General features: G+C 42.2%; 2 protein-coding genes and 1 pseudogene across 11 annotated transcripts in view; 1 reads left to right on the top strand and 2 right to left on the bottom strand.

Moving 5' to 3' along the window:
• Positions 1–79,669: 79,669 nt before the first annotated feature.
• Positions 79,670–325,086, top strand: HCN4 (hyperpolarization activated cyclic nucleotide gated potassium channel 4). Its single transcript, XM_073619083.1, has 8 exons — positions 79,670–80,766; positions 235,908–236,331; positions 236,574–236,735; positions 249,844–250,062; positions 257,915–258,061; positions 284,326–284,566; positions 288,961–289,125; positions 320,554–325,086. The coding sequence occupies exons 1-8, from the start codon at positions 80,090–80,092 to the stop codon at positions 321,645–321,647; spliced, it is 3,129 nt and encodes a 1,042-aa protein (XP_073475184.1). The 5' UTR covers positions 79,670–80,089; the 3' UTR covers positions 321,648–325,086.
• An 18,582-nt stretch (positions 325,087–343,668) lies between these two features.
• The window catches only part of NEO1 (neogenin 1), a 244,330-nt gene continuing 11,282 nt past the window's right edge, over positions 343,669–576,716 (bottom strand). The window contains exons 2-29 of one of the 10 annotated variants that reach the window (XM_073619087.1): positions 457,278–457,595; positions 427,564–427,839; positions 423,368–423,521; positions 411,005–411,141; positions 407,380–407,534; positions 404,349–404,469; positions 402,820–402,976; positions 400,979–401,133; positions 393,583–393,731; positions 391,580–391,718; positions 391,415–391,464; positions 390,772–390,916; positions 390,585–390,695; positions 389,865–390,062; positions 387,283–387,378; positions 386,732–386,955; positions 386,360–386,498; positions 386,172–386,279; positions 384,218–384,412; positions 373,643–373,672; positions 373,095–373,151; positions 364,574–364,718; positions 363,749–363,987; positions 363,459–363,551; positions 362,311–362,412; positions 359,459–359,725; positions 348,829–348,959; positions 343,669–344,779 (exon numbers count right to left, since the gene is read on the bottom strand). In XM_073619087.1, the coding sequence (XP_073475188.1) occupies positions 344,696–344,779; positions 348,829–348,959; positions 359,459–359,725; positions 362,311–362,412; positions 363,459–363,551; positions 363,749–363,987; positions 364,574–364,718; positions 373,095–373,151; positions 373,643–373,672; positions 384,218–384,412; positions 386,172–386,279; positions 386,360–386,498; positions 386,732–386,955; positions 387,283–387,378; positions 389,865–390,062; positions 390,585–390,695; positions 390,772–390,916; positions 391,415–391,464; positions 391,580–391,718; positions 393,583–393,731; positions 400,979–401,133; positions 402,820–402,976; positions 404,349–404,469; positions 407,380–407,534; positions 411,005–411,141; positions 423,368–423,521; positions 427,564–427,839; positions 457,278–457,595 (4,175 nt within the window). In that variant the 3' untranslated portion in view covers positions 343,669–344,695. Of the gene's footprint in view, positions 344,780–348,828; positions 348,960–359,458; positions 359,726–362,310; positions 362,413–363,458; positions 363,552–363,748; positions 363,988–364,573; positions 364,719–373,094; positions 373,152–373,642; positions 373,673–384,217; positions 384,413–386,171; positions 386,280–386,359; positions 386,499–386,731; positions 386,956–387,282; positions 387,379–389,864; positions 390,063–390,584; positions 390,696–390,771; positions 390,917–391,414; positions 391,465–391,579; positions 391,719–393,582; positions 393,732–400,978; positions 401,134–402,819; positions 403,037–404,348; positions 404,470–407,379; positions 407,535–411,004; positions 411,142–423,367; positions 423,522–427,563; positions 427,840–457,277; positions 457,596–576,716 lie in introns of all 10 variants that reach the window. The other 9 variants (XM_073619086.1, XM_073619084.1, XM_073619092.1 and 6 more) reach the window with 9 other exon arrangements.
• On the bottom strand, positions 381,247–381,365 carry LOC141135186 (5S ribosomal RNA; annotated as a pseudogene).

The raw sequence follows: 576,716 nt of genomic DNA on the forward strand, positions 1-576,716 counted from the left end.
CCCCAGAAAAAGAAACAAAAAAGGAATCGGATCTCTTAAACTGATCCGTAACCTCCAAATATTTTAATACACATCTCCTGACATCTAACCTGTGGAAGATGTGCTCCTGTTCCCTCACAGGATTTGAGCAAAAAGCGAGCAGACAGATTTCCTGGCTCCTATGAAATTTTGAAGCCACCTTTGGCAAAAATGCTGGATCGGTTTTAAAAATAATCCGATCCAGAAAAACTTGAAGAAAAGGTGTCCTCCTTGAGAGAGGGCTTCTAGCTCACTAACCCTCCTTGCGGTAGTGATTGCCACAAAAAAAAAAAAACAGACTTGAGGGTTAAAAACTTTACCGTACAAGACTCAAAAGGATCCCCTGTAAGAGCCTGCAATACTAGAAAGATATCCCATACCGGAAAAGGATGGGAGCTGACTGGTCTCTGCCTACCTAAGGCTTTAAAGAACCTGGATATCCAAGGATTCACTGTGAGTTGTTGTTCGAGGAACACACTTAAAGGGGAAACTTGACCTTAAGGTGTACTAAGGGCCAGTCCCTTATCTGCCCCACTCTGTAGGAACTCCAGCACTGCTAATGTGCTGCGAATGCTAAAGGAGCTCTCCACGCACCAAGAATTTAACTTCTTCTAGACTTTCAAATAGATTCTGCGTGTCTCTTTTCTACAATTGAGAAGAGTCGCTACCAGCCTTTCAGAGAATCCCTTACTTCTCAGCATCTCCTCTTCAGTAGCCAGGCTGCCAGATTTCACCTCTCCACCTGGGGGCAGCAGATTGGGCCTTGATGGAGGAGGTCTTCCCTGACCGGCAATAACCAAGGAAGTTCCACCGCCAGCTTCTTTAGGACAGAGAACCACGGCCTCCTGGGCCAGTATGGCGTTATCAGGGTCTATCCCCTGACTGGAATTTCCTCAAGACTGCGGGCAACAGTACAGGAGGGGGAAAGGCATAGCACTTGGAAAAATGCCAGCTCTGAGAAAGAGTGTCCACCCCTATTGCCCCATCCCAGCGGTTCAGAGAGAAGAGGGGAGTTTTTGCATTCTCCCTTGAAGCAAAAAGGTCCACACATGGGACCCCCCACTTCTGGACAATCATCCTGTAAATGACTTGACTCAGCACCCAGTTGCTCTCTCTCAGCTTCCTTCTGCTGAGGAAGTCTGCCATCTGATTTAACTCCCCCTTCAGGTGTACTGCAGATAGTGAGAGCACCGTGACCTTGGCCCAGTTGAATATTGTTTCTGTCAGGGCCCAGAGGGAGCTGCTTCTGGTGCCCCCCTATCGGTTGATGTAAGCAGCTGCTGAGGAATTGTCTGAGCGGACCTGAACATGATGTCCCCGGAGCTCCTGTTGGAAAGCTATGAGAGCCAGAAAGATAGCCTTCAGCTCTCTCCAGTTCGAGGACGTCCTCGACTCTCCAGGATCCCTGCGCCAGACTCATCCCCAGGTGTGCTCCCCCACCCATGCCGTTTGCGTCTGTTGTGACTACCCTGGATACTGGAAGTACCCATTCTAGACCCTGTGATAGATTTGCTGCCTTCCTCCACCACCACAGGGACCTCTTTACCCGTTTTGGAATGAGAACCGCTGAGTCCAAAGACGTCTGAGTGTGGTCCCAAACCTCCAGAATGAACAACTGCAAAGGACGGAAGTGTAATCCCGCCCACCTTACAGCTGGGAGGGTAGACGTCAGTAACCCCAAAGCTGACATGGTCTTTCTTATGGAGATTTGTTGATTGCTTTGTAGACCTGCCAAGGCCTAGTCTACTTTGCAAATTTTCTCTTCTAGAAGGAACACACTCTGCTGGGTTGAGTCCAGAATGTAGCCTAGGAACGTAAACCTCTGGGATGGAACCAGGTTGGATTTCTCCAAATTTAAGAGCCATCCCAGATACTCCAACAGCTTCTTCGTTGCCTGCAAATCCTGGACCAGCTGCTCCGGCGAAGGAACAAAGAGGAGCAGGTCGTCCAGGTATATGACTACTGCGATTCCCCGAAGTTGCAGAAAAGCCAGAGCCTCCACCATTACCTTGGTGAATATCCAGGGGGGAGAGGATAGCCCAAAAGGGAGGGCTTGAAACTGAAGATCAACTATTTCCTCCCTGGACCTTACTGCCAGTCTGAGGAACCTTTGACTGTCCTCTGCGATTGGAATGTGCAGATAGGCATCCCTTAGATCTATGGATGCCATGTAACAATTCGGAGGAAGAAGCGTCTTTACGGAAAAGATGGAATCCATCTGGAATCTTTTGTAAGAGATTAATTGATTGAGAGGTTTCAGGTTCAGAATGAGCCTGAATTTTCCTGAGGGCTTCCGAACCACAAAGATGTGGGAATAAAATCCTTTGCCTATCTCCCCAGGAGGAACCCATGATACGACATCCTGCTGTTCCAGTTCTTCCAATGAGGTCAGCAATGCTGCTGGGTTTTTCCGCACACTTGGGCATGTCTGTCACTAGCAGCCTGTGTGGGGGAGGGCTTGAGAATTCTAGTCAGTACCCCCCCCCAATCCCTAGTATGAAAGGATTGGAGGTAACTGACTCCCATTGTGGGAGGAAGGCCCCCAGTCTTCCTCCCACTGGGGTTAACTTGTCATTGGGACCTCCGGGGCTGTTCAGGAGGGCAAAAAATTGCTCCCCCGCGCCCTCCGCCCTTGTTGGACCAAACCTTCTTCTGAGACTCTGCCCTAGACTCGCCCTCTTTTGCAGGCGAGTCTTCTTATTTAGACTGTTCCCCCAACTTTTTCTTTAAGGGTAAGGCCTTTTTATCTGCTGTTCGATCTAGGACAGCTTCCAAGTCCAGACCGAACAGCAAGTCCCCCGTAAAAGGAACTCCACAAAGCTTTGTCTTTGAAGCATTGTCCCCTTGCCAGGTTTTTAGCCAGAGAGCTCTCCTGGCTGAATTGGCCAATGCAGAGGATCTAGCAGACATGCGGACTGATTCTGCTGAGGCATCCGCAATGTTCGCGACCCCTCTTAAAAGCATTGGAAAAGAGGAGAGAATCGTCTCTTTTGAGGTTCCAGCCTCAATATGTGCTTTTATATGTGTTAGCCAGTGCTCCATGTTACGTGCCACCACTGTGACAGCCATGGCAGGCTTAAGATTCCCTAGGGTGGAGTCCCATGTCTTTTTGAGTAGAGAATCCATCCTCTTATCAATGGGGTCTGAAAATACCCCCATATCTTCAAAAGCCAAATCTGTCTTTCTGGATACCTGAGAAAAGGCTGCATTCAGTCTAGGAGATTTGTTCCATACAGCCGCTTCATCCTCTGCAAAAGGGGAATCTGCGTTTTAATGCTCTGGAAAAGAAAGGCTTCCTTTCTGGGTCTCACCATTGCTTTTTGATAGCGTCCACCAGAACCTCATGGACCGGAAAAACCTTCCTCTTCTGCTCTCCAAGACCCTCGTACATCTGGTCATGGAGAGACAGTGCTTTTTTCTCCTCCTGGTTACCTAAGGTGGTGTGGATGGCTCCCAGGAGCTCTTCCACCTCTTCCAGGGAGAGTTTGTAATGGGAGGATCGAATGGATTCACTACCCACATTCTCTCCGTCTGACTCCCCTGAGGAGTCTGAGGCTGCGCTATCAGGCTCATCCTCCAAAGCCTGTCTGGTGCCCTGATGGGCACAGATAAGGTGGCACTGATAAGTGGTATTGATAGGCAGCACTGGTAATGACGCACTGATTGGTGATTTATAGGCGGCACTGTGGGCACTGATAGGCGACGCTGGTGGGCACTGGTAGGTGACGCTGGTGACTCTCCACGATCGGGACCGATGTCCCTCTCGCAGCTGCTGGTGATGGGCTTTTTTTTCCTCCTCACGCTACCAGTGTGAGGAGGAAAAATAGCCAATTACCGACTCAGTTTACATCACATGATCAGCTGTTATTGGCTGACAGCTGATCACGTGGTAAGGGGTCAGGATCGACCCCTTACTCCGATCAGCCGAGTCTCAGACTCGCTGATCACAGAGCATACTGCGCAGGCCACTCAAGCACAGGAGGACGTCCAGGGACGCTCTACTGGCAAATTAAGTCCACGCTGCAGCCGTCTTTCGGCTATAGTGCGGACGGCAAGTGGTTAAAAGCTACTTTTTTGTACTGGACTGGGCTATTTATTTATATATTATGGAAACCTGTAACTCTGCTAAATACCTTGAGGAAGGGGGTTGCCAAGTGCCCTGACCTGTTTTATGATATTTCAAAAAAATGCAAAGATCAAAACTGGATCACTTCATCTCTGTATAGTTTCTTTAGTGCTCATACATATTAACACATGAATTAAACCCTTTGTCTACCACTTTATATTTATAAACGTCCTAATTTTCAATGGGTTAAAACAAGCTCACAGTTTTGCATCTTTTTTTCAGTCAGCGATTAGCTTTCATGTAAAAGTGATCCAGGGGTGACTTTCAGAGACTCCAAAAGGTGCTGACATAGCACCACAACCCCTCCCCCTGCCGACAGTAGTTCTCAGGCTCTCCTTTAATGCATAGAAGGCATTAGGGTAGGTTCACAGCAGGGGTCCGGTGCGTCCATGTTCACCGATTCAGGTCCGATTTCAGTCCGAATTTTTGGCTGAATTCAGACCAGAAGACGCACAGGACTCCTGTGTAATTCGCACCAGAGCCACTCCAGAGATGTGTAAACCGGCTCCATAGAGAGCCTGTCACAGCCTCCTGACATGCAAATTAGCAATAGTGTGAACCCAGCCTTAAGGTAAAAAAAAAAACTTGAGGCTTTAAACAGTTAAGGATGGCCCTATAGCACATTCACTGCTACACATACACATACACACACACACATACACATACACATACACACACACGTGATTCTGCACTTCCACCAGACCGATTCTGATTATTCACAGCAGAAGCAGATCATTGGGCAGAAACACAGGACAGAGCTCTGCACATGTAAACAAGGCAGATGGGGACAAGTGATGGACTTTGTGTTCTTGTAACGCAGGGAATAAATTCCAACTCTTCCCCTAGTAAAAGCAAACACACATAGTATAGTAAAACACTGGCTAGGCACACAATAAACCCTTTGATTACCCCAGCTGTTTAACCCCTTCCCAGTCAGTGTCATTAGTACAGTGATAGTGCATATTTTTAGCACCGATCACTTTATTAGTGTCACTAGCCCCCGCAAAGTGTCAGTTAGGTGTCCGATTTGTCCAGCATGATATCACAGTCCCGCTATAAGTTGCTGATCGCCGCCATTACTAGTATAAAATAAATAAATACAAGTTCCATAAATATATCCCATAGTTTGTAGACACTATATAACTTTTGCGCAAACCAATCAACATACACTTATTGGGATTTTTTTTTTTTTTTTTTTTTTTTTTTTTTTTTTTACAAAAAATATGTAACAGAATACATATTGGCCTAAATTGATGAAAACATTTGATCTTTTCATTGGATGCGTTTTATAGCAGAAAGTACAAAAAGAATATTGGGTCTTTTTTTCATTTATAGCGCAAAACAATTAAAAACGCAGTGGTGATCAAATACCACCAAAAGAAAGCTATATTTATGGGAAAAAAAATGAAATAATTTTTTTTTTGGGCACAGCGTTGCAGGACCGCGCACTTGTCAGCTAAAGTAACGCAGTGCGCATCGCAAATAATGGCCTGGTCTTTGAGGGGGTAAATCTTCCTGAGAGCAAGTGGTTAGTGTAAAAGAAGGTATGTGAAGGTCAGAATGTGACACAAAAACAGGAAGGATACAAAGAGAGACATACAGAGAGGAACACACACACATGTACTCAAGTGGGTCTAAGAGCCACAGGTAGATACTACACAGGCAGAGGCAGCCCTGTGCGTGTGTGTGAAAATACAGAGATATATGTATGCAGGGAATAGGAGGGGAGAGAATATAAGCACACAGCACTACAGAGGCGAGTTTCCAGTCAGAGAACAGCACATGTGCACCTAATAACAGGCTCCGTCCTTTCTCCCCCGCGCTTTCAGTCAGAGTACAGCACTATAGGCTCCGCCCCTTCTCCCTACCTTTATAGTCAGAGTACAGCACTATAAGCTCCGCCTCGTCCCATCCCCCCTGAGCTTCCAGTCAGAGTGCAGCACTATAGGATCCCCATCAAGTCAGAGCACAAAACCTGTGCAGCATTATAAGCTCCGCCCCTTCCAAACGGAGTTTTCAGTAAAAAACACAGACCCATTGCTTCCAGGTGCTTCTAGTCAGAGCATAGCACGTGTGTAGGAATATAGGCTCCGCCTCTTGCTTCCAGATAGCAGAGAGGACTTTTCTGCCCTTGTTACTTTGAGAGTAAAGCAGCCATGGCTAGTGATGTATTCAGGGATACCAAATGCTTTTGTTTAATCCTTTAACTGTCAGACTCCTTTTTTTTTTTTTACCAGGCACTTTCGCCCCCTTCATGCCCAGGCCAATTTTCAGCAATGTGGCACTTTGAATGACAATTGCACCATCATGCAACACTACCCACATGCATTTTTTTTACCATTTTCTTCACACAAACAGAGATTTCTTTTGGTGGTATTTAATCACCGCTGGCTTTTTTAATTTTTTTCCCAAAAAACTAAAAAATACCAAAGATTCTTAGTTTCTGTCAGAAAATTGTGTAAGTTAGTAATTTGTCTCCTTCACTGGCACTGATGAGGCGGGACTGATATGCAGCACTGCTGGCCACTGATAGGCGGCACTGAAAGGCAGAACAGATTGGCCTCACTGATGGGCATAGAGTGGCATCACTGATGGGTACTGTTGGGGCTGCATTTTAATCAGGGCGCTGATAATCAGTGCCCTGATTACCTTTACATGTCTTCCCTGTGAGGAAATGCCGCTGATCGGCTCTCCTTACCTCACATTCTGTCAGTGTGAGGCTTGGGGAGCCGGTAAACAGCACTTCCTTGTTTACATGTGATGGGCTCTGATTGGCCATCACATGGGTAAAGAGCCATGGCCGCGGCTCTATGCCGTGATCAGGGTCGCGCCGTGTCCCAGGAACAAGGCACACCCATGATTGCCGCGCTTCCCCGCAGGCGTGCAATCGCAGCTAAACTAGGTGCCGGAACAAGAGCCGCACCGTTCATTTTACTATACGGTGGGCGGCAATTGGTTAAAGTCAGAAAATTTAAGTCCTGCTAGATCACTTCAGGCTGGCCCCTATACTGTTTAATCACTTGAGCTCCGGAAGGTTTATCCCCCATTTCTTGCGATATGGCACTGCGTTAGCTGACAATTGCGTTGCTGTGCAACACTGTACCCAAAAAAAAATGATGTCCTTTTTTTCCCCACAAATAGAGCTTTCTTTTGGTGTTATTTGATCACCTCTGTTTTTATTTTTTGCGCTATAAACAAAGAGAGAAAAACTTTCTGCTATAAAACAAATTCAATAAAAACATGTAAAAAATCAAATTTCTTCATCAATTTAGGCCAATATGTATTCTGCTGCATATTTTTGGTAACAAAAATCCCAATAAGCAGTAGTGTATTTAGGTTTTGTGCTGCCCTAGGCCTGACTAAACTCGTGCACCCCTAATTTAAATATGACCCACCCCTTCCTGTCAAGGCCACACCCCTTGCTGTTTAAGACCCACCCTGAAATTTTCGAGTGGGGACACTAGTTCTGAGGGCCTGGGGGGGCAATGGATTCCCTTAATTTGCATAGATTTCCTCTCACTTCCTGTTTGGCTATGGGGCAGGAAGTGAAGGGAAATCTCTGCAATGGGACAGGGATAGTAAAAAATAAACTGACAGGAGCTATAACCCTCCCTTATTCTATCCTAAATGAAAAAAAAATATTTCCCATAGTTCTACTTTAAGCACAAATTTCTGATAAGTTTATGGAGAGGACTAAGAAGATATAACCATGCCAATGGTGCAGCAGAAAACATATAGCACAGTGAGGAAGGTTTGTGGTCCAGTATGATAGGACCTTGTTGGCCTAGGCCAGGATACAGCATTGCCAATAAGCATATATTGATTGGTTTGCGCAAAAGTTATAGCGTCCACAAACAATGGGATAGATTTACGGAATTTCAATTTTTAAAAAAATTTTTTACTAGTAATTGCAGCGATCAGCGATTCATAGCGAGACTGCGATATTGCAGTGGTCAAATTGAACGCTAAGTGACACTTTTTTGGGTACCAGTGACACAGATACAGTGATCAGTGCTAAACATATGCACTGTCACTGTACTAATGACACTGGCAGGGAAGGGGTTAAACCCTCCCTTCCTTTACAGCCAAGGAAGCTGCTTCTGTTTGAACTGCAACTGCCATGGTGATAAGTTCTGACACCAGCCATTTGACGGTTTGACTGTAATGTAACTGTTTTTTGAAACTGTTAAATCGATGTGTTTAGTTCCGCTTTATGATTTACTGCTGTTCAAGCTTCAACAAAATGGCAGCCTCCAGCAAAAAGAAACAGGAGCAATGCTGGAGGCAATTTACAGCACACACTAATGTCCGATGGAGCCTACACACGGTCGGACTTTCCGACGTAAAATGTGTTGGAAATTCCGACTGTGTGTAGGCTCCATCGGACAGTTTCCATCAGAATTTCCATCGCACAAAATTTGAGATCTGGTTCTCAAATTTTCCGACAACAAAATCTGTTTGTGCAAATTCCAATCGTGTGTACACAATTCCGACGCACAAAGTGCCACGCATGCTCGGAATCAAGCAGAAGAGGCGCACTGGCTATTGAACTTCATTTTTCTCGGCTCGTTGTACGTGTTGTACGTCACCGCGTTTTTGACGTTCAGAAATTCCGACAACTTTGTGTGACCGTGTGTATGCAAGACAAGTTTGAGCCAACATCCATCGGAAAAAAAATCCATGGATTTTGTTGTCGGAATGTCTGATCGTGTGTACGGGGCATAATTGTGCTAGCATAATTATTAATGTGGAATGAATGTACTTTCCTAAAGAACATTATTTTTGTTATGCGTAAAGTTCCGCTTTAATCACTTGCCACCTGGGACAATGCCGACATTTCTCTCATACATGTAAAATTCTGCATTTTTTATTTGGGCAGAAAGTTTTGTGGAAAATATACACTTTAATGAATTTTAGTGCACACAAACACAATATAATACCAATTTTTATGATAAAATATAAAAGATACCTACCATGTCATGCTTTAAGGCTCGGTTCACTATGGTGTGATGCGGAAACCCTGCGAATCCAGCGCAGATTACCTCATCGCACCTGATTCGCCGGCCGTTCACACTGTCCTATGCGAACCTCTGGGAGTGTCACTACAAAGTTAATGACACCCCCAGATCGGTTCGCAGATTGCAGTGCGAACTGTGAATTCGGACAGGAATCGGATTGCAGGGGTGTTCACACCCCTGTCGATCCGATTCTGGTGCTGACAAAAAAAAGGGTCCTGCACGAGTTTGGTCCGAATGCGATGCAAATTCAGCCATACAGTTTGTATGGCTGACTTTTGCATTGCACAGACATCGTATGTGATCTGCACAGCAATGCGGCGTTTGGCATCGCAGCAGTGTGAACTGGCCCTAAAACTGCACACACCCATGGACAAACTAGGCAACAGGAGTTCTGGAGCTAGAATTCCACCTGTAAAAGTGATTGGAGGCTGTAGAGCCGCTTGGATCACGTTGATTGGAGGCTCTAGAGCCACTTGGATCACTTTTACAGTAAGGCTCGGTTCACACATGGGCGGCACGACTTGCAGGTCGCCTCAGCGAGGCGACCTGCAAACGACTGCCGGGGCGACTTGCGAGACGACTTCTGCATAGAAGTCTATGCAAGTCGCCCCAAGTCGCCCCCAAAGTAATACAGGAACCTTTTTCTAAGTCGGAGCGACTTGCGTCGCTCCGATTAGAACGGTTCCATAGCACAGAACGGGAGGCGACTTGTCAGGCGACTAGGTCGCCTGACAAGTCGCCCCAGTGTGAACCGAGCCTTAAGATCATCGCTTGCTCTAAAGAATGGTGCCGGGATTGTGGCTGCAGCTTCCCTCCGAGGATGTATATATACATAGAGAAAAAAATGGCAGTATTTCCAGTTGTTTGTGTCCCGTGATATCACCACAATGGTTTATTAAGCACAAAATGTCAGTAAAAAATACATCAAAGAAAATTTTAGGCACCATTCACATTAGTGTCACCCCAAAGTCGCATGATTTTCAGTGCAAATTTGGAGCATGACTTTGATGTGACTTTTGCTGGGATTTTGATCCGACTGTACAGTCTAAGGATATGTCGCATCAAAAGTCACACCAAAGTAGTGAAGGCACCTTTTCAAAGTTGCCGTGACTTTAAGTCGCACCAATTTGAATGGGTGACATTGCAAATAATAGGGGGCGATTGGTCATGCGACTTTGGAAAGTCACATGACATATCGCACAAGTGTGAATGGAGCCTTAGAGCATACAAACACAATATGTTACACAATATTTTGGTAAAATATAAAAGATGAGGCTGCAACGAATAAATAGATAGCTAACCTATCACTTTTTAAAAGTGCATGCACTCGAGAAACATCAACAAAATTTGGTAGCCTAAATTGTCCATAGGTGATGCCTCAAAAGCCCCAACAGCTTATCAGTTTAGAGTTAGCCATTAATAATGGGCCTACAGTAAGAAAAAATGGTTGGATTTCTGTTGAACATGCATGCAATAACACCATCATTGTATCGATATTTGTCACCTATTGATCGATAACAACATAAATGGTACATTTTTCGTCAATCGATTACACGATCCGGGGTTGTATTTTAACAAGCGCATGTGCTGTAGATTTTTTTTCTGTTTTAGATCGATTTCACTACTAATGTTTAGAAAATCAGTCGTTTAGGCTAACAAATCCAACATGACGGTTCGTTTTTTTTGCCATAAAACTTTGCATTTCGATAATTGATGGTAGCCTACTAATGATTTGAAAGTCGAACAATCGAGCCTATCAAACGCTTTTTTAAACCATTTTCTAACTGTGTATGGCCAGGATTATTCTGGTAAGTGCAGCATTTTGTAACGTGTAGAGCAATAAATGTTTTTGGTGGAGGGGGGGAGTTTAAGTAGAACTTTTTTTACACTTTTTTCACTAAACTTTTTTTATCACATAGATGACAAAAAGTCCCCCTATGTGCTACATTTTTATGACAGGTTCTCTCTAAGGAGACATCAGGTCATTTAGACCTCTGATGTCTCACCTGTTCTTTCACTAAAGCTAATGGTGAGCAGATCACGCTCCATTAGCACCTTTCCTCGCTCAGCAGCTAAGTAAAGTGACAGCAGGACTGGGAAGTGATGATTTACACTTCGCTTCCAGGTTATTGTCATGCAACTAACATTCGCTGGTCTCCCTCGCCTCTACCTGGTGGCGCCCACCTAGGGTTGCCACCTCATCTCCTTAAATATTGTATTTTTTTTTTTTTTTTTAGCAAAGGCTCTAGAGAATAAAATGGGGGTCGTTGCAATAATTTATGTCACACGGTATTTGCGCAGCGATCTTTTAAACCCAATTTTTTGGGAAAAATACACTTCACTGAATTAAAAAAAAAATAGTAAAGTTATCCCAATTATTTTGTATATTGTGAAAGATGATGTTACGCCGAGTAGATAGATATTTAACATGTTATGGTTTAAAATTGCGCACACTCATGGAATGGCGACAAACTACGGTACTTAAAAATCTCTGTAGGTGACGCTTTAAACATTTTTTAATGGTTACCAGCTTAGAGAAGGCCCTGGTTCACATTGGTGTCTTTTGAGAAATGCGATTTGACATGTCAAATCACATGTCAAATCGGTGGCAATTGTCGGCAATGGCACCATCCTAATCGGTGCGACACTGCATTTGCTGCGCTGCACCGATTTCAAAAAGTAGTTTCTGTACTACTTTTTGCGATTTCGGGGTGTGATTTCCATTGACTTCTGTGCAAAAACCCGCACAGATATCTGTGAACTCGCCGCCGAAATCGGGACTGACATGTGGGAGTGAAATCGCACTCGCACAGCTTCATTCCCGCAGCGCAGTGTGAACCAGGGCTTACAGAGGAGGTCTTTTGCTAGAATTATTGCTCTCGGCGATACCTGATTTGAACACCGTTTACATTTGCGGGCGCGACTTATTTTATTAAATTTTTTTAACACTGTCTCTTAAAACAAAACAAAAAAACGATCACTTTTATTACTGTCACAAGGAATGTAAACATTCCTTGTGACAGTAATAGGCGGTGACAGGTATTCTTTATGGAGGGATCTTGGGTCTATGAGACCCCTTTGCACTTAAAAGTATTAAAATCATCAAAATCGGCATTTTGGAATACTGACATTTTTTTAAATCGGCACCCATTGGCAGCAGAGTAAACCGGAAGTGACTTTGTGACGTCGCTTCTGGGTTACTACATCAGAGACCCGATCGAAGCCGATGCCAGCTGGTCGCTCGGGCCCCCTGGACGGGAGACCCGGGTGGAGCGGTGGAAGATGGCCGGAGGGGGGGTCCTCTCTCGCTTCTTATGATAACGGTTGAATGGCTGCTGAGCCGCATCAGTTGTTATCATGAGAAAGCCGATCGCCAGCTCTAAAGCTGCAGGCTTTACCCCAGTACAACCACTTCCTCAAGAACAGGTACGTCAATCTGCGAGAAGTGATTAATTATCTTCTTTTTTTTTTTTACACTGTTGCTATACATTTTATTTTATTTTTTTATCACTTTTATTGCTGTCACTAAACATCCCTGAGACAGCAATAGGCATGTGACAGGTACTCTTTATGGAGAGACCTGGGGTCTAAAGCCCACACCCCAGATCCCTCCTCTGCCCATAAAACCATTCTAAGCACCAAGATCGGTGTTTTTGAATGCTTTACATTTTTTTAGATGCCAACGCCATTGACAGCTGGGTAAACCATGATATCAGGTCATCACTTCTAGGTTACCATAGTGGAGAGTTGGTCAAAGACGATCCTGGCTTTGTTCGGCTGTCCGGACGATGCGCCTGTTGGTCGCTCGGGTCTCCCAGTGGGACGGGAGAGCCAGAGCAAGCCGCGGAAGGCGGCGGGAGGAGGGGACATCTCCGCTGCTTGTAAAATCAATCCAGCGGTTATTTAGGCACTAGGGTTGCTTTTACAAGAGAGCCTACCGCTGGCTCTATAAAATGGTGCTAAGGTGATACCTGCAACTGCTTGAAGTTCTCTCTGGAGAAGAGACGCCTGAGAGGGGATATGATTTCAATTTACAAATACCATACTGGTGACCCCGCAATAGGGATAAAACTTTTCCGTGGAAGGGAGTTCAATAATACACGTGGCCACTCATTAAGATTAGAAGAAAAGAGGTTTAACCTTAGACTGCGTAGAGGGTTCTTTACTTTAAGAGCGGCAAGGATGTGGAATTCCCTTTCACAGGCAGTGGTTTCAGCGGGGAGCATCGATAGTTTAAAAAAACTATTAGATAAGAACCTGAACGACCTCAACATACAGGGATATACAATGTAATACTGACATAAAATCACACACATAGGTTGGACTTGATGGACTTGTGTCTTTTTTCAACCTCACCTACTATGTAACTATGTAAGTCCAGCAACGTACTGGTATGTCGCTGGTCGGCTAGAGAGAATAGAATTCTGTGTATCCAAGGGCAGATTGCATACTCTGGTCACGTCTAAACGCATGTAAACGCTTTTAGATGCAGAACCTTATCTGGGAAGTGTAAAGTTTGCCTATGCTTATTTCTCCTGCGTTGTGTAAATGTAGACTAAGGCTGCCCATAGATAAGTCATTTTTATTTTTTGTTCAACAAGCAAGTTAAACCAAAAAAAAAAAAAGTCTTGATTCTCCCATCCACACACTCAATGTGGATAGGAGAATTTTCCCCTGTGAGCTATTGTATTCTGACAGTGGGGAGACTTCCCCACCATCAGAATGCACCGATCAGCAATGCAGGCTATAGCTTGCAGTGCTGATTGAGCAGGAAAAATTTGACAGGGCAGTTGTACAAAAGTCAATTGGTTTTAGCACATGGGCTGGTGTGAACATAGAAGTATTTCAACTGTTGTATATTTTAGTTGTTTGCTTGGAGTTCTGTTTTATCTTATCGAACATGTTTGGCTACTAATTTACCATAAATTTACTTCTTTCATTGTTTTTAGCTTTGTTATTTCTTTGTGCACCTTTGTGTACTGTTTCTGTAGTTTTGACGAGTTTGTGTGATTTCACATTTATTTGGAAGAAAAGAGGCATGATCCATTAAACTGTGAATATGACCTCACTTTTGAGTCTTTGCAGTGCATCACCATATTGTTAATGATCCACAGTCTAGTTCCTCAAATGATGTGCTGGAGAACTAAAAACTAAGAACTCATCAGCCACTAATATAGTAGTTAATGAGTTCTTAATGGGTGTCCTATTAGCAGGAGTGAAATTACATGTAATGCAATTATGCTTCTGAGTATTGTGGTGGACCTTTGCCTGAACCAGCGCGATGGGCTTTTCAAAACACAGTAGAAAACAACACTTGAGGTGCTTAGTGTAATGGTAGTCCATCTCTACTTACAGAATGATAGAGCATGGATACTTCAGCTTATTACAAAAAAGAAAATGTAAAACAGTGCACAACCTTTTGAAGAGTGAGGACTATTGGCTCACATAATTACCCAATATCTTGCTTTCGCAGGTGCACCCAGCCGGGGACAATGGCCCATATCTGGTGGTACTGCCTTATGGCGACTAGACTTTGAATCCAGGTTTACACACTATTGCGAACATTATTGCACTCAGATATCAAGAGCAACCTATGTGAGGCCCTCCTTTTTAATCCTATTGAACGCAAACTGGCAACACACCTCTTTCTTGCAACTAAGCTTACTATAGTGAGGGTCTGGAAAAGCTTTGAAGCAGGTAAATATTGCATGAAAGTTGTTATGGTCAATGTGAAATTAACATCTATACTGTCTGATTCCCATGACCAATTTCTGCACGTTTGGCAGCCCTGGGTAGCCTATGCCAGTGATGGCGAACCTTGGGCCCCCCCAGATGTTTTGGAACTACATTTCCCATGATGCTCATGCACTCTGCAGTGTAGTCATGGGAAATCATGAGAAATGAAGTTCCAAAACATCTGGGGTGCCAAGGTTCGTTATCACTGTCCTATGCTCATCCTTCATGCTTTGACGTTACTGACATTATGACATTTTTTAGGTGCATTGTCCTCCTAGACCACTCCTATTCTTTCCTTTTCTCCTTCCTCTTTAACCTTTCTCACTTTCTTCTCTTTTTATTTTTCTGCCTGTACAGGTACAGGTATACAGAAAAATATAGGATGAAGAATACCTCCCTTTAACTCCCTCCTACATATCCTGGGAGGTATTCTTCATTCTATATATTTCTGTATACCTCAGTCGACTGACATCCTTCTGGTTCAATGGCCAAGATAATGCTGTAGATCAGAGGCTTTCCCTGTGGTTCCTGAGGTCCGGCCTTCTTCATTCTTTCTTTCTTTTTGGTTTTTGTTACTACCGATAACTATGTTCTACCTTTTTAGGAACATTTGAACATCACACATATAATAAGAATCCGTTAAATTATTCCATATTTTACTTATTGTAACTTTCTTTTATTCTACTGTATTTTGAAGCTATTCTCCAAGTTATGTTGTGCACTCTGGATAATTGTCACAGTCAGTTGGCTCTGTAAGTCTTTACATTCGGAATACATTTGTCATCACTCCTATGACAGGAGCCAGCGCTATACAGGAAGCATCAGCTTATGCGGTCCTCCCCCCGCAGCAGCCACATACTTCCTCTACTGCTAGCTCCATTCACAACACTAATGTTCTGAAATGGCGGGTTGGGAGCGAGTTGGGCACCCTTGATGTAAAAGGTTCACTGAATACATAGTACATGACGTTTTGGACCACAGTCTGGGCTTTTCCTAAAGCATATCTAAACCCAAGAAGAGTATATATGGTGGCTACATTAATTAGGATGTTACCAGCTGATTTATGTCAGAATTAATTTATTTTTGCATTTAATAAACAAATATAACAAAACACTTAATTTAATATTTATAAGACCAAATAAGAAAAATGTATTGTCTGCATACCCTGTAAATATTACTGGATTGTGTAGTGGGTGTTAGGAGAATTCCTGTCCTCAGTAATATTAGCAAACATTGTCCGAGTATTGGAATAGTTTTATTTTTTTAAGTGCCTGCTTTTAAATGGTTGTTTGTATCTGCTTGTTTTAGAACATTTAATGTGGAGTTAAACTCGAAAAGTGAATATTTACTATCTAATAAGGACATACTGTATTATGTTAGCAGTACCCTGAGAAATCTGCCTTTTGTGTTGAATTTCAGCTGGAAAATAGCAGTGCACTTTCTGTGCCTTGAGCCTTATAGCTGTATATGTGCAGTATGAGATCAAGGAAGGCACTACTGTCTTTCACTGCTAGTCCTGTTATTTGGAGTGAGATTTGATGATGTCACTGTTTTGCTGCTCGATGCTCTCCTAGCTGGAGAAGAATCTGTACCTGAGGATCTGCGGTGCTCTGACATCAGAAAGCTAAACCTTTTCCTTCTGCCAAGTTCTTTGCTTCCGCACAAAGCCACAATGCAGAAGAAGGCATGATAAGTTGGTCAGCTTCTAGTCCTTTGCCTACTGCTTTCCTTTATTGAGCTCAGCTTTGATAGTACTTTAGGTGCTCTTTAAGACATAAAAATGATTCCCAGAGCACTATGGGTTATCTAAAGTGACAACACAGCATTATCAGCCAGCTTCATGGCTGGCTTTGAACTGAGCTGTACAGTAAGGGATGAGTCAGGCAATCTCTGAAAGATATTTGAAAGGTGTCATGTGCTACAAGATATTAGTGTCACTAAGGCTGCATTCACACATGATCACAGGCAGAATCGCTGCAATTCCGCCCTGTGATTTTAAACAGCTTCAAAATGCGAGACGCATTTGCAATGCCATTACTTTGAATGGCACCCCAATCACGCTGCGATTTAGCCACAAATGTCGTGTGGTAAATCGCGCTGCAATTGCAAAGCACGACACGTGTCACTCAAGAAGGAGCTTCTTTAGGGCGACAGCGTTGCGCGTTGCGATTTGGCATAATTGCAGTGAGATTTACTGCGGGACAATCATGGCAAAATCGCTGTGTGAATGGGGTGCCATTAGAAGTAATGGAATTGCAATTGGTTCCTGTGTTTTGCAGCCATTGTGTTTTGCAGCGGGGGGCGGAATCACAGGGCAGAATCGTGGAGATTCCACCCGCGATCATGTGTGAATGCAGCCTGAAGACAATTTATTTAGTTTTAAATAGAATGGAGGCAGGTTAGAACTCAGGTTTCAATGCTGTATGTGCCCCAGTTAGGGAGATTCACCCTCTCCATTTCTCCTGTTTACCATTATCATGGCAAGTGAAAGTAAAAGAAAAACACAAATTTTGGGTTGATATCAGAACATGAAAAGAGGGGAAAAATTCCAACGGAAACACTAGTTTTGATGACCCTGGTGACACACCAGGATTCCCTTTGGAGGGGAGGGGTTCACAGAGGCTACATATGATGGGTCACACAGGCTACATATGATGGGCACACAGATTACATATGATGGGCAGTGGCACATAGGCTGCATATGATGGGCACATATGATGGGCACAGGCCACATATGATGGGCATAGAGACTACATATGATGGGCACACAGGCTACATATGATGGGCACACAGGCTGCATATGATTCTCACACAGGCTGCATATGATGGGCACACAGGCTACATATGATGGGCACAAGCTACAAATGATGGGCACACAGGCTGCATATGATGGGCACACAGGCTGCGTATGATGGGCACAGTGGCTGCATTTTATTGGGCACAGTGGCTGCATTTTATGGGGGGACAGAGGTTGCATTTTATGGGGCCCAGTGGCTTAATTTTATGGGGCCCAGTGGCTTAATTTTATGGGGCCCAGTGGCTGCATTTTATGGGCACAGTGGCTGCATTTTATGGGCACAGTGGCTGCATTTTATGGCACAGTGGCTTAATTTTATGGGGCACGGTGGCTTAATTTTATGGGGCACAGCGGCCTAATTTTATGGGGCACAGTGGCTGCAATTGATGGCACAGTGAGGCTGCAATTGATGTTTTTTTCATAATTTTTCAGTTTATTTGCGCCCCCCCAAAACATTTTGAGCACCAGCTGCTACTGCCACGAGACAGGATTGTATCGAGGCACAGATCTGGGGAAGGGTACAGAAACATTTCTTCAGCATTGAAGGTCTCAATAAACACAGTGGCCTCCATCATCCGTTTATGAAAGAAGTTTGGAACCACCAGGACTCTTCCTAGAGAGTGCTGCCTGGCCAAATTGAGCAATCGGGGGGAGAAGGGGAGTCAGGGAGGTGACCAAGAACCCGATGGTAATGTTGGTTGGGTGCTCCGGATGTAGCTACTCCACAAATGGTCCTTAACAGGCTGCTGCAATGTTGATGGATCAGGACAGTTGGGTTTAATATTGAAAGAAATGAACAATGACTGACACAATTCATACCAGGATGCTGTGATCAAGCTGATTTTATTGAGGTGTACACACACACATAAATATGAGGTAATATTCCAAGAGAAGAGTTCATGGTTATTGTTAGTTTGTACTGTTCTGTCTGAGTTAACAGCAAAAGGCAATATCAGAGACTGCAATGTCAAGTTATATAAAACTAGGTATACAGATGTCTTGACTACTTTTATTCGTTGTAAAATTGTTTCTATTGTATGTATGGACTGTATACTGGAATATCTGTAATGGATGTGCCTTTTGTTATTGATTTAATAAAAAAAAAAAAAAAAAAAAAGATTTAAAAAAAAGAACCCGATGGTCACTCTGACAGAGCTCCAGCATTTCTCTGTGGAGAGGAGAACCTTCCAGAAGAACAACCATCTCTGCAGCACTCCACCAATCAGGCCTGAATGGTAGAGTGGCCAGATGGAAGCCACTCCTCAGTAAAAGGCTCATGACAGCCAACCTGGAGTTTGCCAAAAGGCACCTGAAAGGGTTTTTTTCTCGTGTTTTTTCACCTTAATGTATCCTATGCATTAAGGTGAAAAAACTTCTGGCAGTCACAGGCCCCCCAGCCCCTCCATTTTACGCACCTGAGCCCCGAATTTCGCTCAGCGGAGACGCGCTGTCCCTCTCTGCATGAGGTCCCGGCTTCTTGATTGGATAGATTGATAGCAGTGCAGCCATTGGCTCCCGCTGCTGTCAATCAAATCCAATGATGCGGGCACCGGGGGCGGGGCCGAGTCCGGCATTCGTGTCTATGGATGCCGGATGCTGGACTTGGGAGCGCACCCGCAAGCTAACCCCCCCCGGGAGAGTGCTTCTACTAGGGGGTTATCTGATGCGGGGAGGAGCCGCGATAGCCGCCGGGGGACCCCAGAATTCGAGGATCGGGACCATGTAAGTATGACATGTTTGTTATTTTAAATTTATCCCCCCATACTCCCGCTTGCTCGTTACTCAAACACTCCAGGGGTTTGATTTTGATATCTATTTGGAACTTGGATGGGAGAAGAGGATAGTGGGATACTCCAACTTGAACTATTCACAGTAGATAAGGAGAACTCTCAATTGGCCTTACTAGAAGATTTGTGGAAGCAGACACACTGCTTTTACCATACTGCCACATGTATGGAAGAATTAAGTCTTGTTGCTCTCTCTAGCAGCAGACTTGATGCAACTATTTTATCCTCAGGATACTCTCTAGCATCCCCTTGACTAACACCCATCCACTGACTCTTCTAGCTGAAGAGGTGGCCCTCTCAGGACAGGTCCAAAAGACACAAATCTGCTCCAGGTGTCCCCCTTCCAGTCAGCTCTGCAGGACCTCTGGGTTCAGCTCCTCTCTGACTTCAGGCCCTTGGATCGACCACCCAAGGCCGCACGACAGCCTCCACGGAGGATGGGCAGCTGCCCCCTCCCTCCTGGACTCTGCTCTTCACCTCAACTAACTCTGATTACTTGTGCCCTTGGCATTTATACAGCATCCCAGCATGCAATGCAGCACTTTTTCTCTGCCAATAGCCAGGGCTGTAACAATGCCCATGCCCTCACTTGCCAGGTCCCCTCCCACTGTCCAAAATGCCTCGCTATTGGACCAGTGGGGGACAGTCAGACAAGCTGAGCTGCACCTGAGCACAATGATCAAACCTAAGCAATAGATCCTGCTCCCTGGTAGGCAGAGAGCACGCTAAGATTTTCCTGACCATCTTCCTGGTAAGCAGACCCAAAAACTATACTCTCTTCCTTCTAGCACCTACAGGGCAGGGTGCTCCACTCAAAAAGACTTAAGGCTGTAATTGTTACCAAAGGTGCTTCAACAAAGTATTGAGCAAAGGCTAAGAATACTTATGTACATGTGATTTTGCAAAGATTTCAAACAAACTTCTATCATGTTGTCATTATGGGGTATTGTTTGTAGAATTTTGAAGAAAATAATGAATTTAATCAATTTAAATTCCTTTAAACACACCTTTCCTCACAGAGTGACAGCCCAGCCTCCTGGCAGTCATCAGTCACTTATCTTGACTGAGTAAGTAGCTGGGGGTAGAGTGTGGAAGAAGTCTGTACAGGGGGAAAAAGAGCATTGTAGTGGTGGAAAAGGGGGTTGGGGGGGCAAGCTCAGTACAAGCTCAGTACTTGGGGGGGGGGGGGGGGTCTGAGGGGTTGGGAGAAGAGTTCTGTACTGAGATGCGGGAGGGGGAGTAGAGAGCTTTGTAGGGGGGAGGAGGAGGTTGGGGGAAGAGCTATGAGCTGGAGGGGAGCTTTGTAGCAGGAGATGGAGGGAAAAGCTCTGTAATACTGTAGAGGTGGGGATGGGGAAAGAGCTTTGTGGGTGGGTTGAGGAAAGAGCTCTGTACTTGGTGGGGGGCTTTGTTATGTGATTTTTTTTTTCCTTCCCAGTGACACCACCAATGCAGGGACATTTTTTTCTATCCAGTGACCCCACAAATGCAGGAAAATGTTTCCTTCTGATGACACCACTGCCTCAGAGGCATTTTTTCCCTCCAGCGACACCACCGATGCAGGGGCATTCCCCCCCACCAGTGACACAACGGACACAGGGACATTTTGTTTTTCCTTCCAGTGACGCCACTGCATAGTTGCCAACATTAATAAAAAATCTTTAGGGACACTATTTTGGCTGTAGGCAGAGTCTTATTATTATTTGTAGGCGTGGCACGGGGGAAAGTAAAAATGTGGCGCGCCGCGGTGAAAAATGGGTGTGGTTTACGAAAAATAGTGGGCGTGTCTTAAGTGGGCGTTGGTCACAGGGGGTGTGGTTAGAGTCTGAGATGAATGAGGGATGGAGAGGGAAAGGGGGGAGAGGGATGGAGGGACAGCAGGCCCAGATTCTACACAACAATGGAAATGTGTATTCTAGAAAGTTTAACAACCAGCAGATAAAGATACTCCAAACACCTGGTGTTAGCACTTCGATCATCCCGGCACCATGGTTGTTATGGTGTCAGGATGATTGAAGTGCATTATTTCTATTATTACATTGTAATATAAAATGAAATAATTCAACTCACCATAATGCCGAATCAGTGGGATCCCTGAGCGTGTCACCTGCCACGTTGCCTGCCACCAGCCATCCGTCCTTGCATCAGGTGCCCCCCAGCAGAGTCCGTCCTTGCAGCAGGTGTCCCAACAGAGCCCCCCCTTGCATCAGATGTCCCCAGCGGAGCCCCCCCTTACATCAGATGTCCCCAGCGGAGACCCCTTACATCAGATGTCCCCAGCGGAGCCCCCTTACATCAGGTGTCCCCAGCGGAGCCCCCCTTACATCAGGTGTCCCCATCGGAGCCTCCCCTTACATCAGGTGTCCCCATCGGAGCCTCCCCTTACATCAGGTGTCCCCATCGGAGCCTCCCCTTACATCAGGTGTCACCAACGGAGCCCCCCTTACATCAGGTGTCACCAGCGGAGCCCCCCTTACATCAGGTGTCACCAGTGGAGCCCCTCCCCTTACATCAGATGTCCCCAGCGGAGCCCCCCCTTACATCTGGTGCCACCTGCGGAGCCCCCCTTACATAAGATGTCCCCAGTGGAGCCCCCCCTTACATCAGGTGTCACCAGCGGAGCCCCCCTTACATCAGGTGTCACCAGCGGAGCCCCATCTTACATCAGGTGTCCCGAGCGGAGCCCCCTTACATCAGATGTTCCCAGCGGAGCCCCCCCTTACATCAGGTGTCCCCAGCGGAGCACCCCCTTACATCAGATGTCCCCAGCGGAGCACCCCCTTACATCAGATGTCCCCAGCGGAGCCCCCCCTTACATCAGGTGTCCCCAGCGGAGCCCCCCCATACATCAGGTGTCCCCAGCGGAGCCCCCCTTACATCAGGTGTCCCCAGCGGTGCCCCCCCTTACCTCAGGTGTCCTAGTAGGAGGGGGTATACAAAATAATGTCTCCCTCCGCTGGCCACGTGGTTACAATAGAACCCCCACCCCTTTCCATAACAGACCGGCAGCGGGGCAGGGGGGTAGGCGGGGCGAGGCAGAGCGGGGCGCAGGGTGGCTGGCGACGCAGGAGCTTCATCTAACCACCCAGCCGTTCCTTGTCTTCTTAAAAATGGTGGCGGACCTCTAGCGACAGCAGGGAAAAATCGTAAAAAAACTGATTTCTCGGGACATTTCCCAGGAAACAATAAAATCGGGAAAAGAGTCCATATCCCGGGAATTTCCCGGGAAATCCGGGACAGTTGGTAAGTATGCCACTGATGCAGGGACACTCTTTTCTTTCAATGACACGTCAGATGCAGGGACATTTTTTCCTTCCAGTGACACCACTAATTCACAGACTTTTTTTTTTTTTCAGTGACACTACTGACAAAGCAACATTTTTCCCTCCAGTGACACAACCGACGCAGGGACATTGTTCCTTGCAATGACACCACAGACGAAGGGATTTTTTTCTTTCCAGTGACACCATGGGCGCAGGGACACTTTTTTCTTTCAGTGCCCCCACAGATGTAGGGACATTTTTTCCTTCCAATGACACCACCAACTTAGGGATGTTTTTTTCTTTTCAGTGACACCACTGACGCAGGGACATTTTTTCTTTTGCCACTGCTTGTTCCCATATCTGTGCACCAATTTTAAACTTTCCATTTGGCAGCAGTGTACCACAAACTTTTTGGTGCGGTCTAATATTGGCCCTGTACCCTTCTCCACTCAACAGACGACAGGTGGTGGTGTGATAGGCAGGGGGGTTTGTGGGATGCCAGTGGGCACAGTTTCCTAACTTCATCCTAGGCACTTGATACTCAATATGTATATGCACTGTAGTGTCCAATTGTACAGCACGTTGTAATAAGTATTTGTTGCGTGTTTAAAAATATTGAGAAAACAAATCACTGTTCAATAGAACCCTACAGATATTAGCATTAAATACTCATCCTATATAGAGGATAATGCAACCCGTGTGGGATTTTAAAGGGATAATATATTTCATGAAGGTACAAGAACTTAGGTTGGGTGCCTTATATACAGGTCATGGCAGCTCAATGTTATTCTGTAGCTTTAATGGAACTGTCACATAGTTGGATAGGCAATGTAGTAGCATTTCTGCATGTCACTGCAAATTATGAATTCTAAAATGTTTTGCTGTGTTGTTCACATATATACCTGCTTTCTGTACCAAGTTTTTATGATCTCGTTGCATATATAGTGCTATAGGCTTTGTTGTAACCTGTGTGTGTGTGGAGGGGTATTTTAGGTACCATGGAGTATCAGCAGTCAGCTATGACTAAGGCCTTTAATTAGGCTGAAACACGTCAGCGGTACTGCCGGATTTTTGCACACTATGGAATAAAATATCACTTAAAAGGACTCATTTATGTGTGCTGGACTTTTTATTTTCGTTGTAAGGGATCTTTGTATTTTGGACAATCAAAGCGTTGCTAAGATAAAATCTATCACATAAGGTAGATTTATCACATGGAACTAAGATCTAAACCAATCTGTCCTACAAAAGTAAATCTGAATGGTGGCCATGGAGTCATAACACCAGACACTAGCAATCAACGGTGTGGTACATTATATCTATAGTGAAGCTGGACATAGATGTTTAGTTTATTTTTTTGTTCCTCCATTCATTTAAATGTGGTGGAATGCAGTGCATTACACATGCCATGGTGGAAAGTGGGCGTGATTAGTAGAAACTGGGCATGGCTGTATGAGTGTGGTTTTAGAGAATACGTTGAAAAACGCCAATTATACTGCAAACACATTTGGCATAAGATATTAAGCTTTCAACCTCGATCCCTGTTATCATGTGGCTCCCATTCCTCCTTTTGTTCCCACACAGCTGTCCCACTGGGACGTTCGCTGACATTCCAACATTCCAGATCTTCCCTTTTTAGGTGGACTAGGACTAGGTAGCCTATTTTCACCTCTGGTTTAATCTATTTTCTTCTCTTCTTTCCCTCCTCTTGGCTCCCCCCCACCTGCTCTTGTATTAGCCTCTCTCCCCCCTCTCCTCTACTCTCACCCCCCCCCCCCCTGTTTTCTCTCTCTGCCTATTACCCCGGTCCCCCCCCCCACCTTATGCCAGTATTTTCCCACTCTCCCTCCTTGGTTGGGGCCCATATTTACCCTTATAATCTAGAAAGATTAGTTAAAGCCCTGCTGCTCGAGTCTCGCTCCGTCATGCAGAATAACCTACCAACTGCACATTCCCTGACGTTGAAGTGCGTATCCCTCAATGTAAAAGGTCTCAACCTTCCGGAAAAGAGATCCAAGGTTTTGTCATCCCTCACTAAGCACAAAGCACATTTTATTTTCCTGCAAGAGACTCACTTCCGTTCGAACTCCATCCCCAAGCTTTCCAATCACGTATACCGCCATGTCCTCCATGCTACTAACCCAGAAGCTAAGACCAAAGGGGTTTCGATACTGATCTCCAAGCACGCTAATTTCCACTTATTGGACTCCCTTATTGACCCAGAAGGCAGATTCATCTTTGTCAAGGGCTTCTACGCCAATAAACCAATAACCTTAGCCAACATATACTGTCCCAATGACCACCAGGTTGTCTTCTACAGGAAAATCTGCAACCTCTTAACCTCCTTCCAAAAGGGTCTGGTTATACTAGGTGGGGATTTTACTATCCCTTTGAATCCGATATTAGATTCCTCCACAGGAAAGTCTACACTGACCTATAAAGCACTGCATCAGATCAAGTTACAGCTCCATAATTTAGCCCTTCACTATACGTGGCGCACTCTTTATCCCTCTGATAAAGATTTCACGTTTTACTCCGCCCCCCACCAAAAATATTCTAGGATCGACTACCTGTTCCTCTCCCAGAAAGACTTACCTTTCCTACAAAAGTCCACTATAAAACCGATGTTCCTCTCTGATCATCACCTGATCACAATCATATTATCTTTCCCAGAAACCCGCCCTGGGACTAAATTCTGGCGTCTAAACTCAAAGACCCTCTATCGATTGACCGCATTCGCTCCTGACTACAATACTTTACTGAAAACTTAAGCCCAGAGGTCTCACCGATCTCCCTTTGGGAAGCGCATAAATGTGTGATTCGGGGGGAACTAATGGCCCTAGCCGCGGAAGCTAAAAGACAATGCCAAGAGACCACTATTACTCTCCTTAGGAAAATTAAATCCCTGGAAGCAGCCCACAAACTGACACAGGCACATTCTACCCTGCAGGACCTAATATACACTCGTTCTCTCTTATTGGAGGAACTAGATAAACATACCAAAAGACGGTACGTTCTGGGCCAGAGGATCTTGAACAGGGTAATAAGTGTGGCCGCCTTCTGGTGCGCACTATCCAAAACTCTAAATGCTCCTCTACAATTCATCACATACGTAGCCCTGGGGGAACTCTTCTGGCCAAGAACGAGGATATTGCCAAGGAATTCGAAAACTCTTACTCGAAACTTTATAATCTACAGCCCAGCCACTGCACTCAGACTACCCCTGAAGCTCGTACTAAATTGATCAGAGACTTTCTCTCTCAGTACAGCCCTAAGCCAATAATGCCCCAACAGACACTAGACCTCGAAAGCCACATCTCGGCAATCGAGTTGGAATTGGCCATCAAACAAATGAAGACGGGCAAAAGCCCGGGCCCGGACGGCTTCACCCTCCAGTATTACAACTCTTTTGCTGACATTCTTTCCCCCCACCTATTAGTGACTTTCAACGTCTTATCAGACCCTCGGACTAAATCGGACAGGATGTTAGCAGCCCATATTGCCGTAATACCCAAGGAAGGCAAAGACCCCACTTTAGTTGCAAATTATAGACCGATATCACTTTTAAATGTGGATATCAAAATATACGTGAAGATTTGGCCAATAAACTTGTCCACCTAATAACCAGTCTCATATCCTTGGACCAAGTGGGTTTTGTCCCTGGCAGGGAGGCCAGGGACAACACCATCCGTACTTTAAACCTGCACCACTGGCTCACGACTTCTAAAACTCAAGGCTTTTTCCTATCTTTAGACGCTGAGAAGGCGTTCGACAGGGTGGCCTGGGATTACATGCATGAGGCCCTCTTGGCTATTGGCCTCGGGAACCGCATGCTTTCGCATATAATGGCCCTATATTCCGGGCCCCCGCAGCTGTAAAGGTCAATGGTCACCTGTCAGATGCCTTCCCTATCAGCAATGGCACACGCCAGGGATGCCCTCTTTCACCCCTGATTTATATTTTAACTCTGGAACCCTTCCTCAATAAGTTGAGAGACAATCCAAACATACAAGGGATAACCGTAAATGAGAGAGAGTTCAAGGTCGCTGCTTTTGCGGATGTCATTCTTCTCTCTTTAAAATCACCTCGAACTTCATTACCCAACCTCCTCAAGCATATAGACTCCTTTGGTAAACTATCAAATCTTAAAATCAACCATGCGAAACCACAGGCCTTAAACATCACCCTTTTTCCACAAGAAGTGGCCCACTACCAGGAAAACTTTATTTCTATTTCATTGGAACAAGGAAGCTATCACTTACCTTGGCATCCAAATAACTGCTCGTCTATCAGACCTATACCAGACTAACCACTACACTGCTCTCCTTAAGGCCCAAAAGCTCTTTAAGGATTGGATGAGCTTGAATGTCTCTTGGTTTGGACTCTCTGCCCTAATTAAGATGATCATCCTGCCACGTCTATTATATCTCATACAATCAGCCCCGATACTCTTACCAACAGGCTTCTTCACATCCTACCGGAAGGCTTGTTCTGCCTTTCTGTGGAGAGACTCCCCTCCTCGTATCAAGTACTCTCGCCTCACACTACCCAAGTCTAAGGGGGGTATTGGGTTTCCGGATCTACATAAGTACTATATCGCTTGCCACCTCACAAGGATCGCAGACTGGAACATCCATGCTTCTGAAAAGACATAGGTCTTCCTTGGAAATACCTTTTTGCCTGGATCCTTGCACCTCTTTCCTTGGCTCTCATCCAAGGACTGGCCACAAGCCCTTTCAATACACCCCCTTAATGGCCCCTCTCTTTTGGCATGTAGAAAAGCAACCCTTGGCGGGACCTTCGCACCTACTCCAGGCCCTTTAACTACACTCCGGGGGAACCCAGACTTCACACCAGGCAACTCCCGCAATTTCCTACACCAGGATTGGCCGTTTGAGGACGTTTTAGCCCTCCAGATCTACTCTAATGGGAGACCCCTACCCCTTGAAAAGCTTAGACCAGTGTTTTTCAACTCCAGTCCTCAAGGCGCCCCAACAGGTCATGTTTTCAGGATTTCCCTCAGATGAAATGGCTGTGGTAATTACTAAGGCAGTGAAACTGGTCAAATCACCTGTGCAAAATAATGGTAAGCCTGAAAACATGACCTGTTGGGGCGCCTTGAGGACTGGAGTTGAGAAACACTGGCTTAGACCCATCTCCAAAACGGCTTCATTCTCTTTTTGGACATATAGACAAATCAGACACTTCCTTACTACCCATGCACAACAAACAAACTGGACAAGGCAGCTTACACCCTTTGAGTCCCTCTGCCACCGCAAAATTCCACAACGACACTTAATCTCTCTACTTTACTTTCTTCTATCAGAGACGCCAACCCAGGCCCCAAACCCCTCACAAGTCTGGAGTAGAGAACTACAAATATCCCTGACTACAGAGGAGTGGAATACTTTTCATGATTACGCACACAAGGGCTCTCTGAATGTGGCCATACAAGAAAATTGCTACAAAGTGGTCACTAGATGGTACAGAACCCCTGCACGCCTTCATAAATTCTCACCTAGCATCCCCGATACCTGTTGGAGATGTGGGTCGGAGGTGGGTTCTATGCTCCATGTGTGGTGGGATTGTGTGAATCTCCAGCCCTTTTGGAGGGAGGTCCATGACCTCATCACTCATAATACAGCATTTACCCTTGACTACACCCCGGCCCAGTACCTTCTAATTCACACGTCCTTATCTAGAAGAGTCTACCACAGATCTCTAGCCATGCATTTGGTGAACGCAGCTAGGCTCTGTGTCCCCAAACATTGGCACTCCACTTGCGCTCCGACAGTCAGGGAATGGTTTGCGAGAATATCCAAGATTAAAGATATGGAAGAACTGATCCATGTCTCGCAGGATAGAATGCAGAGATTCTCGGTAACCTGGGCATGCTGGATTGCCTTCACAAACACTGAGAGGTTCCGTCAGTACATTCCCTAGGAATGACCAGTACACCTCACGGGGGGGTCTTGGCTGCTTTTGGGGGTCGGTTGGGGGGCAGGCGCGGACCCATTCATGGGCTTCTAATAAACTCCCCCTCTATACTTGACCCCTCCCCCTGCTCCCTTCTTTTTCCCTTCCCCTCTCCCTCCCCACTAGATCTTCTCCTCCACCTTGCTGAGGAGTAGTTCTCCCCATTCCCCTCCCTCTGTACTCTCCCTTTTTTACCCCCTTTTCTAGACTCTTGTCTTATATTATCTTCTCTGTCTCCCATCCACTCTCTTATAGCACTTTGAATTCCCTCATCTACATTATTCGACCATAGCCATCGTAATACAACCATAGGTACCTCCCTTTCAATACCATATATGCTTTTAAGGGATTGTTGACATTTCAGATTCTGACTAGGAACGAATTCATATCTCCTCCCTTCCCCAGTCTGGCAGGGGAGAGAGGTTTGGGGGGAGGTGAAATATGAAAAAAGATCCTCCACCCTCATGTGCTACTTTCTAAATGTATACGTCGTCCTTACTCAGTTCATTTTAAGTTGTTATTCCTTGTATCCCCCAACAGGTACCAAATTATCTGTTTTTTTCTGCGTGGCCATTGGCTACTGTATTGCTCTGTAAACCTTTATTCATATACGTAATAAAATCTTTATGGGAAAAAAAAATATTTAAAAAATATCATTTGACTGACTTTTCTGCTGAGTATTGTCACATCTGTTGAGCCTGCTCACTGTATACACAGCACATATGCCACTGTCCTTTTACCCACAAAATATGCTTTAAAGTAATACTAAACACACACTGTTTAATTTATATTATAGTTAGTGGGATTCTGCGCTTAGAATTATGTTGGGCTGCTGCCTCCTCTGGAAAACTCCAAAAATTGGAGCGACTAAAATACAGAGGTATGGGAAAGAGGAAGGTGGTGCTGCCCCTTAACTGAAGAGTGACCTTCAGAAGTGTAACACACTTCGCATCAGTGAGTGCAAGTGTTAAATTGATGCACAATATTGTAGTGTATTAAACCACTATAAATGCTTGTGATGGCAAATAAACTGTAAAGTGAAATGTGCTAATACTGTATATCACCAAGTGTGTGACACAGCCTACCATAAATGTGCAAGACTACACTTTTTTTTTCAAAAACGTTGGTCTTTTTTAGTTTGTTTAGCAAAAAATAAAAACCGTAGAGGTGATCAAATACAACCAAAAGAAAGCTCTATTTGTGGGAAGAAAATAATAAAAATTTAGTTTGGGTACAGTGTTGTATGACCGCATAATTGTCATTCAAACTGCAACAGCACTGAAAGCTCAAAATTGTCCTGGGCAGGAAGGGGCGAAAGTGCCTGGTATTGAAGTGGTTAATAAACTGTTTTAATTTGCCATACAAATATACTGTATATTTTAAATCAAATCTTTATTATTTTTTGACAATAACATGGTGTGAATGGATTTCTGCCAGTCACACCCCCCCCCCCCCCCCAGCCTGCGTCTTAGAATACGAAGATGTCATATCCCACCCCATTGTGTTTAGCTGGTTGGTGGGCAGGGAGGAGGAGGGATCTGTCTATTGCCACTGTGTATATGCCCACATGTGTGACTCTATAGTTACATAGGCTGCTCAGATATGATAGGGAGGAAATGCTCAGGGTAGAAAATACACTGGAAAACTGAGCATGTGCAGAGGCTACCACCACTGCTCTGCAAAATCCCCAACTGCATTGGGGACATGGACAGCAGGGGGAGATAGAGAGAACAACGGAATCAGACAGGTTTTTTGCAGAATACAGAAAACAAATCTCAGAGTGAGTATGAACAGGATGTAATACACCATTTATTAATAGTTTTTAATTATGTGGCTTTATTAATACCTTAATGATTTAGCACTACAAGCGTGTCCAACAGACACGTATATGCCTCTGCACACTCATTTTTAAAAATGAAACTGTTCTATTACATATGCTTTTCTGCAAACAGCCTACCTTTAATACAGTATGTATTTAACCCACTGGTGGCTGCATTTGTTTTCTTTTTTAGGCTTTTTCCCTCAGATTTTCAACACAGCCCTAAACCCCCTCTCAGCACAGAACCCCCTTCCTGCCAACACACCCCCTCAGTACAGACCCCCCTCTAAGCCTTCCCCCTCAGTACAGATCCTGAGCCCACCCCATCCCACCAAATAATTTAGTTTAAAATCATATGCCGCTTATATCCATATACAAACACTGCAGCAATTTGCACATGAATACACTGTGGGCACAATATATTGGGGCAGAGCATTTGCAGGACAACGACTCTATACGCGGGACTGAGCTGAAAATGCAGGACAGTCCTGCACATTCCAGGACTGTTGAGAGATATGGTATATAGCCAATTTAAATGTTTTGGTTTCAGACATTTTGCCTGAAAAAGTTGCACTGAGAGAAAGCAAATTAAAGGAGAGGTATGGCCAAAGCTCATTTGGCCTTATTTCTCCTCCCTGTCACAGGCGTGCACTTAGTTCTGCACTCCTGTGACCCAGATTCATAAAGCGTTGCAGAGCCAGTCCAGGTTCTGCAGGGATCTCGACAATAATGTCGGGATCCGCCCAGATGCCTCACCAGCAGTTGGCTCAGCATTTCACTGCACCACTGAGAGCTTGAGCCAACCCCTCCTGCCCCCTCCACAGCCCAGCACTCCAGTGAGCGCTGGAGGGGAAGAGCACAGAGCGGTGGCTGACAGTCACAGCTCTGTGCTCAGAGCAGACCCGAGAAATGATCAGCGGTCTTTGATTACTCAGTTCTCGGTGTAGAGCCAGTGGGGGGACACCTGTAGCTCAGCCATCTAGGTGAGTATGTGTGTTTGTTTTGTTTGATAACAGCACTTCTCTTTTAAAGTACAATCATTTTGCAGCACTACTAAGTTGAAAGCAGAGCCTGCATATGCAATAAGCAAATGTGACTACCCTGTAGTTCATACATGCAAACTCTGCTATGAGGCATATTTATAAAGTGACACATTTACCATTCATTTTTCACCTGTATATTGTATTTTCTTGGCTTTGGAACATGTTTGCCATATGTGTGCTATTTCATGAGATATATTTGCTGCTGTGCTCCCAACATCTAGATTTCTCATCAAAGGAGGACAATCAAATGTGAGTGACAATCATTGTATTTATAAGTTGGCCAATACAACATTCACTGCCACTGACCTTTTTTAGGCTGGGTTTACACTGGGGAACGGAACGGCTCACAGCAGGGGGTGTGGTGCGTCACCATTTACCATTTCAGGTCCGATTTCAGCCCGAATATTTGGCTGAATTCAGACCTGAAACGCACTGGGCTTCTGTGCAATTCGCACCGGAGACGCTCCGGAGATGTGTGAACCGGCTTCATTGAGACCATCCAATTCACACTGGTGTGAGCCCAGCCTTATACATTTAAATTAAGCGCTCAGGAGTGCTGCTGCCTCCTCTGGAAAACTCCAAAAATTGGAGCGACTAAAATACAGAGGTATGGGAAAGAAGAAGGTGGTGCTGCCCCTTAACTGAAGAGTGACCTTCAGAAGTGTAACACACTTCGTATCAGTGAGTGCAAGTGTTAAATTGATCCACAATATTGTAGTGTATTAAACCACTATAAATGCTTGTGATAGCAAATAAACAATGAATTGTCAATGGCACCCAAATGCAGCTTGTTTGTGGCCACGCAATGCATAGTACCCTATGTGGTTTGGTGCAGTGTGTTCTAAAAAAGTAATGCTTGCACTACTCTTTCAGTGTTCCAGTGCATTTTGCAGCCCATTTAAATGAATAACCTGTTAAAACTGGATTTCATGGAAACACGCAGGAATCACACAGGAATGTGCATGTTCTGCTGGGAAATGGCCATTAGCCTTAGGTCTGTACACCTGTCATAAACAGTACAAGCAGCTAAGCAAAATTAAAAACCTTTTGCAGGCAAAACAGTAAACATACAGTAAATACATAAATATGTATTCCAATACTGTATTTAATGTGTGTCTATACATATTTATCAATAATTGTATCATAGTGCAAGAATCCATATAGCCAACGTATGAGGAACAGTGAAACATGGAGGGCTGCTTATAAAAGAGCAACATATACAGGTGCATCTCAAAAAATTTGAATATCATCAAAAAGTTTTTTTTTTCAGTAATTTAATTCAAAAAGTGAAACTCATATGTTATATAGTTTTAAGGCACACAGAGTGATATATTTCAAACATTTCTTGATTTTAATTTTGATGATTATGGTTTACAGTTAGTGAAAATCCAAAATTAAGTATCTCAGAGAATTAGAATATTACATAAGACCAAAAAAAAAAAAAAGACATTTTAATACAGAAATGTTGGCCTACTGAAAGTTATGTCCATGTACAGTATTGTTTGCACTCAATACTTGGTCAGGACTCCTTTGGCATGAATTACTGTATCAATGTGGCGAGGCATGGGAGCGATCAGCCTGTGGCACTGCTGAGGTGTTATGGAAGCCCAGGTTGCTTTGATAGCACCCTTCAGTTTGTCTGCATTGTTGGGTCTGGTGTCTCACATTTTCCTTGTGACAATACCCCACAAATTCTCTATGGGGTTTAGGTCAGGTGAGTTTGCTGGCCAATTAAGCACAGTGATAGCATGGTCATTAAAGTGGAGTTCCACCCACTTTTACAACTCTTCAGCATCTCTCACCAAACTGTGCACTGCAAACGAATTGGATATTTTTAAATTTTTTTCTCAGCACCTACTGTATATCTGCTGTATTCATTTTTCACTTCCTCCTCCCTGGCCGTGGCTCATCGCATCATTTCCTGTTTGCAATGCCTTCTGGAAGGGATGGCAACTTCCTCTGACACTGCCATTGCTATGGAAACCTGACCTGAAACCTATTACACTGCTTGTGCTGCACTGAGCATATGCGAGATCTGCAAGGATGAGATCCAGGAAGAAATACAGTCTTGCTTCAGATGCCCACACTTAAGATGGCCACGGCCTGCTGTAACTTTATAAAATAACAAACTACTGCTATAAACGAACAAAACAGACCTTAGTTTACAGACTAACTTTACTAGAATACATTAAGCTTGTGTACTATAGGAGTATTTTTATTTAAAAAGTATAATTTTGGCCGGAACACCATTTTAAACCAGGTATTGGTACCTTTGGCAGTGTGTGCAGATGCCAAGTCCTGCTGGAAAATGAAATCAGCATCTCCATTAAGCTGGTCAGCAGAGGGAAGCGTGAAGTGCTCTAGAATTTCCTGGTAGAGGGCTGCACTGATTTTGGACTTGATAAAACACAGTGGACCAACAACAGCAGATGACATGGCACCCCAAATCATCACTGACTGTGGAAACTTTACACTGGACCTCATGCAGCTTGGATTCTGTGCCTCTCCACTCTTCCTCCAGACTCTGGAACCTTGATTTCTAAATGAAATGCAAAATTTACTTTAGTCCGACAAGGGGACTTTGGTTCACTGAGCAACAGTCCAGTCCTTTTTCTCCTTAGCCCAAGTAAGACGCTTCTGACGTTGTCTCTGGTCCTGGATACGTCTGTGTGTGGTGGCTCTTGAAGCACTGACACCAGCCGTAGTCCACTCCTTGTGAATCTCCCCCAAATTCTTGAATGGCCTTTGCTGCACATTTCTTTCAAGGCTGCAGTTTTCCCTGCTGCTTATGCATATTTTTCTACCACACTTTCTCCTTCCACTAAACTTTACATTAATCTGCTTGGATACAGCACTCTGTGAACAGCCAGCTTCTTTAGCAATTACCTTTTGTGACTTACCCTTCTTGTGGAGGGTGTCAATGATTGTCCTCTGGACAATTGTCAAGTCAGTAGTTTTCCCCATTGTGTAACCTACTGAACGAGACTGAGAGACCATTTAAAGGCTCGGGAAATCTTTACAGGTGTTTTGAGTTAAATAGCTGATTTACTAAAACTGGAGTGTGCAAAATCTGGTGAACCTGTGCATAGAAACCAATCAGCTACAAGGTTTTATTGTCAAAGCTTAACTGAACAAGCTGCAGTTAGAAGCTGATTGGCTACTATGCAGAACTGCACCAGATTCTAAGTGCTCCAGTTTTTGTAAATCAACCCCTATGAGTCTACAATATTGACCTTTTTTACAATAGTCAAATTTTCTGAGATACTGAATTTTGGGTTTTCACTAGTTGTAAGCCATATTCATCAAAATTAAAAGAACAAATGCTTGAAATATATCACTGTGTGTGTAATGAATCTATAATTTTTATGTGTTTCACTTTTTGAATTGAATTACTGAAATAAATTAACTTTTTGATGATATTCAAATTTTTTGAGATGCACCTGTACCTTCAAATGAATATTTGTCAGAATTACTGGGTCTAAAACATATGGAGGCTGCCATTGCTTTCTTACTTTTGCTGATATCAACTCCCTGTTATGTTGATCCTCTGGGTTCAGTACTTTTTAAAGATCTGACCTTGAACCTGGGTTGCCAACTGTCAGTAATTCATGGACAGTTTGTGAAATCTGTGATTTTTACACTCTGCTGTTTTCTATGTGGACATCCTTGCTCTCCTTTCCTGTCTTGAGCAATTGATCTCCAGTGCTTAAAGAGTCAAACACATGAGGTCAGTTTTTGATATTAATACATGTGTATTTGTACTGATGAAACTGTTGCATATTCTTTATAATTTCTCTCCCTGAGCATCGGTGGCCTCCGTTTCCTCCCTCCTCGGCAGCCAATTGGATCTCTTCTCTTTTCGGCCAATCAGAAAACGGGTCTCAGACCTGCTTCTGATTGGCCGAATTGAGGTTCAGTGTTATTCGCTGTTGTAACACCTGGGTGGGCTCATGGCGCAATGCTCTGCGCTCTGAGCCCACCCTATTTTGAAGCCTACTAGAGCCTATGGCTCTAATCAGGTGCTTCAAAAAACACCCCTGCTGCTGTAATTCAGGTGCTCAGCATCCTGAAAGAAGCCGGACGCCTGAATTTGGGGTGGCTGTGGCAGTCATGGATAGATTCATGCTATGCATGAATCTATCCATTATTCATATAGGGGTAGGTGTGGAGAGAGGGGGCAGAGCCCTGGCACCCCCTAATGGACAGGTCTCCATTGCATTACGGACATGCAGACTATATGTCCGTTATGGACATTCACAGACAGATGTAAGAATCCTGGATTTTACAAACTGTCCGTGAATTATCTGACAGTTGGTAACCCTGCCTTGAACACATAGGCAGATCAGGAATGTCTAACTTCACTTGCTGCATACTTCTACTTAGTATGTGACACAGAAACCACTGAGATTAAAGGCAAACAGGCAAACGCACATTTTCAGAAGGACATCAGTGATGACAGCGTCTGTGTTTCTCCCAGTACTGTTTTATTCTATACATTGTTCATGTTTCCCATAGCCGTCACCTAAAAGTGGTGATACATAAAATGTCATCTTTATATTCACCTATGAATGGGTAATATAGAGGCTGCAAAAATCTGCTGATTTTCTTGGAAGTTTTGGGCACATTTGGAAACAGTGTCGCTTTTTCCCTATCACTTGCTTTGATCCCTTTGGAATAATTTTAATTAGAGATAGCATGCTGAAACCTGACAAGGAAGAAGTGTAATTAGAAACTTGGCGGGGAAATGGGAGCTGTTTGGGTGCGGGGGAAGTTCTGCTGATAAATATGCATGTTTCTGTCATATAGCCTGCGCATTCAAAGCACCCACCAATTGTGCTGCTTTCATGGCTATCTTTGAAAATAATCTGCAGATCTTTTCATAGGGGATGTTAGTGAAAGAGATGACATCTGTGAGCAGGCAAAATGAAAGCGCTTTGTCACTGTAATACATTTGTGTGGGAAGCATATATATACTGTGTACCTATATGTGTGTATATATATATATATATATATATATATATATATATATATATATATATATATATATATACTGTATATACAGTATATACACTGGAATGAGAACAGCCTTGCCGTATCTTTGAATAGACAGCCTCATGCCTTTTTTTTTTTTAACAGATGGTGAGATTCCACACCATGGATCAGGTTTTAGCCACTTCAGCTCTGGAAGGTTTTACCCTCTTCATAACCAGGCCATTTTTTGCTATTTAGAACTGCGCTACTTTAACTGGCAATTGTGCGGTCATGCAATTTATTATTTTTTCACCCAAAAACAGCTTTCTTTTTTGTGCTATTTGGTCACCGCTGGGTTTTTTTTATTTTTTTCAATATGAACGAAAAAAAAAATATTGAAAAAAAAAAAAACAATATTTTTTACTTTCTGGTATAAAACATATCCAATAAAAAATAAAATCTCTTCATAAATTTTGGCCAAAATGTATTGAGCTACATGTCTTTGGTAAAAAAAAAAAAAAAAATCCCAATATGTGTATAGTGATTGGTTTGCATGAAAATTATAGTGTCTACAAACTATGGTCTATAGATTGAAATGTTTTATTTTTTATTTTTATTTTTTTTATACTACGAATGGCGGTTATCAGCGACTTATAGTGGAACTGCAACGGTGTGGCGGAAATTCTGACACTAACTGACGCTGGAATGGAACTGACTAACTGCCACTGACATCACCAGTGACACTAATACAGTAAACAGTCATAATACTATAAATTGTCACTGTTACTAATGGCACTGTCTGAGAAGGGGTTAACATCTAAGGCAATCAAGGGGTTAAATGTGTGCCTAACGATGTGTAGTGTGTGTGTATTATGTGCAGATTTTTACTAAATATCTCTTTGTTTCTTATCCCTTTGCAGGTACAGGAAACTGAGAGATTGATCCCTCTGTACTGAGTCCTGTGTTGATTGTCAGCACAGGACACATCAGCAGGTCACAGCTATGAATCATTGGCCAGGACTTGCTGACAGATTCCTGCTGTATACAATCACAGTGGGTGTTGGTGGGTCGGGGCGCCCTAAACATGGCAGCAGGCAGCGACTTATGGGTATGTTGCTTTGCCTGCACAGACCGCCCATTTGCAGTACATTGTGGGCGGGTGGTCCAGAAGCTTTAAACTGACTTTTATTTTGAATCAGGAAAACATAACCAGTACTTTTAGCATTACGTAACCTAGCTTGTCCATTTCAATAAAACATAAAAATAAATCCTAGCCTGGCCTTTACCAACTACACATAAAACTTTGCTTTCTAGCAGGAAAACAGACCTTTGTAGTAGTTCTTAAGATGGGTATAAAGGTAAGGTGTAAAATTTGTGTGGTTCAGCAGGATCCGTGAGTACCTGTCTCTGTTCAAGAGAAGCCGATCATGAAACTGGTTTCTTTTGAACAGTCCTGATGGAAAACCAGCATTTGATCAGCCATGAGAAGAAAACATGAACCATTAATGCTGACCTTCCCAAATGGCTAAAGCTCTGATTAGTGTATTCTGATGGGTGGCAGGGATGTAGGGGAGAGCTCTCCCTGCTGTCAGAGTGCAATAGTGCAGCAGGGGAGATCCTTGCATCCACATACCCACATCGTTTGTGTGGATGCAGGAATCTGTGAGGATATTTTTTTTCCACTCAACTAGCTGATTGAACAGTGTATACCTTATTTTACTTGCAAAACTGCTGACACACAGTGTCTCTGCACAGGGCAACATGCTCTGTTTTTCACAGGGTTTGTGCCTTCTCTATGAAGAGCAAACATAACTGCCTTTGGTTAACCCATTTTTTAGGTACATACAACATCATTTCATTGGCTTTCTTAGTTCTTCCACTATTATCAATAGAGGAATCTATGCAGAAGCTTGTCAGATTGTAACTAGTGGAAGTGGACATTTTTATAGAATAAAAGGCACTCAACTGAGTAGTATAGTAAAAAATAAAAATCAGGTTTACAAGTCCGTTGAGTGCCTCTTATATATACATATGTGTATAAATTATATATAAAATGCATGTTCCACAGGATAGGTGTTTTAGACTTTTTATGAAAAGCTTGCCATGAGAAGAAAAAAATTAACCAATGTTGCTGACCTTCCGAAATTGCTAATCGCCTGTCATGCAGATTCTCTGGCTTCAGTATTTTCAGGGTCACTGGCACAAAACAAGGGATCAGGAGTTTAGACTTTAGAATTTGCAATATACTTTGCACCTGGCAACTTCTAGATTTATCTACTGGTATTGATATGTTATTCTGTTTCTTAGCCCTGATGAAGGGGAATATGTGAGTCTCAAAAATGCATTACCTGTGCCTACTGCACTTTTCTCACTATACACCTTCTATTACCAAATTAAACAATTCCGAGGAGACACCGCATGGCCTGTGTGTCACTCGCCAGCACAACCATGATTGCCACCTCACGCCCAGTGACAATATGAGTTCCCACCATTCTCTCAGTGCAGACCTCTGTCTGTTGCTCACGAGCTTTGACACTTTACTGGGATCCCTTCCTTACTGTCTCTTGCTTCTGTACCTCCAGGACAGATCCCTGTGTCACGATATAGGTTCTGAGTATGGGGTACCGATTGTTAGGGAGAGGGTCAAGCTCACCAAACCCTCACTACCGGGGTGACTATCTCCCATGCAAGGTACCGACCTTCCGCTAGCTGGCTGCTCTTATATTCACACCACTGCACTGGTTACCCATAGTAATCTCCCGCCAACTCCTCTGCACAATTGACACTTCTGTGGTGGCTCTCCTGTATCTCCTCTTCATTTCCTTGTTATACAGCCCTGTTCGTGATAGGTCGTGCATGCACCCATTTGAATAACATCAGACTAGGCATTAAATGGTTAACCGTAACTTTACTGAAGACTTGCAGCAGTACAGTCCATAATGTACAGTCTCACAGATGCACAGACACAGCCCTAATCTAACTAATGCAAGCTGCCCAGCTCATACTTTCCAGAGACGCAAAGTCCATTCAGCAAGAGTTCAGTAATGGCAGGTTCCTAGTCCAGGGAGAATACCAGCAGGGTGACCCAGAAAGGGGGCCACATTCTCCAGCAGGCCTACATGATGTAACAGTTATTTCTCTAAAATGCCATGTGGAAGGGAGACCAGAGCCCTAAGTCCTCCCCTGTTATTTAAGAGTCTTACAGTAGGGAGCAGGACTCAGAAAGCCTGGGAAAGAGTCTAGAAATGGTTAAACCACCCTGGACAGCCTGCTAACTAAAGCATAATGCACACACAATATTTGAATAACAGGAGTTTGCACAGAAACAAAGAACTCTAGCACAAAGTTTTACCAAATTAAAGAACACTTACATTTTGTATCACACTGTAAGCACCTGCTTACAAGTTCTGATAACCTGGGAACCCCAAGGGATTCCCTTAATTTGCATGGATTTCCTCTGACTTCCTGTTTTGGCTATGGGACAGGAAATGATGGTAAATCTCCCCAATGAGACACAGATTGAAAAAAACTGACAGGGGTTATGAAGGAAGGCCCAGATCCAACTGGATGTGAGGCTATTCCTCCACCTGGGAAGGGACTGTAAATGTGCCAAGCAAGTGAGAAACCAAATAATACAGTACAGTACAAAGCAATCAGACAAATGTACATAGGTATAGCAAGCGTGTGACTTCCGACGCATTTTGCTACATATGCTTCTTCAGGGAACACCCTCTAAAGACGGCAGCTACAAAAGTAATACATACTTTACATACATACAATACATACATACTTTAATACATTTTTACTGGACCATTTATAGACTTGTGCTACTCTCATCCTACACACTTTGGTTTAATCATTCTGGAGAACTCTATTTGTTAAAGAGTTGCATCTCAAGACCATTAATTGGACGAGATCACACTTATCTTTGGGTCCAGTGCCCCTTCAACACTGATTTTAGATCAGGAGTTTAGACATGAACAAGCTTACTTTAAAGTGCACCTTTAGGTACTTTGGTCAAATATTCCCATAGACACACTCCTAAACCTTGTGGACAACCTTCCCATAAGAGTTGAAGCTGTTATAGCTGCAAAGGGTGGGCCAAGTCAATATTGAACCCTATGGACTAAGACTGGGAGCACATTAAAGTTCATGTGCGTGTGTCCCAATACTTTTGGTAATATAGTGTAGGTTTGTATATCTGTTCTGCTATAAAAGCTCTTTCCCCACCTGCTGGAAATATTTTCCTAATTGAACACTGAGAACCATGCACGTGCAGCTCAGTGAACAATCGCTGGATCTTTCAGAGTGCACATGCGGAATTGGCCGGCCACGTCATTCGTGGCCGGCCAATAAAGACATTTTCGGACACGGAAGATCGTCATAAAAAAGCAGTGGCGGCAACAATGATCTTCAGTGTGTGCTAATATGTGTTACACAGTTATTGTTTTCATACATGTGTGTTCCCCATGAATGTACTTGTGGGTTCTTATATTATACAGTAAAACCTTGGATTGTGAGCATAATTCATTCCGGGAACATGCTTGTAATCCAAGGCACTTGTAAGCAAATTTCCCCATAAGAAATAATAGAAACTCAGATGATTCGTTCCATAACCATTTATTCATAAGTCCTTCAGTTTATAGTCCATATAAAAAGATTATAGCATTGTGATAGGTTGTGTAATCATAAAATGTCCATCCACAAATGGAAGCTTCCACAAGGGGATTAGAAGCAAAATCCAGCAGGAGCTACAGAGTATAAAAGAGAAGAGAGGCGCCTCTAAGTGTAGCAATACGGTTACATTTAATGAAGGTAAAACATTTAGCAACTTACAGGGTTGATGATTCAAAGAGGCACGTCTAAGTATGCAGGGATTCGGTGTAAAGCTGTCCACATAGACCATCCTCCGCACCACTGGCTCTCACCGCTGTCAGTCTGCAGTCGTGACCAGGAAGACTATTCTACAGTGGAGCAATCTAAAAAGCGTGGCTTGAATCGCTCGTGGAGTGCAGCGTGGAAGGGATGGCGGTGCAGAGGATGATGTATGTGGACAGCTTTACCTCGAATGCCTGCATACTTAGATGTGCCTGTTTTAATCATCAACCATGTGAGTTGTTAAAATGTTGAACCTTCATTAAATGTAACCACATTGCTACACTTAGAGGTGCCTCTCTTCTTGTTTAAACTCAGTTGTGTCATGATGCTACTTGTATATCAAGACACCGCTTATATATCAAGTCAAGGTTTATAAAAAAAAAAAATGAGCTTGTCTTGCAAAACGCTCTCAATCCGAGGTTTTACTGTATATACATTTTTTTAAAGAACTTTTTTGCTAGCACAAAGGGCAGACATGCCCCCTATGTGACAAAGCATGTGCAGGTGACAGGTACTTTTCATGGGAACTCTGGGCATCTTTGAGATCCCTAAAGCCTTATCTGCACTGTGCCCAAGCAAATCTGGGACAGAGAGATCTCAAGAGGTTTTTTTACCGAGCTGCTCTAGCCAGGATCTGACAGCTCTGAACACAGATATGCTCACAGATGAGCACTTTTGGGCTCATGCTGTGCAGAGGAGATTGGAAAACAAATCTACACCCACTCGCCACCTGATAGATTTTTTGTGGTCCAGGTCTCTCAGGGAAAGCAGGCACACCTCAATGCCCTGAGTCGTTTTGGAATTGCCCAGATTACTTCCGCATTAAAGCTGACACTGACAGCCTTCTGCAGAAAACCAAAAAGTACTCATGGCTGCTGTTGCGCTATAAGTTTGCTTACATGCCATTACTGCCTCGACAGTCTCAGTGTGTCACAGAAACAAGCAGCAAAAAGAAATCTATCTAATCTGAATAGAGATGGCTACCAAAACACTTTGCTACACTGAATATGTTTTTATTGCAATCTATCTTTTCCTGTCACAGTGATCCATGTCCCCTTCATGTCATGTCCTGATGTCACAGTGATAAAAGTGAGGGAAAAGCTTCCTCATGGCACCACAGACAGTAAACACTTGAGACCTCTTTCCAAAGTTTTGGACTCTATCCAAAACTTAAAAACAAGTTTGGCAGGAGTTCAGCTTTTATGTGAACCTAAAAATTACATGGTATCATCAGAGAGATGTATGTTCTAAACGTACTGTTTTTTGCAGATATCATGTATTTTTTATGGCACAAAAAAGAAACAGAGTAAATAGCTGAGCAACCTCGGGGGGGGGACGGATAAATAGACGTTTTAAAATACTATACCAAATAAAACTGTGCTTTTATATTTCCTTCTTTGGCGTTCCTTGTGATAACACCAATAATAGAATTTTGTTATTCCATCTATACTTCAGCAACAAAACCTCTTTACGGAACTGTCTAGTCAGATTACTCAGGTACCTATCATAGGACTGCAGGCCGCAAACCCCCACCACTCACAAATACCACAAATACTAATATTAAAGAAAAACACTGTACACAGGAAATAGCATGAAATGGCCGCGGTACTTTATTGATTTACCAATTACATCATAAATAATTGCAAGAATATTTTAATTCAAATAACAATGAGAACAGACAGATTCACCAACTTCTTTGCTCAGTTATTAGAACTCGAGCATATACTGAGAAAAAAAAAACGCCCTCCCCTGGATACAGGGTGGCAGAAAACCACATAAAATACTGCAATGGCTGGGAGGGTGGGAGCTCTTTCTTTTTTGCTAGAAGGTCCAAAGAGGACCAACACTAGATCTAGTCGCCTTATATAGCCCTAGGCCAACATTCCATAATAATCCCAGGTGCTCCCATTGGCTTACCTAGCCCACCTGGGAAGACTCAGGGAATTCTTAAAGGAGCCATGTACCCAATATTACAAACATCATACCTGTAACATCCATTACAGCAGCTTTTTGAGAAGGAAAGGGGAGAGCGGCTGCAGTCCCACAAAGGTGGGTCCAAAGGGTTGTGCCCCCTTTAACATTCTTGCCGGCTTCCAACTGCAATGTTATCTTTTTAAAACTTTCCCGTATTTGTGGTACACTTCTATAATTTCTTGGTCATAAGTTTAAAGTGGAATAACAGGCTTTTTTTAAATACAGAAATAAAGAAGAGAAGTATGAATATAGACCACAACATACATGGCATATTCATAGTGGAAAAAGAACAACCCTATATAGAGTGGGGGAAATAGTTATTTGATCCCCTGCAGATTTTGTTTGCCCACTTACAAAGAAATGAAGGGCCTGTCATTTTTCTCACTGGTAAATCTTAAATGATAGAGACCAAAAATCCAGAAAAAACACCTAATACAAATGTTATATATTGAGTTGCAGTTCAGTGAGTAAAATAAGTACAGTAAAATCCTGGTTTGATAGTGTTTTGCAAGACAAGCTACATTTTTAAATACATTTTTACTTGATATACAAGCAATGTCTTGATATACAAGTAGCGTCATGTCACAACTGAGTTTAAAACAGAACAGAGGCACCTCTAAGTGTAGCAATATGGTTACATTTAATAAAGATACAACATTTAGCAACTCACATGGTTGATGATTAAAACAGGCACATCTAAGTATGCAGGCATCTGGGGTAAAGCTGTCCATATAGACCATCCTCCACACCACCATCGACATCATCCCTTCCACGCTGCGCTTCAAGCCTCGCTTTCAAATCACTCTGTTGCAGGGTAGTCTTCCTGGTCATGATTGCAGACTGACAGCGGTGAGAGCCGGCGGTGCGGAGGACGGTCTATGTGGACAGCTTTACCCCAGGTGCTTGCATACTTAGATGTACCTCTTTTAATCATCAACCATGTGAGTTGCTAAATGTTGTACCTTCATTAAATGTAACCATATTGCTACACTTAGAGGCACCTCTCTTCTCTTTTATACACTGTAGCTCCTGCTGGATTTTGCTTCTAGTCCCCTTATGGAGGCTGCCATTTGTGGATAGACATTTTATGGTTACACAACCTATCACAATGCTATAATCTTTTAATATGGACTATAAACTGAAGGACTTATGAATAAATGGTTGTAGAACGAATCATCTGAGTTTCCATTATTTGTATTCGAAATGGAAGAAATACATCAGGGCATCAATCGCCCTCGGTCTGGGATAAGGATGATCATGAGAAAAGTGAGGGATCAGCCCAGAACTACATGGGTGCAGCTTGTGAATGATCTCAAGGTAGTTGTCACCACAGTCACCAAACAAACCATTGATAACATAATACGCCACCATGGATCTAAATCCTGCAGCGCCCGCAAGGTCCTCTTCCTCAAGAAGGCACATGTACAGGCCTGTCTAAAGTTTGCCAATGAACATCCAAATGATTCAGAGAAGGATTGGGAGAAAATGCTGTGGTCAAATGAGACCAAAATTTAGCTCTTTGACATTAACTCAACTCGCCGTGTTTGGAGGAAGAAAATAGCTGACTATGACCCTAAGAACATCATCCCTACAGTCAAGCATGGACGTGGGAACATTATGCTTTGGGGCTGTTTCTCTGCTAAAGGTACAGGCTGACTTTTCCACATTGAGGGGCCAATGAATGGGGCCATGCAGGGCCGCTGACAAGCTAGTACAACCAGCCCTGTTGTACCAGGCCTGGCCACCAGGGGGGCCTCGTGCAGCTTCACAGACAGTTCAGTGGAGAAAACCAAAAAAATGCTTTCTAATTTACACCCACGCTCAGCCGCTCCTACTGGTTTAGGGGGTGTTTTATTAATACTATTTCCAGGGCCCCTATCTGATGATGGAGGAGGAGCAGTCAAGGGATTTTTTTTTCCCGTTTTGGGTGCATGTGTACAGTAGTCCACGCTAGGCGCCTGCCTCGCATATTGCTGGCTGCTTTTCTGACAGCTGAAGTCCCAGGTGCTTATTGCCTTCCCTGGCAGAGTGAACTTCCTCTGCTCCAAGGACAGCAGCCAAGAGAGCGAGAGAGGGGGGCAACAGCGATGGCAGGGAGAGGCAGTTCACAGGGAGCAGAAGGAGTCGGACTTTATCATGGGCATATATAAGCTATGGCTTTAGTATATTTTTTTTGAGCAAATTAACTTTTTTTTGCCCACAGATTTTTGTGTTTTTTTTTAACTGTACTGCAGCATTGTGGCATGGAGGAGGGGCCCTAAGTAAATAATTAATTATTTAAGAGGCCCTGTCTTGTAGCAAAACACTTGTGAGAGCCTACATATCTGTATCTTCTGACAGTTATACTGACTTTGCTGCATACTTTAATATAATGCACATAAATAAACAGATTGTAAGTTTACCAAGTAAGACATGTTCACCTCTTGGCATCATTAACCCCTTCCCACCTATCCTAGCCTTTTCATTGGATCTTAAGGCAGGGTGCAGGGCCAGGGGTGAGGTTGAGAGTGGGGCTGAAGGGGCCCCGTCAGGTAGGCTGTACAGGGCCCCATGATTTCTATCAGCGGCCCTGGGGCCATATATTGTATCTTGGATGAGAACAGCTCTTGGATGAGAACCTTCTTCCCTCAGTCAGAACACTAAAGATGAGTCGTAGATGGGTCTTCCAGCATGAAAATGACCCAAAACATACCGCCAAGGCAACAAAGGAGTGGTTTAAGAAGTAGCACATTAAGGTCATGAAGTGGCCTAGCCAGCCTCCAGACCTTAATCCTAAAGAAAAATTTATGGAGGGAGCTGATACTTGGAGTTGCCAAGCGACAGCCAAGAAACCTTAAGAATTTAGAGAAGATCTTTAACCGGTTCAATACAGGGCATTTTCACCCCCTTCCTTCCCAGGCCAATTTTTAGTTTTCAGCGCTGTTGCACTTTAAACGACAATTGCGTGGTCGTGCGACGTTGTACCCAAAAAAACTTGACGTCCTTTTTTCCCCACAAATAGAGCTTTCTTTTGGTGGTATTTGATCACCTCTGCGGTTTTTATTTTTTGCGCTATAAACAAAAGAAGAGCGACAATTTTGAAAAATACACAATATTTTTTACTTTTTGCTATAATAAATATCCCAATTTTTAAAAAAAAAACAGATTTTTTCCTCAGTTTCGGCTGATACATATTCTTCTACATATTTTTGGTAAAAAAAATCGCAATAAGCGTATATTGATTGGTTTGCGCAAAAGTTATAGCGTCTACAAAATACGGGATAGATTTATGGCATTTTTTTTTTTTTTATTTTTTTTTTTACTAGTAATAGCGGCGATCGCAATTTTTTTTCGTGACTGCGACATTATGGTGGACACATCGGACACCTTTTACACATTTTTGGGACCATTCACATTTTTACAGCGATCAATGCTATAAAATTGCATTGATTACTGTGTAAATGTGACAGGCAGTGAAAGGGTTAACCACTAGGGGGACACAAGGGGTTAAATATGTTTCCTAAGGGAGTGTTTCTAACTGTAGGGGGCGGGGACGTACAAGGAGAGAAGACCGATCAGTTTTCCGCTGTACTAGGAACACAGATCGCTCTCCTCACAACTGACAGGACGTGGATCTGTGTGTTTACACACACAGATCCACGGTCCGGCCCGGTTAACGGGCAATCGCGGGTGCCCGGCGGACATCGCGGCCACCGGGCACACGCACCGGGACCGAGCAACGCGGCGGGCGCGCGCGCCCCCTAGACGGCTGGGAATCCCAGGCCGTCATATGACGTCCACCCAGGATGGGAGATCCCATCTGTGGACGTCATATTACTATGGCTGGGTAGGGAAGTAGTTAAAGAAGAGTGGACCAAAATCCTTCCTTAAACGACGCCCTCGGCTTCATAGCTATTTCGGAGAGCATGGGTTCTAACCCATGTACAATCTTCCCCATACAAAATGACCGCTGTCCATCTGGACGAAATAACTCTATTAATAACACTTTCAGTGCAATAGTGACGAGGTTGAATTCTTACAAAGTACATGTAATTCATATGACTGCTTTGTTGTACAAGCTCGATTCCTTTACTCTAAAACTTTGTAACCCTGTTATTTGTGCCTCTGTTATTGTGGAAAATTCAATCAAAATCTTTTGGAAAAAAAAATGTAAATAAAAATAATCCTTCCTGAGATGTGTGCAAACCTGGTAACCATCTACAAGAAACGTCTTACCTCTGTGCTTGCCAACAAGGGTTCCTCCACCAAGTATTAAGTCATATTTTGTTTGGGGATCAAATACCTATTATACTTACTGAACTGCAACTCAATTTATAGCATTTGTATCATGTGTATATCATTTAAAATACACCCATGATACAAATTATAGCCCCCTCAGTTCTTTGTAAGTGGGCAAACTTACAAAATCTGCAGGTGGTCAAAAAATGATTTCCCCCACTGTATACAAGAGAACTTGTAAAGGGTACATTCTTCCCAGATAGGGCTTATGCAAAGAGGGTACCTAAACAGACTATGGATACGAACTTAGCTATTGTGAGGGTGTCAACCCTAACAAGAAACGACAGTGATGAAAAAGAGGCGTTGACATCAGGTAGAAAATCCTCAGGATGGGGAGGAGGGGAGAAGGGAGACTGGCGTGGTGTCATCAGGTAATTTCAGTTCTCCGAGAGAGTTAGTTAGGCTTGCTTTATTATACCACTATGTAAATTGAAATTATTTCATAAGAAGATGAATCTCCGAGTGTGTAAGCGAATGTTTAGAATTCCCAAAAATGTTTAAAAACACCATTTAAACCAGATATAAACTCATTAAAATCAGTATGTTTATTTTAAAACATTGGTATTATAACTGCCTAAATATGTCTTCCCACAATGCCTTGCACAGCAGGAGCAGGACAGGGTGTGCAAAATTATGCTCTGCCCAACTAATTCTTTTGAACTGCACAAAGCTGTCAATTTACCATGTTCTCAGGCACTAAGAGCTAAAGGAGAACATGGAATTTGATTATGCTAATTTATTGCCTAGTATTGGAGATAGGACTCCGCACACCACCAGGGAGGAGACAGGCTGAAGCCACTTCTATACTCTTGCACTGGGCTGCCTTTGGTGTGTGGCTTCCTATCTCCAACACTAGACATTACATGTTGAGCCGGGACAAATTTTCGCAGAGTACCAAACACCGTTAGCAGGGGTAGTCACCGGATAATATTCAGCTGGTGCTTGGAGCAGCTAATTTATTGTTTAAGGAAGTAGAATCTGCAAGGTTTGCGAATATAGGTATCTCCTTTCTGGCTATACAGTGTATGAGGGGCATCTGGATCAGAAATATTTTAACAGATAGATATAGATAAATATATTAATTCCATTTGTCTGTAGATACAAATAAAGAGTGTAATGACCATAATGTCCAGTATGTACCTACTTTTTTTAGAAGCAAAATAACTGGAACCTAGGAGCTTATTAATATACGTATCTGATTTTGTCTGATATAATGCGAAAAAACGGACTAGCAGATATTGTAATAGCATTTCAAAGTGCACGTGTATGAGAGAGATTTTGCCCTTTGGCAAGCTGCCACGAGGAAAAGATCAATGATCGTGACAGTAATTACTGCATTTATAATGTTAAAAGGCATGTTTAACTTTTTTTTATGGTGTTCTCAGGATAAAAAAAAAAAAAAAATGCAGTTTTTGTGACTACTTAGAACAAATAAAATTACATTTCTTCAAGTTGATCACTTTCCCAGTGAAATTATGCAAAGAAAGATGCTCAGTGCCTTTGCTTTCAATTACCAACAAAAGGCATCATTTCACATGAAGATGTAAGATAAGCTTGTAAAAAGTTGATGTTGCAATAACAACCTACACGTCACTGACCTTGTCTACAAATCACCCCAATTATAGTTTGAAATTAATTTTAAAGTGGATGTAAACCCTCACTCAGGGCTTTTTTTCTCAAACAATAGGTGCTGGAACTCAACCACGACCCCCTAACCCCCCCCCAGCCACCCTCCAAATCACATCAAATAGTGGGTATGGTCATTATTCACAAGCAGTAGGAGGGTCTTAAAGGGGCATTACATATCAGGATTGCATTACATACAGAGTGCAGAGTTCATGGGGGTTACACACAGAGTGCAGAGCTGTCACTTGTAAACATAGAAACCAGACTTCTGTGTTTACAAGTGATTGTGGTGAGCAGGCACCAAAGGGTCTGAGCCAGAGGTGGTGGAACTGAGTTCCACCACGTTCCCCCTGAAAAAAAGCCCTGCCCTCACTTATACCCAGTGAAGTGAATAGCCTCAGATGATACTGAGATGAAACAAATATTCCTACATAAGTTTTACATGTATATTTGCTTTCTTTCCCTTTCTATATTCTTTAGAATGTGCACATCATGTTATTTTTCTTCCTGTCTTGGCAGTCTTGGCATACACTGTGTGAGAGCTGATTGGAGGAAAGGCACACACGCCCACTCCACATAAGCAGAAGAACGAATAAACTTGCAGAGTTGTGCTGTGAATAGACCAGCACTCTGCTTATTGTCTCTAAGTTACCTTCCTGACACAAATTTTCCAGCTGCTTTTATCTCCTGTGTTAGAGAACTTGTCAGAAGTTATCATGCTGATAACAGAGGAACAGAGCAGCAGAAACACATGGAACTTAGGGCTTCGGAGAGAGATAAGTAAACACTACAGATATACAGTATGTGTCCAGGTCAGATTTCATGAATGGGGTTTACATCCACTTTAACCACTTGCAGACCGCCGCACGCCGATGTACGTCCAAAGTTTGACGGCGGATATCGTTATGGCAGCAACTAGCTGCCATAACCCCGGTATCCCCATTTTCGTGCGGCAGTTGGCTTTCAGATAAAAGTGGTCTCTGCGGCGGATTCGCCGCGAGATCACTTTTATCGGTGGCGGGAGAGGGGCCCCCCTCCCGCCGCGATCCAGTGCCCTCCGCCGCTTACCGGAGCCGCCGGTAGCGGCAGAGACGATTGCGTCTGTCTCCTTGCTGTGCCTGGAGACGAGTGAGGCCAAGATGGCGCCCACTCCTCTCCATGACACTGCAGTCTTAAAGGCACATTTTTTTTAATTACTTTTTTTTTCTTTTTTTTTAATTGCATTTTAGTGTAAATATGAGATCTGAGGTCTTTTTGACCCCAGATCTCATATTTAAGAGGTCCTGTCATGCTTTTTTCTATTACAAGGAATGTTTACATTCCTTGCAATAGGAATAAAAGTGACCCAATTTTTTTTTCAAAACAGTGTAAAAATAAATAAAATTATGTAAAATAAATAATAAAAATCAAAAAAATGTTAAAACCCCCCATCCCAACGAGTTCGCGCACAGAAGCGAAAGCATACGTGAGTAGCGCCCGCATATGAAAACGGTGGTCAAACCACACATGTGAGGTTTTGTCGCAATCGTTAGAGCGAGAGCAATAATTCTAGCCCTAGACCTCCTCTGTAACGCAAAACATGCAACCTGTAGAATTTTTAAACGTCGCCTATGGAGATTTTTGAGGGTAAAAGTTTGACGCCATTCCACGAGCGGGCACAATTTTGAAGCATGACATGTTGGGTATCAATTTACTCGGCGTAACATTATCTTTCACAATATTAAAAAAAATGGGCTAACTTTACTGTTGTCTTATTTTTTTATTCAAAAAAGGTGAATTTTTTCCAAAAAAAGTGCGCTTGTAAGACCGCTGCGCAAATTTGGTGTGAAAAAAGTATTGCAATGACCACCATTTTATTCTCTAGGGTGTTAGAAAAAAAATGATTTATAATGTTTGAGGGTTCTAAGTAATTTTCTAGCTAAAAAAACTGTTTTAAACACGTAAACACCTAAATTCCAAAACGAGGCTGGTCCTTAAGTGGTTAAAAAATGTATGAGATTTTTACTTAATCAAGCATATATATCGCTTTTGGGCCTTGCTGAGTATTTCCTAGTAGCTGAATTGGAATTATGAACTTCAGCAACAACTTTCCTTTAAATCCCAGTCTATCAACAGCATATACTCATGTTTTGTTCACTCCCCCACAACTTAGCCAAAAGAAGATGGAAATGCCCATTACTTATGGGTATGGAGACAAATATGACTCACTTCCCTTCCTCTCATATGACGGTGCTGGTACCTGTTACTTGTTGATTTATTTGATATGACGCTAGAGAGGTAGTCAGCCCTGTGTAAGTGCCTACTGAAAATCAGGCTAGAGCTTGCGCAAGGCTTGCTTCCCTCGCTTATGGCAGCTGAATTCAGTAACATTGAAGTGCATGAAAGGTGAGTACAGGCTGATATAGGTTACCAGATTTTTTTTTTTCTATTTTTTATATTGAATGCTGTCTTTTTTCCCCATAGAGAAGATTTCTCTTTTGCTCCCATTCTCTCCTTCAACATCCACTTCGACAAAAATAAGGGGATCTTTTCCCAGACAGCATAGAGACAGCTGTGAAAACTTGAGAATTTGCCAGGATACCGGGAGTAACCTGGTTTTATGGAGGTCATCGATATGCATAGTCCAAAAACAAAGGATAAAACTTAGTGCACAAAAAACTTATTTCATGGTGGATTCCCCCCCCCCCCCCCCATTGTAGCTGTAAGTGTAGTGAATGGATTGCTTTGTTTTCAGCTATAAAATCCCGAAAGAGGCTCACATAACTTTCATTGCGGTCTAAGGTGCCCTTATAAAATTGTTTCCATAACTTCCAGGTCTACATGACACCCATCAAATAGACAGGAATTGAGTGGCTTCCTAAATGGGGTAAGATATATCACATGGTAAAATTAACATATAAATATGATATAACTGCCACTCTACATGCTGAGCCACTAGTATAGACCATCAACACTATACTTTGTCAGTAGGTAAGTGATCTTTACTCACTCCTTTCCTTGTCCTCTCTTTTGTCCCTTGTCTATGTTGCTCACCTACAATTAACTTTACATGACCCCTTTTTTGGGTTTTCTGATTTCCCCGGTATTTGATTTTCTTTCTTCTTCAATTTTTGTATTTTGTGCATGACATATACAGTAGTTTAGAATTTTATGAATGTGATTTGTCACTTGGTTATTTATCACATGATTTTTTTATTTTTTATTCTATTATTTTACCATACTACGAGCAAGGCACATTTTGGACTTTAACTGCTACTTCAAATGTTACTATAAACTATAGTTTACATTTTGGCACCCACTCAAGTAAGATAATGATTTTATGTATCTGTAGCACTTATGAATTTTTCTTTGAAAAACAAAATCTTAAAAAATATAAACATAATGCAGTGTGGAGTATATAAGGCACTGAGCTTTAAAGAATAACTCCACATTTGTTGAGAAAAAAAATTCACATTTGGATGATCAATGTACATTGCATGTGTTTTAACTAGATGTGTTGCAGAGTCCTACCTGTTGTTATTCTGAAGAAATAGCTGTCTATTTGTCTGTGTCAATATGCATATGAATGTGAATTTTTCATTATCAATCAGCTGCTGCATTTTCGGTGTTCTAATGAGGAGAGTGGCAGGGTCAGAATCCCTTTAGATATGATTAACCTTTTGGGAGTATCTCATCAAAGTTTGACCTTTTTTTGTTGCAGAGGGTGCCCAAAATCTGGCTTGTATGTAAAGTAGTGCAGGCATCAGGGAAAATCAATGTGAGCCAGTCACACAGACAGCAAATGTCTTCTGGGGGGTGTTTTATACACCATCTGTGTACAGAACGCCTCCAGGCAGCCACGTTTGCATTGCATTTTACAGAAAATTACAGGGCTGCAGATTGAAAAGGAAAGGTCATTTTTAATAATGTTATATTACTATATGGCTTGTCACAATTGTGTAATTTTTTATTTATTTTTTTGTAATACTTTTTTTTCCCACGAAGGTGAAGTTACCCCCCTAACCATTTGCCGACCAGCCGCCGTCATTATACGGCGGCAGGTCCGGCACGGTCCCTCGAACCGTCGTAGCTGTACGTCGGCCCTTTAAATGGCTATAGCAGGTGCGCGCCCACTGCATGGCGGGGGAGCCAATGCTCATGGCCGGCGGTCAGAATAACTGGCGGGCACAAGAGCCAGAACAGGGATGTGTAAACACACAAATCCCTGTTCTGTGAGGAGAGGAGAGACAGATCCTCTGCTCCTACTAGCTAGGAACAACGATATGTCTCCTCCTCTAGTCAATTCCATCCCCCCCACAGTTAGAAACGCAAACAAGGGAACACGTTTAACCCCTTTATCACCCCCTAGTGTTAACCCCTTCCCTGCCAGTGATATTTATACAGTAATCGGTGCATTTTTATAGCACTGATGGATGTATAAATGTCATTGGTCCCAAAAATGTGTCAAAAGTGTCCGATCTGTCCGACGCAATATCGCAGTTCCGCTTAAAATCGCTGATCACCACCATTACTAGTAAAAAAATAAAATAAAAATGCCATAAATCTATCCCATAATTTGTAGACGCTATAACTTTTGCGCAAACCAATCAATATACGCTTATTGCAATTTTTTTTTTACCAAAAATATGTAGAAAAATATATATTGGCCAAAACTGATGAAGAAATTTGATTTTTAAAAACATTTTTGGGGATATTTATTACAGCAAAAAGTAAAAAATTTGGGGTTTTTTTTTCAAAAATTGTCGCTCTTTTTTTGTTTATAGCGCAAACAATAAAAACCGCAGAGATGATTAAATACCAAAAGAAAGCTCTATTTGTGGGGAAAAAAGATGTCAATTTTGTTTGGGTACAGCGACCGCGTAATTGTCAGTTAAAGCGATGCAGTGCCATATCACAAAAATGGCCTGGTCATTAAGCAGGCAAATCTTCCAGTCTGTAAGTTGTTAAATTGCTTATTGGCAGCATCATTACTGATGTAATCAAGCTATTATTGTATTATGCATATATAGAAATAAAAGAGTTGCACTTATACTTGAAATATGAGCTGTCTGATAAGGACAAATTGAAAAAATCTTATTTAGAAATTTGAAGAATAATAAATGAATGTAAAATGAAATCAAAGAAAATAAAAATAGAAGGGTGAGGGGAATGGAGAAATGTTTTTATTTTACTATTGGAAACTCCACTTTTAGCCTTATTATACTATAATTTACAAAGATTTGTAAATAATCATCATTAAATAAAACAGATGACCCTTAATAATTTCTTTTTTTTCCAGACAAGTCAGAATTTTCATGGTGTATTTCATAATTACTGCTCTATATAATTTAGCAAATCTTGTTATGGCAGGTGAAACAACTGAAGATAAAAGGAAAAAGTGGATGTTTGCTATTTGGTTGTCAAATGTCTCTAATATCCAACATGTTTTCAACACATTGCTTCTGTTCTATGCAGCTCTGTCCTGCTTAATCAACTGTCCAGCTCCATCAACATTAATGAAACCTTCAATGTCTCCTGCACTTAACATAATTAAGGAAACACTGGGGCTCACAAAAGTGGGTTTGTAAAGCAAAAGCCATTTTTTTCTGAACAGTGATATTTTTCTAATATTGCTAGTAATAAAGGAAATCATTTTAAGCATGTAAAGTTTGTTTTAAATATAAGGAAAACCACACTTAATATTTTACAAAGAAAATTAGATTGGTAAACCTTACAGCTATCTTAAAGGTACATGCCACTCAAAACTGAATAAACGATGTGGGAAATTTAAAAAGAGTGGAGCACACAGAACGTAATACACCTGTGCATAGTAACCAATCAGCTTTTAGGATGTAGCCCTGGTTCATACCATTAACGTGATTTCAAAGCTGCAGATCAGTGCGATTTGGACCTCTGATTTCACTGCGGCTTGCAACTTAATTTAACAGAAGTCAATGCAAGTAATGAAATCGTTAAAAAGTAGTGCAGGAACCTTTTTCAAAGTCGCTGAGACTTGAGTCTCAATTATTTGAACGGTTTCTTTGTCGGCAATGGGGTGGGACTTGTCATGCGATTTTGAACAGTTAAATCGCATGACAAACTGCACTGGTGTCAAAGCTTAATTGAACAAGCTGAAGTTGGAAGCTGATTGGTTACTATGCACAGCTGCACCAGATTCCGTGTGCTTCGGTTTTAGTAAATCCCCCTAGGAGTACATGCTGGGAATAAAATCTGCTTAGAATACCAAAGCTAATTACTTCCAGGAGGTGTTGCTAAGTACTGAGTCACAGAGCATAGATATACCATGATATATTTTTTCCCTGCTGTGTGAGAGTCAGTTGTCTTCACTCAGCTGTCTAGAGAATCCCATGGCTGTTGGGAGATCACAAAATTTATTGTCTTTGCTTCTCTGCGATTATTAAGGCTACTTTCACACTGGGGCAGGCGTCGGCAGTAAATCGGCGCTATTCGGCCACCAGCAGGGCGTTTTTAACCCCCGCTAGCAGCCGAAAAAGGGTTAAAACCACCCGCAAAGCGCCGCAAAGTGGCGCTTTCCCAGCGGTTTGGCGGTGCTGCCCCATTGATTTCAATGGGCAGGGGCACTTTAGGAGTGGTGTATACACCACTCCTACAGCGCTGCAAAGCAGGATCACTAGTTAGTGCTTGTAGTTCTTGCATAAGGAGATATCATGATTTTATAAAAATGTTTAAGTTGAAAAGGCATTTAACCACTTCATTTCCCGCCCATGTACATATGACATCCGCAGGAGGGATCTCCCATCCTGGGCGGGTGTCATATGACTTCCTGGGCTTCCCAGCCGCCACATTGCTCGGGAGCCGATGCGCGTGCCCGGCAGCCATGATATCCGTTGGGCACCCGCGATGTCCGCTGGGGACCCGCGATTGCCCATTAACCGAGCAGGACTAAAAATGCTAAAAAAAAAACAAAGCTGCTAATACTGCTTTAAATATCATCTGCACTTGTGGAATATTTAGTCCTCAGATCATTACTGTAGCTGAAAGGGTCATTGTCATTCATTCAGGTTGCCACAAAATACTAACATTGGCATTTAAAGGCAAACTAGGCGTACAGGAGAATCCAGCTCTGGCATAAACTAAATCATTTTTTACTTCAGAGGTATAAATGAATGTTACTCTTGTTTAAATACTTCAACGTGGCAGGGGCAAATGATTTGTCTGTATGTGAAAGTGGAGCAAGTGTGGTTATTATTAAGAACAGCCTATATTCTTTATTTGCTTTTCTATAGTCCCTTGCTTCTTTTTTCATATGGTTACAAGTGACGTATGTTACATGTTTATATGCTGTCCAAAGCAGGCTTCTTTAGCCTTACACAAGCTAGGATCAAAACTGCTATTTATTTTGGCGCACGCCATAAAAGAACATTTTTACATGAATCATTAGTGGATCTACCAGCAAGGGAGAAACCACTAATTTAGCACTTTTTGCAGCAAGAAAATTAGCGGTTTGTCTCATTATCCACAGAATACTGCTTAATCTACAAATCAGCCTATTCTCGAAAAAGGCACAGTGCTGCAATAGGGAAAAAAAGTCAGGCACAGCTACACTGAACATTAAGGGTCTAATTTTATTTTCATGGACTTGCAGACAGTTGCTGATGTTCATCTCTGCAGATCTGTCCCCCAAAGGTGGAAGCCCTTTCTCACCTTTTATGTATGAGCAAGAAAGAAAGGGACAGGACTAAATATGTTTTTGAAACATACATATAAATGACAGCATACAACTAACACTACTTAACCTTAGTTATTTCAAATTATTCCAAACTGGAAATATCTGCTATTCAAATTGTGTGAAATAATTAAAGATGAACTTGAAGCAGACACAAATGATTGGGGAAATCAAACTAAAAACTCTGCGCTTAAGGACAAAACAAAAAGGTATGCAGCCTCCCCTGATAGACCCCCTAAGGGGCTAGTAAATAATAAGGTGTATATATTGGGGTGTCTGGCGCTCCCTATGCTGGGGGGGATAAACTTTCTATATTATCCAGGAAAGTGTACACAGCACACATTACAATGCTACCATAAAAAAAAGTGATAACCCACTAATAATAGCCACCTATAATGTGTAACTCCATAAAATAAGACAGTTAGTACTGTATAAATAAGTGCCAAGAAAAAAAATCAAGAAAATGTTTATTGAATATTGTACCAAAAAACAAATTATACGTGAATACTGAGAAAGAAAATAGATATGTGATAAATAAGTGAAGCATAACTCATGAATAATACTTGGTATGCATCAGAAAAATACACTAATCATATATCAAAGTATGTGCATCAAAGACAAGTCCAAATAAAAACATCCCAAAAAACAAGTCCAAATATCCCAAAAAAAAAAAAAAAAAAAAAAGATATATATATATATATATATATATATATATATATATATATAAAATGTCCCAGAAAAATGGTGCTGAAAAAGGAAACTGGTGAAGCTTCAAAATAGCAAAAGTGTTCAAAAAATGTAGTGACACTTGTGCTCGATCAAATAAGGTGACTCTTGTGCTCCCCCTATGGGTCCCCACTCACCAGCTCCTCATACCCCTGCAGGGGTGGTAGGCATGTATGTTTATTCGTGGATGGTCTCCCTTGGTAGCTCTGTCAGTAACATGTACTTGCACCCGCTATACCAAATAAAGACGTCCAGACCAGTCAACCGTTCAGCATATCCTCCGTCACCATATCCAAGGAAATATTAATCCAGCAGTTCTTCAGGGCTGGATTGCATCTTTGGATCGGTGTACTGACCTTTGGAACAGGCTGGATAATTTGTTTTGACCAATTTGATGAACAGCTCAGTCACCATGGAGAGAATGGCCCGCACAAATGATTGGGGCTCTGTATTCATTAATACATCATTACATCCTCAAATACATTTTTAAATGCAAACACCATGAGTATCTTAATCCGATTTGGAATCAGCCTCCTGCAGTCTAATGTCCAAGGAGCACAGCAAAAGGAGCCAGTAGGCTGTGCTGTAGTGCAAGAAGCGTGCTGATAGGAGAGAGAGCAGAGTGACAAACAGTTGAGTTAATCAGTTTGCTGCTTCTCTCCTTTCACTGTCTAGCTAGACTAGAGTATGGACAAGATTTGTAAGCGTTAGTTAACTGCAGCATAGAAAAAGCAGCTTCCTGTCTTGCCAGACAGAACTGGATAGAAATAAATACAAATCCTTTGGCAGGTAAAGGCTGCCATTGCTGACCTCTCCTTTGGAAAATGCTAATTCCCTAGCTGTCATTCCAATGTGATGTCTGTGCCTCTGACCTACAAGAAGTATAGAAAAAAGGCAGTTCTGACACTCATTATAGCATGCTTTTTCTGTGTCCGTAGCTGAAAAGAACTACAGTTTGACACGCCCAGGCATCTAGCATTTTCAGGAGGCCTGTAATAGCAGCCCCCATACACCTCTCATGGCAGAAAGCTTTACCAAAGCTATTGCTCAGGCTCTGGGCCACCCCACACACACCCCTTCTCTTCTAACTAATAGTTGGCATAGAACATTTTAAAAACCCTACCTAAATGCCCCTTTTACTACCTAAATCCAAAGCCACATGATGTACCAGTCCCTCGTTTTCACTCTTATGCAGTGTCCACGTGGCACGGTCTGTCTTCAGGTGTCCATGTCACTGCTTGTGTTATGTGGACATTTCCTATTGGCTATTCAGTGGCAGAGTTCTCTCAAGATCCAGAAGTGGGGTGATGTTAGCAAAAGAGGACCAACGTGGACACATCTGCAGCTCTGGATTACCAGTCATACACACCTTGAAACGGTGCTGACAAGGACTGGGGTAAAAATAGAAGAGATTGACAGAGGGTTTGATGTTGTAAACTCATCCACGGTGCCGTAAAGTTTCTTGAGGGAAGATAAAAAGACGAGGCCCACGTACATCTTTTCTTATTTTGCTTTATTTAGTCAGCACCCGTGGTTGGTGAAGGTAAGCCAGAAGACTGCCTGGAGCAATATCATGTAATATTACTGTATTGGAGGCAGGGAGGGCACAGATGGCAGACTAAGGTGAGTACAACATGGCTTTGCAAGGTTTTTAAGAATAAAAATCTGATGGAAAGGTGGGTGAGGGACAGGAGGGGGCCTCTTTTTTCTGGAGAGCATTTTAAAACCACTTCAATACAGGGCACTTATACACCTTCCTGCCCAAACCAATTTTTAGCTTTCAGTGCTGTCACAGTTTGAATAACAATTGCGCGGTCATCCCTCACTGTACCCAAACTAAATTTTTATCATTTTGTTCCCACAAATAGAGCTTTCTTTTGGTGGTACTTGATCACCTCTGTGGTTTTTATTTTTTGCTAAACAAATAAAAAAAGACTGAAAATTTTGAAAGAAATAAAAGTTTTGCTTTTGTTTCTGTTAAAAAATTTTGTAAATAAGTAAGTTTTCTCTTTCACTGATGGGCACTGATAAGGCGGCACTGACAGGCACTGATGAGGTGGCGGCACCAATGAGCGGGCACTGACGATGGGCACTGATATGCGGCACTGATGGACACTGGTAGGCGGCACTGATGGGTGGCATTGATATGCAGCACTGATGGGCACTCATGGGTGGCACTGGGTGGCACTGGTGGGCACTGATGGGCACTGATAGGTGACACTGATGGGCACTGAAAAGCTGCAAAGATGGGTTTTTATGGGTGGCACTGATGGGCACTGATAGGCAGCACTGCTTGGCACTGATGGGCACTGATTGGCAGCACTACTGGGCACTGATGGGCACTGATACGTGGCACTGCTGGGCACTGATACACGGCACTGATACGCAGCACTGATAGGCATCCCTGGTGGCACTGGCAGTGGTAGGCATTGTGAGTGGGCACTGGCAGCTGCCTGGGCATTGATTGGCAGCTGCCTGGGCACAGATTGGTATTTCCCTGGGGGTCTAGGGGGCATACCTGGTGGTCCAGTGTGGATGTCTTCCCTGGTGGTCCTGGGCGGGTTCCCTGGTGGTCCTGGGCGGCTTCCCTGGTGGTCCTGGGTGGGATCTGAGGAGGGGCTGTGCTGATCAGCACAGACCCCCCCTGTCAGGAGAGCAGCTGATCAGCTCTCCTCTACTCGCGTCTGTCAGATGCGAGTGAGGAAAAGCCGATCACCGGTTCTTCCTATTTACATCACGTGGTAAAGAGTCTCCGTCAGAGACTCTTTACCTAGATCGGTGTTGCAGGGTGTCAGACTGACACCCCGCAACAACGCTCGCCGCGATGCGCGCCCCCAGATGCGCGCCCCCAGGGGCGCGCAGTGGCTCAGTATCCCGCAGACGTCATATGACACCCAGTCAGTGTATTGAAACCACTTTGCCGCCGTCTTTCTGCTATATGGCGGGTGGCATAATCTCTAAAACAATAGGTCATCTCTATTTTAGTAATATATATTTTGTTAACCAATAAACACTGTGTGATTATCTCAAATGAAAAAGAAAAAAAATGACCACTTAGTGAGATCAGTATTCCAGAGCTTTGTCGTAAAATTGATTATAAAAAAAAGAAAATTTAGAGTGCCCGTTTTCCCCCAGAAGAGGTGTGCGACAATTAAAACAGCATTTCACCAAAGTACATTAGGAAGGCTAGAGCAGAAGAGACATGCCATATTTTAAACAGTATTGCGCCAAAAAATCCAATAGGGGGATTAGAGCGCCAGTTCCCTCAGAAAAGACGTGAGACAGCATTGCGCCAAAGTGCGATGAGAAGATTAGAGCATCCAGTTTTCTGTAGAAGAGATGTGAGACAATCTTGGGTCAAAATCAAGTACTCAGTCCAGACAGATACATGAATTTGGCCAGTGTACGCCACTTTTGCACTGCCTCTGAGACACTTTCGTTAATTCTGTCTGCACCAGTCTTCATGGATCCCAGGAACAGTCTCAATTCCAGTTAAAATTGATAATGAAGATATGCCTGCACAGTACCTACAGGGTATGGCAAACACAACTGCCCAGCCCCCTCATAAACTAAGAGAACTACCTAGGATTTTCCTTGCTGGAAGGTCCACAAAAGAGCAGCTGCAATTTTTAGCGCTAAAAATTGTGCCTGAAAAGCGCCTCTCAAGCCACCCCAATTTGAAAGCCCAAGTGCTTTCACACTAGGGGCGGTGCGCTTGCAGGACGGGAAAAAAAGTCCTGCAAGCAGCATCTTTGCAGCAGTGAATATGTATGTTTGCATCGGTGATTGAAATGAATGGGCAGCGCTGCTGATGCACCTGCAAAGCGCTTAGTCCGCGCCACAACACTGGCGCTATTAACCTAGCAGCTGAAATGCGCCGCTATTACAGCGGTAAAGCACCGCTAAAACTAGCAGTGCTTTAGCGCTAATGCTCCCTCTGCCCCAGTGTGAAAAGAGTATTAGTGGAGCATTTTTTACCTTAATGCAGGGAATTCATTAGACTTTAGAACAACTTTAAATTAGGTTATTTGAATGGGGACATGTAACAAATATAAAGTAGGTGTTGTCAAAATACACTTTAAGTCATGTGATGGTTTGTGGATTTTCGCTCAGTGATAGTGCTTTCCAGTGGGTTCAGTTTACTCAAGAAGTGCTGTTTAAGTTCACACAGAAAATGAGTTTCCCACACAGGGGTTTCCACCATCAACACGGACATGGATGGCCAAGAAGTTGGACGAGTTTTTAAACTAGGTGGTGGCGGGGAGGGTTCAGAGGAAGCAATAGCCAGCAGTGAGCGAAGGTCAGAGGGTACGAGTGGAGACACTAATGATAATATATTCATAATACCTAATCCATGGGCGATTGAGTTGACAAATAAAGACCGCAGTCTCAGAATACCTAAAGGAGAAAATAATAGGCACCCATACAAAACTGGGAGGCATATACACAAAGGGGCCCAGCTAACATAATGGAGGAACTGGAGCTGCTGTTACACGAGGAGGATTTAGACTTTGTGGGAATATCAGAAACTTGGTTTGACAGCTCAGACGACATGTCCCAATTGGTGGATTCCATGACTAGAAAGAATGCTTTGCTAGATCTATTAATTATCAACGATTCAGATCTGATCACAGATGTGAAAATACAGGACAACTTGTGATCTAGCGATCACAGGATGATCACATTCAGCATAAATCATAGGAAAAGGAGGCATGAGGGTAGTGCAAGATTACTAAGTGTCAACGTTTCTAAACTGCGCTCAATACTAAAAGACATTAAATGGAACCAAAACCCTAGAAACGTTGAACAGGAAAGGAAAAATGGGAACGCTTTAGGAACATATTAAATAAAGGTATGACCCAGTACATTCCAATGGGCAATAAATATAGAAGAGCAAAGGTTAAACCTGGGTGGCCAAACCATAACATAAAAAGTCATATTAAAGAGAAAAAAAATTGCCATTAAAAAATTTAAAGAGGAGGGGTCATTGTCAGCATTCCAACGCTACGAGGAATGCAATAAGAAGTTTAATGCCTTGTACACACGGCTGGATTTTCCGATGGAAAGTGATAGGACCTTGTTGTCGGAAATTCCGACCGTGTGTGGGCTCCATCACACATTTTCCATCGGAATTTCCGACACACAAAGTTTGAGAGCAAGCTATAAAATTTTCCGACAACAAAATCCGTTGTCGGAGAGTCCGATCGTGTGTACACAAATCCAACGCACAAAGTGCCACGCATGCTCAGAATAAATTAAGAGACGAAAGCTATTGACTACTGCCCTGTTTATAGTCTCGACATACGTGTTTTACGTCACTGCGTTTAGAACGATCGGATTTTCCGACAACTTTGTGTGACCGTGTGTATGCAAAACAAGTTTGAGCCAACATCCATCGGAAAAAATCCATGGATTTTGTTGTCGGAATGTCCGATCAATGTCCGACCGTGTGTACAGGGCATAAGAATGCAATCAGGGTGGTTAAAAAAGACTGTGAGAGACATAAAGCGAAGGTGAGTAAAGAAAATTCCCAAGAAATTCTTTAAATATATTAAAAGTAAAAAAGTGAGGTCAGAGCATATTGATGAAGGGAACTTGGATACACATGACAAGGAGAAGGCAACTGTGCTAAATGCTGCCTTCTCCTCATTTTTTTACACTGGAGGGGTATAACAACCACAATTGTATTGTATGTAACTTTGTGGGTAACAGAAGGCGGAGTCCAAAAAAAGACTAGAAAAGCTTAACACAAATAAATCACCAGGTCCGAATGGCTTACACCCAAGAGTCCTCAAAGACCATTATTCCTAATCTTTATGAACAGCATACTGACAGGAATAGGACCAGCTGAGAAAAGCCCAGTACCAATATTCAAAACAGGGCAAAGACATATTCCTGGAAACTACAGGCCTGTCAGTCTAACATAGATAGTATGTACACTATTGGAAAGGATGATAAGGGATTATAGCCAAGAATTTGCTGATGAAAACAGTATCATTAATAGCAATTAGCCTGGGTTTATGAAGGGTCGTTCTTGCCAAACCAATAAGTTATCATTCTTTGACAAAGTGAGCTGTCATCTAGATAAGGGAAGGCCTGTGGATGTGGTGTATCTGGATTTTGTAAAAGCATTCAATACAGTTCCCCACAAGTACTTACATCTACAAACTGAGGTGTGTAGGCATGGGCCATCTGGAGTTTTCATGGATTAAAAATTGGTTACAGGGGCGTGCCCAAAGGGTGGTGATAAATAACGTGTACTCAGAATAGTCTGGAGTGGGGTACTCCAAGGCTCTGTCCTAGAACCAGCTCTGTTTATTTATTCATAAATGATACAAAAATAAGTAGGGCAATAACTTCACATCAGGATATAGAAACTTTACAAAAAAGACCTGAATAGAATAATGGGGTGGGCAACTACATGGCAAATGAGGTTTAATGTTGAAAAATATAAAGTAATGCACTTGGGGGCTAAAAATATAAATGCACAATACTCACTAGGAGGAGAACCTCTGGGGAATGCAGGATGGAGAAAGATCTGGAGGTCCTAGAAGAAGACAGACCGAAGACAGACCGAGCAATAACATGCAATGTCAAGCTGCAGCAAGCAATGCCAGCAGACTATTAGCTTGCATAAAAAAGGGAATTTACTCCAGAGATAAAACTATAATCCTGTTCCTTTCCGTAGAGCTTCCTGGGGCTTTCAGGCCTTGCCCTCGTTGCTTAAAATACACCCTGCCATTGGCCCCACTCTCAGGGTCTGTAATCTTCTGTGCAAAAACCCGGCTATTTCCACCACCAATCGCCTTTAGTGGAGGCCCATTCCAGAATCTGATGGAGACAGGGTGCTTCCAGCTGTCACACTTCCTCACCTCGGCAGGTGGTCTTCCATCTTGCTTCCGATGCAACCAGATGGGAGATTCGCCTTAGATTTTTGGAGAGAACTTCAACTCCATCACTTTTTTCAGACGCTTGGCTCCCCAGCAGAGTACAGACGGTTACCAACTCCATTTGTGTCCCATTGCGTAGACGGAGGAACCTTTCCTCGCACCCTCTCCACAATATACTCCTTACTGATCTCCCCGCCTGAAGAATTGAAGCTACCTGGACTCATTAAATGGGAAACAGAATTGGGGAGGTCTTTTATTCCTGGTCAAGAAGGACAAATCATTCAGTTTGCCCTTAAATCATCTGCGTGCACGCGCATTTAATTAACGCTGCCAAGCTCTGCATCGCTCTGCGATGGAAAGAAACTGACCCTCCGTTTGTCCAAATGTGGCTTAGAAAGTTTGAGGACATTAACAAAATGGAGGACCTAGTGCTATCTGCCTAAAACAAACATGAACGTTACAAGAAAACGTGACTTTCCTGGAATATGTTTATATATTCAAATGAGGGCTAAATGGTTCCCCACCTTAAACATCCCTCAGAGCCAGCGTGTTTGTTTTGCTTTTTTACCCCCCCCCCCATTTTTTTTCTCTCCTTACCCATCTGTTTCCTTTCTCTCCCCTCTGCTCCCTTCTTCCCCCTACCTACTATATTAAAAACCTGGGTGCCCAACCTTTTGTGCAATTAGTAGTCTTATTCTAGCTCAAATGTTAGTGTAATTCATCCCTGTACAGTCTGTGATCTGAAATTTTGCACCCTTTATGCACGTATCCTGTTTGACTACTCTTTCGCTGTTCGGTTTGATGTGATTTGTTGGTTACCTTTTGTATCCTAAATAAAGAATTTGAAAAAAAAAATCCTGCCACTTTATAAAACTCTGGTTCAACCACATCGGGAGTATTCTGTCCAGTTCTGGTCACCAATCCTCAGGAAGTATGTGTTGGAACTGAAAAGAGTCCAGAGAAGAGCAAAAAATTAATAAGGGGACTGGAGGACCTCAAATACAAGGAATGACTACAAGCACTAAACTTATTCTCCCTGGAGAAGAGATGCTTGAGAGGAGATATGTTAGCAATATACAAATATCTCAATGGTGATCCCAGCATAGATAGGAAACTATTCAGTCTCAGTGAGTGTAGGGCCACAGGGCCACACAATGAGAATGGAGGAGCAGCGGTTTAACCTTAACCTGCTTAGTGGGTTTTTCACTGTCAGGGCGATAAGGATGTGGAACTCTCTTCCACAATTGGTGGTGTCAGCGGAAAGTATTGATAATTGTAAAAGACTCTTGGACGTGCATCTTAGTGAACACAACATACAGGGATATGGGAAATGGTTATCCACATTGACACACATACACCTGCACAGGTTGAACTTGATGGACTAGTGTATTTATTCAACCTTACCAACTATGAAACTACATTCTTAGTACAACAGAATTTCACATGTCTTGGGAGCTGGGATCCCCTTGTATGGGTATTTTTAATGAGTGCTCTTCAGCAGTGAAAGTCGGAATGCTCATATCAGCCATATTTCGCAATGTCATAGCCTCCAGCTGTCCAAAGACTTAGTAGTGGTGGGTATTAAGATGCTTGGACTGCGATTTTACTGTGAGTAGTGTCCAGGAAAATTAAAGCTCAAGTAAGTACTCATTAGCCGCTAAATTAATGATTGAAAAGTTCTAAGAGTAGGTGTAACTTCATTTTCACATGATAAGTTGGTAAGTTCTAAGCTGATGATATTTACCTAAGATCTCTAAAGAAGACATGAAGCCACACAGTCTTTAAATGCATAAAGAGCTCTTTACTGTAAGGGCCCTTTCACACTGGGGCGGTTTCCAGGCGCTATTGTGCTAATAATAGCACCTGCAAACCGACCAGGCTTTCACACTAGAGCGATGCGCTAGCAGGACGGGAAAAAAAGTCCTGCTAGCAGCATCTTCGGAGCGGTGAAGGAGCGGAGTTTGCTTCTCGCAGACTGCAAACAGGACTTCCTTTGGCTTTCTTTCAACAATGGCTCTCTTTTTTGCCACTCTTCCATAAAGGGCAGATTTGTGGAGTGCACAACTAATCGTCATGTGGACAGATTCTCCCACCTGAGCTGTGGATCTCTGCAGCTCCTCCAGAATTACCATGGGCCTCTTGGCTGCTTCTCTGATTAACGCTTTCCTTGCCCGGCCTGTCAGTTTAGGTGGTCGGCCATGTCTTGGTAGGTTTACAGCTGTGCCATACTCTTTCCATTTTCGGATGATGGATTGAATAGTACTCCGTGAATTGTTCAAAGCCTGTTTTTGTTTTTTTTTATAACCTAACCCTGCTTTGAACTTCTCTACAACTTTATCCCTGACCTGTCTGGTGTGTTCCTTGGCCTTCATTGTCTGGTGTGTTCCTTGGCCTTCATGATGCTGTTTGTTCACTAAGGTTCTCTAACAAACCTCTGAGGGCTTCACAGAACAGCTGTATTTATATTGAGATTAAATTACACAGGTGGACTTTATTTACTACTTAGGTGACTTATGAAGGCAATTGCTTCCACTAGATTTTAAGAGTATAAGAGTAAAAGGGGCTGAATAAAAAATACATGCCACACTTTTCATATATTCATTTGTAAAAAATAATAATAATAATTTTTGGCTGTAACATAACAAAATGTGGAAAATTTGAAGAGGTATGAATACTTTTTTCAAGGCACTGAAACTATAAACATAAATCAGGTTCAGCTGCTGCTGCTCAGACTATTTGCCTTGGTCCTCTAGACCATCTAACACAGCACCTCAGTGCTCCAATACAAACTGTGTATCTCGGCTCTTTTCCAGCTCCTTGCTACTCTTTCACCAACTGCACCAGCACTGTGCAGATATACAAGCTGCTCTGTGCAGCCTCTCTGACTCTTTGGGAAGGATTGACTGACCCCTAGGTAGAGACCTCCTGTCTCTCAGATGTAGACCTAATTGTGTCAGGTCCCAGATTATAAAAGCTGTGAACACCTTCACACTCAGCCTGCTGGTTTCTGGTGAGCTCCGGACACAGGATTGGAGACTCCTTCCCTCCCAAAGCACTCCGAGCTTCGAAACTTGATGCAAAAATTTCAAAACCCAGATAAAGATGAAAAAAAAACTATTTTCTGCGCTCAGAACTGTCATTCTGAAGCCCCTCAAAATATAATCTTCAGAACCCTGTGTTTTCTCCTACATTTCACAGTGGCAGGGCCTCACACTGTCACAGTCAAAAATAGTCGGTGATTAACACTTTCAGGAGGAGACCAGTAATGGCAGAACAGTGTAGCTATAAACCTCAGATGATGCTGAATGTGCCTTCTGCTATACATGAATAATTGACAATCACATTGCATTGCTGTGCAGGTAGAAGTGGGATTGGAGAGAAGACACCTGTAGCGTCTTGGTGGATGTGGTGATCAAATAAGGTTTTCAAGCCTGTCCAAATTCTCTTTTACCCAGACAGAGGTCAACTGGGGGTTGATCAGGCATTAGATGCTGTCCCTTTCGTCTGGATCATATCATGCCTATGGCCATCTTTACAAGTAGCAGCTGGCAGGTATTACCATATTTATCTCAAATGTCTTCAGTTCTGGTTCAGAATAAAAGCTCTTAATATAAATTAAATTATAATTTATGCATGCTAACCCTTTAAAGATAAATCTACAGAGACCTAACTTCATTTAGTTTAGCTTAAAGTCTTATGTTGGCCCACTTAAACAATGCTGTTTACCCTTTTGAAGTGAAGTACTGGTACAGTACACTCATTCAGACTTTTTCTGTTGTTAGTGTATTTTACTAATAGAATATTACCAAGCAATCATTTAATAAGCAACAGCTTATGTTGGATGAATGTTTTTACATGTCAAAGATGTCCTTCTGACAGGTTGTAATTAGCAAGAAGGATTAAAATATTTCCTTTAAAATTCAAGTTACTTCTCTGAGTGAGAATGTAATATATGACCCAATACCAAGTATTTTATGCTTTATGAGAACATTTAAATCATCAATGCAAAATACTTTTTAAAAATGTACTAAATATAGTATAAAATACTTTTATACCCATTAAAGGCAAACTAACAGTTTCTCTTTAACCGGTTCAATACCGGGCATTTTCACCCCCTTCCTTCCCAGACCAATTTTTAGTTTTCAGCGCTGTCGCACTTTAAACGACAATTGCGTGGTCGTGCGACGTTGTACCTAAACATAATTGATGTCCTTTTTTCCCCCACAAATAGAGCTTTTTTTTGGTGGTATTTGATCACCACTGCGGTTTTTATTTTTTGCGCTATAAACAAAAGAAGAGCGACAATTTTGAAAAAAACACAATATTTTTTACTTTTTGCTATAATAAATATCCCAATTTTTAAAAAAAAAAAAAAATTTTTTCCTCAGTTTCGGCCGATACGTATTCTTCTACATATTTTTGGTCAAAAAAATCGCAATAAGCGTATATTGATTGGTTTGCGCAAAAGTTATAGCGTCTATAAAATACGGGATAGATTTATGGCATTTTTTTTAAAAAATTATTTATTTTTTTTTTTTTTACTAGTAATAGCGGCGATCGCAATTTTTTTTTCGTGACTGCGACATTATGGCGGACACATCGGACACTTTTGACACATTTTTGGGACCATTCACATTTATACAGCGATCAATGCTATAAAATTGCATTGATTACTGTGTAAATGTGACAGGCAGTGAAGGGGTTAACCACTAGGGGGCGGGGAGGGGTTAAATGTGTTTCCTAGGGAATGATTCTAACTGTAGGGGGAGGGGACGCACAAGGGGAGGAGACCGATCAGTGTTCCTCCGTTCTGGGAACACAGATCTCTCTCCTCTGAGCTGACAGGACGTGGATCTCTGTGTTTACACACAGAGATCCACGGTCCGGCCCGGTTAACGGGCAATCGCGGGTGCCCGACGGACATCGCGGCACATGCACCGGGTCCCGAGCAAGCGCCCCCTAGGCGGCCGGGAACCCGAGGCCGTCATATGACGTCCACCCAGGATGGGAGATCCCATCTGTGGACGTCATTTGTCTATGGCCAGGTAGGGAAGCAGTTAAAGCCCAATTTCTATGCTACTAGTACCTTTCCCATGCATTCACCACCCAGTTCACCAGCCAGAGCCTTGTAAATACTTTGTAAATCCTGGTACAGTCAGTCCCCAAGTTACAAACATCCGACTTACAAACAACTCATACTTACAAACGGAGGAAGACAACAGGAAGTGAGAGGAAATCTACCCCTAGGAAGGGAAATTCACTCCTGTAAGAGTAATCTTGGGGAAAAAGGTGTCTTCACTGAAGCTTTATCTCCAATCCTTGTTTCCACAACAACCCAAAATTTTCAAAATCCAATTGTTGCATGGACAGGGAGTGAGGCGAAATCTTCTGAACAGGGGCACAGACAGCAAAGCAAATGTTACAAGGGTGTTAATCCTTCCCTATGCTATCCAAAAACATTAAAAAAAATGTTTTTTGATGGAGTTACAAGTAAAAAAATGTTTACAAATTCAAACGTACAAATTCAAATTAAGAACAAACCTACAGGGACAGCCTGTATAGAAATGGATATGATCTTCTCCACTTGTGTGCCCAGTCTATTCTGCTTTGAAACTAAGGATGAGCTCAGGCGTGTTCGCAACCCGCACGTGTAGAGCCCGCCAGGAAGTCGGCACAGCAAAGCACTAATCACAAGCAGTGAGATATTTCTCGATCTCTGCAGCTGCGGATCGGGTAAATCTCCTGCTGCCTGTGATTAGCGCTGTGCAGTGCCGCCTTCCTGCTCTGCACGTGCGGGTTTGCGAACACGCCTGAGCTCATCCTTATTTGAAGCCTTTCACTGACCATAAAGACACAACTGATACTGACACAATTGTGAAATAGTCTGCACACGAGTGGAACTGATATAGATCTCTCAATAGTGGCCAGAGAGATCAACCTATATTTTGGACAGCTATTTTAACTAATGCAGCGTACACACGACCGGACTTTCCAGCAGAAAAGGTCCGACCGAATCATTCCATCGGACATTCCAATCATGTGTGGGCTTCATCTGACTTTTTCTTTCGAAAATTCTGACAGACCTAGAAATAGAACATGTTTCAAATCTTTTCGACAGAATCAGTTCCTATCGGGAAAACCGCTCGTCTGTATGCTGTTCCGACGGATCAAAAATGATGCAAGGGCAGCTATTGGCTACTGGCTATTGAACTTCCTTTTTCTAGTCCCGTCGTATGTCATTGCGTTCTAAACGATCGGACTGTGGTGTGATCGTGTGTAGGCAAGTCTGTTTCAGCCGAACTCCATAAAAAAAAAAATTCTGACGGAAAAACTGGTCGTGTGTATGCAGCATAAGAGAAATTCCCAAAACATGGCCTGTTGGAGGTACTTGAGGACAGTGTTGAGAACCACTAGAGTAAGGGATGGTTATCGCCCTGTCAGTTGTTTTTGCCATCTGTGTCCCATTGGGGAGATTTCCTTTTACGTTCTGTCCCATAGACAGGAACTGACAGGTGTTCTAAGCCCTCTCCACTCTTTCCAAAACTAAAAAACATTTTTGCGTACAGTTTAAAGCAAACACGCAGGCAATAGGTTTGTTTTAATCTGCCTCTCCCCAGAAGCACTAACATACCTTTGCTTTGCACCTCCGCCACTTCCTCTATCTGCCCCCTATTTCTGCGGATAAAGTAGTATGCAGTTTACTCCATGTGACAGCACTAGGCCAATCACTAACCACTAGCACTGTCAAACAATTCTCTGTGTAAGCTGTGATTTGTTTTGTAGTTTACCCAGGGCAGCTTCACCTGCTCTTGGCAGCCTGCAGTGGAACGCAATAGAGGGGAGTAAAGGAAAGGTACGTACTGAATGTCCAGCCATGTAGGGGGAATCAAATTGATACTTTGTCCTATTTGGATCACATTAAACTTTTACAGACACCTTACAAAAGAGCTGAAATCGGGGGGGGGGGGGAGCAACAATATACCCTTGAGAGGCACCACCACAATGCAGGGGTTAAATACTCGATAATGCCCTTGGGTACCAGTAAAAAGGACTTTTATTACATTAGCCCTTGCTCCCCTGGCAGCCAGCGCTCCACCCTTCTCCCTGACACTCCAGGCCATGGTTAAAATACAATAATTAATGATTGGCCCTGCACAGTGTTGCCAACCACCCATTATTTTATGGGCAGCCTGTAAACTTCACCCCATTTTCGGGGTGCCTGTAAATGTCTGTTATGGGCAGCGGTGCTCGTTAAAGAGATGACTGTGGGCCATCACTGCGCATGCGCCATTTCAAACTCTGCCGGGCTCGGGAGAACTCGTACACGCTTGGCCGGGCGCATGCGCAGTGATGTAATGGCGCGGCCTGGCGCCATTTTTGAATTGCCGGCACTCATTTTCAGCGGCGCCACAGCAGGGGTCCGGGGAGGTCGATGATGCCTGTGGCTGGCCTGGATAGGATTCTGGAAAAGAGCACTGACTGACCATTCATCCAGGTCAGTCAGACCTCAGATGTGTATTGTGCTGACCTATACTGAGCCAAATATGGAGGAGGAGGGAGGAAGAGGAGGGAGGACAGATGGACAGAGCGACTGAGCAGGAGCAGAGCCATCCACAGAGACAGACCCCATCCTGTACCATGTCCACACAGCCTCTGACCCCTGTACCATGTCCACAAACCGCACAGCCTCTGACCCCTGTACCACCATGTCCGCACAGCCTCTGACCCCTGTACCATGTCCGCACAGCCTATGACCCCTGTACCATGTCTGCACAGCCTCTGACCCCTGTACCATGTCCACACAGCCTCTGACTCCCTCCTGTACCATGTAAATGGAGAAATAAGGTTTTTGACTTTTGTTTAACTTAAACACAATGCTAATAGCACTAGCTATATGTTTATAGTTTAAGTATTGATATTTGCACTGTTTAGCACTGAAAATGGGAATTGTAGGTAATGTTTTGCAGTGTCAGTAAAAAATGTGGCTCTGTCAGTAAATGTCATGATTTTTGCCAGTTAAAAAATGGTGGTGTTTGTAAATTTTGGGGTCCTGCCAGTTCATTTTAATTCGGGGGGTTGGCAACACTGGCCCCACACCGTAATTTGATGATGTCAATGTGGCTGCGACTGCCAGGGCATCTTAAAGAGGGGTACAGTCTTATAGTGTGAAGAGAGCCTGCCAGACCAAGTGATTAGATAAGTGAGAGTGTTTTTTTTTATTAGTATCCTAGGCATAATGAAGCATTTAACTGTTGCAGTGTGGGGGGCCCATTTTTTGTTTTCTCCCCCCGAAGCAAGATGTCCGCACATGCACGTACCGCTTCTGCCAGAAGCGATCAGCCAGGAAGGATCGTGCAGCCAGATGACACAGTACGGGGATATCCCACTGAGATGCAGTTTGTATATGAATAGCCGGTGTTCTGTCAAAATAACCAATCCATTAAAATCTCCAATTACGTCACTTCCTGTTACTGTAAACCATCAATAATTGGAGATTTAGACGACTTGCTGTTTTGACACAACACCGGCAACCGTATGCACTCCAAAACAGCAAGTCAACGAAATCTTCAATTATTGATGGTTTACAGTAATAGGAAGTGACGTAATTGGAGATCTTGAAGAATTGGCTATTTTGACATAACACCGGCCACTGTCAAACAAGGTCCTGCCTCCTGGACCGGCATTTGACCAGTGTGTTGTCTATTAGAGTAGCCGGTCTAGGAGGCAGGACTTCGTTTGACAGCGGTGGCTATTCATATACAAGCCGTGTCTCAGCGAGAGATCCCCGCGTCATCCAGCCGACAGGTCCTCCTGATTCCTCCCTAATGTATTGCTGGGCACTGATGAGGTTGCACGTTTGGACAATGATAGGCTGCATTGATGGATACTGATATGCTGCACTGATGGCCAATGATATGCTGCACTGATGGCCACTGATAGGCTAAACTGATGGGCACTGATAGGCTGCACTGATGGGCAATAATAGGCTGCACTGATAGCCATTGATGAGGTGGAACTGATGGCCACTGATGAGCTGCATTGATGGGGCTGCACTGATGGGCACTAAGGAGGCTACATTGATGGGCACTGATGAGGCTGCACTGATGGGCACTGATATGCTTTATGTTAATATCATTAAAGTTGTTGTTAATATTTATTTTTGTAACTTAATTCTGCATAAAACATTTAACAATGTAATTTCATGAATTAATTTATGAGGGCGGACTTGGGGATGGGGCAGGGTAGGGGTTAAAAACAGATTAGAAATTGCTAATCAGATAATGGCAGCTTGATCCTTCTTTTAAGCTTTTGCCTCCGGTTCTCAAAACTTTGTATGGCTGCGCTTTATATGATGACTAAGCCCCTCCACTTCATGACATTGTCAAAAAGGGGCAGAGCATGGGTGACCTTAAAATGATGCCCCCCCGAAAAACAATTGACAACACAAACAGTTCTCTGTTTATTCCACAATCACTCACTGTGGATTTTCGCTCAATGAACTCCCAGTCTTTCACTAGACCTCAGATCCAATAGCCACTGGATCCCCTGAACTCTTTCACTGTTAGCACTCAATATCTTCCTCAAGCGTCACCCCCGTTTCCCTGCTGGGTCTCTGGCTTGGCACTCACAGATACTCTTCAAGCGTCACCCCTGCTGACCCACTAGGTCCCTGGCTTGGCACTCACTGATGCACCGCAAGCGTCACCTCTGCTGTCCCACGGGGTCCCTGGCTTGGCACTCGCTGAAGCTTTCCCACTTTTTCACTGTCCCTGGCTGATGAGAAGACTGCTCAGTAACTAACTTCAGATTATTCACAGTGGTCTCCGGTAACAAGGTGGATGGTCCCTTAGTGGCGACAGCTTGCCCTTCCACCTCCGACCACAGCTGGTTCCCCATCCGGCAAAACCACTACTTCTGGTAGGACTGCAGGCCAGCAGTCCCAATCCTACGCTGCTTTCCTACTTCTGGGTAGGGCTCAGACAGCCTAGCAGCCAGATGCCCCCGGGATAGGCCTAAGGCTTCCGGCCTAGCAGCCTGGGGCAGTACAACACACGTCCACCCAGACAGCCATCCAGATGGCGCAGAACCCCGATCACTTGACTCCATCCAAATAAATAGGCTCTCCCAGCAGGCCAAGGGACTTAAAGAAAACCCTGCCAATTGGCTGAGATACCCCATTCATTCATAACCTGTGTTTGCTATGCCCTTGTCTTACCCAATGACACCAGCTACCATGCCACCTAGTGACAGAGGAGAGAAGTGCAGCAATTCCAGAATTAGGGGGAAATCAATTGATCTCCTAACAATTGCGGCACAACCATCACAGATTGCCCTGTTGCATTCCCCCGAGGCAGCGCATAAGCGCCAAAAGTGGGAGAATGTATGGGTATGTCCTTCAGTCTGCCCATATACACTATATTGTTAAAAGTATTGGGACGCCTGCTTTTACATGCACATGAACTTTTAAAGCATTCCAGTCTTAGACCATAGGGTTCAAAATTGAGTTGGCCCACCCTTTGCAGCTATAACAGCTTCAACTCTTCTGGGAAGGCTGTCCACATGGTTTAGGAGTGTGTCTATAAGAATGTTTGACCATTCTTCCAGAAGCGCATTTGTGAGGTCAGGCACTGATGTGGAAGAGAAGACCTGGTTCGCAGTTCCCGCTCTAATGACATGACAGGTTTCCTTTAAATAGGCTAGTAATGCCTTATTTTCACTGACTATTCCAGATGCCTTTACAAAAGGTGCAAGTGATACATTGTAAACTTGTGAATACAACATTTCTACTTACAGTTACATAGTTAACCTGGTTGAAAAAAGTTCATCCAGTTCAAACAACATAGAAAAAAAAGTTAGGCTTCATTCTCACGAGGCGGATCCGCTGCCACTGAGTCCACCTCTGTCCGCTGGCCCAGCAGGAGATCTCTCCGTTGATCTCCGCTGAGCCGGCGGATGACAGGTCCCTCTCTGCTTACTGAGCGGGGAGGGGCTTGTCGAGTGCCACTGGTTACTATGGAGAGATCGGACGAAAATGGACAGCATGTCCGTTTTCATCAGATCTCACCCGATCCGATCCGCCAGTGATGGATGCGAACATAGGGGCATCCGTCTGATTTTAGCGGATCAGACCGGGTCGGATATCAGCGGACATGTTACCACTGACATCCATCACTCCATAGACTAGCATTGAACGCCCGTTCAGGTCCGCCGACAAAACTGACAGGCGGACCTGAACGGTCCGACGGTGAGAAAGGGACCTTACACAAATAGAAAATCTCCATATAAACAATCCTATACCCACAGCTGATCCAGAGGAAGGCAAAAAAAAGAAAAACCCCATGATCCTATTTGCTTATGCAGGGGAAAACAATTCCTTCCTGATCCTCCAACAGGCATTAGGAAATTCCCTGGGTCAACTTTACCTTTAAATATTAGTATCAAGTTATACTATGTGCATTTAACCACTTGCCTACTGGGCAGTTGTACCCCCGTTCTGCCCAGGCCAATTTTCAGCTTTCAGCGCTGTCAAACTTTGCATGACAATTACGCGGTCAAGGAACAATGTACAAATATTCAATTTTTATCATTTTTTTTCACACAAATAGAGCTTTCCTTTGGTGGTATTTAATTGCCATTGGGGTTTTTTAATTTTTGCTAAATGAAGAAAAAAACGCCACAATTTTGGAAAAAAAACATTTTCATAGTTTGTTATAAAACTTTGCAAACAGGTAAATTTTCTCCTGATGTGCGCTGATGAGCACACTGATGATCAGTGCCGCTGTCCTTTTAATACAAGCCAGTTATCGGCTCTCTTCTTCTTTCCTCGCACTGTCAGCGTGAGGAGAGAAAAGTTGATAACCGGCTTGTGTTTACATCCAAATTCAGCTGTCATTGGACACAGCTGATCATGTGGTAAAGGGCCGCTGTGATTGGCCCTTCACCCTGATCTGTGATCAGCTGAGTCTGAAGGACTCTGCGATCACAGAGCGTGCCGCAGGGGCCGTGCAGGCAGCATGATCATGGAAGGACATCCATGTATGCCCTCCCAGTAAAGTAAGCCTGCACTGTAGCCATCTTTTGGCTATATCCGGTATATCCGGCTGCAGCGTGAGTGTGTGAACACAAACACAGTGCCCACACACACAAACGCACATGTCCACAGTACCTATCAGTGCCATCTGTCCCCAGTGCCACCTGTCAGTGCCATCTGTCCCCAGTGCCACCTATCAGTGCTATCTGTCCCCAGTGCCACCTGTCCCCAGTGCCACCTGTCAGTGTCACCTGTTATCAGTGTCACGTGTCATCAGTGCCACATTTCAGTGCCATCTGTCATCAGTGTCACATGTCATCAGTGCCACGTATTAGTGCCATCTATCATCAGTGCCACATCAGTGTCACTTGTCATCAGTGCCACGTATTAGTGCCATCTATCATCAGTGCCACATCAGTGTCACGTGCCATCAGTGCCACGTATCAGTGCCATCTGTCATCAGTGCCACATCAGTGTCATGTGTCATTGTCCTGGTGCTCCAGGGCCTTCAAAAGTGTAATAGGTAGTCAACAAGTTAGATGTGTAATTTATGCTCCTAGAACACGTGATGGCGCTCCCTGCATGTTGGGCCTCTCTATGTGGATAGGCTGTGAAAAAGTCAGACACATGTGGTATCGTAATACTCAGGAGGAGTAGCAGAATGTATTTTGGGGAGTTATTTGTGGTATTCACATGCCATGTGAGTGAAATAACCTATGCACAATTTTGTGGAAAAAGAAAAAAAAATCTTAAATTTGCAAAGAATTGTGGAAAAAATGACAACATTAAAAACCTCACCATGCATCTTACTAAATACTTTGGAATGTCTACGTTCAAAAAAGGGGTCATTTGGGGGGTATTTGTACTTTCCTGGCTTGTTAGGGTCGCAAGAAATTAGATCATCAGTACATCAGGTGTGATCAATTTTTTATGATTTGCACCACAGCTTGTAGACTCTCTAACTTTTACAAAGACCAAATAATATCCACCAATTCAGGTTATTTTTACCAAAGATATGTAGCAATATACATTGTGGCCAAAATTTATGAAGAAAAATTAATAATTTGCAAAATTTTATCACAGAAACTAAGAAAAATGTGTTTTTTTTCCAAAAATGTTGGTCTTTTTTCATTTATACCGCAAAAAATGAAAAAACCCAAAAGTGATCAAAACCACCAAAAGAAAGCTCTATTTGTGTGAAAAAAGGATAAAAAATGAATTTGGGTACGGTATTACATGACTGGGTAATTGTCATTCAAAATGTGAGAGCACTGAAAGCTGAAAATTGGTCTGGTCAGGAGGGGGGTTTAAGTGCCCAGTAGGCAAGTGGTTAATAAAACATTACTGTCCCCTTGATCTCTCTGCATATATTTTATTAGGGACCCTTGGATGAGGATCACTAATCTTCTCTCCCATTTCACCCTCCGGAACCTATAACCTGTCTCTACCTTCTTTGTCTCTCCATCCCCTCTTAGTTCTTCTGGTCTCTGCTTTTTCTCACATCCCCCTGCTTTCTGGTCCACCTTCCCTTCTTCACCACCTCCCTTCCCCGTTCTTTCCCCTCTATTTCTTCTCTTTTCTTCCTGATCGATTACCCCCTGTTACCCACGGACTACCCCAAACAGGGGCAGCCCGTCCAGATGATATAATGATCAGGACATTAGCCGCGCCCAATTGTGTGCAAAACCAACTCTACTCACACTACCTAGAGTAGTTTCCCCAAACTGTCAAGCCCAATACCTCTAATTGCACATTCCATGTGTTATCTGCTGGTCTTTGAATTTTGAATATTATCTTGCAAAATATCTCATGTAGGTTTAGCTGTCGTCAAGGGTTACCCTTCCCCCTTTTCCTCCTTCCCTACATGTCCTAGCTGAACATTTGGGGTTAATCATACTCCCCTATAAAGTGCTATACTACAGTTATCAAATATTTAACATCATTGCTTCCCTACCATACTGTTATGGGCTGCGTCCCTACAAAATTGGTACGCTGTTGTGCACACTCTTTTACACCCTTTCTCATTGGGGTTATTCCGCAAGAGTTATTATGTTTGTATGTTACTCTTTTTTTTCTGTACCAATAAAATATTTGAACAAGGAATACAAAAGTTTGTTTTTCTATAAACAATGAAATGGGGGGGGGGCGTTGACAAAATAGATGCAATTATACAAAATGGCTTTTTTTTTCCCGCTAAAAGAGAGATGAGAGTAAGAACAAGAACAATAAGCTTGAATATGTCTAGAAAAAATTCACAGAACACCAGTAAACGCTCACAATAAGGTTTGAATGCAGCCTTATGTGTTTGAAGTATAAAAATTTGATTATTAAAAAATAGAACTGAATCACAATGGTAAAAGTAAAAAGTGTTTTTTTTTTTGTTTTTTGTTCCTAAAGGGTAGTGGGTGCATTGAGTACACTTACAGCAGATGCAGTTTTTGAGAACACACAATTCTTAGGATAAATACAAAGCTGTGCTGAGCATTAATTGCTGAAAATGAGCTGGCATATTAAACCAGAAATTCAGTGTGAAATGCTTATAAATTCTATTTTTCATTCGGTCTATACATTGTGGTGTTCAATTACAGTTAAGGATAATTATGCTTTTACTAAAACAGTACATCTGGTGCAGGGTCTATTGGTGTGCCGAAAAGTATGAGACTGACACTTTTCCTGCTTAGTCATATAAACGTTTTTAGTAAGCCATCTGTTTAAATACAGACATTCCCATGTAGCTGGAGATACGTTAATGTGCCCTTAAGTACTCATATACACCAATACCATTAACCCCATTTCTTTTTCAGGGACATATATGGACATTTGACCTCACACTTGCTGCTCAAAGGTCACATCCCTAGCCTTGAAAGTGTTATGTTAACTAGCTGGACATAGGGCTCAAGGAGATATAGCTTGTGTGCAGTCGACGCTTCTATGGCAACACAATAGATCAGATAGCTTCATGAATATTGCCAGTAGCAGGGGCTGCGTGAAGAATAAGTGATCAGTCTGATGTCAGCAGCCTCTGATGCTGCAGCTTCTGTCAAGCTGCTTAGTATGGGCAGCAGCCAGAGTCAAGGAGACAGGGAGGGAGGAAAAGAGGGAGGGAATTCTCTTTTTCTCTTTTTATTATGATTTGTTCCTTTTGTTCTTCTGGGCAGCCCTAGTCCAGTCCCTCCCCTGACCGGCTGCTGACTGAACTGTTCTGCCCGTCTGTTGCATTGTTGGATCTAAGCAAAGACAAGCAAACATGGACCACAAGCTCCTCCTGGCACCTCTAGCACTGTCAGGATGCTGCGACTGCTGCTGATGCTTTTGAGACACAGACTTCTCAGTCTGTGCACCTGAGGCAGGAAGAGGTGCTGAAATGCCCCCAGCATTGGCACATAGGGGCTGACATCAGCCAAAAGCAGAGAAAGCTTTCAGTGGAGGAGTATCCTGGCAGACAATGGACAGACTGCACCCCTCTATGAGGAAGCGTCTGTACAGCCTCCCTCAGCACATTGGATCCAAAGCATCTATAATGGACGAAGAGGAAGGTGAAGAGAGAGATACCTGGAAAAAGAGCATTAGGCTGAAACCATTGCCCTCACCTTCTGCACTTAAGGTTCTTGACCCACGACCTGGAGCAAAGGATACCCATCTAGTTATGGAAACTGAAGTAGGAAAATCCCAAAGAACAAGTAGCAATGGAGACTGCAGGAGATTTACAGGTAGTCTCTCCTCCATTGCCAGCTGTGGCCGTCACCTTCATGATTCAGACCCCAGTGAAGGGAGAAGGCTTATACCAGAGGGGGACCTTAGTCCTACTGATGAGAAGTCTCCCACCATGGACACTTCAGGAGAAACAAGTGCAGGCCGTTCCCAAGCAGCTCATTCAGCGTCCCAACCTCAGAGCGCTGACCAGCACAGTACTTCTGTAAAGGTTGAAGGCAGAGAACAGACTTTATCTGGAGGGGATGAGGAACAGAGTAGTTTTATGCACAGGCAGTTTGGGGCGCTTCTGCAACCGGGGGTGAACAAATTTTCTTTGCGAATGTTTGGCAGTCAGAAGGCAGTGGAAAGAGAGCAAGATCGGGTGAAGTCTGCAGGATTTTGGATTATTCACCCATATAGCGACTTCAGGTAACAAAAAACAACAAAGCCTATAATTGTGGGCAAACAAGTGTTTTTTCATATTGTTTCATGAATTTAAGAATTAATCAGAGTTTACTGACATGTGCTCACAATGGCATAATGATGTATTGCATATATAAGGTTTAAATGCACGGGAAGATTGTGCCATTGTGTTTCACCTTTGAAAAGGGGAGATCACAAGCTTTGCTTCACTGCTTTTTCTCTATAACCTTGAAGGAGTCACTTTGCTCAGACCAACTGCCTAACATTGGAAGCTCCAAGATCTAATGTGTCTATCTTTAGTATGCATGCCTGCATACATCTTACCATAGTAAAACCATTTTTGCATTCAATTCCATGAATTAGAAATCATTTTAGAGAGGTTGGGCCTAGCAATGTAGGAGGGCAGTCTTTTCACAAGCTACACATCTGTACACTGTGCTTCTATATGAAGTATGAAGACCTGAAACACCATTAAACTGTGTTTATATTCACAGTGCATTCTTTCGGCTTCTCATAAAAAGTCTTCAAATAGATCTAAGACATCCAAACCAGGAATGGGAGGAATGAGGGTGGCAACACTAAATACAAGTTTGACCCTTTAACACTCCAATCAACAGATACTTTTTATCCTTCATATTTAAATTTCATATAAGCTTATCATTTTGCAGCATTCTCGATGATCAAGTACTAATAATGTCCCCTCCCCCGTAAAAAAACACATGTTTCAGTACTTCATTGAGTATTGCATTTTATACAGTATATGACTCAATAAATGAAGTAGCTGGTCAAGACTGTTGGGTTTTTTTTCAGTAGATGTAAGCCTCCGCTAATAAGTGATAATTGTATGTGTTCTCAAGCAGAGGAAAAAGCAATATTCTTAACAGGCTGCTGCTACAGGTGTAACCAATCATCACTAAGAATTGAACCATTTGTAGGCACTGTTGCACTTTCTGAGAAAGGACAGTGAAGCGGACATTTTTAATCAGGGGCAGAACAATGAAATTTAAAAAAAGCTTAAATTCCATATGAAAACTTTATTCTACTGTACAGGGAAACCCCAAAGTGCTTTGATGTCCCCCTTCTTTGTTATAAGTATGGTTAACATGGATAAGTGTACACCCTTAACAAAAACACCTTTAAAACCAATAACAATAAAAATTAGATTCTGATTATATTAATGCAGTGATTGATTGCTTATTCTCTGTTTGAGGAGAAGGTTCATTGCTTACATCCCTGTGAAATAGCTATATCCTCTATCTATTCATAGGATTAATTGTAATCATTTTGTTTCTTATTTGTATAGGTGAATGCCATTTTTGTCACTTTTACCTTGATAATAATTTAGTAGTTTTGTGTCTGAGCAGATTGAGCTTAGCAAGGCAAGCCCTTTAGCTGCAACTGAAGGAAGCAACAGTGTCAGAACTGCTGACTTCATAATAGCACAGCGAATGCAGCCTCATTCAAGAGAAAAATGTTAAGTTATGTTCATACGTTGGTTGCAGAATTATTCTTCTGTAGGTACGATCCAATGATTCATCAGAAATCAGAACTGTAAGGTGACTTTTTGTGCATTGAGATTTTAACACCAGAGCCCAACTAACACTAAGCAAAACATTAAAAAATGCATTACTTACTATTTTTATAGAACCAGAAAGGATCTTGGGAAGTCAATTCTGTTCTGATGAAAGCATAATACATGTAAAAAATTCTAGCATCAAATACATTTTTTGTTGTGTAAAGGTCTGTAGAGAATTAAGCCAAAATCTAATGATGTAATTAAAATATCGTATAGTTGGTGGTTTACAGAAAGCTAAATTTACACTGGTGTAGCATATCTTGTATGCTTACTATACATAGTCAGGTCAATATTTTTTTAATAACTGGATGGGTTTTGGTGTATTAGCATAGGAGAATTTTTTTTTAAATCTGGGGATGGGATTTGAGTTTACTGCTACCATGGATCTCAGGTGAATCCTACATGTTCAAGGTTGACAAACTGAGCAAAATAATAATTTGGGAATTCACCATAGTAACAACCATGCACTGCCTGGTCTTTGAACTTCGGTCCGTTGGCTTAGAAAGCCCAATAAGGGGACTTTTGGATAAGCCAGCCCCTTTACTATAAGAGTGAGGGGGTGAGGTCACAGCTTACATATTGACAATATGCTTTAGCTGTGTTAGGGAAAGCATAGGGAATGTTGCTGATAAAATACATGGGGAGAGATTAATATAGGACTTGTACTGGCAGGTCTTTTAAAGTAGATGCAAACCCTTACTAAATATTTTTTTATTGGGCATATTTTTAATTTGTTGCTGGCAATCATTTTTTGATAGGCCTTTTATTTTTATTTTTAAAGTAGTCCTTCCATGAGCATGAGGTCCACTCCAATAAAAGCCTCCCCCCCACGCACACACTTCAAATTCAAATCACCTGCAATGTTTAGCGTGTTGTAAAGAAAAAAAAAAACTGTGGCACAGGCTTTGGCCTCACTGCTGCCTCCTGGGATAGCTGGGTGATCAAAATCCCACAAGACTGCACTCCAGTCCATTGCAAGTTTGTATCCTTGCATGAGCACTCATCTATCCCAGGAGGCAGCGGTAAAGCATGGGCACATTCACTTATGTGTCCTGAAAATGCTGAAAGGCAGGGACAAGTATCAGAAGCTGAGCCCGAAGAAATTATTTGCAGATAATTTGACTTTGGGGGGCTTTCACTAGATCTGACCTTCGATTCTCATAGAAGGTCCACTTGACAATAGTGGAATATGCCTGAGCAACGTGCATAAGCACAGAAGCTTATAGTTTCGCTTGGTAGAGCGATGGGTGATTTACAGGCAAATTATTCTGGGAGACTCAGGTAGAACATTGTTACCCCATAACACAAAGTGCCCAAACAAGGACCTTTTATATCAGTATCACCTATTATTTTCATAAAAACTAGCAATTAAAATAAAAATAATCTTTCCCGATATTATTAAAATTTTAAACGTAATATGTTATTTTAAGGGTAGGATTTACATCTACTTTAACAAACAATGCTTGAGTTTTTGAGTGATTGCAGCCCTGAGATACATTTTCTTATGTGCCCTGCATGTGTACACAGATCTGTACACCAAAAAATCCTTTTAAGGACCAATATCTGTCTGCAACAACTGATTGATAGCTAGCAGCCTCTACAGCAAGGCCAACATTGAGGTCCAGTATTTGGGGTGTCACAGATGAGGCAATTGGCAGGAGGTAGATGTTGGCAAGGCATTTCTGCCATTCGCATAGTGGGTGGGTATGACCAGCTTAAGTAGCCACAAACGGTTTGTAGCCTGACAAAGGACCTCCTGGAAGCCAGGGTACTTTGTGATAAACTGCTGAATCACTAGGTTGAGGACATGTGCCAATCACGGTACATGTATGATTTTTTTGGCTGAAGATGGTATGGGGTCAGGTCATTGTCCTGGCCTTGGAGAGGTGCCAGCAGCTATGGCCCAGTGTGACCCTTGTTCTCCAGGCAGACGAGCCCTTGTTCTTAAGGCAGACAGCATGACAGAGTTTAGCGTGGGATGTTGCATATGCTGTGGACTTCTGGGGGATACTTCTGGTCCAAGGAGTCAGAGGACGAGACCTGTGAGGAGGACGAGGTACAGGTGACTGTGCTATCACCAGGACAAGACACAGGATGGTACCACCAACTCCAGAAATGTGCCCCATTCTTCATCTTTACAAGGTGCTAAAAGATTGGCTTGGTGGGGTGTTAGGGAAATGTTACTGTCTATGGTCATGTGTACCCTTTGGTTAACAGCGAGGCCCAGTGACTCAAACACATTACAATCCACATGCTGGTAGAGAGCAGGGATGGTTTTCTGAGCAAAATAATATTGGCTGGGTACCAGTGTAGTGGATGCCATAAACTTGCAGAAGGGGGCTGGTTTCAAGAGCTGAAATGGTAACAGCAAGCAGTTTTGACAAGCTAGCATTAAGACCCTGGACATGCTGTGATTTAGGGACACCTTTCTCTTCTCCTGCTGCAGCAGCAGATATGTTAAAAAAGGGCCACATTAAAGAGCTCTGTAAACCAGCCCTGGGGATAGCAGTGGCCTGTACCTGTTGGGCAGTGCTGCCAGGTGGATTAGAATGGCTACTCCCACTGGTTCTCTGCAAGCTGCCCCTGACCCTTGGCAAAATCCATCCTCACTGCTGTTCAGCCTCTCTATCAGAACTAGTGAAGCCATTTTACTACCTCCTGAACATGATATTTAGAATGGCACAGTTAAAAATAGACAGACAAGCATTGCCTTGGTGTGGTCCAACCACTGCTTTTTCCCACAGGACCTGCTCACCCCCCACTACCACCACATGCAGGAACTCTTCCTCTCACTTTTGGAGATGCGTACATTTAATGGCAGCTATGGCATTTTGGGAGGAAAGGACTGCACAGGTATGCAGTGACATGCTGCAAATACTTGAGAAACAAGTGTCTGCAACAAATATATGCTATGGCCCCAAAGAAAAGACCATAGCAAAATAAAATATACTTCCCCCAGAAAAGCCCTGATTTGGAGAGGCTGGACAGGCTATAGCCATAAGATACTACACTTAGATTTTCTGCTGCCTGCCCTTCCCCCTGGCCACAGTATTTCCTCCATTTGCTCCTGTCTGTCTTCCCCCCTGCATTTTGGAAGGGTGGGCAGCCTATGGCTATAGGTTTTACCCCTGTAGTTATGACTCCAGTGCCCCAGTTATAATGAAATAAATACATATAATAAAACACAACTGGCTGTTGAGCGCCTGGGAGGAGAAGAATTTTGCTGGCAAATCAGAGGAATTACAAAAATGCCTGTCCTCTGCTGTGTGCAGCCCAACCATCACTTCATTACCAAAAGATACAGAAGAAAGTACACATAGAAAAATAAATACCCATGAAAATGTAAAAAAATATCATAGCAAAAAAGAAAGGAAATAGTGGATGAGAATCTGCCAAAGTGGGGCTCAAAAGCTAGAATGGTTATAGTGTAACTTTTTTTTCTGCCGCTCCAGATGGTAGCTGATGCCCACTTCCATCTGGAGCTACACTGTCTAGTTCAGTGGTTCTCAACTCCTGTCCTCAGGGCCCACTAACAGGCCAGGTTTGCAAGATAACTGAAATACATCACAGGTGATATCATTTGCAGTATTCCAGTCTGCATCTCCCCAAGGTAATACTTAAAATCTGGCATGTTAGTGGGTCCTAAGGACAGGAGCTGAGAACCACTGGTCTAGTTACTGTACAATGCTTGTGGCTATTGTCTCATATAATACACTCAGTATTGTTTATTTCAACACAAAACCTGCCTAGTCTCTTTCTTTTATATTGCGGGCCAAGCAATCTGCTTAAATACTGTCTAACCACTGCTCAATAATTGTGGCTATTGTCTCTCAGAAAATACACTCTAATTTTTATTGCAAGATAAACTCTGCCCTGTATAATTCTTTTGCTGCCTATTCAAGTGTTTGTGTACTGCCTGTTTTTATTTTAGAATAAAACCTGGCTCAGCTCTCCCTCTTATATTTTGACCTAACTAAACTGCATAAATATGTTCCAGCCACTGAACAATATTTGTGACTATTGTTTTTCAGATAATACACAATTTTTATTGCAAGATAAATCCTACCGTGTCCCTTACTATTTGCTGCCTATTCAAGTACTCATGTACTGTCCCTATACTAGCTAATTTTTACCAACTGCATACTTACAGTCTATAATTTGAATATCCCAGGAATAATTGGGGATACTGGTATGGGAAGAGGTTCAGGGACTGTGGTGTTGTGGTTTTGAAGTAGTTTTATGCAGTCTGCTTTGACATTTTATTAAACTTTGAAGACTGTGCAGTGTGGTACTATTAAAAATAATCTCACAAATATACTATAAAGACTCTTTTGCCACTGACCAATATGTATGGAGTTGAGGGCTCTAGCTTTTTTTTTTAATGAAACTTTTTTATAGCTTTCAGACCTGTTGTGGCTACTACTTCCACCAGACATGTCAGGCCTTTTACTGCTTGATTATAAAATCAGACATCACAGCCAAGACTCCCTAAAAAAAGCCTTTTTTTCAAGTTGAAATTAAAAAGATTGGGGTGCTGCTTCTGTATTTAAGCCACACTATATGTAAAAGTTTAAAAAATTAATTGCACAGAATTTGGTGTTGCTGGCGCTGTCCATGAAGGCCATAAAAGTCATACTGTTTCATAACAGTACATACAGCTTAAAGTGGTTTTAAAGTCTAAAAGTTTCGTACCTTCATGCTGTACAGCTTGGTCTGCTAAAGGAAAATATTAGACATAATGGCTTGATCTCCAGATCAGGGCTGTCTTTAACACGAGGCAAAAAGGGGCAGCTGCCCAGGGCCCTGTCATTTTTGGGGGGGCCCTGTACTGCCCCCCCCTTGAGACCCGCACTGCCCAATGGAGTTCGCCCACCTCTGGTGCTGGTCGCATGCTGGCTGCTCACTACTGTCACTTGGAAACATAGAAGCGCTGCTTCTGTATTTCCAAGTGACAGGGCTCCTCTCCCGGCGGTTGCTCTGATCCCTTGGGTACACACATCGATCTATGAGTACAGAGGAGGAAGGGGGCCGGGAACCTGCACAGGGGAAGCTGCCTCTGGGACCAGCAGGCTGCATGAAGTTCAGACAACATGCTGTGAGCAGCATTTGGGACAGAGGAAAACTCTGTACTGGAATCCGGGGGGGGGGGCTTTGTGGGAGGAGAGCCTTATACTTGGTTACTTGGTGGGAGTGTAGCTCTGTACTGGAATCTGGGGGGGGGAGCTGTGCACTCCTGCACTCTGTACCTACCCCACCCCGGAACTCTACAACTACCTCACCCACCTCTGCTCTGTGCACCTACCTCACCCCTGCACTCTGCACCTACCTCACTCCTGCACCCTGTACCCACCTCACCCCTTCACTCTGCACCCACCTCACCCCTGCACTCTGCACCTACTTCACCCCTGCACTCTGCACCTACCTCACCCCTGCACTCTGCACCTACCTCACCCACCTAACCCCTGCTCTGTGCACCTACCTCGCCCCTGCAATTTGCACATAGCACACCCCTCAACCGTGCACTCTGCACATAGTGCACCCCTCAACCCTGCACTCTGCACGTAGTGCACCCCTCAACCCTGCACTCTGCATGTAGTGCACCCCTCAACCCTGCACTCTGCATGTAGCACACCCCTCAACCCTGCACTCTGCACATAGCGCACCCCTCAACCTCACACTCTGCACGTAGCACTCCCCCCAACCATGCACTCTGTACATAGCGCACCCCTGCACTCTGTACCTAGTGTACCCCTCAGCCCTGCACTTTGTACATAGCGCACCCCTCAATGTTAGTGTAGTATGGCCACACCAGCCATTTGATGCAGAGGTTATGATGTGTAGTAACCTCTAGCAACCAATCAGTGAGCAAAAATAATTTGGAGTAACCTCTAGAAACCAATTAGTGAGCAGTAATGATATTCTGTAACCTCTAGCAACCAATCAGCAAGCGGAAATGATATGCAGCAACATCTAGCAATGAATCAGTGAGCGGTAATGATGTGCTGTCACCTCTGGCAGCCAATCACAGTCGCTGCCTGATCTGGCAGTAAACTAATTCTGAGTCTAGCTGGGGGGGGGGCAATAAAATGTTTGCCCAGGGTAAGGTAAAAATAAAGGGAAAAAAAAGCTTAAAAGAAGAAAATAAATGCAGCCACCACATTTAGGAGTTGGTAAGCTGCAATATAAAACATTTTTCTGCTTCCAGGCTCGGACGGAATCACAGCTAATCGTTTTGTGTGCGGCTACATGCGATCAGCAGTGACTGCTTTCAGCCCGCCATTAGTTTAAGTGGCCTGAGCGGCCGATGCTAATCGACATTCCTGCTGTAGGAATTTGCAGATTCTTGTCGCAGGAACCTGGAAGCCGCAACAAACCGGCCGTGTGAAAGGGGTATTACAGTTAGCAGGTTGAGGCAAACTATTTTATCACTGACAGGGGTGCTTTTACTGATCAGCTTTTATGCATTTATGTAAAACCTTTATCCCAAAAGGAAAAAAAATGCTGCTGTAACTGTTTAAAAGTATTAGCAGGAGTGTGGCTTTAATTTAAGTCCATCTAAATCTTTTAATTCAACCAACACTACCCTCTCCCCAGATTGACAATGCTGCTGTTAAAAGATGTCTCTATTGCTCCTCCACTGGCGTGAAAACACCTTAAGACATAAAGTGTGGAATAGTTATAGACTTCTCAAGGATTAGTGTGAAAAGTTGCCATCATCCCTAAAAAGTGCAAATAGGAACCTCATATGATTGGGATTTTTAGGGCAACAAAAAACGGGAATATTTAAAAAATATATGAATTTTATTTATACAAAAAATTAAAAAGTAATTATACACATAACAATATACAATTAAAGAGAATAAAGGAATGTGATACAATACAGAAGTGGCAAAAAGGATTGTATGATTTTTTGCCACTTCTGTATTGTATCACATTCCTTTATTCTCTTTAATTGTATATTGTTATGTGTATAATTACTTTTTAATTTTTTTGCATAAATAAAATTCATATATTTTTTAAATATTCCCGTTTTTTGTTGCCCTAAAAATCCCAATCATATGAGGTTCCTATTTGCAAGACATAAAGTGTGTTACTGTCTGAATTGCCAGGTGAAAATAGTCTAAATTAAGAAAATTAATGCAGCCACACATTTAAGGATTGGTAAGCTGCAAAATGTAGCATTTTTGTTTTTGAGTTTATTACCACTTTAACCTATATTTACAATGCAGATTTAAACTGCAATTTAAGAAAAAATTGCCCGGAGTTCTGTTTTAAAAATATAAAATAAAATATCTGTAAATGGTCTTATGGCATGTAGACCTAAGTATTTTGTATCATGTGGTCATGTTTGATTTATGAACCTTCTACAAACCAATTATTTGTCTCAGCAAAGAAATACAGCACCTTAGGGAGTTTCGTATGATCACCTGCCAATGTACTACTACTCAGTGTTAATGTATTATCACCACAAAGCCTGTTTTAGATTGTGACAGGAACCGTCAAAATGTAATCTTCTTGTGCAGTCATCCACACACAGTAGTTAGACTCTATCATGTATTAGTGTATCACAGTTTACTCGACTATTGTATTACCAAAAAAACTGAGCAAATTCTATGGTTTAAGTTAACAGAGCATTAGGTCATAAGTTTTCTATATCTTCTTCTGGTCCCTGACAGCAATTATAATGTAATTCAAATGAGCAGTGTTAAGTTAAAGAATTAAGTTAAGAAATGTTGTTACCTATATTCCTTTACCATATTCAAATGGATATAGATACCTAATTTTTGGATTTAAAAGGGTCTTTTTGTCATCCTGAAGATAATTTTCAGTTCATAAGACCGTTGAGCTTAAAGCGGTAGTAAAGCGCATTTGTTTTTAAACCCTGTAAGACAGGGGTGCCCAAGCCTTTGAGGAGCGAGGGCTACTTTAGCGACTTGCTAACCGGTCAGGGGCCATGTCGTGGGCAATGAGTGGAATGGGCAGATGACAGGTCCGTGTCCGCTCTGCATGTGCAGAGCAGGCACGGAGACAGTCCGCTCTACTCTATGGGCCCTCTGATCCGTCCAAACAGAAGGGGAAGGATCCCCTTCTGTTTTTTAAGTGTATCGATTGGAGATAGGCGGGTGTAAAAGGACACACGTCTGTTTACATCAGCCGCTCTATAGAGGTGAATGGAGGGTCCGCTTGGGTCCACCTGAAAAACAGACAGATGGACCCAATTGAACCGATCACTGACCTCAATCCTCACTTCTTCCTCAGGATTCCTGCAGGTATCGCTGGCTGCTGCTGTCCCCCAGGCGGGTATGGCTGGTGGCTGCTGTTGGCTGTCCTCCAGGGCTAGTACTGCTGGTGGGTACCGCTGGTGGGTCCTACTGGCTAGTACCACTAGTGAATACTGCTGGCCAGTACTGCTGGTGGGTACTGCTAGCTGGTACTGCTGTTGGGTACTGCTGGCTGGTTCCTGACCGGTGAGAGGATCAGTGTGACAGGAGCTTCTGGAGGAAGCATACGGCTGCAATAGAGAGCAGAGCCAATGCTTCCTGTATCATTCCTGTCATAGGTGGAGTACATTTGGTATCACTCGGCCCGTGACAGGAGACGGCGCTATACAGGAAGCATCGGCTCTGCTTCTTCTAGCGCCGGACCCGTTCTTCACGCTGATGCTCGGGGATGGCAGGTCGGGAACTCGCAATCTTGGCTTGCCAACCCACCATCCCAGAGCAGGAGTAGATGGGCCACATCAGAGGGCGGTTGGGCACCCTTGCTGTAAGACAATTGCATAATGTGCTAGTATGCATCACATACTAGCACATTATGAAATACTTTACCTTAGAATGAAGCCTTCCAGCGGCACACTGTCACTGCTGAAGGCGCTTCCATCTTCACCCGGTCTTCCTCCCAGGTTCACGTTCTCCGGCCGTCTGATAGGCCGCGCTGTCGTCCCTTCCGAACGCATACACCAGTGACATCACCGGCTGCATACAGTGTGAATATCTCCTAAACTGTGCAGGTTTAGGGATATTCACTGTACCTACAGGTAAGCCTTATTGAAGGCTTACCTGTAGGTATGTAAAAAATACCTTTATTTCCACTTTAAGAACCCCCCAGGTCAAGTCACTCTAGGGATCTCTGCGACCAGTGTTCCTAAGCCACGACACTAATTTATTATAGTGCAAACCATTTTTATTTGATTTGTAAGCAATGATTCTGATTTTACCTCTCCTTTACAACTGAATTAGAAAAATTATAGTTGGAATATTAAAAGAGCAATTGGGATTTTTTTTTCAAAAATCCTACTTACTTAGGTTGATGCAGCATCGGTCCGATGCTGCATCTGACCCCCGTCGGCTCTAACGCTGAGAACCAAGCGATCAAACACCACCAATTGCTCGGTTATCAGAGCCCTCTGCAGAGAGCTGCTGACTGTCAGTGACCACTGGCTGCTCTGCCCCCCCCCCCCCCACTATCACTGGAACTTTGGGCTGTGAAGGGGCGGAAGCAGCCGGCTCAGGCTCTCATCGGCTCACTGAGATCCTGAGCCTGGTGCCGGTCCAGGAATGTGGGCGGATCCCAACGTTTTTGTCACGATCTTGCCTGAGCCTGGACCGTCTCTGTGACGTCAGCCGACAGTGGGCTTCAAAAAGAACTGCACTCCTGGGATCCACAGGAGAAGTACAGCCAAACAAGCTTTTGCTTTACTTCTCCTTTAAACGGTCTCTTTCTTTCAAACGTTTTAAATCAGCAGTTAGAGACCACCAAGAGGGTTGGAGGCCTGTGCACAATATGCTGACAGACCTAGCTACATTCAGTCAGGCAGTGCCTGAGTAGAGAGGGGCTGATAATGGAACAGTTAAAATATCAAGATGGCAGATTGTTAGGTGCCATATGCTAGGTGCTACACAGTTCTTTTGTGCTTCAATTTAGCTGAGGTGTAATGAGCTGCATAGGGGTTTACCTACTGGGTGCCGTTTTCTGTTAATGGAGGGCACTGGGAAAGTGAATGCCATGTGTTACTTAATGACTCCACAAGCTTCGAGACATTTGCTGCTGCAGGCTGAAACAGTGCAATTTGGTCCTGTCAGTTACCCTCCCTGGCGGTATGATTATTTCAGATTTTTGATGCTCAAAGCGGTACAATGTTTTGCATGGAAATTTGGCGGTTTATATTGTAGGCCTGTAATTCTTAGGAATAACGCACTTAAATCTGTCCAAACAAGAGTCTAGTAGACATCCCGGGTATGATAAAGTTTTAAACACGAAATCATAAATTATAATATAATAAATAACTATAAATATTTATAACAAATAATAATATAATAATAGTAAAAATTATTCAATAATGTAATCAAATCAAAAACACTGAAATTTGCTCAGTTGCAGAATTGTCGCTGTCATTACTTTCCATGTTTGATGGCGGATTTCCCCACAAATCACTATCGCTCAGTTCTGCAAGTGATTCTAATTTATTATCGCTGTTTTCTAGCTGGTCTAAAACCGGCTCTTGACGTAAAGGCACACTTTTTGGTTGCTATGGACAATCTCCAGTTTCCAGGCAGAAAGAACAGTATTTATAATATAAAACTGCATGCAGGGCACTGGACAAAGCATTAGTGACAAATGGGAGGTGAAATTATTTGATACAGTAATGTAATCTGTAAGATTACAGTGTACTGTATGTGTAATGTGTTTTCTACTTTTTTAATTTGGCGCCAGGCTCCGTCTCCGTGTGTCGCAACGCTCGCAGGGAATGGAGCCCGGCACTGTAAAAGATCCGGCAGAGGACACGGCTCACACACAGAGCGGGGAGACATCGCAGGATCCTGGGGACAAGGTAAGTAACTTTGCCTGGATCCTGCGATGCGATCCCGAGTGTGGCTCGGGGTTACCGCTTTTGGTACTGAAAATTCACCCCGAGCCACACTCGGAAATACCGCTAAGGAGGTTAATACTGGCAAGTGGTAGGTGGAAGGCTAAAGTATTTGCCAGAAGATTTTAAGGAGCTTATTTTTGCAAATATTTTTAACTGCTATTTTATTTATAACAGGTGGAAAGTGCCTCTGCATAGATTATCCTGTTCTGTAGTTTAACATCCATGAATGCATTGAAGCAGCCCTACTTTTACTCCAAAGGAATCTATGTTGCCATATATGGCTAGCTTTCTTAAGGGGTTATTGGAAATCCTACTAAGATCCTTAGATACATAACCACACACACATCACTGCTTATAACACAAATTAAGATGAAAATTTTAGAATAATACAAATGACAAGAATATCTGTAACCTTAATTGTGAGGTTATTTAATTAGTAACTGAGACATTGGGGAGATTTATTAAAACTGATGCATACAGAATCTAGTGCAGCTGTGCATAGTAACTATTCAGCTTCTAGGATTTATTGTCATAGCTTTAGTTAGAAGCTGATTGGTTACTCCCCCATTATATGTAAAAAATACATATACATACCCTACTGTGCAAATGTTTTAGGCAGATATGAAAAATGCTTTAAATTAATAATGCTTTTAGGAATAAAAGTGTTAATAGGAGTAGAGCCACCCCTGCAGGAGCCGCTGGTATTTTTTTTTATTGGGTCCCTTCTGCCCTACACCTGTGATGACTTACCCCTTTCCTGGACCCGAGAACACTGACACACCTCAAAGGTTTAAATGGGCTTTATTTAATGGCAAAGCCCTAGAAAAAAATGGGTTAAATAATGAAAAAATTTGCAATATAGCATTGTAGGCACCTTGTTAGGTGACACCATTCACAGGGTGTCACTGTTCATTCACCACATCTGCCTGGGAAGCAACTGGTGCACAAACGTGCACTAGGCAGGTGCTAGTGAGCGATACTGGCTTGTAATTGCAGAATAATGGCAATCCAACACAGTACAGCAATACAAATGGCATTTTTAATCAGATCTCACATCGATTTCCTGCTTCTCTCAGTGGTGAGAGGCTGAAAAAATGTCCCACAGCCAATTGAGAACCAGCATGGCTTAGGCAGCTAATCAGGAATCCTCCTTCTTCAGGGTTGCTAGGGGCAGGGTCCTCTTTAGCTGTAGAAACAGCCAGTCAGTGTACAGTCCAGTCCCCTCTCTCCCTGTAGCTGTCCATCACAAGAGAGAAGGAAAAAATGTCCTTTCTGTGTTTATTTTGTCAGCACTGCTGGGGAAAAAATTAAAGAGCCCAGCGCTACATTTTCCCCCCACCAATGAATCTTTGGTCCTCCAAAGAACAAATGTTTTAGTTTTAACAATAACTAAACATTACATTAACACTGACAGGGAACCAAATAACATGTGTTCACATAAGAGGCAGGCAAAGGAACCTCCCACCGTTTACCTGAAGTTGAACATTTGTCTAGACCATAAGCCACAGATAGTGGAATTTCCCACCAAGGTGGGTCGGGTAGAGGGCAGGGGGTGTCACTTACTGATACAAAGGCTTTGGGCACTTGATGACTTCTGCAGAACTGCTCTCTTCAGATTCATTCATTGATTCCACAGTAGGAAGCATCTTTTGCATAACCCTCTGATCTCTGGGCTCTAACGTTTCTCTAACAGAGGGTTCCACTGTGACTTCAGAAAGCTGAGGAGATAATGTGTCTTCAGGACCCTGAATTTTCATCTTTTCCTCATGTTCACAGGATACCTCTTCTGGCTGAGACACAGTCAGCGTTGAGGCCTTTTCCTCTTGAAGCAGACACTGGTACACTGGCTGCAACTGGGGGGTGCACACTCTCTAACAAGGAATCACATCTGGAGGCAACAGGAGCTAACAGCCATTTCACCAGATCTGTGTTTGTTCCCAAGATCAAAGAACTTCCTATGGACCCTGTTGACCTAGAACACACAATGGCCAGTTTGTCAAAGCTCCGAGGCTGTCCAACCGTTACCGGATCAAATGATAACTTGATTTGCAGGTAACCGTCACAGGGGTAATTCTCCATTCTAACAGCCTGAATCTCTAGGTCTTTCAACTTCTGCAGGAATATGTACGCCAGATATTCTTCATAAAAGTCTCTAGTCAGCAAAGTAACTTGAGCACCTGAGTCAAGATGGACTCTTGTGTAAATTCCTTCAACTAAAACGGCACTACAGGAGAAGGGTCTACCAACTTGACAGGAAGTTTGGTAAAAGTATTTGAAGGAACAAGTTTGGCTGGCTGGACTCATATCTTTTTTCTCCTGTAGTGTTCAAAATGATGTTTCTGGTGACATTTTGAAGGTTGGTGGACATTCCTCACTTGAACGGCATAAGTTGATACAACTGCAGGGGTCTTTAGTTTCTTTATAGTATCAGAAAAGGTTTTTCTTGAAGACCTAGGCCTTCTCTTCACTCTTGCATCACGTTTTGACTGGGAGCTAGCTGAAGTACCTGAGTTGGTCTGGCACCGGCCTGGTGATTTCATGTGGCACCCTCCGAAAGTTGAGCTGGCCTGGCGCTCGACTGACTCCTTCACCCGAGGCCTTCCGAAAGCTGAGCTGGCCTGGCACCCACCTAGAATCTTCACCCAGGGCCCTCCAATTTTCCTCTGTGACTTCTGCCAGCCTTCCACCTTCTTCAACGGACTTGGGCATTCTCGTTGGTAATGACCTACACCATCACAATTGTAACAGATCACTGAACCTGAGAATTTCTTTGCTGGAATGATCTGTGACATCTCTTCACATTGCACCACAGCTCTTTTTGTTAGCTTGGTCACCATCTCCATCATCTGGAATATCTGTGTCTTTAATGAGGCTATTTCAGACTGGATGTCAAACTGCTGATTCTTTGCACAACCTGGAAGTGGTGACTGGGACCATCTTGACGACTTGACTGACTTGGCTCATTCGCATGACCATCACACTGTGAGAAGGGTCAGAAGGTATCCTGACGAGTTCCCCCACGTGTAACGCCACCCTTGCAGGAGCTGCTGGTATTTTTTTTTATTGGGTCCCTTCTGCCCTGCACCTGTGATGACTCAACCCTTTCCTGGACCCGAGGACACTGAAACACCTCAAAGATTTAAATGGGCTTTATTTAATGGCAAAGCATTAGAAAGGAATTGGTTAAATAATGAAAAAATGTGTAATATAGCAATGTAGGCACCTTGTTAAGTGACACCATTCACAGGGTGGGACTATGTAGAGAGTCTGTCGGCGATGGGGCCCTTACATAGGAGTACTCACTAAAGTAAAAAAGATGTGGCTGGAAGTCTCTCGCCATTGATGACTGATTCAAGTCCTGAGGGGTTCCTCTGTGGCTGGTGAAAGGGTCCTTCCTCTTGAGCCAGCTCTCTGAAGCTTTAGCAGGTAGCTGGAACACGTCGTCACTGGGAGCAACTGGAACACACTGGAATAGAAGCACACTCTCTCCTCCCTCACTGCATTAAGTAGTGTTCAGCATAACAACAGCCCACAGCCTGGTCCCTGCACACAGTTTTACATGTGATTCAGGTGCAGCACACTTTTCCTGGCAGAACAGATCCTCTGGCAACCGCATGTGGTCAGCAGGTCACAACAACAGTCCAGTGGATTCTTGTAGTCCTGAGCCCTGTACCACAAACTTCCAGGCTAACACTCTCTGGGCACACATACAGCACAGTTCAGCTCCCAGACTCTGTAATAGCAGTCACAGAAAGTATTCAATTCTGTTTCTCTCCTCACAGAACACTTCATGGGGATGTATTGTACTGGCCAGGCACTCCTGTTCCCCAAGTGGTTCCCAGGCTCTCTAAAATGGGTCCCAGAGCCATCTCATCAGATCTCACATCGATTTCCTGCTTCTCTCAGTGGTGAGAGGCTGAAAAAACGTCCTACAGCCAATTGGGAACCTGCCTGGCTTAGGCAGCTAATCAGTATTCCTCCTTCTTCAGGGTTGCTAGGGGCAGGGTCCTCTTCAGCTGTAGAAACAGCCAGTCAGTGTAGAGTCCAGTCCCCTCTCTCTCTGTAGCTGTCCATCACAGGAGAGAAGGAAAAAAAATCTGCTTTCTGTGTTTATTTTCTCAGCACTGCTGGGGAAAAAAATTAAAGAGCCCAGCGCTACATAGTTTATTTTTATCAATTAAGAAAATGGAAAGTAAATGAACAGAAGACAAGATTCTAATCAAATCAATATTTTGTGTGACCGCCCTTTGCCTTCAAACCAGTATCAATTCTTCAAGGTAGACTTGCACAAAGTTTTTGAAGGAACTCTTGGAGAACTAACCACAGATCTTCTGTGGATGTAAGCTGCCTCAAATCCTTGTGTCTCTTCATGTAATCTCAGACAGACTCAATGTTGAGATCAGGGCTTTGTGGGGACAAAACCATCACTTCCAGTACTCCTTGTTTGTCTTTACGATGAAGATAGTTCTTAATTACATTGGCTGTAAGTTTGAGATTGTTGTCCTGCTGCATAAAAAAGTTGTGGCCAGTCACACGCCTCCCTGATGGTATGACATGATGGATAAATATCTGCCTGTATTTCTCAGCATAGAGGACATCATTGATCCTGACCAAATCTCCAACTTTATTTGCAGAAATGTATCCCCAAATTTGCAAGGAACCTCCACCGTGCTTCACTATTGCCTGTAAACACTCATTATTGTACCGCTCTTCAGCCCTTTGGCAAACAAACTACTAACTGCACCCCAGTTCAGATGTTTTTGTTTATAGTTTAGTCACTTAGCCTTGTTTCCACATCAGAGATGTAGCTTTTTGGCTGCAATTCTTCCATCAAGACCACTTCTGGCCAGATTTCTCCAGACAGTAGATGGGTGTACCTGGGTCCCACTGGTTTCTGCCAGTTCTGTGCTGATGGACATCTTCCATAATGCGGTTTTCATCTTCATTAGAGTTCCCTGGCCAACCACTGCATCTGCAGTCCTCAACGTTGTCTGTTTCTGCTTCTTCAAAAGAGCCTGAATAGCACATCTTGAAGCCACAGTCTGCTTAGAAATCAGCCTTGTGCCTTGTTGCTGCGCTCAGTCCTGCCATAGTGTATGGCCTGTGACATGAAACTGTCTTCCACAACTTCATCTTAGTAGCATAGTTCCTGACCCAGTTTTACGCTTCCTGCACAGCTGTTTCTGTTTCAGTTAATGACTGCGTTTCAACCTACGTATGAAATTGATGAACATTAGCACCTGCTTCGCACAATTTGTTAATCACACACCTGACTCTAATCCTACAAAATCCCTGACTTTCTGCAAGTGTGCAAGTGTAATGCTGGCCATACACTATACAGAAAATCGGCCGAACACATTTTCGAAAAACGAACGTTCGACCGTGACCGCAAACGATCGTGCCATCATGTAATGACCGATAAATTGTTCAGTGGACATGAATAAATAATTTTTTGTTCGTTTTTTTACATATACCTAGTGCAGACAGTTCGGACGGGAAACACATTAACCTTGCATTGTATAAAGGAGAGAGGATTGCAAGGATTATAGCGGTGCCAAAAATACACAGCCGAACTTAGATAAAAAGCATAAACATTTTATTAGCAAAATTTATAAAAAAGACATAAACGAGGTGTGCATTTACAGACTCAGACAATTAAAAACATTTGTAGCGACATTTTATGGGAATCGGCCAGGAGAGTGTGGCGGCCAGTTCCGTAGACAGGTATATTGAAAGTCCTACATGTTTCGCCAGATATGGCTTCTTCAGGGACAGGTGTTTATGTCTTAGAGCGCTACTATACAGTCTATGAAAAAGAAATTTAACAGTCAATACCAAATATGTCATATTTAACCTCAAATTAAATCCAAAAGTAAATAAATTGAAGAAGTATGGATAAACAATTTGTTATGTTTGCGAGCTGTCACACATGAACCCACACGCATATGCCCGGAATATAACCGCGAGCACCACATCACAAATAGGCAGGCATCCCACCACCCACCTCCAACCAGGCTAGACCACCCACAAGATGAAAAAAGGGGGCTACCTGTAAGTCACCAGGGATGGGCACAAAGAACTCCTAGAGCTACCCCGTGAGCTCAGGGTACAATAGACGGCTGCAGGGGGCAAAGAGGAGGACCAGGCAAAAAGTATTTTCTACAGAAAGAAAGCAGGTGCAATGATTATAGTAGAGCCCAAATTAATTGGGACACAAGGAGTATATAGGCACATAATAGGACTGAAAAGTCTCTAAATACTTACAGATTTTATTTAAAAAGGTTGTATACAGGACATGGGAACACACTGAATTTGTAACATAGCAACTGCCACTTATCACAAAATAGGGTCCAAATAAAGAATACCTGAAAGTGATGGAAGTAAAAAAAGAAAAAAAAAAAAAGGGGAAGGAAAGGAAAAAATATATATTAAATTCTATATGTATATATGCATCCAACAAAAATGTGTTGGGAGGATATAAATAATATTAGCAATGGTTGATGGTAAGGACTAATATGGGGAAAGAGGTAGGTGTACAGCACTTACCCGTAGAGATAGAGCAGTAGATTGGTTGAATGGCTGGTGCTGAGATTACATCTACTTGTAACGCCCCATTCAGAGTGCTAAAGAGATAGATAAGACATATAAGACACCAAGCCCATGTACCTCTCTCCTTTATACAATTTTTGAAAATATTGGGATGAGGTGCCGTATCACATTGAGGACTACCCAACCACCTCTTCTTTGACATTAACCTTGCAATTTATCGTACGTTCGGCAGAAATTTTCCAAACTTCCCGTTAGTTTTTTTCCCACAAAAACGTCACAAACGATTATCAATTTGTGCCCATTAACTTGCCGAAAAACTAACGAAGTGTCTATACGAACGATTTTTCGCCCGATTTTTCATATAGTGTATGGCCAGCATAAGAATTGATGCTGGTTTGAAGCCACAGGGTTCTACAGAATTATTAGTCACCAGATAGTATAATTTGTGTGAAACAAAACAGACCACCACAAATGGTTCAATACAATCCACTTCTTGAGGAAATAATCCTATTTTAGAAGTTCAATTTGGGACCATTTAGCTGTCATTAGTGATTGGTAAATAGTATGGTTGAGAAAATAAAAAAGTGTTTTCTTTTGCTATTTTATATTGTATTTTAAATAGAATAGTCAAAGAGAAAGAAAATTGAATTTAGGTTGGTAATCAATAAAACAACTGAACAAGATGAGTACAGAAAAAAAGGATGTTAGATTAAAAAAGTTAAAAAAAAGTAAATTAAGAAATACTAAGGGATGATAAACAGTAACATATATTAGAAAATAATCAATATCAATCAATCAATAATAAAAATAGCTTCATGAAAGATACTTCCAATTTAACATAATTATGATAAATGAGGTGGTAAAATAAAATATGAATGCTAGCAATTATTTTTTTCTGCATTATACTGTATATAGGTTTTTGCTAAGTATTTGGTTTGGTGCTAATTAAGTAAAGCAAAGTTGCAGACTTTGAATGTACAACAAAGAATCACTTGACTTTGCATAAACATTCATACCAGAATAACAAAAATTGGTGTGCTCCAATTAAATATAAATATAATATACATTTATAGTGGATATAGTTTTATTGGTCAACATTTTCCAATGCAAACTGGAATTTCTGCATACTATAGGGTACACAAATACCAGAATGTGCGCAAAACTATAAAAAGGAGTGATGCTTGCAAGTTATTACTAGCCTGCTATGGATGTGGCTAGACATTATCATGAGCCATGGTAGCATAGCAAAACCATACAACTGGCAGTGGCAACCTAGGGAGGAGCAAAAAGAAATTTCGATGACACAGAACATAATGTTCTACGTAACGGTCTCAATTTTGCCCCTAAAAATCCTCCAAATCTCTTCGAGAACTTTGTGGACCCAAATAGGTACACGAGAAATCTCACCCTAAAAAGGTACTTTGCTCTTTGCGAATTACCCTCTGAAGTGTCTTCCTCACCCATAAGTATCCCATCTGACAACAATATAGAAAATGCAGATAACGCACTCGAAAATCTAGAAAGTCTATATCAAGAGGGAGCCTGCAAGGACTACGAAATGGAACCAGAAATCTTAGCCCTCATGGAAAAACAGATTATACACACTGACTTCAAACCCAAGTCCTCTTTCCATCCCCACTGGGCAAAAGGAAAGTACATTCAAATCTTCTATGAGATAGTGCTGGACGAAATTAAAAGGATCTGCCAGAAAACTGCCCCAATGGCAAATATCACGAACAAAGATCACAAAGTCCCCAAAGAAATCCTCAAAAAATTCCAGGACAGAGAAGATATCATTATCAGGCAAGCCGACAAAGGCGGTGGTCTAATAATCCAAAATCGAGATGACTATATGGCAGAGGCTTTGAGACTCCTTGTGGATACGACACATATGAGAAACTCTCTGCTGATCCACTACCATCTTTCTCTATCTCTCTTGAAGTTTTACTGAATCAAGCTAGGGAGAATGGAGTCATCACGAAAAGCGAATTCCTCTTCCTGAACAAACAGCATCCACTAACTCCTCACTTTTACCCCATCCCCAAGATTCCGAAGAATCAGACCCATTATTGCTGGGATCGACAGCTTAACTAGCAATCTAGGCTGTTACATTGACCACTTCCTACAAGACCTAGTAATAAATTTTCCATCTTTCGTAAAAGATTCCAGACACATGCTTGATATTCTTTCATCATTTTCATGGCAACCTCATTTTAAGTGGCTCTCTCTGGATGTCTCATCTCTCTGTACTTCCATTGAACACAAGTATGGCATAGAAGCAGTTAAATACTTCCTTTCCAAGAGTGACATACACCCCCTACAGATCCAATTTCTCCTCGATTCCATTGAATTCTGTCTCAACCACAACTACTTCTCTTTTGTGGGTGAGTTCTTTCGACAAACTAGGGGGACTGCCATGGGAGCAAAATTTGCTCCTAGCTACGCAAACCTTTTCATGGGTCTGTGGGAAGATAGGTTCATCTGGGCCAATAATCCTTTCAAGGATCAGCTGGCCCTTTACACCAGATACATTGATGACATTCTGATCATTTGGAACGGATCGTATTCAGATTTAAACAACTTTCTTGAACACTGTAATTCCAATCCATTTGGTATCTCCTTTACCCATGTGGTTGACGATACATCACTTGTTTTTTTGGATCTGGATATGCAAATCGATGAAGAAGGTATGATTCTGTCCAAAACCCATTTCAAACCCAGCGCAGGGAACTCTTACCTTCATGCTAAAAGCCACCATCACCATGATCCGCAACATTCCCTATGGGCAATTTTGCAGGCTGAAGAGAACCTGTACTAAAAGAAGCGATTATGAAAAGCAAGGGTCCATTCTAAAAAATAAATTTCTCGAATAGGGCTATGAAGAACTCCTCATCGAGCAAGCTTTTTCAAAATACTGGACACAATATGATGAACACCCCTCAGTCACTATGGCAATGGAGGTCAACAAAACAGGGAGAAACAAGCGGATCATTGACAGAAATAACTCTAATTCAATTAGATTCAGCACACAATACAATACCAAAGCATTTGACATACAGAGAGTCATCCAGAAGAATTGGAACATTCTCAAGCAGGATCCCATCCTCAATCCAGTCCTACCATCCAAACCAGAAGTTGTGTTTTGAAAATCAAAAGACCTTAGAAGTTTAATAGCACCAAGCAGAGTTTGAAAACCCCAAAACCAAACAAAGACCCCCACTGGCCATTGGACATCCATCTTTGACCAGAAGGGAAACTTCAAATGTGGAATTAGAAATTGTGGAGCTTGTGCCTTTATGGCACACCGCAAAAAAGAAGTTATGGGGTCCGACGGCCGGAACCACAAAATCAGCCAGTTCATCAATTGTGACACCTCCTACTTGGTCTATGGTCTTATTTGTCCATGCGGCTTACTGTATGTTGGGTGCACAACTTATCCACTAAGGAAAAGATTCAGCGAACACAAATGCAGCATTATCAATAGCAACACGTACCACCAGTCCATGAAAGGATAAGAAAAGTCATAGTTATTCAGTACCCAGGCATTTCAGAGAATGCCATAATGGTAACCCAATAGGCCTCAAAGTGTTTGGCATTGAAGCCATCAAAAAAGACGATGATATGGGGAGGAGATTCCAGAAACTCTGTAGACAAGAATCATTCTGGATTTTCACTCTTGTGTCAATGGTTCCTGATGGAATGAATGAGGATTTGGAAATCCACTGGGTTATCTAGATGCAGGATTAGTACCACCATGCACTGCCACCATTCCCGCTCTGAGCATCCCTACCCTGCCCCTGTCCCTTCATTTCCATCACAACACCATTTCTTCCTTCGCCTTTTCATTCCCAATCTTCGGAATTACAAGCCTTTCTATTCACCATTCCCCCCCTTTCCCATCCCTCCTCCCACCCTCCCACCGTGAACTTCCTAGCCAACAGCTCCGTCAGTCCCCCCCTTCTTCCCTCCCCTCTGCTCCCCATCTATCCAGTCCCATCTGTACAAATTTTCACCTAACAATTACATTCCTTAATACCAGCTACCACAGTGATCATCCCTTGCTCTTTCTGCCATCATTTCCACCCACATCAGTTCCACAACGCATTACATCTTTCATACATTGCCCATTGCAGCCCAGCAAAATTATCATCACTACACCATTCACTTATGTCACATCTTCATCAATAATAACAATACCAATAATAATTATCATTATTATATTATTATATTAATAACCTTCAAACTCCTGTGTATGCACCAGCTGCATGCATCTATTTGTGTATGCACATTGGTGTTATACACTTATTCAGATACATGAACGCACGTGTGTCTGTTATTATGCACACAATTCCCCAGTGCCACCTAGATGGGAGGAGAAACTTCTCTTCCACTCTTTCTTCAGTTATTTCTGTCTCCACACACTATCTGTGTGCCCACAGATTAGAGCCGTCTGTGTGTGTCGTCTCTCATGGCACACAGCGGATCGGCTCATTCTCTGGACGGACTCTGCCGGTGCATCCTCCCCTGGGAGCCAACAGGTGTCCGGTCATGTGACTGCCCCTTGGAACGCACGCCAACGCCCATTCACTCGTTGGCGTGTGTTCCAATTGCAGGCCGCACCCACCTCCCTTGGATGGCCACAAGCTTTCTCAGCCCGCCCCCAGACCCGCTCCCCACGGCTCTTAAACACACCAGCATGTCCTCTTCTCAACATTGCCTATGTCTGAGGTGGAGAGACATTGTTAAGCACCCACGGCTCCAGCACCACCTGAGGACACATTCTCCCCCTTCCATTTCCACGGATCACACGATTCCCTACCCCCAAGGACGTGCGCAGGCTGCAATCTCTCCCCCACAAAGGTTTGGAGACAGGTCAGCTATGGGATAATTTTACTAACTCTGCACCATCCCATGCATTTTTTTACTTGTCATTTCACTAGTGTCCTGAGGGACCTTCCTCTCAGGTCGCCTTCCTTCCCCTCTTCCTCCCCATTCTTTCCCCCCATTCAACTCTTCACTTCTCCTCTGTGCCCTCTCCCCCTGCAGGTACACCCGACAGTCCCGTACCACCGGAAAAGGAAAATTCATATACACATTTTTACCATATTACGTAGGTAGGTGCGATCCCTTATTTAATTACTAGTCTGCAATCTTCACCTATGACAATTATCACCTCTACATTCCTCGGCTTGCATAGCCCACATGCATTGATCAAACTCTGATCCGTTCACATCCGTTACTCTCCTTCTCTGTCACCATGCTGCACCAACTGTGGATTCCCACCCCACCGACATGACACATATTCAGCACAGGCACATGTCACGTGCACTTAGGTGGGTTATATGTATGTGCACATGTGAACGTATACATCCTTACACCTGTATGGTTACATCTGTGCTCCTCGATGTGCATTTTGTGCTCATATGCTTGCATCCATACCTTGTTCCTGCACAGCTACCCATGTGCTGGCAGAGATGTTTACATACGCATGCGCATGCCCATTGCACATGAGCACTACATGACACATTATGCGGTGAAAGACAGTCTCTCAGTGTTTTTTTGTGTATCTAACATCACACACATGTTTCTTCTTTATGTGTATATTTGCATATGTATTTATTTCATGTTTTTTTGCTGCTTCAATATTCGTTACCTAATCAATCATCCAGTGTTTTTATTGACATTGTATTTTTTATTATTCTCTATTATTTTAAGTCTACATATTTGATTTTTATTAATGTGAATTTAGAATACGTATTGTATTGTACAGCATGCACTCGCCATGTGCTCCATACTATACACTTCTGATCTGTATTCCACCTAGAACGCTTGGACGTGAACTGGTATGGAGCTTGGAATAACTAATTATCCATCACAGGACATACCTTTCAACTAGTCACTCCTCCCCATGTACACATGTCGGCCTACCGGTTAATACAGACTGTGCTCTTGTTCTCCAGGCTCTGATGAAGAGGTTACCCTCGAAACGCGTCAGCCTATTTTAAATATCTGCCTCAACATGGGCATATTCCATTTTTTAATTTTTTAGTGCATTTTTTTGCACCTGTTTTTATAAAATGTAGTATTTGTATCATTTATATTTCTGTATTCCTTTATACATGAATAAATCAAACATGTTTTGATGTTAATCGGTTGATCACACGCCCTCCATCCACCTTCTCTTACGCAAAAAGAAAAATGTAGTGAATGAAGTTCAATGAAAGTAAACAAGGGACTAATAAAATAAAATTAATAAAATTATTACTTAAAACATTTTTTTTTTTATTACAAACCCTATTTTAGACCCTGTGGTGTCATCTCTGGGACTCTGTGCCTCTCTGTGCAATGCAGGCAGATCTTGGCTGGTGGCAGGGACCAGAAGGGTGCTGTACATATCTTTCAGCAAACATCACATCCTTGTGCTCTTTCTGTCCTACACTCCAGAGCCAACACCCTGATGTGAGAAGTGGGCTGGCTCCTGGAAGGAGCTATGCAAATATAAAAACACCTTCATGGGCAAGTGTCAGTCTGGAGAAGTAGGTGTTTCTAGGTAAGACTGCCTTAGGTAGGTGCCCCTTGTGATGCTGAGCCTCCATGACTAAAAGAACAGAAATCTAATGAGTGAAAGGTCAGATCAGAGTCAGTCATGTTTGGGAGGAAAGAGTCCATTGAAATTACAAGTCTGTCTGCCGTGGTGGAAGAGGAGACTTGTAGTTTATTCATTCACAGATACCCGTGAATGAATGACACAGCCGTGCTGATTTTAAAATGTGACATGGGATGCAGGGGAGAGGAGCCCCCATCTGCTATCACAGGGAAGGGGGAGAAGGGGGGTCTTCTTGAACATGTTACATTTTACACCCCAAATATGCGTGTAACATGTGACATGTTCCACACATGAACTTTGTCTTTATGCAGCTAAATAGTTTGGAATTTACTTGGTGTCCCCTAAGCCTAATGTTATTTTTTGCTTCTGCTATCTTCCGGGGTGTGTCTCTAGCGACAGTACAAGAGGTTACAAGGGTGCCCAAGAAGCTGAAAATTGGCCTTGACCTCACAGAGAGCTGAGTGCTTGAAAATCACAGGGTTCCAGTCTGGCTTAAAGGTTTGTTTATCTGTGAAGGCTGTGAGTATGATTTTACCTGGAGGCTACCATGTGCTACGGGTGTCCTACACTCTAACCCTTTACCTTCATTTATAGTGGCAAATAAACTCTAAGGCTCAGTTCACATATATGCAAATTGGATGGGTTTTGAACCGCATCCAATTCGCATGACATGTGAACTGAACTGGCTTTCTATGGAGACGGTTCACATATGTCCAGGCTGGCTGCATTCAGTTTTTACAAAGAGTCCTGTACATTTTTCAGTCGGTTCAGTTGTGATTTCAAGTAAAAATTTGCACATGAACCAGTGAACAAAACCACACTGGACTCCTTTTAAAAATGGGACTAAAACTGCGGCCGGAAATATGTGAACCGAGCCTTAATGTTGACTCGAAATTGAATGGCATCCATCTGTTTACAGCCCTACTAAACATCGTGGACTCTACCTTGAGCTGAAATGTCAGCCCACCCGACTACTTGGGGTCACTAAATGTTCCTAGGAGTAGGACCGTGCTATAAATGCACACTGTGAAGCTCACAGCAGGACAATGCTAGATTCATTGGGCAGGTGAGAATGCTAATCCAGCTCAACACAGTGGCCGAGGTAAGAAAGGACTAATATCAAAATGAACACGGGGGGCTTATTATTAAAAGCTAGAAGAAAGAATGTAAAGGTGATTCTTATGCCGCGTACACACGAGCGGACTTTCTATCCTACTTGGTCCGGCACACTTTCCGACGGACTTTGTCCGCCAGGTGCGCCGGACTTTAAAACGGACGGACTTGCCCACACACGCCGGGACTTTCCGGCGGGCTAAGTCCGCCCGTCTTTCCGACGGACTTTGGCCGGAGTTCCGGCGGACTTTCAGAATGAACGGACTTGCCCACACACGGACAAGTCCGTTCATTTTGAACGTGACTCAGGTGCGACGGGACTAGAGAAGGATGTCAATCTTGCCGCTTTTATCGGCGAGATTGACACCTTGCTAGCCCCGTCGCGGGGCATACCAGGCCCTTAGGTCTGGTATGGATTATAAAGGGGAACCCCGCTACGCCGAAAAAACGGCGTGGGGTCCCCCTAAAATCCATACCAGACCCCGATCCGAGCACGCAGCCTGGCCGGTCAGGAAAGGGGGTGGGGACGAGCGAGCGCCCCCCCCCCTCCTGAACCGTACCAGGCCGCATGCCCTCAACATGGGGGGTGGGTGCTTTGGGGGAGGGGGGCGCCCTGCGCCCCCCCCCCAAAGCACCTTGTCCCCATGTTGATGAGGACAAGGGCCTCTTCCCGACAACCCTGGCCGTTGGTTGTCGGGGTCTGCGGGCGGGGGCTTATCGGAATCTGGGAGCCCCCTTTAATAAGGGGGCCCCCAGATCCCGGCCCCCCACCCTATGTAAATGAGTATGGGGTACATGGTACCCCTACCCATTTACCTAGGAAAAAAGTGTAAGTAATAAAACACACTACACAGGTTTTTAAAATATTTTATTAAACAGCTCCGGGGGGGGGATCTTCCTCCGGCTTCGGGGGTCTTCTTCCGGCTTCGGGGGTCCCTCCGCTTCATCTTCTCCCGGCGTCCGGTTGGTTCTTCTCCGCTCTCCGGCCTCTTCTCCCGGTGTCGCAGGTCTTCGGCCGGCCCCTCCGCTCTCTTCATGTAGCTCTATTGCGAGCGGAGGTCCGGACTTCTGGGCTTCTTGGCTTCTTGGCTTCTCTTCTCTTCTCTTCCCCCAGATGTTGACACGACGCTCTCTCCGGCTGGACTGGTCTCTGAGGGCTGCGTTGTGACTTATATAGGCGGAGACCCCGCCCCCATATGATGTCACAGTCCTTGGGCATGCTGGGACTGTGACGTTTTAGGGGGCGTGGTCGACCACGCCCCCTAAAACGTCACAGTCCCAGCATGCCCAAGGACTGTGACATCATATGGGGGCGGGGTCTCCGCCTATATAAGTCACAACGCAGCCCTCAGAGACCAGTCCAGCCGGAGAGAGCGTCGTGTCAACATCTGGGGGAAGAGAAGAGAAGCCAAGAAGCCAAGAAGCCCAGAAGTCCGGACCTCCGCTCGCAATAGAGCTACATGAAGAGAGCGGAGGGGCCGGCCGAAGACCTGCGACACCGGGAGAAGAGGCCGGAGAGCGGAGAAGAACCAACCGGACGCCGGGAGAAGATGAAGCGGAGGGACCCCCGAAGCCGGAAGAAGACCCCCGAAGCCGGAGGAAGATCCCCCCCCGGAGCTGTTTAATAAAATATTTTAAAAACCTGTGTAGTGTGTTTTATTACTTACACTTTTTTCCTAGGTAAATGGGTAGGGGTACCATGTACCCCATACTCATTTACATAGGGTGGGGGGCCGGGATCTGGGGGCCCCCTTATTAAAGGGGGCTCCCAGATTCCGATAAGCCCCCGCCCGCAGACCCCGACAACCAACGGCCAGGGTTGTCGGGAAGAGGCCCTTGTCCTCATCAACATGGGGACAAGGTGCTTTGGGGGGGGGGGCGCAGGGCGCCCCCCTCCCCCAAAGCACCCACCCCCCATGTTGAGGGCATGCGGCCTGGTACGGTTCAGGAGGGGGGGGGGCGCTCGCTCGTCCCCACCCCCTTTCCTGACCGGCCAGGCTGCGTGCTCGGATCGGGGTCTGGTATGGATTTTAGGGGGACCCCACGCCGTTTTTTCGGCGTAGCGGGGTTCCCCTTTATAATCCATACCAGACCTAAGGGCCTGGTATGCCCCGCGCTCGCCGCAATAGGAAGATTTGTTTTTCCTATTGCAGCGAGCGCGAGATGCAATACCATCCCCTCGTGTCGCATTTGGTCTGTCGGACCAGCACACACACGAGCGGGCTTTCCGTCGGACCAGCACACACACGAGCGGACTTTCCGCCCGAAACTGAGTCCGACGGAAAGATTTCAAACATGTTTAAAATCTAGGTCCGGCGGGCTTTTGGGAAGAAGTCCGCCGGAAAAGTCCGCCGCCGCCCACACACGGGCGGATTGTCCGGCACACTCTGGTCCGCCGGACCAAGTATGCCGGAAAGTCCGACCGTGTGTACGCGGCATTAGATTTACTAATCAAGTGATTTTCTTAAAGGGTCAGTCCTCAAAAAAGTAAGTTTCCAGTAAAAGATCAAGTCTGGTAGAGTCATCCACTATTGTTTATTATATGTATTTTAGGACCTCCTCAAGTGCAGAGATCATGCCACCAGGGTGATTTCCAGCCTCTACTAAAAACTGAAATATCAGCTTTAGGTTGCATGTTCTTTCTAATCTGCACTAGAAAATTATACCTTACATCACCTTTGTTTTTATTATGGCCTTTTTTATTAAATGGACCTTGATGCATAAGCAGCTATATACTGTACACCAGAGTGCATGCAATCACTATGAAAATGTGTAGAAATAGGAATTGTATATTTTACCATATTTGTGGTCCCATACAGTATATTTCCAGGATGCTCGCAGATGCCTATTTTGCTTTGAGGCTCTGCTTCCTTAAAGAGGAGTCCCCCCCCCCCCCCCCCAAGAATAAAAGAAAAGTCAGCAGCTACAAATACTGTAGCTGCTGATTTTTAATATTAGGACACTTACCTTTCCAAGGTTCCCGTGATATCGGCGCTCAAAGCCGATTTTCGGATAGGCTCTCGGGTTCTGCCGCCGCCATTCAAGGTAGGGTAAGGGAAACCAGCAGTGTAGCCTTTCGACTACACAGCCGGTTACCTACTGCACATACGCGGAGCACGCTGAGCTTTCTAAATGGCCCACGGGCTGAGGAAGGAGAAGGGGAGTTGAACTTCCCAGGGATGGCGCCGTGTCACCATCTCCCAGACGCGGGGACAGGCACCTGTCAAACACAGGTACTCGTTTCCCCCTCCCCCCTGAAAGGTGCCAAATGTGGCACTGGAGGGGGGGAGGAAGCATATAAGCAGAAGTTCAACTTTTGGGTGGAACTCTGCTTTAATAAGTCATTATAAGTTAGATTGTTTTCTGCTGGCACTATCCACACTAATTAATTATTTGTACCTACATTTTAGTCAGCAATTCAATGTAGGTGATATAACCATTACCTTGAAGGAGAATGAATACCACATCATTGTATGTAGTATATAATAGTAGAAAATAATTTTCAAGATATTAACAAAAAACACAACTGTAGGCTACTTTTCCTCCAGAGAATGTGTTGTATTACATGCCCTAGAGGGGATACTGACCTGCAAAAGTGATAATGAAACAGATACCAAAATGTATTGTAATCATTGTAAACAGCACTATCTAATAGCACAACTATTCCAGTTGCCTGCTGGGGATCTTATAACCAAGGCCATTTTCTTGCAAATATTTTGTTTCCATATTCAGAGTTATAGATTTTGTATTTTAGCAATGATAGCCTACAGATGTAAATTCTTGAAACTGAGTTCCTGAGTACAGCGTCTAGCTGAAATCATAATTGCATAATTATATCTTAGCAGCTGCTGGCATGGTCCATTATTACCTACCTACAGTAAACAAAAGTGTGCCACCTAGAATGTCATTGCCTTGCTCGTACCATTTAGATCTGTGATATTGTGAAGACTCCCAATGGTAGTTGGCTGGTCAATCAGCTGTGATATGTATGACCTCAGATTCGTCAGTGGTTTTCTTGCCTGTAAGAATGTAATAAAAAAAAAAATAGGAAAGATCTGGTGAGGAGTGCAAAGGTTCTTGATGAGTGGGCTATTTGCTGAGCAAAGTGCATTTTTGGTGCAGTGGTTTTCTTGCCTGTAAGAATGTAATAAAAAAAATAGGAAAGATCTGGTGAGGAGTGCAAAGGTTGTTGATGTGTGGGCTATTTGCTGAGCAAAGTGCATTTTTAAGCTGATGAAGCATGCTATAGGGGGTGAGGTGTTGCTTGGACTCTTGTTCCCTGAGATTTAATATCTTTTTTTGCCCATCTGTGCATATATAAGGAGTGTCAGGGTCCCTTGAGCCCAATAGAGCAAATGAGCATGAATGCCTACACTTCAGTTAAACAGTAAAACATTGCACAGTATCAGTTTCACATTATCATAAAGTTTCTAGGTATATGTAATTAACTAAACAAATACAAATATAATTAAAAGCCTTTGGATTCCAAACCACAACAACACAGGAAACTATATGAATAAATTAATTTAATGGTTAAAAAAACATTGTACTTGCAAATCTATGAGCTTAGCATAGTGTCATATATTTTACTTAAAGTGATTGTAAATGATCACTTTAAGTAAAACCCAACCCATTCAGGCTGGGTTCACACATGTGGGGGCGACGAGTTCATACCTGGGGTCCGGTGCGTGTCTGTTCACTGGTTCAGGTGCAATTAAGGTCCGAATTTTGCCTGAATTTGCACCTGAACCGGACCCAAACATGCACCGGACCCTTTTTCCATCCGGACCCTGGCCGCCCCTAACATTTATTAACTGGCTCCATTGAGAGCTGGTCACACTTGCCTGTGAATTGGATGCGGAGAAACCTTCTTCTGCATGGTCACTGTGAAGTTGATTTGACGAACTGTGACCAAACAACAAGAGATTCCCAAACATTATGCTTTTAGCTGAAATCTGACAGCACAAAGATCCGGGCATGGTTATTGTTCAGAACACAAAATACACACATTGTCATCCACATTTGGAAAAATTGGAATTAGTAAGTTCACTTTGTGCAGTCTCTGTAGATAGACACAGTGGAGTTGATTTACTAAAACAGGAGAGTGCAAAATCTGGAGCAGCTGTGCATGGTAGCCAATCAGTTTCCAACTTCAGCTGTCTCAATTAAGCTTTGACAAAAAAAACTTGGAAGCTGATTGGTTTCTATGCAGAACTGCACCAGATTTTGCACTCTCCAGTTTTGGTAAATCAACCCATAGTTACAGTATATTGATAACCTATTTATGGCCATAAGACTGACAATAGGTAGGAGTTGCAAAAAGCCCTTTGTTAAATTTTGGCAAATTCAAAATTAGATTGAGCAGTACCATGATAAACAAAATGCTCACGGCAATGTTGAAGGACTCTCCCAAAGAATTCCTAAAAATCTGGCAAATGTGGCTGAAATATTCCCAAAGACTCTATCAATGTAATTTCTTGGCTTTAAAACTCTGCTGAGAACCATTCTTTGCTCTTCCTCCCTATTCCTCTCAGTTCCTTTTTTTCTTACCCCCCCCGCATTTTCGTCCAAATTTCAGGGAGTTGCATGTTCGTTTTAACAAAACGATAACGAACACGCAGAATCCAAAAGATCCGAAATAAAAAAATGCTTTATTTTCGTATCCATTATATTTTCATATTGTTGCGACAACAGTTCAATATATATAGATAGAAGATTCGACATGCTGGTGACAATAGCGATCTGTGTCTGTTGAACCTGCGGTTGAATGTGCCTAACCTAACTCTATTAGTCCAAGATTATTTGACATAGAGAGAAAAAATTTGACATTATAGAGACAAGATTTGATGAAGCAGCTAAAAGCATACGATCGCCACGAGTGGACATTTACAGTCAAATGCTCCGGCCATAGGCTATAGAAGAATTCTAATGTTGTTTGACTTGTAATAATAATTATATTTATTACTAGTCAAACAACATTAGAATTCTATTATACCTTGTGGGTGGAGCAGTCAACATAAAATGTACGGTCGCGGTGTCGTACAGTTTAGCTGCTTCGTCGAATCTTCTTAGAACATCCGACAGACACCATAAACCTTCAATTGACAGATTCAACCCTAATTCGGATTTTCGTACGAATGCATTTTTAATGAAACAAAATAAATAAAAATGAATTTTGGGAGTAACTAAATAAATGTATTTTCCGGACAAAACCGAAATTCCGAAACAAAATATTTCAGTGTGCACGTCTACCCTTCACCCAACTTCCTCACTTATTCCCTAACTCCACCTTTAGCCTGGACTTCCCCTCTCTATTGCTTTCTTATTACTTTTAACCACTTCCCTACCCAGCCATAGACATGTGACGTCCACAGATGGGATCTACCATCCTGGGTGGACGTCATATGACGGCCTGGGAATCCCGGCCGTCTAGGGGGCGCGCGCACGCGCCCGCCGAGTTGCTCGGGACCTGGTGCGTGTGCCCGGCGCCCGCGATGTCCGCTGGGCACCCGCGATTGCCCGTTAACCGGGCCGGACCGTGGATCTGTGTGTGTAAACACACAGATCCACGTCCTGTCAGTTGTGAGGAGAGCGATCTGTGTTCCTAGTACAGCGGAACACTGATCGGTCTCCTCCCCTTGTACGTCCCCGCCCCCTACAGTTAGAAACACTCCCTTAGGAAACATTTAACCCCTTGTGTCCCCCTAGTGGTTAACCCCTTCACTGCCTGTCACATTTACACAGTAATCAATGCAATTTTATAGCATTGATCGCTGTATAAATATGAATGGTCCCAAAAATGTGTCAAAAGTGTCCGATGTGTCCGCCATAATGTCGCAGTCACGAAAAAAAATCGCGATCGCCGCTAAAAAAAAAATAAAAATTTTTTTTTTAAAAATGCCATAAATCTATCCCGTATTTTGTAGACGCTATAACTTTTGCGCAAACCAATCAATATATGCTTATTGCGATTTTTTTTACCAAAAATATGTAGAAGAATACATATCAGCCGAAACTGAGGAAAAATTTTTTTTTTTTTTTTTTTAATTGGGATATTTATTATAGCAAAAAGTAAAAAATATTGTGTTTTTTTCAAAATTGTTGCTCTTCTTTTGTTTATAGCGCAAAAAATAAAAACCGCAGAGGTGATCAAATACCACCAAAAGAAAGCTCTATTTGTGGGGAAAAAGGGACATCATTTTTTTTGGGGTACAACATCGCACGATCGCGCAATTGTCGTTTAAAGTGCGACAGCGCTGAAAACTAAAAATTGGCCTGCGAAGGAAGGGGGTGAAAATGCCCTGTATTGAACCGGTTAAAAGCTCCCTAACTTGCTCCTCCCACTTCCTTACACAGTGGAGAAGCTTACCAAAAGTAACATATACTCTATATTGTCAAAAGTATTGGGATGCCTGCCTTTACAAACACATGAACTTTAATGGAATTCCAATAGACACACTCCTAAACCTTGTGGACAGACTTCCCAGAAGAGTTAAAGCTGTTATAGCTGCAAAGGGTGGGCCAACTTAACAATGAATCCTATGGTCTAAGACTGGGATGCCATTAAAGTTCATGTGCGTGTAAAGGCAGGCATCCCAATACTTTTGACTAAATTGTGTATATTTAAATACTATATGCTCGAGTCCCCAAAAATACCATCTGAACTCTGAGCGATTACATTTCTCTTGGTTAAAATTGTGTATGTCTATGGCTGACCTTGTCTATTTTTTGATTTATCATAATTGTATCATACAACAGGTGTTCCCAATTACAACCTTGTACTGAATACTTGTCTGTTCTAAACTTAATTAAAATTTTGTGAAGGAAAAGAACATAAATTCTGGGTAGAATATCATGTGTACTACAAACTATTTACCTTTTGCTATATAAGTATAACTTGCATTGTAGGCAATAGGCAATCATAGGTTCCGATTGGGTTTGTGGCAGGTCCTTTTTTTCATCATAAATTTTGGTGTTAACGTAGAACCAAAGGCAAAAAAAAATATTTTTATTTTGGCTAGAGTAAGGGAAAGTTATAACCCCGCCAGTTTTTTTTGTTTTGCCATTTGTGTCCTATTGGGGAGATTTCCCTTTATGTCCTGTCCCATAGCCAAAACAGGAAGTGAGAGGAATTCCCTCCAAATTGAATAAACCCTGGGGTGTCACTAGGATAACTGGAACCAGAGTCCTTATTTGAAGATTTCCCCTCTATAAGGCCCCTTTCACACTGGGGCGGTGGGGGCGTCGGCGGTACAACAGCGCTATTTTTAGAGCTGCTGTACCGTCGTTCTTGCAGCGGTATTCGGCCACTAGCGGTGCGGTTTTAACCCCCGCTGGCGGCCGAAAAAGGGTTAAAATCCCTCGTACAGCGCGGCTATAGCCACGGTATTGCTGCGGTATAGCTGCGCTGTCCCATTGATTTCAATGGGCAGGAGCAGTGAAGGAGCGGTGAATACACCGCTCCTTCACCGCTCCAAAAAAGCGGTTTGCAGGACTTTTTTCACCGTCCTGCCTGCGCACCGAGGGCTTTCACACTGAACAAACAGCGGAGGCTGTTTAGGGGCGGTTTGCAGGCGGTATTTTTAGCGCAATACCGCCTGCAAACCGCCCCAGTGTGAAAGGGGTCTTACTGTTCTGGTGTCAACCCAAAATTTGGGATTTTCTTTTTCATTCACTTTTGACTATAAGGTTAACCACTTCCCGACCGCCTCCCATACATATACGGCGGCAAGTTTGCTCTCCTGCGTGAATTGCCGTATATGTACTGCGGCTCCTTTAAGAGCCATAGCAGGCCTGCCCACCTGTTGCATAGCGGGGGACCCGATGCATGTGGCTGGCATGCATGATCGCCGCCGGCCACCTGCGATTGTGGGCACGGAGCATGAGAGCCAGAATGGGGATTTGTGGGTGTGTGTGGGTGTGTAAACACACAAATCCCCGTTCTGACAGGGGAGGAGAGACAGATCGTGTGTTCCTACTAAGTAGGAACAGCAATCTGGCTCCTCCTCTAGTCAGTCCCATCCCCTCACAGTTAGAAACACACATAGGGAACACACTTAACCCCTTGATCACCCTAGTGTTAACCCCCTTCCTTGCCAATGACATTTACACAGTAATCAGTGCATTTTTATAGCACTGAGCGCTGTATAAATATCAATGGTCCCAAAAAAGTGTCAAAAGTGTCCGATCTGTCCACCGCAATGTCGCAGTCCTGCTAAAAATCGCAGATTGCCGCCATTACTAGTTAACAGAAATTAAAAAAATTAAAATGCCATAAATCTATTCCCTATTTTGTAGACGCTATAACGCTATAACGTTTGCACAAGCCAATCAATATACGCTTTTTGCATTTTTTTTTTTTTTTACCAAAAATATGTAGAATACATATTGGCCTAAACTGATGAAGGAATTTTGTTTTTTTACATTTTTTTGGATATTTATTATAGCAAAAAGTAAAAAATATAGTTTTATTTTTCAAAATGACACTCTCTTTTTTTTTTATAGCGCAAAAAATAAAAACCGCAGAGATGAGCAAATACCACCAAAAGAAAGTTCTATTTGTGGGGAAAAAAGTACGTCAATTTTGTTTGGGTACAATGTAGCACGACCGCACAATTGTCAGTTAAAGCGACGCAGTGCCCTATCGCAAAAAATGATCTGGTCATTAAGGAGGCAAATCCTTCCTAATACCTCTTCACTTTATCATGAAAAAAAAAAAAAACGTGGTTTTGCCTTTAGTTATCTTTTAAAAGATTCTTTGTATGCCTGCTACAAATATTTTGCTCATTTTGTAAGAATGACTATAGATATAATAATGTAATGTTACATCTACCGAATTACAAAGATCGAAATGTAGGTATGTTTGGAAATATAAGGAAGCCCCCACGTCAACTGACTTTTTTCTTCTATTGCAAAAAGTTGTCAGACTATCCAGTATCAAACAAAAATGTGTATTTGAGTCTTCTGTGACCTGGGAATAATCCCTTTTTATGCTGTGTATTAGTAAGGAGTGATGACTATTGATTTTCCTGACATTTCTAGCATGCACGAGTCTCACATGGCATCACTCTAACCCGGGGGTCGGCACCTGTCAATCGCGATCTACCAATCGATCGCAGCCAGGTGACTGGTAGATCGCTGTCTGGGGCTTGCCAACCCGCCATCCCTGAGCATCAGAGTGCAGAGGGACTACTTGTAAAATTGTAGCTGCGCCAGCAGCGTAGGAAACGGGCAGTCACAGAGGGAGCAGGAGCCGCATAAGCCAATGCCTCCTCTGTAGCACCGGCTCCTATCAGCCAGAGTGATACCTACTATACTCCACCTCTAATCCCTGATAGCAGTCTCCAGAGCGGGGCCAATAGCAAGTAAAAAGAAGTTCCCCTGGGTCTGTGACATCTCAGCGGGTTCGTTCGCGCTGTAGAAGGGGACTGTTTACAGTGAGCATCCGGAAACTCTGTATTGCTTCAGGAAGTTTGTCTGTATATCTTTTTGGTTCACTACTCCATCCAGCCAGTGGGACTGCTCTTTGGTTGTGAGGCGCTACTTGTAGGGTTTTTAATTTTTATCAATTTAATAAAAAGGTGTAACTGCACTATGGATTGTGCTTCTTGTTTGTTTAAACTTTTTTCAGTTCTTCTCTCTCCAAAGAGTTTTGGCAGCTGCAGTAGCCATACTATTGGTACATCAGTTGTGCAGTCTCTACACAAAGCCAGATTGGATCTTTTATAGGTTTTATTATGGGAGCCTTTGTTCTGCGGATTGCTGTATGAGTTTTTTTAATTTGCAGTGTCAAGCAATACTCTGGGCATAATAGCACAGGGATGCTTTTACACTGATGTGGTGTGGTTTATCTGCACCGTGGGTGCAGCATAGTGTACCTGCCGCTTTCTGAAAGCACACCAAAATGAATGCAGGAGTTTTGGTGTGCTTTCAGAAAATACACCACACCCACAGGATATAATAGAAGTCTATGGCAAAGTGCAGCTAACCCATAAGAAGCTGCACCGCATCAGTGTGAAAGCAGCCTTATAGGGGGCCCAGAGCAGTAAGGGCTTGTTTACATTTGCAGTTTGGGGGTAGGTGTTTTTATCACCCCCAACCACACCCCCTTTAGCTGCAGTGGTCAGGGGTGTACACATGTTGCAGCCACAGTAGGAATTGTACTCCCTGCCACTGTTAAAACAAATGAGGCCAGTCTGCAAGTGCACTGCAACCTTGTGCAGTACAGCAACCAAGGGGATAAAGCAGGCAGTGACAAGCTGTTGTATCGCCTCCTCACCACCTGCTTTGATCCTGGAGAAGCTCGCAGTTGCAGGGCGCATGCAGGGTGGCCAAATGTACTTGAATGGGTCACAATTAGCAGGTGGTAGCACCCACCGAAAGCAACAGGAGGGTATAATTCCTGCTGTGGCATGTGTACACCTTTGGCTGCTGCCTCTGAAGCTAAAGGGGGTAGGAATTAGGAGTGGTAAAACCACATCTCAACCACAGGGTTTTATCACCCCCAACCTCACGTGTGAACAAGCCCTAAGGGTGCTGAGGACAAAGACAACTAAGGGCTCATTCACAAGTGCAGCAGGCACTGTTGCTCCTCTGAGAAGCGATCCAAGTGTGTTTGACAGGTGGTGAAGAGGTGATATGTTGCCTCCTCACCATATGATTTAAACCTATAATTACTATGCAATGCATGTGATTGCAACACAGTAGTATGGCAATTAGAGGTTTAAATCAGGCATGAGGAGTGGAAATTTGCCAACACGGTGCCCAAAGGTCTTTGACTTCTTCCATGTTGTTCATGTAAATCTGGGTTCCCTAGGAATAGGAATGTGTCTTGAGCCTCTAAATAGGTTCTTCTATATATTGGCTGATCCTAGGGTGTTTAACTGGTCAAATACTGTTTAGACTGCAGGATGCTCATACCTTCGGTGTTTTGCCTTTATGTCTTCCTTCCAATATGGGATCTAGATTGCCTTGCACTGCCCTGAACAACCTTTGACACCCAATATACTCTATAGATTGAGATGACCCCTTGTTTCTTTACTGCTCCTAGGTCCTCTCGACAGAAGCAGGAAGTATTATGCATACTGTGTGTTGCAGCTGAAGGGGCTTTGGGCACATACAATGTAGTTGGGTGCTAAGCCACATCCTTGAACGCAAGCCTGCACAGACACCACTTTGTGACAATCAAGTGATGCTCCGGCAGTGTCTAATGTGTGCCAGAGTGACTGGGATCACGTTCCAGCTGGTCACCTTGCAGAAAACAGCAGCAGTACCTTCACAGAAGGTCTTGCTCTCCATCCAGGCACCATAGGTGCTCCTTTTCATCTAGATTTGGACAGCCCACTGAAGGACGCTGCTGGGCTTGACAAAATGCCGCACTACAGGGTGAAACCCTGTGCAAATCATGGCTGTTGGACATTTCTAGAGCGAAAGAGGTGGATAACAGAGAGGTTGTTTCTCTAATCAAACTTGTTATGGGAGAGACTCCATTCAGACAAATAATGGGAAATTCTCTGTACCAGAGTTTTTAGACAAACCTCCTGCAGCAGAGGCAGCATCCTTGCAGATGACCATTCAGCCAGCTCAACCACTGAGATAAAAATGGGCATTGTCAAACAGTTTGTCCAGGGAGGAATATGAGGGAGTTGCCATTGGAGGCTTTGATTTCAGGGTTGTGCAATCACATGTCAAGGCTGTAAAACCAGTTCTTCAGTGGGAGAAACAGGGGAAGCTCTGTCCAAGATAAGGCTTTTGAAGCACTTCAAGAATCTTTTAGATAAGATTAAAGATCTGGTGTGGGAGGAGTAGAGAAAGGTTCATAATCATCTATGTAAGCTACAGTATATTCATTCAAGGAGGTTGATTTACTAAAGGCAAATAGGCTATTCACTTTGCAAGGGATTTTTACCTAGAGCTTAGTGAATGTGGTGAAATTTCACTTCGTAAAGAAAAAAACAATCGCATACAAGGAAAATTAAAATGAATAACAGCATTTGCTTATGTAAGATTAGGTGATGGAAGTCACCATAACTTCATTTCATTCACTAAGCTCTGGAAAAAATGTATTTGCAAAGTACAACTTCCATTGCCGTATGAACAGTCTATTTACCTTTAGCAAATCAACCCCAGGAGTCTGAGGTGAAACTTCTTGATACTGCTCCACTGGTTCATTCCCTGCATATGTGTCTTTTCAGATACATGAAACTTATGCTAGATGATGTGGTGTTGACATGAATTTAAGGAGGTTCTACCTAAATTCACATCATCTAGCAATAGGCGTGCATAAGCACATAGGCACTGGGAGAATGAAAACTCTTCCCTGATTACACTATGTTCACTCCACAAAGTGGATCACGCTTACTACTAATGTAAGCCTAACTGGTTGACAAAGAATGATGACACAGAATCACTTGGACTTTAGTGCTTTTCAGACCTTGTTGAATGTACTGGAACTCAGGGCAGCAGCCTTTCAGACCTTAACCAATAGCATTTATCAGGAAAAGCTAAGCAGCACAACTTTGATGAGAAAGATGACTCAAATCATGAATTGAGCGCAGTCCAACCTGAGCCCATTCTCACTGGTGTTTGTACCAGGACTAGCAAACACATTGGCCAATACATTTTCTTATGCCTTGGACAATGAGTGGTTCTTATTGCCTCAGATCTTCGACATGGTAGTGCAGAAATAGGGGCATCCTGAGGTCAACCTGTTTGTATCTCCCCAGAACACAAAGGTGACCAAGATTTCCCAGTGCTCAGGTCAGTAGGGACTGACACCTTAACCACACATTTGCCAGCTTGCAAAGACTATACCTTTCCTCTATTTCCCCCAATTTACAAGTCCCTAACAGGCTAGCCCAGGAGTCAATGACAGTTTGCAGTAAAATCTGACTTTGATCCAGAGAGACTGCAAGTACACAAAATACTAGCCTTTCTTCAGACAGGGCTCAGCATTGGAGTCTCAGTCTATTAAAAGTTTAAGTCCTCGCTATATGGGTGTTCACAAACCCAACTTGGGCAGAGGATAGGCTGGTGACATGGTTCTTTAGAGCTATAATATGTCTGAGACGTTGATAAAACCTTGGTATGCTAACTGGAATCTGACAATGGTGCTGAAATGATTGGAGGGCCCACTGTTTGAGCCTCTGGAATGCTGCATTAATAAAAATATCACACTGAAGACAGTCATTCTAGTTGCAATTACCTCTGCAGAAGGTTTCAGAGATTAGAACACACAGGGATGCTAAAACCTTTCTTCAGTTTTTGCCCGACAGTCTTTCTCATCTAGAGGCTGGACTTTCTACAAAAAGTACCATCCAAGTTCCATGTCAACCAAGAAGAACTAGTCTTGCTAGCTTTTAGCACCTCTGAGGATGGCCAAGTTCATCCACTCAATGTGGGCAGAGACCTAAAAGCCTATCTTTAAGCAACAGTGCAGAGACCTAAAAGCCTGTCTTCAGACTACATTGCAGTTAAAAATATCAGAACAGCCGCTTTGAATTTCTAGAGGGATAAACTGTTGGAAAGAGGCTTCCCTAGACTGGGTACACACGGGCCAAAAATTGTCTGAAAATGGTTGGTTTGGCAGGAACTGGCCAATTTCGGGCTGTGTGTACAGCTCCCTGTCCAACAGGGACAGCTCCTTGTCGAACGAGCATGCTGGAAAACCAACATTTAATCAGCGCTTGCAGCCTCCTATCAGAATACAATAGCTCAGTAGGGAAGATCACTGCACTAACATCGCTTGTGTTAGTACAGTAATCAGTATGTTTTTCTTAATTCAGGCCTCTAGGTTGAACAAACAAAAATGTATAGTGTGTACCCCGCATAAGAATGCTATCTGCTTGGATCACCAAGGTCATCAGCCAGATCTATATGAGAAATTCTATTCCAGTGCCAGAAGTGGTGACTCTGCAATCAACATGCAGTGTGTCCATGATGTAGGGGGCATCACGAATTATGTTGATCGAGACGATCTGCAGGGAAGTAACATGGTCATCATCAAATATGTTCATGACCCACTACTATGTAGATTTGGCTGGACATACTACTGTTGAATTATGACTGAAGGTAATGTCTGGTTCTCGTAGAAAACTGTAAAAGTCATTGCATTTCATACAGCCTATGGTAGTTATTTCCCTTTTTGTAATGCCATGGAGATGTCAGGAAAATGGAAAATTGTTTGCCATCATTTCTTTCTGCCCCATCTTCATGGCATCACACCAGGGCTGTCTTTAATATTGATTGGACTCTGGTCAAAAATATTCTTGGGCCACCTTCCATGCAGTTTCGCTCTCCACCTGCTCTGAGACATACAATAAATAGCAGCTAGACTCAAAATCTGTTACTGTATCAGATCAGACAGGGATTGCGTTTGATTGCCAGAGGTAACAGTGTATCATTACTGCTCACTGACTGGTTGCTAGAGGTTACAGCACATGATTTCTGCTTGTTGATTGGTTGCTAGAGATTACTGCACATCAATACTGCTCACTGATTGGTTGCTAGCAGTTACTGCACATCATTACTGATTGGTTGCTAGAGGTTACAACACATCATCTCCTCAATGCCTGCACGCCATGGACTGGGGAGGTGAGTGGACCCATTAATAGAGAGAAAACTCCTAGGGCTCCTAGAACTCCTGGGATCAGTTGCAGTGCTGGGGGGGAGGGTGTGATCAATGGCAATGCTGATTTTGTTTTACGGACTACCAATATAAAGAGGAGTTTCAACAATGACAACCAATGTAATAAGGGTTTAATATGTGATTTTGAAAAAGGGTTTGGGACTTTCTTCCGCATTTGTAGCATAGAACAGCCCATTGAAATGACTGGGCTGCCCTACACGTGACCTACATCTTTATCCACCCTGTCAGTATACCTTTGCAAACCCCAAACCTCCCCCATCCTCTCCACTCCAAACTCTCTCCCCTGTAACTCTCCCTGCCTCCTCTGCTCATCTTTGCACCCACCTTCCTTACCTCCATACATCCCCTCCTTGCTTACTTGTGCACCCCAAACTGTAATTCCTTCTCTGCCTAGTATTACATGTAAACACAGGATCCACAGGTATGTCATCTGTACACAACGATATGGCAGAGCTGGGCAGCATTAGTAACAGAACTTCCCACTGAGATATCAGGACACAGCACGGGAATAAAACCTCAAGCGACGAGGGAATTTAAAGTGGGATAGTTGGCAACTATGGGGCAGATGCTTTGGGCCCCACAACAATCACAGGGCCCAGGGCAGCTGCCTCTTTTGCCCTGCCTTAAAGACGACCCTGCATCACACAAGTATACCCGGAGTAGTAGTATCTAATTACGAAATAGCCCTGATAGGAAGGGACTCAAATTTATAGATAATGTTTTGGAATGTTGAGGATGGGACAGAGTCAACCCATGTATGATGCCATGGGGATAGATCAGTAAAGGAAATTTACAGTGAGCTGAGTATTGGTAATCAATTTTCTGTTTCCTTTACTGTGCACTTTTTACAGTACAGCATCTAAACAGACCTGCAAATAAATATTTATTTTTGTGAAGAAAGATATTTACTGTTTTTTTCCCCCCTCCCTGAGAAGTGTGAGTAAGGCTCCCAGGGAAAAAAAATGTCACAAGGGGCCTGTTTACTGAGCATGTGCTGGAGGAAAAGCGAGGAAATGCTATGAACAGCTGTCACAGCTCAGCATTCTCTTGCAGATTAAATACTTTGTGATAGGAATAAGACCAGAAGACATGTCCAGTCTGAGATGCCATTAGTGGACATATGTGTGCTAGTAATTTGTGATATTGTGTGTTAGTTGGGCTAATATTCATGCATGCTAAGGGTTACGCATGAAAGCACTAAATGACTAAACTATTTATTCCTCAACAAAAATCCCATTTGTGTTGTAATAATTTTGTTTGCAACTGTACCTGGTTTATTGTGTGCTGCAAAAGGTGTACCAGTGGTGTAAACTAGAGGAACATTTCATGGACATAGTAAACTGTTGTTGGTTAAATAAACAAACTGAGATCAGGTATTTCCTAAAAATGGGATATACAGTAATATAAAAATAACACAAACTACATGCTAAAACAATGAAACAATGTTGCTGGCAAGAGGATTAAATACTTCTCATATGTTACTGTATTTAAGCTCATGAAATTATTTTCCACTTGAATCAAGTTAAAGTACTAAAGGCAAAATTTTGTTTCATTGTGGATCAAGTAGTAGATCAAGAGTTATAACACTTGTCAGGTTATTTTTTGCCATCACTGTCCCATTGGGGAGATTTCCTTTCACTTCCTGTCCCATAAACAAAACAGGGAAATCCTTCCAAATTGAGGGAATCCCTGGTTGTTACCAGGCTCTCCAGACCTCATGCCCCGTTGGAAGGTTCTCCTCAATTCTTGTTCTGGTCATAGCCCAAAATTTGTGATTTTCTTTTACTTTCATTCTTGATTATTACGATTTCCAGAACAAACAAGGAGGTTGACTCTCCCTACACAAGGGCCACAGACAGTAATAAATAAAAGACAGGTGTTCTAATACCTCTTCACAGCAAAAAGGTCAGTATATGCACATATATTAATTATTGGAACTTCAATTCCAAAATGCAGTGCATGAAATTGTGTATGCATTTGTGTATTTTGTGGCCATATCGAAAATAATTGTGCATACGCAATTTCAAATCCCTGCAGTGTAAAAACTTTTTCTACTTTAAGGCTCCATTCACACCTATGCAGTTTGCTTTTGAGCAATAATTTTATTTATTTATTTATTTCAGGTACTTATATAGCGCCATCAATTAACGCAGCGCTTTACACATACATTGTACATTCACATCAGTCCCTGCCCTCAATGAGCTTACAATCTAAGGTCCCTAACTCACATTCATACATACTAGGGACAATTTAGACAGGATCCAATTAACCTACCAGCATGTCTTTGGAGTGTGTTCTGCAGTGCTTTTTGCTGTTTTTTTGTATTTGTTGTTGGGCAGCTTAAAAAATGCAAAACACAAATTGTGGTAAAAATGCACTTCATGCTTTTCTGCAGCTTCTCCATTGAAGTCTATTGAACCAAAAAAGCAAAAAAAGCACTGTTTTGCAAAAAAAAAGTCCCAGACCCTTTCCAAAAACGCAGAGGCACAAAAATGCTTTCATGTGAATGTGTTCCACAGGAACCTATGTTAAAAATAATGTCCTGCGTTTCTCAAAAAGCATGAAAAAACGCATTGGTGTGAGCCTTAAGGAGTTTTTACAGTCACTTTTAATGAGATCAGTACACACATTACATGTATTTGTAAATATATGAGATTTGCATGTAAACTTGTAACACTAGTTAGATTAAAAAAAATTACAGCAAACAACATTTTTCTTTTAGGCCACTGCTTAGCTGACATATGTATGGACAATGGAGCGTCCATTCAGTAGCATCAAAGAAGTATCAGAAGAAACCAGGCTCTTATTTTCTTCTTAGTGCTCTAATATTCATATTTCCAATACTCAGTGAGACAAAAATATATTGTTGCATAAAGAACTTGAGTTTTATATTCTGTCCTACTTATATTTCTTTGTATCTGTTTCCTGTCTCTCATTTTTTTCTTACAAAAACATAATGGGGAAAACAGAAAAACAGATGGCCACATGAACAATCCCATGAAATGTATGTATGGGCAATACTTTTCTTACATTTTCGATGTGAGTGGGAAAGGCTTAGGACCTCTACCAAGTTTGTATTATTGTCTCTTTCCTTGCATGCACCAGTCCGTGACGTCACAAGGGGGCAGGACCACCAGGTGATGTAGCCAGATGGTCCCACCCCTTACCTATATAAGAAATGTCAAATGGCGGAGCCTGCAGTAGGCGGCCAGCCTTCATGGACGGCAGGAGCATTTTATTATTTTTTTCTTTTATTTTTCTTTTCTCTCTCCCACCTCTCGCCTACTTTCAGGGGTAAGGATGTCAAAAAGTCTTTAAGCAACATCGCATAGCAATGTGAGATAATGCCCTTTGTGGAAACAAAATCAGCCACCATGTTAAACACTGAGGATTGTTGCCATTCCATGGACGAGCCCTGAGCTGCTATAGCGTGTTTGAGCTGGATATAATAAATTTGCATGGACATTGGCAAGGAGAATTTTATTTGCAGTTCCTCAAAGAAACATAAAGTACCATCTTTAAAGATATGGAGAAGATGGGTTATCCCCAGCTTACGCCATCTCGGGCCTTGTTGCACTTTTTCCAGCTCAGGGTAATTGCCATTATGTCATATGGGACTGTAACGGTTGAAACCTGTAACCCGTTGCAGCTATTTAGCCTTGTTCTGGATTTTATGAATAAGAGCATAAGTGGGCAGGAGACAATTAAACTTGGCAAAGGCCTCCAGCCCCGTTGGGACATCGACCACATTGTTAGTATATATTAGGATGCTCACAGCAAAATAAGGGGGTGACTGGTCTAGGCAGGAAAAAGAAGTCAGCCCCTTACATAGATGCTGTAATTGCATGGCCATATAGTACAACCACGGGTTGGGCATAGCTAAACCACCAGCATCTTTGGGCCTTTGTAAATGTTCCAACCGCACTCTAGGTGCTTTAGTATGCCACAGCAACTGACAAAAGATCAAATTTACTTCTTGCAAAATGCTCATTGGTACAACCACAGGTTAGTTATATTCAGCAGACATGTGCACTGCTGAACAATTATATATCCTCAGGCACAGATACCACGTACAGGCAAGGAGAAGAAGAATGTTCCTTTTTTGATCCAGCATTATGGGAACACAGGTTCTGAAGTCAGCAGATTGGCAGCAGATGAAATGTCTACATGTCGCCTTCTCAAATTTTCCTAGTCAGCCAGACCAAAGCCTGTGTATTGTGTGATATAAAAATAGAAAAGGTATATTGTGTATTATTCTAAGCTATGTAAAATGCAGAATTGCAAACTTTTTGTTGCTTAGAAAGTAAATTACTAACATCACTGGGTGCTTTTGTAAAGAGCAAAAATTGCCAATGATAAACGCTGACATTTAGGGGTCAATTCATTTTAAATAATGACTAATAAAATGTGGTAAAATACCGCATGTGGTAACAATTGTGCAAGTGTTCAATTCATTTAGAATCTTGCGTTAAATACCGAATGCAATATTTGTTCAATTTAGCGGTAATTACCCCAATGCATACCGGGCCCTTTGGTTCTGGTATGGATTTTAAGAGGAACCCCACACCAAAAAAAAAAAAAGGTTGTGGCGTTGTGGTTTGGGGTGGGGGGTCTGGACCAGGGCCTCATCTGCACAACCGTGGGCAGTGTATGTGGAGGTCTCCGGGCAGGGGGCTTATCGGAATCTGGAAGCCCCCTTTAACCCCCCCATGTGAATAAGTATGGGATACATTGACCAGAAAAGTGTCAAAAAGTAATAAAAACACAGAGACGGTTTTTGACAATTTAATTATCCAGACATAGATTGGGCGGAGGGAACCACGCATTCATCTAAGGCTCGCCAGTTCCTAAATTTCTTGCAGGACAATTTCATGGTTCAGATGGTAGACGCTCCAACTAAAGCGTTACTGGATCTACTGATTACCAACAATACAGACCTGATAATGGATGTCGAAATACGGGGCAATTTATGAAACAGCGATCACAGGTCAATTGGCTTCAGTATAAATCACACAAATAGGAAACATAAGGGGAATACAAAGACACTGAATTTCAAAAGAGCCAACTTCCCTAAACTACGAACCTTGCTAGAAGGCATAAATTGCGATAAAATCTTAGGAACAAAGAACACGGAGGAGAGATGGGTTTGCTTTAAGAGCATATTAAATAAGGGCAATAGCTTTTTTTTTTTTTTTCTTGTTTCATCAGTCTATCAATTAAGGGGTGTGGTTAATTGCTCACAGGTGCCTATTTAACTTGTTGTAGGACTCAGTCTGAGCGTGCTCAGTTTGAAGCTGTGGAGCTTGGTGTAAGTGGAGCTGGATTAAGTGGGAGTTAAAAACAAGTGTTAGAGTATACAAGTCTTGCTGTCTGTTGGTGTGTGTTGCTGTCTGTTGGTGTGTGTTGCTGTCTGTTGGTGTGTGTTTGCTGTCTGTTGGTGTGTGTTGCTGTCTGTTGGTGTGTGTTTGCTGTCTGTTGGTGTGTGTTTGCTGTCTGTTGGTGTTTGCTGGGTTGCATTTTGGGGACTTTTCCTTTTAGTTTTTAATTTGCCTTTTGCTGTCACTTTTTAAATAGCTTTTTTTTTTTTTTTTTTTTTTTCTTGTTTCATCAGTCTATCAATTAAGGGGTGTGGTTAATTGCTCACAGGTGCCTATATAACTTGTTGTAGGACTCAGTCTGAGCGTGCTCAGTTTGAAGCTGTGGAGCTTGGTGTAAGTGGAGCTGGATTAAGTGGGAGTTAAAAACAAGAGTTTAAAACAGGAGGTTATAACAGGGGTCATAGTACCTGTGTAGTGTGAGTATCTGAGTGTTGTCTGAGTAGTGTGTGTGGATCGTTAGTACTTGTGTATTGTGTACCTGTGTATTGTCTTGTCGTGTACCTGTGTATTGTCTTGAGTATTAGTGCCAGGAAGCTAGTTGTTAGGTAATTTGGACAGGGTAAAATCCCCAAATCCTCACCAAATTTAATAGGTACGATGCCCGGCGGGTGTGGAGAGGCGACTCTTTGTACATCTTGCCGCATGTATGCGTTCCTTGATCATCCGATCGAGGGCGAATACTGCTGTGCAAAATGTAAGCACATTGTTTCCCTGGAAGCCCAGGTTCTGAATCTGGGGAAGCAACTGTCAGCACTGAGAAGTCCCTCCATACTAAAGGTGAGCCAGGAACGTACACAGCAGGTGCCGGCAGGGGCCAGCACAGAGGCGGGTGGAGACAAAGAGGTGCAGGCACTAGCAAAGAGTAGATGGGTGACAGTCAGGAGGGGTAGAGGGGGAAGTGCCAGGGAGGCCGATCCAGGACTGGAGCATCCCAATAAGTACGCTCCATTGAGTGACATTGGTGTAACCAGTCAGGGACCAGCACTGCTGGAGATGAGGGACTCTCCTAGCTGCCAGGGGAAGAACTCCTCCAGTGAGAGTGGGGGGGCAGCAAAGGGAAAGGAAAGACAGATTCTGGTGGTAGGGGACTCAATTCTTAGAAGGACAGAGAGGGCAATCTGTAACCAAGACCTGAAGCGCCGAACAGTATGTTGTCTACCGGGCGCTCGGGTTCGGCACATCACGGATCTTGTGGACAGATTACTGGAAGGGGCTGGGGAAGACCCGGCTGTCATGGTGCACGTTGGCACCAATGACAAAGTCAGAGGCAGATGGAGTGTCCTAAAGAACGATTTTAGGGACTTAGGAGCTAAATTGAGGAAAAGGCCCTCCAAGGTAGTGTTCTCAGGAATACTACCGGTACCGAGCCACACCAGAGAGGCAGAGGGAGATTAGGGAAGTAAACAAGTGGCTGAAGAGCTGGTGTAGTAAGGAGGGGTTTGGGTTCCTGGAGGACTGGGCCGACTTCTCAGTCGGTAACCGGTACTATAGAAGGGACGGACTGCACCTAAATGAGGAGGGTGCAGATCTGCTGGGAATGAAGATGGCCAAAAAGTTAGAGGGGTTTTTAAACTAGGCGATGGGGGGGAGGGTCCAGAGACAGTGATAGCCAGCGCGGAAGATATTCCAGAGGGTAGTATTGGGGGCATTAGTGGTAGGTTAACCAAAGCACAAAAACACAAGGTGAGTATAGTAGCAAGTCCAAGTTGCAATCTTGAAACACCCAATACGAGGACAATATGCGACCGGTCTAAACTATGTGGCATGTTCACCAATGCCAGGAGCCTGGCGGACAAGATGGGTGAACTAGAGATACTGTTGTACAAGGAGGATTTGGATTTTGTGGGAATTTCAGAGACCTGGTTCAACAGCTCTCATGATTGGCTGGCAAACATTCAAGGGTATACCCTATACCGCAAGGACAGAGAGGGTAAAAAAGGGGGAGGGGTATGCCTATATATCAAGAATAATGTACAAGTGAATGTGAGAGATGACATCACTGAGGGGGCTAGGGAGGAGGTGGAATCTTTATGGGTAGAGCTCCAAAGGGATGAAGCTAAGGGGAAAATAATACTGGGAGTATGCTATAGGCCCCCTAACCTGAGGGAGGAAGTGGAGACGGATCTCCTATCACAAATTGGATTAGCAGCAAGGATGGGAAGTGTTATCATAATGGGGGATTTTAATTATCCAGACATAGACTGGGCGGAGGGAACCGCGCATTCATTTAAGGCTCGCCAGTTCCTTAGTGTCTTGCAGGACAATTTTATGGGTCAGATGGTAGACGCACCAACTAGAAATAAAACATTACTAGATCTACTGATTACCAACAATACAGACCTGATAACAGATGTGGAAATACGGGGCAATTTAGGTAACAGCGATCACAGGTCAATTAGTTTCAGTATAAATCACACAAATAGGAGACATGAAGGGAACACAAAGACACTGAATTTCAAAAGAGCCAACTTCCCTAAACTACAAACCTTGCTAAAAGGCATAAATTGGGATAAAATATTAGGAACAAAGAATACGGAGGAGAGATGGGTTTGCTTTAAGAGCATATTAAATAAAGGCATTAGCCAATGTATCCCATTGGGTAATAAATTTAAAAGAGCGAACAAACATCCTGGATGGCTTAACTCCAATGTAAAAATGCATATAAAAGCAAAGGAGAAGGCCTTCAAAAAATACAAGGTTGAGGGATCATCCACAGCATTCAGAATTTATAAAGAATGCAATAAGAAATGTAAGGGTGCAATTAGGTTGGCTAAGATAGAACATGAAAGACACATAGCGGAGGAGAGCAAAAAAAATCCCAAGAAATTCTTTAAGTATGTAAACAGTAAAAAAGGGAGGACAGACCATATTGGCCCCATAAAGAATGAGGAAGGACATCTGGTTACAAAGGATGGGGAGATGGCAAAGGTATTGAATTTATTCTTCTCCTCAGTCTTCACGAGTGAATCGGGGGGCTTCAGTAACCAAAACTGCAGTGTTTATCCTCATGACACAACACAGGAAGCACCTACATGGTTAACAGAGGACGGAATTAAAATTAGACTGGAGAAACTTAACATTAATAAATCACCGGGACCAGATGGCTTGCATCCGAGGGTACTTAGGGAACTCAGTCAGGTGATTGCCAGACCGTTGTTCCTAATTTTTACAGACAGTCTATTGACTGGAATGGTACCAGCTGATTGGAGAAAAGCCAATGTAGCACCAATAATTAAAAAGGGCCCAAAAAACATCCCTGGGAATTACAGACCAGTTAGCCTAACATCAATAGTATGTAAACTCTTGGAGGGGATGATAAGGGACTATATACAAGATTTTAGTAATAAGAATGATATCATTGGCAGTAATCAGCATGGATTCATGAAGAATTGTTCTTGCCAAACCAATCTATTAACCTTCTATGAGGAGGTGAGTTGCCATCTAGATAAAGGAAGGCCCGTGGACGTGGTGTATCTGGATTTTGCAAAAGCATTTGACACAGTTCCCCATAAACGTTTACTGTACAAAATAAGGTGCGTTGGCATGGACCATAGGGTGAGTACATGGATTGAAAGCTGGCTACAAGGGCGTGTTCAGAGGGTGGTGATAAATGGGGAGTACTCAGAATGGTCAGGGGTGGGTAGTGGGGTTCCCCAGGGTTCTGTGCTGGGACCAATCCTATTTAATTTGTTCATAAACGACCTGGAGGATGGGATAAACAGTTCAATCTCTGTATTTGCAGACGAAACTAAGCTAAGCAGGGCAATAACTTCTCCGCAGGATGTGGAAATCTTGCAAAAAGACCTGAACAAATTAATGGGGTGGGCGACTACATGGCAAATGAGGTTCAATGTAGAAAAATGTAAAATAATGCATTTGGGTGGCAAAAATATGAATGCAATCTATACACTGGGGGGAGAACCTCTGGGGGAATCTAGGATGGAAAAGGACCTGGGGGTCCTAGTAGATGATAGGCTCAGCAATGGCATGCAATGCCAAGCTGCTGCTAATAAAGCAAACAGAATATTGGCATGCATTAAAAGGGGGATCAACTGCAGAGATAAAACGATAATTCTCCCGCTCTACAAGACTCTGGTCCGCCCGCACCTGGAGTATGCTGTCCAGTTCTGGGCACCAGTCCTCAGGAGGGACGTACTGGAAATGGAGCGAGTACAAAGAAGGGCAACAAAGCTAATAAAGGGTCTGGAGGATCTTAGTTATGAGGAAAGGTTGCGAGCACTGAACTTATTCTCTCTGGAGAAGAGACGCTTGAGAGGGGATATGATTTCAATTTACAAATACTGTACTGGTGACCCCACAATAGGGATAAAACTTTTTCGCAGAAGAGAGTTTAATAAGACTCGTGGCCACTCATTACAATTAGAAGAAAAGAGGTTTAACCTTAAACTACGTAGAGGGTTCTTTACTGTAAGAGCGGCAAGGATGTGGAATTCCCTTCCACAGGCGGTGGTCTCAGCGGGGAGCATTGATAGCTTCAAGAAACTATTAGATAATCACCTGAATGACCGCAATATACAGGGATATGTAATGTAATACTGACACATAATCACACACATAGGTTGGACTTGATGGACTTGTGTCTTTTTTCAACCTCACCTACTATGTAACTATGTATGTAGCCAATGCATCCCATTGGGTAATAAATTTAAAAGAGCAAACACAAGTCCTGGGTGGCTTAATTCCAATGTAAAAATGATTATACAAGCAAAGGAGAAGGCTTTAAAAAAATACAAGGTTGAGGGATCATCATCAGTATTCAGTCTTTATAAAGAATGCAACAAGAAATGTAAGGGTGCAATTAGGGTGGCTAAGATAGAACATGAAAGACACATAATGGAGGAAAGCAAAAAAAAAATCCCAAGAAATTCTTTAAATATGTAAACAGTAAAAAAGGGAGGACAGACCATATTGGCCCCATAAAGAATGAGGAAGGACATCTGATTACAAAGGATGGGGAGATGGTGAAGGTATTGAATTTAGTCTTCTCCTCAGTCTTCAGGAGGAAATTGGGGGCTTCAGTAAGCAAAACTGCAGTGTTTATCCTCATGGGAAATCACAGAAAGCACCTCCATGGTTAACAGAGGACAGAATTAAAATTAAACTTGGGAAACTTAACATTAATAAATCAATGGGACCGGATGGCTTGCACCTGAGGGTACTTAGGGAACTTAGTCAAGTAATTGCCAGACCATTGTTCCTAATTTTTTCTATTATGAATGCTGCTGCTAGATTAATACACCTCACTAACCGATCCGTGACTGCTGTCCCTCTCTGCCATTCCCTTCACTGGCTTCCCCTACCCCACCGTATAAAATAAAAAATGCTATCCACAACATCGCCCCCAGCTACATCACCAACCTCATCTGCAGATATTGCCCAAATTGTCCCCTCCGCTCTTCCCAGGACCTCCTGCTCTCTAGCTCCCTTGTTACCTCCTCTCATGCCCGCCTTCTGGACTTCTCTAGAGCCTCTCCCATCCTCTGGAACTCCCTGCCCCGGTATATCAGATCAGCCCCTAACTTGTCCACCTTTAGGAGATCCCTGAAAACTCTCTTATCCAGGAAAGTCTATCCCACACCCACCTAACAACTGTCCCGAGCCACCCCCATCAAATCATTCCCCGCATCTATTACCTTTTGTACGACCACACCCTCCCTTTAGAATGTAAACTCTACACTGTACACTGTACTGTAATTGTGCTGCCCCCTCTCTACATTGTAAAGCGCTGCGTAAACTGTTGGCACTATATAAATCATGTATAATAATAATAATACTAATAAATAAATCTCCCGCTCTACAAGTCTCTGGTCTGGCCAGAGTATGCTGTCTAGTTCTGGGCACCAGTCCTCAGGAAGGATGTACTGGAAATGGAGCGAGTACAAAAAAGGGAAACAAAGTTAATAGAGGGTCTGGAGGATATTAGTTATGAGGAAAGGTTGCGAGCACTGAACGTATTCTCTCTGGAGAAGAGACGCTTGAGAGGGGATATGATTTCAATTTACAAATACCATACTGGTGAACCAACAATAGGGATAAAACCTTTTTTGCCTAAAGGGAGTTTAACAAGACACGTGGCCACTTGTTAAAATGAGAAGAAAAGAGGTTTACCCTAAAACTACGTAGAGGGTTCTTTACTGTAAGAGCGGTAAGGATGTGGATTTCCCTTCCACAGGCGGTGGTATCAGCGGGGAGCATCGATAGTTTCAAAAAACTATTAGATAAGCACCTGAACGACCACAACATACGGGGATATACAATGTAATACTGACATATAATCACGCACATAGGTTGGACTTGATGGACTTGTGTCTTTTTTCAACCTAACCTATTATGTAACTATGTAAACAAATGGAACAGAACAAATTAATAATAAATAATAATAATAATAATAAAACGTTTTTTTCATACGGCATTCGTTATTTCGGATAATTCGTAACTTCGGATAAATTTGTATTCGTTACGCTCACTAACAGACAAATTTGATAGTAAATTCCAATACCTATAATTTAATAGTTAATAATAGTTAAGTTATTATTAGTTAGTTATTATTTCGAATTTTCTAATTCTGAATTCCGAATGTTCAAATTTTACGAATTTATGAATTTTCGAATTTTTTGAATATTCGAAAAAATTTGTTAAACGGGGTTTCGGTAATTCGGATATTTCCGAATTAACAAATTAGTCGAAATTCGTTAAAAACGAATTCAGAACGAAACAAATTGCACATGTCTAATATTCAGGCTTTATATTCAGATGAGAGAAATCCACTGGCTGAGGTGTAACCTGTAAGCCCAAGCATTTAAAGTAGAGGTAACCAGGACTGGACAGGAAGGAGTAATGATTTTGAAGGGTTAGTGTCCAGTAGCATTAGTGCCAATTTGTCCCAGTTTATGAGGAGACCTGATAATTCACCAAAGAGGGCAATAGTGGTCGTTTGCATGGGTGTGCATGATATCACCTAGCAGTAGCATGGAGTCGTGCCAAGCTTTAGGTTGATCAAAGGTACACTGATTTGTGTGTCATTTTTACTAAAAAAACATGGAATGTTTTTCTCACTGTGAGGTAGCATATGTAGGTTTGTTTCCAAAGAGAAGCACTGCACTAAATGGGGTTTACTTAATAAAGGCAAATAGGCTGTTCACTTTGCAAGGGAATTTTCCCTTAACTAAGTGAATGTAGTGAAGAATCACTAATCAAATTTTACTTGCACATGATTGGTTGATGGAATTCAGCAGAGCTTTACCTTCACCTTAAAAAGTGAACAGTCTATTTACCTTTATTAAATCAACCCCAATGTGTGTTACACAGCAATTACCAATTGGACCAATGTGTTGTAGCTGGTTGTGGGTAAAGCATATGGCAAATTTCTGTTAAAGCTGAACTCCAGGTATAATTTTTTTTGCATAGTTACATTGGTCAAGCTTGGACGAATGTAAGAATGCATATGTTATACCCATGGGATAACTATGGAAATTGAGAGGCACTGTAGTAGTAGCCACTACTACAGTGATCATTGTGGTCTTCCAGGTCCCATGCCACTTGTCTGCCCTGCTAAATGGTATTCACAAGGAATTGATTGTCCAGCACAGACACCAGTCACAGAATGCCTTGCGGTTTTCTCAATTATTGCAAAGCGTTTTCTGATTGTACATGATGGAAATGTGGGGCAGTGAGGTCACAATCTCCACCTCATCCAATCAGTGAACACTTTGCATTCATTCAGAAAAATACATGACGTTCTCTAAATGGTGCCTGTGCCAAGCAAATGACCCCCTGTGGTTACTTACAACAAGGCATAATAAAACTATAGCACTCAAAGCAACTTACTTGACACCAACCTGAATCAAATGGTTTACTTTGCTCTAATAGTGGCACTGTGCACTGAATATTACTATTCTCGCTTTTGCTTTTATAGCAAAAAAATATATATAATTCAATTTTCTTGTCGTCTATCAACCTTCCTTGAAATGAAGGTGGGAAAAAGATTTGGCTCCACTTAACCCTTACTGCTGTTTTGTGTATACTAACTGTATGGATCTTATGACTATCTAATATGTACTGTGCAATGTGCTCTTTTTATACTTGTTTGCAAATTTCTTGTATTACTCTCAGTAAAACAAATCAATCAGATATTTTTTCTCTACCTTTGTGTTGGTCAACTTACTTGATATAGGGGGACTTACAAAGAGATCATTTGTGATCCCTACAGCCCCCTTAAAATGGATTGTGCCACATGTGATATTTCTCTTAGAAATATCTATTATGAAAGGTCTGAGGAAAATAAAAGTAAAAAACAGAAAGAAATGGACAGTACAGAGAAGCAGAAGATGGTGTTAATTTAAGAAAGTAGGCCATATAAGTTCTAGAAGCCTGTCAAAATAATCATTTTCCTTTTATTGACCTGAGTAAGCATCTAGGTATGGTGTGCTGCAGTGCTGTCTGCAGTGCTGTCTGTGCTCTCAATGAACTTCAGCTGAATGGGTTAACACTACCTCACCTCCATCCACTAGGGGGAGCTGACAAGCAGAAGGAACTCAAGAGACTTGATTGTTGGCAGCATTGAATCATGAAAGATGAAGTTCAGGAAAGAAACTTTACTATGGCAGTCTGTGGACCATTGAAATACATTTCCCAATGTGAGCCATGTATAAGGGGAGGGAGTTGTTTTTTCACAGACAGAATACTGAGGAACTCTGCCTTTGCTTCGTGAAGACTCAGGTGTGCACATCACTGCTCCTTTGTGCATTTCAACATGCTACAAGCCTGTGGCTGTGTGCTGAGGACCGAAGTCATTCCAGGAAGATCCAGAAGTGAACTGACATCTGAACAGTGGAACCCCTGTTGCAGTATCATTGGGACTGGTAAGAGAACACTGCTCTCATTACCTGTTGTTGCTAGCAGAGCCTGAGGACATAGGGACTGGCCATCTAACTAGAAGAATAATTTACTGCATACAGACTTTACTGGGACTTTGCTCATGTGCATAGTGGGCCCCAACATTAGCCGCCTGAAGAATAAGGGCTGAAGCCTGCTCACTTAGCTGCTTCACAAGAACTTTTGCCTATTGTCCATAGTAAGAAGTACCTCATTAGGGAGAGTCTAAAACTTCATTGCTGCCATTCATATAGAGTGCACTCTAAAGTAGATATAGCCTACTGTTTACAGAGTTATCACAGCAATGATTATCTTTGCTGTTACTGTTTTCGTTTGCTGATTTTGTGAATTTCAAGGTTTTCTCTAATTTAGCTGCACATAACTCCATTCCATGCTGCTATAGCCTAGTAAACATATTGCCTAATTAACCGTGATTGACCCTATCCTTTATTCATTTATGTGCATACTGCTATTTACTGCAATCTGTGACAATATATTAGGTTCATTTACCACTAACCAGTCTGATTTTTTCATTTTGATTACTGAACCTTAGTTGTGCGCAGGGTATCTATATTTGTGCTCTCAGTAGCAGAGCAATGTCGATTTGCTTAACATGGTGTGTCAGTGGGGCTGAGGTTGTTCTCAGAGTTGAGGCAGAGGAACAGAAAACCCAATCTACTGAGCTGCTCCTGTGGGGGTAGTGCTACATATACTTGGCACAACTGGTAATATCTGGCAGTTCACAGATATGAAAAACCGTAGTGCTGAAGTGTTAGAATTTTAAAGCACCTCAAGCTCATCAGAGTAGTTTGCGACACATTAAGGCCTCATGCACACTGGACGTTTTTACAGCAGCTGTTTTTGGAAGTAGACGTTTTTTTCTACAGTCATTAAACTCTCCATCATGTTATCCTATGTGTCCATGCACACATAGGCTGTTATCAGCAGTTTTGGGCAGTAACGTTTTTGAGCAGTAAAAAAAAACCCAAAACTAGTGGGTTCTGACGGTTTTCAGCTGTAAAAATGCTTTAACGCTGATAAACGTCGATAAACGCTCAAAAATGTTGCTCACCAGCGTTTTTTAACGTATGTTTAAAAATATATTTAAAAAAAAACAAGAATGCTAAAAAATGATAACACGGAAAAACCCTAAAAAAAGTCCATAAACTCTAAAAAACGCTATTGCAAAAACGTTGAAAAAAGCTGCAAAGCTACTGACGTTTTTATAACGTTATTTTAACGTCCAGTGTGCATGAGGCCTTGAGGCCAAAAAAACCTCCAGCTGCTCTCAACTATCTTAAAAAAAAAAAAAAAAGAAGGGACAAACTACAGGGTAAAATTTTAACTGCAAAGACCAAAGCCTGGATTCACATAGACTGCAAAATGAAGTGCTTAACAGGCGATAATTACTTGCCAAGTGCTACCAGTCAAGCAGCTTTGCTCACATGTGCGCACAGTAGCACAGACTATTTTTTGTGCAATGTTTGGGCTGCAGCCACTTACATAATACATTGCTCCTTCTGCCAGGACAATATTTTGGCATCCAGCACAATACTGTCCCCTAACACAGGCTATAAAGGATCTTTTGCATTCACTGAAATGTGAATCCAGCTTTAAAGGAGCTGTAGTAGACTGAATACACATTGAATGCCTTATTTTTTTCTAGTCATCATAACTCAAGGAGGGCTAGGCATAAGAAAAACAAACAAAATAAATGTATGGCTTTTATAGACGTAATGTAATGGATTGCAGACGTGTTCTGATTGTGATCTACAGCAATGACAGGTTTCATTTAATGTGATCCTGAAGCAGCTTATTTCTACCATCTATGTGACTTACGTTTATCCACAGACTAGTACTTATCAGCTTCTTAAAAAATACCCTTTTACAACAGATGTATAAGCCATGTACATTTGTGTCTCTTCTTATAATTGGATTCTAAGCAGAATGAATAAGGTACTCTAAAATCACGTTTATAATAACCACTTCAGCTCATGTACCTGTATACTCATAATGGGTATTGCAATTTTTTTTAATTCTTGCTATTAATCTTCTTTTTTTTTGGTGATAACATAGTCATTACTTAGGATAACAAAATAAAACATACATTGAGGTGGATTTATTAAAGGCAAATAGACTTTTTACACTGTGGAAGTGCAGTTGCTCCAGAGCTTAGTAAATGCGATAAAACTCTGCTGACTTCCATCATCCAATCCACGTGCAAGCAAAATGCAGTTTTTAAAAAAATTTCCTTGCATATGATTAGGTATGCTTTGCAAAGTGAATTTTCAACATCATTTACTAAGCTCTGGAGCAATTGCACTTTAAAAGTGCACAGTCTGTTTTTCTTTAGTAAACTCACCCCATTGTTTTTTTAGGAGGACAACTCAGCTTTCTTTGACAATATTGTATTTTGGTCATTATTTTATGTAATGCATAGACAAATAGATGTAAAAAATGATCGGCGTTGGTTTTAAAATAAGTAGTGTTACTGTAGTTAAAAAGTATACTTTTTAAGTATTTTATTCTAAAATTTGCCCCATTTAAAATTATACTAGAATGATATTTCTGGTAAAAAGCATGCAAATGAAAAAATTGTACATTTTTCAATTCATGTGCCAAAAAAAGTGAATGTAAATATTAATGGTAAAACAAAAATAAACATAAAAAATAATAGCCAAGGGGAGAACGAGAGGAAAGAGATTATCAGGGGTTGATTAGTGTTAACTAAGGGTTAATAAGGAGCAACAGGGAAACTTACAAGTAAAACATTTTTTTTAAGGTTTCTTTAATTGATGTCAAATGTAGATCAAACGTCACCCACTGTTTTACTCAATGTCACATGCAGAGTATCATTTAAAGGCTGGGAATAGCTGTTTCCAACTAAGGTGATAAAATTAAGTTAAGAGTTAACAATTTCTTTCTTTCTTTTTTTTTTTTTTTTTTTGGGGTAGGGAAGCTGTCAAGAGTCCCCCTAGGGTCTATACACCACTTGCTGAGAAGCTCTGCTATAGACTGCATTTTCTTTTTTAAGCTTTTTTTTCCTCATCACTGTTTTCCAAATGTGTATATGTTGAAATAGAGTACAAGAAACACTAATAGATAAAGTATCTTACTAATCTCTTACTATAATATTACTATGAGGAATTTTCTGAGAGTATATTTTACTATAACCATTTTAAAGGAAACCCCTGTCCACTGTAATCAGGTAATGGAACACAGAAAATAAATAGTAGTCTAGTCCCAAAGACACGACCCTTTATGTTATCCATTATTCTGATTGCTGGAAATAGTGTTTTCTAGTATAGTGGTTGGTTAGTAAACTTAACACTCAGCCATAGTGAATATTCATGTTTATTGCTTTGCAGAGAACTAGAGGGAGGAAGAGTGTGGCACAGGCAGACATTTCGATCAGTGAACATCTTTATTTTTTTTTAAGCCTGTCTAATTGGTTGTTCTCCCCTGTGAGAATGGTTTGTTCTGGTTTGTTACGGAATGGTTTGTTATAACGAGATTCTATTGTATTTATAAAAGGAAATGTACAGAAAGAGTTAAAGATTAAATAACAAAAAGTTCAATGCACAGGTCCTTTGTGATAATAGTGTATTGGTGGGCATCTGCCTGACCACTAGACATGAGATCATTGGATAATCTGCCCAAAAATGCCATATCTGGAGAGAGTGTGTTCATGCCTCTGTGTACCTTTACTGCTTCCAAGCCTCTTAAGCACAACTTTAATGGACAGTGTGTAATAAGTACAGTGTTAACCTTTCACCTAAAGTTGGTGATTGGAGCCCAAAGTCCTAGATCAGGGATCTCCAAACTATGGCCCTCTAGCTGTTGTGGAACTACACGTCCCATGAGCCATTGTAAAACTCTGACATTCACAGACATGACTAGGCATGATGGGAATTGTAGTTCCTGAACCACTGGAGGGCCGTAGTTTGGAGACCCCTGTCCTAGATAAACAATGAAAAACAAAGTTGTGTTGTCAACACTCCATACAATGTTAGTAATAGAGATTTTTGTTTGCTGGTTACTTTCTCAGTAAGTAGAGTAGTTGAGAGTAGTTGAGCAATGAGAATGCACCTGACTGCTGATACTGTGCATAGACAGTAAGCAGCACTATGGCATCATTCTATGTACATGCATGGGAATAGCAAGCAGGCCCACGATGCTTCAGTTATATTACACTGACTGCTGACCTCTATTAGATATTTTTCTCAAGATCTTCCTCTTTGCCCTTATTATACTAGCAATTTAAGAGTTCAAAAAAGTGCAGTGTGAAGTATCTTCTCACTTGTACAAAGCCAAAACAATCAACTTGATTGATATAATGACATTCCAAAATGATTAGTTATGTTTTTAATTGCTACAAAAATGCAAGTAAGATCAGGCATTTGTACTTTTGGAGGGTTCTTTGGAGGCGCTAGGCCAATCTTGCAGGTCCTCATTTATTGACTTGTCCACCTAGTGTCACATCTTGTACATTTTTTAAATAAGAATAAGTAACAATATATCTAGATCTGACCCCATGACGGTTGTGGGTGACTTGGATTAGGCAAGTATCTCCTTATCATACATCTTTCCTTGCCTGTTTATCACAGTATAAGCATCTCAAATACCTTCTTTCTCAACCCAGATCCAAAAACCGAACAATTTGTAGTTGCTAACTACAGTGCCTTGCAAAAGTTTTCACCCCCTTGGCTTTTTACCTATTTTGTTACATTACAGCCTTTAGTTCAATGTTTTTTTTTATATGAATTATATGTGATGGATCAGAGCACAATAGTCTAAGTTGGTAAAGTAAAATTAGAAAAATATATACATAAAACTATTTTTCAGAAATAAAAAAATGATAATTGGCATGTGCGTATCTATTCATCCCCTTTGTTATGAAGCCCATAAAAATCTCTGGTGCAACCAATTACCTTCAGAAGTCACATAATTTGTGAAATGATGTCCACCTGTGTGCAATCTAAGTGTCACATGATCTGTCATTACATATACATAACTTTTGAAAGGCCCCAGAGCCTGTAACACCTAAGCAAGCGGCACCACTAACCAAACACTGCCATGAAGACCAAGGAACTCTCCAAACAAGTAAGGGACAATGTTGTTGAGAAGTACAAGTCAGGGTTAGGTTATAAAAAAAATATCCAAATCTTTGATGATCCCTAGGAGCACTATCAAATCTATCATAACCAAATGGAAAGAACATGGCACAACAGCAAACCTGCCAAGAGACGGCAGCAACCCAAAACTCACAGACCGGGCAAGGAGGGCATTAATCAGAGAGGCAGCACAGAGACCTAAGGTAACCCTGGAGGAGCTGCAGAGTTCCACAGCAGAGATTGGAGTATCTGTACATAGGATAACAATAAGCCGTACGCTCCATAAAGTTGGGCTTTATGGCAGAGTGGCCAGAAGAAAGCCATTACTTTCAGAAAAAACGAAATGGCACGTTTTGAGATTGCGAAAAGGCATGTGGGAGACTCCCAAAATGTATGGAGGAAGGTGCTCTGGTCTGATGAGACTAAAATTGAACTTTTTGACCATCAAAGAAAACACTATGTCTGGCGCAAACCCAACACATCACATCACCCAAAGAACACCATCCCCACAGTGAAAGATGGTGGTGGCAGCATCATGCTGTGGGGATGTTTTTCAGCAGTTGGGACTGGGAAACTGGTCAGAATTGAGGGAAAGATGGATGGTGCTAAATACAGGGATATCCTTGAGCAAAGCCTGTACCACTCTGTGTGTGATTTTAGGCTAGGACAGAGGTTCACCTTCCAGCAGGACAATGACCCCAAACACACTGCTAAAGCAACACTTGAGTGGTTTAAGGGGAAACATGTAAATGTGTTGGAATGACCTAGTCAAAGCCCAGACCTCAATCCGATAGAAAATCTGTGGGCAGACTTAATGATTGCTGTTCACAAGCGCAAACCATCCAACTTGAAGGAGCTGGAGCAGTTTTGCAAAGAGGAATGGGCAAAAATCCCAGTGGTAAGATGTGGCAAGTTCATAGAGACTTATCCAAAGCAACTTGGAGCTGTGATAGCTGCAAAAGGTGGCTCTACAAAGTATTGACTTTAGGGGGCTGAATAGTTATGCACATTGACTTTTTCTGTTATTTTTCCTATTTGTTGTTTGCTTCACACTAATTTAAAAAAATCTTCAAAGTTGTGGGCATGTTCTGTAAATGAAATGATGCAAATCCTCAAACAATCCATGTTATTTACAGGTTGAGAGGCAGCAAAACACGAAAAATGCCAAGGGGGTGAATACTTTTTTCAAGGCACTGTAAGTTGATGCAATATATCTCAGCCTTTCTTAACCTTTTTAACACAGAGGAACCCTTGAAATAACTTTTAGGTGTGGGGAAATTCCTGCCAATAAGTACTATATCTACATCTCACAGGATATTAGCAGGATGGCACGTGGGAAAAATACACCTCACATTGTCGTCAACGGAAAGAATGCCCTCCCTTAAAGATAGCTAAAAAGATCTTTGGTATCAAAGGTTACTTATCTCAGAGGCAGAAATTTCAATTGCTTAAGGAACCCCTAAAAACCTCTGGAGGAACCTTAGAGTTCTATATAATCCTGGCTGAGAAAAGCTGCTATAGCTAGTTATAGTACACATCTACAGTATATATCTACAAATTGTTGTTGTATAACATGACCATTACCAACAAATTGTTGCCATGACATGGCTATTAGTATCAATGAAGCACAAGTAACTACTGAAACAGGACATTTTGTGGCCATCTGAAACTGCTTAGAATGGTTATAAAGTCACTATAGTATATTCATTCCATCCCCTCTGTTAAATAATGATATGTGTCCCAATGTCTATGCTATATAAAGAAGATGGCAATTTCTGTCTTATATAAGAACATCTCCTGGCGCTCACGTGGCTCCTCGGTTCTCTCCTCTCCCAGGCTGACAGCTATAGCGGGAGGGGCTGAGAACTCCCACTGACATCAGCCGGGAGAGGAGGAGAAAGGCGAGTAGTCACGTGAGCACTGGGAGACACTCTGATATAAGGTATATATGCATCTTTTTTATATAGCACAGACACTGGGACACATATTGTTATTAAACAGAGGGGATGGCATGAATATACTATGGTTATTATTGCAGCAGGAGGGGAGCGATCGGCACTGTCACAAGCTGACAGGCAGGTGTGGGGTGGGGGGGAGACAGAGGAGAGCTGCGGATGATAGAGGTTATACAGGTGGCCATATTACACAGGCACTGTGCTGTATAACATACTTTAAGGGAACATGATCCATTTTTTTATTTTTTTTTTAGGGTAACAAACGCTTTAAGACAGAGCTTGTTCATTGACTGAGATTCGTTTTATTGCTAGCAACAAGATAGTTGATAGACATTCTTCAGTTGCTACAAAATTTCTTGTGTGATAGACATAGCCCCTTGGTGTAGATCCATGTGCCTGGCTCTATTAACTGCAACATGTTACATGTATTACCTATTGGTCTGAGGAGCAATATCTGGAATGTACATTGGGATATGCTGGAGGTTAAATAGAAGCTTTATTGAATTTAAAAGAGTAAAAGCTTTCAGAAATATTTTTATTGAATGGCAGTTGAGAATAAATGAGAAACATAGATTTTGAAATTCCTTTACTAAATTTAATTACTGGATGTCTTATTGAAAAGTCCAGATTATTACAAAAAACAAATGTCTTTTTTTTCTGGTTTAATGCTCAGATCTAGAAATTGTGGTATTATACCACAGGATGAGTAGCTAGGGATTGGTTTTCTGGTGAATCATCATTTTGCAGTTTGATTCTGATATGCTGTACATTTACTTCCAAAGTGTCTAAAAAGGACCCCCAGATTGTGAACTGTCAGTGGAAATATTGCTTTCCTGGTAGTCACATTCCAATTACTATCAATTCAAGCACCAAGGCATATGTTAAAGCACATTCAAGGTCAAATTATGATTCTCATTAGGATAGACAGTGACTCCAGAATTTATGAGCATAATGTTTTTGTAGTGCCATGTTGAGTGGTTTCAGTGGCCAAAATTCAGTGCAATTATGAATCGCCAAGGTCAGCTGTTAAGACTTATTCAAGACTTATTTAAGTGGAATTGCATACAAAAAGCTAAATTCACAGCTGCAACACACATATTTTGGCTGTTTAACTTGCTTTACTTACTTTACTTCTGATTCACGCACCTTTAGCTAGTCTTGTGGGTGATACTCTTACCCATTGAGCTATAAAGTACTTTTTTTATGTTTTTTTAAGACATAGTTGAAGAGCAGGACCCTCTGAATTGTATTGGAACTGTACTGTCTGCCCTCATGTTTTAAAGCGCTGCACAAACTCTTCACACTATATAAATCCTGTATTATAATAATAATAATAATAATAATATTCCATAGTTTATTTCACTTTTTATCTTCGATTATGTGTGTGCCCAGCCTTTTTTTAATTTTGTTTTTGATATAGTATCCTTGTTTTACTGTGATATGGTGCTGCACTAGAGAGATTTCCCCCACTTAAGCTGAATGTAAACGGTCGTGATAAAAACTGAACCAAATCCCCCATCCCATAGGTGTGCGCAGCCTATTTCATTAGAGTGTGCAGCCCGAAGCTCACACACACACACACACACACACACACACACACATATATATATATATATATATATATATATATATATATATATATATATATATATATATATATATATATATATATATATATATTATATTATATTATATTATATTATATTATATTATATTATATTATATTGTTAATAGTATTGGGACGCCTGCCTTTTCAAGCACATGAACTTCAATGGCATCCCAGTTTTAGTCCGTAGGGTTCAATATTAAATTGGCCCACCCTTTGCAGCTATAACAGCATCAACTCTTCTAAGAAGGCTGTCCACAAGGTTTAGGAATGTGTCCATGGGAATGTTTGACCATTTTTCCAGAAGCACATTTGTGAGGTTAGGCACTGATGTTGGACGATAAGGCCTGGCTCCCAGTCTCTGCTCTAATTTATCCCAAAGGTGTTCTATCGGGTTGGGGTCAGGACTCTGTGCAGGCCAGTCAAGTTCCTCCACCCCAAACTCGCTCATCCATGTCTTTATGGACCTTGCTTTGTGCACTGGTCCAAATCATTTGGCGGAGGAAGGATTATGGTGCGGGGTTGTTTTTCAGTCATTGGGCTTGGCCCCTTAGTTCCGGTGAAAGGAACACTTAAGGTGTCAGCATATCAAGACATTTTGGACAATTTCATGCTCCCAAGTTTGTGGGAAAAGTTTGGGGATGGCCCCTACCTGTTCCAAAATGACTGCACACCATAAAGACATGGACTTAGCAAGGGTGGTGGAAAATTAACTTCAAGTGCAAAAATTCACATTATAATAGTAACTAAAACATATAAAATGAAGTGTAACAATCTAAAAAAATAAAAATTCCAAAGTGCTATAATGGTAGGAACCACCCAACTAAAAAGTTGTTGCACTCGGCTTTAATCTGTATGGCAAATATCTATAGGAGGAGTTTCCACCATCCCTGCTAAGTTTAATTTTATACAGTATGTCTTATTTTCAGTTTGATGTGTATTATATGTGAAGTTGTGTATCACAGAGACTGGTATTGTGGTAATATTGAAGTTTATTGAGATTTCCATACATGAGAGGGTTCCACCATTATTGTTAAATTATTGATTATTAAGTTAGTGCTGCAATTTTTTTTTTTCTTTTTGTGATGTGGGAACACATAACAGTGCTTAGTGGCAGGCCTTTTACTGACGCTTTTTTTATTTTACCTCCAGTAGTTTATTGTAAATAGTAGTGTGGTGATTACCTATTATACTAAAGGTCAGCATGTGGCATTAATAAACATCAACAGATTTCAGTTTTGCCCCACCTGGACAATGTGCCTGGCTGCTGAGTTCATCTCACCATCCTTGCACTCAGTGCACTGATGGGCACTGATTGACAGCACTGATTGACAGCACTGATAGGCAGCACTGATAGGCGGCACTGATTGGCAGCACTGATAGGTGCCACTGATTGGCACTGACAGGCACCACTGATTGACAGCACTGATGGACACTGATTGGCAGCACTGATGGACACTAATTGGCAGCACTGATGGGTACTGATTGGCAGCACTGATGAGCACTGATAGGCACTGCTTGCTGGCACTAATAGGCAGCAATGATTGGCATTGATAGGCGGCCCTGATTGGCACTAATAGAAAGCACTGATTGGCACTACTGATTGGAAGCACTGATGGGCCCTGACTGGCACTAATAGGTGGCACTGATTGACAGCACTAATGGCACTGATAGGCTGCACTAATAGGCAGCACTGATTGTCAGCATTTAGTCGCACTGATGGGCGCTAATTGGTAGCACTGATGGGCATTGATAGGCAGCACTGATGGGCACTGATTGACAGCACTGATGGACACTGATAGTTGGCACTGATAGGCAGAACTGATTGGCACTGACAGGTGGCACTCATTAGCAGCACTGATTGGCCCTGACAGGTGGCACTGATAGGCAGCACTGATTGGCACTGATAGGTGGACTGGATTGGCACTGATAGGCAGCACTGTTTGGCACTGATAGGGGGCACTGATTGGAAGCACTGATTGGCACTGATAGGCAGCACTGATATGTGGTATTGTTTGGCACTGATAGGAATGCACTGACAGAGGAGAGGGGGTATCACATTGAGCAGATTTGTAAGAGCCGCTCAGAGTGTAATTGTAATAATTATGAAACCACTCCCATTAGATTCACTTACCACATGGACACAGACAAACACACAGGGATTTGTTCAGAAGAACAAAAAGTAGGAATCTGCAACAAAGTTTGTTAAAATCCTTGTAATGTATATAGATCACCCAGAGGGGAATGTTTTATTTCTCAACAAAAGTGGAGTTACTCTTTAAACCCCACTCAAGGGTCAGATGAAGCTGAAAGGCCTGTCTTCCCAAACAAAAGCAAAGAGAAGGAACAGAACAGTCCTGTGAGGACAAGGTGGAGGGGGAACATGAAAAACAGTTGATTTAATTAGTGGTATCAGTATATTGGCCAGAATAAATACATTTATTTACATTTCATTTTAATTGCATTTAAATGTATTTCATCTTTACAAAAGGCAACCTTATCTCATAATTTTATTTTGTTCCTTTTTTTTTTTACCTTGATTGTCACTCATAAAAAGCCTGTGGATTGTGCTACAGATTTCATGATTTTGTACCATTCTAAATGCAATTTTACAATTTCACAAAGCAGAGAGCGAGAGACAGATGTAGTCTTGAGCAAAGATTCACGTGCAACATAGCAGGCTGTGCGTGCGCGTTTCCTGTGTGTCCCGGCTGCATATCCCTCTGCCTCTGGCTGATAAGATTATGCATTGTAAGGCTATTTTTGGTTGTGTTAGTGATTCTCTGCTGTGCTGCATCCTTGTCAGATCAGTGCAGAGGATAAGAAACCATCATTATCAGGAAATATAAACTCTTAGTTTAGAGACAGCCCTGTGATAAATTAATGACAAAATGATGTCTCAGATCAACAACTTATAAAACTAACTTGTAATTTTTGCTACCATTTTGAATGGTTGGCTTGTGTTTTTGTGTGTATTGCACTTGATTTTAGAGATTTTAGATTATCAAGGATCAGTGTGAAAAAAGAATCTTATGAATATGGTTTAATATTTTAAAAAGGCATATAGTTTGTAATTTTATATCTGCATGAGATCTGCCATGTTTGCTCAGTAGACATGTAGACTTTACTGTTGTTTTATGCAATGCAAGTCTATAAGTCAATGAAATCATGGGGGTTCATTTACTACAGTAGTAGTGATTGATTATTTTGTAAAGTGAATATTTGTTTCACTTGCTGAATAAGCTGAAGTGTTTACTTTTTCTCAGAATATCCTATCACAGGGGTGTTGCTAGGATTGTGCAAGACCTGGGGCACCCTGAGAAAATGAATTGTGGTGTCCTACACACAGTGGTGGATGGTAGGTGCAACTTATTTGTGCTAAGAGGAGAAGGGTGTAAAGTAGTATGGGTAAATAAAACCTGAGCCTACTCACTGTATACAAGACACATTTACTACAGTCCTTCAGTACCCACAAAATATAATTTAAATACAGTCTCACAGCCAAAACCAAATATTAATATCAGTACAATCATATTTGAAAAATGCACCTGAAAAATAGGCAGAAGACAGACACTTAATGTATTAACTAAAGGAGAACTTCTTTAAAATGGTTAGAGACCAGAAACAGTTGAGACAATTGGGGAGATTTACTAAAGTTGGGACCCACAGAATCTGGTGCAGATGTGCATAGTAATCATTCAGCTTCCAGGTTTGAGTCCCTGTTCACAGTGGAGCGACTTGTCATGCGGTTTGACAGGTCATCCTATTGCCGACAATCGCACTATTCAAATTGGTGCAACGCTGACTTTACAGTGCCGCATCAATTTGAAAAAGTAGTACATGCACTACTTTTGGCAATTTCGGGTACGACTTGAATATACATCTGTGCATGAAGCCGCACAAATGTCATCAAAGTCGCACCCGTATTTGCCCTGCGATGCGGCTTTGAAATCATGCGATTACAGATGAAGTCGCATGATTTCAAAGTCGCAGTCAATGTGAACAGGGGCTTATTGTCAAAGATTTGATCAATTGATCAAGCTGAAGTTAGAAGCTGGTTACTATGCACAGCTGCACCAGATTTTGTGTGCACTGGTTTTAGTAAATCTGCCCTAATGAATACTCTTGTTAGACGTATGTAATTACAATATTGCAAATAGATTGCAGGGGTCAGCAGAATGCAATGTTCATAGCACAAGACTCGGGTGTATGCATTTTACAACACAGTCTGTATATTGTTGGATTCAGGAGTATGTAATGAACAGTGCAGGGGTTAGGAGTACATAACAAGCAAATCACAGGGATGCAAAGGGACAAGAGTATGCCAAAAGCACAGAGGGCAAGGTTTAGGAGCACAAATTGTACAGAGTGCAGGGGTCAATATGTTACACACAGAGGTCAGGAGTATATAACGCACAATGTGCCTGGGTTAGGTGTAAATTATATATGGCCCAGAGTACATAGTAAAGGAATCAGGATATGTACCGTAATGTAGAATGAAGCAGCTATTAGTATATATAGATATTAGTATTAACAGCACAGCATACAAAGTATGGTGGTCAGGAATATGCAGCAGACACTGTACATTACATATTCCTAACTTTTACACTTTGTTATGCCATAACGTTTTAGCTTCTGACAGCTGCACTGTATATAGTACCATACATTGCACACTCCTGGCTGCAATACTCCCAGCATACAGTGGCCAGATACTTAACACACAGCACAGAGTGCAGCACTCGGGCTTATGTAACAAACAGACCTCCTTCCTCGATGCAGTTCAATGAGTACTCCCCCACATCTATTGAGCCACCCCAGAAACAAAATCCCCCCCCCCATCTCAGACCAAAGCATTTAACCCCCAGAGTGCAATTTTCTCAAACATAATCCCCGCTCCATAACATAAGCAAAACTTCCATCTAAGCATAAATCCATCCGCATGGAAAGTTCCCCCTACCCCTTAGCAAAAAAACTACCCAAGCAAATTTCTCACCAAACATTTTCCCACAAATTTCCCCTCATGCAAAAACCCCAACTACCAATAAAAGTCTCCCCTGCATGAATCAAAGAATCAAAATGCGAACAAACCTTCCTGCACACCTCCCCCCCCAATAAAAAATTCAGTCAACATAAATAAATCCATGCCCGAGCACAAATCTCCCCTCCCTCTCTGAACTCACCATTCCTCCAGGCCACGAAGTACTTATAAGCTTCCCCTCGGCTGTGTCATATGATGCGTCAGAACCTAGACTGAACTGTGGAACACTTCCCTCATCTCTGGGTTACAGCCCTGACAGGCAAGTGGGCAGAACAAGAACCAACTGCTGAAAATGGGGTTAAATGTAAAACAAAATTCAGGCATTTGCAGTGTCAGGACCCAGAGAATCCCACAAGAGATGCGGGGGATACGTGCCCCAGGTGCCCGCTGCTAGCTTCACCCTTGTCATATCATGTGCAAGGGAATTTAAAAAAATAACTTTCACCATGCAGACTAAACATGCTCTCTCTGTTAATAAAAGTGAGCCTTTAGTCCTAATGTACACGTTTAGCCCCGGTGTTCAGACATGGCTTGAGGGCACAGGTGCATTGTCCAGTCCCACTGCCTGTCAAACTCTATGCAGCTTTACAGGGTTGGGCAGTGCACCTAGCTGTATGTATGTTTAGGGTGGTTTGCATCCAGGGATAAATACTTGGAAAGCAAGCACCTGTGGGGCCACCCTCCAGCTTCATCTTAAAGCTGGAGCCTCATACATCAGGGCTAAATGCACAGTGTGCATGAGGCCTTATACAGCTGATATGTCATCTCAACATTAGTTAGGTGAGATAGAGACAATATACGCTTATTGCAATTTTTATTACCAAAAATATGTAGAAGAATACATATCGGCCTAAACTGAGAAAAAAATTAGCTTTTTTAAAAAAAAATTGGCGATATTTATTATAGCAAATAGTACAAAATATTGTGGTTTTTTTTCAAAATTGTCGCTCTTTTTTTGTTTATAGCACAAAAAATAAAAACCACAGAGGTGATCAAATACCACCAAAAGAAAGCTCTATTTGTGGGAAAAAAAGGACGTCAATCTTTTTTGGGTACAGCGTCGCACGACTGCGCAATTGTCAGTTAAAGCGAAGCAGTGCCAAATCACAAAAAATGCTCTGGTCATTGAGCAGCCAAATCTTCCAGGGCTGGAGTGGTTAAATACAATATTAAAAAATAAGGAAGAATACAGGAAGAATACACCCTAAAAATTTAAAGGTTATTTCAAAAATTATTTTGAGCTGCAATTACTTAAAATATGTGGCCTCTTAAAAATAGTTTTTCGATTCCACTGTGTTAGCTATAAAAGTATCCCTATAAGTTTATCCTGCACAGATAATTTTTATTTCTATAATAATCAAAAATAACAACATCTTCTAATATTTTATCCTTTTAACTACCTCAATACAGGGCACTTACACCCCCTTCCTGCCCAGACCAATTTTCAGCTTTCAGCACTCTCACACTTTAAATGACATTTACTCAGTCATGCAACACTGTACCCATATGAAATGTGGGTCCTTTTTTTCACACAAATAAAGCTTTCTTTTGGTGGTATTTAATTACTAGTGGGTTTTTTATTTTTTTATTTTTTGCTATAAATAAAAAAAGACCGTAAATTTTGTGAAGAAAATCCCGTTTTCTTTGTTTCTGTCATAAAATTTTGCAAATTTTTTGGCCAAAATTTATACTGCTACATATCTTTGGTAAAAATAACCCAAATTAGTGTATATTATTTGATCTTTGTGAAAGTTATAGAGTCTACAATCTATGGTGCCAATCACTGAAAATTGATCACATCTGATCACACCTGATGTACTGAAGGCCTATCTCATTTCTTGAGACACTAACAAGTCAGGAAAGTACAAATACCCCCCAAATTACCCCTTTTTAGAAAGTAGACATTCCAAGGTATTAAGTAAGTAGCATGGTGAGTTTTTTTAAGTTGTAATTTTTTCCCACAATTCTTTGCAAAATGAAGATTGATTTTTAATTTTTTTTTACAAAATTGTCATATTAACAGGTTATTTCTCTCACAGAGCATATGCATACAACAAATTACACCCCAAAATACATTCTGCTACTCTTCCCGAGTATGTTGATACCATATATGTGAGACTTTTACACAGCCTGGCCACATACAAAGGCCCAACATTGAAGTAGCACCTTCAGGCATTCTACGAGCATAAATGACGCATCTCATTTCTCAAACACCTATTACAATTTTGAAGGCCCTGGAACACCAGGACAATGGAATTGCCCACAAGATTATCCCATTTTGGAAAGCAAACACCCCAACGTATAATCTATGAGGCATAATAAGTCTTTTAAACGGTTCATTTTTTTCCAGAAATGTTTGGAAAATGTGGAAAAAAATGAAAACGCATTTTTTTTTACCCAAAGTTGTCAATTTATAAGATATTTCTAACGCATAGCATGTATATAGCAAAAATTACACCTCAAAACACATTCTGCTACTCATCCTGAGTATGGCGATACCACATGTGTGAGACTTTTACACAGCCTGGCCACATACAGAGGCTCAACATTTAAGTAGTAGCTTCAGGCATTCTAGGAGCATAAATTACACATCTCATTTCATTCCTACCTATCACACTTTTGAAGGTCCTTGAGCACCAGGACAGTGGAATTACCCACAAAATGACCCCATTTTGGAAAGCAAACACCCCAATGTATATTTTATGAGGCATGGGCTGCAGATAGGTACTCGGATACTCTGATGGGCTGGAGACAGGTACTTGGGTAACTTGATGGGCTGGTAACAGGTACTCGGGTACTCTGATGGGCTGGTGACAGGTACTCGGGTACTTTGATGGGCTACAGATAGGTACTCGGGTTCTCTGATGGGCTGGTGACTGGTACTCGGGTACTTTGAAGGGCAGTGACAGGTACTCAGATGGGCAGTGACATTTACTCAGATGAACTGTGACAGATACTCAGATGGGCTGTGACAGGTGCTCAGGTACTCGGCTACTCAGAAGGACTGTTACAGGTATTCAGGTACTCGGGTACTCAGATGAACTGTGACAGGTACTCGGGTACTCAGATGAACTGTGACAGGTACTCATGTGCTCGGGTGCTCAAATGGACTGTGACAGGTACTCAGATGGACAGTGGCAGGTACTTTGATGGGTGGTGACAGGTCCTCTTTATTGAGGGGGCAATCAGTGTGATTGGTGTACACTGTAAGCGGTAATGAAATGTTACCGCTATCTCCTTCTCACAGACGAGTGGGGTGTGAGGAGGAGAACCCGGTAACATCTCGTTACCGCTCTGTGTTTACATTTAGTGATCGGCTGTGAACGGATCACAGCTGATCACATGGTAAACAGTTGCCGGCCAATGGCTGTTTACCAGCATCAGTGACGAGCAGTGTTCCCGGTCGCGCGCATGCGCCGTGGAAAGTGGGGTGGTACCATCTGTGATCGGCCGTGACTTCATTACGGCCGATCACGTTGTAAACAGCCATGCCCAATGGCTGTTCACCCCCCTCAGTGGCAAGCAGTGTCTCCATGACACGCCACCACTGATGGTACAGGGCTGCGCACACACAATCGTACGCATGCCCTGTTTAAATGGAGGGACGTCATATGACGCCTGCCCAGAACAAGAGCCGCGCCGCCTGGCCTTCATATGACGGCCGTCGGGCAGCAAACGGTTAAAGACCCTGCATATACAGAAAAATACTTGTTCTTCCGGAAATGCACTTTTGATAAACTATTCAAACCCACCCCCTATCCTTTTTTCCACAACATACAGACTATTACATATTCTGTAATCCCAAGTTAAAGTGATTGTAAACAATCACCTTGTAAAAAAAAGTCATTCAATTTAAAATAGAAATGAAAGACACAACATTTTTGTACAGATATATAAAACAAAAAACTTTATAAATACCTTTTTTCTCTTTTTTTATAAGTAATCACATTCCCTCTGTTCTCAACTGCATAAGAGCTGGGGGGTGGAAAAGCAGCAGCACACTGAGCTTGCCAGTGAATGGCTATGCAGGACAAGGACAAGTCTGATCATTGGAGGAGAGTACACAGCTAGAGAACTGACCATGATGTTCTCTCCTGCTTAGTGTGGTCAGTTTTTAATAGGAAAGCAAGGGGGCTAATAGGAACACCAGGGATTTCACATAAAAGAAGCAATACAAAGAGAGCATGATACTTTCTCATACAAGTACATGGTACAGCAGGCACATATCAGGAATATGAAGTGTTGGGGATAACAAACGCTTTAGGAACTTAAAGAGCGTATTAGACTTTTTGCAATAACACAGGAAAAGTGAACACAGGACAGCTCTGAATTTCTGATAAGAGCAACAGGTATTCTTTGTACTTATCTATCGGATATAACAAAACACCGTCAGTGATATTATTAACAGGCCAAAAGGTAGCAAATAAAAGTTAATTGTTAGGGTTAACATACAGCATACTTTAGAAACAATTGAAAAGTAAACTACCCTACAATCCTTCCTAATACTGTACATGGCTAAATGTATACTAATTTACAGTATTTATTTTCTTTAATCATAAGGTTATATGCGAAAAAACAACTACAATTTATTGTTCCATGTACTTTTATCAGCTTTGTATTCATTAATACATCATAACATATATATTTTTTAAATGCAAGCAATGAAGTACCTGGATTGTTCAGGTGTTAGCAAGTAACAAAGGAGGAGAGAGAAGAGTATCAAAGAGATGAACTCATTGGTCTTCTGCTTTTCCTTTCACTGTGCAGTCACAGGATAGGGGAGGGATAAGACATGCAAGTGTAACTTAACTGAAGTAGACAAAAATCAGGTCTTCTGCCCTGACAGACAGGCCTGTGCTGTGTACCAGAACTGTGTAAATCTCAGGATTGGATGGACAGAAATACAAATCTAATGGCAGACAAAACAGCTACCATCAGGGGCATAAATAAGTAGGGTAAGGGGGTCCAGACCCTCTGCGAATTGTGAGGTGCACAGTGGCAACACCTGGGCCATTGGACTGTACTGTGCTGCACAGCCCAAACAGCCAGCACAACACTCATCAGGAAACCAGATCCCACCCGTGAGTTCTCTCATAACTCACTTCAGCAGACAGCAGCACTGTAGTTAGAAAGAAGCACTCCTTGAGGAACACACTGCTGCACATGCTGTATGATGACCGGGTCTTTGCTCGGATGTCTGCCTAGGCTGTGAGTGAGCAAACTTCTGGTAATCAGGTGCTTGGAATGCAGTCGGCAGGAGATACCAGCATATGGTGTATATATAACTTTCACAAAGGCACTGAACCCATGCTAAGGCCTGGCTACCAATAATCTTTTGCAGCTGCTAGCGAGGTGGTAGGTAAGAACGATCAGTAATGCAACTGAGATGACAGAGAAATTATTATCCTGTTTGGGCGAGTGAATTCTATTTAACATGTAACCAGATTGCACTGATGCATAGCTAATTAGCTCGAGGTGCTGTTCTCGTTTCCACTATGGATTAATGAAAATTTACTATGATCCGTTTGGACACAGGAGAGCATTTTGCTGTGAACATTACAGTGTCTTGCATTACTGGAAGCCAGTCCTTAGCATGGGTTCAGTGCCTTTGTGAAAGTTATACACAGTGCCTTGAAAAAGTATTCATACCCCTTGAAATTTTCCATATTTTGTCATGTTACAACCAAAAACTTAAAAAAAAAATTTTTGGGGGGGGGAGGGGGGATTTTTTGTGATAGATCAACACAAAGTGGCACATAATTGTGAAGTGGAAGGAAAATGATTAATGTTTTTCAATTTTTTTTTACAAATCAATATCTGAAAAGTGTGGCATACACTTGTATTCAGCCCCCTTTACTCTGATACCACTAACTAAAATCTAGTGGAACCAATTGCCTTCAGAAGTCACCTAAATAGTAAATAGAGTCCATCTGTGTGTATTTCAGTATAAATACAGCTGTTCTGTGAAGCCCTCAGAGGTTTGTTAGAGAGCCTTAGTAAACAAACAGCATCATGAAGGCCAAGGAACACACCAGACAAGTCAGGGATAAAGTTGTGGAGAAGTTAAAAGCGGGGTTAGGTTATAAAAAATATATCCCAAGCTTTGAACATCTCACGGAGCACTGTTCAATCTATCATCCCAAAATTGAAAGCGTATAGCACGACATGGCCGTCCACCTAAACTGACAGGCCAGGTAAGGAGAGCATTATTCAGAGAAGCAGCCAAGAGGTCCATGGTAACTCTGGAGGAGCTGCAGAGATCCACAGCTCAGATGGGAGAATCTGTCCACAGGACAACTATTAGTCGTGCACTCCACAAATCTGGCCTTCAGGGAAGAGTGGCAAAAAAAGCCATTGTTGAAAGAAAGCCATAAGAAGTCCAGTTTGCAGTTTGCAAGAAGCCATGCGGAGGACACAGCAAACATGTGGAAGAAGGTGCTCTGGTCAGATGAGACCAAAATTTAACTTTTTGGCCTAAAAGCAAAATGGCATGTGTGGTGGAAAACTAACTCTGCACATCACCCTGAACACACCATCTCCACCGTGAAACATGGTGGCAGCATCATGCTGTGGGAATGCTTTTCTTCAGCAGGGACAGGGAAGCTGGTCAGAGTTGATGGGAAGATGGACGGAGCCAAATACAATCTTAGAAGAAAACCTGTTATGCCGTACACACGGTCGGACTTGCCAATAGGATAACCTCCATCGGTATTTCCGACGGAAAAATTTAGAACATGTTCTCTATCTAAGTCTGTCGGAAATGCAGACAAAAAAAGTTCGATGGGGCATACACACGGTCAGAGTATCCGACCAAAAGCTCCCATCGAACTTTTTCTGGCGGAAATTCCGACCATGTATATGGGGCATTAGAGTCTGCAAAAGACTTGAGACTGGGGCGGAGGTTCTCCTTCCAGCAGGCTAACGATCCTAAACATACAGCCAGGTCTAAAATGGAATGTTTTAGATCAAAGCATATTCATGTGTTAGAATGGCCCAGTCAAAGTCCAGACCTAAATCCAATTGAGAATATGTGGCAAGACTTGAAAATTGCTGTTCACAGACGCTCTCCATCCAATCTGACAGAGCTTGAGCTATTTTGCGAGGAAGAATGGGCAAAAATGTTCACTCTCTAGATGTGCAAAGCTGGTAGAGACATACCCAAAAAGACTTGCAGCAGTAATTGCAGTGAAAGGTGGTCCTACAAAGTATTGACTCAGGGATATTTATTTGTAAAACATTTTGAAAACCATTTATCATTTTCCTTCCACTTCACAATTATGTACCACTTTGTGTTGGTCTATCACATAAAATCCCAATAAAATACATGTATGTTTTTGATTGTAACATAACAAAATTCCACTTCACAATTATGTGCCACTTTGTGTTGATCTATAACAAAAAAAAAATCCCTCCGCCCCAAAAAAATTTTGGAAAAGTTTTTGGTTGTAACATGACAAAATATGGAAAATTTCAAGGGGTATGAATACTTTTTCAAGGCACTGTATATAACTTTCACAAAGGCACTGAACCCATGCTGAGGACTGGCTTCCAATAATTTTTTGAAGCTGTTAGCGAGGTGGTAGGTAAGAACAATCAGAACAATCAGTAATGCATCTAAGATGACAGAGAAATTATTATCCTGTTCGGACAAGTGAATTTAACATGTAACCAGATTGCACTGATGCATATCTAATTAGCTTGTGGTGCTGTTCTCATTTCCACTATGGATTAATGAAGATTTACTATGATTCGTTGTTTGGACACAGGTGAGCATATTGCTGTGAACGTTATATGCCACTGTAGCTCTATACATTTGTCTTACAGCACTACATACAGCATAAATCTTTAAATGTTGCTCGTGATTCAATTGCTAACATAGTTTTCAGCTAGCAATCTTGTTGGAAAGCCATGGGAAGGCATTAAGAGACTTCATCAATCAGGAGAGTTGCTTGTCTATTGCTGGGTGCAAATGATGGTTTGATTTAGAGCTGCAAGGTGACCGTGCAGAGTTCATATATTTTTGCAAAATTGTGTTTTTATTAAACTTTTATATATTTTTTTTAAGCAAACAAATACAGAATTGTTGCATCATGTAAATTACATAGATATTGAAAATACAATGATGTCAGAAAAGAACAAGAACAATGGAGTGTAAGGAACAGACAAACAAAGTCTGGTGTGGGTGTTCTGCACAGCAAGTCAAGAAAACAGAAGTTAAACAGCTTGTAAGTAGGTAATTTAAGTTTCAGAATCGGCAAACAATCATTTAGGAGAAGAGACACAGGTTTCATGCAGGACATATGATATAAGGTAGAAGGCTCAGTAAGGCATCTAATGACCTACATGAAAATAAGGGAGTGGGGAAATGCAACATGGGCACATGTAGCACAATGGCAATATAATTTAAGATGTGGTAGTTGGCATAGGGGTCCCGAATTCCGATCGATCCCAAGGTTCCCATACTTTATCAAATTGGGGGATAGCATCATGTACTGAGGCTGTTAGATATTCCATCCTCTGAATTTCAGCCACTAGATGCAGAAATTTGGACCAAGGAGGAGGTGCATTGGATAGCCAGCACATAGGGATAAGCCTTTTAGCAGCCAATAGAATATAAGAAAGAAGCCTATTGGCTTTTTTGGTTATGCCAGAAAAAGGGAGACCCACCAAATAATTCAAGGGATCGAGCAGAAGGGACACATCCACTAGGAGCCAAACCTCATGCCAGAAGGGTTGTATCATTGAACATTGCCAGAAAATATGAAACAAGGAACCTGTATCTGTCCTGCAACGCCAACAACGTGGCGAGACTGAGGGATCATATTTGTGAATTACATCAGGGGTTTTATACCAAAACATGAGGATCTTCACAGATGTCTCCCTTTGGGTTACACATTTGGAGGACTTGGAGATAGAGGACCGAATCTTATCCCATACTTGGACCGAAATAGGTCTACCTATTAAATCAGACCACCTCCTCATATAGTGGTGTGTGGTCTCGGTAAGGCGTGTCGACTCATGAAGGATACGATGAATGGAGGATATTAAATGCAATTGATAAGGTCCTTGAGCACAAAAGTATTCAAAGGTGGACGGTTTGTCAAGAATTAAGGTTGGGGATTTGGAGTGGAAGAAATGTCTAACATGCAGATAGAAGTGGAAGAGTTGAGGGGGAATATCAAATTTCTCATGTAAGGTATCGAAGGTATGTAGTTTTCGTGTGAAAGGATGTAATAGATCTCGGAGTTGGAAAATGGGGATATTGAGCCATGGGAAAACCCTACTTAGGGACATACTATCTGGTATGAGTGGGTTGAACAATATATTTACCAGGGGAGAGCAAGGTGAGGCAAGGTGGTAATCCTTGAGGCATTTAAGCCAAATGGTTAAGCATTGGAGCAGTACATTGATGTTTAAGAATGGAATCTAAGGATTGGGGGGTGCCCCAAACCAGAGAACTCAGATGAACTGGGTACAGCACTCCCTTTTCAATGGCCGTCCACTGATTTGGAGCAAACAAAGAGGACCACGAGGCAATAGCCCTCAAATGTGAAGCATAGTAGTATTTAATAGTGTCCAGAGCTCCCAATCCCCCCCTGGATCTTGAGGCAAAAACCACAAAGCTTGCTATGCGATGGGCCCTGTCCCCCATATGAACTTAAGAAAACTTCTCTGGAGTGCTTTTAATTGAGAGGAGGGTATAGCAATTGGTAATGTTTCAAAGTGATATAATAGTCTAGGTAGAATGGACATTTTTAAAACATTAATCCTGCCCAGCAGAGATAGGGGATATTTTGTCCAAGCTGATAGGGATTTATTGATGTCTGTAACTAGAGGCGGGAAGTTAGCTGAGTAGAGAGAAGAGTAGGAATGGGTAAGAAGAACACCTAGGTATTTGAGGGAGGATTTGCACCACCTATAAGGATATGATTCCTTGAGTTGTGATAATAAGGGTAATGGGATGTGTATGGGTAGGGCTTCGGTTTCAGAAGTGTTAACCTTATAACCTGAGATGGCTCCAAAAGAAGCCAGTATTTTATGTAGTGAGGGGAGAGATATCAATGGATTAGTTATAGTGAGCAAGATGTCATCTGCAAAAATGACAATTTATATTCCCCCTGTCACATCACCACCCCACGAATATCCGGGTGAGTGTGAATGGACTCGGCCAGGGGTTTTAGACATAAAATAAAAAGTAATGGTGATAGAGGACACCCCTGTCGAGTTCCATTTGTCATGGGGAAGCTAGGCGACAGGAAGGATGACATTTGCACTTGGGCTGTAACTGTTAAGTAAAGAGCTTCTATAGCTTTTAGAAAAGGACCCCTAAAACCATACCTCTTTAAAACAGTGAACATGTAAGGCCAACTCTATCTATCAAAGGCCTTTTGTGCATCTAAACTTAAGATCAATGCCTGCCGAGAAGTTCTGTCCAAAAGGTCTATTAAGTCAATTGTACGACAGGTATTGTCCCCCACATGCCTACCCGGGACAAAACTCACCTGGTCTCTGTGAATCAGTTTGGGGATAAGTTTAGATAGTCTGGTTGCCAGGATTTTAGTAAATATTTTATAGTCTGAATTTAAAAGAGCTATAGGCCTGTAATTATGTGGGATAGAGGGGTCCTTGCCAGGTTTTGGGATGACAGATATGTAAGAGTGGGAAAATTGTGGGTGAGGAGACTTACCCTTAAGCAGGGAATCGTAGAGAGTCAGCATATGTGGGGATAGGATGTCAAAGAAGGATTTGTAGTAGATATAGGGCTGTCCGTCAGGACCGGGTGATTTATGTAGTGGAAGTTTCTTAACTATGGCCAAGAGTTCCTCAGCCGTTATATCTATATTCAGATCTAAGTCTTCTGAAGACAGTTTTGGGAGTTTTATGTTGGAGAAAAAGTTCTCAAATTTCTCCTGAGTGAAATTGAAATGGTTCTCTGGGGTTAGACAGTTGTATAGTTTATGATAGAATTTGCCAAAAATATTTGATATTGCACGGGGACAGTGTGCTCTAGATCCATCTGCCTGTTGGAGGAAATCAGGGAATGAATTAAATGGGCATGGGTGTAATTTGTTGACTAGCATTCTACGGGGTTTATTCGAGTATTCATAAAATTTTTGTTTTGTCCACAATAAAGACCTAGCTGCCTTGCCAAGTTGTATTAGTTTGATTTGTTCTCTGAGAGAGATGACCTTATGTAGTTTCGACACTGTGGGGCCACACAATAGCTAGCTTTTGCTCCGCAGTAACCAAAGCGGATGTAAGGGGCCGTATAAATCTATTTCTATATTTTTTTAAGCGAGAGCTTTCAGCTATGCAAGCACCTCGGAAAACAGTCTTGTGTGCCTCCCACAACGTAGAAAAATCGGAGACTGACCCTAGGTTACATTGGAAATAGTCTTCCAGATTCTTTGCTAAGATAGTACGCGAGACTTCAGAACGTAGGAGGTGAGAGTTCATATATTGATAAAAGAGCAACCTTACAATTCGCTAATCAGCATGGTGTTTACTTGATTTGGCCTTTTTAAACATAGTAAAATATATTGACAGCCTTTGGGATGCATGGTGCTCAAATGATCTATATGATCATGACGCAAGAGTAATTCAACATGTAAGAGTAGGTTCTATTTCCTGTACCCAGTATCATATTGGTGTGTTTCATTGTTTTTAGCTATAATTTATCACTGAATGTTTAAAAAACACAAGGAATAATTGGCATGGCAGGTGTTATGTATTGACTGCGTGTTTTAAATTTCCCATACAAAGTAAAAAAAAAATATTAACTTTTATGACACACTCTAAGATGCTTTTATAAGATTGTCAGTTTGCAAAACTGACAATGATCTATAAACAATGTAAAATGCTATACATATATAACTTGTCTAAACTAAAATGCAATGAAAGCAGACCTACAGCTAAGTATACTGTATCTTTGGTTTTGGTTGAAGTAGGGAAGAGTTATAACCTCAGTCAAGTTTTTATTGCTGTCCCTGTTGGGGCAATTACCCTCACTTTCTGTTCCAGCAACCAAAGACAGTAATAAAACCTGGCAAAGGTTCCCACCCCTCGCTACTCAATTTCTAAATACTTTAATGAAGATTTTTGCTCACTTCCTGTCTCAATGACCACACAGGAAGTAAGAGAAATTTTCCCAAAGGCTACAGACATCATGATAACAAAAAAACAAAAACGGACAGTTCTAACCCTTGTGGCTTAATAAAATGGTGAATGGAGATGCGATTTAACACTTGGAAGTAACTCTTTTTAAAAAATGTTATTTAGTACATTGTGCAATTGCAGTACAGGTGCCAACAGCAACACTCCAGACATAATTTTTTGGTGTTACAATACAATAATGATGTAAGACCAGACATTCCATGCAGAAGTAATGGACTTCTGAGCTTGTATAGGTGTAGAATAATTATATTAATTTGGCTTTATAATCAAGATCTGTATTTATGCAGTCTGAGTTCCCTTTTATGCTTTGACATTGAAAAAGCTCACTCAGCTCAGCATAAGACGAATCTTGAAATAGCTAGGTTGTGTGCATGTCATTTTTTGTACCAGTTGTTCTCCATGTACAGAGTTAATGACTAAAGGTCAGTAGGTCAGTGGTTTCACAGATAAGAATATACTCAGAGTATCTGTCATAGACTTTATTGTAAAGATCTTTTTAAAAGTAAAAACATATATTATCTATAATATAGTTAGTTATTTGATATAGTTATTTAATTAGTTAGCTAGATTGAGTTTGGGGGAAGTAATATATATTTATATATATCCAATTATAGTTTAATATGCATTTGTAAGTTTTGGTACAGAATTGCATTTCTGTAGCTTAAAGAATATCCATTACAAGAATTCGGCCATTTGGAAAGGTCATTCACCTTGAGTTTTTTATAAGAATCTGTTGTGTGTTACTGACAGTCAAAGAAGCTTAAGAGACGTGTCAGCTGTTGGCAAAGAGAATATTTAGAATAATCACGAATATGATCATTTCATTTTTAGTTCTAGCTATATATGGTTATGGCTATAGCTTGCTGACTAGTAGATTTGAGATAGTATAAAAACAGAGTGACACTTTACTTCAGGACACACTTCACTACACTTCACTACACGACACACACTAAAACATGTCCTTTACTCACACACAGAAGGACTTCACTACTTTTTCACACACACAAAGAAGAAGGACACACGCATCCTTACACTGAAGAAGACATTTTGTTTACATTAGGCCTAAATACAGCCTACCTCACAAACAGCTGCTAGAGCGGACATCTCTCTGACATAGAGAAGCACAAACGGAGCTGAAACATCTCTTGAACTTTCTTATACAAGTTTTTGTTCCTATTATCTTTTGTTTTACTACATCAAGCTGTAAGAAGAATTTAACTTTGTATATATTTTCAAGTTGTTGCCAAGTGTGACCAAATAAACTCACACTTTGTTTTAAGACAGCCTGGCTACTGAACTTTTGAACAAAACGCCTAAGACACTGTTGACATAACACGTGTCTGAGAAGAGAAGGTTTTTACACTTTTCTACAATTTTACAATAGGTCAAATAGTAAAAAGCAGGCATAACAACCCGGATCATCTTGATCGAAGTATCACAGTAGATGGAAACTATTGTACCCCCTAACTGACAATCCTACTCTTGGACATTACAAGGAACATGGTGTATGGAAGTAACTTTTAACCACGAATACTGTGGGCCTTTACTATATAGGGTACCTGTGGATCAGTGACACCACACTGCAGGCTTTGATTTCATTTTCTTTCGTGTTCTGATTGTATGAAAAGTTTCCCAATATTTAAAAACACAGGAGGCTTTAGATGGTTTTAGGGAGTCCTGGGTTGCTAGATATGCTTCATCAAGATAAAGGGAAGATCTAGGTATTGCAGTTAGTCCTAGCCAGTTCATGGGAAGAATAAGAACAGAGCTGGCCTTTAGACTGATTGGCAGAGGTGCAAGAAACCAAATCGTATACATTTACTCTTTATGAAATCCTGTGCCTCAGGCGGAGAGTGGAGCGTATGACACTTAGCTGGCCATCCCTTCCCTACATCAAACATTTGGGTTGACTTTTTAAAAGGCGTAGAGAATGTTCACTTAGGAAAGAAAGTATTCATTCAACATAGTGAATGATCTGAATGTATGCTCGCTTTAACTACCCAATCAAATACAAGGGAAATTAAACAAGCAAAGAAAAAAAAACTGAGCGATAGACAAATTGAAAATAACTTTTTTTTTTCAAAATAAAACAAAATGTACCTTTTTGACCACTTAAATGTGTAGCAATAGAACATGGAGGTCTTTTTGTGTAGCAATAGACTACAGAGGTCTTGTTTTTGATTAATTTTTAGTCTCCTCTTTCATAAAAAAAAAAATTAAGCATTTACGACAAGGACAAATTTTACCATCACCTTAAAACAAGGTTTTCTGAAACCTCAATCAGAACATGTAACTCTTATAAAAGATGTATTGTAGCACATGAGAGATCCCCGTAGTATATTTTCAATGCCAATTATAATGACTTTATAAAGAAACCTTGCTTACAAAGGACGCCCTTACCCTTTATCATTTCCTTTGGTGGCAGTGGTAGCAACTTGGGACATCAGGGTTGCAGATTCTCTAGCCTTCGAGCCACCAGCTCATATGCCTAGTTTGACAGTTTGACAGTTCTGGTGGGTAGGTCATTTTTTAGAAAATAATTTTTAAAAGTGAACAAATATGAAACATAACATGGTAGTGTCATTTCATTTACATCTATTTAAAATCATCAATTATGCTGAAATAAATATGTTTCATTGTAGTTTTTTTAACATTATTTAAAATAAACCATGCTGCAAGATGCAATATCAGTAAAATTAGTAAAATAAATGGCAGTCGTTTTGCTGCTAATTATTAGTGAAGTGATAGAAAAGGCTTTTCTTTATCTGCTCTTTATAAATAAGCCTCTGAGACTTTCGGGTTTATGCTCACCTTAATGGAGGTTAAGTGTTTTGTTTGCTAGGTAATGTGATATGTGACAGTAGTCACAGATGCTCAAATAAGGGGTCAATTCACTCTGTACATTAGCAATAGACCACTGGGTGCATGACTGTGTTTAGATAATGTTCTGTAGTGTTTGTATAGTTGTTACATGTTCTTTTTTTTAAAGTGGAATAATTCAGAGTGTATTGTTGTGTACTATGTGATTCCTTGCCCATTTATAGTAGATTATTTTATTTTTTCTTACCACATTAAGAGCCTATTCACATGGGTGTTAAAGTGTTACTAAACCCAGGATTCTGCATTCACTATATCTGGTCTCCCACAGTACACAGAACATGGAAATGCAATCATTTTAGTAAATATAAACTGCTAAATACCTTTTCTCATCAGCAGTATATGCAGTCTTGTGACTTCTATCAGCATCTGGTTGAAGTTTTGTAAGAGGAGTTTTCATACTGCACTGGCTGTTCTATCAGAATCCATGACCCCTGACACTATCTGGACAGTGCTGATTGGCCCTGTGCTGATCACATGTACTTCCCCAAGAAAAAAAAAAACTCTAGCAATACACACCAAACTGAGCATGTGCAGACTGACTTCAGTAACTATGTCTTATCCAGAACTGTTTTGGAGTCAGTGGAAGAAGAGGAGGATCTGTGCATACAGGGTCAAACAGCCTTTTAACACAATGCAGAGGATTAAAGGAGTATGGCATCATGATAGCCTAGACCAGAAACCAGGAAGCAACTGAAGAAGTGTAAAAAAAAAAAAAAAAAAAAGTTTAAAACAAGTCTATATATTATATACCTTCCTTTCTATTTACTAAGGCTAGAAGCATAAAGATGAAACATAAAGGAAAAGTACAGCCAAAGCTTGCTTGGCTGTACTTCTCCTGTGGATCCCAGGAGTGCAGTTTGTTCTGCACTCCTGTGACCCGGTTTCAGCAGACAGCGGGCTGAAACCCAGTATCAGATAACATCACAGAGCCGGTCCAGGCTCAGGCAAGATCGTGACAATGAAGTCGGGATCTACCCACATACCTGGACCAGCACCCAGCTCAGGCTCTCAGCGAGCCACTGAGAGCCTGAGCCGGCCACTCCCGCCCCTCCACAGCATAGCGCTCCATTTAGCGAGGAGGTGGCAGAGCAGACAGCAGTGACTGACGGGAGCCTTGAGAACTGACTGATCGGCGATGTTTGATCGCTCGATTCTCAGTATTAGAGGCAGCAGGGTACAGATTCAGTATGATTCAGAAAAAAAGCCATACCCCATACTTTCTTTTAAAGATATCAGAAATTAACTGGCAAGCATCTGAATTTTACATCCAATGTTGTGTAGGTCTGATAACTTTTTTCTGAGGTCTGCTGAAAAGTGATGATGGCGGTCAAAGACAGTGGATCTTTACAGGAGTTAAAGCGGGGGTCCACCTATCTATCGTTTTTTTTTTTTTTTGAGTTCATTCACAAACTTTTCTTCTCAGCATTACATACTCACATATTGTGTGTAATATGTCCGCCTGTGTCAGATTTCGTCGGAAAGAATAACTTATATTATTCACAGGCGGTTTCCATCTTCATTGTGGGCATTTGAAGCCCACAAGCATTTATTTCCTGGATGTGGTGAATGCTGTGCTCCCAGCATTCACCGCTCCTTCCTGCACATGCTCAGTGGCATCCTGGGAAGCCTGAGACTAGCTCCCAGGAGTCTGGGAGAGGGAAAGAAACACGCCTACTCCCACGGGAGGAGAACCAGGAAGTGCAAAGAAGAATAGAAAAATAAAAGGTAATTACGGCGATTTAAATTTTTTTAAACGGCATGTCAGCATCTAGGCAAGGAAGAGAATACATACAGATATTGTTCAAAATTTGGGTGGAACCCCGCTTTAAGGTCATAAAGTTTTTATGTCTACTTGTGTACATGCATCTTTTGTTAGAGCTAGTATTGTATTGTGGATAACGGGAAAGTTATGGTAGATGGTCTGCTTATTTAAATGGAATTATGAAATCAGCTTCAGTGCATGAATCCACTGCTTATATGCGTTTGGTTAGATCATGAGTATAACTGAGACCAGATAAGCTGCAGGCCATTCCTGTCTGCATGATTGTGATTTTTCATTCACTGTTTAAGGGGAAAAGCTAATTGACCATTTGTCCTGTGCTGCTCCCTTCAGCGACATTAAAAAAAAAAAAAAAAAAAACTAAAGTAAATGAGACTTTAGTCTGATCTGTCTTTCTAGGACATTGTACTTGAACAGATTGGTTTGTATACAGTATGTGGGAGATGTATTCCAATCACTACTAAAGCGTTGTTGTTTTCCTACCATGTGCTCTAATTCCAGGAAAAATGTTTGCCATTATAATGGGTACTGGTATAACTAATTAAGGTTTCCTCTAATATGTTTCTAAAATGATTGTTTATGAGCTTGCTTGCATTTTCATGTCTTCTGCAATACTACAAATACAGAAACTGTATTTCACAGGTAAGTTATCACCAATAAAATTAAAAAAAAAACACAGTTTTGCATTTGTCATGAATGCATTTTGTGCTTCTGTTCTCATTGCACACTAATTGTATTGTTTCACAGACACAGCATCTTTTGAGCTGCTTCTTTCTATCTGGATACTGTAGCCATCATTTCTGCTGATGTTGCAAGCAAACAGTATCAGGAGTAAGAAGTATGTGACACCACAGGAAAAGAAACCGATGACTAAATGTAATTTGTTTGCTAGGCACACCATACTATTTCGTTTTTTTAAGGGAGGTTATTCTGAAAATGATTTTGATTAATGTTAATCTCTTGCCAACAATGGTAATTATTGCCAAATGTAAAATAATTGTTTGGCTTGACAATCTATTCAAAAAATGTCATACCACCGAAAGAGTTTATCTGTGTATTAGAAACTTTGATAGTGTTAAATTCAACATGTTTAAAGCGTAGCTCCACTTTTGTTGAGAAAAAAACATTCCCCTCTGGGTGATCTATGTACATTACAAGGATTTTAACAAACTTTGTTGCAGATTTCTACCTTTTGTTATTCTGAAGAAATCCCAATGTGTTTCTCTGTGCCCATGTGGGAAAGTGAGTCTAATGGGAGTGGTTTCATAATTATCAGTCAGCTGTGCACCTGCAGGGCACTAATGAGGAAAGCTGCTGGGCCTGCATCACTTTAGATGTGTTCCTATTGGGAGTATCTGGCTAAAAATTACATTTTTATTCCAGGGGATGCCTGAAATCTGACTTGTATCTTAGTGCAGAGTTCTGGGAAAATCAGTGAGTCAGTCACACAAGCAGGAAATTATGCTTCTGGGGGGCGTTCTGTACACATTCTGTGTACAGAATGCCACCAGGTTGCCATATTGTATTGCATTTTCAGAAAATTACAGCGGCTGCAGATTGAAAATGAAAGTTAATTTTTAATAACATTCAATTACAATTTTATTTGTGCCGCACTTATATACCCTATATTATTTTTTCTTTATTTGCTATTTTTTTCCCCACAGAAGTGGAGTTATCCTTTGAATGAATACTACCAGTCATTTGTTTGTTGCATGTTATTTTTGATATACATGTACTATTAACTTGCACAAGAATGTAGGTTTATATAGTTACAGGGAAATTCATGCCATCCCAGTTTTAGATACAATCAGGGCTGCTGTTAGAAATCATGAGGGCCCCGTACAGCCTACCCCACCCGAATATATTAAAACTATATTTTTAATAAAAACACACTAAAATCATTAGTAGCAGGCACAAACATGTGAATTAGTCCTTAATATTTTTTAATTGTTTTTTACAATTTTTTTAAAATAATTTTTTATAATTTTTTTTTTAAACTATTTTCTTTTACAATTTTTAACAATTTTTTTTTACCATTTATGTTTTACATTTTTTATGTTTTTTTTAGTGCATTTTTTTTACAACACTGTTGGGGGGGCTTGGTGAGATATTAGGAGTCATCTCACATTTGAGACAGAGAAAAGGAATTGAGGACAGAGGCTCCTGTTCATTCATAAAATGAAGCATAGTAAACAAGGTTTACTATGCTCAGTTATCAATGGACACAGGAGTGATCAGTACAAATCACTCACACTCGCAGAACAGGGACTGGCATCTCTGAGGGGGAAGCAATTAAAGGAATGATGCCCTATGTCTGTGTCTCTCCCTGCAGCAGCTGAAAGCTGCCGTGAGGGAGAGAAACCTGCTTTCATCTGCTGCAGAGAGCTGCACAGGTAATCCTTCTGTAATTGCACCTCCACCCAGCTGCACAAATTCCCCCTGTGTAGCCGGGCCCCCTACAGGAAGACTGGTGGTCCCCCCTTATCAGCGGCCCTGGATACAATACTACTACATCTATAATGTTAGTTTTGCATACAGTTTCAAAACTGGTGTTATCTTCACTTACAGTGTCATGTAGCTTATACTAGTCATATGCTATGTAACTTTTCAAAACAAGAAATTACATAGTTACATAGTTAGTGAGGTTGAATAAAGACACCAGTCCATCCAGTTCAACCTGAGTGAGTTTGCGTGTCTACAGTCACCCCTATTTTATTTAAGGTACCCATATAGAGCCGTCAATTTACGCATTGCTCCACACATACATCCCACACTCACGATCCCTACCCTCAAGGATCCCACAATCCAAGGTCCCCAAACTCACATTCATATACTAGGGCCAGATTTGGACAGAAGCCAATTAACCTACCAGCATGTCTTTTGGAGTGGGGGAGGAAACCGGAGTACCCGGAGGAAACCCACGCAGGCACAAGGAGAACATGCAAACTCCAGGCAGGTAGTGTCGTGGTTGAGATTCGAACCAGTGACCCTTTTTACTGCTAGGTGAAAGTGCTACCCACTACACCACTGTGCCACCCTAAATTGAGTATTAACAGTAATTCAGAATTGTCAGAATCTATATTCAATCACGGATATTATAATATCTTGGATATTACTGGATCTTTAATCATTATTGATGATAGACTTTGTCTTCTGTGTCCACTTTAGGCTCCATTCACACTAGCGCGTTTTTTGATGCATTTTGCATTTTGCAGAAATGCATGGGAATTTTTTAACATGGGTTCCTATGGAACATGTTCACATCAATGCCTTTTTGTACCTCTGCATTTTTGGAAAGGGTCAGGGACTTTTTTTCATGCAAAATGCAGCGTTTTGCATGTAATACAATTCAATGGACCAGCATCAAAAATGCATGTGCACCATTTTTGCAGCGTTTTTGGTGCGTTTTTGATGCGTTTTTGCCATTATTTTTTTTTTTTTTTAAACTGTAAAAAAAAAACAAAAAAAAACGCAAAACGTGGCAAAAACGCTGTAAAAACGCTACAAAAACGCTGCTCAAAAACGTGGCAAGCATGAAAAAAAAAACTCCAAAAATGCTCAAAAGCAACATGCATAGGTGTGAATCGAGCCTTAGTGTCATTCTTATTGTTGTAATGTTGATTGTGCGATAGATTGACATATAAAAGACTTAGATTGGTGACCTACACAGTATCCACACCTGGACACAGGACAGTCCACTGGACACAGAAGCTGAACTGCACTGGATACAGGGATTGACGACAACCATAGAACACCAGGACTGACAAACAGTCAGGAATAGACCAATGCTACAGTTAGGGAGGGACTGCTACTAGACCAATTTCACCGCTATATATCCAGAGAGAACCAAGGGGGTTGATTTACTAAAATTGGAGAGTGCGAAATCTGATGCAGCGATGCGTGGTAGCCAATCAGCTTCCAGGTATTTTGTCAAAGGTTAATTGAACAAGCTGAAGTTAGAAGCTGATTGGCTACCATGCAGTGCTGCACCAGATTTCACACTCTCCAGTTTTAGTAAATCAACCCCAAAATATAATCAGGAATGACTATGATTACAACAATCTAGCAACTATTACTTCTGTCAAGTAATAGCACCATTAAATTAATGCCACTAGAGGTAGGTAGTAATCACCACCATAATCACTGCTAGACAAAGTAAGTGACCACCGCGAAAATCATTGCTACAGAGAGAAAGTGATCACCATGATAATCATTTCTAGACCCTCCAAGTGGCCACTACAGCACTTCCCCTACAGCAGAAGAGTCAGCATCATCCATACAGCTTGATAGACCACACCCAACAATTTTAGGCAATGGCAAATCTGCAGTTTTCACTTATTCCTACCATGGTTTAGAACAAATAGTTACATAGTTACATAGTTAGTCAGGTTGAAAAAAGACACAAGTCCATCCAGTTCAACCTTAAAAACAATAAATAAAATAAAAAATATCGTACAATCCAATATACCCAATTGTATACCCTCAGTTGATCCAGAGGAAGTAAAAAAACCCCAGCAGAGCATGCTCCAATTTGCTACAGCAGGGGAAAAAATTCCTTCCTGATCCCCCAAGAGGCAATCGGATTTTCCCTGGATCAACTTTACCTATAAATGTAAGTACCCAGTTATATTCTGTACATTTAGGAAAGTATCCCGGCCTTTCTTAAAGCAATCTACTGAGCTGGCCAGAACCACCTCTGTCGGGAGTCTATTCCACATTTTCACAGCTCTTACTGTGAAGAAACCTTTGCGTATTTGGAGATGAAATCTCTTTTCCTCTAGACGTAAAGAGTGCCCCCGTGTCCTCTGGGTTGACCGTAAAGAGAATAACTCAACACCAAGATCACTATATGGACCCCTTATATATTTGAACATGTTGATCATATCCCCCCTCATTCTCCTCTTCTCAAGAGTGAATAAATTCAGTTCCTCTAATCTTTCCTCATAGCTGAGCTCCTCCATGCCTCTTATCAGTTTGGTTGCCCTTCTCTGCACTTTCTCCAGTTCCCCGATATCCTTTTTGAGAACTGGTGCCCAAAACTGAACTGCATATTCCAGATGAGGTCTTACTAATGATTTGTAGAGGGGCAAAATGATATCTCTCTCTCTAGAGTCCATACCTCTCTTAATGCAAGAAAGGACTTTGCTCGCTTTGGAAACCGCAGCTTGGCATTGCATGCTATTATTGAGCTTATGATCTACCAAAACCCCCAGATCCTTCTCCACCACGCATTACCCCAGTTGTACTCCCCCCTAGCATGTATGATGCATGCATATTCTTAGCCCCCAAGTGCATAACTTTACATTTCTCAACATTAAACCCCATCTGCCACATAGTCGCCCAATCAGACAGTGCATTGAGGTCGGCTTGTAAATTGGAGACATCCTGTAAGGATGTTATTCCACTGCATAGCTTGGTGTCATCTGCAAAGACAGAAATGTTACTTTTGATCCCAGTCCCTATATCATTTATAAAGATATTAAAAAGTAAGGGTCCCAGCACTGAACCTTGGGGTACACCACTGATAACCTTAGACCATTCAGAGTAAGAATCATTAACCACTACTCTCTGAATTCTGTCTTTTAGCCAGTTTTCTATCCATTTACAAACTGATATTTCCAAGCCTGTAGACTTTACCTTACACATGAGCTGTGTGTGGGGAACTGTGTCGAACGCTTTTGCAAAATCCAAGTATACCACATCCACAGCCACCCCTCTGTCCAAGGTTTTACTTACCTCTTCATAAAAAGAAATCAGGTTTGTCTGACAACTTCTGTCTTTCATGAATCCATGCTGTCTGTTGCTTAAAATGTTTTTTTCCAGCAAGAACTCGTCTATGTGGTCTTTTATTAAATGCTCCAGTATCCTCCTGACTATAGAAGTTAAACTAACAGGTCTATAGTTACTTAGTAAAAACTTTGATCCCTTTTTAAATATAGGCACCACGTTCGCCCTGCGCCAATCCAGTGGCACTGTTCCCGTCATTAATGAGTCCCTAAAAATTAGATACAATGGCTGTGAAACTACAGAGCTCAATTCTTTTAGGATCCGTGGGTGGATGCCATCAGGTCCAGGTGCTTTATCCACCTTTATTCTGTCTAAATAATTCTGGACCATATCACTTTTGAGCCATTGTGGATCATTCGGGGCTGTGTCACTACCACCCCCATTATGGACATGAGCTCCCCCATGCTCCTTTGTATCCACAGAGCTGAAGAAAGTATTTAATAAATTTTCCTTCTCTTTGTCCCCAGTCACCCACTCTAGATTATTTTGTAAAGGGCCTACATGCTCAGACCTGGCCTTTTTACTATTAATATATTTGAAGCATTTTTTGGGGTTTGTCCTACTATCTTTTGCAATCTGTTGTTCGTTTTGAATTTTTGCATCCTTGATTTCCTGTTTACATGTTCTGTTAAATTCTTTGTAACATTTAAATGACACTAGTGTTCCTTCATTTTTATATTTTTTAAAAGCTCTTTTCTTATTGTTTATAGCTTCTTTAACCACTTGAGCCCCGGACCATTATGCTGCCTAAGGACCAGAGGTCTTTTTCCAATTTGGCACTGCGTCGCTTTAACTGCTAATTGCGCGGTCATGCAATGCTGTACCCAAACGAAATTTGCGTCCTTTTCTTCCCACAAATAGAGCTTTCTTTTGATGGTATTTGATCACCTCTGCAGTTTTTATTTTTTGCGCTATAAACGGAAAAAGACCGAAAATTTTGAAAAAAAATGATATTTTCTACTTTTTGTTATAAAAAAAATCCAATAAACTAAATTTTAGTCATACATTTAGGCCAAAATGTATTCGGCCACATGTCTTTGGTAAAAAAAATGTCAATAAGCATATATTTATTGGTTTGCGCAAAAGTTATAGCGTCTACAAACTAGGGTACATTTTCTGTAATTTACACAGCTTTTAGTTTATGACTGCCTATATCATTTCTTGAGGTGCTAAAATGGCAGGGCAGTACAAAACCCCCCCAAATGACCCCATTTTGGAAAGTAGACACCCCAAGGAAATTGCTGAGAGGCATGTTGAACCCATTGAATATTTATTTTTTTGTCCCAAGTGATTGAATAATGACAAAAAAAAAAAATATATATTTACAAAAAGTTGTCACTAAATGATATATTGCTCACACAAGCCATGGGCCTATGTGGAATTGCACCCCAAAATACATTCAGCTGCTTCTCCTGAGTATGGGGATACCACATGTGTGGGACTTTTTGGGAGCTTAGCCGCGTGCGGGGCCCCAAAAACCAAGCACCGCCTTCAGGATTTCTAAGGGTGTAAATTTTTGATTTCACTCTTCACTGCCTATCACAGTTTCGGAGGCCATGGAATGCCCAGGTGGCACAAAACCCCCCCAAATGACCCCATTTTGGAAAGTAGACACCCCAAGCTATTTGCTGAGAGGCATATTGAGTCCATGGGATATTTTATATTTTGACACAAGTTGCGGGAAAGTGACACTTTTTTTTTTTTTTTTGCACAAAGTTGTCACTAAATGATATATTGCTCACACAGGCCATGGGCATATGTGGAATTGCACCCCAAAATACATTTAGCTGCTTCTCCTGAGTATGGGGATACCACATGTGTGGGACTTTTTGGGAGCCTAGCCCCGTACGGGGCCCCGAAAACCAAGCACCGCCTTCAGGATTTCTAAGGGTGAAAATTTTTGATTTCACTCTTCACTGCCTATCACAGTTTCGGAGGCCATGGAATGCCCAGGTGGCACAAAACCCCCCCAAATGACCCCATTTTGGAAAGTAGACACCCCAAGCTATTTGCTGAGAGGCATGGTGAGTATTTTGCAGCTCTCATTTGTTTTTGAAAATGAAGAAAGACAAGAAAAAACTTTTTTTTTTTTCTTTTTTCTTTTCGCTGCCTGGGGCGACGCATATCACCGCCGGGCGATCAGGGGGCTAAACCTTTATTCGGTAATAAACGGCGGGTGCCCTGACACTATAAAAAATAAACAAACTAACCAGCGTCACCCGTAACAGTTATACGGTGATCAGTGGTGAAAGGGTTAACTAGGGGGCCATCAAGGGGTTAAAACATTTATTAGGTAGTATATGGGGGTCTCTGTCGCTATAAAACGCTGACGGCGAACCTAAATATTTAGGTCCCTAACTTGCGTCACCAGCGACACTAATACAGCGATCAGAAAAATGATTGCTTAGCGACACTGGTGACAGGGGGTGATCAAGGGGTTAAAACTTTATTAGGGGGTGTTAGGGGGGTATCCTAGACCTACAGGGGGGTAATACTAACTGCCCCAACACTGTAACTGTCACAAACTGACACCAATGCAGTAATCAGAAAAAAAAACAAAAAAAAAACAAAAAAACTGCTGGTGTCAGTTTGTGACAGGGGGGGGGTGATTGGGGGGGGATCGGGGGGCGATCGGGGGGGGGATCGGGGTGTTTAGTGTGCCTGGCATGTTCTACTGTGTGTGTAGTGTTGTGCACTCACATACCTGTCTTCTCTCCTCGGGCCGGAACGGAAATTACCGAGCCGAGGAGAGATGACATCATTTCCTTTGCTGCTGTTTAGCATACAGCAGCAAAGGAATGATGTGATTGGCCGGCGGCGATCGCGAGGGGGGGGCCACGAACGGATGGCCTCCCCCTCACCTCTGATCGCCGCTGGACAAAAGACGACCGCCACGGTCCAATCGGACCCCCCACCCGTGGAAGGCAAATCACGTATATGTACGTGATTTTGCCTGTCCGTGCCACCTTGCCGACGTAAATCGGCGTGAGGCGGTCGTCAAGTGGTTAACTTTGGCCGTGAGCCACATTGGTTTTGTTTTTAGCCTTTTAAACTTATTACCCATGGGAATATACTTTGCAGTGAGGTCCCAAACAGTCTTTTTGAAGAATTCCCATTTCTGTTGTGTGTTTATCAATGCAAATATTAACTCCCAGTCTAAATCCTGGAGAGCAGCCCTCATCCTTGGAAAATTTGCTCTCTTGAAGTTAAGTGTTTTTATCTTTCCCGTATGTATTTCTTGTTTACAGCTAACATTAAATGAAATCATGTTATGATCACTGCTAACCAGGTGTTCCTTAATCTGGACATTAGTAATAAGCTCTGCATGGTTTGAGATTACCAGGTCCAACAGAGCTTCATTCCTAGTTGGGGTCTCAATAAACTGGACCATAAAATTGTCCTGTAATAGGTTTATAATTTTTTGCCCTTTAACTGTTCCAGTAGTGCCATTACTCCAGTCAATTTCTGGGTAGTTAAAATCCCCCATTATTATCACTGTCCCAGCCCTTGCAGCCCTTTCTATCTGTGCAAGGAGCTGAGTCTCCACCTCCTCGTTAACATTGGGTAGTCTATAACAAACTCCAATGATTAACTTTGAACTACGCACATCTATATGCAGTTCCACCCATAATGCTTCAGACTCATCACACTCTCCATCAACCAGGTCCTCTTTCACACTTGCTTTGAGATCACTTCACACATAGAGACATACCCCGCCACCTTTCCTTTTTACCCTGTCTCTCCGAAAGAGTGCATAGCCAGGAATATTAATAGCCCAGTCATGTGAGGATTGAAGCCAAGTTTCAGCAATACCGATTACATCATAGCTCTCCTCATGCACCATAGCTTCCAACTCGCCTATTTTGCTTGGCAGACTGCTGGCATTGGTGTACAAACACTTTAATGCATTATTACATTTTGCTCTGGTGTTTTTCATATCATTTTTAGTAGAACAAATGGCACTATAGTTTGCAATGGCTGTTTGCAACATGGGAAATTTCTTGTCACCTGCTATAACCCTCCCCCCATCTATCCCCATTCCACCCTTCATTAATGTCTGACCCCTAACTGACCTGTCTGCCCGATGTAAATCTAGTTCACCCTAGTTCAAATGTATTGATTCTTGATTATAGTATAAAACCAAATTTCACTGTGACGTAATTATTGTAAAAATTCTTCTATTTAAATATGTGATTCAGAACAAACAATCTAAAAAGGTTCATAAAGTGGAGCCCAGATTTGCCATTTCCAAAAAGGTACAAATTACTTGATAGTGAGTATAGCACGGGACCGAAACAAAATTACAAGGTGCTTTGATTGTGCTTTTACAATCATTTAACTGCCTTTAGTCTGTTAAGGAGTAGTTTGTGCCCTGAGAGCCTCAGGATTGGGAGAAGGTGGTATGGTTCTGAATCGATTCATTCTTTTCCATTTAAATTGGGGATGTGGAAAAGTAAAAGGTATGGGACCGAGCGGATGGAGGGGTCAAGAGGAGAAGATGAGAAGGAAACGAGAGTCATGAGGTTAGGGCTCTAGAGATCAAGGGTTGGGAAATGGGAGAGATGAGGACAGGGGAAAATAGGGGGAGCCTGGTGGAGGTGGAAGGGCAGGTGGTGACAGGTAGAGGGGTAAACCATTGTGGCATAATTATATACATGAATTATATATACTCTTAAGGCACGGAGCATTGAGAAGTGTTGAAAAATCTGACTTTGACAGCTTTATGTCTACAGAATCAAAGATTTAACAACAACACCTGAAAACAATTGATTTTGCAAGGTTTATTGCTGCTGAACGTAAGAGTTATGATACATTCATACATACGTTTAAATTGTTCTACAATACCAGTCTTGCTTCCCATATAACAGATTTGCTTTAAGGCATCAGTAATTTTTCTGCCTGCTGTATATATCGTGAAAGGTAACTCATGTGCAGGAAGTCATTAATGTTTTCTAAACCAATGGTTGAACTAATAAAACTGCCCATCATACTAACTTGGAATACAGTACAGTTGACCAATGATTTGTTTTCAATAGTTGCTTATGTTTACAGTGCATTGGATTGTATGCTATTGTGTAAATCAAACGTAAAATTGCAAAAGGTATGTTGTCGGAACTATCAATTAAGTTCTTATTCCTCACCTTCTCCAAGGATATGTACTTGCCAATTACCCTCACTGGAGAAAATGCTGCTCCTGGGACCCCTTGGTATTGTACACATATCTGATTTAGCAGAGATCCTGTGACTCAGCGCTTTTATCCATCGCAGCAAGACAGCTTTATGTTAAATTCTGAATTTATGCCTTCCTAAACTAAATACTTATTTTGTCAAAATAATCTCACCCCACAAAACCACTGTCAAAAAGGTGCAAAATAAAAAGTAAAATCATTAGGTCATTTATTAGGACATCCAAAAATATTATAATTATATTATGTATAATGACCACTAATGTTTATATTTCATTTTTTAAGCTGTAAAGTTGTGTGGGTACATGCTATGAATAATTTCTCACAGCTTTATCTAAGGGTTAAGAAAATGAGAGAATCTGTAGATACATTTAACCTTTAATCATATTTATGTGGGAATCCTGCTGATGTCTAGTCTCTCTTTATAATACAAATCCCTGACCTTGACATGTAAGCACTTAGCACAGTGGGGTATACATGCTAAATATAGAGAAAAGGGTTACATAGCTTGATTTATATATTTTATCATAATAAGACCTCTTGCACACAGTACTGATGTTTGAGCTTCTGCTTTTTTGGACGTCATTTTAAGTGTTTGTTTTGTGCAAATTCGCACATATTTATGCACATATTTGCACGTATATGCACATTTGCTCGCACAATACCTTCAATACCTTCATAGGGAAAATTCATTCATATTTCTGCTCATATGCGCGTATGTGCGCCCTCCGATGCAAAATACTGACTGGTAAAGCAAATTTTCCTATTTTATTTTTTTTTACTGAGGAATACTCTGTGCTTGTTTACGTGCCTGTGGGCACAAGCGCATTGTAAATAATGGGCTACATTTTAACTCAGTAAAAAAAATGCTGTACTGAGCATTTTCAAACTGCAGTGTGTAAGAGGCCTGAATAGTTTGCTGGGTTTTTTTTTGTTTTGTTTTTTGTTTTACAACAAAAGTCAAAGTGAATGTCATTTGAGTTGATCTACCAAAAAGTAGGAATTGTTCACTTAGCATGACCATTTAATTTGCCAAGTGTATTTTCACCTTACAAAGTAAATGTTAGTAAATAAGCTGAGTCTGAGTTTACTTTACATACCCATGTTCCAGCAATGTTTTTTTTTTTTTCAATTTCCTTGGTGAAGGGTATTCAATGTGACCATAGATCCACCCTATTTGCTAACATTTACTTTGCAAAATGAACATATACATTGCAAATTCAACAGTCATGCTAAGTGATCAGCCTCTATCCCATTAATAAATCAATGTCATTGTTTGCCTTGACATATCAGTGCCTCTGGGTCAATTCAGTAAGGGAAATCCAAGTATGTAGAATGCTGTAATCCATGACATCCAAGCAGAATTATTTCTTTCCTGTTCTGAATACTGTATATTAGAATTTGCTTGGTTCTTCTGGTTTAATGCATGCTGTCCTGCTTAGTTGTTAGCTAGTTAGTTATTTTCATTGTAAATGACTTTTCCATTCCAGTATTGACTGTCATCCATTGCCATCTAAATGCAAATGCATACGGAGCAAAGAAATCCCAAATAGCTACCTATAGAAACCATATTTGTTGCTTCATATGATTGGTCATCATAAACAATTGCTCCGGGTTCCTGTGCCCCAGTTTTTATAAAACAGCCACTATAGTATTTGCAGTAGGAATTTAGGCACTATTTCAGTTTGTCTGTATCAATTTTTTTAATCATGTTTATGATATGATATAATATCCAGACATCTCAGAAGCTATCCTGTTGCTGATTTCACCCAGGCTAAGAAATACCTAGAGCCATCCATCAACAATGGCCTTACCATGCATCACTGACTGCATAATATAAATACTCTTTTATGGATTGCTACCTGTGTTTAAGCAGCTACTTTGTTTGCTACTTATCTGTGTTGGTTTATTACATTATACTATGGTGCAACTTTAATACATTTGTACCCATGTGTATTTTTTAACAATCTTATTGTTATTTTACCATATGTAATATATAATCTTTTGGTCAATAAAAATAATTGAAATATAAAGTAATCTCATTCCCATGATTTATAAAGACTCTTGGCTCTATACTCAGAGGAAGTCCTCATAATGCCAAATTATGGATGGATGCACCATCCTTTTTAGTTTTCATATTTTCTAGCATCACATGTATACCCCAAATAAATCAATTAAAACATGAAACAAGTAATAGTGGCGTATGTAAAAATGATTCCACAATGGACAGCATTATTTTAAAAACAAATTGTATGAGTGTTAGCATGGCAGGATTCTTAGAAAACAACAGCATAGGTAAAATAGACAGAAGTCGTATTTGTGAATGCTAAGTTATGACGCTAATTTACTAAATGTGGAACAGTTGCCTATAGCAACCACATAAGATTCATCTTTCAAATAAAGCAAGGAATCATACTGCTGCTCCAATTTTATTCCATTTTTCTTTGCATCAATTCTTCTAAAGCAGCCCTTCTTGAGAGTTTATTCTATATAGATGACAGGAGAAAAAGACAAAATAGTGCACATTTTGTGGGCAACCTCAACATTATATAAAGACACTGTTCTTGTATGCATGTTCTCAGAAACATAATGGCAAGTTAATTTGATTCTGAGCACATTGCCCTAGTATGTGTCTGTATGATTGTGGTAGGGACATTTGATTGTAAGCTCCACTGGAGCAGGCACTGTTTCTATGGTCTCCAGAAACCTCTGTATAATGTGTTACACTATAAAAATATGCAAAATAATAACATTTTCTTACCTTTATTTTTTAGTTGTTTTATTTATTATATATAATATGAAATAACACAGTAAAACTACTTAATCTATATGGGGACTATAGGTTTTTTTTTATTTTCCAAAAAGAACTTTATTAAAGGTTATACATCGTAGCATTGCCAAACATTAGTGCATTCAAAAAGTCGAAAAAAACATCCGAAAGCAAATAAGGTAGAACATGTAGGAATGTGCAGTAGTAACAGAAACAATACCCATACATCCAACATTGAGCTAAATCTGCTGACTATAGAAGATTTAAAGCAGGAGCAATGTGAACATACCACATTCCTTACTTATAGTGCATAAAGGTTCACTTTTTTTGGCTATTCTAGGGCTGTGTTTCTCACCAGCAATCTTAGCTAACCCCTGTCAGTACAAGTATTCTAGGCTTTCAGATGTAAGCATAGCTTTGAAAAATACAAACCAACAAATACAGATGAAGTACATACAGTTGTGCTTTTAAGTTTACATACCCTGGCAGAATTTATGATTTCTTGGCCATTTTTCAGAGAATTTGAATGATAACAAAAAAACATTTCTTTAGCCTCATACACACGATAGGACTTTGTACAAACTTTCTTGTGGATTTTTGTACAAACGGCATTGGCCATAAGTTTGTATTGCATACACACGGCAGAACTTTTTCAGTCAACTTTCACCAAATCACATGGTTTTTCAGCTCTACCACCACCCTTTAGTCAACTTCTGTATTGTTGTCTCGTATTGTGTCAATCTCGCCGCTTTTATCGGCGAGATTGACACCTTGCGAGCCGGGTTCACACTGGTGCGGGGATCCGACTTGGATCCCTGCCATTGCCAGGCACTGTGTTTGGTATGAATCTTGAGGGGGAACTCCATGCCAAATTTTAAATAAAAAAACGGCATGGGTTCCCCTCCAGGGGCATACCAGGCCCTTAGGTCTGGTATGGATTTTAAGGGGAGCCCCTACACCAAAAAAACAGTGTGGGGGTCCCCCCAAATTCCATACCAGACCCTTATCTGAGCATGCAGCCACAAAGTATCCTGCTTATAATACACCAAACAGCACAGGGACAAACCTCAAACCTTCTGGCACAAAGCCATTTGGAGCGACCAAATGGAGACCAAAATTTAGCTTTTTGGCCACAACCATACATTTGGAGAGGAGTCAACAACGCCTATGATGAAAGGTACACCATTCCTACTGTGAAACACAGAGGTGGATCGCTGATGTTTTGGGGATGTGTGAGCTACATAGGCTCAGGAAATTTGGTCAAAATTGATGACAAGATGAATGCAGTATGTTATCAAAAAATACTGGAAGAACATTTGCATTCATCAGCCAGGAAGCTGCTCATGGGACGTACTTGGACATTCCAACATGACAATGATCCAAAACACAAGGCCAAGCCGACCTGTCATTGGCTACAGCGGAATAAAATGAAGGTTCTGGAGTGGCCATTTCAGTCTCCTGACCTCAATATCATTGAGCCACTCTGGGGAGATCTCAAACGTGCAGTTCATGCAAGACAGCCCAAGAATTTACAGGAACTGGAGGCTTTGTGCCAAGAGGAATGGGCAGCTTTACCATCTGAGAAGATAAAGAGCCTCATCCACAAATACCACAAAAGACTTCAAGCTGTCATGGATGTTAAAGGGGGCAATACACGGTATTAAAGCGGAGTTCTGCCGACATTTTTTTTTTTTTAAAAGTCAGCAGCTACAAATACTGCAGCTGCTGACTTTTAAAATATGGACACTTACCTGTCCAGGGCGCCCGCGATGTCCTCACCCGAAGCTGATCTGTCCCTTGGCTCTCGGGTGAAGGCACCGCCATCTTTGGTAAGGGAATCAGGAAATTAAGCCTTGCAGCTTCATAGCATGGTTCCCTACTGTGCGTGCGCAAGTCGCGCTGTGCGTCCTCACTGGTCCCTGCTGTCTTCTGGGACCTGTGTGTCTCCCAGAAGATAGCGGGAGGCGATGGAGGAGGGTCCGGACATGGCGTAGATCACTGCGTAGATCACTGCTCCCCCTGAAAGGTGCCAAATGTGACAACGGAGAGGCGGAGGAATCCGATCAGCAGAAGTTCCATTTTTGGGTGGAACTCCGCTTTAAAAACTGGGGTATGTAAACTTTTGATCAGGGTCATTTGGCTAGTTTCTGTTGTCATTATGATTTCAAAAGAGTAAACACAGTTGATTGATAATAAATTGCTTCAGCCAAAAACTAACCATGAGTGAAAAATGTTTTTGTGTTATCATTCATATTCTCTGAAAAATGGCCAAGAAATCATAAATTCTGCCAGCGTATCTAAACTTATGAGCACAACTGTATATAGCAGCATTTTATGTCCTGCAAAAGCATTTGTCTTTGTGTCCATCTGGTCTTGTGATTTACGCAGCTCTGCCACACAGCACAGCCAGCTTGGTATCATGATGTTTTACTGCTACAGTTAAAAAACAGTTACAGTGCCTTGCAAAAGTATTCACCCCCTTGGCATTTTTCGTGTTTTGTTGCCTCACAACCTGGAATTAACATGGATTGTTTGAGGATTTGCATCATTTAGTTTACAGAACATGCCCACAACTTTAAAGATGTTTTTTTTTTATTGTGAAGCAAACAACATATAGGACAAAAATAACAGAAAAAGTCAATGTGAATAACTATTCACCTCCCTAAAGTCAATACTTTGTAGAGCCACCCTTTACGGCTATCACAGCTCCAAGTCGCTTTGGATAATTCTCTGAGTTTTTCACATCTTACCACTGGGATTTTTGCCCATTCCTCCTTGCAAAACTGCTCCGGCTCCTTCAAGTTGGATGGTTTTGCGCTTGTGAACAGCACTCTTTAAGTCTGACCACAGATTTTCTATTGGATTGAGGTCTGGGCTTTGACTCCAACACATTTACATGTTTCCCCTTAAACCACTCAAGTGTTGCTTTAGCAGTGTATTTGGGGTCATTGTCCTGCTGGAAGGTGAACCTCTGTCCTAGCCTCAAATCGCACACAGAGTGGTACAGGTTTTGCTCAAGGATATCCCTGTATTTAACACCATCCATCTTTCCCTCAAGTCTGACCAGTTTCCCAGTCCCGACTGCTGAAAAACATCCCCACAGAATGATTCTGCCACCACCATGTTTCACTGTGGGGATGGTGTTCTTTGGGTGATGTGTTGGGTTTGCGCCAGACATAGCATTTTCTTTGATGGCCAAAACGTTACATTTTAGTTTTATCAGACCAGAGCACATTCCGCCATACATTTTGGGAGTCTCCCACATGCCTTTTCGCAAACTCAAAATGTGCCATTTTGTTTTTTGCTGATAGTAATGGCTTTCTTCTGGCCACTCTGCCATAAAGCCCAACTCTATGGAGCGTACGGCTTATTGTCGTCCTATGTACAGATACTCCAGTCTCTGCTGTGGAACTCTGCAGCTCCTCCAGGGTTACCTTAGGTCTCTGTGCTGCCTCTCTGATTAATGCCCTCCTTGCCCAGTCCGTGAGTTTTGGTGTGCGGTTGTCTCTTGGCGGGTTTGCTGTTGTGCCATGTTCTTTCCATTTGGTTATGATATATTTGGTGGTGCTTCTAGGGATCATCAAAGATTTGGATATTTTTTTTTATAACCTAACCCTGACTTGTACTTCTCAACAACATTGTCCCTTACTTGTTTGGAGAGTTCCTTGGTCTTCATGGCAGTATTTGGTTGGTACCGCTTGCTGTAATGACAAATCATGTGACACTTAGATTGCACACAGGTGGACATAATTTCACTAAGTTAATGGTAAGGTAATTGGTTGCACCAGAGCTTTTTATGGGCTTCATAACAAAGGGGGTGAATACATACGCACATGCCAATTATTAGTTTTTTATTTCAGAATTAATTTTTTTAATTCAGATTTTTTTCTGCATCACAAAGCATGGAAAGTAGGTTATATGGTTTCCAATGGCATGCTGCATTTTTCTGCACTGGACTGTACTGGAAGATGGTAAAAAGCATAAAAAATGCACTGGAATGCACTGGAACGCATTAAAAACGCATCAAAAACTCACCTGACCCCAGTACAGTGAAAAAAACAAAGCCGGAAGAAAGAAGAAAAAACATCTGGAATGCATCTGGAAACGCACCAAAAACGCATCAAAAACGGGTTAAAAACATGCATGCAAAACGTATCCAAAAATGGATCTGGAGTGAGTTTTTGTGGTGTGAACCAGCCCTTACTGCAGATAGGAAGGTTCTGTTCTTATTAGTCTCAGAGTTGTAACAAATAAAGGGATATCATACGCATCCTGTTAGCCATGAAGAATCTTTTCTCCTTTTCACACTATAACGTTGCAACGTTGCATGTGTGCATGGCCCTAAAGTTATAAATAAGTGTTGTTCACATATCTGTACTGTTTAATAGTGTAATTTGGAAAATATGACCTGTTTTTTTTCACATTCTACCACATTGTGCGGTACATAGAACTTTATGACATAGAAGTTTATGACAATGCATGAAAATGCATAATGTGTGCATTTTGATGTATAGCCAGCCCTATCAAGCTGACTGCTAACTGGTAAATGCTCCATATTAAAATGCAGAAAAATGTAATGTGCATGCATTTGAGAAATCACATTACAATTCATAGTAAAGATCACAAATAAAATGCAGCTAAATCTCAGATGCATAAGTATGAATGGGCCCTCTTAAAGTATCTTAACAAATGAATCTCCAGCTGCAAGAGATGGCTTTATTCTGACTAGCAAGAAATTTGATTTCTGGCATTGATCAGTGAGGTTAAGAATATCCCCAGTTTTCAATACTGCAAGAAATACCATATTCATTTTTTCTGGAGGGTTTAGGAAATCATAGTGGCTACAGATTGAAGTAGATCCTTTAGGGTTAAGGTATGGTTTTAGGGTGTAAGTATTTGTAAGGACACTGCATTTCTGCCAAGGTCAACAGGTATTTTCTGTTAATGCAGCCATAACATTTAGGGCCTGGTAAGCTGAAATAATTTACATTTTGTTGTTAGGTATATATATCCATTATTGTTACATGCTGGGGAGAGGTTAAAGTTGAATTCCAGGCTATACCTAACTAGTCTTAAAAATGCTCCCTCCCCCTAATACCTATGCTGACTAGCCTCTGTAAGAAAGATGTATATACTTACCATTATCAAGCAGCTCCAGTTCGGTCACATGATCCCCTGTGTCAGCCAGCTGCGGGGGAGAGCACTTGACAATGGCTGGGAATGCCTGGGAGCAGTTACATTACCCGTAGGCTAATATGGCTCATTGGGGTCCCTCCTCTACCCTGCAGCACCCACTGACCGACACAGGGAGCCGGATCACGAGACCGGACTGGAGCAGGCTGAAAATTCTGTAGGCAACTACCCGTGTTTCCCCAAAAATAAGACTGAGTCTTATATTAAAGTGATTGTAAGGGTTTGTTTACTTTTAAAAGAAAATAACCAAAATATCATACTTGCCTCCACTGTGCAGCTCGTTTTGCACAGAGTGGCCCCAAACCTGCTCTTCTGGGGTCCCCCGGCGGCTCTGCGGCTCCTCCCCACATCAGATAACCCCCTGGAAGAAGCGCTCTCCCGGGGGATTACCTTGCAAGCGCGCTCCCGAGTCCAGCATTCGGCGTCCACAGAGGCTGAATGCAAGACTCGGCCCCGCCCCCGGGCGCCCGCATCATTGGATTTGATTGACAGCAGTGGGAGCCAATGACTTTGCTGCTATCAAACTATCCAATCAAGAGCCGAGAACCCCGGGCAGAGAGACAGCACGTCCCCGTGGGTCAAGTGCCAGGGCTCAGGTAAGTAAAACGGGAGCTGGGGGGCCGGTCACTGCCAGCTGTTTTTTCACCTTAATGCATAGGATGCATTAAGGTGAAAAAACACGAAGGTTTACAACCACTTTAATTTCTGCCACAAAAAACACACTAGGGCTTATTTTCGGGGGATGTCTTATTATTATTATTATTATTATACAGGATTTATATAGCGCCAACAGTTTACGCAGCGCTTTACAATATAAAAGGGAGACAATACAGTTATAATACAATAAGATACAGGAGGATTAAGAGGGCCCTGCTCAGAAGAGCTTACAATCTAATAGGGTGAGGCAGGTGGTACAAAAGGTTGTAACTGTGGGGAATGAGCTGATGGAAGTGGTAAAAGATTAGTTAGAGACGTTATAGGCTTTCCTGAAGAGATGAGTTTTCAGGGATCGCCTGAAGGTAGCAAGAGTAGGGGATAGCCGGACAGGTGGAGGTAGCGAGTTCCAGAGGATGGGAGATGCTCTGGAGAAATCCTGGAGACGAGCATGGGAGGAGGAGATGAGAGAGCTTGAGAGTAGGAGGTCTTGAGAAAAGCGGCGAGGACAATTTGGGTGATATTTGGAGACAAGATTGGTGATGTAGCTTGGGGCAGAGTTGTAAATGGCTTTGTATGTTGTGGTTAGTATTTTGAATTTAATTCGCTGGGTGATTGGGAGCCAGTGTAGCGATTGGAGGAGAGGGTTGGCAGACACTGAGCGGTTGGTAAGGTGGATAAGTCTGGCAGCAGCATTCATGATAGGCTGAAGAGGGGATAGCCTATGGAGAGGCAGGCCAATGAGAAGGGAGTTGCAATAGTCAAGGCGAGAGATAACACGGGAGCGAATGAGGAGCTTGGTGCTTTCATTTGTTAAAAAGGGGCAAATTTTAGAGATGTTACGGAGCTGTCTTATCTATGTCCCCTGTCTTCCCTCCCCCTGTCAGCTCAGGAGTCATCATTATGACATCTTTAATCTCAAAAAATATGTAATCCATTTTGTAAAAAGGTTATATAATGTTCAGTGAGTCTCCCTTTGTAACTTTGTCGAAAATACCTTATTTATAGCGCCGCTGGGCGCTCATGTGATCTGCTGGAACTCTTCTTCCCAGCTCCGAACACTACCGAGGGAAGGGCTGAGAATTCCTGCTGATGTCAGCCCTGCTCTGAGCACTGCCAAGGTAAGGCCTGTGCTTGTCAGCCTAGAGGAGGAGATCTCCAGAGGGCCACGTGAGCACCTGTAAATAAGGTATTTTCAACAATAAAGTTACAAAAGGAGACACAGTGGATTATATAACATTTTTACAAAACGGATTATATATTTTTACATGGACTTTACTAGGGCTTATTTTCAGGGTAGGGCTTATATTGCAGCCTTCCCTGAAAATCAGGCTAGGTCTTATTTTTGGGGTTGGGCTTATTTTCGGGGAAACACTGTATATAAATCTTTCTTACACAGGGTAGTCAGCATAGTTATTAGGAGGGGGAGGGAGCTTTTTTTTAAGGCTATCTATGTTTAGCCTGGAATTCTGCTTTAAGTATTAAGGGCTAATTTATGATTGGGATAAATTTTAGGACTCACAAAAAGGACAATAAGTGTTGGGGTTAAGGAATGTAAAGAGAAACTTTTTAAAACATTTTTGACATTGGAACCTTACCAGTGAGCACTGCAAGGTGCAGGGTTCTTAATGCCAGAAGCCAGCATACCACAATGAGCTTTTTTATTTATACATTGTTTCTACATGAATTGCCAGTGCTTTTTAGTTAACATAGAATATAAGGATATATTTGTCCATGAAAAAATATTGACTGGTATAATAAACCTAAGTTTATAAGAAAGAGTCCAAATCACATAAATGGCTTTACACTATAGATCTGCAATGAGGGTTGAGTGTCATCAAACTTTGCTGGATTAAGCAACCAGTCTGATGGAGGTGCTTACCGTGAATCTTAACATTGATTCTTGCTTTGAATCATGCTTTAGATAATTGGAGCAAGGGCCTATTACCTTTGCCTGATTTCCTTGCCAGACCTGTTCCTGCCTCCAGTGAACAGAGAAATAAACCTTTCACTGATCTCCTGCTATCTCTTCCACTCCATAGGAAGAAATGACCTGCCAGCTTCTTGTTCCTAACCGCCAGACCAGAAAAGAAAGACAAAGCATGTCTTGTGTTCTGTCCCTTATGCTTTCACTGTTTCTCATGAGATGCATTTTACAGAAAAGAATGAAGCACGATCCTGATATAATGAAAATAATTGAGGCAGATTAAAATAAATTGGATGGCTGTATAATTTTTGGCATCCAGCTCTTTGCTTTACTGGTAGCATATGAAGATACCAGGCATTTCTGCAGAAACCTAGGACATCCCAACCCAACTAATCAGCTACACTCCAGTAATTATAATATTGGAAAAAGGAGCTCTTCCAGCTTGTGCGTTTATGGAAATAGTAAGAGGAGTGAAATACTGTATATATGTACATACTGTATATGATACCATTTTTCTAGGTAAATATATTTCTAAAGGTGCTATTGCCATGAAATTTTTACCACAATGGTAACAACCCATACAATCCATACATACAAAGAAACCAAAACAAATAAGTTCAGAAAAAAGTTATGTGTAATAAAATGGAATGACACAGGGAAAAAGTATTGAACACGCTAACTGAAATGTATTTAATGAATTTAATACTTCGTACAAAATCCTTTGTTGGTAATGACAGCTTCAAGACTCCTCCTGTATGGAGAAACTAGTCGTATGCATTGCTCAGATCTGATTTTGGCCCATTCTTCCACACAAACAGTCTTCAAATCTTGAAGGTTCCGTGGGCCTCTTCTATGAAATCTTATCTTTAGTTCTTTCCATAGATTTTCTATTGGATTCAAGTCAGGGGATTGGCTGGGCCATTCTAGCAGCTTTATTTTCTTTCTTTGAAACCAATTGAGAGTTTCCATGGCTTTGTGTTTGGGATCATTGTCTTGCTGAAATGTCCACCCTTGTTTCATCTTCATCTTCCTGGTGGATGGCAGCAAATTTTTATCAAGAACACATTTTTCAGTTCATCCTTCCTTCAATGATATGAAGTTTTCCAGTACTGCATGCTATAAAACAGCCCCACACCATGATGATCCCACCTCCAAACTTCACTGTTGGTATGGAAGTGTTTTTGAGGTGATGTGCAGTGCCATTTGACCTCCAAACATGGTTTATATTATGGAATCCAAAAAGTAAAATTTTGATCTCATCTGACCAGACTATATTTTCCTAGTATTTCACAGGCTTGTCTAAATGTTGTGCAGAAAACTTTAAACGAGCTTCAACATGCTTTTTTGTCACCAATGGTGTCTTGGGTGGTGAGCGTGCATACGGGCCTTGGTGGTTGAGTGCATTACTTATTGTTTTCTTTGAAACAATTGTACCTGCTAATTACAGGTCTTTCTGAAGCTCTCCACAAGTGGTCCTTGGTTCTTGGAGAGCTCTTCTGATAATTCTTTTTACTCCTCTGTTAGAAATCTTGTGAGGAGCACCTGGTTGTGGCCAGTTTATGGTGAAATTATGTTCTTTCCACTTCTGAATTATGGCCCCAACAGTGCTCACTAGAACATTTAGTTTAGAAATATTTCTGTAACCAATACCATCAGTATGTTTTGCAACAATAAGGTTGCGAAGATCTTTAGAGAGCTTTTTGCTTGTACCCATCATGAGATGTTTCTTGTGTGACACCTTGGTAATGAGACACCTTTTTATAGGCCATCAGTTGAGACTGAACCAGCTGATATGAATTTGCACTGACAAGTGGTGGGATTGCTATCTAATTACTGATAGATTTTAGCTGGTGTCTTGGCTTGCCATTGCCTTTTTGCACTTCCCTTTTTTTATGTTTTCAATACTTTTTTCCTGTGTCATTCCATTTTATTATCAATAACTTAATTTTTTAACTTATTTGTTTTGGTTACTCTGTATATATGGATTGCATGGGCTGTTACCAACATGTGGTGAATCTTTCATGTGAATAGCACCGTCGAATTTGAACTGTAAACATATTTCTGAAATCAAAGACTGTGTGTGTTATTAGAGTAGAATTAAGAAATAATGCTGTTTTAGTTAAGCCAAATGTAAGTTAAAGAGTCATTGTAATAATTTGATGAAGATTTTTCTTTTGTTTGTTCACTTTGCAACATTCAAATCGAAAAAAGTTTTCGATTCGACTGATTCAAGAGTTATCGATTCGAACAAATCGGTTAATTCGATGAAAATTCGAAAAAGACATGAATACGAATTCTGAATACGAATCCAGAATATGAATCCCGAATATGAACTGAACGAATCCAACCGAATTTAACTAAGCTAAATAACTAGATTAACAAATCTAAACTAATCAAAACTATTTTTTTCTTCATGCACATGTCTACCGCATATGTCCATATGAGCTGGTTGAACCCAAAATGCAGGGAGGTTTCCCGCACCACTCCTGTGTGAACTCAGGCTCAAAATCACTATGAGAAGCCTGGTTTCACACATGAGCAGTAAAGGAATCGCACTGCATTCCTGTTCAAATCGCATGCAATTCTTTGCAGTGTGATTTGTGCCAATTCGTTTTGTATGGATGCAAATCGCAGTGCAAAGTATCAGTACTCGTGCTTACCAATAAAAAAAGTATCGGTGCATTCCTAATATATACTGTATGTATGTGTGTGTGTGTATCTCTCTCTCTCTCTCTCTCTCTCTCTCTTTATATATATATATATATATATATATATATATATATATATATATATATATATATATATATATATATATATATAAATAGATAGATAGATAGATAGATACACAGTTGTGCTCATAAGTTTACATACCGTGGCAGAATTTATGATTTCTTGGCCATTTTTCAGAGAATATGAATGATAACACAAAAACATTTCTTTCACTCATGGTTATTGTTTAGCTGAAGCCATTTATTATTAATCAACTGTGTTTACTCTTTTTAAATCATAATGACAACAGAAATTTCCCAAATGACCTTGATTAAAAGTTTACATTCCCTGGAATTTTTGGCCTTGGTACAGACACAAAAGGTGGCACACACAGGTTAAAATGGCAGTTAAAGATTAATTTCCCACATTTGTGGCTTTTTAAATCACAATTAGTGTCTGTGTATAAATAGTCAATGAGTTTGTTAGCTCTCACATGGATGCACTAAGCAGGCTAGACACTGAGCCATGAGGAGGTAGAAAAGAACAGTCAAAAGACCTGCGTAACAAGGTAATGAAACTTTACAAAGATGGAAAAGTATATAAAGATACCAAAAGCCTTGAATATGCCAGTCAGTACTGTTTAATCACTTATTAAGAAGTGGAAAATTGGGGATCCTTTCATACCAAGCCAAGGTCAGGTAGACCAAGAAAGATTTCAGCCACAACTGATCGAAGAATTGCTCAGGATACAAAGAAAAATCCACAGGTAATGGCAGGAGAAATACAGGCTGCTCTCCAAAAAGATGGCGTGGTTGTTTTTAAGGAGCACAATTCAACGGTACTTGAACAAAAAAGAGCTGCATGGTTGAGCTGGTGAAGGAAGCCTTTACTGCGCCAATGCCACAAAAAAGCACAATGAGGCATGTCAAGGTGTTGTTGGGCATATTGTAACCATGCTTTTTGTGGAACTTGTACAGTAAAGGCTTCTTTCTGGCAACTTGACCATGCAGCTCTTTTTTTGTTCAAGTATCATCGTATTGTGCTCCTTAAAAACAACCACGTCATTTTCTTTTTCCAGCCTGTGTTTCTGCTGAGGTTACCTGTGGAGTTTTCTTTGTATCCGGAGCATTTCCTGTGGCAGTTGTGGCTGAAATATTTCTTGATCTACCTGACCTTGGCTTGGTATCAAGAGATCCCCAAATTTTCCACTTCTTCTTGATACCACGTCAAGGTCAGGTAGATCAAGAAAGATTTCAGCCAAAACTCACACAGGAAGTGTTCGGGATACAAAGAAAAACCCACAGGTAACCTCATGAGAAATACAGGCTATTCTAGAAAAAGATGGTGTGATTGTTTTTAAGGAGCACAATACAATGATACTTGAACAAAAAAGAGCTGCATGGTCAAGTTGCCAGAAAGAAGCCTTTACTGTAAGAGTTCCACAAAAAAGCCTGGTTACAATATGCCCAACAACACCTTGACATGCCTCATTGGGCTTTTTTGCGGCATTGGCGCAGTAAAGGCTTCTTTCTGGCAGCTCAACCATTCAGCTCTTTTTTGTTCAAGTACCGTTGAATTGTGCTCTCTAAAAACAACCACGCCGTCTTTTTGGAGAGCAGCCTGTATTTCTCCTGCGGTTATATGTGGGTTTTTCTTTGTAATCTGAGCAATTCTTCCACCAGTTGTGGCTGAAATCTTTCTTGGTCTACTTGACCTTGGCTTGGTATCAAAAGAGCCCCTAATTTTCCACTTCTTAATAAGTGATTAAACAGTACTGACTGGCATATTCAAGGCTTTGGATATCTTTTTATATTCTTTTCCATCTTTGTAATGTTTCATTACCTTGTTACGCAAGTCTTTTGATTGTTCTTTTCTACCTCCTCATGGCTCAGTGTCTAGCCTGCTTAGTGCAACCATACACAGACACTAATTGTGATTTAAAAAGCCACAAACATGGGAAATTAATCTTTAGTTGCCATTTTAACCTGTGTATGCCACCTTCTGTGTCTGTACAAAGGCCAAACATTCCAGGGTATGTAAACTTTTAATCAGGGTCTTTTGGGTAGTTTCTGTTGTCATTATGATTTAAAATGAGTAAACACAGTTGATCAATAATAAATAGCTTCAGCCAAACACTAACCATGAGTGAAAAATGTTTTTACGTTATCATTCATATTCTCTGAAAAATGGCCAAGAAATCATAAATTCTACCAGGTTATGTAAACTTATGAGCACAACTGTATATATAAAAATCTTTGATAAAATAAAATTGAATAGCTTTTATATGTGGTGGCTGCATTTTCTTTTCTTAGATTTTTTTCCTTCTCTTTTCACCTGGTGATCTGGCCAGTAACATACCTCCTGTAGAGTGCCCCACTCTGGTTGAAGGAGCACAGGGACACCTTTAGACAGCAGCATTGTCAGTCTGGAGGGCGAGTAGTGTTAGATGGAGTAGCAGATTTAGGTACACTAATAAATTGAAGCCAAACTCCAGCTAACAATTTATAAGCTGTTACAGCATGCAGTTTTATTACCTTGTGGGATAAAGGTTTTACATAAATAAAGAAAAGCTGATCATTGTAAGCACCCCAGTTAGCCGTAAATGTTTTTTCTCAAGGCTCTATCTGCTACATCTGCAGGACAGCTTGTTCTGTTGAAAAGCAACAGGCTTTCTGGCCAGATCAATGTGTGAAATTAAAGGAAAGAAAGCCTAGAAAAGAAAATGAATGCAGCAACCACATCTAAGTATTTATAAGCTGCAATATAATACATTTTTGCTTTTGGGTTTATTACCACTTTAAGCGTTTAGCGCTCTGGTCTGGTGGTAACATATTTGAGGACATATATGAAGATACCTGCAGTCCTCAGCATTTGGTCTCCCCACCAAAAAAGCAGGAAAACACCTGACTATTCAGCTATCCTCCAGTAAAATGTCATTGTTAGAAGAAGGAGAGCTTTGTCAGTTTGTGCATTTATGGCAACATAGCAACAGAAGACAGAATGTAATATATATATATACAGAGGCAGTAAAGATGCAGCATATTTTATCCTGGTAACATCTGATCACTGTATACAAGTGGATGTTGATGAGCCTTGCTTCTTAGCATTTTTCATTTGGGTTTCCCTGAAAAGACAAAGTTAATTGGTTAGTGCAGTGCAATTACTCGTCTCTGACATGATTACACAGGCCCCGCCGAGGGTCTTTCCTCTGCACAATCTCTTGCACGCACAAGTCATTCTCATCAGGAATACAGTGTCAGCTGAAGTGTAGGGATGAGGGGGGGAGCGGCAGCTGGGCTCTGCCATGGAGGGCTCATTGCAGACACCGCTATGAGATGTGACGGTCTGCTACCCTTATGAGCGATTCCATTAACTGCATGTAGCATTGTGCTACGAATGAACAGCTCTCACGTAGATGATGAGGATGCCCTCCGGAGCCACCCAAACCTTACTGTGCTCCGATGTGCGGCTTCCCATCCCGGCTCACAAAGAGCACAGGCAGGGGAGACAGAGGGAGCGGACACTTGTAGGATAGTGACAGTGGGGAGCTGCCCATGGTGCTGAATGTAATGTACTGAGATCCATGGGGCTGAATGTCATGTACTGAGATCCATGGGGCTGAATGTCATGTACTGAGATCCATGGAGCTGATTGTCATGTACTGAGATCCATGAGGCTGAATGTAATGTACTGAGATCCATGGGGCTGAATGTAATGTACTGAGATCCATGGGGCTGAATGTAATGTACTGAGATCCATGGAGCTGATTGTCATGTACTGAGATCCATGAGGCTGAATGTAATGTACTGAGATCCATGGGGCTGAATATAATGTACTGAGATCCATGGGGCTGAATGTAATGTACTGAGATCCATGGGGCTGAATGTCATGTACTGAGATCCATGGGGCTGAATGTCATGTACTGAGATCCATAGAGCTGAATGTTATGTACTAAGATCCATAATGCTGAATGTCATGTACTGAGAACCATGGAGCTGAATGTCATGTACTGAGATCCATGGAGCTGAATGTCATGTACTGAGATCCATGGGGCTGAATGTCATGTACTGAGATCCATGGGACTGAATGTCATGTACTGAGATCCATGGAGCTGAATGTCATGTACTAAGATCCATAATGCTGAATGTAATGTACTGAGATCCATGGGGCTGAATGTCATGTACTGAGATCCATGGGGCTGAATGTCATGTACTGAGATCCATAGAGCTGAATGTTATGTACTAAGATCCATAATGCTGAATGTCATGTACTGAGAACCATGGAGCTGAATGTCATGTACTGAGATCCATGGAGCTGAATGTCATGTACTGAGATCCATGGGGCTGAATGTCATGTACTGAGATCCATGGGACTGAATGTCATGTACTGAGATCCATGGAGCTGAATGTCATGTACTAAGATCCATAATGCTGAATGTCATGTACTGAGATCCATGGAGCTGAATGTCATGTACTGAGATCCATGGTGCTGAATGTCATGTACTGAGATCCATAATGCTGAATGTCATGTACTGAGATCCATGGTGCTGAATGTCATGTACTGAGATCCATGGGGCTGAATGTCATGTACTGAGATCCATGGAGCTGAATGTCATGTACTGAGATCCATGGGGCTGAATGTCATGTACTGAGATCCATGGTGCTGAATGTCATGTACTGAGATCCATGATGCTGAATGGCATGTACTGAGATCCATGGTGCTGAATGTCATGTACTGAGATCCATGGTGCTGAATGTCATGTACTGAGATCCATGGAGCTGAATGTCGTGTACTGAGATCCATGGTACTGAATTCTATGAGGCAGAAATCTATTGGACTAAATGTCATGTACTGAGATCCATGGGGCTGAATGTCATTTACTGAGATCCATGGGGTTGCATGTCATGTACTGAGATCCATGGTGCTGAATGTCATTTATTGAGATCCATGGAGCTGAATGTCATTTACTGAGATCCATGGGGCTGAATGTCATGTACTGAGATCCATGGGGTTGAATGTCATGTATTGAGATCCATGGAGCTGAATGTCATGTACTGAGATCCATGGTGCTGAATGTCATGTACTGAGATCCATGGTGCTGAATGTCATGTACTGAGATCCATGATGCTGAATTCTATGGGGCAGAAATCTATTGGACTGAATGTCATGTACTGAGATCCATGGGGCTGAATGTCATGTACTGAGATCCATAATGCTGAATGTCATGTACTGAGATCCATAATGTTGAATGTCATGTACTGAGATCCATGGCGCTGAATTCTTAGGAGATTAAATCCATGGTGCTGAATGTCATGTACTGACAACCCTGGTCCTGAATTCTATGAGGACCAAATCAATGGTGTTACATTCTATGGGGCTAAATTAGAGCACAGGCAGGGGAGACAGAGGGAGCGGACACTTGTAGGATAGTGACAGTGGGGAGCTGCCCATGGTGCTGAATGTCATGTACTGAGATCCATGGGGCTGAATGTCATGTACTGAAATCCATGGAGCTGAATGTCATGTACTGAGATCCATGGAGCTGAATGTCATGTACTGAGATCTATAGGGCTGAATGTCATGTACTGAGATCTATAGGGCTGAATGTCATGTACTGAGATCAATGGGGCTGAATGTCATGTACTGAGATCAATGGGGCTGAATGTCATGTACTGAGATCCATGGAGCTGAATGTCATGTACTGAGATCCATGGAGCTGAATGTCATGTACTGAGATCCATGGTGCTGAATGTCATGTACTGAGATCCATGGGGCTGAATGTCATGTACTGAGATCCATGGTGCTGAATGTCATGTACTGAGATCTATGGGGCTGAATGTCATGTACTGAGATCCATGGGGCTGAATGTCATGTACTGAGATGCAGTCCTGAAGTCTATGGGGACGAAATCTATGGGGCTAAAATGCATGGTGCAGAATTCAATGTGGTTGAAATCCATGGTGCAGAATTCAATGTGGTTGAAAACCATGATGTTAAATTCTATGGTGCTGAAATGCATGGTGCTAAATGCCATGGCATGTTGTAGGTAGAAGCCCTTTGTTTAATCATCATCAATGCCCTAACAGAATGATTTACTTGAGATTCCTATCACACAAATGACAAATTAGGAAAGTTGAATCTTCTCCCTGATCCATCTGTTTTTCTGTTCTGGTAACATCTGTCTATTCACCTGCATGTGACATGCAGTGCAGTGTGATCCATCTAGTGCATAGATTACCCAGTGCAGTGTGTTAGATCTATAAATATCATTCGGATGTAACCTCTTGTTACACAACGCACCTTCAAGTCCCCCTCTCAAAAAATCCTCATATGCCCAGCTTCTTGTCTGCTTGGTATTTCCCATCCCCCAGCAGCTCTGTCTTCTACAGCTTCCCTTCCCCTGTGACTGGAGGTAGTTCTGAGCTACACTTTTAACCCATGCCTACCCAAGGGAGAGCCTCCCCCTGCCTGTACATTAGTGCAACAGATAGCTAGAACCTCTTTGTATGCCCTTTGGAGGGAAATCACCTTCACTTTCATTATTCGTTTTCCCTTTATGAATATTGAATGCGGATTTGACCAGCTAATCTTCAGACATATAGCAGCAGGTGTGAGTCAGCCTATAGAGGAAGTCATTTACTGTCAAAGCCGTATGAGATCTTGTGAACTTGTGGCTACGCTGCAGGATCAAAATAGAATATATCAAACTGTAAAATCACGCATCTAGCCTTATTATACTGCAGAATTTTGCTTCACTAGTAGCATTTGGGAATCCGACTGTTTTACAAATGTGTAGATTCTTTATTGCTCTCATTTGACAAGGAAGCAGTTTTGTGTAAATTGTAAATCGTGTGGATTTTTTTTGCTCATCTTTAGGGATCAACATAAATGTTGCAATCTGGTCTAAAATATCCAATTTGTATGAGACAGGCCCTTGGACTACATATCTGTTGGTTCATCAGAAGAAACTTACAATCAGATTGTAACGTGTGGTGAGCTTAAGGCTGGCCATACATAGTTCAGCAGGAACCAGCCAAGATTGAAACCGTTAATGGACAGGCTAAATGTACAGAGTCGATCAACAGATCAACTTGGGTACAACCAGCCTGCTGGATTCTCTTACGATTATTGCTAGCAGCTGCTATAGCCACTAGCAATAATCACTGTCTTCTCCTGGCGGGGATGGCTTCCCCCCCAGGAGAAGACAATTGCTCTGCAGGAGGGATTCCCGTCAGCACTGTCTGTATTGATGGGGGGAAACATGCGAACCTCGTTCCTGCAGCCAAAGACATTTGCACCGTGTATGGCCTGCCTAAGGGTTACCATACGTGTTACAATCTTTGTGCAATGAACTTTAGATTTACCAAAACTATGTAATATCAAGATCTATCTAAACTATCCAATCAATTTGAATCCAATTCGACAGGTCATTGCAGTACATACTTCTAGGTAGTTCTAAAGGAGATTGTTGCAACCAGGTTCCAACATGTTTGGTGAGCCTAGGTTCACCATATATGTTACAATCTGACCATAGAATCTCTGTACAATCAACCTAAGATCTACCACGACCATGTAATATTGGGGGCTATTGTCAAGTGTGAATCCTGAAGAAGCAAATGTAGCGAAACGCGTTGATTTCACATGCTTGTAATATCCATATGTCTCTATTAAGACCCTATGTCAGGGCTGGGCTCAGCCCTTCCTTCTCGGAACTCTGTGCTCAGCTGTCGGTTAATTGCTAGCACTCTTCATTCCACAGTGACTCACCTGGTCTTCATTTCCTGCTAATCAGCTAGCTCTGCTAGCTAGCTATTTAAACTGCATGGATCAGATCTTCTGTGCCTTCGCCTTGGTCAACATATCCGGACTCTCTCTGCTGTGTTTTCCTGTGAAAGACTTTTGCTTGGCTGACTTCCCTTCTGGTTCCCGATCCTGTTTGCTGCACCCGACGTCGCTGATCTCTGGACTCCTGTTTCTCTGGCTTGTTCTGACTACCCTTCCTGGTTACCAAACTCTGGCTATGTTTTGACTACGTTTGCTCTGTTTATACCATTTTACCATTTTATTAAATAGTGTGATTTTTACTGCACTCCTGTCTCTGTCTGATTCATGGTTCCTGACAGTAGGCGAAGGCCATAAATTCAGAAGATGCAGGCAATCCACTTGTTGGTAATATTTTTTCCAGAATAAATGAGCAGGATCACCGCATGGATCAGTTTACCATAGCTTTATGGACACTCCTAAGTCGCACTACTCACCTGGATCCTCCCACTGTGGATGTTCCGGTGCAACCTGTGTTGCAGGCTGTCCCTGCTGATGCTCCAGTCTCTATGCAGGTACCCACCTCGAATATTACCTCTATAAGAGGTATGTCTAGGCTTCGTGACTTTGCTTTCTGAGAGAGCCTTGGCCTGGGCAAACCCTCTATGGGAGACGCAAAGCCCTGTCATCCTGAGTTACCCTGAGTTTGTAGCTTCCTTTAAAAGGATATTTGACGTTCCCACATGCTCCACTTCTGCTGCCAAGAGCCTCATGTCCATCAAACAGAGTAGGAGAACTGTTGCCGATTACATCATTGAATTCTGTACTCTGGCAGCAGAAGTTGCTTGGAACAATGAGGCCCTTGTTCCTGCTTTTTCTCATGGTCTCTCGGATACTATCAAAGATGAGATAGTAGCCCGAGGTATACCCACTGAGCTGGAGGGGTTGATCACGTTTGCTGTTCTCATTGACTCCAGACTCCGAGAGAGACCTTCCATTAAAGAGCGCTTGCGGAAGTTTTCTGTACGTTTTGCTCTGAGCTTTGCAGTCTCACCCTTGCCTCCCTCACCTCCCATACCTCCTGGTACCGAGTCTGCCAGTGAGGTAGAGCCCATGCAATTGGGCTTCATACATCTCTCTGCAGATGAAAGGGCCTTTAGGAGGTGGGAGAGATTGTGCCTTTATTGTGGCCAGGCAGGTCACTTCCTAAAGTCTTGTCCTACCCGTCCGGGAGAACACTTGCACCTGAGGTCCTGTAGGGGACAGACCTAAGGTGGCATTGTTTTCTCCCCAATTATCCAGAAGGATAAGCCCCTGGTTCCTGTGACCCTTTCTTGGTCTGAGTCGTCCATCGAGATACAGGCTCTAATCAACTCTGGGGCTGCAGGCCTGTTCATTGATGGGGCCTTTATGTCTAAGCACTCAATTCCGCTGCAGCTTCATGCTACTCCACTTGCCATAGAGGCTATTGATGGGATACCTCTACAGCCTGCCCATGTGACTTGTGAGACTGCTCCACTGACCATGGCCGTAGGGGCTCTTCACCATGAGATAATCCACTTCCAAGTCATTTCCTCACCTCATTTCCCGGTGGTTATTGGTTATCCTTGGTTACAGAGACACAACCCCTCTTTTGATTGGCTTCGTGCTGAGGTTCTTTCCTGGTCACCACAATGCAGGAAGACATGTTTTCAGAAAGTGGCTAAGGTCTTGTGCACCTCTTCACCCTCCTCCCTGCCGGAAGAGTACCACAAATTTAGCGATGTCTTTGAGAAAGATCAAGCCGGTAGTTTGCCTCCACACTGGTCATATGATTGCGCAATTGACCTTCAACCTGGAGCCATACCCCCTCGTGGCTGGGTTTACCCTTTGTCTGCCGGAGGACAAAGCCATGGAGGAGTATGTTGCTAACGCACTTTCGTGAAGGATTCATACGTAAATCCTTATCTACTGCTGGTGCTGGTTTCTTCTTTGTGAAAAAGAATAGTGGTGAATTGAGACCTTGTTTTGATTATAGGGGTCTCAATCGCTTCACGATTAAGAATGCTTATCCGATTCCATTTATTACGGAGTTATTTGACCGCCTCAAGGGAGCAACGGTTTTCACAAAGCTTGATTTGAGAGGGGCATACAATCTTGTGAGGATCAAGGAGGGCAACGAATAGAAAACTGCGTTTAATACCGGAACTGGCCATTATGAATACCTTGTAATGCTGTTTGGTCTTTGCAACGCTCTGGCAGTTTTCCAGGAATTAATCAAAGATGTCCTCTGAGATTTGTTGCAGCTATGTGTGGTGGTTTATTTTTTGACGATATCCTCATATTTTCCAATTCCCTAGAGAGCCACCACACAGATGTCTGTCGTGTGCTTCAGAGGCTGAGAGATAATAACCTGTATTGTAAATCGGAGAAGTGCGAGTTTCATCATGTACAGGTTAAATTCCTGGATTATGTCATTTCCACTGCTGGTTTTTCGATGGACCCAGAGAAACTCTTGGCAGTTCTACAGTGGTCCCGACCCATGAATTTACATCAATTGCAATTTTCTTGGCTTTGCCAATTATTATCAGAAGTTTATTCTTAACTTCTCGTCTCTGGTCAAATCCCTGACTGATATGACCAGAAAGGACGGTAACCCATAGAATTGGTCTCCGGATTCCATGAATGCCTTTGAGATTCTCAAGGCTTCCTTTGTTTCTGCTCCTGTGTTGATACATCCTGATCCTATGGTACCTTTCATCCTTGAGGTTGATGCACCTGAGAGTGGAGTTGGTGCCCTGCTGTCTCAACATCCTACCTCTGAGAGCGCTATGCATCCTTGTGGCTACTTTTCCAAGAAATTGTCTCCTGCAGAATGCAATTATGAGATTGGGAACAGAGAGTTGTTAGTGGTCATTTTAGACTTTAACCGCTTCAGCCCAGAAGATTTTACCCCCCTCCATGACCAGAGCACTTTTTACAATTTGGCACTGTGTCACTTTAACTGACAATTGCGCGGTCGTTCGACGTACCCAAACGAAATTTGCATCCTTTTTTCCCACAAATAGAGCTTTCTTTTGGTGGTATTTGATCACCTCTTCTGTTTTTATTTTTTGCGCTATAAACAAAAAAAGAGCGACAATTTTGAAAAAAAAAACAATATTTTTTACTTTTTACTATAATAAAAGTTAAAAAAAAAACTAATTTCATCATCAGTTTAGGCCAATATATATTCTTCTACATATTTTTGGTTAAAAAAAATGCAATAAGTGTATTTTGATTGGTTTGCGCAAAAGTTATAGCGTCTGCAAACTATGGGAAAGATTTATGGCATTTTTATGGCATTTTTATTATTTATTTTATTTTTTACTAGTAATGGTGGTGATCTGCGATTTTTATCGGTACTGAGACATTGCGACGGAGAGATCGCAGATTTTGTACACTTTTTTGGGACCCTTGGTATTTATACAGCAATCAGTGCTATAAAAATGCACTGATTACTGTGTAAATGCACTGGCAGGGAAGGGGTTAACACTAGGGGGCGATCAAGGGGTTAAATGTGTGTTCCCTCAGCATGTTCTAACTGTGTGGGGATGGGAATGACTAGGAGAGGAGCCATATCCTTTTTCCTACTTAGTAGGAACAAACAATATGGCTCCCCTCCTCTGACAGCACAGGGACTTGTGTGTTTACACACACAAATCCCCGTGCTGGCGATCGTGCATGCGGTCGCGCCCGCCGGCCACGCACATCAGGTCCCCCGCCGTGGAGCGGCCTCACGCCCTCTGGTGGCCTAAAACGGGTAGGACGGGTACCCGTACGGGATTTCACCCAGGAGAGCCATTGTGCTGCAGTATATCTGCGTGACGCGGTCAGCAAGTGGTTAAAGAATGGAGGCATCTACATAAGAATCTCACATCCTTCTCTGAGGCTAAACGCCTCTCTCCCAGAAGGGTGCGAAGGGGCTCTTTTCTTGTCAAGCTTTAATGACATAGTTTCAATCTTACCCGATACTAGGAATGTAAGGGCTGATGCATCGTCGCATTAGTTTTCCTCCGCTTCCAAGATGGAGTCGGTTCCTGTTCCTGTGATTCCTCCCGATCGTATTCTGGCAATGGTTCATACCAGTCTCACTTCACATTTTGGGTGACAGAATTCTTGCCGCTCAGATCCATTCTCCTCCTGAGAAACCTTGTGACCGCTGCTTTGTCCCTTAGAGTCTACGCACTGCCATGCTCCAGACTTACCACTCTCCCAAGGCTGCTGGCCACCCTGGGAAGAATCAACTCATTTGGGCTATTTCCCAACAATTCTGGTTGCCTGGTCTACGCGCTGATGTAGCCACCTTCATAGCTGCTTGTTCCGTGTGTGCTCAGAGTAAGACATCACGACACCTTCCAGTGGGCCTCCTACAACCCATACCCAATGGAGAGAGGCCTTGGACCCACCTGTCTATGGACTTCATTGTGGAGTTACCCAACTCTCAGGGCAACACAGTTATCCTTATGGTGGTTGACTGGTTCTCAAAAATGTCTCATTGTATTCCTCTTAAGAAGTTGCCCACATACAAAGAACTGGCTTCCATTTTTGCTCAGGAGATCTTTTGCTTAAATGGGCTACCCAAGGTTATCATCTTGGACAGGGGTAGCAAGTTTGTGCCCAGGTTTTGGTGGCAGTTGGGAATTCAGCTTTCCCACTCCTCTGCATATCACCTGCAATCCAATGGGGCCGCAGAACGAGCCAAAAAGTCCTTGGAGCAGTTTTTACGTTAGTACTTATATGACCACCATAACTGGTCAGATCTCTTACCTTAGGCGAAGTTTGCTCACAATAGTGCCGTCAATACCAGATTGTATCCATTCATGGCGAATTATGGTTTCCAACCATCCATGTTGCCTGACTCATTTGTTCCTCAGAGCATTTCTACATTGGAGGAGCATCTCCGTGGTCTTCATTCCACTTGCGTACAGGTCCAAGAGTACTTGCGACGTACCAATGAGAGGTACAGACTTTATACTGTCTGTAGACGCCTACCTGCGCCTTCCTACCAAGTTGGGGACAGGGTCTAGCTGTCATCTTGCAACCTCCGACTCCGTGTTCCCTCTTTAAAACTGGCACCACGGTTTATTGGGCCTTTCCATATCCTCCGTAGGATCAACCCAGTGGCTTACGCTTTAGACCTTCCTTCTAATATACGTATTTCAAATGTATTTCATGTCTCTTTATTAAAACCTTTGGTATGCAACCACTTCACCACCTCGGTACCACATCCTCACCCTGTTCTGGTTGAGAACCATGAGGAGTATGAGATACAATCTATAATTGATTCCCATAGGTTCCGTGGGCGTATACAGTACCTGGTTCATTGCAAAGGGTACGGTCCGGAGGAACGCTCTTGGGTCTCATCCTTGGACGTACTTACTCCTGTCCTCCTTCATGCTTTCCATAGACGTTTTCCCCTCAAACCTAGTAGTCCTCCGAGGGGGAGGGGTTGTTGAGGAGGGGGTACTGTCAGGGCCGGGCTCAGACCTTCCTCCTTCAGAGCTCTGTGCTCAGCTGACGGTTAATTGCGAGCGCTCTTTATTCCACAGTGACTCACCTGGTCTTCATTTCCTGCTCGTCAGCTAGCTCTGCTAGCTATTTAAACTGCATGGATCAGATCTTCTGTGCCTTTGCCTTGGTCCACATATCTCTCTGCTGTGTTTTCCTGTGAAAGACTTTTGCTTGGCTGACTTCCCTTCTGGTTCCTGATCCTGTTTGCTGCACCCGACGTTGCTGATCTCTGGACTCCTGTTTCTCTGGCTTGTTCTGACTACCCGTCCTGGTTACCGAACTCTGGCTATGTTTTGACTACGTTTTCTCTGTTTATACCATTTTACCATTTTATTAAATAGTATAATTTTTACTGCACTTCTGTCTCAGTCTGATTCATGGTTCCTGACACCCTCTCATTCTCTTTCCTATGATTTTAACAAGATGGCATGTTTTTAATGACATAATAAATTCATGTTTTAAGTGAGCTTTTTTGTATAGTAATCTTTGTTTTTTCCTTGTTCATTGGTTTGTCACATTTAAATTCCCTTCCCCTGTGGATCAAGAGCCCTCTGTCCATTGGTTATGGTCTCCCCTTCTACAAGGAAAAACATTTTGTGGCTTAATATGAGGACCTACCAAAACTATCCAATCAATTTGTCTCCAGTCAGGGCCTTGCACTACATACTTGTTAGTAGATCTAAAGAAGGTTGTTACAATCAAATTGTAATGTCTGTGTTGAGCCTAAAGGTTGTCATAATCCTTACATTCTGATCATACAATCTTAGCACAATCAAATATAGATTTACTAAAACTAAATAATTAGATATCCAATTAGGCAGATCCTTGCATTACATAGCTGTTGATAGATCTAAAGGAGGTTTTTACAATCAGATTTTAATGTGTATGTGGTGAGCCTAATGCCCCGTACACACGGTCGGATTTTCCGATGGAAAATGTCCGATCGGAGTGTGTTGTCAGAAATTCCGACCGTGTGTGGGCTCCATCGGACATTTTCCATTGGATTTTCCGACACACAAAGTTGGAGAGCAGGAGATAAAATTTTCCGACAACAAAATCCGTTGTCGGAAATTCCGATCGTGTGTACACAAATCCGACGGACAAAGTGCCACGCATGCTCAGAATAAATAAAGAGATGAAAGCTATTGGCCACTGCCCCGTTTATAGTCCCGACGTACGTGTTTTACGTCACCGCGTTTAGAACGATCGGATTTTCCGACAACTTTGTGCGAACGTGTGTATGCAAGACAAGTTTGAGCCAACATCGATTTTGTTGTCGGAATGTCCGAACAAAGTCCGACCGTGTGTACGCCCTATAAGGGTTGCCTTAAACATTGCAATATGGCTGTACAAACAGTTTTATATTTACCAAAACTATGTAATATGAGGACCTACCTAATCTATCCAGTCGTTGGTAGATTTTAAGGAGATTGTACAATCAGATTGAAAAAATGTGTGATGAACCTAATATAGTATCTATATTTTGAGGAATTGAACATTACAAAGTTATATTTATAAAAACAGAGAGGGAAAATTGACATTACCTATTGAAACTAATTTAATTCTGGCCCTCATATTAAAGTACTGTATGTTAGAAAAATGACAGTTGGATCCTGACTAGTTTCTATAGATGACATGTTTTCATTCCTCTACTCTACTAGAAATTCTTCCCCAATCAAAATATTTCATATACATTCTTAGAACTCTTGTACGTGGGCGCCTGCCCAAAAAGCCCCAGTTCTGCGTACAACTGCCCATATACATGAATAGCTGCATCAGGGGTGTTGCTAGGTCTGCAAAAGATCTGGGGCTAGAGCCCATAGCAGTCACCAACCTTTTTGCATGCCCGCGTGGGGGGTGGGTTGGGGTGGGGCACCGGTGGTAAGCAATTTTTCATGGGTGATGGCTGGTGTTGGCACTTCAATCATCATGGCACCATGGTTGATATGGTGTCAGGATGATTGAGGTGCATTATTTCTATTGTTACATTCTAATATTTAATGAATTGGTTCAACTCACCATACAGCAGAATCAGTAGGAGCCCTGGGCTTGTCACTTGCCACATCTCCTGCCACCAGATGCAACGTGTCACTTGCCACCGTCGCCTGCCACTAGATGTGGATTGTCACTTGCCATGTCGCCTGCCACCAGATGTGGATTGTCACATGCCACTTTCACCTGGCAGCAGATGTGGATTGTCACTTGCCAAGTCACCTGCCACCATTTGCAGATTGCCACTTGCCACGTCACCTGCCACCATTTGCAGATTGCCACGTCTCTTGCCACCATTTGCAGATTGTCACTTGCCACGTCTCCTGCCACCATTTGCAGATTGTCACTTGCCACATCTCTTACCACCATTTGCAGATTGTCACTTGCCATGTCACCTGCCACCATTTGCAGATTGTCACTTGCCATGTCTCCTGACACCATTTGCAAATTGCTACATCTCCTGCCACCATTTGCAGATTGTCACTTGCCACGTCACTTGCCAACTGATGTGGATTGTCACTTGCCATGCCAGCCAGTGCCACTAAATGTGCATTGACGCTGCATTGGTAGCAGGCTGACAGCACTGGTCCATTTAGAGAGAGCAGGAGAGCAGTGATGCAGGGCGGGCAGTGAGAAATGATGTCATCTCGCTGCTCCCCGCCGTACCTCGCTCCCAAATTGAAGAGGCATGGCTGTGAAGAGCACTGATGTGGAGTGGGCGGAGAGAGATGTCATCTCTGCTCCTCCGCCTGCTCGCTTCTCTCCTCTGTCTCTCTCATGCAGCCAGCCCGCCCACCACAGCAGCCACAGCCCGCTTGTTAGGCAGGGACCCTGCGGCAACAGACTCGGGGCTATGGGCCCCAGATTCGGGGCTATAGCCCCAATAGCCACCCCCTAGCAACACCCCTGAGCTGCATGCAGTTATACGCTGGTGCTCGCTTAACTACTTGCCAACCACCCACCGCAGTTGTACTGAGGCAGGTTAGCATCGGCTCTGTGTCCCTGGAGCCGATGCGCATGGCTGGCAGCCACAATGTCCACTGGCCACCCGAGATAGCTCCTCACAGAGACAGAACGGGGATCTGTCAAATGTAACAGACAGATCCCCGTTCTGTCAGGGAAGTAAAGAGAGATCTGCTGTAAGTAGTAATCGGGATCAGTTTTCGCTCTATACTCCCAGTCAGTCCCATCCCCCCACAGTTAGAAACACCTCCCTAGGGCACACTTAACCCCTTAATCGCACCCTAGTGTTAACCCCTTCCCTGCCAGTGACATTTATACAGTAAACAGTGGCTATTTTTAGCTCTGATCGCTGTATAAATGACAATCATCACAAAAAAGTGTCAAAAGTGTCTGATCTGTCCACCGCAATGTCGCAGTCCCGATAAAATCGCAGATCACCGCCATTACTAGTAAAAAAAAAAAAATAATAATAAAAATACCATAAATATATCCCCTTATTTTGTAGACGCTATAACTTTTGTGCAAACCAGAATATGTTTATTGCGATTTTTTTTTTTTACCAAAAATATGTAGTAGAATATTGGCCTAAACTGATGAAGTCTTTTTTTGTTTATAGCACAAAAAATAAAAACCGCTGAGGTGATCAAAATACCACCAAAAGAAAGCTCTATTTGTGGAAAAAAAACCATACAAATTTTGTTTGGGTACAACGTCACACGACCGCGCAATTTTCAGTCCGGTCCTTAAGTAGTTAAACATGATAATGGACATGTGAAAAATAAAAAAAAAAATTCACCTGTGCTTTTCGGGCAGGTGAAATACGCTGAAATTTACATTGCACTTTACATTGTGCATTTTACATGTTATGTTGGAAAATGAATATATGCTTACTTAAAGAAGAATCCCAGGCATGGCATATTTTTACATATAGCTTGTACCAATGTAACTATGAATATACCATACCTGGCCAATGCCCCTGGAAGCTGGAAATCCAGTGATCTCCACTTCCAGGTCCTATGCTGAGCGGCCAGCCTAAAGCATGGTGAATACAGGAGGTTGGATGCTCAGCATGAGTACCATTTAGTGAATGGTTTGCATTTTCTGAATGAATACAAAGCATTATCTGATTAGTCGAGGTGGAGTCACAGCAGGATGACGTCATGCTCTCCATTTCGTCCAATCAGAAAACACTTTTCATTAATTCAGAAAATCAAGGGAACAGTTGGAATCCCTGTCAGGTTGTTTTTGCGCTCTTTGTTCCCGGAGATTCTCCCCCTCTTTTTTTGTCCTGTGGCCATTTTAACCGGAACAGTAATTGATAAATGCAAAACTTTACAGTTTCAAAGGAACAGGAGATGCAGAGAAATCATTCAAAAGGGAAACCTATTTTGATAACTTGCAGTGCACTGCCACTCACTTTGGCCTCGTTCACACGGGCAGAGGTAAAAACATATGGCTGGGCAACATTTTTGCTTTCACCTGGCAACCCTCCTACAGTGTAAAACATAACCGGAGGAGGCTGTTCACATGTTACTGCAAATTTAACATGGCACACTGAGTTCACAAGTCAATGGAGCTGTGCTGCAACCGTGAACCAAACACTTGGTTTGTAGCTGCGGTACAGTAGCTTCATTATAAATTGCCACTGAGCAAACAATAAATAAATAAAACAGGAATTCAGGAGGCAGCAGGATGGCCTCCTGAATGCTTGACAGCTACTGTTTGGCAACACTCCACAGTGGATCACTTTTCAGAGCATTGGCTAGTGCAAACTGTTGTGTCTCTTGTACAGGAAATAGGAGGCAATTTCCCCAGTGGGACACAATTCTGATTTAACAAGGAGTTCAAGCCCTTACCTCTGGTTATAGATACACATTAAAGGGGTATTAGACCCAAAGCTAAAAATGTATTATATTGCAGATTACCAATCATTAGATATGGGGACTGCATCAGTTTTCTTAAAGTAGATGTAAACCCTCTCCTATAACCAGTGAAGTGAACAGCCTCAGATGATACACAGAGATGAAACAAATCTCCCTACATAAGTTTTACATGTATATCTGCTGTCTTCAGCTTTATATATTCTTTAGCATGTGCACATTGTGTTAGAGATTTTCTCTTCCTGTTCAGCACTGGGAGTGGATTCTTGGCATACAGCCAAGACAGCGGATTGGAGGAAAGGCTCACACCTCCCCCCTCCACATAGGCAAAGGAAGGAAGGAATGTGCAGAGCTGTGCTGGGACAAGACAAGCTCACTGCTAATCTATTTGTAGCACCCACCCTGACACAAATTTCAGTTTGGTTTAATCTTGGTTGACGGAGAACTTGTCATGCTGATAACAGAACAATAAACCAGCAGAAAGACACAGGACTTAGTGCTTTGGAGAGAGATAAGAGAACACTACAGATATATGTGCTTAGGTCAAATTTCATGAATTGGGTTTACATCCACTTTAAGCTTTTTTCCCCCTCTGCTTTCACCTGGTGATCTGGCCTGTAACACATCTCCTGCATTAGTGAGATACAACTCTAGAGGAATGAGCACAGGAGGCACAGCATAACTTAGCATTGTCAGTCTGGGGGGAAGGGGAGTGTTTAAATGTATTAGCATATTTACATACACTAACAAACTGAAGCCAAACTCCAGTTCACACTTTATAATCAGTAATGCCCCGTACACACAATAGGATTTTCCGACGGAAAATGTTCGATGGGAGCTTGCTGTCCTCCTCCCAGCCAATCATGAAGCAGTTGTTTGCGCAAAAGTTATAGCGTTTACAAAATAGGGGATAGTTTTATGGCATTTTTATTAATAATTTTTTTGTTTTACTAGTAATGTCGGCGATCAGCAATTTTTATTGTGACTGCGACATTATGTCGGACATTTTTGGGACCATTGTCATTTATACAGCAATCAGTGCTATAAAAATGCACTGATTCCTGTGTAAATGACACTGGCAGTGAAGGGGTTAACCACTAGGAGGCGGGGAGGGGTTAAGTCAGTACTAGGGATGTGTTCTAACTGTAGGGGGGATGGGCTGTGTGTGACACGTCACTGATCTCTGCACACGATGACAGGGAGCAGAGATCAGTGACACTGTCACTTGGCAGAACGGGGAGATGCCGTTTACATCAGCATCTCACCATTCGTCCTCTCCGCGAGGCGATCGCGGGTATCCCCGCGGCGATCGAGTCCGCAGGACCCGCGACTCGACTCATGGAGCTTGCGGCAGACGCGTGCACGGCGGCAAATTCAAAGTAACGTACAGGTACGTTACTTTGTGCAGCCATGCCATTCTGCCGACATATATGTACAGGAGGCGGTTGGCAAGTGGTTAAAGAGTTTATGTATAGCCAAAAACTTTTATTTACACTTAAAAAATTTGCTCGTGAATCACACTTGAACCGGTGAACAAAACCGCATCAGACTCCTTTGATAAATCGCAATGAAATCATGCCTAGACATATGTGAACCAAGCCTTAATCGACTTTAAAACTTGACAGGGGTTCTAACCCTTCCACACTTTCCAAAAATAACAAAACAAAAAAAAGTTTAAGCCCTCTTTCACACTGAGGCGTTTTACATAGTTACATAGTAGGTGAGGTTGAAAAAAGACACAAGTCCATCAAGTCCAACCTATGTGTGTGATTATATGTCAGTATTACATTGCATATCCCTGTATGTTGCGGTCGTTCAAGTGCTTATCTAATAGTTTTTTTAAACTATCGATGCTCCCCGCTGAAACCACCGCCTTACAGTACAGAACCCTCTACGCAGTTTAAGGTTAAACCCTAATATCCTCCAGCGCTAGAAATAGCCTCTAAATAATGCCTGAAAACCACGTCCCATTCATTTTAGTGTGACCTTTCACACTGGGGCGGTGCGCTTGTAGGACGTTAGGAAAAGCCCTGCAAGCAGCATCATTGGGGCGGTTTGGGAGCGTTGTATACAGCACTCCAAAACGCCCTGCCCATTGAAATGAATGGGCAGCACTTCCAAAGCACCTCAAAAGTGCTTCGGAATCACCGCAACACAGGCGCTTTCATCCCCTTCTTTGGGGATAAAAGTGCCCCGCTAGCGGCCGTAAAGCGCAGCAAGAGCGCCGCAAAAATGAGCGGCACTTTGGCGATAATGGCCGGGCACTGCAGTGTGAAAGTAGCCTAAATGAACACTTGTTAGGTGCACACAATACATTTTACAAACTGTACAAGTCTGGATTGAAAACTTTTAATTTATAACGAACTTTAATATGGTGTCTGACTTGTGGTGTTAGACTCTTATTTTGAAAAAAAATCAGTAGGCAGAATTTTAACTTGTATTGATCTACAAAAAGGAGGAAATAAATATTTGGTTGTTGCCTATAGCTACCCATCTAGTTCCAGCTGATGTAACACCGGCTCCTTTCCTCTATTCCCAGTGGGTAAAGTTGCACATTTTATTCAGCCCAGCATGTGACAAGTTGTGCTCACTGTCTCAGACAAACATATTCCATCTGTATTAGCTTAGGCATCATCTAGTTTTGATACATGTTATTTCAAAATATTTTTCTCCTTGTTCAAGTTGCAATATTTTGTGCCAAAGGGTATTCAGAAAACTAGGTCATCCAATTCAATCTAGTTTATCAAATACAGTTTCATCTGATAAAACCAGCTTTCAGCGACGCCTTCTCAGCAGCAGTAGTGGAAGCTTGTATTATAATGGAAAAACTGAATGATCCTACACTCGCTGCTTAGCAGACATCGCTGTGTTTTCACACTGAGTTGGGATTAGGACCATTTAGCCAACTTCATCAGTTACCTAATTAAAGTCTCTGCTTCGGAAATCACAACAGGAAAGACTGTTCAGTAGCAATGACATGCTCTGTTACACCCATCAGATTTTTTCATGCTTTTAAAGAAACAGTAGTAACACTTGATCATTATAATTCAGAAAGCACAAGTCCTTTAAAAGATTACATTGTTCAATTTACATTGTCCCTTCTGTTTCTGTATATGGATGATGGTACTGTAATTATTTTCATTTAAAAAATCTAAGGAACTTTTTCCTAATCAATACACAGCTGTCACATGACCCAGGTCTTTCCCAGCCTGTCTGAATGGAAACATAAGCAGGAGGAGCTTCTAGTCCTCTGCTGCTCGTCACATGTTAAAAAAATAAACAGCCTTTGGAATACCGAGTAAAAATAAAAATTTTAACAATAAAATAAATTGTCATACAAATATATATTTGAAATCAAATATTTATTCTTTTTTGGCAATAACATGGTGCAGTCGGATTTCTGCCAGTCACAGGCTCTGTTACACCCCTCCAGCCTGTGTCTTAGAATGAGAGGGAGGTGAAGCCTCAATCAATCTACATGTAATATCCCGCCCCCCCCCATTGTGTTTAGCTGGTTAGTGGGCAGGGAGGAGGAGGGAGGGAGTGGGCTGTCGTTTACCACTGTGTATATGCCCACATGTGTGACTCTATAGTCACATGGGCTGCTCAGATGTCATAGGGACAGGGGCGTAACTACCACCATAGCGACCCATGCGGGCGCTATGGGGCCCGCAGCCGAGTGGGGCCCAGTGAGGATAAGAGCACTGCTGGCACAGTCTCCCAGCCAGGAGAAGAGAGAGGAAAGGAAGAGACGAGCTGTCCGTATCAGCAGAGAGCTGAATTGCTCGATGTAAGAGCTTTCATTAGAACTTCCAGTGTTCCCGGGGCTCACGTCACATAGCTCCACCTTTTGGCCCGGTGCCTTTGATAGACAGAACGCTGATCCAATGCGGGACGTGTGACGTTATCAAAGGCGTCGGGCCAAGAGGTGGGGCTATGTGACGATGAGCCCCGGGAAGACAGGAAATTCAAATGAAAGCTATTACAGCGGGCAATCCCGCTCTCTGCTGATCCGGGTGGCTTGCCTCTTCCTCTGCATAGGTGGGGCTGTATGGGGCACAGGCAGACCAGGCTGTATCGGGCACAGGTCACACTGTATGGGGCACAGGTCACGCTGTATTGGGCACAGGTCACGCTGTATTGGGCACAGGTCACGCTGCATTGGGCACAGGTCACGCTGTATGTGGCACAGGTCACGCTGCATTGGGCACAGGTCACGCTGTATGTGGCACAGGTCATGCTGCATTGACACTAGGGCAGCTGTGTGTGGGGGGGGGGCTGTTTGCAGGGGGGCCCCATACAACATTTTGCTATGGGGCCCTGCTATTTCTAGTTACGCCCCTGCATAGGGAGGAAATGCTCAGCATAGAAACTCACTGGAAACTGAGCAAGTGCAGAGTTGCCACCACAGCTGCAAAATCCCTAGCTGAATTGGGGACATGAACAGAAGGTGGAGATAGAGAACAACAGGCTCAAGCAGGTTTTTTTTTGCAGAATACAGAAAACGAATCCCATACTGAGTGAGTATGAACAGCATGCAATACACCATTTATTTATAGTTTTTTAATGATGTGGGTTTGGTGACACTTTAAAACCTGAATAATTAAAAGACTGTGTTCACCTAAAAAAAGATATATCCAAAATATGGTGCATTCCCATAGTGCAACACATGTTGCCTGCTGATTTTATTTCTAGTAATTTACTAATGATATGATTGCATCATTGAGCTCAAACAAGGGTCTGGAGCTTACAGAATAAAGTCAGTAGGGCCAAATAATATAGTGGTATACAGAAGTCATTCTGATAACAATAAAAGAAGACTGGGATGTGCAGCAGTCATTTTTTTTTTACATTGTGCTATATAACAGCAGGAATTCACATCGCCATACAAAAACTGTATTATAACATTACAAATAAACATTTAATACAGGACAAAGAATTCCTAGAGCGATGGTTATGCTAAAGAGAAAGCCGGTATCTAACCACTTCTGTCCCCTAGATGCAGAAAAATGCCCCCATGATGCAGTTGAAGCTTTCTTTGATGGAAAATGTAAGAAAAAAAACAGTTTTGAACCCGAGAGGTCGATGGAAAGTGTGCTAGGGAATTTTTGACTTGCTTGTTAATTGTGCCGTCACACATAAATAGTCTGGATTTTGGTTGCACGCTTTTTCATTGCAATAGACCAGTAATAATAATAATAATAAACATTTGTTTTTGTTTTTTAGATTGAGCAAAGGGAAGCTCTCAAAAACTGAGAACTAGTTCTAATATAATTAGCTGTAAAATATTACATTTATGTAAACAAGTAGCATGCCTCCATCCATTCTCAAAGGATAACAGATTGTGGATTCCACAGAGAAATCACTGTCAGTCAACACGGCTTACTTTACACCTTATACCTTAATTGGTGATTGGTGATGCGTTTACAGAGATAACAGATTGAGGTTGAATAAAGGTGATCATACATGGACCAGTTATCTTGTCAGATTCAGTCATTTAAAAAGCAATTTACTTATAAATTCCATATATCTTGGGTGAAAGTGATTCCAACTGCCAGCTGCTATCGCTTTTCAGCAATGAAATACTGAACTGCATGCATGGTAGATTATCCCGAAATTTGTCTTGGGTGCCATATGTCTTTGAGATTCAGACATGTGCTGGTTGGGTAAATTATCTGGTACACGGACCAGGTCTACTATCAAGGCATTACTACTGTAAAGGGACTGGGCATAAATCTTCAAAGTTGGAGCCATCTAAGCTTTAAACAACCTAATATGCAAGGGAAGGGCTACTGCTTAGACATAGGGATGTTTTCAGGAAATATAGTGAATGGGGCAGGACTTAGGCTGACATATATATATATATATATATATATATATATATATATATATATATATATACTGTATATCAGTGGCGGCTGGTGGAAACATTTTTTGGGGGGGGCGGCAAACAGTATGCCATACCCCCGTCAGTCAGTCAATAGCACTTTCCCCATCACCGGTGGCTTCTCCCTGCTCGGCGGCCTCCCATTCTGCTGCTCTCCATCACTGGCAGCTTCCCGTTCTCCTGCTCTTCACGATGGTGGCTTCCGTTTCCTCCCTCCTCCTCAGCGGCCAATCGGGAGTCTTGTCTTTTCGGCCAGTCAGAAAACAGGTCTCACACCCGCTTCTGATTGGCTGGATTGAGAATCAGTGTTTCAACAGCGAATATGTATTTGCTGTTGTAACACCTGGGTGGGCTCCGGTCGCATGCTCTGCGACCCAAGCCCACCCTATTTTGAAGCCTATTCGAGCCTCTGGCTCCAATCAGGTGCTTCAAAGAAATACCTGCCGCTGTAATTCATGCACCCGTGGTCGCGGAAGGGGCTGAACGCATGAATAGGGGTGGCCACGGCAGCCATGGATAAATTCATGCTATGCATGAATCCTTCTATTACCATATAGGGGGTGGCCTGGAGAGAGGGGGCGGCCCCTAATGAACATTAAATACAGTTGTGCTCATAAGTTTACATACCTTGGCTGAAATTATAATTTCTTGGCCATTTTTCAGACAATATGAATAATAACACAAAAACTTTTCTTTCACTCATGTTTAGTGTTTAGCTAAAGCCATTTTTTTTTAATCACCTGTGTTTACTCTTTTTAAATCATAATGACAACAGAAACTACCCAAATTACCCTGATCAAAAGTTTACATACCCCAGTTCTTAATACTGTGTATTGCCCCCTTTAACATCAATAACAGCTTGAAGTCTTTTGTGATATTTGTGGATGAGACTCTTTATCTTCTCAGATGGTAAAGCTGCTCATTCCTCTTGGCAAAAAGTCTCCAGTTCCTGTAAATTTTTGGGCTGTCTTGCTTGAACTGCACGTTTGAGATCTCCCCAGAGTTGCCCAATGATATTAAGGTCAGGAGACTGAGATGGCCACTCCAGAACCTTCACTTTATTCTGCTGTAGCCAATGACAGGTCGACTTGGCCTTGCGTTTTGGATCATTGTCATGTTGGAATGTCCAAGTACAACCCATGCGCAGCTTCCTGACTGAGGAATGCAAATGTTTCTAAAGTATTTTTTGATAAAATACTGCATTCATCTTGCCAACAATTTTGACCAAATTTCCTGTGCCTTTGTAGCTCACACATCCCCAAAACATCAGCGATCCACCTCCGTACCTTTCATCATAGGCCTTGTTGACTCCTCTCCAAATGTAGCGTTTATAGTTGTGGCCAAAAAGCTAAATTTTGGTCTCATAGCTCCAAATAACTTTGTGCCAGAAGGTTTGAGGCTTGCCTCTGTGCTGTTTGGCGAATTGTAAGCAGGATACTTTGTGGCATTTGCGTAGTAATGGCTTTCTTCTGGCGACTTGACCATGCAGCCCATCTTTCTTCAAGTGCCCACTTATTGTGCATCTTGAAACAGCCACACCACATGTTTTCAGAGAGACCTGTATTTCACCTGAAGTTATTTGTGGGTTTTTCTTTGCATCCTGAACAATTTTCCTGGCAGTTGTGGCTGAAATTTTAGTTGGTCTACCTGACCGTAGTTTGGTTTTAACAGAACCCCTCATTTTCCACTTCTTGATTAGAGTTTGAAAAAACACAAGGGGGGAGGCGCCTCTAAGTGTATTATGTAAGCCAATTTATTTAAAAACACTGTACAAACAACTCACATTTTGAAGAATAAAAGACAGCATATAGTGCGGTTATGATCCAAAAAGGGAGTCCATCAGATCGATCACAGGTATCACTGCTGCCTGCCGTGCGTGGGGCTTTGCTGGACACCGCTCGAGCCGGCCGCGGTGGTGATGTGATTCAAAGCGAGGCCTGGAACGCTGGTGGAAGGCAGACGCGGAGCTGTGACGTCACTGGAAAGCGACGCATTTCCTGAGCGTACGGGCTACGATGTCACGGTAGCCGCGCTCCTTCATCAAGCTACAGATGGATCGTAGTGGCGACTTAAAAGAGAGTTGGGGGAGGGAAGGAAGGAGGAGAAAGGGGGGAAACGGAATAGGATGGAAAGGGGAAAAGTAGTGACCGTATAAAAACACTCTATCAAATCTACAAAGGTGCATTGCATGTCTAAAGGTAGTCTCAATTGATAGCAGACTTGCAGGTGATATATATATATATATATATATATATATATATATGAAATGTGCCTATATGAAAAAACAAATAAGGGAAGGACGGTATAAAAAATATTAAATTAAATGTGAAAACATAATGGAAATAAAAAATGGATAAATTGGCCAATACATGTCAAGCGCAGCATGGGGCCAACAAATTCTAAACATTAGATGATAATATTAAAAACTAATAGTTAATACAAAATTAATTAAAAAATTAAAAAATTAATTAAAAGGACCTCAGTATTACAGTCAAAGGTATTGGTACATTTTTAAAAACATGTGATGCAATAAAACCATTTGACCTCTAGGGGACAGTATGTAGTAACCATTGGGACCACCAATTGATTTAATTAATTTTAATAAATAAACAGATGTAGCGGAAGTATATAATATATTTATAAAATGGTTGCGATCTCGATGCTCTCATTGATTCCTCCTGGCGAGAGTACATCCAGGGTGTATATCCAGAAGGTCTCACGGGCACAGAGCTTCTTGAATCTCTCAGCAGCTGGGAGGGACCTCGGGATCTGCTCAATGACCCATACCTTGAGGCCATCCGTGGAACTCTGGTGGGCTGAGGCAAAATGTTTTGGAACACTATGGGGGTCTATTCCCCCCTCGATGAGCCTTCTGTGTTCGCCAAATCTTCGTCTCAAGGCCCTAATTGTCCGGCCTACATACATTAGGCCACAAGGACAACTAAGGCTGTAGATGACGAAGTCAGATGAACAGTTAAAAAATTCTTTCAGCATGTAAGTCTTGCCTTTGGTGGTGAAGGATTTCTGTCTGTGTTGGACGAAATTACAGGTTTTACATAAGGCCTTTCGGCATTGGTACATGCCTACCAGGGGAATTAATGTGAGTACAGGTGGTATCGTCGAAATAGGTTTAAACTTACTGGGTGCAATCTTGTTTTTAAGATTGGGAGCCCTGCGGTAGATGACTTTGGGGCGAGGTGGAAGTAACGTTTTTAAATGGGGGTCTTGGTGTAGAATACCCCAATGCCTTTCTAGGATCTTCTCCATACCTTTATGTTTGTTATGGAAGGTAGTTATAAACCTACTAGAACCATCATAGCCCACTCTTCAGCAACGCACAGCCCACTCTTCAGCAGCGCAAAGCCCGCTCTTCAGCAGTGCAAAGCCCGCTCTTCAGCAACGCATGCACTACTCTTCAGCATCCTGCAACGGAAGACCACTCAAGCACTCATGCTCACTGTGTGCTCAGGAGCTCCTGTCACCCTACCAGGGTTCCTGAGCCAGAGGTGACAGAGAAGTCTACCTCCACAGTCAGTTTTTCACAATTTTAACTGGTGTGATTTCTATATTGTCAGCACCTGTTAATTAATACAGGTGCATTTAATTACAAATTACAGGAGCATCACAAACTTAGAATGCAATTATTTCCTACAACTTTGAGAAGGTGGCAATAATTTTATCCAGTCTATTTTTGGAGTTTTGCCGGGAATGTGTCAGATCTGGCTTTTTGTTTCTCCACTTTTTTGTGTCATACCAAAACAAACAAAAGCAATAAACATGAGACTGCCTAAAGATTTGTAATTGCAACAATTTTCTGGGCGAAGTGGTGCATGATCTGACAGAAATGCAGGGGTGCCAATATTTTTGGCCATGACTGTAATTGTTATAAAAAAGTATTCTGTTCTCTTTGCATTGCTTCCTAAGTATGAAAAAAAACTGATGATCCTGCCAGTCCCTCTGCTTTCCTATTTCAAACTAACCATGCTAGACATGGAAGCACATCCATCCCAGTGTAGTCAGTTTTCTGGCTATGCTAGGAGCTAAGCCTGTCTGTCCTCCAGTGGTCAGACTTGTGCTGACATACCCCCCCCTGCACAGCTAATCACTGGGAAGATCAGTGTACTGTTGTTCCTCTGCCATTTGCTGACACGCCAACCTGCAGCCTCCACCCCCAGCTCTCTAAGCCCATTATGCAGACACTTATAAAAAAATACAAAATATATTTTTAACACATACACACACTGATAACATGCACGCAAGTTGACACAAAGGGGTTTGAATGGCTATTAAAGGTAACCATCCTCACCTGTGATCTGTTTGTTTGTAATTAGTGTGTGTGTATAAAAGGTCAATGGACAAGGTCAAGGACAATGGACAAGGTCAAGGACAACTAAGGCCGTAGATGACGAAGTCAGATGAACAGTTAAAAAATTCTTTCAGCATGTAAGTCTTGCCTTTGGTGGTGAAGGATTTCTGTCCGTGTTGGACGAAATTACAGGTTTTACATAAGGCCTTTCGGCATTGGTACATGCCTACCAGGGGAATTAATGTGAGTACAGGTGGTATCGTCAAAATAGGTTTAAACTTACTGGGTGCAATCTTGTTTTTAAGATTGGGAGCCCTGCAGTAGATGACTTTGGGGCGAGGTGGAAGTAACGTTTTTAAATGGGGGTCTTGGTGTAGAATACCCCAATGCCTTTCTAGGATCTTCTCCATACCTTTATGTTTGTTATGGAAGGTAGTTATAAACCTACTAGAACCATCATATGTAGGTGGATTAGTTTTGGATTTTGGTGGTTTTCCATGCAGGTAATGTTTGAAAGCTTCTTCCACTAGAATTTCAGGATATTTTTTGTCAAAAAACTTTCTTTTAAGGCTTTCACTTAGTTCAACGTAGTCTGAATCCCTAGTACAGTTCTGCCGAATGCGGCAGAACTGTCCTTTGGGAATGTTTGTGACCCATTTGGGAAGATGGCAACTTTCAAAATGTAGATACGAGTTGCCTGCTGTGGGCTTGGTATAATTTTTAGAGGTGATGGTGGAACCATCATGTCCCAGTTCTAGATCTAAAAAAGCGATAGTGGCTGAGTCAGTGGCTGACGTAAAAGACAGCCCATAAGGATTGGTATTGCAATGTTGGACAAAAGGAGTTATCAGATCAATATCACCATCCCAGATGATAATTAGGTCATCAACATATCTCCCGAAGAATATGATGTTGGCCGCAAAGGGGTTATTTTTGTAGATGAAATTGTTTTCCCATAGACCCATCGCCAGGTTTGCATAAGAGGGTGTGAAATTCGCCCCCATTGCTGTACCTTGTATCTGTTGGTAGTATTCTTCATTAAAGGAGAAGTAGTTATGTGTCAGGCAAAATCTTGTTGCTTCCACAATAAACCTTGCCTGGCGCATATTAATCAGAGGATCTGTGGACAAAAAATGTTCTAATGCCGTCAGTCCAAAGTCATGTGGGAATGGAGGTGTATAATGAACACACGTCCAGTGAGAGCCAAACATAAGTGGGCTTTCCAGGAGATGGGTACCATCCTGAATATACGATTGTAATTGGGCAACTATAGGTTGTAGGAATTGATCTATATATAAACTAAAGCCCGTAGTGACACTATCCATAGCTGCCACAATAGGTCTGCCTGGGGGATCCTGTAGGCTTTTATGGATTTTCGGCAGGTGGTAAAAGTACGGTACTTGGTAGAAGGTCTTTTGCAAAAAAGACTTCTCAGTTTTAGTAATAATACCTTCTTGAAGGGCAGTGGAGATCAATTGGTCAGCTTCAATAGCATATTCGGTTGTGGGGTCCCTAGGAAGTTTAACATATGTCGTGTTGTCAGAAAGTAACCTGTATGATTCTTTAAGGTAATCTGATTTATTTTGTAGTACAATACCCCCTCCTTTATCTGCAGATTTGATTACCAAATCCTCTGTATGAATGATTTGATCAAGTGCTTTAATTTCGGAAGGTGACAAGTTGTTAGATTTGGAGGCCCAGGAAGATTCACATAATTTCTTTAAATCTGAAAAAACAATTCTATAAAAGGCTTCTATGTAAGGGCCTTTAGATTGTGTGGGAAAGAATATTGATTTGGGTTTAAGTGAAGTGTGGACAATAGGGGGAGATGATGCAAGATGCTGGGTCAGTATACGGAGCAGCATGTCGTCACCGTGAGATGCATCAGGATCATCAGTGTCTAGAAGAGATTCAGAACTAGGCTCTGGTGACACTATGGTGGAATGGGTCTGGGAATTAATATCAGAATTACATGAGGTGTTGGCTGATTTCTCTGATTGGATATGAAAATGCCTCTTAAGGGTGAGGTTCCATATATAAAACCATTGAGGTCTTTGAAAAGGACAAAAGGGTTAGGTTTATTGGTAGGTGCAAAATTAAGTCCGCGGCCAAGGAGGGATAAGTCTGCATGGGATAACGTATGAGAGGATAAGTTACATATTTTTATAGTTTGGGGTATTTCAGCATGTTTGTCTGATTTCCTGCCTCGTCCTCCTCTGCAGCCTCTTCTGTGAGCTTTCTTTTTCGGGAGGTCTGTGCTAGAGGAGGACTGAGCACTAAAAAAGGAGCAGGGGAAGAGAGTATAGTACTGGAGGAGGATGTAGATGGAGAGGCACAGGGGATCAATTTACCAAGGGTGGAAGGTACCTTAGTTTGCAGAAGTTCTGACTTAGTGAAAATGGATTGATCGGCTGGGTTAGAGATGGAGGAGGGGACAGTGAGAGTGTTGGAGACATCAATAGGGGTAACTCGAACTAGAGCACTAGAAGCAGGGGAAATAGGTTGGATCGTAAGTGGTGGGTTAGGAGACCTATTATAGAATTGATGTAGAGCACGAATAAGTTCATCCTTTTTATCATTATTGTTATTAATATGTGTATAGTTGTTAGGATAAGGTCTAGAGGTGGTATGATATTTCTGAGGGTGATGGGGAAACGGATCATGAACCTGTGAATGGCAATTATTCTGCTGGTGACTGGTAGGTATTCTACTATTAGGAAATCGGATGCTCATGAGAGGTATGGGAGGATGACTGGGAGGTGCAGGATCATGTCTGGTATGGCTGGGAGGATGGGGATTAGTACTGGTATGAAGTGTATGGGGAATATTCTTTTTATTCCATGAGTAGATCCTATTAAGATTATAGTCGTCCAAATCACACTTGAATTTCCCCATTTTTTTATTTATGAAGTTGTCCTCATCCTTTTTTGTATTTTCCTTCAATATTTCTAACCATGAAGATGGAATATGGACTGAAAGGCTAGAGATCTCTTCTATAATGGAATTGACTTGTTGACTAGTTGAGTTAAATCTGTCCGTACGGTGGGAGATGAGTGTTCCCATCCACTTGGTAGTGCAGAATTCTGCAATACTAGCCCATTCTTTTTTACACTCTTCATTCAAGAAGAGGGGACAGTCTTTCATCACACGCAGGCCTCTGGGGGAAACTTTTAAGTCAATATACTGCTGTAGAAAGAATTTGTCCCACCATTGAAAATTGGTGGTGCATATCAATCTCTCTAATTGTTTAAATTTACCACAGAGGCTCTGACGTATCTTTCCCTGAAGTTTAGTCGTGTCGGAGAACTGAATAGCAGAGGATAGCGTGGCAGATATTGAGTCAAGGGTCGCATATTTATGTGTGGTTATATTGGAAATGATATCCATGAGGAATGGGATTTTCTATAAAACCCAAAGGAACATATGAGGAATAGATATAGATAGAGATTAAACGTGATCAGTAAACAAAAAACACGGAAAAATGTTTTAAATAGGTGGAAACTGGTATTAGGCGTGATTAATGAACAAAACACCAGATGTTATAATAGGAAACCAGTATGCAGCACAATGGGTTTCGGAATATCACTACAAGCAAGAAATTAAGCATGATCAGTACACAATAAACATAAAAAATGTTTTAAATAGGTGGAGACTGGTATTAGGCGTGATTAATGAACAAAACACAAGGTGTTATAGTAGGAGACCAGTATGCAGCACAATGAGTTTCAGAATATCACTACAAGCAAGTAAAGGCGCAAAAACCGAAAGCCTTATATCACCATCATGTTAGTGGCAAACTAAAATTATAAATATAACTAATATAGTCCATAAAAGTCTATATAGAAAAGCGAGCTGATATTAGAGGATCCACACAGAGGGCTGCCTTCCAAGAAGAGCTGAAACCAAGCTCCAAAATCTGCAGGAAAAAACACAAGGGGGGGAGGCCCCATCCTCCCAGCCATACCAGACATGATCCTGCACCTCCCAGTCATCCTCCCATACCTCTCATGAGCATCCGATTTCCTAATAGTAGAATACCTACCAGTCACCAGTGGAATAATTGCCATTCACAGGTTCATGATCCGTTGCCCCATCACCCTCAGAAATATCATACCACCTCTAGACCTTATCCTAACAACTATACACGTATTAATAACAATAATAATAAAAAGGATGAACTTATTCGTGCTCTACATCAATTCTATAATAGGTCTCCTAACCCACCACTTACGATCCAACCTATTTCCCCTGCTTCTAGTGCTCTAGTTCGAGTTACTCCTATTGATGTCTCCAACACTCTCACTGTTCCCTCCTCCATCTCTAACCCAGCCGATCAATCCATTTCCACTAAGTCAGAACTTCTGCAAACTAAGCTACCTTCCACCCTGAGTAAATTGATCCCCTGTGCCTCTACATCTACATCCTCCTCCAGTACTATACTCTCTTCCCCTGCTCCTTTTTAGTGCTCAGTCCTCCTCTAGCACAGACCTCCCGGAAAAGAAAGCTCACAAAAGAGGCTGCAGAGGAGGACGAGGCAGGAAATCAGACAAACATGCTGAAATACCCCAAACTATAAAAATATTTAACTTATCCTCTCATACGTTATCCCATGCAGACTTATCCCTCCTTGGCCGCGGACTTAATTTTGCACCTACCAATAAACCTAACCCTTTTGTCCTTTTCAAAGACCTCAATGGTTATATATGGAACCTCACCCTTAAGAGGCATTTTCATATCCAATCAGAGAAATCAGCCAACACCTCATGTAATTCTGATATTAATTCCCAGACCCATTCCACCATAGTGTCACCGGAGCCTAGTTCTGAATCTCTTCTAGACACTGATGATCCTGATGCATCTCACGGTGACGACATGCTGCTCCGTATACTGACCCAGCATCTTGCATCATCTCCCCCTATTGTCCACACTTCACTTAAACCCAAATCAATATTCTTTCCCACACAATCTAAAGGCCCTTACATAGAAGCCTTTTATAGAATTGTTTTTTCAGATTTAAAGAAATTATGTGAATCTTCCTGGGCCTCCAAATCTAACAACTTGTCACCTTCCGAAATTAAAGCACTTGATCAAATCATTCATACAGAGGATTTGGTAATCAAATCTGCAGATAAAGGAGGGGGTATTGTACTACAAAATAAATCAGATTACCTTAAAGAATCATACAGGTTACTTTCTGACAACACGACATATGTTAAACTTCCTAGGGACCCCACAACCGAATATGCTATTGAAGCTGACCAATTGATCTCCACTGCCCTTCAAGAAGGTATTATTACTAAAACTGAGAAGTCTTTTTTGCAAAAGACCTTCTACCAAGTACCGTACTTTTACCACCTGCCGAAAATCCATAAAAGCCTACAGGATCCCCCAGGCAGACCTATTGTGGCAGCTATGGATAGTGTCACTACGGGCTTTAGTTTATATATAGATCAATTCCTACAACCTATAGTTGCCCAATTACAATCGTATATTCGGGATGGTACCCATCTCCTGGAAATGTTGTCCCTATATAAGTGGGAGCCCACTTATGTTTGGCTCTCACTGGACGTGTGTTCATTATACACCTCCATCCCACATGACTTTGGACTGACGGCATTAGAACATTTTTTGTCCACAGATCCTCTGATTAATATGCGCCAGGCAAGGTTTATTGTGGAAGCAACAAGATTTTGCCTGACACATAACTATATCTCCTTTAATGAAGAATACTACCAACAGATACAAGGTACAGCAATGGGGGCGAATTTCGCACCCTCTTATGCAAACCTGGCGATGGGTCTATGGGAAAACAATTTCATCTACAAAAATAACCCCTTTGCGGCCAACATCGTATTCTTCGGGAGATATATTGATGACCTAATTATCATCTGGGATGGTGATATTGATCTGATAACTCCTTTTGTCCAACATTGCAATACCAATCCTTATGGGCTGTCTTTTACATCAGCCACTGACTCAGCCACTATCACTTTTTTAGATCTAGAACTGGGACATGATGGTTCCACCATCACCTCTAAAAATTATACTAAGCCCACAGCAGGCAACTCGTATCTACATTTTGAAAGTTGCCATCTTCCCAAATGGGTCACAAACATTCCCAAAGGACAGTTCTGCCGCCTTCGGCAGAACTGTACTAGGGATTCAGACTACGTTGAACTAAGTGAAAGCCTTAAAAGAAAGTTTTTTGACAAAAAATATCCTGAAATTCTAGTGGAAGAAGCTTTCAAACATTACCTGCATGGAAAACCAACAAAATCCAAAACTAATCCACCTACATATGATGGTTCTAGTAGGTTTATAACTACCTTCCATAACAAACATAAAGGTATGGAGAAGATCCTAGAAAGGCATTGGGGTATTCTACACCAAGACCCCCATTTAAAAACGTTACTTCCACCTCGCCCCAAAGTCATCTACCGCAGGGCTCCCAATCTTAAAAACAAGATTGCACCCAGTAAGTTTAAACCTATTTCGACGATACCACCTGTACTCACAATAATTCCCCTGGTAGGCATGTACCAATGCCGAAAGGCCTTATGTAAAACCTGTAATTTCGTCCAACACGGACAGAAATCCTTCACCACCAAAGGCAAGACTTACATGCTGAAATAATTTTTTAACTGTTCATCTGACTTCGTCATCTACGGCCTTAGTTGTCCTTGTGGCCTAATGTATGTAGGCCGGACAATTAGGGCCTTGAGACGAAGATTTGGCGAACACAGAAGGCTGATCGAGGGGGGAATAGACCCCCATAGTGTTCCAAAACATTTTGCCTCAGCCCACCAGAGTTCCACGGATGGCCTCAAGGTATGGGTCATTGAAAAGATCCCGAGGTCCCTCCCAGCTACTGAGAGATTCAAGAATCTCTGTGCCCGTGAGACCTTCTGGATATACACCCTGGATGTACTCTCACCAGGAGGAATCAATGAGAGCATCGAGATCGCAACCATTTTATAAATATATTATATACTTCCGCTACATCTGTTTATTTATTAAAATTAATTAAATCAATTGGTGGTCCCAATGGTTACTACATACTGTCCCCTAGAGGTCAAATGGTTTTATTGCATCACATGTTTTTAAAAATCATCAATTACATATGACCCATAGATATGCATTGTTTCCTTTACATGAGTGCTTCCTAGTTCACTGCTTTGCATGGGTTGTGTATATATAGGGGCCATACAGCAGAGGTGTATACATGTTCATGTGTGTATGTATAGATGCGCATCTGTGCGTGTATATATATATATATATATATATATATACCAATACCTTTGACTGTAATACTGAGGTCCTTTTAATTATTTTTTTAATTTTTTAATTAATTTTGTATTAACTATTAGTTTTTAATATTATCATCTAATGTTTAGAATTTGTTGGCCCCATGCTGCGCTTGACATGTATTGGCCAATTTATCCATTTTTTATTTCCATTATGTTTTCACATTTAATTTAATATTTTTTATACCATCCTTCCCTTATTTGTTTTTTCATATAGGCACATTTCATATATATATATATCACCTGCAAGTCTGCTATCAATTGAGACTACCTTTAGACATGCACCTTTTTAGATTTAATAGAGTGTTTTTATACGGTCACTACTTTTCCCCTTTCCATCCTATTCCGTTTCCCCCCTTTCTCCTCCTTCCTTCCCTCCCCCAACTCTCTTTTAAGTCGCCACTAGAAACCATCTGTAGCTTGATGAAGGAGCGCGGCTACTGTGACATCGTAGCCCGTACGCTCAGGAAACGCGTCGCTTTCCAGTGACGTCACAGCTCCGCGTCTGCCTTCCACCAGCGTTCCAGGCTTCGCTTTGAATCACATCACCACCGCGGCCGGCTCGAGCGGTGTCCAGCAAAGCCCCACGCACGGCAGGCAGCAGTGATACCTGTGATCGATCTGATGGACTCCCTTTTTGGATCATAACCGCACTATATGCTGTCTTTTATTCTTCAAAATGTGAGTTGTTTGTACAGTGTTTTTAAATAAATTGGCTTACATACTACACTTAGAGGCGCCTCCCCCCCTTGTGTTTTTTTCCTGCAGATTTTGGAGCTTGGTTTCAGCTCTTCTTGGAAGGCAGCCCTCTGTGTGGATCCTCTAATATCAGCTCGCCTTTCTATATAGACTTTTATGGACTATATTAGTTATATTTATAATTTTAGTTTGCCACTAACATGATGGTGATATAAGGCTTCCGGTTTTTGCGCCTTTACTTGCTTGTAGTGATTAGAGTTTGAACACTGCTGATTGGCATTCTCAATTCCTTGGATATCTTTTTACAGGGCTTTTTTTCTCAGAGAATAGGTGCTGGAACTCCCACCTACTGAGTCACTTCTTGTCTCTGCCCCCTACCCACCTCCGAGCAACATCTCTTGGTTCCACCCCTTACCCACCTCCTAGGACCGTCTCATTCAGAGAATACAGAGCCAAGTATGATTATGTCATGCTATGCTAAAGTAATTTGTATGGAAATTGGTAATGATAACAAGAAAAGCATTACAATAGATCCCCTGCAGCCAGCAGCAATATACCCCCCCAGCAACAATAGACCCCCAGGCAACATAGAACCCCTGCAACAAAATATCATCCCAGCAACAATAGACCCCCGGCAGCAAGACCAGATCTCCCAATAGACTCTCCAGCAGCCAGAAACAATAGGCCCCTCCTTTAACAGTAGATCCCTTCCAGCAGCAGTTGACCCCCCCAGCAACATGACCTCCACCAGCCACAATAGATCCCCCATCAGCAACAATAGACCTCCCCAGCAACAATAGGCCACCACACAAAAACAGATCCCCTCCAGCAACAATAGATCTTCCAGCAGCCAGCATCAGTAGACCCTCCAGCACACCCTAGCACCCCTTGTCATTAGATACATTCAGTGCTGGAGGTGCCGGAACTGCGTTCCCCGCGTTCCCGCTGAAAAAAAGCCCTGTCTTTTTATAACCCTTTCTTATTTTGTACAGTTCAACTACCTTTTTCGCAGATCCTTTGACATTTCTTTTGCTTTCCCCATGACTCAGAATCCAGAAACGTCAGTACTGGATGAAAGATGCAAAGGTCTGTCAGGAGTCCAGAAACGCATTGACCTTTTATACACACACACTAATTACAAGCAAACAGATCACAGGTGAGGATGGTTACCTTTAATAGCCATTCAAACCCCTTTGTGTCAACTTGTGTGCATGTTATCAGTGTGTGTATGTGTTAAAAATATATTTTTTATTTTTTTATAAGTGTCTGCATAATGGGCTTAGAGAGCTGGGGGTGGAGGCTGCAGGTTGGCGTGTCAGCAAATGGCAGAGGAACAACAGTACACTGATCTTCCCAGTGATTAGCTGTGCAGGGGGGGTATGTCAGCACAAGTCTGACCACTGGAGGACAGACAGGCTTAGCTCCTAGCATAGCCAGAAAACTGACTACACTGGGATGGATGTGCTTCCATGTCTAGCATGGTTAGTTTGAAATAGGAAAGCAGAGGGACTGGCAGGATCATCAGGTTTTTTTTTCATACTTAGGAAGCAATGCAAAGAGAACAGAATACTTTTTTATAACAATTACAGTCATGGCCAAAAATATTGGCACCCCTGCATTTCTGTCAGATCATGCACCACTTCGCCCAGAAAATTGTTGCAATTACAAATCTTTAGGCATTCTCATGTTTATTGCTTTTGTTTGTTTTGGTATGACACAAAAAAGTGGAGAAACAAAAAGCCAGATCTGACACATTCCCGGCAAAACTCCAAAAATAGACTGGACAAAATTATTGCCACCTTTTCAAAATTGTAGGAAATAATTGCATTCTAAGTTTGTGATGCTCCTGTAATTTGTAATTAAATGCACCTGTATTAATTAACAGGTGCTGACAATATAGAAATCACACCAGTTAAAATTGTGAAAAACTGACTGTGGAGGTAGACTTCTCTGTCACCTATGGCTCAGGAACCCTGGTAGGGTGACAGGAGCTCCTGAGCACACAGTGAGCATGAGTGCTTGAGTGGTCTTCTGTTGCAGGATGCTGAAGAGTAGTGCATGCGTTGCTGAAGAGCGGGCTTTGCGCTGCTGAAGAGCGGGCTCTGCGCTACTGAAGAGTGGGCTGTGCGTTGCTGAGGAGCGGGCTGTGGGATGCTGCAGAGCAGGGTGTGCTGGCTGGAAGACCGGAACAGGCACAGGTCAGCAGGTTCAGATGCAGGTAAACAGGGTCAGGCAGTCTGGGTCAGCAACAGACAGGCGGATCCAGTGCTAAGTCAGGCCAGGGTCAGTAACAGCAGGCAGATGGGTGGATAAGCAGAAGGAGCAGGCAGAGATGAAATCCAAAGACAAGTCAGGGGTTGGTACAGGCAGTGTTTCAGAAGAGTCAGATGCAGATCAAGTCATTAACAGGGAGTTAACACAGTAACAGGTAACGGATATTCAGGAAATCTAATAGACAAAATGCCAAGCACCCAAGGCCATAGTGCAGCTTAACCACTTCAATACCAGGCACTTAGACACCTTCCCGCCCAGGCCAATTTTCAGCTTTCAGCGCTGTCGCTATTTGAATAACAATTACGCGGTCATGCTACACTGTACCCAAACAATTTTTTTATCATTTTGTTGCCACAAATAGAGCTTTCTTTTGGTGGTATTTGATCACCCCTGCGGTTCTTATTTTTTGCGCAACAAATAAAAAGAGACCGAAAATTTTGAAAAAAAAACAAGTTTTTCTTTGTTTCTGTTAAAAATTGTTGTAAATAAGTACGTTTTCTTCTTAAATGACAGGCACTGATATGGCTGCACTGATGGGCACTGATACGGTGGCACTGATGGGCACCGATGAGGTGGCACCAATGAGGTGGCACTGACGGGCACTGATGATGGGCACTGATAGGCGGCACTTATGGGCACTGATAGGTGGCACTGATGGGCACTGATAGGTGGCACTGGTATGCGGCACTGATGGGCACTCATAGGTGGCACTGATGGGCACTCATAGGCGGCACTGATGGGCACACGTAGATGGCATTGATGGGTACTTATGGGTGGCACTGATGGGTACTTATGGGTGGCACTGATAGGTGGCATGGATGGGCACTGATAGGTGGGCACTGATAGGCACGGATGAGCACTGACAGGTGGCACCGATGGACACTGATGGGTGGCACTGATGACACTGATTGGTGGCACTGATGCTCCTAAGGGTGGCATTGCTGGGCATCTAGGCAATATTATGGTGCCAATCAGTGCCCATTTGTGGGCACAGATTGGCACAGATTGGGCACATGTGGATGGCCATGGGGTACATACCTGGCCATCCACATGTTGCCCCTTCCCTGGTGGTCCTAGTGGTGATCCCTGATGGTCCAGTGTGGTGATCTGAGGGGGGCTGCGCTGATAAGCAATCAGCGCATACCCCCCCTGTCAGGAGAGCCGCCCAACGGCTCTCCTCTACTCGCGTCTGTTAGACGCGAGTGAGGAAAAAGCGATCAACGTCTCTTCCTATTGACATCGTGATCAGCCGTGATTGGACACGGCTGATCACGTGGTAAAGAGCCTCCGCCGGAGGCTCTTTACCAAGATCGGTGTAGCGGTGTGTCAGACTGACACACTGCTCCACCGATCGCTGCGATGCGCTCCCCCGCGGGCGCGCGGCGGCATGTTATCCTGCTGGACCTCATATGCCGCCCAGTCAGGATAACGGAACCACTTCCCGGACGTCAATCCGCTATAGGCCGGGTGGAAAGTGGTTAAAAAGGCCCGCCCGACATTTTTGTGCACACACGCACCTGAAAATTTTCCCACGAACAGATCTTCTGTGCACAGAAATTAGCTTTTCCTGACAGTGTGTCTCTGTGTGCCACATGGAACATGAAGAAGAGAAAGAGCAGCAAAGAATTGTCTGAGGATTTGAGAACAAAAATTGTGGAAAAGCATGGACAATCTCAAGGTTGCAAGTCCATCCCCAGAGATCCTAATGTTCATGTGTCCACTGTGCGCAACATTGTCAAGAAAGTTTTAGCCCATGGCACTGTAACTAATCTCCCTGGACGCGGACAAAAGAGAAAAAATGATCAAAGAGTTTGTTAAAACCTACCTGAAGAAGCCAAAATCCCTTTGGGAGAATGTGCTGTGGACAGATGAAACAAAATTACAGCTTTTGGTGAAGCCCATCATTCTACTCCTTTCAGAAAAATAAATGAGGCCTTTAAAGAAATGAATACAGTCCCTACAGTCAAACATGGTGGGATTGCTTTGCTGCTTCAGCCACTGGATGTGTTGACTGTGTACATGGCATTATGAAATCTTAAGACTACCAAATAATTCAGGGGTGCAATGTAGGGCCCAGTGTCAGAAAGTTGGGTCTCCGACAGAGGTCATGGGTCTTACAGCAGGACAATGACCCAAAGCACACATCAAAAAGCACACAGAAATGGAAAGCACTGAAGAGTACTGAACTGGCCAGCAATGAGCCCAGATCTATATTCCATAGAGCACCTGTGAAGAGATCTCAAAACAGCAGTTGGGAAAAGGAACCCTTCCAATCCGAGAGACCTGGAGCAGTTGGTGAAAGAAGAGTGGTCCAAAATTCCAGTAGAGAGGTGTGAGAAACTCATTGATGGTTACAGGAAGCGTTTGATTTCAGTTATTTTCCCCGCTGACAGCTGAATGTAAAACAAAAAAATTGCTGGCAAAAAAAAATTGTGAAAAAAATGGCGTGGGGTCCCCCTCCAAAATCCATACCAGACCCTTATCCGATCATGCAGCCCGGCAGGTCAGGAAAGGGAGGGGACGAGCGAGCGTCCCCCCCTGCACAATACCAGGCTGCATGCACTCAACATGGGGGGATAGATGCTCTGGGGGGGCATGTTGATGGAGACAAGGGCCCCTTTCCGACAACCATGGGCTGTGGTCAGGGTCTGTGGGCGGAAGGCTTATTGGAATCTGGAAGGGGGCTCCCAGATCCCGCTCCCCCTATGTGAACGGGTATCCGGTACATCGTACCCCTACCCATTCACCCTAAAAAGCAGTGAAATATTTAAAAAAACAAGTCCTTTATTAAATAGAAGCCCCAATCTTCTCACTGAGCTGTCTTTTCCTGAAGCTGTCTTCTTGTGCCATCTTCTCCCAGAGCTGTCTTCTTCCTCACTGCCGGTTACCCGCTAAAAGCCCACCCCTTGATGTGATGACACATGTTGAAGACAGCTTCTTTTTTAATAAAAGACTTGTCAAAAACCGGCTCTTGTTTTTCTTAATATTTACCTGTTTTTTGGGGTAACTGGGTAGGGGTATGATGTACCCTATACCCATTCACATAGGGGGGGCAGGGATCTTGGGGGGCCTATAGTTTGTAGACGCTATAACTTTTGGGCAAACCAATCAATAAAAATATATAGCAGAATATAAATTTGCTGAAATTGATGAAGAAATTTGATTTTTCACATTTTTTGGGGAGTATATTGTTTAGCAGAAAGTAAAAAATATATATTTTAAAAAAAAATGTTTTTGGGTTTATAGTACAAAAATTTTAAAACCGCAGAGCTGATCAAATACCACCAAAAGAAAGCTCTATTTGTGGGGAAAGGACAAAAATTGTATTTGGGTACAGCATCGCATGACCGTGCAATTATCAGATAAAGTAACGGAGTGCAAAAAATGGCCTGGTCAGGAAGGAGGTAAAACCTTCCAGAGCTCAAGTGGTTAACCAAAAAACTGGAAACTGATTGGTTTATATGTAGATCTGCACCAGATTTTGCATTCTCCAGGTTTAGTAAATCAACCCCAATGCAGGGACCTGTATCTGGTCTCTGCACGGCTTTGACTGGATGCAGCAGTGTGGCTTCACATTTGTTTGCAAATCTAGGTAGCTCAGTTTTTAACCTAAAATGGTGAACCTGAGATATTAGATTTTTTTATGCAGACTACTTGGAAAGTGTGTTGGGGAATTTTAGTTTTGTTCTGTGTATTGTGTTGCACATTTACACCTTTCCTTTTGCTAGTTATAAATTGATCTGAGTAGCTTTCATTTTTACTCAGATGGTAGGGTCAGAATTTGGTGTAAACAACATGAAAGCATGGATCCATCCTGCCTTATATCAACGGTCCACGCTGGTAGTGTAATGATGTGAGGGATATTTTCTTTGCACACGTTCGGCCCCTTAGTACCAATTGAGCATGGTTTAAATGCCACAGACTACCTGAGTATTGTTACTGACCATGTCCATCCCTTCATGACTACAGTGTACCCATCTTTTCATGACTACTTCCAGCAGGATAATGCACCATGTCACAAAGCTCAAATCATCGCAAACTGGTTTCTTGAACATGACAATGAGGTCACTGTACTCCAATGGCCTCCACAGTCACCAGATCTCAATCCAACAGAGCACCTTTGGGATGTGGTGGAATGGGAAATTTGCATTATGGATGTGCAGCCGATGAATCAGAAGCAACTACGTGATGCTATAATGTCCATATGGACCAAAATCTCTGAGGACTGTTCAACACCTTGTTGAATCTATGCCACAAAGGCAGTTCTGAAGGCAAAAGGGGGTCCAACCCGATACTAGCAAGGTGTACCTAATAAAGTGGCCTGTGAGTGTATAATGCATTTAAATCTTAATTATGAAAACAAACTAAAACAAAACTTTTAGACAAAAAAGTGTTAAACCCTTTCAGTGGAAGTCCAGCACACAGGAATACAAGTTTTGTCAGACCTGCCAATCATCTGACTGGGGGGCACTTCTATTGCTGCTTTTGCCATCATTGTCAGTGTTAGAAAAAAACTGTATACCTTTTTTGGCTGTAGAAGCCTAATTGAAGTCAATAGCTCTCTGTATTAGGAAAATGTCCAGTTCTGAGATGCAGGCTTTCTTAAACTAATCATCAGGGTTCCAGCGAGTGTGTGAGTGTGTGGGGGTAGGCAAGATGTTCCCATTACTCTTGCACTGAAGGGGTTTTCAACTTTTTTTTGAAAATTGAAAAACCCTTTTAATAAATACCTTCCATCTCATCCTGTATTAATGGCCTAATATCATGTACAAGCTCTTTACACATGGCTCTGACATTTCTGGCCTTGTTCCACGATGATTAATGTGATTTTCATCTAAAGCTTTTATTCTTTGTATCCTTCACTTCCATCTCATAGCTTGTTATTTTTTAATGATAAAAAGTGAAAGTGAAGGACATCCTGCAATGGATAGTCTTATACTGTTTGTACCTAATACCAGAACTCTCTTGCTTTATGCATGCATCATGGAAACAATGTAATCAGAACTTGTGCTTTATGGATGTATCATGGAAACAAAGTAAAGAAAGATTGTTGACCATACATTTCTTGTGGCATAAATATTTCCTATATGCTGTTGTGTAAAACTTTGAGTATGCACTTACAGTGTTTTCTTTTACTTACAGGTTTTACTGGGACCTCACTATGTTACTGCTTATGGTGGGAAATCTAATCATTATTCCAGTAGGCATCACTTTTTTTAAGGAGGAGAACACCCCAGCTTGGATTGTTTTTAATGTTGTCTCTGACACCTTTTTCCTTGTGGATCTGGTTCTGAACTTTCGAACGGGCATAGTAGTAGAAGACAATACAGAAATTATCCTGGATCCACAACGCATCAAGATTCGCTATCTAAAAAGTTGGTTCCTTGTGGACTTTGTATCCTCCATTCCTGTGGACTATATATTTCTTATTGTAGAAACACGTATTGACTCAGAGGTTTATAAGACTGCCAGGGCCTTACGAATTGTCCGTTTCACTAAAGTGCTAAGTTTGCTACGTCTCTTAAGACTTTCTAGGCTCATCCGGTACATTCATCAATGGGAGGAGGTAGGTCTTCTGTTTTTGTCTGAATGCATTTTTTAGTCTTACAGATCTTGCATACTTGTACAACAGATTATTGTGATTTCATATTTTTTAAATTCAATTATTATATGTACACTTTGCTTCTGCAACACCTGGTAAGTTACATAACCCTTCTCAGATGGATTACGTCATTCACCTGATCACTACCATTGTCATGCACAGTTTGGCTGTATCCGTTTCTTAATTCTGAATATTTTTCTCTGTAGATTTTTCACATGACTTATGACCTGGCAAGTGCTGTAGTACGCATTGTTAATCTAATTGGCATGATGTTGCTGCTTTGCCACTGGGATGGCTGCTTGCAGTTTTTAGTGCCCATGTTGCAAGATTTTCCTGACAAATGCTGGGTATCGCTGAACCGCATGCAGGTAAGTCTAATAATATTTACTTGAGAAAAGTCAGTAGTAATGCTTTTACTTAATATATTGTGTACATTTTATTAAATGTGATGGTTTAGGTCGGTCTGTGAAAAGACATATCAGGAAGTGTTCCTCCTTCACTGGACCGTTTCCACTGTGAAGGGTAGTTAAAGCATTATTTTTTCACAGAAAATTAAATGATCACAGCTGGTATTTTTAGGCTTCTGCCCAAATATCTGACATCCAAAGCAACACCAAGCTTTGTTACAGAATTATAACAAAGTGTATGAATACCCCAAACTTTTATTTTTACATTTGAATAGTGTAGAAGGGTTTTATTTTTGCTTATGTCCCCACCAAGGAGATCCACCCTCTATATTTGTCTTGGTGGTTGTCACTGAGGCAGGAATTGAAGGTAAATTCAGGAAAAGGGAAATTTTCCTATGATCTGCCTAAAACTATTAAACAGCGAATTTCCCCTTATTTTGAGAGGTTTCCTTTTGCTTCCTTTTGTGTCTCTGTGAAAGTGAAAGGAAATCCCACTCCCCCCCCCGGTAAGACATAGAAAAAAAAACAGTAAAAACAGTTTCAACCATTCCATAGTCTAGATGCAACTAAAGAAAAAGGTGAAAAGGTTTGGCTTTACATATACTAGCTAAAGTGTGCTCATTCCAGAATGGGCATATTACAAATACTATAATAGTTTGTTTTGCCACAAGTCATAGGATTTGGTTAACGCTTCACGAAATGTTGACTAGTATCCTGCAGGATAAATGAACTCTATTTTAGAAAAATTGGAACCCCTCAATAAGATATTTACAATCCTCGATCTGAGCCTCATTGCCATGTAAACCATACCAACTGTTGTCACCATCCACCCAATGCTTTAACTGGGGATATTGTGACAAGAGTACTTTTTGCACCTTTGTAAAGCCAACTGGATTGATTGTATTTTGTATGGCTGTTCAACTGTTTTATGCTCAGCGCATTCTCTTTCTCCTGACAATCATTGTTGGATATGGTGAGTACAGTTCAACCATGACTGCTGATTGAAGTTTCCTTGTATTCACACCTGCTCTCTTACTTTATTTAAAATTTCAATAAAATATTAAAATAAAAAACAGAGTGGTTTGACGGCAGGCAAATATGTGAAGGAGAAAAGTGTGTGTGTGTGGGGGGGGTATAACGGTGGACAGTATGGGCAGGAGTGCAACGCAGATGAGATGACCAGAGGTTTAATGTGAATGCAAGGAGTGCAGTGCCGGAGTGAAGCATAGACTGCAGGTTGGGGATAATGTTTGTATGCAGAAGCTGGAGCAGTGTGTGGGGGAACATACAGGGGTGTGTGTATGCAGAGTAGCTGAAGCAGTATGAAGGGAAGCCAGGACCAGGAGGGAAGTCTGTAGAGGAGAGTGTTTGGTGTACATTTTGTATGCAGGGTAGCTGTGTGCAGGGCATATGAGGGGAGTGTAGAGGAGTAAAGGGATGATGCTAGATATGCAAGCAGAGGAGCCAGCAAGACATGAAGAGAATGGTGCAGAGAGGCAGCAGCACTGGTCAGATCAGAGGAATAACCCCCTCCACAGGGAGGAGGTTCCGGAGAGACAAGTGTGAAGCACAGTGGCAGTATAGAGATGGTTAATACAGCTGCCAGTAGAAGTTTGTGAATAGGAAAATGAGTGCAGAGAACCAACAGCAATGAGTGAACCAAGGGAGAACTGTGCTGTGTTTGATAAGGAGTGGGAGGTCAGATATGTGAAGAGGAGTCAGAACAGGCATGGGTAGGTGTGGTGTGTGAAGACGCACAGGGCATACTTGGAGAAGTTAGTAGGTTTGTGCAGAGTAGACGGGACGGGGGTTTTTGTGCACTGTACCGAGAATGGGAAAGGCAGACATTGATAGGAACCGCAGCTCCCTGGAGTTGTCATGGGAACTTGGGGCTCCCCATCTTCCAGAGATACTGGGAGCAGCATTGGCAGGATTGGCATGCAGGGATCCTGGGAGGCAGAGGAGGAGGCTTGCAAATTAGAAATCCTAGAAGAAAGGATTATTGAAAGCAAGCGCATCATGATAGGATGTATTTGAGCAGTGGGGAGTGTGAGGGTACCAGAGGATCAGACAAGAAGGAAAAATCACTACTCTTGGCAGAATTACTCAATGGCAAAATGAAACTATGATGACCAAACAAAACTCTAACTTAGCTTTTTTTATTATTAAAGAGTGTGTCAAGCCAAAAACTGTTTTTCTAATTTTAGTCAGAGTTTCAGGATTAGAACTGCTGTCAGGATTTCATTGCTATCCAGGGCTCCGTTGGAGGGATTTACCCTCACTTCCTATTCAGCTGACAACAGCTTTACCAGATAGGTAATTAGGGAAAATCTGGAACAGGGACAAAGACAGAAATGCAAATCAAAGAGGGGATAAAGCCTTTCCCTATTCTACCAAAGAAAAACATTTTTATTTCTATGTTGCTGTCAGGAAGTTCACTTCAGTTCCTGTGTGGTAAAATGTTGTCACCTGGACAGGAAGTGAGGGTAAATCCCTCTAATGGAGCTCTAGATAGCAGTGAAAATAGGATAGGGGTTCTAAACCTTGTCGACTCCATCCAAAACCCCTTCACATTACAGTCCCCGCCTTTTATATCATTGCCCTTAGTACCCCCCTTCACATAACATTCCCCTCTCCCCTTTACATCAGTGTCCTCAGCCCATTTACATCAACCCCCCCCTCCTACCACTACAAACCCTTACCAGTCATTTCTTACACAGCAGGGCAAAGGGCCAGTGGCACAGCAGGTCTGGATGGATGACAGTAGCTGCCTAACCTCTCTTGTTAACAAGCAGGTGATTGGTGCTAGGACCAACCTACATCCTTGGGGCACTTAGGCACCTAGACTGCTAAGTGGCACAGTGTTTCAGATAGAACCATCACACAGTCAGGGTCCGGACCGTGGTCCACCATTTAACTACCTTTGTATTTTGGCTATAACAGCAGTTCAGTTACTGCAGCATGTGAGGGGAATAACATTTTTCCATAATATGGAAAGCCTAATGCTTAACTCCAGTGGTGCAATGCCAAATAGTAATGAGAATACATCATATTACAAGGTATCTCTGGTCTGGATAGTTACTTGTAAGTGTATCACCTATAACTGTACTTTAAACCAACAAAAACCACATGAATGTCGTATGCATGATACAGAACACATAGTGCTTCACGTGTCTTAACATATACAGTATATATGTGAAATGAAGATCATCTTGTCTTTGTTCTTGGTGAGTTTGAGCACCTGTCTGTGACACTGGATACTGTTGGGTAGTCCTTGTTAATGTAACAGAAACCCAGGAGTAATGTTTCAAGATGAACATTTAAGCAGAATGTGGAAATGAATTTTCAAAAGTTGGTACATTATGACTTAGAAATAGGACATTGTTACATCTGAATTTTTATGCCAAAGGAAGTATTATCATTTCAGAAAAATAGAGTTTGACAATCAAGGAATGTTCATCAAAAGTTGTGATTTTGTTTCAAGTAGACTGACAGTTCCAGACCATCATACTTTAATGCTGCATTTCGTCTGATTTAGATCTTCCTGTATATGTATGGACATTTCTTTTACAGTACAAAACCAATTTAATCATAGGACAGAGATACAAAAATCCAGGCTCTACCCAACTGCTTACAATTAGGCATATTCACTAAGCCTGACCGCATGTTTACAGATACATACTTACCAAAACAGTCAGGGAAATGAAAAACTATGTTACTTTTTTACCACTAACTCAAGTATATAGAGAGTTTCAAAATTAAATTTAGAAGATCATTTATAAACCTGTTGATATAAACGACTTTAGTTTTGCTGTGCTTCACTTTGCAAATATTGCTTCTCTATTCTACATTATATTTGTAAATTGTGATGTCAATGTCACATGCTAAATGACAAAAACTAGGAAAAAGTAGACAAGTTTGTTAAAAGGATAACAGCATAAAAAGGCGAAAAACTAACTAAAAAACAATTAGACCCCCTTGAGTAAATAACCCTCTCTCCATGGAAAAGAATATATTTGGTCTAAGGCTATCTGCAAAAAAAAAATTCTGGGTATTATTTGCAACTTTTGTAGAAAAACAAAAGATATATATGACTACATAATACAGCTTTGCAAATAAGCAAAGTGTTTAGAAACAAAAGGCAGCTATTTTAAAGGGTAAAAAAGATGTACACCATTTTTTATGAGTGAAATTCTGTTTGGTGGTTCTTTTTTTTTTTTTATACTCAATGGTTTTTATGCCAGGAGAATTTAACAGTTTAATGTTTTCCAACCATTTGGTGTACTTTATTGAAATACACCAAATTTAGTTGACGAAAATATTTGCCAGAATTTTTGTCAAGGGCATGTTTTCAGTGACGAAAACTAAACGAAAATCAATTCGAATTTTCATAAATAGACAAAAACTATGACGAAAATCAATTCCAATATTCGTCAACAAACGAAACAGAAAGAAAATGTGAGGGAGGGATGTTTACTTACATGAACTTTTGCTTTCCTCAATGCTCCGCCTGTAAAGCCTGTGGATGATTCCCCTCCCACCAAGCAAGGTGGCAACTCTAGCATGCTTATTAGCGTGACGTGCTAGCACTGTGCAGCATTACAGGCCTCCTCAGATGACCGCCCAGAGTATTGTGTGCATTACAGGCCTCCTCAGACCATCCAGTGAGCACTGTGTGCTATTACAGGCCTCCTCAGACCATCCAGAGAGCACTGTGTGCTATTACAGGCCTCCTCAGACCATCCAGAGAGCAATGTGTGCTATTACAGGCCTCCTTAGACGACCGCCCAGAGTATTGTGTGCTATTACAGGCCTCCTCAGACCACCCAGAGAGCACTGTGTGCTATTACAGGCCTCCTCAGACCATCCAGAGAGCACTATGTGCTATTACAGGCCTCTTCGGACCATCCAGAGAGCACTGTGTGCTATTACAGGCCTCCTTAGACGACCGCCCAGAGTATTGTGTGCTATTACAGGCCTCCTCAGACCACCCAGAGAGCACTGTGTGCTATTACAGGCCTCCTCAGACCATCCAGAGAGCACTGTGTGCTATTACAGGCCTCCTCAGACCATCCAGAGAGCATTGTGTGCTATTACAGGCCTCCTCAGACCATCCAGAGAGCACTATGTGCTATTACAGGCCTCTTCGGAGCATCCAGAGAGCACTGTGTGCTATTACAGGCCTCCTTAGACGACCGCCCAGAGTATTGTGTGCTATTACAGGCCTCCTCAGACCACCCAGTGAGCACTGTGTGCTATTACAGGCCTCCTCAGACCATCCAGAGAGCACTGTGTGCTATTACAGGCCTCCTCAGACCATCCAGAGAGCACTGTGTGCTATTACAGGCCTCCTCAGACCATCCAGAGAGCACTGTGTGCTATTACAGGCCTCCGCAGACCATCCAGAGAGCACTATGTGCTATTACAGGCCTCTTCGGACCATCCAGAGAGCACTGTGTGCTATTACAGGCCTCCTTAGACGACCGCCCAGAGTATTGTGTGCTATTACAGGCCTCCTCAGACCACCCAGAGAGCACTGTGTGCTATTACAGGCCTCCTCAGACCATCCAGAGAGCAATGTGTGCTATTCCAGGCCTCCTCAGACCATCCAGAGAGCAATGTGTGCTATTACAGGCCTCCTCAGACCATCCAGAGAGCAATGTGTGCTATTCCAGGCCTCCTCAGACCATCCAGAGAGCAATGTGTGCTATTCCAGGCCTCCTCAGACCACCCAGAGAGCACTGTGTGCTATTACAGGCCTCCTCAGACCATCCAGAGAGCACTGTGTGCTATTCCAGGCCTCCTCAGACCATCCAGTGCATTACAGGTTCTCAAATCTTAATACAATAAATAATAACATGTTATTAGATTTTTACTCCAGGGGTATATAAGGAGTTTGGCAATTCTAGATAAATGCTTACATAATATATTATAATGTAACTAAACCCATTAGATTTTAGTCCATTAAAATGATTTTAATCAACTAAAATGTACTGGAGATTTTAGTCAACTAAAATACAACTAAAACTAAAACAATTTAGATAGCTAAAATAGGACTAAAATTAAAATGCATTTTAGTCAAGACTGTGGCTAAAACTAAATCAACATTTGATGTCAAAATTAACACTGGACACCAAATTAATAAAGAGGTGTACTTTGATGGTATAAGGTTTGCATGGTTAGTATGACACAAAGACAATGGAAAACATTTTTTTGTAATTCCACCTCTCCCTCTTTCTCTGAGATCATCAAGTTTGTGGGATGTACATTCACCTTTTTTTTTTTAATCAAAATTTATGCACTTCTCTCCAAAAATACAGCACTTTTTTTTGTTCATATGACGTCTTGTCAGAAAGTGCTGATGGTGCAGCGGCACGATCTGTCACCGGCTGTGTCCACAGGACACAGCTAATGACTGATCAGTGTACCAGCTCGCTTCTGGTACCATGCAACCACCATGACCATCGTGGCCAATCACACCAGGTAACATGACAGTCGTACACAATGGATGGCTTCCTTTCATGCCATCCATTATGTACAATTGTGTTGCTAGCTGTGATTGGTCAATTTGATCACATGGTACAGACAGGGCCAATCACAGCCCATCTGTACCATGTGATTAGCTTTGACCAATCACAGCTAATCACAACAAAAGAAAACTGAATGATTCATTTCCATTCAGTAAAATGCTTGCTTATAAAGCAACGTAATGCACTACTATAAGTAAACATAACGTGTAATAAAAAACAAAAACTTGATCGCTTGCCCAGTAGTACAATGTTACTATGGTAACATTATATTGCTCTGGTCACAATATGTTAAAAAAAATAAAAAATATCGTAAAAAAAAAGAAAATTTTTTTTTTCTTCCAAACTGTCAACAGTCAGTGTCCCTGATCACTGACACACATTATTTGATGACACTGTACTGCACTGGGGACAGTATGTAAAAAAAAAAAAAAAAAATTGTGAATTTTTGTTTTATTATTTCTTCATTTTCCAAAAAATTATGACAAAAAAATTACAACTTCAAAAAACCGGTGATGCCTCTTACATACCTTGGACTGTCTACTTTTCAAAAAGGGGTCATTTGGGGGGTATTTGTACTGTTCTGACATTTTAGGGCCTGAAGAAATCAGACAGGCCATCAGTACATCAGGACTGATACATTTTCAGATATATACCATAGTTTGTGGACTCTATAACTTTCACACAGACTAAATATTATGCACTGAATTGGGATTCCCCCCAGCCCACCCTTTAATTTACCTGAACCAAATTTTGATCCAGGGCTGTACACAACTCCTCTCTCTCCCTCCTCACTGGGCAGACTGATAGCAGCGGGAGCAGCGGGAGCAGATGCTGCATTCAGGACTTTTCCAAATTTACTGCGCCCGCAGAGCAGTGGTGTGAAGTCCCACTGGATTTAAATGGAAATATTTTTATTGCATTTTTCTTGTGTTTTTAGCAAGGTAAAAATGCAATAGTGTGAAAGGCCCAGAGAATATTAAACCCACTCTGCTTAGCAGAGATTCATGGCACTCTGGGGTTGATTTACCAAAGGCAAATAGACTGTGCACTTTGCAAAGTGCAGTTGCACTCTGAAAGAACAGTAGCTCCAGTGCTTAGTAAATGAGCAGAAGCCCTGCTGACTTCCATTATCCAATCATGTGCAAGCAAAAATGCATTTTTTTTCATTTTCTTTGCATGTGATTGGGAATTCTTTGTAAAGTGAAACTTTACCTTATTTACTAAGCTCTGGAGCAACTGTTCTTTCAGAGTGCAACTGCATTTTGCAAAGTGCACAGTCTATTTGTTTTTGGTAAATCAACCCCACTATTCAATGAGTGGTCAAAAGCGCTTGTGGGATTTATCTCAATACACCAGAGGGTAAGGCTATTCCAAGCTTTAACCAGACCCAGCTCATAGGATAGGAAAACAAAGAAAAGAACCAGGCTTCATAGTGTAGTAAGCAGGATAAAACTCTTTGTTAAAAATAAATTGTGCCCCCCTCTCCCAGCCTCTAACCTTCTAGCCTCCTTTCCTCTCCTAGCCTCCACTTTCCCTTCTCTAGTTCCCTACTCAGTTGGCGCTTAAGCTCCTTCCCTCTAGCCTCACCTTTCTGCCTAACTTTCTTCTAGGGTTGCCACCTTTTCTTCAAGCCAAACCCGAACACTGCAGCGGTGCACAGCAGTGTTTTCTTGTAGTATACCCTGTAGGATTAGTAAAAGGCCTGGGACACCTTTGGGTCCACCAAGGAGAGTAATAATGTGGAAGGATGGGGGGGTGGACATGGGGGGGGGGTTGTTGGTAGTATAAATAGGAGGGGCTACAAGGGGGGATGGGGGTCAACCGAGGAAAGGAAGGTGGGTGGGGGGATGACTGGGGATAGAAAAAGGGGATGCAGCAAAGATAGGTGGTAGGTTGGTGGAGTTGGGGGAGATACAGACAAGGATGGGGAGGGGGGAAGCAATGGAATGAGTCTTGCAGAGAGAAGGGAGCTTGCTCTATACGGTTAGGGATGTGGATGGAGGTAAGCAAGTAAGCAATGATCACAGGAGGACCATAGTCAGTGGTAAGGGGAAGGAAGAGGCTGAATAAATGGGAGAGTGGCAGTTCTGAAGTGAGATGCGGCATTGCTAGTGGGAGTGAGAGAGAGAGCAGCATGTAATGTGAATGAAAGGCAGTTATGTTGTGTTACAGTGAAGGTGGACCAAAGCATGGATGGATGAGGAGCAGGGTAGGCTCGGGGAGCAGCCAAGTGAGAAGGTGGGTAGAGTGTAAACTGAAAGTGCAGATGGAGAGGGAGAGCTGGGGGCTGTGAGCGGCCGAAGGTGCAGTGAGAGGGGAGAGTTGGGCGCTGTTAGAAGGGGAATCCTAATGAGATTAGGTCTGAATAATGTGTCTGGGTTTCAGGTGAACTGAAACCCGGACACATAATTCAAAACCTGAACTGTCCGGGCGAATCCCGGACAAGTGGCAACCCTACTTTCTTCTGATTTCCGCTCCTTTTTAGATCTGTCTAGGCTATATATTGCTCCACTTTTTGGATTATGGTGGGCCCATAGGACACCCCAATGTTGTGGGGAGCCTCTCCGGGACCCCTTGGTCCTCATGGGTCCATGAACACTCTTATTTATTGCTGTTGTGTCAGCTCTCGTTTTTTCTGTTCATGTATCACCTCATTTTTGCCTTCCTTGTGAGCTAACTCTTGTTACCACTTCAATCCTAGCCCCTGCAAGGACGTAACTTCTGCATGTTAGTTTTTATTTGGTTTTAACAAATAGCTATCAAAACAGAAAAATAAATTGTGCACTCACATTAAAAAAAGAACATTGGTACCTAACGCTAATAGATAGCTGCAGCATGAATCGATCCTAGTACTATGCATGATGATGTCACATTAGGTGCTGCCCCGGCTGCTAGGCGCTATGTGTGATAACATCACTATTTTATCAGCTACCTGACACTCTAGCTCCAAAAGTTTATTAGATATGCAAGGAAGAAAATGGAACGGTTACTGTTTTTCTGCCATATGGAGCTCTGATCAATAGCACATAACTTACCTTTTTAAGAGGTGATTTTAAACCAAGTAAATCTAAACTAACTAACTGGAAGAGATTTCATTTGAAAAAGTATTGTGCTTTTTTTTGCATCTCATGGCTCTGATCTCCTCCAGCCTCTTTCATCCATTTCCTGTTTGCATGCACTTGCTCCAGTGTCAGCTGCAGATCATTGCTCTGGACTGTCTTCTTGATCCCGTCAACAGAAAAGCATGCGTGTGTAACATGTATCATACATCTGCTTGTTGTCTCCATCAGAGGTGCCTGTGACAGGGCAAACGCACACTTGGGAGACAGGGACAGAGAGCTGTCACCCTATAACAGGAAGAGTCTGAACAAGAACCAGATATCATTTGAATAAAAGCTGAAGATTTAACAAGATTGAAAACATTTTGGAATTACATTAGCATGGTAAAGCCTATATGAGATTTTAGTGATTGGGTTTAGATCTACTCTAGAGGGATTTTTTTTTTTTTAAACAAAAAATAACATTTTAAATTATTCATGCAATTCTTTTAATTTATTTCTAACAATTTGTCTTGGGAAGATCACTGAAACATCTGCCCTATTTTCATTAGCACATGTTTACGTCTGTGTGTTTTTCACTGCAGGTTACTGTTGTGTAAAATGCACATAATGTCCTGTCTATTTTTGGGAAAGGGGCTGTTTACCTTCAGTATTTGTGCCGTGATGCATTCAAGGGTGCATTTTGAAACTGCTGTATGCTGCAAACCATAGCCTGGATGCTGCAATCAGTATTTGCTAGGATTCCTTATCACTGCAAAATCTTCAATGCAAATCTGTGAAAGAGCTCTGAATTTAAATTTACACAAGTGATCCTGAATGCTGTCATTTAACAAAAATTGTCATGTTCATTTTCTGTGCTGGTCTGATGAATGGCTTCAACCCAGTGTAGCTTTTTTATGTAAATCATTTTATTTCCTGCCACATGAATGAACAATTCGCCAAAAATGTTTTGAACTGGATCATCCTTCTCTCACACATGTGTGATGCAGGAGAGTAATTCACATAAACACTGTCCTGAGATGATATTGGTTCCATCAATTCAACACATAAAATACAGACAGCAGAGAATGGAATCACCCTATAGAAGATGAAATTCATTCGACACTGTCATATTTTATTTCAGCTTCATCTTAGCAATATCATATATTATGTGTCTACCTGTGATTTATTATCTATTTTTGCTTATAGCATCCAAAACAGATAGGTTTAACTGTATTTGTTAGCATATACACTATATTGTCAAAAGTATTGGCCTGCCTTTAGACCCCTTTCATGCTGGGGCGGTTTTCAGGCGCTTTAGTGCTAGAAATAGCCTTTGCTAAGTGGCTGAAAACCGCCGCTCATTAATTCCAGTGGGCCTTTTCACACTGGGGCAGTGCGCTTGCGGGAGGGAAAAGTCCTGCAAGCAGCATCTTAAAGACGGGTTGGGAGCGCTACCAAAACGCCCCTGCCCATTGGGCAGCGCTTTCAACGTGCTTTCAAAGAGCTGCAAAACTGGTGTTTTTAGCCCCTTTTTGGGGATTAAAAGCACCCCGCTTAAATAGGTAAAGTGCCACTAAAACGAGTGGCGCTTTAGTGCTAACACAGCGGCAGCCCCAGTGTGAAAGGGTTCTTACACACACATGAACTTTAATGGCATCCCAGTCTTAGTCCGTAGGGCTCAATATTGAGTTGGTCCACCCTTTGCCGCTATAACAGCTTCAACTCTTCTGGGAAGGCTGTCCACAAGGTTTAGGAGTGTGTCTATGGGAATGTTTAGGCATACTTCCAGAAGTGCATTCGTGAGGTCAGGCACTGATGTTGGACGAGAAGGCCTGTCTCGCAGTCTCCACTCTAATTCATCCCAAAGGTGTTCTATCATTTCTTCACCCCAAATTTGCTCATCCATGTCTTTATGGACCTTGCTTTGTGCACTGGTACAAATCATTTGGTGGAGGGGGGGGGGGTTATGGTGTGGGGTTGTTTTTCAGGGGTTGGGCTTGGCCCCTCTTTTCCAGTGAAGGGAACTCTTAAGGCATCAGCATACCAGGACATTTTGGACAATTTCATGCTCCCAACTTTGTGGGAACAGTTTGTAGATGGCCCCTTCCTGTTCCAACTTGACTGTGCACCAGCAAGGTCCATAAGGACATGGTGAGCGAGTTTGGGGTGGTGGAACTTGACTGGCCTGCACAGAGTCCTGATCTCAACCCGATAGAACACCTTTGGGATGAATTCGAGTGGAGACTGCAAGCCAGGCCTTCTCGTCCAACATCAGTGCCTGAACTCACAAATGGCTTCTGGAAGAATGGTCAAACATTTCCATAGACACACTCCTAAACCCTGTGGACAGCCTTCCCAGAAGAGTTGAAGCTGTTACAGCTGCAAAGGTTGGCCAACTCAGTATTGAACCCTACGGACTAAGACTGGGATGCCATTAAAGTGTGTGTGTGTATAAAGGCAGGTGTCCCAATACTTTTGACAATATTATTATTTTTATTTATTTTAGGTACTTATATAGCGCCGTCAATTTACATAGCGCTTTACATATACATTGTACATTCACATCAGTCCCTACCCTCAAGGAGCTTACAATCTAAGGTCCCTAACTCACATTCATATACTAGGGACAATTTAGACAGGATCCAATTAACCTACCAGCATGTCTTTGGAGTGTGGGAGGAAACCAGAGTACCTGGAGGAAACCCACGCAGGCACAGGGAGAACATGCAAACTCCAGGCAGGTAGTGTCGTGGTGGGGATTTGAACCAGCGACCCTTCTTACTGCTAAGTGAGAGTGCTACCCACTACACCACTGTGCCATCCGTGTATTTACACAAGTTTCTGTCCTTTCCCATATTATGTCAGCCTATAAAACCTAAAGTGTTTTCATTCTTTTTCTTAGAATTACTAAGTAATGTTAAAAACTATTGTCTTATCATTTATTTTGGTGGAGTGGAGTTAAGCTGTCTGGTTGTAAAATATATCCATGTCTAGGTTATGTGTGGTTTGTATAAAGAATCTAAATCCACGGTCTTGCTTTTCCTTTTAGGCTTTATGTAATTTGTATAAAAATCTAAATCCTTATACGTACTAGTTTACAGCTCATGCAATTTGCACCAGAAAACAAAATCCTAAACTCAAATGAATGCTACTGTTAAGCCCTGCTGACTATGATAGCATAATCTCTTCAGATTAGCAGGGAAATGGACTCCTGTAGGTAGATGTCATAGTTAGACACAAGTGAAATCTAATTTGGGTATATTCCAGCAATACTGCTAATGGACACTGAAACGTTTTGGAGTACGACTATTTTAGCTGTTCAAGGAACAGATTTATAACTTTGATCATGTTCGACATTGTCTATAACAAAATCACAGCAATAATTAACATTTTCCTTACTGAGCTAGCTGATGTTGCACAGGATTTGAAAAAAAAAAAAACTGGTTCTCTTTAAAACCTGTGATTATAACGGGAAAAAATATATTTTTTATGTTTCAGAATGCCTCATGGGGAAAGCAGTACTCCTATGCCATTTTCAAAGCCATGAGTCACATGTTGTGCATTGGATATGGTCAGCAGGCACCAGTGGGTATGTCGGATGTCTGGCTTACTATGCTAAGCATGATTGTTGGTGCCACTTGCTATGCCATGTTCATTGGCCACGCCACTGCGCTTATCCAGTCTTTAGATTCATCACGACGGCAGTATCAAGAAAAGGTAGGTGGGGTTTGTTAAGTGGTGCATAAGTCTAAGGAGTTATATATGTAATAGTATTTTTTTTTTCATGATTTGCTGTTAATGAAATTAAAAATTGTTACGGAAAAACATTGAATGCACGTAAATTAATAATGACTGACTAGGACAAGTTTATAGCATAAGTCTGCACTGTGCTAGATATGTATTGTGAGTACAACAGTTTTATAAAGTGTTAACTGTACTTACATATGGCATCGTGTTCACTCGTCTGCTGCTTGAAAGAACTAATTTCCAGATCCTGTACTGTTCTGCCATGCAGCCTCTGCAAAGCAGGAGTCTTAGGGATTTCACATTCACTCAATGTTGCTGAATTACAGCTCCAGGCATGGAAAGGCATTATTGCTTAGACGTGAGATACTGCTTAAGGTAGTTGATCTTTTATCATTTATTTTTTATTCTTAAAGCTATAGTACTGTACTTCTAATATAGATATTTATAGCTAGTGAGTCTTTGCCTTGGTCCAGCGTCTGTATGGGCTCACCATCACAGGAGCAAAGCACTACCTAGGCTAAGAAAATAAACACATGTACCACACACCAACATTGTTATACAAAAAGTTAGTGGTACCGGCAGTTTCTACATAAACTCATCCAATAACTCACACACAACATGTTTGATTGACTTGAATTACCTTCATACTTTTAACAAGTTGGCCACCATTCTGCCTCCTAAGTTGGCCAGTCTACAAAGAGGATCTTGTCCTTTTTGAAAATAGCAGCGGAGCCAACAGAAGTAGACACATCTGCTCAGCAGGCTTTACCAGCATGCTCTCTCCAGTGACTGCTACAAACAGTAATCCCTAGATTGACCATGTCCTCTGGGGGCACCATTAATTAACCACTTGCCTAGTGAGCACTTTTACCCCCTTCCTGCCCAGGCCAATTTTCAGCGCTGTCGCAATTTGAATGACAGTTGCGCGGTCATGCAACACTGTTCATCAAATTCAATTTTTATAATTTTTTTCACAAAAATAGAGCTTTCTTTTGGGGGTATTTAATCACCACTGGGTTTTTTATTTTTTTGCTAAATAAATGAATAAAGACTGAAAACTATGAAAAAAATAACTTTTTTATAGTTTGTTATAAAACTTTGCAAACAGTTTATTTTTCTCCTTCGCTGATGTGTGCTAATGAGGCCGCACTGATGAGGCAGCACTAATGGGCATCCATGAGCACTGATAGTCTGCACTGATAAGTGACGCTGATGAGGAGGCGCTGTTGAGCACAGATTGACAGCACTGGTGTGCACTGTTGGAACTGCACTGATAATCAGGGCACTAATTATCAGTGTCCCAGTTATCAGTGTAAATGTCCCTTTTAGAGAACCGGTTATCGGCTCTCTTCTCCTCTCTTCGTGCCATCAGCATGAGGAAAGGAGTGCCGATAACCAGCTTCTGTTTACATCCGTGATCAGCTGTGATTGGACACAGCAGATAACATCGTAAAGAGACACTCTTTACCTCAATCTGTGATCAGCAGTGTCTGGAGGACACTGCTATCACAGAATGCACCACCCACACCCCACAGCAGGCGCGATCAAGGGACACTGTCAAATGACGGCGCCTCAGAACTAGCCAGCCCGCCTGTAGCCGCAATTTGGCTATAGCGTCGTCAGCAAGTGGTTAAATAGGTGTTGAGAGAAACCCAGTAGTTTCCATTGCTGACTGCGTTCCAAATATGGTAGGGGCCTGGCTACTCTGGCTATGAAACACTGACCTGAAACAAGTAAATCAAATGGTTTGCACTTCCGCCTAGCATCACTAGGGTCTTCAGCAGTGGCACGACAAGATTATTCAGTGCCCAGAGCAAAAATGCAAAATTGTACCCCCTTCATTATGTGCGAGCTTATGAGGAGGAGAGGGAAAGAGAGCCCGCACCGCCTCCCGATTCTCTCCTCCTCTTCTTGCCACTTCCAGCGCTGGGCTGACAGTGATGCCATTGTTACTACTTCTGATTGCCAGATGTCAAAGTATATAGTCTTGGATTATTATGGTAATTGGGATGAAGATTTTTGTGACTATTGCAAAGTTTTGCAGGCATTACAATAAGCAATTAAATTAACATCCATCCAACTAGATGTAATTTATTATTGAATTGCTTTTTGGACATTTGAAGGAACAAGAGACATTTTGTTGTAAAAATAACATATTAAAATGAAAATCCGTTAATCGGAATGAATTGGTATTCTGTGGATTATTATTAATTGCTAATTAATTGCTAATTGCTAATTCTAATGTAGCCTTAAACATCTCCCAGGCAGTATTACGTAAAATACCACTGTCTGTATCTGCAGTATATCTAGTATTTCTCATATGTTTTTCTTGACTATTGGATGAGTCATGGGCATGTCGGTAGACAGGAACTCTGTAAGACGAGACGGGTTGGTTTTTATTATCCAGTGTAACGCAACATTTTTAAAATGGCTCATTTACATTTTATCTCATTTTTTTAGGTTAAATAAAGGAGATAGGATGTGTAATGTTTTATGCTTGTAGCAGTACACTTAAATGGTCTATCCAGCTGAACAAAGTTCTGAATTGTGGGTAGCCTGCCATAAGGTTGGTCAGATATCTGGTCTTCAGTAGTATCCCCCGTCTGTGCTGTGGTTATGACAGACGTCCCTATTGTGTGACCCATCTAAGGCTGCATTCTCCAAAGATAGGAAAGCTATTGTAGGGTTAGAGCAATGGGAAACCCCCTCTGAGGTGGGGGAAAGTATCTTATGGCCTCAAAGGCCCTTTTACACTTATATATATATATATATATATATATATATATATATATACGGTATAAATATACAACACAAAAATGCTGCATATCCTATATATTTTTTAATCTGAAATAGTTTTTACTAGTATTGAAAGGGCCATAAAGTGACAACATCAATGCTGACAAAGACATGCACCTATGCTATACATATTCTGTCAAAGGAATGGATAAGACAACGTCTCTGCAATATAGCATACACAGAAGGAATGTATTACAGCAGTGGTTCTCAACTCCAGTCCTCAGGACCCACCAACAGAACAGATTTTAAGTATTACCTTGGGGAGATGCAGACTAGAATACTGCAATCACTGAGCAGCAAATGATGTCACCTGTGATGTATTTCAGTTATCTTGCAAACCTGGCCTGTTGGTGGGCCCTGAGGACCGGAGTTGAGAACCACTGTATTACAGAGATGTATGGCTAGTTATCAAATTGAAGAAGACAAATGAAATGAGAACTAATCACAAATTATTGGTAGGAATAAGTGCAAAATAATATAACAAAGCACATATAATTGGAATATAATCAGCTGAGAAAAAACCTAAAGCAAAAGTGTTGTGTGTCATTTCAAATATAGGGATTTTTGGAACTCGCAGTACCCTTAGACATAACAGATCACAAATGAATATATGGACTGAGTACATCAGAGCTTAATACTTATGAGCCACTGTTCAAAATCAAAGCATCTCTTATATATTAAAAGCATACTAAGCTTCAGCACATACGGTAGATGTGAACAGCTCACATAAGAATAAATGGAAATTCCACATTTTTCTTGCAGTAAAATAGACAGTTGTGACTTAGCAAATGAATATATTCATTAAAGGGGTTGTAAAGTCAGAAGGTTTTTTATCTTAATGCATTCTATGCATTAAGATAAAAAGCCTTTTATATGCAGCATCCCCCCTTAGCCCCCCTAATACTCTTTCTGAGCCCCATCTCTGTCTAGCGATGTTCACTAGTGACTCCGCCATCCGGGACCCTCCTCCTGATTGGCTGAGACACAGCAGCGGCACTGGTGGCTCCTGCTGCTGTCAATCAAAGTCAGTTAGCTAATCAGGAGAGAGAGGGGGCAGGCTCAAACTGGGGCTCCATGTCTGAATGGACACAGGAAGCCGTGAGTTGGCTCGGTGCCCCCATAGCAAGCTGCTTGTTGTGGGGGCACACGACAGGAGTGAGGGGTCAGGAGCACAGAAGAGAGACCTGAGAAGAGGAGGATCTGGGTTGCTCTGTGCAAAACCATTACATAGGGCAGGTAAGTATAACATGTTTGTTATTGTTATGGAATAACAAACATGTTATACGTACCTGCCCTATGTACAGTTGTGCTCATAAGTTTACATACCCTGGCAGAATTTATGATTTCTTGGCCATTTTTCAGAGACTATAAATGATAACACAAAAACATCTTTCACTCATAGTTAGTGTTTGGCTGAAGCCATTTATTACCAATCAACTGTGTTTACTCTTTTTAAATCATAATGACAACAGAAACTACCCAAATGACCCTGATCAAAAGTTTACATACCCTGGTGACATGGAGTGACATGGGGTATATTTGGGAGCCCTGACCAATCCCCAACTAGGATTGGCAGGGGGCAGGCCTTATATATGCCCATGGTCAGCCTGCTGGGGGAGGAGTTGTTGGGTGAAAGAACTGAGATTGCATGTTAGACTGTCGTGACCTTTGAGGGAACCCTCTTTCTACTGGGGGGTGAACTCTGGCCTGGAGCTCTGGAGGTGGGAGGGAGCCTCTCTACATGGTCATTGAGAGGTGTTCTGAAGCAGAAGGAGGACAGTTGGGAGCACTGCCGGGCAAGTCATTCAGGAGGGATCCATGCTGGGATTGGTGAGTGAGAAGCACAGCGAGAAGCGCTGGGAGAGACATGCCAGGATTGGATGTGGACCCAGAGGGAGAGACTGTGGTGTTGTTGAAGTCAAGTCGCTGCAGCCAGGAGGGTTGGCAAGATTTGCACCGGACTTTCTGGGATCAGTAGTCCACCAAGTATCAGCACAACTATCCTTTTCATCTAAAATGGTTGCTACGACAGAGGGACTGCAGACCCCTGCCTGCAAATGGCTACTAGGAAAATGTTAGGAGTTATTCAGAGTGAGGCCTAGCCATGTGCTAAGGGTGACAGGAATCTAGAATTGGACAGCAGAGGAAAGCAAGTGATGTCAAGTAGTGTGCTGGAGGAGATGTGAAGTAGGGAGAGACTGTCAATTGAGATTCAACTACCTTTATTTCAACTAAGAAAGATTTAATCCACTATTAAAAACAACAAAAACAAGTAAAAAGACTGTTCATTGTCTGGAGAAAGTGTGCCTGAAATGGATGTCTGACCAAGAAGGGTGATATGTGGAGCTGAAACATGCAGTGACCCCACGGGGGCACCGATACACAAGGAATTGAGAATGCCAATCAGCAGTGTTCAAACTCTAATCAAGAAGTGGGAAATGAGGGGTTCTGTTGAAACCAAACCATGATCAGGTAGACCAACTAAGATTTAAGCCACAACTGTCAGGAAAATTGTCCGGGATGCAAAGAAAAACCCACAAATAACTTCAGATGAAATACAGTACTCTTTGAAAACATGTGGTGTGGCTGTTTCAAGATGCACAATAAGGAGGCACTTGAAGAAAGATGGGCTGCATGGTCGAGTCGCCAGAAGAAAGCCATTACTATGCAAATGCCACAAAGTATCCCGCTTACAATACGCCAAACAGCACATAGACAAGCCTCAAACCTTCCGGCACAAAGTCATTTAGAGTGATGAGACCAAAATTTAGCTTAATGGCAAAAAACCATAAACGCTACATTTGGAGAGGAGTCAACAAGGCCTATGATGAAAGGTACATCATTCCTACTGTGAAACACGGAGGTGGATCACTGATGTTTTAGGTATATGTGCGCTACAAAGGGACAGGAAATTTGGTCAAAATTTATGGCAAGATGAATGCACTATGTTATCAAAAAATACTTGAGGAACATTTGCATTCATCAGCCAGGAAGCTGCGCATGGGACATACTTGGACATTCCAACATGACAATGATTCTTAACACAAGGCCAAGTCGACCTGTCATTGGCTACAGCAGAATAAATTGAAGGTTCTGGAGTGGCCATCTCAGTCTCCTGACCTCAATATCATTGAGCCACTCTGGGGAGATCTCAAAAGTGCAGTTCATACAAGACAGCCCACGAATTTACAGAAAATGGAGGCTTTTTGCCAAGAGGAATGGGCAGCTTTACCATCTGAGAAGATAAAGAGCCTCATCCACAAATACCACAAAAGACTTCAAGCTTTCGATGTTAAAGGGGGCAATACACGGTATTAAGAACTGGGGTATGTAAACTTTATCAGGGTCATTTAGGTAGTTTCTGTTGCCATTACGATTTAAAAAGAGTAAACACAGTTGATTGATAATAAATGGCTTCAGCCAAACACTAACCATGAGTGTAAGAAAAGGTTTTGTGTTATCATTTATATTCTCTGAAAAGTGGCCAAGAAATCATAAATTCTGCCAGGGTATGTAAACTTATGAGCACAACTGTATGTACTTTAAATTCCAGGTCTGTTGAGTATGGGTAATGGGTAAAAGATTCCTTATCTGCCTGTTTTTATATCATGTAGGAATCCAAAAAATCAATAGGAATTCAAGTTACACACTAGGGGGAGAATCTCTAGAGGAATCTAGGATGGAAAAGAATCTGGGTTCCTAGTAGACTATAGGCTTAAGCCGACCATATACAGTTCGAATCGCGGCTGGTTCAGCAGGAACCGGCTGAGATTCAAACAGTTAATGAGCAGGCTGAATGTACCAAGTTGATCGATTGATCAACTTAGGTACAACCAGCCTGCCAGATTTTCTTTCGACTTTCGCTAGCAGCTGCTATAGACACTAGAGATAATCACTGTCTTTTCCAGCAGGGACGGCTTCCCCCGCCCCACCGCCGGGAGAAGACAATGGCCCGGCAGGAGAGATTCCCGCATCAACACTGTCTGAAGATTATAATTCTACCACTTCACAAAACTCTGGTTCAGCCACATCTTGTGTATGCTGTCCAGTTCTGGTATACAGTCCTTTGGAAGGGTGTGCTGGAATTTGAGAGAGTCCAGAGAAGAGCAACTAAGCCGATAATGGGACTAAAGAACCTCAGTTATCAGGAACGACTACAAACATTAAACTTATTCCCACGGGAGAAGAGAGGAGATATGTTTTTAATTTACAAATATCTAAACTGTAATACTAGCGTAGGGTAGAAAACTATTCAGTCTCAGGTCACTGAAAACTTGTGGCCACTCAATGAAGTTGGACGAGAAGCAGTTTGACCTAAAACTGTGAATGGGACTCTTTACTGTTAGAACAGTAAGGATGTGGAACTCCTTTCCACAGTTGGTGGTGTCAGTGGGGAGTGTCAGTAATTTAAAAAAAAAATCTTAGATGGACATCTCAGGGAGCGCAATATACAGGCATATGGGTAATATATGGGAAATGGTATTGACAAACACACACCCACACAGGTAGAACTGGATGGACTGATGTCTTTATTTCACCTTATCAACTAGTATGTAACTATGTAGAATACAATCAGAGGAAACCCCACAACATGTTTAAGATGGAATTTTGACTGGTTATCAACCAATCAGAAATTATACATCATTATTATAGCACTAGGTTGCTCATCTTTAAATAAATGGTTGCTGTGTATCATTGTTGCCAATAGCTGCACATTATAGCTTAGTGCTGGTTAATAAAGCCAATAAACCTTCCCCTTTTAATGGCACTGAATGGATTAAATCATTGAAACTGTCTACGAATATCAAAGCTTCACTTTAACACATTTATAAACCTGGCATTCTGTTCTAGCTTTCATCAGCAGCTACCTAAAATAAATATGAGCGACTAATTGGAATCTAGGTTGCATGCTGTGATTGAGTCTTTACATGCTTTGAAAACTCATTGACAAATTCAGAGTTATGGTGTCAGAGGGGACTCTTGAATCCTAAATCTCATATACTTTTCGTTTTCCTTCTGTGTTCAGTACAAACAGGTGGAACAGTACATGTCATTTCATAAGTTACCAGCTGATATGCGTCAGAGGATCCATGATTATTATGAGCATCGCTATCAAGGAAAGATGTTTGATGAGGAGAGTATCCTTGGGGAGTTGAGTGAGCCTCTACGGGAGGTAAGATTGTAATACTTGTTCAGACATTTACTGCTCAGTATGTCTTCAAGGTATTGTTTAACAAAAAAAAAAAAAATTAAAGATGGATACTAAGACATACGGGTGGAATAAAACACAGGACTTTGCATGGTTATGTTAAACTGGGGATGTGCTCCACATGCATACTGTCTTATAGCAGTGCACCATACCTACCTATTAAATAAATGTAGTTATAACTGCCATTAATGAAAAACATTGCGCTGAACTCCAGCAGCATTTCAGAAAAGCGACAATATATTTAAAGGATAACATAGGTTGATTTACTAAAAAGCAAATAGGCTGTAACTTTGCAAAGGAAGTTTCACTTTGCAGAGGAATTTGCCCTGGAGTTTTGCAAAAGTAGTGAAATTTTCCTTTTTAAATATACAGTCATCGCATGCAAGGAAAATAAGAAAATCACCATTTTTGCTTTTAGTTTGTAGGAAGTTATAGACCCTATAAACTTTGGTATATATCTGAAAATTGATCAATCCTGATGTATTGACGGCCTCACTCATTTCTTGAGGCTTAAAACTGCCAGGACAGTACAAATATCCCCCAAATGACCCCTTTTTGAAAAGTAGACAGTGCAAGGTATTTAGTAAGAGGCATGGCAAGTTTTTTGAAGTTGTAATTTTATGTGACAATTTTTTGAAAAATTAAGAACTGTAAAAAAAATCAGCGTTATCATATAAAATTTGTGGTGGTGATTAGGGACACTGACTAGTGACAGTATGTAAAAAAAAGAAATAAAAAATTACTTTTTTTTTTACACATTGTGACCAGAGAAATACAGTGTTACCATAGTAACACTGTACTACTATGGGAAAGTGATCAAGATTTTCTTTTTTTTTTTTTTTTTTTACACATTATGATTGTGAATTTCACTGGTATAAGCAATCATTTTTACTGAATAAAACTCATTCATTATTCATTAGGTGTGTTTTGTTGTGATTAGCCACAGCTTATCACATGGTACAGATGGGCCCTCTGTATGTATCTTGTGATCACTGTGACCAATCACAGCTAGCAACACAATCGAACACAATGGATGGCATGAAAGGAAGTAATCCATTGTTTACAATTGTCATGTGATCTGCTGTGATTGGTCACAGTGATCACATTGTACTGGCAGCGGGCCAGTACGCCGATCAGTCATCAGCTGTGTCCGGTCTACACAGCTGGTGACAGATCACGCAGAGCATGAAATACCTGCCTGGCCGTCATTTTGCTATAGGCCAAGTGGGAACTGATTCCAAAGGGTCTTTTCCAAATGTAAATGGAGTTAAAGTAGGCCCTACTTATAACCACATCTACTCTTCAGTATGTCATAGTTTACTAGGTTTAAACCAGGTGAACATCTGCTACCATGATGTAACAGGGCCTTTTCTGACCTTCTTTATTAAAGTTGTGCTGTCAGTATCATTCAGTAAAATACATATACAGGAGATATCTGTGGGGATCGGGCACCAACACCACCTAAAGGAGAGAAGATCACATTTTAATGCATTTGTACTTACTCATTTCAGTAGATCTTCATTTTAAAACAAAGTTCAACCCCAATTCCAAAGTTGGGACCCCATGTAAAGTCTACATAGAAACAGAACTCAATGATTTGCAGATCTCATGAACCCATATTTTATTCAGAATAGAAAATAGAAAATATATCAAAAGTTTACACTTAGAAAATGTACCATTTGAAGAAAAAAAATAACGTGATTTTGAAATTGATAGCAGCAAACGTTAGGGCAGGGCGACATAAAGCTAAAAAAGTAAGTGGTACTAACAAGGAAGAGCTGGAAGAACATTAATAATAGGTTAACAGGATTGGGTATAAAAAAAGGGTCAGAATGTCTCAGAGGTAAATATAGAGGTTCACCAATCTGTGAAAAGATGAGTCTAAAAATGGTCAAACAATTGCAGAGTAATATTCCTCAATGTAAAATTGCAATGACTTTAAAAATATCATCATCTTAAGTACATAATATCAAAATATTCTGAGAATTTGGGGAAATCTCTGTGTGCAAGGGACAAGGCTGAAATGAAATATTGGATGCCTGTGATCTTCAGGCCTTCAGACTGCTACCATGATGTAACAGGGCCTTTTCTGACCTTCTTTATTAAAGTTGTGCTGTCAGTATCATTCAGTAAAATACATATACAGGAGATATCTGTGGGGATCGGGCACCAACACCACCTAAAGGAGAGAAGATCACATTTTAATGCATTTGTACTTACTCATTTCAGTAGATCTTCATTTTAAAACAAAGTTCAACCCCAATTCCAAAGTTGGGACCCCATTTAAAGTCTACATAGAAACAGAACTCAATGATTTGCAGATCTCATGAACCCATATTTTATTCAGAATAGAAAATAGAAAATATATCAAAAGTTTACACTTAGAAAATGTACCATTTGAAGAAAAAAAATAACGTGATTTTGAAATTGATAGCAGCAAACGTTAGGGCAGGGCGACATAAAGCTAAAAAAGTAAGTGGTACTAACAAGGAAGAGCTGGAAGAACATTAATAATAGGTTAACAGGATTGGGTATAAAAAAAGCGTCAGAATGTCTCAGAGGTAAATATAGAGGTTCACCAATCTGTGAAAAGATGAGTCTAAAAATGGTCAAACAATTGCAGAGTAATATTCCTCAATGTAAAATTGCAATGACTTTAAAAATATCATCATCTTAAGTACATAATATCAAAATATTCTGAGAATTTGGGGAAATCTCTGTGTGCAAGGGACAAGGCTGAAATGAAATATTGGATGCCTGTGATCTTCAGGCCTTCAGACAGCACTGCATTAAAAACAGGCATGATTCTGTGCTGGACTTCATGGGCTCAGGAATATTTCCAGAAATCACTGTCTGTGAACACAGTTCACCATGTCATCCAAAAATGGAAGGTTAAGCTCTATCATGCAAAAAAGAAGCCATATCTGAACATGATCCAAAAACGCTGCCATCTTCTCTGGGCCAAAGCTCATTTAAATTGGTCTGTTGCAAAGTGGAAAACCGTTCTGTGGTCAGATGAAACAAAAGGCAACATTCCTTTTGGCAACCATAGGTGCTGCGCTCTCCAGACTAAAGAAGGGAGGGAGCTTCCAGCTTGTTATCAGCGCCCAGTTCAAAAGCCTGCATCTCTGATGGTATAGGGATGCATTAGTGTGTATGGAATGGACTTGGATATCTGGAAAGGCACCATCAATGCTGGAAGATATATCCAGGTTTTAGAGCTGCATATGCTCCCATCCAGACAATGTAGTGCATATTTCAGCTAGAAACTGATAAACTGTAAACTGCATCTATGACAACAGCATGGCTTCTTAGTAGAAGAGCCTGGGTGTTTAACTGTCATACGTACAGTCCAGAACTTTCACCAATTAAAAAAACTTGGCGCATCTTGAAACGAAAAATGCAACAAAGAAGCCCCAGGACTGTTGAGCACTTAGAATCCTATATCAGGCAGGAATGAGACAGCATCGCTCTCCCAAAACTCCAGCAACTAATCTCCTTAGTTCCCAGACATTTACAGAGTGTTGGTAAAAGAAGAGGGGATGCTACACTGTGATAAACACGGCCCTGTACCAAATATTTAGAGAAGTGTTGATGCCATCAAATTCAAAATGGTTTCAAATTATTTTTCTTAAAATGGTACATTTCCACATAGAAAACATTCAATATGTTTTCTATTGTGAATAAAATATGTGTTTATGAGATTTGCAAATCATTGCATTCTGTTTTTATGTAGATTTTACCCAGAATACCAACATTTTTGGAATTAAACGGTGTAACGTACATTGAAGTTTATATAGTGCAGAGGTCAGAAGTAAGTGACATGCAACACAGCATACAGAATGCGTAGGGGAGAGTGGGAGGGGGCAGAGTAGGAGTTCCTTGCACCCAGGTAGTAAGACATAGTTCATTTTCGGCACAGAGGGATGGACAGAGGTCACTTTCAGGGATGTCTCCACAGTGGTAGCTCCTTCCATGGGACTTTGCAGTTGTTCTAAGGATTCTAAAGGAAGCCGATTTATTGAAATCTGAAACCAACCCACATATAGGCGTTTACAGGCAATAGAAGCAGGAGTGTTTACAGGGAGAAAAAAAAAAACATCACTTGTACATTCTGGGGAGGAGCGTTCCAGTGGAAAAAACACCCAGTGTGCATTCAGCCTAAGTGCTAGGAGCATTTAGCAATTGAATGTTCTTTCTTTCAATGGGCAGAATAAATTAAATTAATATTCTGGCCAATGAAGTGAATAAGCGCCCAGACACCTGACAAGCCAAAACTCATTTGCAAAACACAGCGTCAGGTGTGTTTTTAACTCTGCTTTTCTCCTGCCAAGAGAAAGGAGTTCAGAAGAGCTGGCCAAAGGCCCAGTACACATGAGGCCGTCGGCTTGCGTTTGGCTCTGTGGGAAAATTGTACACCACTTCCTGTCTGTCTTTCTTCATATGTAATCTCTCTAAGATGGCTATAAAACCATGACAGAGGCTTTAAGCCTTCACTATACTAAAATGATATTAAATGTTTTGGCTGAAATTGAGCTTTAAACACTGTCAGTTTGTTTTGATGACATTTTCAGACAGCTTTAGCCCAATGACTCATGCCTTAATGGGTGGCCCAGTCTAAAGGCTGAGTTAGACAAACTGTGCCTCAAAGACATACTGTTCATGGAATCCTTTGTCTTGTAGTATTTTTTTTTTTTTTTTGTAAAACATGGTGTGTACATATATACTGTATGTAAAAAAAAAATTATATATATAGTTACATAGTAGTTACATAGTAGGTGAGGTTGAAAAGACACAAGTCCATCAAGTCCAACCTATGTGTATGATTATATGTCAGTATTACATTGTATATCCCTGTATGTTACAGTTGTTCAGGTGCTTATCTAATAGTTTTTTGAAACTATCAATACTCCCTGCTCAGACCACCGCCTGTGGAAGGGAATTCCACATCTTTGCCGCTCTTACAGTAAAGAACCCTCTACGTAGTTTAAGGTTAAACCTCTTTTCTTTTTCTTTCTAATTTTAATGAGTGGCCACGTGTCTTGTTAAACTCCGAAAAAGTTTTATCCCTATTGTGGGGTCACCAGTATGGAATTTATAAATTGAAATCATATCCCCTCTCAAGTGTCTCATCTCCAGAGAGAATAAGTTCAGTGCTCGCAACCTTTCCTCATAACTAATATCCTCCAGATCCTTTATTAGCTTAGTTGCCCTTCTTTGTACTCGCTCCATTTCCAGTACATCCTTCCTGAGGACTGGTGCCCAGAACTGGACAGCATACTCTAGGTGCGGCCGGACCAGAGTCTTGTAGAGCGGGAGAATTATAATTTTATCTCTGGAGTGGATCCCCTTTTTAATGCATGTCAATATTCTGTTTGCTTTGCTAGCAGGAGCTTGGCATTGCATGCCATTGCTGAGCCTATCATCTACTAGGACCCCCAGGTCCTTTTCCATGCTAGATTTCCCCAGAGGTTCTCTCCCCAGTGTAAAGATTGCTTTCATATTTTTGCCACCCAAATGCATTATTTTACATTTTTCTACATTAAACCTCATTTGCCATGTAGTTGCCCACCTCATTAATTTGTTCAGATCTATTTGCAAGGTTTCCACATCCTGCTGAGAAGTTATTGCCCTGCTTAGCTTAGTATCATCCACAAATACAGAGATTGAACTATTTACCCCATCCTCCAGGTTGTTTATGAACAAAAAAATAGGATTGGTCCCAGCACAGAACCCTGGGGGACCCCACTACCAACCTCTGACCGTTCTGAGTACTCCCCATTTATCACCACCCTCTGAACCCACCCTTGTAACCAGTTTTCAATCCATTTACTCAACCTATGGTCCATGCCAACGGACCTTATTTTGTACAGTAAACGTTTATGGGAACTGTGTCAAATGCTTTTGTAAAACCCAGATACGCCACATCTACGGGCCTTCCCTTATCTAGATGGCAATTCACCTCCTCATAGAAGGTTAATAGATTGGTTTGGCAAGAACGATTCTTCATGAATCCATGCTGATTACTGCTAATGATACCGTTCTCGTTACTAAAATCTTGTATATAGTCCCTTTATCATCCCCTCAAAGAGCTTGCATACTATTGATGTTGGGCTAACTGGTCTGTAATTCCCAGGGATGTATTTTGGGCCCTTTATATATATATATATATATATATATATATATATATATATATATATATATATATATATACATATTTATATATATATATATATATATATATATATATATATATATATATATATATATATACACACAGTATATATATATATATATATATATATATATATATATATACACACACACAGTATATATATATATATATATATATATATATATATATATATATATATATATATATATAAACTGGTACATATTTAAAAAAACTGTTTAAAAAGTATAGGCTTAATAGAAAACATAACCAATATAGTTTCTTTATTGTCAATCAATTTGCTTAATTTATAAATGTAGTTTTTGATTAGTGGGCATAGAAAATATGGGTCAAGGTTCTTGTAAGACAAACGTCTTAGTGGCGAATACATTATGTATGATATTAAGAAGCCATTAGCACCAAGTTAATTATACTTAGCAATAACTTAAAATACAAGTCATAACTCTTAACATCATGGTGTCCTTTGTCTAGGTGATGCAACCACTGTTTTCCTACACATATTACCCCATTATGTAGTCAGAGAACTGGAACTGTGTAAACGCACAGGGGTTAGGGGAATAATAATATAAGCTGTCAGGGTGATTAATAGTGTTGGTCTTCTTTATGATGAAATTTACAGTGTGTTAGAAATTGGGTTAATCAAGAGAACATCAGTGTATACCAGGGATATGCAATTAGCAGACCTCCAGCTGTTGCAAAACTACAAGTCCCACCATGCCTCTGCCTCTGGGTGTCATGCTTGTGGCTGTCAGAGTCTTGCTATGCCTCTCGTGGGACTTGTAGTTCTGCAACAGCTGGAGGTCTGCTAATTGCATATCCCTGGTGTATAATAATAAATGCAAAGAACGGGGGGGCGCGTCCAAGATGGCGACCGGTGCAGAGGCATAGTGTGAGAGCTCCGTTACTCTGCCTGGTATTTATGCTGTTTTCCTGTGGACTTGAATCTTTATGGACCCACATTTACGCTCCTAACAGTCTTCTGACCTGGGGCGTGGTCAAGCTGGCAGTCTGAGTGGACGTATCTGAGCGGAGCTCCGCTCAAACTTGTCTTAAAACATCCAAAAATACGGGATCTGCCCTGATATTCACCCTTACAGACACCGGGGGACAACAGGGCATGATAAGGCGCAAATTTGGCTCGGAAAGAAATGGTGGACCGAATCCCAAGACATCCCCACAACTGCAGAAGCAGACTACCATAGGCCGCACGCACAAGGCGTCCCAAACCACCCCGGCGGACCCAGTGAAGGTGGAGGAGAATCGATTCCAGGCCCTGATGCAGGTGATCTCCGGGTGCCAAATGACCCTGATGGCCAAAATAGACACCTTGCAGATGGATTTTGGGCTGTTGCAGAGAGATATGGACAAAATGCAGGAGCGGATGGGGGAAGCTGAGCGCAGAGTGGCAGACTCGGAAGACTCCATCCGGGACCATCGAGCATCCATCCATACCCTGCAGGTTAAGATGAAGGCCCTAGAGTCGAGAGCGGGGGAAAATGAGAACAGGAGCCGGATGAACAACCTGAGGGTCGTAGGGCTACCGGAGGACCCCACGACCTTCACAGAAAATTTACTCCACACCTTACTCCCGCGGGCCCGGTTTTCCCCGCACTTTGTTGTTGAGAGGGCCCACCTGTGGGCCCCCCCACGCACCTTCATTTTCAGGCTACTGAATTTCCGGGACCGAGAGCTGACACTACGCGAAGCCCGCAAAGTTGAAGAACTAAGTTTTGAAAACACAAAACTTATGTTCTTCCTGGACTACTTTGACACACAGAGGCTCCAGAGAACCTTCGACCATGTTAAAGCACAGCACCGCACCAGAGGGTTAAAGTATAGCATGCTGTTTCCAGCCCAGCTACATTACTTCACCGGAGGACGCCTCCCAGTGGCTAGATGCCCTTCCCCAGGCCCGGTAACCATATGTATACCCCCTGTCTACCAGATTGCAGCTCAGGCAAGGCCCCTGTTTCCTCCCCCCCTTCCACTCTGAACCGTCCTAGTGTGTGAATCTCAGCCACATGGCTGTTTGTCTGTAACACTCATCTCCCTTTCTGGCGGTGACGGATCACTAACTATGTGGCGGGGGATGACACCGGCCTGGCTTCAGGACACTGTGACTGCATGTAAGACCCTATCATTTATGCACCCACAACACTCCTGCAGCAGTTGACACGCCTTTTTGACTATCATGCCCAGTGGGGACATTACCAGGCAGGTCATGAACTCCCGTCACTGATGCTGGGGGACGGCTCTTCATATCATCCAAAATGAAGGGGTTTGTGGGGGGGGGGGATTCACGCCCTGTGAGCTTGCAAAGTTACAAAGGTTTTCTTTTTCTATGGTTAATAACGTTACCTACTGTTGAACATTTTAAGTGTGTGCCCCTAGCTAGCACTAGGTGTTCTTTTATTTTTACACTTGGATAAACAAGTCCCGGTTGACTGTTATATTTTTTGCACTACTATATAGGCATGGGGGCGGAGACCTCCAGACATGATTGAACTTGTAGTTCGTCTGGGAATTGGAGGGATTTCTGTTTCACCATTTTCCCCCATAGGAGACTTTCCTACAGTTTGATGGGTTTGGTTCTGGGTGTAAGCACTCCAAGTTTTCCAACAGACGTGCGGCGTGGGGGGTGGGGGTTGGGCTTTTGAGTTCTGGTTGATTTCTTTTCTTTTCATTGCTGTTTTTTTCAACTTGTCAATGACGTATGCAGTGGTCTCTATTGGTCACCTTTTCCAGCCCTCGGCTTATCTGAGGACTGGGTGGCCAATATTTTACAAGTGGATGGTTATGTATTAAGTGGTGCACGCCCTACTCCGGGTCAGTTCTATCGATGTTCCCCCTATGATTATATGCAGGTACTACAAATATGGCTCCTCTGAGAATTATCTCTTGGAATGTCCGGGAATTAAATGACAAAATCAAGAGGTCCCTGGTCATGACATATCTGAAGACATACAACCCCCATATTTGTATCTTGCAGAAGACCCGCCTAGTGGGCAGCAGGGTTCTTTGCCTTAAAAAGCCGTGGGTGGGGCATTATTATCATTCCACATACTCTGGGTACGCTAGAGGGGTTAGTCTGTTAGTTCATAAGACCCTGTCCCACACCCTACTCAATGTTAGGACTGACCCGGAGGGCAGGTATATATTGCTACATGCTGTGGTAGATACTGTTAAGCTGCTGATTCTGGGCTTATACATACCCCCCACCACCACCACTATATCTCTCCTGAAATATTTGACTCCTATCCTGGCTACCTACCCTACCGACAACCTTATTATAGCAGGGGATTTTAATATGGCTCCGAACCCATCCCTGGACAGGCTGTCTCCAGGTGTAGGTTCTGATTCCCCCCTTAACAAATGGACATCTCTCTATGGATTGACTGATGTCTGGAGGTGGCGGTTTTCAACTGACAGGGTCTACACTTGTCAATCTGCCTCCTACTGGACAATGTCCAGAATTGATTTAGTGTATGCCAGTGGGGGATTGCTCCCCCGCATACAAGAGGTAACTATGCTTCCTAGGGGCATATCAGATCATGCCCCCATGCTCCTTTGTCTACAAACTCAAACACCCCCCTCAGAGAGACTATGGAGACTGCCCCGCTATTGGATCTCATAGGAAATCATAGAAGCTGAAATAGCTAAATATATTGCTGATTTTTGGATATCAAATGCAAATTCCTCTGCACTACACATTAGGTGGGACGCCTTTATAGCGTATATCCCGGGTTGCTACCAAACCTCTATTTCCCGCAGTAGGTACAATGCCAAAATATCCATTGAAGAAGCTGAGGCTAGGGCCCAGGGTCTTGAATCTCAGTATGTCCTGACCCAAAACCCAATCACCCTACTTTATATGCAGGCTGCCTACCGTGAGGTGATGCTCTTACGGGTGGTGGGAGCCAAAAAACAACAACTGACACAGACACAGCGCATCTTTGAGCTGGGGGAGAAGACGGGACATCTGCTGGCATATCTAGCTAAGGAACAACAGCCAATTACTACTATTGCCCATATTAGAGCTGCGGATGGGACACCGGTAACAGATCCGGTGGCCATCAATGCATTCTTTGCATCATATTATAGCTCCCTCTACTCCTCTAAGGCGGACTACTCCAGGGAAGAACTAGACTCCTTCCTTGGACAGCTTACCTTCCCTACTCTTAGTGAGGTGGCCCGAAAACACCTAGACAGCATTATCACCTTGGAAGAGGTACAACAAGCCGTTGGCGAACTCCAGGCAGGCAAAACCCTGGGTGTGGATGGCCTTCCCCCCGAGCTCTATAGGCAATATGAGGAACAGCTATCACCCAAATTACATGAGATGATCGTAGGAACTCTAAAAGACACCACTCTCCCGATTTCTATGGCTGAAGCAATAATAGTTGTTATCCCTAAACCGGGCAAGGACCCCGAACTCTGCACCTCCTACCGCCCCATTTCCCTACTTAATGCAGATGCCAAAATCCTTACCAAGATCCTAGCCAGAAGGCTTAACAAGGTCATTCTTACCCTAATCCACGAAGACCAAACAGGATTCATGCCGGGCAAGGGGACGGATATAAATCTTCGCAGACTTTACACGGTTATGGGTGCCCAGGGTAACCTTACCATATTTGATGCAGTGGCCTCCCTAGATGCCAAAAAAGCATTCGATTCGGTGGAATGGAATTACCTATGGGAGGTCCTGCATCGATTTGGCTTCGGTCCCAAGTTCATATCCTGGGTACAGGCCCTTTATAGGTCACCACAGGCTAGAATTTGTACAGGGTTGACCATATCACCACCCTTCTATTTGCACAGGTGCACAGACAGGGCTGCCCGCTGTCCCCTGCCCTTTTTGCGCTGGCCATAGAACCAATGGCGATCCTTCTGCAGTTCTCTCCTTTAGTTAGCGGTATCCCGATAGGATCTGTACTAGAAAAAATATCCCTATACGCGGACGATACCCTGCTGTACCTAAGGAACACCTCCGACTCTTTGGGGGTTGCCTTGTCACTCATTAACACCTTTGGCAAATACTCTGGCATCTGCATTAACTGGGGTAAACCGGTAATCTTTGCACTACATCCAGAAGAGGCCTCAATACCAGCGGATGCCCCTCTGCAGAGGGATCTCACAATTTAGGTACTTAGGAGTAGAGAACCATAGGGACTTGACACAGTTTATCCCCCTTAATCTAACCCCGGTGCTGTCCCTCCTAACTCAGAGATGCGCTGCCTGGAAAACCCTGCCCCTCACCCCAGTAGGAAGGGTCAACCTGGTCAAAATGTCTATACTGCCTACATTTTTGTATATCTTTAGACAGTCACCGGTACATATACCAAACGCATTTTTTAAAAAACTAGACACCTTGATCATCGCATTTATTTGGAATGGTATGGTGTCCCTAGAATAGCCAAATCCACCCTTCAGATGCCTCTCTCGCTGGGAGGCCTTGACCTACCCTGCTTTCTCAAATATTACTGGGCTGCGGTACTGGTCACACTGCGTTGGTGGCTGTCAGGGGAAACCGGCAAACCCTGCTTCGACATTGGAGGCGGCACTGCTCGGTAAATACTCGGAACTGAGGAATTTAATACACCATGGACCTAGGTCCAACCCTAATATCACCCCCTCAATGAAGAGTACCCTAAAAGTTTGGGAAATTGTCAGGGACAATGCCCTGAAGTCCGGCAGCTGGTCCTCCCGCACTCCGTTATGGCGGAACCCGCGATTGTCGCACTTCCAAACTGTTCCAGATCCAGTGTTATGGGCCCGCAGTTGAGTCACCACGCTGGTGGACATAATGTCCCCTGATGGTCTACTCTCATTTGATGCCTTGAAGCAACAAAGAGGGCTACTTAACCGCATGTTCTTCAGGTACCTGCAACTCCGCCATGCCTATCAATCCCAGTTTCCCACGCCACCGGTGTTGGGAACCACTGGGGTTGAGCGAGGAGGGGGAGAATAAAACCTTATCTACTCTGTACTCGGTTCTGGCAGGCCTGGACACCTCCAAGGTCTCGCAGCTGTTTTCAGTTTGGCAGGGGGGCATACCCTCATTGGCTGATGATGACTGGGAAGAGGACATCCAGCAATACCTCCCTCTGATGATATCTGCCAGAGACAGATTCATTCAATTAAAATTCCTACATAGAGCCTACTTCTCCCCACAGCGCTTGGCAAAAATATACCCTAACAGCAGCTCGGTCTGCACCAAATGCACATTGGAGGAGGGCTCTTTCTTCCATGTAGTTTGGTCCTGCCAGCATATACAGACTTTCTGGAGGTGGGTAGTTAACGTAATAAATTCAGTTGGCAAATTGAAAGTTCAATGCGACCCTATACCACTGCTGCTTAGAATAGTGGACACATTGGAAGCTCCCCAGGCCAATTAAATGTTTGTATTCTATGCAGCATTTTATGCCAGGAAGTTGATTCTGCTGCACTGGAAGGGATCCACTCCTCCAACAACACAATTCTGGAGAACTCTCATTAATAGGGCCCTCCCGCTATACAAGTTGACCTACCTGGGCCGCAACTGCCCTAAAAAATTTGCTAAGATATGTGTAAAGGAGCAAATGTCCCCCAGATAAATGATAGGACTTTTCAGGCAATAAGAAAGACTCCTTGGTTCCACATAGCCAAACAGTGATCTTTATTCTATTCCACGGCCTTTTTGTCATCCAATGACCGTACGGCAGCAGCCGTCATGTTATTTGGAGATGTACACACTATCAAGTTCATCTAATCGAAAATGTTATAGTAACTCTGCCTCACCTTGAACACCCCGATGAAGGGACCCCAAGCGTCCTGAAATGCGTCGGGCTGAATGTCTACAATTACCACGCATTAACGATACAGTTTTTGTATACTTGTTGTTTTTAACCTACTTTATTTTCGGTGGTGTCTGCACCTGAATAATTTTATATTTTCTCCTATATACCAATAAAATTTAACTTTTATTTAATTTTTGCTTAGATCCCCTTTTTCTTGTTGCCTGAAAAGTCCTATCATTTAGCTGGGGGACATTTGCTCCTTTACATATTGTATTTGGGATTGGCAACCTCCAGCCCCCCTTTTTTTCGGTGGATCTCTTTAATTAATTTGCTAAGATATGGGACCCGTGGGTCCGCGAGCAACAGGTGGCCTTAAAATAGGGAATAGAGTCAAGGGACCACCACCTTATGCCCTGTAGCGGCAGCTGTAGGAGCACTCGGCCATACACACCGAAATCCTGGTACATTGAAACTACCCTGTTTTCTACAAAACCCCACTAAAGATAGTGCCTCACCCCCTGCATTTTCCTTCTACTAGACCCAAGGCGGGCAACCATTGAAGACTATGAGCCCTCTACCTGTAGCTCGATACTAATGGTACTATACATGCTTTTGGGCCTTTATGAATAAATGTGAAGTTGATCTCTGAGATAAGATGAAAATGTAAATAACTGTAGTACAGCTTGATATATACCTTCCCACCCCTATCTCCCCCCCCCCCACTAGTTACTTGAAGGAAAAGTCGATAACTATGTATCATCTACATCGCTATCTTTGTATGAAGTGATTATGACCACTGCTTCATGTCTTCAATTGTTTCTTTTTCTGTTCTAATGAAAAATAGAAAATTTTCTGCTAAAAAACAAAACAAACAGTCTTCTGACATGGTATGCCTGGTGCGCAAATGGCAGCGCACCAGAAAGCCTCCCCATCCCTTATATAGCCTTGTGGCGGGAGAGTGTGGCCCACGGGAGATGGGACTGATCCGCAAGGATATGGATAAATTCCACTCTCGGCTGACGGAGATTGAGCACTGCGTGGGGGACAATGAGGACCAGTTGAGAGAGCACTCCATACCCTTACTACTAATGTGAAGGAGCTAGAATACCGAGCCGAGGACTCTGAAAGCCACAATCAGAGAAACAATTTCTGCATCTTAGGGCTTCCGGAGAGATCGGACGGACCCCAACCCTGCAGCCTTCACCGAACCACTCCTCTGCAAGCTGCTTCCACAGGTGCCATTCTCCCCATTCTTTGCTGTAGAACATGCCCAGAGAATGCTGGTAGCTCGTGGAGCCCCGGGAACCCCTCCGCGCACATTTATTCTCAGGCTTTTGAATCTGGGATCTGGTGTTGCAGGAGAACAGGAAGATTGAAGCCCTGCGTTTTGAGGGATCCCGGCTTATGATTTTCCCAGATTTTTCAGTGGAAACACAGAAGCAGCGCAAGTCTTTTGACCATGTGAAGCTCACCCCAAGACAGAAAGGCTTGAAGTATAGCATGTTGTTTCCTGCCCATCTGCGAGTACAGGATGAAGAGTCCCATCACTTCTTCACATCTCCTGAGGATGCTTCTAACTGGCTGGAATCCCTTCTACAGCGCTGACACCGCAGGTAACAAGCAGCCTCTCATTCCTCTCTTCCCCTCTCCAATGGGTGAGTTGCTTAACTGTTCCTTAAACACTGTAATGGCTTGTCCCTTGACTCTGCTAGATTTGCAGTGGACTTTCCTGTTTCCCTGTTGGAACTGCCTGCATTCCGACCTGCTGACCCCTGCTTCAGGATGCCATTACTGGGACTCACCCTGGTATTGCAGTTGCAAGCATCAGCTAGCCCCACCACTGTGCTGGAGTCCCCTACATTCGTCTCTCATGCTAGATGTGGGCTCGCTGTTGCAGTGACTATGCATACCCCACGCAGCTGAGGGGGTGAAAATAATGGTTCTGTTTCTGTAACCAGGTTTGAATAAGTGACTGTACCTCCCTTTTATGGTTTCCAATCTCACTAAGAACTGTGCCCCCAATATTACCTGAATACACTCCCGCAGGGAGGTTGATCCATTTTTCCTATACAGTAAAACCTTGGTTTGAGAGTAACTTGGTTTGAGAGCGTTTTGCAAGACAAGCAAAATTTTTAAATAAATTTTGACTTGATATGAAAGTGATGTCTTGATATACAAGTATTTTCATGTCACAACTGAGTATAAAAGAGAAGAGAAGTGCCTCTAAGTGTAGCAATATGGTTACATTTAATGAAGGTGCAACATTTATCAATTTACATGGTTGATGATTAAAACAGGCATATCTAAGTATGCAGGCATCCGGGTTAAAGCTGTCCACATGGACCGTCCTCCGCACCACCATCCATTCCATGCTGCGCTCCACGAGCGCTTGAAGCCTCGCTTTCAGGGTAGTCTTGCCGGTCATGATTGCAGACTGACAGCGGTAAGAGCCAGCGGTGAAGAAGATGGTCTATGTGGTCAGCTTTACCCCAGTCGCCTGCATACTTAGCTGTGCCTGTTTTAATCATTATTGTCCAATCCCCTTGTGGAGGCTGCCATTTATGAATGGACATTTTATGGCTATACAACCTATCACATTGCTATAATATTTTTATATGGACTATAAACTGAAAGACCTATGAATAAATGATTGTGGAACAAATGGCCTGAGTTTCCATTATTTCTTATGGGGAAATTCTCTTTGATATACAAGTGCTTTGGATTACAAGCATGTTTCCGGAACTAGTTATGCTCGCAATCCAAGGTTTTACTGTATTAGGTTTCTCCCTATACACAGGCAGCACAGTTGTTGACCAGTTTGTGTGTGACTCTTTCTACTGTGCCCTCTAGGTGCCCTATTGGTACACTGCTCCCCAGAGACTAATAGTCATGTTCAGTTCGGGATGTCAGACATGCCCAGGTTCGGGGGGGGCGACGTGGGTGGGGGGGGGTTGGGTTGGGTTATACCAGTTATGTTTTTTTATTGTTTTGGTGTTTTTTCAATGTCATCTTTGATGTATATGTGTAGGGTACTGAGAATGCTGGATAGAGTACCTATGTATTTGTTCTTACTGCAGGGTCTGGGCGATGATCCGGGCAGGGGAGGATGTGTCACTGTTATGCCCCTTTTACTATGGCCCCTTTGGAGATTACTCTCCTGGAATGTGCAGGGGTTGAATTCTAAATTTAAACACTTTCTAGTTTTGTCCTTCCTTAGAAGATACCTCCCGCACATCTGTGGGGTTAGTATCTTGGTTCATAAAACGCTTCTCTTCATGCTGGTGGATCTCCGCCTAGACCCAGATGGTCAATATGTGGTTATGCATGCGCTCTGTGATCAGATAGATATGGTCATAATTGGCCTATATGTGCCACTGTCGGCAAGCCTAGCGGTTTTACATAAACTCCAGACCATTGTGGCTAAATATCCTACTACCAATATAATTATGGCAGGGGACGTCAGTATGACCCCCAATCCCAGTGCTGACAAATTCAGCCCTGGCCTGATGACCGACTCGGCCCCGTCTCGCTGGGCGGAGCTATATTGCCAGCATGACAAATGAAGGTGGAAACATCTGTATAGTAGACAATTTACATGCCACTCTGCTACGCATGCAACGTTGTCTCGCGTAGACTTGATCTATGTCTGTAATTCCTTATTACCCAGAGTGGCTACGGTTTCTAACTTATCGCATGACATCTCAGATCATGCTCCAGTCCTAGTGAATCTCAGCACTGACTCGGCGGCTGGCTCGGGATTATAGAGACTTTCTAGGTATTGGATCACAGATGAAAAGTTGGAACTACTGATGGATGTCTGAGCTCAGGGATTATTGGACCCATAATGACCGCTCCGCACCCCCAGATGCTGTCTGGGACGCATTTAAAGCCTATGCTAGCGGTAGATACCAAGTTAACATTGCCAAGGTTAGAAAGGAGTCCCGACTTGAACTCTCTGAGGCCGAGACAAGGGCTATAAGACTGGATATTCGAGTTCCCCGGATCAGAGTACACACACGGATATGCTCCCTGCCTACAGAGAACTAGCGATGCTTTCTGTCAGGGTTTCCTCCTCACCCAGACTCAGCGCATATTTGAACAGGGAGGGCACCCGGGCTGACTTTTGGCTTGGTTGGCGGCAGAGAGGTCGGGGAGCTTATGTATCGTGAACATCAAGGATGAGGATGGTACTTTACTCTCTGATCCTGTACAAATCAATGCCAGATTTGAGCAATATTACACTCACCTTTATGTCTCCAGGGCTACCTACTCCCCAGACAAACTGTCGACATACCTAGACACAGTGGAGTTCCCAACCTTGACCACTGAAGCCGCACAGAGCCTGGAGGGCCCTATTACTCTGAAAGAGGTCCAAGGGCCTATTGAATCTCTACAGGCGGGTAAGACCCCGGGTCCTGATGGACTCCCCACAGAGTTCTACAAAACCAACCTAGAAGTTATAGGCCCCTACTATTTTGAAACACTCACCAAAGCACTAGAGTTACACTGCCTTCCGACCTCCATGTCAGAGGCCGTGATTGTTGTCATACCCAATCCGGAAAAGACCCAGAGTTATGCTCATCCTATCGGTCCATATCACTGCTTAACGTAGACGCCAAAATTCTGACTAAGATATTAGCCAATAGACTGAACTCGGTTATACTCTCTCTAATACATGGGGACCAAACAGGCTTTATGCTGGGCAAGGTTACGGATATCAATATTCGTCGGCTCCACACTAATATAGCACTTTTCAGGGAAAACACAAGGGGGGCGGTGGCCTCACTGGATGCAGGAAAGTCTTTTGACTCCGTGAAATGGGATTATTTGTGGCAGGTACTCGACAAATTTGGTTTTGGCCCTAAATTTACCACCTGGATTAAGCTGCTATATGGGTCCCCTGTAGCTTGTGTGCGTACTAACAGTGTCCTCTTCCCCCCCCTTCCACCTTCGTAGAGGTACGAGACAAGGCTGCGCCTTATCTCCGGGACACTTTGCTCTTGCCATAGAGCCCATGGCTATCCTCATTCACTCAGCGGATGAAGTGAGAGGACTGATGGTGGGACCTCTGGTGGAGCAGATATCGTTGTATGCGGACGATACTCTATATCTGAACGATGACTCTGACTTTCTTGTGGCGGCACTGGCGATCATAGATAGGTATGGTAACTTCTCTGTGGTTAAATTTAATTGGGGTAAATCCAATGTGTTTCCTCTATCTGACTCTGCCCCCCCCGTCCCGTTTGACCCCTCTACAAAGGGTCTCACAATTTCGTTACCTCAGCATCGAAATATGTAATGACCTATCCCGATCTCTGATAGTCAACCTATATCCGGTTATGCAGACTCTACTACTGAAATGCCAAACCTGGAAAACACTCCCCTTGACACCAGTGGGATGAGTAAACTTACTAAAAATGACCTTTCTCCCCAAATTCCTTTACATTTTTAGGAACACCCCAGTCCCTATCCCTGCCGCTTTCTTCTGCAAGTTGGATTGGATTGTCACATCCTTCATTTGGGGTGGGAAGGTCCCTAGAATAGCTAAACATAAACCACAGCTCCCTCTGTCTTTGGGTGGACTGGCACTGCCTTGTTTCCGGAAGTACTACTGGGCAGCAGTACTGGTCACTGTTCGCTGGTGGTTCACCCAGGCCAGGTCTAACCCAGCGGTCAATCTTGAGGCAGCTGTTATGGGTTCCTACTATGCCCTAACAAACATGGTTGATAGAGGAGTGAAGGCCAGCCCGTAAGCAACAACCTCTATGCGGACTACGGTCCAAGTGTGGGAACAGGTTACTGCAGTTAGAACAGCAGACACTATTTCACCTCATACCCAGTTATGGGGCAACCCTAAACTACCACACTTTACATCCATTCCAGACCCCAACATCTGGGCTAGATTTGGAATAGTAAAACTGCAGCAGATTGCCTGCTGGGGCATTGCTTCCTTTTCCTGAATTGCGAGATGCATTCCAACTCCCCTCGTGGATGCTGTTCCGCTACCTACAGCTGAAACATGCGGCACAAGCGCAATTCCCCAGAGTGGTCACCATAATGCCACACGTAGTGGAAAGATTCCTCACCTCTTGAGGTGCAGATAGAATCCTGTCCCCTCTATCTCCGCCTCACGTGTGGAGACTCAGATGGGGAATCTCTCCTATTTCTCTCCTGGAAGGCAGATATCCCCTCCTTGTCAGAGGAAGAATGGGACCTAGCTTTACAACAATATATATCAACTGTGATTTCTTCTAAGGACAGGTTCATCCAATTAAAATTCATAAATAGGGCCTATTACAACCCCCGAAGGTTGGCCCGAATTTATCCCACATGATCGGAAACATGTCTTAAGTGCCAACAGGTGGTTGGAACATACTTCCATGTTATCTGGGACTGCCCGGCCATCCAAGATTTCTGGAAGACGGTGGTATCTGATGTCAATATAGCTACCAACCTCTATGTGTCAATGGACCCCAAGGTGCTTCTTTTAGGTATTACAGACTCAGTGACACATTCCACACAAACACACAAAACTCTTATGCCGCATACAGACGATCGGACATTCTGACAACAAAACCGTGGATTTTTTTCCGATGGATGTTGGCTCAAACTTGTCTTGCATACACACGGTCACACAAATGTTGTCGGAAATTCCGATCGGCAAGAACGCGCTGACGTACAACACGTAAGACGAGCCAAGAAAAATGAAGTTCAATAGCCAGTGTGGCTCTTCTGCTTGATTCCGAGCATGCATGGACTTTTATGCGTCAGAATTGTGTACATACTATCGGATTTTCCGACAACAAGTTTTGAGAACCAGCGCTCAAACATTTGTTGTCGGAAATTTTGACAGCAAATGTCCGACAGTGCTCACATCGAACATTTGTTGGCAGAAATTCCAATCGTGTGTACGCGGCATAACTGTTTTACCTGTGTTTCTATGCCAGAAAGGTACTCCTACAGAACTGGAAATTGGTGACTCCCCCTACAGCTGCCCAGTGGCACATGCTGCTAGACTCTGTGTTGCCCATGTACAAACTCACATACATGGGTCGCAAATGTCCCCAGAAATTTGAAAAAGTGTGGAAATCATGGGTCGCTGCCAGATCGATCAATATCTAGATCCGGACTCACTGATATGCGGGATGGTGGAGCCCCATTCTGGGACTAAGCTGGGTTTCGGATTCTCTGCTCTAGAACATGTTATGCTGATCATGCTTGCTCAGCGTGGGCCCTAGACAACCCCAAGCCTCCTTTAAAACACCTCTCTCTCCCTCCCTCCTGCCTCCCCCCCACCCTTATGCTTTTTCCCCTCAGTTAGACCTTGCCCCCTGGGGATGGAGATGACTATGATTGATACCCGATGAACTAGGTGCGTCCACGGCACCTCTTAGATCCTTATGGAACCCCTATTCTTTTCTTTTTTTCTTTTTTGGACCGCAACATAATTCGTGTTGATTAATTAACCCTAATGTTAGAAGTTTTCTCACCCTGCTCACTCTAGACCTCTTAATGTCCAGCAATATGCCATTGTATGTATTTAGTTCTGCTATCTCAATATCTCATATGCCTCATTACTGTATGTTCACGTTGTATTAATGCCTTGTCCACTAATAAAACTTTTCTGTTAAAAAAAAAATAAAATAAATGCAAAGGACATTGCGAACACATTAACTTCCATGCAAGTTGCAAAAAATCAAATCTAAGAAATATACCTCCTTTTTTAAAGCAAACCTGTGCTTTTCCCATGTAGGGCAAAACAGGCTCACTTGACACCAACCTCCTCATTTCAACTTTACATACCCACCTTACCTAGATTTGCTGCTCTGTTTGGCCACTGAGAATGAAGATAAATATCCAGTACATATAGGTTTGGGAAGCAGGTGCCTCATTCTTCGTCCTCATATGTGACAGGCTGCTTGGTTGTTGACATCTTCATCACAAAAAGTTGCTGTCATGGATTATTCCCTTGGCAAGTAACATGGGTTCACTCAAGGCATGGAGTCACAGTGGCAACTTAGTCTTCACCAGAGCACCCCACAAGGTGTGATGGACTGGTGACCCTAGTGACCACCCAAGAGCATCACAGGAACAGAATGACTACACTATGAAGACAGGGTGTGAAAAGTGGATGCAGGGTTGCCAACCATCCATAAATTTATAAACAGTTTATAAAAATAAGTAATTTTTACAGCTGTCTGTGAATGTCCTTTATGGACATGAAATGTCTATAATATTCAAGGATTTTTTTCAGGAGGAGTAACAGCAAGAGACTGGGAGTGAGTTGGGAGAGAGTTGGACCTGTTTTTAAATAGAACTGGGGCATGACAGGTGCCACAGATGGCAACATAATGAGCAAGCAATTTTATCGAAACTGCTCCTCTAGTTCCAGCTGCAACCTTGAGGCAGTCCTGGAGGAGAAATATCAAATGTCCGCCACCTCTCTGTATCTCTGCATTGATAGAAACCTGGTAGACAAGACGAGGGGCTTCCATCATAAGAAATGTAGAGTGTGGGGGTCTCATCCCTATCAGAATGAACCATAGAAAACAAAAACCCCCTATATTTGGGACTTTAACAGGCCACCAACTCTTAAGATAAAAAAAATAATAAATTTTATTGATTTATTTAAAAAAAGACGTAACAGCGTCTATAACATACAAGATAAAAAATCATTCCACAGTAGATGCACAATCAAAACAGAGAATATGTATGGAGTGACAAAAAGTAGATGTACTCTCACAGGGGTAGTGTACCCCGATATCCGACGCGTTTCCGGTATTCTGGTACCTTCATCAGGGGTTTGAGAGTTGTGGATATTTTGTGCATATATGAATTCCAAAAGGAATGACTCTGTGTTCAGATAGCACCCATAGCCCCTGGGGTTAAATAACGTGTTTTCGTAAGTGCCAGACCAGGGCTATGTAAGACTAGGTCGTGTAATTAGTTGCCGATATCAGAAGGTATAATAGGTCAGCCAACTAGGGAAAAAGCGTTCAAACAAACCAATTGCGTGCCGGCTGTATGCCGGGAGGATCAGTGTCCACGAGCAATCCCATAATGGTGGGCTCCTATTTAAGACCCTTCGGGTGTGTGGGTCCAGTGGGGGGTGCCTTTCCCTGTCAGTGCTAGCCTCTGGAGCCTCTCGTTCTGAGGTAAGCTGTAGCTGCTCTTCTGCAACTGCAGTTCTCCATTTGTTACTGTCAAAGAGGGGGAGGAGAGCACTGTACGGGGAGAGGGGGGTGATTTGGTGGGAAAAGGTGTGTTATTTTTGGTGAGATCTGCATTCCTGAAACCTGCACCCTGTATGTAGCTCGCTCTTGAACTCTGCACTCTGTACATAGTGCACACCTGAACCCTGCGCTCTTGAATCTAGCACACTCCTGAACCCTGCGCTCTCTACATAGTGCACGCCTGAACCCTGTGCTCCTGGTATTTGATACCCCTTTAAGACCCTCCCACTGTTAATGAAGAAGGTAAGACTGCTGCATCTTGAATGCCTGTTTTTTTTCCAGCATAATGAGAATTTTGCATTAAAAAACTGTCACAACTGCAAGCCAAGCATTTGACTTGTGTCTGCAGTGTAGTCCCATTGCGCTCAATAGGCAAGTTCAACAGGTGGTGCCACCTTTGAAACTTGACATGGCGAGTTAAAATTGCGCACCCTGAACCTAAGCATTGAAGTCAGGGCAATGTGTACTTACCCAAGCAGCTGCTATGTTCATTTAGAGGTAGTTGGTCAGGGGGTGGTTTGTTTAATCATCCTCTTTTAAGCCACTCCCACTATTAGACACAATATAGTCATGCCCATTGCTCTATGTAGCATGCACAGCAGAACTTGTTTTCCCAACTGTACCCCTTGTCACACTGTATTGACTTTTTAATTGTAAACCAGTCAAATTTCTTGTGGTATTGCCAATGTTTTCATTTTCTGTTTATACTGTTTAAATAACAATCATCTTCGTTTCTAATAGGAGTTCTGTCATTTTTCAAGTTGTCAGGAAAAAAATTTGCTTAGTTAATAAATTTTTCATGTTTTTTCAGTAAAAAAAAAAAAAAAAAAAGTTATGGGAGTTTGGCAACCTTAAGCAGAAGGTCAGAGTCCTGGGTGGGGTTGAGGCAGGCAAGAGAGTAGTTGGTATCCAGTCAGGGATCGGGTTAGGCAGCAGACAGTAACAAGCAGTGTCAGCAATGGGGGCAGGAGACATAAGCAAATTCAGGCAATCTGAGTTTGCAACAGGCACTCACACTTGCACACACAACTGACCATAGCCAAAAAGCCATGATCCAGTATGCGTGTAAAACACACTGTGGGTGGACGGATGAACCTTGCCCCTGAATGTACAGAAGAGAACTCTGGAGGTACTGTAACAGTTGTCATGTGGCCATCAGAGAGAGTCCTCAGCCCTATTTAAGCTCCATGTTGGAAAGCAATTGAGTGAGCCTGTTTCTATGCCATGAATGGGCAAAGCCCAGGTTCACCTTAATGGGGGATGTCTCAGGTGGTTCAAAGGGCATATAGACCAGAAAGAATACAAACTGAGGACCTTATTTGTAAAGACCTAAACTGCTTTTTTTCCAGTTGAAAAATATATTCAATTATTTTATAGCCTTGCTCTCTAATCACATTTAGTTTTGAACTTATATAAATTAGAACATTTTTATGGGATAAGATAAAGCTTAACAATGCACAGTCCATTTAAGTAGGAACCATAGAGAATATGTAAATTTATGAAAAAAAACTTTTTTGTGCTTACTTTGCATTTATACCCATTTGCCGTTATCACAGGCATACCTTCCTCTGATATTTCTGAATTGTGTTTCTCCCTTCATATCGGTACAATCATTCTAAACATATGCTACATGTGAAAGACACACAAATGGCTTACGGGACATAAGGACTAATGCAACTTACCAACCACATCTTACACAAAGATAGAAGGGAGACACTTGGTGGTCATACATGGTACTAAAATATTTCTTGCTTACAAGTAGATCAGCGAACAGTGATAAGGAGCCAGACTTGTAAACCTGAATTTCCATTAGCTGCTATATGTTACTTCAGTTTGCTCCTTTCCTTATTGTATAAGTGTAGCAATAACTCACGGTGGAGCTGCTGGTTTAAAGCAGGCTGTTACCATCACCTTTGTTACCTCAATTTCACCGGAAATGGGTCTAGGGTCCCGTTGAGTTTAATACCAGACAGTGTAGACACCAGACACTTGAGTATCTTTTTCCAATGCTTTAATAAAGAGTAACTGAAGGAAGTAGCAGGAAAGAGGTAGAAGGAAAGTTGCAGGGAAGTTCAAATACCTTTTCTTGATGTAATATTAGGAATTGGAATCTTGTAGATGAATGTACTCTCCTTTTAGAGTTGAATCTTTGCCCGCCCGGATAGGTTTCTCTCACTAACCTGACAACCGGCACGCGGCACGAACAAAAGTCTCTGCCACAGACTTGAATGGAATAGAAACCCGTACGATCCTCTGCCACAGGATGCAATGCTTTATGATGGATAGCAAACACAGCACTAGAACCTTTAAGCTGACCCGGCAGTACTATGCGGTAGGTTAACTTTAGGATGCGTCCTCCAACTGAGTCACAAGGCCCCTCTCCAAACCAGCACTCTGCATGATCCTTCCATGACGGGTTCTCCCCTGGAATCTTCTCAGTTGTCCAGCTTCTTCCCATAGGACAGACAGCACAGGACCATTCCCTCGCTGCTGTGGTAGGCCCCAGACAGGCTTCTGGGCCCACTCACACGCCGCAGCAATGTGGTCCTCCCGGTCGGAGGACCACGTGGTAGTACTCCTAACACATGCCTGTCGGCCAGGAGGGCCAGCAGGTGGAACGAAAAAGACCCTAAAACATGGCGGCTGTCCCATAAATACCCTCCCCCAGAATGCAACTCGGAGGACCACCTCCACCGAGTTATCTCCGGGACAGAAGAGCTTCAGCGCGTTGCCTTTCCAACACCGACCTATGGCGACAACGACACCCACAGGCACAGTGTGAAACTACATGCAACACGGCCAAACTGGAACAGAGGCTAAATCTGACTATGTATGAAACAGATAACCCACTAAATTTACCTATAAGCAGTAGATAAAAATCTACCAGCGCTACATAAGCACATTTGCCATATTTAAAAGGTCACAAAATCTTCCTTAGATCTTGTGCAGATTGGCAGATGCAGGGTACTTTCAGGTGCACTCAGCTGGCATTTGAGCTGCATCTGACCTATTTCTACCTATTTTTACCTTCTCATTGACTTGTATTTGTAGAAAAGCAGTACACAGGTAAATGTCCATATGCACAAGCCCTAAGAAAGACTATTGCTGTAGAGCTGAAGTAAGAAATGATTCATAACCAACATCATACATGGTACTTCCCTGATTATCTTACATTTCACATTTGCCTTTTCTGGTATACCCCATTATGTATCTTCCAACACAGGGTGGTATTCAAATTGATATAGAAAAACACCCATCAAAACTCCAATCAAACTGCTGATAGAACAGGGTCTAGGGAACAAGCCGCACATGCTCAGTTTGGTGCATTTTGCTATAGAGTTTTTTTTTTTGGGAGGATGCATGTGATCAGCACAGGGCCAATCAGCACTGTCCAGACAGAGGGTCAGGGGTCCTGCAGCCTCATAGGACAGTCAGAGCAGAATGAAAACTCCTCCTACAAGCTTTAATCAGACACTGATAGAAGTCACAAGGCTCTAACTGCTGATGAAAAAAGGCATTTAGCCGTTTATATTTACTAAAACTATTGCATTTCCATGTTCTGTGTTACTGTGGGAGAACATATATAGTGAATGCAGAGTCCTGGGTTTAGTAACACTTTTACCATCTTTCTGTCAAAAATGTGTAGAGCCATTGTTAGGGATTGTATATTTTGAATATAACAAAGTATATATTGTTGTAAGTAAAATAAGAAATACACTATTTTTCTACCAATGGGGTGGGCGGGAGCTCGCTGTGCCTCCAGAATTAGAACTGTCCCTCTCTTGTTATCAGAGACATATTGGAGTACCTGTGATATCATTGAATTAGAATGATCAAGTTCTTCATGAATGTGCCCATTCTATGTTGATCGTCTAAAAATAGAACAAAAAAAAAACTGTGGATTCCTAAAATTCCTTTTGTATGATTGATGTTCTATTTGGTAAAGCATGGTATATAATTAGTCTGCCTGTTACCGTACACAGATGAATGATGTAAAGTTGACCTCATGTTTTCTTTCTCCTACAGGAGATTATAAACTTCAACTGTCGCAAGCTAGTGGCTTCTATGCCACTATTTGCCAATGCGGACCCCAACTTTGTGACATCGATGCTTACAAAGCTGAAATTTGAGGTGTTTCAGCCAGGAGACTATCTTATCAGAGAGGGAACTGTTGGCAAGAAAATGTTCTTTATACAGCATGGTGTTGTTAGTATTTTAAGCAAAGGCAGCAAAGAGACCAAACTTGCTGATGGATCTTACTTTGGAGGTAAATGTCTTTGGTCTATTAAATGTACCTATGTGCTTTGATATCCTAAATGTTGTATATTATTGCTTCTTGTGGACACACTGTATGCAGAACTGTAATAACAGTTTTAATTATTGCCTGGAATTACCCTTAAATGAGGCAAAGGGCCATATGCAAAGTGAACAATATAATAACCAATCACCAGTTCCCTTTCCATCAGATGGTTGGATAAGATAATGATATAAGCGAAAAATTATACTTTGCACTTTAGCACCAGTTTAGTGTAAATCGGGTCATCAGAGGATCTGTATTTAAGTGCAATCACTAATTTTTATCATCTTTTATGTCTAAGGGCTCTTTCATACTGGCTGGAAAGGGGCACTTGGCAGGCAGTTCTGACCTCTGCCAGGTGACCCAAAAAACAAACATCTCTAAGTTTGTTTACTAAACTGAATAACCGCAATCATTGGGCAGGGCCATGTGGCAAACCAGCTTACAGTGGGGACGGAAAGTATTCAGACCTCCTTACATTTTTCACTCTGTTATATTGCAGCCATTTGCTAAAGTCATATAAGTTAATTTTTTTTCCTCATTAATGTACACACAGCACCCCATATTGACAGGAAAACACAGAATTGTTGACATGTTTGCAGATTTATTAAAAAAGAAAAACTGAAATATCACATGGTTCTAAGTATTCAGACCCTTTGCTGTGACATTCATATATTTAACTCAGGTGCTGTCCATTTCTTCTGGTCATCCTTGAGATGGTTCTACACCTTCGAGTCCAGCTGTGTTTGATTATACTGATTGGACTTGATTAGGAAAGCCACACACCTGTCTATATAAGACCCTACAGCTCACAGTGCATGTCAGAGCAAATGAGAATCATGAGGTCAAATGAACTGCCTGAAGAGCTCAGAGACAGAATTGTGGCAAGGCACAGATCTGGCCAAGGTTACAAAAAAATTTCTGCTGCACTTAAGGTTCCTAAGAGCACAGTGGCCTCCATAATCCTTAAATGGAAGACGTTTGGGACGACCAGAACCCTTCCTAGAGCTGGCCATCTGGCCAAACTGAGCTATCGGGGGAGAAGAGCCTTGGTGAGAGAGGTAAAGAAGAACCCAAAGATCACTGTGGCTGAGCTCCAGAGATGCAGTCGGGAGATGGAAGAAAGTTGTAGAAAGTCAATCATCACTGCAGCCCTCCACCAGTCGGGGCTTTATGGCAGAGTGGCCTGATGGAAGCCTCTCCTAAGTGCAAGACACATGAAAGCTTGCATGGAGCTTGCTAAAAAAAAAAAAAAAAAAACACCTGAAGGACTCCAAGATAGTGAGAAATACGATTCTTTGGTCTGATGAGACCAAGATAGAACTTTTTGGCCTTAATTCTAAGCGGTATGTGTGGAGAAAACCAGGCACTGCTCATCACCTGTCCAATACAGTCCCAACAGTGAAGCATGGTGGTGGCAGCATCATGCTGTGGGGGTGTTTTTCAGCTGCAGGGACAGGACGACTGGTTGCAATCGAGGGAAAGATGAATTCGGCCAAGTACAGGGATATCATGGACGAAAACCTTCTCCAGAGTGCTCAGGACCTCAGACTGGACCAAAAGTTTACCTTCCAACAAGACAATGACCCTAAGCACACAGCTAAAATAACGAAGGAGTGGCTTCACAACAACTCCGTGACTATTCTTGAATTGCCCAGCCAGAGCCCTGACTTAAACCCAATTGAGCATCTCTGGAGAGACCTAAAAATGGCTGTCCACCAACATTTACCATCCAACCTAACAGAACTGGAGAGGATCTGCAAGAAGGAATGGCAGAGGATCCTCAAATCCAGGTGTGAATAACTTGTTGTATCTTTCCCAAAAAGACTCATGGCTGTATTAGATCAAAAGGGTGCTTCTACTAAATACCAAGCAAAGGTTCTGAATACTTAGGACCATGTGATATTTCAGTTTTTCTTTTTTAATAAATCTGCAAAAATGTCAACAATTCTGTGCTTTTCTGTCAATATGGAGTGCTGTGTGTACATTAATGAGGAAAAAAATGAACTTAAATGATTTTAGCAAATGGCTGCTATATAGCAAAGAGTTTTATAATTTAAGGGGGTCTGAATACTTTCCGTCCCCACTGTACATATTGCAAGCATAGTGTTTGGGGCACAGCTTTGTGTTATTTCCCATCATGTCTTCAGGTGGGGAGAAGCAGTTAAGCTATGCAGCTCTTCATCCAAAAAGAGCATGAATATAATTAAAAGGTGGCCATAGGCAGCCAAAAATCTATATAGAAAAGAATCCGAAAATTCAAAGAACGAAAATCCAAAATAACTAATTATAATAAGTATTACTAACTATTAAATTATAGGTATTGGAATTTCCTTTCAAATTTGGCTGTTGGCTGAACGTAATGAATATGAATTTATCCAAAGTTACAAATTACCACATCTAAACAAATGGAACGTAACAAATTAATAATAATAAAAACCTATTATTAGTTTGTTACGTTCCATTCATTTGTGAAATTCATTATTTCGGATAATTTGTAACTTCGGATATATTCGTATTAGTTTCGTTCATAAACACCCAAATTTAAAAGGAAATTCCAATACTTATAATTTAATAGTTAGTTGTTAGTTATTATTTTGAATTTTTTATCATTCTAGAATTTACAAATACCGCATTTAAACGAATGGAACATAACACATTTTAATTAGGGAAGTTACAAATGTATTTGAAATAACGAATTTTGATCATAATAAATGACCGGACCCCCCCCAACCCCAAAAAAAAAATTAATGAAACAAAAACAAATTTTTTGGTAGTGCACATGTCTAATAGATAGTTGACAGAGATCGCTTGGTCCTGCATCACATTACTGGAACACTGGTACTTGTGATATTCTTCTTTTGTGTGACATCAGAACAAGTACAGGAATACTTTACCTCCTTATTCACCACCGTAGAGAGAAGGACTAATGCCTTCTGACATGGAAAATTTCAAGCAAGTTGGATAATCTTCATGTTTTTACTATCTAGGAAGGTCTAAAAGGGCTCGACTATTACAAATGATGCTCAAATCAGAAACATTTCTTTCATTTTGCACCCTCTGATCTCAACCACAGATAGATACCTGACTGGTACTTTGAGAGGAGAATGGTAAATCTTAACCCCTATTTGAACATAAAAGCAGGAAACAAAGCCTACAAACATAATTAAAAATATTGCTGCCCATTAGGTTTATATAATTGCAATACACATTGATCAAATACTTTGCATTAATCTGATCATTTCATATGTGTATCTAAAAGAAATGTAAAAGACTGTATGTTCCCTTTAAGATTGCCTGAGGGTGCATGACTAACAATGATACCTTGCGATAGCAATTCATAATAGGATAATGGGACATGTTTTAAGTAAACAACAAATGTGGACATTTTTAGTAGTGTAGCACCATCCTAATTAGGTTGCTAGTAGGATTACGGCAAATTTATTTTTGGCTCCATTGTAATCACTGCAACAAAGTTTGATTTTTGGATGTTCTGGGTTCTGCTGTTTGCAGGCTCAACTACTTCCCCCTGCTTTCTAGCGAGTTCTAGAATTTAGTGGGTTGGAAGAGGCAGATCCCGGACTTGCATATTCATACAGCCTCAGCCAATTCCTAGGAGGAGAATGACCAGTAGGGGGGCTGATGTGTGTATAACGAGGCTGGGGCCTGGAACAGCAGGGTAATTTTCCTGATGGACAAGACCAGCCTGGAGGGCTGTGGCCTTCTGGGTCACTGAGCTGAAGTCCGTAGGAGGCCAACAAGGTCCCAGCTCAGGGAGAGCTGAGGGACCTATTTATAAAGTTGCTGAGAGCAGTTTGGAAGAAGTCCACTGAGGATCTGGACTGGAGGCTAACAGTACAGAATCTGACTACTACTGCAGGAAGTTATCCAAGTACATAGGGCACACTGTAATTGCCAGAGTGAGAGACACCCTAGAGAACGTTCTTGCTTAACCCTTGGAGAGACTGTTCCAAAGTTACTAGTTTAGGATTGGATCTTCCTGTACTGTATGTTCATCTACCACTGGTCACAAGGGGGGTTCACTCTGAAGAGTTCAGTTTTGACCAGAGAGTGTCCTCTGTTTTACTTTGCACTTAATTTGGAGTATCCTAAGGCTCACCCTACACCCTAACCAAATTTAACCAGCAGTAAATTACAAACAAAAGACATGCACTGCCCGTTTCTTGAGTTGTGAGACTGTGGAACTGCTGTGTGCCCGGCTGCCGTGTATCTTATAGGGAATAAAACCTAATACAAAAACTGCAAGACCTGTCTGGGGATCGTCCTACAGTAGTTTTTGCTTTCAATATATATAAAGCAGGAGTTAATCTCAATAACTAATATCTTCTTTCTACCCCTACCAGAGATTTGTTTGCTGACACGAGGACGAAGAACTGCAAGTGTCAGAGCAGACACTTATTGTCGACTGTACTCTCTTAGTGTGGATAATTTCAATGAGGTTCTGGAGGAGTACCCAATGATGAGACGAGCATTTGAGAGTGTAGCACTAGACCGCTTAGACCGAATTGGTAAGCACTCAATGTTTTCTTTGTTAACAAATACTTTTTTTTTGTCTAGAAAAATTCAGTCATTTATCCCGTTGCTTGATATGGTTATCTCCCCTTATGTGCTTTTCAAGGGAAAAACATTCTTCATGGGGGAATATCTAACATTTTTGTGTGACATGAGAAACTTTTCATTTTAAAAATCTCTTAACCTATACTATTTTATTTGCCCAATAATAATATAGTGTACCCCAGTCCATTTAGATCATCTTTCTGTCCCCTCATAAGTTTTCTGTGTGCTCTGGTAGGAAGAATCATTGGTTGTTATTTTTTTGAGACTCCTGTGATAAGATTTGCCTATACTACTTTATTTCTTCGCTTCCACCCCAAAATCATAATGATTTTGTCATACATTATGTAAAATACAGCAGGGAAGAGTGATGACCTCAGCTGTTAATAAAACTGATGTGGTGGTGAATTCTGGTGGGGCTATCTCAGAGAGAAATAAGACACCAAATGACTCAAATTGTCATCTACTAAGAAAACTGTAAATGTGGCGGTTGGAGTTGTCAAGAGAATTTTTGTGTTATATGTATTAAAAAAAATGTATTTTTTATTATAATCAGTATTTCTTTAATGATCACACCTGTGTCCTTAAATATGATCATGACTTATCTCTTTGTAAATCACTTTGTCTATGACACAGATTCACACCTGCTTATAACTGGCTTGAAGTTAGATTGTTCTGAGAACTCTGACTCTGTCCAATACCAAAATTCTGTTATCCTAGTCATTTACATTACAAAAGCCCCCATTAGAAGCTTTGTACAGATGGGGCCAATACTTCTACAGCTTGTGCAGAAAAGAGAAGCTGGACACAAGCCAATAAGTTTATGCTATAACTAATCTGGCTCCCAGAGCCTCTCTGTTACCTCAATACTATCTGAAAGGTCAGCACTAAGATCACTTCTCTGCATCATCATTATTCCTTTCTTTCTTTCCTTTTTTCTCGCTTGGTTAACAGCCTAAAATAGATTTATCCACAAACCTACAATATTGCATAAGACATAGGGTAGTCCAGGGATGATGCTAGAGTCCTAAAAGACCTGGGGCAAACTAGACACCTAGATTGAAATGTTGCATGGAGCTTGTAGTATAGCAATAAAAATTGAATAAGAATATTTCTGGCCCCTCATGTCTTCCCTCTCTTAATTCTCTTTTATTCCTAGACAGTATTAAGTTCCTGTAATGGGAGTTGTAACACATGAAATATATTCAATTATTTTTTAATATTCAAACTTTCTTCCATAAATAGAACATTGATAACACAGGTCAGCATACAAAACATACAGTAATATCAAGTTTCTAAGACCCAATTATACTTCACTTCCAGTGCTCCAGTCTTCAGTACTGCGGAGTGGAGGGGTACTTGTGGCAGTACCCATGTTCCATCTTGATGATATGGATGCTGCTTATTTTCTTGGCCCAATGACCCTGCTCTGATTTCAGTGAAGCTGTGATGTAGTGGATGCGAGGGAGTTAACTTACAGGTCAAAATTCTTGCTAGTACAAAATTTGGGTAAACATAAGTGGGTCTTAGAAACATTATATGGGAGGAAATAAAAAGCTATAGATTGCGTGGGATCGGGTGGAAGGATAACCAAGTGTTTTTTTTTTTTCCAACCCGAGTTCCTAAACTCAGAGGTCTTAAAGCAGTTCTTTACTCCGTTTGAATTTTTTTTTTTAAATCACCAGCTACAATGTAGCTGCTAACTTTTAATAAAAGGATGCTCACCTGTCCAGTGCCATCCTCACCAGAACCGGTTCTTCATCGGTGTACGTGTCCCTGGCACCAGCATGTTTACTATGGGCAGCCGACTGATTCCTTGCAACTTCACTACCGGATGCCCACTGCACATGTGCGAGCTGTACTTGGCCTTATGGATAGTCCCACAGCTTTTTGGGACCTGTGATGTGTCCCAGAAGGTTGTGAATGGGGGAGGAGAACTTCTGTTGGATCACCACGGCGATCGACCAGAAGTGGGAGCGGGGGAGAAGGGCATAAAGAGGAACTTCCCCTTAAGGTGATACTAAAGTCTTGTTATTTTTAACTAAAAAAAAAAAAAACCAACAACAACATTTTACACTTACCTGCTTTGTGCAGTGATTTTGCACAGAGCAACCAAGATCCTCCTTTTTTCGGGTCCCTCGCCAGCACTCCTTGCTCCTCCCTCCTGTTAAGTGCCCCCACAGCAAGCAGCTTGCTATGGGGGCAATCATGCTGAGCCCCAGCACTATGTGTTCATTCAGACATGGAGCTGCGGCCCAGCCTGGCCTCACCCCCTTTCTCTCTTCATTGGCTGACTGAATTTGATTGACAGCAGTGGGAGCAAATGGCACCATGCTGCTGTCTTAGCTAATGAGGATAGTCCGGAGCAGCCAAGACACGGCTGCAACATCGCTGAATCTAGATGGTGCTCAGGTAGGTATAAGGGGGGCTGCTGCACACGGAAGGTTTTTTTATCTTAATGCATAGAATGCATTAGGATAAAAAAACTTTCTGCCTTTACAACCACTTTAGGTGTGAAGTTCCACTTTAAGTAAAAGACAGAAGCCTTATGCGCATTCTCTTATTTGTTAAATGAACTGCCCAAATTCTAAAGAACCATTCGAGAAAAATAATTAATGGTTCTTTAGGTGAGAATATACAGTAAATACTAGATAAAAAAAATTAACAGCCAGATCTGAGCAAATATTGTTATGTTTGTCATACCTGGAATTATGGCAACAATTACTGCAAAAGGACACTGGGGGCTCTTAGTAGAAGACTCAAGGTAGATGCTCTGGGTGAAGGGCAATACTCGGAGTAGTCAGCGTAAAATTATAATAGATTGCATTTGGCAGTTATTACAGTGCATCAGGAAAGTATTCACAGTGCTTTACTTTTTCCACATGTTCCACATGTTGTTCTGTTACAGCCCAACTCCAAAATTGATTACATTCATTATTTTCCTTAAAATTCTACAAGCAATACCCCATAATGACAATGTGAAAGAGTTTGAAATCTTTGCAAATTTATTAAAAATAAAAAATGGAAAAAAATTACATGTACATAGGTATTCACAGCCTTTGCTCAATACTTTGTTGAAGCACCTTTGGCACCAATTACAGCCTCTGGTCTTTTTGCGTATGATGCTACAAATTTGGCACAGCTATTTTTGGGCAGTTTCTTCCATTCTTCTTTGCAGGACCTCTCAAGCTCCATCAGATTTGATGTGGAGCCATTTTTAGATCTCTCCAGAGATGTTCAGTCGGGTTCAAGTCTGGCCTCTGGCTGGGCCACTCAAGTTATCTTTGTTATCTTGGCTGTGTGTTTAGGGTCTTTGTCCTTTTGGAAGATGAAGCTTCACCCCAGTCTGAGGTCCAGAGCGCTCTGGAGCAGGTTTTCATCAAGGATGTCTCTGTACATTGCTGCATTTATCTTTCCCTTGATTCTAACTAGTCTCCCAGTTCCTGCTGCTGAAAAAACATCCCCACAGCATTATGCTGCCACCACTATACTCCACTGTAGTGATGGTATTGGGCAAGTGATGAGCGGTGCCTGGTTTCCTCCAGACATGATGCTTGCCATTCAGGCCAAATAGTTCAATCTTTGTTTCATCAGAACAGAGAATTTTGTTTCTCATGGTGTGAGAGTCCTTCAGGTGCCTTTTGGCAAACTCCAAACAGGCTGTCATGTGCCTTTTACTGAGGGGTGGCTTCCGTCTGGCCACTCTACCATACAGACCTGATTGGTGGAGTGCTGCAGCGATGGCTGTTCTTCTGGAAGGTTCTCCTCTCCCCACAGAGAAATGGTTGAGCTATGTCAGAGTGACCATCTGGTTCTTACTCACTTCCCTGACTAAGGCACTTCTCCCCCGATCGCTCAGTTAGACCAGAAGCCCCGCTCTAGGAAGAGTACTGGTGGTTCCAAACTTCTTCCATTTACTGATGGAGGCCACTCTGCTCATTGGGACCTTCAATACTGCAGAAAATTTTCTGTACCCTTCCCCAGATCTGTGCCTCGATACAATTCTGTCTCAGAGGTCTACAGACAATTCCTTGGACTTCATGGCTTGGTTTTTGCTCTGACATGCACTGTTAACCGGTGGGACCTTATATAGACAGGTGTTTGTCTTTCCAAAATGTCCAATCAACTGAATTTACCACAGGTGGACTCCAATCAAGTTGTAGAAACATCTCAAGGATGATCAGTGGAAACAGGATGCACCTGAGCTCAATTTTTTTTTCTTTCAAATATATATTTTATTAGTTTTCAATAGAAAAGAGAGGGGTAGAGCCAACAACATACCACAGTGGAATATAACAAAAGGGGGTCGCAGCCTCCCGACATTGCATTATAGTAGTACATGTAATACATCAAGGCATGTAGCATTATCATATCTTTAAATATATATATATATGGGTATCTTTGTTTCTCTGAGTTAGAATCCCAGTATGATATGAGAGTATAAATACCTTAGTCAGGAGGCAGCCACCAGAGAAAAGAAAAAAAAAAGAGATAGAAGAAAAAGTAATAGATAGGGGGGGGGAGAGAAGTAAGAAGAAGAAACAAGAGGGGGGGGTAAGAAAAGGAGGGGGTATTAGGCATTCAGATACGGGAATCCCTGTTTACGATGATTACTGTAGGTTGTCGATCAGTATGAAATGGTAGGGTTTTAGCTCCTAAGGAGGGATTTACCCTCTTCTGAATACTTGAATATATTTCAATGAGTCCATGTTTTCCGATAGGTTTCCTGTCTATCTTGAGCTGTCATTATCAAGTCTTCCATTTTATTTATGTCTTCTACTTTTCTCAACCACATTGTTGTGATTGGTGGGGATTGCTCTTTCCACAACATGGGAATACAGGATTTGGCTACATTTGTTAAGTGTCTCAGTAGAGATTTTCTTATAGCTTTTGATTGGTATGGAAGAAATGTGGAGTAGAAAAAATGCCATGTCATTTGGGATTTGAAAGTCAGTGAATTTTTGGGAAATGGTACGAACTGCAGTCCAGAAAGTTGTCAACATAGGACATGACCAAAACATGTGTAGAAGCGTTCCCTCTTGCTGGTGACAACACCAGCAATACTTTGAAGTGTCAGGAAAAATGATATGTAATCGACTTGGTGTTAGGTACTACCTTGTCAGGATCTTATAATTCGTCTCTAGGACTTTAGTGCATATTGAGGACTTAAGGGAGAGACTAATCATGTTTTGTTTCTGGACTGTTGTAAAAGTGCGTTGGAGGCCTGTTTCCCACTTCATAATGCATGGTAATCTGGGTGGCTGGGGTGGGGTGTTCAATAGGCTTTACATCTTGGATAGGGTCTGCGGTAATGGCTCTGTGTCTTTACAACATTCTTCAAAGGTGGTCAAAGGCCTGGTGTAACTTTGAGGGTTTGGGAAGGTCTGGAGAAAGTGGTGAATTCGTGCTTCATCCCAAAACAGAAGTTTAAACGGACCTACTGGGTCCATTAGTTCTGAGATGGAGGGCCATTTATTTTGTTGCACAAATTGTGACGCTAAAACACAATTTTCTCAAGGTCTGAAATTGCGAAGAGGAGAGTCCAGGAAAGAACTTGGAGTTACCTAGAATCGGGGTTAAAGGTGATGTTTTGGTAGTTAGAGAGGTGTGTAAGGTAGCTTGAATGCACTGTTATAGTGTTTCCGATGATAGGATGGGATTTCAATTCTGCAGGGAGAGAGTCACTACACCATATCGCAGATCGTAGAGGTATAGTGGTTTGGTGTTGTTCTATTTGTGCCCACAGCTTATAATCCCTATGACTGCACCAATCAAGAACCCTACCTAGGTGAGTAGCTTGGTAGTACTTCCTTACGTCTGGTAGCGCTAGGCCGCCATAATGTTTTGGTGTGGATAGTTGAGATCTTGGGATGCGAGGCTTTTTATGAGCCCAAACAAAATGGGTGAAAAGGGCTTGTACTTGTTTGAAATATATGGGAGGTATCTTAATCGGTAGGGCCTGGAAGAGGTATAAAAATTTGGGGAGTATACTCATTTTGAGTAAATTGCACCTCCCAAACCAGGAGTGTAACCCTTTATTCCAATTTTCTAGCAATTTCCTGGTCTTAGCTAGGAGGGGGGGGGAAGTTTCTCTCATAGATGTGAGACAGATCTGGTGGTATTTTCGTGCCTAAATAAGTCAGGGCGGAAGACGTCCATTTAAATTTAAAATTCGATTGTAAATTCAGAAGAATATGGGCCTGTAGTGATATCCCCATTGCTTCAGATTTGGAAAAATTTATTTTAAGGTTTGATATTTTCCCGTATATCTCGAATTCTGCGAGTAGATTCAGTAGGGACACTCCTGGGTTGGTTAGCGAAAAGAGCAGGTCGTCTGCATAGGCCGAGATCTTGTGTTGCAAAGGACCAATTGATATCCCCTGAATGTCGGGGTTCAATCTAATTTTGGATAGAAAGGGTTCCAGGGGGAGAGAGCAAATAGTAGCGGAGAAAGTGGGCATCCCTGTCTCGTCCTATTTGTTATTGGGAAGGGGTCCGATAGGACGCCGTTGGCCTTTACTCGGGCTGTTGGGTTCGAATATATTCTGGCTATTCGGCTAAGCATCACCTCCCCCAGGCCGATGTGTATGAGCACCGCAAACATAAATGGCCAGCTTACCCGGTCAAACGCTTTTTCAGCGTCTGTATTGAGAAAAATACATGGGATTTTCTGGAGACTTAGCGACATAAAGTAGATTTAGCACCTTTGTAGTACTATCTCTGGCCTCCCGAGACGGGATGAAGCCTACCTGGTCTAGGTGTATGATTTGCTGGAGGTGCTGCACTAGCCGAACAGCCAGAATTTTAGTGAATATCTTTAAATCAAGATTTAATAATGATATGGGTCTGTAACTGCTACATGCTGCTGGGTCTTTTCCTTCCTTATGAATTACTGAAATATGAGCACCTAGTGTTTCTCTAGCAAATGCTTCGTCAACACCGACCCTGTTGAATAGTGTGACTAAACGAGGTCCTAGTATTGGGAGAAGAGTTTTATAATAATGTAGTGTATAACCGTCAGTGCCTGGGGCTTTACCTGGCTTCATTGTCCCTATAGCTTTTTGAATTTCTATCAAAGTTATAGGGGAGTCTAAATCTTCCTTAATTTCCTGGGTAAGGGATGGCATTTGAGATGATGTGATGTAGTTCTCTATCTCAGGCGAGGGGGAAACTACTTGTGGCATGTTGTATAGATTGGAGTAAAAATGGTTAAACTCTTTTGTGATTAGTGCTGGCAGGACTTCTTTTTTCCCCTCTCGTCGTGACGATATGTGGGATGTATGTAGATGATTTGTGGTCTCTAACCATCTTTGCTAAAAGTTTCCCACATTTATCCCCTGACTCATATGTCTGTTTGCGACAAAACTGTAAGGCCGCCTTAGCTCTATAGAGTAAGAGATCAGTGATATGTCGTCTGAGAACTGTCAGTGCAGTCTCCGAGGACTGCGTGGGGGCATGTTTGTGTCTGGCTTCAGAAATAGCGAGATCCTCTAGAAGTTGGGAGAGTTGTTTATTTCTTTCTCGCTTAATTCTTGCACCATGTGTGATGAGGATTCCTCTGATAACTACTTTGTGGGCTTCCCACAGAATCCCAGGGTCACAGTCTGGTTGGTCGTTTTCCTGAAAGTATAAATTTAGCGCTCTGGTCACGTCTGTCAGCACTTCTGGGTCTTGCAAGAGACTTTCATTAAGATGCCAGAAACGGTGTCTGGGAGAAGAAATGTCTGACAAAGTGTAGGTCAGGAAGATAGGCACATGGTCAGACCACATTCTATTGCCTATGGAGGTCTGTTCCACTGCATGTAGCTGACTGTGTGGGATCAAGAAATAATATATTCTGGTATATACCTGGTGCAAGTGTGAATAAAATGTGTAGTCGCGTTCTCACGAGTGCTGTAAGATATCGATTAATTGTGATTTGTGTAACGTTTTTGCTATTCTTTTGAGTTGATTTGGTTGGATCGAAGATTTACCAGTCGAGGTGTCTACAGATGGGATCAATGGGGTGTTAAAGTCTCCTCCCATAATTAGCTGTCCTTCCTTAAAGTCATCTAGTTTCTCCAAAGTGTCTCGGATAAATTTGGCCTGCTGCTCATTAGGGGCATATAGTGCTGCTAGCGTTACTTATACAGTACCTATGAGGCCTTTAAGGAAAACATATCTTCCTGATGGGTCTATCATAGAGCTCAGAAGGTGCCATGGGGTTTTACTGAATATTAATATGGAAAATCCTTTGGATTTGGCAGTCAGGTTTGTAGAGTGATAAGTCATCGGGAATAGTTTACATTGTAAATACGGTAATTTGTTCGTTTTAAAGTGCGTCTCTTGAATAAAGGCTATGTCTGTGCGAGTCCGCTTCAGGTCATCTATCAGTATGCGTCTCTTCTCAGGCGTATTAAGCCCCTTTGCATTGAGAGACATCACTTTGATATTATTGAACGCCATGTTGTTACGGGACAGAAAGGGAGGGAAGGGTAGGTTCGGGTATGAGGGGGAAAAAAAAAAAAAAAGGGGGGGGGGGGAGGAAGTAGAGAAAGAGAAGTAAGTAAAGGAAGAAGATATTTAGTAGAGAGATACGAGGTAGAGACAAGGCCTAATGTCTCGCCCAACTCGACTCCCTTTTATGTTTCTGGTATTGTCCTTTGCATAAGACTCCCAGGGGGCAGAGTAGCGCCCTCTAAGAGGATATGCTGACCTAATTGGGAGAGGGATAGGACACGGCTCAAAAGGTGAGTCTCCCGTCCTCTCTCCCGTCCCAGCACATCTGGAATGCGTAGAAAGAATATTTCGTATAACTTTATAAGTAAAATAATAAACCAACAATAACATAACTTGAATGGGTATGTATTTGCGAACCTCATGTGCTAGTTTCTTGATCACCACCCCCTACTTCTCTGACTCTGAGTGTACATTCTGCTATTCTCAAGAGCATTCTGAGAAGTGGACCCCTTACTGTGGTGTCAAGTCATGTTTAGCGAAGTAACACATCTCCAAAACTCAGCATCTCAGCAAGTGTGGTATGATAAAACTGAAAACCCAACAGCTTAACAGATATATTTAAACCAAACATAACAATACCGTGCACCCCACTTCAAAAATGATGGCATGTCTTTCAAACCTAGTTAGTATGTCTTCAGATCAGTCTCGTCGGATCTCCAAACAGGAATTAACAGATCCGTCAGGTAATGTATCTGAGCAAGGCTCTATGGTATGCGGCTTCAGCTGATCTCCACGAAAGGAGAAGGTACAAAAAACTCTACACTTGACGTCTCCACTACCCCATCTCCTATTTCTGTAGTTAGTCCTCTGATAAATGTTTCCAGGGTAGTATCTGGAGTAGCCGTCAAATATCTGTTAAAGTGGATGGGTATAAACTAGGGTTGTCCCGATACCACTTTTTTAGGACCGAGTACAAGTACCGATACTTTTTTTCAAGTACTCGCCGATACCGATTACCGATACTTTTTTTTTAATGTCACGTGACAGTTTTTTTTTGCTATTTGGGAGGGGGGGGGGTGAACGTTGTACGTGTGTGTTTTGTTTTTTTTTACAATTTTTATTTTTTACAATAGTATTTTTTTATTCTTTATTGTTTTGTTTTTTTTGTTTTTTTTTAATCAGCCCTTTTGGGGGGCTTTGGTGAGATATCAGGGGTCTTAACAGACCTCTGATATCTCCCCCTTGAGACAGAGAAAGAAACAGAGGATAGAGATTCCCCAGTCCCTTTCTCTGCAGCGTCAGCTGCACTGAGAATGAATGGAGAGAAGACAGCGGCTTCTCTCCATTCATAAACTGACACATCGTAATCACAGGAGATTACAATGTTTCAGTTATGTGAATGGACAGAGTCAGCTGACTCTATCCATACACAAAGGAAGGAGGAGGAGGACGGAGGAACTGAGGGGGAGAACGGAGGGGACAGATGAGGAGAGAGGAACGGAGGGGGAGAACGGAGGGGACAGATAAGGAGAGAGGAACGAAGGGGGAGTACGGAGGGGGACAGATAAGGAGAGAGGAATGCAGGGGGAGTACGGAGAGGCACAGAGGAATGGAGGGGGCATGGAGGAGGATGCAGTGACAGTCAGCTGTGAGCGATCACCGCTGTATGTCACTAAAGCTGGTGAAAGCCGCTGGGGGAGAAGCTTGTAACTCCCCCCATGCGCCGATCACCGCTGACAGTCCAGGTATCGGGGGAAGCATCGGGAGCATTTGCCCGAGTACAAGTACTTGGGCAAATGCTCGGTATCGATGCCGATACCGATACTAGTATCGGTATCGGGACAACCCTAGTATAAACCCCTGAGGTTTCCATTCTAGAGAGTACCTGTGGTTGAAAGAGACCTCCTGGGTATATACCGTCTCTTTCTCCAGCTTACATCTCAAATTATATTGACCGCTTTAAGTGTATCATGCAGGTTAATCATGAGTGGTCACTGCACTGATAAGGACGGAAGTCTTGCTAATTGGTGCAAAGAGTGACCTCTTTCTCTATGCAGTAGAGTTCAGAAAATCCCTATTCCTTCCGGCAATACAGAGGGGCAAGTGATGTCGGGTGAACGGCATTAGTAATCTAAGCAAAACCGAGGCAAATATCACCACTTTGGGCATTATTCAGCCTGAATCAAATTCGTCTTAAGGGATGCATACTTCAAGACTCACGTGCATCTTCTTGTGATGGCGCTCTGGGTCGACGACGATTCCTCTGTTGTCTGGGCGGCAGGTTCCCCCCCTCGGTAATATATCTCGGTATATTCATGCGTCCTTGTGGTCGCTGCAGGGGGGCGAGCCAGTTGGGCACATCAATAGGATCCGTGTCAAGGAAGGAGAACAGGGCTGGCAAAGCATCTGGTTTACGTAATGTGAAGAATCTCTGTTCCTTCCTGAATGTGACCGAAAGGGGATATCCCCAGCGATATGTGGCTCCTCTGTGCCGGGCTAGATCCAGTAAAGGTTTCATGATCGCTCGTCTCTGCAGGGTAGCGCGGGAGAGGTCAGGAAATATTTTAACAGCCACACCATCTAGTTCTGGGTCTTCTGCTTCCCAGGCTTTGCGTAAAATTTGTTCCTTGTGTGTATAGTGGTGCAATCTACAGATTACATCGCGCGGTCTCAAAGGATCTGTCAGGTTAGGGCCCAATGTTCGGGGAATCCTATCGATTTCCACTCGATCTGGAAGATCTACACCGGGTATGTTGCGGAAAATGGTGACCGCTGTATCCGCCAGGTCCTCGGGATCAGTAGCCTCCAGCAGTCCCCGAATCCGCAGGTTATTTCTGCGGCTTCGGTCCTCCATCTCTTCCATGTGGAGCTGTTGGTCTTGCAGGGTTTCCGCCTGAGTCTCCCGGATCCCTTCTACAGCTGCCACTCTCCGCTCCAGGGCTGCTAGGGAGGACTCCCCCGTCTCAACCCTGGTGGTGAGTGCCTGGACCTCCGCCTTCATCACGCTCATTTCTTTACGGTGAGCGGTTTCCACTGTCTCTATGAGGGCTGCTATGTCTGCCTTAGTGGGGAGTGCCTGCAGGAGCGAGCGCAACTCCGCCGCCATTCCAAGAGTACGCGAGGGGGGTTGTGACGGCTCACCATAGTCGGAGCGAAGATCCGCAGGGAAGCCCATATAGGTGTCGGTCAACAGCGCCTCCATGTCAGTCGATGGGGAGTTTTGTGGAGTCTGTCTCTCAGTATGCTCACCATGCACTGACGCCATTTTAATTTCCGGGGAACCGAGCAAGGAGAGATGAAAAAGTCGTTCGATTTCGCCCGATGTCGGAGATTGAGGAGTAGATTTAGGTGGTTTGTTGGTTTTCTTTGCTGCCTTCTTTCTGGAGGAGTACATATTCTGAACAATGGACTGAAATAGCTGGGATAGGGGAGAGACGGACGGGAGCTCAGCTAAAACACGTCTCTAGTCAGCCATGTCCAGGCCACGCCCCCGAGGTTGCAATTTCAACACTTGTCACAGGATAAAGATAGTCTGTCCATCCTTGGGGGTCACGGTCCGGCTGACCAGAGTGCTCCAGCCTCCAGGGGTGGCTGAACGGTCGCAGAGGAGTGAATATGGTGAGCTCCGGGTGTAGCAAGATGGCCGCCAGGTGCAGCAAGATGGCCGCCGTTCACAGGCCTGGAGCTTATATTCTGCTTACAAGCCGCCAAGGAGGGGTGTAAATAGATGACCCAGGTAGCGGATGGGCTCCGGAGGCTGTGTAGAAAAAAGGCCGTGTGGAGGGTGGTCTGGGAGGCCAGGATTGAGCACCGGTACCTCGGCTGGGTGCAGCAAGATGGCCGCCGTTCACTGGGCTGGAGCTGCTATTCCACCTGCCGGCCGCTGTGGAGGGGTATCGATGAGTGCCACAGGTGGCAGATGTGCTCCTGTTAATGTCCTTGAGAAAGGCCATGTGAAGGACAGTCTGGGAGGTCAGGATTAAGCTTTGATTCCGCGGCCGGGTGTAGCAAGATGGCCGCCGCTAGGCCGGAGCCTAGGATCTTACAGGCAGCTCAGTAAGCCGTCTCTGCTGAGCTGGGCAGCACACCAGGCCCCGGTAGAAGTGTGGATGGGTGGCAGGGCAGGAGGAGGCAGAGGATCCACGCACCTGGGTTCGAGCAGGCCGGCCGCGGCACCCCTCCGGCAGGCAGACTCAGGAAACACTGGTGCTTCACAGGCCTCACCAGGCCGCGCCAAACCGCGGCTGCCACGGACGTCCCCGGCAGCCGAACAGACCTCCGGACTATGCTAGGCAGGTGGATGGGCAGGCAGATGTGGATGGGGAGCCGTCCCTTACCTCCAGTCCAGCCGGGATCGGTTCTCCCCAGAGTGTCACAGGCCGGCAAGATGGCGGCGGCTGCAGGATCGTGGAGGCAGCCTTGCTTAGATGAATCCAGGCAGAGGAATTCTGCAATATTGGTCCAGGATAAGGCAGGGGACCTAGGGGAACAGGCTGGCAGCGTTTCAGCTTGTTTTGCCAAAAGAGATACACGGATGGCAGAGGATTCTAAATAGGATACCCGGAGCTCCCCAGAACACGTCCGCCAGCTCTCACATCCAGACACGCCCCTCCTGAGCTCAATCTTGAGCGTCATCGCAAAGGCTGTGAATATTTATGTACATGTGATTTTTTTTTTTTTCATTTTTTATTATGAATAAATTTATAGATTTAGATTTCAAACAAACTTATTTCTTGTGGTCATTATGGACTTTTGTTTGTAGAATGTTGAGGAAAATAATGAATCTAATCCATTTTGGAATAAGGCTGTAATATAACAAAATGTGGAAAAAAAGTAAAGCGCTGTAAATACTTTCCAGATGCACTGTACCTCCTACTGTGCCACCCTGCAAATTTATTCAAATCTTAGGCTTAAGCTTGGTGCACATTTACAGAGCTTTGTTGCACCTTGCATATTTTTGCATCATCTACTAGTGTATCGGTTTTTGCTAAGCTTCATTTGTTCATGGGTTGTTTAGCACCAGACATGGAAATGTAATAGTAACTGGTAAGAAAACAAGCCTTTACAGCACCCCCCGAGATCACCGCTAGAAAACACTACTAAACTAGAAAAAAAAGGAATATTGACTTACCTGTAATTTCCATATCTTGGGAGTGCAGGACACAATACCCATCGATTATTGGCATGTAGCTTCAGGTGATTGGACATTGGTAAAGCTTTAGCGGACATTCCCCTTGTAACCTCTCCTATAAACCTACTCCACTCTGACTCCTCAGTTTTGTTAGCAAGCATTGGAGCGTAAACCAAGCAATAGAAGGGAGGGTGGCCTGTCTCCTGCCCTGTACTACAAGATATAGAATTTACAGATACATCAAAATTGCCCTTATTCTAAAGAATATGAAGAATATACGTGCCTGTTGTACCATGTACTTGTATTGCTTCCTTAGTGAGAAATACCTGGTTTTCCTGCCAGCCTCCCTGCTTTCCCATTTCAAACTGACCGTGCTAGGCATAAGAGCACATCCATCTCAGCGTTGTCAGTTTTTTGGGGTGTGCTGGGAGAACAGCCTGCCTGTCCTCCAATAGCCATGACTTAGGTTGACACATCCCCCTGCACAGCCATTCACTGGAAATATCAGTATGCTGCTGTTTCTCCACCCCTAGCTCTCTAAGTCCCTTATGTAGATGAGAACAGAGATTATGACTCAAAAAATTGTATTTATATATATCTATAAATTTGCTTATCAACAAGTACTGCTGCCAAAAACCTTGCGGCCAAAACCTACATCAGCAGATTAGATGTCTACAAACTTTGAGAAAGTATTTTAGCACACCCCATGTAGGAGCTGCAAATGAAAGGGATTTCCCACTTCTGCGCAGCCAGGCACACCAAATCTTCACAGTCGCACAGAGTCAGAGAACAGTCCATAGCTTTGTTTTGTTATTAAGGAGTTAATAACTTGGATAGGGATGGGAGGTTATGGGATGCCCACTTGACTTGAACAAGATCTTCAGGGACAACTTCCTATTTACAGTATGTTATATACAGCTATTTATAGCACCAACTCCCTTATATTTCCACCTGTACAAACTTTGTTCCTCTCTTCCTCCTGCTGGTTCACTCTTGGTGGAACTGAAAGGCCCCTTGTCAGTGCAATAGCAGCCCGTTACAAGCAAGAACTCAGTCACTTAAAAGTAGCACAAATGGAGTGAAACAGCTTCCCTTGTGGCCACTGATCCCAGCACCATTTCTTCAGGCAATGCCAGCCTTCCTGGCTGCATCTGCCCCTTCCACCAGCCCTCCTGGCAGATCTCCCAGGGAAAGGAAAAAAGACTTAAGTACACCGCTGTCTTCAAGAGAGATTGGTTCTGAATGGAGCACTATCTTTGAGATATACTCTAATGGCTCTATGTAGAGATAATTCTTTTGGATGCATAGGAGCGGGAAATAAGGAGCAAGAATGGCTTTGCGCGTAAGACAGCCTTGTCATTGTGAAGTATGAGAAAGGCTTCATTACAGGAAAAAGAGCCACCAGTTCAGAAACATATCTTGCAGATGAGATTGCGCCCAAAAAGGCTACTTTGCATGAGAGATCCTCTAAGGGGGATATTCCTGGTAGGTTCAAAGGATGTTTTTTTCCAGGGCAGGGATTGCAAGGAAGCACAGGGTGCAGTGGGGTGACTAATATGAGATAAACCTTAAATGAAAGTTGCTACAAGGAAGAGTGAAGCCAGATGCTTGTGAAAAAGAATACACAGGGCAGCTATGGATCGTTCCTGCATCTCCTTCATGGTGGCTTCCCCTGAGTCTCCTCAGCGACTTCCTCTTTCATGTGCTTCAGAAAAAAACATAAAACATTGGAATCCATGCCTCCAGCACTCTGCAGGTAGATTAGGGGCCCTGCGCATGGATTAGGGGGGGGGGGGGGGCGACGTGCCTGTGCCCCATATGGATGGGCCACCACTGCCTTTTAGAGAGCTTAAGGCCAAGTTCTGCTTAAGGCCTGCTTGAAGGAAGGCCAGAATGCAAAGTGCAATTAAAGATCATCCTAGAAGAAGCTTTTCTTGCTTTTAATATGTTAGGAATCACAGACTCAGACACCCGTCTGTCATATAAGACCTGGGGTTTAACAGCCATGCCCTTAAAGCAAGAGACTTAGAAGCAGAGTGGAATAGAGGGCCTTGAGATAACAGATCTGACCAGGGAGGAGGAAAGGGGTTGGTCGCTGGTAGCCTGAGTATGTCTATAAAGTCCAGGCTTCACCTGTCATAGTGTGCATACCCCCATAGGAGTCCTCAGGGACTGGGTTCCCTAGCGATGGACTATGTCCCCTGGCCTGTATAGCACCCTGCAGCTAACAAAGTGTTGCATCTTAGATAAAGTGATAAAGAAAAAAAATAATAAACTAAGCTAAAGGTGATTTTCTTTGTGAAGGAAAGGTCCATCGCCTTCAGACAATAGCACAAAACGAAAGACTTGCAAAGTGGAATAGGGTTATAGAAGAAGCACAGAAGGGGTGTGCCCTCTAAAGCTTTGCCAGTGTCCAATCCCCTAAAGGCACGTCTCAACCTATGGTGTATGAATACTCTGCCTGTGTCCTGTACTGTATGAATAAGATGGAATCAATGAGCCTTTTGTATAGAACTTTTTGAAAAATGTGACCAGTAAGAGTCAAAAGATATCAAGCAACAGTCAGGAACAAGTTGTCAGTGTGTCTATATTTACTATTGTATAATGCAGCAAGCAGGAGATATAAACCAGATATTATGTAACAACTGGCAACTAGAGATCAGGGAGTATGAAGAAGTAGTCTTTGTACAACTACAACGGTTCTTTTGGACCTGCGCCCCACACATCCCAGTCCAGTCATGGCCAGACTGGGCAACTTGGGTTATTTCTGAGTCATGTATAGGCAACTTAAGCTGTGCACTCCACAGCTTCATTTACAGCAGTCACATTATTGATTAATCGGTTATAGTTGTAAATTGCTCTCGTTACTTCCCCCTGGTGGAAAATAAGAGTATATCAACATTGCTCACAGAGTATGTGTGAGACATGTCTTGTTCATAACAGTAACTTGCCAGAATCAGAGGATTAATCCTTATTTTTTTCATATAATTCACCAGCAGCACATTTAAGACACTTTCAACACCACAGGCAGCAAATTAGAGTATAATTTGCTTCTGTATAATTTCAGAAATCATGGCAGAGTTGTAGGGGATTTTTTTCAGCCAAGTATTTTTCTAATCCTCAGCAATTAATGGGAACCTGTACGAAGAAAATGTGTACCACAAGCTCAGATTGAGTAGATTTCCATGCTGAACTATCAGCAAAGAGTACAAGTGTAGTAAGCCATGCAGCTCCTATATTTGTTCCTATGTTGCTAGGTGTCCACAAATTTTACCTTCACCCTACCTGAACCTGTAATTTATGCCACCACATGGTCACTTTTTTAGCCAAGAGGTCACCTGTAAAAGAAAAAAAAAAAAAAAAAAAAAAAAAAAAAAAAAAAAAAAAAAAAAAAGGTATACTTCGCTCTGATGCTTCTTTGCCCATCAGCCACTGCAAGTATTCTACACTTTTCATTGTATAGAATACTATACTTGCTTCCTCTCTGATAACTGTTGTTCCTCTAACTGCCTTGTACAACTCTACAGGCTGGGGAGCTTTTCAATACATGGGTCACAGAAAGATAAGTATCTAAACGTTTTTATTTTCATAATTCATTGGCCATTTGTTTTGATTAATTGATTAACCAGATAAAAACCTGAAAAAAGGTGTATAATTTAGTTAATATGTAAGGTTTAAAAAGCCAATTTATTCTTGAATATCTATATGCAATGGTAAATATAAATAGCCAGCTATGTGGTTAGGGAACAAAATATCTAATCCACTCTGAGAATAACAGAAGAGATATACTGTATATACACTATTAGAGGTTGAATATGGTACAGCGCTCCATTAGTCATAGGGTTATACCGCCTCCTACAAGAGTAGGACACTAGGCAGAAAAAAAAAGACTTGGCTACACCTATGGGCAGTCCTAGGTGCTATACACCCCCCTCTCTGCTATAGGTCTTCAGTTTGTTTGTTTTTTACAGAGAAGATGCCTTCAGATTACTAACAAGCAGTGTCAGAAGTATTAAAACTCCTTAGAGGAGTGGGTGCTGTGTCTGTCAAACTCAGAGAAATGTTTTTTAAGGCAAGTCAAAAGTCCCATTTTCTCTTTCATTCATTGACAGACAGCGCTCCATTATTCAGAACCATAGAAACGTCCCAAAGGAGTGCCAAAGATGAGGGGTGGGACAACGAAAAATCCCAAGGCTAACACAAGAGCCAACAGGTAACAGGAGCTCAACACAGAACAAACTGGAGCCCAACCTGAACAATACCCTTCAAGAGGGAATAAACCATCTAAACAGCAGCCTGCAAAACCTTGCAGCCAAAAAAGGCATCTGCAGATGCCAACACATCCACTTCGTAGAATGTTGTTCAAGTGTACATCTACGACGAAGTGGCCGCCTTGCAAACTTGCACAACAAACACCTGATGACAGAAGGCCCAAGAGCACTAAGCGCCCGAGAAGAATGCGCCATAACAGGGAAAGGAGAAACCCGATCCCTGACAGAATAGGCCAGAGTCATCATCTGTCTGATCCATCCAGAAATGGTCGCAGAAGAAGCAGATAGCCCCTTTCTTGGCCCATCTGTGATCACAGTGAGTCTGACCACCAAAAAAGACTCAGTGGCTGCCAAATACACCCGAATCCCCCAAACCGCAGATAAGGCAAATTCCCCAGGGACACAAGGAAGGCAACACAATGTCTTTATTCAAAGGGAAATCCGAGAAAGGAACAATGGAAAAGGGCGAAGAACCACCTTAACCTTGTGCAACACTGGGTAAGGTGTACGACACGATAACACCACCATTTCAGACACCCTGCAAGCAGCGATGATAGCCACCAAGAGGCCACCTTCCAAGACAAAGTAGTGGAATCTCCCGAATATATTGAAATAGAGGCTTTCAAGTTCAAACCCCACGTCTGTAGAAGAGACCGCACTGGTTTAACTAGACGTCAAACCCCTTAATAAGAAAGGTACGCACCAGGGAGTGCGAGACCAGGGGATTTCTGAAGATGACCACCCAGGCTGACCCCTGGCCCTTGATGGTACCTGAGGCCCATTCCTGCTCAACCCGCGTGAAGGAAGGCTGGAGTCGGAGCCACAGAGAAAGGAGGAGGATGAATGCCCAGTGACTCACACCAGGATATATGTGCTTTCCACATCTGGAGGTAGATCCTCCTAGGGGGTAGACTCCCTAGCCATCAGCAGTGGCGGAACTGCAGCACCTGGCTCATCACAGCCAGGCCGTTAAAACTAGTGACTCTAAAGCAGGATGGAATAACGGCCCTTGAGCCAGTAGATCCTCCCTGAGAGGCAGTCACCAAGGACGCCGGTGACCAGGCGCACCCGGTCGGCGTACCCAGACCGACGGGACCCATCCATAACCAATAAAATGTCTGGAATCCCAGCGGCCGTGATCCTGCACAAAAGCCACAGCAGAAGCTGGAGAGGGAGGAAAGGCATAGAGCAAACATTACCGGCCCCATGGGCCACAAGAGCGATTGAGGTGCCCACCAGAGGATCCAGTGACCTTGCCAGAAACCTTTGTATCGTTCTGTTGAGCCAGGACGCAAACAGATGTACCTCAGGAGTGCCCCATTGGAGACATATCCGATGAAACACAGCCCGGTGAAGGGCCCACCCCGTGGTCCAACCCTATCTGCCTGTCGGTATTCCACACCTGGAATGCACACACTGGAGGGGGCCGGAACAAGACATTTTGCCCACTGGAGGATACTGGCAACTGCCAGGGCTGCCAACGACCTATTTGGCCTACCCTGGTGATTGACATAAGCCACGGCTGTTGCAGTGTCCGACAGGATCCGTACAGGGAGCCCCCGAAGTCGATTCGTCCATGATGCAGACAGTCTGATCGCTAGAAGTTCCAGGCTATTGCTTGATTGTCTGGATTCCAGAGTCCAACGACCTTGAGCAGAGCCCTCCCCACCCGGACAGACTGGCATTGGTGGTCACCCTGTTCAATACAAGGGGAGAAAGGATTTACCCCACTGAAGAACTGAAGAGTGAAGCCACCAGACTAGGGAACCTCTGGTTTCCTGGCTCAGCCAAATCCCATTGTCCAGAGATCTTGGGCACTTGTCCCATTATGCCAGGATCTCCATGAAGGGAGCCTGTATGGAACTGTGCAAATGGAAACGCCTCAAAAAAGATAGATACCATCAGACCAAAACACCCACATGCAGGTCGGAAGGGAGTCCCACCTGCCGGACAACAGTAAATGAAAACGCAGCAATTTTAACATCTGGAGTTTGTCCAGGGGAATTTACACTCTGGCCAGAGCTGAAGCCCGGGTCAGGCTCAGATAATCCAATGTTCTGGAAGGGGCCAAAAGCAGACTTCAGATAGTATAGAAGCCAACTGAAATCTGTCAAGGTCTGTATAGGAGCTACGTTGCCCCTCGGGGTAGTCGAGGACTCGCAGAAGATCCAGGCAGCCCAGGACCGCACACCTCATGAACACCCAAGGAGAGGTGGCAAGACCAAAGGGCAACACCACTCGCTGATAATGCTCAGCACCCACAGCAAAACGGAGGAAGCGCTGGGTCAGGGCACATAGTGGAATGGGTAAGTAAGCATTCGTGATGTCGATAGAAGACAGAAAGTCCCCATGATGAAGGGGTGCCACCGCCGGACTCCATCCTGAACTTCTGTACCCGCACCAGGCAAGTCAGGGCCTTGAAGTCCAGAATTGGACGTACCATGCCCTCCATCTTTTGGACTGTGAACAGGTTTAAATAAAACTCCTGAAACTGTTTGGGACATCACACTCTGAAGCAACAGGGCTTGCACAGCCCCATGAGGAGAACAGCAAACAATCCAGTGACAGACGCACATTGGAAGCAAAAAAACTGTTTGGGGAACAAGGTTGGAAAACTATCTTGTAACCGGACAAAATCAAAATGCGTAATGATGTCATCCAGGGTAGCCCCTCACAATACAACTGCGGCCAAGAGGCATAGCAGACAAACTGCAGCACCTAGACCAACAGGTCCGCTGATGCAGCAAAGGTAGGGGGATTCTGTACCCCCTCCAGGTATGTCAGCTGGATCTTTAAAAGCCAGAAATTGCTCTATTGGAATCATGGTTGCCTTGAGCAGCCTAGAGACAGGGGGGTCCACTACTGGTGGAACAGTCCACTTCTGAAGGAGGGACTCCTCAAAGGGGTACCTCACAGTAAGCATTTTTGGAAGCACAAAGGGGCACTTTGGACACTCCCAGTCTTCATGGACAAATTTGGCAAAATAAGAGGGAGAAGGGAACACTTTGGCCGCGCAAGGCAACTTATGGGTGCCAAAGGGGAACCGGTCCTCCGCTGCATCTTGAAAAGTTCCCGCACAGATGTAAGAAGTGCGACAACCAGTGCCTTTTCATGCACCACTGCAGTTGTGGAGGCATCATCCTCACTCCCTGACAGGACAGGGAGCCTGGCCATCAACCCTGCAAGCTGGGCCACATCTGTGGCGGCAGAGCCAGATATAGGATCGTTTGAGACAGAGGAGGTAAGGGAGGGCGGGGGTGCCATTTACTAGGCTATATGCCTAAGCGCCACCACAAAAAAAAAAACTCAGGAGGGGGCCACCAACTGAGACGCCTGCCGCCCGAGGCCCAGCACAGGGGGCGCAGACAGTGGCCCCTCACAGGGGGGCACTGACCGAGGGGGCCACACAGGGGGGCACTGACCGAAGGCCCATACAGGGGGCGCCAACAGATGCTGCCCACACAAGGCACCACTGAGGCCCCTCACAGGGACCCAGGTCGAGGCCCCGCACAGGGAGCGCCAGGAGCACCCACACTGGGCCCACCTAACAGACTGCAAAGCCACGGCCTAAATTACGGGAGGGCTGCTGCAGGCAGTCCCCTGATCGCGGACATCACCCGGAGGGGGTAGGAAGGGGGGTGGAAGAGAAACCCGGAGGGACCGACCACCCCAGGGAGTACCCGCGTCCTACTCCACGACCAGGGAGGGAGAGGAGGGGGCCCCGTACTTACCGATCCAGCGAAGCGTGCGGGTAACGCTCCCAGACAGATCCCCATGCCACCGAAGTGGGGCGCCAGCAGCCATGAGGAAAGCTGCGACTCAGTCCAGTGGGGCCATGTCACGGCCGACCTAGCGCATAGCTGCGGTCTGCACGCGCTTACTGGCCAGACTGGGGAGACCACTGGATCTTAGTGTCCAGCCCATCGCCCAGCCCGGCAGTTGATTGTAGATCTCACCGGAGAAAAATCCAGGAAAGAAATAAAACAAACAAAAATTCCCAGGACTAGAGATCCCAGCAGGGAACTAGGTCCTTACTCCTGACTAGGCAGAAAAAAAAACTGAAGGCCTATAGCAGAGAGGGGAGTGTATACCACCTAGGACTGCCCATAGGCATAGCCAAGTCTTTTTCTGCCTAGTGTCCTACTCCTGTAGGGGGCAGTATAACCCTATGGTTCTGAATAATAGAGCACTGTGTCTGTCAATTAACGAAAGAGAAACAAAAATGAGCCCTTTATAGTACAAAAAAACAGCAGATAAACATTACTATAAGGGGTCATTTATACTGTGAAACAGTTATGGCTCGTACACACGAGCGGACTTTCCAGCAGACTTGGTCCGCCGGACTACCTGAACGGACGGACTTGCCTACACACGACCGGACTTTCCGGCAGGCTAGGTCCGCCCGTCTTTCCGACGGACTTTCGCCGGAGTTACGGCGGACTTTCAGAATGAACGGACTTGCCCACACACGGACAAGTGACAAGTCCGTTCATTTTGAACGTGACTCAGGTACGACGGGACTAGAAAAAGAAGTCAATCTTGCCGCTTTTATTGGCGAGATTGACACTTTGCGAGCCCCGTCGCGGGGCATACCAGGCCCTTAAGTCTGGTATGGGTTTTAAAGGGAACCCCCTACGCCGAAAAAACGGCGTGGGGTCGCCCTTAGAATCCATAACAGACCCCAATCCCAGCACGCAGCCCGGTCGGTCAGGAAAGGGGGTGGGGACGAGCGAGCGAGCGCCCCCCCCCCGCACCGTGCCAGGACTCATGCCCTCAACATGGGGGGGTGTGTGCTTTGGGGGAGGGGGCGCCCTGCGGGGCCCCCCCACCACAAAGCACCTTGTCCCCATGTTGATGTGGACAAGGGCCTCTTCCCGACAACCCTGGCCGTTGGTTGTCGGGGTCTGCGGGCGGGGGGCTTAACGGAATCCGGGAGCCCCCTATAAGAGGGCCCCCAGATCCCGGCCCCCCACCCTATGTGAATGAGTATGGGGTACATGGTACCCCTACCCATTTACCTAGGGAAAAAGTGTCAATAATAAAACACACTACACAGGTTTTTAAAGTAATTTATTAGACAGCTCCGGGGGGGTCTTCTTCCGGCTTCGGGGGTCTTCTTCCGACTTTGGGGGTCCCTCCGGTTCCTCTTTTCCTGGCATCCGGTTGGTTCTTCTCCGCTTTCTCTGGCCTCTTCTCCCGGTGTTCCAGTTCTTCTGCCGGCTCCTCCGCTGTCTTCATGCCGCTCATTTGCCAGCGGAGGCCCGGGCTTCTGGGCTTCTTGGCTTCTTCCGATGTTGACTAGACGGTCTCTCCAGCTGGAATGCTCTCTGAGCGCTCCGATATGACTTATATAGGCGGAGACCCCGCCCCCTTATGCCGTCACAGTCCCTGGGCATGCTGGGACTGTGACGGCATAAGGGGGCGTGGTCATTGACCATGTCAGACTCCCAGTTGAAGGGCATGCGGCCTGGCACGGTTCGCTCGCTTGTCCCCACCCCCTTTCCTGACTGACCGGGGTCTGGTATGGATTCTAGGGGTGACCCCACGCCGTTTTTTCGGCATAGGGGGTTCCCCTTAAAATCCATACCAGACCTAAGGGCCTGGTATGCCCTGCGCTCGCTGCAATAGGAAAATTTGTTTTTCCTATTGCAGCGAGCGCGAGATGCAATACCCTGCCCTTGCGTCGTATCTGGTCTGTCGGAACAGCATACAAACGGGTTTTCCGTCGGACCAGCATACAGACGAACGGGCTACATGTTTCAAATCTAGGTCCGGCGGACTTTTGGGGAAAAAAAAAGTCCACCGAAGCCTACACACGATCGGATTGTCCGCCGGACCAAGTATGCCGGAAAGTCCGACATGAAGGGTGTAAGGGGAATATAAATATTTTATATTAAAGTAATACTAAAGACAGGACTTTTCCATGGATATCATTATTTCAAATATAATGTACAATACTGGGAAACTTAATTGTAATGCCTTATATTACCTCCCATCAGCCTCCAGCTTCTCTGGGCTCAGATGCTGATCTTCCCTGTACAGAACACTTAAAGTGATTGTAAATGTTGGATTATTTTTCTTTTAAAACCATAAACGTTTTGCCCTAGATGCAGGGAAGCCAGAGGCTCCTTTTACAATCTATTGTGGTCCTGCCCTGCCATTCAGGGTTACTGAGAATAGGTTTTTACCCGACCGCATGGGCTCCCCATTGACCTTGTGCCCTAAACAGTGTTTGCTGGGGTTACTCCCAGAGCAAGAAAGTAATTGACATCAACATATTTTCCTACAGGAAACGCTGTTTACAGTTAATCAATATATAAAAGTACAGAGTCGAATGATGAAATATAAAATTATATGGACTTTTTTGCACCTTATTGTATGGACATTTAATTATGCACTTTATATGTTGTTTGATTCAATAATTTTTGATATTTGTTTATATTTCATGATTTAGCACTGCACTTATATATTTTCGTGCACATGCATATGGGGATGTGATCAGTGCTAGCAGCTGGCCTTTTGAATACCTTTCACACACAGAGTTTCTAGTACATATATAGTTACTTTTGGTTTTTGGGTAGCTTGCAAGACTCTATCACATATATATTAGCTGTTTACGATTAGACTATTATTAGCGAGAGTAAAACCTCGTACACACGATCAGATTTTCAGACAACAGTTCGTCCATTTTTTTGTTGCATGCTAGTCTCATGTCAAAATTGAAGAGGTTACTCCCCATATGAAAATTTTCGTACGACAGAATACAACTTCAGAAGTGACGTAATGTGTTGACTAGTTTTGTATGCATTCTTTCATTTCTGAGTATGCGTAGTCTTGCTCTTACGATTTTTTCCGTATGTAAACCGTACTAATTAAGCGAAAATCAGACGTTGAGTGCACGACAAAAATGTTATAGTTTGCACATCCAGCTTTCATCTGACGAAAAAACGGAATCGGCTATCGAAAGCATCATACTAACGTTCCGAAAACCGTCAGATCATTCTTCGGACGAAATTTTACTTCCAATTTTTGTATTGTGTGTACAGGCCTTTAGGCTTCAGGCCTCCCCACCCACATTTTGGGAATGGATGGTGGCTGTTAACATGTTCTTGCCTTATAAAAATATTAATTTACACACATAGAAAATGCCCAGTAAAATATCACAAAATATGGGATCATTGGCTGGACCTGGCATCTACCTCAATAGACGAAGAACCAGCAACTGATTCCGGTGCTTCTGGCTCCTCCTGCCTTCAGAGTGTCCCTATAGTAGGGTGACCAGATATCCCCGGACCAAGTCTGTCCCCAGATTCTTTAATTCTTTAAGCACCCACAAAATTCAAATACCAGTTCTTGTATGTCAGTGTTTTTTAAAATTGTATTCCACCTCTAAATCTCGTACTGATGCCAGAAAGCTGGGGACTCTTTTTCCCTTATAATAGGTAGTTTTGCAAGCAACTAAGCACAAGTAAACTCAAAAGAAATAATGCTGCGCTAGTGATAATAAATGTATCCCACCACTTAGTGTATCAATTCTTCTGTGCATATATAAGAGTGCCAACATAATGACGTGAATATACAATAATATGATACATTCATGTGGATTTCTTCTTGTAATAATATAAATCCCATGCTTGAGTGCAGTCAAATATTTAATGAAAACATCAGAAAAAAAACTTGTAACTTGAGTCTTCACAAATTCCCAAAAATCTGTGCTTTTTATCTATTCACCTCAGTGCTCCCCCATCAGAAATGCGCTCACTTCACAGAGTGTGACCTCACACTTAAGTTTGGTCAAATAAAGATTTTTAGTTACCCCAGACTAACAGATCATGCTTTCCTCCTCGTTGCTCCATTGATGTGCCTCCATTATGACTCGATATAGATGAGAGAAAAAGAGCTAGTGCTTATATCGTTTTAAACAATATTAAATTTATTAAAAAATGTGCATAGAACTCACATTTAAAAAAGGGGTGCAGTGCACCAACTGTATACAGCGTATATCATAAAACCATGATGCTGCAGCTATGTCGTGCCTTTCCATGAGAGGTGCAAAAGCGTCTTGCCAAACCAATCTGACCCTCCCCTACACGTTACATCACAGGGTCTCATGACTCATCAGGGGGAGCATCCTCTTGAACCCTGCACTCTATACGTAACACACTCCTGAGCCCTGCACTCTATACATAGCATCCTCTTGAACCCTACACGTAGCACCAGCATACAGGGGCACATTGACCATAACAGAGATGCAAATTAACCAGTGTATTAGAACATAGTAGTGATGGTGTCACCATCTGTGCAAAAGGTAAGAAATATTGCAGAGCTGCAATGAGCAAATAGCGGTGAAACCCCCTATATATAATCATAATAAAATGTAAAATATGTACATCAATTGTACATTATTGTTATATATAGAGGACGTCGCCACTATTTGCACATTGCGGCTCTGCAATATTTCTTACCTTTTGCACACAGTGTGACACCATCACTACTATGTTCTAATACACTGGTTGATTTGCATCTCTTATTGTATGTAGGGGGTTTCACCATTATTTGCACATTGAAGCTCTGCAATATCTCAAAATATTTTTGCAGAAGGGGTGACCCCATCACTACTATATTGCAATACATTGGTTGATTTGCACTGGATATTCATTTATAGGTTTTACCATTGCACTCATAAGTCCATTTGTAGGATTGTAGGGTTGTGCTGCATTTTTTGGCTTTTTATTGGTATACAGATGCCAGGACATACTCGCCATTGTACGCCATAAAGAAACCTCCACTGGCTGACCACGCCCACTTGCTGGCCCCACCCTTTTTGGTCATGCCCACAGGTGTGTGGTAGCAGCGGTGTGCTGCATTAGCGCCCTCGCTTTACCTCATGCACAACCATATCAACCCCCAAATAAATTGTCTAGAACTGCCCCTACTTGGATTGGATTTGAATTTTACGGGCCCATCCCTCCCAAGTTTTTTCTCCATCTTATCTTCTTAACATTTGGTAGTCATATCCCCAAAAAATATAAGTAGTATCTTTTTTTTTTTTTTTAATCTCATGGACAAAATGTGAGCAATAACGTATATATCATACAATCATTCCATAAACACATACCACATACACTGCAAATATAATTTGAGGAAAATAGTTTACCATTTGCAAATAAGAAAAAAAAAAAAATGTCCCCGGATTTAATTTAAAAAATCTGGTCACCTTACCCTAGAGCAGTGATGGCGAACCTTTTTGGGCCCAAGTGCCCAAACTGCAATACAAAACCAACTTATTTTCTTCAAAGTGCTGAGCGGCACTATGAAAAAGGTATACATCGGTCGGTGCAGGGATAGGCACGGACCAAGGCTGTGGCGAACAAGGTTTCCCAATGACACTAATAATGAGGCCCAATGACACCAATGATGGGGTACAATGTTTACCAATGATACCAATAATGAGGTCCAATGACACCAATGATGGGGCACACTTCCCAGAACTGCTTTTTAAAATTTTTTTTTTAATCCAAATTTTGGGGGTTAATCTAGATCCTAACCAAGGGACAGGACCAGGATGAAGGAGTTGAAACCAGACAGAAAGGAGTTGAAAGAGGAAGGTACCCACCGGCAGGTGATAAGCTTGAGCCTCTGCCTCTAAGAAGCAGGACACCACGGACTGATAAGATACACAAGAAAGGTAGCTGGATGGCCGCACACCAAGTTAACACCTTTAGCTAGCTAGCTGTTCTTTTTGTACCTCTTCTGTCCATGGACTGACTGTTTTGGATTTTACTCAAGTTTGCACAATAAAGGTGTTAATTCGACGTCCAGCTACCTTTCTTGCTTGTCTGCAGGTTTGCAGAGCTAGCACCTGATGTCTGAGAGTAGGGCAGGCGATCCATGGGATAACATGCCTGGAGTGGTGTGTATCCTTTTTGCTTTGGACTAATAAGATAACAACTGTACATAATGTCCACTCCACATTAACATGTCACCTGTCTCCAGTGTCTCAGGTAGCTCATTCCTGCCCGCAAGTCTCTTCTGATCCCAGCCGCATGTTCTCTCATTCACGCCCAGAACGTCACCGCTGACCCCAGAGATTTTTGGATTTCTGCCCGCATGTCACCGCCGCTTGTTCTTAGTCACGCCCACCTCGGACACGTCACCGCTGGTCCTAGAGACCGGTGGGCAGTGCGATGTGGAAAATTGGATGCCAGTGTGTGCATTTCTCATTTTTCCTGGCGTACCCGCAGAGAGGGCTCAGCGTGCCGGCTGTAGCACACGTGCCACAGGTTCGCCATCACTGCCCTAGAGCAAGCTGCAAAGTATAGTACAGCGTGCCCCTATAGCAAGGTAAAATATCTTCTGCCTTTAGAGTCACTCACTTTCTTCTCCTGCCCACTACTACATGTCCCATGAGGCATTGCTCCTCAGACATCCACAAGTTCTCAGGCACCTAATGACATGTATGGATGGTGTACTGAGCTGTATGTATGCTGCACTGTATTTTCTGATATGTAAACAAATAATGCATTCTGTATGCAGGCCAACTAATCGGCTGACCAACTAATCAATTATCAAAATAGTTGACAGCTATGTTCATAGTTGATTATGTCGGTCAGTTGTTTCAGCCCTAATCTAAACACTTCTTATACAGACGGCCTTCCTAACTAAAAGTGATCATGATTTTAACAGGTAGCCTGAACCTACTCATCTTTTGTGCAGTAATGTGCATTACACTAAGGCTGCCTATTAAACATATCAAAATTCAAACAGGTGCATGTGCCAATTTATGTTAAGCAGCTCACCAAAACACACAGTAGTGTGTAACTGTCCATTGCAATGCATGCATATTGTGAAGGTGTATTGCGTTGCCATTAGGTATGACTGGCACTGCACAAACATTTGCATGTTGCGCTAAAATCCATGTTCCAACAGCACAAGCGTAAACCTAGCCTAAATGTTGCCTCGTCCTGAACTTTTAAATTGTGAGTAAGCTTCCATGCAGAATTTGTACCTATAATAAGGCTTACCCAGAGGTACTGTAAATATCTCCTAAACGTGCACGATTTAGGAGATATTTAATGTTAATGCAGCCGGTGACGCCGGCAGAGCATGCTCTCTGAAGAAATAGCAGCCTGAAACGTTCCTTCAGAGTCCTGTGCCGTAAACAGCCACTCCCACGCGCATGCGTGGGAGTGGCGTCATCACGGCTCCGGCCACTCACACAGCTGGAGTCTGCTAACCTGGAAGGAAGACCGGGTAAAGATGGAAGCCTTGTCAGTGGTGACAGCTTGTCGCTGGAAGGGCTTTGTTCTGCTAAGTTTAACATAACGTTCTAGTATGCCAGCGCATTATGGCTTTACTTTATTTTTTTTGCAACCTGCACACACGCACAGCTGTTTACTACCGCCTTAACACTATCCCTATCTCGTGAAAAAAGCCTTAAAAACTGCACCAGCCCAAAATGTACTTTGAATTAGGATTAGTCTAGTACGTTCTATGATTGTAAAGGCCTACTTAAATTTGCTTCTAATTAAACTGCGCATAAACTTTTCTGTCTTTTTATTTAAAGTCAAAATAAGATCAAAAAGTTAAATGTTATAGGGAAAAGAAAAAATTAATTGTGCCCCAGCAATGTCCTAGAAAATGTACCCTTTTCCTGGAATTGCTCATAAAAAAATAGTTTACTTCCTAGTATGTGAGGTTTCCTAGACCAGTGTTTCTCTACTCCAGTCCTCAAGGCGCCCCAACAGGTCATGTTTTCAGGATTTCCCTCAGATGAAACGGCTGTGGTAATTACTAAGGCAGTGAAACTAATCAAATCACCTGTGCAAAATAATGGCTAGCCTGAAAACATGACCTGTTGGGGTGCCTTGAGGACTGGAGTTGAGAAACAATGGCCTAGACACCCATTTTGTAGCCTCATAGCTGAATATCTGCAGTGTAAAAATCCTAGGCACTGCTGGTCTCAGGAGATTTAAATCATATGCACAAAAGGCATTAAAAACACTGCTTTTAGAGCCCTTTCACACTGCTAGCATGGGCGTATTAGCGGTATAGCACCGCTAGTTTTAGCAGTTCTTTTCGGCCGCTAGCGGGCCACTTTTAACCCTCCTAGTGGTCGAGGAAAGGGTTAGTAGCGCTTTGCAGGTGCTTCGGCAGTGCTGCCCATTGATTTCATTGGCACTCCGGCTTTCACACTGGGGAGGCATGAGAGGCACTTTTCAGGCACTACTTTTAGCGCTAAAGTGCCTGAAAAGCGCTTTGAGAGTGTGAAAGGTGTCTTAGAGTAATTTTGCATATTTATTTTCTGCCTCTAAACACCCCTCTACGTTAGCCTATGTATTCAGGCACACAGTCATTTCCAGGCAGAAAAAAATAAAAATACCCCGGGCCAGCACAATCGGGACAGAAGCATTTTGCTGCAAAAAAAAAAAAAAAAAAAAACCCACGACATGCAAACAACTCTAAAAACAGTTTAGCACTAGGCGCATTTAGCGATTGAGTGTTCATTCATTCCAATGCCAAGAATAAATTTATATTCTGCCCAATAGAATGAGTGAATGCCCAAGAGCTTGACGTGCCTAAACAAGCTTGCAAAAAAAAAAAAAAAAAATCCTGTGTGCATGGGGCCTTAATGTTGTCACTACTGTGCTGCTCAGTGTTCTCCTTGCTGCAGGTTCTGACACGAGGAAGCAAAAGCCCCACCTTTACCAAAGTGGTCCCCCTTATAGAGCCAGTGTATAACAAGGCATGGTAGGTCATTAATGGGAAAAGATCAGTTGCAGGGAGGCTACCATCAATACTGCAGGGGATTAGTCCATTGCGCTCTGCGTGCCTGTTCTGGGCAAAGCTTCAAAGTTAATTTTCTCATTAAGGAATGTAGAGTGAATACTAGTGGCTAATCTATGAAAAAAAAATTTAAAAAATAATAAAACTTTAAAAAAATTCAAACACTGTCATGATATGGAATATTTACATAAACATTTTTGAAAACCGCAAGCAGTTTATCGAGGTAGCAGTGTGTATTTTAGGGAAATATTTTGCCTTGCAAGTCAAAACAGAATCAAATGAATAAAAGTGTGAACTTTTCATAAAAGCCTCAAACTAATACCTGTAATCATACCTCCCATCTTTTTTTTTTTTTAAATCTCAAAAAGAGGGACACCTATTAGCAAAAGTATGTAAGTATAGGACAACCCCCCCCCCCCCCCCACGTCTCCTTAAAGGAGAATAAAGCCTAGTTACACATGTGCCGAATGTCGGGCGTCATCAGCCGTTTCAAAAAAAAAATTAAAAAACAAAAACATTTTTTCATACTGGCTCTTGAAATTTACCAATGCAGCAATTTAGAAACTGGATGAATGGTTTAGCACTTTTTGAAAGATAACTAGTGCATTTTAAATGCAACTATGTAGATCAGACTAAAATGGGGGTACAAATGAGGAGGAAAGAGGAGCCAAGGGACAGTTGGGAGTTATGCCTGTAATTGGTGTTCTACTTATTGCATATGGGCAACTGAAAATATATATTTTTTTATTTTTTAGGCAAAAAGAACTCTCTCCTCCTGCATAAAGTCCAGCATGACCTTCGCTCCGGGGTGCTGAATTACCAGGAGAATGAAATCATTCAGCAGATTGTTCAGCATGACCGTGAAATGGCACAAGGGCCACGCTGCTTCCAGCCTGAGGGAGACTCTATACCAACGCCTCCTACTCCAGTAATATGGACGCCACTAGTCCAGGCCCCTTTACAGGCTGCAGCGGCCACCACATCCGTTGCGATACCTTTAACTCACCAGCGTCTGCCAGCCAATATCTTCCGACCCTCAACCTCTGCATTGGGTGTATCAGCACGTGGATTCCAACAGCTGCAGAGACAGCCTTTTTCTTCACGTTTAACAGCAGAGGGATCACTAAACCAGCAATCTTCTTTTCATGTACATCAGCTGGCAGGCTATTCAGCTGCAGCCTGTGTAAGTCCAAGACCACCCTCTACTGTGCCCCGCTTTGAAAGGGGCTATACACAGCAGCGGCACCCCACCTCCTCAACTCCAGCTGCTTTTGACACCCCACAGTGGTCTCCAGGAGCAGGTTCTTCATCCAGTCAACCAAGACTATCACAATCTGATCAGCAGCTCCCAGCTGTCTCTTCTGGACAATGTCAAGGCCCAAGAGCCAATTCGTCAGGTCCCCCTTTACCTGGAGCTTCAGAGCCACTATGGGTATTACCACCTCCATTACAGAGATTGGACTCTCCTGCTAGTTCACCTACAGCACTCAGCCCAGGCCCAGTTCGAACCGCTCAGGTGTGTGGTTCTTCACGGTCGCTTCTCCTTCCTCAAACCGCTCCTATTTCCTCTCACCCCAGCACTTGTATATCTCTACCACTAAGCCGACTCAGGCAAGATGGTCGACCAATTTCTGTGTCCCAACCCTCCCTGCCTCAGCCAGCACCAGGCTCACCCCATTTTCCACAACAGTTTACTCCTGACTTTACCTTATTTCCCAGAGGGGGAAGCTCAGATCTAACAGGCCACACCACTTTGCCACAAAGGGGGTCTTCAGAATTTGTGTTCAAAGCAAGTGGTGCTACTGGAGAGGAACTGCCTTTCCACTCTAAATTACCTAGTAACCTATGACCTTCTTCATTGCTAGAGATCTGCAGAATGACATTCACCAATTAAATAGGTACACAGTTTCCAAAATTGTTAATAAAAATTTAATGAATGCAATGAAAAAATGATAGAACATGGGTCAATTAGACACCACCTCCCAGCTAATATAGGAAGATTGCAATGCACAGTTACACATGAATAGGTCAGTATTTCCACTGGACTTTATATGCCCTTTGTAGAGAAACATATACAATTTTTCTCCTTTTGCATTCTGTTAGAGCAACTGTAGACAAAGGAGCTGTACATCTTTATCCTCAAGAAAAGTGAGGCACTTTTCCTAACCGGTATCAGTATTGTGACCCACATCTAGTTACCAGTCACTCATTTCCAAACAGACAATTGCTAGTTAAAAAATACAGCACATGCTTTTGCAGATCTTTTAGCAATGATTAAGGATAACAGGTGTATTGGCTGATCATAAAATCCCTGACACATAGAAGCCAAATGTCCTCTTAACAGGACAGGGCCGACCTGTCCCCTTGCAATAAGGCACCTGCTTTGTCTGTACATTTTGTCAATGTTCTGCGTTCTTCAAGTGTTAATTATGTGCTGAAGACAGATGCACAAAGATAGAGTTCCTCAGATGCAGAAAATAATGATCCTCCAATGTTGTCAGGGGGTCAAGAGCAATTTATTTAGAAAATTCTTTATGGGGTTATTTCTCTGGTAGTTGTCACTTGAGTTTGAAAGCACATGATATATTAGGATACACCTTTCATTGCACCCAGTGTGTGTTTGCGTGTGGTTAGCTAGAGGGACATTAAGGCAAGTACAGTCTGGCTTGCCTGCATAAGCAATATTATGTAACATTTATTGTCCTTGTGCCTTCACTTCCCCAATGGAGTCAGAGGAACAGGTATGACCCTTGGGGGGCCCCATACTGTCTGCTATGAAGAGGCGTCTGTAACATGGGGCATGCCATAACTGCAGCCCCATGCAGATTTTAGATTCTGCGCTTTCCTTGTTGCAATAAGGCACTGCCTTGGCATGGGTTGTGCAATGCAGACACTCGTATTGGAGAGTGCCTTATTGTTGCTGAATTTCAGATCAGCGGTGTGATATCCAGCTAGCATTATGCTTTATTCCTATGTGCACACGGAACCCTATATTTCATCAACAGAAGCGTCTCATTCAGGGAGCAAGCTGACTGAATAGACTTGCCATGCTGGAGCCATTACTTTGTTACATGAATATGGGAAGGTTCTGTTACTCTCACCTTTCCTCTGCCAGAGGTGTGCTTGTACAGATTTGCAAAAAACTGTTTTATGGCTTAGGAACCTATAAAATATAAAAAGGAGATGTAGGCAGCTAACAGGGATCCATTGTTTTTACTGACTGCTGGGCAAGCCATGGAGCCTACATATCTGAAAAAAACAGCGCTGTTACCTATATTCCCCCCATTTTCATTTTCCTCCATAAACAACCATTGCATGTGTAAATATCTCCACTCACTTTTATTTTACTCAATCAAGCATATATCTTTATAGAAACCCAGTGCTGAGGAAGCTGCCATTGCGGACTTCTGCATCTACAAATAGCTCACTGGCTATCATGCTGCTCCATTATTTTTCCAAAACTAGTATACCAATTAGGAGTTCTTCACTTTAACTGGTCTTTCTGTGTGGTCCAGGTCAGTAATTTACAGTATTGAAACCACAAACAGCCATATAACTAGAACTTTCAGAAGGTGGTCCGTGATGACAGCCTGTGTATTGCTCTAAGTGCAGGGGGGGGGGGGGAGAAAGTGTGACAAAAAAAAAAAAGCCACCTGACATCATGTGGGTTAAAGTTCAAATCTTTTTAAAAATTGCTTATGATGACACAAATGTAAAAGCAGCTATTTATACAATCCTTAACTATGCAGATGTTTTAAGTTATAAAAAAAAAAAAAAAGTTGGAAATTGTCTTGAAAACTTTTATGAAGACATTTATTCAGTTTGTCAGGAATGTATTGCTGGCTAGATCTTATTTGAAGATGATTTGAGGAATGGGCATATACATTAGTTTGGAGAGTATTATTTATGGAAAACTTCATTACATATCATTACTCTGCACCGGTATTAGATAGGCCTCATATTTCATGGTCTTCAATCACCAGTCTCCTGGTCAGCAACAAATCATCTCCTATATGCCCCATTGCACTTCTTACAAACTCATCTTCATGGAAAGCCAGTAAGAATCATCATGTAGGAATAAAATGAAGGCGAGAGAACTCCTTGGTTCCATGTATTACAAAAAAAAAAAATTGGCGATTCTTTTTGCACCCTTCTGGCAGATGAGAAAGGCAATAAACAATTTATGTTAGTGATTAATACCATACACAGTTATAGACAGCAGGTAGCTATTTTCAAAGAAAAAAAAATATATACTTAAAAGGAAAGTCAATCACTTCGTGTATTTGCCAACAACCTCTTTGTTTTAAAGAGGCTTCCGTTTTGTTTCTTTTATAATTAAACATTAAAATATCAAAGAAAAATATTTAATATATATCTATACACAATTTCTGGATTTCAATAAATTTTCCTAAATAAAAAGGTGTGGACAGTGGTTAATTTTATGCGAATACATGGATATAGTATTCCACTTCATAAATAAGGTTTATTGCCAACAGAGTAAAGGCTGTAAGGCTATATACAGGTAAAATAACACTTCCAAAACCAAGGTTTGAATAACGTATGGTAAACAGGTCCGGTTTTAGTGCTGCCTGTGTCCAATCTGGAGAGAGTCAACCATTAAAGCATTTTAGAGGCACAGGAACTGAAGTGAGGGGAAATCTGATAGAGACACTAATCCAGTGGCAACTAAGAGGGGATACTTTTTACATTCTATTGTGCCTGCAGTGAAGGAAAACATCCCTGCTAAAAAAAACACACAAAAAGACAATAGAAAAAAAAAAAAAAAAAAAAAAATACATTGGTCATAACCATTCCCTACTATATCTAACGAAAAAAGTTTTGGCTTTACATGCCCTTTAAACATGTGAGCGATTAGGGGGATGATGCTTGAAAAATACTTGCCCTCAAATGCAAGAACAAAACTTAACCTCACCTCCCCAATGACAGGGCTGAAACGCAATTGCGATGGTCTAGAAGAAAATTTTACACCTGTGCCAACAAACCAGGTCCTATGTTAGCAAACTTGGTCAATGCCAATTGCTCATATTCGAGAAACCAAACCCAATAGATTAAGTTTACCTAACAATATGATTACAGCTAACCCTTTCTACAACCGCATATAAATTAACAGAGACTTTGATTCCACCTTTAACCCAAAACATCTTAGACACGATAGAAACAAATCACTACCTTGAAGGCCTCAGGTTAATCAAACCTCTCAAAACAAACACCTCCAGGCCCTGATAGCTTCTCAGCCTCATATATAGAAAGTTTACTATCTCTTCTCACTCCCCATTAGACTTAGCCCTGGTTCACACTGCTGTGATTTGCGATAGTCACATGACAAGTGAAATTATTACATTTCAATGGTGGTCCTTGCAATCAATGTGACTCAAGCCACATGGGGGGGGGGGGGGGGGGGGGGGGGGGAGTTCCTGTACTACTTTGAAGGAAAAAAGAAGTTGCACTGGAAATCACAAGACAATTAGGTCGCAGCAGTGTGAATCAACAGTGATTTGTTAACTACTTGCATACGCACCCAGTCCTGAAACCTCATCAGTCCATATGCTTCCAAATCCAAAAAAAGGACCCGTTAGATCCTTGCAACTTCCAACCATTCTTGCTACCAGTGTTAATTTTGGCAACAAATTTCGATTTAGTTTTAGTCTTAGGACTAAAATGGCATTTTAGTTTTAGTCCCATTTTAATCTTCTGCAATCGTTTTAGTCATATTTAGTCAACTAAATCTCCAGTACATTTTGGTCCACTAAAAACTCCAGTACATTTTAGTCGTCTAAAATCTAATGGGTGTAATTAAATTGTAATGCATTAGTTAACATTTCTCTACAATTTCCAAACTCATTATATACTGCTAGAGTGAAAAATCTCATATGTTATTATTTAAGGTATTGAAGTATGAACATGCACCACAGACCAGTGTTAATTTTAAAGTCAAATTTCAATTTAGTTTTAGTCTTAGTCTTTTGACTAAAATGCCATTTTAGTTTTAGTCCCATTCTAGTCTTGACTAAAATGCCATTTTAGTTTTAGTCGTATTTTAGTCATCTAAAAAAGTATTCATTTAGTCGACTAAAATGTTTGTCGTTTTAGTCGACAAAATTAACACTGCTACTAAACATAGATATCAAAATTCTAGCTAAAATTCTTGCAGGGTTAACACATTCTTACACACCCTAGTCACAAAGACCAGGTGGGCTTCGTTCCATGTAGACAATCTTCTGATAATACTCGCAAAATAATTCACTTAATTCTGTTGATGCAAAGAAATTCCTGGCATGATACTCACTAGACATACAAGGTATTTGACTCCCTCTTCTGGACATGCATTATGCCCAGGGAAAATGGGGTTAAGCTTTGTACCACTGACCCTCTCGGCCACAGTACGCTTCCACTTCAGCCAATCTATACGATTCCTGATTCACAGAGGTACAGGTTAAAGTGATTCTTTTTTCCCTATAAAAACAAGCATGTCATACTTACCTGCTCTGAATGAATGGCAGTAGTTCCGTGCTTAGGAGGAAGAGAAGGAAGGGACTGCAGCCCCCCTAAAACTGAATATCACCTAGGTGAAATTCAAAATAACCAAATAATCTAAAAAAGGGGGAATTGGCGCTGTCCGGCTATATGTGCATTAATTGTTGTTCATATATAAATGCTCATAAGAGTACATATACAAAAAGAACATATAAAAATAAAATTATTTTTACGTGCGACCAATGTGCTCTGGGGGCTAAAGAAATATGTGCAGAAGCCCCACCCACCAATGTTATATAATAAAGTGCACCGTGCTAAAATAAATATATATGTATCCCTAAACAACTGGAAAAATCAGAAACTCAATATATTCAAAATATCCTAATAAATTTTATATATATATATATATATATATATATATATATATACATACATACATACACACACACACACACATATACACATACATATATGCCCACATAATGTCTATAAAAAGCAAAAAATCTCAAAATAATCCAAAATCTTAGATACAAACTTATTTAACAATTAAACCTTTAGAATAAAAGTCCCCAACGGGAGTACGTGAAAAATCCAATTCATAAACACAGTGGTGAAAAAATGTATAAAAAATGTAAAAAAAATTGTTATATAAAAACAGTACTGAAAAAATCCCAATGAAAAACAAAAAAATGTCCAGAATAAAAGTTCCTTAAATGTGTCCTTCTGATGAAAAAAAAAACGTAGTCTCAGTGTGACTGGTGTTCCCCGTCTTTCACTACACCCCCACTCGTGCTTTCACTCACCGGACTGCCCAACCCCTGCAGGGGTGAAAGGCATGTAGATAAAATCCAGCAATGATGTACCTGGGAAGCGATCCTCCGTCCAAAGATGTTTATCCTTCTCTAGTGTTGCGGTGTCCCCAATAGTAAACAAAAAAGAAGAGTTCTTCTTTTTTGGTCTGCTCCAGGCCACCTGTTGCTATGAGGTCCTTTTCTTTTCTACCTCATATGGAAGTTTACTATTGGGGACACCGCAACACCAGAGAAGGATAAACATCTTTGGACGGAGGATTGCTTCCCAGGTACATCATCGCTGGATTTTATCTACATGCCTTTCACCCCTGCAGGGGTTGGGCAGTCCTGTGAGTGAAAGCACGAGTGGGGGTGTAGTGAAAGACGGGGAACACCAGTCACTTTGAGACTACGTTTTTCTTCATCAGAAAGACACATTTAAGGAACTTTATTCTGGACATTTGTTGTTTTTTTATTTGGGATTTTTTCAGTACTGTTTTTATATAAAAATTTTTTTACATTTTTTATACATTTTTTCACCACTGTGTTTATGAATTGGATTTTTCACGTACTCACGTTGGGGACTTTTATTCTACAGGTTTAATTGTTAAATAAGTTTGTATCTAAGATTTTGGATTATTTTGAGATTTTTTGCTTTTTATAGACATTATTTGGGCACATATATATATATATTTATTTATATTTATTAGGATATTTTGAATATATTGAGTTTGATTTTTCCAGTTGTTTAGGGGTACATATATATTTATTTTAGCATGTTGCACTTTTTCATATAACATTGGTGGGTGGGGCTTCTGCACATATTTCTTTAGCCCCCAGAGCACATTGGTCGCACCTAAATATATTTTTATATGTTCTTTTTGTATATGTACTCTTATGAGCATTTATATATGAACAACAATTAATGCACATATAACCGGACAGCGCCAATTCCCCCTTATACTTACCTGCTCTGCTGCAGTGGATTTGCACAGAGAAGCCCGAATCCTCCTTCTCGGATCCCTCTTTTGTGCTCCTGGCCCCTCCCTTCTGTCGAGTGCCCACACAGCAAGCAGCTTGCTATGGGGGCACCCGAGCCTAGTCACAGCTCTGTGTGTCCATTCAGACATGGAGACCCAACTCGCTCCCACCCCCTCTCTTCCATGATTGGCTAGCTGACTGAGTGACAGCAGCGGCAGCCAATGGCACCGCTGCTGTGTCTCAGCCAATAAGGCGTGAGAATTTCGGATGGCTGAGACATTCGTGGACATCGCTGGACAGAGGGGCCTCAGGTAAGCGTTAATTTTATCATAGAATGCATTAAGATAAAAAAAACAAAAACAAAAAAAAAAAAAAAACACATGCGTCATCTGAGTTCTTCTGCAAATAAGGCACTGGCTTTCCACCATATTTGCCAATAAAGATCTCACAAGGCAGATTTTGCGTATTGAACATATCTGCTATCATACGCCTCTCTCATCCTTTACGTTTCCAAATGGGAAAAAGACCGTCGGTGCACTAAAAACAGAAAAGTGGCTACAAACCTTTTCCACAATAGCCTCCTGTTCTATTAAGGTGACCACAACTAAATCTGCATTCAAGATTGTTGCAAGATGATATATGGTACCATCCTGACAAGCACATCTCCATCCATCTCTCCTTGCCATGTTTTTTCATGGCTATTCTACCTCAGGAGACATTCTACACATATGGTGACCTGCCCCATAGTTCTCAAGCTCTTGCACTATATTTACTCTCGTTATGTTATGATGCGTTCCCTACAGAGCCTTGGTATATCATACTGCATTTTAAACCCCAAGGTCTTACCAAGTCCCAATTCAAATTAGCAACCTATGTTAGCGGCAAAACAGACCACTGCAAAAACATGCAAGAAGCAAAGTTTGCTCACTTTGTGGAAGTTTGCTGATGGGTCAGTGCTTTTTTTTTTTTTTTTTTTTTTTTTTTAATGAAAAGCTCGCTAGTGTTTTTAGAGACACAAATTCCTTATAATATGGACTCCGTGGTTTGAGTATGCTCACCCTTCCGTGCCTATAGCAAGCTACACCCCTCTATAAGCACAAGGCGTCAAAGCCCTAGCTTGGGTGCCTTCGATGTCCTTATTCCCCCTCCCAACCCCCTACCCTCCCACTTCCTTTCCTACTCTTCCTCAACTATCCTTATACCTCCCTACTGTGGAAATCTCTATACTTCTTTCCTTGTTTCTACCATGAAAACAACTTCACTATCCACCTGAAGATTTAGTAACCAACAAGGTACTGGCCAGAATATGTTGGTGTAGCTTGGCTGCAGATCATCTTTATATCACTGGCCTACTACTGTGAATATTTATGGTCTTCTTGTAATGTGTACATACAGATTCATGGTATTGATGGCTATAGTCCTAGTGCTTATATAGTGTATATTTCATACCTACCAGTGTCCTCAAATCATCTGCATCCTGAACTACTTTTTCAATTCAAAAATCATATCTTTCAGAAGCACAAACTCCAGAATCATCTGCTTTGGCATCTGAGTCAATACACAAATTTCAGGAACTTAAGGGTAGTGTTTTCCAATTCTGATAGCATTTTTAACAGCTTCAGGAGAAGACCAGTAAACTGGGACCACAATAGGAGTTTCATTTAATCCATGCCTGCCACAAAATTCATAAAAAAAAAAAAAAAAGTCAGGTTGACTGCAGCTCCCTCCCTCCCCCGGCTACTGCCAGTCTCCCCTGCTTTTTTTATTAAATTAAAAACTGATCACACTAGACATAAGAGCACAGGCGTGGTCAGTGTTCTAGCTGTGCATATAAGATCCAGAAAGATCATTTAAGATCTAGAAAGCTAGGCCCTGTGAAAGGAACAGGTGAAATTACAGCAATTCATACCATGTTATAATGTTTATATGTGAACTTCAAAATGCACTTTAAATGTTTGTTCGCAGCCAAAGTGTTTCAATTCACACTGCATAAATTTAAAGCAGAACTCCACCCAAAAGGGGAGGCTCTGCTTGTCTGCCTCACCCCCCCCCCCTTCCACATTTGGTATATTTTAGGGGGGGTAACAGGGTACCTGGTTTTGACTAGTACCTGCTCTCACTTTAAGATTCCCCCCCCCCCCCCCCCCCCCCCACCCCATTCACAAAGTGCAGGAGGAAGCCAGCTGTGAAGGCGCAAGGCTTCACTGTCGGTTTCCCTTATTCAAGATGGCTGCACCAGCGCCTGATAGATTGAAAACTCAGTTCAGGTGAGGACACCGCTGGAATCCTGGAAAGGTACGTGCCTCAATATTAAAAGTCAGCAGCTCCAGCACTTGGAGCTGCTGATGTAAATTTTTTTTTTTTTTTTGCGAGGGGGGGCCTGGAGCTCCTCTTTAAGAATTAAAATTGCAACAGACCTTTTTACATGTGCTTTTCTGAAATCTACAAAACTGTAAAAAGCCAAAACTAATTAGTTTCCCCTTCTATGTAAATTTTATCAAAGGGCTGGGGAGGTAGTGTGTTTACCATAATTAACCCTGTTTTTACTGTACTGGCAGATCTTCAGTACCAGCTGTAAAACTAGATTTGTACATTAACCATTTATGGCAAAAGATACCAAGGCTTGGGTTCTGCATTGTATGTTAATGCATGTTTAGGTCAATCTGTCCCTGAATAAGCAGGTTGAAAGTTAATCTGAATAAATCTGAATAAAAATTGCCTTGAGTTCTGTGTGGAATACTGGTTCAAAGAAACAATTCAAAAAGGTAAGAAATACTGTATATATTAAAAAAAAAATTAGGTATTCTGTGTAATTGGGAACACAGACATGGTGGGGGTTTGGCTGCAATGGTGAAAATACACTTTAAAGCAAAACTAAACCCCGCTTTCTTACTCTCTATTTAGATCTGCAGTTGCCACAGTGCTGCACATGTAATCAGCTATGGCACCAGCTGCTAAAGAGCGTGAAAAATTTGCTTTGGAATGGACAACATTTACAGTTATCAGAGGCATGCTATGAATTCAATGGTTTTGGGAGAAAAGTTAAACTGCTGGGTTTCATTACACTTTAAAATTTACCAAACTCTCAGGGGCCAATGCCTTTGGTTATGCTACAGAGCTGATCTTAGACATATAAATAGGCAGCTTCTTGCATTTTTATAAAACTCTGAAGTACAAATATGTGTTTTGACCCAGTCATATGGGGTAGCCAACAGAAGTAATTATGCTGTGTAGGCACAGTACCTTAACATGATGGCTACCTGCTCTCTTTCACTTCCATGCTACAGAGTAATTATGGTGCATTTTTCACAGTAGCAATAAGGTGTGTAAAAAGCAATATATACCATAGATTGTAAGCTCTAACGAGCAGGGCCCTCTGATTCCTCTTGTACCAAATTATAATTTAACTGTAATGTCTGCCCTCATGTTGTAAAGCTCTGCGCAAACTGTTGGCGCTATATAAAACCTGAATAATAATAATAATAATAATGGTCTAAACAGAAGAAAATGGAGTGACAAGAATTTAGGGTACTATTACAACAGTTAAACTTCTTTTAAGAACAGGCTGAAAAATAGGATTTTTACTTCACAGCAAAAGCAGTTTCTTGGAGTACAGTATGGGACACAGGATCTTTAGTCATTACCATCGGATGTGCAAAGCAGTCCAACTGGGGGGTGGTAAACAATGCCAGCAAGGCTAACAAGCCAAAAAAAGTCAGAGCAGCTTGTACCACCCTTATAACCCAAACTGGCATCAGACACGGCCTGACCATTGACCTAGTAGAACCTGCATGTGAAAATATCATGTGGCAGCCTTGCAAATGTGAAAACTGATGCCTGATGCTGAAAAGCCCAGGAACAGAGCAGGTACAGTGCACCTTAGCAGAAATGGGAGGAATCCTACCCTTTGGAGCCAATGCTTGAATGATAACTTGTCCGATCTACCTAGCAATGATGGAATAAGTAGCAGGGAGTAGTCTGCAGGAACCCACAGCAAGTACAAGGGAATCTAACAGGAGCAATAGATGAGTGGTAGCATTCTCACTGGGAGTACCATGTCAAGACATTGGGGAAAAATTTCCCCTGGGATGTTTTGAAGCAGGACATAAGGAAAGAAAGAATGTCCTAGTTGAGACGGAAGGAAGAGATCATCCTCGAGAGGGAGGAGGCTTTAGGCCTTCAAGGCATCCTTGTCCTTGTGCAACAATAGGAAAATAGATCCTTTTAAGAAAACGCCAATTTAGCAACAAGATAGTCCATCTTGTGAGGTCAGAGAAAGGAATATTCCTAATAGGCTTAGACTTCATGTACACATCAAATACAAATGTAAAAAGTTAGTGCGAAACAAGAACATTCAAAAGCTCTTGGTATGTCAGTCTGTATTCGTGTTCATAATAAGATGAACTTATATAAAGTCCACAGCAGCATAATGCTCCAGACTGGAGTATTCCAGGGTAAATTCAGGTGCGAAAGGGTTAAGAGTCCGCAGCTAAGGGCAAGCCTTCTGGGGGGAGCAGAGGCGATCAACACACGCAAAAAGAAAAAATACAGGCGTCTCCAAGTGTAGACTGCAAGCTATTTTAATGACAAAGTAAAAACCACTCACATTTAAGTAGTTAAAAATAGGTACATCATGTGGGCTCAAAGTCCGGTTCTTTGTGTATCGTCAGCGGGACATGCTGGGAGCTGTCACCGTCTCTATGCTTGGTACCGCAGCCGGCTTGCGAGTAGGCAGATGGAGAGAAGCCAGGAGCGAGGGGTGAACCGCAGGATGGAAAGCAGCATATGTTGACTCACGACGCATTTCAGAGCATGCGTACTAGGGAGTCTGAACTGGTGCGCGTTCCTTTGTCAAGCGCTGTGGAGCGCCCTGGTAGTTCACCGATTCTTCCTGTCAAAAATAATAAATGCACATTTTTTTCATTGCACAAAAATGTGCATTTTTTTTTCTAAAAAGTTAAACTTATCCTTTAAGTTCCCACGGAGACATTTGTGAGCACACAAGGGGAGAGATGTGTGTAAAACCTTCAAGAAAAGACAACCACTGAGTAAGAGGGCAAGGTTTTGTGAAACAAAATAGCCGAGGTCAAGATTTGAATTTTGATGGTACCCAAAACCAGATGCTGATCCAGACCAGATTGGAGCAAGGGCCAGAAGGCTTGCACCAAACAAAAATAGGCCTTTCAGCCATGCTGTTAAAGCCAGTGACCAAGGATTGAGCACTGGCCCTTAGGACAGAAGATACGGGCTATCGAGCAGGGGCTATCGTGTATGTTCAAGTACCATGACCTCCTGTGCCAACAGGAATCATCAGAATGCATCCTAGTCCTGTGGCACAGGAAAGGGAGAATTTGGAGGGGTGTATTTTGTAAACACACGTCATAACATGTTGTAATGTGTTATTGTACACTTATTCCCTTATGCTTAATAAAATTCTACTGATAAAAAAAAAAAAAGAATCTGGAGGGGCGGAAAGGCGTAGTTCAGCGAGAACTGATCCCATAGTATCATGAGAGTATCCACTGTGAATGCACATGGGCTAGATTATTGTTGTTAAATTTGGACACCAAAAGATCCACATCCTGCGACCCCCCTCTTGCGGCAAAGGGCTTAAACTTAAAGAATATCTATATGAAAGAGGCCTTGGAACTAGTCTTGGCTGGTTTGGAGTGCCAGGTCTTCTCCCAAAATTATGTTCCTGACTTAGACTGGCAGTCTTATGCCCCGTACACACGGTCGGATTTTCCGATGGACATTGTCCGATCGGAGCGTGTTGTCGGAAATTCCGACCGTGTGTGGGCGCCATCGGACATTTTCCATCGGATTTTCCGACACACAAAGTTGGACAGCAGGAGATAAAATTTTCCGACAACAAAATCTGATCGCGTCAATTCCGACCGTGTGTGGCCTGTTCCGACGCACAAAGTGCCACGCATGCTCAGAAGAAATTCCGACACGGGACAGCTCGTTCTGGTAAACTTAGCGTTCGCAATGGATACAGCACTTTCGTCACGCTGCAATGTAAAAAATGGTTTAATACAGCGCACTCTCTTCTTCTTTATAATGTGACAAGAATTAAGTAGTTTTGCTGCTCATATTCACACACACTTCTCACAAAGTTTTATTTGTGTTTTTTTAGTGGGATTCCCTCAATATATTGTTATTAGTTGTCACATCTGACAGTTTTATATTTTTTATGTTTTTTTTATTTTGGATTTTAAGCCTTTTTTTTTCTTTAATGTTTGGATTTTTTCCAAGGCTGATCTTTGTTCAATGTTATTTTTATTTTTACTCCAGAATATTTTTGTGTGTGTTTTGTGTGGCAAGTTACCCCAACACCATTGATATCTTTTATTCTTTAATCTCAAGGAGATTGTTTGTTGTTGGTGTCCCTTGTTCATTTCACATTGTATATTAGAAATGTACCTGAATCCTCACAAACAAACCATCATTTTTGAAGTAAAACACATAGGAGAGTATAATTCAAAACAAAAATCCTTTATTAAGGGCTCAGAACCAAACAAAGAGGAAGGCAAGACTGGATCAACAGGAGAAATTAGTGAAGCCTGGGACCCCCACGGCAGACATCAATTCTTCAACATCAAAATTGGTGGCCTGAGGAGTCCATATGTAAGGGAGGGCAGTCTGGTCCGGAATTCGCAGAGATCCGGATAGCAGCAGATGACATCAGTGTCCCCAGGCTGTGGTACCACAAGAGGCTGCATCTTTTGGCCGACCAGACTGGATCCAGGGTCCTCACTGTCTGGTCTTCCTTTCACACTTCCTTCCGGGCTGTGGCTGTGCAGTCGGAGATGTGGCAGGAGGAGGAGTAGGACCTGGAGGAGGAGTAGGACCTGCAGGAGGAGGAGGAGGAGGACCATCGCGAAGGTGTGTTTGAGGTGTAATTTGGCCCCTCATACCTTTCGCCAGAGCCTCTGATATGAGGGCCTCACACATGGCTTTTTGGCCCTCCTCCATCCTCTGCATTTTATATGCTATGAATGCAGCAAAGTTCTCCTGCCTGGTGTGTGGTGCTCCCAGGACCTCTGTAGCCCTACAAAAAAATCTGATAGCCGCCTCCTCTAGGGTACTCCTCCTACTGCCACTTTCTCTTTCCAGGGGGGATGGAGGGACCTGCAGATCAGCCAGCCGGCTCGGCCCGGCCACCTCCTGGCTGAGACTTCCCTGTGTATGAAAAAGGACATGGTTTTAGTTTTTGCATCATCAATCACAATCCTAAATTAGTACTCCCAACTAACATCTAGTTCACATCATTGATTGGACAAGCAGAAATATTTAGAGGAATGCTATACCTGGCTCAATCTGGGCTCCTCCACATGTGGCCTGGAAGGCCCAGGTTGGGCGTCAGAAGCCTCAGCCGGGGGGGAAGGAAGCGTGGAAGGAAGACTGGAGAGTGATGACCTGGGTTCAGTCTGGCCTGCCAGAAAGTGCAGCCTGTCGTAGTACAACATCCTGGGGACATAGATGTCACCTGCTGCTCCGGATCTCTGTGAAAACAGGACTTTATTGCGCTCCCTCAGATATGTGCTCCTCAGGCCACCAATTAATATCTTTAAATAAGTGATGTCTGCCGTGGGGATCACCTGCTTCACAATTTCACACAATTGCTCCAGTGCTGCCTTCCTCTTTGTTTGGTTCTTGTAATGGGGGTGTTTAATCTCCCACAGACAGGGCAGCTCCCTTAGCATCTCTATGAAGACTGAAATGAAGTCCTGATCTTTCAGTACCATATCCATGTTCACTGCAAGACACAACACAAGACAAAGCCTAATGTCACACCAAACTCTCCTAATCTTGTTACAATATAGGCCTCAATCTATAGAAGCAGTATAGGCCCAAGTTTGTCTCTTACCTTCGTTCTTACGATCGCCGCGTTCAATGCTCCTTCCTCCGCTCACAGATCAAACGTAATGCGCACGCGTGTTACGCTTTATATACACTGCGCATGCGTGTAACTCCGCCCGCCCCTGACGTTCTTTCTAGTGTATTCCCCGCCCCTTTTCGTTCGGCGCAGTGGGGGAAGAGCATGATGGCGGACATACAGCAGGTGCGGGCTAATTGTAGCAACGAGGAGGAGGAGGAGGAAAGGGCGGATCCAGGCACGTCCCGATCCAGAAGGAGACGTTTTAAGGCCACAAATATGTCGTTTGGGGAGATGTTGGAGATGGTCGACATCATGAGGAAGTCCGACTATGACGGAAAATATGGGCCTTACCCCAACCCCAATATCCGAAAGGCCAAAATCATGGCGAAAGTGGTCAGGAGTCTAGAGCGGAATTTCGGGGTACGAAGGTCTAAAGATCAGCTCAGGAAGCGGTGGTCGGACCTGAAGTTGAGAGAGCCAGAGCAGTACCGAAAGATCCGGAGAGTGCTGCAAAAAAGTAAGTAGTTGTGCTGTGTTCCTATTCTTTCTGTCTTTATTACGTTCGTTCTGCTCCATATGCTTTGATTAGTTGTAACGTTTCCAAAGGTCAACTTTAATGTTCATGGGCACATTATTCGTTCGTATCAAACATTTTTCTTTCGGCCTCTAGAACACCATTGTTTAGGCCATATGCATTTTCACACATTTTTGGGGGCCTACTTGGATGCCAAATATTTGTTTGTGTAGATGGGTTTGTTACTAGAATGAAATGCAAACTAGATTGTGTGTAAGGAGAGGACACTGAGCAGCTGTTTTCACATCTGGACACTGGAGCACTAGTGTGGGACACAAGAACACCATTTTTATTAGGGGGGCACACAGGTGCTCCAGTGTATACTATAGGGGGGTCTCCATCTGTGAAGCTTGTACCAAACAGGTAAAGTATTGCAGCTTGACAAAGGGCAATAAAAAATATACATCTTGGAACTCGGCTAAAATAGACAATTGTACCCCACTTCCAAGCAATGTTTCCTATTTCTATAGTTCTGCCATCAAATATCTGTGTGCTAATTATACCATTTTTGTTTTACATAGGGGAGAAAAGACTCGGACACCCCTCATCCCAGGAGACCAGAGACCCCCCACCTCTGGAAGAAGGTGAAATACCAAACCAAGAAGAAGAGCAGGAGGAAGAAGAAGACGTAGTGGAGATTGGCACCACAACAGGTGAGTGTCTGCGACCACAGACTCAGGTAAAAGAGATGGCTGGTGGCAGATTTTTGAGACCTTTTTTTTGTTCTTTATCTCTTTTTAGGTGATCGTGATCCAGAACGCTTTACATCTGAAAGTGCCCAGATACTGATCGGGGAGATCATGGGGTGTAATCTCCAATTGCAAAACATACATCAACAAATCAGTGATGTTATTAAAAAAAATAATAACATCATTGATGTTTTGGGGCGAATTTAAACCCCACAAAATCACCTGTTTTATCGTACCAAACTTTTTTCAATGTTTAGAAAAGCCAAATTTGGAGGATGCACACAGTGTGCCAACATGTGCTATCTGCCATCACGGGAGATCAATGGACGCGTTTTGGGGGGCAACCCCTTCCTCAATTATAAAGTAGCGTTGAGGAAGGGCTTGCTCCCCCCAAACACGTCCCTTGATCCCCCATGATGGCAGATAGCACATGTGGACATTTGTAAATTGGTGTGCATCTTCCAAATTTGGCTTTTCCAGGGGTGATTTCCCCCCATCTGAACGCTATATCAAACCCAGTTCCTAAATACTGATGTCTGATATAGCCTTCAGGTTTTACCTAATGTGAACTTTGTAAGTTCAAGTTTTTTGGCTTTCTTGTTGGTTTTACACAGGCCTGTTTTATCTGAAATGGATATTTTGATTTTTCATAATGCTACTGCAAACATTGTTATACAACAAACATGTTGGTTTGTTTTAAAAACCTTTGGTAAATGCGCATGTGATTGTGCAGGTATAAAAAAGTGCCTTACTCAAGAATGTGTGGATTATTGTCTCAACACTACAACACTTTTGGGGTGATGTAATTGTTGTTTTATGCACAAATGGGGGTTATTTCCTAAGGGCAAATCCTCTTTGCACTACAAGTGCAGGTTCAGTGCAGTTGCAAGTGCACTTGTAGTGAAATGTGTTTTTGCATTTAGGAAGTACCAGCCAACACTGTTTTTTATAAGGTTACCCAATCACGACATTTTCTGCACTCAACACATTTCTGTCAGGGTCAGCTAAAACAAACACAAGCAGTAAATGGCCACCAAGAATTTCTTTTGGTTGTTTTTTATTTGAAAAAGGTGTCACATATTGTCTGGCATATTGATAGCCCCGCTACCCGCAAAGAACTCCAGGTATCGTAACCGGACATCACGGGCATTCAGGGAGGGCAAGCCAGGACGGCCGCTTTCAAGTGCCGTCATTGTTGATGTATTTGGGATTCCGGCCTCAGGCCCAACTGAGCCAGCATAGTTGGCTGAATGTTTTCGTAGAAAATTATGGAGAACACAGCAGGCAAGTATTATATGGTTCAGTTTATACTCCGCCATATGGATGGGTGTCATAAATAATCGGAACCGGCTGGCCAGGATTCCAAATGTGTTCTCCACCACTCTTCGGGCTCTGGCCAGCCGGTAATTAAAAACCCTCTGTTCCGGGGTGAGGGTCCTCATCGGGAATGGCCGCATCAGGTGGTCCCCCAGCGCAAATGCTTCATCAGCAACGAACACAAATGGGAGACCTTCAACATTGTCCTCTGGAGGTGGCAAGTCCAAGCTGCCATTCTGGAGACGCCTGTAGAACTCCGTCTGGGCGATCACTCCACCATCGGACATCCGGCCATTCTTCCCCACGTCCACATACAAGAAGTCGTAATTAGCCGACACCACCGCCAACTTCACTATACTATTAAACCCCTTGTAATTATAATAGTATGACCCCGAGTTGGGTGGTGGGACGATGTGGACGTGTTTCCCATCAATTGCCCCTCCGCAGTTAGGAAAGTCCCACCGCTGGGCAAAGTGGGAGGCCACAGTCTGCCATTCCTGTGGCGTGGAAGGAAACTGTTGAGGAAAAAACAATAAACATTACTATTTTTTCACAGAAACCTGGCAAGCAGATTAGACACAAACATTATGGGTCAACCTCCAGATAGCATTTATTAAGGGGAATTTAACAACAACAAAGTATAAGGTACACCTATCATATTCCCCCCCCCCTCTCATGGGCCATTTCTAACATTATAGGGGGGGGGAACTCTTGGACAGGTAACCCTCTTCACTTCATTGAGAGATGAACGCCTAAATACAGGGTATTACTTGGAACAGCCCCTCCTTAGTTACACTATTGGCAGACCACTGGACAGGTAAGAAGTGTCATAATACAAAGATATAAATACACACTGTACACATTTGAGGACATTTGGACATTCTGCTATTACCTATCAAGATCATAACAGGATACAAGAACTTTAAACAGTACCATTGGAAAGTATACAGGCAGGCCCTTGCACTACATGCTTTGGGGAATTCATCCATAAATCTGAGCACAAAATAGATGGGTATAGTGTGTATGGGTTTGGCAAAGTCAGCAGATAGATGATTGAGGATAGAGAATTGGGATCAGCTGACTTAGCAGTTGGGGGGAGGGAGGGTTACCAAAAATTTGGGGACACCACAAAAAAAAGCCTCTGGCCCTCTGCCTGAATTTAAATCAAAAATAACATTTCCAAACATTTTAGGGGGTGTTTGGGGTAAAGCACTACTATGGAGCTGATAAAATACATTGTTAAGTGACTACATGAGGTGAATATAGGGCAGGAGACACCATGCTGGGGAGGTTATTGAAGGGCAAATATGTATGAAGGACCTAAAATAATAATTACATAAAAATCCAGCATGCATGAGGACAAAGGGGACATTCACAGCATAATACAATCATGGTAATTAGGGAATGAGGAAAGAAATACAATATATTATCAAACATTCAATACAATAAAATGTGATATAAAAAGGATAAAAATCTTACCTTCATATACTCCTTCTGTAGGACCTGGATGATGGCAGAACAGGTCTCTGGGATAATGATCCCCAGAGCCTGGGGGGAGATGCCTGTCGAGAACTTGAGGTCCTGCAGGCTTCTCCCTGTGGCCAAATACCGCAAGGTAGCGACCAACCTCTGCTCCGGAGTGATGGCTTGCCTCATGCAGGTATCCTGCCTGCTGATATAGGGGGTCAGTGAAGCCAACAAACGGTGAAATACGGGGTCCGTCATCCTGAGAAAGTTCCTGAAATCATCAGGATTATTCTCACGGATCTCACGGAGCAAAGGCATATGAGAGAACTGGTCACGCTGAAGCAACCAATTCTTGGTCCATGAACTCCTCCCCACCCTGTTCATGGACTGGACTTGTGTCAAGGTCAGGACCCCAACACCAAGCCCCCGCACAGCACGAACTCTACGAGGAGTACGCATACGCAACATGGCTAGAAAACGGTCGGCTGCTCAGAACGAAGTAACAGAACGCACTGAAGAACAGCAACCTGAAAAATAGCAACGAGCGGACAAGATCGCACAGAAAACTCCAATACGAACTGACTGCACGCACTGAAGAGCAGATACAAACCCACAAGCACAAACTGAACGGCAGAAAACGATCTGAAAGCCATGAGTCTGAAAAAGCGCGAATCGTCTCTCACCAAACTTTTACTAACACGAGATTAGCAAAAGGAGCCCAAAAGGGTGCCGCGCTTGGTTCTGAACTGGCCTTTTCTAGTCTCGTCGTACGTGCTTGACGTCACCGCGTTCTTGGCGATCGGAAATTCCGACAACTTTGTGCGACCGTGTGTAGGCAAAACAAGTTTGAGCCAACATCCGTCGGAAAAAATCCGAGGATTTTGTTGTCGGAATGTCCGAACAAAGTCCGACCGTGTGCACGGGGCATTAGAGGGTTGAAAAGAAAATAACTTTTCCTAACCTCAGGAGTTAAAGTCCAACTGGCAATCCCTATCCCCTGTGATCTCCTTGATGTACTTATCTAAGGGGATATCAAACAGGTGCTCAGTTTAAAAGCACAACTGTTAAAGACATGTAAGTTCAGATGACTAGAATTTAAGCCAAAGGATCCTGTGCGTTTGCATGGAAATAAGGCCCATCCTAGAGAAGTGTGTCTGCCTAAGCCATTTATGCAGTAATGTAAGGCCATCTGTAAGGGCTCAAGCTGGACTGTGGACTGAAGAATACATTAAGCTGGAACCAGGATCACAGGACACACTTTTAGTCCAGACAGCAAAAATCTGAGACTGCCATAGAAGCAACTGCAGGCTGCATGACCGAGCCCACAAAGGAAAAGATGGCTTTAAAGAGGGCCTCTAAACTTTTATTAACCCAGTTCTGGAAGACAGGATTATCTTCCATGTGGGCCGTGAGGGTCTTATCAAGCAATGGCAGAATCTACCACAGGAAGTGCCCATTTTCGCAGGAACAATTCCTCAATAGGATAGTGCTGTACAAGTCATTTTAGAGGAGTAAAAACCTGCTCTGGGTAAGGCCAGTGCCTATATAGGCCAGGCTCCACGGAGATTAGAAGCAACCACCTAAGCATAGGGTAAAAAGGCCCTGTGGGGATAAGCTACCATCACTGTTGAAGCTATGTGCTTAAGGGGGAACTACAGTCTGGTCACATAATTTGTAAGAAAAACATCTTTGTCATTCTGAAGCTTCCCTCCAACCACTTTGCATATTATTTTTTATATACTGTAATTCTGTACTTGCCAAATATACTGCAGAAATCTCCCTCCACCAAAGTGTGGCTACAACCATTTTAACTGTGGGCAGCTGAATCTGCTACCTGTTCACTTCCTGCATTTACACAGACAAAAAGAGGCACACCTCCAGCTCTCATTGGCTCTCTTATGGCTCATCCCCCTCCCTACTTGACAAACTCTCACTTAAGTGAGAGAGCTGTGCGAGATGTCATAAGCCTAGGCTTTTTACCAGAGAACAAACAGGAAATGGGTGTATAAGCTATTTACTGGCAAAAAAAATGTTTCACTATCCAAAGTTCAAGGGCAGAAGATTTTAAAGATGGAAAGTTGAAAAAATGACTGAAGGTCAGCTTTAACCTGAGCTAACAAGGCCACCTAATCCTTTTTATTGTGCCTTTGGACTGCCTTGTACTGTAAATTTTGTCCCCACTGGGATATTCATGACCTTTGCAGCTGTGGAGAGGAAGGATGAAGTCTTCTTTGCCAAGCACTGTAGGCAGCTGAGAACCAAGTTGAGACCGATGTGTTAATAGAGAGGGCCAGGAGGCGTTGCCAGTCAGAAGGCAAGCCTAGAAAGAAGCAGGGTGCAACACAGTCTTCGTAACGGACTTCAGAAAAAAGGTGGAGCAGGCACACTGAGCAGCAGACCTCAGAGGCATGTAGGTGCACTCAGCATCATAGAGAGATCAAGCAGAGAGAGTAGCGCTGGCAACAGTGGCATACAGGCTGCAAAGCTGCACCAAATTTGAATTGAAACCTCTGCTCCCAGCCACAAGCCACGGCCACTGGTATTGTGGTTGCTGGAAGTAGCTCACGCACCCATGTTCTTGGGAGGTTGTAGCACCCTATACTTACCACTGAAGTATTTACACACGCAGGATTAGGATTAGATTGGGGTCAGACCATATCCTGGCTTCACCCTCCACAACAGGCATACCCCCGCAGTGGTCTTAAGGTTCAGGGCTCTGACACGAGTAGACCACAGGCCTGGATTTGTAAGCCACCCCTGTGGGCTCAAACCATGCATGTGCCAAACGCAGAACCTATAGCAGGATCCAGTGCACCCAGCAACATTACAGGCCGCCCTACTAAGACTGACAAAAAAACCCCAAAAAAAAAACGGAGGCTAGCTGGGAGCGGGAGGGGGTTAGGAAGATAGCTGGATAAAACCCATGGTAATGTCTAAAGATCCTGTGTCCCATACTGTACGAGATTTCAAACACAAATCCCCTTAAAAAGATACTTCTAAATGAGTTGCAGGCACAAAGTCTAAATGCACATCTTACGATATATATATATGAATGAAAGAGATCTATATATATATTATATTATATATCTCTATCTAACTATCTATATAGATATCTATAGATAGATATCCATCTACAGATCTATATATACCTCCCCAGCTCTCTATATATAGATATATATAGCAAATGCCACAGAGAACATGAGCTGAATGAACAGGAAGCAGCTTTGTACTAACTAGAAGGTAACCTACATCACCTACCTAACCTACAGAATCAAATAATGAAAGTATTGATACATTTCAGGCTGCTGCTACAATAACGTAAATACAATGTAAATTAATTTTCTGCAATAAACTTATACCAAAGTATTAATACAGCACAGGTTCTGTTCACAAGCAACATTTGAATCAAACATAGTATTGAGAAGTTGAGAGTATCAAACAAAATGTGCCACAGATGTCATTCCCTTGTTTAATTTTTACATCTCATCCGTTTGGTGAATACTGTTATAGCAGCTTGCAAGGAACCATATGTTATTTCACAAACCTGAATATAGCAAACCCTGTAAAAGAAGGAAATCTTGAGGTAATGTGAACGTAGACACTTTGGAGCCAATTTTAGTGTTACAATAAAAGGAAAAATTTAGGCATCATATAAAAAGCATGAAAATCAATTTGATTGAATAAAAAAGTGTATTGAAATCCAATACCAAATAATAATCATGATGTTATAAAAAAAAAGTCACAATAAAAAGATACATTCTAAACACTACAGAGAAAGCAATAAAAAAAAAAAAAAAAAATAGAATGAATTTTCTGTACAGAAAAGACTGGGTGTGTTGGTGGATAGGACAATATACAGGAGGATGCAGAGGGTGATTAATCCATTTACAATAACAAGGAAGTCACAAGATGAAAAATGGACTAACGTGAAAGTGCTGAAGAACAGATTGGTTAAAAGAAGGCCAGCACATATCAGCCTCTTCAGGAAGCCACCAATACCATGTACAACTAGGCTTCTCCATGGCAGCAAATAAGGAAACCGTTGTGACTGGTCAGCTCACGCAGCCTCATTACATGTGCTGCACAGGTCCAGGACCTCCCATCTGGCTGCAGTGGCCCAGTACAATTCCCTCTTAGGCCAGGATCATTGAAAATGGACGGAGATGTGGAGAGAACATCTAGCCAAAATTCTGGATTGGTGGTGTGTGTATAGGGGAGGGGAAGTAACACTGTTTTAAGTCTCACAGAGGCTGGAGGGGGAGTTGCTGCCAACAGATGTGATTCGCAGCCTGAAAACACTGCACAAAAAGCAACTGTTGCTGTGAAAGGAATTATTCCCATTGTGTTTCTTTTTGCTGTCCGGCTGGCCACATGGTGGGGCATAACACTGAGCCACAGCAACGGGGTGAAGGCCCATTAGAGGTGAAAAGAACAAAAACAATGGAAATACACAATATTCCTCCATAGTTTACATAAAAATCCTCTTCCGATATAAACCCCCCATAAAATCTTAGAAATCAGAGGAAATGATAAGGTACAGAATGCCAGGCTTCAGCCCTTGGTGGTTGCCTCAGCGTACAAAGTCTGGGCTTCCAGCTTGTTTCTTGCCAGTATACTTCAAAGTGACCCTTTCTGGTGGGCTGCGCTGCCTCTGTCCATACGCTATCAGGTTTGCCTCTGGGGTGGGGTTGTGTTCTTTCATGCTGTGGTTATGGCATTCAGATCCTTCATCAGGCCTTCAAGGTGAGCCATCTCCTTGCTTAGTTCATCTGGTTCATAACTCTACAAAAAAACAAAAAAAAAAAAATAAATAAACAGATTGGCTTATTCAGTAAGGCAAACCGTGAAAGAACAGTAACTCTGCAACATTTACCATTTCCTCTACGATAAACTTAAAGAGGAGCTCCAGTCTTCCCTAGAGATGTTAAGGCCCGGAAAAAAAAATGAAAAATTGGGGAAAATTTTTTTTTCTCGTTTTTTCCTGAGGGCTTTTTTGTTTTTTTCCCAAAAAAATTGGAAAAAAAAAAGAAAAAAAGAAAAAAAAGTGGAATATTTTATTTTAACATGATAAAGTATTTTAAGACAGGGTGTTCACCTTAAGTTTTTAGAAGTTCCTAATTGTGATGACAGACAAAAAAGAGTAGCTACAGAAGCAGAGACGGATACTGACAATTTCAGTTCAGAAAATGATTCTGATTAAATGTCCATTGAAACTTAGTCCCACTCTCTTCTTAACACTTCCCCCCATCTTCAATTCTTTTTATGAGAATGGGGTTTTTATTTTTATTTAATACTGTGGAGAGGAAATATGAAAAATTGTTACTTTTGGTTTTGAAAATTGCTTTGTGGAGGCTTTCTGGCTGTTCCACATAAACTAGTAAGCAGTTCAGGAGATTGTTGCTCCCTTTGTTACAAATAAATATTATAAAAAAAAGTAAATTCTGTTTGTGATAATTGTTTGGCTACACTATATTTTTAATATGCTAGTTGTGATAATTTTATGCCAAGTCAAATTGTCCATAAGTCATATTTTATGTTCCTAAAGTAACAGAATGACTTTCAATCTTAAAAAGACAAAAAAGTGCTAATGTAGCATTTTTTAAAATTTTTCCGAAAATTTCAGTTTTTCCCCCAAAAAACGGGGAAAAAAAAAAGGTTTTTTTCAGAGCTTCAAAATTTCCGGAAATTTTACATCTCTAGTCTTCCCCAAAAAGTTAAAAAAGTCAGCACCTACAAATACTGTAGCTGCTGACTTATAACCACTTCAATACCAGACACTTTCAACCCCTTCCTGCCCAGGCCAATTTTCAGCTATCAGCGCTGTCACACTTTGAATGACAATTATGCGGTCATGCAACACTGTAGTCAAATATGAACATTTTTTTTTTTTTTCACACAAAAAGTGCTTTCTTTTGTCGGTATTTAATCACTTTTTTTGTTTGCTAAAAAAAACGATCAAGGACTGAAAATTGAAAAAAAAAAAATCTGAAATTCTGATCAATTCTGATGTACTCCTGATGTAAAACTGTAGACCCGAAAATGCCAGGACGGTACAAATATCCCCCAAATGACCCCTTTTTGGAAAGTAGACAATCCAAGGTATTTAGTAAGAGGCATGATGGGTTTTTGGCATCACGACTGGTGTGGCAGTGATCAGACACTGACTGGTGATGTAAAAAAATAATTAAATAAAACATCTCTTCAATGTTTTAAATATCTGTTGTTATTTTTGCATACTGTGACAATAGTAACACTGCATTACTCTGGGGAGGTGATTGGGATTTAAATTTTTTTTGCACACTATAATGGCTTATAGCAATGAATATCACTGTTATAAACAACAATTTTCACTAAATGAATTAAATTCATTCAGTGTTTACTATTGTGATTAGCTGTGACTGGTCACAGCTAATCACATAGTACACATGGGCTGTGATTGGCTCTGTCTGTACCATGTGATCACCGTGACCAATCACAGAGATCAGCACAGAAGTACACAATGAATGCAGGCCGGTACACTGATCTGTCATCCACTGTGTCCTGAGGCACATTCTGGGGAGGACATCATATGAAATCCACCAAGAACAAGAGACCTCCTGCCCAGCCATAATTTGACTATAGGCCAGGCTTGAACTGGTTAATTTAAGGACACTTACTTGTCCAGGGATACAGCGTTGTCCTTGTCAAAACCAGGGACTGGCTCCCCTCCTCCCCAAAAAAGTGCCAAAGTGGGGTGGGGGTGTAAACAAGCGGAACCTCCCCTTTTGGGTGAAGTTCCTCTATGACTAGAAAGTATGGGTTTAAACTATTTTGAATGTCACTCTCTGTTCATTATTTTATCAAGTCCAAGTATGCTAATTACAATGTACACAAAATAGCCTTTCTTGGTGCAATATACCAAAATATAACAACAAAAACCCTAAATTATATGTACGATTATACTAGGGGCAGAACTTTGTATGGTCACATGCCTGATGCAGCGAGGCTCCAAAACGATGCTTTTTGTAACTATGATGTGATTGCTGAATAAAGCTTTGGACCTGTTCTGAAGATCCTTGGTGTCCTGGTGACATACGTCTCTCGCTTTTTATTGTACTGACACAGTGACACAGCCACCATTTTGCATCCAGCATCAGAAGCTATACACATAGAAGCAATCTGTACTGTATGATAAGCCGTTATTGCTAAAATTATATTAACTACATAGTGAATCAGAACACAGTATATTTTGCAAGAGTGGCTTTATATTACATTCCACCTAGGAATATAGATTTTAATTTTCTTTTCTGCAGGACTAAGCAACAGATTCACTTTAATCTCCCCTTCCCAGCAGCACATTCATCACCTTGCATTTGCTACCCCTCTGCTTCATTCAGCTGACAGGAGAAGTAGCTATTCCCCTATGCAAGCTACAAGTCATATCATACACAGATAGGTAGATGTGTTTGTCCTATGGTAAAATGGCCGCTGGACTTAGACAATATGGCTGCCAGATACAACTCCATTTGGGACTTATTGAGATATTATATATATATATATATATATATATATATATATATATATATATAGATATATCAAGATAGATAGATATAGATAGATCTATCTATATATATATATCTCTCATCTCGATCTCTCTATATATAGATATATATATATCTATATAAATAAGACATGTAACAATCAGCACTCTTTAACCCCTGAAGATGCGCTAGAGCGTGAAAAATATTGGATGGAGCTAAAGAGAGCTGAAGTGTCGCTAATGCATTGCTTTGCATGTGGCAGCCATCTTTGAGTCTTTGAAAACTTGCTTTTTATACTGGTTTGTTGAGCCCAGTTTTTAAAATAAATACACTATATGAGCATTTTTGGCTCCTGTGGTGAGCACTTTTACACAGCTGCACTACATATCTGCTGGCCATGGAAAGTGACGGCCTTACCGATGCCTACTGTCTTAGTTACTATCCTTAAAGGGACCGCACCCAAGAGCAAGATTCTGTGATCCATCCTTCTTGGGAAAATATCAAAATGCCTCTATGCTGCCTATAATTTAAAAAGCCACATCTTCTGGTGAGTGAGGTGTGCTGGTGGTGGTTATCAATGTGGAGAACTGCAAAGTGGATCAGAGTCATCCTGATATATAATGTTTAAAGGAGACACATCCACATTTTTTTTTATAAGTTTCAAATTTACGATGATTTTTTCAAACTGGTCACGTGATACATAGATGAACTGAATTATATATTATTTACACACTAATGCTTTATGTTATTTAAAAGGGACAGATATTTATTCTTTTAGAGTTGCATATATATCATTCACACATTGTCCCATGTCACTTAAAGGGACAGTAAACATTTAATCACTTGGATTCTTCACTAGATATATTTATGTTTTGCAGCTATGTTTACTGATTATATTTATTGTTGTTTGAGCACAGCAGTGTTTTGACTATTTTACTGGGAAGGTTTGGTTTGCTGACCTTTTAGTGCTAGCTGCTCATTTCTTTACTTTTGCCGCTGAGCATTGACTTTACATTTTTCACATATCCTGCACAGGTCTATGGACTCTTCTCCTGTGACAGCAGTGCTGCTTGGCCTAGTATTCTCACATGCTCATCCAAACCTGGAAACAACAAGTATTCTCTTTGCTCCCTGCAAAGAACAGAGCAGCTGGCAAACAAAACAAAGATGTTTGTGCTGTGGGATATATAATGGTGTGGATTAAAGAAAACCTACTGACTTGCCCTACATGGCATTTCCCTTTTGTATTTAATTTCCTTATCACCCATCTATGTGTACTAAACTTTACTAAATTACAAACAAGATACTTACACTCTCTGAGCCATCTAGCATTCTGCTGGTCTCTAGTGGTTCAGGGGCACTGGGCACAGTTACTGGAAGCGGAGGACGCACTCTCCCCAGGGTCCCTAGAGAAGCCGTTTTTACAGATAGTGACGACAGACCTATAACAATAAAAAAATAATAAATAGTAACATAAAAATTATTTTGTACTGGAAATCATTTTCTTGGAAGTCCATTAATGAATAAAATGTTTTTAACCTTTGGGTTATACGGATGCCTGCATAAGGAAAGAACACTGGCAAACAAAAAGTTGTAGACCTGCCCAGAACAGTACAGAGAAATGGATCATAAACAAAGGGGCAAGACATATATCCCTCGATGGACTCTGAGAAATGGTTTCTAAGGTGAGTAGTTTCTTGTCCATTGAGGAACAAAGGAAGTCTTGCCTTCAAGATGTCTAAAAGCAGTCCAACTGAGCAATCTCCAACACAAGAAAAAAAGAACTGGGGACTGCCTGCAGCTCGCAGAGCAGACTGAAGGGCCCTGTGCTGAATGAAAGCATCAAATGATGCCACAACATCCACATGATTGAACCAAGAGAACATGTGAACTGAAGACCAGGGGCCACCTTGCAAATCTGGGAAACATGTGTCCGACACTGAAAAAACCCAAGCAGCACGGATCTAGCAGAGTGCATCTTGGCAGGAAAAGTAGGAACCAAATCCTTGAGACCATAAGGTGGAATGGTAGCCTGTCTGATCCACCTAGAGACTGGAACAAGAAGCTGGTGCACCATTACCAGGGATGCCAAAAAGAAAAATATCTCTTCCTGGAAGAAGCAGTGGCTGAGTGATAGGCACACAGCTCAAAAAATATCCAGACAATGGAGGTACGTATTGCCTTTTGGTAAACTGGAGCCAGACAGAGATGGGAGAACGATGTCCTGGTTGAGGGCAAAAGGTAAAAACTAGGTCTCAGCACTACCTTGTCCCTATGCAAAACAGGGCTGCCAGTTCAGACTATAATCTAAAAGATGATGGCTACGAGAAATACTACCTTGTGGGCAAAAGGACAAGGAATGTCTCTAATGGGTTCAACTGGCAGTTTATTTTTAGAATTGTAATTTGTATTAAAAAGAGAAAAAACAATTCAATCATATACATATGATCATGTCAAATGTGTCTGAATATAACAATGAATTAGAAAAATCAACATCTATTGGGGTCCAAATTGAAGTTTCTGAAGTGCAAAGGGAATCGGATTCAGATCCTATGAAGTCATAGGGAAACAAACAGGCAGTGGAACTACATAAGAAACTACATGAACTCCCCTGTCCTAATCAGGGAGTGAGAAGGGCCGAAACATGACCTTTCATAGTGCTGAGGGCCAAAGGTTGGTCCAGTCTCAACTGCAGAAAGGATCCCAAGGAGAAACGCTTAGGGTTGAAGTCCTGAGACTCACATCAAGTGAAAAGCCTTCCGTGTCTGATCAATAACATTGCAGAAAGCAGAACTATTACCATTTACCATCGTAGGAAATCAATAATTCAGTTTGTCAGGACCTGGATTTCAACAGCCATACTGTAAAAGCCAGCACCATAAAGCAGGATGGTCCAGATCAGGTATAGCCCAATGTGCACCTGCCAGGAGTCCTACCTTGTCCGTGTACCTCACCTGCCTGGGCCAATCTGGAGCAATGAGGAACACCAGAATCCCCTCCATCTCAATCATGTGAAGCAGATTAGGAAGTTTCAGAGGAGGAAAGACATAAATCAGTGTGTACTGATCCCATAGAGTTACCAAAGCATTCACAGTTTCCACTAGATACCTGTATCTGGAAAGTGTTGTTGAACCTGGAGGTCAGGAAGTGCGCAACTGGCACCACCACCTGTTAAACAGGTCTTTATTTAAACAGACATGTTTTAGAACAGATAAGGAGGTAAAGAATTTTGCAGTCGTTTTTTATGCTTCTTCTGCTGACGACAATAGGTACTCTTGCCACCACACCAGGAACAGCCTTAATAATAGTATCCACAGAAGATTAAAAGAAATGCCCCTCAAAAGCCACACGGATCAGATGCTTCTTATATGCGGGTTCCGCAGTCTAACACTTAAACCAAAGTTCCCCCCCACATGTGGGCTAAGAGAAGACCCCTGCAGATGGGTAGATGACAAAACTCCAGCACCATATTACAATTATAGTTTTTAACCAGCCTAGGTTTGGCAAAGACAAGATGGGGTAAAGAACGGGCCTCACCAGAAGGAACAGAATCTTTAAAGAGGGCTTCCAATCCATTTATCAGGTGGGTCCCTAAAGACAGGTGTATCCTCCAACGGTATAATGGTCACTTTAAGGTGGGACAAGAACAAGTACTTGCACTGGAAAAGTCTTTGTGGCGCTAAAGGACCAAGACTGGGAAGTGCACTGATAGAAGCACCAGGCTGATCTTTTAGTTTTATGTACACTACAGCCTCTAAACTTGACTTTAGAAGTTTTGTTGCCAAAGCTCCTAAACCCAACTCCATAAAAGCCTGTATATCCATGCACACACAGGCTTTTACGAGAGTTTAGAAACTGCTGCGGTTAGGGTAGGTTCAAACCCCCCTCTCCTGAACGTGGAAGAATCGCGTTCAGGATAGGAACATTTTTACCACAAAACTTGGCAAAATTGCCGCAAAGTTGCGGTAAAATCATGGATTTTGCCTCCAACTGCATTCCCTCATGGCCAGCGGTCAACCTAGTCTGTGTACATGTGCCCTAAAGCAAGGTGTGTGTGCTGTACCAATAAGCGCTGAAATGGTCTCCTAATTTGGAAACAATGGCATAAAACTGCGGCTCCTGAGCAGCAAGCTCTTCCGATAACTTGAGCCACTCAGAATCAGACAGCCCCCCCCTGTGGCTCTTTGCAATGCAGAAGCAGCAGTAGTGGAGAAGCTTCCTCAAAGATGTATGGTGGAAAAGAATGTGCATGGCATGCACAACACTTCATCTAGCAGTTATAACTCCCACAGCAACAATCCTAAAGGCACCAAGCAACCAATGTACTCACTAGGCGAGTCTTCCAAGACACAGCTAACACGTTACCAGACAGGAGTCTGGAACGTGACTTATGGGGAACTTTGTACCCCAGGGTCATTTCCACACTATCCGCATGACATTCGATCCTGTGAGGTTCTGACATAGCACTCCATAAGCCAGTCTAAGGATAGCTACACCAGAAAGCTGCAATTGGAAAGACCAGCTCAAGTTACAACATAGAGCGCGTCTTGATTTTAGGGAAAAAAAAAATAAATCACTGAATAACTGTGCTAAGAAAAATAGGTTAGTCTTACGCACTGGAGCTGAAGAAAATATGTAAATTCTCCAAGGATACTGAAAAAAAAAAAAAAAAAAAAAAATTCAAGTGTGCTGGTTGTAGAAGGGGTTATCCTGGGCTGGTTTATAGCTTTTTTTTTTATTTGCTGCTGTCAATACTTGTAGGCAGCAGAATAAACCGAAGGTGAAAGAAGACTTGTGTCCCTCAATGGACAAGAAAAAGAGAAAGGATTTTTGACTTGGCTGTAAATTCCTTAGCTTTGGAGTTCAGTACACAGGCTGGATATTCTTAGGATGTAAATGATTAGATATTTATTTCTGCGCTACCATGTAGGGAGAAAAAACGGATGGAAAGGCTGCATGCACCGAATCAGGGTCAGCCAAACCTAAATAAGCAATGTGGTGAAAATGGAGGGTGGTGCTGCGCTAATCCATAAACGTAATGTGATAATCAGAGTAAGGAGTAACACTCTAAGGGAAAAAAAATATATATATATAATCCCAGAACCGGGTTGCAGAACCTACTAAAGGTAAGGGATTAATGCTGTGGCATAATGTACAAATAGTAAAAATATATATATATATAAAAGTGCAGCATGCAAGCATCCACTCAAATGATAACTGAGGTAGTAAACTGGTGAAGATAAGCAGAACTGGTGAAGATAAAAGAACCTATATAATAATAAAACTGTGCAAACTTCTGCAATAAATGAGAACAAAAATTGTGGCCACTGCCGGGATTGTAAAACCACTACAAGTGTAGGGTCATTACTGTGACATATTATAAATAACTATAAAGGTGCAACGTGCAGACATCAAGTACAAAAGATGTCAGCAAAACAGTGTAACACATAGACATGCAGCACTAAAAACACTGTGCTAAATAAGATGTGCAAAACTCTGCAATAAATAGGAACTCCGGTGTAAAGTGCAACAGAATATTAAAATAAAAAATATTTTGTAAAGATATATAAATGGAAAATTGTGGTGTGTGCTGTAAACAGCACACATCCCAACAGGAAATATATACAAAAGTTTCAAATTAATCCATATGTGCAAATAGCAAAACAGTGGTGAATAAGGTCAAGTGGCAGTATTTCTTCTCAAAGGTGGATAAACATATCAATGTGCCGGTATCAAAGTGAAGTGCTTGAACAGAGAAAAGATAGTGACTCCTGCGTTAATCTCCGGCGAGCTCGTAAGCCTACGTCAGAAAGGAGTGCCTATCCTTTGTAAGTCTGCAAATGACACTGGGACAAGTCTGCAAATGACACTGGGACAAGTCTGCAAATGACACTGGGACAAGTCTGCAAATGACACTGGGACAAGTCTGCAAATGACACTGGGACAAGTCTGCAAATGACACTGGGACAAGTCTGCAAATGACACTGGGACAAGTCTGCAAATGACAAGTCTGCAAATGACACTGGGACAAGTCTGCAAATGACACTGGGACAAGTCTGCAAATGACACTGGGACAAGTCTGCAAATGACACTGGGACAAGTCTGCAAATGACACTGGGACAAGTCTGCAAATGACACTGGGACAAGTCTGCAAATGACACTGGGACAAGTCTGCAAATGACACTGGGACAAGTCTGCAAATGACACTGGGACAAGTCTGCAAATGACACTGGGACAAGTCTGCAAATGACACTGGGACAAGTCTGCAAATGACACTGGGACAAGTCTGCAAATGACACTGGGACAAGTCTGCAAATGACACTGGGACAAGTCTGCAAATGACACTGGGACAAGTCTGCAAATGACACTGGGACAAGTCTGCAAATGACACTGGGACAAGTCTGCAAATGACAAGTCTGCAAGGCGACACTGGGACAAGGCGACACTGACAAGTCTGCAAGGCGACACTGGGACAAGGAGACACTGACAAGTCTGCAAGGCGACACTGGGACAAGGAGACACTGACAAGTCGGCAAGGCGACACTGGGGCAAGGCGACACTGACAAGTCGGCAAGGCGACACTGGGGCAAGGCGACACTGACAAGTCGGCAAGGCGACACTGGGGCAAGGCGACACTGACAAGTCGGCAAGGCGACACTGGGGCAAGGCGACACTGACAAGTCGGCAAGGCGACACTGGGGCAAGGCGACACTGACAAGTCGGCAAGGCGACACTGGGGCAAGGCGACACTGACAAGTCGGCAAGGCGACACTGACAAGTCTGCAAGGCGACACTGGGGCAAGGCGACACTGACAAGTCGGCAAGGCGACACTGACAAGTCGGCAAGGCGACACTGGGGCAAGGCGACACTGACAAGTCGGCAAGGCGACACTGGGGCAAGGCGACACTGACAAAGCTGCAAGGCGACACTGACAAGGCTGCATTGATGGGCATTTAAATGTAAGTTTTTTCCCTTAAACTTCCCTCCGAAAAGTTTTTTTCCTTAAAATTCCCAACTAAACTTGGGGTGCGTATTATATGCCATCTCGTATTATACGCCGATCAATAAGGTAATCTTTTATCCATTTTTATTGCTTTTATTAATTGTGGACCCAGGACGAATACCAGTACAGTATCTCACTTATACGCTTATATATTATCTACTTTTGTGAGTAGCTATTTGGCTGTTTTGTCTTGTTCAATTAAACATATATATTTTTTTAGAGCTACACGATTAATCGTTAAAGAATCAGATGTCAAAAAAACAAAAACAAATAGGCAGCCTGCCAAGTTTCTTACAACATCACTAAAAGAGAAACATTGTAACATATAGTTCTTTTAGATCAAAGGGATGAACTTCTGTCTGTAAATGAGGTCAGTTTAACCACTTAAAGACTAAACCTTTGACACTTTAAAATCAGTATTTTTTGCTAGAAACTTACTTAGAACCCCCAAACATATTTTTTTTATCAGAGACCCTAGAGAATAAAATGGTAGCTGCTGCAATATTATAAGTCACACTGTATTTGCGCAGTGACCTTTCAATCGCAATTAAAAAAAAAAAAAATACACTATAATGAACTAAATAAAAAAAAAAAAAAAAAAAAAAAAAGCAAACCGTAAAGTTAGCCCAATTTTTTTTGTATAATGTGAAAGATATTATGCCACGAGAATTGTGATTATATATATATATATATATATATATATATATAAAAATACACACACACATATACACATACATACACGCACACATTTCTGTTTGCAAATAAATAAAAATGAAAAATGCAGTCGCTTAGGGTTGCAGCATATACCCCACAATATTATGAAGAGTGATTAGATGAATTGCAATGTCCCTCTGCCATGAAAATGAACTTCATCCCATAAAAACATTTCCATTGCATTTGTGAACGCAGCTTTAGGGAGCCCAAGAAAGTACAGCAAGCTCCAGGACCGTCTCCTACAGGCGATTCAACTGCGTGATTGGGGCACCACCAGCCAGTGACGGCTGGTGCGCAAAATTTTTGGGGGGGCGCAAAATTCTGAAAAAAAACCCTCCATCAATCGCAGCCTCACTGTGCCCCATCTAACGCAGCCCTGAGCCTCACTTACCTTACAGGCAGCTCCACTCGCACCGTGCGTTCCGCTGAGCTGCCGTCCCTTCCGGGTTCCCTGAAACAGGGAACCCAGAAGTAACCTCTTCACTTGAATAACAAACCTCCCCCCAGTAGTAATACTACGGGTGGAAGCTGCTCGGTGCTTTGGACTGCGCTGCAAAGCAGGTCAAAAGCCCGCAAATGAAGCGCCTCGTCTGCAATCTCCTGATTGCATTGACACGGCGCTTCCCATAGTGCACTGTGTCCAGTGCCCGAACACAGTGCACTTAAAGAACATTTTTTTTCAATTTTTTTTTTAAAAGGGTCTTTTTAAACTGCTGGGTGGGGCAGCGCTCATGCACCCCCTATGGACGAGCCACCACTGCCACCAGCGCAGAGCTTGCGCAGGAATGGCAGCAGGCAGGCAAGTGCATCTGCACACACAGTGAGGCAAAGACTTTTGGAAGATGGCCTGGTGTCAAGAAGGGCAGCAAGGAAGCCACTTCTCTCCAGGAAAAACATCAGGGACAGACTGATATTCTGCAAAAGTTACAGGGGATAGGACTGCTGAGGACTGGGGGAAAAGTCATTTTCTCTGATGAATCCACTTTCCAAATGTTTGGGGCATCCGAAAAAAAAAACCTTGTCCGGAGAAGAAAAGGTGAGCACTACCATCAGTCCTGTGTCATGCCAACATCCTGAGACCATTCATGTGTGAGGTTGCTTCTCAGCCAAGAGAGTGGGCTCACTTACAATTTTGCCTAAGAAGACAGCCATGAATAAAGAATGGTACAAAAATATGCTCCAAGAGCGACTTCACCCAAGAATAGTTTGGTGATGAACAATGCTTTTTCCAGCATGATGGCACATCTTGTCATAAGGCAAAAGTGATAAACAAGTGGCTTGGGGAACAAAACATCAACATTTTTCGGTCCATGGCCAGGAAACTCCCTAGAACTTAATACAATTTGAGAACTTATGGTCAATCCTCAAGAGGGAGATGAACAAAAAAAAAAAAAAAAAAAACCAAAACAAATTCTGACAAACTCCAAGCATTGATTATGCAATAATGGGTTGCCATCAGTCAGGATGTGGCACAGAAGTTAATTGACAGCATAGCAGGGCGAATTGCAGAGGTCTTGAAAAAGAAGGGTCAACAGTACAAATATTGACTCCGCATAAACTTAATGTAATTGTCAGTAAAAGCCTTTGACACTTGTGAAACACTTGTAATTATACTTCCGTATACCATAGTGACATCTGACAAAAGGGATCTAAAAACATTGAAGTAGCAGACTTAGCGAAAATTAATATTTGTCACTCAAAACTTTTGGCCACGGCTGTACAGAAAGTCCACAGCACTGTAATGAAGATAAGCCACTCACAGCCAAGAGCAAAAATCCCCCACTCAGTAAACAGCCAGTTCTCACGCAGACTTGCAGGCTTCACCCAACAGGTTTCAATTGTAATGTCTTCAGGGGCACCAGAAAAAAGGCAAACTGTAAAGTCTAGAACACACTATCAATTGACAGCTCAGGTCGGGGCTGCTGTACTAACAATCCCATGTTAGTACAACCATCAGCCTAGCTGAGCTATTGCATTCTGACAGAGGGGCAAACCGCAATAGCTTCTGTCAGACCGGCTGCCACACACAGGCTAAATCTTGGCTGGTTTTTATTAAACCGGCCGATGTCGCCCGGCATTCAGCTTGTGTGTACTAGGTTTAATTGACACCCCCCCCCACATCCTAGGGGTGAGGGAGCCCCTATTTTGTGAGGAGGGTTTTGGGTTACAAGTCTTGCATTGAAATGAAGGACTGAGTTTTGACTTTAAAGATAAAGTTTGAGGAAAGTAATGTGGCAGTCTTTGAGGAGGTAAGAAGCCAATGAGAAAGGGGATACAGAAACCTGTTGTGGAAGAACTACTTTTCCTTCGGTGACATCTTTGAATTTGTCAAATGCCACACCAAACAGACGTCTTTCTTAAAAGGGCATGTGTGTAAGGCAATGTCTGCAAGCAAGTTTATCTGTTCAGGCTTTTAGCTAAAAGATTCTGTGCATATGTACAGAAACCAGAGGTATTCTGGAGATCTGTATCATTACATATTTTAGGCAATCAACACAAAAAAATCTGCAAGTGCTCCGCCAAGGTTTGGTCCTGGAGACTGGTTCCGGCTACCTGTTCATTGCCCTAGTCCAATTAGCTGCGGACTGGAAATTGCAGCAATAGTCAGTTGCAGAGCTAGGCCTGCAAAGTTAAAGCATTAAAAAAGTCCCTTAAATATTCTCTCAGCAGAATCTTTAAATGGAGGAACGTCTAACGGGCAAAGTAAAATGACTGAGACGATAGGGTCCATTACAGAAACAGACCATTTGTGAACTCTCTCCACTGGATACAATCTGGCCATTATCAGAGAGATGAAAATTGTTATAATTTTCCCATTCTATTTGCTCACGAATGGGGACTTATCAGGTCTCTTAGTACCCAAATGGGCATGAGGAGATGAAGGAGAATAGAGTATGGCAAAAGTGGCATATCTAAAGTGGCAAGCATACTGCATGAAGCCATAACAGGTGTATGAGAGGCCGGGGGTGAGATATCTTTCATGCCCTCCACTAGAACTGCCTCTGTATCCTCTAGAGCAGGCATTTCACTTTCCATATCCAGCAGGGATTGAAAAGTAGCTCGACACTTTTGTGCTTTGGACAATGATGGCTGTGTATTAAAGCCATTATTTGTCCAAGAAAGTCTGACATAGTAGCTTGCAGAAATGTAGGCTTATAGGGGTATGCCCAAGGGGCTTGTCCAGTAAAACATTGCCAATCACCAGAGGGTATCAGGCTATAATCCATTGTCCTGTACTATTGAGAGATACACTGATCTGCCATAATTTTATGACCACCCATCTAATATTGAGTAGGTCCCCCCTTTGTCACCAAAACAGCCCTGACCCATAGAGGCATGGATGCCACTAATCCTCTGAAGGTATGCTGTTGTATATCTGGCACCAAGCCTTCAGCAGCAGATCCTTTCAGTCCTGTAATTGCAAGGTGGGGCATCCATGGAACCGACTTGTTTTTCAAGCACATTCCAGAGATGCTCGACTGGATTGAGATCTGGAGAACTGAGAGGCCAAAGGCAACACCTCCTACTGGTTGTTGTGTTCTTGAAATAATTTTTGCAGTGTGGCAGGGTGCATTATCCTGCCATTGGGGAATTCTGTTTCCGTGAAGGGGTGTACTTGGTCAGCAACAATGTTTCGGCAAGTGATACATGTCAAGTGACCTTCACATGAATGGCAGGACCCAATGTTTCCCAGCAGAACATTGCCCAAAGCATAACACTGCCTCCTTCCTATAAGTGCATCCTGGTGCCAACTATTCCCCAGGTAAAAACACACATGCACTCAGCTATCCACATGTTGTTAAAGAAAACATGATTCAGGCCACCTTCTTTCATTGCTCCATAAAAGCCCTACAATGGGGCATGTGAGCAGTCCTGATTGCTCACATGCCCCATTGTAGGGCTTTTAGCTGTGGACACTATTCAGCATTGGCACCCTGACCTTTCTGTGGCTACACAGTCTCATGCACCATAAACTAGGACTCACATTTTTTCTGCTTTCAACACATCAACTTCAGGGACATATTTACTTGCTGCCTAATAAATATATCCCACTGACCTTCAGATGCCATTGTAACTAATTAATGTTATTCACCTGTGGCCCTAAAGTTACAGCTAATCCGTGTATATGTATACATGATATATATACACATGACCTAAGACAGACAGGGAACATGACAGGACGACAGCAAAGGGGACAGGACGACAGCAAAAGGGATGCCCACCTTGTTGTGCCAAAAGAGGAGAGCTTGGCAGTGGCTCAAATGCTGCTCCGGAGGCTGGAGCAGGAACAGCAGGAACTGCAAAGCTCTTCAGGGGATGGGTGGGTCTGATATGTGCTGTAGGAATGCTGGGTCCTGAATCTTCATCCAAGGAGCCGGGTAGAAAACTGCCTCCTGGAGGATCTGGGTCCTCGCCACCAGTCTGAGAAGAGGATGATGCTGCTGCTGCTACTACTACTGTGTCACAGCTGGGGGTATGTCGGACAGATTCTGTGGTGAGAAAAATCAATGGATCTTATTTTACCAATATGAACATGAAGCTTAAAAATATATTTTTTTATCCAAAGAAAAATGTATTAAAGATAGTCCACATTAACATAGCCATGCAGTACATTCCAATTATTTAATGTAAAACAATCAAGACAGATACAACTGTGGTCCAGACTAAAAGTACCACAAAAGACAGGGACATTGCATTCAGAACAATAAGGGATAAGGTGTTTACTTACTGCTATTAGCATTATATCTAAATTGAATTTCAATGTTCAAATCAACATTGAGTCCAAGTAGTCTGCCCATGATCAGATCCGCCGGAGCAAGCCCAGAGACATCTAACCATGGAGCCCATAGTTTTTCATATTTACGCATACAACCCCTAAGTTGATAAACAACTTTTTCCATCCGCAAATGTATTACCAACTGTAGCAATCCATTCCATAACTGAAGGAGGATCCTCCGATTTCCAACGTATCATTTTTAGCTTACGGGCTAAGTATAAGGTTCTTACAAGAGCCTCTCTGGTGTGGGTCTCCCAGTCAAATTCATCTAGCATATTAAGCAAACCTGGTTTGGGGTCTAAGGGAAGAGACACCTGAAATACCCTGTTTAGTGTATCCACAATGCCCTTCCAGTAGGAGTGTAATTTTGGGCATCTCCATAGTAAATTAGATCCCCATGATCCCATATACATCTAGTACATAGATGCAGGTATAAGACCCATAGCATGTAATCTGTGGGGAGTATAATAGACCCTCAGGAGAATGTATAGCTGAGTCAATCTGACACATTTAATCAGAAAGTTACCATAGATTGTAGGCCTTCTCCCACTGTTCCCCCGGTAAGTTGGCCAACATCCCCTTCCCAATGAAGCTAAAATTTGTGATTGAGATGAAATATTAAAGCATATTCTGTGTACAGTTGCCTCAATCCAAAGCACCAAGTGTGATTTCTGTCTGCAGTCTCATTCTTCTGCTATCTTGCAAGAGTCTTTTCTGACTGGTTGTGCCCACTGAAAGGGATTGGGGGGGGGGGGGGGGGCCTGACAGCCTTAGCTGTGCACGTTTCCCTATGATCTTGTGTAGAGGGGGTGTATCCCTTACCACCACTCAGGTCTCAGATTACACTCAGCTCTGCTCTCTGAGATGTGCAGTGTATGACATCAGATCTATGCTCCCTGCCCCTGGAAGCTCAGAAAAGCTGTGCATATTCGGGACTGCAGCCATCTCCTCTCTACATTCATTTAAACAGGTCCAACTGGGTATATGTAAGGGTTTACAACCACTTTCAATATACAAATTTGCCAACATGTACTAAAAAAACAGCAGCCATATAAACAAGATTGGACGGAATGCATCAAATAGTTGACTGAGCAGTAAGCATACAAATACGAATGGAGTGTTTATGCACACTGACTCAGGAGGGAGGAAGAGGCCACTACTGCACACAAGATATTGAAACATTTCAACACTAAACATAGAAAACATATTAAGGAAATAGGTCAACTGGCCACCAGTGGTCTATATTCTGCTTTTAGGAACATAGTATTTTAGGTTTCAAGTGACCCTGTGGTGTGTGCTGTGTCATTTCAGGAAGTCTTGACTGCTTATCCTTATTATGCTCTTTCACGTTTTTGACATTTTCCTATCAAAAACATCAGAGGCTGCAGGCACACTTCAGGTGGTCGGAAGTCAGGTTTTAAGGCCACAGTAGAAGAAAGATGTTGGTCTTCCAGCAGACACGTTTTGCTGCTAGAACTGCAGCAATGCTTTACATCCCAGATTACACCCATTGCTGATTTACCAACCTAGATTATTCTTATAGTTTGGGGAACACTCTTAAGACAGCTTAAATAAATTTTTTGGAAATATTTAGGAAGGGATCCGGTCCTCCCAAACGTCTTCCATTTAAGGATTATGGAGGCCACTGTGCTCTTAGGAACCTTAAGTGCAGCAGAATTTTTTTTGTAACCTTGGCCAGATCTGTGCCTTGCCACAATTCTGTCTCTGAGCTCTTCAGGCAGTTCCTTTGACCTCATAATTCTCATTTGCTCTGACATGCACTGTGAGCTGTAAGGTCTTATATAGACAGGTGTGTGGCTTTCCTAATCAAGTCCATTCAGTATAATTAAACACAACTGGACTCAAATGAAGGTGTAGAACCATCTCAAGGATGATCAGAAGAAATGGACAGCACCTGAGTTAAATATATGAGTGTCACAGCAAAGGGTCTGAATACTTAGGACCATGTGATATTTCAGTTTTTCTTTTTTAATAAACCTTCAAAAATGTCAACAATTCTGTGTTTTTCTGTCAATATGGGGTGTTGTGTGTACATTAATGAGGAAAATATATGAACTTCAATGATTTTAGCAAATGGCTGCAATATAACAGAGTGAAACATTTAAGGGGATCTGAATACTTTCCGTCCCCACTGTATATAATTTTATCCCCCCCCCCTTTCAGTTTGCATACATTTTGTTGTTGCCATTTTACACTATATACAGATTGTACAGCCACTGGTCCCTTTTGTGTGCACAGCAAGCCTTTCTCTACCTTTAAAAGCTGTGCTGTTCTCACCTGCAGCCTGAGAAGTTCCACCCAGCACGTGCAGCATGAACCCAGGCACTGAGCGGAAATTAGAGTTATCGATGGAATGGATGGGATGAGCACTGACAACCGCTGAAAGAGACAGAATGGTGAATTATGGGACATGGAAATAATGGAAGTAACAAATGGCAGAAAACAATGTGTGTCCCATTTAAATAAGTGCAAAGTACTATATGAAGATGTGAAAAAGGAGGTGATTAGGCCTAAAACAATGGCAAGCTTGAGGTGGAAGGTAGTATGAATGGGCTGGTCTGATTCACTGGCAAAATTACAGATATAAAAGAAAAGGTAAGTTTTAGATTCCAGCTATAATTTTTCTAATCGAAGTAATAAATGAAGCCTGCTCAATAAGGCCAAACAATAATGTTATTGTAAAAGGATGCATGCAAGTAAAAGCCAGTGGTGGATTTAATTTCACCCTAGTTACATTAGACAATAATAATAAATAAGGCTGGGTTCACACTGTTGTGACTTGGATGCGGGTTTCCCCGCATCTAATTTGCATTGCAGGGGATTGTGACCAGCTCTCTATGGAGCTGGTTCACAAATCTCAGCAGCGGCTTTGGTGCAAATTGCACAGGAGTCCTGTGCGTCTTCTGGTCCATTTCAGGTCTAAATTCAGCCAAAAATTCAGGCTGAAATCAGACCTGAAACAGTGAATAGGGATGCACTAGACTCCTGCTGTGAGCGAGAGCATGCTTCAGTGTGAACCCAGCCTTAATCACAGCTTCATGTTTCTCTTAAAAATCTTCTACATGTTTAACACAAGGCAATCAAAACTATAGTCTACCTCAGTGTTCCCCCACCCTTTTTTCAAAGCACCCTTCAAAATTGTGCAAACTTTCGAGGCGCCCATCTACACTGTAGTCCATCACATCAGAAGCCCTCCTTTCACACAGCAGATCCCCCCCTTCCCCATCCAAGAGTCCTCAGTTTCCATGATGCTCACATCTAGCCCAAAACTGCACCATGAAAATGGCTGATGTAGAGTGGCACCCCTGAGCTGAGACAGTACCATGATTGAGAAATGCTGGTTTACTTTTATTCCCCATACACAGTCTCAAAGCCCTCAGAAACAGGAATGTCACAGTTTGAACCCCACTTTTCCCGGAACTTACGCTGTGGAGGCTGAGAGTCAAAGGGCATCATTATTTTTGGTCTCATTCCTCGACGTCCTGCAAGTGAGGATACAGAATCCTCTGATTCCAGACCTGTGAAGGAAGGTTGTGCAGTAACTGTTGGAATTTTACCCAAAATCAATCACCTGTGTTTAGTAGAGGTTCCCCATGCAGTCTAGTCTAGGATGTATCTGAAGTAAATATCTATGTGGCAATATTTTCCATCAATATCTCCCCACTAACTGTACTGAATAGCAAACATTCACAGTAAGTATCGCTGCTTTCCTCACCTCGGTATGAATTGCTGTGCTGGTGAATGCTGCCTTCAGTAGTGCTTTCCCCAGGTGTCAGGTCTTGTGGGGAACGGGGCAGACTGGTGTCTGTCAGCATAGGATTTGTTTCTGGAGACTTGTCCACTGGTTTTAGCTCTAGTCTTTCATGATGAATCCAAAGATCAGGAGGCTTCACATCCTTAGAGTTGCCTTTGTACTTATGGGACCCATTAACAGACTTGCACGCAGCTCTTTTCCTGATAGAAAACACACAGAAAATGTTAAACAATGAAATGATTAGAAAGAAAGGCATTGTTTTGCCAGAGGAATATTTATCCAGCAGGAGCACTTGTAAAAGCAGCAAGCATCAGAAGATGTAATAAAAAAAAAAAAAAAAAGTAATCTCTCGCACACTACAAAACACTGCTGCTTCAATTACAAAGTGCACACATGAGGACTGTAAAACCATCTAACAAACCCCTGCACATAAATCCACCTGATTATTGCACCAACTCTCACCCCTCCCCAGCTGCTATATTGCACTAGATCACCATTCTCTCCCTGAATGTCTCAACTCTATGGACCACCAACCCTCCCCAGCCACCTCATCCATCCCTACTGCCAAAATCATTTTTCTACAATTTACATCCCTCCCAAATTGTTATAAAGCTCCAGGTCACCATACTCCTCAGGAATGCATTGCTGCTAGTAACTTTCCAGTGTTTGCATACACTGGTTGGGTTTTTCTGGCTCCATTCACTATGCAACGTACAAACATTTATGATTACTACAAGTATGGCAGTATGACGTGTAAACCATATACAATAGATGTTAGAAACTCACTTTTTATGGTGGGAGTTGGAGCGCCGGGAGCAGATAGCAGCAATGACCACAGCCACTAGCACAGTTATAACTCCAAGGGAAACAATGATGGTTAACAGCATGTTCTGATCCAGAGAGGTAGGGCTTCCATGAGGACTATTACTGCCTGCAAATGATGCATCAAAATTCAATATATATCACTATTTCCATCAATATATCTATATCTGAAGGTAACCAGTTGATGGCAAGAATTTTTGTACCCGATCTGACCACAGCAATTTCCTGATTCAGGAGATATACCATAATTCTTTTTGCGCAAAACTGGCACATCTGTAAATGTCATATCTTGCAGAACAGGACAGGTGGAATATTCATAGACCCTGTATTATAGGCTGGTACCTTTGAGTGATTGGACACTTGCCAAGCTTTGCTGGCACGCCCCCCAGAGCATTTTCCTATAACCCTACCCCATTTCCTGAGGCCCAAGTCTTTTAGCAAGCAACACAGAACAGCAGCCGGAAATGAGAGGATGGTGTCCTATTCTACAAGATATGGAATTTACAGTCAAGTCTTAATTCCTCTAATCTTAATTGAGCAGTACAGGAGACAGGCTGGATTTTCACACCCAGGGACATCCCCAATCAATGAATAAAAAGGATGGGCAGCAACAAAAGCAGAGCTGTGCCAATTTGCCCAGCAATAACAAGGGTCAAAAGGATGAAAGCCAGACCCAACAGCGTGCTGCAGCAAGTACCAGTGGGAGGAAGCAATAGCCAAAGAAGCTTGGACTTCCACCTGGTAAAAATTAGAGATGGTATGAACTGAAGACTAGGTGGAGGCCTTGCATATCTGGGCAACACAGACTTGATATTGGAATGGGCAGGAATCAGTTACCGATCTGGTGAAGTGAGCAAGTGCTGGAGGGGTCATAGCCTTCAGTATGTAAGCTCTTGAAATTAGTTCTCTTATTCACCTGACAATAGTGGATTTTGAAGCAGTATGTCCTTTGTGAGGCCCTGACAATTCAAAGAGTTTGTCTTACTTACAGAAGCTGTGGCTTTTATATAAACTGATAGCACTGACATCAGTACAATGAAGAGCAATCTCTTTGGGGTGCTCAGGATAAGAGCACAACGAGGGAAGGACTAGGTGGTCTTCATTAGGGTGAATGTGAGATACCACCTTTAGGCAGAAAGGTAGGCTTTGGGCACAAGACTACTTTGTCAAGGATCAGGAATGGCTCCTTAAGAGAGCCATGTCAGAGACACATCTGACAAATGTGATAGCCACTGAGGAGACCACTTTCCAGGAAAGATTATTCAAAGAAAGTTCCCCGATGGGTTCAAAGGTTGGTTTCTGCAGGGCAGAAAAAAAGCAAAATATCCCAAGGAAGCACGAAGTGCTGAAAGAGTGGTCTAAGCTCAAACACTTTGTATAGAGGTTTTAATAGGGGAAAGAAGCCAGAAGTTTTTCGAACAAAATAGACAAGGAAGAAACCTGTCCACTAGGAATACTTAAGACTAAATTCTGGTCAAGTCCGGACTGTAGGAAGGACAGAATGAGAGGCACAGAGAAATCTCTGGGATTAAAATGCCTGTGTTCGCACCAGGCAAAGGAGGATTTCCAGGTAAGATTGTAAATTTTCTGAGTGGCTTTAAGCAATGTGAGAGGCCTTGAATGGAACTAGGCAAAGGGGACAGCCTCTAATGAGGCTACCATAAGGCCCAAAATGGACATGTAGAAGCTTACTGAGGGATAGCCCTTTGATCTTCACATCCGAGCAAAGGGTTTTAGAAAGGATTTTGCTTTCTGAAAGAAAGACTTTTGCCTGGGTTGGGTCCAGAATGAGGCCTAAGTATTCAAGGTGAAGGGAATGTTTTGAAAGACTATTACCCAACCAAAGGCCTGAAGCGTTGGAATAGTCCTTTGCACATGTGCAAATAGTAGAATGGAGAGTAGTCTTTCAGAAGGAGGTCATTTAGATATCCTGTTACCGGACTGCCTTGAATTCATACAAGAGCGAGAGGACATGCAAGTACCTTTGTGAACATGTTGGGTGTAGAGGATAAGCTAAATGGTAAAGACATATAGGAAATGTTTTTTTCCTACTGCAAAGTGCTGATAAGGTGTGTAAACCTAAATATTTAGACAAGTAGTTACGTAGTAAGGTTGAATAAAGACTCCAGTCCATCCAGTTCAACCAGAGTGAGCGTGGGTGCGCGTCTACAATTGTCCCTATCCCAGTACATTGTATCTCATTAAGATGCTCATCTATTATATTATTTAAGGTACCCGTCAATTTACACAGCGCTCCACACATCGCACACTTACATCGGTCCCTACCCTCAAGGAGCCCACAATCTAAGGTCCCCAACTCACATTTATACTAGGGCCAATTTTGGACAGAAGCCAATTAACCTACCAGCATGTCTTTGGAGTGTAGGAGGAAACCGGAGTACCCAGAGGAAACCCACGCAGGCACAGGGAGAACATGCAAACTCCAGGCGGGTAGTGTCATGGTTGGGATTCGAACCAGTGACCCTTTTTACTGCTAGGCGAGAATGCTACCCACTACACTACTAATGCTAAATATTTCCCTTGTTTCAGAGAGGCAATAACCAATGTTGCGAAATTCCATGCGCAACTGTGGAACCTGAAGGTACTCGTTTAAAGATTTTAGGTCCAGAATAGGATGAAAGTGTTGGCATGCGGAAGGGGTTTGAGCAGAATCTTTTGAAACTGTCCTCTAGAGGAACCAAAATGAACACTCACTGGGACAAGAGATGAGAACTCTTTCTTTTGAAGAAGGGGATTTGGAAACCTAATGTTGTGGAGTAAGTACTTTTCCTATTGTGACAGTTTATGAATTTGTCAAGTGCCTCAAAAAAAGATGTCATCCTTTCCTTTAGAGGGCATACATGTGAGTCGACAACACAAAAGAGTGAGTGTGCAGCCTGCAAGTGCTCTGCCACAGTTCGAACCCGAAAGGCAGGATCCCCTTGGTTGTTTAGTGTACTAGTCCAATCAGAGGCAGTCTGGAGAACAGACATTACAGCAATGGCCAGTTCCTGAGCTGGGCCTGTGAAGTTTAAGAGCCTTTAAAGTGGTCTCAAATTTTCTGTCAACAGAATCTTTAAATGAAGACACATTTATAGGCATGGTAACATTTCTAAGACTAAGATGCCAGGGTCTACTTTCACAGCAGACTTTTTTACACCAAAACAATCATGTGCAACAATGTTGAGGCTTTTGTGCACGGAAGTGAGCATAGCTACACTGGTAAGCATATTGTGTGAAGCCATAACATCATATGTATGAGAGGCTGGGGGTGAGAAATTTCTCATGGCCTACTCTAAACACCGTCTCTGGGTTGTTTTCATTTTCCCCAATGTCTATATTCTATAGAATAGGCATTTCACTTCCTGACATTGGCAGAGACTGAGCTGAGCTGGGGCTTTGGATAGCGATGACTATATTTAAAGTAGAACTAAAAGGCCAAATTTTTTTGATTAGAACACCTTTTAGTTTTTATTGCTGTCTGCACCCCCATTAGGCAGATTCATCATCTCTATTTGTCCTGTTTACCATAATCATTGAAAAGGAAAGTAAAAGAAAATCACAGATTTTGGGTTGTCCCCAGAAAAGTAATAGAGGTGAAATTTGCCAATGAGAACACTAGTTCAGGTGACTTGGGGGGCCCAAGGGATTCCCTTAATTTGCAGAGATTTCCTCACTTCTTGTTTTGGCTACGCATTAAATGGTTGAATTTATCCACCAAGTTTGAAATGTTTAACATTGAACAAGTAACTAACTTTCAAACAGAATTGCTGATGAGGTCTTTCCCTTGTGAAATTACATTGCAAAGCACATGAAAAGAACAGATACGTTACTCTTTTAAAATGAATTAAAAATAATAAAAATTAGTGCAAAGAGAATCAGTGAGTACCATTAGGTTTTTGATTGAGAAAAACAAAATTAGTGAACATGCATATACGGAACAAAGAACTAAATCCCCTCAAAAGGTATTTTAATCCAGCAGCCCTGTTAGACTTAAGCAGCTCAGATCACTTAAAACCATGATTTATTCACTGTCATCAGTAAGCAATTATTCTCAAATACAACTGATCATAAGACCATAAGCACAGCCCTTGAACCTTTCCATGAAATCTGGTTAATGTCAAAAGGTATCATCAAAATTTCCACAGTCACTATAAAGCGGAAGGTTACAATGTACAATCAAAGATCCAGAGTCCATTCCGGGTCAAGATGGTTTTTCTTGTACTTACATAGTTACCTGACCCATGCAACATCAGCCCACTCAAATGTAAAGCATAACAGTGTGAGCAAAAAAGGTTATGCAGTAGGTTGTTCCATTTCTTTGTTGTCGTCATAGATACCTTTACATCATGAACTGTTTTTAAAACTTGACTCCAGGGAAAGTGAAAATGCTCCCTCCCAGTGGGGCTACCCATGCACTGGAAGGGTTAAATGCTCATCTAGGTCTGAGGGAACAGGAAAAGCCGTGCCCGCAGCCCCATCTCCCCCAATGCTCCAAAAGGTAGAGACTATTCCTCACATCCAATGCAGAGCTATGAACACTTACATGGAATTAAATGTACATTTATTGAGAGCCTCCGCAGAAGTAAAGGGGATACAGGTGGGCAGTTTGAAAGAAAAAAAACAAAAAACACAGCACTTTAGATGCCGGAGACATGGTCCTTTTTTTTGCGTGACTCGGATTCATCTCTGTCTGCGGCATTCGATATTTTGAATTTTCGCCCTTTTTTCAGGACTGAAATATATATTTAAGAGTACAGAACAGTTGGTTACAACTTTCCTGTGGAAGGGGCGAAACTCCAGGATCAAACTTCAGGTATTGCAACTGCCATGCAAACGGAGGGGGGCGCTGGCAATTCCCGATTTCTAGCACTAATTTCTGTTGGGCCAGTTGGTTTTTGCTCATTAGGTGGCTTAGTGTTCCAGACGATGATGCTGCCATTGCTCTAGAGGCGGCCATAGTCAGCTCCTATGAGGCATCTATTGTTACCGGTGTTGTAAAAAAAAAAAAAAAAACCTCGACCCATGCTCGACTGCATCACTTCCAGTGCAGCTACGTCACAAAACAGCTGATCGCGGGGCTCCCCTGTGCATGCGCGGCTATACCGCGCATATGCTCATTTCAGTCGAGAAAAATTATAGACTTGACCGGGCGGAGGCGGTTCGAGTTGCTTAACTACATCATCGGCAGCACCACCTCCAGCCCCGCCCCTAGCCTGTTCTGCTGAAGGGGGGGCCTCCTTGCAACTTAGCACCGTGCATATCAATGGGACCGAGGTCAAGAGAAAATATAGAGCTGCATCGCCTCCAGCCCCACCCCTAGCCTGCTCTGCTGAAGGGGGGCGGGCCCCGTGTGTATATCAATGGCAGGTCCAAAAAAAGGAGAGCTGTACCTGTGGGAGGAGCCAAGCCTTTGCATAGAAGACATTCCTCATCAGTATGACCATCCGCACTGCATGATGTGCATGATGTGAAGGGCTGTGCAATCTGTTCAGGAATGAAAACAGCAGCCTAACACACGAAGTCTCCGCTTCGTGTGTACTGGAAGCCTCCGGTATAGGCGCGGTGAAGCCATGCATGCGCAGTGGAGCCCCACGATCAGCTGTTTTGTGAAGTAGCCGCACAGGAAGTGATGCAGTCGAGCTTCTGCATGAGGTTTTTTTTTTACAACACCGGGAAGCAGGGCTCCGTATACTGTTACCGTCTCCATGCGTACAACTGGCAGCGCGTGGGCGGTAATGATGCAGTGATTTCCCAACATACACCATTATGGAGAAATCCTAACCTGGCACACTTCTATTACCCTGATCCAGTCATTTGGACCAAATTCAGTATTTAGAAACTTGGAAATATTGTGGGTAATGGAAAGCTTGATACTCTGAAAGCCAAATTCCACCTTCCCAACATCCACCTGTTTCGCTATTTGCAACTTAGACGTGCATATAATGCACATAATGCATATAATGCACAATTTGGTAACACCATTCATGGGATTCAAATGAGTGATCTGGAGTCTCTACTTAGGTATGACTCCTTAGTTAAGGCCCTGTCTACTATCTACAAACAGTGAAATAACAAAATGGTGCACTAAAGCTCTAGAAGCAAGTATGGGCTATGATCAGTGAGAGGACAACTAAGTGCCTCAGTCTCTGATGAACAGTCTCTGATGAGCCTGCAGCCACTCTGCAGATACAAAAACCAAGCGAGAGCAGCGCAGTAGTTAAAATAATTTAATGGCAACAAAGAATATACACACTCACAAGGTTAAATTGAGAATGTCAGCGTTGTGTGGGCACAATACAGGGTTCATCCGCTCTGTTATGGAGGACAAGCTGCGGCATGTAAGGGTGTCTCCTCTGGTCGCGGCTGTGCTGGTGGCTCCTGTTCCATCCCCCACCCCTTGCTTGCTTCCTCCGTTATGACTTAGTTATTTTTTATTATAGTAATTTTGATTACAACTTTTTCACTTTTATTTTTATTTCTTTTCATTTTCAAGTTTATTCTATTTTTCTTATTTTCATTTGTTTCGTCCACCTTTTCTTTCCTTTTTTATAAGTGCCCAAATTAGCCTTTTTCCAGCACTTGTAAGCCCATTTCCCGAGATCGGTGGGTTAAGTTATTCCACGCCCACCAATCTCTGAATTGCATTAATACCACCAGTAAGATGACCAAACCTGATGCCTGAGGAATGGGCACGCATGCTCCGAACACACGCACCACCCCGCTCCACCTGACATCCGGTAGCGACGTCAGTGGCTTTCCCCTGTGTACACCTATGGACCAGGAAGTGCTGGGAGCCACCAGCACAGCTATGACCAGAGGGACACCCTTACACGCCGCATGTCCTCCATAACTGAGCGGATGAACCCTGTATTGTGCCTACACAACACTGACCTTCTCAATTTAACCCTGTGAGTGTGTATAATCTTTGTTGCCATTAAAATATTTTAAATACTGCACTCAGATGGCACTGCTCTCTCCCCTTGGCTTATGTATCTACAAACAATTGTTTACAGATGCTGGTGAGCTTCTTGCATGCTGTAGAGCGGCCTGGGAGGCAGTGTTCCCCCAGTTAGACGGAGATGACTGGGATGATCTTTGGGTAATTAATTTTTCAAGACTAGTATCGATCATGGATCACCTTATTCAATCCAAATTTTTACATTGCATATACCCAACTTCGGCCAGATTGGCTAAAATATTCCCTACCCAGTTGCTGGTGGTGCATTTCATCCAATGCAGATTTTCTACATATATTCTGGAATTGTGGGCCATCCATCCTTTTTGGTGGGGGGGTCACTGAATGTGTAGAAGAGGTTACTGCCATCAGTGTACAGCCAATGGCTGAGGTGTGTCTTCCTAGGACGTGTTGACGTCCTAGGCTCCAAGAAGAGCGACATGTACTTTGTTGACATTTTATTATGCTAGAAAGTTAAATAGTGCTTTCCTGGAAAAAGTCTGCCCTCCATCTATTTCAGTATGGAAGGCACTTATTAACAAAGCCATGCCCTTATACAACGCTACATATGCTAGCAGAGGCATACCACACAAGTTTGATAAAGTGTGGGTAGTTGGATAAACAGTACATCCATAGTGTCTGATTAAAGCAGTTGTAAGCCCTGACCAAAAAAACAAAAACCAACCTGTAAGGCAAAGGCATAATGAGCCAGTATGCGCCGCACTGCCACCTGGTCCACACTGAGGGAACTGAGATGTTGCCTCTGCGTTTCTTCGGGGTTTGCGGCTTCGGCACTGAGTGGCCGGAGCCATGAGGACGTCACTCCCATGCATGATTCATCCATTCCAGCAAGGAGCTCCTATTTTCTGGCAGCATCCACCGGACCTTCAGAGCAAATGCGCCGCTGACGTCAGCGACTGCATGCAGGGTGAATATCTCCTAATCCAGACAGGTTTAGCAGATATTAATTTTACCTACAGGTAAGCCTCATTATATGCTTACCTGTAGGTAAAAATGTGTAAGGGGAGGATAAAAACACTTTAAATTGCTACATTATAGTGACTGTGATGTAATGTATATGTGTGGAATCTGGTCTGGGGATATGGGAAAACTGCCCGTTTCTCTCCCTTTGGGGTGGGTGTGGAACTGTACATCATTCCATGTGTCTGTCAATTTGATACGTAGTTTATACTAGGTGGGTGAAGCCAATTTTTGCTCTTTCGTGAAGTTTTATGTTCCATGTATACAGGTCATTGAACTGGTGTGTTTTATTCACATGTTCAGTTTCAGGGATAAACAGCGAGTCCAGTGTTGAAGAATTTTGCGTTATGTTGTAGTGTGTGTCCTGTTTTCGGTTTTCTTTGTAACTGTTACAAAACGTAAAAAACTGAATTAAAAAAAAAAAAAAAAGTTCATTTAACCTTTTCAGTGCAGGGGTATCCCACAAGGGTCTCTGGAGTTGGCATTTCAATAAGCATATATATCCATTTTAATCCTACATGTCTTAAGCAATTGAAAGATAATTACCTCCCAGTGGCGTGGTTCCTATTTCTGAAGAGCGGCCTTTTCCTGATACACCCGATGCTGGAAGAGATGTTTTATTATAACTCTGACATCATATGAAGTTTAAATTGATGTATTAAAGAGGTTCTCCAGGAACACATTAAAATATTAACACTTACTTGCATAGTGAGACTGTTCAGTGATTTACAATATTCAGCTTATTAAATTCCACATGAGAGTTGAAGGTTGCTTGAAGTCTCAGCCCTTATTATAGACGGGGAGCACCGAGAGAGACTGGTTGTTAGGGAAAGGCTCCTAGAATGAATATGTATCTATGGCAGCACCTCCTCTCCATCTCAGCAATGCAAATCTCTAATAAGAGCTGACACTTCAAACAACCCTCAGCTCTCATGTGGAAATTATTGAGCTGAGAGCTGTAAATCACTGAACAGCCCCCTCTGTCAGTTAAAAGTGCTTAACTATTCCTTGAAATAAGCATTAAAAGGTACTAGGTCTAGCCACCGCCATACCAATCCCCCTTTTAAAGTTAACATCACAGAGATTATGATTACCTTGGTTATTAGGCATGTAGGGTGTTGATTCTGCCACAGGAAGGCATAAGAAAATAAGTTTGACTGGTCAGTAAATAATTTAAAAAAAGAATTAGGTAAAAAAGGTAGCAAGTTAAATTATGAGGGAAGAAAATTAATAAGTTAGAACATGTTTTTAGATCAGACAACACAAGGGAAAGCAGCAGCATTTGTTTGGAGTAGTTGACAAGCCCACATTTGATGTGCAATAAAATTAATCTCAATTGGTAAAGTGAATACGTCATAAGTCTAACGCAGCAGTTGTCTTCAAGACTACACAGTGCTGAGTGCAATAAAAACCACAGTTGTCAAGTTTCCGCTCTCATTGCCAGCAAGGGGATCTGTAATTTACTGGTGACCCTTTCCTTTGTCCATTCAGAGCAGAGAGTCACTTAGCACATTTCTCTCCAAGCAGTATATGTTGCTGAGGATGACAAGTGATCCAATAACGTTACTTTGCATGGACAAAAAAAAGGGGTACTTTGAAAGGGTTGTAAACCTTAGACATGAAATATGAGCAAAGCATATCCCTCTATAGTGTGTTGCACTAAGTGTAATTTCTGTTTGGTGCTTCATTCCTCTGTTATCAGAATGAATTCCTTCTGACAGAGAAAAATGGGGAAGGACCCTTCAGCAGATTGACAGCCTCAGCTCTATTCCTGAGAGCTGTGTGGAGAGGGGTGTGTCCTTTCCCTCCAATCAGCTCTCATAGCTCTTATCTGAGTTCTGCAGTTTCAGCTCTCCGCCCCCTGTTTTCTGTACTCTCACACAAGCTTTATAAATTCTGCACTTTGAAAGGATGTAGAGAAGAGTAGACTGTAGATAGAAAGGTACAAGTTATGTAGGAGGATTTGTTTAATCTCTGTGAATCATTTGAGGCCAGTCACTTCACTGGGTATATGTAAGGATTTAGAACTACTTTAAGTTACAACCTTATCTCCTAGAGGCTGCTGCTGTTTGACTTGCAAGCTGCATTCCACATCCAAGGTCATCACCTCATACAGTGAGATACGGAATAGGGGCTTTAATGCCCTGGAATTACTATGCATTACTTCAATGCCTTTAAAGTTTACACTATCAATGGTATGTGTCAGTGACATACAACTACTGAAAGATAGAGTAACAAAACAGAACACGGTAGTAAATTCTGGTACAAGGCCTTCCGTGCAGCAAAGAAAGTTTTAGCTTCAGTACAGAGGATCTGTGGCAGGAGAGGTAAATATGCAAACAAGGTGTTCGTCATTTTATGGAGGGTAAATGTTAGGGGTTAGAGAGGGTCTGAATAAGTTTTTGGGTAGTGCATTGCCCTCTATACGCAAAACCAACACCAATCTTGATGGCACCAAAAACGAATGTATTTACATAAAGAAGCCACCAAATTGAGGTCTGTGCTAAAATTGCAACTCGTATTTGCAAAAAATAGGGTTTTTAAAACAGCTTACCTGTAAAATCCTTTTCTTTGAAGTACAACAGGGGACACAGAGCCATAATAGTTACCTATGTGGGTTATAGGCCACCTTCAGGTGATGGACACTGGCACACCCCAAGACAAAAAGTGCACTCCCTATATAACCCCTCCCACTACTGGGAGTAACTCAGTTTTGTAGCAAAGCAATACACGTGTATACCAAGAAGCGAGGGACCTCTGTGTCCCCTCATGTACTTCAAAGAAAAGGATTTTACAGGTAAGCTGTTTTAAAAATCCTATTTTCTTTTCATACATCAGGGGACACAGAGCCATAGTAGTTACTATGTCGGATGTCCCATAGCAATGCCAACTGAAGGGAGGGAGACACAAAATAGGGCACCAAGAGACAAGAGGACTGATACTGCAGCCTGCAGTACACTGCGCCCAAAGGCGATATCCTCATGACCTTTTACGTCTACTTGATAGAATCTGGTAAATATATGGATTGAAGGCAGAGTTGCGGCCTTGCAGATCTGAGCCATGGAGGCTTGGTGATGCACTGCCCAAGAAGCATTAACATCCCTGGTGGAGTGCGCTTTAATATGAAAAGGAGGAATTTTCCCCTCTAAATCATAAGCTTGAACAATCACTTGACAAAAAAATCCATTTAGAAATGGTAGATTTTGACGCCGCCTGTCCTCTTTTAGGACCGTCTGGCAACACAAACAAAACATCTGTTTTACGAATCTGAGCAGTCGCTTTTAAATAGACCTTGACTGCTCTCACCACATCAAGAGAATGTAGTGACTTTTCTTCCACAGAACGAGGTTCTGGAAAAAAAGGCAGAACAATATCCTGGTTTAAATAAAACCTGACACTACCTTCGGTAGAAAATGAGGATGAGGCCGCAATACAACCTTATCCTTACAAATAATCAAATATGGGTCTTTACAGGAAAGAGCAGCCAACTCTGATACTCTTCTTGCAGAAGATATGGCAACCAAGAAAACTATTTTCCTCGTCAAGAGGATCAAGGGAATATCTTGAATCGGTTCAAAAGGCTGGTTTTGTAAAGCCGACAGGACTAAATTTAAGTCCCAAGGTTTCAGGGGTGACTTAACTGGGGGATTAATCCGTGTTACCCCCTGAATAAGGTTTTGAACCAGAGAGTGTGATGCAAGTGGTCGTTGAAAAAACACAGATAAGGCCGACACCTAGCCCTTGATAGTGCTCAATAAATAAAGAGATACTGGCACTCAGAACTAACAAAGCAACTTACAGCAAATAAAAAAATCCTATATAATATAGTGGTGCTGAATTAGTCCGGGTAGTCCTTAAGATATAGCAACTTTCAACCACTGCAAAAGTCTATAGATCGGGAAACGTCCATAGGAGATACCGGATGAGGGAATATCTTGTTCGGCACAATGTAAGGTTGTTCACAAAGGGCAGCTCTTCTCTGGGGTGAAGTCAACTCGAAACCATCAAAGAAAAACAAAAAAGGAGAGGAGCGCCTCTAAGTAAATTATTTATTACAATTGAGAAGATAAAAATTAGCCACTTACATGTGAAAACACATCGGTGCTCTGGATAGGTGGATGTATGTCAAAGGAGAGTGGTATGGAGAGAGCCGGCTCCCAGGGATGTTCACAGATCCATGCTACAATACGGCGGGGAGCCGGGACGGAGCAAAGCCAGTCCTGCAGAGGAGAGGAGCAGCTAATCCTTGGGAGCAGCCTGTAACGTCAGTGACTGTGAAAAACACAACACGTTTCTGAGCGTGTGCAAGGTCCGTGCGCGCTCCTTTCTCAAGTGTATAGATAGGGGAAAGGTAAAATACTATTTATAAGCGCCCTCTGCTGATAGAAAAGGCTCCCAACTAATTAAACAGAAATAAGTGTTGTGTACCTCGGACAATGAAGTATACTAAGGGAAATATGCGGTCTATGTGTGTGTAGAGGATATATGTATATCACAGGCAAAGTGTATTTAATAAAAAATTCTGTAATAAATGCATAACTTGCTTCAAAAGGTAACCATATAAAACCTAAGCACAACCTTAGAGCAGCTGTAATGAGGAACATATAATAAAACGGATCCACTGAAACAAGGGGAACTCTAAATTCTTCTCTAATTTAGAGGAAAGGGAAAAAAAGTACTAGAGAGGCTGCTGTATCAAGGCATGTCATATCGAAACAGAAGGTGATGGCAACTAGCACTGGAGGGGCTACTGGTTCAAGACATAAGCCCTCATGCACACAGGCTGTTAAAAAAACGTTATGAAAACGCCAGTATCTTTGCAGTGATTTTTTTTTTACTTTTTTCAGCGTTTTTGCAATAGCGTTTTTTAGCGTTTTTCCGCGTTAGCGTTTTTGAGCGTTTTTTTTTTTTTTCAAATTTTTTTTTTTTTTTTCAATGGATCAAAAACGCTAAAAAACGTTGGTGAATGACGTTTTTGAGCGTTTTTGAGCGTTAGAGCGTTTTTACAGCTGAAAAACGTCTTTCAGAACCCACTGGTCCTGGGTTTTTTTTACAGCTTAAAAACGCCTATGCCACTTGCAGCTCAAAAACGCCTAGGTGGGCATGAAGCCATAGACTAACATAGACAGGCCTTTTTAAGCTGCAAAAAAAGCTCAAAAAAGCAGCTGTAAAAACGTCCGTGTGCATGAGGACTTAAAATGATATTAATAAAAAATATAAAATTAAAATTAAAAGATGACATTAAAAGTTAATAATAATAAATTACTAAAGTGATATACTAAAAGAAGGAAATAGGGGTAATATGAAATTAGAGTAAAAAAATGGAGAAAAGGCATGTGCATCTAGACCCACCAAACCAGGACGGCTGTGAGTGGTGTACCTAATGTGCTAAATAACATGCATCCCTGGTCGCTTCAAAAATAGTAATTAAAAAACGCATATAGTACGCGTATAATACGTGTATAATACGCGGGATCTACTAAGTGTGCATGCATCTAATGTCACACGCACACATACATCCCGCATGAGTTCATAAGGTGGGAAAAATATTAATTATTTAGAGAATAGTATTAACATCAAGTTCCTCATTGAGTCCATTGGGGGCAAGCGTATCCAAAGTGTAGATCCAGAATGTTTCGCATTCGCATAATCACGAAAAACGCTCAGCTTCTGATAAACCCTTGGGTATAGATTCGATGACCCACACCCGGAGGCCTACTGTGGACCAAGCATGGTGCTTTAAGAAGTGGCGTGGCACACTATGTTTGTTACAACCTAATTCCACCAGACGGCGATGTTTACAAAACCGTTGTCTTAATGGGCAGATGGTCCGGCCTACATATAACAGCTTACAAGGACATATGAGGCAATACACCATATAGTCACTAGAGCAGTTGTGGAATTTGTCAAAAAGGAAGAGCCTACCCTTATGGGTAAAGCTCTTTTGTCCATGATTGACAAATCCACAAGTCATGCACAATGGTTTGTTACATCTGTACATACCTGTTAGAGGGATGAAACAGAGGGGATCATCTTTTTTCATACATTTTAGCTTGCTGGGTGCTATTTTGTTTTTTAACGTCGGGGCGCTTATAAATAGTTTTTACCTTTCCCCTATACACTTGAGAAAGGAGCGCGCATGCGCCCCACGGACCTTGCGCACGCTCAGAAACGCGTTGCGTTTTTCACAGTCACTGACATTACAGGCTGCTCCCAAGGATTGGCTGCTCCTCTCCTCTGCAGGACTGGCTTTGCTCCGTCCCGGCTCCCCGCCGTATTGCAGCATGGATCTGTGGACATCCCTGGGAACCGGCTCTCTCCATACCACTCTCCTTTGACATACATCCACCTATCCAGAGCACCGATGTGTTTTCACATGTAAGTGGCTACTTTTTATCTTGTCAATTGTAATAAATAATTTACTTAGAGGCACTCCTCTCCTTTTGTTTTCCTTGATAGTGCTCAAGGCCAGCTTCATTTCTAATCCCATCTTTAGGAACTCAAGGATCCTACCTATGATATATTTCCTGGGGTGCCAACCCCTGGATTCACACCAGGAGACATATGCCTTCCAAACTCTATAATATATGATTCTGGAGGCCAGCTTCCTAGCATTAACCAAGGTAGAAACTACTGAAGCTGACAACCTACTGTCCTTTAATGGTTTGGCTATTGAAACCCACATTCTAAATTTAGTGTTTGTAAGGTAGGATGGAACACCGGACCTTGCAATAGAAGGTCTGGCCACAGGGGCAGGGTCCAAGGGTCCCAGGGTCCCCTACTGCCATTGTTATGATCTTGGCAAACCAAGATCTCTAGGGCCACCAGAATCACCTCCTTTCTCTCTTGCTTGATCCTGCCTAGTAGACGCAGAAGCAGCAGAACAGGAGGGAATGCAGAGATCAGTGAAAATGGATCCCAAGGATAGACCAAGGCATCTGTTCCGTATGCCATCGGATCCCTTGTCCTTGACACAAAGTTGTCGATCTTGGACACAAACAGATCCATGTCCGGAAATCCCCATTTTTGGCATATTGACAGAAAGATGTCTCTGGGCTGCACGACCCCCATGATGATTGATATAAGCCACAGCTGTGGCATTGTCGGATTGGATCCTGACAGGATAAGTCCATAGTCTGAGCGTCCAGGCCTTTAGGGTCAGACGTAGCTGCCCGAATCTCTAGAATATTGATGGGCAGGGTCAACTCTGATTTGGACCACTTCCCTTGTACAGAGGCTTCTTCCAGGACTGCTCCCCAGCCCAAAAGGCTGGCATCTGTTTTTTCTACTTTCCAGGTAACCGGTAGAAAGGATTTTTCTTTTTGAAGATTTTGGATATTAACCACCAATTAAGGCTCTAACGCACTTTGGAGGATAAACACATCGGGAAGTCCAGAGTTTGGACCTTGTTGTTCCAAGTTGACAGGACACTGTTTTGCAGCAGTCTTGAATGAAACTGCACATAAATGAACTGCCTCGAAAAAAGCAATTTTTCCCAATAAACTCATGCAAAGATGAATAGAAAGATTCTTCTTTGTTTTAACCAACCAAATCAGTTCCTTTAAGGAAGAGATTCTTTCCTGGGGCAAAAATACCCCTTTCTGGACTGTATCTATGATCAGCCCTAAGTAGTGCAATCTCCTTGATGGTTTTGAGGATTTTTCCTAGGTTGAGGATCCAACCTAAGTATTCCAGGTAGCCGACTGCGGTGGCCAGACTTTGGTTTAACGGGCTACCGATTGATCTATCAAGAGTAGATCATCTAAGTAGGCTAGTATCGTTATACTTTGAGCCCTTAACCTGGCTAAAGGAGGAGCCAGGATCTTTACAAACACTAGAGGTGCAGTAGCTAGCCCGAAAAGGTAGCGATATAAACTGGAAATTAAGATTTTCTACCTCGAAGCGTAGAAATTTCTGGTGAGCGGGGAATATCGGCACATGGAGATAAGCATCCTTGATGTCGATTGATGCCAGAAGTTCTCCCCCTTGTAGGAAGGAGACTACTGATCGGATAGCCTCCATGCAAAAAAAGGAGTTTAGATCTTTGAGATCCAGAACGTCCATTTGGATTTAACCAAACCCCAACCTCTGCTCTTACATGGGGACCACCATGACCACTTTTGCCAAAAAAAAAATGGTCCAATGCTTGAGAGAAAGACTTTTTTTCTCTAGAGCCTTAGGAATGTTTGACCTGAGAAAAAAAATGAGGAGACGGGAACTCTTGGAATTCCAGCTTGTACCCTGGAGCTATTGAGGAAGTCCCCCATTCTTCTTCCTGTCAGATCCTTGAGAACTGCAGTAGAATTCCCCCTATTGAGCGAGCGGGGTGCCTCCTCATAAGGAGGCTTCAGTTTCTTGTAGGTTTCCTTGCCCAAGACCTCTTTTGTCCCTGGGGTTAATTCTGAGGATTACCTTTTGAACCTGACAGTGGAAGCCATGGTAACTGCCTGGAGGCTTATGCCCCTGGCCAAAAGGAGCTTTAAAAAATATTTACTCCTTTACTTAAATGGCAAAAGGGGGTACTTTTCCCACTAGAATTTTTGGATGAATTATCCAAAAATCCTCAAATAGCGATTTCACCGCAAAAGGAAGACTAGCCAGGAGCTTCTGCATGGTGAAAGGAAGTTTATCCTCCGCTGATGTGCGTGCCCGCACTCATGCGTTTAGCTGTTTGTGTTAGCAACCATGTGCACAGCACCGTGTATAGCACCTGGTATTCTCAGGCGGTCTCCCATACAGATACTAAGCAGGCCTGACCCTGCTTAGCCTCTGAGATCAGACGAGATCGGGCGCTTTCAGGGTGATGTGGCCGTAGGCATCTCAGCAGTTGTGTGTTTGGTTAGTTTATAAGCAAGCACCTGGATGAGGACCTTGTGGAGGTTCTACAATAGAAACTCACAAAGCAATTATTGCAAACATAAAGCTGCCAGATCCTGGGCCTGCTGATCAGGATACCTTGAACACCTGTTAAACTGGCCTCAAAATGATTAAGCAAATACTACCAGCGCAGGCTGCTCAATCTGCCAGAGAAAAAAGTGTTTTTTCGGAGTTTTTTTTAACAGGAATTCCAACTTTTTATCTGTTGGATGCCTAAGCATTTGAGCATTGTCTGCCGAACAAAAGCTCTTATTCACAGAGGATATAGCAGCGTTAACTGCTGGTATACTCTACTTAGTGAATTTCCTCCACCATAGGATAAAGTGTAAAAAAACTTTAGGGGGAAAAAATTAATGTTTATCTGGGAGCTCCTCTCAGATACAAAAAAGCTTTTTCCAACAATAAATGGACAGGAAAAGGCATGCACAGTTACACAGGGGCTGCAGTGTTGAAAATAGTTGCAAACATTTCATGGCCCCGATGCTCACTCTGACCAGCCACTCCCTTTCAGGGAAGGATGCCATTTATAGAGATGAGTAGGCTTTCCAGAGCTTGAGGGGGACCCTTTTAGCCCTATTTTGGGGGTGTTTTAACGCCCCTTCTGACCTTAGCCCAATGCATAAAGCAGAGGTACTATCAGAAGAAATTGCATCCACTGCTTAAGCAATAGTCCAGCCACTGCTGCTGCTATTAATGCTCAGCCTCATGCAAACAGTAAATGTGTTAAGCAGGAAATGCCTGTGTCACCAAAACCTCTTTTATGCTCCTTTTGCTCTCATGTCTCTGTGGGAATTTTGCAGCCAGCACAAATGGAGTGTTAAAAAAAAAACAAAAAAACAAAAAAAAAACCACTCCCGCTTTGGAAGACACCAACGCCGCGCTAAGCCTCGCCCCCACCTCGCATCACGCCCTCCTTTCGTTTTTCAAAAAGTTTTCCTGTGCAAGCACGGGCCTCCCATCTGACTTTTGGGATCAGCTTGTGAGTGAGGGAGGGATGCTGTGGAGGAGACCTGGAAGCCGCCCCGTGTAGGGGGGGGGGGGGTGTGTGTGTGTGTGAAAGAAAACGGCATTGCCGATCGTTTTCATTTCTCCCTTAAACTCAGCCTCATGAAGAGGGGAAGAGTTCAGCCCCGGTGGGGCTCTCTGGAGGAAGCGAAAACCCCCTAAACTTACCGGAGGTCTGCCTGCTGGCTGGAGAATAAGAGTCTGCTGTTTGTGACACAGCGTGATCTCTGAGCAAAGCATCAGAAGGTACGTGCTCCATACAGCCCCCAGTGGTGACACATAAGCATAACAACATTTACTTTAAAGGAGACAATTCATAAGAAAATTTTTAAAAATTTCTTAGAAAAACTCCACTTACCTTTCCCGCCGCAGGGTTTTCTGTGGTAAACCAACAGACCCAATCTTCACCCCTTCACGGTGGGTTCCGTTAAACCTTCAGGAGCTGGGGATCCTCGAGGAAACCCACAATCCTGGACCTGCAATAGCACCACCGGCAGTAAACTTTATGGCCTTAATACCAAAAAGTACTGGATTCCGGGGTCCAGCTCTCAAAAGAGAAACGTTCACAGGCAAAAACCTAGTTTCTTCAGACACGAAGCCCAGGGTAGCATTCAATTCGGCCAGAAAGACACCTTGAATGGATCCGTCTGCATAGCTAGCCCCAAGCAAGGATTGCTACAGAGGAGCTCAGCTCAGCACATCTTTACTCCGTGACCAACACCTAGACAATGGCGGAAAAAAACTGAGTTACTCCCAGTAGTGGGAGAGGTTATATAGGGAGTGCATTTTTTGTCTTAGGGCGTGCCAGTGTCCATCACCTGAAGGTGGCCTATAACCCACATAGTAACTACTAGGGCTCCGTGACCCCTGATGTGATATGAAAAGAAAAACACACTATATACCGATTCTCCATATAGCAGGTGCACTAGCTATATATTGTATATCCACCGTGTGGGAATGTTTTGACACAATTCAACCTTTATATGTAAATTTTAGCTAAATATCACAAGGTGATCATGCATGCAGGTGCATTGGCCATACACTATGTTCATACACGCTGGAAAACACTAAGGCTAAATAAGTAGAAGCATAAACAAACTTCAAATGAAAATAGATAGGCCAAGAAGGCATACCAAGGTTATTTTTTATCAAATTACGAAAGGAACGCTGGTGGGCTGATGGAGCCTGCAAAGACATATATTAAGTGTTTTACATTTTTATTGGATTTTGGTTAGTGTAACACCCTAATTTTCTTATAAGTTGGTAGACCTGGACCCAAGACTCTTATCTTACAGGGCAGTCCTTTATTGTATGAATAAATGGAACCAATGGACTGACATCCACTAAAACAAGTAGCTGAGTAGCCTGGTATAGAGTGAGAGATGCATGTCAGAAGATATCACCTCCTCAATACTTTGAAGTTGATTTTTACAGCAGAAATGTTGACTGAGCTTTAAGCTGTAGATCAGATTTCATTCCCGTCCTCAATGAGGGAAACATATTCCTTTATCAGAATTAGCCATATGTTGACAGTGGGAAAAACTTTGTGGATATAAAACGATAATTTTGGTGGACTGTTGATCTAGCATATCAAATTGTATGATGAGAAGATCACAGGGAAAGATTACTTTGGTTCTAACACAATAAAGGATTATAAGGTGGTCAGAACCAAACACAGGATTAATGCTGAAAAGTTTCAAGTTACAAAAGACCTTATAGAAGATTACATTAGGGACAGTTTAGAGATGAATTTACTGAAAATTGGTCCATTCTTTAGCTCTGCTTACCTTTTGGTGTACGAAAGAGCACAGCTTCTGACATGGGACCCATTCCTTTAGAATTTCTTGCTTGGATCTTAAAGTAATATGGAGTATCTAGAGTCAGCTCTTGAATTTGGTGGGTCAGGCGATTTCCAACAACTGGCTCTATTACCCAGTCATGCAGCTCTGCATGAACATCTGTGCTGTAATATATAATGTAGCCTATAGGACACAAAGTAAAAACCAATCATTTAGCTTTTGAAATGAATATGGAATTTTTCAACCAGCATACTTCATACACAAATGAGAAACAGAAAGGACGTGTCTGCTGTTGCTTTATAAAGCATCCTTCTACATGTTATGTAAACCTAAACTAAAATAAGTTGTGTGTGCATGTTCATGAATGCCATTTTAGAAATTCACTTACTCCATGCCACACTATAGCAAGAACAATGGCACCATTGTTAAAGCAGAAGTTCACCTTTCTAAAAAATACATACTTTTTTTGGAGCCTGAAAAGCATTGCACCCGCAATCAGCAGCTTACGGCTCCTGTAGACTGTCTGAATAGCTGTCTGCCCATACCTTGTATGGACAGGGAGTTACTGAATGACAAGAAGAACCAATGAAGCACCCTGGTAGTTCATGGGGAAATATAAGCCACAAAGAATGTTGTTACTTAAAGTTTATGCATTCACAGAACTCTTAACGCAGCCGTGTGACAATGGGTACAGGGAGAAGATCCCCAGCCCGCTGTCACAATTAGAAGGGGGATTGGGGAGACTATGCAAGAGTGGGAACATGTTACATGTTCCAACCTAAAAAAGGGTGAAACGTGCAACATGTTCCAAAAGGAGAACTTATCCTTTAATACAGTAGTACATCTCCCTGCTACAGAGATTAGGCAATAAAAGAGCAATAGCACACCGATGAGGATGATGGAATCTCTCTGCTTTCCCCTCTTAACACATTCCTGCTTTTGGAATGACTGACGGGACTGTGTAATACAATACACAACCTGGTTAGCTCAAACAATGGTCCTTACCCTCTTAAAATACTTGTAATATTTAAAAAAAAAAAAAAAAAATTAGTGTCCTGTTCTTTTAAAGCTTTTATACAGCACAGTGTTTGTGTTGTGTCATTTGGCCCTCTGTACCTAAAAAAAAACTGGCTGATCCTGCCAGTTTCTGCCCTCCCCCCTGCTGCTGAGGCCCGACACCGTGGTCAGGTTACGTGCCTCTGTCATCCGCTGCGTCTCCTTCTCTCCTCCCCGGCTGACATCAGCGGGAGTCCTCTGCCCCTCCTACAGTATCTGTCAGACAGGAAGAAGAGAGCAGAGTCACGTGAGTGCCGGAAGACACTCTGATACAAGGTACAAATCGGCTTTTTTTAACACAGGACATAACAAGTGGCTTTACAACCACTTTAAGCAGGCCATACATAAAATACAAAATACATGAATGGTTTTGATTTCATTAATGGATGGGGGAAACCTCCCTGCTGCGCTATTCTGCTGGCTAGGAGCCATCCCTGTCAGCAGGATGCAATGATCAGTGTTGCTGGCAGCACTGATTGGGCAAAAACACAACCCACCATTCCATACATGGATTAAAATTCGGCTGCTCCATGCTGAACCAGCAGACTTTAGCCTGAGCTTTGCTTTGAAAAATTACAGCAAACACAGATGTGAACTGCTTCAGCTGAATTTAAACCATATTTCAGGATAATTTTAATAACTGGCTTATAGGAAACCTTCTAACATTTCCATATGAAATAAACTAAATTTTGCCAATAAGAAAATACTGGACTGGTATACACTATTCTGTGCATTCATTCTGGTTCCAGCTTACTGAACAATTCTGTGATCCTGGGTATATGCTGTGAACATGTGAAAATAATTTATTTTCAAAGCATCAAAAAAAAAAAAAATTGATGCAAAGGGAAAAAAGCCGTAGTTAAATAGTTCATTATTGCCGAGTCACCTGTAATTTTGCCATTCGCTTCTGATGGAGGTTGCCAGTTCACAATAATAGTACGTGGCTTGCCTTCTTTGCTCACGACAGTCACATCCTTAGGAGGGGAGGATGGCACTAGAAAATAAAGTATATTGATACTTTGCACAGAACTGGAAAAAGTGCAATGATACAAGTTTTTTTTGTTTAAAAGATACCTGATTCAAAGGTAGTGCCATGGGCAGTCATGCTCCATGTACTTGACCGTCGACCTTTAGTAACCATCACCGAGAACTCATAAAGGGTGTTTGGCTTTAGACCACTAACCAAATAGCTGAGTGTTGTACTGTTTGCCATCTGAGAAGGTGGAAAAGTAACAAAAAAGTATATATATGTTAATCCAAATGTATCATTTACCCTTGTTTTCATATTCACAATGCTAGTTCCAAATTTAAGATTGTGTATATATATATATATATATATATATATATATATATATATATATACACACATATATATATATATATATACATACACACACACACACACACATATATACATACACACACACCCCTTCATCAGTCTCTCACCTTGTACTTTGTGTTAGCTGGAATGTTGGTCTTCCATCTTGCAGTATAATAACGTGCATCTGTGATCTTCTGGTTCTTAGGGAGAGAGTTGTCTGCCCAGGTCAGCCGTACTGTGTCACTGCCCAAAATGGTCGCCTGGACCCCCACAGGGGGCAACATGGGGCTGGGCTCTGGAACTGGGGTGTATGAGGCATGAACAACATAAACATCAACTTCAGAAGTGTCTACGTCACAAATTGTGAAAACACATGGGAAATTAAACATAAAAAAGGATGAAATGGATGGAAAAATATGGAATAGAAAACAATTATATGAAAAAACATGCAATAAATACATTACGTACAGGCAGCCCCAGGCATATGATAAAATAAATACAAATCAAAAAGGTAAAGGTTTAATAGTTTAAAAGTAAGAGAAGGGGAGAGAGAGAGAGAAAGAGAAGAGAAATTGTTAGTATTAGCAAACTACAAATATTCTGAGATTTCTTTCCAATGCTTATATGTTTTCTTTGCCCTATAAATAAAGCAGAACGTGTGAATTATGCAAGTTACCTGTGTGTTGTCGCGTTACAGCACTTTCATATAAAGGGATGCCTTCCCCCATATTGTTAAAAGCCTTCAGAGAGATAACATAGTGTGAACTAGGCTCTGCGAAGAGAAAATTCAAAAGTTAAATTAAAATGTTTAATAGTAAAACATTATCAATGTGGGAAATCACAAAACACAAATTGCATTCAAAGAATAAGCCGGGAATTTTATTTGATTAGTACAATTTTATCAGCTCTTTGAACATGTCTGGTACACCCAGGGTCTGAAGTGGCTATAAACAAGCTGATTACAGTTCTGTGTCTACCTCCTGAATTCACTGTAGAGGTGATCTGGGTGGCTATAGAGCATCCCAAGTACCCCTTATTCAAACCTTACAGTACAGCACAGCACAATCAAATATCATTGCAATAAATGCTGAGCATTTTTCCTGTCACAAGCCTTTTTTAATGCTATTAACATGACTTCACCGAAAAAAAAAAAAAAGAAATGTACAAAAATCATATCTATAAACAGAATATGTAGTCATGGACTCTGTGTCGACATATAGAAAACAGACGGAGTATCATCAAAACAACTTTTATATCATTAAAAAATCTATAAGACAACACTAAAAATTACTCTTAACACGCAAAGATTCTGATTACAGTTCACATGTGAACACGTTTCGGGAATCCTTTAGGAGCAGATGTGACAGAATCCATACACTAGAAGCCACTCCTAATCTTTAATAGAGTAATATCAGCCAGTAGGGTAGACTGGAATTCATAGTATGTATGTTGCCCATAGAGGTGCAAATGAGTAAGCCAAGGTACAATCAGTAAACAGTCGAGGGTATTGTGGTATTGTACACAATCTTAAAATAGAAGGACCGACTTTCCAATAGGGAACCATCCAGACCCAATGTGAGTAGGACACCATAAAGACAGCATGGTAGTCAAGGCACATATAATCCAAACAGGGGGTTCTTGATAAGTATCTGAGAAACAAACGCAGCTCACAGGCTGGATTTAGGTGAACGGAGTTTGTTTCTAAGATATAGCACAGTGTCTAGGTTTTTCTCCTGCAATTACATAATATACAATTTATTTCACAGTAGGCATTAAACAAATTCTCTCATTTATGGTTTAAAGCTTTCTGAACTGGTTTTTATAATAATTACCACAACTATATTGTTTAATAAAATACGCTTTTTTTAAATTTAAATTGATAAAAAAGGGTAAGTGCTTTGCAACCACCTAACAAATGTAATTAAAGAAGACTTGAAGACTTCTCTCAGCATCAAACACTACAATCCTTAGGCCTCTTGCACATGATACTCCTTCCTGTTTGAGCATCTACTTTTTCACACGCATGCGCGGAAAGCTTGTTCTCACGTTGACAATGCCAAGGAGAAAATATGTGAATTTGCATGCAAATGCGTGCATTTGGCGTAAATTGCTGACCAAAAATACTGATTTTTCTATTTATTTTTTTTACTGAAAAATACACAAGCGTTTGTTTATGCGCTTTGCCACATTACAATTACTGGGCTGTATTTTAGCCCAGAAAAAAAAAAAAAAAAAAAAAAAAAAAGCTGTACTGAGCTTTTTAAACAAGAGACCTTAGACCTCAAAAAAAAAAGAAAAAAGAAGAATTGAGATTTCTCTCATCGGAGAACTGTACAGAAAGCAAATCTACTACATGGCTGGTAATTAATTTTTTAGTAAGTTCATTAGATGAAGAAAAAAAAATGTCCACATGATGGCACTGTTATAACAAAGATCAATTTCAGACTGGTTTCGCAATGCTGCTACAAAAGTGGTCACAAACTTAAATGGGCTTCTCTCTGGCCAAACCTTTCTTCCGAGTAGGGCAAAACAAGGACTGCTGAAGTCTTGAATCCACCATCCAGGGAGAGGGTGTCCTCCATCACTTCCCTCTGACCCAGCACACCCTACTGAATACCAGTCATGCACCCTATGTACTGGTGGCAGGGTGAAAACCCTGATAACTTCCTCCTCTATGTACGTAAAGAGAAGCTCCAGTCTAACCAAAAAAAATGAAATAAATTAAAGTCAGCAGCTACAAATACTATAGCTACCGGTCTTTAATAAAGTACACTTACATGCCCCTGGATCCAGCGAGGTCCTCACTGTGCTTTAGGATTGGTCCTGCAGTGTTCTGGGACCAGTGATGTGTCCCCGGTCAAAATCAGGTGCCCCCCCCCCCCCCCCCAAAAAAAAATGATGTACCAAATGTAAAAGAGGCAGGGGGAGGAGGAGGAAAAGCAGAACTTCCCCATTTGGGTGAAGTTCCGATTTAAGAACACAGCTGCGCAAGGATACGATGCAGCAGCGGAATAATCATTGAAGCATTGCCACCCTGCAGGAGAAGGGCCTATGAACTACCAGGACCACTGGGTATTTGTTTAAATAATAATTTAAAAAAAATGCTTAGGAGGCGGCACTTAGAATATTCCTTTTGGCTATAGTGGTACTTTAAGCATGAGGGATGAGCTCATGATGCCCTAGCCTAGCTACACTTTGAGTGCGGAAGACACAAAACATGCAAGGTAAATATACAAGAAACGCAACATGATACTTTACCCAGATTTTCAATGGTGTAGTAACGCTGTTTATGGTCAACGCGAACTGTCTGAGCATGAGGACTTCCAAGTCCATACCCAATAGCATAACCACGGACAACTACTTGATGCTGATTTTCTGGGGGTGTCCAGCTAACAACAATGTTGGTCACCAAAGGACGCACATGAAGCGAGCTTGGCATATCAGGAACACGTGATTCTGAGGGGGCGAAATCACAATAATTGAACATTCTAAAGCAAACTTTCAACACAACAGGTATACACCAATAAAGAAGGAAGAAAAAAAAAAAAAATCTTGTACAGTCAGGCAGATCCCCAAGAGCAGGAAGATCGATGGACTACGAGAGCCTTCACCAGTGCGGGGAGAAGGTCCTTCACCCGTTGTCACGGGGAGGAGGGGTATGAAGCTGCAGATTCTGGAACAGGTTACATGTTACACTCTAAAAATGGGTAGAACATGTAACATGCTCCAAAGCTGAACGCATCATTTAAAATAAAAAAAATGTGCTAGATTTACACAGACATATAGAAGCTCCTCTGCATTCCTAATACTCCTCAGTGTGCCGAGGCTAGTTAAAAAGGCTGTCGTCCTACTTTACACATTACATCAAATTGTATGAACTGTCACTCCAACCTCCTTTTAAGGGGACGAAAAACAGAATGCTACTATTTGCATGCTATTCATTTTGAAGGTAACCACCCTACAAACAAGTACTCTCACCATCAAGATCATTTTCGAATGTGTCTGCAGCAACCCAGTCAGTGGCTGGTCCACTCCCATTTACAGTCATGGCTACAACCCGAAAGCTGTATTCTGTGTTCTTCTCTAGCCCTGGAGATAAAAACATTTGTCAGTGTAAGAGGCATCACAAGAAAAACAGGGATGATGCAGAGATGACAGCACTCACCAGTAATAAGTTGTGAGAGCTGGTTGTCTACCAGGATCTCAAAAGTTTCAGTTTTTCTTGCAGTCTTGCGGTAACGCAACTTATAACCTACAATCTGTCCATTCTGAGTTGCCAGAGGAGGGGGTTGCCACTGCACTAGGATGCTCTAAGAATTTAAAAAGTAAACCAATTTAAACATACCAGTGCTTTGTAGTAACTGTTTCCTGCTCACAGGTAAAACAGATTTTCATACTGGGCCTTCAAATGCCAAACTGTAAAATCCCTACATTTTTCAATGATAGACATAGCCTTGCTATATTCAACTGGCAGACTTTTCAACATGATTCATAAAATGTTAGGCTATAGGCACACTTCAAGTGTTCTTTGATACATATTAAAAAAAAATGATTAACCAGTAAAATTCTTTACAAATCTTTTATCTATTCACCACAAACCATTCTGGTAGATAAGTAGGTATAAATGGTTACAATACATACACATGAAAGATGTTCTAAACAGAACTTACAGGTTTAAAAGGTATAGAGCGAACCCATCATCATGCAGAAATTTTATACATGAAACAATCCTAAGAAGCAGGCACTTAATAATAAGACGTTGTCTGAGCTTTTTAAAGACTATGAGAGTGAACCAACGCAAGGGTTACCTGTGAGCTGCGCACTTCCAGGGTCAAGTTTTGAGGAGCAGCACTGGGTACTAGAATATAGGCAAATGACAAGGAAAATTCAGCACTCATGAGCAAGACTAAAAAGCAGGAGTACACAAAGAAAAGGAGTGTGAATCACAAGTAAAGAAAATATGTAACACAAACCATCAGAAAGAGTCCTGACAATGACATCCTGCGTTGACACTCCTGGCCCATGTTTGTTAATCGCCACAACTCGGAATGTATATTCTGTGTATTTCTTCAGTCCAGTGACCGTATATGAGTGTCCCCCCACATCAATATCCTGCAAGTTTTAAAGGGGAATGGTAAAAAATGCAGAACCATGGAGTAGTCAAGCACTAAATTGGAATTAAAAAATTTTTACTCTAAAAACAGTCTCTCTCAACAGGGGTTGCTAGGGGTGCCTTTATCAAGTTACCACTGCCACGATTCTGGCCAAATCTAGAATCACGATTTTTTTGCTTAGAATAAAAAAGGCACGATTCTCTCACGATTCTCGCAACGTAATTTTTTTTTTTAGGTTGAGACAGAGAGATTGCTGGGGAGAGGAGACAGAGGGGGGGAGAGGAGAGATTGATTGGGGGAGGGGGGGGGGGGGAGAGAGAGAGAGAGAGAGAGAGAGAGAGAGAGAGAGAGAGAGAGAGAGAGAGAGAGAGAGAGAGAGAGAGATTGATTGGGGGAGAGAGAGAGATTGATTGGGAGAGAGAGAGAGATTGTGAGAGAATAAAAAAACATTTGCTGATTCTTAAAAGATGGTGCGCTGTCTGAGACCTCTGTGAAGAAGAATCATACTGACCAATCACATGCTTTGTCAAAGTCAGTTCCGGAATCCCCCGCCATTAGTGTTTCACGCTGGCTCCGATGACTTCCCCTCCGCAACAGGTAACCTCACGCCACGGACACAATAATAATGTCAGCTTCCCGGCGACACCATCAATCGAGGCGCATGCTTTTCAACTGACAATTTGTTTAATGGTCAGAATTGTCAGAATCCAGAGTTGCTATCGTGGCGGGTGGAGAATCGCAATAACGATTCTTAGCGATTAATCGTGCAGCTCTGACACCAATGATCTTTTCAGCTATCTGTAAGGGGGCATTCTTTCCACTGGACAGCAATGTACTGAGCATTTTCCACAGTGATCACCAATGTAATGAGGTGTAGTTTGAAAAACTAATGGGTTACCAATTGAAAAACCGTGCGAATGGAAGCTGTGTGCAAAAAACAGACTGAGGCAGTGATAAATCATGTAAAGAGAGGGCAGCCAATCCCTTATACAGTAGTGTCACCAAATATATAAAACTCAAAAATGCCAATAAATAGGACAGCGCTCAATCTAGTGAGGTAAATTTAAAAATCCCTTGTTACATAAAACAAGGGGTCACACGATGATGCAGCATAAACTAAACCAAACTTTCTGTCTCGGCCGTGACATCACTTGGCTCCCCCGGACGTGTTGTGTCACTGACACGAGACTTTCTCAAGGGCCCTTGAGAAAGTCACGCGTCAGTGACGCCACTTCAGGAATCATCTGGTATGAAGTAACATTCATCTTACGAGGATATTAGGTTTGATTTTTTTTATTATTTTGCATTGATGTTGTTCCACTATTGTTTCATATAATAAGGCATTTTTAAAATTATTCATCTTACTAGATTGAGCGCCATCCTATTTATCGGTATTTTTCACCAATAATGGAAACCTTTTCCACAGCCCACCAACTTAAGGGTCCTCCTCCACTGACTACCTATATAGGGGGAATTACACTGACCACTAGTGTAAATGGGGCATTCACTGACCCCCAATGTAAAGGACACTTTTCCACTGACCATCAATGTGAAATACTATTACAAAGTGCATGAACTGAGTTTTTGTCCGGCAATTTGTATAATTTCATGATGAAAATAACTTTATAGTAAATGACAGCAAAGGGTATTAAAAGGTATACCACATTCCTTTTTCTTTTATTTATTCTTCTATCCAAATCTTTCTACAAACGCTAATGTACTGTGCTGCAGATATAATAAGCAAGGATACCCTGAGACCTCAACAGTTCCTCTGTGTTAGAAAGGCTGAGAAAGGCAGTTCTGAGATTTGTTACTCTTCTGTACGAAACATTACAAAAGGTCCCATTATGTGATTTACATACCTGCTCATTTCCTGCACCTTTCTCCATGTAGTAGAGTTTGTAGTTTTGTATTTCCCCATTTCCAGACAGTGGCGTTTCCCAGCTGACACCGACAGAAGTTGGGGAGGTGGATATGGCTCTTAAATTTGGTGCAGGACCTGGAACTTGAACTGTAAAGTTAAAAAAAACAAAACTATCCAAGTAAAAAAAAAAAAAAAAAAAGATGCAGATAACCACAGCTTCACACGTGAATTATGCATTTCAAACAATACTAATTTAATGCTGTTAATTCTTATGTCAAGGTCAAGATTAGAAGACAGTTATTCCTAAAGTAAGAGTAATCATGCTTAAATTTTTACTCTCAATTAACCGAAAATACCATCCAGTATAATGCAAAATTATTATTCTGTAACATATCTTTAATATACAGAATAATCACATAGACATAATTGTTTTAAATTAATTTTTTCTACGACTTGGAGAGAAGGCCACCATACAGGGGTATCTCATTTACTGTAAACACATATCCATATCTACAAGAAAATTTAAAGTCCAACTCCATGCAAAAAAAGTAAAAAAAATTCACATGTACTGTGGGCCCAACGGCTTTTTTTTTTTGCCTAGGGGTGAGCACAAAGTTAATATTAACCTGATCCACTGATCCTCAGGAGAACTGCGCTCTCCCATTGGCCAGCAGTTATTCCTGTCTATGGAGAATGCTCTGAGTGTGCTGACATCAGGAACAGTCAATTTTCAAGACCACAGGAACATGGGGGTGCGGGTCTTGTGCGGGGAGGATTGATGGATCAGGCAAGCAAATCTCTGCTGTCCTCTCCCCTAGAATAAAAATGCGCAGTGACTGCATAGGAAGAAAAAAAAAAATTTTGCCTAGAGTTCAGCTTTTAAGTGAGTCAGTGCCTCTCTGCTCGTCCCCTCCAGCATTTACTGGAGTGCCAGGCTGTGGAGGGGACGAGAACTGCTCTCTGAGAGGCTGGGCCAGCTGCCGGTCCAGGCACTTGGGTGGATCCTGACATTAAAATCAGGATCTCTCCACAGCCTGGATTGGCTCAGTGACATCAGCCGACAGCGAGTTTTGGGCGACAGATGCAGCATCCGAATAAAGCTGCATGCACCAAGGTAGGCAAGTGTGATTGTTATTTTGAAATCCCACTGGTCTCTTTTAATGCTGGATTTCATGGCTACAAAATCAAGACATTCCACCTGTTAGTAATACAATATACTGTGTTATGATGTAATATACCTAGATCTAATATACTGGCTCTTTGGTAAGTATTTAAGAAAAGCTCTTGCAATAACTGCTTGAGGACAAAAGAAAACCTCTCAGTTTGTGATACATGTCAATCCTCAAAGAAGCGAGAACTTATCGGTCGGACTTTAGAGGCAGAGGAGATGCTTGGTAATATAAAATCATGCAAATTTGATCTGCACAAAACAAATAAAAAGAGGCCCTCCCCTCTGCTATGGGAGCACTCTTGGCTGTAGTGGTGCACTCGTAAATTGCGGTAAGACTTAGGCTTTGTCTGTTGCTGGAGGATATGTCTGTTATATTTTAAACTGTGCACTTAGTTGGCCTTGTTTTCTGTTTGATTATAGATTGGCGCCATCTGTAGGGGATGTTTCACTGAACTCCCTTTCTTCCCCTCAATATGGGCAGGTGACTATATGGATTAATATTTGGGCCTTATGTCAGTCAATGCTTTATTGGGACTAAGGTTTATTGTAATATGTCCAGCTTATCAGCTGACATATACCTTTGCACTTTGGGAGGGGGGCAGTCCTCTGTGAGCCATATGGTTTCATCTATGCAATTACCTCCCTTTTGCTCCTTTTTCACAAGTAGCCTACATCCTTTTGACCCCAATTTGATGTTGTGCTGGATTGGGGGGTATCTACAAACTGCATAAGGGGCTTTTTTTCTTCATACATATGCAAATAATAAATGTCTAGATACGGTACTACAATTTGGGTGCCATTATGTGTTTCAAATTTCAGTTGGGGGATCAAGATGTGTTCTTCCATTAGGTGCCCAAGTGCCCACCCTGGAGGCTTTCCTATACGTGCATCTGTGTCTCTAGGCAAGATGAGCACTGCAGATATATGATATATAGACATGAGGTATTGATTATATGTTTTGCACGATTATAATCTATGTTTGTCATCCACATAGTTAATCCTATGTCATCTTGCTGCATGTCCTGAGGAAGCAAAAAGTGAAACACATCGATACACAGATATATAAGGATTTATTCAAATGCCTAATTACCTGGAAATACCATCACAGATCACAATGATTTGATGTATCATTACCATCATTGTAAGATGTGTTTGTGCATAGCTTTTTAAATATTAGCATTCTCCTTGTGTTGTGATCATGCAATAAATTACATGTTTGTATGCCATCTACGTCGTTCCATGGTGTGCTGGCAAATATCTTCATTATGACTTGAACCAGTATCCAGCTGGTTGTTGCTGTAGCACCCATATTCGTGAGCTCATCCAGGAATGTGAGCGATGTGAATATCAAGTATTAGGTTTTTAAATATGGCGCATGACACATGTGCTTTGACTTTTAAATTGTTTTGTACAAATAAAAATCTGCGTGATTTTAGATTACCAAGCATCTCATCTGCCTCTTAAGTCTGACCAATAAGTTTTCTCTTCTCTGCATCATATATTCTACAATACGGAGGTGGTGTGGTTTCTTTCTGCTTTTCACACATCAGTCATCATTCCTTAAAGGATATGCAATTTTTTTTTTTTTTTAAACAAAACAAAACAAAAACATGTCATACTGGAGCAGGTGTGCTCGTCCCCGATGCAGGTAAGTAAAAGGGGGGCTGGTGAACTACAAGAGGTTTTTCACCTCAATGCATAAAACGCACTGAGGTGAAAAACCACGAGGGTTTACAACCCCTTTAAATATTGTATCTACAGCCATCAGGTGGCATGGTGGTATTTCATGTCATTAGAGACTACAGAGTCTATGATTTTTATTCTGACATAACTTGACTAGCAAAACCATAGTAGAATAGTTAGATCAACAAAAAGCAGAGCCTGCATGTGCAAATAAGCCTGGCCTCCTCCAATATTGTTAAACATTAACACGATTTAAAAATAAATAAATCACATTTCACTTGAACTCTTATAGACAAAAAAAAAAAAAAAAACAAACACAAAGAAACCCAATTCATTTTAAAAAACAAACATCAGGCAGATACTAAAATATATATGAAACCATCAACCAATAAGGCCCCTTTCACACTTGTGCTGCGACTTGGGACTGCAAAGTCGCATGGCAAGTCGTATCCCATGATTTCCAATGATAACCATTCATGTCTGTGCGACTTAAAGTCACACTGACTTCAAAGTAATCCCTGTACTACTTTGGTCCAACTTTGATGCGAGTTGAGGTCCATAGACCTCAAGTTTACACAAGCATTCCCTGAAATTGCGGTAAAATCAAATGACTTAAGTCGCAGCAGTGTGAAAGGGACCCAAGAGACTCTAGCAAATTCAAAGGCTGCTTGCAAGTGAACACGGGAATTTAGACTTACCTGTAAAATTTCTTATCCTGGAGTACAGTACAGGATTTGCTATGGCGCACTAATTTAACCTCACCCACTGCCTGGGGCTCCAGTTTTTTGTTAAGCAATAAGGAGGGATCAAGACACAGATGTGGGGGCAGGACAAAGGGAAGAAACAATGTTCTCATTGAGGTGGACGGAAGAGATCACCTTAAGTAACTTGTCCTTGTGCAAAACAAGAAAGGCTCTTTAGAGGAAAACTTGCCTAACAGAGGAAATGGCTACCATGATGGCTACTAGGGTTACACCGATACCACTTTAAGACCGAGTACAAGTACCAGTGGCACTAATATGCAGCACTGATGACGCTTGGACTGTCAGTTTGTTTTTATACAATGCTTTCTCTTTTTTTTTGGGGGGGGGGGGGGTTCAGTGTGTTTATTTTATCTTATATACTTTGTACAATTTAACCTTTTAAATGTTTATTACAATTCTTTACTTATCAGATCCCTGACTCAATCTCCCTTTTGAGAGAGAGAAAGGGATCGAGGACAGATTCCAATCCCCAGTCCCTTTCTCTACAGCCTCAGCTGCACTGGAGATGGACAGGAGACAGAGGCTCCTCTCTCCTCCATTCATAAACTGAAGCATTGTAAACAGTTCACGATGCTCAGTTATGAGTGGACAGAGTCAGTCATCGCTGACACTGTTCATTCGGAAAAGAAAGAAGCCGGTAAATGACAGATTTACCGGCTCCTTTCTCCGCTCTCCATCCTGACAGATCGAGGACAAGGGGGGCAGGAGCATGGAGGGGGGCTGGAGAAGGATACGGGGACAGTCAGCTGCTTTACTGAAATCTATACAGGGAGATCGGTCCTTGTAACGCTACCACTGATCACCCCTGACTGCCCAGGTATCGGATCAAGCATCTAAGCAAATGCTTGGTATCGGCACCGATACTAGTATCGGTGCAACCCTAATGGCTATCATAAAGATATGTCCATAAAGCAGGGATCTCCAAACTTTCAAAACAAAGGGCCAATGGTGTCAGTGGATGGAACGTTGCCCAAAAGGACCAGAAAAAAGGCAAGCGTAGGGCCACATCTGCAGTTTGGAGACTGATCTAAAGGAAGGTTTCTAATTAGTTCAAAATGGGTGCTCTGAAGTACAGAAAGCACCAATTTGAGATCCCAAGGTGACCCACAAGGTCAAATTTTGGGTCTATATGAGCAACCCCCTGAAGAAAAGAAGGTGGTTTCTGAAAAGCAGAAAATTGTGGCTTAAGGGTACTCAAGGCTAGGACGCCAGTCAAGACCAGATTGAAGAAAAGCAAAAATACGAGTGATAAGAGTATTCCCTGGGGTTCAACCTCTTGTTTTTCACCAGATTTATCATCACACATGAACGGCTTAATTTTCCTGTTGCAGAGTTGGAGCAAGGTGGAAATAAGTCAGAAATACTTCTATACTTTAGGACTTGAGTTACAACAGGTATGCCTATAGCATCCACCAGAAGTCTGAGTATGTCTACATACCAGATCCCTCTGGGCCAATTTGGTGCAAGGAGAATCTTGGAAAACATTTCTTCCTCCATCTTGCACAGTAGTCGAGGAACAATCTTCAATGGAGGGAAGGTATATATCAGCCTGAATATAGAGTCCACAGTATACAGGAAACCAGGGCGTCTACCGCAAAGTCCAGAAAATCCCTGGCTCTGGCTACAAATCTGTTCAGCTTGTTTTTGAACCTGGAGGCCAGGGATCTTATATTAGTTTTTCCCCTACCTGACAGATTTTGAAAGATCTCAGGGTACAGCAACTATTTCTCTTCTGGACAGGCTTGGGGAACTTGAAAAGGCTTGCTACAAAAAGAAATCTTAAAGAGGAGCTCGGGTCATTTCTCAAAAAACGTAAAGTCAGCAGCTACAAAAACTGTAGCTGCAGACTTTTAGTATACAGACACTGACCAGGAATTAGGCACTGTCACCACACAGGCCAGTTGCATTGTCGGCCTTAAGGTCCCCGGCGACACCATTTTGCTTGTGGGAAGATTGCTGTGACTTTCTGGTGGCTTCCCACTGCACTTTCCTCAACGGACCCGCAGTCTCCCGGGACATGTCCCAGGAAGTTGTTGTGGGTGGGGAGGGACTCCCACTATGCTTGTCTAGGAGAGCAAAAGATAGGTGCCCGCTGCCAAAAAAAAAAAAAAAAAAAAAAAAGAAAGATTGAGTGGAACTTTTTAGATAAAAAAGTAAAGTTCCAATTTAAGCCTTGGTTTGAGGTTGATGCCTGGCGAGAAAGAACAGACCCTTTCACTGAATAAGAGGTGGTAACCATAGGAGGAGAAAGCTTAGGCTTTTACTTGTGAGGTAGGAGCACCCTTCCCCAGGGACTTCCATGATAAATGTATCAAGGGATTCCTCACTATCAAAAACACATTTATAGAAGAAGCTTCTTACAGGCAGGTTTGGCAGACTAAGGCCTGGTACACACCAAGTTTTTTTTCATTCCAACCAGTGGGCTTAATGAAAAAAAAAAAAAAAAAAAAACCCCACACCTGACAACTTGCTGTATCAACACTGGCAATGTTAGTACAGAGACCTTCCCTGCTGTTCCAATAGATTTTGACAGGGGGACCATCCTCCGCCAGGACACACTGATCGGATGCTGGTTTCCCAACATGCCTGTTCAACAGCTGATCGTGAGACTGGCTTCTGTCAGGGAGCTGTACGCCGCTGGCCCGAAAGTCTGGTTCCTGTCTAACCTACAATTTTTGGCACGTGTGCATCAGGCATAAGCTTTTAGCCACAAAATTCTGCGCATATAAACAGATACAAGGAAGATTCTAGAGGCTAGGCGAATTACATTCTCTAGCGCATTTACAAAAAAAAAAAAAAAACAAGGCTAAGGACATCAGCTGTAATTAATGGTTCTTGGAAAGCAGCGTCCTCGAATACAGGTTCCTAGTCTCCATTTGTCTTTTCCAGTTAGCAATAGTCTGGCAAACAGACATGTTGGCATCCCATATAGGAGAGCACTGGCCAGCAGAGACTCATAAAACATCTTTAGCATCATCTGACAGATGTCGAAAGACCTCAGCCTCCTCAAAAAACAGAGGCAGCTCTGATCCTTTCTTTACAGCACCTTCAGTGTTACTCCTGTCCAGTTTATTATCCACATGCAGCCTCAGATTCTTATAATTCTTTCTACATCGTCAACTCCTTGGACGTAGACAGGGGTAAGGGATGCCTCCCGCCTTCTCAAATCCACAATCAGCAACTTTTTCTTAGTCACATTTTGGAGCAGATAATTATCTTCACACTATGGGACAAACGTCTCCACCACAGTCCTATACTCAAGTCTCTTCACCATCACCACTTCACTACCACAGAGTCATCAGAAAACTTCTCAAGATCGCAAGACTATCTGGTAGTTGAAGTCAGTGGTATAGATAATGAAGAGAAAGGGAGAGAGAACTATCACCTGTAGGGCACCATAATTGCTATTCTACAATCCAGGACATCAACCTGAATCTTTGTTAGATTCTCCCAAAGGAGAGTCAACTTGATGGTATCAAAAGCACCTCTCAGGCTGCCTGCCCATGAAAATGGTAAAAAAAAAAAAAATACATGCCCTTACATGGTTCACCAGTTTATGCATATGTGCATACATGCGGTTTAGCATGAAGATATTGTCCTCATCTCCCAATCTAGGCTGGTAGGCAAACTGTAGCGGGTCTAAGAACAGAAAAAAAAAAAAAAAAAAACAAAAAAAAAAAAAAACAAGGCTTCTCTGGCCAGCCACTGTCGTGTAGTATGTAAAGCTAAGAAACGGCCTTAAGGGCTGCAAATAATTATGTGCATACATATCTTACCCTCAGGTTGTGTCTCCACCTTCAGAGGGGGAGAACTTTCCCCAGTTCCGTGGTTATTTTGAGCCACAACTCGAAAGTAATAGACAGTTTCTGGCAGTAGGTTCTGAATGGTGACCTGCAACTCCCCTGGGCGGCTGGTGTTCTCCACACGTTCTCTGTAATAATTAGATATCAACACATGGATAAATGAACCACACAATCAAATAAAAAATTAAAAAATGCATATTTGTGACAATTTAAAACATTTTTTTTAATAGTAAATTGTGGGTACAGAAACCCCAGGTGCCAGGTAGCTAATATGCCTAAAATTTACAACCCTGGAAGGATTTACCCCTAATGACCAGGCCATTTTTTGTGATTCGGCACTGCGTTATTTTAACTGACAAATAAAACTGATGTCCTTTTTTTTCCCCCCCACAAATAAAGCTTTCTTTTGGTGGTATTTGATCACCTCTGTGGTTTTTATTCTTTGCACTATAAACAAAGAAAAAAAAAATGCAATTTTGAAAAAAAAAGTATTTCTTACTTTCTGCTATAAATTATATAAAAAAAAAAAATAAAAAATGTAAAAAAAAAAAAAAAAAAAATCAAATTTCTTCAATTTAGGTCAAAATGTATTCTACACATTTTTGTTAAAAAAAATCCTAATAAGCATATATTGATTGGTAATGAATATGTAAAATGTAAGATTTCATATTCCCGATATGTGCCTGCTGTATCATGTACTTGTATGAAAAAGTATCCTGTTCTCTTTGTATTGCTTCCTTTGTGTAAAATCCCTGGTGTTCTTGTCAGTCACTCTGCTTCCCTATTAAAAACAGACTACACGAAGCATGAGAGCACATTGTGGTCAGTTTTCCAGCTGTGCTGAGAATGCAGCCTGCTCTCCTCCAATGATCAGACTTGTGCTGACATGCACCCCCCTCACAGCCATTCACTGGGAAGATCAGTGTGCTGCTGCTTATCCCAAGCTCCTTATGCAGCTGAGAACTGAGGTTATGCAATCACTTATAAACAAGGGGACAATAGGCGTTTATAATGTTTTATATTTTTACACAAATGGTTTGACTTTCATTTCGATTTTAACCCGAATAGGTTGTTTTTCAAGGTGTGGTACACATTTACTTTAAAGACTGTACGTCACCTAAATATTAAGAAACTTGCCCAGGTGCTGTGAAATCAGTGTTGAGATGCAACTTTTTCATCTAAGTTCTGGATAGATTAGGTGGGATTAGTCTCAGTGATCCCACAGGAACTGAGAGAATCACTGATGGCAATTAAAAAGATTCTAACCTTTTTTTGATCATACCAAAAGCTTAAAAAAAGGTTTTATGTTGTAGGCAGTGTGAGAGGTGGACCTTTAAATCGCTGTGTTTGGATACAGGATGGACAGACAACTACAGGGAAACAGGTGGTGACATTTTGGTATAAAAAAAAAAAGTAGAAGGGCATGTAGAACGTGAATCACAAGAACAGCCCAAAAAAGGCTATACTACTGTTAGTTTTTCTTAAAATGGTTTTAAACTTCAGACATAAAACATGAACAAAGCATGTTCCTATATAGTGTGTACTTGTCTCAATTAGGAGCACTAAGTGCCATTTTGGTCAGCTGCTTCGTTCCTCTGCCATCTACACGAGTGTAGAGAAGAAAAGGCTGCAGATAAACATGTACAACTTATGTAGGAGGATTGAGGCCTGCCACTTCACTTTGTATATGTAACGGTCAACAACTACTTTAAGATTACTATAGTGTTGGGCATTGGGGAATCTCTGCCTTGATTTACCATACATAGAACACAGTAGAATAATCCATTATAGAATTTTAATAGGAGAAACCTCACCTGTTCATTCCCTCCTTGCTGTAATAGACTTGGTAAGTAAGATTTTCTCCATGAGCATCCGCAGGTACACGCCACGTCAGCTTGATGAATCGCGTGGACACCAAAGAGGCCACGACATCCCTCGGGGATGATGGAAGAGGGCCTCCTGGTGTGGCAGCTACATGGTGAGCAGTGGCACGGGTCAGTGAGGGGGCAGGAGAGGTTGGGACGGTAACACCTTGACGAAGGTAAATGGGAGGGAGGGGAGGACAAGCACAGGCACACGGACACGAAAAGCAAAAAACAAGAACAGAAAATAAACAAAACAAACCAGGCACAGCCTCCATGCAGACATGGGCAGCCTGCCAACGAGAAAGACACCCTCACTGATAAGAAGTCAACAAATTCCAGTGGTTGTGGATTCACTGAATCTTGACTTTAAATCAACTTACAAAGTGTCACTACTGTTGGCTGTGCTGCCCACAAACATGCAAAACACAGAACTATTCCCATTGACTGACCAAGGTATCAGTGTGGCAAAACACACCACACATTCCTTGGCTGTCAATGGGTCAATGAACTCACTTGTAAACTTTAAAATGTTACAGTCTTCCTCCTTTGCATATTTCACATAATCCACAAATACCAATAATGTTGAATTGTAGACTTAAAAGACATTACCATATAGCCTCCAATAACAAACCAGTCAGCCTAGTGCTACTTTTTGAAAAATTGCAAAAGATATAAAAAAAGGGTGTTCCTCATTTTATATAAATGTGTATTAAAAACAATTTATACAGCCTTAATTAAAATATACTTTAGTGGCAAAAAGTTGTATCAATTCAAATATCACCATATATATATAGGAGTATAACAAGACAAATAAACAATACCTTAAAAAAAATATAATTAGGATTTTAAATGTATTTTTATAAAAGGGAAGACTGCATCATTAGAAAACACAATTCCATGCATGGGCTATAAAATTATACAAAGAAAATAAACTTGTACATGGGAGTGCAATACAAGGAATAATTGTGCAATGTGTGATGCAATGTAAAATGAATTTCACCGATTAAAATTAGAAAATAATTTTTGCCATTTTGTGCGTCTTTGAACTTTAGTCGCAGATCTATTTCAATTTAGGTTGATAACCCCAATGTCACTGGATTTTTTTTTTCCATGACCCAGAAAATCAGCAGGACATATAACGCACAGAGAAGAGGATGATGCAGAGGGGGCAGTGGAAAGTTGCATCAGGAAACTAAAGTAAAAGGAGGTCAGCTAAACTAGGCACAGATCACTGGAGTAATTCTCCACAGGTGGGAAGACCAGGCAATGATTATATAACAACATTAAAGGTCAAAGACACAATGACATAATGGAGTCAATATTCATCAAGTCTACAAAGCAAATATATGCCACCAGCACAGCCTGATTTATTACTGGTAGAAATGTGGGAAGAATGAGATGCAGGGATTCTCAGATCAGTAGGGTCTAGATGCATGGCAGATTCAAACAGTGAAGGATGCTTAATAGTCCACACTTACCAGGCTCTAAAATAATCAGCTGAGCTGCTGCCTGAACATTCCCCACCTCATTCTCAGCAATACATTGATAAAACCCTTCATCTGAGCGTACCAGTCCAAGAACTTGCAGATCATGATCATCCTAAAGGAAAAACATTTTGGAACAAAAACAGACAAGGCTTGATTCGACTCTCTAAAATGGGCCTTAAGACAGAATGTCTGCCTAATCTTGCCAGTTATGGTCTGAACAGAAAATATATATGTCCATTGGGGCAAGAATCCATGGGTTAGATTGGGTTTCTTCCAGGGCAACTACTAATGTCTCCTCCTTCAAGAATGTGGACGTCTGGTATCTTTTAGCTTTTCCAGCTCTAAAGGCTTAAACAAGCACATTCGCCCATGCAACTTTGCTCATTTCATCACAATTCTTTTTGTTAGAAAGGTAATTCAGCAGCCAGAGCAGCATATTAGAGAAGACAACTTCTAAGGCCGGCCATGCACTGTGCAAATTTCTTTCCTGCAACCAAGGGTTGCAGGAAAGAAATCTGCACAATTCCCCATTAACACAGACAGTGCCGACAGGGGAATCAGCCATCACCTTTCCTCGGCGGGGGAAGCTGGGGGAAGGCCACGATTATTGCTAAAAAAAACAAAAAAATATATCTGCGCTTGGAACCAAAAAAGGCTAGCAGCTGTTCACCATAACCCAGATACCAGGCACACTGAAAATATATAAATTGCAGCGCTAAACAAATATGATCATACAGAAAAATAAAGTGCAATGCTGTGCAATCAAGACAATGCGCATATATCAATATAAAATAAACCATGAAAGGAATCTCAAGCACATCAAATCAGTGTTCTAATGCATATAAGTACAATACTGTGCAAACAAAAAATGCATATATCAAAATATCAAACTAAAGTCCATTAAAAAGATCCCATGGGATGCTATTTTGTCCTGTAAACATTTATCTGTATGCATAACACTCAGTAATAGCCGGTGACTCTATACAATGCTATTCTGGTATATTGTGTATGCTCAATTTGTGTCTATTAATAAGCTGTTTCTCTACGTATGCTGTAAACGATACAATTTTCAATAAAGCACAACTGTTTGTTAAAGGGAAAAAAAAAAAAAAAAGATCCCATGGGAGAATCCGTGCTGAAAGTGATCAGACAGTCGCCAGTGTGACACCCATCACCAGAGCAAACATTGGAGGCTTACCAGAGAGCCAGCAACCATTACTCAGGAGGGTCAATCAACGCTTAATTGGATCGACAATCCACTGAAAGGGAGCCCTAGAACTAAAACTACCTAAAAACAGTAGAAATAGGCATGTAGACGTATCAAATCCAAAACTGGTCAATTTCCCTCACAGAAAATGGCCGAACATCGGTCACGCATGCGCAGTAGCATGTGCACGTAGCTCCTCCACGATGTTCGCCCATTTTTCATGAGGGAAACTGACCAGTTTTGGATTTGATATATCACATGTCTATTTCTAATGTTTTAATAAGTTTGATGTTGGTACAGTATTACACATATACTTTGGCATCGAGCTCCACTGATAGTCTTCTGACGCTGCTTCCTGGTTCACCATGAGCTTTCCGTCATACACCATCAGCGGCTATCAGAGATGACATCCAGGCTGCCTTTCAGTTGATTGTAGATCAGATTAAGCGTTGACTGACCCCCCTAGGGTGGTCGCTGGCTCTAGTAAGCCTCCAATTTTTGTTCTGGCGATGGGTGTCACACCAGTGGGCGTCTGATGTTCACTTTCAGCATGGATTGTCCCATGGTATCTTTTTAATGGACTTTAGTTTGATATTGACTATATGCATTTTTGGTTTGCACAGTATTTACACTTTACGTATATGCATTATAACACTGGTTTGATGTGCTTGAGATTCCTTTTATGGTTTCTTTTTATGGACTTTTATATTAATATATGCACATAGTCTTGATTGCACAGCACTGCACTTTGTTTTTCTGTATGATCATATTTGTTTAGTGCTGCAATTGATATATTTTCAGTGATTATTGCTAGCAGTCCCTTGCGATAATTGGAAGCAAATTCAGCAGGCTGGTTGTACTCAAGTTGATCGATAGATCAACTTGGTACATTCAGCCTGCCCATTAACTGTTCGAACAAGATTCAAACTATGTATGGCTGGCCTTTGCCTACGGTTTTCCTACTCCAGATTAAAAAAACTCAGTATTGCATTCTTAGGCATCATATCACTGGTTTTTACCCACTGACCATCGTCTTTGCAGACAATGTTTCTAAAAGTCTTATTTAAAAGCAGTTGTATACCCCACTTTTGTGACAGTTACCTACAGGTAAGCCTAGAATTAGTTTAGGAGATATTCACCTGCATGCTGCACTCTAAAGGTCTGGCATATCGTGCCGGAACTTCAGAGCCTCTTGCCGGGACCGAGGGCTCTGAAGTTATCGTGGCTCCGGCCACTCAGTGCCGGAGCCTACAAACCCAGAAGTAACGCCGGGGGAATATGTCAGCCCCCTCAGCAGTGACCGGGCGCCGCTGCGGGGGTTTCGTTCTAAGGTATTTCATAATGAGCTAGTATGCGGTGCATACAGCTGGCAGATTGAATGAAAATAAACACACTAGATTCCCTCCATTCTAAACAACTGAGGTGCATGAGGAAATCCTCCCTGCTGTGTCATTGTATTCTGACAGGACTCCCCCACTGTCAAAATACACTGATCAGCCCTGTAGTCGATTGGCTGCAAGTGCTGAACGAATGGAAATTTGCCAGCAGGAACATGAGAAGTTGATTGGCAGATCAACTTCTTATGGACAGGAATGGCCATAGATGGATCAAAACTTGCTCGGCTCCTGCCGACCAAGACAAATTTCATTGTATGGCCAGCTTTAGATTCCATGTGGCTAGTTCAAATAACTAAACTACGCTCCAATAAGAGTTTTTCTTGTTTATTACAGCAAATGATTCCAGTTCCATGTAAGGTGACAGCCACAACGCCAGTACAGGCTACAACCATGCAACTCTGAAACACCTTTAACTCACCACTATTTTGAAGTAATCACTTGGAATAACCATGTCTCCATTCTTCACCCATTTGACAGCCGGTGTGGGTTTTCCACTCACCTCACATTCAAACACAATGTCCATAGATTCATGAGCATGAGTATTAGATGGCTTAACATTAAAAACAGGAGGCACTGCATAAAGAAAAAACCGAATTAGGTGCATTGTTTTTTTAAAACCTGCGTGATAAGTAGCAATTTAAATGTTTGTACCAGAATGTGTTATTGCACAGTGCTCTCCAATTTGTAGTAACATGGGCAAAAAGCTTTTGTAAATGAAAATGTTCAGGATGGATGCTATTAATGAACAGGATGATAAAGGTTATGATGATTTAATGACAGCGGGAAGGGAAATACTGATCATTTGTCACCAACAAAAATTCTGTTGGAGACGGAAAGGAGTGACCCGGTTTGCTGTCGAACACCCTGTGTTATCACCTAGAAGGAAATAGGACAGGCCCCCAGAGAGGGAAGTACTGCATCCTCTCCCAGATAATAAACTGAAGATAAAAGTGAAGCCTAGTGCCAGTGTCATGTAGGACAATAACTGGGTGTAGCAACTAATACAATTATCACATAAAATGTTCCAAACATTTCTACAAACAGCAAGACTGCTGGATGAGTACAATTTAAACACCAAAAAAATGGGGGATTTCCAAAAAAGAAAAAAATACAAGAATGCCTCCATTTGTAAACGAAAACCCTATAGGGGAAAAGTAAACAACAAAAAATAGATGATCTTGCCAACTAAAATAAAAGTACTCCCATAAAGAGAAACATTTATAACACAAGTTGTTTTTACAGATTCTCTCTTTACTTGTGTCACTTTTTGGTCCTTGTCAGTGAAAAGAAGTGTTTAAAGCACAAACTGCTTTTTCCTCTCTATTTCCAGTCATTAAATTCATCACAACTTGTATTTTTCTCTATTGTAATATATGTTCATAGAGTGATAAAGTCACCCACTTGAAAAAGTTGTGTCACAACGAAAACGCATTGTGGGCTGAGCAATAGCCAGGGGCAGGAGGAGATCGGAGGTGCAGCAGGAATGTGGATCACACAGAGCAGCCGGCTAGCTGCAGTATGAGTGTGAGGTTAACAAACGTTCCCTCCCTAAACCCTGATGCCGGAAATTGCTTCTGTGCTTGTGAGCTCATGTGCTTTTTATTAATAAATTACATTTGAAGTTACTACACTATATTAGCTATTTTCTTTCATCGCTGAGTGAAGTTTATCGGTCTAATCTTGGCAGAGGATGGTGTAAGATATGGGGGATCTATGACATAGTGTGGATATGTTAATCTATGCGTGTATACATTGGGATCCGGTGAGTGAGGAGAATTATTCTACTGGTGTTTTGTATGGAGTTGTTCAGTTTTATAAGAAAATCACATAGGGGAAGATGGTGGACTTTATATATTTTAATGCGGTAGCATAAACTTAAACAATTACACATTTGAATGTATATTCACTCAATTAAGGTTGTTGGTCATTTTTATGTGAATGTTTATAGGTTGTTTGCAGTTTTTTTTTTTTTATATATTACTTCTGTTCCTTTTGGTATATATTTAACAAATATTTTTGATATAAAAATGTCCAATGTATTGAGCATTGAGCTTATGTTGGGAGAATTACTCTCTGAACATACTGATTGCATATTTTGGGGTTGACTAGCACAGAAGCTCTATGCAGCAGTGAGTTAAGTTGGTTTTTGTATTTTTTTTTTTTTTTTTTAGGGGTCACTATGAATGGAGAGTATTCTCTCTAATTTTTCTCTATCGTTGGGTCAGCTTTTCCCTTTTAAAGCAAAGCTTTGTTGGCATCCATATCTTTACAGATGCAGCTACAGATGTCTACTTGAGACTGGGCGTTGGACAATGCTTGCGGTTGGAGTGGCCTCCATCCAACTGTTCACTGATACCACCACTGGCAAAACAGTGAAGCAGCTCACAGGTCCCTCCCTTTTCCTTCCAGTTTACTGCTTTGCACAGGATCAATACAAGTACAGATTAACACATCTATCCTAGATCTAGGTTAAACAAGGCTTTTAATGCATAAAGAACTAAGTTTAGTGGAGGGTTTGTAATATTTGCTAAGGGTCCAGGTTTAAAGTTCACAAACAAGGATGCAGTATGGGTCTTCTGGAACATAATCCATACACCCAGAGCCCTCACCCTTTATTGCCATAAAAGTGGAATAACTCAGCATACATAATCTGTTGGGAAAATAGTTTTCTTTTCTGCACACACTGTTCTCCTTAAATTAAACCACTTACCGCAAACCGCCGAAGCTGTACGTCGGTACTTTGACGTAGAATACCGGGGTTATGGCAACCTATAGCTGCCATAACCCCGGTATTTTCAGAAACGGTGGGCTGTCCTCTTTACAATACAAGTGGTCTTGTATCGTAAAGTGATCTTGCGGATTCGCCGCAAGATCACTTTTATCGGCGACGGGAGAGGTGCCACCCTTCCGCTGCGCTCCGGTCTGTGCCGCTTACTGGAGCTGCCGGTAGCAGCAGAGACGTTTCGATCCTTTCCCCTGAGAGGCCTGGAGCCGAGTGAGGGAAAGGTGGCCCCCACTCGGCTCCATAACATTGAATGACGGAATGATGTCAAACGTCACTTCCACCCAAACGGCTTTAAAAGGGGAATATTTTTTTATGTTTATTACTTTTTTGATTGCATTTAAGTGTAAATGTGAGATCTGAGTTCTTTTTGACACCAGATCTCATATTAAAGAGGTCCTGCCATGCTTTCTTTCTATTACAAGGAATGTTTATATTCCTTGTAATAGAAATGAAAGTGATTCAAAAAATTTTTGACAGGACAGGAAAAAAACACATTAAAAGCGCCTGTCTCGCCATGCTCGCGCTCAGAAGTGAACGCATACGCAAGTTGCGCCCGTAAATGTAAACAGTATTCAAATAACACGTGAGGTATCGCCGTAATCATTGGTGTGAGAGCAATAATTCTAGCAAAAGACCTCCTCCAACTCAAAACTGGTAACCTGTTAGACATTTTTAAATGTCGCCTATGGAGATTTAAGGGTCAAAGTTTGTCGCCATTGCACGAGCGGCCGCAATTTTGAAGCATGATATGTTTGGTATCAATTTACTTGGCGTAACATTATCTTTTTCAATTTAAAAAAAAAATTGGGCTAAATTTACAGTTCTTTAATTCAAAAACGTGTATTTAAAAAAAAAAATTTGGGCTTTTTAAGACCGCTGCGCAAATACGGTGTGACAAAGTATTTTGGGGGTTCTAAGTAATTTTCTAGCAAAAAAAAAACGATTTTCACTTATAATCAAGTTTGAAAAATAGGCCTGGTCCTCAAATGGTTAAAGATGCCAGCTGTGCCCTCAGTTCAGTGCATTTAATAAACTTGACAAATCATTAAATAAAATCGAACATTATAATAGAGAAGTCAAAGTGAAACGTATCGCATTATAGTTCATAGTAAGGTGAATGATATGCCAAGCCGAATTATAAATAAAATGCATTTTACTGAAGACGGAGGTCACCATCCTACTAACAACCAAACTTGGATCTTTAGAAGCAGTATGAAAAGTACTGGAACACACAGTGCTAGGTCCCCCACCCCCTTACCTTGTACAATAAGTTCAGCTTGGGCCTGTATGGTTTGGTTTCCATTGTCTGCTGTACATGTATAGATCCCAGCATCCTCCTCTGTCAAATTGCTGATCTGCAGGCTGCCTCCTGCCAACAATGCCAATCTGTCCGAGCTGCAAGTAGTAGACACAGTCAATGGAAGGGCAAAGTCAAAACCATCTAGGCTTGCATTGAAATGAACAATAGTAGCAACAGGACAGAATAAATCTCAGCAGTACTGACCTTCCTAGATCACCAAAAGGCAGGAAAGAATAGAGTTGTATGTCAAATCTTTATATCACCCCACAGGATTCTAGAGTTCTCATTGAAGAGGTAACACCATACATACTAGTTATATAGCACAAACACAAAGCAATGCTGTGATTCTAAAAAGGACACCGCCGCTTTTATAATAAGAAAAATCAATTCAACATGATATGCAGTTAAGAAACTGCCTATGTAAAACACTTGTAGTGGGCACAAAGGAATGACATTTAACAGAAAAAAAAGACAGGTTTGGATGTATCAATAAATATGACTAGTTTCTAATAAAGCTTCTCAGAAGGTGTTAATAGGTGTTCATGTTTATGGAGTGTGTATATATGGGGCAGATCTATTTTAACACCACAAATACAGGGTCTTCAGCCTTGCCCAATAGTAATGCAAAAATCATGATTATGCCTTGCTTCTCTCTCCTAGGTCTGAGCTGACTGAAAATAAGACACTTTCTAAGCAAACTGACCTCAGCTACCAATAAGCAGGGAATGTACAGCACGCCTACTTATATACAAATGCCCACTAGAGGGAGCAAATCTGTATCTAAAAAGCAGTCAAAACTGGGACACTGGGAAACAGAGTGTTTATTAACCAAAAAATAATGAATAAAAAAAAAGACCCTGTTTTCCTAAAACACATCAGTATTGTGCTGTGTAATCTGCCCCTCTCTAAACTGTAAAAACCTGGCTGATCCTGACACTTCCTGTGTCCCCCCTCTGTGCTAACCATGATAATCAGGGCTGCTAAGCCCTGACCACCGTGGTCAGTGTACGTCCCCTAGCTATCTGCAGCTTTCCTGTCCCCCTCACCCCCCTCCTTCTCTGCCTGTCAGAGCCATGTGCATCGCTGTCTCCGCCCCCTCCACCCCCGCTGGTATTAGTAAAAATTAAAAATTAGAAGTGGTCATGTCCAGCCCCTCTTTTATCCCCTTCCCGACGACCATGCGGCCTCGGCTTTCAGGGGTTATACCAGCATGCATCATCCTGGTACAGTTTTTTAGAGCGGGCGGTCAGCTCTTTAGGGATAACAACCGATGTGGCTGAAAGCCACTCGGCTGTTATCCCGGAGTGAGAGGGGACTCCCCCCTCCCGCCGCCGCTCTTCCCGGGCCTCCTGTCCCACAGGGAGACCCGATCCACTATCCGGCACTTCCGCTGACTAGAGTAAGACTGGAAGGAAGCTGGAATCAGCTTCGTTCCAGTCCTCTTTCTGTAAGCATGGAAGTGACGTCACAACGTCACTTCCAGTGTACTTGGCTGCCAATTGCGTCGTTTTAAAAAAAAAAAAAAAAAAAAAAGACAGTATTCATAATCACTGTTTTTGGCGATCGGAATACTTTGAAGTGCAAAGGAGGGATTTGGGGTCTTTTAAACCCTTGATCCCTCCATAAAGAGTACCTGTTCACCACCTTTTACTGTCACAAGGGATGTTTACATTCCTTGTGATTTCAATAAAAGTAAATAAATTTGATCAAGTGATAATGCAAAAAAAAAAAAAAAGTATGCGCAGCAAAGAAAACTGACATGTAAGTCATGTTAAATAGCTTTTTTTTTTTCCTGGTTTCATCAGTCTATCAATTAAGGGGTGTGGTTAATTGCTCACAGGTGCCTATTTAACTGGTTGTAGGACTCAGTCTGAGCGTGCTCAGTCTGAAGCTGTGGAGCTTGGTGTAAGTGGAGCTGGATTAAGTGGGAGTTAAAAACAAGAGTTTAAAACAGGAGGTTATAACAGGGGTCATAGTACCTGTGTAGTGTGAGTATCTGAGTGTTGTCCGAGTAGTGTGTGTGGATCGTTAGTACTTGTGTATTGTGTACCTGTGTATTGTCTTGAGTATTAGTGCCAGGAAGCTAGCTGTTAGGTAATTTGGACAGGGTAAAATCCCCAAATCCTCACTAAATTTAATAGGTACGATGCCCGGTGGGTGTGGAGAGGCGACTCTTTGTACATCTTGCCGCATGTATGCGTTCCTTGATCATCCGATCGAGGGCGAATACTGCTGTGCAAAATGTAAGCACATTGTTTCCCTGGAAACCCAGGTTCTGAAGCTGGGGAAGCAACTGTCAGCACTGAAGTCCCTCCATACTAAAGGTGAGCCAGGAACGTACACGGCAGGTGCCGGCAGGGGCCAGCACAGAGGCGGGTGGAGACAAAGAGGTGCAGGCACTAGCAAAGAGTAGATGGGTGACAGTCAGGAGGGGTAGAGGGGGAAGTGCCAGAGAGGCCGATCCAGGACTGGAGCATCCCAATAAGTACGCTCCATTGAGTGACATTGGTGTAACCAGTCAGGGACCAGCACTGCTGGAGATGAGGGAATCTCCGAGCTGCCAGGGGAAGAACTCCTCCAGTGAGAGTGGGGGGGCAGCAAAGGGAAAGGAAAGACAGATTCTGGTGGTAGGGGACTCAATTCTTAGAAGGACAGAGAGGGCAATCTGTAACCAAGACCTGAAGCGCCGAACAGTATGTTGTCTACCGGGCGCTCGGTTCGGCACATCACGGATCTTGTGGACAGATTACTGGGAGGGGCTGGGGAAGACCCGGCTGTCATGGTGCACGTTGGCACCAATGACTAAGTCAGAGGCAGATGGAGTGTCCTAAAGAACGATTTTAGGGACTTAGGAGCTAAATTGAGGAAAAGGACCTCCAAGGTAGTGTTCTCAGGAATACCTCCGGTACATCGAGCCACACCAGAAAGGCAGAGGGAGATTAGGGAAGTAAACAAGTGGCTGAAGAGCTGGTGTAGTAAGGAGGGGTTTGGGTTCCTGGAGGACTGGGCCGACTTCTCAGTCGGTAACCGGTACTATAGAAGGGACGGACTGCACCTAAATGAGGAGGGTGCAGATCTGCTGGGAATGAAGATGGCCAAAAAGTTAGAGGGGTTTTTAAACTAGGCGATGGGGGGGGAGGGTCCAGAGACAGTGATAGCCAGCGCGGAAGATATTCCAGAGGGTAGTATTGGAGGCATTAGTGGTAGGTTAACCAAAGCACAAAAACACAAGGTGAGTATAGTAGCAAGTCCTAGTTGCAATCTTGAAACACCCAATACGAGGACAATATGCGACCGGTCTAAACTATGTGGCATGTTCACCAATGCCAGGAGCATGGCGGACAAGATGGGTGAACTAGAGATACTGTTGTACAAGGAGGATTTGGATTTTGTGGGAATTTCAGAGACCTGGTTCAACAGCTCTCATGATTGGCTGGCAAACATTCAAGGGTATACCCTATACCGCAAGGATAGAGAGGGTAAAAAAGGGGGAGGGGTATGCCTATATATCAAGAATAATGTACAAGTGAATGTGAGAGATGACATCACTGAGGGGGCTAGGGAGGAGGTGGAATCTTTATGGGTAGAGCTCCAAAGGGATGAAGCTAAGGGGAAAATAATACTGGGAGTATGCTATAGGCCCCCTAACATGAGGGAGGAAGTGGAGACGGATCTCCTATCACAAATTGGATTAGCAGCAAGGATGGGAAGTGTTATCATAACGGGGGATTTTAATTATCCAGACATAGACTGGGCGGAGGGAACCGCGCATTCATTTAAGGCTCGCCAGTTCCTTAGTGTCTTGCAGGACAATTTTATGGGTCAGATGGTAGACGCACCAACTAGAAATAAAACATTACTAGATCTACTGATTACCAACAATACAGACCTGATAACAGATGTGGAAATACGGGGCAATTTAGGTAACAGCGATCACAGGTCAATTAGTTTCAGTATAAATCACACAAATAGGAAACATGAAGGGAACACAAAGACACTGAATTTCAAAAGAGCCAACTTCCCTAAACTACAAACCTTGCTAAAAGGCATAAATTGGGATAAAATATTAGGAACAAAGAATACGGAGGAGAGATGGGTTTGCTTTAAGAGCATATTAAATAAGGGCATTAGCCAATGTATCCCATTGGGTAATAAATTTAAAAGAGCGAACAAACATCCTGGATGGCTTAACTCCAATGTAAAAATGCATATAAAAGCAAAGGAGAAGGCCTTCAAAAAATACAAGGTTGAGGGATCATCCTCAGCATTCAGAATTTATAAAGAATGCAATAAGAAATGTAAGGGTGCAATTAGGATGGCTAAGATAGAACATGAAAGACACATAGCGGAGGAGAGCAAAAAAAATCCCAAGAAATTCTTTAAGTATGTAAACAGTAAAAAAGGGAGGACAGACCATATTGGCCCCATAAAGAATGAGGAAGGACATCTGGTTACAAAGGATGGGGAGATGGCAAAGGTATTGAATTTATTCTTCTCCTCAGTCTTCACGAGTGAATCGGGGGGGTTCAGTAACCAAAACTGCAGTGTTTATCCTCATGACACAACACAGGAAGCACCTACATGGTTAACAGAGGACGGAATTAAAATTAGACTTGAGAAACTTAACATTAATAAATCACCGGGACCGGATGGCTTGCATCCGAGGGTACTTAGGGAACTCAGTCAGGAGATTGTCTGTAAAAATTAGGAACAACGGTCTGGCAGTCTATTGACTGGAATGGTACCAGCTGATTGGAGAAAAGCCAATGTAGCACCAGTATTTAAAAAGGGCCCAAAAAACATCCCTGGGAATTACAGACCAGTTAGCCTAATATCAATAGTATGTAAACTCTTGGAGGGGATGATAAGGGACTATATACAAGATTTTAGTAATAAGAATGATATCATTAGCAGTAATCAGCATGGATTCATGAAGAATCGTTCTTGCCAAACCAATCTATTAACCTTCTATGAGGAGGTGAGTTGCCATCTAGATAAAGGAAGGCCCGTAGACGTGGTGTATCTGGATTTTGCAAAAGCATTTGACACAGTTCCCCATAAACGTTTACTGTACAAAATAAGGTGCGTTGGCATGGACCATAGGGTGAGTACATGGATTGAAAACTGGCTACAAGGGCGTGTTCAGAGGGTGGTGATAAATGGGGAGTACTCAGAATGGTCAGGGGTGGGTAGTGGGGTTCCCCAGGGTTCTGTGCTGGGACCAATCCTCTTTAATTTGTTCATAAACGACCTGGAGGATGGGATAAACAGTTCAATCTCTGTATTTGCAGACGATACTAAGCTAAGCAGGGCAATAACTTCTCCGCAGGATGTGGAAATCTTGCAAAAAGACCTGAACAAATTAATGGGGTGGGCGACTACATGGCAAATGAGGTTCAATGTAAAATAATGCATTTGGGTGGCAAAAATATGAATGCAATCTATACACTGGGGGGAGAACCTCTGGGGGAATCTAGGATGGAAAAGGACCTGGGGGTCCTAGTGGATGATAGGCTCAGCAATAGCATGCAATGCCAAGCTGCTGCTAATAAAGCAAACAGAATATTGGCATGCATTAAAAGGGGGATCAACTGCAGAGATAAAACGATAATTCTCCCGCTCTACAAGACTCTGGTCCGGCCGCACCTGGAGTATGCTGTCCAGTTCTGGGCACCAGTCCTCAGGAGGGACGTACTGGAAATGGAGCGAGTACAAAAGAAGGGCAACAAAGCTAATAAAGGGTCTGGAGGATCTTAGTTATGAGGAAAGGTTGCGAGCACTGAACTTATTCTCTCTGGAGAAGAGACGCTTGAGAGGGGATATGATTTCAATTTACAAATACTGTACTGGTGACCCCACAATAGGGATAAAACTTTTTCGCAGAAGAGAGTTTAATAAGACTCGTGGCCAATCATTACAATTAGAAGAAAAGAGGTTTAACCTTAAACTACGTAGAGGGTTCTTTACTGTAAGAGCGGCAAGGATGTGGAATTCCCTTCCACAGGCGGTGGTCTCAGCGGGGAGCATTGATAGCTTCAAGAAACTATTAGATAATCACCTGAATGACCGCAATATACAGGGATATGTAATGTAATACTGACACATAATCACACACATAGGTTGGACTTGATGGACTTGTGTCTTTTTTCAACCTCACCTACTATGTAACTAAGTCACGCCCGCCTATGTAAACTGTGTTCAAATCACACATGATGCGATTGGAGCGAGAGGAATAATTCTAGCACTAGACCTCCTCTAACTCTAACCTGGTAACCTTTAATTTTTTTTAAAGCGCCGCCTATGGAGATTTTTAGGTACCGTAGTTTGTCGCCATTCCACGAGTGTGCGCAATTTCAAAGCATGACATGTTAGGTATCCATTTACTCCATGTAACCTCTTTCACATTATTAAAAAAATTGGGCCAACTTTATGGTTTATTTATTTTTTTTTTAATTCATTAAAGTGTCTTTTCCCAAAATAAGATCGCTCCAAAAATAGAATTTTTTACTTACCGTAAAATCTGTTTCTCTGAGTTCATTGACAAACACAGGCTACTTAATTCTTAACGATGGGGTTATATTGCCTCCGCAGGAGTAGGACTAGGCAGAAAAAAAACAAACACACACACACACACTTGGCCACTCCCATGGGCCGTCCACAATCCGCATATAACCCCCTCCCTGCTCTAGGTATTCAGTTTAGTAGCAAGCAGTAATAGAAGTATCAAAAAAACTCCATAGAAGGGTGGGTGCTGTGTCTGCCAGTTAACTCAGAGAAACGGATTTTACGGCAAGTAAAAAATCCTATTTTCTCAGTCGTTCATTGACAGACACAGCCTTCTTAATTCTTAACGATAGGGATGTCCCAAAGCAGTGCCAACATGAGGGGAGGGTAACTGAAAAATCCCAAGGCTATACAAGAGTCAACCAGGTAACAGGATAAAGGATAGATACCATCAGACCCAACACCCACATGTTGATCCGCAGAGGAGCCGAATAGTAAATGAAAAAAAATGCCACATGCCACTTCTGAAGTCTGTCCAGGGAAGGAAACACACTGGCCAGAGCTGAAGCCCGGTCAGGCTTAAATAAAAAAACGTTCCGGCAGGGCCAAAGCAGACTTCCAATAGTATAGACGCCAACTGAAAAATCAGAGAAAGTCTGTATAGGAACTACATTGCTCCACGGGGTAATCGAGAAGTCGGCGCAGAAGATCGCCCAGGCAGTCCAGGACGGTCAACCCCCACTGACATAACCAAGCCAGATCCAGGGCCAACACCTCGTGAACACCCAAGTAATGGTCGTAGGAAGTGCTGGAGTCGGGCACATAACAGAATGCTTAAGCATTCATGATGTCGTAGAAGTCATAAAGACCCCATGATGGAGTGCCACCGCTGCCTAGATGGACTTCATCCTGAACTCCTGTACCCACACAAGGCAGGTCAGGGCCTTCAGGTCCAGAATTAGATGTACCCTGCCCTCCATCTTTTAGACTGAGAACAGGTTAGAAAAAAAAAACCCTGACACTGTTCCCAGCACGGGAACACAGTTAGAAAACTATATTCTAACCGGACAAACTCGGCATGAAGTTATTCAGAGTAGCCCCCCCTAAAATACATGTCTAAGCACCACTGAGGCAACAGACTCAGCAACCAGGAGAACTGCAACCAAGAGGCATAGGGGACAAACCGAAGCGCCTACCCAATAGGTCCCCAAGCAGCAAAGGCAGGGGGATTCTGCTCCCCCTCCAGGTATGCCAGCTGGGCCCTTAGAAGCCAGAGATTCCTCTATTGGAGCCATGGTTGGTTCGAGCAGCCTAGAGACAGAGGGGTTCACTACTGGTGTAACAGTCCCCTTCAGAAGGGGGGACTCCCCGAAGGGGGTACCTTCCAGCAAGCGTTTTTTGGAAACACAAAAGACACTTTGGACACTACCAGTCTTCCTGGACAAATTTGTCAAAATAAGAGAAGGGAGCGCTTTCGTCTCGCAAGACGACTTATCCAAGAGGGTACCGGCCCTCCCCCGCAGCCACCACTGCATCCCCCATCTTGAAAGGTTCCTGCACAGATGCAGGATTGTTCAACAGGGGAGGGCAGGAGTGCCCTATACTAGGCTATCTGCCTAAGTGCTACACCAAAAAGTCGGCACCGCGCCTCCGAAGTACACATAGGGGATGCCAAATGGGGCCCGCACACGGGGCACAGGCCGGAGCCCCCCCACAAGCCCCCCCCATTAGGCCGCAAAAAGCTGCAGGCTAAATTTCTGGCCGCCCGCATGCGGCGGGACCGGACCGCAGTAGGCCGCAAGCCACTGCCTAAATTTACAGATGCTGGCCCAGTGCGTGGCCTGCGGGGAGACCGGACCAATGAGAGCTAGTAGGCTTCAAAAGCCGCGGGCTAAATTTTTAGCTGCCCACCGCAAGCACGCGGCCCCTGGGTGGACAGGACAGGACAAATTTACGGATGCCGGCCGCAATGCGTGGCCCGTGGGGAGACCGGACCAACGTGAGCAGGTAGGCCGCAAACCACGGCCTAAATTTTTCGCGCAGCCCGCGGGGAGACCAAACTGATCCTAGCTGGTAGGCTGCAAAGCTGCAGCCTAAATTAGACAGCAGGACCCCCGGATCACCCGCCTCCCAGGCCTAACCACCAGATACCCCCCCCCCCCCAATACAACCAGAGAGTGGAAAAAATGTCGGTGTCCCCCAAAAAGTCCCTAGGCCAGAAGCCTGGGCCTCACCTGGGAAAGGGGGGGAGTAGGAGGGGGGAGAGGAGAACCCCAAAGGGACCGACCACCCTAGGGAGTACCCGCGTCTCACACCACTCTAGGGAAGGAGAGGAGGGGACTACTTATCTGTCCAGTGAAATGTGCGGGTAACACTCCCAGACAGATCCTCCTCGCCACCAAAGTGGGGGGCTGTCGGTCATGAGGAATGCTGCAACACAGGCCGAGACCTGGTCGTTTGTGACCTCGCGAGACATTTAACTCACTGGGCCAGCCCCTATCCAGTGGGGCTATGACGCGGCAGACCTCGCTCATAGCTGCGGTCTGCATGCTCTCGCTGGCCAGACTGGGGTGACCCTTGGACCAAGTGTCCTGTCCGTCGCCCAGCCCGGCAGTTGACTGGAGATCTCACTGGAAAAAATCCAGGAAAAACAAGAAATAAACAAAAAATTCCCAGGACTAGCAATCCCAGCAGGGAACCAAGTCCTTACTCCTGACTAGGCAGAAAAAAAACTGGATACCTAGAGCAGGGAGGGGGTTATAAACGGACTGAGGACGGCCCATGGGAGTGGCCAAGTGTTTTGTTTTTTTGTTCTGCCTAGTCCTACTCCTGCCCTATCGTTAAGAATTAAGAAGGCTGTGTCTGTCAATGAACTAAGAAAAGGTATTTACATGCCTTTTTTTAATAAAATACTTATACAGTGTAGTATGCCTAGTTCTAATAGAGCGCTGGCAGTGATTTACCAATTGGTGTTAAACACTTCAACCACTTCCATACTGGGCCATTGTCATATGACATCAGCAGGAACACTCTGTCCCTCTGGGCGGGCGTCATATGACGTCCTGGGCTTCTCGCCGCTACTGCGGGCCCCAGTGCGGCAATTGGGGATGAAGCTTGTCCCTCGGGACGCAGCGCATCCCAGATCAGTGTAAAGAGCCAATAAAAAAAAAAAACTGACACAGCCCATCCTCAATCGCGGTAAAGAAATCGTCTCTTTACCACGTGATCGGCTGTGTCCAATCACAGCAGGTCATAGAATGTCAACAAATTGCGATAATGAGCTCTTATTGGGCTCTCCTCCTCACACACCGATCGTGTGTAAAGAGGAGATTGCGGTAACAGCGTGTTACCACCTACAGTATACACCAAACACATTGATTGCCCCCCCCAATAAAGAGAACCTGTCACCAGCCCATCTGAATACCCGAGTACCTGTCACCAGCCCATCAGAGTACCTAACTGCAGCCGATGCCACATAGAATATACGTCGGGGTGTTTGCTTTCCAAAATGGAGTCATTTTGTGGGCAATTCTATTGTCCTGATGCTCCAAGACCTTCAATAGTGTGATAGGAAGGAATGAAATTATATGTGTAATTTATGCTCCTAGAACGCCTGAAGGTACTACTTCAATGGTGGACCACTCTGTGGCCAGGCTGTGTGAAAGTCTCACACATGTGGTATCGCCATACTCGGGACAAGTAGCAGAATGAAGTTTGGGGTGTCATTTTTGCTATGTACAGGCTGTGTGTTAGATCCTATAAATTGACCACTTTCTGTAAAAAAAACAAAAAAAAGTTTATTTTCTTGCCACGTTTTCCGAAGACTTGTGAAAAAAAAATGAACCATTCAAAAGACTCACTATGCCTCAAAGAATATACCTTGGGGTGTTTGCTTTCCAAAATGGGGTCATTTTGTGGGTAATTCCATTGTCCTGGTGCTCCAGGGTCTTCAAAAGTGTGATAGGTCGTTAGGAAATTTCAGTGAATCTGTCTGCTCGTACTGCATACAAGCAAATACACACTGACAGGAATAGACAATGAACTACCAGAGCACTCAACAGCGACATGGTAGTTCACTTAAACTACAAGCCGAGAGCTGCAAAGGCTGTTGGGACTTGTAGTTTCCCAATATGCAGCACTCTGAATGAATGACATGGTCAGGTGGGGGCGGCACAGTCACTAGGGGGGGGGGTTGCTGTAACATGTTCCAAAAGGTGAAGTTATCCTTTGGGATGCTTTAATTTGAACTATTTAAGTACAAACACAAGCCACACATTGGAATTATAGGACTGAACATTACATGCCACTAATAGGCCATACTTGCTTTTCAAATAGTGAAGTATAAACTTGTTGAAATTTGAATGGCATTGATATCATTACCGTTCAAGTAAGTTTGAAGTTAAAGTGCACTCACTAGCATATGTTTATGCATACAGTCGTCATGCTGTTTTTTATTTTTAACACCTATAACATATGGACCAGAGTTTCATTTCACCAAGCACATAATGGCAGGTGCTCTTTCCAATGCAGCTGATGTGTTTACTCAGAGTCCCCATGCTTTTTTTCTCTCCTAAACCCCTTTTTTCATTTTGCCCATGTCTCAGTTTTGCATTTGTATCTTTTAGCGTTTGTAGTCTACCCCAACCTATTATATATTGTTTTTTTCAGGACAAATAGAGCTCTAATTTGGTAGCAAAATTAGATGCATACATTTTTATTTCTTTTTTTTAACGAAAGAACACATCCTACAACCTATTTACGCAGGAGCAATTTAACCCAACAGAAGGTCTGTGGCATGTGGGAGGAAACTGAAGTACCCAGGAGAAAGCCATACAAGCACAGGGAAACTCAATGCACATAGCATTCTGGCTGTGATTCAAACTGAAGAACCCACTGGCATGCCAACCACTTGGTCACTGTACTCAAGTCTGTTTAAACAGGTTTTTTTTTTTTTTTTTTTTTTTACATTCATGAAGATTACAGGCAAATACCAGTACTCACTGTTTAAAGTAGAGCTAGGGGCATCTTTTCATTTTGGATAGAATAAGGGAAGGTTGTAACAGCCGTAAGATTTTTGCCATCTGCGTCCCATTTTGAGGGGGGCTATTCAACTCCCTGTTGAATAGCCAAAACTGGAAGTGAGAGAAAAGCCCTATAAAGCTGTCCTTAGTATCACCAGAACTAGTGTCCCCACTAGTTCTGGGAACTGCCCAAAATTTGGGGTTTTTTGTTACTTTCGGTTAGGATAGTAAACTAGACTAAGAGAGCGTAAATCTCCCTAACAGGAACACAGACAGCAATAAAATCCTGACAGGTGTTTTAAATCTCCACACTAGCCCTTTTTTTTTTTTTAATTTTACCTTTAGCTTTACTGTATGGAACACCAAGTATGATCGAAGTTATAAGTATTAACACCATGCCCCCTATTCTTTATATGAAAAACCAATATGCACAGACTTCAAAAGACCTTTCCTTGTATATGAACACATTCTAGGATCCTGGTCACTTCTCATCTGACTGAAAGCAGCCACTGTTCGAGCCAACAAAGCTAGGCTTGCTTTCTTCGATTTTTCAAACGAAGGATGTCAGGTGGGGCCGACAGGGTCACCTACAAAGCAAATCATGGTTGGTTCATCAGGAACCAAACAGCTTTCAGATTATTAAGAGATTTATTTTGGCTGAAGAACTTTGCCTATTGTGTTGATTTAATTATCACAATCGTGTAGCTCAATTCCATATGTTTTGTGGAATGAAGAACTACATTTTTACAAGTGAGGTACATATGCTTGTGAACAATCCTACTAAACGTTTAATTACCTGTCAAGAACGATTTCTTCCTGTTTGTGGCTCCAGCGTATGTTGGGGGTTGGGAACCCAGACACCACACAGGGAAGCAGTACGGTTTGTCCTGCAACACTTGTTACAGAGAAAGGCTGGCGCAGAAATACCAGAGAGTGATACTCTCCCGTTTCTAAAGGAAAGAAAAAATGGTTCAAGAAAAATGTTTAAGCATTGGCAAAAATGTCAATCCCATTACCAATATTCCTTGCAATTACAAAGATCTGCCAACATCAGACATGGACTCAACTAAACAGACATAATGTTCAATTATAAAGTAATGTATTACATGGTTTCTGCTAGAATGTGAAAGGAAAAGACTCCGTAACAGGAATACTGCCACAAGAAGAAATAAAGATTGGTGCTCCATTGTAGGAGGTAGAAGTTTTCCCTATGCCAGAGCATTGGCACCAGCATTTTGACAGTATATTGTGTGTGTGTGGTGGTTGGTGTACTAAAAGAAACACCTGAACCCTAAACACAACTGAGCATTCATTGCAGTATTGGATTTTTTTACTGGGTTTTTTTAATTTTACATTAATATCTAAGGGTATAAGGAAATGGGGACAAAGTATTTCAGGAATAGTATATCAAAAGAGGTGCAAATCTCCAAAGAAATCATATACATCAAGTAAAGCTAGGATCAATGACAAATGTATTAAATAAAAAGTGAAACAAAATGAACCTTAAAATCTGTCTGAGGTCATGGATGTTTTTAGTAGTTTATTAGCAGGGGAGTTTATCGGCTGTTTCCTGAACGCCCTAAAATCACATTTAGGAGAGCAAATTTTGATCACAAAAAACACTGCAACGCTGTTAAGCATCCATAAACATTTGGCACTTCAGTGTTTATTTCAAAGGCCAGAATAAAATGAAATTCTGGCCAATTAAATAAACGCCCAAACTCTTCGTTAAACTCTTCTAAACGGTTTTGAAAAAAAATGCAGCTTAGGAGAGTTTAGAACGCTGATTTTCTCCTGTCAGGATAAACAGCTTTTACAAGAAACCAGTGGGCTTTAGAATGGCAGATGAGCAGAAAAAGTCAGGCAGATCACAACTTAATGATCATGGCTAAATACAATGTACCCAAGTAATAAAAAATATTACAAAGAAAATTAAGTTATTATAAACTTAAGGAGGGCAACATAAAACAAGTGCGCTGTGACCCCCGGTTTTTAATGAACAAACATCAATATGTGGTTCAATGATGTAGTAGAAATTCCTAATGAATTCTCCAGGTGCTGCTCAGATATTTTGGTTCGAATTATGCTCTGTGTGTGCTTTCTCCCTGAAAATAGTGTCTCGCAAATATGCAGTACTCAAAAAGTATTCATACCGCTTGAAATTTTTTATGTTTAATGTTACAACTAAAAATGTAAATATATTTTATTTGGATTTTATGTGATAGACCAACACAAAGTGCCACATATTTGTGAAGTGGAAGGAAAATGGTATATGGTTTTCAAAACTTTTTACAAATATCTGAAATATGTGGCGTGCATTTTTATTCAGCCCCCTTTACTCTGATCTGATACCTTAAGACCCCTTTCACAATGGGGCGTTTTTCAGGCACTTTAGAGTTAAAAAAAAGCGCCTGTAAAGCTCCTGAAAGAAGCCTCATCTGCAATCCCAATGTGAAAGCCCGAGTGCTTTCACACTGAGGAGCTGCGCTGGCAGGGCGTCAAAAAAAGTCCTGCAAGCAGCTTCTTTGCAGCACTTTAGGAGCGGTGAATACACCGCTCCTAAAGCGCCCCTTCCCATTGAAATCAATGGGAAGCGCCTGCAAAACACTTTTGGCAGCTGCACTTTGTGGGCGCTTTTAACCCTTTATTCGGCCACTAACAGGGGTTAAAAGTGCCCCGCTAGCGCTCGAAAGACGCTGGTAAAGCGCCGCTAGTTTAAGCGGTGCTTTACCAGCGTTTTTCGGGCACTGGCAGTGTGAAAGGGCTCTTAAAGCACCGAGCTTTCACATTGGGATTGCAGATAAGGCTTCTTTCAGGTGCTTTTTTAACGCTAAAGCGCCTGAAAAACACCCCAGTGTGAAAGGGGTCTTAACTAAAATCTAGTGGGACCAATTGCCTTCAGAAGTCGCCTAATTAGTAAATAGAGTCCACCTGTGTGTAAATTTAATCTTTGTATAAAACGCAGCTGTTCTGTAAAGCCCTCAGAGGTCTGTTAGAGAACCTTTATGAACAATCCGCATAATAAAGGTCAAGAAACACACCAGACAGGTCAAGAATAAAGTTGTGGAGAAGTTTAAAGCAGCGTTGGGTTATTAAAAAAAATATGCCAAGCTTTGAACATCTCACGGAGCACTGTTCAATGCATCATCCGAAAATGGAAAGAGTATGGCAGAACTGCAAACCTACCAAGACATGGCCATCCACCTAAACTGACAGGCCGGGCAAGGAGAGCATTAATCAGAGAAGCTGCCAAGAGGCCCATGGCAACTCTGGAGGAGCTGCAGAGATCCACGGCGCATGTGGGAGAATCTATCCACAGGGCAACTATTAGTTGTGCACTCCACAAATCTGGCATTTATCGATAGAGGAGTGGCAAGAAGAAAGCCACTGTTGATAAAAAGCCAAAAGAAGTCCCGTTTGCAGTTTGTGAGCCATGTGGGGACACAGCAAACATGTGGAAGAAGGTGCTCTGGTCAGATGAGGAATTGAACTTTTTGACCTAAAAGCAAAACGCTATATGTGGCGGAAAACTAACTGCACATCACCCTGAACACACCGTCCACACCATTAAACATGGTGGTGGAAGCATTGTGTTGTGGGGATGCTTTTCTTCAGCAGGGACAGGAAAGCTGGTAAGATTTGATGGGAAGATGGATGGAGGCAAATACAGGACAATCTTAAAAGAAAACCTGTTAAGAGTCTGCGAAAGACTTGAGACTGGGGCGGAGGTTCACCTTCCAGCAGGACAACAACCCTAAACATACAGCTAGAGCTACAATGGAATGGTTTAGATCAAAGCATATTCATGTGTTAGAATGGCCCAGTCAAAGTCTAGACCTAAATCCATTTGGGAAACTGTGGCAAGACTTAAAAAGTGCTGTTCAGACACTCTACATCCAATCTGACAGAGCTTGAGCAATTTTGCAAAGCATGACCAAAAATGTCACTTGAGATGTGCAACGCTGGTAGAAAAAAAAAAAAAGAAAAGAAAACTTGCAGCTGTAATTGCCATTTATCATTTTCTTTCCACTTCACAATTATGTGCCACTTTGTGTTGGTCGATCACATAAAATCCCAATAAAATACATTTACATTTTTGGTTGTAACATGACAAAAAGGTAGAAAATTTCAAGGGGTATCAATACTTTTTTTAAGGCACTGTAGGTGCTGGTGAAAACTGGTGACATGAACAAGGTGTGATTGTGAAGAGTGGGATATTTTTCTTTGGGAAGATGAAACTTATAAAAAAGTCCAGTAATTAGAACCTGTCAATTTTGGCAGCTTGTGTTTGTTAAGTGTAAACACATTTCTACAAATAAAAAAAAAATGTAAGTTTACAATTTTGTGTTGGGCCACAGGTTGGACACATGGAGGGACGTGGGACACTTTACAGCATGGAGAGAATCCAACAAAAGGTGCCAACTTATGTGGTCAGAAATATATTGTTTTAGGAACATAATCTGTAAATCTATATAAAGTAACTGTTCATTCTGGGTATGCAAGTCAGATTCTGCTTCTTTTCCAGAATGCCTACCATATTCCATTTGTTGTTTGTGTTCATCCCCAAATAGTATCAAGCATTTTCAGGTACCATCTCTGGTGGGCAGTCAGAGGGTGTGGTGTTCCAGAGCATCTCTAAAATTAAGGACCACCCTCAATTCCCTATACAAAAATGTCCACATTCTCAAAAAAAAAAAAATGTATATAATTTATATTATATATATTTGTAGCATGTTTGGGTTTACAGCAATTGCAACAAATATGGGTGATAAAAAAAAAAAAAAAAAATCTAAAAATGTATAAATAAAATGAAATAATAAAAATGTTCTCTTTTATTTCTTTTAAACTCTGAAAACAAGCGAAAGCATGTGTCAAAAAGTATCTGCTTTAAGCAAAAATTTCCTGAATTTGGCCAACAACCGAGAGACTGCTATATCAGATGAAAAACAGGCATTTGAACTTGTGTGAAGATCACATGAACAAAGATTTTACCTTGCAGTACTTTAATCTCAGCCTCTTCACTGTATTTGAGAGACACTCCACTGCCCACTCCACACCGATACAGACCAGCATCAGTCTCATTGGCGTTGCTGATAACCAAGCTGCCATTAGACAGCAATGAAGTTCTGTCATCCAGTTCTCGTAAAGACCTGTCCTGCTCCCAGTGAACAAATGACACTAGTTCTGGGCTTACATCACAGCTTAATACAAAACTATCCCCAATGTACACAGAAGAGGCTTCTGGCTGGTTGGAAAATCGGGGGAGACCTGCAACAACAATGTACAAAACAGTCAATCAAGGCGAGACATTACCATACATACAAAACGTGTAGGAAATAACTACATGACATTGAAGAAATTGCAAAAGAATTTGTACAGATTCCTGGATTTTGGTATCCATTTTAAAATGTAAAAAATACAACTTGGCCCTACACTCAAGAAAATAATGGCAAAGAATTGCTTTTGACTAGAAGAGAATGAAATGAACATTTCCACACAGCTAATATGGAACGCTTATAAAAACTATTTGCTGCTTTGGAAGTTTTCATGTTTTACCGCCTAAAGTCATCGAATCAAAGTTTGTTTTGTTTTTTTTTCTTTAACACTGATCAAAAGAAAGGGCCCATGTATTAGCAAAGTAAAAACTGATCCTTGCGTGATTTCAACTAAATTACAATGGAAAACAACATCTGGACACTGGATAGCCATTCCAGGATATTACCAATGTGTTTTTAAGACATTCTTAGTAGTTTGTCTTTGGCGAGAGAATGACCCCAAGTAAAAAACCCAATCTACTCCCTAGGCGCAAGTTTTGTGCAGACTACCCCAGATTTTCCTCCAGGATCTCTGTATTTTGCTACAATCATTCTTCTCTATCCTTACAAGACATCCAGGACCAGCTCCTTAAAAAAAAAAAAAAAAAAAACACCACCACAGCACAACGATGCCACCACTGTACTTCATGGTTTGGATTACATTTTTATGTGCAATGTCTGCTTTGATGGGTAAAAAGCAAAGCCTCTCCAGTTGCAGCTATTGAGACCTTAACTTCTCTATTGCAGTCATAACAGGTCTCTTGGTGGCCATCTTCTAGCACAGTCACTGTTTTGGTGGATGCCATGTTTTTCAGACTACAGCTCTGCCATGCTCTAATGCAGGTATATGCAATTAGCGGACTTCCAGCTGTTACAAAACTACAAGTCCCATCATGCCTCTGCCTCTGGGTGTCATGCTTGTGGCTGTCAGAGTCTTGCTATGCCTCATGGGACTTGTAGTTCTGCAAAAGCTGGAGGTCCGCTAATTGAATATCCCTGCTCTAATGCATGATGATGGTTTTAACTGCACATCGGGATGTGTACCAATTTGTAAATTTCCATTTTTCCTACACATTAGAGCTTTTCAGTTACGGTTTTGAGTTGTGTGTGTGTTTTTGCCTTGATGTCCATTATGCTGATTCACTGGAAGTTGATACATGTGATATTCATACTACAATCATTTGAAATCCTTGATTATACACAAGTATCTCTAACCAATAATGTGACTTATTGGCTGCACCAATGATTATTTAGAGGAAGTGCATATACTTCTACAGTCAGTTACTGCATGTTTTTGTTCATAGTAAAAAACTTGCAGAGATCCAATCTTACTTTGCTATTAAAGAATATGCGTTGTGGGCCCACAAACTCGATGCTATATGGGATATGGAATGGATAGTCTCCTGGGAAAGTGGCAAATCAGACACCTTTCAGCTGAACTGGACAATCTGGTTGTATTTCAGATATTCTTTTGAGTTTTCCTCTTATATGTCTACATTTTCTGGAGACCTCTTGGTACCTCCTCCATTTTCTAACACTGAGTGATCCCTGACTGGGTGACTGGTCTTTAATGGGGCTGTAAAGTCTCTGGGTTTTTCACCTTCAACCTTCTGTGCTGCAGCTGCCCTGAGGCCCCCCCCCCCCCCCTTACCTGAACCTGATCATTTCAGCAATGAGCACGAGCCCAACAGCTCCAGCCACTGTCTCTGTTTTCATTAGATAGATAGTAGCAGGAGCCATTGGCTCCTGCTGCTGTCAACCAAATCCAGTGACACAAGAGTGTGGGGCGGGGCCGAGTCCTGCTGTCTGTGTCAATGGACGCAGCAGAGGGACTCATGAGGAGGAGGATCGGGGGCTGCTCTGTGCAAAACCCTTGCGCAGAGCAGGCAAGTATAACTTTTTTTTTTTTTAAACAAGAGAACCTTTACAATCACTAAGGTGTATCCCCAATAACTCTTCCCAAATCACCCCCTTCCCCTGGCTAAATCACCTAACTTCACTGTATATGCTATGGTTCTATACTACTGTTAATTTTCAAATCAGACAGTCTTTTCTCTGTCAATTACATACTTCCGTGATTGTTTTTTAAGGACACCTATTGTGTACATATTTGTAGCAATGGAAGCCATTTGAGGTACTTTTTGAAAACCTAAAATAAATTACAGATAAAGAGTATGTTTCTGTTATTAGGTGTAAAAATAAATAAATAAAAACGTAGGGTCAAAACTTAAGGGCTACACCCTCAAGTTTTTATTGCTATTCCAGCACAGGGGATTAACCAAAAAAAAAAAAAAAAAGGATAAGTACTACTACTAGGATAGGTTCACCTTTTGTAACATGTTACACCCATATACAGGGTGTAATATGTAAAGTGTTCTGAATGGACCGTCCCTCACTCTGACAGCTAGTGGGAATCCTCTCTTCCCAGAGCAGTAATATATAGCTTTACCACAAAACATGACTTTCCCGATTTCTTTAGGGCAATAGACAGACCTTGTTAACTTGTTCTCCAAAATCATAGCAGCATTTTATGCAAAGTAGGTTATTAGTTTTTCTCACATTTATTATTGTAAGGGAATCGAATGGGTAGTTGCAGCCTGCTGCAGAGAAGGACCCCTGTTCTCTGTGTAGAAGCAGTGGCATCTCAGCAGAGATCCCACAAACCCTGCTGAGTCCAAATTGGAGCTCTCCAATAAGAGAAGTTTTCGCACTGCTAACAGTAGAGCTACATAGGTTTGGATGTGTGTCAAACCTATGTAGAGAAACCAGTGCTTCCACACAGAGCAAGTATCCTACCCTATAGAATGCTGGCAGGGACAGGCATTTCTGTGGCTGCTTTTCAAAGAAAAAATTTTTTAACAAACATGCCAATACTTACTTGCTCTGTGCAATGCAATGTGCAATGCTATTCTAGGGCCCCACGCTGGTGCACCTGGCCCCTCCCATCTGCCGAGTGCCTCCAGAGCAAGCTACTTGATCTTAGGGCACCCAAGCAGGCACGCTCCTGAGCTATGGCTGTGTGCCCATTTACACACAGAGCCACAGCTCGGCCCCGCCCCCTCTGCCTGATTGGCTCACTAGCCGTGATGGACAGCTGCGGGAGCCAATCAGGAGCAAGAATCCCCAGAGAGCCAAGGCTCTCATGGACATCGCTGGATCAAGAGGGGGCTCCGGTAAGTAATAGGGGGGCTGCTGCACACAGGTTTTTTACCTTCATACACAGAATGCATGAAGGTAAAAAAAACCTTGTGCCTTTACAACCACTTTAAGACTTTGAACACCATTTGCGTTGCTGTCACTGGAATGCATTTAGTGGTTAAAAATTTTGACCAGGCTTTAAAGAGTATGTAGAGCTCTAACAACCTGCTCCTTTGTGGCCTGTTATATATACCACTGAAATCGCTGTGTTGCATCTGCTAAAAGGTCAAAAAAATACCTGTTGATCCTGCCAGAAGTTTGAGCTCTGTAGTCCTGTCCTACAGTGAAAACTCTGCTCCACCATAAATACAAAGCTCTGAGTAAGCATCACTCCTAGTACAGAGAGTCTGTTACTGGTTGGATCGGCAGGTGAAAAAGGGGATTTTTTGTGGGGGGGGGTTGGATATGTTTTTAGTGAGATACAGGAAAACGGGACAGAAAATTGGAAAAGTCTAAGTACCCCGCCTGCTGGCTGGAATAAAGAACATGAGATATATATATATACACAATTCTTTTTACCTACCACTGAAAAAATAAAAAAAAACTGAATATGCACAAACCACTACATTTTCATTTGGTCTGTCTAAAAAAAAAAATCGTATTCCTAGCCCTAGCTTGAAGCTCCTCTTTAAAGCATATTTAAACTTCAAAAAAAAAAAAAAAATGTAAATTATTGCAAAATACCAGTCCTTAGATTTTTTTTTTACGGCTAAGAACATTTTTGGCAAGTACAGAAAATTCCTGTTAATCTTTCCAGAAATGAAGAGTCCTTGTCACTTGGTGTAAGCTGAAAAGAAAGCACAAACGTTCTTACTCTTATTGTATGAACTACTAGCTCAGTCAATCCACCTCGTAATAGAGATGAAGACAGACGTATGAATTCCACAGTGACAACCATGGCTCGTTCAACAGATACAAAGGAAGAGTGAGCATAGCCACTCAGGGACAGGAAATATGTCATTCACAGGATTATCCAGGTAAAAAAAAAAAAAAAAAAAAAAAGCCTGAAAAAAATAATTCAGTCACCACATCTAAGGACTAACAGCCACATGCTTAGAAAACATTTAGTACTTTTATACAAAACCCTCTCCCAAACCCACCTGCAGCTACAATGGAGATTAATTGAAGAATTTAAGATTACATTTTAAATTAGGAATAAGTGTAGAGTAAAATCAGTTTGTGAATTCTAAATCATGCACATGTTTCTGGCTATGGATCTATCGGATGTAGATCTGATAGATCCATAGCCAGAAACATGTGCATGATTTAGAATTCACAAACTTATTTTACTCTACACTTATTCCTAATTTAAAATGTAATCTTAAATTCTTAAATGAATCTCCATTGTAGCTGCAGGTGGGTTTGGGAGAGGGTTTTGTATAAAAGTACTAAAATGTTTTCTAAGCATGTGGCTCCAACCTTTTTAATATCCATCATGCATACCTGCAAGCGCATTCTCATCCATTTGTTAATAAGCTAGATAGGTATTTGTCTGTTTAGAATACAATACATGAACTTAATGCTTTCCCATGCGTCTAATTAGACTCCCCGCTCAGCCAGTGTTGCGGTTTTTGTGTTTTATGTAGTATTCCCTATATTGCATTAACTATATTCTATTTCCCAGGGGAACTACACAAGAATGTGAAAAACAAACAGGAACCTGTGAAAAATGGAATTAAAGAATTAATAATAGAGAAAGAAGGATGATGTAGAAAGAATTCAGTGACAGCTGTAGAAAGAAGGGAAGTACTGGGTGTGAATGTGCAGTCTCTTCAGTCACTTGCTGTCGTAACCCTTCACCTTGCACAGCCCATACAATACAATTAGTGACACCAACACATCTTGTCAGAGATCAATGTTCTGTTCATTAAGAGCCTGCAGGCAATGTATCCTCAGCCTCCCCCTCCTGCGTCTCAACTCACAATGAATCACTCAGCAGCACTGTCACAATCTTCCATCGATCGTACCAAGCTGTGGATAATCTTGTACTGACCGATAAAAAAGAAAGAACAGTGTCGTTTTCCAACAACTTTATTATTTAAACTTCCTAAAAGGCCTTGTATCTCTATACTTTAATCCATATGTCTCTCTTTACAAAATTCCTGTACAAACAGAATTGGACAAAAAGCAATACAGAAGGCTCGTCTTAGAACTTAAGTATACGTATTTTACGCTCTACGATACATAATAGATTCAGTACAAGTAAAAATGCAATACATATGATACAAAAAAAAACGTACACATTTTCTTTTGCAATGAGTTTATAATGAATATATACAAAAAAAAAAAAATCAGTGCAATGAAAGAAAAAAAAAAAAAAAAAGTAAATGAAAATGGAGAGAAAAATGCACAGGGTGGGAAACCATAAAGGACGATGCTAAAGCTTTATGTTTAAAAGCAGAGTAGTCCTTTGAACCTTTGACTTGAGCCAGCCCAGTCCTACATGTACCACATTGACAGACACAAAGGATTTTACCTTCTAAAAGGGACTTTTCCGGTGATCGAGATGAAAAAAAATCATTTTTATCAAATGTATGTTATTTGTACAAAGTCAGGTTCAAAAATACTGTCTACCTTTCACCAATCCTTTCAGTAAAATCTTTTGAAGTCAGCACAAAATGTATTGCTTGTATTGACAAGGAAATCCATTATATGGCGGGCGCTCTTATGGGCAAGTAGAATATAAAATGACAAACAAATTTTTAATTATTAGTGTATTTGGAATATATGATCAAATGGTGAAGGACTGGTTGACTTTTTGACATGACTTTGGATAAAATGATTTTTACTTGTACAAGGTATTATCACCATCACCAGAAAAAGTCCCTTTTAGGAAAAAAAAAATTTGAGTTACTTACTGGTAAGATCTTTTCCAGGAGTATTTCAGGACAGCCACCTATGAGAGACTTTGGCTCCTCCCTTCTTAGGAAACACCGCCCAGCCTAGATTTAAAAGGCATGCTTCCACGCCGGCATCTCAGTACTCCAAGAGCAACTCCGGCCAGCTGGGGAGAGACAAGAACACATCATACACCAAAAATTACTTTTTGATGGTTCCTGAGTCAGGAACCCAAAAGGAAACCAACCGGGGTGGGTACATGGTGCTGTCCTGAAAGATTCCTGGAAAAGATGTTACCAGTAAGTAACTCTAATTTTCCCATATAGTCTTTCAGGACAGCCACCTATGAGAGGATAAGCGAGCACTTACCCTTAGGGTGGGACTACGGCTTACAGGACTCGTCAGCAAAGGGATCAGGCTCTTTGGACACAAAGATCAGCCTCTAGTGTCAGGTAAAAGGTGGGAGAGCTGAATCATGTTGCCACTGCACAGATCTGGCACGGAGTAGCATTAGCTTCTCTGAAATCTCCCTACATAGGGGCTTGTCCAATTGTTAGCTAATGCCATCTTTCCCAGATACTGCTAGAGATTTTACCCCTTACTTTAGTCCCTGCCATAGAACAAGGAAGGAAACCCCTTATTAACACATGAACCAAAGTTCAAAAGGAAAGTCCCACGAGGGCCTGCAATAAAGTTTGGTCCTACATGGGAGACTGCAGACCTAAAACTGGTACAGCTGTCGTAACGCCTCCAAATCTCATTTAAGCGGAGCATAAAATATCATCTTGAGGGATCCCTCTTAGTAGCCAGACCACCAGGTTCCCCGAGCCCTCAGGACAGAGAACCTTGGTCCTTTAGGCCTGTGTGATATAGTGAGAACGACCATAGTGTTCTCTGCCCACCAGTAGGACCAGATGGCATAGCACCTGGGGAAACGCCAGCACTGAGCATCGGCATCTACCCAAGAGTGCCAACCCTATACCGGTTCAGGCCCAAAGAGGATGTTTTATGGGAGGAAACCAGAGTTCCCGGAGAAATCTCTAGAGCCCAGGGTTAACTGCCCTATAGACGGACCAGATGGAGGTGCCCACAACTGAAAGAGGATGTCTCCACTGAGTTTAGTCTTAACTTCCGTAATCAGACGAGATTGGGTGCATTCAGGGTGTTGTGGCCATGGGCCAGCATTTCTACCTGTCTCACCCTTGTATTTCACAGGAAGCGGTTTCTTGTCTGCTATGCGGTTCAAAAATCACCTCTGGTCCAGGACAAAGAACAGGTCCCCTGTGGGAGGGATAGCGCACAGTCTTGGACATGCTGTTCGTCACCCACCACTTGTCCTGTCCTACTGTCCTCTTACTGACTGAGCATCAATGTGTGTATTTGTGTCAGATAATAATCTGAGATACGCAACACTAGTATAAATGCCAGAGTAGTTCATTTTCCTACGATGAAAAGAATCACAGGTCCCTTTCAGAAGAGAGAGTTCATTCTCTTGAGCATGGAATCAAACAATACCCCTCAGTCTCCCAAGACTGGGCTGGTAAGTCTGGATCTGTGGAAAAAACTGCGTCTGGTGGGAGCAGAGGGTACTGAACTGAAGCCTTCCGAGAAGCTGGATCCTAGTCTTCTCCAGCTTCCATCAGACCTAATGGACAGGAATGCTCTTTCCCACCGCTCTGTTCTTGGTCGTGGAACAAGAGTGTTTTTCTTGTCCTCCTGCAACCACCTCCTCCAGAGAAATTTTGTAATAAAGGCCTACTGGATTCACCATCCAGGCCTTCTCCCACTTCTTAACCAGTTCCGGACCAGCCGCCGCAGTTATACTACAACAGGTTGGCCTGGCTGGGCAAAACATTGTAGCTATACTTCGGCTGCGACGATCGGTTTTGCTTCAGAACCAATCGGTCTCCTGGCCCAGGTCTATGATTTCTGGCCTGGACCTGGTGATCGGTCCTGGCGAATGAAATCCTTCCCTGTGTAAGTGTAAACACAGCAGGGGAAGTGATGTCATCTCTCCTCATGGAAGTCTTTTCGTTCCAGAGAGGACAGAAGTCATCTCAGAGTAAGTGCACCAACACTGCACTGACACCGGTACACTTGTCATCCCCCAATCCACCCCCAGGTAACCCCTTCGCCCCCTGTCACTGTGTCACCCAGTGCAGCGTTAATTTTTTTTTGATCACTGTACTGGTGTCAGTGACAAAAATCAGTGTTAGGGTAATTAGTGGTAGGCCCAGATAGGTCTAGGAACCCCCAGCCCCCCTAAGGTTTAACCCTTTGATCACCCTGTCACCATTGAGAACCGTATTAGTGTCACGGGTGACGCTGGTTAACTAGTTTTTTTTTTTTAATAGCGTCAGGGCACCCGCCGTATATCACCTAAATAAAGGTTTAACCCCCTGATCACCCAGCGGGTGATATCAGTTAGGTTTTAGTGTCAGATAGGGTCTGCGTCGCCCCAGGCAGCATCAGATTAGTGCCAGTAGCGCTAACACGCACCATACACCTCCCTTAGTAGTCTAGTGCCTGAACGGATCGATATCTGATCAGAGCTATACTAGTGTCCCGGGCAGTTTAGGGTCCCCAAAAACGCAGTGTTAGCGGGATCGGCCCAGATACCTGCTAGTACCTGCGTTTAGCCCCTGCGCCCAAACCACCCAAGTGCAGTATCAATCGATCACTGTCACTTACAAAAACAATAAAACACATAACTGCAGCAGTCGCAGAGTCAGGCCTGATCTCTGAGAACGCTAAAAGTTTTTTTTGTAGTGTTTGATGTAGTCGCCGACAGTCTCTGTCTCACTACTGTACCAGTAAATTTAGAGACTAAAAAATCAAATTGAAGGTACAGTGGTGAAGAGGCCTACATGTTTCTGAGCATGACAGATAGTGAAGAGGAAGTCACCCATCTGTCAGATTCAGGCTCAGAATACGAACCGGTAGACAGCAGCGGCAACCTGACGAGATAGCTCTGACGACGGAGTAGTGGTCTCTGCCAAGGTCAGGCGTACCCGACCCCATTCTTCTACTGTCGTTGAGGTGCAAGAACTGCAGGGCTCTCATATGGAGCAGAGAGCCAGTACTAGTGCTGCTCATCCATCTGGTGAACTGGCAAGCACCAGCGGCCTAGTACATCCTGGTCGTACATGCAGCACTGCAGTAACATTTGGTGACGTGGCGAGTCCCATTAGTGCAGTTCAGGCTGGGGAGGTTGCTAGCACGAGTAGTGTCGCTCAGCCACCAAGAAGAAGACAAACACAGGCCCGTCGAGCCCATAGTACCCATCTTGCTGCATTTGCCAATACGAATTGGGAGCCCACTACTTCCCCCATTCACTAGCCAACCCGGAATTCAGGTGGAAACAGTTGATTTCACGTCACTTGATTTTTTTATTCGCTGTTTTTCACGGAAGAGCTCTATAGATCTATTGTGGACCAAAGCAATTTGTATGCTGGTCAATTCATCGCCGCTAATCCCCAGTTGACCCTTGCCAGAGATTGGAAACCTATTACGGTTTCCGAATTTAAGAACTTCCTGGGCCTATCCCTCCCCATGAGCACAACTAAAAAGAGCAAGTTGCGGTCATATTGGTCCACTGACCCAGTTCATCATATGCTCGTGTTCTCTGCCTCCATGACCAGGACACGATACGAGCAGATTTGCGGTTCATGCACTGCAATGATCATGAACTCTGTCGTCCTCGGGTGACCCTGGATTTGATCAACTCTACAAAATTTGGCCCCTCGTAAACCACTTCAACCAGCAGTTTGCAGCCTTGTTTACACCCGATCAAGTTGTCTGCGTTGATGAGTCCCTGATTAAGTTTTCTGGCAGCTTGTCTATCAAACACTATCTTTCCAGCAAGCGTGCCAGATATGGGGTCAAGATGTATAAGCTCTGTGACAGGGCAACAGGCTAAACATGTAGTTTTATGGTTTACGAGGGAAGAGATAGTCACGCAGAGCCAGAGAATGGCCCAGACTACATAGGGCTGGTAAGATTGTGTAAGACTTAGTGTCACCCTTATTCGGAAAGGGGTACCACTTGTACGTGGAAAATTATTACACAAGCGTGCCACTTTAGTCACCTTTTTGATTATGGAATTGGCGCACGTGGCACCGTGCGATCTAATCGCCGGGTCTTCCCCCAACGGCTTGTAGAATCCCCATTTAGACGGAGGACGGGAGCCTGCTTGAAGTGTAATAATTTGTTAGCAGTGAAGTGGAGGCATTCACAGAATAATTTTGTTCTGTCCTCCCTTCACGCAGATATGACAGTCCAAATACCTGCAGCGACTGGTGTTTTAGAGAAACCCCTGTGTCCACGAATACAACCTTAACAAGGAGGGGTGGACCTCAACGACCAGTTGTTGGCGCCGAACCTAATTGCCCGTAAGGCCAGACGCTGGTACAAAAAAAGTGTCTATATACTTTTTTCAATTGGCTCTGCTGAACGCTTTTGTGCTATACAAAGCTTCAGGACGAACTGGATCCTTCCTAAAATTCCAGGAAGAGACCGTCACAACCCTTCTGTTTCCAGATGGTGCTATGCCCCACCTTCCCAACGCAAATGCAGTGAGCCGGCTGCATGAGAGGCATTTTCCGTATGTCCTCTCTGGTACCCCTGCCCAAAAGAACACCCCAAAGAAGAAGTCGTGTCTGCAGAAAACGCGGATTTAGGCGTGACACCCGCGTTTATTGTCTCTCCTGTTCTGACCAACTTGATCTCTGCCTTGGTGCCTGTTTCAAACACTACCACACATTAGTGGAGTATTAGCATAGGGTACAGCACTGCACAGTCCTAGAGCACACTAACACAGGGTCTCGAAGGATGAGATGGACATCACATTTTGAGAGACCCTAATCTGGAATGTTCAGTTTACAGTTTTTATAAAAGTGCAAAAAAAAAAAAAAACACAAAACAATATAAAATAAAAAATCCAAAAATAGTTGGTTTTATTTTTCTTCTCTCTCTATTGTTTTCTTTTATGTTCGCTCTCGACTGGCACTCACTATTGTTCTATATCTATCTGTTCTTTCTTTTACTGTACTTTAGAACTGTAATATTTTATTTTTACTATGTTTTATTGTATTTGCTTTGCAGGTATGGTATGTCTTACTGTTATACTGTAATGTTACTTTGTTTTATTGTTAACCATCATTTGCTTAGCAGGTACGCCATTCAGCTGCAGCGCTGATTTATTTATCTTGACAGCAACAGAGTTTGCTCCCACGATACGTAACCAGAGACTCCAGCACTGTAGGTTATTTCACCACCACAGTTAAAAAAAAACAAATTGGTGCATGTATGCCCATCATCAGAAGTGGGTGGCTGAAGGGCGGTATTCTAATGGTGGGCATCTTTTTTTCGTTCAGCCCACGGGGTGCATGAAAAAAAAGAACATTACAGTGTATGCCCAACAAGGACCAACGACGTACTGGTATGTTACTTACCTGAGTGGCTATATCAGAATGATGCCTGCAGTTTTAGGCATCATCTTGGCATCATTCCTTTCAGCCAGCGGTTGGCTTTCATGTAAAAGCAATCCTAGCGGCTAATTAGCCTCTAGACTGCTTTTGCAGTCTAGAGGCTAATGAAGTCTAGACTGCAGTGGGAGGGAACGTCCACCCTACCCGCCGTCTTCCATGGTTTTCTCGGGCTCCCGAGAATGCAGCTGGTGGTTCCACCAGCTGACCATAGAGCAGATCAGAGACTAGAACGGCTCCAATCATCTCTATGGCCTAAGAAACCGAAAGCTATGAGCATATCATGACTTAGGTTCCGCTGGATATAAACAGCGCCATTGGGAAAGCATTTTATCACACCGATCTTGGTTTGGTCAGATGCTTTGAGGGCCCATTTTTATTTTATTTTTTTAAAAGAGTACCTGTCACCAACTATTGCCACCATAGGGGATATTTACATTCCCTGAGATAATTAAAAAAAAAAAATGACAAAAAATAAAATGAAAGGAACAGTTTAAAAATAAAGCAAAATAAATTTAAAAGCACCCCTATCCCCGGTGCTTACACGCAAAGGCGAACGCAAGCGTCGGTCTGGTGTCATATGTAAACAGCAATTGCACCATGCATGTGAAGCATCACATGCATGGTGCATGTGAGGCATCACTGTGAAGGTCAGATCGAGGGCAGTAATTTTAGCAGTAGACCTCCTCTGTAAATCTAAAGTGGTAACCTGTAAAGGCATTTAAAAATGGATGTAGTTTGTCCCCGCTGCACGTTTGTGCACAATTTTAAAGCATGTCACGTTGGGTATCCATGTACTCCGCATAAGATCATCTTTTTTATCTCATCAAACATTTGGGCAATATAGTGTGTTTTAGTGCATTAAAATTAAGTGTGTCCTTTCCAAAGAAATTGCGTTTGAAAAAAATCGCTGCGCAAATACTGTGTGAAAAAAAAATGTCAACACCCACCATTTTAATCTGTAGGGCCTTTGCTTTAAAAAAAAAAAAAAAAAAAAAAAATAGGATTTTTATAACAGCTTACCTGTAAAATCCTTTTCTTTGAAGGACATCATGGGACACAGAGCCTTAGTAATTACTATGTGGGTTATAGGCCACTTTCAGGTGATGGACACTGGCACAACCTAAGACAAGAAGTCCACTCTCTACATAACCCCTCCCACTACTGGGAGTACCTCAGTTTTTGTAGCAAAGCAATACATGTGTATACCAGAAAGAAGGGAGGGACCTCTGTGTCCCGTGATGTACTTCAAAGAAAAGGATTTTACAGGTAAGCTGTTATAAAAATCCTATTTTCTTAATCGTACATCACGGGACACAGAACCATAGTAAATACTATGTGGGATGTCCCAGAGCAATGCCAACAGAAGGGAGGGAGACAATAAAATTAGGTACCATGAGATGAGAGGACTTATTCTGCAGCCTGCAGCACACTGCGCCCAAAGGCAATATCCTCATGACTTTTTACATCTACCTGATAGTTGCAGCCTTGCAGATTTGAGCCATGGAGGCTTGGTGTTGCACTGCCCACGAAGCACTAACAGCCCTGGTGGAGTGCGCTTTGATTTGAAAAGGTGGAATCTTCCTCTTTAAACTATAAGCTTGAACAAATACTTGACAAACCCATTTGGAAATAGTAGATTTGGATGCTGCCTGTCCTCTTTTAGGACCTTCAGGAAATACAAACAAAACATCCATTTTTCTAATCTGAGCAGTCCCCTTCAAGTAGGCTGACTGCTCTCACCACATCAAGAGAATGTAGTGACTTTTCTTCTGTAGAACCGGGTTCTGGAAAAAATGAAGGAGAACAATATCTTGGTTTAAATGAAAACTTGACACTACCTTTGGTAGAAAGTTAGGATGAGGATGCAATACTAACCTTATCCTTGTGAATTAAATGTGGCTCTTTACAAGAAAGAGCAGCCAACTCTGATACCCTTCTTGCAGAAGATATGGCTACCAGAAAAACTAGTTTCCTTGTCAAAAGGACCAAGGGAATATGTTGCATCGGCTCAAAAGGCTGTTTCTGTAACGATGACAGAACTAAATTCAGGCCCAAGGGTTCAGGGGTGACCTAACCGGAGGATTAAGCCACGTTAACCCCTGAATAAAGCTATGAACCAAAGAATGCAAAGCAAGTGGTCGCTGAAATAATACCGATAAGTCGAGACCTTGCACTTGATAGCACTCAAGGCCAACTTCATTTCTAACCCCATTTGTAGAAAGTCAAGTTTTCTACCTATGACATACTTCCTGGGGTGCCAACCCCTGGATTCAACCAGGAGACATATGCCTTCCAGACTCTATAAATATAGGACTCTGGAGGCCGGCTTCCTTGCATTAACCAAAATAGAAACCACTGAACCTCACAGCCCACGCTTCTTCTGAATGTGGGTCTCAATAGCCAAACCGTTAAATTTAGCGTTTGTAAAGTAGGATGGAATACTAGACCTTGCGAGAGAAGGTCTGGACGTGGCGGTAGGGTCCATGGTTCGCCTACCGCCATCTTTATGATCTCTGCAAACCAAGATCTCCTGGGCCACATGAATCACCGACTGCTCTTCTTGCTTGATCCTGCGAAGAAGTCGTGGAAGCAGCAGAACAGGAGGGAATTCATAAATCAGTGAAAACTGATTCCACGGGACTACCAAGGTATCTGTTCCGCAAGCTAGCTGATCTTTTGTTTTTGAGACAAAGTTGTCGATCTTTTTGTTAAACCTGGACGCAAACAGATCTATGTCCGGAATCCCCCATCTGACATATTGTCAGGAAGATATCGGGGTGAACAGATCATTCTCCCGGGAACAACTGCTGGCGACTCAACTAGTCCGCCTGCCAATTCTCTATTCCTGGAATGAAGAATGCCGACAGGCAAGGTACATTGTTTTCTGCCCAAGTTAGGATATGAGCCCCCTTGGTGATTGATATAGGCCACTGCTGTGGCAATGTCGGATTGGATCCGGACAAGACAATTCCGTAATGTGAACGTCCAGGCCCTCGGGGCCAAGCGCGCTGCCTGAATCTCTAGAATATTAATGGGCAAGGTCATTTCTGACCTGGACCATTTCCCTTGGACAGTCACCTCTTCCAGGACTGCTCCCCAACCCGAAAGACTGGCATCTGTTACCACCTTCCAGATAACTGGTAGGAAGGATTTTCCTTTCTGCAGATTCTTGGTTATCAACCAACTGAGGCTCTGATGCACCTTTGGAGACCAACACAATGGAAAATCTAGAGCTTGGACTTTCTTGTTCCAAGCCAATAGGATACTGTTTTGCAGCAGTCGCGAATGAAACTGAGCATAAGGAACGGCCTCGAATTAAGTCACCATTTTTCCCAACAACCTCATGCAAGGTCGAATAGAAGGATTCTTCTTTGCCTTGACTACCTGAATCAGCTCCCTTATGGCACTGATCTTCGCCTGGGGTAAGAATACCCTCTTCTGGGCTGTATCTATGGTCAGACCCAAGTATTCCAATCTCCTTGATGGTTTTAAGGAAGATTTCTCTAGGTTGAGAATCTAACCTAGGTATTCCAGGTAGTTGACTGTGGTGACTATACATTGGTCTAAGCGGCTACCGACTGCTCTATCAAGAGCAGAATGTCTAGGTACGCTAGAATCGTTATAACTTGAGCCCTTAATCTGGCTAGAGGAGGGGCCAGAACCTTTGTAAATACTCGAGGAGCAGTAGCTAGTCTGAAAGGCAGAGCTACAAACTGAAAATGAAGATTTTCCTATCTCAAACTGTATATATATATATATATATATATATATATATATATATATATATATATATATATATATATATATATATATATATATATATATATTTCTGGTGAGCGCGGAAAATCGGCACATGGGAGGTATGCATCCTTGATGTCGATTGACGCCATAAGTTCTCCATCTTGCAGGATGGAAACTACTGATCGGATTGACTCCATGCAAAAAGAGCGGCTATTCAAAAACTGGTTTAGATCTTTAAGATCTAGAATGGGTCTGACATCTCCACTTGGTTTTGGTACCATGAAAAGGTTTGAATAAAACCCCAATCCTTGCTTTTCCACCGATATCACCTTTTGAGACAAAAGATGGTCCAATGCTTGAAAGACTTTTTCTCTGGATCCCTGGGAACGATTGATCTGGGAAAACGAGAAGACTGGGACTCTCAGAACTCTAGAGTAATTGAGGAAGCCACCCATTTGTCCTGACACTTTTCCTGCCAGACCCTTGAGAACTGCAGAAGTATCCCCCCCCCCCCCCCCCCACTCGAGCGAGCGCCCCTTTAAAAGGAGGCTTTGGTATTTTGTAGGTTTCCTTCCTTCTTTTGTCCCTGGGGTTGACCTTGAGGTTTACCTCTTGAATTTGACTGTGGAGGCCGTCGAGACTGCCTGGAGGCTGATGCTCCTGGCACTGGAGAAGAGGCTCGTTTAAATGAAATACGCCTACTCCTTTTTCTAACTGGCAAAAGGGTACTTTTCCCATTAGAAATTCTTTGGGGATGATCTGGATAAGTACATCCAAACAGCTGGTCACCGCAAAAAGGAAAACTAGCCAGGAGCTTTTTGCAGGGCGCTTCGGCTGACCAATTTTTCAACCATAGTATTCTACGCATATGCACCAGCCCAAGCGTAAAGCCTGGAGAATAGAATCTCTCATAGCGTCCATTGCAAAACATAACGCCCCTGGTTCAAATCTTGGGCCTGCTGATCAGGAATAATCTTGAGCACCTTTTTAAACTGGTCTCTCAAGGATTGACATACACCAATTTCTGCCAGTGCAGGCCAAGTCACTGAACCTGCCAGAGAAAAAGTGTTTTTTAATAGGAATTCCAATTTCTTATCCATTGGATCTCTAAGCATTTGAGCATTGTCTACCAGACAAGTCAAACTTTTATTCACAGAGGATATAGCAACTGCTGGTATCTCCCATTTTTTATTAAACTTTTCCTCCATAGGATAAAGTGTTGAAAACTTTTTAGGAGGATAAAAATGATCCCACTCAGAATACAGCTTTTCCAGCAATTAATTGATAGTAAAGGCATGCACAGCTTGGGGAGGCTTTAGCGAACCCAAACAAGAAGTGGGCTGATCAACCGACTCAGTTAAGGGTAGCATAAATGTGGAGCAGACCAATTCAGTAATGCCCTGTACACACGGTCGGATTTTCCGACAGAAAACGTGTGATATGACCTTGTTGGCGGAAATTCCGACCGTGTGTGGGCTCCATCACACATTTTCCATCAGAATTTCCGACACACAAAGTTTGAGAGCTTGCTATAAAATTTTGACAAAATCCGTTGTCAGAAATTCCGATCGTGTGTACACAAATCCGACGCACAAAGTGCCACGCATGCTCAGAATAAATTAACAGAGGAAAGCTATTGGCTACTGCCCAGTTTATAGTCCCGACGTACGTGTTTTACGTCACTGCGTTCAGAACGATTGGATTTTCCGACAACTTTGTGTGACCGTGTGTATGCAAGACAAGTTTGAGCCAACATCTGTCGGAAAAAATCCATGGATTTTGTCGGAATGTCCAATCAATGTGCGACCGTGTGTACAGGGCATAAGAGATTGTACCATTAATCTTTCAGAATGTGAACCTGATCCTTCCGCATTTGATCCCTCAGAAGAGTAGTCATCAGTCTCTTCCCGGGCCCCTGAGAAAAACTCATCTCCCGCCCCCGGTTTCTCAGTTTGAGTGTCCTGGGTAACTGAAGGGGACCTATTGCGCTTAGTCCCACTCTGGGATGCGATTAAAGCCACTAACCTCTGTTCCAATCCCAATATGGTTGAGGAAAAAACTTCAGTAACAGACAGGGGCTGCAGTGTTGGAAACAGTTGCAACACCTGATGTCCCTGATGTCTCACTCTCACCAGCCATCATTTTAGAGATGATTTTAGGCTTTTTTGAGCTTGGAGTCCCTTTGAGCCCTTTCTTGGGGTGTTTCTACCCCACCACCTTCCGACCATAGCCGATGCACAAATGCAGAGGTACTACCAGAAGAAATTGCCTCCACTGCTTGAGCAAATAATCCAGCAACTGCCGCTGCTATTTAATGCTCAGCCTGATGCTTTTAGTAAACGTGCCAAGGGAATGTCTGTCACCAACCTCTTACATGCCCCTTTTTGCTTGTGTTCCTCCGACAGCTGTGGCCAGCAAAAAAAAAAAAAATTGAGTTTTTAAAACATACTCCTGTTCAGAAGCAGACTCATCTCGCACTTCACTGAATCCTGAGCTTTAAGCTCCTCCACACCCTCAACCCATTCCTGCTCCAGACTAGGAGACTCCGGGGAGGGGGATTTGCCACATTTCCTGCCACCCTGCGGGATGGAGGCAATCATGCCAGCAATCCTTTGCTCTAACCTGGCTAGGACTGAGGACAGTTCTTCCCTAGTAGTATTAAAACACCTCAGAAGGGAGACCCTTTAATATGGCTCACCAAGCCCCTATGCAACAATCCTGACCTGGGTACGGAAAAATGAACCACTGCAAGTGTCTGTTCAGAGCCTGCTGTGTCCCACAGCTGCTGGAAGCACCACATGTTTGGCCTACACAGCTTAAAATAAGCTGGGTGCGCGCCAGAGCGTTCTGTGCGTACGCACATGATACACATAAAAAAACAGCCAGACACAAGCAAAAAAGGTACACTTTGCAAACACCCACAGCTAGCCCAAAACTCCCCTGTATGGTCACTGCACACAGATGTCCAGCTTTTAGCTAGCTTGACTGATTGTAAGAATCACTGGGACACACCACAATAATGAAATAAATGGGTTTCACTTACCCGTCCAGGCGCAGGGACACTTAGAAACTAAGGGCCCAATCTTCACCCTTCACGGCGGGTTCATGTCACTTGGACCTTCAAGGACTAGGTAACCTTTTCATGTTTAGGGTCCACTCCCTTGGACCTGTACAGCACCCTGCAAGAAATGCCTTAGCACTGTAGTGTCCAGGATTTCCACTCCACAGGGTCCAGCGCCCGGAGGCCACTTTATATGCAAAACCTCACAGGATCTTGAGTCTTCTTTGCGAGGCTCGGGTACCATTTATCTAAGCATAAAAGCCTGTGTCAAATGGATCCGATCGGTCAATCCCTTGATTCATTTTGGAACCATTTGTGAGACTAGAGACCTGGAGCTCAGAGAGCTCAAACAAACCGTGCCATCCACCTTGCAGACACTAATAAAAAACTAAAGTACTTCCTGTATGGGAGGGGTTAAATAGGGGATCACTTCCTGTCTGAAGAACTTTAGTCTACTAGTGTCCATTCACCCAATGATGAAGTATAACCTAGCAGGTAATGCATATTAGCCTGACCCAAATGACCCCTTTTTGGAAAGTAGACACCCCCCACTTCCTGATGATGCGCGCTCTAGCGTTAAATGCATAGAAGTGAGGCCTGACACTCACAACTATAGGAGCCCTTTACTTCTTTCCGGGTAGTTGAGATGCAGCGCTCGCCGCGGGTCACTCAGCGGCGTCCGACCGGCTTCTGCTTCCCCTTGAGTGGATCGTTTTTGATCATATGCTAGACTATGTAAGTGCCAACTATAAGCAATAAATCTGAAGCGGTATCACACTATATCCTGCCTTCTGTGGCTCCTTGTGGTGGAGTCATTTTACAGATATACTTGATGAAAGTTGGTGAAAAAGATATACAAGGTATGCCTATGGTTATTATCTGCATATTGGATTGGGATGAAGCTTCCTCTGCACATGATGGTCTGACTACAATGAGATATTTGAAGGAGATGTACCACTGAAATGAGGATTTCTTCATAGATAACACATGCTGTATGGTCACTTTGTGGCCGAGGTGATCTGGTGAGCGCATTTCGTTTCTCACTTCGGGTGCAGCACTTTTATAAATCAAGATTTTGAAGCACTTTTGCACTTTATTGTTCATGGTGTTGGATATACACAAGAAGATTTGATTATTATGGACATTTTTTGACGGTTACAATATTGTGCACTTTATTCATTAAGTTTACACTGTGTATTTATTAGCTATGGGTTCATCATTGCCCTTTTGCGCCCTTCATATATAATTCTTACCCCAAGCTATTTGCGGATATTCCATGGACTCAACATGCCTATTTTATATTTTGCCACAAGTAGCGGGAAAAATTAAAATTTTTTTTTTTTTTTTTTTGCACAAAGTCGTCACTAAAGGATATATTGTTTAAACATGCCATGGGCATATGTGAAATTACACCCCAAAATACATTCTGCTGCTTCTCCTGAGTACGGGGATACTACAAGTGTGAGACTTTTTGGGAGCTTAGCCGTGTACAGGACTCCGAAAACCAAGCAACGCCTTCAGGCTTTCTAAGTGCGTAAAATGGTGATTTCACTTTTTCATTTACTCACAAAAAGTTGTCACTAAATGATATATTGTTCAAACATGCCATGGGCATATGTGAAATTTCACCCCAAAATACATGCTGTTGCTTCTCCTGAATATGGGCATACCACGTGTGAGACTTTTTGGGAGCCTAACTGCGTACAGGACCCCAAAAACCAATCACCGCCTTCAGGCTTTCTAAGGGCGTAAAATTTTTGATTTCACTCCTCACTACCTATCAGTTTTGGAGGCCATCAAATGCCCAGATAGCACAAACCCCCCTCCCCAAATGACCCCATTTTGGAAAGTGGACACCCCAAGCTATTTGCTGAGAGGCATGTTGAGTATTTTGCAGATCTTACCTTTTGTCAAAGTTTTGAAAATTGAAGAAAAAAAAAAAAAATCTCTCTTTTCTTCATTTTCAAAAACAAATGAGCTGCAAAATACTCACCATGCCTCTCAGCAAATACCTTGGGGTGTCAAATTTCCAAAATGGGGTCATTTGGGGGGGGGTTGTGCTATCTGGACAATTCAGGGCCCCCTGTATGCGGCTAGGCTCCCAAAAAGTCTCCCATGGAGAAGTAGAATGTATTTTGGGGTGTAATTCCACATATGCCCATGGCATGTTTGAACAATATATCATTTCGTGACAACTATTTATTTTTTGCACAAAAAGTTTGTAATTTTCCCACAACTTGTGGCAAAATATAAAATATGCCATGGACTCAACATGCCTCTGAGCAAATAGCTTGGGGCGTCTACTTTCCTAAATGGGGTCATTGGTGGGTGGGGGTTGTGCTATCTTGGCATTTTATGGCCTTCAAAACTGTGATAGGTAGTGAGGCTGAAATAAAAAATGTACACCCTTAGAAATCCTGAAGGCGGTAGGGTCCTGTACGCGGCTGGGCTACCAAAAAACCTCACATGTGGCATCCCCATACTCAGGAGAAGCAGCAGAATGTATTTTGGGGTGTAATTCCACATATAAACCCATGACATGTGTGAGCAATATATCATTTAGTGACAACTTTGTAATCTTTTTAAATTTTTTTTTGTCATTTTTTTTTTTTTGTCACAAGTGATTTGAAAAAATAAACTATCCAATGGGCTCAACATACCTCAGCAATTTCCTTGGGGTGTCTACGTTCCAAAATGGGGTCAATTGGGGGGGGGGGGGGGGTTGTACTGCCCTGTCATTTTAGCACTCAAGAAATTAGATAGGTAGTCAAACTAAAAGCTGCGTAAATTGTACCCTAATTTGTAGACACTAACTTTTGCGCAAACAATTTTTTTTTACCAAAGACATGTGTGGCTGAATACATTTTGGCCTAAATGTATGGACTAAAATTGAGTTTATTGGATTTTTCTTATAACAAAAAGTAGAAATAGTTTTCTTCAATTTTCGGTCTTTTTCCATTTATATCGCAAAAAACAAAAATCGCAGAGGCAATCAAATACCATCAAAAGAAGGCTCTATTTGTGGGGAAAAAAAAAAGGGATGCAAATTTAGTTTGGGTACAACATTGCATGACCACGCAATTACCAGTTAAAGCAGCGCAGTGCCAAATTGTAAAAAGTGCTCTGGTCATTGAGCAGCCTAATCTTCAGGGGCTGAAGTGGTTAACAAGTGTTCTAGAAACCTGTGCATCTTACTAGGGTCTGGTCACCTAAAGGCCTTTAATCCTCCGTGATGCCATCGAGGGGGCCACCCCCTGATATCGGGCCCTGTTCACCAGAGATCCCCCTGTTTAGTCTTATATCGTGTGCATACAGGTGATGTGGCCATCAGGCACCACCCGGACGGCAACCCTGTAACCTCAAAACACTAGTGAAACATGTAGGGTGCTAGCTTGGATGGGATACAAACTCATGACCTCAGTATTTAAGGCACAGTTTAGGTGCAACACCTTGAATGTGAGCTCTTTTTCTTCACTGTTTGTGCGTCGACCAGGAGAATCTGAAGATTTTAGGTGAGCTGGTTTGCTGGTCCTACACAGGCAAAGTTTTCACGGCAATGCCTAAAGTGCAGACGGTGTGAGCTGACCCTTCTAGTCATGAGTGCACGCCACACAGCCAATGTGCCAGGTATATCAAATGCCAGCAAGTGTTTGGGGCAAGACACCTCACACAAACACAGGGAGAACCCCCAACTTGACGTAAGTACTGGAATGTTGGGGATCTGCACCAATCACCCCAGTGCTGCCAGGCAGAATTGTCAGCCACCCAGGCCTTCTCCCCTGGATAGCCTCGCCAGAGTGACCAGGAGACTGCTCAGGGAACTGACTCTCAGCCCCAACGAATCCCCCAGAGCTGAAGAGTTAAACGCTGCCACTGTATAAAGTGACTTGTCAAAAGTCAGGAGCTGACATGAGGATAAGATCCTATGTCTCCAGGAAGACTCCCATGGCTACACTGGTTATGAGCTATGGCGGCCTCACCATTGCTGCCTTTGGCGGCCAGCCTCGTATTTTACTACACAGTAATTTAAGCCACACACTCTCCATACACCTTGTGCAGGAGGGGGGAAAAAAGTTTCCCCTTCACCCAGTCCCTACTGGTTATAAGGGGGAAAAACTCTCAAAGTATGTGCATGGAAGAACAAACGCTTCAGGTTTACCTGTGGGGTGCTGGTGCTGGGGTCTGCGCTTCCAGTGCCCCTGAAACATTGCCCACTGCCCTGTTCCACCAGCAGGAGGTTCAGGTGCTGTGCAGTACCTAGGACATGCACAGCTTCTCAGGTCCCCAGCAGACCAGTCAGAGCCCTAACGAATGGCTTGAACTCACAGCAGCCAGAGGACTTACCACCAAGTCAACTGCTCCCTTTGTAGTAAAGCATGCTCATTCTATTCCTTCAGGACTAGGACTGGTGGAATAATAGAATGAACCCATGGAGCCAGCACACCCCCCAGACCATGTAACACTGAGCCAACTGCTCCTCCGGCAAGTTTGGACCGTATGGAAACTAACCTCTCCGGCGCCCACCATTTACGTCATACGCCCCGGAAGTGACCCCGCTGGATGCTTCCTGTGGGCCAGCTTGGAGCGCAATAGCTCTGCCCCCTCGTGTGCTGTGGCTTCCTCTTTCCCCTACACATACTATGGAAGAGAAATTGCAGCTCAAAAGCTCCAGGTCTGTTGAAGACACCCGCCCTATACAATCTTGCAGGTGCTGGCTCTGCTCAAATTAGGAAGGAAGGAAAAATCCTGGACGGCCGCACACCGCTGAAGGCCTCTTTATTGAAAAATTAAAATCCAAAAACAGTCATATCTGAAGCATAGAAAACAGGGGTAAACAACCAACGCGTTTCACATCACAAACAGATGGTTAGTCATAGCTGAATGAACAAAATCTGATCTTATGTATATATGGAGCTAATGAACAATAGACAGCCAATCAAATGCAAAGAATGTTGAAAGAAACCTCCCCATAAAATCAGACCTTGTCGATGCCCAAAATGAATTGCACCTAAATGGGAGAAGCAAAGAGCAAACGAATAAATTTATATATATATGAGCGCGCTCTCTCTCTCTCTCTCTAAGAAAAATGTATAATAGATAATAATACAGATGTAAAAGTCAAGACTATATAAAAAATCAAATTTAATAATCATAAGGACCTGCAAAAGATTTGTTATCAATCCTAACAACAAAAAGTAAAAAAAAGCATATGTACTAAATGCCATCACAGATATAAAATCTTTCCATGTTTAAAATTGACTATTGGAACATTATTCTAATTTTGCCGGCACGAATATGTACGTAAAAAACATAAAAAGATGTGAGGGCAAAGAATAAGGACCCAAGCTGCATGAGAAAGGAGAAGCGTAGCAATATAAATATGATTTTAGATTTAGAGCAAATCAAGCAAAGCTATAACTAAAAATGTGAAAGCATGATGTGACTACAAAGCTTGAAAATACAAGGCAATAGTCTTACTAAATGGACTATAAGCAACATGTGGAGTCTCACTCCTCATGCTGCAAATGAGACAAAATCTTTACTAGATTAAACTAACTGCAATCAAAATGCGTCTCACTCCACATGCTGCAGAATAAGACCAAGTTTTAACTAAATTACCGCAAAGTGCGGAATGAAATTAAAGTCTCACTCTACATGTTACAATGCAGAATTAGCAAAATTGGGAGCCTGGTCCCCAGTCAGGCTACCAGAAGAAAATGAGAGCATTTGGGCTGTAACCACTTCAATACAGGGCACTTACACCCCTCTTCCTGCCCAGGCCATTTTTCAGCTTTCAGTGCTGTCACACTCTGAATGACAATTGCGCGGTCATGCTACACTGTAACCAATGTGAAATTTTTATAATTTATAATTTTCTTCACACAAATAGAGTTTTCTTTTGGTGGTATTTAATCACGGACGGGGTTTTTTTTTTTTTAGGAAAAAATAAAAGACCTTCACCGATGGGCGCTGATGATGCGGCACTAATGAGGCGGCACGAATACACCACACTTAGTGGCACTGATGAGCACAGATAGGCGGCACTGGTGGGCAGCAGTGATGAGCACTGATGGGCAGCACTGACTGGCATCACTGATGGCCACTGATTGCTGGCATTTGTGGGCACAGATTGGTGCCAAATGTGAGCACTGGTTGGCACTGATTGCTGGCAGCGGTGGGCATACATTGCTGGCATTTAATTGTAATCAGGGCACTGATGATCAGTGCCCCGATTATATCCCTAGATGTCCCCTGTGAGGAGATGCCGCTGATCAGCTCTGCTCACATCTCCGTGTTTACATGTGACCGGCTGTGATTGGACACAGCCAATCACATGGTTACAGAACCGTGGCTGCGGCTCTTTACACAGATCGGGGGCGTGCCGTCTCGTGTCCTAGCAACCTAGACCCGGGGGCACGCGAGAGCGGTCGTTCTGGAGGGCCGTCATAAGACATCCACCCAGAATGAGAGCTGTGCCGCCCAGCCATCATTTGACAGCCGGCAGGCGGAAAGAGGTTAAAGGGGTTTGTAAACCCTCAAGGTTTTTCACCTTAATGCATTCTATACATTAGGGTGAAAAAACCTGTGCTGCAGTTGCCCCCAGAGCCCCATCTTTTTCTTACCTGAACCCGATTGTTTCAGTGATGAACATGAGCCCAGCAGCTCCAGACGCTCTCTCTGTCCTCATTGGATAGACTGACAGCAGCAGGAGCCATCAACTCCCGCTACTCTCAATCAAATCCAGTGATACAAGAGCGGGGGGTGGGGCCAAGTCCTGCTGTCTAGGTCAATGGACGCAGTGGGACTCGGGCACCCAATGAAGAGGAGCCAGGAGCGCCGCCGGGGCACCCCAGAAGAGGATTGGGGCTGCTCTTACACAGAGCAGGCAAGTAGAACAGTTTTTCTTTTTCCTAAACAAAACCTTTACAAACACTTTAAAAATATACCTTACCAGCGTTCTAAAAAGCTAAACACCACAATATTACAAATATTGTACAATTAAAATTTAGTAGAAAAAGACTACATCACATATCTCACAAAATGTTCTGTACAAATGCTTCTTGTCTGTGTGTCTCGCAGTTTTGTACCGCTTTTTCAGGACATCGGTTTGAAGCGTTTTACATAAGAAAAAATATATTCCATCCGAAAATAAACATATGTACAAAATAAAATTAAAATTTTGTAGAAAAATACTACAAATAAAAAAAAACAAAAAAAAAAACATTTTTTTGTAATATTGTGTTAAAATTTTTATAACACTGGTAAGTAGGGCTGAATTTATTTATAGTAATCGCTTATCAAAACCGTTAGCCGTTTTGATAATTGACTAGTTGTCCTGCAAACAGAATGCATTATTTGTTTACATATCAGAAAATATAGTGAAGCACACATACAGCTCAGTACACCATCCATAGGGTCTCAGGCTTTAGTACTACTTTTACTATAAAAAGATTTATACCCTCACCCCTCATAGCTTTACGTCTGACTCCAAATTTCATATACCCTGTGTATGCGATTTCTGGGTATATTTATTATTATATGTATGATAGAGGTAAGAATATATACATTTTATTTTTTTCACAGTATAAAGTAACCCCTTATAGTAGTCATTATTTGCGTTTTTTGTACTCTAAAAGGGCAATTTTTTTTTTTTTTAAACCACATCATGACAGGCGATTAAACAAAAAAGCATGCTTCTGCTATTAAAGATCATATGCTGGCCATACACTTACCGATTTTTGGACAAGAACATTCGTATGAAAATTCTTTGTACATTTGATGAATGGACGAAGGTTTCAAAGTTTCACTTCACAAAAAAATTTAAACGTGCACCGTCCCGACGAGCTCGCGTGCAGAAGCGAACGCATACGCAAGTAGCGCCCGCATATGAAAACGGTGTTCAAACCACACATGTGAGGTATCGCTGCGATCGGTAAAGCGAGAGTAATAATTCTAGCCCGAGACCTCCTCTAACTCAAAACATGCAACCTGTAGAATTTTTTAAACGTCGCCTATGGAGATTTAAGGGTAAAAGTTTGTCACCATTCCCAGAGTGGGCGCAATTTTGAAATGTGACATGTTTGGTATCAATTTACTCAGCGTAACATTATCTTTCACAATATAAAAAAAATTATTATTTATATTTTAATTTAAAAAAAGTGTATTTTTTCCAAAAAAAGCGCTTGTAAGACCGCTGCGCAAATACGGTGTGACAGAAAGTATTGCAACGACCGCCATTTTATTCTCTAGGGTGTTAGAAAAAAAATGTATAATGTTTGGGGGTTCTAAGTAATTTTCTAGCAAAAAAACCTGTTAACTTGTAAACAACAAATCTCAGAAAGAGGATTGGTCCTTAAGTGGTTAATATGCAATTATCCTAAACCCAAGTGAAAGTGATTAATACAGTCTTTGCCTAAAAAGAAAAAAAAAAAAAAAAAAAGTTATTTTAAGCGGATGAGATCAGCTTCAAATATGATCAGTCATCGAATAAATTCAAAGCACTGAAGATGTGGAAAACTAAAAACAATCAGATGCTGTTTGTAAAATGATAGAGGGCATTTGGTCTTACCACCTGTTTGAGAAAAGGCCTATAAAAGCTCGTCTACACCATATCACCATAAAAGTTATTCAATTATTTTATATTAGAGTGACACAACTTTGTTGCAAATACATGGAAATGTAGGTAATGAATTCAAATAGCTTGACCTTCAGTTCTTTTAACCACTTCCCGACCAGGCCAATTCTGACATTTCTCTCCTACATGTAAAAATCATTTTTTGCTAGAAAATGACATAGAACCCCCAAACATTATAAATGCTTTTTTAGCAAAGACCCTAGAGAATACAATGGCGGTTGTTGCAACTTTTTATCTCACAGTATTTGTGCAGGAATTTTTCAAACTTTTTTTTTTGGGAAAAAAACAGTTTTGGGTTTTAAAAGAAAAACAAAAAAGTTAGCCCAATGTTTTTGCATATTGTGAAAGATGAAGTTACGCCGAGTAAATAGATACCTAACATGTCACGCTTCAAAATTGCACACGCTCGTGGAATGGCGCCAATGTTCGGTACCTAAAAATCCCCATAGGCGACGCTTGAAATTTTTTTTTACTGGTTACATGTTTTGAGTTACAGAGGAGGTCTAGGGACAAAATGATTGCTCTCGCTCTCATGTATGGTTTGAACACAGTTTTCATATGTGGGCGGGACTTACGTATGCGTTCGCTTCTGCGTGCGAGCACACGGGGAAAGCGGCGCCTTAAAAACTTTTTTTTTTTTTTTTTTTTTATTGTTAATTATATTTTCTTTTTTTTTTTATTTTGACACTTTTTTGAAAAAAAAAATTGATCACTTTTATTCCTATTACAAGGAATGTAAACATCCCTTGTAATAGGAATATGAAATGACAGGTCCTCTTAATAGTGAGATATGGGGTCAATAAGACCCCATATCTCACCACTAGGCTAGGAAGCCTGAAATAAAAAAAAAAAAAAAAAATAAAACGATCACCGCTTCCCAGCCGAAGCGGTACCGTTTTTTTTTTAATGGAGAGGCCGGGCGTGACGTCATAACATCGCGCCCAGCCTCCGATGATCATAGAGACTTCGGCGACCATCTCTAGGATCTACATCCGGCGCCGGCGGATCCGCTCTCCGTCTCACCGATCGTAACGGTGAGTCGAAGCAAGCACCGGAGGGCGGCAGGAGGGGTCCCCTCTCGCCTCCCATAGGAACGATCAAGCGATGGAACGGCCGCTATGATCGTTCCTATGGTGTAGAGATTCGCCGGCTGAAACCGGCAATATCTGAATGATGTCTGTAACTACAGGCATCATTTAGATATACCCGCCCAAAGCCCAGGACGTCATATGACGGTGGGCGGACGGGAAGTGGTTAAAATATGCCAGGGAGTAAAAACCCATATATGTGCAAAAGCCAACACATTAACTATAATATGGGCCTAACCGGATGCCATGAATAAAATTACATAGCAGTGGAAAAATGTTGGCTTCTACCTCCTGGTAGATAAAAAGGCAATCTCTTGGCTAGCATCTTAGTCCAGAAGTCAAGACCAACCATGCAAAAGGCTTTCTGGAGAGATTATAAAATGAAGGCACTGTCCCGAATACCTCTACTTTGAGAGGTAAAATACTTGAGTGTTCCACTTACACATTACCTAAAGAATAAATGCCAGGCATGTGTAGGTTATATTAGTCCAGCATGGACCAATGGAACTAGATAGACACACACACACACACACACACACACACACACACACACACCCCTACTACTAATGAAGACACTACTTCAGTGATCTCCACTTGCTTCCAGGTCCCATGCTGAATGGTCAGCCTGATGCATTGTGAATACAGACGGTCTGCTTGATACTGGCACCATTCAAAGAATTCTTTACATTTTTTGAATTCAAAGCGTTCTCTACGTGGACAAAGTGGAGAGACAGGGCAGTGACTGCATGCTCTTTACCTTGTCCAATCAGAGAACATTTTGCATTCATTTAGCGTTTTTACGGCGCTGGTGCTGAGCAGCCGACCTTGCAAGTTCGCTACAAAGGAGACACGCGGAAACAAGTGGAGATCACTGTAGTAGTGATTTCCAGTTTCCTGGGGCATTGGTATGTTACACACAGTTACATCAGTCCAAGCTGGAAACTACAGTATGTGTAACATGCATGGTTAGCTTCTTTTCTTTCAGTCAGAAGACTGAATGGAAGAAAAAAAAAATAAAATAAAAAAACACACAAAAGACCCCTTCATTCACACAAGCAAGGTGGATGGAGGAATCCATGCCACCATCAGAATACACTAATCAGAACATTTTCCAGCATTTCCATTCAACAGAAAGCGATGAGAGATCGGCCAAATTTTGATCAGTGTATGACCAGTTTTAGAGTGCAGCTGCTGCTCACAATCAAGGATACAATTTCACAATCTGAACCCATAGTCACACCAGTCTGCACACAAACACAATTTTAATGCTCACAATACTTACGGTGTAGCTTACAAATATCTCTGAATATACCTTACATATATGAGGTCACCAGCTCTCACCTGCAACAGAGAGTTTTGCAGTGCGACTGACAATACTGCCCAAGCTTTCCACAGTGGCCACACACTGGTAAAACCCCTCATCTGGTTTGTTGTGCTTGGAGTGTACAACACTGGTAATAAACAAAGATCCATCTGGAAGAAGTCGCCGCCGGTCATCAGACACTAAATTTAAAAAAGTCCCATCCTTTTTCCATTCTATCTTTGCAGAAGGTTCGGCATATACAGAACAGTTCAGAATGGCTGGAGTCCCACGTAAAGTCACAGTGTCCACTGGTTCAGTTAGAAAGTAGAACGGCGTGAAGGTCCTGAACCCGGAGCCTGCAAAAGATAAAAAACACATGGTCACTATATTAAAAGTAAAAAAAAAAAAAAAAAAAAAAAGTTAGAATTTGCTACTATAAAATGCTGTGCACATTTACACCATTTGAAAAACAAAAACAAAAAACAAAAAGGAGGTGTTCTCAAAGCAAAATCACAACACAAAAAACGTTGAAGATTAGTAGTTTCAAGTTATGTATTCAATATCCATAGATAAACATCTGATAAAATGATCATAGATGTTTCAGGTACCACACATGCCATTATTATGATACTTTTAAACATGATCACACTTACACCATCTTTTCCCTTGGAATAACATTATGTGCAGTGGAAAGGTGTCTGCTTGTGTGGCAGCAGACAGAATGGCTGAGATTGCTTTCAGCATTCTGAACATCTGTTCGGCAGCGCAAGAGAGAACAGATAACACTTAGCAAGCAGTGCAAACAATGGCAGAGGCAGCGGATGGCACAGCGGCACTGTGCCAACTCACCTCTCCTCAGCGTGAAAACCAGCGAACTCAGCAGTTCCTCCATAACAAGTCTATGTAATGGCAAGCAGACACTGCCCTACCCCATCCCCCTTTTCCTCAACACAGCGCAACACTTCCATGATCCTAAAGAGAGGTCACACTGCTACATGTCACATAATCAATTCTTATTAATATGACAAGCAACTGCAAAGTTTCAGAAAGAGCTTTTGGAAACTAAGCAACTCAACAAAAATAAAAATCAATCTTGTATATAGTTTCTAAATAAACCTCCAAATAAAAGACGAGTCCAAACATGCATAAGGCCCATCATGTACATTTTTATCCCTTTGCAAAGATAACTGGTATAGCGCTCAATGAAATAGACCAGTGTTTTTCAACCTATGAGCCAAGGGGGGCCTCAAATGTGGCCCGACATCAAAGGTTGCATAGCCCATGGCCAATGGGAGGCGGCTGGAGGCAATCACTATCCAGGTTCTCTGGAGAAACCAAACTACCTTCCTTGCAGCGGGAATGCCCCACTTTTATGACTAGGATGCCAGAAAAAATACTCTTACCTGATCCCCCCCTTTCCTGGCAGTCGGAGCCTTCTCTACTCCCCTGCGCTCCATCTTCTGGGCCATCCCTGTGCATCAAGCCCAATGCAGGACTATAGGCCTTGCATTGTGGTTTAGGTCAGAGGGCATGCAATTATATATGCATATAGGGGAGAAGTGGCTGCAGGGACTGGTATTACAGCCTGAAGGGAGTCAGCGGGAGGGATCAAGTAACAAGAGTGTTGGGTAACCCAAGACATTTAACCTTTTAAGTGCGGGAGCAGCCCCCACTGCAAGGGAGAATTTTTGTTTTCCCCAGAATTCAGCTTTCCTCATTCAGAAATGGGCGCTACAATTTGTTAAGTGATGCACTCCTAAATCCCTGTATACAGCACCTAAGGAGCCCCTTCAACAGTGTTTAGTAATAGACATCTTTCTAGAACAGCTTCTCACCACTCCAAGACTATGCTTCGAAAACCATAGGCGTTTCTGACCAGTGTTAAACTGGCCCTAAGACAATGAACTGAGAGGAAGGAGGGGATTCAGATTTTATTAAAATGTTTAGAAGGGGGCTGTGGAGTATTGCTTACTATAAGTAACCCTGTCTGTACCTTGTTTGCAGTTCATTATTAGCTGTAAACAAGACGTGAACAGTGTCTGTCCTAAAGGTTAAAACTTTAGAAACTGCCTTCCTCCATTGTACAGTATTTTATGGGGAATGGTGAGGGGACAAAAACACAAGAATGTCCAGAAATGTTTAGAATCAGCCATGACACTTTCTCCTTAGAAGCATCTAAAAAGATAATTTTTGGGTGTATTTTTCTTTTAGGTATGCTGTGTAAATTGAAACACATAACAGTGGGTGTTCTCAAATTTGACTACAAAATTGAAAACACACTAAAGAGGAGCTCCAAAATCCTTCAGAAAAAAATAAGTTAGTAGCTGCAGACTTTTAATATTAGGACACTTACCTGTCCAGGAATCCAATGGTGTCTTCATCCGAGCTGATTTTTCAGCTATCGGGTGCTGGCGCCACCATCTAGACTAAGGGAAACCAGCAGTGAAGCCATGACAGCAGGCTTCCTACTGCGCATGCACGAAGCGTGCTGCTCTTTGTGAATTGGCCGGCTGCGGGGGAAGGAGGGGGTCGAACTTCTGGCTAAGTTTGCCACAGCAAACTGATCCAGAAGTCTGAGCAGGTACCTGTCAAAAAGGGGGGGGGGGGGGGGGGGGGGAGGCAGACGAGTGGAGCTTCCCCTTTAAGTACTGAGAAAACAACTGCCCCTGGGTTAAAGGTGACAAGATTTATGGTGACCTTCCTAATTTATAAAGTGATATTTATGACAAGAGCAATAAACCTAAAATTGGAAGTTGCCTTATTCAAAGAATATGAAATATCTTGCCGACTAATCCGGGCAACTTTAGAAGGATCCAAAAATAAAGTATTTGCACACTTTGTATTAACCTCTGCAGACACCTAAACTTACAACTTTGGCTTTAAAACATGCACATTCATGCAATATGAATATTTGGATGTAGGTAGATTACAGACATGGTAACTGCAAGTCAAATGCACCTATCAGAATTCTGAATGATCTCAGAAGACTTTCAATGTGATGAGTATGGTTATCCAATGAACATACCATGATTATATACAAAAAAAAATACAGATTTATTGCAACTTGTCATGCATGTGAAACACAAAAGCAGTTATATTCCTATTTATTTATGTACTGTATTGGGCATGGAGGTGATGTTGGGGTGACGTGACACCAGACCTTTTTCAATACTTGTCTGGTTTTAGTAGTTCTGAATTACAAGTCAAGCTCTGATAGAAAGAGTAACAGGCAAGTATATTCTAATAAAGGAAAAGAAAATGTAAAAAATGCTCAGTGCTATAATACTGTGACAGTTTGATGAAGAAGGTACAAAAACCTTTGACCCAGCTGTATCGGTAACATTCGTCCCTCACGTGTTCCTATTTGGCTATGGGTATGCGAAGGCCCAGCTCAAAAGTTGTCTCATTTGGATTAAACAACAATGTTTTCTAGTAAGGTTGGATGATATAGTTGGCTGTTGACTATAGAAGTGGCCTAATCTGGTTAGCTTCAATTTATTTATTTATTTATTTATTTCAGGTACTTATATAGCGCCGTCAATTTACGCAGCGCTTTTACATATATATATATTATACATTCACATCAGTCCCTATACCCTCAAGGAGCTTACAATCTAAGATCCCTAACTCACATTCATACATATACTAGGGACAATTTAGACAGGATCCAATTAACCTACCAGCATGTCTTTGGAGTGTGGGAGGAAACCGGAGTACCCGGAGGAAACCCACGCAGACACAGGGAGAACATGCAAACTCCAGGCAGGTAGTGTCGTGGTCGGGATTCGAACCAGCGACCCTTCTTACTGCTAGGTGAGAGTGCTACCCACTGCACCACTGTGCCGCCCAATTGAATTAAAAGACCAAATTTAGGTAGAAGGTTAATCTTGGCAACGGTCAGCTACCAAGGTCCAATATCCACTGGAGCCAACAGCACCATTAAAGCGCATCCTCATTGCATCTGAGCACAGCAAACCAAACACACCATTTAACAAATTTTTAATATTCAAAACAAACTCCCCTATCCATCCATGTCTCTATGCTTTATTTTGTTGAGAAATCACTTTGAAAAACAACCCCCTAGCATTTCAGGCCGCAGCCATCTTGAGAAAGGGCAATAATTTCATATAGCATTCACGTCCTTGAATCCATCTGCTCATGCATGAGTGTGAACCCTCCCCCTCTCCTGAAGACTCCTGGGATGTATGACATTTCTCTAGGCAAGAAACCAGGAAGTAACTGAATATATTAAATAAAAAGTTTAACAAGTAAAAATGATATACATTCCTATCCATTTACTAATGCTAGCAACATGAGTAATAAAGATAATCAATGTTGATAAGGAGTGTGATGTTCCACTTTAAGTTCTTTTTTTTAACCTAAAATGTTTACATACAGTTAATAATTAAAGGGGAATTACCCACATAGCTGCAGCAAACAGAAGTGTGCAGAAAGGCAGATTATTCTAGCCAAAAGGGCATGCTGGAGAACAGTGCAGAATCACTACATAGGTAATTAGCAAGGCGGCAGTGTCTTCTGTATAATCTATAGATAAAACCCTCATTCACCTTTAGCAGCAGAATAATCACACACTATCAATACACAGCAGGTACAAATGATCTCTAATATAATTTGATTAGTCTGCAGGTGTCAGATTAACAAGTAGTAACCAAATTCTACCTAATGTACATCAGGTAAAACATTCCATCTAGAAATCTAAAAAGCCACTGTGTTTAATCCCATTACACATTAAGATTTTTTTATTTTTTTTTTTAACTTCAGATTAATAAAACATTTTTCTCAATAAGTGATGAAACCGGAAACAAATGAACAAAACAGCAATCAAATAGAAAGATTACGTCAAAAAGACAACAAAGTGTAAAAACAATAACAGTCAACATGGAAATTATACGTCAGCATATTTGAAAAGGGGCAAGCAAGAGGCACATTACTAGGGCCCAGAAGGACTGGTTCAATGATAAATGGTGCGTCCTCACCCAGCATAACACGTCAGCCTGCCCCCCCCCCCCCTCCATGCATCACCGAGCTGTTGCATCCCCCCAAAAGCACAATAACAGCCCTCCTGCTACCAGTTACATGCCACAAATCACAACCCCCCCCCCCCTTCAACATGTGTAGAATAGAAATGGGGGAGGGCAGACAGAAGTCCCATACCACTCGTTTCCATGGATACCTGGGGCTCAGCAAGTTGCATTTCTAAGGATCTGCAAGCCGAGTGTGGGTATGCACACTACAGCAGAGAGGGGGAGGGAGGAAGATGTATGGCGGCAGCAAGCCACGGCTGTGTCCTGTGTGATAAGACTGGAGGTATCAAGCCCTGCTGCACCCTATGAGAAAACACTGAATAAGACAGTGATGGACTAGCACAGGGCAAAGTAGTAAACACTGCATTATGTATAGTAAGCATATTGTAAATAGACTCGACTGCACCACACAACTAAACAGTCACATTTCCTTTAGGATTTAACATCTACTTAGGAATCCTTTGCTGAATAATCGTTTTAAGGAAAAAAAAAAATGCAGCATTTTTACTCATATCAGTTCAGCAATGACAATTTAACCACTTCAGCCCCGGAAGAATTTACCCCCTTCCTGACCAGAGCAATTTTTGCGATTCGGCATTATCGGCAAACGCATTATTTTTTACTTTTTGCTATAATAAGTATCCCCAAAAATTAATTAAAAAAACATTTTTTTTCCTCAGTTTAGGCCTATATGTATTCTTTTACATATTTTTGGTAAAAAAAAATATCGCAATAAGCATTTGGTTTGTGCAAAAGTTATAGCGTTTACAAAATAGGGGATAGTTTTATGGCATTTTTATTAATAATTTTTACTAGTAATAGCGGCGATCAGCAATTTTTATTGTGACTGCGACATTATGGCGGACACATCGGTCATTTTTGACACATATTTGGGACCATTGTCATTTATACAGCAATCAGTGCTATAAAAATGCACTGATTCCTGTGTAAATGACACTGGCAGTAAAGGGGTTAACCACTAGGGGGCGGGGAGGGGTTTAGTGAGTACTAGGGAGTGTTTTCTAACTGTAGGGGGGGATGGGCTAGCTGTAACACGTCACAGATCTCTGCTCCTGATGACAGGGAGCAGAGATCAGTGACAATGTCACTAGGCAGAAGGGGGAGATGCTTGTTTACATCAGCATCTCCCCCCGTTCGTCCTCTCCGTGAGGCGATCGCGGGTATCCCTAGAGTCCGCGGGACCTGCGACCCGACTCACGGAGCTCCCGGCCGGCACGCATGCAATGGCACGGCGCGGAATTCAATGGGACTTACGGGTACACCCATTTGCCCAGTCGTGCTATTCTGCCGACGTACATCGGCGTGCGCCGGTCGGGAAGTGATTAAAGCAGTGTTAAACCCAAAACCAAATGTAATATATTGCAAGTGATGTGGTGACTGCATTCGTTTTCTTTTTTAGGCTACTTTCCCTCTGTTAGCACCTGGTGATCTGGCCAGTAGCACACCAACTGTATTACAGTGCCTTCACTCTGTATGAAGGGGCACAGGGGGCAACTCTGGACAAAAGCATGGTCAGACTGAGTGGAGCTGGGGGCTGTTAGTATATCTAAACCCGCAAGTATATCTAACAAATTCAAGTCCAACTCAAGCTGCAGTTACACAAGCACTTACACCAACCGTTTTTACATTAATAAAAGCTGATCATTGTAAGCACCCGTCAGTGGTAAATGGTTTGTCCCAATACTAACTGCTTCATCTGCAGGACAGCTTGTTCTTTTAAAAAAGTTACTGGCTGGATCATCAGAGGAAACAAATAGAAGAAAGCCTAAAAAAAAGAAAACAAATGCCATCAAAACTAATTGGTAAGTTGGGCAAAATATTTTTTTATAAGACTTACCAGTATTTAAACTGCCAAAAGAATTTGTAATATTGGTCAGCCAATCATCATATTTACAACTCAGCCAGAGGGCAAATAACGTTTTCGATAAGGCTCGGTTCACACTAGGACGACTTGTCAGGGGACTTAGTCGCCTGACAAGTAGCGTCCCATTCTGTACAATGGAACCGTTCTAATCAGAGCGACGCAAGTCGCTCCGACTTACAAAAAGGTTCCTGTACTACTTTGGGGGCGACTTGCATAGACTTCTATATCGGTGAGGCGACCTGCAAGTCGTGCCGCCACCTAGTGTGAACCGAGCCTTAGTCTACATACATTTTATTTTTTTTAAATACTTTTAAAAGTAGTCTCTCTCAACCATTTTACACCAGAGGAACCCCTAAAATAATTTTCAGCTCTCAGGGAACCCTTACTAAAACCAATTCATCTGATGTCAATGGGAAAAAAATGCTAATAAAGTGATAGTAAAAAAAGAAAATTTAAATAAAACAAAACACGTCTACACCTACCTGCTCTGTGCAATTCCATTACACAGAGTAGCCCTGAACCTCCTTTTCTTGGGTCCCCTGCCAACACTCCTGGTCTCTCCCCTCTCCAGTGCCCCCACGAGAAGCCGCTTCCCATGGGAGCACTCACGGGTGCTTGCTCCCGAACCCCGCTGCTGCGTCCACTGACACAGATAGTGGGACTCTGCCCCGCCCCCCGCTGCTGGCTTTGACTGACAGCACTGGGAGCCAATGGCTCCCAATGCCCTAGAAAAGCCAGTGAGACAAGGAAGTGAGGGGAGAGAAGGGCTGCAGATGTGCACAGCACTGGAACAAAATGAGGGCTCAAGTACAAGGGAGTGAGAAGCCAAAACTGATGCCTTAAGATTTACCTTAATGCAAGAAATGCAATAAAGGTAAAAAATGTTCAGGCTTCAGAACCATGTTAAATTGGTGGTCAGTAGAAAGAACGCAACCTTTACATTGGCAGTCAGAATAGCAAACCTACACAGATTGGTAAAAAGATGATCTGAAGACACACCTACAGCTCGAGCGCTGGTGCACAAAACTGGAAAAAGCAAGTGAATTGTGCATGGAGGCAATAGATTTTTTTTTTCTTTGTAAAAGTGTATAGTGTTAACTTGCACATTACACCTTTCCACCAGCCTCCTAACTATCCAGTGAATCAATCACCTCTGTCCGGTTTTCTGACCCAGGAAGGAACGGAGCGATCTTGTGGACTTTAGAGTTGTGTGTATCATTACAATTAGCTGGCCAAAGTTACAAATTTGTTTCTACACAACATGTTTTTACAAATCTAGTAAATTTGTGTACCTAGAATCCATAAATTGTGTCAAACGGGACGGTTGGCAAATTTTCATTCGCTCAGCTGCTGCAACGCTGATCTGAATAGTTGTCTGAACAGGCAATTTTTTTTTTTTTCCGATCAGCCTGATGGCAAAAAACAAAAAAAACAAAAAAAAAAACCATTTAATATATGACCAGCCTTAGGCTAGGTTCATACTATGCCAGTTTTCCCGGCGGCCATGTCTGTGCGGGCACAGGAGCTCATTTTATTTGAAATGAGCTGCTCTACTTCTTACAGAAAATGCAGGGGAAAAGGTCCCTGCGCCTTTTCCAAAATCAGTCCTAGGGAAACCAGTCAATTGTCTCCTTTACAATAAAAAGACGACTGTTGGAGGGTCATGGCAGTTCACGAGTCATTTGAAGATGGGCAGTTCTTTTTAAAGCGGAGGTCCGCCAACCTTTTTTTTTTTTTTTTTTTTTTTTTAACCATTCTGATACTTTGCAAAACACTATATAACACTCTCTTGTTTGGTGTATTAATTCCCCCGATGTCCGTTTTCAGTTATAAAATGAAATCTTATGATGGCCAGTTCCATCTTGCTTGTGGGCATGTGAAGCCCACAAGCATTGATTTCTGGCATGCAGTGAATGCTGCTTGTTCCCATGGATACTCACTGTCTTGTCGATATGGGTGCCCGTCGGATAATGCCCAGGCGGGACTGCGCAACGGTACCGCCTAAAATCTCAGAGGATGATAAACAGTGATTCATCCTTTGGCAATTTTCGGCTGCTCCGTTTGAGCATGCGCAGTCCAGCCCGGGCATTATCTGACAGGGGACCCATATAGTCAGAACAACTGGATTTCCCGGTAGCGTTCCGCACTGACTCATGGGAAGCATGACACTTAGCTCCCAAGAAACAGTGCGCCTCAGGGGAAAACAAATATACACGCCTACTCCCACAGGAGTGACAAACAGGAAGTGCCACAATATAGACAGATTCTATGGTAAATACAGCACCAAAATGTTTTTTTCATTTTCATTTGAGCATCTGTTCATAGCGCTGATGGGGATAAGGTGAAGTAAAAAAATTGTTAACCCATAACAGCCTCCCAAACTAGATGAGTCCCCATCTTCACAACTGGCAGTTTCATAACCACAAAGATGTTACACAGATAGCTTTTTTAAAAAACAAAACAAAAAACTGTATAGTGGTTTGGAATATATTGAGGTTTTTTGCCAGCAGGTGGAGCTACAACTCTCAATTTGAAATTGAAAGTACAAATTCACATACAAGCAGAGATGTGGTTGCAGGTGCTAATTCCTAAAGCACATCAGTCTACCTGAAAAGAGCATTACTCCTGCGCTGTCTCTTTAGCTGTCCCACAGTGCTCCAGGAGTCTTCTGTAATAAATGTTTCGGCTTTAAAAAGCAGTGGTATAGTGATCCTTACCCACCATTAAAAATGAGCCCTTAAAGTTTTTAAGAGTAAAAGCTGCATAGAACTTAAGCTGCATATTTAAGATCTTATGGTCTGTTTTCATTGTAGGTAACTTCTGGTTATGCATTTTTTTCATCATATACATAGTTTGGGGTGCCCAGGTTTGCGTCAGGCTGACTTTATGCTGGCCAAGCACCAGCCATCTAAATACTTTAGACATGGCAACATACGAACTTAAGAAAGCAGAAAAAAATATATACATGCAGAAAAAAATATGCCCTATTGGCATAGCAAAGAGATCTTCCCCCATAATAAGTGAGGGATCTTTTCATCCTAAGGACAGTGCAGTTACCCCAGGAAGACTAGCAGAAAAAAAACATTAACCAGAGCTTTCTTCTTAGCACATCTTCAATGTGACCAACCACCCTTAAATACTGGTGAAAAAACTGAGGTACTCTCCATATGGGAGGGGTTATATAGGGGAGGAACTCATTTTGTAATTAGGGTTACCAGTGTCCAATCACCTGAAGGTACTATCTAACCTACTAAGTAATTACCAAGCCTCTGTATCCCGTGATGTATAAACAAGAAAAAAAATATATAAAAAATGGGAACTCATTCCAAAATAGAGATTTGCACCGAATCAAGGGATTTTCTAAGGTGCACAAGTGCAGATTACCTACACAGAGGAAACATCAGGCAATAGGGGCAAATCATATAGTACCCTGGAGATAGGAAATAAAACACAAAATTTCCTTTCCCAATTCTGCTTCTCCCAGTGCCTGTCCTTGGCCTGGAGTCATACCTGCGTTTTTGTCCAACTTTCCTACCTAGCATTCGTGTCTATCCGGTCAACCATTTCCTTTCTCTGTCTATACATTTTTTGCTAAGTTTCTACTGCTTCCAAAGTCAGAGTCCATGCTGTCTTTACCAGTGTCCATTGGCCCCATCTACTATTATAATGTGCACAACATTGAAAATGTACTTCTCTTAAAAAGTTTGATGACTATGGGTACTGAAGGTCTGAAAATACAAAAATTCCTTTTGCGGATTGTTTTTTTTGTACCAGTAAAAATATACTTTAGGTATTCATGGAAAGTATGGAAAATAAAAGAATCCAAAGGGTTTCTAGAGCAGCCATAAAGTAGACAGTTCATATATCAGAAACTTGGATATACAAAGCCCATTCACTGGGTGGATTTTAGAAATAAATCTTAATAATGAGCAGCCGTAAATGTACAGCTAAGCCAAATCGGTATTTTCTCTATAGAATCTCATCTGCAGAAACAATTAAATGCACAATTCAGACACAAGTGCCAATAGCTCATAAAGTGACAACCATGTTGGAATAGAAAGTCCACTTAACTGCAAGTCCACAACTATGCCACTGCGCTGGTCCGTTCATTGCGGCTGGCAAAAGTTCTGTAGGGCGAAGCAAGATAAAGTAAACCCCTCGCCTATTGCATCTCTATGGGTTACCATGGAGATGCCCTGAAATTTCTATGGCCGAAACATCAGCCAAAAATAGCGATTTTGGCATTTTGCAAAGAAAAAGGGGTCAATAATGGAGCTGAAAACGCACTTGATTATAACGAAATTTTACTGTGTTTATAGTGTTTTTCATCTCATGTGACTCAAAAACTGCATCAAAAACTTAAAACGGGTGCGTAACCAAAATTTTGGGTAGTCCCCAAAATAGTAGAGGGGAACTCTTCCAATGGGGTCACTAGTTCTGGTGACCCGGGGGTCCCCATGGAATTCTCTTAATTTGCAGGGATTTCCTCACTTCCTGTTTTGGCCACGGAACAGGAAGTGAAGGAACACAGATGGCACAAAATAAACTGACGTGTTGTGACCCTCCCTTACTCTAGCTAAAAATAAAAAAAAAAAAAAAACATTTTTAAATCAATCCCTTTGTAAACAACTATTTCAGTTTGGGGCCTGTCTCTGCTCACTGAGCCGGGAGGGACCTGTCAGAGCCCCGCTGATTCCTATGGGGAGATCGGACAGCATGTCAGTTTTCATCAGATCCAACCTGCCAGCCGGATGGCTGAACGTATCGCCATTTGTCTGTCTTGAGCGGATCGGATGGCAGGCGGGTATCGGTGGACACATCTCCACTGACACCCGCCTGCCCAAAGGAGTCAATGGGTGGCCCACTCGGATCTGCCTGAAAAACGGACAGGCCGATCCGAGCAGGCTTGTTGTGTGAAAGGGGCTTTAAACTGAAAAGGCAAATCATTTGTGTATAGCTATAAAAGAAAAAAAAAAAAAAAAAAAAACAGGAAAAAACAGCCACACAATACCTTTTTTCCCCTGTTCTCACCTGCATAAAAGCTGGGGGAGGAGAAGAAACAGCAAACAGCTTCCCGGTGAGAGGCTATGCCGGGAAGGTGTGTCAGGACAAGTCTGATCATTGGAGAGCAGGTTGAGTTCCCAGCACAGCTACAGAACTGACCACAGTGTTCTCTCCTGCTTAGTGTGGTCAGTGTTTAATAGGAAAGCAGACTGGCAGGGACGCCAGAGATTTCACACAAAGGAAGTAATAAAGAGAACAGGAGACTTTTTCATACAAGTACATGGTACAGCAGCCACATATCAGGAATATGAAATGCTGGGGTAACAAACACTAAATATGTTTTAGGAGTGCTAAACCCTAAAAAAAACAAAAAAACAAAAACAGATATATAGATAGATCTATTAAAAAAAACAAACACAAAAAGTACATGGAGTGGAAGTGATCAAAACTGGTGCAGATGTTCATGGCAACTAATTAGCTTATAGCTTTCATTTTTGAAGCTTAACTGAACGAGTAGAAGATAAAAGCGGTTGGTTGTCATGCTCCAGATTCTGTCTGCTCCATTTTTTCCGAAAAATCCGACCATAAATCCTGTCACCATTATAATTCACGCCAAGTGGCAATTCTTAAGTACAGTATCCTGCTTCTAACACCGTTTTTCTTCCTCCATCAGCTCATCCCCCACAGCTATTACCGTTTGTGTCAATTGACCCTTGCTTTTTAGATTGTAAGCTCTAATGAGCAAAGCCCTCAGATTCCTCTTGTACCAAATTGTAATGTAACGGTAATGTCTGCCTTTATTTTGTTAAGCGCTGCGCAAACTGTTGGCTCTATAAAAAAACCTGTATAATAATAAAAATACAGTAACCCATAACAACCAATTAAAATCCATCTTTGTGGTCTGATTACAGCAGTGAATAATGGATTGGCTGCATTTAATGCTACAACTCCACAGCAACTATTCACTAATGTGACCTAAATAGAAAACATTAAAATTAGGTTATTATATTTATGTGCAATTTTTAGTCATGTACTGATTAATTGTGCACTGAAATGCAATGCTCCAAATCAGTCACACCTGACTGGGACACCTTTTTCCACCATCATTTGACTAGGCAACTGGCTTAATCACTTATTTCCGAGTCTCTGTATAACTTACACTATATGCAGATACAAAGGAGCTACTGTAAGCAACTGATCACGGGACATAAATCACAGAATGACCAAGCATAACCATGGACTCGAAATGATCACATGATCAAAAATTGCCGGCTCACCTCTAGCCTACGCATTCGCACCGATTTTTACAAGCCTATCACTGAAAGTATACAAAAAGGATCTAAAACCACCTGTAGATCATTTTAGCTGGAAAACAAAAAACAAAACCAAGAATTAGTTTACAGAATAAAAAAAATAATAGTTAAGAGGACTCTGAAGAGTGTTGCTGCAATGGTTGATCATAAAGCCGCATGACCCCGTAGAGGCTCCCTGACCTTTGTGGAAAGAATGTGTGAAAGTGCCCCCCTGCAGTAAGGACTTCTATGTCTGTCTATCAGTCCTTTAACTAGCCCTCACCATAATAGTCTCATCCTGTCTCACGTGGAGGAGACCATGCTAACTCTTTTACATGAGAATTCATTGAAGGTATTGGCGCCAGGAGATTCTCCCAGGCCATCCAAAGAACAAAAAAGGAAATAAGAGTCCCTGGGGAAATCTGTCACCGGTGAAGAGGTGGAAACTCTTAATATTCACTTTGGCTGGGCTGAGTAAACTTTTATGACATCTCAGACTCTCAAGGCAAAATTAAAAACACAAGGGGCAATAAAATCATTGATTACTTTCAAGAAACATCTTCTCATTAGACCCAGACTCCAGTTGAATTTCTTGTTGTTTTGGATAGAATTGTAAAGTTATTTATGAAGGGATTTTTATTTCCGTCCGTGACTCCACTATGGAAATATGTCCTCACTTCCCATCCCTCTGACAACACCAAAGAGAGAGAGCAGTTGTCAATGGAATTGGAAGCTAGAACAATACACACACAAGAAAATTTTCAGATCCCCGTTAGAGATTTTCCCTTCACTTCCTTACTCAACAATCGGGGCACAGCAAGAAAAAAAAATAGAAGTAGAGGCTCAAACCCTTACCTACCTGATCTAGAACGAAAGGGTTTTTTTCTGGAGTTCATGTGATCCTAAACAGTTTAATTGACATTGTCCCTTCTATCTCAGTATGTTGATGATGGCACTATAAAACTTTAATTAAAAAAACAAAATAACAGCCTCAAGAATACAGAGTAAAAAAAAAAAATTGAACAACAAAAGGCTTTAAAGTGTCATACAAACATAGGAAATTAATCTTTTTTTCTGAAAATTAAAGTTTAGTCATACAAAAACAGAAAAAGGTTGCCCACACAGGGGCGAGGCTGATTGGCCTAAAATACAAAGAAAACAACAGAATGGGGAAAAAAAAAGAAAGAAAAACATTAAAATTTTAACCACTTGCCTACTGGGCACTTAAACCCCCTTCCTGCCCAGACCAATTTTCAGCTTTCAGCGCTCTCACACTTTCAATGACAATTAGTCATGTAATACTGTACCCAAATGAATTTTTTGTCCTTTTTTTCATACAAATACAGCTTTCTTTTGGTGGTATTTGATTACTTCTGGGTTTATTTTTTGCACTATAAATGAAAAAAGACCAAAAATTAAAAAAAAAAAAAAAAAACAAAACAAAACATTTTTTTTAATTTCTGTGATAAAATTTTGCAAATTATTAATTTTTCTTCATACATTTTGGCCACAATTTATACTGCTACATATCTTTGGTAAAAATAACCCAAATTAGTGGATATTATTTGGTCTTTGAGCCCTTGCACACTGGGGCGGGGGGCGGCGTCGGTGGTAAAACGCCGCTATTATTAGCGGCGTTTTACCGTCGGTATGCGGCCGCTAGCGGGGCGGTTTTACCCCCCGCTAGCGGCCGAGAAAGGGTTAAATACCACCGCAAAGCGCCTCTGCAGAGGCGCATTGCCGGCGGTATAGCCGCGCCGTCCCATTGATTTCAATGGGCAGGAGCGGTATACACACCGCTCCTTCACCGCTCTGAAGATGCTGCTGACAGGACTTTTTTTACCGTCCTGCCAGCGCATCGCTCCAGTGTGCAAGCCCTCGGGGCTTGCACACTGGGATGACAGCAGCGGCACTTTCGGGGCGGTTTCCAGGCGCTATTATTAGCGCAATAGCGCCTGCAAACCGCCCCAGTGTGCAAGGGCTCTTTGTGAAAGTTAGAGAGTCTACAAGCTGTGGTGCAAATCATAAAAAATTGATCACACCTAATGTACTGACGGTCTATCTCATTTCTTGCGACCCGAACAAGTCAGGAAAATACAAATACCCCCAAAATGACCCCTATTTTTACAGTAGACATTCCAAGGTGTTTAGTAAGATGCATGGTGAGCTTTTTGATGTTGTCATTTTTTTCCCACAATTCTTTGCAAAATGAAGATTTCCCCCCCCCCCTCCACAAAATTGTCATTGTAATAGGTTATTTCTCTCACATGGCATGTGTATACCACAAATGACACCCCAAAATACATTCTGCTACTCCTCCCGAGTATTACGATACCACATGTGAGACTTTTTCACAGCCTGGCCACAGAGAGGCCCAACATGCAGGGAGCACCGTCAGGTGTTCTAGGAGCATAAATTACACATCTAACTTGTTGACTACCTATTACACTTTTGAAGGCCCTGCAGCACCAGGACAATGACACGTGGCACTGATGACACTGATGTGGCACTGACAGATGGCACTAATACGTGGCACTGATGACACGACACTGACAGAGGGCACTAATGTGTGGCACTGATGACAGAGGGCACTTATACGTGGCAGTGGGGACAGATGGCAGTGGAGACAGATGGCACTGACGTCACTTTTTTCATTTTTTTTTACTCACCGCTGCAGCGGTTCGCTCTCCCTTCTCACACGCTGTCTGTGTGAGGAGGGAGAGCCGAAGATGAGAGATGATCTCATATGTTTACATATGAGATCATCTCTCATTGGCACCGCCAATCGCGCTGAAAACGGCCGCTACGATTGGCCGTTTTCAGCGATCTGTGACTGGCTGTGTCCAAGGGACACGGCCAGCACAGAACTTCCCCAATGCGCGCCCGCAGGAGCACGCATCGCGGAAGTAAACAGGACGACGTCCAGGGACGGCCTCCCGGCAATCAGCGTCCGCACTGCAGCCGTCTTCTGGCTATAGCGCGAGCGCGAAGTGGTTAAAGTGCACGTCTCGAGGAAACCCAACAATTGTACAAATAAAAAGGTATACTTACCCATTAGGAGACCATCACCTTAAAAGTACCACTCCCCGGCCGCGGTCTCCGGGGGACCGGCGCGCGCCCCAGGCTCGGGGGGCGTTCCCTTGTCCACCATTGGCTGCACCCGTGACCAATCACGGGTGCGACCATACTATTTCTGACACGGCTCTCACTCCACCATCTCATGGCCTTCCGCCCTACATCGCTGCACGCCGCTGCTACATCCACCAGGTAACCAGCTGCTTGTTGCACTGCCATGGATCCCTCCAGGCAGATGCACCTTAATTTCATCCTCCCTCTTCCCTTATTTATGCCTCTACCAATACAGGTTGGACCTCCTGGCCTGGACCCCCTGTTGGAGCACTCACCTCCACTGCCCCCAGACTGCCATCACCCCCCCTGGGGCACCGCAACCCTCATAGGGAACTGGATGCACCTAGTCTGGGGCATTATACAGGATTATTGCACTTGTTCACCGGGCCGGACCATAAAGGAACAACCCCCTCCCTTTGGAGACCTGCAGTCTCCTGCCTGCATGGGCCCTCTCTTGGCCCTCTCCAGGTATATATATTTTTTTTTTTTTTTTTGCATACATAGCTCACATATTTACTTGTCCTGTCCCATATCGGGGGCATTTTTATAATTCACCCCTCCCTGGGACATACCTCTCCACCTGGTTGTAACATTCCCCTCTTACCCTTTTGGCCCCTTACAGATTGGAGCATACCTAGGATTACTCTTCTCCACGGTGGTTCTGTGGTGCCCTTTGCTGGGGAGCTCTCTCTCAGGCCGCCCCGCTGGGTTTGGGTGTCACGGGCCTGACGTGGACTGGGGGCGAGCGGTCCGCTGAGGTCCAGTGGCGTGTCCTTTTATCCCCCCAACCAAAAACCCCCCCTTCCTTTTGAGTGCTTCTTTTGGATACAATGCAGTAATACATGCCTCCCAAGCAACATAATATGGTCAGTACCTCAAATGTTTTTCACCATGTACAATATATTATACTTTTGTAGTAGTATAGCTACACTATTCTATGATGTTACCGACCTTGTTGTGCACACATTACTGTATAGTTTGTTCATTACTGTCTTTTTGATTTATAGACACACCTCTGTGCTTGCGGATCCCTATCAGACACCCCTGAGGAAGAGTTTATCTCGAAACGCGTCGGGTACTCTGTGTGTGTGCTCCATACACACCTGGAGTCCTATGATTGTGGATCTTCTGCATGTTGTATTGCCATGTTTCATGTTTGTAACTTGTATCCTGTACTTTATGCCAACTCATCTGTTGTACCCTAAATTTACCCATATCCTTACCGTAATAAACACCTAAACTTTTGCAATCAAACCTATACCTACTATACTCCTTATTATACTCCATTACTCATGAGTATGTGTCCCCTTTAAAGTCCCGTAAGAGGATCAAATTTCCATTTCTTCCTAAAGTGGTTGTAAAGGCAGAAGGTTTTTCTCTTTATGCATATGTATTCAGATAAAAAAAAAAAAATCTGTGTGCAGCAGTCCCTCCTAATACTTACCTGAGCAGCTTTCTAGATCCAGCAATGTTGCAGGAGTGTCTTGGCTGCCCAGGACTCCCCTCCTCATTGGCTGAGACAGCAGTTTGGCGCCACTGGCTCCCACTGTTGTCAGTCAGCCAATGAGGAGAGAAAGGGGGCAAGGACAGGCCGTGGCACCATGTGTGAATGGAAACGGAGCTGCTGTGGCGGCACTCAACAGGAGGGAGGAGCCAGGAGCACCAAAGAGGGACCTGAGAAGAGGAGGATCTGGGCTGTTCTGTGCAAAACCACTGCACAGGGCAGGTAGGTATAACATGTTTATTATTTTTTACTAAAATAAACAAAAAAATGAGACTTAGTCACTTTTGAGGGGTTGACAGACCTACATAGTTCAAGTAGAAGCATCAGTCACTGTCACAGCAGTGGAAGGGTTTTCAAATCAGCAAGATCATACTTTCCGAAACTTACAGGAACAACCCCTATTTGCATATGTGGCCTGATAGAAGGGCAGATTAGAGCTGACCAAGTTCATCCAGAAATGCACTGCAAGAGGGGAAGGGTTCCTCCAGCTGAATGCAACTGCCTTACAGGCACAGAATAGCGATAATGCGAGTAGGATTCGTATTACGACCTTGTGCACTAGAGGTTCATCTCAACCCAGGAAGCAATATGTATGTAGTAGCAATAAGTGGCAACACACTTTTCCGGCACATGGCTATAGCAGGGCAGGTCCAGAAAATACGAAAAGAGTCACCTGTCTGATGGGTGCAGCGCCAACATGCCGGAGAAGTAAGATAGTTGATCCTATGAAGTAGAGGTCGGCCGATATATCGGCCAGTCGATATTTGGCGTTTAATTAATCGGCATCGGCTGATTGTGCTGATAAAAAAGGTCAATTATAACTTCAGCACCACTTGCAAATGACTTCTGTAATAGAAGTCAATGCAAGTTGCCTGAAGTCTCCTCTCTGGGCAGCCTGCCAAGTCTGATAAAAGAAGCTAAAAAGATACAATGTTTCTACTTATCAATGAACTGAACTCCCTGTGTAGGAGTTCTCAGTTTAACCATTTAAAGACTAAATCTTTTCTGACATTTGTTGCTTACAAGTAAAAATACTGTACTTTCTGCTAGAAAATCACTTAGAACCCCCAAAAATTATATATACTTTTTTTTAGCAGAGACCCTGGGGAATAAAATAGCGGTTGCTGCAATATTTTATGTCACGGTATTTGCGCAGCGGTCTTTCAAACGTAATTTTTTGGGGGAAAAAATACACTAATGAATTTAAAAAAAAAAAACAAAAAAAAAAAACACACAAGTTGTAAAGTTAGCCCATTTTTTTTTGTCCAAAAGTTTTGATTACCTGTTTTTGTGTATTTAATATTTAAGATTTTTTTTTTAATCTAAATTATACATACAAGTGAACTGATTGGAGGTTTGTTTTGTTTAATAAATGTTTAAATGTAAGACATTTTTTGTATCACTTATTACTTAAGGTTGCTTTCACACTGGAGCGGTCATGCATTGACAGTAAAACGCTGCTAGTTTTAGCGGCGCTTTACCGTAATTTTAGCAGCGCTATTCGGCTGCTAGTGGGGCGCTTATAACCCAGCTAGTGCCCGAGGAAGGGGTTAAATGCGCCCGTGAATCGCCACTGCCGAATCGCTTTGCAGGCGCTTCGGCAGTGGTGCGCATTCATTTCAATGGGCAGGAGTGGTGGAGGAGCGGTATACACCACTCCAAAGATGCTGCAAGCAGGACTTTAACATCCTGCCAGCGCATCGCCTCAGTGTGAAAGAACTCGGGCTTTCACACAGACTGCAGGGGAGCCGTTTTGCAGGCACTTTACAGGCACTATTTTTAGCCCAAAAGCGCCTGAAAAACACCCCAGTGTGAAAGGGGTCCAACTGTTAGATTTTATGAGATGAAGGGGGGAAAAAAAAAAAAAAAAAAAAAAAAAATTTGGCTTTAAGTGGAGTTCCACCCACTTTTACAACTCTTCAGCATCCCTCACTAAATTGTGCACTGTAAACAAATTGGATATTTTTAAAAAAAATTTTCTCAGCACCTACTGTATATCTGCTGTATTCAATTTTCACTTCCTCCTCCCTGGCCGCGGCCCATCGCATCATTTCCTGTTTGCAATGCCTTCTGGGAAGGGGCGACAACTTCCTCTGAAACTGCCGTTGCTATGGAAACCTGACCTGAAACCTATTACACTGCTTGTGCTGCACTGAGCATGTGCGAGATCTGCAAGGATGAGATCCAGGAAGAAATACAGTCTGGCTTCAGATGCCCACGCTTAAGATGGCCACGGCCTGCTGTAATTTTATAAAATAACAAACTACTGCTATAAACTAACAAAACAGACCTTAGTTTACAGACTAACTTTACTAGAATACATTAAGCTTGTGTATTATAGGGGTATTTTTATTTAAAAAGTATCATTTCGGCCGGAACACCACTTTAACATAATCGGCCCAAAAAAAATAAATAAATAAAAATCGGCATCATATATCGGCCATCGGCCGCCACAATTTCTAAATATCGGCATCGGCCAGAGAAAACCCCATATTGGGTGACATCTATTATGAAGCCTATGATGGGTGAGTGGGCACATGCGAACAATGGCAGTGCCCGGCATTGATTTGTAGAAAGCACAAACCTGACAGCTGCTGCTATTTGCACAACGCATGGAGGCAGCGCAGCCATGTGAATGTAGCCCAAGTCACTAACTCAGAGCAACGGACTTCAGAGTTCTGACTATTCCTACTCTTATTTGCATGCTTGTTACAGTTAAATGTCTCAAAGCGCTAAAGCCAAATACAGACAGGCAACTGGAACTCTCAGAAAATCTGCAACTGCAGCCCCAGCATTTCTCACAGAATAGGTTTTCCTTTAAATCAGTGGTCTCCAAACTGCAACCCGGGGGCCAGATGTGGCCCTTAGCTTCCCTTTATCTGGCCCTTGGGGCACCATTTCTTCCAATGACACCAACAGGACGCTATTGCTCTTACCGACACCAATGATGGGATACTATTCCTCCCACTGATACCAATGATGGGACACTATTCCTCCATCTGACACTGGGATGTTTTCTACTCTCACTGGCCACAGTCCAGCTCCCTGCAGGTCTGAATGACAGTAAAGCAGGCCTTTTTAAACAAATTTGGAGACCCCTGCTTTAAACCATCTGCCTGGATTTAAATTGTTAAAAAAAAAAAAAAAAAAAAAAAAAGGGAGAATTCTGACAGATTCCCTATTGATCTCTGTAGATACTGCACATTAGAGCAATCCTGCAATTTCCAGTAAAATGGCTTGCTTCCCAGTACACACTAAATAGATTTTGTGAATTTCAGAAAAAAGGATATCATAAATGAAATCCTAGGAACTTGTGTATAGATAGCTGAAAGCAAACCCAATATGTTTAAGGGCCAGTTCACATCACATGCAGTCCAGTGCGTTTTGTTTCTGTATCAAAAAGGCATATAAATTAAGTCACAGTTTCCAATGGCGTAGTTCACACCAGTGTAGTCAGATCCGGGGCTTTCCAGTTCCAGAAAAAAAAAAAAAAAAATATTAGACCATGCTGCATTTTTCCTGCACTGGAAGTGGTAAACAAAAAAACCCCCAAAACATCAAAAACGCACTGTACCCCCAGTACAGAAAGGGGAAAACAGGAACAAAAAGGAAAGCACCTGGAATGCATACGGTAACGCATTAAAAATGCATCAAAAATGCACCGGAACGCGTTAAAAACATGCATATTGAAGACGCATGTGGAACAGATCTGGGGTGTGTTTGTGGTGTGAACCAGTCCTAAATGTGTTCATCACAACGGTACCCTCTGTGGACAGGAGGAAAATGGATGGACAAGGCTTAGCTCTTAAAGTCAGGGAAGTCACATCAGTCTTTTAGCGCCAGATTGCCCGCCACTTATCAGTCACACTTTAATTCACAGATCATAGCCATTACATTAACGCGTCTATAGCAGCATAAATTCTAGTATACAGACCAAAGTGCTATATAAAACTTTCACACAAAGCAATTTATACACTTACTGGGATTTGGGTTTTTTGTTAACCAAAGACATGAAGCAGATTACATTTTAGCCCAAATTTATGAAGAAATTTGATCTTATATAGGTTTTATTACAAAGTCCAACATTTTTTTTTTTTTTTTTTTAATTTTAGGTCTTTTTTCATAAACATTAAAAAACCCAGTGGTGATCAAATACCAAATGAAAGCTCTATTTGTGGATCTCTCTCTCTCTATATCTATATATATATATATATATATATCTATATAGATATATCTATATAGATATATATATGTATATAAATTGAATTTGTGTAGAGTGGTGCATGACAGCGCAATTGCCAGTTAAAGCAACGCTGTGCTGAATAGCAAAAAATGATCTGATCATGAAGGGAGTAAAAGCCAACTCCACTTTTGAAACATGTTACACCTGTATTATGGGTGTAACATGGTGCCAAGCGAATTCCTCCTCCCTTTATGACCAATGTCACTTTTGAATGGGTATGTGGAGCTCCGCCCACACAGCTACATCATTCATTCACTACAAATCCATCTACCACCGCAGAAGGATTTGTAGTTCTCAATAGAATAAAAGGGCAGTAATCACTAAATTTGTAGTCTATTGACACTTCAGCTCTCCAACTGAAAGCCTGTACCTTAATGCACCTGCAGAGTCTGAGCAAGAGTCTGCAGGAGGCTGGCATTGCACCCGCAATCTACTAATCATGAGTGCAATGCTTTTTAGGCTCCTATGCAAAAAATAAATAAATGCACTTTTTTTGTCCTGCAAAAATACACGCTCTTTTTTTTTTTTTTTTTTTTAAAGGTGGACTTTGCCTTTAAACAGTCAGATGACTTTAAGGAAAACTGCATATGCAGCAAAGGTTAGACAGAGAAGAAATGTCCGCCACTTGGCTTGCCAGCTGCATGTAGTCATTTCCTTGTGACCCCTAACTTCTGTAACCACAACATATGGAGTATTCTTGTAACGTGATCATCATGTATGTCAGTGACTGCTTACAAGACAAATGTGGACAGTTTTCAGGTTAAAGTCTTCATTTTTTAACATGTCAGAAAGGTATACGATAGCCAATTTAGGATTACAATTCAAGAGTATGTCATAAACACAGTAACCTTCATGTAAAATTGGTTGAACTGGATGGACTTGTGTCTTTTTTTCAACCAGACTAACTATGTAACTGAATGCACATACCATCAAAACTGAAGATTACTGTGGAATTATGGAAAAAAATTATTTTTTGGAAACCGTAAAATAAGTTACCTAGGCAAGCCATAGACAGAGCAAACTTTTCTTGCAACCAGTGTTGACAGGGGAATCCCTCCCGCCAAACCATTGTGCTAGGGCTGAAACAACTAATCGATTAATCGACAACTAATCGATTATGAAATTAATCGATTACTATTTTCATAATCGATTAATCGGCCAGTAACATAATGGGGTTAAAAAAAAATTAAAATGAGCCCTTTATAGTACAAAAAGAGCAAATAATCGCTACTGCAAATATTACTTTCACAGTTCTACACTTAAAAAAAATTAACCCCTTACAGTAGTGGTCTGCTTTTTTTGTACTATAAAGGGCTAATTTTAGTTTTTTCACCCCATTATGTTACTAAACGTCTTAGACCTGGTTCACATCTATGTGTTTTTTGCAGAAACGCACTACAGTTCATTCACATGATTTCCTATGGGACACGTTCACGCAAAACGGTGCTTTTTTGGTTCAATATGCTTCAATGGAGAAGCTGCAGAAAAGCATGTAATGCGTTTTTGCAGCAATATGTGTTTTTTAATCTGCCCAACAACAAATTGGCCAAAAAAATGCAAAAACGCAAATCGCAGCAAAATCACTGCAGAAACAGATGAAAAGCAAACTGCATAGGTGTGTACTGAGCCTTATGCTGGCCACACGGATCAATTTTCAGACGAGAATATTCAGACGAAAAATCTTTGTACATTCACTGAATGACAGAACGAATGTTCTTAAAATGACATTTTTTTTGAAGGAGGACATTGTTTTTGTTTTTAATAAAAAAATGTGATCACTGAGACTGATGATATTTACCAGATTCACCCTTTAATAGTATATACAGTATATCTCCTCTAACAGTATATCTCCTCTAACAGTATATACAGTATATCTCCTCTAACAGTATATCTCCTCTAACAGTATATACAGTATATCTCCTCTAACAGTATATACAGTATATCTCCTCTAACAGTATATCTCCTCTAACAGTATATACAGTATATCTCCTCTAACAGTATATCTCCTCTAACAGTATATACAGTATATCTCCTCTAATGGTATATACAGTATATCTCTCCTCTAATGGTTTATACAGTATATCTCTACTCTAATAGTTTATACAGTATATCTCTTCTGTCATTCTCAGAGTGGATTCGTTATTTTGCTCCCTAACCATATAGTTGGTTATTTATATTTACCACTGCATAGAGATATTTAAGAATAAATTACTTTTTTTTTTAAACTGTTCACATTAACTAAATTATACGCCACACTTTTTTTTTTTTTTTTTTTTTTTTTAAGGTTATTAACCGAATAATCGATTAATCGAAACAATAATCGGCCAACTAATCGATTATGAAAATAATCGTTAGTTGCAGCCCTACATTGTGCTATATGCTATAATAGCCGTTAGCAATAATCACGTAAAATCCGGCAGGCTGGTAGTACCAAAGATGATCAATCAACTTGAGCATATTCAGCCTCCCCATACATGGTTTCAATGTCGGCCGGTTCAGCAGGAACTAACCGTCTACGGCCGGCTATAGTATACTATGGCCTGCAGTGTTGCCAGCTACTGTACAAATGATAGTTTCATTCATGCCGATCATCTCACAATGTTCTTCTAAGGATGTAGAAGTTTTGGCTATAGGGACAGTGCGAGGGTCACGTCATTTCTAACACGTCTTTTTTTTTCAATTGGACAAAGTATTCTTTTCAACTGATCTAAAACGTTCTGTAAATATACAAGGGGATATTATTTTTATTTACCTGCTCTCCTCCCCCATGTCCATTCACAAAATGTCTTATTCAGTGAAAAAAAAAAAATATATATTTTTGTGAACGAATGAGGGAAAAGGGAGCACAAATTACACAATAGCACATTGTACTACAGCCAGAAGTCTGTCACAGCACCAAAAGAAGAAAGCTAAGTGTTCTCTGATATGAATGAAACTCACCTGTAACCAGAAGCACTTCAGGCTTTAGAATCATTAGAAGTAACTTTTAAATACAATTTTACCATTTTCCTGAAAGCTTTATCTGTACTGCAAACCACCACTTTCAGACTCCATGCACACTGGGCTTAAAAAAACATCTATTCTCTTTGGAGTAAAAAACGCTCAGAGCATTTTTTTGGTAGAAAGTTTAGACAAGTTTAGGAGAGTTTTACGTTTTTTTCTGCCAGTGAGCTCCAATCAGAAACGCGAATGAGAAGGTTTTTTTCCTGCCTCTAAACGTTGATCTCAAAATATGCCTCAACGTCCTAATGTGTATGGACATATAGGATAACATTGAGTTGCTTCTACAGGCAGAACACAAAGTAGAAGCAACGATTTTTACACCAGTGTGCATGGAGCCTAAGATGCACACTTGTTCCAGGGACAAATAAAAAGATTTGCCCTGCCCTGCCTACACAGAAAATGACCCTTTTTTGGGGGAAATTGTATTGAAGACATGCAGAAATCCTCTGTTTTTACAAAGGCTCCATTGCACTTCTCAGTAGTCTAGTGTAGGTTTTTTAGATTAATTTTAGCCCACCTCACCATAGCTTGACTGGTCAAAGCATGGTAAGAATGTCAGGCATCCTTAGCCATGGACAGCTTTTGTCTGACATGCACTGAACACTGGAAGCACAAGTCGTACATAAATGTACCAAATCCTTCCCACAGTTAGAGCCGCCTGTGTATGGGCAACCATAGAGCTCAGTCTGACCAAATCATATTATTTCAGACATGACAGTGGGAAGATCAAAATCTCTTTGAACTCCATGTGACAAATAAGGAAGAGAAAGCATAGAGTAAGGTGTAATACCATGGAACCACCAGAGCATCTACCACTTCTACTGGAGTATCCCAGTACCTGGAAACGAACCTGCCCCGTTAATTGCTGAATCCAGAGACCAGTAGGTCCAACTCCAACGTTCCCATATCTGTGACACAGGAACACCTCCAGGCATAGGAACCACTCACCGAGGTCCAGACATTGATTAAAGTCTTCTTGCCAATTAAACTCTAGATACTGATTGTGAATGGTAAATGTGACTGGGCTATAAATGTTTTCCCCCACGTCATGGCCCGAGAAGCTGCCAGTTTAGCCTGGAAGAAAATTTTCCCAGGACAGTTTAAACCGGGACTTTAGTACATATCCAATACACATGGGGTGCATGGGAAGATATCACAGTTGCAGCCAGCTAGGGGCTACCAATCATGCTTCCCTAGGCATGTGCACAGTTAGAAATAATCATAAACACGAATGAGAAATCACATCTAACACCTAGAATGTATAACATATGTGAGCATCCAGAAGTGTGATCGCAGAGTATTTTCACATGTCGGTCTAGGGAAGCACTAGCCTCTCAAATAAGGAAACCTGCTCTACTTGGCTAACTGGAGAACTTTTCAGGATTTTCATATCTGGCCTGAATCTAGCAGTAGTTGTAGATGACTGGAGAAACTGCCAAAACTTCAGGGCTGAGAGAACCCCTGTATAACCTGGGAAAACCTGCACTCGGATGACTGGAGAGAATTCCAGGATTTAACCTATCCAGCATGGATCTACCAGGAACTGAAGCATGATGGTTATGGGTAGGGTATCCTGTGCTGGCTAACAGTTTTTAGTTGTCAATATCCATTTCTCCTTTGGGTGGCAGTATAACCAGTCTAAGAATTGTTGTGTCCCTCAATGGATGAAAAAGAAAAAAGTATTTTTTGGATTTAAGATGAAAAAAGGGCATCCCCACAGGGTGGTACTGTGGATGCAGATAAGATAAAAGGGTGCCACATCCTCAATTGTAAACAACTTTGGAAAAGTGAACTCTAGATGGACTTTGTAGGCACCACAACACACACATAAAAATAGTTCATCGATACAAAAAAGCTTAAAAAAGAAAGTGAAGTTAAAATTCTTAGCACCATATGCTAGTTAAACTAGGATTTGATTTTCCACACGATTTCTAGAGCTCCCCAAAAAGCTAGTCCTGCGGTTGTCCGATGAAAGTATTGCCACTTCTATCAACCAACCCGGCGATATCTATGCCATAATCTGTTTTCCAGCAGATCACTTGGTTTTGCTAACCATACATAAAAAGCTCAATGATTTTTGAACATCTGTAAAAATCCCACAAAACGTAAGGGTGTCAGGGAGAAGAAACAAAAGCACTGAGCTCTTGGAGGAGGGTAGAGAAGATCAAGATGCTGTTTGTTTAGCTAAACCTTTTCATTCTGTCTTTTCCATGGCAACCCAGCCATTACATAAAGAGGACATTACTCAAACTGACGAACAAGGCTCCATCCGGTGACAATAAAAACTGTGGACAGAAAGCTTTTTAATTCACCAGGACCTCATATACACATTTTTATTCGGAAGGTTTTTACATCTGTAAAAAAGGCAGAAAAAAAGGATTCTCCATTTATAGGATTAAAGTACAGATGAAATCCAAACTTCTTTAGTAAAATATCTGGATTGGATTTATTAAGGGAATTGCTTCAACAGTTCTAGGCATCTAATCTTTCTACATTGTGAAAAAAATAAAATAAAAATGAAGGTTTATTAACACTCTAAGCGGATGTAAAGAATGCATTTAAAAGCAAAAAGTATCTGTGTTCCCCTATGGCCACCATAGCCTCTCATTTAATTGTAGCCCCTTAAAAAAATATTTAGTCTTCGTAGCCAAACAGCCCAACTTCTGCCTATCCAAAAATATAAATGAAGTTCTGACTTTATCTGTGTTCACACTATTTCTGGTTCATTTCTTTGTATACATTGTGTTATGCCTAGTACACACAATGAAAAAATCGGATGAAAAAAATACCACTTTCAGAGTGATCGTCCAATAATCTGATCATTAGTACACAGCTTTCAGGAGCCGATCATGCAAAATTACCTGAAGGGACAGGCATGAAGATTTTTCATGTACGATAACAGAAGGAGTAATTAGTATAATATTTGTATGAAAAAAATCATGATGACCATGCATGCTCGGAAACAAAAGAATACATCACATTATAAAATCACTTCCAAAGTTGTATTCTGTAGTACGAGATTTTATGTAATTTTGGGATTCTACCTGGGACAACTGCTCTTGTCTTTCTTCCTCTTATTGGTTTTCCTTACCTTTTCTCCATGTTACTCAGGGGCCTAATCTCATACAGTCTAAGCCTCTACTGTATAACTACTCAAAAATGCAAAAATAAAATATTGAAAGGCAAAAAAATAAATGAAAGAAAACCCCCATTTCATCTGTTGCTTATGGAGGAGTCTGTAAGGAACAAAAAATCTAATTCTATAAAACTGCCATGTGCAACGTGCAATTATTTCCTCCTCTTCCACATTTTTAAGGTGTTACAAACTAGAATTCAGATGAATTTGATGGAATTTTTTTACCATTTGATTTACATAACTAGCTGTACACTGCTGCACCAGAATATGATGTCCCCAGGATATAAAGGTATTCTTCACGACCAGTTTATACACTTGTGTTATGTGAAAACATCAACATGTTTGTATATAGCCGAGTACTTTATCAAGTATGTTCAGATCAATATATAAGCACACTACTGTTTTTTTAATGTGTTTGTCAACTCTCTGCCGCCTGCACAAGCAGATCATGTAGGAACTTGCAGCTCCCCCAAAAGGTGCAAAGTACAAAACTGCCTGCTCCTGTTTTCATGTCATTTACACAATTCTCTGCAGTGGGCACAGGCTTGTACAGTATGGTACGCAATGAGGGTACCCAAGGAAAAAAAAAAAAGCCATCTTACTGATCTCTGCAAGACAGCATGGAATAGTAGCTAGATTCACATTCTCCCCATATGTCACCAGATTAGATGAGATGGTCTTTTCTCCCAAGTGATCATTCAAGATGATGATAAAATCGACCTCTTCCCAAAATGTGAGGTGTACCATATGCTACTATAATTGAAGGATGAATCCAATTCATTGTAAATGACTGATAGGGCAGTAAGGTAACCTATTTACTATTAAAATGAACTTACTTTAATGACCAATACGAGTGGAAAGACTGTTTTAGACTATCTGAATCTTCATTTTGTCATCAGCAGAGCGCATGGTTGTATGCAGCATAGGAGTCAGTAGGCCAATTCAATGAGCCAAAGTAGCATGTTTAGCTCCTTAAAGTGGACTTCTGCCCCCCCTTTCAAAAATTAAAAGTCAGCAGCTACACATACTGTAGCTGCTGACTTATTTAAGGACACTTGCCGGTCCTGGAGTGCAGCAATGTCGGCACCCCAGCTGATGTTTACATTGGCTGTCCGGTGCTGCCACCACCATTGCTGGTAAGGGAACCCGGCCATAAAGCAATGGCCCAGCAGCAGGGGAAGGAGGAGGGGGCCAAACTTGTGACGTACCTCGCCGCGGTCTGACTGAAGTGGGGACAGGGTACCTGTCAAAAACCAGGTACCCAGCTCCCCCCGAAAGGTGCCAAATGTGGCACCGCAGGGGGGAATCAGATAACTTTTGTGTGGAGCTCCACTTTAATGCAGTTTGCGAGCCCATTTGCACTGATGTTTTGCATTAACGTGTAGCAATAAGGGTAACTGACTTGAATGGGCTGGCATTGTAGCAGGACACATAGAAAAATGGAACTGCAGTGTTCTGTGATGCAGTGCCACAACGCATGGTAGTGTATTGGCACTACCAAGCAGTGTGCGTGTTTGTAGGACTTAAAAATTACAGTGATTGACTTATCTGCAGTGAATGTCACAATCACTGCTTTATAAATATGTCCCTAGGTGTAAAAATGATATATAAAAAACACACACATACACACATACATACATATATATATTATATATACACATATACAGTGGATACAAATAGTCTACACACCCCTGTTAAAATGTCAGGTTTCTGGGATGTAAAAAAAGACAAAAATAATTTCAGAACATTTTCCACCTTTAGGCCCTTTTCACACTTGTGCGACTTTGGACATCAGAGTTACATGACAAGTCGTACCCATGATTCCCAATGATAACCGTATCTGTGCAACTTCAAGTCGCGCCGACTGCAAAGTAGCCCCAGTACTACTTTAGTCCGACCTTGATGCGAGCTGAGGTCCATAGAACTCAAGTTTAAACAGGCATTCCCTGAAATTGCATCAAAATTGTGCGGCCAAGTCGAGGCAGTGTGAAAGGGGCCTAAATGTGACCAATAAACTATATAAAATCTTTTAGGTGGAGGTTAGTAAAAATAAAAATAAAATATGGTTGCATAAGTGTGCACACCCTTAAACTAATACTTTGTTGAAGCACCTTTTGATTTTATTAAAGTCTTTTTGGGTATGAGTCTATCAGCATGGCACATCTTGACTTGGCAATGTTTGTCCACTCTTTGCAAAAACACTCCAAATCTGTCAGATTGTGAGGGCACCTCCTGTGCACAGCCCTCTTCAGATCACCCCACAGATTTACAATCGGATTCAGGTCTGGGCTCTGGCTGGGCCATGCCAGAAAACTTTAATCTTCTGCTGGTGAAGCCATTCCTTTGTTGATTTGGATGTATGCTTTGGGTCATCGTCATGCTGAAAGATGAAGTTCTTCTTCATATTCAGCTTTCTAGCAGAAGCCTGAAGGTTTTGTGACAATATTGACTGGTATTTGGAACTGTTCATAATTCCCTCTACCTTAACTAAGGCCCCTGTTCCAGCTTAAGAAAAACAGCCCCAAAAGCATGATGCTGCCACCACCATGCTTCACTGTGGGTATAGTGTCCTCCACTGTGATGAGGACTGTCTTCACTGTGTTCCATGGTATATCGAATGCCTTGGAAATTCTTTTGTACCCTTCCCCTGACTTATACCTTTTAACAATGAGATGGCAGATGTGTACTGACTCCTATTTAACATGGAGTTTGAATTAGATTGCTTAATTCTGAACACAGTTACATCCCCAGCTATAAGATGCAACCGCATTTTTAGTTTATTTTACTTCCCCCCACCTAAAAGATTTCAGTTTGTTTTTCAATTGTTGTACAGTTTATAGGTCACATTAAAAAAAAGGTGGAAAAAGTTCTGAAATGATTTACCTTTGTCTCAAAACAGAAACCTGACATTTTAACAGGGGTGTGTAGACATATACTATCTATATCTACAAATTTATTACGGTTTATTTTAGACATTAGCTACTCTGACTAGGCTCTAGCGTAGTAGAGATGGAAGAGTGATGCAAAACAATGAGTTAAACAAATAAAGGCATGTCACAAAACAAAGGCAAAGGCTTAGAAACCAGGGCCTTTATAACTGTTGACAGTAACGCTCTACCACATGAGCAAATTAAGTTGCTGTTCAACAGCTGGAGACTACTAGTCAGAAGTGAGCAACGCAAATAAACATCAAATTCCATAAACCTTCACCCTGAAGTATGCAGAATGACTTTCCTGGACACAAAACAATTTTATAGCTCTTCTAGATCCTTTAATGTACTACTAAAAAAAAATGTTCCATTATAATAAAACAAAGTACATGTAAAACCAAGCTGAACAGCATTTAGTTTGCAAAAAAAAAAAAGACAAACTACTGTTTTTTCCCCCTCAAATTTAAGAATTGGAATTTAGTATTCTCCACAATATCCTTTTCTTGGAAGATTACTAAGGGACACCGCATTAAAAAGGCAATAGGATTATTTGGTTGCATACAGGAGGATTTGGATCCACAATGGAAAATAACGGTCCAGCGTGGTATAACCCCCTACCAGCTTCCCTCAGTTCTGCAACAAAGGCTGGGCAATACAGCAACAAAATGCCAACAGGCTCAACAATAAAAATGAATGGGACTGCCTGCAGCTCAAAGAGGGTGCCTTAGGAAGGATAAAGCTGAAAACCACCTTGGAAAGGTAAGAGGCTCTAGTCCTTGTCCACAATCAGAAATTTTTTTTTTTTTTTTTTTTTTTAAAGGATAAAGTAGCCAATTCAGAGACATGCCTCACAGAGGGGATGACAACACAGAATATGGCCCTGTCTTTAAGGGCAAAAAGCAAAAACACCCCGGATAGGGTCAAAGGGCAGTTTTTAGAGTGCAGCGAGAACCAAAATTAAAAAGGTCATTGATTTCTTGGTGGGCACAGGAGGAGCCACATGAGAAACACTGTACAAAGGTTTTAATCAAAGAAGAAGTGTCAAGTGGACATTGAAACAAGATCACAAGCACCAAGATCTGATCTTTGATACTACACAGGGCCCTTCAAGCTGGAGCCTATTGTGTGCAGGAGATAACCAGTCTTTTTTTAGGCAAATCAGTCTGTCCAGAGACTGAACAGATTTGTCCTACGAACACAGGCAAGAGTAGGAGTCTTGGGTAAATCTGGGCAAAGGGTACCACCTCAGTAAAGGCTACCATCAATCCCATGTCTCTCATGGAAAAGTAAAGAGTCAGACAAGTCTTGGATTATAGAGTCCAAAGTCTGGAAGCATGGAGTTTGAAGTTTTTCTTGGGGAAGAAAATCTCTGGCTTGAGCCATGTCCAGGATCAGAACCAGAAATACTCCAAAATGAAGAGGCATCTTCAATGCAGCCTACTGAAGGTTCTGATCAAATGGAACCTTTTCAAGGTCTGAACTGTGCATGCCACATTGTCAGTCAGGACCTGTGCCTACGGTTTCCTCAAAAGGTCGTCCAGATATCCCACAATGGAGATGCCCTTGGATTTAAACAAGATGTATACAGGAGTTAGAAGCTGGTTTAAATACACATGGCGAAGAAGACCGACTGAATGGCAGAGCCACAAACTTGAATTGCAGAGGACCCTTCTCAAAATTAAAAAAAAAAATTAAAAAAAATAAAAATAAAAAAAGGGACATCCAAACATGCAAATACACATTGCCGATGTCTACCGAGGCCAGAAAGTTACCTTGGTGGATTCCATATGAAACTTTTGGGACCACATTACTACATTCAGGGCCTCGATGACAAAGGATGGGGAGGACAACCTTTTTTTGTTAAGTGAAAAGAGCACCACAGTGATTGGAAGACATGGAGAGCAGGGGGTTGGAAGCATAACCCTATCTTGTAGCCCGCTGACACCATCTCCCATAACCAGGCATTTGAGATCCTGTCTGTACAAATATCCAATAAAGCACTTGTCTGGGAGTTTGGGGGATTTAGGGATTCCAGAGTTTGCAGTGAAACTTGACTCCTTTACTCGAGTTTTGCCCAACTAAAGCCTGGCAGAAACAACAAAGGAAAAAACTTTGCTTAAAGGAGGAAGGGTTATTCTTTTCAGCTTGAGGCCTAGGCTTAGCTTGCTGGGGTAGAGGAGTACTCTTACCACCAATAACATCCTTGATGAGGGTGTCAAAGGTAGCTCCAAAGCGATGTTTACCTTCTGCTCTGCAGACCAACATTTTAACCAAAGGGTTTTCTGCATGTTTACTGATATGAGACTAATACAGGAAGTAATACAGGAGACATCCACTAACCAATCTACAGTAGCTCATGGCCATAGGTATGAAGCTCTCCACAAAGAGGGATTAGTGTGGGGTAAAGCTGAATCCCTGGTCATTTGTCCATTCCCATGTTTAAAAGACTAACCTAATGACTATGGCAGGTCAGAATCCAATGCAGGGCATGGAGATTTTGAAGAATATCAAACAGGTATTCAGCTGGAAAACAGTTTAGGGGTTTTCCAGTAAGCGTCCAGAACAATTGGAAAAAGCATGCACAAAGGAAGCGTTTTGGTAGTCTTGGCTCCCCCCCCACTTACCCTGAACTGGTAGAAGCACCTCCATCTTGCAGATGGCACACAACACAGCAATAAGAGCAGAGGTGGTCTCTTTAAACCTAAGAGTTATGGCGGATGCCTGCAAAACCTTGGCTCTGAAACTGCTAAGATTACAGGAAGATCACATGATGATTCTGTAGGTGGTGGTGTTAAGGTATGGGTAAATCTTCTGTGATCAGTCACTAATTAAACTTGTAATTTGGCTCACAAAATTTTACATAACCTCAATGAAAATTCTCTTGGGTGAAAAATGGAGGAATGGACCACACTCGGCAGAGCCAAGGAGGTTGCCAGGGAATGTATGGGTTTACTAAAGGCGAATAGACTGTGCACTTTGTAAGTGCAGTTGCATTCATTTTCCTCAGAGCTTAATGAATAATGTGAAGCTTCACTTTGTAAAGAATACCTAATCAGGTGCAAAGAAAATAAACAAAAACAGCATTTTTGCTTGCACATGATTGGACGATGGGAATTTGCAGACCATCACATTCACTAAGCTCTGGGGAAAATTAATGCAACTACATTTGCAAAATTCACAGTCTATTTGCCTTTAGTAAACAAATCTCTTAGCGTGGGAAGATTATTAATCAGGCTGTCACTTTAATTTTTTAATTTTTCATAGGAGTTTTAATATGCTCCTGTAAGCAACAGTATATTCGAACGGTCTCTGAACCGTGTCCCTCAATCATCCTTTGTTGCACATCAGCACTGCCGACTGCCCAGAGCGTCTCTGCAGCCTCCTCCTGCCCACATGCACTCCCAAAACTGCTGTGCAAAATTTACAAGGCTTCCTGGCATTGAGAGAGCGTGACAGGGTACAATGCAAAAGTGACAGCACATTGTTACGACCAGTCAGGACAACCTTCATGGCAGGACCACCAGGTAGTATTTTAATAAAGTCTGCAGACTTAATATTGAAAGAGTTAACATGATTTACAACTGCCTGTGACTTGCAAGTCATCAATACCAGGCTTCTGTTTATCTGATTGCGGATGACTTTATATTCTTTAAAACTATAGGACACAAATTGAAAGAGAAAAAAAAAAAAACCAAACATGATTAACATAGTTTATATTGAAGAAACTGCATCCACACATATTGCAAAATTCCAACTCAAACCATTCTACTTCTGTTCTAAAAGGCAACATTTTTCAACGGAACCGTAAGTTAAAGCGACAAGACATGACACTTATTGAAAAGGTTCTCACCCCCCCCAGTAGATATTCAGCTGTCACTCCGCCACTACACATTCAAGCTGGTAATTACACTACAGAACTCTTGTCTCCATTAAGGCGGCAAGCAGACCATGGCTAATTAATAAAATCAACAAAAACACACTTGTTAGAGAATGCATTATTATTTAGCTATTTGGCTCCTTGGCAGTGACTCCCTCCTGACAGCAAAACAGTTAATTGCCTCTCTCATCTCTTCCTTCTATGGGAGAGCAGCACAATACTACACACTATGCTTCACAACTGCTGTTGTAGAATCTACTCCAAATCTGCGGTTACATGGAGTGAGGTGCCATGAGGAAAGCTATGTAATGCCTTTAATGCAACTTCTTACAGTAATTTATACACAAATATTGACTATATACATTTTATTTGCCCATACAGTGCAAACTAACAGGTTCACTTCAAAAGGCAGCCCCACCAGTACCAAATACTTGCCTACCCCTTCATTCTAAATCTGCTTTATTAAGCCACAGGAAGGAGAGAGGAACATCTAGGCATGAGCAGGGATTTTTTTTCCTCAAACAATAGGTGCTGGAACTTAACCGCGGCCCCACAAAAACCCTCCCCCTACACACACCCTCCAAATCACATCAAATAGTGGGTGTGGTCAGTCAAATTTCACAAAAACAGTAGGAGGGTCTTAAAGGGGCATTAAGTACCAGGATTGCATTACGTACAGAGTGCAGAGCTGTCACTTGTAAACACAGAAACCAGACTTCTGTGTTTACAAGTGATTATGGTGAGCAGGCACCAAAGGGTCTGAGTCAGAGGTGGTTCCACCAACTTCCCTCTGAAAAAAAAGCCCTGGGCATGAGTATGGACTACATGCATTGCACTTCACGTCCATGAATGCGACATTGCTGGTGTTTGCCGATTGGCCAGTGTGACATCCCCAGGCGCTGTCACATAGGAGTCAGTAGAGAGTCCTCAGCCCTGTGCAAGCTCCAAGTTGTTACCTGGGATTTACACCAGGCTTCTTCTTTACTCCTGATGGTCTAATCGGGAGGAACAACAAGCAGCTGGTGGGGCTGCTGTTAAATCAAATTTGCATGGATAAAGCCCATGTTCACTTTGGGAAAATACATTTGTAGCTGTTAGAAAAAGTTTGCAAACCTTTAAGAATTTTATGGTGTTCACGGCGCCCAAAATATGATCCGATCTTCATTAAAAGTGGGCTATTTACACAGCCTTGTTTTACCAAACAAGAAAAGGAACCTATAGGACATCTTGAAAAGGTAGTTGCTGAAGTTAGGCATTCCAATCAAGTAGTACAGGTAGTAGTAAAAACACAACATATGTCCAAAGGCTACTGTGTCAAATAGTCTCCGGATGTGGCAAGACAAAAAACCACTACAAATAAAACATATAAATGATCGTACGGACGCCAGAAATATATGCGTGGATGTTCATGCCACGACTAATGAGCCAGAGACCACAAGAAGTGTCCCAGTATGCCAGACCCATGTACCTTTGACAGGTGCATGAAAGTCACAAGCACCAACAATTTTGGTGCTGCGGCTAATGCAATTATAAGGCCCCTTTCACACTCGTGCGACAAGTCCTGCGACTTGGGACTGCAAAGTCACATGAAAAGTCACACCCCACGATTTCCAATCATATATGTGCGTCTTCAAGTCGCAGGGACTGCAAAGTAGTCCCTACACAGCTTTGGTCCGACTGATGCAACTTCAGGGTCCATACACCTCGATTATACAGGCATTGCTTCAAGTACCTGCAAAATCACGTGACTTTCAGGTCGCATAAAGAAAGGAAGAAATAACACAACAGCAACACTGCAAATATCCAAAACAAAGGAATTATTCAACAAAGTGGCTCAAGCATCAAAATTCTGTATCTCAGAACAGTCATTTTTAAAGTGGTAGTAAACCCTTACCAATACCCAGTGAAGCCTCCGTTGATACACAGGTGAATCAAATCCTCCTACATAAGTTATACTCGTGCGTTTGCAGCCATTTGTTCTGTACATCCCTGTAAAACTCAGGATAAAAAGGATTTTTCACAGACTTGCAGCGCTTTAGCGCTGTTTAAGTGGCATTTTTCAGCGATTAGCGGGGCACTTTTAATCCCAAAGGAGGAGTTAAAAACCCCCGCGTTGTGGCACTTCCGAGGCACTGCCCATTCATTGCAATGGGCAGGGTCGGTTTGGAAGCGCTGTATACAGCGCTTCCAAACCATCCCAACGATGCTGCTTGCAGGACTTTTCTGAACGCCCCGAAAGCACACCGGGTGTGAAAGCACCCATTGTAGAGGCGCTTTCAGGCGCCATACAAACACTATTTCTAGCGCTAAAACGCCTGAAAACTGCCTCTTTGTGATAGGGGTCTTACAAGGCAGGGGGTGGAGAGCTGCAGTAACACTAAAAGAGCTCGGAGAACTGATGGGAGGGAAGAAAAACACCCCCCTTCACACAGCACACAGGAACAGAGCTGAGGGTGTGAATCAGCTGGAGCTCCCTCCCATGTCACCGTTTTAGCTCTTGGTGTCAGGAAAACATGTCAAAAGTGACAGATAACAGAGGAACTAGACAGATGATGTGCTGTCCTGTAATGTGCTGGGGTGCAGGCTTCGGTGGCTGTCCTTCAGCTCAGGGGAAGTTTGCTCCGGGTGCTGGAGGCCAATGGAGAGAGGGCTTCCCTTGCGGCTAAGTTCCGGACTTCCCTGGAGGTGAGACAGGAGGAGTCGGGTACAAAGTACTGAAGGTGAGACAGGAGGAGTTGGGCACAAAGTAGCACAGGTTGCCTGCAGAGTTGTTTGCAGAAGTATTCAGGGATACTGCAGCTGTATTGAGCAGAGTCTGAAGGCAGATGGCGCCTGTGAGGTGTGGCAGGTCTGCAGAATCACAGTGTCAGAAGGTACAAGCCAGGATCAGGAGCCAAGTGAATAACAGAGCAGACAAAGTCAGGTGGAAAGCCGAGAACCAACACAGAAGCTGGCAGAGGGTATCCGTAAGAATAGCCGGGTCGAAGACTGGAGCAAGCAGGAGACTGGTCAGGAACAAGCTGGGTCGGTAACTAAGGATCACAGGAGCAGGGGAACACAGGAACACAGGTAACAAGCTGATGATCAAAATCACAGTGTCATTAGAGTTGGCACCTCCATAAACCCTCCTCCTTCTCATAGCAGCCACCCACAGCTTGTTCACTTTATACCAGATTTGTGCATAAAATTGCTATTTTTGAGAGAATTGCTAGAGAGTTGGCTGAAATAACGGTATCGTAGCAGCACAGAAGAAACGTTATTGGTCGAGAGAAATAGAGAATATATATATATATATATATATATTTATATTTATATACTCTATTTCTCACACACAGAGCATGCATACACATAGGTTTTTCAACAGTTAGTAAACCAGGCTCAAAGTGTGCCATTCAGCTTGCAGGGGTTTAAACAGTATTTACATACCAATTATCTTAATTGTTTAAAGTGATTTCGGATTGAGTAGGATAGACACTGACTGAATATCTGTCGGCATCGGTAGGTTCAATAGAAACCGGCCGACATTCGGCCCGTGTGTATGGCAGCTGGTCCTACACTAGTGAGTCGTTCAGCCTGCTTCGGTCAAAAGGGGCATGACCGAAAAGGTCTGCCAATTGGCTTCCGATCAGCTCTCAGTCAATGGCTGAGAGCGTTGACCGCTGTGTTCTGGTGGGGGGAGCCGTCCCCCTGTCAGAACACGATCGCTCAGCAGGGGAGATCGCTGTACTAATATCGGATTGTTACAGCAACTCCTGAGCTCTTATGTTTTTTTTCCACTTAGCCCACTGGGTAGAACGAAAAAAAAAAAAAAAAAAAAAAACTACTAGTGTGTACCAAGCTTTATATCATCACATTTGATCATCAAGATATAGTAAATGCAACTGATTCACACTGAAAAGTAGTCTGTTAACATGTCTGACTCTTCCTAGTAATAAAAACCAATCTGTATAGCAGCAGATTGTTGTTAATACGCCAGAGTTACTGGAAATCTGTCCTGGGAAGGATTGAGTATGGGCTGCTTGGCAGTTACACAGTATACATTACAGAGCAGTGACCTGCTCTGACATCTACAGTTCAAATAACACACAGCTCAAAAATAGGAATTCTATCCCTGGCTAGGCAGCCCCCCAGGTCACACACCCGCCTGCCCCCTCCTTCCTCCATTCCTAGTTAACATCACTATAAGCAGATTCAAACTGAGCTAGAGGAACATTAAAATAGTTACAAATACAATAAGAAACTTTAGAATTTATTCTAAACAAAAATACAATTAAAAATTCTTATCCTAGGGTATGTTGATTCCGACATGTAGGACTAACTCAACTATAGCAGTTATAAGAACGCTCTACATTGCACAAAATCTGGTTGCTTTATGATGGGTATCTGCCATCTGTACAGGACTGGAAATCCAAAATGAATAAATATTCTGTTCAAGAAACATACATATCTCCTTTACAATGCTCTACACCAGTGGTCATCATCAACCCTGTCCTCAGGGCCCACTAACAGGCCAGGTTTGCAAGATAACTGAAGTACATCACAGGTGATATCATTTGCTGCTCAGTGATTGCAGTATTCTAGTCTGCATCTCCCCAAGGTAATACATAAAACCTGGCCTGTTAGTGGGTCCTGAGGACAGGGTTGATGACCACTGCTCTACACGTTTGATGCCATATAGTCTAGTTCAATATATGTGAGGTTTCCTTTTATTACTTTTTGCTGAGAATACCACATTTACTGTTACTTATGGGATAATGATCAGCCTCTTCTGTATTATAGAGGTGTAAGGGTGTGCTGAGTGCTGCATCTCAGCCCTCAACATGCTTCTCTCTTTTTTTTTCCAGTTTTACAGTCCTGAGTAACAATATAGACAGCTTGTCTATATTGCTATATACTTGGAAAAAAAAGATCACTCCACCTTTAAATAAAATCCGATTTAAAAAAAAAAAAAAAACACACACTTAAAAAAAAGAAAAAAAGAAAGAAAAAAAAAGGTTTTTTTTTTTGCACATTCTTACTTACCTAGGTGGCGGCAGCATTGGTCCGATGCTGCATCTGTATCTGTCCCCGGCGCCTCTGCACTGAGAACTAAGCAATCGAACATCGCCAATGGCTCAGTTCTCACAGATCCCTGAGCGGAGAGCTGCTGACTGTCAATCAGCAGCTCTCCTCCTCCACACTCACTGGAGTGCTGAGCTGTGGAGGGGCGGGGAGCAAGAGTCTCAGGCTCTCAGCAGCTCGCTGAGAGCCTGAGATAGACATCAGTCCAGGCACCTGGCAGATCCAAACTTTGTCGGGATGACACGGTGCCTGGAGCGATTCCTGTGACATCAGCAGAGAGTGCACTTCAGTCCGCTCTCTGCTGAAAACAAGTCACAGGAGTGCAAAACAAATTGCGCACCTGTGACTCAGAGGAGAAGCCAAACGACCTCAGGCTGGACTTCTCCTAATCATCTGGACCTGTGCAAAAAAAAAAAAGTATGAGCTACCATACTCCGAAGCATCGGATGCCCGATTACAAAGCATGGCCAGATAATACAGATCTCTTCTTCAGGCACCAAACTTCCCAACATCCAGAGCTCAGCATTGTATAGGGATGGAGAAACTGACCAGCAAATTAAATTCATAAACTGTCCTACCACTTGACTGGTATAAACGTTCAGCTGAATTTTGATTGGCATTTGGTTCACTAGACTTAACTTTGTCAAATAAGATAGGCACATCTACTTAAAGCGATACTATAAAGTCTGTTTTTTTTTTTTCTTTAAAAATAACAAACATGTTATACTTACCTGTTCTGTGCAATAGTTTTGCACAGAGCAACCCAGATCCTCCTCTTCTCGGGTCCCTCTTTGGTGCTCCTGGGCCCTCCCTCCTGCTGAGTGCCCCCACAGCAAACAGCTTGCTATGGGGCCGCCCGAGCTGAGGGTCCCTGTGTCCAGACACAGAGCCGTAGTTTGGCCCTGCCGCCTCTCATTGGCTCACTGACATTGACAGCACTCTGTCATCTCAGCCAATGAGGGAGGGAGAGTCCTGGGCAGCCGAGACTGTCCTGCAACATCGCTGGATTGACAGAAGGCTCAAGTATTTGGAGGGGGGGGGCTGAGAGGAACTGCCGCACACAGGTTTTTTTATCTTAATGCACAGAAGACATTAAGATAAAAAAACCTGACTTAAAAGTAGTTAAGTGGGAAAAGTATGGGGCTGCTGTCAGTGAGCTCCTTAAAAATGCTAGTTCCATGGAGATGTCCATTCTAGGACTGTAAATCAAAACTTTTAAAGACTAAACTCTTCAATTTAACAGTTCCAAACAACATTTACTGTACATTCCTGGCATGCCGGTGTCTTGCCAGGAAAGTTCACCCGGCGGATAAGGACCCCCCTTGTACTGCACACGCACTGCGCTTGCGCAATACAAACTACTACAGTGGTGCCGAAAATTGCCCAACATAAACAGCTGTGAGTGAACTCTACAGTGCGCATGCGCAATTAACATGACATTCTACCAAACTATGTCACACGCTCCCGATGCTTGTGCTACTCTGCAAGGGGCAGCTTGATTATTACTGTTATATCGCCTGAGCAAGGGCGGGTCTATTACACTATATTATTACTGTTATATCTGTAGGCATCCGCCCCTTACATGATAAAACAGTAAAAGACCCGCCCCTTGCAGAGTAGCACGAGCATCGGGAGGGTGCGGCATCGTCTGGTACAATGTCATGTTAATTCCGCGTGCTCAGTGTACAGCTCACTCACAGCCCTTTATGTTCGGCAATTTTTGCCAGCTCCGTAGTCCTTCATACTGCGCAAGCACTGCGCCTGCGCAGTACAGGGGAGTCCTTATCCGCTGGCTGGACCTTTCTCGGCAGAACACGGGGAATGATCACGGTCACATTTGCTTGTGCACTCAACCAAACTGCAAACCATCAAATGTTTGGTGTCGTCAACTATCACATGTGCAGCACCATGGCAGTTGCAGATCAAACAGAGGCTAAGATGTCAGCTTCCATGACTGAAAAGGATAGGAGGGTTTATTAGTTCCATTTTAAAACCAAGCATGCTATAAACCAGTATGAGAAAAGTGCCAAAATGCCTCATCCGCATAGCTATGAATCAGACGCAAAAAGCATTAAAAGTGGACCTGAAAAAATAAAAAAGATTAGGTTATTTAGAACACCCAAAAATGTTTATTGCGCCTATACAGTACACTGAAAATATACCTTTTATTTGCATTCCACCTTAAAAAATAGGTGTACTTCCTGGTATGCGAAAGCCTGCAGCCTCATGCCTGTATAAATGCAGTGGGAAATCACGGACTACTAGATGGCATGCGATTAAAGCGGAGTTCCACCCTAAAGTGGAACTTCCGCTCATCGGATTCCTCCCCCCCTCCGGTGTCACAATTGGCACCTTTCAGGGGGGAGGGGGGTACAGATACCTGTATAATACAGGTATCTGCACCCACTTCCGTGTATAGCTAGCCGCAGACTCCCCGCCCACCCCCGTTGTGTTGTGGGAAATACCCAGTTCCCACAACACAACGGGGACCAGTGTAGACGCGCAGTGCGACTCGCGCATGCGCAGCAGGGAACCGGGCAGTGATGCCGCAACCCTTCACTTCCTGATTCCCTCAGTGAGAATGGCGGCGGCAGCACCCGAGGATCGAGGGACGGTTCGGTCTCGGGTGCCGACATCGCTGGACCCCGGGACAGGTAAGTGTCCTTATTTTAAAAGTCAGCAGCTGCAGTATTTGCAGTTGCTGCCATCTAAAAAAAAAATTTAGTGAAACTCCGCTTTAAGGATTTGGTGATGTTGCTACTGTGCTTTTCTTTTTGCTGGAAGCTCTGACATAAGGAAGCAAAGCCCTGCCTCTACCCTGATGGCTGCCTGTACAGAGACACACTGTACAGAACAAGGCATGGCAAGTCAGTAAGGGGAAAGACCCAAAAGGTGCAATTTCTGACCTTCCAAAAATGCTGGTTGAATGTACATTATGCTAGCCTCCTGACTTCAATACCCCCAGAGTGACCTGTAACAAGTGACCAGCAAATAAAATCAGAACAAAGCTGGAAATCAAACTTCAATTTAGTCTAGGCTAATGACTCAAAGCAAGAAAGCCACCAGAGAACTACGATAGCAAGACAATTAGAATTTTTTTTTTTTTTTTTTAGAAAGGGTGATCATGTTTCTCTATGTTTTCTTTAAAAACATGCAGGTTATTTTTCAAGACTGCTAACCGATAGCTTCCAACTACAGAAAACCAAGATTATAACAACATTCACAAGATGTAAAATCAAGTTCAGTATTTTGTTGGAGCCAATAAGCGAAATACAACCTAATGAAAGTAAAAAAAAAAAATTATATATATATATATATATATATATATATATATAAATACATACATACAACATGTTATACTTAACTGCTCTGTACATTGGTTTTGCACAGAGCTGCCACAATCCTTCTCTCTGGTCCCGTCACCGCTCCTGGTCCCTCCCTCCTTCCAACTGCCCCCACAGCAAGCAGCTTGCTATGGGGGCTGACGAGCTGTTGCTCTGCATGTCCATACAATCACAAAGCCACGACTTGGCCCCGTGGCTGTGATTGACAGCAGCGGGAGCCAATGGCTCAGCCAATAAGGGAGAGTCCTCGGAGACCCGAGGCTCTCATACACATCACTGGATTGCGATGGGGTTCAGGTAAGGTATTGGGTGGGCTGCGCACACAGGTTTTTTTTTTACCTTCATGCATAGAACCACTTTAAATTTGAGCAAAGTTGCATGGATTAACCGTGTGCACCACTTCAGTCCATTGGGTGAGTTTCAGCAGAACAGGAGGTTATTATTGGCTAATCTATTTTTCACTAAATTGTTGCTTATTGTGCTTTTCTTCCTCCTTGTAACATCCTTCTCTCCCTTCAGGTTTGTTCAGAACAAGCAACGTACATCAACCGTGGTCATGTGCACTGCTCTAGGCACCCTACAAATCTCAGTCCCGAGATAGAGATACACACACAGACCAAGGAGAATGAACATAGCCACCCTCTAACAGGCAGTTGGATAACTGGAGAGAAAAAAAAAAAAAAAAGGAGTCTGGAGAAGGCGGAGAGCAACAGAAGGGATTTTTTTTTTTTTTTTTTTTTTTTTTAGACAAGCATACTTGCATAGAATTTTAAGCCAGAATTTTGTGCCACTTTAACACTTTGAGGTTCTTATTACACAACAAGTAGTATTTCTGGAGTTGGAAGCAATTGTCGCCTCCAAGGGAAGTCCACCACCTAATCCTCATGTGGGCACTGTACCTGGCATCACCAGGGGATGCTGCTGGCTACACAGTTACCCAAAACCTCCATAAACCAAACATTACTTTGGCATGCCTATTAATTAGATAGCGGTGTAAATTAGCAATATTTAAACCTTAACCGCTCAAAAAAAAAACAAAAAACATACTAGTGGATTTGCAGTTAAAACCACGTTACAAAGTGTGCTCTTTAACATCCATCTGAAGCCCAAAATCGGCTGTGTAAAAACAACCACAGAGGACATGCGTAATGCTCTTTGAAAATACTTTAATGCTGCAAAAAAAAAAAAATATATAGATTCTAACACAAAAAAAATAAAATTACCCATATATATTAATGATCTGATTTTGCCTCAACTTTCCTATTATAGTGGTAGATCTCAATAAAACATTCTGTGCTATAACAAGCTTAGAAATCTTCTTTTTGCACTGAGCAGTGAAGATTAATTTGCATAAGAGGGCATGATATCAACTGTTTGTCCTGTAATTAGACTCTAACGGCGAAAGACGCTGCCAGCAGACAGGACAAGTCCTCTGAGACATCAATGTCCTAGAGGCTTACAAGCGCATGAAAGGTTCCTGAGCCCTGCAATGGATGCACATAAGGCCTTTTAATTAGAAAACATCATCCTTCATCACTGACTGCCACTGCTCAGAAACAAGAGCAGGGAATATAGCCAATGATCCAAACACAACCTTGCCACTTTCCTACCAAATACAGGATATTAAGATCCTAACGCTGGTCAGGTGCAATGGATATCTGGGGTATCCCAAGATGCATAGCTACATCACAGGTCTGAAATATAGCATGTCCCCAACTGTCAGTTTGTTGAACAAGCAGTACCTAAGGCCATAAACACAAGAAAAAAAAAAATCACTGCAAATACAAACATTTTCTTTGTCATCAACTGAGATATACAGGAGGACATCAATTCTGAAAGTATAACTAGAGGCAAACTTTTTTTTCTAGTTTTGAATAGAGTGGAGAGGGATAAGAATATCTGCCCGTTTTTATTGATGACTGTGGGCCCCCCCAGGGAGATTCACCCTCTATTTGTGTTTATGGTTATTATCAAAAGTGAATGTAAAAGAAAAACCCAGAACAGTAAAGGGAAAATGTCCAATGGGGACACATTCTGGTGACACCCTGGGATTTTCTCACTTCCTCCTTTGGCTTTGGGAAATCTCACCAATGGCAAAAAAACCTCAGGCATGATAACCCTCCCCTAAACAACCCAAAATAAAAAATAAAGTTTGTCTTTAGTTCTACTTTAAGACATTTGGAACAATAAATAGTCAAAATGAAGGGTTGGCAACAACTATCTAGGCCTCCATCTGACTGATTCTTGCAGCTGGAGTCTGGTTGCATGCGGCTAGACAGAATGGAACTTTAAGGCCTCCTTTATTCAAAGGATGTGGAATCTAGTACAAGGAAATTAAAAGAAATCAAAAGAAATGGGAAAAAAAAAAAAAAAAAAAAAAGTTACATTTTTCCTCAGCGCAGCTGCGAAAAAAATGTCTTTTAACCTCCCAAAGCCAGCCGGTTCAGAAATCGATCAACTTGGATACAACCAGCCTGTCGGAGGGATTCCCCCCCCCCAATTAACACTGACTGTTTTGATGGGGGGATCAAGCTTCCCCAATTTATTGAAAGTGAAACCTGGGGATGCAGCTATATGGTGAGACCAATAAAGCTGGGTATACATGGATAGCTTTTTCCTTTCACCAAAAAAAAAAAAAAAAAAAAAAAAACACACAAAAGGATTCCCCCCATCCACACAAGTGAGGTGAAGGAATCCTCCCTGCTTGGCCACTGTATTCTGACAGCAGGTCTACATTTTCAAAATACACTGATCAGCAGCAGCTGTAGCTGCTGATCAAAGGAAGGTTTTCCAGCGTGGACCTTCAACAGAAGTCAATCGGTAGAATGAATTCTGTTGAACAGGGAGGGCCAAATACAGATGTAAATTTAGCCAGTCCCTTCAGAACTGGCCGAATTTCAATTCATCTGTACCCACCTTGCACTTTTTCTACTTTATGGAAAGGAATTGTGTACTGCCCTGTGATACATCTATTGCTACGTGTCAGGGTTAAATCTACGAAACTTTAATACTTCTTCAATATCGGCAAAATTAGTGTTAAAGCATAGGTCCACCCCAAAAGAAAAAAAAAAAAAAAAAACCCCGAAATTAGGACACGTACCTGTCCTGAAGTCCAGCGATGTTGGCACCGCAGCTTACCCGTCCTGTTTCCCTCAGCTGACGGGTGCTGCAGTCACCATTGTGGGTAAGGGAAACCCAGCAGTGTAGCCTTATGCGCGAGGCTCTGCAACAGGGGGAGGAGGGAGCCCCGTGGCGATGTCATGGGCCATGGCGCAGACTCCCGGTAGTGGGAACAGGATACCTGTCAAAGACCGTTATCCTGTCCTTCCTCCCCCCGAAAGGTGACAATTGTGGCACCGGAGGGGGAAATGAGACAAAATGAGTGGAAGTTCCACTTTTGGGTGGAACTCCGCTTTAAGGATTTTTCCACAGGATTGTGTCCCTCAATGGATGATTAAGAAAAATCCCCAATACTAATTTCACAATCCATATCTAGCTCAAAACACATAACAAAATGTGCAAGAGGGTCAGCTTTGTTCAGTGAAAAGCTATGTAGTGTTCAATCTTTAACCACCTACCGCCAGTAGGACATCATATGACGTCCTTAGGTTGAAGGGGTAATATCTGAATAATGCCTGCAGCTACAGGCATCATTCAGATATCTTTTTCAGTCGGTGATTCTTTGTAGTGTAAAAGCTGTTCTAGTGGCTATTCAGCTCCTGGATTACTTTTACAGGCAGCGGGAAAGGGAAGTAGTCCCCCCCCCCCCCTTCTCGCCGCCCTTTGGTGCCTTTCCAGGCTCTCCCGTGCGATCGGGAAGCCAGATTACCAATCTGGCGGTGGTGTCAGATTACCATAGAGATGGCCATGGATCGGATGGTCCCCAGCCATCTCTGACACTGGGAGGCTGGAAGCTACGCCATGACTTCTGGCTCTGTAAACACTGCCATTATTTTTTCCTGGTAAGCAGAGAGGTTTTTGTTTTTAGTGCATGCTTTCCAGGGTAGAGATATCTGGGGTCTCACTGACCCCAGATGTCTCCATAAAGAGGACCTGTCATGCCTTATTCCTATTACAAGGGATGTTTACATTTCATGTAATAGGAAAAAAAGGGATAAAAAGAAATTGTAAAAAAAAAAAAAAAAAAAAAAAAAAAAAAAAAAAAAAGGGACAGTGGTGAAAAAAAAAAATTATTATTACATTTTTTAAAGCGCCTCCATCCCCTTACGCAAAAGTGAACGCATACGTAAGTTTGGTCAGAAACCATAAAATGTGAGGTATCACTGCGAATGTTATAGCAAGAACAATAATTCTTTTCATTCATTTTTTTTCATTCATTTTTTTAAAGCATAGCCTATGGAGATTAAGTACCAAAGCTTGGTGCCATTTCACGAGTGTGCGCAATTTTAAAGCGTGTCATGTTAGTTATCCACTTACTTAGCATAACATCTTTCACATAAAAAAAAAACTACCCCAATTTTTTTGTATAAATTCATTAGTGTATTTTTTTTCCCAAAAAAAATTGTGCTTGAAAAATTGCTGCGCAAACACCATTTGACACAAATTGCAACGATCGCCATTTTATTCTCTAGACAATATTATATATATGGAATGTCAGACTTGGCTTGGGCTGGAAGTGGTTAAAATGCACAACTTCCTATACAGTCAAATTGAATAAATTTTTAGGTCTAAATTTAAAATGGCCGCAGCTTCTGCAAATCTAGGTTTGTCTACCTGTGTCTGTTCTGAGACTGAAGTTCTTCCTTTCCTTGTCCATATTAAACAAATAACCTTCAGCTGTTGGAAGGGGCGAAGACATTCATTCATAGTGGAAGGGAAGGAGAGTTGCAGGACGAGAAAGGACTGGGAAAGAGAGACATAGTGAACGAGGGGGAAGGGAGGAACAGAAGTGATGAATAATTCACAGCAGGAATCTGCTCCATGTCCGCGTCCATGCTTGTGGAAGCGATATTTATGAAGTCCCTATGGATGCTTTTTGAGAGGTTAAAGATGGAAGCGCAGAAAGGACTGGAAGTAGAAACAGGCAGTATTGTAACAAGAATGATCTGCACTATAGATCTCTGTGCAGCAGCCAGCACAAGGAAAAGAAATAGACAGGCTACATAGCAATTGTTTCACCCGTCAGTCTGCCACTGCAAAGTGTTAATTATCCGGCAGACAGGAATACAGGTTTATAATTCTTTTATCACACATGTTCAAAAATTACCCAGGGCATGCACAGGGCTGCAATTATTGCGTTAATCAATTTAATTAATTTATGTTTCCCTAGTCTCTTCTGGAAGTGGTAAACATTAAAAATTAAGTGTTGATTTTATGCTGTAGATCTGAAGGAAGGTTGAACTTGAAATGTTTCTATTTTACAACAGATCAAGTTCCACAATATACATAGAAAACCAGTTTTTAAATTAAAGCAGAATACTTTGTACTGTACACAAGTAAAAGGAACCTAACCTGTAAAAGCTGGGGGGAGGGGATAAACGTTCCTCATTAAATCGTACAAGACTGATGTTGCATTATTTAACTAGCTGTAGAAAATTGACAACTGTTAAATCACAGCCTCTTGAACTCTGGGTCACAGATCTGTTTGCCACGGGTTGCTGCCTGCCATCACTGCCGCTGATGTGGGAGCAGGAGGTGGAGAAACAGTGTACAGGCAGTACAGCCGCACCGACAGTTGCACATCAATGGTATTATAGCAAATCGGTTGCTGAGGAATTTGGACAGTAACGATGATCCATGTAAGAGCTGCAGAGGAGAGAGGTGCCGTGTAGGGCCTGGTACATACTGTTCAAAATTGGACAGATCAGCAAGAAGCGGCTGACTTTGTGTACAAACGTTTGACAGAAGGCGGTTAACAATCGGCTTTCAGATGCTGGTCTTCAAGCATGTCCCTTTGACAAAAGTCATTAAACCCCCCCCCCCCCCCGCTGTCGAAGGGACATGCTGGAAAAATAGCATTCGATCAGTGCTAGCAGCCAATTGCTGTATATTCTGGCACTGATCAGTGTACCCAGCTTAAGGGAGGTACAGTGGTGGGGGAAAGGGGGGTGAACAAGTATTTACAATCACTTTAATGAACTCCAAGAAAAGTATTTTGCAGCAAAGTCAAAAATCCTAATTTTCTCAATTATTCGTCAAAGGACAGACTGTCATATGTATTTGGAGTTGTATGGCATATCGAAAACTAGTCCAACAGAGAGGTGGGCAACATAGCAAGAAAACATTAACAAGCCTGCACAGAACAGGGTAAAACTGGGGGTTTTCATTCACGAGCAAGAGCCCACAAGCACTGAAAACGCGCTGCGTTGGAATCAATGGGCAGCGCCGCCAAACCACCGGCAAAGTGCCGTTTTGCGGGTGGTTTTAAGCCTTTTTTGGCCGCTAGCGGGGGTTAAAAGCTAGTGGCCGAAAACCTCTGCAAAAATGACAAAACAGCGCTGCTAAAAATAGTGGCACTTTACCACTGACACCCCCCCATTGCCGCAGTGTGAAAGCAGCCTTACTCTTTTAACCCTAAAATCTAGTGCAACCAACTGCCTTCAGAAGTCACCTAATTAGTAAATAGAGTCCACCTGTGTGTAATTTAATCTCAGTATAAATACAGCTGTTCTGTGAAGCCCTCAGAGGTTTGTTAGTTAGACAACCTTGGTGAACAAACAGAATCATCATGAAGGCCAAGAAACACACCAGACAGATCAGGGATAAAGTTGTAGAGAAGCTTTAAGAAGGGTTAGGTTATAAAAAAAAAAATATATCCCAAGATTTGAACATCTCACAGAGCAATGTTCAATCCATAATCCGAAAATGGAAAGCGTATAGCACAACTGCAAACCTACCAAGACATGGTTGTCCACCTAACCTGACAGATCGGGCAAGGAGAGCATCAGAGAAGCAGCCAAGAGGCCCATGTTAACTCTGAAGCAGCTGCAGAGATCCACAGCTCAGGTGGGAGAATCTGTTCACATGATAACTAATCGTCGCGCACGCCCAGTGTTGCCAACCCAGATTGAAATTTACTGACACAACACCCAAAATTTCCTGGCACAGCCAGGTTTTTACTGGCATTTCCAAAAGTTACAAAATTAGTTTTAAGCGCAAATTTTAGTATTTAGGCTACAAACAAGTACAATATGCAATTAGTAATGTGATTTAAGGTAGATATTAGGGTAAAAAACATATTTCTTATTTTATTTTCGATATAGTAAGTAGCTCAGGGACAGGACTCAGGAGGGCAAGAAATTAGGATAGGAAGACGCGCACACACACACACACACACACACAGTTGACTCTTCGTCCCTTCAGTCTAAACAGCACTGACAGTCCTGCTCCCATCCTGCAGACCCACACATGGGGCTCTGGCCGCCATGCTTGGCTCCCTTGCACCGTGACATCACACAACAGGCTCGGGCACTGCCTCCACCAGAGCCGCCTCTTTTCCCTTTTATTGGCAGGAGAAAATTGCCTGTTTTGTACTGGCTGCCATTAAAAATACTGATGGTTGGCAACACTGCGCACGCCACAAATTTGGCCTTTATGGAAGAGTGGCAAGAAGAAAGCCATTTTTTGAAAGAAAGCCATAAGAAGTCCCATTTGCAGTTTGAGAAGCCATGTGGGGGACACAGCAAACATGTGGAAGAAGGTGCTCTGGTCAGAGGAGACCAAAATTTACCTTTTTGGCCTAAGAGCAAAACACTATGTGTGGCGAAAAACTAAAACTGCACATCACCCTGAACACACCATCCCACCGTGAAACATGGTTGTAGCAGCATCATGTTGTGGGGATGCTTTTCTTCAGCAGGGACAGGGAAGCTGGTCAGAGTTGAAGGGGAAGATGGATGGAGACAAATATAGGGCAATCTTAGAAGAAAACCTGTTAGAGTCTGCAAAAGACTTGACTGGGGTGGAGGTTCACCTTCCGGTAGGACAACGACCCTAAACATACAGCCAGAGCTACAATGGTATGGTTAAGATCAAAGCATATTCGTGTATTCAAATAGCCCAGTCAAAGTCCAGACCTAAATCCAATTGAGAATCTGTGGCAAGACTTGAAAATTGCTGTTCACGGACGCTCTCCATACAATCTGACAGAGCTTGAGCTATTTTGCAAAATAGAATGGGCTAAAATGTTACTCTAGATGTGCAAAGCTGGTAGAGAAATACACAAAAAGACTTCCAGCTGTAACTGGCAGCAAAAGGTGGTTCTACAAAGTATCGACTCGGGGGGCTGACTACAAATGCATGCCACTTTTCAGATATTTGTAAAATTTGAAAACCATTTATCATTTTCCTTCTTCACAAGTAAGTGCCACTTTGTGTTGGCGCATCACAAAATCCCAATAAAATGCATTTACGTTTTTGGTTGTAACATGACAAAATGTGGAAAATTTCAAGGGGTATGAATACTTTTTCAAGGCAGTGTATATATCTAACTTGGAGAAAATGCTGCTCTAGGCTCCCTCATGTAAAAAGACTTGTGTGATGGCCCAGTGTTTTGGTCACATGATCTCCTGAAGGAAGAAATTAGCCTGTCTGTACTCGGAACGCTGCACTTTGCAGTCATGTGATGAAGTCTGGGCCTTCATACTGTCTAGCACTGAAAGGAATCTGAACTTATTACTCTTCTCAGAATGCACATATTAATATCCGTTTATATGCGACAACGCAGAATACTGCTGTACTTTCTCTACAGTGTTATAACCATATTCCAAATGTATTCATATGCCCTATAATAAATGGAAGGAGATTTTATTATACGTTTTAATTTATTCTACACCAGAACACTATTCTGACAGCTTTATGTCAGGAAAAGAACCACCAAAATTAGAAACACATCTTGGAAATATGCTCATAGATCAGTACCTACTGTTCACTCTATTTAAAACACTTAAATCAGAATCAGTTTGTCATAATAGTGTATTTGACGCTGTGATGATTTAATAATTAAAGATAATTGTCAGGAATAGCAAGTGATTACAGATGAGAGAATTAATTTTCACTTTCTATGCTGAATCAACTACATGTGCCACTAGAGAATTCCTCTACAAAGTGAGCACTCTCCCTCTTCAGTAGTGAACCAGAAACCACACATCACCGGGGAAAAAAAATTTAGATAGTAGCATGAATTGTAGTACAAAATCTGGGGCACTATGCAAAGAAGGTAAAAAGCAATTAGATACATTAAAGCGCAACTGCACTCCCCCCCCCCCCCCCCCCCAACAAAACACATTCCCCTCTGGGTGATCTATGTACAATGCAGGCATTATAACCTTTGTTGCAGATTCCTACCTTTTGTTATTCTGAAGTAATCCATGTGTGTTTGTCTGTACCTCTGTACTGAGTAGGTCTAATGCGAGTGGTTTCATAATTAACTGTCAGGTGTGCAGCTGCAGGGCACCAATGTGGAAATCTGCTGAGCCGTGCTATTGAAAGTATCTCTCCAAAAATAAGATTTTTGTTGCAGGGGATGCCTGGAATCCAACTTGCATTTTAGGCAGACTTCTGGGAAAATTGGTGAGCCAATCACACAAGCAGGAAATTATGTTTCTGGGCAGTGGTCAGTACACTCTGTGTACAGAAATACATGCAGCCATATTGCACTGCATTTCTAGAAAACTATAGTGGCTGCAGATTGAAAAAGGTCATTTTTAATAACATTCAAATACAATATGATTAGTGTCGCAATTATAGGTGCGGTATTAATTTTTTTCTTTATTTGCCATTTTTTCCCCTACATCACATTTCTACAGTGGGGATGGAAAGTATTCAGACCCCCTTAAATTTTTCATTCTGTTATATTGCAGCCATTTGCTAAAATCATTTAAGTTCATTTTTTTTTCCTCATTAATGTACACACAGCACCCCTTAATGACAGAAAAACAGAATTGTTGACATTTTTGCAGATTTATTAAGAAAAACTGAAATATCACATGGTCCGAAGTATTCAGACCCTTTGCTGTGACACTCATATATTTAACTCAGGTGCTGTCCATTTCTTCTGATCATCCTTGAGATGGTTCTACACCTTCATTTGAGTCCAGCTGTGTTTGATTATACTGATTGGACTTGATTAGGACAGCCACACACCTGTCTATATAAGACCTTACAGCTCACAGTGCATGTTAGAGCAAATGAGAATCATGAGGTCAAAAGGAACTGCCTGAAGAGCTCAGAGACAGAATTGTGGAAAGGCACAGATCTGGCCAAGGTTACAAAAAAATTTCTGCTGCACTTAAGGTTCCTAAGAGCACAGTGGCCTACATAATCCTTAAATGGAAGACGTTTGGGATGACCAGAACCCTTCCTAGAGCTGGCCGTCCGGCCAAACTGAGCTATTGGGGGAGAAGAGCCTTGGTGAGAGAGGTAAAGAAGAACCCAACAATCACTGTGGCTGAGCTCCAGAGATGCAGTCGGGGGATGGGAGAAAGTTGTAGAAAGTCAACCATCACTGCAGCCCTCCACCAGTCGGGGCTCAATGGCAGAGTGGCCCGACGAAAGCCTCTCCTCAGTGCAAGACACATGAAAGCCCGCATGGAGTTTGAAAAAAAAAAAAAAAGGATTCTCTGGTCTGATGAGATGAGACCAAGGTAGAACTTTTTGGCCTTAATTCTAAGCGGTATGTATAGAGAAAACCAGGCACTGCTCATCACTTGTCCAATACAGTCCCAGCAGTAAAGCATGGTGGTGGCAGCATCATGCTGTGTGGGTGTTTTTCAGCTGCAGGGACAGGACGACTGGTTGCAATCGAGGGAAAGATTAATTCGGCCAAGCACAGGGATATCCTGAACGAAAACCTTCTCCAGAGTGCTCAGGACCTCAGACAATGACCCTAAGCACACAGCTAAAACAACGAAGGAGTGGCTTCACAACAACTCCGTGACTGTTCTTGAATGACCCAGCCAGAGCCCTGCCTTAAACCCAATTGAGCATCTCTGGAGAGACCTAAAAATGGCTGTCCACCAACGTTTACCATCCAACCTGACAGAACTGGAGAGGATCTGCAAGGAGGAATGGCAGAGGATCCCCAAATCCAGGTGTGAAAAACTTGTTGCAGCTTTCCCAAAAAGATTCATGGCTGTATTAGATCAAAAGGGTGCTTCAACTAAATACCGAGCAAAGGGTCTGAATACTTAGGACCATGTGATATTTCAGTTTTTCTTTTTTAATAAATCTGCAAAAAATGTCAACAATTCAGTGTTTTTCTGTCAATATGGGGTGCTGTGTGTACATTAATGAGGAATAAAAAAAACTAACTTAAATAATTTTAGCAAATGGCTGCAATATAACAGAGTGAAAAATTTAAGGGGGTCTGAATACGTTCCGTCCCCACTGCATATTGGCCATTGTTCTGCAAGCCTAGGTTCACACTATTGCTGCTGCATAATCATGTTTCATTCAGTGCGTTTTTTGTAGCACGTTTAAGCGCATTTTCCATGCTTTTTGTTTTAGTCAATGACTCTAGTACCCTCTTCAAAACCAATGTTGCTGGGAGGAAGACATTGAATGTCAAACAAAAAACTGCACCAAAACATACAAGCCTTTTTCACATGCTGCCCCTCCACGACATCAAAAAGACACAGTGCAGCACCAAAGGAAACCTACACATTTTCAAAAATCGCACTGCACTATGTTGCATTAATGTGAACAGGGTCCACAAAGAACAATTTCTATAACGGTGCATAACAGCGCAATCTGTCAATCTGGTCAAAAGCTCAACATAGATGAATCAAACTATGGCTAGTTCAGCAGGCTCCAGCTGAATTTTGATTAAGTGTGGCCAAGCCTGTTCAACAGAATTTGATAGATTTCTGTCAAATGGGCTTGTTGGAAAATCTCTTGATCAGCCGGCCGCAAATCGCATTATATATATATATATATATATATATATATATATATATATATATATATATATATATATATATATATATATATATATATATATATATATATATATATATATTTATTATTTTATATATAAAAGTATAGATATATTCTATCTAGCTCCATCCAGCTTCATTCAGTCCTCTCATTTTGCAGCTAGGCATAATTTGGAGTAGTTGCAGACCACATTTTAAATCTTGCGATTTAGCACAGTTTTCACTACATTTTATACAGCTTGCCTGGTTAGCTCAACAATATTAAAAGGTTTGTATTCAGATCACAGAATCACTTAAAATGTCACAATTATGTAATACATGGCACAAACTCATGCTGTGAGGATATGTGTAGCCTTTTTATTCTTTATTGTCCCGATTATATTGTAATGCTCTTGTTACTGTAAGGTTGCCGGGGTTCTGGCTTTTGTACTTTCCAATGCTCTGTATTTTAGATCTTTAATTGAAAAGTTTCAACATTAAAACGGCACAATTAAATTTACGCAAGTTAAGCTGGTTAATTTTTTTTGTTTTTGTTTTATTTAAAGAAGATACATCTGCCCACACTGTGGTTACCCAGTTAAAATGCAAAATATTAAATCATTTTTATTTAAATAAAGCACTTGAATGTGGAACTTTGACAATTATGTCATGCAAATGGAAAAAAACTCAGAAGCCTATTCTAAAAGGTAATTATGAACGTTCTTGCTGTCAATTAACAGAAAAGAAGAGAAAACACACCACGGTTACCAAAATACTATGGTTAGAGGATTAACACATTACTGCCAAACTTCTGTGCCAATTACATGACCGTTTCTTCCTGAGGTGTACTGTAAGCAGGTTGCTCCTTTCTTACTGTGCAGTAACATTTAGAAAATAGTGTTAAACAACATGGGTAAAAAGAGCCAATTTCTAAAATGTGTCTCAATAACTGAAGACTCAGCTACGTCTGAAACCTAAATGGAAATGGTAAGGAGGGAGGCACTTGACTGCATGCTGCGAGTTCCTCCTGTGAAGGAAAATAGATGTCTTTATCCTACACTGTATTATCTATGCCAGTTACACCAAATCAAGACATCAACTGTCCATGCAAAGAAGGCCTCTACTGCCTTTAGTTCCATGGAGGCACTAGAAGGATCATTAATACTCTGTTTTAAAGGCTGATCATGGGAATGTAACACCAAACAAAATCAGACACTGATCAAAGTAGCACCGTTAAGGCAGGAAGCATTTACGACATCTGATGTGTGAAGTCATACTTAATATTAAGGCTCACAATAAGGAAGCATTCACACGGACGATTAGGTGCCTACAGTAGATACTTGAGACTAGAATCATGTGTATGCAAACATCTGCACCCGGGAAGCCTGTACAAATGTTTAACAGGCTGACAGAGGCAGTATCCGTCTGCATGTAATCACACATGGAGCGATTACTTGCTGTTACTGACAGATCTCACCAGGACGGAGAAAGATTACATCCAGGGCTGATCTATCCATAAAGGCATGCAAACATTGTATGTGAGATTATGTGACCTGTCAGCCCGTCATTCATTTGCACTGGCTTCCTGGCCCCAGTTGTTTGCATACACATGTGATCCCAGCAGTAGAGTGAATTCAGGGACACACATCTGCATGGATGTCACATTAGGACACAGCAACTGTCCGTTCAGCCACATGTCCCAAAAGACATCTATACCTGCACAGGCTTGTACAGCATCCCCTTGCCAGCACAACATGGCCCTTACAGGGCACACAATAACCCCATGTGAAATTGTGAATGGGGCCCAAAGAGAACTGTGCCCCATGGCAATTCAAACATAGAAAAAGAAATACATAAAAAACAAATAAATAAGTTTAAAAAGTGCTGTTTTTCCACAGCATTTTGCATAAAAAAGAAAATGTAGTCCACAACACAATGGCCTCTATAGCTGCCCACTGCACTTCCCCAAACATACATTCTGAACTGTCCTAGAAACAATGACATCCTATACACATGCGTACTCATATTTCTTCATAATTACCTGAAGAAAATTTTATGAGCTTAATAAAGAACTATCTGAAAACTGTAAGTGCCTAGCAAAATTAAAAACACATGGCAGAGAGGGAAGACAAACACACAATAGTGTTCTTTATGCTACCACAGCAGACAAGATAAATAGCAAGCATTCAAATATCCCCTATTGAGTCTGCCAAACCTACAGATTTCTTTCCTAATTAAAAAATATAATACAATATTAACATTATTTACCTTGCAGTTATTTCTGTGGTGTCCTGGAGATCGCCAAGTGTGGAAGAAACATGGTTGTCTGCCAGAGCACTGAACTCATTGAGCCAATCTACTTCCATAGCAGACACACATCCAAACAGTTGGAGGATTGTGTAAGACTAATATGTACCGTTATAACTACTACGGCCACAGACACCATCGTTTTCTGATCCAGGGAATTAATCCAGCTGCTCTTGTGGGGTCAGGAAGATATTTTATTTTATTTTTTATTTATTTTTTTTAGAGGCAAAAAAAGTGTAGTTGCCCGAGGTATTTTTGTTTGTACCAAAATGCTAGAGACTGTTGAACTATATGTTCTCCAACCAACCAAGTAGCTCATGAAAAGGAATTCCTTGTATTACTACATAGCTAGTCAGGCTATTTCCAACCCTGTGAAGGGGAGTTAGTTAATGATCTACTCATGGAAAAATGGACATAAAGAGAATATGAACAGCTACAATTGCAGTTTCAGGATAAATAGCTGACATATTCAAGAGATACAGGGTTCCATCAGCACTTATTCTGAATTTCAACCGAATCGCTTTGGTTTTTGGATGGGGGGGGAATGGTTATTTCCTGTCCTAGTAACCAATATTATTGGGATAAAGCATATGGGACTTTTCCAGTGAAAAATCCCTTTGCCGCACTAACCACCCTAAAAAAAACATCATGTTGGAGTTCCACTTTTGAATAACTGCTAGAATCATTGACCCTACCTAGTATCCAGGAAGACCCCCCCCTTACAAACATACAAAGTTTACACTTACCAGTTTACACTTTCAGCAGATCCACGATGGGTGGCACAGCCCTTGCGAGAAAATCTCCTGGCCAGTATTCTGCACATTTGAAAAACACGATTCATTACTGGGAAGAGGCGGTCACTCATGGGATTGCATCAATGACTACCTTCTATAGGCATAAGATTTTGCCCACACATGCAAAAAAGACAACACAGGCCAGGAGACTTTCCAGCTGTGTGCAGGGAAAATATTAGGGATAATTGTACAAATTTTCTCCTGCAATGTCTCATTACAGTCATTTATTCCCCCAGGGATTTAAGTGCATGTAGCACTTAGTCCCATTCAAATCTGTCCCTTGGGTTCTAAGCAGTGGATTTGGACACTGAAATGTGTGATCTTTTGATTTTTATGAATTATCATTTGAGATTGTAAGCTCCAATGAGCAGGTCCCTGCGATTCCTCTTCTATAGTAACTGTACTGTTTACACCAACGTTGTAAAGCACAGCCCAAACTGTTGGCACTATATAAACACTGTATAAGATTATTAATCATTGCTGCCAGTCCGTTTCATACTCAACACCAGCCCAAGATCATTCATAAAAGTGAAAGCTCACAGCACTGTGAGTGATCAACCAAGTCTGTTTATGTGTAAAAGCAGCCACTGATAAGACACAGAGCCACAGCGCTGCGTGATCTGTCACTATTATGATTGAATAATCAGGACTGCTTTTTGATTGATAGAAGTAAAATGATCCCTTTGACACTACCACACTGTGTAATCCATCTGTGAATGCTTGTATGTATAGGGCACCGGCAGATACTTTACACAGAGCAATAGCTCTGAATGATAATTTCCCATTATGAATAAACAGCGCATTCATAACAGCAACACATCACTCAGCTTAGAAACAGGGCTCTGTACTAGTGCAACCATCACCCTAAGGAAAGCCCATAATTTGGGTTTCAAGAGATGATGGAGCTACAGAATTAGGAGGTGCATTTAGGGGACAACAGGGCCACCGATCAGAAAGGGACTAAGTGCTATATGCACCTAATTCCTGGTGAAATAAAACTAAAAACAAATAGTTCTTGAAAAGCAAAAATGCAATAAAAAATTTCACCATACTCACACAAAAGGATTACATAAAAAGTCTGTGAATGCAACTGATTTTTCAAACACAAGAAAGCAAAGATAAGCACCCATTGCAGAAATAGTTAAGAACCAGGAAATCGGGTCCTCTAGTTCTGTTAGGGATTACATTCACAACAGATAGTGGCACATGAAGCCCTGGTGATACCCTACTGGCAAAAGTAATTAGTTCATCTCTGGTAAACCCCAAGCGTCCTCAAAATCAGACATCAGGCAGAAAGCAAAAAGATAGACATGACAGGACTTTGGGAAAGATACCAAAAATGAGATGATCCCGCAGATAAATACTGCATATATGATTCAGTATCCAATACAAAATTCTCACTGTTCCAATCAAACAATTGTCAGTTCTGAACATGAACAAATCAAGAAATAGGCTAGGCACTAGCACTTTGAGATGTGTAGAACTTTGCCCTCCCAGCTTTTCTTATGTCAGAAGACGAATGGAAAAATAAGTACATCAGCAATGCAATAACCTGTAACCAGGTCACACTTACTACAGCATTAAACTATATGGAATAATCAGTATCTCAAGCCTGAAAGTTGGCCCACCACTAATTCAGATAGGTCTGAAGTCACCACTCTTACAGTGTAAAAAAGGTACTTGAAAACGCTTTTTTTTTTTTTTTTTTTTTTTTTTTAAATTCAATTTTCAGCATTGTACAACTCAAAATTGACTTTAAAGGGAAAAGAAACAGAAAACAAAACACAGATGGGCTTCAAGTGCCAATGGGCATATATCCTACTAGAATGATATAAAAGGTTATCTGTATTTTATGGATTGCTCTGCAGCTTTGGCACAGACCCAGACTCCTGGGTTGAAAGATGAAGATATTGACAGCTTATGATTTTAAATGCTAAAAGCTCATGGGTGCCCTATTTGTCTTAATGATCTCAAGTAGCTAAAGCAATAATGCTATTCTATTGAAGACAAAAATGGACACTAGTCTAATCACATGAAAACAGTAGGAGAAAGGAAGTATTTGTACTGTGAACACACGGCCATTACAGCACGGGATGGAAATGAAAAAAGAAAAAAAAAAAAAAGCTTCTGGCTCACAAAAATGAGCCGTGCGTGAAATTTTGGCCCCAGTTTCCTATATCCGAGATCCATGAGCAGACGCTCAACCATGACTTTCACTGACCCTTCAATGCTCCCCGCTATGCATGTGCATCAAAACTCATTTCATACAGATTGGAGAAGCACACGAGAAAGCTTATATTTTATTTATTGCATTATATGCTCTGTGCTGCTAAGCGGATTTAAACGGTGACCTGAAATGAGCCAAATTAATCCTAAATCCAACAAAGAAAGATAGAAAATAAGATTTGTTTTCAGTCCTCAGGAGAATACCATTAATTTTACTGTGATAATAGTCGTAGAATTACAACATAATTGATACTTCAGTTTCTAGTAGGCTGGTTGGCTGAAAAACATGCTAGCATCACATATTTCTCCGATTTCCATGGCGTGATATTCTCATAGAATTTGTGTCTCAATTCTCTTCTCCAAGCAAGCATCCTAGGGTTGCAGCAGTATTTCTCCTGCTTTGTTTCCTTGACATCACATGGCCTCTTGCACACGGACCCAATCATTTACTGATGATATTCAGGATCTTGAATGAAAGATCCGGAGTAAAAATGTTCTGTATAGACCTTGTGCATACACACGTAAAAGGTGCTTATAGAGTCAAGAAATTCTTCTTCATCCTCCATTTGCCAGTGTTGCAATATATGCATAAATGCACATATGTGCAGAAATGACTACACTCAAACATAAAAAACTTTCTATTTTTACTTTATGGTTTTGTACCATTCGCTGTTGAGTTGCACCGTTACCTATACTAAGCATTTGCATGAGTACTTGTAAAAATGCTCCGATACTAAAACTGATACCTTCAAGTCCGCAGACTAACTGCCGCCTTTAAACCCAGTACACATATGCAAATTGGATGTGTTTTGAACTGCATCGGATTTGCACGAAATGTGAACCTGCAGCCTTTTCAATGGAACCAGTTCATATGTGCAGGCCAGCCATAGCAAGGTTTTCAAAACTGGGTTCCACTCAAAAAGGGGAAGCCCCGCTTGTTCACACCCCCACTGCCATAATTGTCACTTGGGGGGGGGGGGGGGGGGTGGAGCGGGAACCTGGTTTTGACAGGTACCCACTCCCACTTTCTTGTAAGATCGCTGCACGGCATCTTGTCCGCCCCCACCCCCCGCTGCCTTCTGGGACCTGTGTGTGTGTCCCAGAAGATGGGACCATTCAGAAAGCACAACGCGACTCGCGCATGTGCAGTAGGAAACTGGCTGCGAAGGCTGAAGGCTTCACTGCCGGTTTCCCTTACTTGCAATGTTGGCGCCTGAACCCGAAGCCAACATCCTAGGATCCCTGGACATGCAAGTGTCTTTATATTAAAAGTTAGAAGCCACAGTTGTTGCAGCTGCTGACATGTCAACTTTGCGACGCCGCACCGATTCCCAAAAGTAGTTTCTGTATTACTTTTGGCGACTTTGGGTGCGATTTCAATAGGCATCTGTGAGGGAACCCACACAGATGTCTCTGAAATCACCCCCAAAGTCGAACATGCGGGTATGAAAGAGTGAGTTCAGGAGAACTCGCACGATTTCAATCCCGTAGCACAGTGTGAACCTAGGTTTAAAGAGTCCGGTCCAATTTTGAGCACAGTTCAGGTGTGAATTTCCACCTGAAAATCGCTGAACAAAGTCACGCTAGAGAGGGCTGATATTCCGCTGTCAAAACCGGAACGCACATATGTGAACCCAGTCTTAGAGAGAAACTGTTAAATGAAACTAAAAATAATAATAATAGGTATCGGTAATTGGTGTTGGCAAGTACTTGGGAAAAAAAAAAAAAAAAAAGTATTGGTACTCATACTTAAAAAATTGGTATCGGTGCATCCCTACCTCGCTGTATTACTGATTTATATCGTGTGCACTGTTACATAGGCCACAATGCACTAGTGTTCAGATCAGTAAAAATGTGCCTTTTTTTACTCCTAAGTGACCTATAATGTACATTGGGGAGCACAACACTATTTGGTTTGGCTTAGTAATGGCGGCAGCAGTTGGTAAAACTGGGAATTGTGTCTGAGCAATCAAGGAAACGAACATACAATTCAGCTTGCCAGCACTCACAGAAACTGGGCAGAAGTTGGCTTAACTTGCTATCCAACGTAAAATATTAGCTTGCAAGGTGTTGGTTAATACTGGACATAATTGTTTAGTAAAATATGAATTGAATCTCATAGATCGAGAGAGATCTATATAAATATCTTCCTTTAAAAAAATGACTTGTTTAGCAACACTCCCAGTCCCATCAAAACGAAAAATATTTTATTATTAAGAACTGACCGATAAAAAGGGATATGCACATTTATATTTAGAGAGAAAGTTTATAAAACCAAACATGCCTGACAGGTCTAAAAACAGCCAGATAACCAAAGCTCCAAATGTGCAGCTGGCACCCAACATTTGGGAATCATTTGCATGGATGTCAGAGCAAAAACAGACCCTCTCATTTAACAGACTGATTCATGAATCACAAGCCATTTTAGGCATCACTGCAATCAAAACAGAACTCCATTATTTTTTAATTATACGATTTAATTTAGTTGGTGGCACAGGAAACTGCAATAGTTAATAGCAGCGTCACCATTCTGGCTTTGGAGTACAGCAGGCGTGTATGAATTACAAGAATCAATCCTGAACAGAGCATCTCTGCATTTTAGAAGTAGGAATGCAAGAACTATTTTTTTTTTGGTTTATGTTAGTGTCCCTCTTTGTTTGTCCCAACCACAGTCACCTACAATTAAAAAAAATAAGGGAAAATCCCAGAACTTAGGTTGCCACAGAACAAGAATAGAGGGAAGAATTATTCCAAAGGGGACACCTGTTCAGACGAGATTGGTCACCCGGGTGGAAGAGGGGGCAGTTTGCAAACATTTATGTGAAGGTACTTCTGCCCCTAAGCCCATCCTCCACTCACACCTGCTGGCAATTCCCAACCGACTGTCAAAATGATGGCCAGGAGTTCCGGAGTAGCAGCTTTAAGACCCCAATCACAGTAGTGCGATTTCTCGAGAATGGAAAAATCACATTTTCTATGGTGCCGATTCACATCAGTGCTACATGGCACAGATTTTTGAAAATGTGCAGCATCGTGCATTTTAGGCACCTTAGAGTTCAATGGGAGTGCATGAAAAGCACTTTTTTTGGCAACCAGTCTTTCTACAAAAAGAATATGAAGCATGAAAATTGATTAAAAATGCTCTAGAAAAATACGATTATCCTTTAGCACTAGTGTGAACCTGCGATAGATAATAGCTGCTTCTATCAAACAAAACACTGTTTAGAGATAGAGGGACACAAAGTAACATTGTTACTCATGTTATATACACTTTCATTCATCTGCACATCAAAAGGATGCAAGGTAACTAAAAAAGGCAAAAAAAAAACTTTTTTTTGTATAAAGAAATGGGGGGGGGGGGGGACACCACACAACGCACACACAATTTCGGGTTGACGTCAGAAGAGGGGAAATCTTTCAATGGTGACACACTGGAAACCCCTCACTTTATAGGGGTTTCATCTCACTACCTGTTTTGGCTATGGGATGGGAAGTAAAGGGAATCTTCCCAATGGGACGCAGATAGCAAAAAAAAAAAGAAAAACTTGAAGGATACAAACTTTCTAAAATAGGGGCCAGTTTACTGTCCTACAGATAGGGGGTCCGGACTGTGGCTATTGGGAGTAGAAATTGTCGTGGCGTCAGCGGGGGGGGGGGGGGGGGGTTTGGGGGGAATTGTGTCTCATTGTTGGTATCAGTGGATGAAATCATGCCCTAAGGAACAAATAAAAGGCAAAAGGGCCACTGCTTTAAAGCAATCTGGTAAGAGTATCCACTTACTTCTATTCAACATTTATTTACCTTGACACCTGCTGTCTCCTCTCCATCCGAGTATCCATACACCTTCCAGTGCTTACCGGTGCTCCCCCGTTGGAGAAGATTCCCTTTCACCTTACAATATATGGACTTCCACCTTTTGCTGTTCCATATTTCACTATTGACATTTTGATTATTGCTGGTTTTCACTGCTGTCTTTCCACATTTATATGTTGATTTTTTATTTTTTGTGTGTTCTTTTTAGCACACCATCTATATATTACATTACATTTCCCACATGTATATTTAAACATATTTATACATGTTGGATGCTTTTAGCTCTGCACTTTACTTAAATTTCCAGTGGACTTGGTTTGTCTGTGTGTCAGCTGCTTTTTGGTGTTTTATATTTTTGGGTTTAGCACAGCATTTTGTTATTTTTATACTTTATTTTTGACCTTCCATCTGCTGCAGCTACCCTGATATATCACTTTTGATTATGGATGTTTTTGACTATAGGACCACTAGGTCCATTAACACAGATGGGGTTTTTGTTTTAAATAACACTGACACATAAATGAGTGGATTATTCCTCAAACTTAAAAATGTAATGACCACTGAATTGCATTTACAGTGGGACATTGCTTTTTTGGAGCAGTATTTTAAAGAGAAGATGGTCCCGAGAGGTTTGAGATGGGATGTTTTTCCCCAACAGGGGGATATAGACCTTGAACCCTGGTTTCGCTATTTCAATGAAGCAGGTACCCAGCTGATTGGCTTTCTAGTTGGGAGACTGGCTGCACTCGATTTGGAAATCAGGGACCTCAAGGATAAACTTTTACCATCCAATGGACTACCTGAGTATATTTCTCACTCTACCAATTTAAGGACTTTTTTGGAAAAAGAAGAGAGGGATCAACGTAATAAAAAAAAAAAAAAAAAAAAAAAAAAAAAAAAAAAAAAAAGGTATAACCGTGACATCACAGATTATAAAAATAATCTAGTGTTTGGGTGGCAGAAGAAGATAGCTCAAGGAACTGACCCAGGGTCTACTAACCTGCCTGTTGAGAATATCGAACAGATATCCCGGAACCCCGATAAGAGATTAATATCTGATCCCCCTCCTACCCCTCCCGGAATGGGAAGAGTGACCGAACATGGTATATCTGTCCCTAAAGCCTTTCCACAAACTAATTACTTCCCCAGGGAGTTGAGTCAAGGGAGGTACCCTTTTGCCTCTAGGGGTCGTGCTGTTGACTTCCATCGTGGGCGACACCCCTCTGGTCATAGGGCTAGAGGGAATGCAGATATGATACCAGATCGGGTTATCAAAGGGAAGGTTATGGTTTTGGTACCCCCATACATACCAATAATCGTTATGCTGCGCTCTGCGACGAAGGTTCGCGGGAAACACATTACGATTATTCTTATTACGATTATGGTGGTGATGAGGAGTACAATAGAACACCATACCATTATAATCATTCTGGGCCTTCCCAACCTTTGGGCTTTCACAAACCCATTCTCAACCCCCCCGAAGTCCAAAAACAAAAGAGGATGCGGAGGGGGGTGGCGATTACAATGGAGGAAAAAGAAAGGTCACATTAGGTGCTGGTATTTTTAAATTTAAGTACAACCATGCTTACTGACCAAGAGATATATGTCTTAGATAAAGGGCTTAAATTCGTCCCCCCTAGGAAACTAAATAAATTTTCCACTTTTGCGGATGTACACAAATACATCCGGAAGCTTAGTATACAGGAGGCATTTTCTATCCATGCCTGCATTGGATTGTAGAGGTACCATTCAGGGTGATATCCTACACTCTGGCCTCTCTAATCCATCACTTTTCAATCCCCTGAACAATACATCTCATTCTATCAATGGTTTTTAAAGATCTGGTCCTTCACGATCTCAAGAATATTTCTGTCAAGAGAATGCACCAAGATCCAGCCATTAAGGCCGGTATTGATGCTCTCTGTGACAGAAAAGATTTAGTTATCCGCCCCACCAACAAGGGCGGCGGGATAGTGGTTTTGGACAAAAAAAAGATTACGTTGCGGAAATGTATCGACTACTTGAAGACCAAACTATTTATAGCATTGTTCCTAAGGACCCCACGGGAGAATATAAACAAGCCCTTCTGGCCCTTATTGATGAGGGTTTCTCTCTCAATATTCTTAACCAGAAGGAGAGAGAGTTCCTTGTCCCTGCAGGCCCTAGAATACCCGTCATCTATTACCTTCCAAAGGTTCATAAAAATTCCACCAATCCCCCTGGTCGTCCGATCATGAGCGGGATAGACTCTGTTACCTCCAGAATCGGAAGGTATATAGATTTCTATCTTCAGCCCCTGGTTAAACAAATGCCTTCCTATCTGAAGGATACACGAGCTGCGATCTATTAGAAAGGGTTGAATACCAAGATGGCCTTCTCCTTGTAACTGCGGATGTATCCGCACTTTATACGTCTATCCCATTGGATTTAGGTCTGGCGGCGGTTGATCTGTTCCTGTCTAGGGATTCAGGTCTGCCTCTTATCCATCGTAATTATGTTATGGAACTACTCAAGTTCGCCACGGAACATAATTACTTTTGGTTCCAAGAAACATTTTATTCTCAGATCAAGGGGGTTGCCATGGAGGCCAAGTATGCCCCCAGCCTGGCTAACCTCTTTATGGTCCTATGGGAGGAGGATGTCGTCTATACCCACAGACCACCCCAGTTGGTTTTGTAGGCTAGGTATATAGACATCCTCCTCCTTTGGTAAGGTGACCGTAGATCTTTGGAGGAATATATGGGCTATTTGAATAGTAACAACAGAAATATCTCCCTTAGTTTTGAGGCTAGTTTTGAGGCTAGTTCTGAGACCATCCATTTTCTGGATCTAGAAATCTCTGTGGTCAATCACCAGCTGGTTCTCAGGACGTTTTTTTTAAACTCACGGACCGCAACGGATATATCACGGTAGACAGCTGCCACCACCACTAATGGTTCAGATCTGTTCCCAAGGGACAGTTTTTCCGTTTGCGACGAAACTGTAGCAGCATTGAGGACTTTGTCTCAATCTCAAACCCTTAAGGAGAGATTTGTTGAGAAGGGGTATAAACCCTCAGACCTTGATGCCACCATTAGTGAGGTCAGAGCGGTTGAGAGGAATTCACTCCTGGTTGATTGTCCGAGAGTACAGGACGAAGGCCAATTTAAATGGTCTTTCTTTATCTCGTTCTCTGTACAACACAAAGAAATCAAGAAAATTTTTGACAAACATTGGAGGGTTTTAAAGAATGAATGTGTTGGGTCCTGTCCTGCCAGACCAGACTGGTGTCATTTTCCGTGGCGCATGTTCCGTTTGGGGTGAAATTGCTCCTAACACAATTGACCCCCCTCGTTCAGTCTCCTTTTTTCAGGACTGCAAGGGATACTTCCCTTGCAGAAGGTGCAACGTCTGTTTGCACAATACGTGCGGGAGACGCAAAACCGTGACTTTCCATTCTACAGTCACTTCTAGGAGCTATAACATGAAACATTTCACCACGTGTGCTACCCGACATGTTGTCTATCTTATCACTTGCCCGTGCAAGAGGCAATATGTCGGATGTACTAGAGCCTTCTCCACTAGGGTGAATTAACACATTGCGAGAATTAAAAAGGGCAGCATTAAGCATAGCATCCCTCGCCAGTACCTGGAGTGTCATGACAGGGACCCTACAGGCACTTCTTTCTTGATTATTGACAAGTTTGTTCCGCATTGGAGGGGTGAGTCCCGCCTTAAGGGTGTGTCACGGCTCGAGACTTATTGGATATGAGAGTTTAGGTGCTACTCGCCGTACGGCATGAATGTAGAATGGGGCATTAATTGCTTCATTAGCCATGCGTGATGTGCACCTCGTCCCGTTTGCTTGAGCCGTGACTCACCTCTATTTATACTGCCTTATTTCTTGTTTATTTTGTCTTCTTGTGAGGGGGATATTACCTTAACCTCATATCAATGGAGGTTTTGTTACCAGTGACTTGCAGTTCATTTTTGAGTGGGATAGGACCTTGGTGTCCTCCCTCTGGTCTGAGCGTATTGGCCGGGCAGAGGGAGGATGTGCCCTTACACGTTCATGACCACACCTACTGGCCATCCGCTTTATGGTATTGGCCATTCGGTGTGAATTCTACTGTGCCTTCTGGGTTACTAACACTAACTTATCCACACCCCAGCTTTGTTGTGGTTTCCCCTTTAAGGCAGCACTGTGGCATTGCCTTGCACTCACTAGGGAGGCTTGGGCGCGCATTACTCTGCTGCCTCTTTAGAGGTTTTCCAGTGGTACGGATATTTTATATTTTAGACATGAGGTTTATGCATTCTATTTATTTTCCTTGTTGTTATATTCTGCCGCTGCATGCCAGGGTGGTGATTTTGTGACAGCCTGGTGTACCATTGCCTCCTATGTCCCGCGCTGTATTTTTATATCGGTGCCAAACGCAGGGTGGCTTGGTGGGCCGTCTAGCTCTGTGGGCACGACCAGTCACTAGATGGCTGGTGGGGTCAGGTGGGCACTTGGGCTTAGTGCCTTCTCCAAACACGAGGTTTGGGATGCAAGCCTCCTGTGTGGGAGTTGACCTAATACCAGCTGCTGATTGGTTGCAGCACACCGCCCTCTCTTGGTGCGGCGGTGACGTCGGCGGGCTCGCTGGATTGTCCCTTTGACACATACGTGGCTTGGACCGCAAGCATCTTGTGGATGTGTTGAGGAGACACCAGCGTCTGACTGGTTCCAACGCGCCGCCTCTTCATGGGGTTTAGATGACGTCGGCACGGACTCATAGGAGACTTGGAACACAGGCCTGCCTGTGGGCGGGCTGATAAGACACCAGCAGCTCATTGGTGATCTTTAGTCACCCCCCTTCCTTTTGAGATACGAGGCTTGGAACGCAAGCCGCTCGGAAGATGTGGCGATTTTACAGTTGTTTTGAGACTTCTAGCTGTGTTTTCCATCTATGCCATGAAAGGGTATTACTGTATCACAATATCTTTGGCCCTTATGTTGTGGGGCTATGATTATGTACGTGGCCCATAGGTTTTCATGTACCTACAGTGTTTTCACTTCCGGCTTTGCCATGTTGGGGGCTGATCTGGCCAATTCTAAAGTTCTTGTACAGTTTATAAAGAGCAATGTGGGGAGGCTGTTTTATGTCCCTGTTGATGACTATTTAGTCGAAACGCGTAGGGCTAGTGTTTTCAGCAACCCACATTGCCATTTTTTATCCTATTTGTGATCACTTTTAATCTTGTATGGTATTTTTCCAATAAGTCCCATTTTTGACCTACACCATGTGGAGTTTCCTTTTTTCTTCCTCCATCCTGGTTCCATATTGAATCGCCCCTCTGGATCACCCCACTCTACAAATCGGAGGACGTGTGCACCAGTGTTCCAATCTGCAACCACCATCTTCCATCGGTGTTCGTGCGCCACAGGACCCCGTCCGGTTTGTCATCACGGGAGTGTATCCCTGTGCCTATTTGACACATTGCTATACGGTATTTGCATCCTACACATCTGGTAAGAGTATCCACTTACTTCTATTCAACATTTGTTTACCTTGACACCTGCTGGCTCCTCTCCAACCGAGTATCCATACACCTTCCAGTGTTTACCGGTGCTCCCCCATTGGAAAAGTCCTTACAATATATGGACTTCCACCTTTTGCTGTTCCATATTTCACTATTGACATTTTGATTTTTATTGCTGATTTTCACTGCTGTCTTTCCACATTTATATGTTGATTTTTTTGTGTTTTTTAGCACACCATTTATATATTATAATACACATTTCCCACATGCATATTTAATACATGTTGGATGCTTTTAGCGCTGCATTTTATATATACTTAAATTTCCAGTGGACTTGGTTTGTCTGTGTGTCAGCTGCTTTTTGGCGTTTTATATTTTTGGGTTAAGTGCAGCATTTTGTTATTTTTATACTGCTTTAAAGCAACCTGACAATGAACAAAAAATAATTGTATTTTATATATTTAATAGAATGTTTCAGTGCAATGCAAACATTTTCTAAAGAAAGTTTATAAATAACTTTGCAAAAATTTTTACTAGAATCATCATACATTTTAGTATCACTTGAAATGGGACAAATAGGGAAAAAATGTATCCTTTTTATCTATGGTAAAAAAAAAGGTTTGCCTTTCTGCATTAAAAAATACATTTAATAAACTCTTTATTAAACATAAAAGCATTCATTTTAGTGTGTGTATCGAGTTAAGCTTTAATTAGAAGATCCCTACAAAAATGTAGCATGAAGGTCTGCAGATTGCAGAGCCTATGGATTACATCTCTCCGCCCCTGGCTCTCCAATCTGACTGGTTCCGTTCTAACACCCTTTAAAGCAGATTAAAGCTCCTATAATCTGCCTTTAAATACAGTTTAATGGCTTATCTGGGTAAATGGACTAGGAACTCTCAGGATTTAATGCCCACATGATATTTAATTGTAGTTTAATTAGAATACATGGGTAAACGAGAAACCACATAAATCTGTTACTAAGTAAACCTCCCCCTCCCCCACCTGGAACAGCGGATGATTTGATAAGATCTTCCTGCAAAGGTTCCACTAATAAAGCAGTTTCATTAGTAAGGACTCCCTTCAAGTGCATCAGAAGGCATTCCTTCAAGTGTAAAGCCCATATGCAATACATATTTATTACATAAAACACTGCTCAGGTTTCAAGCCAAATGTTAACGGGAAACCCAGTAAGACTATGAAAAATAATAACACATTATTAAGCAGACTATGGGGGATGGTTACGTAAACTTGAGCAGAAGGTGAAAGTAGTACAAAATTGACAATACTTTCTACAAGGCAGCTTTTCTGATCTCATTTATACAGTGCAGAAATACACCGATCAGCCATAACTTTATGACCACTAACAGGTTAAGTGACTAACATTGATTATCTTGTTACGTCATCTGAAGTCTGTTGGATATATCAGGCAGCAACATGTTGTCCCTAAGGCTCGGTTCACATCTAGGCGTCCTGGATCATGGGTGGAAACCGCCGCGATTCTGCCCGTGATCCCGAATCACAGCAAATCGCAGGGCACCCTTGCGATCCCCGTTGATTCCAATGGCAACCCGATCACAAAGTGATTTTGCCAGGATGGCTGGCCGACAAATCGCGGTAAAATCGTGCAAGCAATCGTGGTACGCCTGTTGCCCAATAAAAGTTCTGCGATTCTGTCTGCACGATTTTACCACGATTCATTGGGCGACAATTGCGGCAAAACACACCACAATCGGGGTGCCAATGGAAGTAACGGGGATCGCAAGGGCATCCCGCAATTTGGCATGATTCAGGATTGCGGAAAAGAATCACGGCGATTCCGCCCACGGTCCCGCCCGCAATCCGGGATGCCTAGATGTGAACAGATTCTAAAGTTGAGGTGTTGAAAGCAGGAAAAAAAAATGGTCATTACAACATATGGGACTGACCGGGGAGGGTATCAATGCTGATCCCCATGTCCATAACTAAAGCTCCTACAATGAGCATTAGAACTGGACCACGGAGCAATGGAGGAAGGTGACCTGATCTAATAAACCAGGTTTTCTCTTTTACATCATGTGGATGGCAGGGTACAAGTGTGTCACTTACATGGAGAAGAGATGGCACCAGGATTCAGTATGGGAAGAGGGAAAGCCGGTAGAGGCAGTGTGATAATTCGGGCAATGTTCTGTTGAGAAACCTTGGGTCCTGCCATTCATATGGAAGTTACTTGACACATGCCACCTACCTAAACATTGTTGCTGACCAAGTGCGTCCCTTCACAGAAACAGTAGTCCCTGAGGGCAGGATAATGTGCCCTGCCACACTGCTTGGCTTAAGAATGGTTTGAGGAACAGGAGTATGAGGTGTTTGCTTCCAAATTCTCAAGATCTCAACCCAATCGAGCATCTCTGGGATGTGATGGAAAAACCAAGTCCAATCCATAGAGGTCCCACTTCACAACTTACAGGACTGAAAGGATCGGCTACTGATGGCTTGGTGCCACACACCACAGCATACCTTCAGATGTCTAGGTGTCCATACCACAAGTCAGGGCTGTTTTGGTGGCAAGAGAGGGACCTACTATTAGGGTGGGTAGTCAAAGTTATGGCTGGTCAACGTATAGCTTATGGTCTAATGTTTCTACATACTCTGCAGCAGGATGAAGCACTAGTCAAACATCCGTTAATAAATTATGGTATACAGCATCCACTATCTTACAAAAGTCGGTACACCCCTCCCTTTTTGTAAATATTTTATTATATCTTTCCATGTGACACTGAAGAAATGACACTTTGCTACAATGTAAAGTAGTGAGGGTACAGCTTGTATAACAGTGTGAATTTGCGATCCCCTCAAAATAACACAGCCATTAATGTCGAAACCGCTGGCAACAGAAGTGAGTACTGTACACACCAAGGTGAAAATGTTCAAATTGGGTCCAATTAGCCATTTTCCCTCCCTGGTGTCATTTGACTCATTAGCATTACAAGGTCTCAGTTGTGAATAGGGAGCATGTGTGTTAAATTTGGTGTTATCACTCTCACACTGGTCACTGGAAGTTCAACATGGCACCTCATGGCAAAGAACTCTTAGGATCTGAAAAAAAGAATTGTTGCGCTACATAAAGATGGCTTAGGCTATAAGAAGATTGCCAAGACCCTGAAACTGAGCTGCAGCACGGTGGCCAAGACCATACAGCAGTTGGACAGGTTCCACTCAGAACAGACCTCGCCATGGTTGGCCAAAGAAGTTGAGTGCACGTGCTCAGCATCATATCCAGGGGTTGTCTTGGGGAAATAGATGTTTGAGTGTTGTCAGCATGGCTGCAGAGGTTGAAGGGGTAGGGGTGGGGATGGTCAGCCTGTCAGTGCTCAGACCATATGCCGCACACTGCATCAAATTGGCCTGCATGGCTGTTGTCCCAGAAGGAAGCCTTTTCTAAAGATGACGCACAAGAAAGCCCTCAAACAGTTTGCTGAAGACAAGCAGACTAAGGACAAGGATTAGTGGAAGCATGTCCTGTGGTCTGATGAGACCAAGATCAACTTATTTGGTGTGTGTGTGTGTGTTGGTTGGTGTGTGTGTGTGTGTGTGTGTGTGTGTGTTGGTTGGTGTGTGTGTGTGTGTGTGTGTGTGTGTGTGTGTGTGTGTGTTGGTTGGTGTGTGTGTGTGTGTGTGTGTGTGTGTTGGTTGGTGTGTGTGTGTGTGTTGGTTGGTGTGTGTGTGTGTGTGTGTTGGTGTGTGTGTGTGTGTGTGTTGGTGTGTGTGTGTGTGTGTTGGTTGGTGTGTGTGTGTTGGTTGGTGTGTGTGTGTGTGTGTGTGTGTGTTGGTTGGTGTGTGTGTGTGCGTTGGTTGGTGTGTGTGTGTGCGTTGGTTGGTGTGTGTGTGTGCGTTGGTTGGTGTGTGTGTGTGTGTGTTGGTTGGTGTGTGTGTGTGTGTGTTGGTTGGTGTGTGTGTTGGTTGGTGTGTGTGTGTGTGTTGGTTGGTGTGTGTGTGTGTGTTGGTTGGTGTGTGTGTGTGTGTGTGTGTGTGTGGGTTGGTGTGTGTTGGTGTGTGTGTGTTGGTGTGTGTGTTGGTGTGTGTGTGTGTGTGTGTGTGTGTGTGTGTGTGTGTGTGTGTGTGTTGGTGTGTGTGTGTGTGTGTGTGTGTGTGTGTGTGTGTCAGCAACCAGGTGAGGTGTACTGTGACATACTGAAGCAGAGCATGATCCAGAGACTGGGCAGTATTCCAACATAACGACCCCAAACACACCTCCAAGATGACAACTGTCTTGCCAAAGAAGCTGAGGGTAAAGGTGATGGACTGGCCAAGCATGTCTCCAGACCTAAACCCTATTGAGCATCTGTGGGGCATCCTCAAACAGAAGGTGGAGGAGCACAAAGTCTCTAAAATCCACCAGCTCCATGATGTCGTCATGGAGGAGTGGAAGAGGAATCCAGTGGAAATCTGTGAAGCTCTGGTGAACTCCATGCCCAAGAGCGTTAAAGGCAGTACTGGAAAATAATGATGGCCACACAAAATAGACACTTTAGGCTAAATTTGGAAAATTTCACTTAGGGGTGTACTCACTTTTGTTGCTAGTGGTTTAGACATTGATGGCTGTGTGTTGAGTTATTTGAGCGGACAACAAATTTACACTGTTATACAAACTGTACGCCACAACTATACAATGTAGTAAAGTGTAATTTCTTCAGTGTTGTCACATGAAAAAAAAAATATTTACAAACATGTGAGGGGTGTACTCACTTTTGTGAGATACTGTAGATATAGTCCTGCCTGTTTATAATTTTTTTGCTCATAAAATGAGACAAGCTGACAACCAACTGTCTAATGCTGCTCATGCCCGTTCACATTTATTATGAATGTATTATTCATTTTCTAAATATTACATGACAAATACAGAACCAATAGATTATGGTGTTAGAATTCTTAGCTGAGCATTTCCTAAACTGGAACAGCACAAAATGTTTTAAAAAATACTGACCAAAATGACATGGCACCAATAAATACTGGATTTGAGAAAACAGACTGCTGTTCTCACAAAGTGTGACAAGCACTTGGAGTACATTCTGAGAAAAACAAATGTGCATTTGTAGGGTACAGCCTGTATGCCGTCATGAATCTTGTAAGCACTATTAATAAACATCTGGAAAGAGTCTTAAAGGCACATATAACGGTTTTATAAATGTAATGAATACATCACACTCATACTGAAAAGCAAAAATGTGCAAGTTGCTTCTTTTTTTGCATTGGAGCTTGCAAAGCATTGTAACCACAAAATGAATGCATAGTTGTTGTAATGCACAGGCTCATGCAGACTACTTCTCTGGCCCCAGGTATGTTATAGGGCTGGAGGAAGTAATCAACTATAGAATGCAAATTTGGTGTCATAGAAATTGTGCTCCATTGAGATCTACAAGTCTCTCACACTACACTTAGGGCCCATTCATACCATGCTGGTTCAAGTGTGTGTGGTTCAAGATAGGCTCATTGCAACGACTGGCTGAAAGCCATTAGGGCTCCATTCACACTTGTAAGACTCCAAACTCACACGACTTTGGAGTGCAACTTTGGATGGGGGAGACTTGTTGTTCCTCTGCGGACCCACATGTAAAACATTAAGGTACGACTCATGCAACTTTTGAGGGTTAACACTGAAGTCTAGAGCCCTCAAGTTGCATGAACGTCAGACCAAAAGTAGCGCATGAACTACTTTAAGTTGCACATATATGAATGGTTATCAATGGAAAACATGGGGTATGACTTGTCATGCAACTGATGTCCAAAGTCGCATGACGAGTTGCACAAGTGTGAATTGGGTGCAAGTCCAATAGGCCCAACTCACACCAATGTATTGCACTGGTGTGCGACTAGTGGCAGAACATTACAATGCACGCTTCAACACTGGTTAAAGGAAGAGAAAACAATGCTTGCTGGGTCCTGCTGTGAAAAAAAAAAAAACATGCACCCTAAAGTGGAAGTAAAGTCCACTTTTTAACTTGCACCTACAGGTAAGACTATAAATAAGGCTTACCAGTAAGTACAGTGACCATCTCCTAAACTTGCACTGTTTAGGAGATATTCGCACAGCCTGCAGCCGGTGACGTCACCGATGCATGTGCTTTGATACCTGTGCCGTGGCTCTAGTGTCATCGCGGCCCTGGCCATTCATACAGCTGGAGTCTGCAAACCCTGAAAGTAAAAAGGAAACACGGGGGAGCCCTGACAGCGCTGCGCTGATGTGCTCCGTTTCTAGGTAAGTCTGTTGTAGTGGTATGGACTGCATACTAGCACATTATATTATAACTTAAACCTGCAGGGAGCCAAATTTTTTTCTTGCGGTTTACTACCGCTTTGATGAAATGTGTTTAGAAAAAAAAAAGGCACATCAATGCAACACGTTAAACCCAGGATGTCAACTCAAGAGCATTTCATGACTACCAACGTGAACTAATACACTGGGCGTGGTGTAAATCCAGCCTAAAAACACCACACCTGCAAGGTAGCAGCTTGCAATGCAAGGTAGTGTTTTGGCACGCATTGCTTTAGAAAAAAGGGTCACATGCAATGTTAAGCCTGTTTGGGTTAGAGCTGCACCAAAATCTTGGTGGGCGAAAATGGCGACTTTCTGCATTTGTCCGGTAGAGAAAAAGGTGCTGATAATTACGTCAAAAATGCATGTGATTTTGCCATGATTTTAATGCCTTTATGGTGTTTTTCATAGGTAGTGTGACAAAAAAAAAAAAAAAAAAAAACTCAACATCAGAAACGTAACATGAGTGTGTAATGTGTTCTTGCTGTGTTTTTAATGCATTTCAAAAGGAAGATGCGTTTGTTTTTTTTCAACTGACCAAAAATGCAGCAAGATTTTTACCACCACAAGAAAAGCGCAACAGACCAGTGTGAAGACATACATAGACGTTAAAAAGATGCATTTTCCTTGTGCTAAAAGGTGCTGATAATGGCCAACGATAAATTCATATGCATTGAAATTTCTGATATCAATTTAAAAAGTTGAATACAATTATACCTAAAAATATGCATTCTCTCAAAAACTGTCTTTAATTTCGGCCAAGTGCATTCTGAATTTGATTTCGGCACCAAAATTTCCAATCGGATGCGTTGGCAGCACAGTCATTTTGAAAGGGGCTGCTTTAAAGCAATGTACAGATTTAAAGCAGAACTCCAGTCAAACACACATTTTGCTCTGTGGAGTGTTGCATTAACATTGCATGCAATAGCATGTTGTGGAGCTGTTAATTTTGAAAGTCACCCATAAGTGATGAGGCAACGTGGCTCTAACACACATGTATTGTAACGTACATTTTGATGCTCCGTTTTTTTTTTTGGACATTCTGGTGTGTTGCCAAGCCCATCCATGAAAAACATGTTAACAGGCATGCATTAGCACAACACACCAGGACATCAAGGTATGAATGGGCCCTTTGCAGTTGTGGACTAAATCCTATAGAGTAAAAAAGAAGCAACTGAAAAGATACACATTTGTCTAAAAAACACACAGACATTTTACCCAATGTTCAAAGATTCAAATGTGCATCATCAGAAAATGTACTTATGACTCAGTTTAACAGTCTGGAAAGTTCCCAAAGAAACCACTTTGCTCTTATCTACACACACAGAGAAAACTGCGGCTCACACATAGGAACCACATACTTTTTAATGATTTCCTGCTCATCGCGCTATTGTTTCCTCACCGGATAACCAATGTGTGCAGGGTGAAACAATACATATCCAGACCACATGCATGTTACGTACAACAATGAATGGCCTTTATACAGCAGCTTCAGCTAAATACACATTTTAAGAGTACAATACATTTATTTTTTTTAAACAAATTAAAACATACAAGGTTTTGTATTTCACATACTATCGCAAACATTTTATAACATGTATACATTGGATTGAACATAAACATCGTTATATTAATTTAAAGCCAAATTAACATTTAGTCATCAAAGTATATTAAAGAAAGAAAAGAAAAAAAAAGGAGTTAAAATAATAAAGACAACAATTTAATGTAAATTCATCAGGGTGGATATAAAATCAATGATTTTTTTTAAAATGAGATTTTTTTTTTTATTTAAATCAGATTTGTTTGATAAAATGGTTTTGGAGTAAAAATCTAAAGGATTGTTTTCTATTTAAGATACATTAATAATTTAGTTTATTCCGCATGAAATGGAGCTTGGTTGTGTAGCATGAGGCTATATATTCTACAATATTTACATTTTTGGTAAATTCATCCAATGAATGCAAGCTGTGATAACATGCACTGCATTGATGCAGTCACACAATTTCACAGTAACCATGAGATAAACCAAAGTTCAGGAATATCCCTTTAACCCATTGTTTTGCAAATCTATGTACACTTCAAACTGTATGACTGAATTGGTTCAGATATCTGTTTTATTAACCTGACTGCCTATTATTCTAAACAAGAAACCTTTATTTTGTTTGCAAATATTAAAGATTCTAACAGCAAGAATAAGTCCTTACACTTAAAGAGCACCTGTCATTTCAGATCCATCATGGCAGCGCTTGTTAGCGGGCATCCACTCACCTGCTGACGCCACCTCCCTCACCTTGTTATGTCACTGCCGCATCACCAGCCATCCCATTAAAGTGAATGGGACTGTCATTAACTCCACAGCGGATCAGAGGAGCCGCTGCAGGACAGATATATCAGTTCTTTCAAAATTATGATTTATTCGACTTGATTTAAAACAAGCCTTTGACTAGCGATTTAAACCAAATCCACCCTGAAATTCATAAAGGAAGATTTAAATAAGGGTCCAGAATTATCTAATTGACTTTATCTCTAAGTTGTAACCTGAGCGAAATTTGGTGAATTTCTGAAAATAACCCAAAGTAACTATAGCTTAAAATACACATTTTAAATACATACAGGAATTTTTTTTTCTTTGGGATGGCAGACACCACTACTAGAAAAAGCAACACCCAGGAGCACAATTGCAAGCAATTCAAGTTTCTTAGCAAAGGAAGTTCAGCGATTGTAGATGATACAACTCAGACTACCTGCTGACCTCAACAGTGAGAGGAAAACGGGTTCAAGGAATGGAAGCAAAAGTTTATTTCCATGCCAGCTAATAAACATGGTGACAAACATTACATTAAAAAATACTTTAACACATCTAAGCTTGCATCATCTTCCAGAGGTCAAAAGTGAAAGTCTACAACACTGATACTGTAACTTGAAGCATTTGCCCACATATATGACCGTCTCCTGCAAGCACAGGTCAAACGCGCCATTTTAATGTTCCTGGAGATCACATTACACAGCACTATAGTGAAGGGCCTTCCCTCCTCCACCAATTACTCCCTAAAGAATAAGAGAAAGTTAAATAGCAACTAAAGAACAAAAACATAAAAATTACAGACATCACAGGATTAATCATGAGAATGTGAAGTATATTGTCCCAGCCTAAGCATAAGGTTTCCACCTTCATGGTTGAATGTAGGGATGGTGTTCTTAGGGTCACAGTCAACATTTTTATTCCTCCAAACACAGAGAGTCAAGTTAATGCCAAAGAGCTCAAATTTGGTCTCATCTGACCACAGCATTTTCTTCCAATCCTTCTCTGAAGCATTTAGATGTTCATTGGCATGACTGTACATGTGCCTTCTTGAGGAGGGGGACTTGCCGTGTTTGGGGGAAGTAAAATGCTGACTATGACCCCAAGAACACTATCCCTACAGTCAAGCACAGAGGTGGAAACATTATGCTTTGGGACGGTTTCTCTGCTAAAGGTACAGGCCGACTTTGCCTCATTGAGGGGCCGATGGACAGGGCCATGTATTGTAAAATCTTGGATGAGACCATTCTTCCCTCAGCCAGAACACCGAAGATCTGTCATGGATTGGTCTTCCAGCATGACAATGACCCAAAACATACCGCCAAGGCAACAAAGGAGTGGCTCAATAAGCATATTAAGGCCATAGAGTGGCCTAGCCAATTTCCAGACCTTAATCCTATACAAAATGTACATAGGGAGCTGAAACTTCGAGTTGCCAAGTGACAGTCATGAAACCTTAAGGATTTAGATAAGATCTGTAAAGAGTGTACCAAAATCCCTCCTTGAGATGTGTGCAAACCTAGTCACTGTTAGTACAGCGGCTCCAACATGCGCAGTCAGGTTTTTTTTCCACTCAACCCAAAAATGCACTAATAGAAAGCGCAGGTGACCCGCATTTAAAAAAAAAAAAAAAAAAAAAAAAAAAAAAAAAAAAAAAAAAAAAAACCACACAACTCACAGGGTACGCTGCGCTGTGGGGAAATCGTACTGGAACACCGTTTAGACTTTCTTAACGAGAGTCCTTTATATAGGAGAATTTAGCTTTAACATCTATCCATAACACACACCTTTTGTTTTAGCTAGGTAGCTGAATATTAAAGTCTACATACCAAAGCAGGGCTCCGAACATAAAATGTCCTTCTATGCAATTGCATCAAGTCGCTTAAGAAATCCAATTGAGCATTTGATAAAAAAAAAAAAAAAAAAAAAAAAAAAAAACCCTCCCAGAACCTGTGTGTTGTGGTTTCAAGATGAAGACATGGTTATTTCCCAAAATTCCCTGCAAAGATTAATCTGGGCTGGCCCTCTGTGGTGAGAAATATTATAAAACTTTCACAAGTTACTCACTTTTACATGGATAGAGCTCCCCAAATGTCACTCATATGAAGAAGGACAACAAACACCATTATCCAGGGATAAGAAAACGAACGGGAGAAAAAAAACTAGTGCAGTTGTCCATAGCACCTAGGGATGCACGATACCATTTTTTTTTTTTTTTTTTTTTACAAGTACCGATCATTTTTTTTTTCAGTACTCGCTGATACAAATTACCGATACCTACCGCAACGGTTTTGTTTTCACATCAGCTGTCAGCAATGATACAAAGCATTGAAAAGTTATTTACAAATAAATTTTTTTTTTTTTTTTTTTTTAATTTTGCGCTTATTCTTCAATGTGTCTATCTCTCTATCTATATATAAAAAGCAGGAAAATAATTAAATGGAGAATAGGGAGTTATTTAAGGCTGATTAGAGTAAATTAAGAATTAATAAGGGGTTAAACAGAGGCATATTTGTTCATCCTTTTGATCTGCAAATGAAGAAACAGAAAGATAGCAAAAGAAACAATGTTTTTTTTAATTTTAGTGTTTCAGCAACTGAGCAATGTTGTTAATAAACATTTCCGGCTGCTTTTTTTTTTTTTTTGACAGCTCCAATTACCGGACTTCTTTAACACTTCAGCTGTCAACAGGGGAGACCCACTGACAGCTCAAAGAACCGAGCCTGAAAGTATCAGTGCATCTGCACGAGTACCGATACTTGTGCAAATATTCTGTATCTGCACCAATACTAGAATCGGTGCAACGCTAATAGCAACCAATCAGCTTCCTCTCTAATTTTTTTCCCATGGCATGGAACACAAAAAAAAAAAAAAAAAAAAAAAAAAAAAAAGAAAAGAAAAAATGGATTGGCTGCACTCCAGTGCAGACAAAGGGGAGAGAATAAAAGTTGAATAATCCCCCCCCCCCCAATGTGTTATATAAAAAGGATACAGACTATTACTGGAAGGTAATTACAACATAAAGAATATGAGACTCCATTAAAAAGCATCAAATTGATGTAACCAAGTTTTGTGGGATGTTTCAAACAAGAGCACATGACCTTATATACCATTAACATGATATACAGAAACAGTAATTGATAACATTCCGTTATTTTAGTGAATGTGGAAGACGAGCTTTTAAAATTTTTGTTTTAGATCACATTCCAAATATACTCCCATTTAAATGATTCATGGTGCTATTTTCTCCACACGGCAGTAATATAATCTTTTGGCATGGGTTTAAAGTGATTGTAAGGGTTCGTTTAAAAAAAAAAAAAAACAAAAAACAACCCTCATACTTACCTCCACTGTGCAGCTGGTTTTGCACAGAGTGGCCCCGAACCTGCTCTTCTGGGGTCCTTCGGCGGCTCACAGCTCCTCCCCACATCAGATAACCCCCCCGGGAGAAGCGCTCTCCCAGGGGGTTGCCTTGCAGGTGTGCTCCCGAGTCCAACATTCGGCGTCCATAGAGGCCAAATGCAGGACTAGGCCCTGATCCCTGCATCATTAGATTTGATTGACAGCAGCGGGAGCCAACGGCTGCACTGCTATCAATCTATCCTAATCAAGAGCCGAGAACCCCAGGCAGAGAGACAGCACGTCCCCATGGGTCACGTTCTAGGACTCAGGTAAGTAAAACGGGGGAGCTGGGGGGCCGGTCACTGCCAGGCATTTTTTCACCTTAATGCATAGGATGCATCAAGGTGAAAAAACACGTAGGTTTACAACCCCTTTAAGGTATGAACTGGCCCTATTTTAGGCACTGCCACCAATCAAGTATGTTACAGTACACATGTGCTGACAAGAAACAGGTTAAGCCCCCCCCCACTAACAAACTGTATGTGAACCTTTCACCACCACAGTACACAGGTGTCTTTGCGGCCACTGCAAAGTGGCATTTGGGTGCCAGTCACAATGAATGACACTATAAACACACACACAATGCAACAGCATCATAGTAATGTGAATGTATTGTAGCCACTGGCTCAGCATGACAGTAAAGGAACTAGTATTTTCAGAATGAAAGGCCAGGAATGACACCCATACAGGTTTCCTTTAACCAGTTGCCACAACAGTTTTACTGCTACAGGGCGGAGATAATACAGATCCATCTCTATCTATCTACATATACACACACACGATCCTGCACTTCCGGGTAGCAGGCACGCACGCTCCTGCAGTGATTTTACACAGCAGGACCCGCGGACTCCGGGTCAGGTTTGCATATATTTAGCACTCAAAAACAGCAGAAAGAGGGTGCCTGGGTCAGTGTGATAGTAAAAGCAAGTAACACTTTATTCAGATACACTTACATAAAAGCATCTTTTAAAGCTGCACACAGGGTGGATGTGGATCACCAATCAACCGTCACAAGCGATGAGAAAATCACTGTGGGGATAAGCTTAAAGTTTGCCTGAAGGAGGCGGCACCTCAGAAACGCGTTGCAGCCCGCCCCCTTCCTGATTTGGTCTCTTGCTAGCTCTGTGAGAGCTGGAGACGCTGCTGGTTATACACCTCCATATGGCAGGTCTGAGCTTATCCCCACAGTGGTCTCCTCATCCCTTGTGACGGTTGACTGCTCGATTGGTGATCCACATCCACCCTGTGTGCTGCTTGCAAGATACACTTACATAAAAGTATCTGAATAAAGTGTTACTTGCTTTTACTATCAAACTGACCCAGGCGCCCTCTTTCTGCTGTTTTGGTTCGTCTGAGGGAACTCCCATTTCCTGCTGAGGAGCTGCCGCTGACTGTGTGCAATCCCCATACACCTGTGGAGCCATCTCCTTGACTTCTCCTTGATATCCCTTACTACTATGGACTAATTCTTATTAATTCATTATATCTTGTTGTCTGTCCACCCTCCCCAGTTATTAATCCCTTATGATCCACCTTATAGCTGCCAGTGAGTGCTGACTCCCACGCTGACAGTTGTGTGATATATTGCTTATATTTTTAGCACTGATCACTGTATTAGTGTCACTGGTCCCCCAAAAAAATAAAATTAAAAAAAAAAAAGTCAATGTCCATATTGTCCGTCGCAACATTGCAATCCCACCAAGTTGCTGATCGCTGCCATTACTAGTAAAAAATCCATAAAAATCCATAAATATATTCCAGAGTTTGTAGACTTTTGCACAAACCAGTCAAGCTACACTTATTTGGATTTTTGTTTTTCCAAAAAATATGTTGCAGAATACATATTGGCCTAAATTGAAGAAGAAACCTGATGATTTTTTACATTTTTTTTTTTTTTAAGTATGTTTTTTCCCAAATGATTGGTCTTTTGTTTATAGCGCAATTGTCAGTTAAACGGTGTCGTATCGCAAAAAACAGCCTGGCCAGGAAAGGGGGCTGAATCTTCTGGAGCTTTAGTGGTTAAATATCCCTCACAGCAAACTCCTAAGTATACTTTGCGGTAGGTACATAAGCTTTTCCCTAAACAGACTTGTAAACTCTATCCATTCCAATGAAAGACTTCATATCTGTACCAGAGTTATAAATATGTGAATGGAGAATCTTCCACACATGCAGAGCCCACCTGGGAGATAGTTGGTAAAAATGGTGGACATTAAAGTCCAGCTATCCTTTAATGGCATATATTTCACAGCTAGATGTACTTTTAACATCATAAAACCTGGAAGCCAAACAAAAAGCTAACGAAATGCATATGCAGTGTAATATGCTTCTTGCAGAAGGATCACAAGGCGGTATATGTTTCTTTGTAGCAAGGAGGCAGAAAGTCTCATGTAACCTTGGACAAACCAATAAGAGCTGAACTAGATTTGTCTCCCATGATAGCACTAAGCCAGCATTTTACCCGACTACACAATCTAATTTCAGTATCAATGTGCTGCTGAAGAAGAGCTTTTCTTACCCCTAGTGTGACTTTTATATTCAGAGAACACTGAACTATTTCTACTTTGACTCTCAAGGTTAACCTATATGGGTGACTTAAAGTGGGAGTCCGGCGACCAATTTTTTTTTTTTAGGTCACTGAGACACTTTGCTAATCCCAAAATAATACTCACAGTTTGGGTGTAATATTTCCGCCTCTGTCTGTTTTCGTACTGAAGAATAACTTTAAAAATGTGATGCCGGCTGTTTCCATCTTGCTTGTGGGCATGTGAAGCCCACAAGCATTGATTTCCTGGATGCGGTGAATGCTGTTTATTCACAGCTTGTTCACGCACATGATCATTGTTCCCGCACTGAATCTTGGGAAGCCTGACACTAAGCTCCCAGGAGACAGTGTGGCGCCGGGGAAAGGCAATAAACACGCCTACTCCCATGGGAGGAGAGACAGGAAGTGCCACAATAAAGTACAATATAAAGGTAATTACAGCGATAAAAAAAAAATTTTGTGCGGCATTTGAACATCTATGCAATTAACTGAAGGGGGTAAGATTAAGTTAAAAATTTGAGTGGAACCCCGCTTTAAAGAGCAAATAAAAAGGAAGAAGGGCAAGCTGTTCAGACTTACAAGCACAATCTGATTGTCCAGAGGCATGGTATCTATTCAAAAGTTGGAAAACCATTTTGCATATTTAACAAGTTGAGGATGGCACACAGGAAGCACTACAAGTGGAGGTGAATCAAAAGAAAGTAATACCTATTGAAAAATACTTTGTTTTTCCAATAGTGTCAACCTATCCAATAAGTGTCTCACCAGAACCTTCTGCTGGCAGTGTCAGTGGGTAGCTTATAGACAGATATGTACCAGACTGAAACCAGTCAGATTGGGAGATCCTCATCTAATATCTAGGAATGCACCGAAATTTTGGGCGCCGAAACATATTGGCCGAAAAGGAAATCATACCGATATCGGCCGAAAATGGCCTTTTCGGCAAAATAAAAGGAAATGATGCCGACAGTGGCATAGAAAAAAGGGGGGCCCAGCCCCTGGTGCCGCCCAGTACGGGGCTGTCATTCTGGAGTGTTCCCGTGCCTGTCCAGCCCCAGTCCAGTCCTGTCCTCCCTCCTCAACGAGGCGGCTGAAAGCAAAACAGTGCTCTATTTATGGAGGAAAGCTGTCAGCACACGGCGTTAAGGAGCAGCTCGTTGGTATGATCAGCGGGAGGAGCATTATCAGTGTGAAGTACCGCGGGGGTTAAGAGTGCAGAACTTGTTTGACATGCTGTTAGAAACAGTGAGCCCGCTCACTTCACCGAGCAGGCTCACTGTTTCTAACAGCATGTCAATTAACAAGACCTGCACACTGATAATGCTCCTCCCGCTGAGCATACCGACAAGCCGCTCCTTAACGCGGTGTGCTGACAGCTTTCCTCCATAGATAGAGCACTGTTCTTGGCTTTGCTTTGCTAACACTGCCCTGTTCTGATCCTGTCTGACATACTACGGCAGGCAGCATGATGGGCACTGGTAGGCTGCTGGGCACTGGTAGGCTGCTGGGCCCTGGTAGGCTGCTGGGCCCTGGTAGGCTGCTGGGCCCTGGTAGGCTGCTGGGCCCTGGTAGGCTGCTGGGCCCTGGTAGGCTGCTGGGCCCTGGTAGGCTGCTGGGCCCTGGTAGGCTGCTGGGCCCTGGTAGGCTGCTGGGCCCTGGTAGGCTGCTGGGCCCTGGTAGGCTGCTGGGCCCTGGTAGGCTGCTGGGCCCTGGTAGGCTGCTGGGCCCTGGTAGGCTGCTGGGCACTGGTAGGCTGCTGGGCACTGGTGAGGCACAGGCAGGCTACAAATGATGGCTGCATTTAAAGGAACCTGGTGAGGCTGCATTAATCTCCTGTAACACGTCTGCAGTCTGACCATCTCCTGTATAAAAATATTTTTTAAGAACAGTCATTTTCGGTATCGGTACCAAAAAAACCCATTCGGCGCACCCTTACTAATATCTATGAGCCATATTACATCTTAAAAGAGACTGTATGGCCCCTTTCATACAGGGCAGATCTGATAGCTCAACAGGGGGATCGCTCAGTTGATCCCCACTGAGCCAGCAGATGACAGGTCCGTCTTCGCTCACTGTGCAGGGATAGACCTGTCAGAGCACCGCTGATCTTTATGGGAAGATCGGATGAAAAAAAAAAAAAAAAATGGACAACCTGTCCGTTTTCATCGCATTCCATCCACTGGACATATGGTGAACGTATCACCATCCATCTGTTTTGAGTGGATCTTGTCGGATTGAATGGCAGGCGGGTGTCAGCGGACATATCTCCGCTGACATCCAACTGCCCATACATGTCAATGGGTGGCCCGCTCGGATCCGCCTGAAAAACAGGCAGGCGGATCCGAGCAGGCCATTCATGTGAAAGGGGCCTTAGGATTCGTTTTTTTATTTAAACCACTTCTATACTGGGCACTTTCACCCCCTACCTGCCATGGCCATTTTTCAGTGTTATATTTTGCAAATCATAATTTCCCATAAATTTAGGCCAAAATGTATTCTGCTACATTCATTTGGTGAAAATAACCCAAATCAGTGTATATTAGTCTGTAGAAAAGTTACACACAGTTCACAACTAAGAGAAAGCTAGATAAAGCCTTGATGTACTGGCGGCCCACCTCATTTCTTGAGGCTCAAAAATGTCAGGACAGTACAGATATCCCCAAAATGACCCCTTTTTGGAAAGTAGACAGTCCAAGGTATTAAGTAAGAGGCAAGGCGGGTTTTTTGAAGTTGTAATTTTGTCATAATTTTTTTAGAAAAAAGGAAGACGAAAATAACTGGTCACCAGTGCAGTATAGCACGAAAACATTGTACTACTCTGGGGAAGTGCTCAGGATCCCCCCCCCCCATTTACACATTATGGCTGTAAGCAAGCATTTTACAGAATGAAAATTTATTCCGTTTGTTTTAGGAGGTGCACCGAATGGAAATTTTGGTGCCTATACTGAAAAGGAAGGATGCACTAGGCCGAAAACCGAAAATTAGTTTTTAAAAAATATTTATATTATTTTTATATGTAATTGTATTATACTCAATTTTTTATTTAATATCAATTTAAATTAATATGAATTTATTGTTGGCCATTATTGGCACCTTTGCAAGAAAGGTAAAAAAAAATGCAGTCTGCCATCTCAAACCATCTCTTCCATCAGGTCTTCAATCTCTTACTTAAACACATTCGATGCACCTCTAGCAGATATGATACAGAAGATGGTCAGACTGCAGACATGATACAAGAGATCAATGCAGCCTCACCAGTGCCCATCACATACAGCCTGCCTGTGCCCAACAGCCTCACCAATGCCCGTCATATGCAACCTACCTGTACCCAGCAGCCTCACCAGCGCCCATAATATGCAGCCTGCCTGTTTCCGGATCAAGAGTGGCCATCTCCGTGTGTCACGGAGCAGGGTTTGAATTGACTGGGCCGTAGTAACAATTTCCCGCCTCCTGTGATCACGTCACACTGATTCAATGTCCCGCCACACAGGAGGCGGGACATTGTTACTACGGCCCGGACAATTCAGCTCCGTGACATGGGGAGATCGAGGGGAAGAGGGAGTGGAGGACTGGGGGGCGCCAGGGCGACATTCCTGCAATGGGCGGCACAGGGGGCAGACCCCGCCACCTTTCGGTATCTGCTGTTTTTTTGCTATCGGCCGAATGAAAAAAGTTTTCGGCCAATAATTTTCGGCAGCCAAAATTTCGGTGCACCTCTAGTTTTTTTTTTTGCGATTAGCCACAGCTAATCACATGATACAGATGGGCTGTGATATTCCCAGTCTGTACCATGCAATCACTGTGACCCATAACTAGAGGTCGACCGATATGGGTTTTTCTCTGGCCGATGCCGATATTTAGAAATCTCGGTGGCCGATGGCCGATATGTGATGCCGATTTTTTTGGGCCGATATATTAGGCCGATTTTTTTGGGCCGATATATTAGGCCGATTTTTTTTTTTTCTTTTTTTTTTTTTCCCCTTCATCTCATAAATTTTAACAGTTAGACCTCTTTCACACTGGGGCGTTTTTCAAGCGCTTTTGGGCTAAAAATAGCGCCTGTAAAGTGCCTGTAAAACAGCTCCCCTGCAGTCTCAGTGTGAAAGCTTGAGTGCTTTCACACTGAGGCGATGCGCTGGCAAGATGTTAAAAAAAAGTCCTGCAAGCAGCATCTTTGGAGCGGTGTATACCACCACTCCTGCCCATTGAAATGAATGCGCACCGCTGCCAAAGCGCCTGCAAAGCGTTTCGGCAGCGGTGCTTCAGGGGCGCATTTAACCCCTTCCTCGGCTGCTAGCTGGGTTATAAGCTCCCCGCTAGCAGCCGAATAGCGCCGCTAAAATGACGGTAAAGCGCCGCTAAAACTAGCAGCGTTTTACCGTCAACGCATGCCCGCTGCAGTGTGAAAGCAACCTAAAGTGATACAGAAAATTTTTTACATTTAAACATTAAACAAAACAAACCTCCAATCAGTTCACTTGTATGTAGAATTTAGATAAAAAAAAAATATTAAAAAAAACTATATCTTAAAAATAAATACACAAAAACAGGTAATCAAAACTTTTGGACGAAAAAAAATGGGCTAACTTTACTGCTTAGTTTTTTTAAAAATGTATTAGTGTATTTTTTTTTTTTTTTTTTTTTTAATTGCGTTTGAAAGACCGCTGCGCAAATACCGTGTGACATAAAATATTGCAACAACCGCTATTTTATTCCCTAGGGTCTCTGCTAAAAAAAAATATATAATGTTTGGGGGTTCTAAGTGAATTTCTAGCAGAAAATACAGGATTTTTACTTGTAAGCAACAAGTGTCAGAAAAGATTTAGTCTTTAAATGGTTAAACTGAGAACTCCTACACACAGAGTTCAGCTCATTCAGAAGTGTAAACATTGTATCAATTCAGGTTCTTTTTATCAGATTTGGCAGGCTGCCCAGAGAGGGGAGAGAAGTGCTTCACAGAAGACTACAGGCAACTTGTATTGACTTCAGAACAATCAGCACAATCAGCCGATGCCGATTAAGAAAAAAACGTCAAATATCGGCCGATATATCGGTCGACCTCTACCCATAACCGCTAACACAATTGTACCAATGAATGGCATGAATGGAAGCCATTCTTCGTTTACAGCTGTCATGTGATCTGCCGAGATTGGTCACAGCGGTCGTATGGTATCAGCAGCGGCCAGTACACTGATCAGTCACCGTCTGTGTCTGGCGGACACAGCCGGTGACAGCTCTCACACACGGCTCGTTTTGGAAGGACGTCATATGACGTCCAACCAGAATGATGAAATCCCCGCTAGGCCAGCAAATTGCTGGGCTGGAACTGGTTAATAAATTAACAAACATGCTTACCTGCTCTGTGCAGTGGTTTTGCACAGAGCAGACCTAATCTTCCTCTTCTCAGGTGCCCAGCCAGCGCTCCTGGCTCCTCCACCAAGCAGAGTGCCCCCAGATCAAACCACAGCAGTGATGGACCAGGAAATACCCGACAGGGTGGTTGTATAGAGAATCAGTAGATCGACTTCTGTACAACCAAAGTGTCCAAACACTGAGCGAAATTTGGCCGGTTCCTATTGAACAAGCTGAATTTCGATCCATGCCAGCTTTAAAGTGGATGGGGGAATTGACCGATTTCCATTTTTTAATCGCACGGGCTGAACAAAAGAACCAGGATTAAAACCGCTCCAGGGAGAAGGAAAGGCCTCCCTACTAAGTCACAGCAAGATATGTCAGACCACTGCCGGGAGCCAGTGGTTGTCCTCTGCAGCATAGTTTCCCTGCACACCAAGTTTACATAAAAGCATTTCTCCTGAAATTTCAATTGGGCTTCAACCAGCTGCAAGCCCCTGCAAGGTTTTGTTGTAAGGTTATCACTCTATTAAGAAAAAAGCAACATTAAAAAAAAAAAAAAAAATGCACATTGCTTTTCTATACAGTAAAGAGCCAATCTGGCAGGCTTTGGCAAAGTCTAAGTTCACATGCACGTGACAGAGGAAAATCTAAAAAAAAATAAAATAAAAAAAAGATGATTGGGTAATGCTATATGCTGAAAAGCAGCATTTCCTAAATGCACTCTCTAGTGTCCCATATATAGTTTTGAATATCAACTCAAAAACGTAAAAGTTTGCGCCGGTCAGTTTAAAAAAAAAATAAAAAATTGGCAATAGAACTGCAGAATGCGATGTCCTGATAACAGATGTGTAGGTGTCAACACTACAAATTCTGCTTCCCAGACACCTACCAGTGCAGACAAAAGTTTTATAAAAAGTTTACACAATATTCACCCATAAAAAAAAAAAAACAAAAAAAACAAACAAAACAACCACACACACACCAATTCCTAAAATTGAAAGGCTGTGTGTAAAATAAGAAAAGTATTTAAAATCAAAAACACACACACAAAAAAGGGTTCTAAAAATAGGAAGTCTATGAATACAAAACAATTACCTAGGGATTCTTGACAAGAGATAGTTTGAGACCCTAAGCCAGCCTTTTTCAACCAGGACCCTCCAGAGGTTGCCAAGGGTTTTTTGGGCACGAACAGTTTTTACCTCTCAGGGCATACATGAAATGAGAAAAAAAAAAAAACTCAACCAGCCGCCATAGTATGGGAATAAGATCGGCTCCTGCCTGCAAGTCTCTGCCAAAAGGCCACACCCCCTACTGCATTTTGTCCTGCCCACTAGGGGCTTAGTCATGACACTGATTAGGCCCCAGGGGACGGGGCGAAATGCATTTGTTCCTCCGTGTGAAAAAGGTTGAGAAAGGCTGCTCTAAGCAGTGTACACCAAAGGCATTATTGGCAGGGCAAGAGGACACACCAGTCCAGATGGAGTGTATTCTGGCAAGCTTCTCTGCATTCTCCAGAATCCCAACTGAAGAAGCGTGGTCCCCCTTACCTACCATAGGCCACTCAGGCAGACATGCATCGTGGTGTACTTTGTTACAAATCGTGCATGCACCTTTTTTTGGTATATTAAAAGGGGTGTTCGGAAACGTATTCAAAATGAATTGACCACTAACAAAATGAATAGGCCGCTTTAATGCAACAGAATAGCCAGCGTTAATGCATCAGTGTGAATCTGGCCTCAAACTGCTAATTTTTTTATTTTAGGGAGGGGGCCCAGACCTAATAAAAGTGTGAAGGAATGTAACGTAGATAATCAGAAACTCCTTATTTATTATATAGTATACAGATTAGCTCTGCTTCTGGAACTGAAGATGGCGTCTAACTCCCACTCCCTCTCACTGCAAGAATGGGGAAGTGAAGACAGCGCCAGCAACCACCAACCCTCAGCATCAAGTCTCTGCATTCTTCCTGTATTTCAGCCAATGAGATGTAACTATTAGACTGACATAGCAATGACATATAATCTATTATTCTCTCTATATAAAACATTAGCACCACCCGGTAATAAACAGAAGTGTAGAAGTAACCAAACTGAACACGTGTCAGAGTTTGCTTCCAAATGCATGCATATTCACACTTTCTAATTAGGAACAGCAGCAGATAACCTTGAACTAGATTGTAGTTCTTATCCATTACAAAAAGGACCATGCATTCTAGGGCTAATGCACATTGCAGCTCAAAGAAGCTGCTCCTACAGGCATTTGAGCTTTTATTTTTCTTCACCTGGAAACGCCCCGAGGTTAGCCAATGTTTCCATGCACACTATAGGTGGCTTCAGGAGGCATATGAACTTATGGGCACAACAAAAAAACAAAAAAGGTTTTTTTCTGCCTGTAAACGCCATAGTGTGCATGGACACATTGGCTAACATGGAGGGGGATTTCCAGGCAGAGAAAAACGAAGAACTTAAGATTTAACATTCCCAAATTGCAACTGAATATTTCTTTAAAGTGATTCCAAAAGTTTTAAATAAACAAGTTATACTTACCTGCTCTGTGCAATAGTTCTGCACAGAGCAGCCCCAATCCTCTTCTTTTTGGGTCCCTTGCTGGCACCTCCTCCCCCTGCCGAGTGCCCCCAACAGCAAGCCTCTTGCTATGGGGTCACTCAAGCAGGCTCGCTCCCAAGCCACGCTCCTGTGAATGGCCATTCCCACACGCACAGCAGGACACCGACCCCGATTCTCTTCTCATTGGCTGCGACTGGCAGCAGCAAAGCCAATGACTTCCGCTGCTGTGTGAGCCAATGAGATCTGGGAGAGCTGTTGCTCTCATGCACATCGCTGGATGGGGCTCAGGTAAGTATTAGGGGGGGGGGGGGGCTAAGGGGAGAGCTGCACCCAAAAGGTTTTTTACCGTAATGGATTAAGAAAAAAACCCCCCCCCCCCAAACCTTCTGCTTTTAGAAACAGTTTACAAGGTTTCAACAAAGCTTTCTGAAGCTTCTTATAAGCTTTAGAAAAAGTGTGTTCTACACAATACAAAACAAAGTGAAAAAGTCTAAAAATCAGTCAACCTTTTTATTTAGACCGACAAGACAGGGATAACCTTTACATTTCAAGCTACATCTTTTTGGATCATTTTGTACAATTCTGCCTGAAAAGCTGCTGTGCAATGTTCCATTTCGGTTAACGTCTGGAACTTTTGTGGCAGAAAACCTACTGCGTCATATTTATATGCAAAAAAATGTGTGGCAAAGAAAAAGTTAAAACCTGCCCAAGCAGAGTTCTCCCTTTTTACTTTTGCAGTCCTATCCGAGTAGCACAATAGCTGGGCCTCTGCTTTGTGTGGCCACCTAAATGATACCATATGGGGCCTCCGGTCTCAGGGAGAGTTTTCTTTGGAAGCCTAATGAAGACATTTGTGTTCCCTTCCCCACCCCCTCTCTCCGCTCTCCCTACTAAAGTACACACAGCTCACACAGGCTACCTTGTGCTCTCCCCCTTTCTGTTTACGCCTTTCCAGTGCTTTGAAATGGGTCCTTTATGTCCCCACAGTGGAAAAACACTCAGAGCCACAGCTTCTCTCACAATGTACGCAGCCAATTAAACAGGAAAGCAATACCTGGTTCAAAGTTTGGCTCCCTAAGTGGCACATTCCAGCAGATGGGACAGGGGCCAGAAAAAGATCAGCTTACGTTGAGGTTGCAAGAAACCAGGTTTTATTTTATTTCACTCCTCTCATTTGGGACCATATATAATTACATTAAAAGCAAAGGTCAAATTAATAAAACCATATTTCAAAAAAGGTAAGTCAAGGGTAGAAAAAAAAAATCCACAAAGAAACAGAAAACACATCCCCCTTGCTTTTTGAGCAATAATGAGCATATTGCGTTCAATTCAGTGTTACATTGACAGGCATTTGACATGAACATAGCATAAAAAAAAAAAAAAAAAAAAAAAAAAACAGTTCTGCTACAAGTGTGTGTATGATAGCGGCATGAACATTAAATTGAAAGCTCCATCGGCAGAAAAGCCTGATGTGGATGGTATACACCTATTTTTGCAGTTCAGTCAGCTGGCCAATGGGGGGGTGAAAAAAACAAATAAATAAAAATTTATTTATATATACACACACACACACACACACACACACACACACATACTTGCATCCCATGCGAGAATACACTGATTAGGGTTACAGCCTATTGCCTGAATCTGCTGATTGAAAAGCTCAGAGGAGCCAGGAGCGCCGCTGAGGGGCCCCAGAAGAGGATCGGGGCCACTCTGAAAAACCAACTGCACAGAGAAGGCAAGTATGACAGGTTTGTTTTGTTTTTAAGATAAAGCTTCTGCCTCTAAAACCCCTTTAAGCTTTTCTTCCACTTTAACTAAAAGGATATGAACATGGAATCTTCAACAGATCGAGCTTTATTAAATGTTAAAATGAAGTAAGGATTCTAATTGGTTACATGTCTAACTGCTTTGGTCTTTGTTCCATTTTTTTTCTAAAACGGCTTCAGTACCCATTTATACATTACAACTCAACAACTATGAAGGCTGTGAATATTTGACAAGGTCAAAAGCTAGACAAGCCCTCACAAAATAAAAATGACTCCACCAAAACACTGTACACGGTTTATTTACTTCCTGCTATTTCTACCACAATGACTGGCAATCCTGTATTCCATTTACCTCTGCTGATTGACTCTGCATGGCCCTGCTGTCTGCACAACTTCCTCCCAACAAGCTTCCTGCTCTAATGCATCTCTAAGGCTGTTCTGCAAGCCCTGAATCATGCCTGCCTTCCTATACAAAATGCAAAAGTGCTCATTAGTCATAGAACCTTTCAAGAGAGGCTACAAAAAAAAAAAAAAAAGGATAGTTCTGCACAGAGCAGCCCCGATCCTCTTCTTTTTGGGTCCCTTGCTGGCAGCTCCTCCCCCTGCCGAGTGCCCCCACTGTAGCTAAAGCGAGGGCGCCTATAGACGCCTTACTACTTTCACTACACTACAGCTACTGTGTGCACAGGCTAGGCCTCCTAAAAACACATTTCCAGCTTCTGTTCACCTTTACATTCTTTGGGCCAAGCTGGCCCTAACAAACTATGTCCCTCACTAACATGTGAGGCCGCTGGATGTACTGTATAAAAACTTTATGTAGCTGAGGCTACCGGGTTCAAGCCGAGACCTTCCGGTCTCATACTGGGAACACATCGTCTGAGCGGCGCTCAGATAGACATAGAAAGCATTCTAGCAATGAATACAAAGCATCCCCTGATTGGCTGAGAAAAAGGATGTGACATTAGCCTGCCTCTGACTCAGCCAATTAGAGGAATCTTTGTATTCAATGTTAGAATGGCTGAGCGCCGCTCAGATAGACTCCATTATGTTCTGGGTATGCACTGAACCCGGAACACAGTGCAGTATGCTGTATGTAGCCTCAGCTACATACAGTTTATGCCACACATCCAGCGGTCTCACATGCTAGTGACGGAACAAAGTTCTTTTGGGCCAGCTTGGCCCAAACAAACTATTAAAAAAGAAGTGTAACAAAAGCTGGAGTTCAGCTTTAAGGCAAAAGTGGTTTGGGAGACAACCAACCCAAGCCACCAGAACTCAGGCATTCCAGACACAACAGGCCATGGAAATGTTCAGACACACACTTCACCTTTAAATGCATTTCTACAAATAGAAAGTCTAATTGCTGCTGGTAGGGTCAAAACCAAGAAAACCTAAACGAGCAACACAATTTTTGTAGAAAATACAGCAAATTAAAAAAAAAAAAATAAATAAATAGGATATTTGAATTGTGGCACAAGCCATATTGTAAGGTTATTAAAAATGACCTTTACTTTTCAATCTGCATCATTTGTAATTTTCTGTAAAATGCAATGTAATATGACAACTTAGAGGTGTTCCCCAAGAAGGGTCATTTACTGCTGTGTGATTGGCTCACTGGTTTTCCTACATTTTGTGCATCCTCTGCAACAAAAATTTAGTGCTCTTAGATGCTCCTAAAGGGTTAATCACTTCTAAGAAAATGGTGACACTGCAACTTTCCTCTGCAAGTGCATCAGCTGAATAATAATGAAAAAAAATGTCACTCCCATTCAGAATCGGCATCCAAAAGACAAATCAAACTTTTTCTTTAGAGCATAATCAGCTAGGTTTCCACAACAGTGTTTGTTAAAATCCTTGCCATGTACATTGATCACCCGGAGGGGAATGTTTTTTTTCCTCACTCAAAAGTTTCTCTTTAAATTCAGAGACTCTTTAACCCTCCAGAGAAAAAAATGTGCCCATTATAAAATGTCAAACAATGGAAGTGCAACATCATCTATATACTGATAGATGTAAACAAACTAATGAGAAAATGCTTATAAACTGTTGGTCCGATTTGAACAAGGCAGTAATTAAAACCACCACATGGTTTAATTAAACAATAATCTATGGAGAGCAAATTATAATGAACGCCACATGCAAGGCAGACGTAATCCTTTATGCATATTCTCACATCGATAAGTGTGATCATACCCAGAAATTCTATCACTCACATTTCATTAGGGGATCTGACAGAGAAAACCCCTTTTGAGCATCTCCTTGGAGTATAAATTTCACATCTCAGTGTGTTAATCAGAGACAAGACAATTATCAGCATTTTCCAGGACTACACACAGATCTATCACAGGCAGCAGAGTCAGCTGGATCCCGGTGTGAAAGTCACTAGGAGGGGGTGATGAAAGTGGCTTGTACTCAAAGGCCTTCTCCAGCTTTTCATAAACCTATATGCTGAGGCCCAAGAGGGATGAAATACTGTAAGATCAGCACAAATACCCATAGAATAACAAAGGAAAGCTCAAACAAAGGGTAGGAAAACACTGAAGTTAATATAGTAAAAATATTTGTCAGTGTTCTGTGTATCCTTTAACTGTGAGCAAAGAGGCCATGCATGAGCCTAGTATTCCCCGGACATGGAAATTACACAAGCAGCCTTGACAAAAAGAAGTGGATTTGTCAATTACAGCCTATGATCCTAAAACTGCCTATTCACGCTATAGATTCTGTGGCCACAAATTCAACCAGCAACTAAAAACAAATCAGTTCCATACACTAATTTGCTGAATGGGCTGACATAACACCCCGCCACTCATTATCAAAGGCTAAAGGGGAAATGGCAATACAAGAAACACAGGGACTGTTGATTTGCTTTAAGAAAAAAAAAAAAAAAAAAAAAAAAAAAAAAAAAAAAGCCTTGATGACTGGCTGTCATGGTGCCTCTCCAGCTTCAGTGCTTTCAGTCATTGATCTGCAATGAATATAAAGAAAAAACAAAACAAAAAAAAAAAAACACCACACAAAAAACACAAACACACACCCCATTACAAAAAAATTATTTTAAAACAATTAACCATAAAAATGAACAGGATTTAAAAGTTGTCCGGGTCTTTGGTTTCATGCAGCGCTCTATCAGCTGGTAGATTTAAGCCTTGTGCACATGATCAGATTTTACGACAGGAATTGTGTGACAACAGGCGGTTGGCAGAAAATCCGACCGTTTGAAAGTTCCATCAGACAAATGTTGGCCAACTTTCTGAGGACAACCGTTGGATGGCAGGTTTATAAATTTTCCGTGCACAACGGAGTGTTGTCAGATTTTGAGAGCGTGTACACACAAGTCCAAAAGTACAAACACGCATGCTCGGAATCAATGCTCACCAAACACCACAACATTAGCAGAAGGTGCTCAAAGGGTGGAAAAACAACGTAGTACTTCACTACGTTTGTGGGCCAACAATCGTGTGCCATTTGTATGCAAGACAAGTTCCTGGCCAACGCCCTTCGGACAAAAGTCTGACGCTTTGTCATCTGCAGAAAATCCGATCATGTGTACGAGGCTTAAGTGTATCTGATTTTCAACACAACAACCAACATATTGTTGAGCAGAAGGAAATTATGCTTTGATTGACACCAAATACGATGCTGGTTCCACTTAGGAGATCTAATGTGTCCGTTTCACCGGCTGGACATCGTATTATAGGTGCATTTTCTCTTTGATTGCAAATTTTAGAAACATTAGCATACATGAAGATATCTCCATCAAAAAAAAAAAAGGAATTCTGGAATAGAGTTCGTAGCCTCAGTCAAGTCAACACGTTTCTTTCAAAACATTTTCTTTAAAGCATATCTAAACCCCAAAAATTGAAGCCCAACTCCAGGATATTAGAAAACCCCAACCCCAGGGCAGGCGCTTAGCTTGGCTCAGAGGAAGCTGTGATTATACTGCAGGATGGCTTAAGAAAAAGGTGTTTTGGAATCAAGACCCAGGAGAAATGTAACGGATACACAATTCTCCTGTTTAAATTGTTTTGCCTGGAGTTGGGCTTTAATATATCTATATGTAGCTTTAAAGTCCCTTGCTACAATTGGCATCTTGGTAATTCTGAGACCACCCCCCTCTTGTCAATGTCTTCTTCATTGTAGCCAGGGATGGACTTTAAATATGTCTGCCTTGTTTACCATAATTACATGGTGGACCAAGGGGTTTAACAGTTTACACAATACAAGGTCCTTTTGCCTTCTTTCAAGCTCACAAGAACGGATACATTCACATCTGGTAAGATTATCAGGTATTTTCTACACTTGCTAAAACGGTTTTAAAAACAAAATTTTATAGCGGACTCTACTTCCGCTTTAAGTACTGGTAAACTGCAATATTACATTTATGTTTCATGGTAAAATACACTTTAACACCCTGTCCAGTTATCTACACTGATTCTTTTATGGATAGTGTAAGGCCATTTAATTGGCCAAGAACAATTAAAAAAAAAAAAAAGAAGGATTGTGTCCGATTGTACACCTAATGACATTTTCTGCCAGTCAAAGAAATAACCAGTTATTCAAAAATAAAAAGGATATAGATAGAGAGAAAAAATAAATATATATATATATATATATATATATATATATATATATATATATATATATATATATATACACACACACACATATATATACATATACATATACACACACACACACTTTCTACAGAGCCATTATTGCAGCAGGGAAAAAAAAAAAGTAATGCAGTGTTTTATTCAAAGCTGGAAACACAATCAATAAATATTTAAAACAAACAGACAAAGCTGGATTCTTATTTGCAGTGCTTGTTTATGTAGTATGGCCTCAAGGAGAGGAAGTTTCAGCATTCCTGGGGGAGCCAATTCTGCTTTGTTTACATACAAAAGAAACAAGCTCTGCATTGAGTGCAAAGGCCACCCTATGCTATCCTAGGACACTTCATTTTCACTAATCCTGGCTGGAGATAGGTTGTGAAAGAAAGGAGGAAAACAAGTCAGGTTTGTTTTAAAAGCTAAATAATAATCATGTTCAAAAATAAATATAACAAATGTGTTCATGTTTTCTGCCCAATAACCTTTTACATTGGAATGGAAAGCAGAACTGCAAAGCGCCTTTTCAAAGTTTGAAATGTATGCAGGGATATACACTTTTTTTGTTCAGGCCCCATTGACATACTGTGTAGCAGGAACAAGTGTTCTTGCTCGCTATTTTTGTTGTGCAATTTTCACATGATTACGAGTCTTGCACATAGGGCAGCCCATTCACGTCATTGGGTTGCCCGATGCGCATGGGTCCTTTTTGGGCAACAAGCTTGGTGGGTGTTTCAAACATGCGTTTTGCTGTGATTGTCACACGACAATCACGCCACATTTGGGGCGCCATTAGGAATGGGACCAAATGCACTTAGTCGCAATTTTGACCTGTGGTGATTCTGCTCATAATTACAAATTGCGTCATGTGAATGGGACCTGAAGTCTCTGAATTCAGTGGCAGTGGTAAACTATCATAGTACAAAAGTAATAGCTAATGATTGACCAGAATAGAAAACAGTCTCATTTCCAACTTCTCCGACTTTTTGATACTGTGTGGTCATTACAAAAATTCAGAGAACAGGGCAGCTGCACAAAGGGGAAAAAAAACACAATCACACAAGCCACATAAAAACCTTGTAAAAGATTTTGCCAACATCAAATCTTCATTTAAATCTTTACAAAAAATTAAAAATCAGAAGCCATTTACTGCAATTTCACACTGGATACGGTTTACAAAACTGGGAGCAAAGTTGCAGCAACTATACACAGTGAACAGACTCCTTCAAGCCCTGGCTCACACAAATGTGACTTGATAGTTCAAAGAGTCACATGACAGGTCACACCCCATTTGCAACAAAGGAAGTGTTCAAATTTCTGCGACTCAAGTTCCTGCACTATTTCTGTGCGACTTACATTGACATTTGTTAAATGAAGTCACGCAGATATCAGCACGTTGCACTGGGTCCACTGTACAGCCCAGCCCCCCTTTGAATACTTGCCTATTCTGGAGAAAACACTGCTCAAGGCTCCTTTTAATGCTGGTCACATGACAAAGCATAGGTCATGTGATCTGATGATTCGTCAATATGCGCACACATTTTCCCCCCTCAACGATTTTCAGCGTTTGGTCAGGCAAGCAACACTAAAAAGGAAGTGTAGAACAGCATTGATCTCCAAGAAATAGGAGTATTTTAGACATTGTTTTTGCACTTTATGAGTCTCAGAAATACTAAAATGTATAACTGAAGGCAAAACTTTTTTAGTTTTGGACAGAGTCTAGAGGGATCAGAACACCTGTCATGTTTTTTTTTTTGCTTTGCCCCCGGTATGTAAACTCATCCTCTCCATTTGTCCTAATTAACGTTCAAGAGTGAAAGGGAAGAGAAAATCCCAAACTGAGTGGTGATCAGAACAGGAAGAGATAGGAAATCTTCCAATGGGAACACTAGTAGTCTCTTCTCTTCCTGTTATGACTGTGGGAAAGGTAGTGAAGAGAAATTTCCCCAATGGTACATAGATGCCAAAATGTGCCTGCAGTTCCACTGCGTGTTTTGCAAACACAGTACAAAGCAACAGGTTAATTGCAATGCCAGTCCCCATTTATACCTACTTTCCCTCTTCACAGTTCTACCACAGGGGTAAGGAAAAGAAGCCCTATGTAAAATCTAGGTCATGATGGTGAGAACTATGCGGTCAATTCACTTCCGCATGCAATATAAAGGTGCATGACTAATTTTTCATAACTATTGCATGAGATAAGTGAGTCAATTCATCAAAGTAAAATACTGAACGTGAGAGGTGCATACCGAAAAAAGAAAAGGAGGTAAATCATTAAAGTCAATTCACTAAAGAACACGCACATTATCACCTGGCAGTAGCCAGTGGGTGTTTTAACAATGTACAAAATAACGAGGGGAACTCTGCACTGGCCTGTAAAACTGGACGTTAGACGGTTGGAATCTCCACTGGTTCAGCAAGGACAGGCCGAGATTCAAACCATGCATGGGCAGGCTGATTGTACCCAAGTTAAATTGATGGATCAACTTGGGTACAACCAGCCTGTCGGATTTTACATATGATTGCTAGCGGCTATTATAGTCGCTAGCAGTAATCACTGCGTTTTCCTGGCAGGGACAGCTTCCCCCGCCAGGAGAACACAATGGTTCCATTGGAGGGAATCCCCCATCAACACTGACTATGTTGATGGGGGGGGGTGTTTGGGGGAAGTTCTTTCCTGCAACCCGTGGTCTCTCCGTCTAAGGCCAGCTTTAGTTAAAAGTAGAAATGTATTGGTGTGGAAAAAAAGAGGATCGTTCTGTGAAAGCACACTAGAAGGTCTTCAGAGTTTAATAGTTCTATGTGCATTTAATTTACAGAACAATCTTCCTCTTGTGCAGTGTTGGCATGCAAAAAATAAAAAGAACACCAAAAATAACTTTTAAGGTAAGTGATAAAATTTTGAATGGACTACCTTTAACTATTTCATCCCTTAAGTATATTGACGCCTATGTTCCCACTCCATGTGACAGGACTAGGCTTTAGACCGCAGTGGCTTTGTGGTTAGAACTTTTAATCCTGTTCAGGACACTATCTGCTTGGAGTTTGCATGTTCTCCCTGTGCTTGCATGGGTTTCCTCCAAATACTTCCAATTTATTCCCACACTCCAAAGACATGAAGACAGATTAACTGGCTCTTTTCCAAATTGGCCCTAGTGTGTATTTGGGATAGGGACCTAAGACTAAGTTCCTTGAGGACATGGATGGACATGAATGTAGAATATATTTTAAGTGCTGTAAATTGTCAGAGAATATATACACATACATACACACACACACACACACGTAATAATGGGTACCAGTATTAGGCAGGCCATAGACGGTTGCAGGAAAGAAATGTGCACGATTCTCCCCCCCACCCCCCCAATCAATAGAGTGCTGATATGGAAATCCTTCCTGTCAATACATCGTAAACTCCCAGAAGGGGGGGGGGGCGCGAGGGAGGCTGTCCCCTCCGGGAGAAGACAGTGATTATTGCTAGCGGCTATAGAAATAACTTGCGATATTCCCAAGCGAATCTGGCTGTACCAAAGTTGAATCGATCAACTTGATACATTCAGCCTGCCCATTAATGGTTCAAATGTCGGCTGGAACTAGCCAAGATTCGAAACGTGTAAGGCTGCCCTTAGTCACTATAGTCCTTTCAGGAGGAAAAGTTGCCATCTCCATGTGACGAGATAAAGAAAATTCATTATAAGCGAGTTGGTGCACTAGCAATGCAACTTTTCATCTGCTTCCTGGAAGTGGAATACAGGTCCCATGCTTTTCAAGTTGGTTGAATATTGTGGCTTAGTGTGTACATACCCTTAATGTCATAACAAAGTCTCTAATTTTTGTACTCCCCTAAGTGGAAGGACAGCAGCCTGCTTTTACATGTTTATTCTGGGTGGCACATCACGCTGACGGCAATATTGGTAGCTGAATACTCACCATCTTTTCTTGATGAGCAGGATCAGACAGTACTTGGGTTGAGCCCTTGACTCTGTGCCAGGACTGGCTTTGCTGTACGTCTATTTTGCTTGGGTTGGAACCACAAAATGGGGGGGGGGGGGGGGTTGGGGGACGCACTGGGCAACTTGCCCAACTGTAACTCAAGACAAGGTAGAATTGAAAGCAAAAGTACGTAAAATTCTAAAAAGTACATTATCAAAGAATTGTAGGTACCGAGTATAGTTAGCACTGTTTTTTTTTCCCCCTCCGTGTATATCTCCATCCAAGAAAAGCAGACAAGGTCTGTCTGAACAAACACTGGAGGTGGTGTATGGCCGACACATTTATAGCAGACAGCCAGGCATTGCAGTGGTTAATTTTTTCAGCATTTTTCATTTTGGAATTAGGAGACGGGGGTGGGGAGACTACTTATTTTGCACTGGTGAGCCTACAGTATGCAATTATCAGGTTCCAGGCTGTTACTGGAACATTATCTGCTTGCACAAGACATGATAGGATGAAGATTACAACTGAATTCCTGATAATTAAAAAGGTGTGCCAGACTTTCACTTGCAGAAGATAATGAACAGCTGCTTTTTTTTTCTCCTTTATTTCACTTTAGGGTTTTCTTTTATGAAAATCTCTCTAATCTAATTAGGATTTTTCCAAGGTTTGTGTTAAATGCATTTTATCTGTAATTTACAGACAGCCGCTGGTGGTGAAAATATCATATTCAAGAGATGTTGAATTGATGAAAGGTCAACATCTTTCTTTCTAGAGAATTTGATTCTTGTAATGGAAACCTGCAGCACAGTAAAGGGTAAATGAATTACATGCTATAATTACTCCTTTTATCACTTGAATATGGATTTTAAATCCAATCAATACCAGAAGCTATGGATCCAAATAGTCAGGGCGGCACAGTGGGGTAGTGGATAGCACTCTCGCCTAGCAGTAAAAGGGTTGCTGGTTTGAATCCCAACCACGACACTACATGCCTGGAGTTTGCATGTTCTGCCTGTGCCTGTGTGGGTTTCCTCCGGATACTCCGGTTTCCTCCCACACTCCAAAGACATGCTGATAGGTTAATTGGCTTCTGTCCAAAACTGGCCCTAGTATAGGAATATGAGTTGGGGACCTTGGATTGTGGGCTCCTTGAGGGTGGGGACGATGTGAGCGTGCGATGTATGTGTGGAGCGCTGTTTAAATTCACGGTGCTATATGGGAACCTTAAATAAAATAATATATAGAGGAGTATCTTAATGAGACACAATGTACAAGGGATAGGGACAATTGTAGACACGTACCGACACTCACTCAGGTTGAATCTGGGTGCACTGGTGTCTTTATTCAACCTTACTATGTAAATATTTGCTTCTGCAAAATTTCATCTCTCCAAGGTGCCGCAGTAAACGGGACACTCTACTTAAAGAGGAAATTAACCAAATGTAATAGGGGACACAGCCTACGTGCTCAGGGGTCTATGTGCCATCCATGTGTTGCTAACACCAGCAAATCGAATAGGTAACGTGATCTGATGTCACGGATCTCTTCTCTGCTCTGCATGTCCCATCCCAAAATCCATATGTATTGCTTCTTCATTTTCTGAATACCTACATCTCTCATACTCTTCCGGGACCTCTCCAGCCTCCTTTATTAACAAGTCAGGAAACCAGGCCAGGCGTTTTGCCAAGTGCTCAGCAGAAACCTGGTCAGAGGAGCAACAGTGCGGGATCTGCCTGGACCTGGTTCTTGGGAAAGCTATATACGTTCATTTTCATACAACTACAGTAAGACACATTTTTGTACTAGCTGCCATATGTAGCAATAACTAGTAAATAAAAACATTAAATATACCAATTTCTGGTCCATGCCTATAAGAGATTTATATTAAGCTATTTAAACAAGGCCTAGAAAATGGAACCAAAAATAGAATATATATATATATATATATATATATATATATATATATATATATATATATATATATCTCTATCTATCCACATATATACATACATACACACTACTCAGACCAGGCTCTTAGTGAGCATTTGGCAAATAGTCAGGCTTGGAATCCTAAAAAAAAAAAAAAAAAAAAAAAGAAGCTGGAGAGGTCCCAGGAGAGTATGAGGGATGAGGTGTCAAGAACATTGAGGAGAAGCAATGCATATGGAGGTCAAAATGGAGTATGGGATATGTAGAGGAGAGCAGAGATCTGTGGCATCAGATCACATCACATACTGCTCCCAGAATACAGATGTAAAGGAAGCAGGAACAAGGCTTATGGGAGGTCAAAATGGAATATGGGTTGGTTGCTCACAGCCACATCTAGATGTTTAGAAATACTTTGTACAATAACATTCAAGTAAATTAATTTAAGTGTTGCAAGAGTGACCTCACAATCTTTAGGTTGTTAAACACCAACAGATTGTACTTGGAGGTGGCAGAATGGATGGGCTCTATAATAGCCAATCTCTATGGAAGAAAGCACAGGCCTTAAAGGTGTTTAAAACTATGAGGATCTGAACAAATAGGTTGAGTGGGCCTTTAAAGTACTTCAAGTGCTTCTCTGTGGCTAGAAAAGTCACAGGTTTTGTGGGTTCAAAATTTTGGCGTCCTACTTTTACTATTCATGTAAACATGACTGTTCTTTTTAGACACACACAGTCTAAACATATGGTTAAATGTACAGCAGCTCAGATTATGGCACAAAACTCATTTTGCAATCAACTCAAAGTGATTAAAAAAAAAAAATCCAAGCTTTACAAACAAACCATACTTCCCTGCACTGTGCAAAGGTTTTGCACAGAGCAGCCTGGATCCTCTTCTCCGGTACCCCAACGGAGCTTCTAGCTCCCTCCTCCCCACCTGCGAGTTACCCCATAGGAAGCTTCTTCACATGGGGGCACTTGTGCGTGCTCAGTCCCCAGCCAGGCTGTTTGCGTCTATTCAAACAAAACCCAGCTTGGCCTCGCCCTCTGTTCACAGGTTTTGATTGACAGCAGCAGGAGCCAATGGCTCTCAATGCTCTCAGCCAAGCCTGTGAGGGCCAGTAGAGGAAAGAGGAGCTGCTGCAGACGTGCACAGCGCTGGACCCAGATTGGGTTCAGGTGACATTTAGGCCCACTATTAAAAAGTTTTTAACCATAATGCATTAAAAACAGAACTATAGGTACATTTTTTTTTCATTTTAGAAAAAAAAGAGCAAAAAGATTATAACCCCCGCCAGTTTAGATTTCCCTTCACTTCCTGTCCCATAGCAAAAACAGGAAGTGAGGAAATCACTGCAAATTAAAAAGGAATCTTCTGGGGACCCCCGGGTCAACAGAGTTAGTGTTCCCATTGGAAGATTTCCCCTCTTTACTTTTCTTGGGACAACCCAAAATTAAGCATTTTCTTTTATTTCACTTTCAATGTCAAAACGGTAAACAGGGGAGGGGGAGAGGGAGAGAAACTCCAACAGGGGAACAGACACTATTCAATACTAAAAATAAAAAAATAAAAAGTTTAGCCTTTAAAACGACTTTAAACAACTTGCGGACCGCCCGCCGCAGTTTTACAGCGGATTTGTTTGAAGGAGGATATCGTTGTTATGGCAGCAGCTAGCTGCCATAACCCCGGTATCCTCGTCTTCAGCGGGCGGTCCGCTACAAGATAAAAGTGGTCTCTGCGGCGAGATAACTTTTATCGGTGGCGGGAGAGGCCCCCCCCCATTGCGATTCGGTGCCCTCCGCTGCTTACCGGAGCCGTCGGCAGCGGCGCAGGCGGTCGCATCCTGTCAGGTATGGAGACGAGTGAGGGGGAAGATAGCCCCCACCCGTCTTAATACAATTGCTGGGCGGAAGCGACGTCAAAACGTCAGTTCCGCCCACAGCTCTTAAAGGGCCATTTTATTTAAATACATTTTTTTAAATTACTAATTTTTTATTTATGTTTTTATTGCATTTTAGTCTAAATATGAGATCTGAGGTCATTTTGACCCCAGATCGCATATTTAAGAGGTCCTGTCATGCTTTTTTCCTATTACAAGGGATGTTTACATTCCTAGTAATAGGAATAAAAAAGTGAGTTTAAAAAAAAAAAAAAAAGAAAAAAAAAAAAAAGTTTTAAACGCGCCCTGACGAGCTTGCGCGCAGAAGCGAACGCATACGTGAGTAGCGAACGCATATGAAAACTGTGTTCAAAACACACGTGAGGTATCGCTGCGATCGGTAGAGCGAGAGCAATAATTCTAGCCCTAGACCTCCTCTAACTTAAAACATGCAACCTGTAGAATTTTTAAACATCGCCTATGGAGATTTTTAAGGGTTAAAGTTTCTCGCCATTCCACGAGCGGGCGCAATTTTGAAGCGTGACATGTTGGGTATCAATTTACTCGGCATAACATTAACTTTCACAATACAAAAAAAAAAAATTGGGCTAATTTTACTGTTATATACTCTATTTTTTTTAATTCAAAAAAGTGAATTTTTTCCCCAAAAAAAAAGTGTGTGCTTGTAAGAACGCTGCGCAAATACGGTGTGAAAAAAAAGTATTGCATTGACCGCCATTTTATTCTCTAGGGTGTTAGAAAAACAGCAATATATAATGTTTGGGGGTTCCAGGTAATTTTCTAGCCAAAAAAAACTGTTTTAAACATGTAAACACCAAAATCTCAAAACGAGGCTGGTCCTTAAGTGGTTAAAACATCCTAAACTAGGGATAGTATTTTATGAAGATACACACAGATGCTGTGCTCTACCAATAGCCATTGTCCAGGTTTACCTTGCAAGAGGCATATGTTCAGAATCCTGTATTCATTAAAGTATTACTAAACCCAGGACCCTGCGTTCACTATATTTTTGAAAATATAAAAAGTGCTAAATACCTTTTCTCATCAGCGGTATATAGCAGTCTTGCAACTTCTACCAGTGTCTGGTAAAGCTTGTAGGAGTAAGTTTTCATTCTCCTCTGACTGTCCTATGAAACTGAATGACCCCTGACCCTCTGGACAGTGCTAATTGGCCCTGTGCTGATCACATGCATCCTCCCACAATAAATAGATAAAACTCTAGCAATACACACCAAACCGAGCATGTGCAGAGTGCCTTTAAGGCTTTGTACTATCAGCAGATGGATTGGGGACAGTAAAAAGGGGAAGATCAGAGAAGATAGGATCAAAGCGCCTTTTTACATAATGCAGAGGATTAACCCCTTAGGTTCTACAGCGAGTACAACAAGCATGCTTTACTGCATAAACAGATAGTTTTTACTGTTGTGGGTTTAGTAAGACTTTAATTTCTGCTAATAGCTACAGCATAGCTTGGAAATTCTGATATTTCAAAAGACAGAATTCTCTTCATCCCATTAAACATACTATAAACCTAGGTTAAAGTTGTCCCTATCTGTACACTATAACCACCTAATTAGCTTAAGTATTTTTCTTCTAAAATTTATTACAATAGGTTTTATTAAGAAACCGATTTGATGCCACACTGCAAAACATTTTGACACTTCAAATTAATGGCACAAAGTTTTCAAACAAAAAACCTGATACCCTTTCTCGCTGTACTGAGGAGACATACGCCCTGTATATTTATTAGAAGGCTAAAAGACAATATCCCTTTTCCTTTTCTAGAAAGGAATGCATTTTCCTTCTTATGACTTTATAGCAGACAATAAATCTGCTTTACTACAGTGCTGCTTAGTGGCATAAACGTCTAAGGATCATTTAATGCTATACCTATGAGACTTGGAAATTTATTGAAGGAGGTTTCCGTGAATGCACTAACGATTTTATCAGTTTCCACTCCTTATAGTTTTGTAGGCGTTACGCAGATTCCTCTAGTTCTGCTCGGCAATTAACTGTTCAGATTGAAAACCAGCAAATGGTTAGTCCAATCATCTAACTTGCAGAACAACAAATCGCAACTATATTTTCAAATTGGTGATCCCTTTTAATTGGTTACAAATTATTTTAGGACATTTATGGATTGTTTCAGTAAGCACTTCATAAATTGGGAACCTGTCCTTCAATCAAAGCAAATGCTCCTCTTTATTATGGGTCCATTGTTTGCATGTATCAAAGACATGCATTAGGCTAGGTTCACATCCATACATTTTCAGTACAATTAATTAAGGCTGGGTTCACACTTATGCACATTGGATGTGGGTTTCCATCCAATTTGCATAGCAGGAGATTGTGACCGGCTCTCTATGGAGCCGGCTCACACATCTCCGGTGCAAATTGCACAGGAGTCCTGTGAGTCTTTTGGTCCATTTAAGGTCCGAATTCAGCCCAAAATTCAGGCTGAAATCAGACCTGAAACAATGAATGGAGCTGCTGCGTGTTCCAGTGTGAACCCAGCCCAAGGCCCAATGAGGTGAAAAAAAAAAAAAAAAAAAAAAAAAAAAAAATTGTTGCAGGGAACATGGCCATCGGCCTAGTCACTGCAGATTTGCAAACCCGTAGCCTGCCAATTTGCATCTAGTCATACTCACCGCTTTCTGAGAGCACTTGCGCTGTGGCTGAAACTCTCCCACTGAGCACAGTGTCTGGAATGAAAGTGTATGAGACACAAATGGAGGATCTGACTTAAGCTGGCCATACATTATACAATTTTCTTATTCAATTTCCTTTAGATTTACCATCGACTATGTAGTGCAAGGGCCTGCCTGATTGCATACAAAATTGAAAATGTTTAGGTTTGACCTCATATTATATGGTTTTAGTAAATCTAAAAAGGAACATTATACAAGAAAATGGTATAATGCATGGCCAGCCTTAAGCTGGAAAAAAAAAAAAAAAAATGAAGTTTATGAAGCTTGTGCATCACATAGTAAATGGTTTTGGGTGGTCATATTAGAGACCATAAGGCTGCTTTCACATGGAGGCGCTGTATCGCTAAAAATAGCGCCTGTAAAGAGCCTCTCCTCTCACTCCAATGTGAAAGCCCGAGCGCTGTCACACTGGAGCGGTGCGCTGGCAGGACGCCAAAACAAAAAAGTCCTGCAAGCCACATCTTTGCAGCGCTGTATAAACCGCTCATAAAGCGCCCCTGGCCATTGAAATTAATGGGCAGTGCCGGCATAGCGTCACTTTGCGGGTGGTTTTAACCCTTTTTCGGCCGCTAGCGGGGGTTACAAGTGCCCCACTAGCGGCCAAAAACCTCTGCAAAAACTATGGTAAAGCGCCACTAAAAATTGCGGCACTTTACCGCCGACGCCCCCAATGCCTCAGTGTGAAAGGAGCCTAAATGGTAGTTAAATCCTATAATAGTGGTGAAGTGGTTCTAAGCCTAACTTTTTTTTACCTTGGTGCATTCTATGCATCTAGGTTAAAAAAACCTGTGTAACAGAATCGCTCCCAGCCCTTTTTATACTTACCTGAGCCCATTCATGATACAATACAGCACTGTGCACGAGAGCCAAGGTTCTCCCGGCTCTGGGCAGACTGATCACAGTGGCTCCCGCTGCTGACAAAGAGTGAGGATGGGGCAAAACAGCTGCGTCTGTGTCAACGGGTGCAGACATGGCGACTCAGTCATGTGCTAGTATGCACTGCAGCGTGCTGTCACCGTTGTCAGCACTCCCTTCAGCACTCCCTTCATCACCTGGTCTTCCTTCTTTGTGTTTTCCAGCCATCTGACTATCCAGGATGTGATAATGTCACTCCCATGCATGTGCAAGGAAATCATGGTCGTGGCACAGCGTTCTCAATAGACCGCATACTCCATGTGCCATCCAGAGTGCAGTGCTTATGCATTGGTGACATCGCCCAGTGCAAACGCGAATATCTCCTAAACTTGAGGCTGCTTTCACACTGTGGAGTCAGCGGTAAAGCGCTGCTATTTTTAACAGCACTTTACCATCATTTTTGCAGAGGTTTTCGGCCTCTAGCAGGGCGCTTTTAACCCCTGCTAGCAGCCGAAAAAGGGTTAAAACGACCCACAAAATGGCGCTGCCCATTCATTTCAATGGGCAGGGGCGCTTTAGGAGCAGTGTATACACCACTCCAAAGATGTTTGCAGGAGGTTTTTTTTTTTTTTTTTTTTTAACGTCCTGCCAGCGCATCGCCACAGTGTGAAAGCACTCGGGCTTTCACACTGAGACTTCAGGGGAGCCATTTTTCAGGCACTTTACAGACGCTATTTTTAGCCCAAAAGCACCTGAAAAAAACGCTCCAGTGTGAAAGAGGTCTTACACTGTACCTACAGGTAGGCCTTACTTGTAGAAACAAGTCAAAGTGGAGTTTACTAATGCTTTGATTGTACTTAAGAAGAAAATAATTAAGTGGGAATTTTTGATGACATTTATTTCAGGATGCAAACTATGATCCAGTCAGAGTCTTTTTTCTCATTGTACACATGGCAATAAACAAACCTGGCAATACCAGTATGCAGTCCTATTACTATAAGTCGGGGCTAGAATACCAAAATTCACATTAAAGTGAAAAAAAACAAGCATTCAAGCTTTCACTTAGTGCATGGAAATCCAAACCATAATGAAACTTTAGTAATATCATAAAACTAGCACAAATGATTTTTGGAATTAGAAATGCCTCTTTGTACAGCCCTGAACTCAGTATACAGCAGCACACCTCTTGTGAGGACGTGTATAAGACTTGCTAGGAAGTGTTGATGCTGTCTGGCAGCTTCAGATTTACAAAAACACAGACAAGTAAAAAGGTGCAACATACAGATAGAAGGTGATGACACTTGAGAATTAGCATTTGTCAACTTTAAAATAAACCTATGGGAGGAATATAAAAAAAAAAAAAAAAAAAAAAAAAAAAAAAAGGCTTTCAAAATACTTTACACACTGTAAATAGGTGGGAGAACCAGAAGAAGAAGTACAGTTGAAAGAATGTTTACTAGAAATAAATGTACTTTGTGTGTCCATACTAATTCACATCTTTAGATGACTAACCACTTGACGATTTGTCAATGAAGTACAAATATGAAGTGTCTGTTCTTGCAAGTACAGTCATCTATTAATTATTTTTCAATTAGAAACTTTTCTGTTTTTCACTGACGATAGATGTCTAAACCAGCACGACAGGCAAATAACTTGTTTTTTTGGAAGCAAAGCCAACAGTAAAGCCGGCCATAGATGGTTTGAATTTCAGCCAGTGCAGCAGGGACAGGCAGAGATTCAATCCATGTATGGACAGGCCCAATGTACCAGAGTCGATCAATCGATTGACTTGGGTACAAGCAGCATGCTGGATTTCTAACATGCGATTTTTCACTGTTCTCCCAGCAGGGCTACACCTTTAGGAGATATTCACCGTGCCAGCAGGTAAGCCTTATAAGGCTCCATCAATCCATTGACTGACTTGGGTACAACCACCAGGTCGGAGATTTAGCATGCGATTATTCACAGTGTTCTGCCAGGAGGGAGGGCTCCATGCGCACCCCAACCCCCGACCATAGACTGAACAAATTTCTTTCAACCACAGATTGCAGGAAATACATTTGCTATATTCCCCCATCAAACACAGACAGACATTGTTGATGGGGAAATCCTTCTCACGGAGCCATCGTTTTCTCCCAGCCGGGGAAGCCTTCCCCGCCGGGAGAACATAGCGATTATTGCTAGAGGCTAGAACAGTCGCTAACAAAATCGTATGTAAAATCCAGCAGGCTGGTTGTACCCAAGTTGATCGATCAAGTTGGGTACAAAAAGGCAACTTGGGTACATTCAGCCTGCCCATAAATAGTTTGAATCTCTGCCGGTTCCTGCTGAACTGGATGAGATTTAAACTGTCTAAAGCCGTCTTTACTCACAGTTTACACCAGGCAGGCAAATAATCAGGTAACGGGTGTGTGCATCACAATCCTAGGCAGGTCTAGCAATAGCACCCCATTTTGGCCTTAGAGCTAAACACTCATAGCATCAAGCAATAATAAAAAAAAAAAAAAAAAAAAAAAAAAAAATAATATAATAATAATAATAATAATAATAATAATAATAATAATAGTAGACAATTTCCATTTCCACTTCTGAATGCCGATTGCCGACAACACTACTTCACTGGGAGCATACATCATTCAGATTGAGACCAGAAAGTACCAACAGCCTTGTTGCTACATTTGGAATATTCATGCAATGGTGGATAAGCCCAGGTTCACACTGAGCTGCGGGAATGAAGCCGTGCGAGTTCAGTTGAACTCGCACGATTTCACTTCCGCGTGTCAGTCCCGATTTCAGCTGCGATTTCAGAGACATCTGTGCAGGTTTCTGCACAGATGTCAATGTAAATCGCAGCCCGAAATCGTAAAAAGTAGTACAGAAACTACTTTTTGAAAATGGTGCAGCACCGCACCGATTAGGACGGTGCCGTTGACTGCAACTGCCACCGATTTGACAAGTCAAATCTCTTCAGTGCGAACCAGGGCTTAAATAACAGAGGCATGAACAGCAAATTAAAGAGCCAGTAAAAAGTGGCTGTAAACCCTTACAGACCACTTTTTGCTACAGGTAAGCTTATAATAATAAGGCTTACCTCTAGCTACCCAGGATATCTCCTAAACCTGCACAGTTTAGGAGATATCCCCTGTATTTGCATGTACCAAAGTCATCAGCACATGCACACTAAAGCAAAGGCACACACGTGCCGTTTGCTTCAGTGAGCGTGCGGTTACTGGCAGCTCCCACGCACATGAGTGACGTCACGTTGATACCCGGAAGTAACCCCCAGGAGTGATGAGGAGATTGAACAGGATAAATGTGAAAGATGGTCAAAGAGCCAAGGAAAAATTCTAAAGATATACAAACAGAATGCCAAGATCAGGGTATATCATTGTCTGATTGCATTATCCCTTGCTATTTAAGCAACAGTGGCCTCAAAAGGAAGAAGACCCAGGAGGAAGACTCCATAGTTAAAGCAAAAAACTGAGAATGTCATTTGGACAGATGAGATGAAGCTTTTTAAAGTGGTAATAAACTCAACTTTTATCATATCCTCCATAAAATTTATTTAAATTATTTTAAATCAAGTGGATGTAAACCCGATTCATGAAATTTGAGCTGGGCACATATCTGCAGTGTTCTGTTCTCTCTCTTCGAAGCACTATGTCCCATAGCTTTCTCCCGCTCTGTTCTTCTGCTATCAGCCTGATAACTCCTGACAAGTTCTGTCAACTAAGAACAAAAAAAAAAAAAAAGAAGAAGAAGGAGTGGAGTTTTGTGTTGGGGAGGATGCTATAAATATATTAGCAGAGACCTGAAAATTCATCAGCAGCTCTGAAAGTCTCTACCTATGAGGATAGGGGGTGTGTGCCTTTCCTCCAAACAGCTGTATGCCCAGACTTCACTGCAGTGTTGAACAGGAAGAGAAAATCTAACATGATGTGCACTTTCTAAACAGTAAATAAAGCTGAAGACAGCAGATATACAACCCCTGGCAAAAATTATGGAATCACCCTGTAAATTTTCACTACAAACACTAACACCTGCATCAGATTAAATCTGCTTGTTAGTATGTAGGTAAAGAGGGTAAATCATCACGCAGTGTTGCACAAGATGTTGGTTGTTCACAGTCGGCTGTGTCTAAAACATGGACCAAATACAAACAACATGGGAAGGTGGTTAAAGGCAAGCATACTGGTAGACCAAGGAAGACAAAGCGTCAAGACAGAAAACTTAAAGCAATATGCCTTGAAAACAGAAAATGTACAACAAAACAAATGAGGAACAAATGGGAGGAAACTGGAGTCAACATCTGTGACTGAACTGTAAGAAACTGCCTAAAGGAAATGGGATTTACATACAGAAAAGCTAAAAGAAAGCCATCGCTAACACCTAAACACAAAAAAACAAGGTTACAATGGGCTAAGGAAAGGCAATCGTGGACTGTGGATGATTGGATGAAAGTCATATTCAGTGATGAATCTCAAATCTGCATTGGGCAAGGTGATGATGCTGGAACTTTTCTTTGGTGCCGTTCCAATTAGTTTTATGCAGACGACTGTCTGAAGAAAACATGCAAATTTCCACAGTCAATTATGATATGGGGCTGCATGTCAGGTAAAGGCACTGGGGAGATGGCTGTCATTAAATCTTCAATAAATGCACAGGTTTACATTGAAATTTTGGACACTTTTCTTATCCCATCTATTGAAAGGATGTTTGGGGATGATGAAATCATTTATCCAAATGATAATGCATCTTGCCATAGAGCAAAAACTGTGAAAAAATTCCTTGAAGAAAGACACATAAGGTCAATGTCATGGCCTGCAAACAGTCCGGATCTCAATCCAATTGAAAATCTGTAGTGGAAGTTAAAGAAAATGGTCCATGACAAGGCTCCAACCTGCAAAGATGATTTGACAAGAGCAATCAGAGAATGCTGGAGCCAGATTGATGAAGAGTACTGTTTATCACTCATTAAGTCAATGCCTCAGAGACTGCAAGCAGTTATAAAAGCCAGAGGTGGTGCAACAAAGTACTAGTGATGTGTTGGAGTGTTATTTTGTTTGTTTTTCATGATTCCATAATTTTTTCCTCAGAGTTGAGTGATTCCATAATTTATTCCCTGTGCTTGTTCTATAAATCTGTTACTGGCCACCACAATTATTTTTCTTGATTTCTTTTAGTGTTTCTTAAAGCCAGAAAGTTGCCATTTGAAATGCCTTTAGTTTTTGGCCATGTCTGTGATCTGCTTTTTTTCTACAACAATAAACAACTGAAGGAACATCCTCAGGGACTGGTGATTCCATAATTTTTGCCAGGGGTTGTACATGTAAAACTTATGTAGGGAGATTGGTTTCATCCCTGTGTATCATCAGAGGCTGTTCACTTCACTATATGTGGGGGGGGGGGGGGGTTACATCCACTTTAATTATCAATGTACATGGCATTTTTAAAACCTTTCTAACCTGCACCGTCATATGCGCATTTTTTTACCGCGATTCACATCATGCTCTGTGTGCCGTGCCCATGTCATCCAGTCTCATTGGCATGGCAATCCCGCAAGGCTACATCCGATCATGAGACAAGCAAAGCAGAAAAAAAAAATGAGGGTTGGCTAATACTCAGTGCACATGCGTGACATTTCAGGCAACAAAGACAAAAAAGGGCAGAAGTAACAGACAGCAGCATAGATGCAGAAGACAGTTAAAATGGTACTGGCTTTGGATGGGAAGCAGGAAACAAAAGAAGGCTGACAGAGAAAGAAAACACCATTTTGTAATGGCTATATTGCATTTCACAAGTTAGGTGGCCGAGTTTACTATCACTTTTAGTCACATCAGCCCAATGTGCACTGATGGGTAAAAAATTAAGCTTTCAAAAGAAAAGAACCTTGTACCTACTGTGAAACGTGGAGACGGCACAGCTACAGTCTGGGTCTGTTTTGCAGCATCTGGTGCTTTGAGCCTGTGCAGAAAATAAAATCTCAAGACCATCAAGAAACGCTGGAATAAACTGTACTTCCCTGTGTCAAAGTTCTGTCTCAGTCGCAGGTTATGGGTCCTTCGATAATCACACCCCAAAAAAAGGAAAGAAAAAAAAAACCTGACAGACACACACCAGATAAAAGCTCCCAAGAATAAGCAAGAACAAAAAAACATTAGACTATTCTGAAGTGGCCTTCTATGAGCACTGATCTGAATCCTATTGAACATCTATGGAAAGAGCTGAGACCTACAGCCTGGAGAAGACACCTTCAAACTCAAGACATCTGCAGCAGTTCGCTTAAGAGTGGGCCAAACTACCGGTTGACATCTGCAGAAGTCACACAGAGCTACAGAAAATGCCTCTAAAGGCTGCGCAACAAAACAATAGATTTAAAAAAAGTAAAATCATTTTTTTCTAAGCAATTTTCATTTGTTTAATTTAAAATATTCTGGTGAATCAAAAATCAAATAACAATGTCTGATTTTTATTAAATATGGAGGTCAGATGCTTTCAATAATGATGTATTCCAAATATTTCCAAACTATTCAAGTTATTTCTGAGCAAATCGTGGTTTTTATCTACATAGACGCACTAGCCAGAGAGAGCAGCGTATGTATGTGTGGTTAGACACAGCAACATTGTGGTAGACTCTTTTTCAGCAGACTGAATTAAAGTTCAGACAGAATGCGTAATGTGTATGAAGTCAGACAGACAATGAGGGAGATGTTGTGATTTCACGGCTTTCTATCGTAAGGGAAAAAAAAAAAAAAAAAAAAAAAAACCCCACACAACACAGCAGTGCAAAACTTTTTCTTCTAGTTCCGCTCCTAAGGAAATAAAAAGAAAAAAAAAAAAAAAAAAAAAAAAAGAAGAGGAACTTCACATAGCACACAGTATCTATTTAAACATGGATTACGAACTCACAGCGATTAGGGCTGAACATGGCTGAAATTCCTAAGTTGCACTGATGAAGGACGAGCTGACACGCATGCTTGGGGTGAAGGCAGTCACGATTTCCTTCTTTCTGCCCCTTTAAAATGTATGACTGGCAATGCTTTGAATACAGTTTTAGACTGCAACCAATATTATCCTCTCCTTCAGAGCAAGGTCTAAATTTATACAGTATATAACTGCTTTTAGATTAACTCATTTAGCTAAACATAACATATTACTATGAAAAAGTATTAGGTCACCTGCAGGCGGACAGAGACTACAAAGACGAAGATAAGCAAAAAAAAAAAAAACCCCACACATTACAGTCCCAGCCATATTTTTTTTTTTTTTTTTGGAGAATCTTCATCTACCTTCACAAGCGTGTCTTCATCTTTACCTTCAGTAATACAAAGAGCAGAGCAGCCAAGCGTGCATCTCATCTGGCACAGCACATGGACCTGCATGCCTGGCCTGATGGGATGAATTGTCTAGTGACATGTTCATTACATCCTTAGTTGGCCATGAAGGTAATTGTAGGCTAAAGACACAGGTAAAACATACGTGTTATATGTAGCAGCAGCACGGAGTACAATGTTACCACCTCACCCAATTAAAATCTGATGCACATGAATTACAAGTACGGTGACCTACGTAGGTGCCCAACAGTGTTCATTTTGACAGCAAATTTCGATTCAGTTTTAGACAGTCTTTTGACTAAAACGCCATTTTAGTTTTAGTCGTATTTTAGTCTACAAAATAGTGGTGCCTAAATCCAACCTAGCTTCAGATGTACGCTGATCAGCCATAACATTGTGAACATCCACTATAACCCATCGAGACATGGACTCCATTAGACCTCTGAAGGTATGCTGTGAAATCTAGCACCAAGCTGTCAGTATTGAGTCCTTTAAGTTGCCATGTGGGGCCTCCATGGATCATACTTGTTTTTCTAGCAGATGCCCGATCTCCAGTGAGGTCTTGGAGGCCAACACCTCAAACTCCCGGTATTCCTCAAACCATTTTTGAATTCATCAGACCAGGCCAGTGGTCAGGTTCTAATGCTAATGTGTCCATTGTAGTGGCTTTGGACATGGGTCAACATGGGCACCCTGACTGGTCTGCAGCCACACAGCCCAAGACAACAAACGGGGATGCACTGTGTGTTCTGATACCTTTCTACCAGAACCAGCATTTAAAAAAAAAAAAAAAAAAAAAAAAAAAAAAAAAGCATATCTTTTTGCATATTATTACTTTATGTATTAGGAGCCTGTAAAGCATTGCACCAGTGATCAGATGGTTGCTGATGCCATGCAGATCTCTAGCACACCATTAGTGTATCTGCTTGCCCGTACATCCCGGGCAGCGGCTGCAGCACTGGGAACATGTTCCACCCTATAATCAGGTGGAACATGTAACATGGAACTTATCCTTTAACTTTTTCAGCAATTTGAGCTACAGTAGTGCTTCAATTGGATTGGACTAAACAGGTCAACATTTATTAATCACGTGCATCAATAAACCTTGACCTTGTCCCCAGTTCTCCTTCCTTGGACCACTTTTGGTAGGTCCTGACCACTGCAGACTGGGAACATCCCACAAGAGCTGCAGTTTGAGTTGCTCTTACCCAGGCATCCAGCCATTACAATAAGGCCTTTGTCAAAGTTACTCAAATCCTTACACGTGTTCATTTTTTTCTGCTTTCAACACGTCAACTTTAAGGACAACATGTTCACTTGCTGCCTAATAATCCGACCCACCGTAACAAGATATTGTTATTCGCCTTACCCTTCAGTGGTCATGTTATGGCTGATTGGTGTACATTTTAATCTAAATGCATGTCAAGTAATGTGCACGTCACACACACACACACGTTACCTTTCACAACTATCACAGTACTCCCCCCTCACAGGGTCTTCTTTCTCTCCAGGGGGATAACTATCTTTGTTCAGGCACTATCCATGGTCAGTATCAACTTTTTAGGCAGGGAGCAGGCTCAGATGACCGAGTCATGTAAATCTCGATGCCCGTGTTCACAAATACCTGATACAGATCAGCCCCTGCTGAAGCCTACCTTGTGACATACTGCTGCCAATGCTGATCTCCTAGGCATACTGGTTAAATGACTCAATCTGGTTTCAAAACATCTAAAGACAATTATTCAGAACATACAGATCAGAAAGTCAGAACTCCTTGGGGGTGTTTATCAAGCAAAATTAGAGATGCGATTAGATGCAAATCAGGCTCAAAGTCTTTGCAACTGTATACAGCATTTGCGATCTCTGCTTCTGGAATTACAGGCAGCCGATTTGCAGAGGTCTGAGACTAAGCACTGAGGATGATCCCCGCACCCGACCTTGTGCAGTAGACTGTTTCTGACGTCTTCACACCCATAGACCTGCTCTCAGTGCAAGGAGGTCA

Source organism: Aquarana catesbeiana, linkage group LG03 (genome assembly GCF_042186555.1).
Source record: "Aquarana catesbeiana isolate 2022-GZ linkage group LG03, ASM4218655v1, whole genome shotgun sequence".
Lineage (NCBI taxonomy): Eukaryota > Metazoa > Chordata > Amphibia > Anura > Ranidae > Aquarana > Aquarana catesbeiana.

What these genes read in the sequence shown, in the direction of transcription:
- HCN4 (XM_073619083.1), top strand. Translation starts at nt 80,090, where the DNA reads ATGGACAGACTGCACCCCTCTATGAGGAAGCGTCTGTACAGCCTCCCT. An exon ending in CACCCATATAGCGACTTCAG is followed by an intron (nt 80,767 to 235,907) that starts GTAACAAAAAAC and finishes TTTTACTTACAG; the next exon opens with GTTTTACTGGGACCTCACTA. An exon ending in AGACCGCTTAGACCGAATTG is followed by an intron (nt 289,126 to 320,553) that starts GTAAGCACTCAA and finishes TTTATTTTTTAG; the next exon opens with GCAAAAAGAACTCTCTCCTC.